This window comes from Diachasmimorpha longicaudata, chromosome 5, assembly GCF_034640455.1.
Source record: "Diachasmimorpha longicaudata isolate KC_UGA_2023 chromosome 5, iyDiaLong2, whole genome shotgun sequence".
NCBI classification, from domain to species: Eukaryota; Metazoa; Arthropoda; class Insecta; order Hymenoptera; family Braconidae; genus Diachasmimorpha; species Diachasmimorpha longicaudata.
The window spans coordinates 9,301,745-9,868,054 of NC_087229.1; the positions used below are offsets into that span (position 1 = coordinate 9,301,745).

General features: G+C 39.9%; 55 protein-coding genes and 1 long non-coding RNA gene across 110 annotated transcripts in view; 29 read left to right on the forward strand and 27 right to left on the reverse strand.

Annotated features, from left to right (window-relative positions):
* The first annotated feature begins 4,516 nt into the window (after positions 1-4,516).
* On the forward strand, positions 4,517-46,000 carry LOC135162249 (uncharacterized). Of its 3 annotated transcripts, XM_064120488.1 has the most exons (14): positions 4,517-5,065; positions 6,977-7,332; positions 9,011-9,253; positions 33,498-33,647; positions 35,571-35,780; positions 36,685-36,770; positions 37,164-37,360; positions 37,473-37,590; positions 37,663-37,905; positions 38,557-38,714; positions 41,268-41,383; positions 41,598-41,733; positions 41,815-42,306; positions 43,062-46,000. In XM_064120488.1, the coding sequence occupies exons 2-14, from the start codon at positions 7,107-7,109 to the stop codon at positions 45,196-45,198; spliced, it is 4,512 nt and encodes a 1,503-aa protein (XP_063976558.1). In that variant the 5' UTR covers positions 4,517-5,065; positions 6,977-7,106; the 3' UTR covers positions 45,199-46,000. The 3 variants fall into 3 exon arrangements, with proteins under 3 accessions (XP_063976558.1, XP_063976555.1, XP_063976556.1); XM_064120485.1 differs by having other exon boundaries at positions 41,598-42,306; XM_064120486.1 differs by having other exon boundaries at positions 7,042-7,332; positions 41,598-42,306.
* Positions 46,001-52,974: 6,974 nt separating this feature from the next.
* On the forward strand, positions 52,975-197,848 carry LOC135161993 (neuroligin-4, Y-linked-like). The gene is made up of 13 exons (XM_064120031.1): positions 52,975-53,687; positions 81,758-82,491; positions 82,695-82,870; positions 144,667-145,020; positions 149,815-150,124; positions 150,471-150,678; positions 151,804-152,058; positions 168,570-168,721; positions 179,095-179,225; positions 193,978-194,314; positions 194,541-194,804; positions 194,899-195,049; positions 195,507-197,848. Exons 2-13 carry the CDS (start codon positions 82,244-82,246, stop codon positions 195,654-195,656), a joined length of 2,736 nt encoding a protein of 911 aa, XP_063976101.1. The 5' UTR covers positions 52,975-53,687; positions 81,758-82,243; the 3' UTR covers positions 195,657-197,848.
* On the reverse strand, positions 184,039-188,170 carry LOC135161996 (uncharacterized). Its single transcript, XR_010298891.1, has 3 exons — positions 186,757-188,170; positions 185,944-186,558; positions 184,039-185,538 (listed from the first exon to the last, which is right to left on the reverse strand). It is a non-coding gene; the product is annotated as an uncharacterized LOC135161996 (long non-coding RNA).
* A 524-nt stretch (positions 197,849-198,372) lies between the features above and the next one.
* On the reverse strand, positions 198,373-201,688 carry LOC135161995 (juvenile hormone esterase-like). The gene is made up of 9 exons (XM_064120032.1): positions 201,266-201,688; positions 200,812-201,115; positions 200,559-200,744; positions 200,094-200,305; positions 199,737-199,890; positions 199,427-199,590; positions 199,190-199,346; positions 198,829-198,961; positions 198,373-198,716 (listed from the first exon to the last, which is right to left on the reverse strand). Exons 1-9 carry the CDS (start codon positions 201,479-201,481, stop codon positions 198,527-198,529), a joined length of 1,716 nt encoding a protein of 571 aa, XP_063976102.1. The 5' UTR covers positions 201,482-201,688; the 3' UTR covers positions 198,373-198,526.
* Positions 201,689-202,876: 1,188 nt separating this feature from the next.
* On the forward strand, positions 202,877-204,490 carry LOC135162384 (chymotrypsin-1-like). The gene is made up of 4 exons (XM_064120777.1): positions 202,877-203,014; positions 203,098-203,417; positions 203,567-203,824; positions 203,927-204,490. Exons 1-4 carry the CDS (start codon positions 202,966-202,968, stop codon positions 204,077-204,079), a joined length of 780 nt encoding a protein of 259 aa, XP_063976847.1. The 5' UTR covers positions 202,877-202,965; the 3' UTR covers positions 204,080-204,490.
* On the reverse strand, positions 204,026-206,505 carry LOC135162376 (uncharacterized). Its single transcript, XM_064120763.1, has 4 exons — positions 206,305-206,505; positions 205,971-206,117; positions 205,444-205,904; positions 204,026-205,291 (listed from the first exon to the last, which is right to left on the reverse strand). The coding sequence occupies exons 2-4, from the start codon at positions 206,113-206,115 to the stop codon at positions 204,482-204,484; spliced, it is 1,416 nt and encodes a 471-aa protein (XP_063976833.1). The 5' UTR covers positions 206,116-206,117; positions 206,305-206,505; the 3' UTR covers positions 204,026-204,481.
* Positions 206,506-206,727: 222 nt separating this feature from the next.
* On the reverse strand, positions 206,728-210,016 carry LOC135162374 (uncharacterized). The gene is made up of 4 exons (XM_064120757.1): positions 209,703-210,016; positions 208,442-208,597; positions 207,919-208,382; positions 206,728-207,845 (listed from the first exon to the last, which is right to left on the reverse strand). The coding sequence occupies exons 1-4, from the start codon at positions 209,734-209,736 to the stop codon at positions 207,042-207,044; spliced, it is 1,458 nt and encodes a 485-aa protein (XP_063976827.1). The 5' UTR covers positions 209,737-210,016; the 3' UTR covers positions 206,728-207,041.
* LOC135162380 (lipase 3-like) lies at positions 208,929-211,876 on the forward strand. The gene is made up of 6 exons (XM_064120771.1): positions 208,929-209,297; positions 210,187-210,364; positions 210,449-210,804; positions 210,898-211,056; positions 211,291-211,518; positions 211,653-211,876. The coding sequence occupies exons 1-6, from the start codon at positions 209,097-209,099 to the stop codon at positions 211,809-211,811; spliced, it is 1,281 nt and encodes a 426-aa protein (XP_063976841.1). The 5' UTR covers positions 208,929-209,096; the 3' UTR covers positions 211,812-211,876.
* Positions 211,877-212,683: 807 nt separating this feature from the next.
* LOC135162369 (mucin-2) lies at positions 212,684-217,194 on the forward strand. The gene is made up of 3 exons (XM_064120744.1): positions 212,684-212,809; positions 214,023-215,979; positions 216,492-217,194. The coding sequence occupies exons 1-3, from the start codon at positions 212,807-212,809 to the stop codon at positions 216,872-216,874; spliced, it is 2,343 nt and encodes a 780-aa protein (XP_063976814.1). The 5' UTR covers positions 212,684-212,806; the 3' UTR covers positions 216,875-217,194.
* Positions 217,195-217,336: 142 nt separating this feature from the next.
* Positions 217,337-223,489, forward strand: LOC135162367 (uncharacterized). The gene is made up of 2 exons (XM_064120741.1): positions 217,337-217,710; positions 217,812-223,489. Exons 1-2 carry the CDS (start codon positions 217,494-217,496, stop codon positions 223,223-223,225), a joined length of 5,631 nt encoding a protein of 1,876 aa, XP_063976811.1. The 5' UTR covers positions 217,337-217,493; the 3' UTR covers positions 223,226-223,489.
* A 91-nt stretch (positions 223,490-223,580) lies between these two features.
* On the forward strand, positions 223,581-230,325 carry LOC135162368 (uncharacterized). Of its 2 annotated transcripts, XM_064120742.1 has the most exons (3): positions 223,581-223,770; positions 223,831-223,947; positions 224,376-230,325. In XM_064120742.1, exons 1-3 carry the CDS (start codon positions 223,684-223,686, stop codon positions 226,728-226,730), a joined length of 2,559 nt encoding a protein of 852 aa, XP_063976812.1. In that variant the 5' UTR covers positions 223,581-223,683; the 3' UTR covers positions 226,731-230,325. The 2 variants fall into 2 exon arrangements, with proteins under 2 accessions (XP_063976812.1, XP_063976813.1); XM_064120743.1 differs by lacking the exon at positions 223,581-223,770 and having other exon boundaries at positions 223,904-224,039.
* Positions 226,732-234,281, reverse strand: LOC135162379 (transmembrane protein 184B). 3 transcript variants are annotated; one of them, XM_064120769.1, is made up of 6 exons: positions 234,139-234,281; positions 233,121-233,339; positions 232,010-232,604; positions 231,654-231,895; positions 231,451-231,535; positions 226,732-228,958 (listed from the first exon to the last, which is right to left on the reverse strand). In XM_064120769.1, the coding sequence occupies exons 2-6, from the start codon at positions 233,322-233,324 to the stop codon at positions 228,783-228,785; spliced, it is 1,302 nt and encodes a 433-aa protein (XP_063976839.1). In that variant the 5' UTR covers positions 233,325-233,339; positions 234,139-234,281; the 3' UTR covers positions 226,732-228,782. The 3 variants fall into 3 exon arrangements, with proteins under 3 accessions (XP_063976839.1, XP_063976838.1, XP_063976840.1); XM_064120768.1 differs by lacking the exon at positions 234,139-234,281 and adding an exon at positions 233,631-233,919; XM_064120770.1 differs by lacking the exons at positions 226,732-228,958; positions 234,139-234,281 and adding exons at positions 229,440-230,461; positions 233,631-233,900.
* A 33-nt stretch (positions 234,282-234,314) lies between these two features.
* LOC135162385 (syntaxin-8) lies at positions 234,315-236,055 on the forward strand. The gene is made up of 5 exons (XM_064120778.1): positions 234,315-234,494; positions 234,601-234,795; positions 234,970-235,226; positions 235,294-235,386; positions 235,458-236,055. Exons 1-5 carry the CDS (start codon positions 234,460-234,462, stop codon positions 235,616-235,618), a joined length of 741 nt encoding a protein of 246 aa, XP_063976848.1. The 5' UTR covers positions 234,315-234,459; the 3' UTR covers positions 235,619-236,055.
* Positions 235,721-239,154, reverse strand: LOC135162371 (uncharacterized). The gene is made up of 4 exons (XM_064120745.1): positions 238,964-239,154; positions 238,703-238,866; positions 237,954-238,518; positions 235,721-237,723 (listed from the first exon to the last, which is right to left on the reverse strand). The coding sequence occupies exons 1-4, from the start codon at positions 239,050-239,052 to the stop codon at positions 236,358-236,360; spliced, it is 2,184 nt and encodes a 727-aa protein (XP_063976815.1). The 5' UTR covers positions 239,053-239,154; the 3' UTR covers positions 235,721-236,357.
* Positions 239,155-239,368: 214 nt separating this feature from the next.
* On the reverse strand, positions 239,369-247,178 carry LOC135162386 (ras-related protein Rab6). 2 transcript variants are annotated; one of them, XM_064120779.1, is made up of 6 exons: positions 246,903-247,178; positions 245,660-245,718; positions 245,294-245,453; positions 244,619-244,824; positions 244,472-244,538; positions 239,369-241,873 (listed from the first exon to the last, which is right to left on the reverse strand). In XM_064120779.1, exons 1-6 carry the CDS (start codon positions 246,970-246,972, stop codon positions 241,800-241,802), a joined length of 636 nt encoding a protein of 211 aa, XP_063976849.1. In that variant the 5' UTR covers positions 246,973-247,178; the 3' UTR covers positions 239,369-241,799. The 2 variants fall into 2 exon arrangements, with proteins under 2 accessions (XP_063976849.1, XP_063976851.1); XM_064120781.1 differs by lacking the exon at positions 239,369-241,873 and adding an exon at positions 242,413-244,126 and having other exon boundaries at positions 246,903-247,175.
* A 593-nt stretch (positions 247,179-247,771) lies between these two features.
* Positions 247,772-369,235, reverse strand: LOC135162382 (protein FAM8A1). 3 transcript variants are annotated; one of them, XM_064120776.1, is made up of 7 exons: positions 365,630-369,235; positions 365,425-365,505; positions 249,688-249,862; positions 249,311-249,448; positions 248,825-248,945; positions 248,557-248,689; positions 247,772-248,437 (listed from the first exon to the last, which is right to left on the reverse strand). In XM_064120776.1, exons 3-7 carry the CDS (start codon positions 249,860-249,862, stop codon positions 248,102-248,104), a joined length of 903 nt encoding a protein of 300 aa, XP_063976846.1. In that variant the 5' UTR covers positions 365,425-365,505; positions 365,630-369,235; the 3' UTR covers positions 247,772-248,101. The 3 variants fall into 3 exon arrangements, with proteins under 3 accessions (XP_063976846.1, XP_063976844.1, XP_063976845.1); XM_064120774.1 differs by lacking the exons at positions 365,425-365,505; positions 365,630-369,235 and adding an exon at positions 249,952-250,151; XM_064120775.1 differs by lacking the exons at positions 365,425-365,505; positions 365,630-369,235 and adding an exon at positions 249,948-250,151.
* Positions 250,644-278,433, forward strand: LOC135162373 (beta-arrestin-1). Of its 9 annotated transcripts, none has more exons than XM_064120750.1 (9): positions 250,644-250,907; positions 266,047-266,266; positions 267,127-267,499; positions 268,234-268,527; positions 269,647-269,784; positions 271,781-271,924; positions 273,418-273,504; positions 273,967-274,128; positions 274,903-278,433. In XM_064120750.1, the coding sequence occupies exons 2-9, from the start codon at positions 266,131-266,133 to the stop codon at positions 274,982-274,984; spliced, it is 1,416 nt and encodes a 471-aa protein (XP_063976820.1). In that variant the 5' UTR covers positions 250,644-250,907; positions 266,047-266,130; the 3' UTR covers positions 274,985-278,433. The 9 variants fall into 9 exon arrangements, with proteins under 9 accessions (XP_063976820.1, XP_063976817.1, XP_063976819.1 ...); XM_064120747.1 differs by lacking the exon at positions 250,644-250,907 and adding an exon at positions 265,243-265,395; XM_064120749.1 differs by lacking the exon at positions 250,644-250,907 and adding an exon at positions 265,243-265,395 and having other exon boundaries at positions 273,985-274,128.
* Positions 279,086-282,391, forward strand: LOC135162375 (thiamine transporter 2-like). Of its 4 annotated transcripts, none has more exons than XM_064120759.1 (7): positions 279,086-279,235; positions 279,317-279,520; positions 279,626-280,010; positions 280,110-280,517; positions 281,329-281,521; positions 281,711-281,852; positions 281,918-282,391. In XM_064120759.1, the coding sequence occupies exons 2-7, from the start codon at positions 279,398-279,400 to the stop codon at positions 282,086-282,088; spliced, it is 1,422 nt and encodes a 473-aa protein (XP_063976829.1). In that variant the 5' UTR covers positions 279,086-279,235; positions 279,317-279,397; the 3' UTR covers positions 282,089-282,391. The 4 variants fall into 4 exon arrangements, with proteins under 4 accessions (XP_063976829.1, XP_063976831.1, XP_063976830.1 ...); XM_064120761.1 differs by having other exon boundaries at positions 279,096-279,186; XM_064120760.1 differs by having other exon boundaries at positions 279,103-279,235; positions 279,322-279,520.
* On the forward strand, positions 283,649-289,826 carry LOC135162377 (serine protease inhibitor 88Ea-like). Of its 2 annotated transcripts, none has more exons than XM_064120764.1 (4): positions 283,649-283,949; positions 287,665-288,027; positions 288,188-288,557; positions 288,711-289,826. In XM_064120764.1, exons 1-4 carry the CDS (start codon positions 283,938-283,940, stop codon positions 289,295-289,297), a joined length of 1,332 nt encoding a protein of 443 aa, XP_063976834.1. In that variant the 5' UTR covers positions 283,649-283,937; the 3' UTR covers positions 289,298-289,826. The 2 variants fall into 2 exon arrangements, with proteins under 2 accessions (XP_063976834.1, XP_063976835.1); XM_064120765.1 differs by lacking the exon at positions 283,649-283,949 and adding an exon at positions 285,296-285,450.
* Positions 322,343-361,947, forward strand: LOC135162372 (zinc finger E-box-binding homeobox 1). The gene is made up of 2 exons (XM_064120746.1): positions 322,343-323,649; positions 357,494-361,947. The coding sequence occupies exon 2, from the start codon at positions 357,614-357,616 to the stop codon at positions 359,588-359,590; it is 1,977 nt and encodes a 658-aa protein (XP_063976816.1). The 5' UTR covers positions 322,343-323,649; positions 357,494-357,613; the 3' UTR covers positions 359,591-361,947.
* A 250-nt stretch (positions 369,236-369,485) lies between the features above and the next one.
* Positions 369,486-374,084, reverse strand: LOC135162381 (tumor protein D54). 2 transcript variants are annotated; one of them, XM_064120772.1, is made up of 6 exons: positions 372,840-374,084; positions 372,238-372,374; positions 371,908-372,056; positions 371,334-371,393; positions 370,933-371,095; positions 369,486-370,791 (listed from the first exon to the last, which is right to left on the reverse strand). In XM_064120772.1, the coding sequence occupies exons 1-6, from the start codon at positions 373,240-373,242 to the stop codon at positions 370,651-370,653; spliced, it is 1,053 nt and encodes a 350-aa protein (XP_063976842.1). In that variant the 5' UTR covers positions 373,243-374,084; the 3' UTR covers positions 369,486-370,650. The 2 variants fall into 2 exon arrangements, with proteins under 2 accessions (XP_063976842.1, XP_063976843.1); XM_064120773.1 differs by lacking the exon at positions 371,334-371,393 and having other exon boundaries at positions 372,840-374,046.
* Positions 374,085-378,851: 4,767 nt separating this feature from the next.
* On the reverse strand, positions 378,852-384,857 carry LOC135162378 (oxysterol-binding protein-related protein 2). Its single transcript, XM_064120766.1, has 8 exons — positions 384,324-384,857; positions 383,395-383,593; positions 383,028-383,137; positions 382,665-382,823; positions 382,391-382,591; positions 381,836-382,136; positions 381,243-381,460; positions 378,852-381,163 (listed from the first exon to the last, which is right to left on the reverse strand). Exons 1-8 carry the CDS (start codon positions 384,347-384,349, stop codon positions 381,061-381,063), a joined length of 1,317 nt encoding a protein of 438 aa, XP_063976836.1. The 5' UTR covers positions 384,350-384,857; the 3' UTR covers positions 378,852-381,060.
* Positions 383,563-387,169, forward strand: LOC135162387 (uncharacterized). Of its 2 annotated transcripts, XM_064120782.1 has the most exons (4): positions 383,563-383,703; positions 385,767-385,878; positions 385,947-386,523; positions 386,763-387,169. In XM_064120782.1, the coding sequence occupies exons 3-4, from the start codon at positions 386,303-386,305 to the stop codon at positions 386,983-386,985; spliced, it is 444 nt and encodes a 147-aa protein (XP_063976852.1). In that variant the 5' UTR covers positions 383,563-383,703; positions 385,767-385,878; positions 385,947-386,302; the 3' UTR covers positions 386,986-387,169. The 2 variants fall into 2 exon arrangements, with proteins under 2 accessions (XP_063976852.1, XP_063976853.1); XM_064120783.1 differs by lacking the exon at positions 385,767-385,878 and having other exon boundaries at positions 383,576-383,703; positions 385,982-386,523.
* A 63-nt stretch (positions 387,170-387,232) lies between these two features.
* Positions 387,233-389,210, forward strand: LOC135162798 (cilia- and flagella-associated protein 20-like). The gene is made up of 3 exons (XM_064121658.1): positions 387,233-387,363; positions 387,570-387,761; positions 387,847-389,210. Exons 1-3 carry the CDS (start codon positions 387,280-387,282, stop codon positions 388,624-388,626), a joined length of 1,056 nt encoding a protein of 351 aa, XP_063977728.1. The 5' UTR covers positions 387,233-387,279; the 3' UTR covers positions 388,627-389,210.
* On the reverse strand, positions 388,831-390,788 carry LOC135162801 (transcription initiation factor TFIID subunit 9). Of its 2 annotated transcripts, XM_064121662.1 has the most exons (4): positions 390,311-390,788; positions 389,466-389,912; positions 389,197-389,268; positions 388,831-389,112 (listed from the first exon to the last, which is right to left on the reverse strand). In XM_064121662.1, the coding sequence occupies exons 1-4, from the start codon at positions 390,447-390,449 to the stop codon at positions 388,970-388,972; spliced, it is 801 nt and encodes a 266-aa protein (XP_063977732.1). In that variant the 5' UTR covers positions 390,450-390,788; the 3' UTR covers positions 388,831-388,969. The 2 variants fall into 2 exon arrangements, with proteins under 2 accessions (XP_063977732.1, XP_063977733.1); XM_064121663.1 differs by lacking the exon at positions 389,197-389,268 and having other exon boundaries at positions 390,311-390,779.
* A 93-nt stretch (positions 390,789-390,881) lies between these two features.
* LOC135162794 (mitochondrial ribonuclease P catalytic subunit) lies at positions 390,882-394,099 on the reverse strand. Its single transcript, XM_064121650.1, has 6 exons — positions 393,958-394,099; positions 392,677-393,104; positions 392,022-392,560; positions 391,664-391,916; positions 391,375-391,511; positions 390,882-391,300 (listed from the first exon to the last, which is right to left on the reverse strand). Exons 2-6 carry the CDS (start codon positions 392,989-392,991, stop codon positions 390,910-390,912), a joined length of 1,635 nt encoding a protein of 544 aa, XP_063977720.1. The 5' UTR covers positions 392,992-393,104; positions 393,958-394,099; the 3' UTR covers positions 390,882-390,909.
* Positions 394,008-396,139, forward strand: LOC135162799 (leucine-rich repeat-containing protein 58). 2 transcript variants are annotated; one of them, XM_064121659.1, is made up of 4 exons: positions 394,008-394,147; positions 394,495-395,200; positions 395,376-395,565; positions 395,865-396,139. In XM_064121659.1, exons 2-4 carry the CDS (start codon positions 394,511-394,513, stop codon positions 396,029-396,031), a joined length of 1,047 nt encoding a protein of 348 aa, XP_063977729.1. In that variant the 5' UTR covers positions 394,008-394,147; positions 394,495-394,510; the 3' UTR covers positions 396,032-396,139. The 2 variants fall into 2 exon arrangements, with proteins under 2 accessions (XP_063977729.1, XP_063977730.1); XM_064121660.1 differs by lacking the exon at positions 394,008-394,147 and adding an exon at positions 394,193-394,333.
* Shps (sheepish) lies at positions 395,899-398,589 on the forward strand. 4 transcript variants are annotated; one of them, XM_064121652.1, is made up of 9 exons: positions 395,899-396,037; positions 396,223-396,400; positions 396,510-396,724; positions 396,843-396,999; positions 397,075-397,193; positions 397,306-397,445; positions 397,527-397,988; positions 398,065-398,208; positions 398,360-398,589. In XM_064121652.1, the coding sequence occupies exons 2-9, from the start codon at positions 396,250-396,252 to the stop codon at positions 398,475-398,477; spliced, it is 1,506 nt and encodes a 501-aa protein (XP_063977722.1). In that variant the 5' UTR covers positions 395,899-396,037; positions 396,223-396,249; the 3' UTR covers positions 398,478-398,589. The 4 variants fall into 4 exon arrangements, with proteins under 4 accessions (XP_063977722.1, XP_063977721.1, XP_063977724.1 ...); XM_064121651.1 differs by having other exon boundaries at positions 396,843-397,193; XM_064121654.1 differs by lacking the exon at positions 398,360-398,589 and having other exon boundaries at positions 396,843-397,193; positions 398,079-398,208.
* LOC135162792 (NF-X1-type zinc finger protein NFXL1-like) lies at positions 398,533-401,710 on the reverse strand. The gene is made up of 3 exons (XM_064121647.1): positions 401,215-401,710; positions 399,307-401,091; positions 398,533-399,096 (listed from the first exon to the last, which is right to left on the reverse strand). Exons 1-3 carry the CDS (start codon positions 401,473-401,475, stop codon positions 398,668-398,670), a joined length of 2,475 nt encoding a protein of 824 aa, XP_063977717.1. The 5' UTR covers positions 401,476-401,710; the 3' UTR covers positions 398,533-398,667.
* Positions 401,711-401,738: 28 nt separating this feature from the next.
* LOC135162800 (phosphatidylinositol N-acetylglucosaminyltransferase subunit C) lies at positions 401,739-409,624 on the forward strand. The gene is made up of 2 exons (XM_064121661.1): positions 401,739-401,897; positions 402,077-409,624. Exon 2 carries the CDS (start codon positions 402,117-402,119, stop codon positions 402,939-402,941), a length of 825 nt encoding a protein of 274 aa, XP_063977731.1. The 5' UTR covers positions 401,739-401,897; positions 402,077-402,116; the 3' UTR covers positions 402,942-409,624.
* On the reverse strand, positions 403,071-409,347 carry LOC135162791 (nuclear pore complex protein Nup205). The gene is made up of 3 exons (XM_064121645.1): positions 409,207-409,347; positions 408,915-409,078; positions 403,071-408,704 (listed from the first exon to the last, which is right to left on the reverse strand). The coding sequence occupies exons 1-3, from the start codon at positions 409,214-409,216 to the stop codon at positions 403,173-403,175; spliced, it is 5,706 nt and encodes a 1,901-aa protein (XP_063977715.1). The 5' UTR covers positions 409,217-409,347; the 3' UTR covers positions 403,071-403,172.
* On the forward strand, positions 409,484-410,683 carry LOC135162803 (proteasome subunit beta type-2-like). Its single transcript, XM_064121664.1, has 3 exons — positions 409,484-409,619; positions 409,939-410,295; positions 410,409-410,683. The coding sequence occupies exons 1-3, from the start codon at positions 409,529-409,531 to the stop codon at positions 410,582-410,584; spliced, it is 624 nt and encodes a 207-aa protein (XP_063977734.1). The 5' UTR covers positions 409,484-409,528; the 3' UTR covers positions 410,585-410,683.
* An 11-nt stretch (positions 410,684-410,694) lies between these two features.
* On the reverse strand, positions 410,695-414,039 carry LOC135162797 (minor histocompatibility antigen H13). The gene is made up of 5 exons (XM_064121657.1): positions 413,734-414,039; positions 413,098-413,208; positions 412,947-413,029; positions 412,642-412,816; positions 410,695-412,537 (listed from the first exon to the last, which is right to left on the reverse strand). The coding sequence occupies exons 1-5, from the start codon at positions 413,923-413,925 to the stop codon at positions 411,962-411,964; spliced, it is 1,137 nt and encodes a 378-aa protein (XP_063977727.1). The 5' UTR covers positions 413,926-414,039; the 3' UTR covers positions 410,695-411,961.
* A 60-nt stretch (positions 414,040-414,099) lies between these two features.
* On the forward strand, positions 414,100-416,904 carry App-bp1 (beta-Amyloid precursor protein binding protein 1). 2 transcript variants are annotated; one of them, XM_064121649.1, is made up of 5 exons: positions 414,100-414,249; positions 414,481-414,578; positions 414,679-414,843; positions 415,014-415,826; positions 416,042-416,904. In XM_064121649.1, the coding sequence occupies exons 2-5, from the start codon at positions 414,511-414,513 to the stop codon at positions 416,610-416,612; spliced, it is 1,617 nt and encodes a 538-aa protein (XP_063977719.1). In that variant the 5' UTR covers positions 414,100-414,249; positions 414,481-414,510; the 3' UTR covers positions 416,613-416,904. The 2 variants fall into 2 exon arrangements, with proteins under 2 accessions (XP_063977719.1, XP_063977718.1); XM_064121648.1 differs by lacking the exon at positions 414,100-414,249 and adding an exon at positions 414,299-414,366.
* A 132-nt stretch (positions 416,905-417,036) lies between these two features.
* On the reverse strand, positions 417,037-418,678 carry Smd1 (Small ribonucleoprotein particle protein SmD1). Of its 2 annotated transcripts, none has more exons than XM_064121666.1 (4): positions 418,611-418,678; positions 417,742-417,818; positions 417,437-417,542; positions 417,037-417,370 (listed from the first exon to the last, which is right to left on the reverse strand). In XM_064121666.1, exons 2-4 carry the CDS (start codon positions 417,809-417,811, stop codon positions 417,196-417,198), a joined length of 351 nt encoding a protein of 116 aa, XP_063977736.1. In that variant the 5' UTR covers positions 417,812-417,818; positions 418,611-418,678; the 3' UTR covers positions 417,037-417,195. The 2 variants fall into 2 exon arrangements, with proteins under 2 accessions (XP_063977736.1, XP_063977735.1); XM_064121665.1 differs by lacking the exon at positions 418,611-418,678 and adding an exon at positions 417,999-418,137.
* Positions 418,359-420,767, forward strand: LOC135162796 (uncharacterized). Its single transcript, XM_064121656.1, has 4 exons — positions 418,359-418,500; positions 418,628-418,783; positions 418,944-419,398; positions 419,522-420,767. Exons 1-4 carry the CDS (start codon positions 418,485-418,487, stop codon positions 420,194-420,196), a joined length of 1,302 nt encoding a protein of 433 aa, XP_063977726.1. The 5' UTR covers positions 418,359-418,484; the 3' UTR covers positions 420,197-420,767.
* Positions 420,768-421,357: 590 nt separating this feature from the next.
* Positions 421,358-476,248, forward strand: LOC135162281 (neurocalcin homolog). The gene is made up of 5 exons (XM_064120543.1): positions 421,358-421,517; positions 468,407-468,652; positions 469,095-469,213; positions 469,294-469,482; positions 470,974-476,248. The coding sequence occupies exons 2-5, from the start codon at positions 468,583-468,585 to the stop codon at positions 471,172-471,174; spliced, it is 579 nt and encodes a 192-aa protein (XP_063976613.1). The 5' UTR covers positions 421,358-421,517; positions 468,407-468,582; the 3' UTR covers positions 471,175-476,248.
* Positions 421,524-468,400, forward strand: LOC135162282 (neuronal calcium sensor 2). Of its 4 annotated transcripts, XM_064120544.1 has the most exons (7): positions 421,524-422,247; positions 431,877-431,905; positions 449,222-449,340; positions 453,777-453,920; positions 458,928-459,056; positions 460,292-460,500; positions 468,169-468,400. In XM_064120544.1, exons 3-6 carry the CDS (start codon positions 449,230-449,232, stop codon positions 460,466-460,468), a joined length of 561 nt encoding a protein of 186 aa, XP_063976614.1. In that variant the 5' UTR covers positions 421,524-422,247; positions 431,877-431,905; positions 449,222-449,229; the 3' UTR covers positions 460,469-460,500; positions 468,169-468,400. The 4 variants fall into 4 exon arrangements, with proteins under 4 accessions (XP_063976614.1, XP_063976617.1, XP_063976616.1 ...); XM_064120546.1 differs by lacking the exons at positions 421,524-422,247; positions 468,169-468,400 and adding an exon at positions 424,052-424,350 and having other exon boundaries at positions 460,292-468,112; XM_064120547.1 differs by lacking the exons at positions 431,877-431,905; positions 468,169-468,400 and having other exon boundaries at positions 460,292-468,112.
* Positions 476,249-477,789: 1,541 nt separating the features above from the next.
* LOC135162283 (flightin) lies at positions 477,790-479,551 on the reverse strand. The gene is made up of 3 exons (XM_064120548.1): positions 479,435-479,551; positions 478,772-479,018; positions 477,790-478,479 (listed from the first exon to the last, which is right to left on the reverse strand). The coding sequence occupies exons 2-3, from the start codon at positions 478,990-478,992 to the stop codon at positions 478,236-478,238; spliced, it is 465 nt and encodes a 154-aa protein (XP_063976618.1). The 5' UTR covers positions 478,993-479,018; positions 479,435-479,551; the 3' UTR covers positions 477,790-478,235.
* Positions 479,552-480,338: 787 nt separating this feature from the next.
* LOC135162277 (uncharacterized) lies at positions 480,339-487,652 on the reverse strand. Of its 2 annotated transcripts, XM_064120538.1 has the most exons (4): positions 487,506-487,652; positions 485,409-485,672; positions 481,719-481,918; positions 480,339-481,547 (listed from the first exon to the last, which is right to left on the reverse strand). In XM_064120538.1, exons 2-4 carry the CDS (start codon positions 485,587-485,589, stop codon positions 481,155-481,157), a joined length of 774 nt encoding a protein of 257 aa, XP_063976608.1. In that variant the 5' UTR covers positions 485,590-485,672; positions 487,506-487,652; the 3' UTR covers positions 480,339-481,154. The 2 variants fall into 2 exon arrangements, with proteins under 2 accessions (XP_063976608.1, XP_063976607.1); XM_064120537.1 differs by lacking the exons at positions 480,339-481,547; positions 481,719-481,918 and adding an exon at positions 482,056-483,494.
* A 1,524-nt stretch (positions 487,653-489,176) lies between these two features.
* LOC135162273 (serine/threonine-protein phosphatase 1 regulatory subunit 10-like) lies at positions 489,177-496,484 on the forward strand. Of its 7 annotated transcripts, none has more exons than XM_064120518.1 (10): positions 489,179-489,352; positions 489,603-489,700; positions 490,047-490,178; positions 490,252-490,464; positions 490,727-490,942; positions 491,609-491,786; positions 491,918-492,020; positions 492,113-492,262; positions 492,603-492,644; positions 493,666-494,002. In XM_064120518.1, exons 2-10 carry the CDS (start codon positions 489,606-489,608, stop codon positions 493,710-493,712), a joined length of 1,176 nt encoding a protein of 391 aa, XP_063976588.1. In that variant the 5' UTR covers positions 489,179-489,352; positions 489,603-489,605; the 3' UTR covers positions 493,713-494,002. The 7 variants fall into 7 exon arrangements, with proteins under 7 accessions (XP_063976594.1, XP_063976591.1, XP_063976592.1 ...); XM_064120520.1 differs by lacking the exon at positions 493,666-494,002 and adding an exon at positions 496,290-496,484 and having other exon boundaries at positions 489,180-489,352; XM_064120517.1 differs by having other exon boundaries at positions 489,180-489,352; positions 493,115-494,002.
* A 31-nt stretch (positions 496,485-496,515) lies between these two features.
* Positions 496,516-502,188, reverse strand: LOC135162275 (uncharacterized). Of its 7 annotated transcripts, none has more exons than XM_064120527.1 (7): positions 500,336-501,102; positions 499,709-500,011; positions 498,343-498,727; positions 497,868-497,927; positions 497,622-497,743; positions 497,222-497,418; positions 496,516-497,064 (listed from the first exon to the last, which is right to left on the reverse strand). In XM_064120527.1, exons 2-7 carry the CDS (start codon positions 499,934-499,936, stop codon positions 496,980-496,982), a joined length of 1,077 nt encoding a protein of 358 aa, XP_063976597.1. In that variant the 5' UTR covers positions 499,937-500,011; positions 500,336-501,102; the 3' UTR covers positions 496,516-496,979. The 7 variants fall into 7 exon arrangements, with proteins under 7 accessions (XP_063976597.1, XP_063976598.1, XP_063976596.1 ...); XM_064120528.1 differs by having other exon boundaries at positions 500,278-500,414; XM_064120526.1 differs by lacking the exon at positions 500,336-501,102 and adding an exon at positions 500,095-500,260.
* A 2,546-nt stretch (positions 502,189-504,734) lies between these two features.
* Positions 504,735-507,266, forward strand: LOC135162268 (protein eiger). 2 transcript variants are annotated; one of them, XM_064120510.1, is made up of 4 exons: positions 504,735-505,418; positions 505,553-505,990; positions 506,060-506,416; positions 506,860-507,266. In XM_064120510.1, exons 1-4 carry the CDS (start codon positions 505,035-505,037, stop codon positions 507,091-507,093), a joined length of 1,413 nt encoding a protein of 470 aa, XP_063976580.1. In that variant the 5' UTR covers positions 504,735-505,034; the 3' UTR covers positions 507,094-507,266. The 2 variants fall into 2 exon arrangements, with proteins under 2 accessions (XP_063976580.1, XP_063976579.1); XM_064120509.1 differs by having other exon boundaries at positions 504,740-505,418; positions 506,057-506,416.
* On the reverse strand, positions 507,248-511,063 carry LOC135162266 (armadillo repeat-containing protein 3). Its single transcript, XM_064120507.1, has 11 exons — positions 510,885-511,063; positions 510,564-510,826; positions 510,089-510,419; positions 509,806-509,976; positions 509,556-509,744; positions 509,292-509,454; positions 508,954-509,225; positions 508,654-508,886; positions 508,363-508,530; positions 507,931-508,215; positions 507,248-507,787 (listed from the first exon to the last, which is right to left on the reverse strand). The coding sequence occupies exons 1-11, from the start codon at positions 510,939-510,941 to the stop codon at positions 507,331-507,333; spliced, it is 2,589 nt and encodes an 862-aa protein (XP_063976577.1). The 5' UTR covers positions 510,942-511,063; the 3' UTR covers positions 507,248-507,330.
* A 136-nt stretch (positions 511,064-511,199) lies between these two features.
* LOC135162280 (ras-related protein Rab-10) lies at positions 511,200-514,246 on the reverse strand. Its single transcript, XM_064120541.1, has 6 exons — positions 514,020-514,246; positions 513,778-513,926; positions 513,100-513,160; positions 512,726-512,864; positions 512,557-512,646; positions 511,200-512,414 (listed from the first exon to the last, which is right to left on the reverse strand). Exons 2-6 carry the CDS (start codon positions 513,902-513,904, stop codon positions 512,229-512,231), a joined length of 603 nt encoding a protein of 200 aa, XP_063976611.1. The 5' UTR covers positions 513,905-513,926; positions 514,020-514,246; the 3' UTR covers positions 511,200-512,228.
* Positions 514,247-514,441: 195 nt separating this feature from the next.
* LOC135162272 (uncharacterized) lies at positions 514,442-517,059 on the reverse strand. Of its 3 annotated transcripts, XM_064120516.1 has the most exons (7): positions 516,922-517,059; positions 516,691-516,835; positions 516,329-516,530; positions 515,826-516,256; positions 515,478-515,745; positions 514,651-515,218; positions 514,442-514,581 (listed from the first exon to the last, which is right to left on the reverse strand). In XM_064120516.1, exons 3-6 carry the CDS (start codon positions 516,501-516,503, stop codon positions 514,839-514,841), a joined length of 1,254 nt encoding a protein of 417 aa, XP_063976586.1. In that variant the 5' UTR covers positions 516,504-516,530; positions 516,691-516,835; positions 516,922-517,059; the 3' UTR covers positions 514,442-514,581; positions 514,651-514,838. The 3 variants fall into 3 exon arrangements, with proteins under 3 accessions (XP_063976586.1, XP_063976584.1, XP_063976585.1); XM_064120514.1 differs by having other exon boundaries at positions 516,329-516,835; XM_064120515.1 differs by lacking the exon at positions 514,442-514,581 and having other exon boundaries at positions 514,596-515,218; positions 516,329-516,835.
* Positions 516,874-519,160, reverse strand: LOC135162270 (uncharacterized). Its single transcript, XM_064120511.1, has 6 exons — positions 519,001-519,160; positions 518,796-518,905; positions 518,434-518,567; positions 517,901-518,325; positions 517,536-517,803; positions 516,874-517,469 (listed from the first exon to the last, which is right to left on the reverse strand). The coding sequence occupies exons 1-6, from the start codon at positions 519,049-519,051 to the stop codon at positions 517,084-517,086; spliced, it is 1,374 nt and encodes a 457-aa protein (XP_063976581.1). The 5' UTR covers positions 519,052-519,160; the 3' UTR covers positions 516,874-517,083.
* Positions 519,161-519,445: 285 nt separating this feature from the next.
* On the reverse strand, positions 519,446-520,238 carry LOC135162279 (MKRN2 opposite strand protein). The gene has a single exon (XM_064120540.1). The coding sequence runs from the start codon at positions 520,133-520,135 to the stop codon at positions 519,527-519,529; it is 609 nt and encodes a 202-aa protein (XP_063976610.1). The 5' UTR covers positions 520,136-520,238; the 3' UTR covers positions 519,446-519,526.
* Positions 520,239-520,424: 186 nt separating this feature from the next.
* On the reverse strand, positions 520,425-526,889 carry LOC135162276 (protein lifeguard 1). Of its 4 annotated transcripts, none has more exons than XM_064120534.1 (5): positions 526,735-526,889; positions 524,560-524,625; positions 524,130-524,204; positions 523,142-523,596; positions 520,425-523,014 (listed from the first exon to the last, which is right to left on the reverse strand). In XM_064120534.1, exons 2-5 carry the CDS (start codon positions 524,609-524,611, stop codon positions 522,652-522,654), a joined length of 945 nt encoding a protein of 314 aa, XP_063976604.1. In that variant the 5' UTR covers positions 524,612-524,625; positions 526,735-526,889; the 3' UTR covers positions 520,425-522,651. The 4 variants fall into 4 exon arrangements, with proteins under 4 accessions (XP_063976604.1, XP_063976602.1, XP_063976606.1 ...); XM_064120532.1 differs by having other exon boundaries at positions 526,725-526,887; XM_064120536.1 differs by lacking the exon at positions 524,560-524,625.
* A 184-nt stretch (positions 526,890-527,073) lies between these two features.
* Positions 527,074-529,891, forward strand: LOC135162278 (type 2 phosphatidylinositol 4,5-bisphosphate 4-phosphatase). The gene is made up of 6 exons (XM_064120539.1): positions 527,074-527,564; positions 527,649-527,833; positions 528,235-528,444; positions 528,509-528,649; positions 528,970-529,024; positions 529,096-529,891. Exons 1-6 carry the CDS (start codon positions 527,480-527,482, stop codon positions 529,179-529,181), a joined length of 762 nt encoding a protein of 253 aa, XP_063976609.1. The 5' UTR covers positions 527,074-527,479; the 3' UTR covers positions 529,182-529,891.
* Positions 529,892-530,200: 309 nt separating this feature from the next.
* Positions 530,201-533,340, forward strand: LOC135162271 (uncharacterized). The gene is made up of 8 exons (XM_064120512.1): positions 530,201-530,596; positions 531,005-531,505; positions 531,571-531,767; positions 531,933-532,006; positions 532,133-532,244; positions 532,317-532,379; positions 532,547-532,698; positions 532,812-533,340. Exons 1-8 carry the CDS (start codon positions 530,458-530,460, stop codon positions 532,942-532,944), a joined length of 1,371 nt encoding a protein of 456 aa, XP_063976582.1. The 5' UTR covers positions 530,201-530,457; the 3' UTR covers positions 532,945-533,340.
* Positions 533,341-533,813: 473 nt separating this feature from the next.
* LOC135162267 (uncharacterized) lies at positions 533,814-535,996 on the reverse strand. The gene is made up of 3 exons (XM_064120508.1): positions 535,536-535,996; positions 535,240-535,451; positions 533,814-535,157 (listed from the first exon to the last, which is right to left on the reverse strand). The coding sequence occupies exons 1-3, from the start codon at positions 535,821-535,823 to the stop codon at positions 534,122-534,124; spliced, it is 1,536 nt and encodes a 511-aa protein (XP_063976578.1). The 5' UTR covers positions 535,824-535,996; the 3' UTR covers positions 533,814-534,121.
* A 113-nt stretch (positions 535,997-536,109) lies between these two features.
* LOC135162265 (putative 1-phosphatidylinositol 3-phosphate 5-kinase) lies at positions 536,110-543,739 on the forward strand. Its single transcript, XM_064120506.1, has 4 exons — positions 536,110-536,549; positions 536,619-538,590; positions 538,717-542,390; positions 542,458-543,739. The coding sequence occupies exons 1-4, from the start codon at positions 536,432-536,434 to the stop codon at positions 542,655-542,657; spliced, it is 5,964 nt and encodes a 1,987-aa protein (XP_063976576.1). The 5' UTR covers positions 536,110-536,431; the 3' UTR covers positions 542,658-543,739.
* LOC135162284 (UBA-like domain-containing protein 2) lies at positions 542,807-549,538 on the reverse strand. Of its 3 annotated transcripts, XR_010298926.1 has the most exons (6): positions 549,184-549,538; positions 548,838-549,043; positions 546,406-546,480; positions 544,488-544,581; positions 543,824-544,190; positions 542,807-543,738 (listed from the first exon to the last, which is right to left on the reverse strand). XR_010298926.1 is itself a non-coding variant. In XM_064120550.1 (5 exons), the coding sequence occupies exons 2-5, from the start codon at positions 548,943-548,945 to the stop codon at positions 544,051-544,053; spliced, it is 417 nt and encodes a 138-aa protein (XP_063976620.1). In that variant the 5' UTR covers positions 548,946-549,043; positions 549,337-549,538; the 3' UTR covers positions 542,807-544,050. The 3 variants fall into 3 exon arrangements, 2 of the variants coding, with proteins under 2 accessions (XP_063976620.1, XP_063976619.1); XM_064120550.1 differs by having other exon boundaries at positions 542,807-544,190; positions 549,337-549,538; XM_064120549.1 differs by having other exon boundaries at positions 542,807-544,190.
* Positions 549,539-556,010: 6,472 nt separating this feature from the next.
* On the forward strand, positions 556,011-558,475 carry LOC135162256 (histidine-rich glycoprotein-like). The gene is made up of 4 exons (XM_064120497.1): positions 556,011-556,060; positions 556,217-556,267; positions 557,157-557,354; positions 557,692-558,475. The coding sequence occupies exons 1-4, from the start codon at positions 556,049-556,051 to the stop codon at positions 557,905-557,907; spliced, it is 477 nt and encodes a 158-aa protein (XP_063976567.1). The 5' UTR covers positions 556,011-556,048; the 3' UTR covers positions 557,908-558,475.
* A 2,009-nt stretch (positions 558,476-560,484) lies between these two features.
* LOC135162239 (membrane metallo-endopeptidase-like 1) overlaps positions 560,485-566,310 on the forward strand; it is a 5,938-nt gene continuing 112 nt past the window's right edge. The window contains exons 1-18 of one of the 2 annotated variants that reach the window (XM_064120477.1): positions 560,485-560,602; positions 561,053-561,242; positions 561,340-561,412; positions 561,665-561,762; positions 561,843-561,899; positions 562,011-562,068; positions 562,231-562,415; positions 562,589-562,826; positions 562,907-563,159; positions 563,346-563,622; positions 563,864-564,019; positions 564,095-564,330; positions 564,966-565,075; positions 565,157-565,215; positions 565,300-565,348; positions 565,410-565,596; positions 565,797-565,973; positions 566,170-566,310. The exon at positions 566,170-566,310 is cut by the window's right edge and continues 112 nt beyond it. In XM_064120477.1, the coding sequence (XP_063976547.1) occupies positions 561,221-561,242; positions 561,340-561,412; positions 561,665-561,762; positions 561,843-561,899; positions 562,011-562,068; positions 562,231-562,415; positions 562,589-562,826; positions 562,907-563,159; positions 563,346-563,622; positions 563,864-564,019; positions 564,095-564,330; positions 564,966-565,075; positions 565,157-565,215; positions 565,300-565,348; positions 565,410-565,596; positions 565,797-565,973; positions 566,170-566,310 (2,376 nt within the window). In that variant the 5' untranslated portion in view covers positions 560,485-560,602; positions 561,053-561,220. Of the gene's footprint in view, positions 560,603-561,052; positions 561,243-561,339; positions 561,413-561,664; positions 561,763-561,842; positions 561,900-562,010; positions 562,069-562,230; positions 562,416-562,588; positions 562,827-562,906; positions 563,160-563,345; positions 563,623-563,863; positions 564,020-564,094; positions 564,331-564,965; positions 565,076-565,156; positions 565,216-565,299; positions 565,349-565,409; positions 565,597-565,796; positions 565,974-566,169 lie in introns of those variants that run through there. The other variant, XM_064120479.1, reaches the window with a different exon arrangement.

Sequence of the window (566,310 nt, forward strand, 5' to 3'; positions counted from 1 at the left end):
ATTTTTGTTAAATATTTATTTCCTGGAGCCATGCGATATTCGTCTAGTTAGGGGTTCCAGGGAGAGATCAATGAGGGGATGGGATGGACAGAAAAGTCAGAGAATTTTCATGAAGAAGTTTCAGAAAAAAATCAACATTTTTTTAGGTCAATTTGTAGTTGATGCCCTGACTAACTCAGTGCACAATGCGAGTCAGAAGTGTAAAAAAATCTAATCACCCAGGTAGAATGTAACAAGCACCATCAATAGCTGATCGATTCCACAAACTCATCGGTCGTTTCAACATCATGGAACGAAACGAGGGTGATGCACTGACAGCGGCAAACTTATCGCTTGTACCCGGCAACAACAGATATTGCAAAGACTGTCGATGGCACACGCATCGGTGCCTCGTCACGCGGAAACAACGACAAAGCAATTTACGACTAGTACAGCAAGAGGATGCCTCCGAGTCACTCGTTCATGTACATGTGAAAGGTTTTAGGTTGTGTGCTATGGAGGAGTTGTATTCGCACACGACATTGTTCACGACTGAGGAGAAACTGGGAAAAGGAAATGCCGTGGGTCTGGGTGCACCTTGTCGTAAGGTTTTACGTCCTGGTGATCAGAGTGGCGATAGGGGAATTTGAAAGCTACTGCTTCTCATCTCTCAAACTCACGGGAAAATCACACTGCAATGGATGATTTTCGCTTCTGAAGTAGAGCATTGTGGGATCGAAGCAGCACTAGATGGACGATTTTATTTCTGATTGAATATTCCTCGAAAGAAACTTCACCTCAAACTCTATTTTGAAATAAGAGTGTTGAGGGGCTGCGTTAAAAATCACGTGATCGCGCTAAGGAATGCAGAATATATTATCAAATGGTGAATTAGAAATTGTGAAAAGCAAGTGGTTCAAAAGATTTCCAGAATAATTATGAGGACGTGCCAAGTAACATGTCTTATAAATCGTCTCTGCTCCTCCCAGTCATCTCTATCAGGCAAAACTCCTCACCAACGTTGACTAGCTTCAACTTGACACTCTGAAGTATATCCAAAGACTGCTACGTAAATGGCTTTCGCAGTTTCGAGGCGATTAAAAGTTGCTCAGTATCTGTCTGTTAGCGAGCGACAAATTTAACGAGAAACTGAAGCCGGAAAAAAAGAATGAGTTTTGATAGCGATGAGAGTTTCCATCGGAGGAACTAACCGGATGCGAAATGTATAACTTGGGGGATGAACTCTTCTCGTACCTGTATTCTACCCATCATTTTAATTCATCGTGAACTGTTCGAGGCTGATGAGTTGGGAAAGTTCCTCTCGGAAATTATTCAGCAGACCGATATAATTATGACAAATGAGGATTTTGCAGTTGTGTCCTTCGAATAATTGGATAATATTCATTTTTCATTCACATTCAACTTCAATTACGGGTGGGTGTGACGATGACTTGGTATGGGTTCGAGGTTGAGGGGTTTATCGCGTGAAAAATATTAATGATTTTTTTTTATACCTTGTTCCATATATTCTGGAATTGCACAGAGTGAAGAAAATCTTGAACATTTTGAAAAATACGTGGAAACAACAGTAGTAGACATTTCTACATTTTTTTCCAGGAAATTCTTCAGCGACATTCTGGAATTTTTTTCTTCACGCAGGAGAAAATTCATTTTCTCCTCAAGCAATTGGTTTTCAACGAGAGAACAATGGACCTCCTCTACCTCATCTCCAACACGTCTACCACGCCATAAATACTTCAAATAACGATGAACATTCGCCATGGAAGTGATATCGATGCTTTCCGAGGGAGAAAATCTTCGACAAAAGGTATGAACGTCGTTTTTTTTATTCATTATATCACTCATTCAATATGAATCACACAACTCAAGATCAATGAATTATTCATCGAATAAGCTCTCTCAAGAGTCTCCAAGACCGTTAACCTCTCCACCGTGCAATCGAATCAGTTCATTCAAACATTTCCTTTGAATCCCGTAAATAGGTTCATTGGGCCATTGTCGGTATTGAGAAGGGGGAATTCCAACCAGAGGGCATCAAAGCACCATTATTTCTCTCCGTCAACTTCGTAAATGTCTATAGTTCTATATCACTCTGAATAACACGTACATTTACTCAGGTAAACCTTCGTGAAACGACACAAGCACCACTTGACGGGAATGCTGTAAATACTTTTATCGGCTCTGTGTGGATTTCTCTGAGTGAAGAAGGTTAATGGGAGCTGGAGTTGAAGTATTTTGTGGTGAATTATACCGATCGATGATCTTGTATTCTATCCACATCAAAATCATTTATGTCTCAAGAACGAATCGCCCAGGCGGAGAGAAATTTTCGAAGTTTCCAAGAACTTAATGGCACCTCAACCACTTTCAATAATTAAATACAGTGTAACTGTACTTGAGGTCAGTGTATTTTATTATTTTCTGGTACCTGCATCCGAATGTTATTTTATTCTTACAAATTTATAACTCAAGAAGGGAGAAATGTATTTTATCTCTGAAGAGGGCTTGCACGTTCCAATACGGATGTTACCCCCGTAATTGCTTTCAAAAAATGTCTCCGAAGCGACGTCAATTCTCCCTGACTGCACCGGGAAAATTGCTACCATAAGCTCCGACTTCCGAGTTCCTTTCACACTTGGCTCATTATAACTCTAATAAATCCCACGAATCCCTCACGTTTCCCCGCGGTCACAAACGGGGAGAAATCTCGATAATTATTAAAACCAAACCGCGATCTTCAAAGCAAAAATATAGTAAATAGAAGGAAGTTCTTCATATCGTGTGAGAAAAATCTTGACGATGCGATTTTCGTGACAGCTCATCCGCACGAAAAAAAAAAGTAGAGGTAAAAATCCCGGAGAATTGAAGTACGTAACGAGAGGCAGTGGGAGTCGATGGTGGAAAATAGAGGAGTGTTAGACGTCGAAGGATAGGATATGCCAGGGTGTCGACAGGATCCCGTGAGGATCACCAGCGCTCGTGAGAGAGCCAAGCTTGGGGTCCCCCTTCTGGTTTGTACCATGATAAAACGACAAGAAAGGACGTATGGATGGTCGTTATCCGAATCTATATGTTCGACGCTTTTTTTTTGTCTCTTCATCCCGGCAATCCACGATGCCTAGTGTCTCTCAAGTCTTAGTGGTGAAAGCTACCTCTTTTATCACACCCTCCCTCCCGAGTTAATACCTCTCCGCGTCTGTTGGACTTTGGCGATATAAAAGTGATGATATCCGAAGAAACTTTTTACGGAATTTCAGAACGAAAGTCGTATCAACTCGGTGAAAACTCCTTTTGCTTCTGAATGGAAGGATTGGAATCGTTGAATTTCGAAATTTATGCTGGTGAGAAGGGTCGGTTGAAGTTACTGATTAGCATTTATTGAAATGATTTTATGACTGGCTGTAATAGCATTCTGATGTGTCTTGAAATGCAACAAAATTGCATTTCATATTTTATTCTTTTTTATTATTTCTATTTATTTACTGTGACCTAAAGAATATAGATGTGATATTTTTTTAGATGTCAGCTCCATTGATCTTATCAAGAAAAATTATCTCAGTATCTTATATCGTTATAATTTTCTAATTTTTAAATTTCTAATAAAAAAAACTCCCCGTTAATTCTTCAGATGAAACTTTCTCCCGGAAATTCCAAATGTTTTGTATACATTCACTTGGCAGAACACATCTCTCCCCCCGTCATACAGATGGAACATTAACTTGGTAGATTTGTCCAGATGGAGGGGATTTTACACTTTGAGAGTGTGATGATGAAGGAAAAAAATTGTCTTTTTCTTTATCTCAGAGAGGAGAAACCCAGGGGGTCACACGATGGGTCTTGAGTCCCTCTGGTTCATTTGAATATTTATCAGATTCCGAGTCTTTCCACTGTGCCAGGTCCATTGTTATCTCACTGTCAAGACTCGCACTTCTCGACTGCGCTCATCTCGAAACTTCGAGATTCGAATTATTTCAGGGGACAAGGGGTTGAGGTTTATTGGAAACTACTTATCTTTTTTTTCCTTTCGCCTGCGGTGAACTCCCCTCAAGGGGATACTCGGCGTTTGCATTTAGTGCGTGATTAAGAATATTTCAATATGTTGAAGAGTTTTTCTTGGATCGTTATTGAGAAAATTGGGATCAGGAGTTTAATAGCAGAAGACAAATGCAAAAATGAGACAACAGCTTTGGAGATTTTATACCTCAAATGTCCTGAACTTATGGCTAAACCGTTTAATTCACATTACGAGTTTTTCTATACTCGAAAAATGAATTAAATTTTCTGGAATTTTTATTTGTCTCCGTCCCCTAACTTTCAAATTCCGCTACAGAAGGAATTTTAAAATATGTCAAGAATCAACTAGGAAATTTTAAACACACGACTATATGTGTTCTTAAAATAAAAATGTCAGTTTGCCGCATGTCCCACGTCGAGGCGCTAGAGTGGCGCTTTAAATTTAGATTTCAAATATTCAGTCAACTCTACCTCAGTCTTCGCTGTATTCGCGGGAGACAAGTGTCTTGAATGCAGAAGCCGAGTAAAAAAAATCTTGAAAAGAATTTTAATTAAAGAAAATGATAAAAAAAAGTGGTTAAATGTGATGGAGAAATCTTAAACTTTGACGACGTGATGTGTTACACATTAGTGAAGCTCTTTAGTGATGAGATTGAGGCTCATTACGCTGGTTTTTAAAGCACGTCTTTTTGTGTTAAACCGGAAGGAGGTGTATTATAACGCGGTGAAAGAGACTAAACGAGGGGAGGAACGTTCGTGTCAGTGTGGTAGTTTGTGCGGAAAGTCCTTAAGGGAACTCTTTAATGTCCCAGTTAATCGATAAAGTCGGTCCACGCCATTATCCGGCAAAGACAGGGCCGAGTTAGTAGTAATAAAGACTGATACCGTGAGGCATCAGAGTGGAAGGGAAGAAACCTGCGTTAAACGCTTCTCACCGGCCGGAAACAGTTTCTCTTGCCATTTTGGAGTTCAGAACGATTCGTGTGAATTTAGTGGATATTATTATTTTACGCACAAGTGCGTATGTCACGTGGCCATTTGCCGGAGTATAGTAAGTCGTAGGATGTTTGTGCAGGCGTAGAGGGTGCCAAAGTGACATTTGGCGCCCTCGTCCTCTGGCAAAAAAGTCCCATTTATTGCCGCTCAATTTTTTTTAGAATATCAATAAGAAAATGGAAAGAAAAGAAATTTTTGATTCATCATTCCTATTTATCCATTATTCACTGCATATAGATCAAGCAGTTTCGATCCCTTGGATTCGAATTCTCACTTACCCTTCAAACACAACTTCCAACAACTGAGAAAATAGAGGGCTGTCACCGAGTCCGGATGAAAACAAACGACTCCGAGAGGTTTAATTGGACTTTGCGCCATTCGCTCATTCCATCCGGGCAAAGATTCTCCCTGTTATTCCTCCTTATCGAAGTACTCCGTCAGCTTTCTACTTTTTCTCTCCTCTCATTGACTACTTTTATTTTCCTTTGCCAAAGTGAAAGCATCGAATGAAAAATGCGGTCAATCAACGATCGAATCGACTCGTTTTTTTCCCCTTTACCGCTCTATCTTCTGGACTATCTGATGCTCTCCCACCATCAAATTAAATATGTGATTGAGACAAGATGGATGACAGATTGATAAAGGCTCCGGTTCGAGTGAATCATCAAGTCCAACCCAGCAATTTCCCCAAAATTTATCATCCTTCGCAGGGCACTAGCACCACGTGACTTGCAACCTCAGAAGTTGCTGCGAAGTACCATCAAATTTAATACAATTTATGCAGATTGAAGTTTAGATCTTGGAGAGTAGTGCCTCCTGTCATATCGTGGGCCTCTTTTCATACCGCCTCCACCATATTTCGCAGACGCTTGTGGTCGACACTGTGTGGTGTCGTCTATCTACCTTCCACCCATCATCATCCCCTTGTTTTCCACCACCAACACTCGTGCACTTTATACTTGAACCCTAACAATCTATGTATAACCGAGGCAAAACGCAGCCCCCGTAACTCATCAACTTGGCAAGTTCACGCGTGTTCCAGAATCTAATCTGTCGGCTTTCAAAGGCTCCAAGGGGTTCAACCCTTGTGCTCTAGGCACACACGAAACTTTGGGGAGGGGATTGGTTTACAAACATGTGTTTTTGGGGCACTCCATCGGGTTTCAATGGAGGACATTTTTCGAAGCCGATCAAGGAAAGTGCGACGTAAGTCTTCATCATTTCGCAGGCGAATATTCGGTGCCCTTCACAGGGCTGTGAGGGCAGATGTCCGGGACCATCTGGACTCCTTTTCCTCTACGAGTGACACAATTTTTCTCCTGCTTTTCGATCCGCGTACTTGGATCGATGCCCATTCTTCAAATCATCCCCCAGGAGCTTGTGATTTCAGTGATAAGAAATACTTTGTAATCGCTGCTTTATAATCCTGTGCAATCGATTATTCGGCATCTGCTCGAAATCAAAGCGCTGCCGTGGGATACGGATTTTAGAAGAGGCCTCACTGTCTCTGTCTTGCTCTTGGATCTGTCGACCCGGTGCATTCACCCTTGTTTTCGCCACAGCACCAAGAATAACTTGCGAGTGTGTGAGCCAGAGGCTCTGCCGAAGAAAACACTTTGGGTCATTATATCAACGATACTCAAAACATTGACATTTTCCATTTTATTCTGAGGTACGGGCGGAATTTAATATGCAGAGATACGACGAGGGGAACAGGTTTAACAAAGCGGTGGGTTTTGATGTGGGAAAGGCTTTTATTGCAGATTCCTTTCGCTATTGTGGCAAGACTGAAATCTCGTTTCAGTCGAGAAGTTGGAGATTAGTCATCTTGACTTCCGAGTTTTTCATGAATATCTCTGGATCTGGGGGTGGCTCATCTATTTTTATCGGGACATTTTTATCGAATTAAAAATTTTTCTATTTATACAAAATTACTACATCGTTTCTCTACCATTAATTTCACCAGAAGATGCAGGCACAGAAATAATTAATGAGTGACAGTGGCTTTCATCATAATGAATGGAAAACCAGGTTTTTACCAGTGAAACGAGAATGACGACATTCACCAGCAAATGGAAACAGTGAATTAATTGAAAATGTTCCGACTGGAGGTGCTCGGTGTTCTCCTGTTGTCGTGCACACAGATATTGACACAGCATCGTGAATATTATGTGCCTTTCAACCAGTATGGACATCAGAGGCACGGTCAAAATTGGGAGGGAACGAGAATGGCGAAGGAGATACGAGTTAAACAAGGAAGACTCAGGGGATACGTAGTGGAACCCACCGCTAATCCACAGCAGCTGGTCGATGTATTTCTCGGTGAGTCAGGCATGACTGAGTTTCGAGAATTGTCAACTTTAAAATTATATTTTTCTTACGAATTTTGAGAGCTTCCTGTGGCATTGACTGAATATGTCATGTGATAGAACGAGAAATATGTGAAATAAGTGGACTGTCATTATCATATGAAGAAAAACTCATCAGCAAAAATTGTGATTGCAAAAAAAATCAGAGATAGCCAAAAATCACTTGAAAATTTTATAAAATGTATTTTTGTTATGTCGTCGGTGCAGTTGAAAGAGAAAAAAATGAATCGATGGGGGCTTTTTTCATTTTTGGCAAATTGCCACTGCAATTCCCTTCCCCAACTTTCACTCAATTATTTTTAGTTCCCCAGTAAATCCCATCGCGGGTAAAAGATTTTACCGTGCGTAAATGCACGTGACAGTGTTCACCGGATTCACATAAGAAAACACAGAAGGGTCTCCAGCTTGTGCGTCAAAAACGAAAAGTGTCGCGGTTGCTGTGCGGCTGTGATTCTATTTTCGTTTCACAGTCCTGTACATTTGCCCCCTTCCTCAACCATAGACGTGTCTTTATAGTTCACTCTCGTGTCATGTGTACCATCTGCTTGGTGCATTTGCTTGTTTTCTCCGAGCGGCGAAATGCCTCCAGACGATTTTGTCACAAAAGCCAAGGCTGCTCTCGGCTATTTGAAAAATTCTCGAAAGAATTTTTTTACGAGGCTCCATTGATGGATTGTATTTATGGACGATATCCCTTTGCACAATCCTAGTCCCCACGATAATTTACTTAACCGATTGATTATCTCCCCAATTAAATTCAGAGTATTGAGACCCAGTTTCTCTTTATTCAAGTGGAAATGGAATTATAAATTGCAATTAATACTAGAAAAAGTGACTTATCAAATTACATGATTTACTGGAAGTGATGAATACCGAAGGCTTGAACCCCATTCGTTGTAATGCCCGACAAGTAGTTTCGCCTATCTTGTCACCGCATCTACTTTGTTCCTAATCCCTTTCTCGAGCGCCTGGCGTCAGCCCCACTACCCGACGTCTTATCGTTGCCCATTGTGCAGTAGATGTAAACACTGAACCTGTCTGAATAGAAGGTATTTTCGGAAATAAAAGTTTATTCCTTTGAACGCCCATTGCTCTCAAATAGGGTTTGTACAGACCCTCCGGAGAAAATTAGTACCAGAGTCACGAAACTTTGATTTAAATTTTCTATTTAAAAAAATACCTCGGTAATGATTCATAAAAATTAATTATGATGACCAGGAATGAGCAAGATTTGTTATAAAATTTGGACGATGATCTGCAAATTAGGCAGACGACACTCAATTTATTTATTCCTGATTGAAATAGAAAGTTATGAATCCACCGCTTGTCGTCAGAGAGCGCGACAATTGCTTCGAACAATCCCAGAAAAAGTACAAAGACAAACACATAAATTCATCTCCCTAGATGATGGATACGTCAGTCTCATCCTCTGGTGGAAATGCTTTGCATGTCGTATTGGTATTTCAGTTCAATTCCCTACGGCGTTTGGACGGCGTTTACTGCACTTGACCCAGAATACCGATCCCTTTCCATATGAAGCACAAGGGTGATGGCAGGGGGAAGCCCGAAGAAGGCAAACCCTTAGGGCGATATAATACATAATGTATACATGTATGAACCTGATGTTACAGGTGTACCTTACGCTGAACCGCCAGTGGGGCTCTTTAGATTCTCACCACCGCGTTCACCGCAGCCCTGGCGTGACGTCAGAATTGCTAAGGAATTTGCTCCTGTTTGCCCCCAAGTGCTGCCGGATCTTCGACTCGAAGTTATGCCCGGTAGACATGAGTACTTGGAGAGGCTTCTGCCATACTTGAAGAATCAGAGTGAGGATTGCTTGTATCTCAACGTTTATGCGCCACACCAGAGTGACGGTAAGTAGCTTTCAAATGTTGCAACAGTCAGAATCATAATTACTGAGAAATAAAATTGGAAAACAATAATATTTCTCGTAAAACTTACTCGTCCGTATGGTAAACTGGTATTTTCAGAATTTTCAGGGATGGAAATATCTAGTTTTATTAATTTTTTTAACGAGGTCTGGATTAAAAAAAAAATCTGATCAAAATGATTATATTGGAAAGATGAAATTTTGACATGTGACAGTATTTTTCGTTGACAAAGTTGGAATGAGAGTTACTTACCCTCGGGCATTGAGCCTGAGGGCTCAAAGGCTCACATGTAAGGACTCTTCTTCTCTTTCTGCCAACATCTTCCAACCAAACACAGCTGTTTGGCCGCACTTGGGAGGGAGAATATTCTAAACTTGTCTTCACGTCGTTATGCCTTCACCTTCTCTTTTGTTGCCAATCTATTCTGAAATTTCGTAACTTCTCTCTCAGTCTTCCTCAGCACTTCATGGCACTTCTCAAAGAATTTTCCCCTCAGCAAATTTTCCCCAACTGCCATCAGACCTTTGACTCGATGTGACGCCCGATACACACGTCTTCATTTCCAATTCTATACCCCATGTATTTCCAAACTTCGCAACTTCTCTCTCAATATTCAGTATCGTCCCATTGTATTCTTGTTGAAGAATATTCTGCTCAAAGAATCTCCCCCTCGTCTATCTCGAAAAGCCATCATTCTAGTTATCACCAGTATTTTTATTTTATCACACAATAAACCCCGTCCATACTTCCGACTGTCCACCGTTTGGGTCCCCCAAATGTCTATTTTATGGTTCATTCGACCAACTTTTCATGGAAAACTTGTAAACTAAGAATAATAATTGAGGAATAAAAACAAATGCTCGGGTGAATTTTATCGTACTCCTGATAAGGATTTTCACAAGCGTTTATGTATCCATGAGTAGATGATAATTTCGAATGAATACGATAAGTTTTCGTACCTAATGGACTTTAGGTTAAAATGGAAGCTGGAGTTTAAGGGTATGCTGGTGGGTGAAGGGAGGGGGGAGGGTGAGGGAGGAGAAGACTTAAGGAGCTGGGCGGTGGAAGTTGCGATTATCGTGAGCTTCTCGTTGAACGAGTTTTCGAAAGCATTTGAGAAACTTAAGCACCGGAGTGTTGGCCCATTCTCGGGGAAGATACAGGGGGAGGATTTTGGATGGGTGAAATTTTTGTTGGTGGTAGTCCACACGCCCATTACGACAAGTGCCACTAGAACAAGAAGGCAATGGAAAGTTTTAAATGTTTTGAGGGAATTGGAAAGTCAAAAGGTTTGATAGTGGGTCAATTTGATTTGGCTCGATTAATTAGGGGCTTTTTGGCTGGAAATGGTGGAGTGATCGTCCAGGTATTTTACATGTGTTTAATTAACGCGGAAGCGATGTGTTTATTTTTACGAGACGAGGGAATTCATTGAAAATATTGAGTAAAATAAGTTGTCGAGATTCAACGTGCATTTGCGACGAAAGGAAAGGGCTGATGAGGGTCATCCACCTCCGGGGATGGGCCTCAACATCTTGACTAAGATGGACGGATTGATAGTCTATATTTAGAACCATCTTGTACCATGCACACCTGTTTGACAGAGCTTTGACAGGAGATTATTTCTAGCCCTGTCTCCACGTCTTTATGTCTCAAATTCTAGTTGTGTTGTCAATGCCTTTTCAAATATCGTGACTTCTGTCTTAATATTTGCCGACTCTGTATTGTACTTCTCTCAAACCCCAACACTAACTGCCATCAAAACCGCTACAACATCCATCGAACCGTTAACTCGAGGACGGCTAAATTATCTCACAAATTAATTGCCCAAGCACGCAGACGCTTCCGAAAACTCCGATATAATGACTAATACCAGACTCGTTAACTCCTCTAAAACTAATTCCCTCAAATTCCTGATAAAGTCATATTTCTATCGTAAACTTGGACTCCTGCAGTTAAACTTTTCGAGATAAAATATCCTGGCTTACATCGGCCTCTGGTGAAATACAACGATTGGATCGATCGATTTTATCCTTCTCTCCAACTCTTTAAGCTTCAGTTGGAGTAAAAAAAATTCATATCCGCCGGCCATTGGCAATAATGCCAGACGTACAGATTTCCGGAGTCCGTACCACCCCAATACATTCCCACGCACATCGACGAGTTTGAAAAAATCTTCCAAACACTCCTCAAAGAGACTCTACCCTGCATTTCCCTCCAGTGAATTTTTTCATTGTCCATAAAGTCTTTCTCATCTTTATCAGCGCAAAAATTCTCTAACCTAAAATGAAATTTGATCAACCATTAGCTTTTATGAAGTATCACGATAGAAATGGGGGAACGATGGCTCATGATCCAGTTTTATTCAACGGTAGGATAATTTCTATCGAAAATTCCTCTCTGTGGGGGGGCGGTCATCGCACGATGGCGTGAAAAAAAATGTTAAATTGAAAAAGAAAAATGCAACATGACGCAACGGTTTGTGGATGCCAACCGTTGACCAGTAGCTCGTTGTCGATTCTCGTCACACGGCCGAAAATCGCTGGGGGATTCCATAACATCCACCCGAGCTGCCTAGCCGGTTATATTCCAACCAGTTTTTTTCATCCAACCCCTGTACTCCACGTATTCTGGCTGTCTCACTTGGTTACACTTTTATTCGTCACTCAGTTCCTCTTCCACTCGCCCATTGCCCCCCCCCCCCTCACCATCCACCACTTCTGAATTCAATTCGCGCCACGCGCTTGGAGAACGTGACGTACAGCTCTATCAAAGCCATGGAGTACGTATCTCATTTCCCTGTTGAGCAAATGCTATGTTTAATTCAGCTCTTATTTTTTCGTTCTAGTTTCCCTTTCAATTTCTGCGAGGAAAATAATGAGTTTATTGGGGATGGGGGCGGAGCTGGCTGCCAGAGAAATTTCCTGATCTTGGATGCTGGGAGGGTGGGAAAATGTTTCTGGGGTTGAGATGTAATTTTCTATGGAAATATCTTGAGGGAAATAGACAGCTTATTAATTCACTTTTTCATCAGCTCTTTTGCTTCCGAGTGGAAGTCTTGTGGTTGGACGATTTTTCGATTTTATAATTTCGATGGCAACGGGTGGAACATATAGACGAAAATTATAATTTGCCAGTCGTAATCTAGGGTCAAAGCCAGTAGTGAGAAAGAAATTTCTGTTGCCAGTTGTATAGACTCGCCCCGAACTAAAGGAACACAAATATTTGGAGGGGAAATGCGAAAATGTTTTTGTAATTAATGAGAATCCTTGGAATTTTTCCTGCGTGAATATGTTTCGTGGTGTTTTTTCCGTCATGAAAATTGGAATTTAGGCTTCTTAAAAGGATATTTTACGGTCAAATAAAAACGCAGCTTACACCCAAACAAAGCGCCTTTTACGGCTTGCTAAGCGTCTCTCACGCTTAAGAAATCGTAAATTACGATCTTAATAGAAACGTATTTTACGATTTACTTATTCGCAATTTACAAAAAAAAACATCGCACTTTACGGGTGGAATAGCTTTTTTTCTTCGTCGTTGAATGCAGATAAGTGAACATAAAAAATGAGAAAAATCATTGTCATCCTCGAACGTGAAATTGTAACCTATAACCGTAATTTGCGAGGGAAAAATCGTAAATTACCCCCATGTCACCGTAACCTGCGGCGATTTTGCGAGTAATTTACGAGTACTAAATTATAAATAACGGTTAGATAATGGTAAATTACGGTTATTTAGAGAATAATTTACGCTTCCACGTCAAACCTTCAGAAGTGAAAGCGTAAAAGACCTTTTGGAGTTAATTTACGTTGAAGGTTGTCTGTGTGCACTTGTTTAACTAGTTTCGCATTGAATTATCTCCGGATAAAGAAGTTGAGATGCCGTGAAATACCGAGGGCAGGTCAAATGTATGCGCCCTTCCCCAGGATTGCCGTCGTGAATGAAGAATACTTCAATGACTTTTTATAGCGCCCTGAAAATTCAGTGCCAGCAATAAAAAAAAGTTCATACAACAGTGACGACTCGCTTTGAATTCACGAGCCAACTGTCAAATCTCATGGATTTTTATACCAATAACTCTAACGCTTACTCCAACGTATGAGCCCTTGGGCCTTGCTGCGCAACTGATCTGGTGCAAGAGAGTTTGATCGGCGTCGATAGATTCTTCGCGTGAATATATCCTAGGCAGTCCTTTGTACCAGGTGTTCCGGAGTGCCCTTCCCAGAGAGGAGTGAATATACCTCAAATATAACAGGATCGAGGGGACTGGTGGGTGGGGCCGGTGGATTGTGTTCTTCCATCCGTGGCCCTTCAGAATCGAATCGCCCATGAAATATTGCATTCGCCTTATTCAATCGATTCCGGTCTTATTCGATATTTCATGACTGAATAATGCGCAAATCTGTGAGAGATATTGTCAATAAAAGTTTTGAATAGCTGTATTCAATATTTTTTCCCCAATTTTATTTACGGCATCGTAATAGAAATTTTTTTCTGGGCGGAGACGCCCTGAGGCTTCAAAGGTTGTGGTAGATGACTACACCTATCGGGGGCTCTTGGTACACTGATAAAAACAATGTTCTTGCGGAAGTACGTCTTGCTTTTATCAAGAAACTCAGGGCTATACAATTTTTAAGAGCGTAATATCTTGCGCTCGGGAAAAAAAAATTTCACAACGAAATTTTTGACTTGTCCTACACGAAGGGAATTTTGTGGTAGAAATTATTCTGTCATTTTACAAAGCTCTATCATGAGTCAGTATTTTCTGTGAAATTTTCCTTAACCCCATTTCGCTTCAGAATTCCGAAAAAAATCCGTAATTTTTATTGATCATTCAATTTCGGTAGCATCCGGTGAGCGACAGGGGTATCAGTTGTCCTATCTGTCGTCTAATAAAGATGAATTCAAATCCTGATTCTTCCTCCGATAAAAAACGACATCTCAAATCCTATCATCATGAAATTTCGACAACTAGATCCAGTAAAACATCGCTAGACCGGTGTCAAAATATTTCAATCGACTATAGTTCTACATAACGATCGGATCATCGTTTACCCCCGGCTGAATATCCCATTGCACAAATGTCGATCCTGACTCCCCTCCACCAGTACCTGCTGCATGCAGAGAGTATTCCCTCGGTGCTCTTCAATTTAAACCGTCGATGCAGTTAGTTTAATCAAGATTAAATCTCCTCCTCTTTTCTGAACAAAAAAAAACCATCCAGTCAAGCTCTGATTGCATTGTAAATAATTTGGACAGTGAAAATATTGGACGTGAGCAGAGATTAAAAAATATTCAATTGACAGGTGAACGAAGAAAAATAGAAATAAAATATAAATTACATTCAGTATAAGAGAATTTGAAATCCTGTCTGTGCAAGAGACGTGAGAAAATGTCCAATGGAATTGGGTTTGTTACTGGCCAAGAAGAAAACTGCATCGATTTTCTCTCCACCCGCATGGATGTATACCCGTATCGCATATACCTCCTTGACTACTCGTCTGTCGAGAGCTTTTTTTTTTTTTAACCGAAGAAAATAGCCCGAGTAACGTTTTTCCAGCTTAGAGTTACGTCTCTTGCGTGCCAACGTGTCGATCGCATTGTTACGCCATTCTTCCTCGCTTCAAAATGTTTTTGTATGGAATTGACGTATATTCACGGTATTTTAGTCGTGAACGATATAACTCGGGTATTTATATTCCTTTCCGTTCCCGTATTCTCATCCTTCCGGCTTATCTCTTACCAATCGTTTTTATTGCCATTTTATTTGAGTACTTCCAATGAAAAGAGTGGATCGAACGTAATTTGGATTTATGGAGGAGTTCAATCTGAGTTCAATGTGCTCAAGTTTTTTTTTTCAAGAGTTTCATAAGACGGTTTCCAGTCTGATATTCTTAGAAAATTGGTTAGAGTTGCAATATTTCTGAGAATTTTCCTGGGGAATAAAGTTTTGGATTTCCGAGGGTAAAGAGTAGTGATTTCGAAATGAACAGTTTCGTGCTTTCGACTGGGAAAAATAGTTCTTAGGAAAATATTTACGTTCTGCGGGAGAATATTCGTTAAAGTAGAAGAGACGAGCTTTCGAAAACTTAAGTGATCTGATAGACAACAATTATATGTCTTTCATTAGAAATATCATGAACAAAATCAATATACTTTTGAAAATTCTCCTGCGTAGAAAGCACGAGAAATTAATCGTATCCTCACCGGAAATCAATTGGCCTTATGAATCCCGCGGAAAAGTGGAGTGAAAGCTCGAACAAAGGGGAAAAAAAAACTAAAAACTACAGTAATCCTGCACCCTCAAGGGGAAGTACTGTCTCCCAGTGAGATAAGTCTTCCAGTACCCTCTGTCCCTCGCCCCCCAATCGCTCACCCTCAGCCCTCTTCTCTCACCTTCCAACCCGAGGTACGAGAAATCGAGAGAGACGGAGGACGCGCCCACATCCTCGCACAAGTCCAAACTCTTCGAGGAGACAAAGTTTCTCCTGAATCTCATCCACCCTCCGTACCACCCCTCGCAAAAGAGCTATGCCCTATCCACCCCTCATATAACGATAAACTTCTCCGGCGACTTCTAAAGAGAACAGAGGAAGAAAGATAGCAACGAATATCCCTCTCCCCCTCTCCCTCCCACCCTACCAAGACACTTTAAAGAATAAGAATGAAAGTAAAATAAAAAGAAAAATCTGGGAATAAAATGAATAGGCAAATGTGAATTCAACGCCGGTACCTCTCCTCTCCCCTCTCCAGTGGTAAAGAGAAGCCCTGACAAAAAAAAAATTGAGGACAAATGGTGAGAGAAAAAAATTTTGAAGGGAGAAAAAAAAAGCGGAACCTTGAGCTTTAACTTATACTCCCGCTATAGATAAAATTTGTCTAATGGTTCGAAGCTCACGGCGTGTGCGAGAGCGGTTTGCCTCCGACGCTTCTTTTCTCTCCTCTCTATATCCTTCTACTTCGTTTTATCATCCCCCTCGGTCCCGCTTCTTCTCACCGACCTCGTACTCTTCATCCTCTCATTTTAGCCTCGGGCTTTTCAACCCAGCAACCAGCAAAACCCTCTTTCTCTCATTTTCCTCCTTTCCGTCTTGTTCTTTACGTATATTTTTTGTACTTTTTGGTCTTCTCATTCGTTCCTTTTTCCTCTAAACTTCATCCCCACTCTCCCTCTCCCCCTCACCCCCCCTCTACCCTTTGGCTTTTTGCAGTGGTGTGGCAAAGGAGTTTGAAAGAACTTCTTAAAATAAACGGCTCTTGCAGGCCGACGAGTGCGCTTGCATTATACTCTCAGCCATTTCGATATATGTACACAGGAACATGAATTCCTTATGTGTTCGGAGGGTGAGAGGGTAAATGGAGGGCTGGGATACAATGGGAATGACTTTTTTATCGGGGGGTTTTACAGTTTTTGATGGCGTAATTGGGGGGAAGGGAAGGAGAAGGGCCGGGGGGGGGTCTATTCATTGTAGAGTGAGCTCAAGGATTTTGTTGGAATGAAATGGTTTGTTAGAGGGGTCTCTGTGGGCTGATTCGTTTGCTTTGCGAGATGTGCCGGGAAATATTGCTGGGCTATTCTGTGAAATGGATGGAAATTAACTATCAATTATACGAGATTAGTTTGGGAGGATAAGGGAAGTTCGGGACTTTTAAAGACAGAACATAGGGGTTCGGGTAACTCGGGGAACTCTGAAAGTGGAAAATGTATCTGAGTCGGTATTCTGATCGGCCCACCCTCAGGTATTGATCAGGATTTGATGTCAGAATTTGATGAGGTGTGTAGAGCTTCCAGGATGGACTCGGATGACGACGGCCCAGAATTCGAACGAACCCGGAAAAATACCCCTCAAGCGAAATTAATTGAAGTTTCGATAGCAGAAAACATTTACCTCCCCATGCAAACGTACTCCACCAGAATATCACTCACGAGGGTAGTTTCAACAATGCCATGTGTTTCTGTTTACTTTCCTCGCGTACATTTCGAGACAAAGGATATATTTCGAGTAGCGAAGCCCAAGGATCTGTACTCATGGGTTTTTAATGAGGTAAAATGGAACGGACGACTAGTACCGGTAAGTGAATTTGATGGTAGACAATGGAACTCTTGATTAGGCGAGGTACCACAGAATATAACGATGACCCCGTGATTCTACCCATTGGAAATTGGTCTGAGGGACTGAAGTTAGGGATATTGTCTCGTTCTAACCCTTATACTTTGGTAGTTGTACGATCCAGAATGCTTTCGACTCTCTCGTTTCACCGATTCGTATCGATTCTCAATACTACTGTGGCCGGACCGAAATACGTGGATATACAGTGGACATCGTAATCACACCGAGTAGGGGAGAGTACCTCTTCAGTGGGGGGGAAAAAATCGGCAAAAAATTGCAATGAAAAAGATTTTTTTTTTCACCGATCGAGTCTGAAAATAAATCTTTCACCACAAAAAAATACAGCAGACGGTTACTTTGGGTATTTTCATCAATTTCAGATAGTGGCTCGGAGAATCGAATATTCGGTTTTTGATAAAATGAAAAAATTGAGGAAAAAAAAATTTTCAGGCGTTTTGCGGTCCACAATTGATCGCGTCAGGTCGAGCGATGGTTCGCCTTCGGATTCGGTATCGCAAACCGATGCTTCAGAATGTAAACATAACATTCGTAAGTGGAGCTTTCATCTGTTCAAACGTAAAGCTCTCAACTCAGCCATCTCTTTTTGTTTATAATACTAGATGAAAGAGAATACTGCGGGAAAATCGCGATCCTGGACATACAATGCCGGTAGTTTTGGGGTGAAAATAGAGGAGGTACGAGCTGCTTTACAAATCGATGGAATATACACGAACGATCCAATACCGCTTTACAAGACACTTCTGGTCACTTAATATGTAAACCCGGTCTCAGCCGTAGAACACGAAGTGACTCCCTATCTAATCTACTCCACCGCACGTTATTATATGAATCCATGAGGAGCCCAAGGCCAGTCATCCCATAACACACTGGCTTCGTCCGAGATATAACCAATGGATTTTCACTCTCATCATTATGTTAGTCTCGAAGCGCACTTCGCAAGTCCCTTTTCGCACCGATATTACCTGTGGGTGACTGCACCTGCTTGTGTCTAGTGGCTTTGGATTCCGGAATGAGGACACATATCCCTCTGAAAGACGTGTTCCACCTACATGCATAACTGAGTTCCCAGCAATGTTGTGTTTATTCTCGGAACGTGTGTTTATACATTATGACAGAATATCTTTGAAGATGTGAGCGAATCCTGGGGGTACGCGATCCTTGTGTGTGTTGAGTAAGTAAAACATGGAGTTTGTCTTTGTGCTTTATCATTTGCGAATGGTATTTTAAAGAAAACAAAATTTAATTGGTATTTACTGACTAATCAAATACATAAGGACACATATCGCGAAACGTAACAAGATCGAAAATTTTAATCGAGAAATTTCCTCTAATTGAAAAAAAATTATTTGGCGCGGTGCGTTCAATCTCCTTAATACACGGTCATCATCAGATTTGACCTTCAGTATTCCGCCCCTCCACCAACGAGAATCAACACCTCTTCCAATAAATAACCACAACCTTTTTCTCTCACTGCTTGGCCCCGTCTCCAACTTTCGGTTGAACTTCGAATCTCAAATCCAGAACTCAGATCTGGAATACCGGAAATGGTTTTCTCGGAAAAGTTTTCCAGCACGTTTTCAACAGTCCGCACTTCTCCATCCCCTCACACAACCCCCCTCTCGCCACTCTGCACATGTCTGTCTGTGGAGTCAGTTGAAAACCACGTGGGTTGCTTATTGGCTTTGGCGATTTTTCTCAATTTAATTTACGTGTTTTCTTTTTTGCGACTGTCTTCCCTGATTTCGAACTCTCTGCATCACGTATCTCTGTGAACTTTACTCACTTTCACGTCCTGATACTAGTGTTACAGGGTGTGCCGTTAAAAGGGATGAAAAAAGTTATTTAAGATTCAAGTTTGTTGGGTTTAGTTTCACCGATGAATTGGTGGAAAAATTGGTCACTTTAATTTTTATCCAGTCGTTTCATTTGGAGTCATCGATTTCACTTGCATGAGGACTAATTCTCTGATTTATAACCCAGACCGTCCTCGTTCAAGTCCAGTGGAGACCTGCAGATGAATACGGGGCGGTGACCTCGTGAATCTTCCAGAAGAAGTGGAGATAGTACAGTGCGAGTGGGATAAAAATTGTGAGAATCCATTCTGAGTGAGTGAGAGAGATGAAATGCCGTTGTAAATGGAGGGAGTGGAAAAAAAGTGAAAGGGAGGTGGGGGATACGTTATCGTTTACAAATTGTGGCCATTCGATACAAATCGTCGGTTACGGGCTGTTGCACACAGTGGGTGACATAGCATCGATTCCATTCGCGCTACTGGAAATTCATGGGTTGTCTGGAAATACTCCTTGAGAATACATTCGGTTTACCACTTTCACCGTAGTGTGATTACTCCTCTTATCTACATTTCCTAGTTCATGGAGGGCTTCATTTACGGTCCACTTTGGAATACGAAATTTACATTTCTCCACATGTTAAGCCAGAATGGACTGGCCTTAACTCGTTAAACATCAGTTTAATTTATTCAACTGCTGGCAATTTTCATCAGGGAAATTATTTATTTTTAAAAATCCATTAGTTGTTCCTCGGCTTTGACAGAATTCCAATACCAAAGCTCCATGCAATGCGACAGAACGTCAAAAATACATTAAGACTCTCCTTAACCACAGACAAGGTGTCATACACGAAAAGACAGAAATTCCAAAAATAATTTTTCTACGCAAACCAGTTCCACTCCTAAAATTCCACCGAACTTGATATTCCCATAACCTACCCCAGCGTTTCCCCCGAAAAACTTATAAAAAGAAATGATGAAGAAGTTGAAACGAATTGAGGGATAATTATCCCAATACCTCATTCCCTGAATTTGGCAATAGATTTAGTTCACTTCTACTTTACCCCATTGAAAAACTTATTCGGCAAACTAGAAGAGGTGGAAAAAGTTTTCGGTGGTAGTGACGATAAATCGCTAGGATTAATTCCAGTTCGGTAGGTGGATCGCCAGCTAAGTGGTAAATTTAACAGAACCACTGCTGAAGAAAGAGAATGTAGGGAGCAAGGGCGATAGGGAGAACTGTTTGAACACACAAAAGAAAGAAATGCTGGTGGTGGCAGCGGGTGAGGTGAAAAAAGGTGGAGGGTAGTGGTAACTCTCTTTCCCTGTTGAGAGAGTTTCTCTACGCCGATGGAATTTTCACCCTGACGTTCGACGTCGACGTAGGAGTGACTGACATTTCAACAAGGGTCAAGTAGCTGGGTGGGGCTATTCTCCGTTTGCTTGTCCCATGAAAACTTTGGGAAACGAAATTCAGAGAACGTGGACAGGTTACCCATGTCAAAGGATGAATGTTGGAATATTTGACTAATTAAATTAAAGGGGATGAACGGATAAATTCACCTTTATCCTGTTTCTAACCCTGGCGATAATCCCGTGGAGGAGAATGTGCGGCTGCCAGCACCTGACCCAATTCCGATTGACGATTCCTCGTAGAGATCACGATAGGCAGGTCACAAAGATGACCTGTTTTGCTCGCCAATCCTGATTTCTAAGGAATCACCGGGAGAATATGGCGTTGAAAGTTATTATATGAGTGCGCAGTTAATTCAGAGGTGATGGCATTTTCCCCATATATTTTCCATTTTCACTGATTCAGATGGATAACAGGATGCGCAAAATAACATACCTTCATCATGATCATATTCCCGCGGGCTTAAAACAGTTAGTAACTTTGTAGAGAATAGATTTTCCAAACTTTCGCATACGACCCTTATTTGGTCGGCTGACCAAGCTGAAAGGGGTTCACGTCCCACCGAGTTAGCTTAGGATTGTCGTTACTAACGCAAATGAAACTTGGAACGATAAGTTACAGCTACCGCCCCTCTTCTCTCCCTGACCCCCTCCATCCCCTCCCATCGCGGCCCACTCTATCCAGGGTTACTTAAGGCAGAAGTAGTGTCAGCACAAACTTCCATTTGAGCAACAGACTATGAACTATACCTTTAACTCCACTCACTGAGCTTTACAGCCATTTATACAGATTCCCATTCTCCCTCACTGGACTTTTCCTTACTTTCTAATGAATATAAATATCTCACTGCAGTATCAACAGAGAGGTTGCATAAATGTTTTTCACTTCTTTCAGGCAACTTTGCTCGAGGTTATTATTGCATTACGGAGGAGTTCTTACTCAAACGAGATGCTTTCCGGGTTTTTATGGGGGACTTGAGGGTTGCTCATGTTGCGGAGGAAATTCGTCCCACTAAGACACTCTTCGAAGAGATTCCCATTTACTTTCGAACATCGGAGAGTAACTCCTTCATGCGATCAAAAGATGGAGGACCAGTTGATGAGACATTATTCATACTTTAATATTTAACTCCACGACTTTTCGAATTACTCAAAGTCCCATGAAGCTTTCTCATAAAGTAGGAAAACCTCTACTGGAGGATTCATCTCCTATTGCGGAGCATTCAGCGTTTGGCGGGGTCAAAGGGAAAAGGCTTTCGGTTGTTCCAGCAATCGAATTCGATTCCTTTCCCTGGAATCAGCGTTTGGTGTTTGCAAGTAATTCGAATTACACGCTACGACGATCAGCCATTGACTGTATATTGATGGATTATATCTTCAGCTCTAGTCCCTTCTCCGTTGGACTTTTCCTCACTTTCTAATGAATATAAATGTTTGACTACTGCATGAGCCGAGGGCTTGCACAGGGATTTTTTATTTCTTTCTGATAACTTTGCGCGCGATTGTTATGGTGTTACGGACGAGTTCTCACACAAAGGATATGCCTTCCGAGTTTTCACGAGGACTTAAGGGCTGCCGAGTAAATTCCTCTCACTAAAACAGTCATCGGAGGATAACTGTTTAATGTTATCAAGAGAGGGAAATAGGTTGATCAGATATACCCCGTCCTCGTCCTTTAATATTCGACTAAACGTCTTTCAGGATTAGTAAGTTTCTCGGAGCTTTCTCGTAAAATAGGAAAACCTTCAGTGAAGGATTTATCACAAGATGTTCAGCTATTCGGTGGGGTCAAAGAACGAGACAATTTCGTACTTCCAACAGTCGTATACAATCTCTTCTCCCCGAAGTCAGCGTTGTGGTTTAACAACTAATCGAATTACACGGTACAACGGTCAGAAACTGGCTGTATACACCCCCATTGCCCCTGAATCGTTAAGCAGAATTCAATTTGTGTCTAATTTACAACGAGAATATCTTCAAAGTTATCACGATTTGCCTTCACGAGGACTCATTTATCATTCATTAGGACAAATTATGTTGCCAAGTTTATATCAGCGTATATGTGCTGGAAGTAATCTCGAACTTTGGTGGATAAACTTCCCCGGCGAGGGCACCAGTGAATCTTCTAATGAGGAATGGATTTCTGAATCATTGAGTTGTTGTCATTGGCAACGAATTCTACTTGACGAGTAGTACATTTGTCTACCCGAGGACAACGGAATCCTTATGGTCTTTTGAATTTCGGAGATGTCACAGCTGGTCGGATACAGCCTGAACTGTCTTTCGGACTGAAATACTCGTCATTGCTGTAATCCACATTAGCTAATTGGTTCGAGCGGTAATAGCTGCAGGAGGGAAAGGGATGCCTCGGAGGAGCTGAAAGTCATGGAAATTGAGAAGCGGCCGAAGTTTGAATTGGCTGCCGACTGGCAGACTCCGACTATTCACCTTCTGCGTCCCTTCCCCCCATTTTCTCCTCGGCTTGTCCCAACGGAATGCTGCCTGAGTCAGCTGATGAGATTGCAGGGATTGAACGTAATTATCTAAAAAATTTCACAGGCCTTCGGCGGATTATTGCATCGGGCTGATGATAATTGTGAATTACCAGCAATTTCCTTTAGCCTCATAGTAAAATCGAACATTGGAGTTGCACAAACCTTCACATGATTTTTAAAAATATTTTTAATATTATAAATTTTCTGGGTATCCACAAGTGTCTGGTCTCGAGAAGATGTGTGTAAACCAGATGTAGCTTTATGCCTCTTTTTTTATAGAATTAAATTTGAATATCATATTAGAATTAGTTTATATGCACGTAGAGTCATCAAATGAAAATGGAATTCAATACGAAATATATATTAGTCAGTGGCTGCCGAAAATGATATGATTCTACTGGGAAACGAATCGAATTCGGCGAGAGATTTAACCCCTCCACCTCCCACCGCCTGAAAATCAATGGATACAATAGCAAGCTTGCAAGCTTGCACGTACCTAGCACACCATCAGCCAGTAATCGTGTTTTCATATTTTACGATGAAACGAAAGTTGCGCTTACAGCTTGAGCTCTCCTGGGTACCATACATGCACAGCATATCCACTGTCTTGACATGTATGATACAGCATGGCTCGCATTCATTTCCACATACTGCCAACCTCAAGCATATTCGAAATATATTTCATAACTCGAGAAGAGTGAATTCACCATTCGTCGAGAGCTTCGGGGTTGAATTGAATTTTTTAACAGTAAAAAATTTTATATTTATTTCATATTCATTATGTGAAACTGTCACGAAACTCGACAATTGTATACATGAGATTACTCCACTTTCCACTTTGTTTTATAAACATTGAACATGTACTGTAGTGAGTGCAAACGGCGAGGGATATACAACATTTTGCACACGTGTGCGTCGGGAATATACACTGTGGACTCTTGGGTGGGGATTCGGGTGAATTCCCATGCATAATGCATTCTTCGGCAATTCCATCCTCTGCTTCATACTCGGTTCCCCTTTCCTTTCTCATCCTCTCCTCCAGCCTCTGCTCCTCTGTCTCTCTCGGTGCGCTTTTTCTACTTGAGGCAGACAACAATTCTGGGTGGCCTGTATTGTTAAAAAAAAACAAATAATATTGTTAACGTGACACACCAGAGAAACTATCATTTCGGTTTTCCTACCATTGGTTCATATTGTGCCTGTGCTTCGGTTCGACATTTCAAAATTGTAGATGTGATTCTAGAGGTGATTGTTGTGACTGGTTCCTGGGAAAACTTGGATTTCAATACGTGTTTTGAATATAAAGAATTCAATTTTGCGGTTTTTCCGAGGGGAGGAGGACGGCATTGTCTTTCGACATTGCATTTTTTTATAAAACATGGAAATATGAGGAAAAATATTTCGAATATTACGAGTCACATTTTTTGAAAACTAAAATAAAATACATATTCATATGTTCAGTAGAGTTAATTTTTATTTGACATTGTGAATGAGTAATTTTTAATTATGAAAGCAGCTAGTGAACAGGGATTTTATTGTTTTTTATATTTTACAACACATTCGTTTTATATTCATACATGAATTTTCCGATTCCATTTTGCCTGCGGTGGGTATGAATTATGATATAATCAGGCATTTCCGGACAAATTCAGCTCTTAGATAATGGAGGAATTATTTTAATGGCCATGTGCACATCCATGTTTATGAGAGAATAAATAGCTTTCATTCTTCTATGCACCTCCCACACTCCCACGTATCCTTCGCCATTCCCCTATATTTTCCTTTTCAACGTTCACTTGTAACTGCGTTTACACTGTCGTATTACCTGGAAATTGCGTTGAATTCAGTTGAAACGAAAAAAAATCCCCAACTCCAGCGACGTGGATATGTTTCGTTTGTTACAGGCGAGGAGGTAATGGAAGTTGAAAACAGTAAAACGCTAATAGCTCGTTATTCTGTATACTTTTGCCCCGAAGCCCAGGCACTTTCGAGAATAATATTCCAGTTGGGATTTTCGGAAGATAATTCCTCCCATAATGAGCTGGTTATTTTTCTGTCGTGGAAGGGTTGTAAGAAGTACAATGGAGGGGATTATGATTTTCATCATTATTCATATTCTTCTTCGTTATCTTTGGACTGCGATTATACTCCCAAGTTCTTCAATAGTATTGAAGACTGAGGATTATTAAAGGAGTTTTAACCACCCAAATAGAGGATTAGCATATTTCTCGATGGATGATTTACATGTTTTATATAGGGGCTAAAAATGTTCATTAAATTATTCACAGAAACGAAATTTAATTTCAAAATTTTTCTATTTAATTGCTAATTCGTCCAAGGACAGAACCCATCATCATGAATTCATTAATTTCATGATGTGGTTCTTCGAGACGAATTTTATCAGATTTTTTCTCACATCCTATAGCAGCTATATTTTTTAAATAAATTTCTTCCCCATCAGGATCTATCAGGAATTAACCTCTGATATGGTACCTCTCGTAGTCTCATTCGCGAATATTTCTCGTTCCGCAGACAGTTCAGTAATTTTTTCCTCAATATTTTTCGAAAAAAAATTTGGAATTTTCAACTTCGTGTACCTCCCGAGTGCTCTCAATACAGCTAGAATGTCGGAACAATGGTGGGTTCATTCGTCGGTGACCGGGTCAGACTCGCCCTGGTAAAACCGAAGCTTTCCATAGACTACGATGGAGGGGAGAGGCTTGTCGCTGACCTACGTGAGCCTGTAGGGGTATGAATGTTGCATGTGCCGCCACTCAGCAGATTGCTGTACTAAAGTATACCGAGATATGCCCAATGCAGCAGTACTCCTCAGGCCGGGATAGACGTATTTCCGGTATATGTATACGGGTTTGAGAAAAAAAAAAGAACGATCTAAGGCGGCTGTTTCCGATCGTAAAAAGAGCCTCGGTCTGCAATACTGTAGCGCTACTTTTTTTCATCCTGAGTTTCTAGTCCCACGCTATTATTTTATCTCCCTCTTTCTTCATACAGAGAACTGTCTCTATCACTCTCAGATACACTTTATACGGTCCAACTATATTTCTACTTAAATAGCGATTGCCCGGTTTAATCAACTTCCACTTAACTCGATGCATCCGATGGAAAACGAATTTCAAAGTTGGATGAGTGTATAGAAAAGCTGGGGATAGCCTCCCTCAAACCATTTTATGATCCAAATCCATTGGTTTATCGATCAAAGTTTTTTACGGTGGAGTAATTTTAATGGGTACTGAATGTTTCCCTTTTTTGGAAGGATTTCATATGATTCATTGTATTTAAAACTAAAATTTCATACACATTTGGCCAGCAATTTTTTGGGGGATTTTTGGAGACGTTTCAAACAAATGGGCTTCTTTTATCACATGTCAGCTATTTTCGATAGGGTGTGAACCCTAAAGAAATACCGTTCAGCCCTATAATTTTATATTGAATTCCGAAACAGAGTATCAAATATAAATCAAATCAGATACAAAAATTATTTAAAACTTCTTCTAACACGAACATTGAAGACATTGCGCTGAAGACTGAGACTCACTCATGAAGCCCTTAAGATCTTCTCAAAATTACTAAACGAGCTTCAGGGATTGCCAATGAAAATATCGTAAATTTCCTGACATTCCCTTTTACAACATTTGAAATTTCCGTCACCACAAAGTCCTCCGATAAGACACCTTTCCCTATGCAAACTCTCCGCTGAAATCGCCTCTTCCTCTTCACCTCTCAAAATTATTATGACATATTTTATAATTCCCCCCAGATAAATGGATTAAATCAGAATATAAAATACCCCGAGAAAACGCCCCTGAAATATTTCACCAGAAAATGTACATTTCGTATACGTGGATGAGCGGTGAGAAACGGCCGTTGAAGAGGAAGGGAAAAATAATATGTCCCGAATGATTGATGAACGTAATTATTCAGCGAGAACGTTAATGCCAAATGTAAATCTCGATTTGCATGATTCATTTCACCAGTACTGTTGAAATTTTGGTGTGGAGATTTTGAAAATAATCCCAGCCGGAGAATTTCAATGTATCATAATGATACTCTTTCGTATTATTTCAATTTCATGAAGTTGAGTATTCCAAGTTTTTGTGGGTTGAGGATGAAACAATTGTCTGTTTTACTTAATTCCCTCCTTTCATCATCATTTATGAGTTTTTGGGGCGTCGGTTGGTGGTTATAATTTCAAGGATAAGGGGGACGAGGAAGAAAAGGAGGAGGGGGGAGGGTGGTTGAGGAATAGAGAATGGGGGATGGTGGGGCTCAACCGCTCGAGAGTAAGCTGTTTTACACTGATGGCGTCATTTTTCATGACGTCAGTCGTTTTCCACTCGGCCAAGCTGAATCGGCCAGGCGAAATATGCGCTCTGGTTTCTGTTTTTCCAGGCGGCTCGTTTTTTTTTTTATTCACAATTTCCCTGCCGCGTCCTCGATATCGTGTACGACGTGGACTCTTATCGCTCCTCTTGACGACGTAATGATATTACCATGCATGCAGGGGAAGTAATGTATTCTGTGTATTCTGATGTGCATACAATCTGGGGATAATGACATGCAGTTGAAAATATAACGCTGTCCATTTACTTTTTCAACTGGAAATACCCCGGATATCTATATCGAGAGAGGCGGAAGGACGAGGGATTGTTTACTTCAGAGAAAGGGCTTTCCGTGTTTCGTTTGAAATGAAACAATTCATTTGTTTATTTTTATGACGAAGAGAATATTTCATTTGCCATTCATCCCACTGATGGAAGCACAACCACATTAATTAAGTAAAGTATTAAAAATTTTTCGTTAGTTGATGCGCAAGACTGATTCCTCAATGGTCAATACAATTCGCTAATTTGAATTTTCCGCCTCACATTATAGCGGGAAATTCAAACCCGCGTACGGCCGCGTAATCAGTTTCATGATATTTTTTTCTACAGCATTGGAAATAATGTTACTAACATTTTCTGTTACCACAATCACTCATCAATGGTTTCAATCTACTCACCCAGTTCTGCAGAATCGATCAGCCCACCTCAACGTGATAGTTATTCGCGGAACAAAAATATATCAAAAGCCACCGCATTGGTGAAATTAGGATGAAATTATCCCGTGTCTTCAAAGCATTTTCCTCGTCTATTTCAGTTTATGCATTGGAGAATATTTGATCATTATTTGAGCAGTGTTGTCGTGATGATTCTATGGATCAGTTTCACCATAGTTCTCAACGCAACCCCTCCACAACGCGGCAAACCTCATTGTATGGTTTGGTGAAGAGCCGCACTACGCGTACCTGGGTTTCGGTGTGTATATACATAATACCCACCGATAAATCGATCCCAGAGATGCGTTCATAATCAGTGCACCGAAGTAACTGATACGGTTGAGTGAGCGATTACGGTTTGAAACTACGTGATATCACCACATTACATGGGGCTTTGGGGGGAGGTTTTTACGCTTGAAAAATTGATAGTGATGTATTCCTCTAGAAAAATGAATGAGTGGGTGACAATTCGTGGTGATATATCAAATAATTTCGGTATATTGACAATATTCGGGTGAAGAATCGCTGAATTTTTCAGTTATGTAAAAATCAGCTGATTTTAGCTCATGAATATATTCGATTGGGTATTCGACCTCGACACTTATACGCTGCAATAGTGTTCGCTTTATGCTGATGGTTATTAACAATTTTATATGCTCATGAGATAATTAATCGTTGAATGTGATCAGGGTCGGTATTCACGGATCCTCATAAGTTAATGGAACGTAATATTGCGTTTCCCGTGTTGATTTATGGCTTCGGGACGCAGTACTGCAATCGCAATTGAATTGATATTAATACATCGACAATTTAGACACTCCTTATAAATAAAAATCAAAAAACAATACAAATGCTCATCAAATTACTACAAAATGTTCGGGATCGCGATGCTCTGGGGTCGGGAAATCTAGGCTGAAGGGAGAGCTAATAATTATTGCGAATGGGTGATGAGATATTACGATAGGAGAAGGAGCGAATGGTTTGCAATGAAATGCAGTCAAAGACATAAATTGCAGTCAAAATCAATATAACCCCGTTTTCTGGTTCGTTACTGAAGTTCACATGTATCGTGAAATATTATCACGGCCGGTTATTCCCGCATCATTATCATTAGATTCAACGAAATACCATTTCCATCGGTTTTCTATGGCTTCGGAAAGTGGTGCTTCAATCGCAATTCAATTGACATCATTTTGTCGAAAACATGAACTTTCGTTATCTCGAAATAAAATTTCTCGGCCACCTCCACTCATCCTCCCACATTGTACAGAACTTCAAACAAATACAAATGTGTTTGTCAAACTTTTCCAACTTCTTCTAGGTCACATTGTTTTCGCGTCATGAAAATCGTTCCGAAACAAGTTCGCGGGGAAAAAATATTCAGCAGTAAAATCGAAAGAATTGGTGAATATGAAAAAATACTGCGTCGTCGGAATCGAAATATATTTTACAACTCACCAAGTTTTCACAAGAACCCGTTGTGCTTGCATTCTCTCGTGTTGGTGCTTTTAGGCCATACGTTTTATGAAAAAAAAGGTAGAGGGATAGTCCGGTTATCGCAGCTTGCATAAATATGTCAGAAAGCTCTTGTGAACGGGGCTAAAACTAGCTGGAAACAGCAAAATGGAAAACGCGTCTGACTCGACGCGGACCTTTACCCCTGAGTTCGGAAGGGTGAGCTAGACACGTGTAATGCATTTAAACTGCCCTGCTAAGAACGCCTCATTTCATTCGGCAACTAATTTTTTTCTTTCATAATTTCTACGGCTTGCGAGGCAAGTGGGTTAATGAGGGTCAATATGGACAGAGTATAGTGCAGTCTGTGACCTTTGGCCAGTGCTTGTAATCAAATACCACCCACAATAATTCATGGGGATAAAAAAATTGAGGATATAATTTCTTTTCTACGGCCAATCACGTAATTAAAACAATAAACTGAATTAATTATTTAAATAAATAAAATAAAATATTAATTCCATTACTTGGGAGAATAATTTACTGCTGAACAAATAATATTTATCCATAAAATGCCAATGAATTCGGTGATTTAAATAAGGGAACATAAATTAACTATTACTCATGCAGCCCTCATTATTTTTCCCTGTAATACAGATTATTTCATTAATCGCTTTTCCTCACCGTTCATCTCGATATCGATTGCTGCTGTCAGTCACACCAGAAAAATTCTCTCTGCGCTAAACGAAAAGAGGTGATAAAAAAACAACAGATTGAACGCAGAACACGTACCTACAGAGGAAAGCGACAACAGGAAAAGTATGGGTTGAGTGTGACAGAGGAAAAGGGAAGCGATCAAACGTCATTTTCACTCCTTCGTGATTCCCCCCAACTCCCCTCCTCGATTTCGTTTTTTATTTTCTCTATTTTTCCACGGCACTTTTTTTTCTAAAACGTCCATGGATGCTTCGGCGATGAAAACGAGGTCGAAGCTTTAATCTATTTGTCCTCTTCCTATTCCCTTTCATTTCCCTCCCCCCTTCCCACCCTCCTTCATTGTGTATCCGCTTTGCTCACAGCATTCGTCGCTTCCTCAATTCGATTTCTCGGCCCTTTTTGACGCTTTTGGGTTCAACTGTTCCGTAATTGAATCGACATTTTTCGGGAGATTTTACATTCTCGAAAATGGAATTCTAGGGTAGAATTGAGATTTGGAGCGAGGGATAATTTTGGATGTTCTTGGTAGTGGATTCGTTGGCCCTGGGAAAGGGGGCCAACCCTTTCGACTACTGGTTAATTATCGGAATAGTCCTGGAAGCCAGTTGAATTAGGAAAACTTTTAAGGGTTCTACTGGCGGAGAGGGGGAGGGAGAGAGGGAGAACAGGGAAGTCCAGCCGATTGTACTTCCTAATTGCCAGTGACAATTGAAACACTCTGGGGGAATATTGTAATTTGCTCAAAGCGAACTCAGCAGGCGCATGTAACTCCTGGGGCGGGGGATCTCTTCGGTAATTGAAGTTCCATTGGCTTTGATTGAAGTAGAAAATTCTTGGTGGAGGTATCGCTGAACTATTTTGAGACTGTTCATGCTGACTCGCATGGGGTAAATATACAGTGCAGACTGTGCAGTTCACTTTAACAAAAAAAAACTTCTCAAATTTTGAATTGAGGACGATGAGATAAAAAATAATTCTGTGAACTTTTATTTGATGTAAATTCTGTGAGTGGAATCGGGAATTCTTCCCGGGTAGAATTCCTGTGAGAGGATTTCACTGTAGTTAGAGTAGATCGTCTGTTGACCGCCACCTCCTGTCATCTGACAGCCATCGACGGAACCTCTGCAACCCCTCGCGCTTCTGCCACCCCCCGAAAGATGGCAGCTCCCTGCGTTCTTTCGGACTGCAAAAATTCAGCGGGCGCGATACAGAGGGAACTGACATTCCCGACGGGAGAGGCGCCAGTTGCAAAATTTATACAAATTGTAGTTAAATTTGCTGGAATCGGGCCAGACGAGTCAAATTCATGCTCTGCTTGCATCGTAATAAATATCGGAGAGCGACGTTCGAATGCATAAAATAAATACTTAACAACTCGATGAAAAAAGCGATCGCGTTTTTTATTTTTCAATATGTTCGACTCAGTGTTTATAATATTACATCTGGATCAGGGCACTCCTTAAGCCTCTGCACCTGAACTGTGCAGGAACTAAAAAAAAGGTTTTGCTGTATAAAATCCACTGTAACATCCCAGTTACTCGTTACTCTCGAAACTATTTTTTTAACGACGGCACTTTGAACTCCGTTACATTCATCAGTGCAATTACGACGGGATTTACGTTACGGATTTATTTACGCGAAAATTCTTTTTATCCAACTTTGACTCCCTCCACCGTCGGTTCCCTCATACCGCGGAATAACGAGTGTACGCAGGCGGAACCAAGGGCTGAGTGCCAGCTACATGTCTACCCGTGATTTACGAGGAAGTTATACCTCTCGCGAAAAATCCTTGTCGTCTTTCACACAGTATTCCAGAAAAATCGCAATTCATAGAGGAATGTGCGCTGTTTGGTTCACGAGAATTGTAAATAGGCTGAATGCCTATTCATGAATACCCGGAATTTTTTTCATTATTTTTCATTTATGATTCCGATTGGAAGGCTTATTTACTCAATAATTTCGAGCACTATAGTAATAATCATTATCCTAATAATAAAGTGTGATATCTCTGATTATATTCGGAGCAACTTTATGGCTTGATATTTTACGTGCATTGGACTGAATTCATTTGTATATTAAAATTAATTTAATTAGGGGCGGCTCCTTCTCTTATTATCGGTTACCACTTACATCGGTTTAACAAGGTGGGAAAGAATGTGATCTGCTCGAATGGACCGGCCTAATATTTCCCCAAACCCGGGGCTAACGAACCTCTTCAGCATCATTATTCACTGTCCGGCATTGTGCTGGCATTTTCTTCGGCTCTCGATCACGGGAATGCGATACGATAATAAACGATAAACAAAGGCGAAGAGATGGCTGGAGTGTTCCTTCGCAAACTCGATGAAAGAGGGCTCGTGGTAATTGGGAGGATGGGGATAATTGAATTTCAAGACTTGCTTCGTTCATATTGTCCGGTGTAACGAGGTAATTTGAAAAGTTGAACAGTACGAGCTTTGATGTTGATCGATGATCAGCGCGAGAATGAGTTGTTTAAAAAAATACTTGAATCGTTTCAAATCCTATAGGGACAAAAAGGAGAGAAAAAAAAATTCCCAGGTAGGGTCTACCGATGCTGGGCCCATGATCAGCCGATTTGATTAACTCTCGATGCTTTGACATGCTCGCATAGTAATATTACAAAATTTTTCCGAAATTTTTCATAATTCTTGTCATTTTTTTCGTGTCGATTGCGAAATTTTTTGCTGCGTGGAAAAATGCACTGGCTATTTCATGATTAATTACGCGAAATTGCAATGTTGATTTCCACTCTCAACATAAAAAAGCAGAATTTTTTTGATGGTAAAAGCCTCCCCTTTGATGCACGATATAATAGACAATTTGGTTTTTTTGCCGAGTAAAATTGAGTTTTCTATCGCTAAAATTGGTTTCAAAGGACCGTTTCCACCGTATTCAACTAAAATATTCACTAATGCAAATTGAAAAATGTTTTGAAAGCTGTAGTTTGAGCAGTAAAAAAAAATCCTTTACAATCCCACCTCTTTGGAAATGACATAAATAAAAAAATCTCTCCCTGCGGACTCAGCTCACTCATCTCCGAATCCACCAAGAGGATTCATTCGTCATATCGCACGCCATTCCACTGTTTCATCCCAAAACATTTTCGCAATAAATCGCCAATCGAGCATTTCCCTTTTTTCTTTTTCAGGTCAATCAAATCCCCGAAGGTATCCAGTGATGGTTTTTATCCACGGCGAGAGTTATGAATGGAACAGTGGAAATTTCTACGATGGCACTCTCCTGTCATCATATGGCAACGTCGTATTCGTGACCATCAATTTTCGACTTGGAATTTTAGGTGAGTCTATTACACAACAATTGAGTTTACCAAAAATTTCAATTTCGAAGTTATTCAAAATAATCATTTTACATGTACATAATAATACCCGTTGATAAAATGCCACGAGATTAATGAGAAGGAAATGAGATGGGGCTGAAGCATTTGAGGATGAAAAATTACTTAATTAAAAAAATTGTATTTTCAAATTTTTTAATCACAATGATTGGATACATTATCATTATTACAACCCTCCTATCCGAACCAAAAAATGCCAGAGAATATTCCCATTTGCCTAAATACATGAATACGAAATCCCTCCCAACAATCCCCTTAGAACTACAGGATTATCCACTCCCGTTGGGTTCTCCCTCGATTTATTCGAGAAAATCGATGACATTATTAATATCGAAATGAGTCCTAGCTCTTTCCAAAGCATAAATTACAATAACCTACATAATGTGTTTAATAATGGAAGCAGAACGGATATATTGTCGGTGCCAGCTCGACTTGTACCACCCAGTGAGTGGGAAAATGTATGTTCCATGCAATTTCGCTAGAGCAACGATTATATATTGTAATTCAGCGGTGTCGTTTCAAGCACCACACACTTACACACCTGCAGTCCATTTTTTATTCCTCTTTCTCGTTTTTAATCCTCATTCTGTCCCTTTATCCCACCTTTTCAATGTACACACGAACATCCTTCGGAATCGGAGCATGAATTTGGTGGGAGTGAGAGTTTTTTTTTTCATCCCTTCGAATGAAAAATCTCCCACACCACACGGTGCTACTTTCATAAGTTACGACTCGAATGGAACTGCATAAATCCCGAGCGTTGAAGAAATGATTTTTTCCCAATATTATCGATGATAAATGGTTTGAGAATAATTGAGGGCTTTAATTAGTTCGGTAATGAGTCATTGGTTAACGAGGTTATGGACAGAGTGAGATCTTCGTGAGAGCTGATGGTCTTCTTTCGAGAGGGATGGAGAACCTATCAATAACGACGTACGTCATTTTTTAATTCACAAAATGTTGACGCCGATTCCATCAGAGAAAACGCGATTCCATCAGACAAAACGACGAGCGAACGATTTATTCGAAAGATTCATTATAAATCGATGGTATCGATCGATAAAACTGTTTCTCCTGCGAATAACCCGCCGGAAAGGAATCACTAATTCCATCAATTCCCCAGTGAACTCGTTCTCTCCGACCCAGGACAAATTTTCCCGTAAATGATTTCAGCCTGTCTGCGGTCAAAATGTAATATCCTTGGTGCACCACAAGCGGCCCCTCCGTCGAGGGGCGTCGCCCCTCCCGGCATTTCCGCACCAGGGGTGGGGCAACTCGAGGCATATACCTGTTGAAAAAAAAAGGAAAGACTGAAAATAAAATGGCTACGAAAACCATAATCATAAATTAAGTTAAAGTGCTGGAGAAGCGCTTAGTACTTGCCACACGACGACCACGGCGTGAGACGGACGCAGACTGTGTGGGGTTGGGGGCGAGGAAACCCGGGTAAAGTTTCCACCCCGCACTATATCCCCTTCCTTCCCCTATTCCCTACCCCCCTACCACCTACGCCATCGTTCTCTTTCGCCTCATGCATCGTCAACCATTTTCAGGATGAAAATATGCTCTTGAAAATTGTTGCACATGCGCTGTACCTCGAAAATGTTGGACTATGTGGTGTGCAGCAAATGAGTTTGGAAACAATTTTTGGGGATTAAAATTTTAATGAACTTGAAAACTTGTTAATAAAGCTGAAACGTCGGTTATAAGACCGATAATCTGGCTACGGCTTTCGCACCCCGTTTGCCATTAACCGATAGTGAATGTAATGTAAAAATATGGAGATATTGTTGAGGGAGTAGTGTGAGTAAGGCGATTTTAATTGTAATTTTATTGATCACGGAGATATTGAATTTATTTCTCCAGGCTTTTTGCGGCCGGGAACGAGCGACGAAACGACAAGCAATTTTGGCCTTATGGACCACATTGCTGCACTTGTATGGCTGAGGGAGAATATTGCTAAATTCGGGGGCGATCCAGACTGTGTTACGCTGGTGGGACATGGCACTGGGGCTACTCTCGCTAATTTACTTCTGATAAGTCCTGTGGCCACTGATCAGAAGAGGGAGGAAGGGGGTGAGTCGGGTTTGCCAACCATATTAATAATAATAGCACTGGTGAATTTCAATCTGTCAAAATTTCACTGCTAATTGAAGCCATGTCTTCACTTATCAGAGAAAGAAAAAAATATTCCACAATTTCCCTGAATTTTCTGGGGGGAATGAATATTGGTTACGAAATTCTGGTGAATTGATAGAAAATCCTGAAAAAAAAAATTCTCTCTGAGCACTGAATAATACCAGAATCCAGTAATTCGTCCGATCGCCACAGATTCAATATTTAAATACTCCCATTGAATCGATGTAAAATTGAATTACGACTTTGACAGACATCCATGTGTACTCGAAAACCCTTCGTAAATCGAACCGAAGAGAGAAGGGCGAGAGAGCGTATGCCACGGTTAATTAGCCGCGGCAATTCAATAACGAGCGGATAGGCTAGCTTTCCACCTCCAAACGACAAAGATAATTGTGGAATTAATTGGACGTATTAGCTGACCACGGCAGATGTAACCCTCTCTCGGCTGTCTGTCGTCCCTGTGGCTGAATGCATTCCATGAAATGATTCTAACCCTCGGGCCCTCTGTGATACTCCACTCCGTACTGACATCCCCGAACTTCATTCCTGACCCTTAATTTTTTCATTCTCCACTGTTCGAGAATCCCTCTGATGCAAAGCCCATTGTTCTAGTCCAATGGTGCCCCAGAATAACCTGACATTGACACCGATATCATGACAATCATCATTCAGCCGCTCTGATTTTTTAATGCAAATTCTTTTCTGTCTAAATTTAATAACTGTCGATAATTAATGAATGATGTTGCTAGTTGGTACATTGTGCAATTACGGTAGTAATTAATTTTTAATTTGGTTTCCTCGATAGTCGTAGTGAATACTAGTGTTTTTCTGTTATTTCAAGGACTGTTCAAGAGAGCGATATTGATGTCCGGCTCCGCACTGAGTGCTGATGCAATTGGCCAAGCCCCGCTCCAGATAACCAAACAGGTATATCAGACTGCATAATGTACATCGGCAAACTCAATTACGTTCTCAACTGTCGTGTATTTATTTAATTTCAATAGGTGAGAAGACTTGGGAAATAAATTTTGTCCCCAGTGGAGTTGAATTTTCTAATTTCCCGATGGCAAGCGTGCGGTTGCCACAGGTTTGCTGTGACTGTTTCTCAGTTTCATTGAATTCAAGTAGACAAAATTGTTCAGGCGAATATAACATTTAGTTCATCCCATGTGAGTTTGAAACTCCAGCAAATTTTACCCTGAATTTGGGCAGTAGTTTTTTGGAATAATTTTGTAATAAATCGTCCTTCTTTGACTTATTGTTTGGTCTAGTGTAAAAGCAAAATTTATTTGTTTTTTTTTTTGTTATTCTTGTTTATAGGTAGCGCATGCATTAAACTGTCCGGTAACTAGTGACAGCGATCTCGCCGCATGCCTGAGAAATCGCGACGTTGAATCACTACTGAACGTTAAAATTCACAAGCCAAAATACGTTCCGGCATTTGCACCCCTCATCGATAATGCCGTAATACCGAAGAAGCCTCTGAAGTTAATGGAAAATACTCAGCTGTTTGGCAGGTCGGCGAATGAAATTTTTTCCATACTATTTATTTTTTTACTGCCACCGTACGCTACCCGCACGCAATATTTTTCTTTATTTTACATGGCATTCTACGATCGATATCGACAGGTTTGACTTGATGTACGGTGTTACCGAGTCGGAGAAGTTTCACGTTTTATCACCAGTTGCCATGCTGCAAGGAATGTCTGACAGTGAACGGGATGACGTGCTGCGGGAGCACGCGAGGGTAAATATTAAATTCTATCGGGTAAATGGGCTTTTCAAAATGACTTGTGAATATTTTTTCTTTATTTCAAAGGCAACTTACGAGGTGGAACAGGACCTCGTACTCTCAAAAATCCTCGATCACTATGGGGATGGCGCCCTTGACGGATATTCCGACGCCTATCGGATGATCAATCGTAATATTGTACTCGATGCATTATCTGATAGTGGTACTGTTGCACCACTTGTTATGATGGGAAAGTTACATGCTAAGGCCAATCCCAAGAGCTACATGTATGTATTCTCCCATCCGAGGGCTATGCCCAGTGTTTCTGGGGTAAGTTTTCATCGTTTTATGTGACTAGACCAGGTGCACGCGCCGATCCTTTCCTTCACTTAAGCCATAAAAGCATCGTAATTATTTAATGTCACAGTGAAGAAGAAAAATCCATTACATTTCATAAATTTCGAAAAGAATTGTATTAACCCGGGGTTGACCGCGATCCGCCATCCGACGACTTTGGTCATCTTCGAGGCAAAAAGCTCCAGGAGACTGGGGGATTTTTATTTAGCGCTTACTTGAAAATTCTGTTCGTTCGAAGTCACTATCCTCCTCTAGACATTTTAATTGGACAAGACTTTTTTTCGTGAAAAATGAGAAATGAAGGCGGGTGTTCTTCCTCCGAAAATTGACCTGTTGAAGACCGCGAAGTTATTACGAAAAGGATTTGTCTGTAATTGTTGAACGGAAGAGCAAAAAATCCCGTTCCTCGGGAAGTACTTGCGAAGCTCTTATAACTGCAGCGATTTCAATGGAGGTGCAGCAGAAGGGTCTCAATTAAAATTATACTTCATTTTTACCGACCTTCAGGGTATCGAGGGCAGCATAATCGCCTTATCATGTTGAAGCTTCCTCTGGTTTCATAATGAATTAATTTTCCTGTGAAAAAATCACCCTCCAATTTCTCATCATCCTTTATTGCTCCAGGATCGCCGAGAACATACCGTTCATGGAGATGAGCTGCCGTACGTACTGGGGGTGCCCCTCGAGAGTGAAAAGTATCATCCACGTGGCCGTTACAACATCGGCGAATCACTTCTCTCCGAGGCCATGATGACCTGGTGGTGCAACTTTGCCTATACGGGGTAGGTTATTTAATCGGATGGGGTTCAAATCAATTAGTCCTGCATAATTTGAAAAATTATCTATTATGCGACTTATCTAGGAGTAAATTTCTATTATTTTTAAAATCACTCTGAATTCATAATGGAAAGTAACAAACTTAAATTATTATACATTCAACAGTTTTGGATATCACTAAAGTAGCGATTTGCGGGGATCCCTGCGTATCGCTTCGCGATCTTTCCGGGAAAAATGGTTGCGTTACTCCTGGGGGAATATCAATGATCCGGAGAGCGTAGTCGAATCGTTGAAACAGAAGGATAAAGAATGAGAAAGGCGATAAAAGAATTGTGATAGATTGTTTCTGTCAATGATACTACTGCAAGGCTCCTTGGTGATTGGTTGGGACAATTTTTCATTGCTGCATGCACGATAGAATTCACATGAGATCACTTTGGATAGCGAGATCAAACGCTCCTGCCCTCCAGCCATACGTGGAAGAATGATTGTGCCATACTCTGTGCATTCCGCCGTTCAAGATATTCAAGGGAGGGTCGCGATCTGTTTTCAAATCGATTCTTTTGAGTGCTACAAGGTGATATTGGATACACAGGCCATTCGAAAAAAGGCAAAGAATTTGGTGAACCACTATTTGTCACAATTGGATTAATTTTGTTTTCTCTCTCCCACATATTACATCCCTCTCCTCTAACTAAATTCGTTGTGACAATAATGCTGGTGACACAGATGCCAATAGTTGTAACACGCTTTCACAAAAAATTTTCCACTGCCCACCGATACTCAATACCCCAACATTTCTCGAATAATCGGGAAATTCCCATAAAATCGCCATGAAAATTTATTCGAGCATTCACTTAGTCCTCTTCAAATTCATAAAAAATTAATTCCCACGAATCGGTACAAAAACTCCCATACGTTTATTCCATCAAAGTTGCGACAATGGCAAAATATGAATGTAAATTGAGCTCGTCAGACAATGGTTGATATTCAAAACGAAGCAGTGAAACGCAAAAACAGTATACTCTATGCGTCAGAATTATTTATGTATGCAGATGACAATTAAACGACCTTTTCCGTTATACATACAATAGAATTGATTTTTTTTTTAATATTATTCTTCCCCCCTTTTTTTTCGTTATTTCATGCTTCACTCGCTTATTTATCTGACCGGTGAATGTAGCTGTATTTCAGTAGTCAAATTTTTATCGTTGCATGTGACCCTTTTTCATCTCGTCTCAATGAAATTCAACGAAAATAATTTAATTAATGATTATTGATTTGACGAACAACACTGGTAAATTAACGCTCCAACGAATAGGTCGTTTTAATTTTCCCAATGGAAGCAGATTACTCTCCACCTACAAATTACAATTCTCTTCTCATCTCGTTTTATATATTTTAGCGAAAACCAGTTGGGACGGGCGAATGGCGTGGGGAGGGGTGGCAGAGTTGTCAATTGGCAGTGGGAATATACCCCGTCCGCACGAAAATTGGTTACGCTTCATCATTTTCAGACAGTGCCAGGAATTAGCACCTCTTTCCGATTGGATTGTTTTCGACGGAGTTACATGTAAAACCTCAATTTAGATGGAAAACGTTTTGGTTTAAATTTTCATTACTCAATATTTTTTTTCAATTTGTTGTCTGCCTTTTGTTATTTCGTTCAACGTTTCGGCATTTTACCTTTCATGACTGCACAATTACGTGCACGATGTACGTAGTTGATAGGAAACAACTGGGTTTGCATAACGAAGGGGTGAACCGAGAAATAGTTTAGCCAGGGAAATTATTTTTATGGTATTGGTTGTTGTTTATTTTGTTTTTTAAATGGCCTGTTAGTGAATCTCGGATGTCAGTTCAGTACTGCGGAATTTTTTAATCGCGTCAAGAATTTTTGCCTTTCTGAATGGAATTTCTGGTAGTTGTAGTGTATCATGAAGGAGATAAATTCATTTCAGGTATGAAATAATTGTAATAATTCTGATGCACCAAATACGCAGGAGATTCATTCATTTCGGACGTGGTATTTAATATAATTTGTAATTCTCGGGATAAAATCATTTTTAACTCTTGGATATTGTTATCGCTTTGCAAAAGTCACTTTAAACGCCGAGAGATACTGCAATAGCAAATTTTCACCCCTTCCCCCCATCCGGGAATTCGACAGTAGAAATTAAATTATGAAATACTGAGATAATGAGATTTAATCAATGATGGGAATAAACTTGTTCAGTATACAAGTGAGCACGAATGGAAATATTTGCGAGAAAATAGCCATCAGTGTTGCGGAAATCGATGGAACAATATTGAAACGTCATATTGCGTGTATCTAATTAAAAATAAAATTCGAGGGACAAAAAATGTGCATATATCGATTCTGCACGTATCCACTGTTCGCAATAGTCGTTAAAGGATCTCGTTAAGCGGCTGCGCCTGCGGAGATTAGTGGGTCACGGGTTGTGCCCAGATAACGTGCCACGCATACAGATCGAAGTTTTAACTCTACAAGTGATAAAAAATATTTTCAACGAGTCTTCGTTTAACAAATTTTACAGAAATCCCAATGCACCGAGACGTACAACGTATATGACAGATGGACCCAAGGCTTGGAGGCAGTATCAAGTGGACTGGCCTGAGTATGACCTTGAGGGTGGGAGACACTTGAATTTGAGTGAGTATCATAATTTTTAAAAAATTAACAATGTACAATTTTCAAGTCCAGTTAGTAACAGGAAAAAAATTTGTATGAATAATCGTTCTGTCAATTTTAATCTGATTTGTAAAGAAAAAAAATTGAAAAGTCGTATTAGTTATGCCAAGAGAAATGATTTATTTACCTTTTACTGTCAACCCCGATGATAAAGCCAGGATCTTATGTTGATCAGCAATTCCCCCAAAAGTTGGCCGTAAATATCGTTCAACTGAAATGGAGTTCTGGAATTCTGACCTACCAAGTGTATTTCGCCTGAAGCCACCGGGTCCTCGTCCTGACATTCTGGATCGTGCCGACGGCATTGGCAAGTACGCAATTGTTAGCCCCTACGACTCACCCAATGGCTCCAATATGAAATATACAACTGTCGTGCCGAACAATCTTGATAGGTACGGTTCAACGGACGATGAGAATGATACACGGGGCAAGTTTCCTCATTCCGGTGCTTCCGGAAATTCCAAACAACATAAATCATCAAGTGATGATGAAGGCTCACTGAGAGGGTCATCAGCAATAACGATGGTCATTGGTTTCGGCGTTGTGTTCCTCTTAATAAACATCACGGCATTCTTCTTTCTTTATCACAGACGACAGGGTATGAAGAATAAAGAGGCTGCTGCTAAGAATACAAAGAGACGGCCAACTGTTCTTGATGATGGAGTTAAGAGAACGAAGCCAGATAAGCGTCAGGTGAGTGCCACTGAATTGGGAAAAAAATGTGACAGCAAACCGGACATCAACGAAGTCATCAAGAGTGACAAGGCTTATGACAATAGCTCTAACTTCGGACGGAGATCGAAATTATCCAGACAGAATTCAAATTCAACCATTGATACACACATCAAAGTTAAAGAGTGGATTCAACAGGAGATTGTGCACAGGTGAGTGACTGGTTTTTCCTTGAAACTATATTTTCGAAAAAAAATAGCTATCCTCCAATGTGATTCTTCCTTTATCCCTGCAATCCACTTGAGACTGTGTGTCTAATTGAGTGACTCGTATTCGTTGTTGAAGCGCTCTTGTATTAACGATTTACTCTCGTACGTCTACCTCCCAACATCTTCAAACTGACTCCAGCCGTACCCCTCTCCTAGCTGTTGACCAAGATGGCCCGGTAATCCAATTACCTCGACTACCTCCTCGAACAGCCGTACAACTACGAGGAAAATTCAATACTCTGTCTCCTTTTACACTCGTACCTTGAAGCTCCACAATTACTTTCTGATGAAATTGGCGAATAAAATTTGTCCAATCACTCCCGAGGTTCTTTACCCCTTCCCGGTTTATTAATATTCTACAATAGAGGAGAGACACAATTTGATCGCCAAACAATTCATTCAATAACTTGGCATTATGATGAACTTCATTTACACATAAATCATGCCAACTGAGTTTGAATAATATTTGTGAAACAATTAAATTTAATATTGTTGCCTAACCACTGGCTCTCACTCGACCAATCTCATTAACTAGCGAGACTGTAATTAATATCATCATTAGTGGCTACTGCTAACCTACCTCATTTTGAAATTTCTCATAATGATAATACGTATCACCGGTATGATAGTACTAATTATTGATACAATTAATTGGCTTTTACCATTGATTTCATTGTATTCTATTTGATGTCCCTCAGATGTTCACCGAGGTTTTTGCGTAAAACTCGGGAGACCCTACAGAAAGAGCACAATGATAAAATAACAAGACAGCAAGAAATTGAAGAAGAACAACTGCGAAACCTCGAAGAGGAGTTGTTGAGTAAAAAACCAGAGCCAATATACGATGAAAGTCCTCTGATCGTTAGGCCAGGTGGGAAGAAATCAAAGGGGCCTAAAGTTTCGGTGGCAATTGATGCAACACCAGCAACCAGAACCGAATCTATTCTCAATCAGATACCAATTGAATTGGTCAAGGATCTGGAAGTGTCTGAGGACCTCAGCCCATACATGGATAACTACGTTGACGTACAGATGACACCCCAAGTGGTTGTGATTGAGCATCATCACTCCCGAAGTGATCCATTACCAATGGAGACTGTCTTCAAAACCATCAAACCGAAATTCTCGACAATGTCACGTACATACGAATCTGATTCAGGAAGTGCCAGTAGTTTATACGCAAAAATAAATCCAAAATTGAAATCCAGACTTCCTCGATTTGATCAGCCGGAAACTCCTGAGGAAGAGATATCAAACGATACCTGTGACGGATGTACAACCCAAGGACCGATTGATGAAAATATTTACGGCAGACTACCAAAGATGACGACCTTTGGAACTCCTAACGAGGATGTTAATGTAACCTGCAGAGAGCCTACGGAACGTGATGTTATCAGCCCCGAGGAGGCACTCAAGACGATCAAACGTCGTAATTACCCGAAGGTCCTGCCAGATATCGAGAAGAGGCGGTCATTGCCCGCTCCAAATGTCCTCTATTCAACGAAGACATCTGGAAATTCACTTAAAGACCATCGACAAGGACCACATCCGTCCTGTATAACTGAATACCCACCGGTCCCTCCACCTCGGATATTCGGAACATCAAAGAGTTTAGATCTCCCCGAAGAAGATGAACCAGTCACAACAAATCTTCACGTAGGACCTCTATTGAAGAGACAAGACTCCATAGGGAAGAGTCAAACTGACACGAGTTTTACAGACTCCACGGATACATTCCCAATGGAGAAATGCCAGTCCGAGAGAAGTATTATAGACTCCATGGAGAGGGTTGCAATGACTGCCCAAGAAGTTCTATTGAATCATCGAGACGAATACATGGAGATTCCTCTGAATCCAAAATGCCCAGTTCATGGAAAACCTTTTATATTTCCTGAACCCGTTCCTACCCCGAGTACAAGTCGATCTGCCGATAATTTAGATCGCAGCATTGGCAATCCTCACTGGTATGTTCAATCAGTGAATCCCACACCGTCAAAGGGTCTTCCAAACATCTCACTTCCCGACGTCAGCATTGGCAATCCAAATTGGTACAGAACCATGAGAAAGCAGACAGATCAAAATCCCTTTTTCCAGTACGGAAATCCCGATGATATTCCACGGCATCAAGTCCTGCTAAATGAACCGAAAATAGTAATAACACCACGAAGAGACATTCCTGGACATAATCCACCCTCACCGCAGCCTAATCTAAGCCCATACCCGAACATTGCAGGACACTCCCAAGAATCACATTTAGATAATACATCAAGGTCGAATGAAGAATGCTACATGCCTCAGCATTATCCTGAGTCCTTTGATCCTTCATTCAATCAGGGGGATGAGCCACGTGAGCCGATGATTGTAATCTCACCGACTAGCAGTGTCAAGCAACCAAAGATCATAATCAAACCAACGACCAATGTAACGAGGAATCGTGAACGCACTATACCCAAGGTATCAGCTATTCCATACCCAGAAGTACAGCATTTGCAGAATAATGAGAGAGATACAAAGGGAGTGGATGTTGGTAAATCCAGTGAGAAGCCACCTATTAAGAAGAAGCCAAAGGTCACGAGAATACCGTCGTTCTCCAGGCGTAAAGAGGAGCAATGCACATCAGACAAAACAAACACCGGGATTTACCCGGAAAAGGTGGAAATTGTTCAACGGGTTAATGCAGCACCAAGTAAAGTTTGTATTCCAGTGAACAACGATAATAAATCGTCTATTCCGACGTTGAGAAAGGAGTCTGTCACTGTGGAATCTTCTAGCTCCTCGGGCAATTTGGATTCTAATACTAATACTGTTAAGCGAAAGCCAGTTGATAAAAAGTGAATCGTTAATGCGAGACTTCTAGACAAGTATTAATTTTAATACATTTCTTTTTTATCTGAATATTTATACACCGTTGATGGTAACTATTTTTTATGCCAATATGAAGTGTTTCCTCAAGTGCCTAAACGCCATTTTTCGACATGTACATAATGAGAATTTGGTAACGTTACGAGTGTTGGATGAGTTAAAAGTTCGAAATTTTTGAGACAGTTGGATAATTAGTTCGGGTTATTTATTTTCACCACGTGGAACACGCTGTTCCTCTATTAGATGTGAATTAGTGGAGTGTAATTTCGGGAAGATGGAGAGAAAACTCAATGTAATGCAAGAAGAGGTAAAAGTTGAATATTTCATTCGTAACTTTGTTTGCATGCAGCCAACAAAATTGGAAATAAGTCTACCGTGGAGTTTATAGAAAAAGTTTTGTTATTAAAGGGGGATAAAACACCCCAGTTTCCGCCGTTACGTTTAGCCTTTGAGATTAATACAATGAAATTTTTCATTTTTAATAACAAAATGATTATCCACTGTGGTGTGAAGAATATTGAAGGATGAGCTATTGAACAACTTCGTGATAATTTATAATCACAAACTACCTACAAACAAATTTTAATAAGTTGGGAAAAAAATTGTTTTAGAGGAATTCATGAGACCGTGTAAAAATATTATGAACATGAAAAAAAGTTATTACCGTTGTGTTTATTTGTGATTGTAAATTGTTTGGAAGCTCTTGTTCAATGCTGATGAACAGAAATGATTGAATAAAGTGAAGGACGCAAAAAATTTGCAGAGTTTTGTTACATCCGATCACAATGAGAATCTGATATTTGAAAATGTGCAAAAATTCACCAGTTGTTTTCTTCCAGAGTCGTTCCTGGCCATTTCAGATAACCCTGATAATTACACCGGAGAGGTGAATAGCTTTCAACCCATGGAATGAACGAGAAAACATTGATATTCCCACAGCTAGAGTTTTAGCCGCCTCACGACCATTTCGGGAGCAATGGAAATAATTTTTTTCCTTTTTGGCCAACGGAAAATCCGTTGATTTCACTTTTGGCTTTGCTTGATAAAACACACCAGATCTTCCTCAATCGGTCGGAAAAATATGGGTCACTGGGGGAAAATAACGACGATTTTTTTATTGTTATCACAACACAAACGTAAGGTGAAAATATAAAAACAGCGGAGTATGAGTGTCTGCTGGCTTTCGGAGAAAAGCTTTCAGGCAGCTCGTTCGACGAGATCGTAACGCGGTGAGCTTTTTTGTTGGTTGACACCTTCAGTGAAAAAAAAATACAAAGATACTCGTTATATCCAGAACCCAGGGGACAAAAAAATAATGCGAAAGGGGAAAAATCATGGAAAAAATTTGAATGCCAAACTTGGCTCGAATGAAATTTTATATTCGACACTTTATCGATCTCAACGAGAAGTAGTTGAGTTGAAATGGAATATTTCACTGCGTCGTTGGCCATCGCGATAGTTTTTCCACTTTTTTTCCAACTCGCCTTCTGTTTCCATTCCGGAAAAGTACAGAAATGATGGGAGGAATCTAATTTCAAATCAAATGTCAATGCTAAAAAGAATTTGCATTGCTAATATATGGAGATTCGTTCCATTTGATTTGACCGCTGGAGTGTGGTCACCCCATGTGGACATTTTTCTTCTGGATTGCGGTCACATGGAGGCTTTCTTCACGGGACCCAGAGGGACCGTACCCTTCACGATCCTTCCAATTGAATGTTGAAACTGAATGATAATGTCAAGGTATAGTATCACAGAAATCATCAGCATTTAGATACACAACCGAAATGAAAAACCCTCTGCCAATCAATGACAGATCAAAAAGTAATTGTCAACTCCTAGTTAATGGAGTTGTGACTTAAAATAGCCTGAGGACACATTAATTTATATCTGTGATCACGAAGTCGACGATTTGCTAACCTCCCCCGTAGGCTTACTTTAATTATTCACAGACTTATCATTACAAACTCCATTGTAATTCCCAAGAAGTACCGAAGTAACCCCAGTTATCGAGCCTCGGAGAAAGACAAGTATTGCCGGTAATTGTCAGTAGACAGCAATGTGAAAATACTATAGGTACTGTGGTCGATTCCACTTCTCCAGTTCCTCGTACACATTTCGTTGGTCGTTCGAAGCCCATTGCCTCTTCTAATAGCAGGCCTTGTGGGCTCGTTTTACCATTAACCCTCCAGGAAATGCTGAATCGTTGGGGCTTGTGGTTGAAAGAACCTGAACAACTGGCATTTTAACAAGAGCACGTTCAACAACTTTTCCAACCATTAATTTCGGGTTTGTTTTTTCCCTCCGGCTTTATTTCTCTCTATTAAGTTTTTCTCTACTAACCATTTAGCTACTGATTTTTCAAGGCAGGATGTGCCGGAAGCTGATTAGAATGACGAAACTGTCATTCAACGGCCCCACGGATTGACGTTCATTCAATACAACACGGCTGATGAAATATTGACTCACGCCTGTGGCACCCTCACCTCCGGCTATTGTGAACAGCTGAGAAACTGTACCATATACTTGACAGTGAGGGTGCATTACTCCCACAGGACCAAGGCCGGACCTATCTGTCTCATCCCCACCATAAACCCTCTCCTTCGCACAGTCTCAGAATGCAACTCTGACATTAATTACATATGTCATAGGCGTGTCATGTGCGTGACGATATGAAGAGAGCGCATCACTTCCAATTCTGTCCTATTATTAACCCATTCCAAAAAAACACTAAAAATTTTTTTCAAATTCTAGTCTTTGATGTTTGCCTAGAGCTCAAAGAACACGAAAAACTTACGGTTCATTACTCTCATTAATTTAATTTTGGAATTCAACATTTTCGGGGAATGCTGGGTGATTCTTTGATGTGATGAATTAATTACTTAATTATTCTGGTAACATGGAGAGACGGGTGTACAGTCGGTCTGGGGTTATAACCAAGTTTATTGTCCCATTCTCGTTTCTCACAGTTTGTAGTTACCACTCACAGGGGAGATGCTTCTGGTTGTGATAAAATGGAGGAAGTATGGGCTTCCTCTTTTCTCTTTGTTCAGGAAGTGTTATGGGGGAGGTGCTAAGTAAAGTGTGGAGGCGATGATGCTGCCAGTGTTTTCAGGGATTTTAGGATGGGGAGAGTATTAAATTCGAATGAAGTATGGAAATTTAATGACTGCTGGAGAAAATCGTTATTCAGAATGAAAAAGATCTCTTTTACCAGTACGTAAATAGCTTCAGCTTTGCACTGATACTTTTGGGTATCTCTAAAATGTAAATTCCAGTTGCTGCAACTCCTGCGTACGAAGTAGTTTCAATCAAGCGTTCTCATCAAACATATCAGTCACTGAACTCAAGCAAAGGGGGAATCCTATGTAATCCAACGTTTTTGTGGAGTGATTCGTGAACGTGCATTTCAACGGTTGAAGCTTTCCAGTGGGGGGCTTCCTCCGTTCTGGCTTTTCAACAGCTTTACGACAAGTCTGTACTCATCTGTTGTAACCGGCTATTGGTGACAGAGTGCTTGTCCAACTTGATATTTGAATGGACTGGATGTATTATTGAAAAAGAAAGTGAATTATGCAATGGAAGAACCATTTAAAAATCGAATCGAACATCCAAATAAATTGTATTGTTTTTTTTTGGTTTATTATCCATCTGACGCTTTAGATGAAACCCTACGATCGCATCAATTTCACTTGATTTCAGCTCTGAGTGACACAGTGATTTCACAGAGGAATGGGCCTCTGAGAAAAAAGTATTCGACCCTGACCAAAGAAAAACAATGAATATTACCCTCCAGTGGACGCAACTCACTTCACGCAATTAGCTATCTGGGTTTGTAGATGAGCCACGATAAAGTGAACTCCAAGCAAGTATTCAGTCTCCCAGGGATTCAATGAACACATCCGGTGGATGAGGGATGAGAAAACAAGGGGAGAAATGCGAGCTTGAGAATGAGATGGTTGTTCAGAGAGCGAAGATGGCTACAATTGCAGGGAAGATGGAGTGCAGATTCAGAGGCATGGATTTTTATATTTTTTTGTCCTTCAGAAAGATGAGATAAACCGAGTGGAATGCCGTAGTTTTGGCCCTCTATCTGTAATGAAATCTCGGGCAATAATTTATCGCTCCTTGGTATTTCATTGCTGTGAACTGTTCACGATTCACCGAAAGTCACCGGAAGCGCGGAGAAGTAAAAAAAGAGGGGGAGGAGCGAACGAAAGATGAGAAAGTGAAAGCGACGGTTTTCCGGGAACAATTATTTCCTTTTCGAACAATTTAGTAACATCCCCCCATCCTGGGGTTTTCACTACCGCCAGTTGCACAAGTTTTCACTTCTCGTTATAACGCTAATTTGATTTTCGCGCGGGAACGGCTGACGACTGTGGGTACGACCCCTCCGCGGCAGCTTTCATTCATTTTCGTCATCAAAAAAAAAAAAAAACTTGACTGGATACAGTCGCCCGGTGAGCTTATAAGTTTCAACGATGACGGCTGCGGTTAAAAGTATATCCGCAACGATGAAAGGTGAGGGAGAAAAACACGAGGGGTGGAAGATGAAAATATGTGAGGGGAAAGCTGAGGCACGAGCGCACCCCTCCCCGCTGAGGCCGTAGTACCAGAACGACGACAGACAGGGTGATTCATCTTCCCCATGAGGATTATTGTGGCCTAGGATCTTGTAGCGTTTCCTATCCACCCGCCCCCCCGCTCTACTTGCTGCACCATTCTTTTGTGCTTTTCACGGTGTTATGACGCCTCTGAAAGGGTAATCGTGGAAGCTTCAACGTCTGCCCGGGGGAGGGACCTGGAGGAACGTCCATTCGTTCTACTCCGTATTCTTTCATTTTTTGGATACACTTTTCATCATCTTTTGAATGGTACGGACATTGTGATATTTTGTATTCATTTGGATGGTAGTGCTGTACGGAATTAATAATATACTACAACGTGCACTGATATTCCATCCCCTAGAAAGATTTTTTTTATTCACTAAACCGTCCAAAAATCAACATAAATAAAAAAATGAAAAATGCACCCGAAGTCAGAGTGCGCCAACGTTGAGCCCGGGTTGCACCAGCCCTAACCGGGCCAATCAATTCAAACCCGGTAACATGCCAGCCAGGTTGATTACCCATTCTTAGTTGAGCATTCAATCTCGGTTGGCCAGTGGTGCGCCAAGGTTCAGCCAACATTACTCTTTGGCGGTGGGCCAAGCCCCGATCTCCCCTGGAATTTCCGACCACTTCTTGCAATTCCAGTCCCGCTGACGGATATTACCTGGATCTCTTTAATTAGTTCCCTTTTCGATTCGACCCAGTGGTTTCAATCCCCGAGCTCAGTGCAACACGATTTAGCCCTAGATTCTGTCAGCGATAATCACACGTCCTTTAATTAGCTTGAGTCGTGGTTTGCAGTTGGGCTGTAACCAAAGGTTTCAACGATGATTGAATCCTCAATGGACTGATACATAGGGATCTCCGTTCCGACTCCAGGCGATTTCAGTAAATTCATTGAAGTTTCAATGCTATTCGACCAAAATGAATGTTTTCAAAGAACGGATATATCGATCTATCCCCTTTAGTCGCTGGTATAACTGACATTCTCGAGCTTCACACCAGCGCATTGTGTAATCATGTAACTTTGGTAATGAATTGTTGGTATCGAGAATGCGTGACATGATGGCACGGTGTAAGATCAGTTGGCTGTGGGCTTCCGTGTAATTGAAATCCCTGGGCTGTCTGTGTATACCCGTATGTTCTCCACTAACCTCACGAAGAAGGGATAAATCTGTGGCGCACCAGCTGCGCTCTCATCTGCGCGACGCACACGACTATTCGCTGAATCGTGCTCACTGGGAGTTCGACAAAACATTGGAGTTTGGGTTATGCTGCTATGAACGTGTGGGCAAATTTTGTCATCTGTCCACTATTTGCGATATGATGCATTGGGTTGATTGGTGGGCAATGGGTGTTTCAAGTAGTCAATTTTTAATAGGTGGAGACATACACCGAGGGAATGTTTAGTGCGGTAGAAAAACATGGGTGAAGGAATTATTTCGTGAGATTTATGAACTAGTTGCTGAAGAGTTATTACTAACTTTGTATTTTCATTAAGAAAAAAATATATATATATTTACTTTGGATGTATAATTTAAACTTTTTTTAAAGAGTAACTAGACCAGGAAAAACAATCCACGAGTCAGAGAGAACATCCGAGAAGAATCTTTCAGTGTTTCCATCGTGTATTGAAATAGGAACAGGGAATTGCAGCATCATAACTGCAGCATGATACCTTTGAGCAGTGAAATTTCATTCTCCGAATTAATTATCCGTGTCCACTCTTTCCTTTGATATCAGTTGCATATATTCAGCTATACGATGATGATGCCAAACATGTCCATTGAATTGTTGGTGATCATCTATTCGCTCCTGGTTCACATGACAATGTTGATTTTTATTAATTTTTTTTCATTTTGCACGAGTGGTTCTGGTGGATCGAACCAAAGGGTCATCACCTAGCCCCATCAGTGGATTTTTGTAATTGATTGTAGTGACAATTGCAGAAAATATGTGGCTGTAACGAGTCAGTGAAAAAGCCGCAATTCGATGCGACCTCGCATTCCGCCAAAATGATACCGAGCAAAATCAAAACAGTTATGTGAGTGTTTTTTAATCATTTGTATAATGCAAATATGATATTAAAATTTCGGCATGGTGTGTTTCAGTTATGAAATTTAATTCTTTGAATTGATCCTCCGTGTTGATTTTTTTGTCATCAGTTCGGTAGATTTATTTCCAGAGATGATCAGTCTGGACATGGCCATTCAATTTGTACTGATCATTCATTTCCTTCTGTTGACGTTTGACAATATTTTTTATTTTTATTATTTTTAATTCCGCGTGACTGCTCTGGTGGATGGAGCCGAAGGGATACCAACAAATGAATTTCAGTAATTGATTGCTTTGACAATCGCTGAAAAAATGTTGCCATGATGAGTCAGTGAAAAAGCAGAAAATCCCTAGGGCACATTGGGCGCTGCAACGTGTCCTGTCATTGGCAGCACTGAATCGATATTCTCCGTCCTCCTTTTTCGCGCCTCTCTGACGACCTGCGCAGCATCCAGCCGGGTGATTCTCGCACCAGAGACTCCTATTTTTCTGGCTGTATTACACTAACATTTCTGATAGGGGACTCAACAAAATCAGTGTCAACAATTTTTCGCCAATATTTTCAGTAACTATTACTATTTTTCGCGCAGGCACGAAATTTCTTCGATAGTTGTGCTGTTCAGAATTCAATCTCGTAAATAATGCAGTTGGAAACAGCATCAAAGGGCAATGAATACATTTGCTCTCAATGGGAAATGGTGAATGACTCAAAGGAGCGGAAAATCCCGGTTTCGAAATTTCATTTCTGAGATGAAATACATCTGCTATGAGTTTTCCTCAAGCTTTGATGTACTTCAAAATTATGAAAGATAATTTTTTATCAGAAAAAATCATGAACTGTAGTTTGCAAAAATATGGTGTATTTTTCCTTTGAAAAAAATATTAATTTTTCTGGACAAATGGAAATGGTTTTTCCAACGATTCATTTTCTGTTCGATTGATTAATGTTTGTAATGAAAAAAATTGATATATTTTAGTTCACGTCCCAAAAGTGTAATCCGCAAGATCGACCGAGTGGGCGCCGGTGCGCGAGTGGAATATCTCAGCGTGCGTTGCGCCGGTGCTTCCCTAGCTTTTCCATTCCCGCACTGTAGTCGACCTCGAGAGCTTCGTTGGCTCGGGACGGTTATCAGGTCGGTTTAACCAAGGTGTGAGTTATGTTGCTGCATCGCTCAGCACCGGTTACGTGTTGTTGTATATCCGGTGACGCGTGAAAGCCCCGGCGACTCCTCGACGATGCGTTTGTGAAGGATAATCCCATGGAATTACTCAGAAACAATTTTTTTTAATTTAATCCCACATGAAATAAAATTGTGTCAGCGTGTATTTCCGAAATTTGTAATTTTTCCAAAATTACGGGTGAAGGATAATTGAGTGTCACTGTCAACCGAGTGCTAGGAGAGGCACTTGATTTATTGGTTAATTGTAAAAATCCTGAAATGGAGAGAAATCCGGAGATGATTACTATGCTCCTTGACATGTGAACAAAACACGCCCCGGGATTTGAGCTCTTCATCGTAATCTCATTGTGAAATAAATCCCTTCTCTAAAGTTGGGGGAGTGAAATTGAATACAACGGAAGAAATTCATTGATAAATATTGAAAAGCATGACAGAGCCTCTTCATATCGGCTTTCCTGTTGCCTCAAGCCCACCGTGATTGATTGTTTTTCATGAGTGCAATTCAGATATTCGGTTTTTATCAAGTGAATAACGATACAGTGGTGAATTGTTATTTCAATGTGAATGTGCATATTATCCTATTGGAACGTATTCTCGGTGATTAATCGAAGTCGTAAGTAATTCATCACAATGATTTGTCATAATTATATTAACCATTTCGGACTTCGCTGAAATTCCAGGAAATTTACGTGTGAAAATTCATTTACATTTAAATGAAAATTCAGGTTTAATTTACAGTTGATTTGATTTAATTGAGTGATTGGAGATCGTTGAATTTATATTTTGTTTACGTAAAACAATTAAAAAAATTGGATATTCTTTCATCAAATTCAAGGTCATTTTCTGGTAAATGCAAAGGATTTTTTTTATTACTCCACTGAATAATTTCCACGACTCTCATCATCACGAGGAGAAATTTGTGAATAGGGGGCATTGCACTTTACGAGATATTCAAAAAACCATCTCCTTTAAACTGGAATTTCAGCTCTCGCCGCTGAAGATAGTCTTTTACGGGAGAACGGAGATTTGAGGCTCTCTAGATGTTTCTATTTTCTCTTTCTCTGGTAACTTCTGAGATGCACTCTATTTCCATCTTCATGGATGAAGAATACGCGCCAGATAGGTCTCACTTTTCCCCCGTATCCATCCACCCTCGTCTCCCCCGGCCACAGCAGCCCCGGTGCCCACCCCTCGCCGGGTTTTTGTGGAGCTTCGCCGGATTCTGTCATGCGGGACAAGCAGAGCTGGGGTGTATTTCAGGAAAAACGAATGAGAATATTATGTGGAGTAATAGTTTCAACTTTATTATTTTTCATGAGTGGATAACATTCATTTGAAATTCTAGACCTTGAGCGCGATGAATGCGGATCCTTCAAGATAAAAAATTAATTGAATGCCAAAAATGCTCTCGCAGTAAGAACTACAAAAATATTGCTATCACTTTCCGGACAAGTTATCGCTCGAGAATAGTTTGGCTACTGCGAAGACTTCATTGAAAAAATTCGAAACCTGAAATCTATGCAAATTTCCCGAACTCCCACTCCAGCTTTTATCCAATTTCTAATACCGAGTGATCTTCATCACTCGAGAGGAGCCTTCATCATCAATTTCCAGCAAACTGCATCCTCATCTTTCTTTCCCCGAAGTCTCCACCCCAAAGTGTGTCCAATTTTCCTCGGTTTCCGGTTGGCATTGCATTGAGAAAACTTTTCCTCCCTCAGTTTTTGGCATATAGTTTATAACCACTGGTCCTTTCATTGCGACAATTCACCAACGTGAATCCTTTTCAAAATGTCCATTAGTGCGACACCGCTTCAAGTTGTATTTCATGTCACATGGATAAAAGCATACATACAGAGACGTAACTTGGGATTCGTAAAAATGGTAGAGATGGCTTGCCTCGGCTTTTTGTCATTGTACAGGCTTTTCAGAATGCTTCGTTAAAGATAACCCCTCTGGCATCCATTTTAATAATTAAATACATTCTTTTTTTCATTTTGAATTCTCGAGGACGTGAAATGTATTTTGATGCATTAATGGGGAGTCTCATGTTCGGGGATAATGAGATATTTTTTAGAGATCTTCACATTTAATTCCAAATGATGTTATTTCATTTCTCCCGGGTTGTAAAATTTTTACATTATGCGGAGAAAGAAAGATGGAAAATTGTGATGCGCTTATGATTTTTATTGCGTTCACCTGAAAACATAATTTGTCCTCTGCTGTAGTCACAATTCAACTCTACGGTGAGTCACAATAATATTGAAAATTTATTATAAATTTCACAACCCCCACGCACGATATTAAATGCTCCTTCAAACTCCAGGTTATGGAAATACTTCTGAATTTCTTTACGACCCGTGCATTATGTACAAGTTCATAATTCGATTATAATCCATTTCCCCATGTATGCACTTCATTACCAAACTTTGAACTATGCTACAAATTTCTCGGTAACGGCCTAGAAATATCGAAGTGATGAAATTTGATAGCAATTTAGAAATTCTTGACTGCTAAGAAACTTCCCTTAGAATTCTCAACATTCCTTCAACATTGTAAGAAAACATTCGTCGAACCGCAGACGAAGCATGAGTCGAAGCTTCCATCGGGCTGAAGGGTTCTTTTGAAATTGAAAAATTCCGGAATTTATAATTTTCAAGAGTTACCCCGCACCTCAACATCCCTTCCGTTGTCTCATGTTTCCGACATCTGCATGAATTTGGTCACGAATGAATTCAGCTTCCTTTCCCTCAAGCTGGGGATTACACGTTGATGTTCACCAAAAATTTTCCCATTACGCTCTTCGCCAACTCCCAGCCGTGTAAGAAACTACATGAAGACACTCTCGGAGTTTAACCTAGCGGGACACCCCAAATTTCAACTATGTACCTTTCAGTACTCTCCCGGAGCCTCCTCCCTCCCCCCTTTCTACCCCCAACTATCCACCCTCGCGCGCCACCTAGTCCTGTAATCTTGGTTTAACCCGGCTTCACAATTGCACATTCAAAGCGTAATTTCAAGTTTAAAACTTGAAGTTGAACCAACAGGAGTGTTCAAGTAAAATCTTATACGGAAGTTGCCATCTCGCGATTTAACACGAAATTAAGCTTGCTGAAATGTGAAATGCATATTGGTAACTAAAAACTAGTAATTACCAAACACTACCCCAGAAACATTAAAAATTAATGTCTTAATTCCATGCACCTGATTTCACATCACCTAGTTTTCCCGAAGAAGTGAAATTTGCCGGAAAATTCCTGACGTATAGTCTCCAAAGAAAATTCTGAACATTCAGCAATTTCCATGAAGCTCATCAGCCATTTAGAATTCTGTCTGAAATAATTCACGAATTTTTCGAGTGGCGTGAATGTTATGGAATTGAACGACAATAACAAAGTAAAATTTGTTGATGGGTGTCAGTGGCTAAAAGCCCGTGGACGCATGTAAAAACTGTTCGCGACATTTCCAATCAAATTTGACATATCACACGGTCGCTCCATTTTTTCGCGATATGAGATGACTGTAGGATTAGGTATCTCCCATGTTACGTTGTACTCGATACCCCAGACTATCTCCAAATCATTCAAATCATCGTCCAAAATAATTCCACACGCACTACTTTATCTCATAACCATGAGTAATTTTCCCCTCGGAGTGAGAATATTTTTAATCCTCCACTGCTCTTTGAATTCATTTCTCTTCATTCACCCCTCTCGCCTCTGTTTGTTAAAATAAAATGTGCGAGTACTTACATACCACTGGTGATTCGTTACGACTGGACAGGGAAGGTCGGTGAGACTGAAAATGGCAGGGCGAGAGAGCTTTTTGATGGTAACCGTGGCAGAGGGCATAAGTGAGATGCGTTGTCGACAGTAATTTCCGAGGTATTCATTAATTTTCATCACGTTCAGACGTAAAACATAATATTTTTCATGCCAGGAGCCGTAAAACAGAGCGCTGAGGGCATTTAGATTAAAAAATTGACGAGGAGGCGCGGAGTTATGTCTACATTCCAACAGTTGCCGGGAAAGTTGAGTTGTCCGACCATTCGTAGAGGTTTCTACTAGCCGGAAGCATTGCTTTATCGAATGCTCCGTACTGTAGGCATTCGTTTCAACTTTAATGATACTTCAAAACTTTTCCTTTACCAGCGTGATGTGAAGACTTGAAGTGAATTATTCAAATACTTTGGATTATAAATGGAAAACAGGCATTTATATTCGCATTTAATGACACTGATAATCATGAAATTCGCTGGGAGTAATTGCATCAATTTTAAATAAGCATCTCATTAAGACAGAATCGCCTGATTTCACTTTCTTATATAACGATTGAGAATTAACTTAACTTCTAACGAAAAATGATAATTGGCAAACAATTTTTTCGTGTTCAGAACGGTGGGGGGATTATAATTAAAAAATTGACGCTCTTGACGAGGGATTATCTAGGAAAGTTGAGCTGTCTGACTGTGCGTGGGTGTTTCTACTCACTAGGAATATGGCTTTATCGATATTTTATAATGGAAGCTTTCCTTTCAAATTTAATGGCGCTTTGTATGTTCCCCTTGGGTCGTATCATGTTGTCAGCTGGAGAAAATTATTAAATTGCTTACATTATAAATGGCGAGAAGCTGTTGGTATCTGATAGAGTGGCATTGATAGGAATTAGATTAATGAGACGTTACTGGATTAATTTTGCAATTCTAGAACTCAATGTAAAGATGTTCTATAATAAGCCCTCTCGTAATCTCATCCTGAGGTGAAAACTCAGTGAGAAAATTAATCAATAAAAAAAAATGTCAATCTTTGGGAATGTTTTCTAGACTAGAATCCGTACACTCGTCTATTTCCATCATAGACTGTCGACAGTTTCATTGCGGAACAAAGTGAAACCAGATGCAATATGCATGCCATAATATCCACAGAGTTCAGAAAGACCAGAGAGCGATGAAGTTCCAAACTATGATTATACCGGTGGTTGGGTGGGACTAGGGTACCCGCTGCATTGGAATTGAGAGTGGAAGAAAGACACGATGGAGAGAGAGAGAGAGAGAGGGAGACTGGGAGAAATGAGGTGAACCGAGAAAGAAAGGGGAGCGAGGGGAGAGTTTGCACTGGATGCATTGAAATTCTTCTTTCCTCTGTTAGCCCGCTTCAAGGGAAAGAAACAGAGTTGCTGGGCTTTCCCAAGCTAGTGGTAACATTCGTCTGGTAGCGGATGGAAAATGTGTTTCATCAAAACTTAGTTGGTTACTCAACGGGCGATAGGAGTGAGAGTCAAAGGCGTGTCTGGCGTTGGTTGGCTGTGGCAAAATTGAAACTATTTCGTGGATTTTGAATTCCGGTGGAATAATTGGGACAACTTGTAGGAGAGAAGAATGAATGTAGAAGGATTTATTTGTTGAATCAAATATGTAAAATTTACCATTCGTGATATGGAAAAATATGTCACGAGTAATTACTCGTTGCTGTGCAATCACTCACATATGTGAATTGTGCTTTCCAGGGAGTTTCCTGGAATTTTTCTGAATGGTTTAAATTTAAATTGCTTGGAAATTCTTGTTTGTATCGTACAATTGGAGAAATTTCTTTTTGATCCTCTGAAGATACACCGTCATGATGGAAATATTATTTAAGCCTGTCTCACCTTTGTGATTTATTCATTGGAATTGTATTGATCGCACAAGTCTGGGAGACGACAATTCTTGAATCATTCATAAATGCAAATTATTGGAAAGAACGGCATGAAGAATTTATGGGGTTTGTAAAATATCGTCGGACTTGAGAGAGTCGATAAAAAATAATTACCGTGAAGAACACCAGTTCAACAATATTTTACAATTAATTTTATCTGGAAACAAAGGTTTGACTGACGTTCCTGGGAAATCGACATAAAACATTGTAAAACGTATCATCAATTTTTCATTGAGTACTTCAAACGCGTATTGTTCTTTCCACTTGTAATTGTTGTACGTGAATTAAAATAAAAAAACCCTTTGAAGTTTAATTGAGGAACAGCAATTAATAGCACTCAGTTGGCAATATCGACTGCACCCCCTGAAAATCTGAACAAATCGCTACACCAGATCTCCCCGATCAATCGAAAAATGACAAAATTCCGACAAATGTACCATTTATCGTGACACTATTAATCAATCAATCATCACCCCTTTTTCCCATAACCTACATCCCGCACACAATCGCCAGCCTCCACTTCTTTCACAGCGCCGCGGAATGGATCGTCGAAATCCATGTGAAATGAAGGAACCGAGGAGAGGGAGAAAGATAGAAATGAACGAAGGGTGAAATGGAATGGGGGGGAAAGGTGGTGGTGTTGCTACAGGCGTGAGTGCTCCGATCGAGTATTAATCGCTGTGGATAACGCTCAAGGCGCTGACGTATCCAAGAGAAGATTGATGCTTTCACGCTGTAGCGCTGTGTGCAGTTGGGCGAGGTCTTCTAGATGTGGAGTGGAGCGTAGGAGGAAAGCCGAGAGCTTCCCAACCTCGGGGATGGGAAACTTCTTATCGGTGGATATTGTTGAAAACGGTATATATGTTCAACTGTCGTGGCTCTCGGAAACTTTGCCACAACGCCCTACCCGTAATTTCTGTTCTTCTGTATTTATATATAGGGGTAGTTATTGGTTAATGCATTAGGGTGGAAGTCCATTAGAAACAGACTAAGTTCATCATCCTCTTCAAAATAATACATTTGTTTGCGGAAGGGACGGTGACCGCAATGGGAATTCTTGCGACCAGTTTAAGTATCTTTCCTGTACGAGCAGTAAAGATAGTCACCCTCACATTTACCTGACATTCAAGCCACATTTTTTTCCATTTTCATGAGAGTTTGACTACTAATTATGCCTGGAGGAGTAGTTCATCAATAAGCACGTATCCGTAGACCCAGAAAATGTAGCTTTCCGAGGAATACTATTATTCAACTGAGGAGTTGGAAACTTTCTATTAACTGGCATAATTCGCGATATATCTACGGCATCCGTCGCTCACCAATACTTTTCCACCATCGACTGCGTCACTCCAATACTAGTGCAACTCCACACGCATTCTGTGTTCTCCTATCCAATTTACGAACGCATTAGTGCATTAACTTAACGAGTATATAGATTCCCAATTGTGTATAATACGGCGTTGGGAGGACTGCGTTGAGGCATCGGTATCGCAGCTATCTGTATTCAATTAGTTCTAATTGTATTTTCACGAATGAACGTAGAGCCTTGGCTGTATACAGATAATGCGAATATCGCAATGAGTGAGTTTGCATGTGTAATCAATGTGATTTTGAGCTCCATTGATAATACGGAGAGGCAATATTCGGGGGATAATATTTGCTTCCCATTCGATGATAATCAATGTGGAGAAATCTATGAGGAAAAATGAAAAATTTTCGATATATTGTTGTCATCAGCCCCATGACCACTCTCGTCAACAAAAGAAGAAACTCTAGTCGTGAAGATAAATCGTTCTGGTACTTCCCTTTGTCGATTCATACACTCGAGATAATAGGTGCTTTCAATATGACGATGAATGATGATCAACATTACGGGATCGTTGAAGAAAAGTCTCTCATATTGATCATCGCTTTGACCAGATTCTCAGATGAAAAAGAAACGTGAAGCAGAAGCTGAAATCAGAGGCATGAATGGACGAGGCATTTTCTTCCTCACATCCACGTACTTCAGACGATCTGAGATTTTACAAAAGGCGAAATGCATTTTGGGAGATGGCAGTGGCTGCCTAGCAGCGGACGCTGCCTTTTTTTTCCAAGTACAAAATACGTAAAAAGCTGTTATCAAGATAAGTCGGTGAAATAATGGCAGCAAGGAAAATGCAACGGAATTTCACCTACTCATTCTGGCTTTCTTATACTTGAGTGTATACAACAGAGAAATGAGCGGTGAAAGAGGAGGGAAAGTGAAGCGTTGTCGTTGTCATGAGTCGAAAGACGGTGGACTCTCATCTTTTTGGTAATGGTTAAAGTACATGTATCTCACAACGAGAGCTCAAGTCTCTGGTATCCCAACTCATTGCCTCTTTTGTTGGTGAAATCCAGTTGAACTCGAGTAGTTTGAGATTACAGCTTCAACCCTCAGCGGTGGGAAAATGAGATGAGGAAGTAAGAAGAGGGAAAAATATTAAGTAAATATCATTTGCATAGTCTGAGAATACTCCGAGGTTTTCATTCACTCACTGTTATTGTCTGCTGAGGTACCTTATACCATTGAAATTTTCCATTTTCTTTGTTGGGTAATAAAACACACCTCAGGTTGGATGTTTAGAGTATTCAAATGGTCTCGGCCAATGGACTCAAGAAATTGTGAGAGATCTAGAGATAGTACCGTTGACTGATCGATCAGAGGAAAGAAGATCTCTTATGAATACAATTCAGATTTGAATTTCATTCAGTTAAAAGTGGATTCATGACTTCACTATACGCCTTGTTAATCTCCCTGAGTTTTGATATTTTGCTGTTGTCTTCTCATACGTCGGCTGGGATGAACCTGTCGCTGTGAAAGTAACATTTCAGTGGTAGGATTTTCGGATCAACAGCTCATCGGAGGCCTGAATAGTGCAGAGCTCATCGATAATTGCGCAGTGCTATGCGAATTGAACGATTAATCCTGAAATTTGAATTTCTCACTATCATAAATGGAACTGACGCATAAAGAGGAAAGGTCATCGGTGGAACATGACGATGTATTCGTTGGGAATATACAACTTGCAGAACGTATGCATACTAACCTTCCATAACCATCTCTTTCTCACTTGCACTCCAACGAGGAAAGTCCACAGATGGAAGAGTGGGTGCTCGAATCCACCAAATTGGCAATTTGCTGTACACAGAGTACCCGCCCGCATTTGTACCACCAAACACTGAGAGAATGTACGCGCTATCGTGAAAGCTAGAGGCGTGTACATACACACCATAGTAGAGGAGGAGGACCAAAGTTCGACCGATAAATGCTGCGGTTAGGTGACTATAGAAATCACATACAACTGAGATAGAAGGAGAATGCCGGATTGGCATCAACAATCCCAGTGATTCGCGATCCACTTCGCTAATGTCAGTGAATACCTTATTACAGATATGCTGATGGATCGATCATATCGTATCGATACTCAGTGCTACCTTTCCCTCGAAACATTAGATTTTATTGAAAATCCGTTGTCTTTTCCATGCGTTCAAATGCCAATGTGACAGGTGATTTTTGTGGCTTCTCGACTCTAAATGGAAACAGATAGTGGTGTTTGTGGGACGTAAAAATTTATGGACCCGAAGGAAGCAGGGTAAATGTAGAATATACACCGAGAACGAGAGGCACCCGGGACAAGTTGGAACGAACGTCCGCAGGCCTCGAGGCTCAACTTTCCACATATAACACACACACTCACTCATGGTGTGCTACGATGGGGAGAAATAAATCTCTCAGGGAAAATCAGTGGCTCCCTATCGTCTCTCTCACGTGAGTTAAATCGCTGTACCCTTTTTTTTATCTATATTTCTTCCTGGATTTTCTACTATTCTCTTTTAAGTATAATCCCCGGGTTTACAATCCAAACGTATCACCGGTGGAATGCAATGGATGACTCGTTATTAAATCAAAAGCTCATGTTTGACGAGGACAATTACAATTCAAAGTCTATCCTGGGATGCGAGCGATTTCATCAAAGTAGAATAACTTCATGTTAATTCATAGAGTTCATTACCGTTGATACTTAATTTTCAAATGATTCTCGTGTCATTTGTAGACGATCTCCCAACTTTCAACTCCTCATCTCCTCTCCGGACCCTTCAGTGCTAATGAATCGTCATTCATTCATGCTGATGCCATCGGCTCTCAAAATCTCGTTGGAAACTGTCAGCTTCCCGAGATTTGGATTACCTAACTCCCGTACTGGCACTTCCTCACCCTTAAGAAGTGAGTTATAACGATCAGTAAAAGCCCGGTTGTTAGTAAATTGCCTCTCCACGAAAGAAGCCATGAACACTCATTTAGCTTCATCATCGATAATACCCAGCCTCATTGCACGACACACTGCACTACTTTCTTCTTTTTTCCACTCTCGCCCTCATTCACCCCCAACATTTTTGGCAAATCGCCATGAATGGCGACAAAGGCGATCGACCTTTCTGAGTTTGAGCGACTACTTTTGTCCACTTTTTATGCTTTCGTTTCGTCACTGACTATGACAGTTGACAATTTCGTATACAGGTCAGCTTGAGATAGTCTAGTTCGGCCTGACGACTCCATCATGGTGATCACCTCTGGCTTTCACCACTGGCAGAAGCCAGTAATCATCATCCCCTTTACTATATTTTACATCAGTGGCCTAATTTGCTCATAAAGATTTAATATTTTTTTTACTCATCGGATTCCATGACGAAGCTGCTGGGTTTATCCCACGAAGACCCCAATAAATTTCCGAATTACAACTATCGCAGCAGAACAGATGAAAAGGCTGAAGATAGTGGCTCAGGTCTGGCATTTTCTTAAATTAAATTTACTCCCGTGTGAACCAAGATTACAGATGGAGAAATAGGAGAGGAGCTCCTTCCCCCGGAAACTGCCGCAATACTCTTCAATTCGGGATAGCGTTCGCCGGGATGAAGTGGGGAAGAAGATATCTACGTTCTATTTCACTTACACATTATCGGATTCTAATGCCGGCTTTTCCGGATAAATCGTAGCTCGTGTCTGGCATACAGGTCCAAGCATTTTCGTTTTCCTAACCCAACACTTCTTTTCACTCCTCTCTATCACTTCATACGACTTAAATCCAGCAGTTTCATGTAATGCGACCCTGAGAAATGAGATTTCCAAACTGTTTCCGTTCCATTGCATGGGTAATCGACAAAAAAAAACGATAATGAAGGGAGTACAAAAGAGCGAAAAAAAAAATTGGTGGAAAAAGGTCACAGGGAGATTTATCCCGGCTCGTTCATAGCGTTCTCGTTTATTTCCTCTCCAACAGGAAATTATTTCGTTTGCGGGACGCAAGTGGGTGGTGAGGGAAACACCGGCGATGAAAGTAATTGCTGGTTATCCTCCGCGGTACGTTGATTCTGTGGAGAAAAAGTAGGGAAAGAGTCAGGGTGAAAAAAAAAATGTGAATAAAAAATGGAATAAGAGGAGAAATGCGGTGGGTGGAGGGAAATAATAGAGCAAAAGAGACACCCACGGAACACACAAGGACATTGGATTAAAGTTCACCTTTATTTTTTTTTTCCCCTGGCTCCCCACGTCACCTCTTTTATCTCACCCGTATGTCCTCTAGGGAGAATAAGAGCATCGTGTTGTTTCTCCATTAGTCGTTACTGGCTAGCATAATAAACATTTCTCTCCGCGGTAGTACCATTGTTCTGTGCGTGAAAGTCCACAGTTTGTGACAGACAAAAAATAGCATGTACCTTTGTCATTGGAGTTATCTTATTATGGGACTTGTATTAAAAGTTTATTATTATTTACAATGATGGAAATGTTATACCAACAAACAACAGTTTACAAATTTACTGCTATTCATCGTCGTAACAATATTTCCTTCGTGGAAAGCCGGGGAGAAATCGTAACTGAATAGAAGAAATCTAATGGCCCACTGAGTCTTAATCAATTACTTCTGATGAATGTGGGGATTCATTACGTTTCTCTGATACAAAAATTCTCCTCAAAGATCCAGTACGACTATTCATTTCCAAAAAAAGTCTCAAAGGCTGTGATGAATGGCTGATGTCACTGAATTGAATATTGAAATCGTTGGAATAATTTTCATGTCCCCAGCCACCACAGCCTCCGTTTATTGAGATCATTTCATTGGAGCACAAGCTCCTGATAAACCGACAAAGCCATCACATATCATTTTACAGCTTCTCCCCAGAATCGATAACGATTGTTGAAAATTTTCCAGTGCAAACTTTCCCCCTGTCATGCTTTCTCGCTTAGTTGGCCAGTCTGAGCCATTGTGCGGTTTCTCCACTGATCAGTGATTGAATTGGCCGATACTTTCGCACCGACGTCTTCCGACAAGCGTAAAGGCTCGTTATCTCTGTGTAGGTGAGTTTGGGAAGTCGTGAAAGAGATTGCTAACAAAGGGGAGAAATATCCATTAAAAGATGCGAGTCTGAATGGAAAATTTGAATGATTATGTACCTAATTGCATGCAAACATTCATTTGGAATGGTTATTTACCTATCCTTCTCTAAAATGTGCGAATTCAAAGCAAATGGTGGAGGATCTCATACTCCACACAAACAGAAGGATTGAAATTTACTTTCTGGAGGTACTGCTGCATTTACGCTTGACTAATGCACTTTGAGAATGTGTTTTCGCCCTTCTGGCCCTCGATCTCTCCCTCTTCCTCTGTACACGCATTCGTAACGCCGGGCTTGCCTCAATCGGAGGCAAATGCACCAAGAATACAAACGATTCAATGTCGAAAATGGGGAAACTCTGTAGCTTGAGGAAATTAGGAGGAAATAGCTACTGTGGCAAATGACTATTTACATGGACTGTTTACAGGGAATGTATATAAGTTAAAAGTGAGATGAGTTTCGGTTATTTGGAAACAGTTTCTCTCCCAGCTCCAGGAATAAATTGATATTTTCCGCTTACTTTCTGCTGAATCTCGACATTTTTATTCCAAACATGAATTTTAACCGTAAAAATAAGTGCTGATTCGTGAAATAACAATTGTCACAGAATCCCAACTAATTTCACTTCCACTTCCCTTCCAACAGCTTCGTAAAACCCACTTGCCACTTGAATATTCCGCCTGAATGCCAAACAACCCCATTAACAGACAATCGTTGGCATCGGTTAATTTGGTCTCTCTTTCTTTTTCTCCCCCTGGTGGATGTTGTCTCATATACATACGTACACCACTTCTCAGTTCCGTTGTAATTAAACGTAAAAGCTCGACAGCACAGCATTCCCAAGTGCAAATAACTCGGCTTGGGAAAAGCAATCGTCGCTGAATTCCACGATGGAGTGTTGGAGATGGGGGCTACTACTGGATAGGGATTCGGGTGGAATATAGGTGATGCGGAAGTGAGTGACAGAGGCCGTGCAGAAGCTGAAAGTTGGCCCGTAACACCACCTTCACCAAGTTTGAGTTCAATTTCCCAATTTCCAAGCCCGTCACTTCTTCCACACACATATCTCTTCCCTTCTCCTTTCACACGCTTCGGTTCATCTTCTTTGAATATTTTTCCCGGCGAAAAGAAAATTAAATTGAATTCTCTCATCCGTAATGGAGCTTGAGTAATTTCTTTTTCTACATTCACTTCATTATTTCTTCGAGCTTTCGGCGCGGAGTGAATTTTACAATGACATTATTTTTGCGATTTCCCTCATCGTTCGGTTAGAAGGCACCATTGTTAGCGAAATTGAAAGTGATGCGCCTTCATTGAGGCATTCAAAACTATCAAGTGATGCAAAATAATAGATTTATTTATTGCCTACGCCATTTTCACTTGAGTGTACCCATGAAAGCGATTCGGAGTCTCACAAATGTCTAATGATCATGAAAGACCGCCACGGAATTGTGTATTCACTGCGTAAATGTGTCTGAACGACTCTAGAGAAAAAGGTGGAAATGGAAAGGGGAAAAAACGTAACTGAATGAAATTAAACTGCACAACACTGACTTGAAAAGCGTCGGAGGGATTGCGCCAACAGGATAGCATTTGTGCGCATTGAGAGTTGCCCCGTGTTGTAAAAAACTTTATGGCCGCACGAGTAAAAACGAGCGAGTTCACGGGATGGTGGAGAGAGAGAGGGAGAGAGAGAAAAAAGCAGTATGGTACTGCCAATGAGAACGACTACTCAGCTCTTGAATTGGTTTCACTTATGTGTGTGCCAGAGGCAGTGCACCGTACTCATAAATGGTGAGAGTTATTATCATATTTGTTGAGTTCTCGGCAACACTTGACCTTTTTTTCTCCTGCAAATTAATTGGTTTAGGAGGTCATCTACATATGTTTTGGTGCATTGCAAAATTAATGGGCGTTTGATGAATGGCCTATCAAAATCGTTATTTGTGTGCTCAAAAGAGAGTGTGAGAGGACAAATAGAAGAGTTTTAAATTTCATGAAATGATGGAGTAGACAGTACTTTGCTATCGTCAGATGTATTCCCGGAGATACTTGAAATTCTTGTCACGACCCTGGGGAGAACCGCTTTTATTAACTTTCAAATCGATCTCAGCTTTACCTTCCTTTAATTTCCCCAGTTCTTCTTATCAGCAAGTTATTGAGGTCGCGCAACGCGTAACTACCATCCCATCGTCGTCAGGACGCCCTGAGAAATACATCAGCGGGAGGGACGTAAAAAGTTTGAAACATCGATTTCTTCTTTCAGAAATTTCTCATTCGTTCGAAGGGGAATGAATGGAATCATCACATGGTTTAGTATCTTGGGACGATCATGTTTCTTCATTGATTAAGTTGATGCCAAGGAGAGGGATTGAATTGATGTAGACAAATTGAATGATCAATGAGATGCATTTCCCCTCTGAATGACCAATCACTTTCATCTTCAATAGAAATTCTTATCAGCAATCAAGTGGTAGGGAATGAATCGAGAAGACAAGAAATGATATTAAAAGTGATATTTGAAGCGGTAGAACAGATAATCAATATCCTCACTCAATCCATCATCACGATCTCGTGGACAATTGTGCAAACAATTAAATAGTTTACAGTTTACGTTGATCATTAGTATTTATATGAATGGATGAAGTCATTAAATGTTTCATTACTCTACGACGATGAGCGTTCCTCGTTGATTAAGTTGATGCCAAGAAGAGGGATTCAACTCATGTATACATAATCATTAATTAATGACATGTATTTCATCTCTGAATAAAATACCACTCTCATCTTGAATAAAAAATATTCCCAGTGATCATGAACAAACGACTCTGCAAACTGAAGACAAAATAGATATGAATAATGACATCTGTATCCGCTGAACATGTTATCAATATCCAAATTCAATTCATCACTCGGTGATGAATGTAGCCTACATTCAATCACCGATGTTCGGTCATTCGGGTATGATCATCACGATTCTATGTGCAAGTGTAGACATTATCCCTTTCCCTTGGTCACTTGCATTATCCTCAAATGATTTAATTGATATCGTAACACCCTAGTATCCAATAGTTTATAGCATTACCTCGACCATTGCTCTTGGTCTCTGCCAAAGGGCCCATAACTCACACGACAACATCCAGCAATTCTTGCTCAGCAAAATTCTGACTGATTCCTGGTTGAATGTAACCAATTCATCCCCTGTCTCACGCTTCCCCTGGCCTCATTATTGCGGCCTAATTTATCAGTGTTTGATTCTGGGGAAGTTCTTTTAATCTTTACGTAGTGTACCAGGGGAGTCGAAGAATACGAGTCATGGAAATGAATAACTAAGTGCTGGGTGGTAGGGTGGGTGGTGAAGGGGGTAGTGCGGGGAGGGGTCGAGGGGTTACAATGGGAATAAAAAGGGAGAGTGGGAAAACATGATCCTGAGGGAGTGAAGATTATTGAGGAGGGCGGTTTGGAGGTACTCGGGAGAAATCGACTGCCATAAATTTTATCCAGCTCAATTGAGGGGGCTTGTAAAGATATACCATAGGTCTGAATAATTAGGTACTCGGGGTTTATTGGAGTAATTATACCGTTGGGCGTCTGATTGTTTTTGAATGGGTGTTCGTTGCGAACTTTACTCGAATGGCAATCAGTGCATTTTGTTTCAATGGGTCCGGTGGAAATTACCATAAATTTATCCACTTAAAATTGTAAATATATCAATTGCAGCCCAGTCTTTCTTCAGAACGTATTTTCTTATCCAATCTCTTAAATTAATACATCACAAGTACAGAAGTTTTTCCGGTGGAGAGTTTAATGTTTGGAATAAAAATGAATGTCTCATTTTTTCCAGACCCTCGTTAAGATTCAACACCACTCAGTTCAATTATCCGCTGAATAATGATACCGTAAAAATTCCTGATTCATACATCCATAATGCTCTTTCAATACGAAGTACGTGACTGGATTCTTCTAATGGCCATGTGCCAAAAAGTGTTTTAACGAAAGAGAAGAGATGAGTGCTGAAAGAAGAATGAGAAAAGCATATATCCATTCTTGACTCTAATGATTGAGTGAAACACTCGTCTGTCGATTTTCTGCATGGTAGACAAAAAATCCACTGCCAGTTCACCTCCACCCCCTCCCCATTCCCCAATTCTTCGTCCCTCCCCGTTCTCCCATCCCTTTGCCGTTGCGATGCACCCCAGGGAGGAGTTCACCTTTTGAGTGCTTGTCTATGGCAATACCCACTCCTTTCAGCACCTCTTTCTTCCTCACCTTCTCCGACAGCCCGCCCTCTCTTCGCAGTGAAAAACTTGATGCTTCGTCAGGCAGCTCCTTTGTAGCTCGTTAAAGTCGATCAAATTGCCAACAATTCGATAATAGGAAACTTTCCGGCCAATTCTCACTAGGTGATGGTCGAGAAAGAGGGCTGGATTGTAGGGACGTGCCACAAGAAGTTGAGAAATGTTCGGGACTATTGGGTTAGGGGAGAAGACAGCATTGGTGAAGCTGAAGTATATCCTTTTACCTTATTCGGGTGAAATGTGACATGGAATTGTAAGTGGCTCATTTCAAAATTGAATATTCCCCGGATGTATTGACAATATTAAATGGATGTGAAGAAACAGGAGTCACGTAAGATCATGTGATAAATGAGAAGGACAAAGGGATGCATTAGTCGTTCAGTCAGACATTGCACTTTAAAACTTTTCAGATAAAAAAAGTTCAACTGAATTAGAATAACAAATCCACCGAGATATCCTTCGTCGTTGATCTCCACGTCAAAAGATGAATCTCAACAATTTCCCGAGACTTGTTTGACTATGTATCTTCCGAGATGGGTTATCTTACGTACCATAACCTCAAACACGAATTACTGACAAGTTCTCAAGACAAACTATCTTTGTTACCCAAGAATCGTCGAAATGGTAATGCAAAATGCGAGCAAAATGAGAATGGTATTTCCAGGAAGACGAGGTAGTTTTCACGAATATCCGGATGAGAGAGGGAGAATACATAACCGATGAATTCGCTGCTCGGATATTTAATCCTCCAGCGGTGGTTCGTGTATAATCTACCGTTGGGAAAGTCGGAGAATCCGAAATACGAACGATTCGTAGGGCAATCACAACGTTCCACGACGAGGGGAAAGGGAGGTTGGATGAGCGAGGAAAAGGAGTCTGATCTCTCTCGCCTATGGTTCGAGCTTAATCCAAGATTCAAGTTTTACCGACTAAGAATTCATGGAAACTTTCATAATTACGAAGTTCGACGTCAACGCTTGGTAAATGTTATACTTCAACGAGTGTCGTTGTACAGTTGCTCCTGAAACGAAGATCTTGGAATACGCGAGAAATTTCATAGAGCGACTGAGGATTGATTTTTTAAAACTAAACCATAGCTGCCATTGAAGTATCAGTATTGAAGTCCACCTGGAAATTATGTTAAAAGACTTAATTAATAGAGAGTACATGGAGAATCGCAATTTAATTTCGGGCGGATGTAAGGGCTGACCAAAAACCAATGATATCCCTAGGCGGACTATTTTCATTCAATTCTACTTCCTTCCTGTAAATTTTTCCATTTTTTTTCCAATTCTCGGTTTATTCATGTGTAGTCCCCCGTTGATAATTCAGTTCCCTCAATCAGTGTAATGCAAACTCCCCGGCCGACAGTGATTTATCTATTCATCTATGACTCTCACCGGTGCCTGAACTCACCTCCATTCATCTCAATTGGAAAACAGTCCGAATTAATTCGAGACTACTCAAAAATCTTTTCAAGATCTCTGAAAACATGAAGTCCAACTGAAGTACACTGAATCGTTCTGCAGTGGAGTGTAACTCTCAAACTGATATGTCAATACAATAAAATCATTGTGAAATAATAACAGGAGAGAGAGAATGAAGGGCGAACGAGGAATTATCCGGAATTGCTGGAGGTGGGTGGAAATGATGGTTGGGATGGAATAAGAAACTCCAGGAAGTATTGTTCATCCGGCGATTGCTACTCATAGCACGTTTCTGTTATCCAAACGTCGAAAGCCCAGACTCTCATATTTCTTGTCGCAAGCACTTTGCACGCTTTCATCTCCGGTGTTTTGCGCACTAGTTCCTCAAGCTGTTCTTGGGTTTCGATGCTCCATTTTTTAATGGAAAATATCATAGTAATTCTCATGTGGACGACATTCCGTTGAATTTAGCACAATAATATAATCACCACGGAATTTTCCTCAAAGGGTTCCGGACCCCCCCCCCCCAGAAGCTTTTGTCTCTGTGCATTCATTCAAGACATTCGTCATGTCCCGTTGCAAGTTTTTGGAAATTATTTACGTTCTCCAGGTCTCCCATGGAGGTTGCTAATTCCACCGACGCACATACTCTCTATAGCACAGGCACGCTCGGTGTTTTTTCTTTTGTCCCAGCACCTCATCCCCTCGCCAGTCTCTCTGTTCATCGTTGCTTCTGGGGAAAAGCCATGTCACCTGGCACGTACACACCTCACCCACCCTTTCAACGGTCCCGCATCGCTTTTCAACTTTTCACTACCTCTATACATCATCCACACTTCTCTCTCACACTCTGGTGGCACCCGCTCTCACTTCCTTCCAACTTGCATCTCGCAGCTACAGTTCGTTGACCCCACCGTCTTGTCCCCCCCCCCCGGTGGTCTATTCTACGAGAGGGGGGTAGGACGAAGGGGAAAAACATAACGACCCACCCGAGGTTAATGATTCCCATTTTTTGTATGACTGCGTGCCTTGAGTCTACTATACTCCAAAAACGGAAGAGTCGACGGCGAGTTCACTCGTTACTCTTGGCCAAAACCAGAAGACCACTCTTCCAACTTTTCTGAGGTGAAGGAAGAACACTTTTGGGGGTTTTGCTTCTGTGGGGAGGCTTTCTGGTCGTTAAAAATTAACTTGACAATTTTTTCGGTAAATCGTGCTTTAATAAAATGGCAAAAACAATTTTAAACATAAAGAATTCATTCGGAAGTGGATTGCTAATTATTCAGCAGCATCGGTTGCGTCGATGGAATGATTTATTGATTCCAAGGTCATTCATTGCTGAAGCTATAAGATCGTCGACACTGTGCTGTAACCGATATTTCAATATTATTCATTTCAGACACTGGATTTCTACTCCATTTCCATTTGGTCCCGACCAAAAATATTCAGGGGGAGTGAAAAAAAATCGCTGGGGAAATTGTTGTCCCGGTTACCGTACATGAATGTATCCAGCCAACTGCTCGTTTCACGTTATTCACCTGTGTACCGAATGTTGCATGCATGGCAGACGCAAGGCGAGAGCATAACAAAATACCGCAGCCTGTATAAATGCTATTTTCTTAACAACCAGAGATAAATTTTCACGGGCAAGTAGGAAAACCCATTTCAGTACAATGTATCAAAAGATATTTTGCGAATCCTGGGATACTGATAAGATTCCCATTTAGATTGTCGCGTTTTCTGGCAAGGACGGAGGGAATGAATGTAGGGGCGGGAGGAGGAAAAAAGGAAAAAGTTGAGTTAACCCAGGGGTGAATTATTTACTGCACATCGGTGAGTTTTAATTATCATTATGTCGCACTCAGCGCGACTGACGATAATGAGTCACTAGGGTTCCTTGCGATTCGACCAATGACAATCGGAATAGAGGAGAAAATACTTCCGGTGAAAGTTGAAACGAGAAATTCCTTTCATGTGTTGAATCACTCTTGCGGTCTAATGTCCTTTTTTCGCGCACTCTCTCTCTTGTCCTCCTCGCTCCATTCTGAACTTTACTCTTTGGCCCAAAAAGTGTGGAGGGACGGCTGAGACGAAGAGCTTTCTGGAAATCTAATTCAATCCCCAGTGCCTTTCATTCTGCTCCTTCAACCGTCCACGATTTATCGGATTAATTACGGTGAAATGGGAGTATCGATAGATTGCGTCCTATTGGGTGTCCCCTTTTCCACGCCTCGGTCCACCATCATCTGGCGGATCTCTATTTTAGGTCTTTTTTCCTCGCTTTCATGGATTCACCAGTCCTATTATGTGATGAGGAGCTGCAAGATTGATTTAGCGAGGATATCGATTCAATCGGCATAAGTACGGATTTTTGTAAATACATGAACTGCATTTTATGTCCCATTTGCTTCCGTACATCATGCTTTTGTCGATGAAAAATCAGAATTTCGTGAAAGAAATCAAGGGAACGTATAAATCACTGATTAATGCGTCGATTGTTACCGTATGCAACCGTAAATAATTATTCCTTTAATCGCAGATAAAGTCTCATGTCATTGCCGTGAAAATTCATATTCACAAATTCAATCTCTCGAGAACCATCAGCCATACGATCATCAAAAGCGAACACGCAGAACCTCCTCCCCCTTCCCCCTCGAATTTCCGAAAATTCGCAAACAAGCAATTTGTCTTCAGTGCCAATAGACACCCCAAAGTGCACATGTGCACATGAGCCACAATGTAATTCTATGCGTTACAGGCCCTCGTAAAATGACGACAGGAATTGTGTTGAGGGGCAGGGGGTAGTTGCACCAGAGGGAGGAAAAACGAGGTCGGAAGGATCAACGCATCGATAGTTTCCTCGACATGCAACGCTCAACGGACACTTTATTGCGGATATATTCCGCTCACACGAGAGGGGGATTTCGAGTGTTTGTGATCCGCAGATATTTATACTTTCCCTGGGAAAATTTTATGAAGCGCATTGTTTGTGGTGTCAGATACTGCTTCGGTAAACGAGAACATTTTTATCCAGAGTGAAAAAAAATTGGACAAATATGATCTAAAAAATCGCGGCAAATTTTCAAAATGAGCGATATTTCAAATTCAATGAAAAATAAATTTATAAATGAAAAGTTTACTATATTCTGCATTAACATAGGAATGGGCAGTAAAAAATATATGCCATCCTGTGTAATAAATCTTGTTTATCACGTGATGCGCATGTGCATAAATTTAACGAATGTGAGTGCAGAGCTCGACTTCAGGTCGACCAAAAATTCCCATTCGAAATGTAATTTTTTTTTCGTGTTTGTAAACTTCACATCCGTTGAAAACAGAATTTATGTCCTAGTGCTGTAACTACCCCGGATTTCATAAAATAAAATCCAATGCGTTGAGCTGGTACCCCATGTTATGGTATCTCATCCAAATTAAACTGAATCGTTTGATAGTCGATTGGAGATAGATGGCACCGTGACTTCTACAGGGGATGAAATTTTATGTTAAATTTTACGTCCACACCTCTGAGAGATTCAACACTATCTCCCTTATACTCGTGAATTCTGAATTACACCAATGCTGAGAGAGCTTGATAATTGCTCTAGCAAGCGTAGAAAATAATTTAATTCATATGAATAGCGGAGGGCGGAGCAAATTGGACTAGCGGGGCAAAATGCGAAACGGAGTAATGGGGTAAAGGTAAATCTACCCATATATTTGAACATCTATATTTACTGATTTAAATATTTCAAAGGGTCTGAATTTGTCAGAAAGGTAGCCAGAGATATAAAGACTAGCCATTTATGGACCCTCACAGATGGTCGAACAGATTAATTAATCAGTCAACAATCGTTTTTTTTATTTTACACACAAAGTAACATTCTTACAGACCTCATGCAATATCCACAAAATCTAGGGGAGACTTAGGCTCTCACTGGTGCTGCCCTCACAAACTTAAAAATAATAATTTCCCTGTTTTGGATTAACATGAAAATAATTCTATTAACAAACAATTCTCCCGGATTTTCAAAAATTGCTTCAGTTGCACGTGCATTAAAACACTGACAGTTGGTGGGACTACATCATGGGTTAGCTGGTGGTCCGGCAACCGCAGGGAGCATCAGCGTGAAAACTTTTACCGCAGCAAAATTTCTAAATCGTTATAACCATCATTGTTGGGTGGAAAATAGTGTGCAGAAATGGGATGCCCTCTCGAAACCAGGCTAATCCACGTTACCCAGTGGTTAATTCTCACTGGTAGCGAACGTGTCACCCAGACGGTAAACACGCTATTGCAGTTTTTAATAGTATCCCGCAACAGCGGGATTTTCCATTCTGTTGCTGAGGGGGAAACCAAAAAAAAGAATAGCCGAGACAATGGAAAATGCAGTTGCAAAGATTTGACTCAACGATCTCTCGTTTTCATCTTTCACGCGAAAAAATTGTCCCCTAGCTCCCCGCCCCCATTGTCTCTACCAAATGCTCCACCTAATTATGATGATCAGGGGTAAAATGGAAATGGAAATAAGGGGGAAAACAACTCAGCGAATCCTGAGTGAATTTTGGATGAGGTGAATGAGTTAGAGAAAGAGAATGCAGCAACAATATTCGTGGGGTAAATAGAGCGGTTAAAAGCTCTCAGTGGGGTAGTGGTTAGACGGTAGGGGAGGAAACAGGGAATTGACTGTAGGTATCACCAAACTGAGCGTGCACTGCGTAACCAGAGATGCAGATATGCAAAGTAGATGTGCTTTATGCAAAAGCTCCTGTTACCAATTCACTCTGTGGGGCCTTATCGTTCCTACTCGATTCTCTAATTCTCTTGCGGCTGTCTCTCTTTCGGTGAATTCTATCCAAACATTTCAATACCGCAGACGTTTCTTCAGTATTATTTCTCCGGATTTTGAATTCATGCGGGGCTGGAAAGGCTAGTGCCCTGATAGACGTAGCTTTTCGGGTCTTGTGGCATGAAGGGTGGAATTTCGGAGGGATTTTTCGAAAATTGAAGTGATAGATATGAATTCAGTATGAGCGAATAAAGTTTGGGAAATTTATTAATTGGAGGAGCAAAACATAACGTAAATTTTAGAACACAAACTCCCTGTATGACGGGACATAAAGGACTTAATTTCATACATTAATTAAAATCCCCTGTGGTGTTCATTAGCACCAGAATCGTCAGAATTGTTTTCTGTCGAATAACAAAAATTTCCAGTCCGTGTGGCAATTTTACATGGCCAGTAATTTTCATTACATACCTCTTTTGACTCTATAATTTGAGTGAATTTATTGCTGTACAGGCTGCGCCCAAATTAGTACTCATGCACAATATTTTCCATGTTAAATTATAAAACAGTTCACTGCTTTCATGTATTCGGTGTCCTCTAATTATTTTCATTTTCCGTGCAAGAATACTTGCTGCACTGAAATTAACAAATCCACCGAATTCTTTTTATGGTAATTCACAGCTTCAGTATTTCTGAAATGTTCGTGACGGTAAAATAGAGGTATTGAAAAAAAAAATGGTGAAGTATTTTTACGTCTATGCAGCTGCAAATTGAAAAGAGAATTTATGAGGCAGTTTTCCAAGACCGACATGTATCTTGGTGTCGATAAGGTTGTGGCGATGCATTATATTTTCGTGAAGTACCCGATGGGGATATATGCGCTTTTCCTCGGTGTTCCACACGTAGATATCGTTCTGGCCAAGGCATCAGGATGTATGGTCATGGATCGGTTGAGCTACGTGAAACACACAAAGCCTGTATTGTATTTTATATGGAAACTCGGAGAAGAACGCGATCAATTCGTCTCAATTTTGCGTAATACGTTTGTTGTCAGACTCGAGTTATTCGTAAAAACGCACTTTTATTCAATCGTGAGCCCTTTACAAACTCATCCTCAAGGGAATAATCATTGACTGGCTCCCCAAAATCATTGGATCCACTGTCTGTGAAATGTTTTATCATCATTCAACTTCATAATCAGCATTCATTAAAAATATTCTCGTGGTTCCCACTCTAAATGATCTCGAAAATTTTATCTCTTTTGCAGTGGGTAAAGGCAACCGCTCAAAGAATAAGAAGTAGCCAAACTCAAGGATAGCATTGAGACTACTCATTACTCATGTCATGTACGTCAACCACACAAATGTCACACAGTCTCATTTACCTTTCGAGTGGCCGACTTTTAGACCACTACCCCCTCGGCGTCGCCGACGACACACCACGGAGTCACGTACGTGGTCTCTCGGCGCTTGGTGTCAAGAGTAATCCGTTATACGAGATGAGTGGTGAGTGTCGGAGCTGACAAAATGAGAAGAATAAAATCAAGCTCGACAGCTAGGCGAATATCAAAGGGAGTTAAAAGTAACGATGAAAATTATGCAGAAATTTGATTAAAATGGAAAATTATAGAGGGCCACAGGCAAGGGCATTAGCTAAGAGGATTTTATGTCACCGCAGCATCAAGTCTTACAGATGCATTGTACATTATATCAATTTATGTCGATCCAGGGAGGGAAATTCGTGTTAGCTTTATAGGGGAAGACAATACCAGAGCGTTCGATAAATCAAGCGTTTATGGAGGGGTTTCCCGATCCCCTGAGTAAGGGTATTTAATAAGCCTGCAATTTGGTGTATTGTTAGTTATTACGATCATTGATTTTGTTGTGCTCCATTAATGATCGATTTCTCCTGCAATATTTCATTTATTTTTTAATCACGAATCGGCAAAGACCATTCCTCAGGCGGAATTACACTCATTGTTCATAAATAATCACTCCCCATTGCCCACAGCTTCACTTTACAATTCTTCTCCATAAACTCTTTAAAATTCACATGAATATAATGCTCTCAACTGTATTCAACTCCACAACAATGATAAGATTTTCACCACTTGGTATTCATAGAATCAAGTGTCCATAAAATTATAATACAATCTTGTATATGAACGTCATAATAATCAGAACATTCTCGCCATCTCTACCATTCATATTTCCTCCGAGAATGTCCGTGCAACAGCTGTAATTACAGTCTCGTCAAGGTGCCTCGTAAATCTCTGACAGTGCCTTGAATGCCATGTGCCAACCATTCCTCGTGCAGATTGCATCTGATAATAATTTAGATATCCAATATTCCTGGAATTTTTTTATTCTCAATTTAAATCACAAAATATTCTCGAGATCTAGTGGTCTTGTATATTTCCATGAAAATAAGATTTGAGATTCATCCTCAGGCAAATCTCGATCTAAATGGACTGCGGTATATTTGCTTCTTCGTGGGTATCAATAGTCTTCTGAAAATAGCTGGAAGGTGAATTTTCCCAGTTACCATATCGTATTCCTTGCATATCGTTCTCTCCTGCCACACCAGTACGTGGAGGTATACCCATGAACCCAAACGTAAACGTAAATATCTGAATTTATTTCAAGTTAGAGAAACTATTTTCATAAAATTATCGAGGACGAGAAAATTTTCAAATGGAGTTTCCGGCAATCGGTGTCTCCTTCGCTAGTTCTTTGCAATCGCTATTGAATATGAATAGAACAGATAAAATCGAATAATATTCTGGGCAATGAGGAGTGTATTCCAGGGGGAATACTAGTATTTCGTTATTGATCGTAAGATGTAAGGAGCATATTGCAACAATATTTCAGCCTGCAAGCACCCCTTTCCAAATATTTCCCACCATAAATGAACTCTCTGAAAGACTTCTCATCCAAAATATTCCCAGTACAAACATAGCCCAAGCACATCCTAGATTTTACATTCACCGAGCCAGATAATCGCATTAGCCATCTCCACTATCGATTACCAGTATTTCACGAAGACGTATATCCACAAGTCGAATGATTATTCATAGCCGTTTATGTTGCTTCAGTGGCAGGGGTGAAAAGGGCTGGTTAAAACGGTCTGTGGTAAACTCCCAACGAGTGGCAACGACCCATTGCCCAAGTGCAAAGTTTTAGGTGCTCCTAAAGTCGATAAGCAAGCTTAAGAGTAGTGGGTTCCACACATTTATTACGTTTCATATTAATCGAGCTTGGGAAATTTCCATTCTCCGGTGGTTTATGGTACTTCATCAGTATGCTACATGGTTTATAGGTTATCCAGCCTCGATTATCTCCCAGGTAAATATGCTTTTGATTTTCTCTTCCCCCCGCGAAAACTCAAAGTTGAATATCCTCGGATAATTTCACCGACATTTTCACCGTATGATTTAAATTCATATAAAATTAACGGCTGTCATTAGTATCGCATGAATGACACTCCAACATGAAAACATTTTCAAATTGTTATTCCAATCCCTCTCCGCCACGCAAGAGGGCTAATCCGGTTTAGGCCGTAAATTTTACGATGTTTTATGATCATTCAACTGAATAAGCCGGATTAGCAAAGACACTCTCCTCTGTACATTTAATATTTCCCTACTTTCGTCCTACAGTTTTCATCCTCACCTCATATGATAATCAACGATGAAAAAGTACGACTCCCCTCAATTCTCCTCTCGCTCTGATTATCAAACAATATTTACATAGAATCGTTATGCCAAAATCATCCAGTCGATAAGCAAACTGAAGAGCACTAAGTCACAGACATTTATAACGTCTCATATTAATCGGGCTTTTGAAATTTCCATCGTCCGACAGTTTATGATCGTTCACCAGAATCCCTCGTAGTTCATAGGTTATTCAGGCTCGTTTATCTTGCAGATAAATATGCTTTTGACTTTCTGCATTCAACTGGCGGCATCAAAAGTTGAGCATCGTTCGATAATTCCAGGAACTAGTGCAACACTTCCATGAAATTTATATAAAAATATTATCTGTCGTTAGTATCGTATGGACGACACCCATGCGCGAACAATTTCCAGATTGTTATTTCAATTCCGCTCTGAAACGCAACTGGAGTCGCCTATCGAACCACTAAATTGCATGTCGCAACGTGACGTAGAAAACACGCGAGAGAAACTTGCGACACGTGAAAAAAAACAGACACCGCAGAAGGCAGTGGTGCATAGCAAACGATTATCATATCGCAAATGGCAGTTGGAACATTTGGAAAATTTCGTAACTCCTCTGATAGTGTAATATATATTCCGTTGAATGAAAGATGAAATACTCATAGTAATGTGAGGATGAATGAGTGGACCCCTGACCATTCTCGCAGTCTCCAATTTTCAATTTCATCGTCCAGGGCTCATCAGATTTTAATCCTCGTTGAAATACAGCGCCCAATGGCTGTTAGCGGAAGGATTGTAAATAATGCAGGAATTGCATTTCAATCGCACGGGGATGAGTGATGAATGAATGAACCATCTATTCGAAATACGCTTGTTAAATCCCCCTAACAACCTGACGTGATGTCAGCAAGTTTTTTCAACCTCCAGAATATCCATTACAGCGAATAAAATGTGAAATTGAGTGCTCGAATATCGATTCAGAGAAATATATTCTCGGAAAAGCTATCGGAAGACAATTGAACATCTATATTTAATCCGATTTGAAATCACTCGTGTACAAGTAGTTGTGAATAAGAAACATGCTGACCAAGTTAACGAGAAATGTACCATGGCAATGTACCACGTCTGTCTGACAATAACGGAAAAACAGATGAAATGGACAATGGGCCGAATCGAGTGCAGCATCGATGGAAGACATCACTTGATTTTCCTCTCTCACGATATATTGACGAAGGAGACATCGTCCAGTCTCGCTTCCCATTGGTTCCCTCCAACATGTACAGAATTCAATGAATACGCTAGCAAAGGAGTACGAAAATCCTCGGCACAGAACGATCCTTTTGAAATGTCTGCATTTCAACATCTTTCTGTCATACTCCTCAAGAGTAAATCCATTTTGGATTTCCACGAAATGTGGTAGTACATTCTGCTTTGACATAAGAGGATCACACAATGAAGTCACCACTGTGGTACACCAGCGCTGTGAATTTATTCCTCGAAGTACACAATTCTGACAGTTTTTAGTTGAATTCACTCTGAAATCTGGGCATCTCTCGGTGCGATTATGTATCGAATGTCCATGAAATGGATGTAATTAACTATGAAAGTTCAGGTGAAACTCAAACATGATGGGATACTGTGCAGAGCGCTTACGACAGGCCATCGTTAATGCACAGGACCCGGGAAGCAATTATTTGATTATTACTGTTCCCGAAACTCAAACACTTGCTTTAGTAACTTCTGTATCATATCTAATAGTCGGTTGACTCGGTTTCCATTATGAGCGATCATAAACACAGGGTCTTACTGTCGGTGTATCGACGCAGCTGGAGATTGCGGCAAAGCCATGTTCAAATTTTGAGTTAATTGGCAAGGAGTCGGTAACACTGCAATACGAGAACAGTCCAGTGTTCGTCCCCGTTCAAATGACTTATTTTCCTTTGGTACAAGTGCAATGTAATGTTTCCAATAGCTATAAACATTGAGCTGCGGAGGTAATTTGTTGTGTTCTTTCTGAGAGGAGGCAGCTGATAATTACGAACACTCGGTTTTCGGTCAAATACGGGCATCACAGAGAGAACTCGAAGGAAATTGGAGTTCAGGACGTATTGACAGTGTCTGAGCTCTGAAGACACTCGAGATAGCGATGTGAGGTGACCGGGAAGGTTAAACTGGTGATCCTTTGTTCAGATTTTTTCAACCATGAATGAATGAAGATGTGTCGTACATCCAATATTGGAGAGTGGTATCGTTGGGAATGGGGAGGGGATTGGGGGGGTGGCATCGATTCATTGAAATCACCACTTTCGCATTGAAAAAAATTAATTCTGTTCAGCGGGGAGAAAAATCAATACTAACATGTGTGCATTTTTTTTTCAATTTCAGATTGATGATCGATTATCTCGGATGCCTCAATCACCGACAGCCACGCGTATTGAAATAAAGCGGCGAATTGAGAGTTACGAATCAATTCATTTGATACTAAAAGCCCCCCCAATCGCATTTTTTTCATTACCTTTTTTTGCTTTTTCCTTCGAGTTTGTTCGCTGTTTTTTTTTTTGCATCGAGAGATAGATGAGCTCGGGGAGGTAACCGTTGCGGAGTAATTAGCGTCCCTATCCTTTTTACGTCCCACTTTGAGATATATTCCAAACGCGTTCGAGTGCAATGAGAAGTAATTAAAACGATGAAATTAACTTTGGACTTGTACAGAATGATTTGGACGGAAAGATGTAAGTACATTAATGACTTACCACTGGGCTTACGTAACAAATGAGTGAAGAAAGAGTAGTTGACCCCCGTTGGGTAATGAGTCTTGAGAAGTCTCTTAATAGGTTGGTGAAGGGTGATATTGAAAATTAGGTGACAAAGATGGAACTTTTTATAATTCTCGTTTGTCTGATTGGACCGTCTGCTGTAATATCATTATCAGTTCATGTTGAATCGAATCCCCGAGTTGTACAAATGAGAAACGGTAGAATTCAGGGATTGAAGCAGTCCTTTGAGATTAAAGGATTGAAACCAGTGGACGTCTTCCTGGGAATACCCTACGCTACTCCTCCCATTGGTGGTGATAGATTCTCACCAACCAAGGCCCCCAGTCCGTGGAAAGGAATAAGGTAAGTAGCATCTTTCAATTTTTCATTAATTATATACCTTCGCCTTCTCTCTACTAATAAAATCTAACTGATACTCGACTGAAATCGCAAATTGATTATCATTTACTATCAATATGATTCTAGTCCTCAAAATAACACTCATAATTCCTATTGAAGTGCATGAATGCTTCATCATCTAAATTGGATCGTCAATTGGTTTGCAGGAAGGCGGACAAGATTGGTCCAGTTTGTCCTCAAAAGTTACCGAACATTACCGACGAAACGAAGGCCCTCGAGCGTATGCCTAAGGGGCGGCTCGAGTATCTCAAAAAACTACTTCCACATCTCAGCAATCAGAGCGAGGACTGTCTGTACTTGAACATCTATGCTCCAGCAATGGGTAAGTCTTTTGTTATCTTCTCCCCTGCGAATTTCTTCATTTCGTCTCCAAAAACTTTCTTCACAATTCAATAAACGAATTGAACGTGGAAGATCGTGGGAAAATGACAGAAACTAATATCGAAAGGGTGACAGCCACGTTTTCGACAACTTCTGTTACACGTTCGTTGCCCAATTTGGGGACCTATTGCCTACGTGTCGACAGAGAAGTGTGTGTATGCGGTCATAATTTCAATTTATAGTCATCAATTCTTTGGAGTGCATGACCTATCTCGAAAGTACATTGTCAGACGATTAGATTATGCTTCAACAAGTACAACAAAACATTATTGGAAAATGACGTGAGGGTGTAAGTCTCTCACAATCTCAATTATCGGTGAAAAATAGTTAGTAATAATTTTTCTTTTTCTTCATCGTAACACCGAGTGGCGTCTTTTACGATCCAATAACTAGACAAACCTGGAATTCACCCTGGGCAAAAGACTCGGTGAATGCCATCGGTTCGTAATTGCCTTTCTACCGTAGCGCATCGTGTCTTCCCTCATCTCTGTAAAACTCATTGTCGTTAGTTGAGTAATCGGAACGTCATTTGTGTCTATAAAAGAAAAATTGCGAGGGTGACGATACTCACCGTTAACTGCTTGTTAGATCTGGCCTAGATACCCGATGATCGTAAATAGAGATGTCGGATAAAATCAGCCTAGATAATTCCGTAAAAAAAACTAGGACAACGGAATTAAGTTGATGTTCACGGAAAATCAAGGGCCACTCCTGGCATAGGCTAATCCAAGGACATAAGACAGGACTTGGATCGAAACTATTCACTTGAGTGGTACTTATGCTTTTAAGACTGGATACCAAGTTTCTGGTACTTGATAGTCACATCAAATAGTTAAGCGTCCCGGTCGGATAAGGCTTTGAAGCCAAATTGAACATTTCGTCGCGTCATTCAGGAAATGAGACTCTTTATGAGAAAATTCCAATATCCCCCTATGATTCTATTATAATGAGATGATACTATGGGTAACCTGCATGAGAGCATCGAGCTGTTTGGGACATACGTAAGTGATCTACATCTTGAGCAGAATAGTTTTTCTCCAACAGCTCCAATGGGCGTACATCAAGTCTGTTCTTTCTTTTTTCATTGTAACGAAATGGAAAATTTTATTCTCGCCTTCTATTCCTTGAGTTGAGGGTAAAGTCCCAGTCCACATTGTATTATGCAGTATGTGGAAGGAGAAAGGGGTAGCAGCGGTCGATCGCGCTCACCAGGACGGAAATTGAACGGGAGCTTGAAGGAGTGTACTGTTCCATGACGAAGGTAAGTTTAGACGGAATACAGGGTTGGAGAAACAGATCGAACTGAGTATATATACAGTACGAGTCATACACTGTGGTACTGTTATATGTCATAGTGAAGCCCAGTTGTATCTAGGAGGGAATTGTGTGACAAAGGAAACGGAGGTAAATCGAGTTCCATATTGAATATCTGAAAATGTAAATCTTGAGGGAGGGGAATGCTGGAGGTAGGCTTCAAGCAGGCTGAGGCAGTCTGGATTTGGGGAATGGTAGCAGCTGGAGGGTTGAGGAGAGGAGGATAAAAAAGATGAGGAATTATGGAATGTCTCTGTATACGCTGCTGAATAACAAGCTCCTTCGAGACTCCTCTTTTGTCTCATCTACGTTGAAACCAAGTTCAAAGCTATGGGTATCGATTCCTAAAGGTTTGGAACTAACCTTCCTTCGTGGATGATTGCCTTTGGCCGTACTCTCTTGTGTTAGCGCCTTTATAGCCCAAGGAGCATAATAATTCATACTGGGTGTCTTCACTCCATTCATTATATTCGATTCATTGCTTCCAGCGGAGGAGTAGTTCTATTGGCAGTAGCACCACGATCTTGGTCTTATCAATTTCGAAATAATTTTGCGTATTCTATGTAGCATTGCGCTTGAATGAGATGGATTCTATGCAATGGTTTGTCACTTGGAATCTCTATCACGAAAGCTAATGCTAAAGAGGGCATGTTACAAGGTCTCTCAGACCACTCGTCTTGAAATTCTTGAGTCGCACGGCCTCAAAATATCTCCCCCTTGTTTTTTCCGTTTATCTTTCTCCCACACCATCAATACTCTTCACATCCCCACACATTTGGGTGAGCTATTCTCATTTGTTCAGTAACAAAAATCAGCCAATGGAACTTGGTCCGAAGCGGTCGCAACAACGAAGAGGTCCAGACGTAAAATTCAAACCAGAAACGGAAAACCGTTTGCACACACTAAACACAAATATACAAACACAGAGTTGTGGATGTTTGCTTCTGTTTGTTTCCTCCTCTCACTCATAGCCGTTTTTACCCTTCCCTACCAACACTGGCTTTCACCTCGGGTGCCTCGGCAACTATCCAGAATACAAAGGAGGACGTCTATCCAACCCCTTTCCCCTTCTCCTATGACTTGGGAATTCTGTAACCCAATACATGAAGTGAAAAGCGCTACAATGTGCATATGTGAAAAATAAAATGACACGATATATTCAGTCCTGAGGTTTTCATACCCCTTTCAGCGACTAACCAACACACCATTGAAAAATAAACGCATGCATTGAGAGGTTTACTGTGTTGGGAAAAGGCACCGTGTCGTTCCAATTGCATTTTTAACGAGCATTCGATACCCGTGGGTGTTCTCGTGGCTGACCATACCTCGACAACGAATCAAGTGTCTCTCTCTATCCCATGGTTTAACTGACAATCGATTTTCCAAACCTGTCCACACCAGCCGACGCCTGCTGCAAGGATCGTTTCATTTTTCCCTCCATTTTGCGTCATTCAATTTTCCCATTATTTAATTTCATATTTTTTTTATATCCTGTGGCTTCAAACACTGTTATTACATTTTCTGGAAATTCTGGATGATTTTGAAAAAATTCTAGTGCACAAATGGAAAAAATATATAATCCAGATTTGGTACTCGCTTATTCTTCAACGATCGATCTCTCTTTTTCTCGCTTTTCTTTCCCAATGGACGATTCCGTGGATGAAATCCCTGGGATTTGCACGACTGTCCGGATGGGAAGGGGAGGGGGGATATTACTGGGTGGTGTTCGAGCTACCGAGATGGATTTTTCTCACCCATCTTCCTCCCTCTCTCTCGCTCTCGTGCGCACTCGAAACGAGTAGTCGAGGCTGATCCCGAGACGCATACCGGTCAAATTCAATCTCAGTTTACAGGAGAGTCGGGAATGGACGATTGAGGTTAGTTTATGGGTGGTTTTTATAGGGGAATTCGATTCTTGTATCTCGTTGTCCTTTCATTCGGTGGAAATAAGGGAGATGGGATCCTTCGGTAGAGTCAACGTTGGGAATCCCAGGAATCACATTTGGGTATGGATGGATAGAGATATTTGTCTTACTGAAGTGGCCTGGTATATCTTCGGGTACTTTAGCGAATGGCCTTCTGGGTCCACCATAGAAACCATCAAAATGTTGATTATTCTAGGGCTCTATATATTCCTTGTTCTACTGCAAAATGAAATGTTTCTTAATTGGATTAAAAATTCGACAGTTCTTTGCAATTGCTGTATGTATATTTATTCAGAAACCAATTAAATGAGGTACCCAAAAACTCGACAAAATCCGAGAATAACCAGGACGAAATTATTTATCGCTCCTGAAATCGTCATCTCATCAAACCTTCACCTGAGATTACTTCGTCGGAGGTTAACCGAAAAAAATTATATTGAATAACATATACCCTCGGTTTTACCGGAAAAATTGCATTTTCCCATAAAAAAATCTTCACCCTTCACCAAAAATAACACCCCATGCCCTCGTTTTGCGATTCACCGATGGATTTGAAAGAGGTCACATGCTCGGTCTTCTGAAATATTGAAATGGCATAAGTCTGGTAAATCCCAAAAGAAGGATGAAAACAAAAAACGAGCCGGAGAAGCTGAATAAGACGACAGGGACGTATGTAGATGCAATAAGCTATGAGAAGTAGTGAAAAGTGAAGTGGAGGGGGGTGGAGTACTTGTGAATATTTTACAGACTGACTCTTAGTCAGTCCCCGTGAGATATATCCAGGAAGCATTCTAGGACTTGGTTTTGCACATTGAAAAAGGTCGCCGGAGTCCAACTTCGGTCTCGCTGTATCGGACATATACTAGACCCTTCCATATTCATTCTTTCCTTTTTTTTCTCCGACGCCCCCTTCCTCCCAGCCACCCCTCACTCTACCCATACCCAGTCAACCCTTGTCCAGCAGTTTCGCTTCTAACACGACATGCGAGTGAATTTATATCCAACTGCTATTGTCGTATCGAGTACAATCGCGTGTTACTGTTTACTGTACATTCATGTTTTCAGTTATTACATTTTGTCATTTCACAGTTTGCTATTTTTTGTTTTATTCACTTTTTTCCGTGAGCTCAAATTGAATATATTTGTGCCAGGGATATTGGCGTAGAACACAATCACCTGATGGATAATTTTTTTAGTGCAGCGTTCAAACTTTTCAGGAGAGTTCATTGAGCGGAAAAAAATATACCCATATGTTATTGTTGTACAGATATCCATGGCAAAAAAAGAGAATTCAAGAATTTTATATTCGTAAAACAAATTGAAAATTGTCTGACCGTAAAAAAACATTTTATATATAATTTTTTTCTTTAATTACTCCCTTAAAGCTGTTAACGTCAAATGGTTTTAATTTTTCCTTTTCAATAATTCTCTCGTACATTCTGTAGTCATCCTTGGTGGTCTATAGTTCCTCCACCAATAGTGAGAAAGTCAACTTCAACCCCAGCGCTCCCCCTGGCTGCATACCCTCACGATTCTTCTGCCTCACCACGTAATTAATGGTCGACAAAGGTTGCTTCATTTAATCATTTTATTAATTACGAAGAAAAGCGTTACCGCTGGCTGGGGATTGTAAATCATCGTTCCAATGTGGCTCCCTTTGTTACTGTGTATTTGTGAATGTGTGGGTTACTGTGTCGCTCCTAACACCGACGTTATATATCTCCGTCTGTGTTTTTTAAATGTTTATTTTTGGTTCGGGGTAAAAGACGCGTGACAGGGGGTAAATCATTGGCTTTGTTATACTGGATATCTGGCCATCTCGATTTTGATTGAATTAATGGACATTTCAGTTGAAAAATACCGTTGCTTTGAATACCGAGTACATCAATATCATACGATGCAAATGGAATAGTCAATGTTTTCGGAATGAGATTGATACTCTGGAGAAAAACATTCTATCCGAATTTTTGCCTTGTATTTCTTTTTTATCGCCTCAACTCAGCTTATTTTACATTCCCCCAGGGTAACTGAGGACGCTACACCACTGGGATTTATACATTAATACATTTATTTGCCCTCTGCTTTGTTATTTATGGATCGAGCACTCTCAAACTTGGGAGAGAGCGTTGCGCATATTTTTTAAGGGCCCTGGGCTGGTTGTGAGTGGTTAATATTGAAGGGAATGCGCGAAGTCACTCGGTTGATCTTCAATGTGTGTCATGAGGGGGAGAACAGAAAGATAAAATGGGTGCACTCGGTCGCAGTGTCTGGGACACTTCTCCACAAAAGTCAATACTCTTCAAATGAAATGATTCATCTTATTAACCCCATCCATTTCCTCACCGGAAAATAAACTGAGAGAGATTCCAATGTTTAACGCAATCACAAGAGAACTTTTGGGAAAAATAATCGACATTACATGTCAATAAATGCTGTCCTTTCGGTCCAATAATTTTAGCTAAATTCCACTTGCGATGCGCTTCTATGGAGCGGCGAGGGAATTTTTATAAAAAAATTATTACTCTCTGCAGTGGTACAGTGAATTGCTTACTCTGTAAATTATAATCAAAGAGATCGTATTATCCGATTTGATGACATAAATTCATATTTCGCGCTCGATTTGCAGCATTGATCATGCGATTCTCATCCCCCGAAGAGCCCAGCTGATCAGAAAATACTCTATAAACCGTAGGAGACAAACTCCTCTGTGCACTTTGGAATTCTATTATTAGTTTCCCCCACTCGTCACCGGTTCCAATGAAAATTTCAACTTTTGAAGAGATCTACGGGAACACGAGGGATGAGAAGTGCTGAGCTCTTCTGGATTCTCTTTAATCTACAATTCTCTTTCTTCTCTTCTCGGTCTTGATCCATCCACTTTGCATTCGCAATCTCATCGCTTATTTCATTGATGGAGAAGTGACATTTGGTTCAACCGTGGGGAAAATATGATTATGAATATAGGATGGTTCGTGGGGTTGCGTGACGCTCTACCAGGTCTATCAGATGTCTCAGTTCATCCGATCATTTGTTCATCCACTCGGCGCCACGATTTACATATTTTCATTGGTGTTATGGAAAGTTTTATCGGGGTTATCCGCGTTGGAAGGTCGATAACCTTTTCTGACGAGAACATTGCTTCTAAATTAATTATACAAAAATCCTCTCAACATTAAATAATTTTTGTTACATTTCTCCATATCCTGAGCTCCCCATGGGCATTTCCAAGTACTTCAATTATGTTTAATTATGATTATTATTAGATTTTATTTTCCCCACATTTGAATTTTTTTATGTAAAGTAATTTGCAATTGTTTAAAATATTATAAATTTAGCCCATCTCCCCGTCGATTGTCGTCGAGGGTAAAAATAGGGATTAACCGATTACATCATGACAAAGTTCTCACAAACTTCCGACACGTTACCCTCCCACCAAGAAAATAATGAATATTTATCACCAAATTTATTGGAGCAAACAAAATTGAAAGTCATTGAACTTTCCCACTTTAATTTATCCACTTCTCGTCTACAGATTTTTCGATTAAAAAACAATTCAAAGGATGATTTACTAACGACCCAAATTGAATCGCTAATCTAAGTTTGAGAAGTTTCACGTAGAGAGCCCAGACTGAATTTATGGCAGAGCGGGAGGGGGCCGGGGAAATAAATGTCTACTGAGTATACCGGTTGAGTGAGAGAGATGAGAATAGCTGTTTCAAACGATAGGATATACTCGGCAAATTTTTGTCCCATGTCTGTCCGCCAACTAGAACTCCACCTACTGTCTCTCCATACAGTTCAAAAAGAATTCTCATCTACATATTGTCGAATTATTCCGGTATTTTCATTTCTACCCACACGGAAATTATGCGGTGGCTGTTTTATTTGAATTGCATTGCTGGGTAATCCCCTGGAGAATTCAAAGCGATGTGTTCTATGAAATTCATTGCAGAGCAATGGTTTCGCGAGTGGAAATTTGGTCAGGTCCAAATCGAGATTACATCAGGGCAGTCCGGTGGATGGAGTGGTGAGTGAGATGAGACAATTGAATATGATATCAAATAATTCACCTTAAAAGGCTCCGTAGGTCTTCCCCGAATGCAGAAAACGTCAGCGATAATTAATGTGAAATGTGCCACCTGGAGAATTAATTATGCATTTGGTAATGGAGTGGACAGGGAAATGCTAGAACACCAGACGAAAAGTAATTTTCAATAAAGTGCGCCCCTTCCGGCAACGGAAGCTGTCGTCCAACCGGTAGTAAACGGCCATAACAAGGGTGGAAGGACACGGGTGAAATAATTATTCGGGGGAGGCGAATCGAGAGGTGCAGAGTTACTAACTTAAAAATTCATCAGTGACTTCAAGGACTGAGTGCACACCAATACTATATGCCGGAGTAGAGAAGACCCTCTTGGGGCGTTGTCGTTCATTGTTCTCGCATTAGTGGTTAATTATCAGCACTTGGGTGGAAGTTCAACTCAAACGGGAACATGAGTTCTGATATTTACCAATTCTCATCCGATTATGAATATAATTTACAGCAGTCGAGAGTGGAAATCTCTATTTACGGTGGTGGAGATGGAGAAACCAAGAACCCTTCACACAAAAGCAAGTGATACTACCTTTCGATTTTCCCTGCTATTAGTCCTGCTACACAATATTACCTCGACTCATCTGAAATTATTGACATCTCTATCTCTCTACATTCCCTTTTCCTTTGGCCATTTCTTAAGGAGAACTTGTTATTTAGTTTCCATCCAGGTCGGGAACCTCTTCCGGGTTTATTCAACCAACTACGCCCTGTCTGACCGTGCGGCTGCGGCCGACTTTGTTCACTGCACCGCATTCACCCCGTCGCAAACGAAGAAGACACAGGGAACCGCAGAAAACCTGTGTCAGTAAAACTGGTTACTTATTTAACAACTTTTCTTCAGTTCAGAGTCGACGTTGGCCAAAGCTCTGCCAAAGTAAATGTCATTAAAAAATGGGAAAAAAATTTCACTTCTCCTTTCACGTGGAAAGGGAAATTCTCATAATTGTTCCGGAACTGATTGGATGCGGTAAGACTATACCAACTGTAATCAGCATAAATGCCTCATGCAGCCATTTCATCGATCTCCGAACAGTCAAAATAAACGACACAAAATACTCTTCATTTAATTACGATATTAACGTGTAACTGGTAGAAGATATCGTCGTGCTGTTATCGACGCTAAGTACCATGACTCGCCTAATGGGTGTTCTCAACGCCAGATTAAGGGGTGGCCTATACCATCCACAAGCGTTAGGGGTCACAGAGAGATAGAGTGAGAGAGAGAAACCACAGCGAGCCCTCCAACCGGAATATTCGAACCCGTTACGCCTTATCGACATGTGCGACAGGTCTCCTCCTCCTTCTCTCTGGCACTGAGAGATCTCGCTGACTCGATCGCTTCCCTCTTAACTGACACTGTAGGTCTTTGCCCACTTTCCATCCTTCTCTTGCCACTTGCACTATCTACCTCTCCATTAAATTCCCACAGCCCCTCGCCCTCACCACCGCCCACCATTTTGCATTATATCTCACTTCTCGTCAGCTGCAATCAGCCACACTGGTGCTGCGAAACTCTGGTCCCGGTTCAAATGGTTCGGAAAAAAAGCCCTCGTATAGAAAAATAATAATAAGGGGCAGGGGAGAGGGAATTTAGGGGGTAATTCGAGCTGGAGAATTTGTGGAAACTGCTGCGATGATATTTCGGTTGAATTGGTTTGAATTTTGCGCGTAAAATCAAACGGCCAATCAAAGATTCAGGAGTTTTTTTTTGGATACGATGTTTGGAGAGAATTGGAATTTCATGGATTGTTGACTAAATTCACAGGGAAGTCACGTTGTGCCCTATTTAAGGGAAGAAGATAATGAAATTGCCGCGAAATTTTTCCGAGTTTTTTTGATTGATTAGAAATGAATTTTCCAGTCGTGACATTCTTGCAAATTTGATACGATTGTGAAATATATTCATAGATTAAATGGTTCGTAAAAATGAGGCTGAGAAATGCGAGAGGAGGCTGGTATAAAGGATTCAAAGAGAATATAAAAAAAAATGTAGAACAAAAGGAAAACATACTTCAACTACTTCCTCTTTTGACGAGGCAGTACGAACATCGGTAGAAACAATGAAATCGTCCGAGCCACAGAGTTGTAATCTCCGGCGACGCGAAAGTTCCGGGAAGAGGTGCAGAGACGAAAAACGAAGGGGCACCAAAAAGAAATAAAACATTTGAAAATAAAAACAACAATGAGAGAAACAAGAAAAAACATGGGGAGAGCAGAGAGAACAGGGGCAGTCCTCGGGGGTCGTGCCCGGGTGACGACGAGTTGCAATGTAAACCCCCTCACCACCACCCCCCTGAGCCCCTTCGCCACCATCAGTGATGAGAAAAGAATGAAAATGAAGGGGTAAAGAAAGCACGAAAATAGGAGGAGTGGTACTGTAAAATAAAGCAAAAATAGAAGAGGATGTAGAACAAGTGAACGAGTGATAAAGAGAGAATTTATGAAAAGGGAATGGTCGCTTGTTGTAAACTGGGTACATGTGAGGGTCAAAGGAGTCGTCCGAGTGGGTTAAAAATGGACGAAATATTCTCATGCAAAAATATATAATGGCCAGGAGAGACAATTGGCGTTGGAAGACTGCGGAAAAGAGACGAAAAAAAAATAGGAGGGAAAGAGAAAGAGTGGATGAGGTACGGGTCTGTTCAGGCGGTTGACAGTGCCCCCTGCCCTCTTTCAGGCGTTTCCGGTAGCTTCTTTCTGGAGATCCGGACCGGAAGTCTATCTCACTGAGGCACAATCTTACAAAAGAACTTTCGCGCTGTAAAAGAAGAGGGGGTTAAAAAAATGGGGAATAATTTTTATCCAACAAAAAGAGAGGGTTGAAGTGAATTCTTGAAATATTTTTGACAAAGAGTTATCCTCGTATGCTTACACGAAGTATTTTTCTTCAATTAGACCCTTGTTTTATGCGAGAGGATGTGTAGAAGGGATGGAAAAATAATCTGTAAAATGGAAGAATAATCGTGGGATTTCGGGGCGATTCGGAGACGCGAATTGCCGTTGCGTTGGTGGATGGTGGTTAATGCCGGGGGGATTGGTACGACTGAATAGACTGCTCGGAGACGTAACGGGAAAGGTTATATCACAGGGTGGCAATACGAGGGACCTACACGGAGTCGCGTACACAACTCTTGGTGGTGGATGGGTGGAAAGGGAAAGGGTGGGTGGATAGGTGGTTGTACTGTCTGTCGGCTTTGCGGGAGAATGAAACATATTTTTCAAGATAAGCCGGTAGGTGAAAAACCCGGGGCTTTGTTAGTTTTTGATGTGACGCCCACGCTTTTGGATTCTTTTGGAAAAATTTTCCAACAGCCCTGACGGCTCTCTCCCGAATAATTTGTGATTTCACGTGATGAATTATGTTCCACCATCGATAGCACTCCGTTCGCATGTGAATACAGTGTACACATAGTGGAAACGCCTCCGGGGAGCGCACACACTCTAGTAATTTTTGATGATAAATTTAATTTAAATTCGGTACTCAAATAATAACATCATTGTAAAATATCTGACGAATTGAGAGCAGGTGGAGCTCTCATGAATATGTCGATTGCAATTATTATTAATTGTCTAGTCCTTCATTCGAAAAATACTACACTCTTCGAAATAATGGCTTCTTCAGGGTCTTCAGCGAGGAAAAGGAGAATGACTCCAATTTGGACAGACAAAACAGTTTTCCTGGAGCTCTTCTCGAGGTGAAATTGCCAAAAGAAAATGCAAAAGTCGTTAAATATTTTTCCCTTCCGTTTAACAAGGTTAATCAGCTGTTCAAAGCCTCTACCTCGTGAATTTTAAGGGATCTCATTTCGTATTCTACCATTCGATTACTCGAAAGTCACTCAAAAACTTTCCCCGAACTGGTATAACCTGTATTGCATTAGTAATGGGTAATACCGAAGTCAACCCCGTTCGTTCTTTTTTTCCTCCCCCTCTTTCTCTCATTTCTCCTTTCCGCGATGTTTTTCTTTCAGGTTCTTTCTTCCGCATGAATCCACCGGCTCATTCTCAAGACCGACAATCCGTTCGAGTGAATGATTTACCTCGAGTTGTTGCAGGCACGCAAGGAGTAATGGCTTTCGAGCAGCAAGACGGAAGGGAAATCAATTTTCACGTCAATCAGAACACCGCCTTCTCTCTCTCTCTCTCTCTCTCTCTCTCTCTCTCTCTCTCTCTCTCTCTCTCTCTCTCTCTCTCTCTCTCTCTCTCTCTCTCGCCCTCTCATTTATGCGTTCCGCGGATTTTTTTTCTTGGTCCCATTCCATTCATTCTTCAGGTACCTATTTCATAGGATTCATGACAAGTGAACGTATTTCACGTTTAGATGACGTTAATTCTCTCACTGTGCAGCTACTTTTCAACTTCATAATTCATTCTGAGAATGAATATTAAGTGGCTGGGATTTTTCGATTCATTTTACGGTGGGACGTGAACAGAAATGTATCCGTATGTACACGGAAAAGACTAGTCTATGAAATTATGACATTAACTTACCTGTTATTCAAGGGGATTCAAAGGGATGATGATCCATTTTTATTCTGAAGCAGAGAAATTTGATTTTGATGCAGAAAGAATTTAATTTGAAATTTGATCATTAGATATTACTTTACATATTTTTAAAAACCCATACCCCTAGGGTAATTCTCATTAAAAAATTCTCTCTTTCTCCTCCTCATGTTCCACTCCAATGACTTCATTTTTTGAATTTATTTTTCCTCTCTTCAAAACTATCATTCCATTTTTGCGGAAAATATTTTCGAATCGAAGCGTCACCACACGATATCCGATATAGTTGGGTACAATAGCATCGCATGGTTTTTATTTTTCAATGCTCGAGGCAGTGGATATATACCAGCGCTTATCCAACGTGTGGAAAAGCCAGTTGGTAGTTTACAGTGCCAGGGCACACGTGAGCGCTTCACGTGCCCAGCAACCCTTTCAGCCAGCTCTCAAGATCATTCTACCCTTACTCTATGCTCTTCTGGAGGGAAAAAAGCCCCTCTTCCTCACTCGTCTCCTTTTGATTCTGTATATAGCCATATATATTGTATACCTGGGGTACGTATTGAGCTTGGTGTATGGCACAAGCCAGGGAGAACGTGCTCCACCCCTACTGTGTCACCAAAGAGATCCCCAGACTTTTCAACAAAAGTGCCACTCTCTCCCGGGGTATACGTGTATTTTACTTCCACATGCTTTTTATTCAGTGCAATATCCAGGGGAGTGTTAGAACCTACAATGCCGTCTACTGGGGTATCAGCGTTAAATTTCTTCTTCTCACCGAAATGGGAAAACATGAAAATAGAATAAATGGGAACAGCAGGAAAAAATCGATGAAAATAGATGACATAAATTCATCTAATTGGAAATATTTCGCGCAATTCTGCATTTTCGATGGGACATATAAATATGGGGACTTGTTTAACTGCTTGTGAATTGAATTGTGAATTCACCCTCGGCTTCAGAATTTTTATAATTGATCTGAATCTCTCCCATTACGACCTGAGTTTCGTAATTCCGGTGTCCTTACCTTCACACATCCCCCGTCAACAATTACCCCCCAATATTCAACCTATCTAATCTGAAATGTTAATGACATTGGAATAATCACGTAGGAAACGGTAAAAATTCAAATTGAATATAAAGTCGGCGCATCAAATTACAATGAACTTCACCAAGTGCAAACGGTAACAGCCACTGAGATGCGTTAGCACGGGTAGTGGAGGCATTCCCAGTGGCAATTTCAACGGACAAATAAAACGAGACATAAACACCTCGACAATTCCAACCCTCTTGCAACATTTCCAGATTATGCGATCGTATCTCGGAAACGTAACGATCCCACAAAGTCCTTCCTCTATCCTCACCGTGTCCAAGTTATCAGCGTCACTTTAGTATCATCATCCTTCTCTCCTTGTCTATTCTATGGTTATGGGCCTCATCGCATCAACGAGCCTCCACGATTCATCGTCCACGTTGGTCGGTGAGGCGTTCGGAAAAAAAAATTCCAATAATTACTAATGAGGTAATTTTTCAATTCAGTGGCAAAGTGGTAAACCGAGATACATCAATCCATCACGCACTCGGGTGTTTCCGTGATATCTCCGACTCTAGGGCAGATAGCGTAATTTTGGTAATAACATTTTTTATAGCACTCAGTGTACTCCATAAAAAAGGTTCTGATAAAAATTTTGCTACCTCCGTTAGATCCCAAGACATTTGATAAATACTAGTCAATAATAAGAGGTAACTTATCTTGATTCACTACTTCGCCACTGCATTTGTTTTCATATCTTTGACTTGTTCCACGAAACGCTTATCGAAATCCTCATTTACCCCAGAACTATTCCAGTCGAGTTCACTGAAGATTCTGTCGAATCACTCATGTGGAATAACGAGGGTCTTCCCCCTTTGATGTAATCGGAAATTGTCAATTAGTCTCAAGTGATGCCCAGTGAATGATGAACAACTATTTCTCGAGTATCTCCAGTATCTCCAGACCAGTGCTACTTACCGCAGCGTCAAAATAACTAACCATCATCGCCCCATCGTCCACCGTAACTCTCAACCAGACGCTTTCCTCCCCGAAAACGACACCCCCGCCAAGCATACACCCGCATACACTTGAAGCCCCCGAATGTTTGCAGCAGCAATACGCCACTGAGTGGTGGGATCTGACGGCATTTTATCGCACCCACCCCGACTTCTCGCCGCCCATGTATCCACATACCCCTCCCAACAATCATCCCCCCATTCCCATTTCTCCTCATCCTCCTCCGCCCCTCACTCCCATCCCTTCATTTTATTTTTCGGTTCCTCTTCCTTTTATCCTCAGTCCGGCCAAACGAGAATCCCTCCGTCTCCCTTAACTCTGGCTTCGTGTTGGCAACTGTTTCGAGCACTTAAGCAACACTGCGGTGGTAAAAGTTTTGCTGCACAAGTCTCCAAATGTGTCGGACAACTGGGAGCAATGGAGTACATAAATATTTTTCACTCGTGTAAATTTTTGAAAATTATTTTACCACCAAAAACAGTTATAGCTCCCGAATTAGTATTGAGGCAGTTCAACTAATTCTAGGGGATTTTGTCTGAAGGCTGGTATTCACCGGAGAACTCTGGGGACCCACAAAGTGGATACGGATCCATATATACTCGGACAATAGTTCCACCGCTGTAAGTAGGTGTGGTCGACGTCCATATTTTAAGTCAGACACAGGAGCGTCGAGAACAAGTAGTAGCTTCGAATGGCCCGACGCCATCCTCCATCCGCACATTCACTCACAGTAGCCCCCTCTACCCCTCCTCTTTCTACCTACCTACTCCTCTCTCCTCTCTTCCACCCAAATGGTCTCAGCCTCGTCCTGACTCCTTTCACTGCACTCTCCAAACCTTCCGACTATTCAGGGTAGAGTGAACTGTTGGCTAAATTTATCGGACTCCTGAATCGTGATCTCTCATTATGCTAACGTTGATAAATATGACGAAGGGGTTACAGTGAAGAATTTGAATTAGTTCTCGATGTTCAACGATGGCCTGATAGAAGAATTAGGGCGACGCTAGCGATCGTTGACTCTTTGGATTGTTGTTTGGGGGAACTCCATTTACGGACAATGAATCCGTCACTCTTTGGTGAATATTACTTTGTAGGGCGCAATATTTCCAGAAGACAAAAGGCTCGTTCATGTTTTTGGCATTATCCGGATCGTCTGTCGATGGTAACGAGCATGCCAATTATAACAGGATCTAGTTAATCTCTTGCTGTCGTATTTAGTTTCATAACAAGAGGAATATTCACTTTCATTTAAACTTTCAATCCCTCTGGCGACCAGAATATTGTGAATGAGTTAGGAAAATGATTCAATACAAATCGCCCTGGGGTATTAGTGATGTGTGGTTGTGACTGAGAGAGACTATGTAAAATGTGGAAAATGATATTGTAAATTTTAATCATCCGTTGCGTCCTTCTCAATGACAATGCCAGAAACAGATTCTGCCTCATGGCAAGGAATGACTTGCACGAAAATTAAACAAGAAGCATGTATCACAGGCATCATTAAACTACTCAGCCAAGGTGATGAAGCTATTCCTCTATTACGGGATAACTTGTAATACCGCACATCAGCAAATGCATCACCGAAGTAGTTGAGTCTTACTGTAGTTGAGGGTACTGTGGAAGCAGGTGACTCCAAACGATAATTAAATTGAAAACTGTCACATCAACGCAACAACATATAAATTTCTTGCCAAGAACAACCGTCCTGGTGTACATGGAAAAGCAAGCTCTCCATTCGCCTCGTAGGGCTCATCAAAACTTGGAATTGCTTTCAACCGCATATAATTTCAGGAACTTTCACATCTCGCATCTGTGTATATCGTCACGTATTGAAGTCAATCGTTGGTGAGTAAAACGCGTCTTGTGTTTGTCCTTTTACTACAGTTACGAGAGCCCTGAATACGGCCACAATTTGTTTTCAAGTCTCAAATAACTATTTCCGTTTTCCGGGTTCGATGAGTGATTTTTTGTCCATCACCAACGGATGTCAAAGAGATTCTATAGGAATATTCGAAGTCGAGGACATTCAGAATAGTGCAGTAGTACTTCAGATCCACTTACCTTGCATTTTTTATAATTTCAACTTCTTACAAGAAGCATATTAAGGTCCATGTGGCCACTTGAATTATTAGATCGCACTTCCCACTTTTCACTTTCAAGGACTTCTTCGACTTTTCATGTTCTATCGTCCCATGGGATCCAAGTTTTGACTGGTGCTGGCGATGTCAACGGAGAAGAGGAGAAACTTTCCTTGAGTGCAGTCAGAAGTCAAGTTGATATTGACTCCAGCTTTCTATCGAATCTACGACAAATTTCGGCACATTCATTCAAATTCCTTCCGAGATTTTCAAATGCGTCCAGCAGATGACTATCGCTACTTGGCTTCCTGACTAGAAAATCGTGAACTCAGAGATATTTGAAATTAGTCAGTATTGTAAAGCCAATTTCCAAATGAGTTGGGTAACTCCGTAAAGATTTGGAACAGCAAGTCAGCTAATGCTCATCACCGTGGAAGCCTGAGTCGTTGCCCTCGGAGGCGTCAGTCGCAACGATATAAATGTCTATGGCAGATAGCCTGATTTCACACTACGTTGGACAGTGAAGGAAAATGAAGAGAAATACCATTGCCATGCTGCCATTTTATGAGATTTTTCCGCCTTCCAGGAGAGAGCATTCTAGTGCGGGGATCGCTCTATAAGAATAATGAGCATCATCTTAGAACATCAGCATGACATCATTCTGAATAGGGTTCACGATACGTCTGGATAATTTGCATGATGACTTCTCCATTAGGGCAATACATCGGTAAAACTTGGGTCTTCACTGGGGGTTGGGACCTTCTCAGAATTTTCTGGTGCTTGCATAAATTATTTAAGCTCAACTTTCGGGGGATTAAAGACTCATTAATGTGGATCGAAACGGAGACAATATTGTGCCACTTAATGTATGAGTTGGGAGCCGTAGTTGGCTCAGACAAAAGACGTACTTTGGGGTAGAAAATAAAAATTTTTTAATGACCAACACTAGCTTTTCCAGTGTCTCGATGATTAGACGCACAAGCGTTCTCAACTGGCAAAAGAACAACCGACTCATCATCATGCAGAAAAAAACTCGCGAAAAAATGTGAACAATAAAAATGTAAAACGGTGGGAGAAAAAAATGTAATCAGAAAAAGCTGAATAATGAGGGTGGTATGAAAGGGTCAGTACAGTATTTATACTGGTCTATGTATATACATACACATAGGAGCTTGTTGTTGGTGGTGATGCGGTAGGCACCTTTTTAGATCCATTTTGCCGTTGCCAGCATTGGAGGCCGAGGCTTCACCCAACTAAAGTGCATTAATCACTTCACACCCCGCTGGAGCTTTTTGCTGTGACCCCTTCTCCAATGAAACTCCCGAGAACAAAGGAACATTCAATGGCAATATAGTAAGCGCAATTTGCTCATAATTTTAAACGCTCCTGGAATCATCAGAAGTTGAAACTACGGATAATTTTGCTATTTCAGATTGAATCGCCAGGTACAATTGGTACTCTCAATCGTCTCGAGCATCTGAACTCTTATGAGTCATGTTTTCAAAGTTCTCGGGAGTTTTCCAGTTTGAGACTCAGTTATTGCCCGTAAAAGAAAACTTGGCAAATGTATCAACTAATGGGGAAAGAAACAGCTTCTCGAGCACTTTAATTTTCCACTTTCAGCAATAATGAGCAGTTTTGAAGGATGAAAATATTATCCATCCTCTTGACAAGCAAATAAAGCAGTGATTAATGCACTTTCGTTTTGAAATGATTGTTTGGATTTTTCACGAAAAGTTTTGTTAAAGTGCATGGCATGAAATCTCAATGAGCTTGAAGTGAGTTGAGAATTTTGAAATTTAAGGAGTTTGAGTGTTTTCCGTATACATTCACTGAAATACTCTTCAGGGCAAAGCCCTTTCAACTTTCGAGTAAACTGTGGGAGAAAAAGAGAGCAGTGGGCCAAGCCGAGTTCTCTTCCGTGAGTGACTTCCTGTGTAAGATAACGAAGTTATATCCCAGAGGCCTGATGATGCTATATGTCACGTCTTGTATTATCACCCTCTGTCATGTGATCATATTTCACGATGAGCACGCAAGCGTCGCTTTAATCGATGCCTTATCCTCGCATTTTCAAGAGTCTTTGTTTAGGGCTGTACACAGACAAATGGATGTCTCAAATTGCGATGCTTTTGCAGTTAGTGGATCGTCTGCAGGTGTTTTATAAATGAACAGCAAGAACTTTGAGGTATCAAAAAATTACAGCTACTTACGAGTCCTTATATTACATATGAAAATTTATTCCTGGGCTGGGTGTAAATGCTTATTTGGCCACTGCAGAAAGGTGAACCGTATCTTGAATTTCTCATAAGGAATTTTCATCTCAATTGATAATTGATAACAACCAGGTGCATTCACTCGACACCCTTTGTGATTTCGCATACCACTCAGGGCATGATGTTCTATCGCCGTTAGATAATAGATCCCCGGGCAAATGCTGTACTAGCAATTGGGGCGAGGGTCTTGATGAGAGGTTTCTTGGTTTCATATATCCATCCAATATATGTTCAGTCGCCTCCAACTATCACCTTGATTTGTTGTATACAAAGCTATTCGCCTTCTCATCTGGCGAAGCGGCACTGCAACGAAACGTATCGTTGCTGCCTGCCACCTGCGAGGAATACGGATAAGACGCTTATCGCACAGCAGGAGATGTGCATTCTGGATGGTTGGTACGTCGGAACTTCTCAAAGCCATCGATCAAGCTTCTCCACCAGACTCGGTAAATAAACATCTGGGAGATACGTACGTTCTGGAAATACAATGATGGAAGGTGAAGGCTTCGCTGCGAAGTAGTTGTGTATTAATTCAATTATATTTTCACCTGGCCGACAGTAATTATGTAGTCTAGCATTTGTTCACTTGTGGAGAGAATAATTTTAATGAAATTCATTGCCATTCCAAGAACCCGAAGCGTCGGACATTTTTTCTTTATCAACGCTTTTGTTTGCACATGAGAAATTTCCATAATACGAAATGTGAAATCCAGTTTTTGAAATTCGAGAACAGCTTTACCGGTTGTATGGAAATAATATTTTGAAAATGCAAATGAAATAGTCAGTAACTTTCTCTGTGAAGTTATCCTTGCCCGGAGCGTTTTTTTTGTCCAGCGAGAATTATTTATATTCGTGTTTTTTCCTCCAACCCTTCGTTCGATTGGATTCGTACGGAAAAATATAACTGTTGATTTAAATGCCCAATGGCTTTCCATCCGTAAAAATAAAACATTAAAATGTTTTAGAACGATCATGTAACAATTTGAAATCGCAACAAAAATAATCCCCTTTTTATGATCAGAAAATAACGTCGGGTACTCGAGTGGTAGAATTGTCTATAGAGAAGTATATCCGGAGAAATTGCTATATATTGCTTTGCAGATGAATCAGTGAATTTCTTGAAGAGGTAGAAATGTTGGAAATTTATGAAGAAATTTTTGTTAAAAGCCCGAATGTGATCAAATCCTTTTGATAGCAATTCTTATTTAATTTGATAAAATGAGATGAACAATTTATCATAAGAACTAGGTGAACGATAGGGCAAAGCCAATGCTTAATAAAAGGGATCAGTTATATGCCCTATTTTTGCAGAATTTCCAAGCTTTGAGAGCTAAGCTTGATGTCATATAAAGAAGATAAAAATAGGTTTTTAAGAGACAGATAAAAACATAAATTGAGTACTAAATTTACCATTGCATATTCGATACACTGGTGAGGTCAAGTATTTGTGTATGTCAATCCGCATATTTGCATATGTATGTGTACAAAATTTTCCTGGAAATCGCTTGGAGAATATTTCTACCGTAACAACTTATGAAGCTTGTGGAAAACTTAGTTGATATTGTGAATGTGTTGTCCATCACATGAAATTTCTAGGGATTTGAATCACCGTAACATGGGTCCAATAGATCAAATATCCGTTCCCTTTGAATTACCACGTTTATATGACTCGTATTCCTTTGATGTTTAATGATCCGTGGAATGCTTGTTAATGAAAATTTGCACGCTTCAATTTCCAAAGGTTCAGCCACAATTCCAGCTACCATCGATTTCAATATCCCTGCGGTTGACTGGTTTTGTTGACATACTACTGAATATTGTAATCCTCCGAAATATGATGTTGAGTCACAGATCGTTTAGATGCAATTGTTGCGACTGACAATCGTTCTTCATCACCTCGATCCTTTGTCAAATACTGGAGGAAGTAGTGTGGATAGATTCTCCTCTGTCGAACCTCATTGTACAGTAAAAAAATATATTGAACGCGAGGGAAAAAGCTAAGGGTGAAGGAAAAGACTCGTGACATTTGTGATAAATCATTGGAGTCTGAAATCGGGAAAGTTCTGCTATACTCTTGCTGCTTCAAAATGTTCAGCATGACATTTTTCACATCACAAAGAGAAATCGTACGTTAGGCTAGGAACAATAGAGGTGAAAGGTCGGAAAGGAGACGACCTTCGAGCAAGGTTGTGGGTTCAAGAATGTAGAAGGGAATTTCATGGAGTAAATATTTCATGAGAATATCAATCCCGCGAGAGAAAGCCTGACCATTGTGACGAAATTATTTGATGAATTCTATTATAAAATAGCATAACACAGTAATGACTTGAGTCTCTTGTCACAGGAGCAAACCTGAAAAATGAACATCAAATATCATTCAGAAATCTGATGTTTTCTTCATCTTCTTCGCCTGATGCCGATAGATTTATATTCTGATCATGAATGAAGGGACAAGTTTCAATTCTTCTTCAGTAACTTTTCCCATTGGTTTGTACGATCGTTATCGCTGATAAAGGTGGGTTTCATATTTCTATATTGGAAATAATCCGTAAAAGGAGACACAGAATACTTTCGGGGATCCTCTCATTCCTTTTCTCATCGTGACTTTATCAATATCCTGGTGAACTTCAGTCTAATGTTTTTTCCCTCAGTCCCACCACATTGTGCGTGATGCGAGGGGTTTAGGAGCGTAGTCAATCCTCTGGAAACTTCAGATACTTTAAGGTGGCCACACGAACCGGTGAACGAGAAAATCGACACAGCGTAACGTGGGTGTACGGCTAAAGCTATAAATTCACTCCTAATTTATAGGGAAGTCGTGAAGTCCATTCGGAGGTGAATATATTACTGGCATCTTTTTTCTCCGGAAAATTCACTGTACGTGGGTTTAACCCTGGCTGTTTCCAATATCCACTAATGGCATCATATCTGGGGCAGGATCGTCCTAAGAGGAGTGAAGCAATCATCTCCGGTAATTCAATATTGTCATGCGTTGTGGAACATTGATATGCGGATAAAGAAATGGCTATTGGAGGTAAAAGGTATGAGATGAAAAATGATAAAACCTGAAACGAAATCACCAGCATGAAAAACTTCATGGGAAAAACTAACAAATTCAATGAAAAATTCTACGTGATGTATATTCAAAGTTCTATCGGCTTTTGGCTTATTCTATGGACAAAATTCGCGCCTTTGCTACAGGCTGTTAACTAAAAACCGAAATGGAAATATTTATTGGGATAATAATCTATTCAACTCGTTCTATGGCCATTTCATGTCAGAACCAATTGCCAAGTTATCGGCAAAAGTATTTTGAATATATTAGAATATAAAAAATGAAAATAGAATCACTTTTATTCCATTATAATTATTTTTGTTTTTATCGGAGTTCCTCTCCATCATTAGATTCTGAAATCTCTGTGGATCAAGAATGAAAACAAGAATGACTCCAAGAATGGAAGAAGACTGAAAGCCCGAGAATCTCAAGCGAAATGTTGAAATCACTCCTGCGGAAAAACATTCACTACTACCAGCACATATACGAGATGGATCAACGTGGTATAACGCTGTCGATTGACGCTCTCGACGGCTATTGACGGCGAAAACGAGACGACGAAGGTGTATGTTGCATACGCATTCAGGTCAGGTCGTCAATTGAAAAGGAAAACGGCATAAAATCGTATAGAATTGGTTTTTCCCATGCGTTATCGACAGAATGAGTTCAGGGAAATTCACACATTGGCGCGTTTTTTTTAACGAGTTCAAGCTACTCGTAACGAGAGAAGGATTCACGTAGAGCTAACGCAATTTTATCAGCTACGGATGATATCGCCCTTGCAAATAAATTGAATTGATTCGTCGACGAGGGTCTTCAATTTTTTTATTGCACCGATCAATGAATCTGTCGCAGCTCCAGTGGTGATTATTATATTTTCCGATTCATTCTCGATTTTTCTAGAGTCGAGTCGAATATACTCCGACATTCAACAAAAAGTTAAATCGACTTAACCTGTCATCCATCCGATCGCATCCAGACATTATCCAAACAACAATTCAATTAAAAGATTCACGAATTTGAATTAGACCGCCACTAGGTAAGCGTGTGGAGGCCCTAAAGTTGCTGGGAATCCCCTAAACTCCTGGTTGGCACTGAAGTTGTGATCGAATAAGCACAGTACCGCCGTTAATTCTATTGTCAGGTTTTAGTACGAAATGGCTGAAAGAGGTTAACGTAGTCCCGTATATCTCTCGACAAGTGAATGCTCTTTTCACCCTCTCCAATTTATCCTCAGCGTCAAACAATTTTGGTGTAGCATGAATTTGTCCCTCAACAACATCTTGTTTATGATACCGGGGGATGTTGTTGGTTAGGACTACAGAGAGGGTGAGAACAACTTTACGAATTATTTTTCCTTCTTCGTGTAATATGTGAGGAGGGGGGTGTACGGCTGAGACATGTCGACCAAGCAGAGGAGCTCAAAATATTATTTCTCCCGTAGTAATGTCACCGTTGGTTGGAGGTGGTGTTAGAGAAGAAGAACGTTCTGCAGGGAACGCTCTCTGTGTGCACGGTGGGTAAGTGAGGGATCATCTGGGCATTTTTCATACTAAGCTTTTTACTCCCACCGTACAACTTCATATCTCTCACTTTATATATCTATGCTTCTCATCTTTTCATATGTCTATTCCGTTCGTGAATTGCATTTTACTTATGCACACCTTTACCGAGTCAACGCTTACCGCGCTATTACCATTTTCAGGGGTTTCTTTTCATGTCTCAACGATTACTTATGACTGTTACCGGTAGGGGTTCAAATTGCCGGAGGAATTACTCGGTGGTTAACCCAATGACATCGGGGGTCTGAGAGTTATTTCAAGGGAGATTTGATGGTGTAGCTACCCTTACCCGTGCAGTATAACCCATACAACTATTGGCATTACAACTATTGGCATGCTTCAAAAATTCCGTTTAACCGATTGTTGTCAGGAGATCAACTTTACGTAAGGTCAGACGAAGTTTATAGGAGGCTCGGGCATCATTGATTCAATGCATTCAATTCCCTTACTGGTGATGCGACCCTAGTAAAGGAGTGAATAAAAAATCCAACATTGTCTACTAGCTATTTATTAAGTCACACGGGTACTCGGTGGTTTAACCATTTGTTCTACGTTGCGGCAGTAGTACTCCCGGTTGGATTGACTTTTCCGTCGTATGCTCCTCTATATAACGTTCACTTTTAGAATGGGTACGACGCTTTAGCCTTCAGGGAGTCCCTTTACAAATGAGCACCACCGAGTGAACACCAAAAACCTCTCCTACATATTTTTTCCTTCGGCTTCCAGACTGTTTTCACATGCCCTTTTTTATCTACTGTATTTTTTGTTCTCCCGTGTCCTACATTATAACCTCCATATTCATGCTTCACTGCGATATCTCGGTAAAAATTAATGTTCGAGTTTCAGACATTGCTGTGGATTTTTTTCAAACACTTTGGGAATCGTGTAGACATATGTCAGGTATTATGAAGCATCTGATTCGTCGGAAGGGACAAAATTGTCAGACAGATAACTGGGAAAATGTGCGTACATTAACATGATTATCCGTATTGAGGGGATTACAACGATGGAGATGATGTGGCGAAGATTAAATCTGCAGATGATGCCTGCGGTAGTGGGTAACACCGGTGTGCCCATTTGAAACAATATCTATGATGAATGAGAAGGTTCGCCCATAATTCATAGATCCTCCCAAAGAACTGTCATGGAAGGGGATCAGCCTCAGAGGAACACGAGCTTTTCACATATACCAGTTGCGTGCTGTATTATGGCGTACGGACAAAAAAAAGGATCTGGAGGATTATAAATCATCCGGAAGCATTGACCCAAATATCAGATCGCCGGTGAAAGAAGTGAAATGAATGAGAGGATTTACTTATCACGGTTCAAAGAAAAAATTACTGCCGGAAAGATATAGTGATGATGTTTTGAGCTCTTCCAGATTCCCCTGATTTGACGAATGTTTCGGTGTACGCTTCTGTTTTCGATTCTGGGGGGATATGTACGGGGGTCAGAGTGCTCGATATTTCCAGGCACGTAAGAACGCTAAATTAAGAACAATCAGGACTCGGTGTGTGGTGTACGGAGCGTGATACACCCTGTCTGGAGGATAAATTGAGGAAGGGTCATCTGTGGTGTCTTTTGACATTTCAAGGCTGTTGTTTTGATATTTCACTCCACGTCGTTGTTATACGTCTTCATCAACAATCGCCGCCGGACGATCTTGTCAGGCGGCTGCAAATGTCCGTGGGTGGCACGCCATCTGGTGTTGGCGTCAGTGAAATCATTCGGATCATCGATATAAAAAATAGTGAGCGATTATTTGTCCCACATGAACGTGTTATGAAGCCCATGAGCGCCTCAAGGGGCGTCTAATACATCCACATATAGTTTCCCATGCCGTACCCTCCATCAACTATATTTCCTCAACAGCCGTCCTCGTAACCTCATCTACATTTACACGATAACGAGTGCCGTGTGGTATATAGTCCTGAATATGAGTGTATCCCACTTGAAAAGTTTACAACCCAACAGTGGACATTGTGTGGCTTCTCGCTGCACTCGTCCGCTTGGCAATATTTAAATTCCACTCCCACGTGTTAACTAAAGATAAATGAAGTTGATGGCAGCCACACTCAAGTGCCATGTCCAATGTAGTTATTTTTTTTTTCATTCCAGTCACCCTCACTTTTATTTTCCTAACCTTTTTACTCCCCTCTTCACCGGGCAGTTGCCGGCTATACTTTGACCCTTGTCAGCTGACCAAATCTCCAGTGACATTGTGTCCCTTCCAGATGTACACTTGATGCTCTAATGCTATTTACATTTGAATGTTGAATATGCTGGTCCTTGGAGCAGTTGCTAGCGTTGATAAAAGCTCTTTAATAAAAAATCAATTTCCGGTAAAGCGTTCAATCGGTTATCGATTGTAATGGGTTGTAGTGATTGAACTTATTTGAAACTATTCACGATCTGCAAAGCGACTCGTGAACAATTTTTTTTTAAATCGCGCTAAATCTCCGGAACTTCCGGCGATGGACGAAAAACTCTCAGAGTGTGAACACCACCAGTATAACTCACCCCTGCCTCCTGACTCCATTATGAACGAGGATTTAACTGCTGCAGATACTGCATATCTTCGGTTCCTACCTCCTTCAACATCTCGGGATCAGCGCAATTTAAAATACCCACACTCGGGCTTCACTGGAATTTAACATACGGGAGTTGGAGGTACGAAGATTATCGGACATTCGGATATATCTGAGTTATCCGACAATATTGAATCACAAGTGGACAGGGAGATATCCTCAGCATACATCGAATTGAGGGACAGCTCCACAATTTGCCAATGTCATTTTTTATTTCCTCTCCTCCTCCCCTCGCACCCCCTCTCATTCTGGATTTCCCTGTAATCTCACCAGAAAAGAAGGCGCAGAAATGAAATTCCTCCGCCCCACAATCCCTGTCTCGCCAAATCCATAAATCAGTTTGTGGAGGTGTAGCAAAGCTCAGCCCCACTTATTCTTTTTGTAAATATATGATACAGCTAGTGGGGATTGTCTCACTCGCTATCTTTGTCTCGTCATGCTCACGTTCCCGCGAGCATAGGGCGCCTCTTTGATTTTCCATCCTCCTTGAGAGACGAAAAAAAGAATAAAATGTCTGCTGAGAATTTTTGTCACGCACCCTGGTGGTGGAGAATGAAGGTACGCGGAAAAAAAATCTCTCTTCTCAAATTTTCTACGCCACACACATGAACTCATCGTCAGTGAGGGGTGAAACATTCCCCCCGGGGTCTTCGTTCAGTGTGAAGTGGAGAGAGTCTTTTCTCACGTTGATTCAATTTCAAGTTTGCTCGCTGTCAGGGTTAGATGGCTCGCTATTTTTTCCACTGAGTGGCGGGCCATTTTATTTGCCATGTCACGCTAAATTGGTTTATTTTACATGTAGGATGGGGGTTGACCTGGGACAGTCTAATCCGGTATAATCGATTGCGTTTTGATGGCGCGATTGAATTAAGATAGCTTATCGCTGTAGTCGAGTTTCAAAATAAAATGTGCATTAATTTTGCGGGAGGAATTAGTGGATATTCCTAATTAAATTATTTATGTTTATATTTAGTTCTCTCACTAATAATTAACCTGGAGAGATTATCCTCTAGTTTAATGAATCAAAGGATAATTTTTCCCAAATTATTTTCTCTGTTAATTGTGACTAGAACTGCAAAAAACTAGCATTCTTAACGCGATCGAACAATTAGCTCGAATTACTCCCCAAAAAGGGCCAATCACTGAGCACACATCATCGACTAAACAGCATGCTTCAACATGAAAATCGATTAAAGTGGGCTACAGATGCGACAACTCCAGCGTTTGTCTACGATAGTCCCACTACGTTGGTTGTTTCGAACAGCGTTCATCAATCAATCAATCCTCGACATCCTCAATTCTGTTCCATTAGCATTTTCTCCATCCACATGATGCTATTCACTATCAGAGTATCACTTTGCCTCTCACTTTGAACCTGCTGAAGATGCACGTGTACTCTATTCCCTTTCAGCTTTTACCTAAATGCTCCTAGGTAGATGCATATCACGCACCCTGCCAGTCTACAGAATCGCACAAGCCTCCCTCCCACTTCCATTTTCTCTGCCATGTCGACCTCTGATTTTAATTAGAAGCGTCGCTCAGTATAATTGCGGTTACGCTGACGCGTCGTGAATCTATCTTTGCACATACGAATGGGTCTGGGGGGAATTCAACAACTCAACGCTGTGTTGCATTCCGGGTATACGTTCACAACAATTGGGGGTGGGATAGGGGGTGCTTAGAGCTTTGGTGTATCTCTCGTTTTGGGGAAAATCGTTTAAGGGTTGAGGGTGGAGACGGAGTCAAAGAGAAATCGCGTGCTGTGAATGGGGAGCTTCGATGTTGGCTACTTTTTGATGAAATTCATTTCTCATACTGTATTTGCAATACCATTTCAAGGAATTTCGTTATTGAAATGTCACCCTTTTACTGAAAAAATCAATAATGTCGCTGAGAAACCTTACTAAAAACCAAAAACCAGCCTAAAAAAATTAATGAACCATCGAATGATTATTTATTCAGTGAAAATTTGGTTAAACATATTCCGCTGGGTTTAGTGTACTAAATATCTAAATAAGTTTGAATATTATGGTTTTGGAAAACTTTGAAATTCGCGGGACGTCCAATAACATTGGAAATTTCATTATTTTCCGTTCAAAATTGGATTCAACGTCATTCCACTGGAAGTAACACGTCAACTATTCCTGAAATTTCAATTTTCATCCCATCGCATTCATGGATTTTCAGTCTGGGTATTGAAAAATATCTATCTGTTGTTCTTCGATACAAATACCCTCGAGGCATCATGGGGGAGGGAGTCAAATAGAAGTCACATGGGTCAGTCATCAGGACGCGGAAAAAAATCAATGAGAATCGTGAGATCGTAACTATTTCGACCAGAATTCCATCTCAAAAGAAAAAATTCCTATCACCGATTGTCTTACAGGAGGGAGGGGTTGTTGCTGTGAACTTGATCGATTTTCGATCTGATTATGGGAAAACGCCTCCATCTGCTACTCTTTGATACAATAACCGACGCATAATTACCACAGCATTCAGTTGGTAGGGCCGCCGAGACCATGGGTACACATGTATTGCTGAGTCTACATTGTATTGTTCCTGTAGGCAGCTGTCTGGGGGATGTTACTCAGCTATCCCTATCAATTGAGTTACAAACAGTATCAAATTATGGGGAGCAATGATTGATATCATGTCGATGATGATTCTTCTTTCACAGACATCGGAAAATTCACCAAATATTCTCTTGAATATTTGCTCCAGGGAAAATTAATGTACACGAACATGCTGTCCATCGGCTTCAATATTTGGAATTATTCGAAACACAAATGTTCGCGAACTTTCATTTCCGAAGGTTATGAAATAAATTATCAAATTGCCCCATGCAATTTCGAAAGTTCAATAGACACAATTAAATCCGAAAATGCATAACAATGTAATTCTACCTCTACAAGCAAACAATTAGTTATTGATTGAATAGACGAAATAAATGATAGATTTATTTCAATGACTCATGATAACTCGATGCAATTCTTGCGTTAGATCGAATTTCAACTAATAACATTGTAATTCATTTATGGATATTTTTCATTAAATGGAAAACCCAGGTATTTAACTTTTTTTATCCACCATCGGCATAGTTTTATTTTTTCCGCTCTCGATTATATGAAATTAAAGTGAAGTTTGTTCTTTCATATTCGCATCAAATATTAATTAATTTTAGCTGATTGGAATCGAGAAAGGGATAACCGAGCGCCCATTACACTTTATGCACCGTGTGACCTCATATACTGCATTCCCGATCAAGCAAATACAATAGTCCAATGAATGAGCCACTATCCCCAGCTCCATTAGACTAGCCCTTACCTCGGAATCGCGAGACTCGTTAGATACGTGTACACATAAAACCGATAAGCCGATTACATTCGGGCGGAAATACGAGGCGGAAGGAAGTTAAAATCGCGACTTTAGAGAATTCCCGGAGCCTTAGAAAAATCGTAAATCGCCTCACCAATTCAGCGCCATTAAATTTATTGCGCAGTCAATATTATTTTCGGAGATATTCGCGAAAATCGGGGGGTCCCGAGGACCGTCTTGCCCTGGGAGGCCCAGGGGCCAATAACAGGGCGAAAAATGTAGGAACCACCGCATTGTACCCTATAGTAATGAAGAAAATGGCAAACGGACGAAGGAGTTTATACAATTATCCGCTGTACTGGGTATCTATGTATTCCGGTCGCTTTTTTTTGATCTTCCGGGCTTCTTCTCTGTACTTCGCATTCAGAGCATCAGACAGTTGTAACGAGGGTGGATGACTTTGTTAGGGGAAGGTGGAACGTGAGGGATATAGGATTTTTTTTTACTCGTTGAGGATGAAAGAGATTGAATGGGGACTTTGAGAATCTGAAAATCATGATGAAGATTGCTTTTGCGCGCAATTGTGAGAGGATTCTTCAGTAAAGTGATTCGAGCAGGGGGGGGGGGAGAGTCTCAGTGTTGAAGATTTTTTACTGAATTTTAGCTGCAAACGAGTGGAATATTGCACTTGTAAATTTCCCTTTCTGTACAGAAAATTGCAGTCCACCGTTCGTGAAAAATTCTAATGCTGTTAACATAATTTAAAGTAATTAAAATTTGTCAGTCAATCGATCGATCTGATTAGGCTATCACAAACGTTAAATTTATAAAAATACAATTTTGCGAATGCCTCGGAGTTTTCTTTGCGCGTATATTTTTCAAATTATGATATGACAATTCCTGGCCCGAGGGGAATCAACCGCCAGAATTTTTCTGAAGGTGGACTTTGATCTAACAGATACCAAGTTGTATAGAACAAAACAACGAGCTCCGTTGTTTCTCAGGTCTCGTCGAGGGGCGCCAGATGCCGTTCAGGAACAGGTGGGAATATTTCCCCCTCGAGTGAGGTATTTTGCACACGAATGATTGTGGAGTCAACGTAGTGAGGAGAAGTGAGAAAATAGCGAGGTCTGGGGAGAGATAGGTTTTGAAACGAGAGATAAGACGACGCATGTCACTGAGAGATGTTGAGGAATGCTTCAGATGACACACTTGGAGTGAGCAACTGAGCGTGCATTCATGATTCGGCATGTTGTGAAGGGTGAGTTGTGTCTCTAAGGTGACGATCAAACTTTGTCGGAAGTATCTTATGGATATCTCGGTGAAACTTTAGCGAGAATATTAGGGTGTATTAATTCTGATGAATTATTTAGAGACAGCATGTGCTATAGCCCACCCTGAACACAGTGGGAATTTCAAATGTCAGAGGGCCAAGACACGTGCGATTCATCGAATAAATAAGTCAAATGTGGGGGGAAATTATGGTCGGCCACACAGACGAAAGTTGTCAGTAATAAAAAATTTTAATTAAACTTAACTTTTGTTGTACGGTCTATTTAAATGCGGGTTATACGTTAAAAATTCTGTAATGTTGGAAAATTTGTTGAATTTTCTCTTTCCCTTGTATAGTAATTCAAGCTTCAAGAAACCGTATTTACGGTCAACATAAAAACGAAAATTACACCCCTACAAAGCGCCTTTTACGTTTCACGAAATGATTTCATGATTAAGAAATCGTAAATTACGATCTTAATAGGAACGCCTTTTACAATTTACTCGTGAAATAACTTTTTTATCTTCATCGTTAATTACGGATTAATAAACGTAAAATATGAAAAACATTATCGTCATTTACCATTACGGAACTATAAATTATCATTATTATACTATCATTCCAATTTTTCAATAGGGTTTTGAATTTTTTAAAGATGAATTTCTTTGATTATAAAAGATATCCATATAAAATTTTTTTCAAAACTCCTCACATTGGCGATCTTTCATTCTCGACACTCAAATATCACCATTAAAAAGTGAAACGTACGGTCGCATTTGCTTTGCATAGGAGTCCCATCTCATTTTATAGTCTCTTTAACAATGTGGAACTCCGACACTAGCTGGACGCTATATAAATTAGGTGGATGTATAGAGACAGAGGACGTGCATGAGGAAAAAGTGGTGCAAGTAAAATACGGCAGTAGAGCCATTATTTATCATACTTTGTGACGGATTTCGGGGGGATTTATGACAGCTTGCGATTGGTCTGATGAGTGTGGCTTCATCATCAATCTGGATTGTTCTCGACCCAGAATGTTAAAATACAATGCAGCATGCGAAATTGAGACAAGTTTATTTTATACAACTGTATTATTTTTGCAGATTTTTATTAAATAGCAAAAATAAATTGTTTTATCGAACGAATTAAACACTCGAGAGAATTTTTTTATAAAAATTAGTCCACCGGTCGATAAAGACGTATTGGAGCCGTCCTTTTCATTAATAAAATATCTCTTTCATGACATGGAATTTTCGCTTCAGGGAATGAAATTTCGCTGCACAATTATCTTTTCAGAACGTTTCCCGTAATTTTTAACGAACTTCTCTCTCTGGGTTATGACAACACACAGGTCAAAGATCATTATTTCCGGTCGGTCATGACAGATTGCCAAAAATTTACAGCAACACTTGATTGCTCCGATGATTGGATGGACCACACAGCACAGATGATAATAGTGGATCCAGTTTTATCACAAAATGGAAAGGTATCAGAACGTGATGGGCAGTTTGCCAGGAATTCTTTTTTCCAAAATTGAAGTTGTGTCTCGAATGATGAGTGAGGATAACAGTTAATGCGAAGGTAACGAAGTCAGTGGCAATAACAAATTTCAAGATAGTGGAAAATCATGAAATTCTGGACGAGGCAGGTGAGTGGAATGGAGTCAAGGATAGTTTCGGCTGAGGGCTTATTGTTACTTTATAACGTTGAACATTTGGTATAGATTCGGCGTTATCTTTATCGTCGGTGGACACGTACATCCTACGTCAGTGGTGGCTGGAGGGGAGTGGCATAGAAAATTTACGGACATTTTAGGCGCACCATTGGTGCCTCTCGTCCCTCCTCTCATTCCCCATCCTCGTGAAAGCCAACTCTCCCATCTGCATCTCGTTGCCCTCATTCGAACTTCTGCCAATTTCTTTTAACTAGAGATTAATTTCGACGGTCTATTTGATTTTATAATTTTAGAGACTTGCCGCACGGTTAAAAAAAACATTGAAGTTTCGTGGACAGTCGAGGACTCATTTCCTGGAGAGCGATATTAAATTAGACTAAAGGGCAAAAAATTTCAGATCTCACTGAGAATTCAAGAAATATATCTTCTTGTAGCAGGAGCCAAGAGCTATTTCTAATTGCATATTTTAATTGCACATCCCAAGTTGATCCAGAATTCTATAATAGAGAAGCACGAAGAATTTGTTATATGACGATTCAACTCGTTGATGAATAATTACTCCCTGCGCATTAGGAATTCATGATCACCCGGAACCTCGGAATTTTATAATAGAATCTAACTCAACAGGTACTCAGTAATTTAGCGTGCATTATGTTAAAGCGGTATTATCAGGTGAAAATGCATCTGCGCTTTGCTTGGCCCGCGGCCAAGGTAATGCGGTTCTATGTGTGCACCATCACTGCACTGAAAAAATATTACTCACTGCATAAATAATATCCTGTCACATTTCTCTCATTGTCTATTGCATTAAAAACTGAAATATTAATTTTATACAAATCCAGCATTTTCTCGCATTTAAAATGTGGATTGTGATAAAGTTGTAGCTTTAAGCTGGTCAGTAATTGTCGGATAAAATTTTTGAAAATCTACTGCATGAGAAGTCGCTCGATAGGTCAATTTATTCCCAACAAGCATTCAATTTTCTCCCCCCCCCCCTCCCCAATTATAAAAGAAATTAACCCCCTGTTATCTCTCTTTTTCCCTTTGTCCGAGAGTTTCTCATAAACAAAGGTGGAAACTCAAATTACAACGGGGCTGAATATTCCGCAATTTAATGAGCAAATACCGAACAAAAAGCTTCACACATTTTACCGACACCGGGCAATGTAAATATTTAACCAGTCGTGGATGATATAAAATGAAATTTCCACGAAAAGAGCCGCGAGATCGTCGCTCTCTTCATCAAATTTTCATAATTTACGGTCTAAAAACCATTAGCAGCGGCCGTATAATCAATAGAGAGTTGATGGAAGAAGAAAATTTAATACATAATCAAGAAACTTCGTTAGACTACAATGGATTCTCACTGAAGCAATTTTGTAACAGCAGAAACTCTGAGACCAGCGTGATTGCTTTTGCAGAGTGTTCCACGAAAACTGGCCACAATATCGACGTGTCGGGTAGAATTTTCATCAGAACTCTACGTTCGGTCTATTGCCCTTCTCATTGTCTCACCCCCATACCCCTCACAACTCTCATACGTTGCTTTTCAAATCACACACAGAGACATTTGCAATTTCGGAATTTCGCCCGTTGCATTTTGACACATGAATTGGCGCACGTCAGATGCCACAAATTACCATCGTTCCATCAATAATTCACACGATCACACGATCAACTTCTCCGGAAATTTCCATTTTTGTGGTGAAGTATTTTCTCTTGCATTTGCAAAATTATCTATCAATTAAAATATGGGACATCGTTTATGTTTTCTTGGGAGTGAGTGTTCACATTTCCGTTGCTCAATAACATTGAACGGTTTTAGAAAGCTCGACACATTCACGTGATTGGGCCGAGTATTCCGTATTATCGGGTTACCAATTACAGCGGATATCAGAACACTGGGGAAATAAAGTGATGGTTACAGTTACACTTTACATCACGCCAAGTTCACCTGAGTATACCTCTCTATTGCGTTAACAACCCACCTTAACGCTAATATCAGACCCCGTCTGAGCATAATTATCCGTGATATATGGCGCTTAACCACTCGACGCGGATGACCAAGCGGACGGAAGCCTCTGGTGTTAGATAACCAGTCATCCCTGCTTTATTGACGTTCACTGGTGTCCTCTTCCCATACTCTTTCGATTGTCCGGGGGTATTCAAATGTCATGCCCCGTTGACCAGGATTTTTCCAAAATGTGACAATGAATTGATGGGCACTCGACAGGGCGAGATTTTTTGGGAAAAATTCTCGTGCCAGCGCAGTAAGAGAACTTCCCTCGTTCCTTCTATCTCTGACATGGCCTACAATATGATCCTGACATAATAACTTTAGCGGCATAATTTTTATCCGAAATTTCTCCCCAACCGTGAAACACGACAACATTAATACCCTCCCCTGAATCCGAAATTTTCCTACCCCCTCCGAGAAATCCGTTTTAATCCGAGAACTCGGTAACTCCCTTCCAAACTCAACTTGGAATCAATCTCCACACTTCCCCAAGATTATCAGTCATCCCCTCACGGCATCCAGTATCATGCGCCAAACTCCCCACGACAAAGTCCCTTGTTTCTATGAAGACTACAGAAGCGTCGAAACTACAGTTTTCAATCCACCCATAACCATCCGAGAAAAACTATTAAAAGACCGTCAGCATCCCCGTGAGTTGTTCCTTCTTTTCTTCTTTATGAATAATTTTGCCAGCAGATGGTGAAGACGTGAAAACTTTTTTTTCCCCTCCCCTCCGGTCGGTGTGAATTTTTCCCCGTGCGCACGGCGGAGTGAGAGAAGTTGACGAAAGTGCAGAGTCGTGAGATGAAGATGTCCTCACTCTCGGTTGAGTACGTGTTAAATCCATTGTTGAATTTTCCACCCTTCTTGGAGGTGAAACTCAGACTGAGAATCATCGTTACTGCCGAGTTTCCAGAATCTCTCACTTGCCTCCGGCTTTTTTTTTCATGTATACTCAACAGTTCATGTCAAAAATCTACTTTTGTGGGTGGAGATTCACTACATCGGATAATTGGACACTCACACCATTGGTGTGCACAATTTTGTGCTCCCAGTGAATTTTTTTCTATTTTTTTTTATTGTATAAATTTTCTTTCTTGTGCTTCATCCAACCAATCACGTGAGCGAGCTTGTTAGTAGCTTTCTTTTCATAACGATGCACCGTATAACAAGAAGATATTCACATTCACCTGAAATGTTGGCTTGCGGTTAGCTAGTAGTCATCTAGATGAGCGAAGTCATGGAAAAACTCATAATGCTGATTATTTCGTTTGATTTATTACTTGTCGTGATGCTTTGCCCTTCTGCGTGATGAGATTTTCCTGCTGGTGGAGGCGTGGATAGGAAGAACCAGTGGATTATGTGGGTTATGGTAGGGATAATCAAATCTAGTGAAGGTCAGCCAATCAATCACCGTTCCATTGGGCTAATGTGAGGGAAAGGGATGGGAAAAGCATGTCTAGACGTTGAAAAAAATGAGCAGGCGAAATCCATGAAGACTTCTCATTTGTGAGGGCCATTAATTAAAAAGAAATAGTGCTCCATATCCATAAAAAATGTTTGTAATTTTCATTTCATTAGACGTCCGTTATTGTCAAGTGAATACAAAAAGACAGTAATTTCTCCGCTGCAATTAGCGACTGTCGCACCAGAGGATGGAAGTATGTGATGGGCGTCATAAACGCCTCGTCTTGCGTCGCATTTGCATCTCTGATATCACCTCTTACGACTTCATCCCTTCATCCCCATCTACACCGGCTGACCGCGCCACCTGGGACGGCGTCAGTGAACCTGAGCCACCTGATCACGACTCATTTCATGATCGTGCTGTCCCAGTTCATGAAGATTAAAGGAAGCCCTGCAGCATCGGTTTGAGCTCTCAACAATCCCCACACTCCAAATAACAACACAACGTTGGCTCTCAACTGAATAAATGAGTATCACGTGGGACAGTACGTGGCTTGCATTCCCACTTGTCGAATAAAAACTCCAGTGACATCGTCGAAGAGCATTCAATGACCCGACCCAGAGGAGAACAAATGAAAAAGGAAGAATGTCCGTGTGATCTTTGAGCATCCACCCATTCCAATTTCATTCGTTCTTATTTTTGAGTACTCATACAGACACTTTCCCTCTTTTATTTTCACTGTGAATAACCCCCTCTCTCTCTTCCTCTTTCAGCTTTCTCTTTGTCTCATTTTTTCCCCTATTTCTACAACCGTATCAGGCTACTTCGCGGTCCATTGTCGTATTGCAGAGTGCCCCCAGGGATACAGTTGACCCGGGAAAACTCAAGGCTGAGTTATACCCTGAAAGGAGAAATTCACGGCAAGAAGAAGGAATGGGGAAGAATAAAGTCGGGGTTTCTGGTCTTTTACTTGAAACTGTACTTCGAGGCTCGTAGCTTCTTATTTTCTGACAGAGTGGGTGGGAAACGAGGGGGAAGGGGGAGGAAGGGCTGGGGGATGGGGCAATGCGAAGTGAAAATAAAACAACAGTGTTCACTGTTCGCTGAGGGGAACGCACTCTATCATATTTTCATATGTATGTCAAAGTGGGGAAACAAGATTTTGTGAGATTTCATACGTTATAAAAAAAGTTGGATAATTCTCTCGTAAAAATTCCTATGTACCATAAAGTGGAGCATCGATTTTTCTATAAAATCCGGGGGTAACAAATTATACGGCACATTCTCATTGTTCAATATGGCTTCTCAACTTTTAATCCCATCAGCCGCGGAACGTTTAATGAGCATTGCTGCGGAATTAAAAGTGAATGAACGTTGCTTCGGGATGCGGAATTAATTGGTCTGATTGATGAATTCGGTTTGTTTACATTTCGGGTGAAATAACGAGGATTGTTTGTAGTTGAGTTTTTTCCATTCATTGGATTCGTCGGGATGGGAGAATTGGAGAGATTAAATTGTCTGTGATTATTTGAAATAATTTTTTTTTTCATCGTCAAAAATTTCAAACAAAGTATGAAGTGAAATTTTACCGGAAATTCCTGATTTATTGTGTCTCCCAAAACAAAAATTCTTGGACGTTCAACAATTTTTATGAAGCTCGTGAGTTATTTCGACGTTTTATTCCGTAAAATATCTCAATCGTTGAGGAAAAATTGTGGAACGACTTGTTGTCCCGACCGCGGTGAGTAATCAGACGGGTGGTTAAATTTTATGGAACAAATCGTATAATTTCAGCACCAACTCATATTTTTCATTGAATTTCATTTCCGCTGATCTGATTCTCTCCTAAAATCCACAGCCCATTTACAGGTCTCCATCGGTTGACTTAAGTTGAACGAAAATACTGAACAATTTACTCAAAACTTGTAGAATTGACAAACCAACGATGCAGTGAAGACTTTGGCACAGTTCGAACCCAATCATCGCAGTCAAATTGATTTCCAAATTTCCGGAGGACTTGCTCCTGATAGACTGACCGCAGTCCAGCAACTATTTGACATCTGAGGCTTCTCGACTAAACCTCTGGTCAAGTCCAACATCGAGGAACTCGGAGCCCCCAGGAAAAGCAGCTCAAGCACGAAAAACATTCGCTCCTTGTCAAGTTTGGAATAAGTACAGGGATAAATGTGTGGGCAAGAGTGTTCCGACAATTTATCTTCCCTGCGCATCGGTATTTCGTCGAGTGATGGGAGAGAAGAGGTTCAGACCAAACAATGTGGTAATTCTTTCTCCTTGGAAAGTCGAAATTCTCGGAAAAGTTTCACGACAGGGTTGAGAGATCGAGTGCTGGGGGAGGGGGGGGGGCGAGATGGAAAAAAAATTGGATCGCGGGGGTTTGCGCAAGAATTGGAAAAAGTCTCGGTGGAGGAAAAAAAAAATTATGAATCGTTATCCGTCGATTGTGATGAATGATTCCCACGTTGTTCGGAAACTGGAATATTTAACTTTCGGGGCTGAAGGGGGAGTGGAATCCGATTAAAATCTTTCGCGAGATCTTTTCGGGAGGAGGAGAGATAGTTTGGAATCCTGAATCCATGGCATTGAATGAATATTTAATCGTTATTCGAACCGTTCGCTTTATTTTGCACTATATAACGGAATATTTCATGTGAAATACACGTCATCACAACCCGCACCATCGTCAATCTTATAATCACATTTTTTTGTGATTAGATGTCAGCTGAAATGAATTTTTCATTTTTCACAAGAATTTCTCTCCATTCGAGGTAGTAACAAATAAGAAGGCATTTTTTTATTACCCAGCACAGCTCCAGTTTCAACAGCCCATGACAGTCCCTTCTTTCACCCTCGCCCCCACCCCCCGGTAGGTCACAGATATCCCCAGTAGCAGTCCACCCCCTCGTCACCCCGAAAGGGAAGGCCGGTGAGAACTATCACCTCCCAAATTGACGAAATTCAACGCTCTGGGATTCCACAGTCCAGGTATCAGTGTCCCTTCATTGAACCTCGGCAGGATATTCCAGCCGATAGCCATCACCTCCACCGGAAGTGCCTCATCTGATGCCTCGCCCCTTGTCCCCGCTCTTTCATCCCTCCCCATCTCGGAAAAGCCATTGGCCTTCGTAGGAGGAGAGAATGAGATCCTCTCAATTCTCCAGATTCTCACCGTCGGTCCTGTCGATGGACCAGACGCGGGAAAAGGGCGTGGTGAAAATAGAGGAGGCAATGAAAAATGGGAAAAAATTGTGGAGATCGGCGAGACAATCGTGTCAGCCGGAAGGAATGGCGGAGAGACGTCTGGGTGTCGGTCAAGACACTCGGCCGTCTACTCGAGTATGATCACAAATCCACCCTGATATGTACTACATTCAGCTCACCTATCTCAGTAGATAGCGTCCACTTCAACATCTCTTCCCCCCCGGTGTTTCTCATTCGGTATGTACTTTATACCTGACACAAGGATCTACGTGGTCCAGGGCCCATATCTTCGGCACGTTCTTTCTTGGTAGCTAATCATAAAACAGGGCATACACTGGAGGCGTCTACTCCTTGAATTTTCCTGTACCAATCTCTGTCATGTATATGTGGCTGACGTGCTCGGATAAGCTTGGGAAAACGCATATGAGAGAGGAGGTAGACTCTGCAGGAGAAAAATCACGGGTGAGCTTGTGATAAGTGGCAGGGATAACGGGGTCATCAGGGCGCCGATTTTCAAGGCATCACGATGCCCTCATCCTCATTCTACAATTCAAAATAATTCCCAAATTATTCAATTTTCATCCTTACAATGGCTTACGAATTTTCCTTTTATCTGAAAAGAAAAAAATTTACCAGCACTTGGATTATCCAGTTGAATCCTCTTGGGCGTAAACGGGTCAGCCGTGTGACACTAACCTCGGTTGACACCCTCCAATGCTCCCCATTTACAGGGCATTGCCCTTAAGTTCCCATAAGACGACCTCTGTATTGACCCTGGGAAATTGCCAGGACTTCTAGAAAATACTTGAAAAATCATTCGGAAAGGAAAACGAACGCTGGTGCATTTGTTGGTGGGAAAATCCATAGTTTGTACGAATTCGGGAACGAATGGTATCACCATTTGTTGGAGAGGAGATTGAAAATTTATCTGCTTGATGGAAAACAGTGTAGTGTTCTAGAAGATAGTGCAGCTGTAAAGCCAAATAGCGAATCTACATTACCTCCAGATTATACAGATATTAATCGGATTCTGGAGAGAACCTGATGAATACGTGAATGTTGTACAGCTTAAATAATTCAGTCATAAAATATTGAACACCCACTTCATCGAATCAATATCAATATTCGGCATTTACTTACGCTAAGGCAGAGGTAAACATTTATCTCGCGAGAAAGATAAAAAAAGTGTTGAATTGGTGAAATTAAAAAAATATATATGAACCGTAGTTGAGTGTTTAATGACTTGAATTAAAACGTTCTGAAGACACTAGTATTTACAGTGCATCTCCATCGGCCTCATTACCTTCCCATTGAGCGTCTCCAACGGTTCACGACCTCTTCCAATCCAGGCAGTTACCATCGGCTTCATCATCAATATTTACGAATCCGCGGACACAAAAAAGCTTTCCCTCCATAACTATCGAAAACACTCCAAGTCCTCTGCCTCCGGCTTTAACCAGTGTCAATTTCAAGTTGATAATCCAATGGAGCTTTTCTTTTATCCTGGAGCGGATAAAAGTATGAAAAAGAGGTTGAGAAAAGCGCAGGGGACATGGAAATACGAAGAAAAATCGAATGAGGATAATAAGAGAGAAAATAATAAATCGAGCGAGAACTATTCTTTCAGATGCAGATTTCTAGACTTAACAAAAGTATAAGGCTCGGCACTCCCTCCTCCACTCTTTTCTCTTTCATTTCCTCTTCTTTTTTTATTGCCAGCGTCTTTCGTTTTCCTGGGGATGAAGTAAGCTCCCCAGACCGGATTTTATTTTACCGTTCAGCCGTTCACTTGGTGTTGAAGAAAAAAAGAAAGGAGAGGGGGCGAGGGGCGGGGGAGGTTAACCTCATGGCGACCCATAGACGATCCAGGAGCTGAAGAATGAGAGGCGAGGGGGATTTTCCGAGCACGGACGTTCGGGCTTCCAACGACTAGCTTTTATTTCCACTTAAGGGCCATTCATATTTAAAACCATATCCGGAGGAGTGAGATTACCCCTCCCCCGCTTTTCAACCACATAAAGATTTACTAGTGTCGCTGAGGGTATGTAAAGTATGTAAAACAGTTACTCGGAGTTAGACGATGTCGTTGCCGGGTGAATTACGAAATCGGGGGGTTTATCCCTGGCGAGAACATAATAAAATGAATTTTTCAAGTGAAAACTATTTTTCTGTGCCTCTTTTATCGCATCGTGAAGATTAACACAAGAACTCGGTTAATATTAATAAAATTCAGAAAATTAGTCCAATATTTGACAATACTACCCTGCACTCTCTCCACCCCACACCCTCGATATAACCTGAATAACCTTATTTTTAAGAGTAAACAGACGGCCCGAAACATTTCAAACATTTCATGCCAATAAGCTCATTCGTTCACTTCCGGCTCGCCCTATTTTCCTTTCCCATTTTCCTGACTCACTCTCGGACAACCAACAAATCCGCACAATAAACATATCCCCCAGTAATTATAATTCAGAGCGAGCTGCTATATAATCCCCTGAAAAATGAAATTCAAGGGTCTTCCCTCACCCTAACCTCATGAGTTTGTCTTGGCGCACTTCCCACAGCTCTATATGGCAATTCCATTATCCCGGTGGGAGTTGGGTATGTGTTTCGTGGTGAATTACGAATTTTGATTAACAACTAGTTGGACCCTTCGCCCCCTGAGCGAGACAGAGTGGCCGAGTGGGCGAGAGAGACCGGTAGTTGAGTGCAGTAGAAATGGGAATTCTGCCAGAGTTCGTTTGGTCGATTGCATTTTGTACCCATGGATGCAAACCAGAGGTGAGGTATCTCCACCGATAATCCCACGGGGAATTGTTTCAAACTGCTGTGACCAAAAATGGTGGTACTAAATGGAAGAAAGGGACAACCGGGGGTGGGCAATTCACGTTTAACGAGTGGTGAGTCCCTTAGTTTCTTGTTTTACCGGGGATAAACACGAGTGGAGAATGAGAATTGACCTGAAGATTCTGAGAATGTAGCTTTGTAGCATCTGAAATTGTTACCGGCCACTTTTGTCCTCGTTTGGTGAGTCAAGAGTGGGGGAGGGAAAAACGGTCGATTCGATCAATTTGCCGGGAAGAGGAAGTCAGTGGCCGGAGAAAATCCCGTGAGAGATAACTTCGCCATCAGTTTCAGGTAATTTGAAACCTCTATGTTCATATAACTTCTAATTAAAATTGCTTGGAATTTTTTCTTCACCCTGATGACCACACAAATTGATATTAAATCTCGAAAGAGCACGTCATAATGCTGAATGAAGTGATATTGAATTGCAGCCATCAATTGGAACAATGGGGGAGCCTTCATTAGAGTGAGCGGAAATTTCTGTTATGTAGAAATTTCTGGTAAATACACGAACACCTGAGGGAGACATACGAATTTCAACAGGCCAGCCATATGGATATTGTTGTCGACGTACATACTCTCGTGATGGTTTGGGGGGGGGGAGGGATACGGGGAGAGAAATGTGTAGAAAGCATGAAATATACGCACGTGAGGTGGAATTCAAACGCTATGAGAATGCAAAAGAGATGACATGTTACCGAATAACTGTATCGTTACTGAAACATTGTTCAGGGTTTTTACGCAATTAAGTGCGCAATTACAGAACGGATTCCTCATCAGTCTGAGTGGCTGGCATTTGAAACTGTTTGGAAAATTCCATAAATTCTATTCCCTTAATTTTCATCAATTGCATAATAAAACGGATTATATTTTTGTAAAGATTATCAAACTGATTCTTCTCATACGAGGGAAAACAGATCAGTGAACTTCCGAAAATACCTCAGCTCTCCACAGCATTACTCAAAATCCCTTAATTCCACCTCTGAACATCTATTATTTTCAGAATTCATTCGGAATCACATTAAGCTCACCCTCTGCCTGAATAAACTTTACCAGTTGGATCGTCGAATAGTGGATACATTTGACTCTCCCAGCACCTCCCTTTCCTCGAATATTCAATGGAAATTCTCTCAGACCATCCCCTGGACTCGGAGAATGAACATTTTGGAAACAACTGGTGGGTACACTTCGACGAGTGCTGGTGAAAATGAGATGACCACGAGTGGGATAATATTTCCATTCTCCCTCTGTATCTCTCTGTCCCACTCGAGAATTCATTTTGAAATTATGCCGTAGAATACACGGTAGGAATAACTTCGCTGCAAGTTTCGAATTTGTAACGTGTACATATACATATACAGTACTTGTCTCTTCAAATAGAGGAGAGTGGTAGTTGCTAGGTTTTCCTCTCTCCTCGGAAAATATATGTGTACCACAGCTGCCAGAAGCACTATTCATCGAGTCGATATATGTATCTCTGTATATACAGATGACGAATATTTTTGGTGAGTCAGAAAATCCGCTTGTTCATTCCGGAATTATTGTTTTTGAACTATATCAACCTACCGCAAGTCCATTATCACCGACCGCTGGATGGGAATCAGGCTTTCAACTCTGAAAAGCTCCTCCATTCAATCCTTCCAACTTCATCACTCCCTATTCACTCTGAAAAACCTTTTCCCTCGGAAGTGGTGATAAAGTCATTAGAAGGAATCTCAGGAAGGAGTTTCAACACACAAGAAAGTGATCTTCATTAACGGGAAGAAACTATCGGAATATATCCAAGATCAGGCAATTTTCAAAAGGAACGCCGACATTTTGCAGGAAAGCTGCTCCTTTGTGCTGGCAATGTCAGCTTGACGAAAACACGATGTTTCCGGCTGGCTCGACGAAGCTATCCCTCAATGCTCAGTGGACTTACTTACTTCCCCCCGAGCAAGCTCTCTGGATGAAGTGAGACAGCATAATACACCAAAACATTTCGACCCGCAAAATGATCAATTATGATTTCACTCTGCCTTTATATGAAGAAGAGATGGTTCAGGCTTCGGATAATGCGATTGTTCATTGAGGATTTAACGTTCTCGGACTCCCTCTCCCTACTACCAGGGCAGGTTCTTCATTCGATCATCTGAAGTTCCACACCCCTCGTTCACTCTAAAAACCCCTTCTCGGAATGGACAATAACGTCAGTGGAACGATTGGAGTGTATCCACGATCAGGCAATCCTCAGGAGGAGTACTGGTATTCTGCACCGAAGGGGATCCTTTGTGTCTGCAAAGTCTGCTTGATAAAAACTACGATGTTTGCGGTTAGCTCGACAAAGCATCCTTCAGTGTCCAATAGACCTCATTAGTTCCTTTCGAGCATGTCCTCTGGTGGAAAAAAGACAGCATAATACACCGCCATATTGATCCCCAGAATGATCAGTGATGATTCCTCTCCAAAAACTCTCAGCCCCACAAGAATGCCAAACCATGAACAAAGAAAATATTCTCTCTATATATTACCTTTGATGTTAGTGATCCTCTATACAACCGGAATTTTTCAAATTTTAATACATTCTACTGAAGCCAAAGGAAAAGATCAATGTCACGTGATAACATACCCCTGAGTAGACAGCATAAAAGGGCTGGACGACAGGATAATACCGGCACCATAAGTCCACTATTTTCCGGAAATTAATCCCGCGATCGTTGAACCGCATGAACGAGACAAAGGCACTTTTGTACCGTACACTTGGGAGATCAAGCTGTCGTGTGATGTTGCTTGCTGTGAGAAAAATTGAAGTAATGACTACGGCTATGCAGCCCGGTAGATGGAGAATGTAACGTTGCGTTGGTATTGGAGAATCTGACTAATACACATAGACGGAGTAATTAAAGCATAAGGACACTGTTCCCAAGTGCTATAACGGTGGAAATTCTGCGTCTAAACTGATGTGTGATCATACACATCTCGAAGGACTTCACGTGATGAATTCAAGACAGATATGTTCATAATATATGCACCATGTATACATAAGAATACTCCCCAACATATCATCTTTGATGTTATTGTGATTCTTTTGTGGACCGAACATGAAAGGAATTTCGGATTCATCGATAACTTTATCTGCATCAGTAGAAAGACTATCCAACGGGAAATTTGAATGAGTCGGATACTGGGAAAATCCTCTGGAAGATGTTGAGATGCTAGATTTTCCTCTAAAATACTGGCATCAAGAATGAGTGCTTCCAACGTTGCAGCAACATCTAATGAATTCACTGTCGTATACATGACATCTCCCCCCAAGAGACACAACCCATACTTGAATATACAGAGGGGCGAGTGAAGACCATGGGATCCGCAGTCCGTCTTACAAGTATACGCAGCCATATTTTTTGCAAGAGCCCCGCACTTGATCCCCGCGCTACTAAAGTTAATGGAATTCCTCGCTGAATGGCTTTATGTATGCTAATCCACTCTTATACAGGCTGAAGCTTGTATCGTTCAAGGACAGAACTTTCAGGATGTTATTGTTACTCCATCACTCTGCAGTGTCTGGATAAACACACACGTGTCACTATCATGGTTGAATATGAAATATGGAGGGGTCTGGCGACGAGAAACTGATTCATAAGTCGTAAATAATGTATCGTCACTCTGATGCCTTCATTACGATGTGATGAAGACGCAGCAGTTCTTCATGATTATGCGGTAAGTTCCTTCTTCCTCGTTCATCTTCCATCTAACTCAAATTGAGACCTCATGAAACTCTTCAGGCTCCACATTGACGAGAACTTAATTAAATTATACGTTTGTGCTTTTCATTTGGCCTATTTTTTGCTTGATCAACTTCAATCAACTCGAACTTTGCTCTTTCCAATATTTAGAAAAATTCCTGACAGTGAATGGCAGACAGTGAATTGAAAAACAAAGCTAAATTGTCTACTAGATGGACAATGGAATAATTTTGAATGATTCGAGACACGAGCCAATCATTGCAGCCTTTGACTGAAATGTACAATTTCGCTTTGGATTATTAATCATAACAATCGTATGGGCATCTTCTTTGGGGGCACAATATCCCATCGAATGAAATAATATAACCATTCAATCTAATCCGGGACGTATTAATTATACAAACAATCATCAATAATACAACTAGCTTTTGTAAACGAAAACTTGGTATCATGTTTTGGAATTGATGCTTCGAACTAGAATTAACATGATACCAAATGTGCAATGAATAATTGAGTTCACCATAATAGTACAGCGTAGTATTGAAGGGTCTCTGGTAATGAGATACATTCAATGTCTCTATTTCTCAGGTACAGTATTCCATGTATTTATATTGACAATGAGAAGCACAACGAGTTATATGAAACAGCATACTGCACTCACCCTCTCCCGTATGTATCATATGGATTACTTGGAAATCCTTGAGGCTTTGCAGGTTGAAAAGTCATTCCATTGTCCAGGGATCTGTTGATTGAGTGATCAATTTTGCCTGATCATCGCACCAGGCTCAAGCACTTCCATGTTCATTACCTGGATTTGCAAGCGGCAGCATCTAAATTCTTCTGCGTTGGCCCATCCCGCAGTCACTACGTTGGTTTTCAATTTCCAACCACTGATTCCGTGATAAACATCCCCCATTTTCCTATATTCCAATACGAATTCAAGAAGATACGCAGTAATAAAATGGAATAAAAATAGCGGAGAGCGCGGCAAATGGTGTTGGTGTATGCCATCGAGAATGGAAGCAACGGGTGCAAAATATAGGCGGTTGGGGTCGACTCTACGACGCTTCAGGTACTATACTAGTGAGCGGAAACGAGGGAAAAAGGGGAGGGAAAATAAAGAGCGTGAAAAAGGAAGACAAAATGTATAGGTGGATGGAAAAGTGCGAGGGTGTGTCGGATAGTCTAGGCTAACGTTGGAGAAACCAGCTTGATTTAAAAGCACTAAACACTGATTCCGACTTAACTGTGAGATACAATGCGAGTGCACTGCACAAGGGCTAAACTCCAAGTGAGACTATGGTTGTTCCTGGCCGCCAATGTGTTTTCTTGGAAATACGCGTGACGACTGTTACCTAACTTTTACTCTAACATCTCCACTTTCCCTTCACCATCATGGGAAAAGTTTCTAACGGCTAGGCAGGTCTTACTACGTATTCTAACCTATTTGACCCTTTTTCGGATCGGTGAGTTTGCTTGAAGTGGTTTATTATCCGTCTGTTTATGGTGGGTAACAAATTTTCAGTGAATTTATTGGAACATTCATGAAGAATAATGCGTCGTTAGAAATAGTGTCCTCGAGATGGCTTGATTCGAGACATTAGACCCTAAACTGTGCTCCATCGATTAACTTCGCGATCATTGAACAACCGCATCGTGGAGCCGATTTTAAGAACGTTTGTTAAAATAATTTACGCTGGCCGGATTCAAGCCAACAGTAAAACCCTTTACTCCTTATCGGACTAATTATTTTCGCCTGCAAATCGCATCTGATCGTCGGCTTCTCGTGTTTACCCGCTGCACCAGACGAAAAAAATAAAGTGCAACCTTTCATAAACAAGGCTGTGGCAAAGAGTGCAACAAAAGCTCGGAGTACAACACCGAGAATGAAAAAAAAAAGGAAAGTGTAGCACAGAGAAAAAGTTCCATATCAACCGCTCTCCAATCACCGGTGGTTTTTAATTAAAAAGCTCGGTGGATATATACAGTCAAGCGGAGGGATCGTATGCAGGTCGAAAGGAGCCTCCAGGGCCTTTGCTGTAAAATTCGCTGAGAAAAATTTCACCAGTGCATAACTTCACGGCATACCCCCTCTCATCCCCTCACCCCTCTTGAGCTTCGACGAAAAAGCACTCTGAACTGAAAGTTTTCCACGGCGGTTTAGGTCGAAGCGACATCAGGCTGAAAGTGGGTTCTGAAAAAATTACCTTGACCGTAAGGAAAACGGAGTGAAGGCAAACGTTCACATTTTTCTTTCTTCAATTTTCAATTACTTTCTTCATGATTTAAAATTTTTCCCGCTCTCGACATTCTCCCAACGGGTGAAATGATTTTCTCATTTTCCAAGGCACTTTGATACAGTGCAACAAGCGTCAGAAGTAGAAAATTGAGATACCTGCATTACCGCACCGGCTGCCTCCGGAAAAAAAAGGAGAATTAATATTTCGCCCGCAAGCCAACAGATAACGAATGAAATTTGAATATTCTCCATTCCCCGCAACATTTTTTCCCCCAACGGCAGACGTAAAATTGTTGCGGTTACGCCGGGCAATGTTGTATCAAGTCTGGGGGAACAGCGTTTTATGAAAAATAAGAGTTATACCTGACGCTAAATTATATTGAGACAGGCTCCTTCCAGTAATCTAACATCTTGACGGGTATCTATAAATATCCGGGACTAAAAGCGAGGTGGGACGACTGTTACTTACCGTCATGCCGGGTTTTCTCGAATTTTTTTTCACCCCCTCATTCTCGTTTGGACGGCTGTGAAATGTGTCGCAAGGATAACTTCCCTCGTATTTTTTTGAAAGCTATGACGCGGAGGAAATGTGACATTTCACCTCCAAAGTGAAATTATCCTTATTACTGTTTACTGGTCGTAAATATTTGAATTTTATGCGCGGAAAGTTGGAAATGTCGGATGAGACGGAGAGGTAGGAAAATGTTGAAGATATTTATTAGATGTCGTCATCTATTGAACTAAAAGCGCTAATTGCTGTCGATATAAAATAAAACTATTCTACAATTTTTGTTCACTTGCCAAGAGTGCTCTCTGTATCCGAGAAAATATTTAATGAGCGAACACAGAATTTCAAGAACGAAATTCTCTGTTTCTAACTTCAAATAATTTTCATCGTAAAGCAAAGTTGGGAAGAATTTCACATAAATAATCAAGAATAATAATTGCACTGGCCACAAATTGAACTTCATCCAATTTCTCCGCAATCTCATCATCCAAAAATTCACCTGTAAATAATAAAATTTCAGGCTGAGGAGAATTTGTTGAAATTTACGTGTAAAATCTTGGAAGCGAGTGAAAGAGATGATGAGATTTTAACGTGTCGTAAAAATGAGATGCCAGGGGATTAACGCATTCTCCCGTACTATCTACGTAGCTCCAAGTATTTGCCTCTTTTCCCGGTAGTTCATTCACTGAGCATCATGGAGTTAGGAGCCAGCCTTTTTCCTCCAGGGGTAGGTGGTGCCTTAATGGATGCGTCTAAAATGAAGCTCCGAAATTATCGTTTGGAAGTGGTTTCATCTCAAAAAGGGGGAAACAGGAGTTTGAATATTTATGCCAGTTCCCTTTCGTACAACGGCTTACTTATTCATACTGAGAAATGTTGACGAAAATCTCGAGTGGAGGAGAAAAAAAAATTGAATTCAAATGGGAATTTAATTGGAGCGAATGAGTGCAGGGGCAGGAGGGAGTGGACGGTTGTAATTCCGTCGGATAGACGACCTTTGGAAGGTTATGACGATGGCCCCTGTACATCCTGGGTATGAAGATGTCCTGGGAAATCCATTTGGACTTATAGCTTCGCTCGGCAATTAATTTAATATTTTATTTCCCGAGGCGATTGACCCGCTGGAGGCGCAGTCGATCCACCCTGACCCGTCTTACCCTTCCCACGGTTCTCGCTCCTCGGGACAATCCGTCTTGGTGACGGGGGAAATTGTTTCATCGAGATAACAAGGTACATTCAACGTTTCAGTTAATTAATTGATAAAAATGGGGGATGCGGCGGGAAGAGGGACTCTTGTAATCGTGGGTCTATCTAATGGAGTGCTCGGAATGGATTGGCATGGGGTGGTGACCTGCTTTCAGGGGTGGCAAGTGCGGTTTCCGATTTTTTTTTATTTTAGCATTTATTTTAATTAGTTGAGCATTTATACCGTTTATTCCTCTCTTTCTCTCCTTGCATCAAACCTCAGCCAATGAATTCTTCAACATATGAATTCAAAGTACGCATTCCACCTGAAATTTCAGGTGCTCCAATTGAACATTAATAAGCGGGAATTCCTCGTCTGTTTGATTAATTATTCCCGTGCAATAACGCGTTTACACGTGCCTCTGGGGACTTTGCACACGAGCCACTGTTATCGAAATATTTTTTCACCCTCTCAATATTTACCCCACAACAATATTGAAATATTTGAGTTTCAGTGAAAATAAGACCGCAGTTCGCTCACACCTCGACTAATTAACTGAATCACTAGCACGAAAAATTCGCACATTTATCGACAACTCCTCCTGCATTCAATGCAGTTAAATTGAATAAAATGTTTGCATCTCATTATCCCTGAGGATATTCCCCTTTCAATAATTCCAACCGCGAATTATTCTTCTTTTTGTGTGTTTTTTTTTTTTCATCGTGTAACGGAATAACTGGCTGCAGTGAGTGCTCATGAATATTAATTGTTCTCGTGGTGAATTTTTTTATCTCAACAATTTTAATAGCTCAAATAACATTTCGTGTCCATATCATTACGATTATCTCAATTGCATGAGCCCCAGGCAGCAAGTTTTTACCTGTAACGAGCTGTCCACATTTTTATCCACTCAGTTATTATTATCCGTTTATTGTCATTGTGTTGGTTATGGTGTATTGAGCACTCGTTACAACGCTAAATTTTGCACACCAGTGACCGCATAACATTGGCACAAAGTGCCGTACGTAGGTTTACCCTGATTAAATTCATGAATACCGCGGAGTAATATTATTGCCGCAAAAATCATTCGATCTCATTATCGTCATTTACTAGGGGGAAGGGGGTGAAACTGAATGGTGAGGGGGCGGGGGGATAATCGCAACTATTACAGCATTTTTAGGGGGTGGAACGGCTATCTCGGTGGTGCATGCTGCGGAAAATGAACGATTTTGAGAGACAATGATGAAATCAGGGAGATTGGAACATTATGAACGGCCTCATTATAAAATGGTGAGAACCGTTTGGTGAATTAATTCGTTGGGCATTGGAGGGGCCATTAATTCGTTCGCAGGATGAATACATGTACATCATTGATGATAAATAAATATATTGTAATCATTCGAGAATTGAATTGGAATTCCCCTTTAGTTTAATTTCGGTTTATTTCCATTGGTGATTGTTCGTCGAATTTATCGACGGACAGACGATAAAAATTTATTTTTCAATTTAATGTAATTTGCCATTAATTCGCTGGCTTTATTAATTTTATTAATTATTTTTTGCTCGTTAATTTTGAAATTTATGGGCACGGAGAGAAACAAGCCATTACGAATTATCTGGCCGTGTGGTAATCGACTATTTTAATGCTCTTTTGGAAATATTACCAAACGATTAGGCAATTTTTACTGAACTTTTATCTCCATGTGGTAAAATGAAGCAAAATATATATTTAGTTGGAAAACAACTACCATTCAGAGTATTTTTTTCCACACCCACACCTCCAAAACATTTGATTTATTCGGGTATTTCGGCTGAGGTCAAAATGTACAAATTTTTATTACGACAAAATGTCGAGTCAAGTGAGAACGAAAAAGGGGTAAAAATAAAATCCCGCAAGGGAAAACAAAAAACAAAAGTTCCCCGCAGCGGCGACGAGCAACTTTGAACTCGTTGAGGGAGTGAAACAAAATGACAGGAAAAAAAAACATCGGTGGAGAGTGAACAAAAAAAACCCACGGCCTGCAATCAAAACAGAGTGTGAACGGTGGGTGGCGGGTGCGGGAGGAGGGTTGAATGAGATTGTTGGAAGAATAGGGGAGGAGAGACAGCATACTGCGCCACTGTGTTGGCTCGGGGAAATAAAATCAAAGCCACTCAAGGGACTCGCCCGCATGCAAATGGAAATAGTTCAGGGGTGCCAAGCAAAAGTTGGTTAAATTGATTACTGAATTATTTATTGGAGCCATCCGGCTCGTGAAAATAGTTTTACGATCATTTTTGGTTTGAGATTCAGGTACAGGTGTCACTTTTTCAGTCCGAATGGAAGCGCGTGTTCGTCAGGGCGGAAATATGAGCGGAACGAATGATTTGGCGAATTTTAACGATTAATTAATTACTGTGGATTTTTCAATAATTAAAGCTGTGAGATTGCGAATGAAGAACTTGCTTTTTAGTTTGAAAAAAGAAAATTCGAAAATGTGCGCCGCGGTCAGCCAAGTGTCATGAGAAATAAAGAAAGATGAAGCATCAGGGGTTCAATATATACATCCCTCGCAAGGAAAAAAACTATTTATTCAGCGATCACCCCATCCCGTCCAGCAACAGGAAAACAGAAGTTAAAATAGAATAGCCACTGGAATGGGCGGCGAGGCGAGTCACGCGTTTGTACGCCATGCTTTTGCAACAATTAATTTTCGTTTAACTTAATTAAATTTCTCACCCTCTGCGTGCACAGCACTCTAGGTCAACTCCAATGGGATCCACTGGGAGTGAGAGGTCGTGTATGGAAGCACTCCCACTCCTTGAGTTCTTCTTTTTCCTTACCCTACCACCCACCCCGGGCACTGAACTTCTCCTCTTCTCATTCACGAGACACAAATTGATTTCCGTCTGCAACTGGGGTACAGCACAATGGATATCGCCGGAGCGGCATGCCAGGGAGCTTTTTTTTCTCCTCTACTTTATACATGTAATTTGTCGTAATTCGTTTACAAATTCGAGGAATTAGGGGGGAACGGTAATGGATTGACGAGGGTTCTGAGAATTTATGGGGCTGATGTTTAGGTTCAATTGAGTCTCCTTTTAATTGAAGGCATCATGATTTAGCACTGAAATTCAATTATTTTCCAGTTCCAAACCTTGAAAATAAATTTTTCTATCCATTTTACCTAGACCTCCTGGATATATATGCTGTGCCATTGGATAAAAATATTGAAAATGTCGGCTCAATCGTCCGTTGAGGACAAGGGCAGAGCCTCACACGATTTGGAAAAAAAAAATTTCACGGCCTGACGACCGACCCCCGTTCGGTTCGTTAGGCGTTTGAAAAATTTCTCATCCGCGTGGATGAGCACCCCTCTGGCTAAATAAAAATGGACCCCTTCACAATTACGCTCTCGTATGTGTGCTTCTAGCTGTCTCTCACGATTCCAAGTTTTTTCTTTCAAAGGCCGAAGCGACAGATCGGTTTCACGCTAGATCATGCAGTGGAGCACATTTTTTTTTCACATGGGATCAATATTTCAAGCAGAGTATGAGATTCAAGGGCTTTTACCAAAAAGCGAATATAACATTTACTGATGGAGTGTATCGCGGTAGTGATGATATTCCTTTTCAAATCCGCAGATTTTCGTTTAAAAAAATGGAATGACAATTCCATTTTCCGTTCTGGTCACCACAGACAGAATTATTGTCCAACTGAAATTCATTTCCCACATAAATCTGATAGCAACGAGAACGAGTGAACGAATGGAAATTCGAAATAATGAGAAATTGCATTTCAATTCATTTAACAATTGATAATTTAATCTCAAACAAACTCGGGACAGATGGTCGTGTATTTCTCACTAGCTTGTAGAGCATTCAATTCAATGAAAAGTTCATGAAACAATGTTTATTAAAAAATTAAACAAACAGAATGGAATTATTCACACGCTAGATAAAGAATTACCTGAAATGAAAGTGGCCTTATCTCCATTTTCAATTCCACCTCATTTATTGCAAGTTCTCGCCCACAATAATTTTTTCTAACCCAGGAATTCCCACAGTTATAAACAAGAAAATTATTCAAAATGATGGGATCATCATCTGTCCTCCTAGAATTATTGCCTATCGAACTCTCTCATTAATTTTCATCAGAAAAATCTCCCGAAAGATCCTCTCCGATTGCCACAAGCTGGATCTCAACCGCCAAATTTTCCACCCCACGAAGAAGAGTATGTCGCATGCTCCATCCCCCAACCGAAACTGATTTATCCGAAAATTCTGTCCGAGTTTTCAAAGTGAATTACGACTGTAGTGGGTGTACTCGTGCGTCATAACTCGTGATACATTATCGTGAACAAGCGGCGAAACGGACCTACGACGACATCAAGTACTAACGTACGGGGTTGAAATGGAGCAAGGGGGTGAAAGAGACCGGGAAGAGGTCACAAAAACTCGGAAATTGAAGGAAAAGCGGTATCCAGGCCACCTTTAGTGTCCGAATTGGAAAACACCAGAGGGGAGCATAACCGGATTCGCCCTGTAAAACTTCACCGTCAGAGTTGGAACTTCGACTTCCTGGTGGTAGACTTCATTAGCAACAGCTGAAGTTTTCTATTTCCTGCCACTGACCGAATAAGTCAGGCTATCACTCCATGAAAAAGGCAGATAACTATTCATCCCCTTGGGAAAGCCCATTGGCATGCCCAATTGTCATCAAAAACTCCATCAACTCCCCTGACAAAATCTCCTCAAACTTTGAGTCTCGAAACGATGGGGAAATTCACCCCATCAAAGTGCAGATAAAATCGAACAGAATAGTCTCTACATATGGATGATTTCAACATGAGTCTCGATACCTCTGAGGCACGCACACGATGAGAAACCCTTTTGTTATCCATTATTCTCCTCCCCATCGTTTTCCATTATATTCGATGTACTGTAACACTCCGTTTTATATCTTCAATCGTCCATCATGTAGCTGCGATTCATGGCTCCATGAGCAGGGACTACTTCATAAAAGAATCCATTCCATCGGACCGTTCAGTCGGATCGCTAATCGTATTATATACGTTTTTTCGAACTCCCACAGACCGAAACAGAGGAGGTTCGTACCAATATCGAATTTACAAAGACACGAGGGGAATAATGATCGGAAAGAGATGCTGATGACATCACTCGATGAATCAAGGACGATGAGCCAAATTTTACCAAGAAATGTATTGATACCGAGTCTCTCCGCGTTCACTTCGATGACTTCCAAGACCTCGCAGTTCGATCAATACCAAACACTTGCCTCGAACCGTTGAAATTCCATGCACACACAATCTTCGTCATCAATGAGCATAGCCAAATACCTTTACCAGTTTGAGGATCAGTGGAGACGAGCCTCGCGAGACACTTGGAAGTAGACGAGCAAATAGCAATGCCATTAGGGTAAGAGATCCTTCTACATACCCCCCCCCCATACTAATGCAATACACAAGTCGGTGGGTGAAGACAAAATGAAAGATACTGCTCATGGTTATAGGCCAATATCGATTTTACTCCTCGAACAGTACCCAATCAGGAATAAATGCACTCCTGGGACCATTGGGCTCTGATTGCATGAGTTTTTTTCTCTACTTTCAGTCTTTTAGAGATGATATCCATTGCTTGGGTGTCACTGAGAGCCAGGAATTCAGTATTCTCGTTGTCAATGGGAATTCCAATTAGAGAATTCACTCGTTCTGAAGAGAATCTAATTTCCAATAAATGTGGGATCAATTTTTATTATTTTCAAAAATAAATCTGTAGTGAGGGGGTAAAAGCAGATTTCCCATTTTCTGTTCCACTTCTTCTAGATCTGCAGATATTTATCAAGGACTTCGGCTGGAGATGAATTAATGTCCTTCATTTTACCACTTCATTACAGTAATAACGGAAAAACGCAATTATGTGGTCCTATTGACCATCTGAACCGCTTCGAAATGAGGATCATCAATTTATCCAACAACAATCAGTCCACAACCCTCAATGACGTGCGCCGACCGTCCCATCTATCGTCGTGCCAACCCGCACCAATTTCCGATGTTGCCGAACTTCTTGGTCACTCGTGAAGAGCAAGAAGTGAACAGATATAGCCTCATTTCTCCCAACACTCCATGAAAAAACACTCGAGTGAAGTTGGACACCTAACGAGACGGAATACCGCACTTTTGAATCCCCTTTGCAGTGAAAATGTTGTCTCAGTTCTCCGGTTCCACCTGGTAGAGGAAGAAATATCATTATTTCCCCCGAAACTCCAGCTAACGAAGTCCGTTCTAGATCAAAAGGTCCTCTGGAGTAAGAAAAAATATTTGAAAATTACTCGCACTTCGTCAACATTGAAAAACAATTCTATTCCCCGTTTTTCCTTTTGCTATTTGGGAGCAAGTAGTAAATTGCCTTTTCGGTCAGACGGATTATCTACTTTTCGTATTATTTTCTTTCATTTTATATTACTGTGTTCTTATGTTATTTCCGAAGATTTACGGAAGAGAATAATTTTTTTAATCTTTTTAATTTGACTTTGTCAAATATTTAACAAAGTCCCTTACAACAATGTCTGTGAGGATCAATGGTGGATCAATGGCGCATTACAAAAAATCCAAAACTTGCATTCGAACGATGACGAAGCTTCCATTGGAAAGGAGGAAAATAAATTTCGAGAATAAAGGAGTCATTAAAAAGAAATTTTTCCCTCCACAATGTGAATAAAGGACTGTATAAAAGGCAGGTAAAAGGAGGTCGAGAAGAATGAAAGGTGTTGATGAAAAGCACTGATCCCAAGACGATTAGTCGAGTTAATTGCTGGCATACCATTGAAAACCCCCATGAATACCCAGTGGTTCTATGTATAAAAATAAATACAACTACCTATCATCATCGTCTCTTGTGACTTTCTCTGGCCTCATTCTTGCCACTAACCTCGGGGAAGTGGCCCCGTGAATATTTGATGGAGTACGTCTCACCGTATCCTTTCATACACCCAAGTTTTCCGGGTATTAGCATAGTAAACATGGATTTACGTTACTTGCCGTTATACTCATCCCCAGTTGGCTGCACGTTTATTCACTGGGAAGTTTGAAAAAGTTAAGTGAAACACTTTATCCTGGCGTTGAAAAATTATTATTGTGGATTATTGTTGTCCGTTCGGCTTTCGATTCAAGTCAATCAGCCAAAAATTCATAAATAATAAAATGTGTGATGAAAACGCATCGGATCCAGAATGGCGTAGGTTCCCACGGGTCAACGAGGATCCGAAGCAGTCGTAAGGGTCGCGAGGATGAGGGCGACGATAAACAGAAGGCGATTTTATGTTGACTTTTCTCCTGAGCACTAAATTTGATAGGTGAGATGAAAAAATGAAAGTGGCGCTCCAATCGGCCTTCGGCCACGCCTGACCAGTTCCATTGCACTGCTCCATCAGCCAACTGATTCACTTTTTATCCACCTCCAGTCGAAGGACATCTGCAACGCATCTCAAACGCGTCGAATAGGATTTTTCAAGTGTTCCAACGTGATACAGAGTCTCAAGCAGAAGTAGCAATCAGAATGCTTCAACTCCATTCGCAGTTTATAACCAGTGGTTATGAAGGTTTTTGCGGTCGGCTGGGGGATCAAAAATCCAGTTTTATAGTCCCATGAAAACACCTCGGAGGTTTTTATACCCTCTCCCCTCGGCTCAATTCACCCATTCGTTCTCCATTCTTGGGATTTTTTGAGGTGAGTGAATTGTCTATCAGCTGTAAACCAAAATTCCCTCCGGGATTTTAAGGGCTATAAGGTTCATAAGGATTACGAGAAGACGCGGAAAGCTCGTAACATCCTGAAAACTAATGTCTGAATTTCAAACGTTATGGTGGATATTTCGCCTGCTTCGTGAACGCATTGTTTTCCACGGGCGCTAGAATAATAAAATTTTATCGTTTGGCTGTTTCATTAATTTTTATGGCAATAATGAAAGAGAAAAAATTTCAAGTCAGGTATTCATAACCGGAAGTTAGTTGTTCGATGATTTATCAGCTACGTAGGCTCCGAATACATTTAATTGGTAGAAATCAAACTTCTCCGGAGTTGCGGTCTCCACCTAGTAATTTTGACCAATTGCTGTCATTTGTGGGAAATATTTCTCATCGCGAAGATAAAGATCTAAAAAATTGCTATCAGTCTGTGTTACAATTAATCTGATGGATTGATCGATCTGTTGTCCGCATGACGACGCACTTCCAACCCCCGAAATTGTGCGGAATGATGAAATAACCCGGCCACAAGATTAAACCGTGCGCGAAGAGAAACGGGTACCGACATGATCCCTGAATACATCGTACACGACGAGATTCACCAGTGGAAATGAACAGAAATGGCTCCTATAACCAGTGACATCTGGAAATCCCATTCAAATTACCTTGTACAGTGGGGTTTAATATCAGCGAAGAGGCCGTGACGGGCGATTCCTGAAATGACTACTTCTCCCACCACATCCCGAGAATCTTTACTGTCACTCTCGTCATGGGAAATGTGCAGCGACCATATACGAACATTTTAAATCGCTGTTAAAAGTGGCGAAATGGAATTACCCTGGTTTTCCATTATTTTACTGCAACTCACTTGACTTCTCAGCAGTTTCGTCGCTCTTTACGGTTTTTTATCGAGAATTTTTATTGGCGGGTGAGCCGTGTTAATGGGTACTCAGTTCATGAACTGTGATTAGAGATTTTATGGGCGGAAATTGTCGTGTCCAAGGGTAAGAAAAGACATTGAATAAAATATTATTGAATTATTAACTGGCCGGTCCATAACACAAAGCTCTTTCCGATTCATTGGCAACAAATATTTATCAGAACAATTAATTTAATTCCATTTCCTATTTACAAAAAATTCAATTTAATTATTCTCTCCCTCTCCCTGACAAATTTCATCACAAGAATAAATGCCCTAGTTGATTTTTCAACTGGTAAATATTATGTCAAAATGAAACAATAATCCCAAATAATTTTTCCGCGATTTTTTAATAAATATTTCTACCTCTCCACTCATTGATTTTTCATCGCACCTGACAATAGTTATGCACGCAGAAAAACGGAACATGAAATTTCCCATTCATTTTTTTTCACCCTCTTCCGTACCGTCGGGCGTTATTTAGAACACGGCCACTTGGTTGAAGCAGTTGTGGGATGAAGTGGGATAGGGGTTGCACGCGCGCATACGCCACGGCCTGGCAAAGCTCTGGCATTGTCCCGGGATTAAAGTATTACTCGAGCTTCCTGGTATCTACCTACCCTCTCACCCCTTCGATTCCTCTGTATGAACGTTTTATCCTCATCCGTGTGAATCAAAAGGGCACGTACACATTCGCACACGTAACGCACAAAATGTATTGATAGGGAGGAGTGTATAGACGGGATGGAAACCGGTCATTGGCTATTTTTTAGCGAATACCGAGAAAATTCCTCTTTCTGCTGAAAACATTGATTATTCTCTGTCTATCTAAAAGGAAATATCCCTCTCTTCATCAACTATTTGAGATATTTCAAACAAAATGCTTGGACTATCCCATAATCCTATTTACTATTATCCGTGAAAGAGACGAATGATCTCAAGGAAGAACCGGAAAAAAAAATGTTGACAGTGAGTCATAATGCAACTTGGCATTTCATCCATTTCCCTCTTGCAGGAGTTTTCACACGAGGGGCCTCAGGACACTGCCCAACTAATACCCGACCCCCCTGGATGAAGGCGTCCTGCTTTGTAAAAAGATCCAATAAAAGAGACTGGAAGGAAACAGGAAAGAAACAAAGCCTCGGGAGTTAGTGTACTCCACTCCCGGTGTCTTGCAACCTCCTGTCGGTCCGGTTAAAAATGGCAAAATAATGCTGAGGGAAGGGCGAGTCCGAAGAAAGTTTTTCAAATGGGATGGGGAACGCAGCAGCCACTTTCAAAAAGGAAAAAGGGCTTTTCCTCGTTTCGCACTCCAGCGCCTGCGGAAAATTCCAACCAAAAAGTTGGATTTTTATGGTCATTGGCGGTTCTTTTATTGCGGGTTTCGTCGAATTACGAGATGGACTGCTTGGCGCATTAATAATCACTAATTAATCCACGTTTATTTGTCATTAATGAAGGATTGGTTAGCACAATTTGGGAGTTGAAAAATATGAAGTTCCAGCGACAGTCATGGCTGTCATTTGGGTATAGAATTTTTCGCATCGTTTGTCTAGAATAATAAATGAATCATTTGAGCCGATATGAAATCAGTAAATCTACGGTAATCATCGATGAACCCCGAAATAGCGAGTGCTTTATTAGCGATGGATAATGTCAAAGGTTAAACATCATACTGCATACAACATTATGAGACTAATTTGTTGACTATCAGAGCCGAGTTAATTGACAGCAATTAACTTCTGTTCGAATGACCACGATAGCATTATGCGTGTGTCAGGCTACCCGTATTCATCAATCTCCGATTACCATTTAGCTTATTTAGCTTATTTCACCGCGATATACGAGATACATGCGGTGAAGAACAGGACTCCACATGCTCTGGAGCGAAATGAGGAAAGCACCCGGGGACAAATGTCCCGTGGGTTCCGCTGGATTTAGAATTCTGGGGGATGATCAATTTGAAATTCTACCCCTCATCCATCAGAAAGATTTTAGAACTCTCTCGACACACCCTAATTTTTTTGGCAACCGAATATTGTCCCGGGGAGTGTGAAGGATTCATCATTCATCACGCTTATATTCCAAGGTGTCACCCCCATTTTTCAGCGATCAAAGTACAGCTCCATTTGGTTTTTTGACAGATTATTGTTAATTGAAACTCAGAACCCGTTGCGACATGGGGATATTTTTTTAAATAAAAATTGACATAAATATTCACCGTAGGATCTCATTTGAACTCTAAAAAATTCATTAAGTTTTTTCCTGGACCGTCTTTTCCTCAAGACAAATGCTGTCCGTAATTTTTTCCTTATCCTGTTCTTCCAATTTCCATAATTGAATTTATTCACAAAGGAGAATTAATATCAGTAATAATCTGCGAGAAAAGACCTGGGAATTTCGACGCTCTATTGTAAGGGGTCTGTCCATTCTCTGTTATTAAAATTAGGTACAAAAATTGAAAACAATTTTCTTGAGAAAAATGTTAATGAAAAAACTGGCGAGGTCTAATTGGCAGGCGGACAACTTGAGGAAGTGAAAGCGCTGTGGAAGGATGGTGACTCCTCTGGAGAGAAGAATAATTTTTTAACCGACGAAGTAAAAATTCATGTTTATTCTCTTAAATGTTACTCACGCCAATGGCATATTTAAGTTTTATGCGACCATTTTTCCGCTATATCCGCAGTCAACTTTTACTACGTTCAACGGTAATTTTTCCGGAAAGGCCATCATATTTTAATTTTGTCCGCCGTATTTTTTCATTTCTCTTCGAAATTACGATGTTGGATTGTAATTTCTTTAAAATTATTCCCCTGCGATTTAATTGCTAAATTTGTTCATTGGAAATGCATAATTATTTATGTTTGTTATCAATTTATTATTTGCACAACTAGGAAATGGGAAAATTTATTTGGATATCCTAATGTCCATGTCCTGGAGATCTGGAGCTTTCCTTCTATTCAATTTTCAGCTATTGCTCATTTTTATTGGAATATGCGGTTGTAATGTTGGCTCAGTCTCAAAATAGACACATTTCTGCATTGAAAGCACACGAGGTGATTCATTTTCTGCATATACCGACCCCAGCATTTCCGAGCTTCGCAAAAAAATGAACTTGCCAGGAAGGTCAGACGAGGGATATCAGCGGCTGGTTTATATTCACAATAAAAAGGCCTCCGAAAACCATCTGGCGCTAACATGATATCGAACGGAAAGATATTAAAGAAAAAACGAGGCGCAGTTTCTCCCGAAAAATGAGAATATCGTTCACGTCGTGTTGGCAATCAAAAAATTGATGTACCAAAGCCAGAAAGAAATTGGCTTTCACAATTCAAAAATAATAAAATTATCCTCCATTTCTCCCAATCTGGAGTGAACACTCACTGCTGAAAAATTCGGGAGAGTGCAGTATTCCCAAGTCGTGACTATACCGAGACACTCAGTAGTAAATGTGCTTTATGGTCAGACACTGTCCACATTTGCCGGTAAATCACGGTCGCTGCATTCCCTCACGTTTACAGTCTCGAAAAGTTTAAATATTTTTCTCAATTCGGATTTCCCATAGAAAAAGGCGACAACAACGGAATATTTTCTACTCTTCACTGGAATGGGAATTTCCATCCAACGATAATTACAAAAATAACATCAACTGAATCAAGGAGATCTCGAAAATGCTTTAAGTCATCCTTCAATGACTTGTGAATATTTTTTTGTGACGTCGTACAAAGAGATTATCGTTCGGTGTAAAAATCTTGATTATCGGTTTTTCATATTTTTTTATCGGTAGAAAGACGAGACAACTCACCATAAAACCCATGATTTTACATAAAAAATACCACAAAAAACTTACTAGCAAGTTGATGCTGAGTTTTACTGAGACGAAGATCATCTCTACAAAGTATTGTCTCGTGTTGTCTCTCGCGGCATCCCTAAATGATCCAATCACAAAAATCCGGAAAGAATCGAGTCAACCGGCACTCGTAAATTTTTCATTTCCCATCCCCTCCACCTTACTTGGCTTACTTATTCACCCCCCACCCCCTGTCCCCCCAGAGTCTTTTACGACTATCGGAAGGATGTCGATAACGTCGCTGACGCTATCAGTAGCTGTACGTGATCTGCACCCGAAAAGCTGTTCCTCCCTTTCCAAGAATGAAGAGTTTCGTACCTCCTGGTGAAGTTTTATACATTCTCCTGTTGTTTCTCTGTTGCAGGTCCCTCAGACAGTGGTAGAAGACATCCGGTTCTTCTGTACATACACGGTGAGAGTTATGATTGGGGCTCGGGAAATCCATACGACGGCTCGGTCCTGGCGAGCTACACGGATCAAGTTGTTGTTACAATGAACTATCGGCTCGGGGTTCTTGGCTTCCTGAATGCCAATATCTCACCACAAACTAAAGCCAGAGTTGCCAATTATGGACTGATGGATCAACTCGCCGCGCTCCACTGGGTTCAGGAGAATATTGTGCAATTTGGGGGTGATCCTGGTAATGTAACACTGATGGGCCATGGAACTGGGGCCGCCTGCGTTAACTTTCTCGCTATTAGTCCCACCGTCATTCCAGGTTCGTATTTCAATGATGAATTATTGATCTGCATGGAGAGAAGTGGTTTTTCTTCCCCCGAAATTTTTACCTCGTCCCAAATGAGATAGCCAGACAATACTGGCTCATTCTTCATCACCACACAATTAATGGTTGAGAAAAATAAATTCATTAGCCTGGCAAATCTCATCATTCCCTCGAATTATTCCTGTAAGTTTTGGCCTTAAGATTCGGGATTAGGTGTCTGTGAATTTAATTTACATCAACTTCTCCATGAGTTATCAGCGTACAGCTACATTCTGTAATTGAGTATCTTTGCCTCTTGTTTCTAGTAAATATGTGCTGAATGGTAAGGGATAGAGCGGGAAACATACCATCTGCTAACAAGTTTCCGCACAGTAGCAGTATGACAGACACAGTTGTATTATAAGTTGGATTAAGTTTTCCTCCTTTTGTCGACGACTTTGCAAAACCTTATTGAGAGTTGGAGAGTGAATTTTCCATACAAAATACGACAACATTGGTTTCACCATGCTCATACATTTCTGATAACTTTCTTCAGGTAGAAAAAAAATAACTTCAAATGTAATTTTCCCAGTTTTCTCGATAAGATTCGAACATTTCTGGAGATTTCAACACTCAAAAATTCGGGGAAAGTCCTAACAAGAACGAAAATTTTTCCACCTGCATGCCATAAATATTCATGTCTTGTTAACTTTCTTGTGGGGGAAAAATCGTATAAAATGCGTGGGGAGAGCATGTGGTGTCCTGAATGAAGTATAACGCACTTTGACCCGATGCACCTTTATGTCTTCGCTCTCCCATATTTTGCCATCAACGTTCTCGCCAAGCCCTTTCATATCGACTACACGTTTAACGCTCTGTGGTTTTGCGATCACGTCTCCCATCTACGGGTTACATAACACTATTCGTTGGGATAACGATTCGCTGGGTTATTATATCCGTGATCTGCGGGTCTACGATTTTACTATCAGTCGGAAAACATTTTAAAAAGGTTTCGAACAATAAGAAAAATAGTTCATGAAATTCCGACAATTTCTTCGCTTTTTGCGGCTCCATAAGATTATTTAGAAATGCAATCATTAAACTAAGAATTTTTTTCATAGTACGAATCAATTATTGACCAGCAGTTTGATGTAGCGACGTAGTTGACGATTGTAACAATTTAAAATCCCGGCCCATCACAATATAATAAAATAAAAATTTTAAAAATTTAATCATCTACCGTGGACCCTCCTGCGTCCTCCTAAATAATTAATTTTAAATTTAGCCTGACTGTGAGGGGCTGGGGAAATCCTTTGATGTCTTTTCTAAAGTCGAGATCATCACGATCACAACCATCGCAAAACCCTGAAAGGGCTATAGCTATTCTGCATCCGGAGATTACGCAGCTCGATTTCATGGTATAACAACTCGGACTGTCGTTGTATCCCGGACGAGTTATGCCTGGACATCACAAGACCAACACTCTCCATATTGAAATCCATACCCATTGAAAACTAGTCCTCCTTTATGCCGACGCAGACACACGCGTGCTTTGGACACTGGCCAAGGATCCGAAACTTTTGGATTATGACATCAGGGGCGTAAAATTTTTTTTCGCCAGTGCATCCATCAATTTTATTTTTCACCGACGGCTTTATCATTTTTTGAGGCTCTTTTACGGCATCCGATTCCTCTCTGAAAGCATTTCCGGGAGAATTACTACGGGAGGTGGAGATGAGTCGCACGAAATTATTAATATTTTTAAAATCCATTTTGCAAGGAAAAAATAATTCAACGGTTAATTACACATTAATAATTTCCCTATTTAGCCAATCATTCTCGTCTTATATTTTTTCGAGACAATTAATATTTAGGGAATTGCTCGGGAAATATTTAAATTCAAGTCCCTTCTTGTTTGCTATAAGGGTGAAATTGTTTGAAACCTGAATTAACTATAATGGAATGTCTCATAAATTGCCTCTTGACCCATCCCTCACAAACCGTCGAACGTAAAACTCAACAAAACTGCTGTCTTATTCATCCTAATCCCCAATTCTCCAGAACTATCATCCAGTATATTCATGCAGGGTGGCATACATACTCAAACCATTGAGGGATGAAGATGAAAAGCAATTCTGGCTGGCTTCCAGCACTAGGAGTCTCGACAGCCCTCTCCCCCGATATTTTCTTTTTCATTTTATCCGAGAAAATTGTGCACACAGTATGCGTGAACGAGTCTAGCCAGCGGTAAATTCGTTCAGAATATCATCTGCTCGTGCGAAATCGTTACAAGTCGATCAATATTTACAATATCAAGACAGTATAAATTTTTTCATTAAATCAGATAGTGGTAAGGGCAGCTTTGATTATTTTTTCATTGGAAGAGAAAATCTGAGGAAAGATCTTTCACAATTTCTACGATGATAAATTCTCGTTGGAGGATTTATGAAGTTCAGGGCAACTAACGAAGACACATGGCTTACCTAAATTATTTTGTATTTATCAATATCATGAATTCATTTGTTCATTAAAGAGGAGTTAGTGTCTGCTGTGATTATTTCTTAACTCAAAGAAAAATATGAGAAGAAGTCTTTCAACATTTTTGTAATGAAAAATTCACGTTGCAAAGTTTATGAAATTAGGGGCGTCTGAGGGTGAAGTCAGTCTCATTTTTCAAGCGTCAAATTATTACCTTTTGTGTGGAACTCTTCATCAATTTCCCTTTATTATTTATTCTCCACCAGCAATTTATGGCACTCTCCTAAAAAACGATAAAATCTTTACAACTCGAATGACGAAAGATGATCCACGCTTGCTCTTGTTCAACCAGAAATACCCTGAAACCAACATTGGTACATCCCCTAATCCGCTACTCTATCTTGCGTACCTCTTTCTCATGTTATCCAAACATGATAGACGTGAGAGTAGACTCGGGGTAAACAGGAGGAGCGCAGAGAGGTAGAGGACTAGCTGCAGGAGCATTCCCTAATTAGGATAAATTCCGGGAGTTGGTTGTCCCGGAGATTGTTGAGAATTTTGTGCGGATTTCCCGTCGAGAAAACTCTCTCGACGTGTCCTCCCCCTCCAACCCCTCCGCCCCTTGAGCACCAACACATCTTCATCCACCGGATGCGGAAGGGCGTTGGCGCCCATTGGAGGTAATGAAGATACCTTTTACCCTCTCGCCTAATTCAGCCCTAAAGACTCATCATTTTGAATTTCAAACAGACTCACTTTTCAGACTACATAAACGCGAAGTTTTTTTATTTTTCCATATATTCATGAAAGAGATGCATTAATTAATCCAGGAACTCGTTAACAATCTATCGGGGAAGATTAATCGATGGAAATTGCCTACGGTTGGGCTCAGTATATTTACAATATCGAATATTTGTAGCAAATTCTGAGGGATAAATTAATGGCACGTTTTCCATTCATTGAATAGTTCTTTAAATTATTGAAATTTCGAGAGTCCAATAATTTAGAAAAAATGGAGGTGGATACGGCAGAACACGCAGTGGCCGATATACCATTTAAATCTAGAAGTCGAGATGGAATGGAATTTGTAAGGGTGAAATCTGAATTTAACCCGAAAATCCTTTTAGTCAGAAGCAAAGTTAAAGTAAAAAGCAATGAAATCTCGCGCTCCTTCGCAATTAGTGCAGCTTCTTTTGAGTGCAGTGATGAAATAATTTTTTAATGAGACTTATAATGTAACACATTATGTAGTATACGATACAATGTTTCAGTAAAAAAAGCTTGCAAGTTTTTTATGAGGAAAAAAAAATTCTGAGCAAAATGTTAGAACCATCAAAAGTTTAAGTCAGAATGAATCCAGTTGGTCCCTGAGAGTGAGACGACTAAAGTGCCGTTTAATAGGGGAAATAAATTTTCCCTCACTGGCATGGACCAAAGTCCCGGGATGAGGCTCTACACGTTGAATGTTGAATGGAGGCACGTGGAAACAAGAGTCGTAGTTTTAAATTCCAATTTAACTGCCGTTTTATATTCTTTTTTCTTTTTTTATTCAAGAATGTTCTTCAAATGAAATTGATGAGTGATCTGTCTCAGATTTACGGCAATTTTTGTTTTATGGAAATTCGAAATTGTTGGACAACTTTGAATTTTATTAAATTTTCACGGCACCTAATTAGTTGCAAATTGCATTGCTGCAGAATATGGTGCTCGTCTGCTGCGGATTAAGCTTTCTCATTCAACAATTCATTAGCACTGTGATTTAATTATCAACAGCAATTAATTAGGACTTTAATTGACGGATAATTTTCGGGGATCAGCGCAGAACGCTAAGTGAAGATGCCGTGTATTTCCAAATTATTGTAACACACGAGTCATTCTTTGAGTAAATTGATAATATCATCATGATAACCATTAACAAAATGAAATTCCTGAACTCAATCTCTTCAATTCAATCGTTCTTTCTTCTTTCATATCATAATTTGATTTTCGATTATTTATATATCCGGACATCGAGATGATAATCTTTTATAATCAACTCTTAAATTATTTCAGTAATTATGATAAATTTCCCGATGACTACCCTGACAATTATCAGATTCTCGATCGAAAACCTAAAATCGTTCAATTCCCTGATTTCATTTCCTCAAAAAAATTATCCGAGCAAACACAGGGATGATTTTTCTCCTGAAAATTTATTTTCATGAAAACTCTCCGTGTTCCCAAGAAAACATTTCTTTCTATCCGCAGGTAAATTGATTCAGAGAATGAAAAAATAACATACGAGCGTGTCTGGTCTGTTGAATTCTCTCACATTTTATATCTCCATTCCAGGACTATTCAAGCGTGCAATCTTGCTATCTGGCAGTGCCCTATCCTCCTGGGCAGTTGTCGACGATCCCGTCACCTACGCAGTACGTCTGGCCAAAGCTGTAAACTGTACAGTACCTACTGACCTACTCAAGGAGCACGAATTAATCGTCGACTGTCTGCGCGATACAAGACTCGATCGTCTCATGTCAGCTGACGTTGAGCCTCCATCCTTCCTAAGTGCATTTGGACCGAGTGTCGATGGAGTTGTCATAAAGCCGGACTTCCACAAGGATCTCCTGTCATATCTCGGACCCGAGTTTCAAGGATACGGGTGAGACACTTGACTCTTCCGTACATTTTTTAAATCACCGTTCATCCCGATCCCCAGGGTTTCTCGGGACTGTTTGGTAGATAGTCTCGTTAACGAGCTCCACAAACCATTCGTTAGCAACCATCGTTCATTACTACGCACCATCGTTAGCCCGAACAAAAGCATAAACTAGAGAATATATTCATTAGGAGAACAGCAATTCGTCTGGAATCTCTTTTATTTCCCGTTTTTCTTACCATTTCGGGAGATTTTGTACGATAATGAGGAAAACCACGAGCAGATTCAATGTAAATATCTGACGTAACTGCAGCCTATAAATACAATCACAAAATCTCTCTGTTTACAGACAAATGCCAAAGAGAAATGATCCTGGCACGCCAATAACCAGCAACAACAAATACGATTTGTTATTCGGTGTGACCACGAGTGAAGCACTTTGGAGATTTGCTGAGCACGATGTGCAATCTGGTTTTGAGGGCGAGAGACGCGACAGAATAATAAGAACCTACGTTAGAAACGCCTACACGTACCACTTGACCGAAATTTTTTACACGGTGAGTTGACATTCCCCTGATTTTTTGACTAGACAAAACGATGAAAATATCATTATTCTGTACTTCGATAAGAGTGAGACGGAAATTTGCGGCCCTATGTGAAGCCAAGGGCTGCCAATCACACGAATTGAAAATTCCCGTCTCGTATATGTCAGACAGACAATATTTTATTTTAGACAAGTTCGTGAATATTTAAACTATTCGGAATATCGAATAGTATTTTTATCACAATATGAGGACAAAGTAGTGTTCAGCGTACGCGAAGGGAGCCCTAAAATTAACTTCTCCGCACCGCGTCATAAAAATATTATTTTCGAATAAAGAGTGTAAATCCGGTGAATGCACAAATCACCGAATCGTTTTGTTAGTAGATTGTTTATTTTCCTTCCTGGTATCGCGCGGCAACAAATGTAAATCACAGAACGCCGAATGGAAAAACCATAAAAACGTGAAATACTGGCAAATCCCATCACATCAACAAGCAAATGCTCTCGATCACATATCAGAGGCGTTTAGTTTCGACTGATATGCGACGGCCCTCCTGGATATAATAAATATTCGTATGGCCGTTATCTTCGAACATCCGTTAAACGGTGTATTTGGCTGTGGATGAAACGAATGGATCGGATAAACAAGGGTAACAAAATAAAACAAAAATAGTTGTGAAAAAAATACTGCGGATGAGAAAAAAAAAGGAAGTTGGCAGACAATATCGGTCGCACGAGTGCTGGATAATCACATGCACTGTCACGTAATCTGGTGGAGGTGACGTTGATAGGGAGTGGAAATGATAAATATGGAATATATTCAGGGCTTCCATTTGAAATTTTCGAAGGGTTGTTTACAGTGTATTTTTTATTGAATACGGCGTTTGCGGAGCTTCGAATATTTCAATGTGAATAAATTATCATTTGGGACTGAATAATTGATATTAAAAAATGAGGGATTATGACGCTATTTCGCGGAAAATTTATAGCACCTAGTGATTATAAATTATTTTCCATTGTTGAGGTGATAAATGTTCAGTAGATGGTGGGATAAAATGGATTACCGACTCACGAACAATTTATAAAATTTATAGGAGTCTTTTATTTAAATATATGAATGTCATTTCCTCGATTTCAGATCGTTAATGAATATACTGAATGGGAAAGAACAACTCAACACCCATCAAACACTCGAGACGGGTGCGTACAGGCACTGAGTGACGCTCAATTCGTGGCACCACTTGTTCAAACTGGTGACCTCTTCACCCTTCGTCATACGAGAAAACCAAACGACGCCCACATCCCATCGATACCCGATCACGAGAGAGAGCCAATGCCGAAAACCTACTTTTACGTGTTTGACTTTCAGGCCAAGGAAAGCGATTATCCCGAGGTGAGTGAATTTTCAAGGGCCACTGTGACCTGTACTATTCGAATAGATGGCTACCGACAATGAAAAAATTGAAAAAAAAGGGAGAGAGGAAGGGTGAAAAGTTCGCGTCAATTTCACTTCTGATGGATCAAACTGTCGATATCCGGGGGGGAGTTGGCAGTCTGATCGAGGAACTCCTATTAGAATTTGTCTATTCCCGGGTGCTGGGGGTGGAAAGAAATTCCGGTTTGTGGAGTACCTTCAGCGATATTTATAGAAACTAATTATTAAATTAAATTAATCAAAAGGTATTATGAGGGAGCGCTTGTCATTGAATTTTCACGGACAGAAAAATTTAGGATTTGCAGAATTGTATTGAGCAGCAATCGACCTCATTGAATGTCAGTTAGACTTGACGAAATTATTTGATACCTGTCAATAGCCGACATTCCTCTTTACTAATCGGGACGGATGAATTACCGTCCGATGAATATCTGTGGCACATCTTGCAACTAGCTATTGACCAAACATAAATGTAACTTTGATCTCCAGCTGAATTTCTATCTGCCTGAAGGATATGATTCCATCACTGATGGCAGCTAATAGATCCCTCTCCGCAGCAAAATCGCAGTTATTGATTCGGATATCGCAATAATAATACCAACAGCTCGCCCTTTCCTGTCCCCTTCATCCACCATCGCTCATTCTATTGTAATTTGTACATAATTGAACGTAAACACATCGATAATTGGTTGTGAAAGGGTCAGTGTACGCTTGCATATTCATACCGTCCATCGTCAGAACAACCGGGAATATTCCTATTTTGATATGCATAAAATTCAGCAACAGCGGAACGCATACACGCATAAGCTGGCTTCATCACCCAGTGAGCGATTACCAATTGACATTGAAATTGAATTTTTAAACGTATCATGTACGTCATTAAGCCAGTCATTCTTTGATACCAGTTTCACATTCCTTTCAATTAACATTCAAATTTCCCTTCAACCATTTTTCAATTTACCGATATCGAAGGGTTTTATTAGTTATTAATCTTTAAACCACGCGTGAGTGCTTCTATATTCCAGTTGTTTAATGCATCGTGTAAATAGAGAAACCAATCAACTATTCTCAAATAGGGAAATCCGGTCAATGTTGTCAAATTTCCACTTTGATGCAAATTAAATATTTGTTCAAACTCCCCGCATATTCATACTGTCCAATAAATTCAATTTTGCATTTCAAAGTTGCTTCATTATGATTTTTCTGTCTCACAGACACAGAAATTTTTACGGAAATGCTCACAGCAACAGTCGAACGTATTCTCGCGTAAATCTAGTGGCTTCATAATCCAATGAACGATTACCATTCGACATTGGAATTGAATTTTAAATTGTGTCATGTATACCAACAAGCCCTTCATTCTTTCGCACAATTGTCGCATCTCCTTCAATTAATATTCAAATCTCCGTTCGATTGTTTTTCAATTTACGGATATTCACTGGTCCTGTAAGCGATTGATATTTATATCGAGAGTGATCGTTTCTCTATTCGATATATTCACTGTACTTTGCAAATAGAAAAACCAATCAGTTCATCTCAAACAGTGCAATCTGTTCAATAAAGGCAATTGTCACTTTGGACCAAAGCAAATATATTTTCAAACGCGCCCCAAATTCTCCAATACAATTCAATTTTGATTTAATAGTTGTTCCACTACCATCTTGTACCTCCAGTGAAATAAACCTCTGCTATGGCCCGACACTTTTGAATCCTCTTTGACGCTTTCCACCTCAAATCCAATATTGTTTCCGAATTTTTATGCATCCGTTTGACGCTTTTTCCCCCAGTTTTCCACTTCATTTTCTCCGCCCCCCCCCCCCCGGATTTTTTCATTTTAATCTTCCCTTTCAATTCAATTCTCAATCGAAAATTTTTTCATGTTTTCCCGCTGAAATACCTCACACAGAGGCAAATAAAGTTTTTTTTCATGTCGATTGAATCTAACTCGAAGTAAATTCAAAGCTTCTGATGGAACTTTGCCGAATTTTCCATTCGCTCGGTGGTGAGAAAATTCCCGAAACTGGAGGCTTTTTTCACCGTCTATTTGTTCTTCACCCACACACTTATGTGTAGATACATCAATGTATGTACTCTGCGCCCTTGGCAACCGATCAATTTCCCTATTATTCGTACAGGGGTAACTCAGTGGGAGCTGAGTGGAGTGGGTTTCTGATAGCGCTCAGAAAACGCATTTCTCTCGTCTCTTGTCTGCACTTGTTCGTAACTTCATCGTAAAATTGGGGGAAATTGGGGGAAGTATGATCAACCACGGACAGTTTAGTATAAATTGCCCTGGAGGATTGCGTTATAATGACTCGCGTGCATCAAATGGAGGAAACGAGAATATTTCACATCAAGTGATGCAGCGGTCAATCACCTGTGAATTGTGTGATTTTTTTTTTATTAGAAACTTATGTTTGTAGCTGATCTGCTTTGGTTTCTCCTTTAAAAATGTAGTTTCCAGTGGCTTTTAAAATGTCTATTGAAACAAATTTAATGTGGCCTCCAAATGACTGACCACTGGCGCCGAAAAATGCAATTTTTCGCTCTCAAAGTTCATAAAGAATGCAAATTTAAAACAAATACTCTTCCGCAAAATGGCCAACAGCCCACGAAAGCAACTTCCATCCCAAAATATTAGTTTTTCGCATTTAGCCCGGAGCGAGAAAACTGGTTGACTGACTCGAGTCTCAGCACGTACTCATACGTGTATTTCATGCATCCCCCATGTACCATGTGGCGTTATGGGCGTGGGAAAAGGTGTGGGCTGGAGAGTAAAGAGGGGTATGATGTTGATACTCAGTTTGGGGAACAACGGTAAATGCTAGCAGGCGTCCTCACACGGGAGAGAGAACAGCCCGCTGCCAAGGAATTTCACGTTGTGCACGTAGCCGAGGATATTCACATTGGAAAGTTTCAATACCTCGGGGCCAACCTCTTCCACTTGCACTTTGTTACCCTGCCACCCTCTGCGTGCATCTCGACCATCGGTGAGAGGAGCCAATGGAGGTTATCGATTCACTCCACACGCGCTACTAACTCTCCTCCCTGACTTCCGGGATCCCTCTATCCCTTGGAGCAACGCCGGCAAAGGGGATGGAAGGTGGTAGTGAACCAGAGAAATAAAGAAAAAGGTATCGGCTAATGTATATACAGGTACGTGAGGTAGCCCGATATCCCTCAAGTTTTTTAATACTCTCACTGGTCTTGCTGGCGGGCCAATTAATCTCAATGTTGCTAAAAACTTTTCTCGCTCTAGATTTTTCATTCTTTTTTTCCGGAAAAATTTCTCAACTGTAAATCCAAAACTCATTTCCAAATTCAATTACACATAGGTGGGAGGATTGAACTTTTTTCTCGCTGAGGGTTCACCCGGTGTTTGGGAAATTTCATCAAGTTTTAAAATTACTCGATATTTTCTCAGGGAAGGGAGATCATTTGGAGAGAGCTGCTCATTTTATTTTTTTCACTGGAGAACTCGAGATATTACATTCGTATTATGCAGCGGGCGCACTTGCTTAGGGGCGTGTGTGGCTAGTGTGCTAGTGGTTATTAATTTAATCCTTGCAGCTCCGGCAGTTCTTGATTTTTCATTGTCAGGGAAATGTCTATAATTTTTTTCGACTGTAGAAAAAAATATTTTCCCATTATGAAAAATGCGTTGGGCATGAAATTGGTAATTCGTCTGCGGGGATTCCCCTCCTTCACTACTACCCCCATCGTCATTCTGCATATTTTTTCCGATATAATATATGTGACGTTAAGAATTCCGTTGAGCGAGCATTGGGAGCACTGAATTTGAATTCAACTGGATGGCGAGAGGGAAAAGCTCGAAGAGCTTTGGTCTTTTACTCCCCAGTAGTATACATGGATGTGGAAAAGGGTGAGGGTACCACTGAGGCTTTCATCGTTTCATTGCTCGGTACCGATGTTGCTTATGAATAATGCAGTTCCGTTTTCCCCGTGATGCGGCAAAATGTTACCTGTGCGATATGAAAAGAATCAGTCGGACTCTCCCCTACGTGGAATCAATATCTTACAAGATATTTCGATGTTGGCAAAGTATTCCCCTGAGCTCTTTCAGAAAGTAATACACAATTGAAAAAATGGGGTGTTAACTTCTCGGGAGTTGGTAAAATAATTCAGAAGCAGTTTTTCATTATTCGATAAAACCACATAAAAATACCTCTTCTTCGCCATCCCATTTATTACTCTACTATTTTTTCATGAAATTTTAATCGCCCTGATGAACAAATGCTTATTCTTCCTCAATATTTCAAACGCCTTCTCGACTGCTGCGAGTACCGCAGCGCAGTATCAAAGGGGGAAAATCCTGAATCATGTAAAAATAAGCTCACCCAACCTTCCTCACAAAATATTCAAACGTCTAACTTATTCACTCGCACATGAATTGAAAAACATCCTCTTTTCAAACTTGAGCTATTCCAAACGAGTGATTTAGCTCAATATTTCCGCATCCGCTAACACACCGGACAAATGATTTTCCCCAAATTTTTTACCCCTGTTTTGTTATCGAATATGTTATATGGGTCAACGATCTGCAATATTGAGGTACTTTTGAATGAAATTTTTATGGCATTGTCGCGCGGGGGCCAATAAACAAATGTTTGTTCTGCCTCAATAATTCAATACCTCTCTGTTACTACGGTGAGTACCGTATAAAAATAGAAGAGGTTAAAAAATTGGAAGCAAAAATATCACCGATCAACTTTCTCACGACAGACGCCAACGAAAAATCGTTAAGTATAGCTCGTATCTGCTCCGCCCGTCACGCCTTCATCTATAAAATGCAATATAACACAGTCGAACTATTAAAGCCCCCCTCCAGGTTTTGGCGTGTTTGAGGTGTGTGCACGAAAGAATTTATTGGCTTCCGGTATACAAGGGAAGGGGAAGGAGAGGGGGAATTATTGCACAACCCACGGTATTTATTGGAATTCAATGAAACGAATCGCAGTGAAATCCCCGGCGCCAAACAAAACCCTAGCGTTACCGGCGACCACTGTCGCCCGAGATTCCGTTACACGAGAGTTCTCTATTTATGCGAATCAATTCCAACAACAATGTTTTTGGTGAAGAATGAGATTTACTGGTGTTGGATGTGCAGACATGGAGAGAAATTTTTTTTTCACAGCGAACAAACGAATTCGTAATTGGAAACGAAGATAAAGCGATGTTTTGGCGAATGGTGATGGTTGGAGGACCATTTTAGTGCATTTGTGCACTGGTATATATATACATATATATACATTTTTTTCATATCAACGGGGTTCATGAATTTTTCCCCACTCCACGTGACAAATATAAAGAGCTTTTTCAACAACTTGCGAAGGACGAGTCAATGAGCATAAAAACTGCAGGTCAATACTTTGGCAATGAGCATCGAACTGAAACTAGTGTGAACTGTTACGACCTCTAACCATCACGTGTGACAGTGAATGCAGTCGTGTTTCGTAACTGCAGGGGTAGGATATGGGGATCGTGAAATCACTCCACCGGTGAATGAGATCGACACGTCCCTCTGTCCTGGGCTGGGCGAAGCGAATGGACGTTTCGACAGCGGCATTCGCTTGGAATAATTGTTGAAGAAATTTCCATACACAGCAGCCGGGGAATTTCTGGGCATCAGAGGGCCAAGGAAGGAATTGAATAATCGTAAAATCTAACATTCCCCAGTGATCAATACCGTTCCATCATCTCTCGATCACTTTTTCGTGTTCTCGTGAGGAGAAAATTATGGCTGAACAATCTGGACAAATAATCATCTCCCCAATCTCACTCTAGCCCGCATGACAATTCATATCCGAGAACTGGATTTGCCCATTATCTTCATCCTTTCTATAAACAATCTACCCCGGGGAAAGTGAAATCGTAAGCAATCATTTCCGAACCCCAGTGTTTAATCAATCACTTTGATTGCAATCATTCGTCAATTCATAATCCCCGATTTGGTCTGGTACAACTGGCCGGAGGGGCCCACATGTGATACCGTCTCTGGAGGCTCCTCAAGATGATAATCTGTGCATTGCGTTATCGTGAAACACTGAAGCTAGGGTGAAGCGGAAACGGAAGGGGGCGTGTCGGAAGAGCCGTAGGGTGGTGAACGCGTCCTGAACGTCAAGACAATGGGTATGCTGTACATAGACAGCACATAACCGGGCACGTGTGCAATAGCGCTGCCTCGGTTCGGTGGTATAATATATGTGCGTGGTCAATAATGTACTGTGACAATCGGTGGAACTATGGTTTTGGATCAGCAGAAATTGTCCTTTCAGGGGAAAATCCGGTGTATATATTTTCGCCATCCGCTCGTAGATTTTTCAAGTCGATCATGTGAACATAACGCACCACTTTTCATTGGAAGAAATTCAAATGTGATTGACACTCATCGCATCGATTCCCAATACCTGATAATTACGTAATCTGAGTCTATTTCTGAAGTGATTTTAGCTGTCAGTGGTACATGAGCGGAATATAATTCGTCCAGTTGGACCAGATCTCCATTATCCGAAATAGGTGAATGCATAATCCACGGATCATTCGTAAAACTAGATGACTATGCCCTCTGAATGATGCCATAACACGGCGCCCATTGTTCTCACTGTCCAAACAAATATTGCATCACTAGCATTGATAAATCCAAATTGGGAATGTCCCGAGAGTATGACTACTATAATCGGTGCTACCACGAAGCTGTTTCCAGGTAAAGTAATGCTCATTATAACCTATTGTTATCAATGTCTGAATGTTGGATGCTGAAGATAAGGTTCGGAGTGTAGGTTCTTGGCAACCGGTCAAAGATTTTCCGAGTCCATCACGTGAAGCAAATGCATCACAAATCCTACCAGTGATTAACATTTTTCAGCTCTTGAGTACTTGAAGGGACTCACCTATCATTCATACCGATCCTATTGATTATCAATAATTCTCAAACGATTCAAAATGTGAGTGGTATCGCAGCAAAATGTAATTAGTATATGTCCATTATCAGAAATGGGTGGTGGACAGCCCACCCCGGCTGCGATATGAGATAACTATGTCTATTGTGAGATGCTATAACCTGTTACCAATTGTGGTCATTGTCTCGCCGAGTATGTCGCCACTTACCATTGATACGTATCACTTGCCGAAGAATGCCGTAGTCACCATTGGCGTTACCGTCCAGCTCTTCTATCAGGAAGTGATTGTCATTCCACCCGGTCGTTGGGAGTTTTTAAAACTACGATGATGATAGTTTTCGAGATTAATAGCATCTCAATCAGTCCTTCTTCAGAAGCTAGTGATTCTTCGAACAGCGACAAGTCCTTCACGGCAATTTCATCCATTCAACCAACTTGTCGGTGCCGTTAATTTCACCCAAAATTTGGCATTCAACTCTCAGCTCCAGTTGAACCCATGCCGTCCAATTGTTGTTGTCATTTCCTGCATATCAGACGGGAATTCTCAGTCACCCTAAGCGTGTCGTTGCATCGATTCACGTTCATTCATGCAAACGCCCTGACATCGCATAGAATGTTCCTGGCGTAACCGCCAAACTACCGTTAACGCGCACTCGCTACGATTGCTATTTCTCCATTTCCACAAATAAAATGAAAACTATCTGTGCCTCTTCGTTCATCCTACACCAGCAACATTTCTGTGTTGCGGAATTCAGTAGACAAAATATGGATTTGGATGGCTGCCACCAAACTCCAGCAATTTCTACTTCTACTCGTTTTTCTACGTAGGAATTACCGAGAGTACCGTAAGATCCAAATCACAGCTCAAGTTTGGCGCGGGTAGATGGTCATTCTCATCCTAGAACGCTTCCAAATCATCATTATCCTCATTGAAGACATCGTCGCATTAACTGGCGGAGAACTACGAAAATATATCAACCCCACACACACCAGTCACACCGCGCCTCATTTAAAGACAATATTTGACGCTAAATTCCCCCGAATATTTCATATATGAGGGCGTACCGGTAAAATATGCATCACACGCGGATTCCCTCGTAATACAAGAAAGGATCCCACGAGAAATTCTCGACGCACGTATACATATTCTTTCATTCCTCAACTCAAGATGTGAGCTATGTGTGGATACGTCACCGCACGGTACTTTGGTGCCTCTGTGACGTTCTTTGAACATTTCAATTCAAACGTGAAATGAAGCCCCATGTATTAACGTTCAATATGCACTCAACATGGAGTCACTCATGCAGCTGTTGAAAACATGAGCAACGACATAATCCATAATACATCCGGGAATAATTGAGTGAATATATCTACACCTATTTTACAACTGTCTGACCAAAATGCGTCTACTTCCCTTAATTCAGAAATACTGAATACTCAGCTGAGGAAGTGGTCAACTCATATCTTTTTTCAGCTGCATCACAAACTGATTTTCAACTCAGTGTATAATCGATACTTTCTCCCCTCGGCAGGAAAGTTTCCCACGGATTAATCTGTAATCAGGTGAATTCAAAATTTAGACAAAATTTCTGTCAGGAACTGTACACATTGTATCTGGATTATTCACTCTTGTTTCACTCGATCATTCACTTCACTTTCATATTTTCTTAATTGCACACCGAGGATTTCAATACATCGCCACTTGACGTCATCCTCAGCTGCATTAATTAGCAGATACTACGCCGGGAGAATACTCACTGTAGAGGTGGTTGACGATATCCTCCCTCTTGACTTGTTTCACTGTTTCACTTCATAGCTTTCTGAGATACCAGCGTCTTGCGCTACATCATCTCTCAGTTTTTTTTTCCTTCATAATTCCTGGGTTCCTTCATTCACGCATTCACCTTTGCATTGCAAACTAGGGAGGTAATTAAATTCAAAATCTCGTGATAGAAAAGCTGGAAAAATTTACCCGAGAAATGAAGAGGCCTTTCTCACTTTAGTAATGCTCTGGGGCATGAGAAATTGGATGAATTCGTTGAATTTCTTTCATACTCATTTTCATACTTTTGCCTTGATGATACGTCATACAAATTAGTGTCTTAGGTTATAGAGGTTATTATTGATGATGGAAGATCTGGGTCAGAGATTCTTCAACTGAAAATTCATGACCTTTCGTGGAGTTTATTGCATTGAAATCACAATTCATATGAACAACTGTAACCTCGTAAAATTTTACGGTCTCCCTGCATTAACATCATTACTCACCTACTGCTTCGTGACACCGACCCCATCTCCACTGCTGCGTTAATCTTGAATTCATAGCACGAATAGGATTTCCAAATTTCGCCAGATTTGAGACAGTGTTTTTATCATGTAGATTTGACAGTCATGTTTACGACGGGTGTAGATCCTTAATTGTCTGAGAATTTCATAGCACTTTGGCCCGTATGCTCCAAGAAACATCCGAGAATATTCCCTCATCCGTCTGCTCTCAGAGATTCTCGAACATTTCAAATCCGAATAAATCCAGGGAGCTTATCTCAGCGCCTACCACCCCCGACCTCATATAGGCTGTGTAACCCCTGCAGAGACCTCAACGCCATCTCTTATCTAGAAGGGCAAAAATGTTGAAGGAATAAAACCGGCGTGTTGATGTCTTCAATCACGTTGTGAGCATTGAAAATCCCAGCAAATCCTCATCCGGTTTCAGCCACCAATCAACGCGAAACAATTCATTATCTCATTTTATTAACGGACAAGTGGATACAACGCATATCAACAAATGAACAATTCATCACATGTTCATCTTCGAAATGAAAGTGAGGATGAGAAGGATTGAAATATTCAATGAAGGGCCTCATTTATTCAGTGACATCTTCCCCGGCCCCATCTCTCCGGACGAAATGTCGTCTTAGACATGCATCACAACAGACAAAACAAGAAAACATGGAAAAAAAATAATACTCAGTCGAGACAATGGAAATAGTTCGTGCCGCGACGAGGCGTATAACCTCGAAGGGCGTAGGCTACAAGGGGGTGGATGACGAAAAAAAAATCAAGATGGCGAATGGTATTCCGTGAAGAGTGCTTTAAGTCGAAACGGAGACAGAGGCAGACGAGAGGAAAAATAAGAATGGAGTGTTAGGTCGAATGACCTGGGTTGTCACGGAAGCTGCCAAGAGAGAGAGGGAACGAGGTGGCACTCAGATAGTGCGAAGGGTTGGCAGTATAACGACACAGTGAGGTTATGTGCCACTAACAAAACTCGGAAGCGCTGCCGTGACGAAACTATTTTCAACCCATACTGTTGTCTCGCTACAGTATATAACCACTGGGGAATATGGTCATACACATGTGTAGAACCATGTAGATATCACTGAGATATTCCAACATTTCGCTGTTTATGTGGATGGAGGAATCTTGTGCATGAGGGGGCGAAATAATAGGCACTGGAAACAATAGTCTAGGGGTTCGCACTCATATTGTTGTTTGGATGTTTGAAAGAAATGGTGGAGTAAATTGTAATTTCGTGACTGAAATGACAGGAGAAAATGGCAGCATCAAAGGAAATAAAATGGGCGGCATCCGTAGAGATTTCGTAAAATTATTGAGCAGCTCAGGCAATAATTGAGGACGAATCACATAAAATGCTCTGGCATGTGTCCAATATTTTTTAAAATTCTCATGTGTTTAGGCGAAATTTTAAATTCGGGTCTAAGCCATGTGATTCCTTGATAGTTAGTAGCATTATATAGTTGAAAAGGAATTGCTTAAAAAAAAAACAAAGGACGCATGATTGAGATTCAAATTTATGCAGTCGTCAGGGTGTGCTGGTTCGCTCTATTTTCATCTTTATCACCAGTTTCTTTTCTGTCTTTAGTGGAATGTATGTGTGCCCTGTTGAGACGCCATCAAGTAAAATGCCCCGAGCAATATCCCACCCGCCATCACCGGTATGTATATAACGTCTTCCTCTTGACGTTGTTTTTTCATGCCCCGTGTGAATTTGAATCATTTTTTTTTGCCTCTAGCCCTATCTTTTTTCTCGCCCCTTAGTCGCCTGCAATACTCGGGTGATATGTATCAGGGGAGAAACGAATTTCTTCAACGACGTGTTTGCAGAGTGGTGGGATTGAGAGGTTAGGTTCTTCACTCTTCTGCTGTCTTGGTACAAACGCACTCCAGAGTCGGGTTGAAGTTTGTCTGTAATACTCTTCGGTATGTTTGCCGATCTAACATTGAACACATGAGTGAAAGAAGTGGGGTATATGACATGTATATAGGACCATTGTACACTACCACATGGTATACCTTTGGCGAAGCAACCACTGGATAATGGCAAATAAAACCGATTTCTAGGTTCACATCGGCTCCTTCACGTATGGTATTCTCGGGTGGCAGTGGTGGGGGTGGAATTTTTCCCACGGTAGATAGGAATATCACGCTTCGTGTGCTGCAGGTTTAAGGGTAAATACAGGGAAGTGGAATCGTTATAACAGAAAATTGGAGGTCCTCCGGGGGGAATTCGAGGAAAAATCGGAACACAGGAGTATATGGGACAAGACAAATGCTGGAGTATCCAAAAATTGTGAGGGATTGTTGAAGTCATTATTGGTTCTGCTTGCTGTTTTGATGAGGGCAGGGAGCTTTTGTCGGTCATTAGGATTGTCTTTATATTATAGCCAGATGGAGCGGAGAAATTCTACTCTCATCGTGACTCTGCTTTTGGGGGATTCACTTGTTGTTTTTCTCCACTCAGATCTCATTCTTTTGGTTATTTAGAAGGAAAGTGAAGATGGTCATTAATTTCTCGGTTCAGAAGTGTCTAATTCTTGCCCAGTTAGCGTTGGCAATATTTCATGGGAAGAAAAAAAATGCCAGATCAAAATTAGAAAGCTTTCATATCGACCCCAAGCAGCGGATGTGACAGATGGAACCGGAAGATCTTCTCTCAACCGGCATCAAGATAAATGAATGGATATATGTATTTTTTGTTTCCTTTAACATCCCTCAGAATTTCTACTCTCTGCTCCGTTTCATATTTTCCCCCACCTTCTTGAGACAATTTCGCATCCAACTTTTCGTCGCACGCTCGACCAGATCCATATAAACCGCAAGTAGAAAGGTACCGGATACTTTCCCACGGCTCTGTGAACTTCATTCCACCAGAAACGAGCAGTGGAAAATGGTGAAAGACGCTTCTCACTGTAATTTGAATACCACCAACGACCAACTTTCTGCCTGAGGTCTTCCATGGTCTTCTATTCAGAGTTCCTTCAGTGGAAATTATCAAGTAGATACAGAGTCGTTGGCAAGGAGAAAAAAAAATCAAATTGCCATTAGGAGGATGGAAAAAAGAAAACATCATGGAGCTTTCAACGAAACTTTTGGAGTTTAAAGTTTTCCCAGTGAACGGGAGAAATTGAAAATACAATTTATGTTTTAAAAATACATTTTAATGAGTGGATGAGGCTGAATGATAATATTTTCAATATTTCCATAGCGATAATCAACTTTGATAAGCCAGCACCTCAAATTCTCGCGATAATTCAGGCCTCAGAATTCACGCTAACAATATTGGTTTAGTGGTTCACCGGAGGTGTATGAAACTCACTATTTTGAGGGACAATTATTCAGGAAAATCTGTCGCGAGGGCCGTCCAATACTGTGACATCGGCAATTTGTTAACCCCAGTAGCCTGACGTATATAAATATCTTTTTCTCGGTTACATAAATCAACTCTGGGACAGCCATTAATATATGGGGTGAACGCGGTGGACGTCAAATGGGCTACTATAGACCGATTGACAAATTCAATGTGACAGATACTCCGATATCATCCAACGTTTATCGAGTGGTTTGACCATTAAAATTATTTTCAACAGTTTTCAGACATTTTTCTCCAAGAATTTTTCGTTCCGGTCTTTCATGTATTCAATCTATGAGAGAGATATTCATTTCAGTTTCTTTTCACTGGATTTCCTTTTCAAACAAATATATTTCGGAGTATCTGTGCATCAGGGAAAGAAATTACAGTTGAGGCTGAAATGAACTTTCAAAAGATGTCAAGATTATTTAGGTCCTCATGTCGGAATTTGGGACATTTATGATGATACAGACGTCGGTTTACCGTCTGCCCTCTGCCGTCAGATGGACGTCAAACACATCGTTTTTCTATGATAGATGAGGTTGAAGATCAGCTCCTGATGTAGCAGCAGGGAAACTGCTCCCTAGTAGGGCAATCCCGCTCCCCCTTGTTTAACAGGATTGGCCAGAAAACCAATTTTTATTATGCAAATATTGATAATATCACGTAATTTCAGCTGAATATCTCAATTTCTTCACGTAAGAAAATTGATTTAAAAACCCAAATCACTTTCTATCGATTTTGTAACATATTTCCATCGGAAACTGGAGGTTTTTATGGATTTCCATCTCCCCCATAATTAAATGGACTAAACACATCATTTTTATGGTCATCGCCGACGTTAAGGGCCAACTCCCGGTCCAGTACTGCTCCAGGAAAATTGTTGTACCTGTGTCACGATTAATCGGCTCGTGATTTGGCCGCGGTGGAGTTTATCGGATGACTTAGCCTTTATGGAGAATCGATATCCCATTGAGTGTTTAGAGTCATGTCAAATCGTGTAAGGTTAATTCACCCGAGATCAATTTTGAGAGAAGTTTCAAGATAATGCCGGCGACATTATTTCCCGTGACCATAATCTTCAGCAACTGCTTCTTGTCTGTAATATCCCCACGATATTTCGCCTGAATCGATTATTCCAACAACATCTGCCCGCAACCGAGTACGAGTCGAGAGGATGTGTTGGGAGTGAGACGAGAAATTTCTCTTCCCAATGCGACCCTCTCGTCGAAGAAAATTGTTTTCGTGTTCCGTCGCACACGGTGGAAAAGCTTAACGGGTAAGCTCTGAGGAGCTTCGGACCCTTCGGGAGTTTACCGATGAGTTAACATACAGTCTATTCTAATCGAACTTTAATACTATAATAATATTGAAGGGAGAGGATGAGGAATCGAAAGTAATCAATGGTTTTGGGGAGCTTTTAAAATATCGTTATGATTTATTACCGATTTGTTACGTAATCAAGATTCCCAAGTGTAGAATTCTAGTTGAGGAATTTTTCAATTGAATAATATTTTCTGAACCATTTCAATATATTTTTCCTGTAGTCCTGAGTAACGTAATCCTTCCATATATCTGTATAAATCAATTTCGCATAAATCCATCGAAATCCCCGTTTCGAAGAAGTGCCATCAATTATGCAAATGCATAAAAGAATTCACGTATGCATTTTGTTTCTCTCCCTGTATCTGAATGTTCCTTGGATCGAGATTAATGTCTCCAAATAATGCAACTTTTTTCCTCCCCCGTCTTGCATGTTGTGCATGCAGAGTGCCTAAAAAAAAGTAGCAAAAAACATCCCCATTTTTATCCGCTCGTAACCTTATTCCAAATTCCCATCGCACATTCCAATAAAAGTTGGATAAAAATAGTCCTTTTCTTTACTTCGTTTTGGTGAAAAAAAAAACTGGACACTAGAAAAATCCCACATCGATATTTTCCACGAGGTTTTTTTTTTCATTCAAACCGGCAGAGCCAGCGGCAATAGACTGACCGAGCATTATTGAAACCATAGCTAGAATCCTTTGGCAGTCCTCCTTTGCTTCAATACCCCAAGTACAAGCCTTATATCTCCGGAAAAGTCTTCGACGACGTGGAACAGAAGGCACCTACGCTGAATCACTATATGCCCGTGATCCTCCAACTGTGAGAGAGTGAAACTCCATCTTTTTGCCTTTTCGCAGATGGAAAATGATGAAAAAAAAAATTATGATACTCTATTTCTCCCGGCGGAGGAGACTCGAAACTTGCGAATTTTTTACTTCTCCTCAGACATTTTATTTTTCTTTAGTCGGTCTGTACTCTTTTCCAATCCCGCAAAATTGATGTCTACACATTGTGGGGAGGATATTGTATTGGATCTTGGGGCTGCTGGATGTCGTCAGTTCTCAGTGTCACCTTGTTTCAGAGTATTGGAGATACAGGCCTGCTTCAGAGACTTTGCAACTGATTTCTTTTTGCTTACCCATTATTAGATTTCAATACCGAGAGAAATTTCCGATAGAAATTATCCTACCCTCCTGTAAATGTTATCATGAAGCATCTTCACCCCTTTCTAATCTGACAGTTGCGTAAAATGTTTGATTTTTATTACCAAAAAATGATAGGAGTTGGTTCGTAGTGAAGAAAATTGCGATTTTCCATTGTCGTAATATTAAATTCTTCTTTTTCACTTTGCAATGCAGAAATTCAGGGTAAATGTCTATTTGCCTGTTTAATTTCATCCATTCCCCTAGCACCACGATGGCGTGCAAAATTTCTGGGCTGTATTGAATCAACTTTGTCGAGTGGTAGAGCCAACCATGCATATCCATGTCCCATAAACACGTGAGAACTGCAGGAACGAGAGGGTGGAGGAAGAGGAATGGCGCATCTCGAGTATTCGTCACTGTCTTTGAGATGTCGGTACATCTTGCGCTTGTTTCACAAACTGAATTTCATCATTGTCGAGAAACTTTAGTTAAAAGCAAGCGCCGGAGATTGAGAGCCAGCTGGAGTGAGGCGTATAGTTATTCAAGACTGTATATTTCACGATCAATCTAATTATTCTGGGAGGGATAAGCTAATTGCACCGCATAATTCTGGAATTGTAGGTGATGTCTGCGCAAATGGGGGTGATTGGAAGTTTTGATAGCTGCATGACATCGGTGAGGCAGAGAACATTTAGCCCTGGTGATTGTCCAAAAAAAAATTCACTGATTGAGGGGAAAAAGATTTTTGGGAAGATTTTTCTACGTTTCAGAGGGAAACGTAGAAATTTACCTCTTGTTTAGCTATCATTTTTTTGGGGAGGGTTGCAGTGAACCTCTGGGGGTGAGGGGAATCGATAGCGCATCGAGATATGGTGGATGCACCGGAAAACATCCCTGGAATCTCCGGAAAGCACGCCCCGACGCTTTTCGGCTGATATGTTACATTCGTAATGTGGATTTCGAGCAGACTCACACGGTGATAAAGAGAGGGGATAGCTTTTTCGGATTTTCAAGAAATGGGTGCACGTCGAGGATATTAAAGATTCATATCGTTCTTGAATTTGTAATATTTTCGGGGAAAATCGTGTATTATTGGGGGAGAATTGAAAATTCAGGGGTGATTTACCGGGGCTTTTAAGGGAGTGACGTTTAATTAATTTCCGAAAAAAATGAAATTTGTGTTGGAATTTAAAGAATCTGCGAATTACAGACGTGACTATTCAGTTCAGAACTGCAGTGAATTGTTCAATTAATAAATGAATAGCCAATGCTGTCCCTCAAACTTTTCACCCAAATTAATTTTGGACTTGGAAGGAGGAAAACCAGTTGGGGAGGGCCCTCATGGCATCTGATTTATAGGGAGGGAAAGAATCTCTAATTTATGTGGTTGAAGGAATATGTACATGAATTTCTTTTTCATTTTTACAGAAAATGGGAATATCTCACGGTGAGGACTTGCCCTACATCTTCGGTGCACCACTGGTGAACGGATTCAATCACTTCCGGAAGAACTACACGAAACCCGAAACGATACTGTCCGAGAGCATGATGCAGGTCTTTGAAAATTTTATAAAATCCGGGTAAGTAATAAAAATAATTTTAAAAAGGCCCTCAATTTATATTCCATTCTCGCCATTCGTTTCGCATACTTAAAATTCTCGGAGATTAATACTTTTGGCAGGCGCACACCCTGTTCATGAGTGTGAAGAGCCAAACAGACTCAATGCAAAAGAAATAAAAGCAGAGAGGGGGAGAGGGAAGAAAAGGTAGTTGAGGGGTGAAAAAAAAATTTTCACGAAGAAGAGGAAACGAGGGAACTCGGTATGTGTGCAATTCAGAGAAAAGGGGTGGATGAGGAGTGAGGCTGAATTTTCCATATTCATGAACGGTCGACGTGAGTACTCGAATTAAAAGCGAAAATATTTTCGAGGCCACCCACTGGGTAATAACTTCGTCGAGTTTATATTCGCGATATTTTTGTTTTTACCGTTTTCCAACTCGGATTTCTTTTGCCCCTTTGTTGAGAATTTTTTCTCGCGGAGAGGGATCCGACCGTAACGACGCTGATTGACGCCATTTTTTTTTCTCCTCCATGCAGTCCTGTAAATAAGGGCTAATTAGAAATTCAGCATGGCAATGTGAGAATGGGAATAGCTTTTTTTCGAATATGTTTGGATGAATCCAGAGAGCTATTCATCGCGTAAATCAGACCGAGTTCACGCGATGGCATTACAACTAGTACCGAAAATTAATTGTGTCCCTTCTTATACCTGTCTATTATTAAATCAAGGGTATTTTCCGAGAATATAAATAAAATAACTTCATTGAATTTATATTAGCGATATTTTCTTGTCAATGCTTTTCTCTTTAAATTTCTTCCTCCCCTTTGTTGGGAATATTTTCTGGTGAAGAGGAGCTCGACCTTAACGACGCTGATTGGCGCCATGTTTTGATTCCGTGCATCACTTCGACAACAACAACAACAACTAAAAATTCCGCATAGCCATGAGAATAATTTTTTTTCCAAAGAATTCGCATGCCAAACCGTTCATCGCATAAATCTTAATTATTTCATGCAATTACCCTAAGCGAATAACACACTAATCGTCAATAAATCACCATAATTCCCACTCAATTATTATATCAATTCCAACCCCTCGCCCCCTTCATGGAAAAATTATAAATCTCTCTTCCCCAAAACTCCCAATTTAATCAATTACATTTGATTAATTTCGCGACTCGTCACCCTTTCCAATCACCCATCTCCACAATATCCCCAGTGTATCCCCCCAGATCACCCTACCCTCCTCCCACAAATGACAAGTCACAAAGTAGCTCGAGGAAAATGCTCCAGCAAGGGGGTGGGAGAAATTTGAATCACCAACCAGTACTGGATATAATCTCTTATCTTCACCCACCACACTACAAAGTGTCTCTATCTTCCCCACGTATAATGTAACCATTAAATCTCATACCCCTGTGTCCCCCTTATCTAAGTGGTGCAATCGAGCTTGCAATTGACTTTTTGCCCCTCTCACCCCCTCCAGCTCTCACTCCGACCAGAAAATACGTGTATCGCCAAGTTACACTGGGGCGTGTCTGACTGCACACGATCTAAACCACTGTTATAACCTTCGTATTCACCAGTCCTCCCCTCACTGCCGCTTTTCCCTGGTGGATGGTATATTGCACTCCCATCGCACACCGCCCCCCAACCCCTAGCCCATTTTCTCCCTCAATACCACGACAAACTTATTGGCGACATATGCGATGCTTTCCCCCTTGCCATCCCTATCCGGCACTACCATTGAACCTATGAATATGCAGGAGTGAGCGTCGAACGAACCGACGATATTTCGAGAGGAGTCACCTCGGGCGACAGTAAATTTTCTTTGTCGATAGACACCATGGAAAAAGCATTATTACTTCAGTTAAAAAATTTCTTGGATCTTGGGGAGTATTTCGGGCGGTATTCGCAGCGCGGTCAGAAGGGGAAATGCCAGGAATTCGTGGTTATTCGAGAAATCTTGACGACTAGTGGGGATCGAAAAGTGTAGACCCTTGGAGCTCAGCATGAGAGGAGGTTCCAAGTCAATAATGAGCCAATACTTTTGGCTTTGAGGTTTTCAAGGTGATCTTCTATGTTTAGAATATATCTTTGAGTCAAAAAATTGATGCTCATATATAGGGGAAGACATTTGTAGGAAAAATTGATGGAGAAAAAAAAATTCTACAGTTAATCAATTAATTCTGATCAAGTGCAAGTCAACTTTATAATCATTTGTGATTATTTTTATGAAAAAAAAAATAATATGGGGATAATCTGTTGAATTTTATTGATAAAAACAGTCCGATAGGACGGGAAATTAATTTATGTTCGCTTCCGAATTATTTTGATAAATAATATTACTTGTTTGTTCCGGTAATTTTTATTAAAATTTCTCTCTCCGTGACAATGACTCCCAGATCAATAACTCCTATTCGTGTACGCTGGCTAAAATGAGGGAACCTAAGAGTTTACACATCGTAACCTACGTCAACCACTATTGGGGAAGTAGTACGAGAAAAAACGGTATAGCTTCGTGTCCGCTTTCACTTGGTCTTCAAGTTGATGGAAAAGCGGAGAGTAGAGGTTGAGAATCGCGTCGTGATATTAGAGAGATGAAATCCCCCAGGGGGTAAGCGTGGACAGCTGCTTGGGATTAGAGGAAAATTGAAGTGGCCGTCATCTCCGGGGATCCGGGCTCGAGATAGCGTTCGTCAGGTATCACCAGAGGGGTGGATTGGATCACTCTATTGGGTGATCATAATTTTAAGGAATTTATTTTTCACGGAATAGACGACAGTTATCAATTTCCATTTGTGAGGATTTTTCACATAATTCAGTTTCATGCTCACGTACGACGAATCAACTTTAAGTAGGTGCCGTAAAAAAATTGAATCCTCCCACCCCGGCAATGTTCAGAATGTTCAATTAACACCGCAGTTATGGCTCAATAAAGCCCGTGATGAGCCCCATTGAAGCGACCCCAGTGATATCCCCTAATGTGGGGGGAAAAACCTGAGTAATTAATTGCTCAACTTCTGCGTTCGCTGCACGAAGAACAAGGTTGAGTGAATCATTAGATCGAGCAAGATTGTTATTTAATAAAAAAAAAGATTCTGGGGAACAAATTTAATTAAAATCAAAAGTGTCTTCTATTGATAGAGATTCACAACAATTAATATTATTATTGATATTACTGAAGTACTTATATAGTCCAAGAGTTAAAATTAACTTGACTAGTAATTTCGGATAATAAAAAAAAATGGAAAGGGATAAATATTCCATTTTAAAGGGAACCATTGAAAATAAGGAAGACTCTGTGGCACCTGCACATCAACTCCAATTTTCACATCTCCAAATTGATTTTTTCCGTCACAATAAATCTTCGTCATCCCGCCGAGGCTCCCAATATCGTGAAATAAAATCCCAATGGCAAATATTAAAAATCAGTTTTTCAAGTACATTTCCCCTCTCCTCTCTCCCCCCACCATTGCTATCATCATACGTCAACCAGCGAAATAACGCTCGTCACTCAAATGGGTTAAAATATTGGAAAAAAAAGAGAGAGACCCAGCGTCGTTTAGTAGTCGATGTCCGCACTCTGTCTATCCTGAAATCAATCAGAACCACATTTGTTCAATTTACTCACGTGAAAATTTGAAAACCCACCCCTCTCCCTGAATCCACGACTGTCATTTCCCTCTTCGTTTTCCCCCTGCATTCTCCCTCCTGTTATCCATTTTGCAACAGTTCGCCACTCTACACTTCCATGCAGATACGTGACAATGTCCATTTTGTTCACCCAATTTTTACCAGCGATCGGCGAAAAAAGGATCCTGAATTGTTACTAAACTAAAAATTACCGTACCCTTTTACTTCACTTCAAACTTTTAAAAATATTCATCTGAATTCCCGATATAAAATTTCAAAAATGTTTACCACGTCCAATTCTTGGATTTTTGCCATTTTTCCAACTCACCCTCAATATCAACAAAATTGTTAACAGAGTATTATAAATTGTAATGAGAGTGTTCCATCATACAGACTTACACCAAAAGCTTTCTGTCACCCCTCATTCTCTTAATGGGAAATTTCTCATTATCTGTAATTGATTGTGTACTACCAACGACACGAGTAATACACAATTGTCATTCGTCCAAAAGTAACTTTTCAACAGCAATGGAAACTTGACACAAACTTATAACAATCGTCTTTCATTGTACTTTACGATAATTAGTTATTTCGTACACATTTGCTCGACTGGCCCATTGTCATGTAAATTCACTCCACCAGAGATAGCCGAGGGGTATGAGAGGGATTATCATAGCGGATAGTTGAACGTTTTCCACGCTTGACCGAGTTACCTCCACCCATTTCACCCCATCCCATCGTCATGCTCCCGAGTGTCTTTCTTCTTCTCGCGTGTCGCCTGTCTACGCTCTATGGTGAATTAAATCGCTACACACATAACACCGAGAGAGGGTGGAACTAGGTGGTGGGTAGGGGTGAGAGGTTCTGGCGCACGGATAGCAAGAGGAAGATGGAGGGTAGTGAGTGCATGGGGTGAAATTAAACGAACTCTCGTGCCGTAGGACCGACTACCCTCTCTCCTGTCGCTTGTACAGTGTCTAAATAGAATTAGCATTTTATCGGATAAGACCGGATGAAGCGGTCGGTGAAACGAAGCCCGCGGGCTTTACAAGTAATGCGATGCCAGCACAGATCGACCCACCAACCAGACTACATCTCTGATAACTCAATTTTCAGAATTTTTTTCCCTTTTTTATGGTTTGATACTTGTTTTGGTAATTGCTGCAACATTTTTTTTTAGTCAACTTGACAAAATTCGTACTCAAGAGTATGTGCTCTAAAATCAGTTAATTTTCATCGCAATTCAATCCCCCACATGAAAAAGAAATTCTGAGCTGAATAATTTTTATATAGGGGTTGAAATAATCGTATATTTCCGAAACCCACGAAACTCGTGTGAAAAAAACTCGGTTAAAACAGTAAATGAACTTGCGGTAACTCCGACAACATCAAGTGATCCTCGGAGTCAATCAACTTCCCACAAAAACCACAAATTTCCTGCGGAAAAATGAAATCAATATAATCCGCTTCAGTATCCCAGAATGAATGCTTTATTATCCACTACTTCCCGGGCAATTCCCAACTTTTTGAATGAACTTTTTCCTCGCTCCACAAAACGAGACTTGTGAGCGATATATAGAACCCCATTTCTCCTAATTCCGAGCGATTTTATTTGCTCACTGCACACACAAGTAGAAATACTCGATATCTACACGAGAACCGATGCAATTTCTTTCGGTTATACGTTAGCGAATGGCGCTTTCATTACGCGCTCTGCGCACCGTATTTGGATTTCCCGCCTGGAGTATGAGTCATTTAAAAAATGTACGAACTTCCTGTATATGCCTGACCCCCCCATATATTCATATTCAAACCGGGAAATTTAAAAATGGCAAAATCCCAGCGAACAGGAGCACTTCAAGCCCGCATTTGATGATTCATCTCCAAACTTTACCTCTTCACTCCGTAACTCATTAATCCAAATCCTTCTGATTAATCGAATTCCGCCAACATCATGTAAATCATTGACTTTCAAAGGTGCGTAAATCCAACTCGCAAAGAGTACAGTGGGGATAGTTAGCACATATATATGTCTGCATTATGTGCTGTTTGCATTGGGATTACGACAGTAAAGTACGACAGGCGTGACCTCCAGCCCTCTCTCCATCCTGTGTTTGCGATTGCCCGTTTTGTGGTTATTGGAGGGCAACCTACCCTCCCACCCAACCCCACCCACTCCTCCTCCTCCGCCGGCTTTGGGTTCTCAACGTTTGTGTTTAGCCGTAGATCGTACATACACACAAAGGACAATACACATACGTCCAGCAGTGGCCAAACGATTATGCTAAATTATTGTTTACAGCCGCTCGTATCCTATTTGTCTGTTGGCGTTGTGTTTGGTTTGCCGGGCGCCAGTTCAACTGTATCTTTAGCTGACCACTTGAATTCTACCGCATGGGGAATAATGAGCAGAGTAGATACGTCGGTTACGGAGAGTATTCGTTTCACTAGAGTATAATTATTATTGACGATATTGTATCAAAGAGAATTAGAATTATGGAGAGAAAACAAGCCGCAGGTCCACCCGAAAATCGACTCCAGGGACAGGCTGACCCATATACACCCCTTCGGAACTTTCCGAAACTCATCAGACACTTCACCCTCATGAATAAAATATATCACTAGCATCGTATCGGGGGTATTCATAAGCCGCCAATGATGTCAATCAGGTTATTCTTAAATTGGCTCACCCATCATCGGTTTCCGGCCACTTCCGAAAGGTCAGTAACCCGTTTAGGCCGGTTATCATAGTCAAAATTGATAAGGTATCGGGTTTAATCAATCTTTATTCCGAGATGAAGCCATCGTCTGACACTCGAGCCATCACCGATAACATCCCGAATGAATAATTTATCTTCACGTTCTTCAAACTTCCATCGATCCTAAACACACTGTTGTATCGGAAACACAACCCTCTCTTTTCCCCGTTGTACAGCATAATTCATCCATACAGGGTAATAGAATAATCACGTTCCATCGCTTCGCCGAGATTGGCGTACTTAATTTGCTTCCTGAAATTACAACTAGATCGATAACACCGGCTTTCCGTTTTCTACACCTTGTCTCAAGCCCTTTAACTCGCTGAGTGTATTATACGTCTAAGGGAGTAACCAGGTGCTATCTTTAAACCTGTTGATAGTGCGGTAGGTCTACTGAAAAAATTATGTGCTTGATGGTTATCTAATGGGGGAAAGAATGAGCCTGAATCAACACACAATCAACGTACATTCGCTGAAGCCAATAATTTTTTTCCTACACAAAGATTTTTCATCCCCAGGATGGTGTGATCCTCAAAAGCTCCTGTTACATCATAAATGTCAGTCTAACGCATATCCGATTGAACAACCACTGGTATCGTATCCGGTAACTATCACTCGTTATGTAATATTTGCTTAATGAGACTTGCTGTTGCGTAAAATTTGAAAGGGGGATGATTCAAAACTACACGAAGAAATCTAAACCACTGAAATCTAAATCTCCATTGCTTCCCGACCAACCGACAGCTGATGGTTTCCCATACACAGCAAACACATCAACACGGAAAACAACATTCTCGCTGATAATCGAATATAGGATCCTCTAAAAACAGACGGGACGACATGCATTAGCAATTTGCACGGGACTAAACAAAACACTCGCTTTACCAACAGCGTCCAGTAATTGTTAAATGCTCACTCATGAGTGATTAGTTTTACCATCATCCACGTTGAATTTCAATTTCGCACCAACAAATTTCATCAGACGGTGGATATATCAAGGTGGTGGATTTTCAGTAGTTTCATTCGTTTGAATCATCGCATTTCACGTAGATCGAAAAGTTTCATTCGCGTTTTCCGGGCTCTGGGGTAATTGGAGGTATTTAGGTACCTGGGCAATCCTGTTGCAGTTGGCTATCTACTCCCGACCGGTGAATCCGATGGTGTGGGAGGAGAGGGTTATGTCCCTCGTGCCAACGAGTCGACGTGATCGAAATAACGAGGTAATTGGAGCGTTCAGACGACGCCAGACACTACGGGAAGAGGGAGATCAAATTCCCCGCATTTCAGGAACTAACTGGGGGGGGAGAATCCTTTTTCACGTCCCGTGGGGTTTTGTCCGCAAATCGGGAATTTAAAAATTAGGGGTAGTTGGAAATATGCGACAGTTCGTCTATGTCAGCCATTGAATTTACAGGAGGACTTTGTTTCTCGAGCAAACTCGTCATCCCATCGAGCTCCGGATCAAATTTATGTGAATAACGTTCCCGGGTCTGTTTTTTTTAGAACGAAAAATATTTTTATTTCGACATTTTCGGCGTGGAAGACTCGAAAAGTGATAATTTAGTCCATTTAACGACAACATTTTAAAAGTTCATAATTCAGCAGCTATCTTCATCCCCGTGCACACTCATTAATTTACGTTATCATCCCGGTTAGATTGTTCATAGAAGTGAGACGTTAATCACGAGCTTAATTTGGTCAAGTAAACTTGTAATTTTACCGCTTAACTAGCGGTCAACCGCATATACCGTACAAACTCTGATATACACACGATACAACCGCCCGAGGCATTCTAAGTTACTACATCCCCTCGTAATCCTTTTACATAAATTCATAACTTGCACGTGGAGTCATCAATATTCCATAAAACTTCATCAGAGAATTTTTATAATTCATCAAAATCGACTCTACTTGAGAATTTTTAATGCTCTTCATCATGAACAGAGTGAAGTGGGCAATATTAATTATTCTTTCGCAATTAATTACCCATATTTCAAAGCCGATGTCAGATTAGTATTACATTATTTCCCTCCACCATGTCTGGTTATTTCATTGTGCTGTGTATTGAATTTGTTGGACGCAGAGCTTCAGCTTATTAACCACATCAATATTTTCGATAACGATCATATGCTGACGAATAATCCACCACATTTCACTACGGCATTTTGCGTGTATTCGGAGGAACAGCCAGTTTCACTACTTAATTATCAACAATTGAGTGAATAAATTCTACTCATCACCCGTTAATTTGATGTATTCCAATTTAACTGTAATAATACATAACTAAGCAAAATCTGTTCACGAAAATGAGTTACAGCTCATTTTCCGCGATTCACAACATCTTTCATTAGCGTTAGTTATCGGAAAAATTTTTCCTCATTTTTTTTTTTGTAATGAAACTTTTCCCTTCAGCTCCATTTACTCGTTGTTAATTAATTGTACTACTCGGCGCTCCGCCTTGGTATACGCCATCAAGGTCAGAAGGGGACGAATGGAGCATTGGAAAGGGATGATGAATTACACCGTGATGAAACAGAATTTGCGATATCAAATGGTTTTCATGGACGTCATTTTTAATTGTACCGGTTTAATTAACTGAGTATAATCATGTGCATTTTTCACTCATAAACTTTGCAAACAGACTATGATTCTGGAATTTCATGACTCATATGACTGTCTTAACTCATGAGTCTGATGAGATTCTGTCATTTATCGAAAAATTTTATTCAAATTTCTATTTCCATATAATTTGATAAAATAAAATTGTGACGAGGAAAATCCTGCGCCTTCTGACTTGAATTACTGCTACACGTTGAAATTACGCTTTAATGGAATCACCCGTAGACATGGCACGTGAATGATAGATTGAGATCAATTTTTAATCTTGGAGAACCTTTAGAAAATTTGTGTCAGTGTCAGAAGGATCTCGAGGATAGATTCAGCCAAATTGGATGAAGATAATCACCTCCAACTTGAAATTGTCAATATTCCTCCGAAGGCTTGTCACTAACTTATGAAAAATCTGATGGTATCGAGATTCATAAGCGTCTTGAGATCAATCAAAATGAAATAAAAAATATCTAACGACAGTATCGCTTGAAATGGCCCTACCCTCACAAAGCAATTCAGTCTCTAGGGGATTATAACTTCATTGCATTCTGATGATTGGATCAATTCTCAAGTGGAATATCCAACGAAATTAGATTCGAAGTACACAGCTTGGAATATCGAAATTGTGTAGAATCAACGATTGCCTTTGGAGGTACTGTTAACTCAGTTGTATTGTTGGGCCAGTCCCTAGTTTGGCGTATAGCTTCCCTTTGCGATACAGTTACCGTGTCACCTGGTAGTACATTCAAAGGATTATGGAGGCTCGCGTGCCCATAGGTATGCCAACGCGTAATTACTCACCATGTTACTAACCTAGATAATGGCAATCGAATCTGAAGCAAATCCGACGTTAGACACGACGTGATATAGGTCTTAACTCCCCAGTGACATGGCGTACCCAGGACTGAGCCAATAGACGAGTGTAGATTGCATTTCTCAATCGATTACATGATGGCACTTTGATTTGACGAGTAGCTGGTGAAATTGGCTGAGGCTCTACAAAATTATCTGCAAAATAAACCGTATCATAGATCAATGAATCTGTGGATTCTCCATCACAGCTAATAGGAAGCTCTTGTGAGTTTGCCAGTCCCTTAATCACCTACTCTGGAAATGTACCAATATCCTAGGAGCCAGTGTAAACAGATCACACGCCTGTTTTACTTCCTATGTGTGGTTTGTTCACCTGTATCCCGAAGTAGTAACCCCTATCATGGACCTTGTCTCAGTGTTCCCAGCAACCTTCATCAAGCTTACGGAGCCCCTCAGGGAATTCATGATGGGGATGCATATTACGTCAGTAACAGTTGCTCACGTTAACCTGAGGAAGATTCACAATCTCCGTCTCAAATCATCGGGAGAATTAATGTTCATTTATATTTTCCAGTAATCCCAATGTTGCCGAGTACCACGGTAACAAAGCTGATGGACAAATGCCGATGACCCGGGAAAAAAACAAATTTCGCTCGATAACTTGGGAGCAGTATGACCCGGTGCATCAAAAATACCTCGAGATAAGTAAGTAAACTTTTTTGTAAAATTATTTGAAGCATGTCGAGCGGAATTGAAGCCGAGAGTTTCCTGGGAGTCCATGATACGGCGATTCGATCATTCAGTTTTTCACCATTACCGAGAATATTGGCAACAGATAGCGGGAAAAACCAGTCATGGTGGGTGCATCGATTGAGTACCATATTGCTAGCTCAAAATTCAGCCAATGTGAGCCCTCGCAACAGCCGGATAACAAATTGCTATCATAACTATAACCTTTGAAACTCTCGATGACTATGGTATACCCGTGTTCAAAACACCCACGATCGTTATATTCGGGGATATCCCAGCCCAATTGGGTTATACTGACTGTGCCCTTTGACCACAGCAGATCGCTCGCACTTATGTCACATATTCTGTGTCGTTTCATGCTCCTATGGAGTCACAGAGTAACAACCAGTTGCGTCACGCACAGCTGACTGAGTGATCAATTTTATAATCCAATAAGTGGATTTATGGCGACGTCATTCATTTTTTAGAGAGTTATTTTATGGGGGAATAAAATTGAAAAGCTATTAAAATTTAAACAAGCAGATAGAGCCGGTAAAATTGTGTGTGTTTATTCGTGGCTTTCGGGGAGTTGGACTATGTAGCACATATATGTGCCAATGTTATTATCTGAAGAGAAAATAAAATTATAACAAATCTCCCTTGTAAGCTCCTGAAGCATCTTCAGTTCTGAGAATTACTTTCGAAAGCCTTCAACAAATTGAATCAAAGCTGAAGCAAAATCTATGGCATATTCTCATGTATAAGGGCTTATGAATTTCCTGAGAGGACAAAGTTTCGAGCCCTTATCATAATAAAACTCTGTTCTCGGCATAATTGACCCAGTTTCAAAAATCGTGGATTTTTTTCTCACTCCACTATAACTATATATAGTGAGAATACTAAACCTCTGGCGTCAAATTTTCATCCCGATTTCGTCCTGACGATGTGAAGGAAGACTTCATGTGGAAATATACAGTCGTCTCTCCCCAAATCGCTGGAAAAGGGACCGTCTGCCTGGAACGATCAAGTACGTGACATCCCACTGTCTCACAATTCCAAACTTTCATGATCATCACATGAGAATTTGACACTAGTCTGAGAAATGAAAGTACATGACTGCCGACAGAACTTGGTTCTGGCTTAAGATTTTATGAAAAGAAAGAGTTGTAAAGCGATGAGGAAAAGTTCGTTGAACGATTCCAGACTTGTCAGGTAACGAGGAAAATTGTCATCCATTTTCGTGACGACATTTACGGTTTTATGATTTCTTTTACCGCTCCAGAAGGGACAAATGTACGGTATTTTTTGTGAACGGTGATGTATAAAACTTCTCCATTTGTTGCATTTGGAAATTACTGACTCTGCAGAAGCTAAAATTAATGAGAATTGGGATTTTCATTGAAACTCTTGACCCCTTAACTTTACCACAGGCCGTCCTCCTTCCACTCGTAGTCCATAAACTGCTCCTCCCTGGTACTTTGCTTTTACCGAGATTAGTTGAAGCCCGAAAAAACTACCGTACGTATACGCAAAAGTTGGGTAAATGATCGCTAAATATTGAGACACAGCATCTTGTTACTAGTGCACCTCTCGCTTCTTCGTTTTGCCCTTCATTTTTTCTCATTTTCAAGACACTGGCCTCTTATCTAGATGCATCTAATGCGCTTCCATAAAGTTTTCCGTTGAGCTCGCAGAATTTTTCAAAGAGAAACTTTTAAGAATTAGTAGCCAACATAAAAGTGGTGAAAATAAAAAAGAAAGTAATAGTGATGAGGAAACGTTCTCATCTTCTTTTAGACTCGTGAATTAACTGCACTTTAATTAGAATAACCCATTTTTTCGCAATATTTTTTATCAACATGTTTAAAAGGGAGGAAAATTAAAGTCCTCGGGGTTATTCACTGCATAAAACATATCAGAATCATACATGAGGACTTGAAAGTTTATTTTTCTCATAAAATCAGATTGAAGAGAAATTTATGTTATTCATTGGTATGAAAAAGTTTTTACTCATAAATAAGAAACCGCTCCTTCATTTCCTTTCATCATAAATATTTTAGTGTCGCATAAACATTTTTTTCTAACTTAAGTAAAATAAACTTGACAAGATCTCCATTCCCCTCTTCACCCGTGTCTCCTGAAATACCAGTTGCCTCCGGTGGTTGGAAACATAATCGAGATGAAAGACTCAAAAGTTTTGTCAGCTCTCGCCACCAAAGTTTCTCGTAAAAAAACATGAAAATACAAAACAAATTGGAATGATGGATATGAGATACATCATGATCGATAGAATGCACTCTAAATTCTCAAAGCATACAACGAATGTTAGTAGAAGTTTAACTCCATCGCTCTTTCCGCGAAGGGCGCAACCGCAATTGCTTTGCTGACATGTTTTACGTCCAAATACACAAAATTCGATTAGAGGGGCTCTGTACAGTGGGACAAAAGGTAATTGAATGATGTAATGGTGTGGTGAAATGCACGTCAATCGTTAGAACCCTATTAGGGAATGTCGAATGCAATGGAGCTTTAACAGGTACTTCCCTTAGTGGTCATTGCAGCTGGTGGCAATGGGAAAAAAAAAAACTCACTTTGATCGTTTTCTTCTGCGCGAAGACTGATGACTCACAATTGCCAGAGGATTGTGGTTGCTTCAATAATATCTGATTTATTGCTTTCAATGTCATAACGAATGGTATTGCTCGGCTATAATTTTGTTACATATAATTGTCGGCAGTAAAAAGAGGCCATCGAATGACGAGAATGAATTGCACTTCATATTGATTGACTCTCTCGATCTCTTTTTTATGGCTTTTCGCTATTTATCGTTATTTTTTTCACATGCGCTGTAATAAATTGGAGCTCTTTGGTAATTGTGTTGAAATTAGGGCCGTTCGGTTGGTCTAAAACAACAGGAATTTTTTTTTGAGTGCGTTAGAGTGAACAGAAATGTGTTACGTCTTCTAATGCAGGAATATTGTACTGTTAAGATTCCAAAAAATGTTGAACAGGAGAAAAGACCAGATAATTTTTCTTGAAGTTTATAATCACAAGTTTTCGCTTTCAAAACTCATGGAAATTCTTCTTCAAAATAACCAGGTCATGAAAGAAACCCTCAATATTTCCGTGAAATTGGCCAACTCGTTCCTTCTCTCCTTTAATCTCAAAGAACGTCCTCCACTGTACCATCACAAAGTTTGCCATTCTAATTATACGAATGTAAACAGTGCATAAAGGAAGGATGAAATGACTCTGCATACATCAACTGACCCAGCGATGAAATGTAATTGAATCACTCGAATTAAAGACAAAGACGTCATCTAATCCTATCAGATATTCAACTTCCTTCAGTCCATGAGTGCTTGACGATAAAAAGAAAATCTGAAAATGGTTTACGTGACCGCAATGTGGAAAATTAAACTCCTCATCACTTGAATCCACTCAGTCTTCTGATTCGTGTCACGCACTTGGACTGATTCAGTCCTGTGTGGCTTTCAGAATCAGTTGGTCAATGCATTCAATTGGATGAATGAAATTCACCCCCGGGAATCAGATAAAGAAGGGACATGGAAAAATTTAATCCTGCCATTGTTCTTCCTGTTATCCTAATGATGATCAGGAATTTTTGTGGGAGATCTTGTCCATTCCTTCCTCGATTCACCAATCGATGGTTTTCTTAATTGAACGAAGGTCGACCTAATTTTCCTCTTCTATATCGAACGACAGGGATTGAGGTTGAAATTACATCAATATGAAAGCTCAAGCACATCAATGAAATTGGTCACTCCAAATATGCTGCCTCGTGATCAATTCAATCGTCATATTTTCACATTCGCGACGGACAATTCAACTGAATTCATTCGGTAACATTAACCGAATTTTTCTATCGGTGTATATAAAATTCATAGCGAGCTCTTCACTGTGATTCCCTTTGTTGAAGAAAGGTCCGCAGGTTTTTCCCATTTTTCACAAAAGAAAAATGGTGAGTTCTGTATCACAAACTCCATTGAATTTCTATATCTAGAGTAGACAAAGGACTCGTGTGTAGACGGTACAACATAAATCTTCACTGTGTATCTCTTGGGGTACGCACACGTGAACATGTAAATTACAGTCCTTGAATATGTGTACACAATGTTCGCTTTGTTAGTTCATCATGTGTAACACTTGGAAACTGGAGAATGGCCGCCGCTCTGTTGGTGACGGCATCATCCTAATGCGAATCATTTCGGGGCAGCTCAAAGCCCGTTGTTTCAACGCGGATTACATACCTTAAAGTTTCGTACCTTGCGTCATAATTGTGCATTTGATACTCGAGAGAAAACGATTATAGCGATGAGGTTTCACCTGACAAATTTCAAGGGGAGATCCGGCCTTGTCAAGATCAGATAATAATGGGAAGCTGAGATGCAGATGATTTGCCGATAAGACAATGAAAATTGTTGAACATTGTCACTCCCTTCAGGACTTCATTCAAATCTACCAACTTCTAATAATTAATTGATTATGTCATGAGGAAAGTCGTCGTCGGCGGTAGTTTCGTCTTCGGGGAGCCCCAGATGTTCGATCGAAAACATGAATTTTCCGATACTCGGGGGTGAGGGTGGTAGGCGGAGGGTCTAAAGCCACCCGGCTTTTTTTCGAAAGGAGAAGTTTGTCTATACATTTCTCCGGAGCTTTGTGAACAGGCGACACTGCTAAGGCCAACGACTCACCCCCTCCGGATAGTTTCTCACAAATCTTGTCGGTGGAGTTTACACTACAGTATATACAGTGGCTATCGAATAAACTTGTTTGCCCACTTGTGCAAAATACCCAGAAGGATTACCTTTATTTTTACGCTTTCAACTTCAAACAATATTACTCTCATTGTTCCGAGGTTTTTCGGTGGAGGTAAATTCGTTTCAGATTAATTTATACAACGCGGAGAAAAGGAAAAGTTTTCTGAGAACTATATCTTGACTTCTTAACTATTAAGAGATCTTGGACTTGCTCTGGAGGTGAGGGTAATTGATTCATAATAAGGAAGATGTTTGCGAGAAGAAAAAACACGAATGAATTTATTTTCGATGGGGAAATAAATACAATTGCAAAATAATTTGAACTCTTTGGAAGACAAATCTCGGTATCAGTTACTTACCACAATCAATCGGGAAAAATGTTGAAATGTCGTTACATCCAACCAGTGTCCACTGCCGGAAAGAGGAGCAATGTCCAGTTAATTTATGCCCAACTACATTCACATGCACAACCTGGAATACAGCATGACCACACATTACATAAACTGGAAACACGCCACAGCGGGACGTTAGCTCGTAAAGGGGTGATGGAGGTATACTCATCAGCATCGCCATAACCATCGACGGTTTAAACTGCTCCACTGCTGATGCCCCGGTGTTGAAGCTCACGGGAAACTCCCACGGCCATGGTTCGAGTGACTATCACAATGCCATCGGGGTATTACTCTTGTAACGAATTCACATTGAATCATTCTCGGTGAAAGTTGCGACCAACTATTTTCCAAAATCAAATTTAATTACGTTCGTTCATTATCAGGAAAATTACTGAGGTTCAATGGAATTATACAGAATGTGAGAGGGTGAATTGTCGGATCGAGAAATTTTGTGATTGGAGGAACGATAATTAAAAATTAAAGTCTTCCGCTGTAGGGAAATTGATCAAACTTTTTTATGTTTTGTTATTGTTTTTGATCTTATTGAACTTGTCAAAATGTAATTCTGTAGAATTTAAAAAAAAATATTAATTAATTTCGGTCGAGCGCGAGTAAAATTATTTATATGTATTTATGATCACTAGCATTATAAATGATAAGTGGATGACGCGGCAGCCTGGGCCTCCAGGACGGGTCACAGGGATAAGGGAAACATCGTAATATCGCATCTATTACCCCACATCAAGCAGAATTTCCTCCCAATTTCCCGTGAAATGAAATATTGAGAAAATTCTGCAACAGTTATTCCTCTTCCCCCGTGAAATTAATGTCCCCACTAATGACTCCCTAATCAATAAATCCATAATCCAATGTGGTCCGGGGTAAACAGGTAAATGTCATTGGAAAAGCTCGTGCAGTGTTCGCAAGTGCCTTTTCCCCGTGTAACATAAATGCCGATATATTCCACAGTGTTACTTAAACGTTCGATCCATTATAGAATCCAGTGTCAAACGATGGGGATACAGCGTGCACGTAGAGTCCCAAGGGTCCACTGCGACATGTATACTCGAGGTTGGATGAGTTAACGCTGGTCCGGTGTTGTACGAACTGGGCAAACTTTCCGAGAAACGAAATTACGGTATCACTGGGCTAATGTGTTACAACGCTCGGGAGTAAATTTCGATTAAGACTTTGGTATTATTAGTAATATGTACAAGTGGATTGGAGGAAGTTTCGAATAGCCAATTATTTCATCTTGAAATTAATATAGTCAATAAATTTATGATTTTCGAGAGTACATTGCATCTGTGTTCCAAAAACTTGATAAAATAATACATCATAAAGTCGAAGGGACGTGAAACGATTGTTAAAAAATATTTGTTGTTAGTTGTTTTTCTCTTTTGCATTCTCTTAAAATTACAATAAGAATGGAAATTAGTTTTGAAGATTTTTTAAAAATCCCATTTTATTTTTTCTTTAAAAAATTGGTGGATAATGCACTTGATACATTAAATTACTCACATGTAGTGCAATAAATCAGGGACATGTCTGGTCACGTTTACACAGCAGCCATTTTATTATAACGAAAATCAAAATGGCTGTTTATCCAGTGTATGCAGGTGGTTAGGAAATTCGTTTCACCCTTTTTCCATACATTTTCTACATTGCAAATTAGCAATAATGCCAGAGGTCATGTGCATGTTGAATGGATTAAACTCTCCGTTCAAGACAACCGAGAACACCATCACATAAATATTTTGTATAGATGCAAATTAACCAAAGGGAGGAGTTGAAGGCAGACATTGCAACAGACTGCGGGTGTGGCGAGAATCGAGAGATGCCCGAGGGCATTTGCACAAAGCTCCCCCTGGAATACAATGTTATATGTCCAGTATTAACCGAGTCGCCGGCTTTGAGTGCGTGCTGTGCAGTCGACACATCATAATCGAGACTACTTTCTCTCAATGAGGGCTCAGATCACCCTAAATTGCGAGAGATCCCATGAATTGCAGGGGAATATTCGTGGTGTGGTTCACAGGGAGGCCAAAGTTCAATCGGCCTTTTGGATTCATCTGACATAATTCCCCAATTTGCTCTGTCCCGAGCCATTCCGAGCCCCACCCTAATGTTTACTCTCTAAAAATTAATTAATACAAATTGCTGCTCACTCATTCTTTTGAAAAAAGGATAAACAATATAATTCCAGATGCTAGTATTTTTTTCAATTCCGATATCGTCAATTGATCACAATTGATTACAAAAAAAAATAGAAATAAATTTTGTTGTTTTCTTTTGGTAAATGCCAATGGGTAGAAAGTTTAATGGAAAAATTACCTATGTATCCCCCGTCTTTTCGTATTCTACAGGAGCCAAAGGCATATAAAAGCCACTTTTCAGGTAACAGGTCGCCAGACGTACTCCAGATTTCAATTTCCAAACTAATAAGAAATTCTTTCACGACTATTTCTCAAGTCTCAAGGGGAGTAATGGGGGTGGGTTAAAGGTAGAAGGACGACTGTTCCTTTATATATACCGAGTGAATTTGTCTCTTGGCATCTTCAAGGAACAGCCCAACCTCTGGCTCATTCAGCCGGCCTTCCTCTCTCTCTCTTCGTGCCTGGCATTCTCTCATTTCTCCCCCATCTGAGTATCGCTGCCTGCTCCTTTTGCTGCGACTTATCTTCCACTATTTCTGTAGAACGCGCAATCTCCCGCCTCTTGCCACCCCCTCATTTGTTGGAAAAAGTTTTCCCGTCTGTGACGATATCTACGAGCGACACCACCTCAATTTACCATATTATATCTCAGTATTTCTGGTTGCAAATGAGAATGCCTCAGCGATCCATCGATTTTTTTCAGTTCATTTTTCTCCTCAACTTTGTGAAGCACATGGAGTACTAGAACACGTGATAATGAGGGTATTTTAGGAGAAAATTCATCAACAGTCGTGGGAACATCATGGGAAACATATGGAGAACTAGAATAAAAATCCAAATATCGAGATTGTTTCAACTACGAGAGTCTTTCCTTGAAAAAGCATTTGATTTGCCCATTTAATTTCGCGAAACTCTCGTCTCGTTAACTCCTTCCGTCGGATTTTCGAAATAGCTATAATGAATCCCCCGTGAATAAGCCGGGAAATGGCCAAGGGACAGTGGGCCCTTTCCAATAGTATCTTTTTTACAAACGCGAGGGAGCGATAAATTAATCGGATTTTCTTCGTCTTTATCCCAGCGCTTTCATCCACCACTCCGACTTTTCGTTTTCCTTTGTTATATCCAATCCCAGTTCTTACAGGCACTCGTTTTCACAGTTATCCTTCAGGGACACGTACACTATAGGTACATTTTCGTCCGACGAATCCAACCGGAATGGGGATTATCGGCGAAGAAGAACGTCTTGCCAAAACGGATACCACCGGTGGTGTATCGTTCAAACGGCGTCTGATCGGATAACGACTCACTCCACTTTGTGTTCATTTTGGGGATATGACGGTCGGTGATGATTGTTTAGGTGTCAGCGCTGATGTTCACAATTTCATTTCCTACTCTTCAAAGTTCCTCTTAAATTGTAACGAAAAAAACAGGGAATTTTTTCACAATTACTCTCCGAATGTTCAATTAACAGAAAAATATGGCGCACGTGGTTTTGAATTTCGGAAATAATTTTAAAAAATCAAACGCCTTTTAGATATCTCAACTCGAGATTCTATGAATGACTAGAACTTTTGTTCATGTTTATACCGTAAGTTAATTTTGCAAAAGTTAATAATTAACTGAGGACAGTGAAAATTATGGCGATTTTCTAGTGAACTCGTCTTTAACTTTTCTCTTCGTGTATGACATGCAAAGTGGAATTTCATGAAATGAACGTATAATTAATATGCAATCAACTCAACACGAGAATATCGACTGACGTCAGGGCAGACGAGGCCTCGCCCCCGGTGGAAATAGTAATCTTGACTAATTCGATACTAATCAACTCTGCCAACTCCCTCCGTCGACCTCTGACGTGAATTTATCCTCACCCATCCCTCCTGGGGTAGTCAAATCGTTGCCCGACAGGCGGATATGAAGGCAAGCGTCAAATATTTACCAGGAAGAAAGTATCCAGGTTCTGATTCTCTACCTCAATGAGGAAACCCCAGAATTCCATTGCAACAAATATTTAGGTTATGGGAAAGAGAATGCGGTCGATAAACAATTCGAGGATTGATGATGACAACATTCATAATTGTCGGTAATTATCTACCGATGATGACGTGAGAGCAATTCAATTACATTTAACTGTGGGTGAGGAGAACATTTTGGAATTCCCCGATAATATGATTCACATATTTCCTATTGATTGTTACATGTTTAACTCATGCGTGCAGATAATTTATCAAATTAACTGTTTAAGTATGCAATAGCGTGAAATATTGTCGATGAATTTTTAATGAGCTCGAGGCAATTAAGGACGTCCACTAATGGAAATTTTATTGAACGAAACGATAAATCATCAATTATGAAATATATATTTCAGAACGAGAGTCATAGGGATTTTTAGTGTCTGTAAACTGATAACAACTGACAACAACAAACACTATTTTCAAAGAACATTAAACACAGTATTAGTGCGAGTGAACAGTAGTGTTTGTATTGTGAGAATATCCAGACAGTTCTGAAACCAAGTGAGTGGAATTTAATCTTGGTACATAATTTCACGGAAGACAGTCGTAGGATCCCATCCTATCCTGTCCTCTTCCCTCTAACCCCTAGGAACGAACTCGGCAATTATACTAAATGCGTCTTAACTCGCGATTTAACTGCCACGACACTGGGTGGAAATAACGTGTTTCTACGAGTATTTGTTAATTAATTAATGGATGTTTGCACTGAGTATTCGAAGCGGGGTATCCCTTCCCCCATGGAAAATTGCGAATTCAGTTTATACTGCTGTTTTTGAGGAGCTTCGTGGAGCTGGTGGATTGCTTTGAAGTATCAAATTAACAAGGGGGAGGGGGAGGGAATGGTCCATTGGGTCAATGAAAGATGTATTACTGTTTGTAGATGCCAAATGGATGAGGAAAAGTTTTCGAGGATGAACGAAGACACAGACGTCTGCTTAATTACCGAAATGGCATGAGGAATTCCCGGAGGTAGTTGGAGATAACATTGTTAGAGGGTTCTTGATTTTTGGATCCAATTTTTTCCAGTATTTGAACGACAGTAGTTGTTTCTGAAATTTGGAAATTTTTTATCTCTGAATTTTCTGATATTTGACGAGACATTTTTAAATACATTGTCTTAGAAAAATCTTCCACAGAATCGTCTGACACGTTCTGAAGGATCTTCAGGAGGCAAACAGTTTTATACCCGAGCCCTACATCCCCTGCAATGCCACTGCCCTGAAAATCAATAATCCACTGTCCGTGAAATTTCATTTTCTTTCCAACACTGAAAATTTCTGGGTTTTACCATGGAAACCTCAAACAAAAATTATGAATACTATATCAAACACAACCGGAAATTAGCCATTTCCCCGAGCCGCCTCATGCCGCTATAATCTCTCCCTATAAAAATTAATAACTCCCCGGAAATTTCAATTTATTCACCTCTCAAAGCGATACCAAATTGCGAAGAAAATTTTAGTGAAGAAAGTTAGCTGAGGAATCGAGGTCGGAGCAATTTGCCCATGAACTATACGGATCCTGTAACAACGGTCTGCGGCAGATGAGGCCGGGGTAGAACCGGTAGTGGCAGGAGGGAGGGGGGAATGGGTGGATGGTGGATGCTCCAGGCAATTCGGTCGAGTGGAGGACAATCTCGTTACTCGACGGTTGCCTTCGTGCGTGCTGGAAACTAGCCTCGAAATGTTGAAACCGGGACATTCCACACTGTGCACCCTGCGTAATAGTACATTCAAGTGAGGGGGAGGGGGAGGACTGCGACTCGATCAAAGAGAACCGCCTACAAATTGAGTTTCCACCTCGTGCTGTAGACGGCCCACAGGTACTCTATACTACTTGCTTTTTCACTCACTAGCCCCAGCTGGGCCATTCTCAATGCATCCTCAGACCTGTCACCCCTTGTCTCGGGTTCTCCAGAGTACGAAGTACATGGGGAACACTCCGAGGTGTATGCAACTGTGGATATGAGCCAGATGGTCCGGTTATAAAATATTTAAATGGCATAGAACGTGATTTTGCGCAGGAAAAAAATTCCCAGATTTTTCTGAAAACATTCAGACACGAATCATGTCATGCAAAGTCCACCCCAACTGGAAATTCACCCCTTATATAAATGGAAATTAAAAGTTCATTAACGACAGACAGAAAAAGGCCTTGGGGACACAACTCTTAATCAACTCGTCGCCGTAGACTTTTGTCAATTGAATTAAAACTTGGCAGAGAGAGGGAAAGTAATCGAAATTTTAAAAAATACATGAATAAATGTGGAAGGACTATTTCAATTACAAGTGCAGGAGTGGCGAAAATCCAGAGATACTCGAGACGAAGGGAAAATGGAATTAATAAAAGACGACTCATTCACACGAATGAAGTTTTTAATGGAATTTCACTCCCCTGGAAAATTAACATTGACGCTTTTTTCTATTTACATGAGATTCACTCTAATCTTATTCATGCTCTCGACGATCTTCCGCCATAGAATTACGTTGAAATGCGTGATAAAATCTTAGCAGTGTCTACAATCACATGCAAAAAATAACTAGAAAATTCAAGTAATTTTTTCCATTGAAATTTCCCTAGAAATCGCAGACAGTGTTGACCTGATGCATGTCAAAATGACTGTCATTCTCAGAGCTCCTGTGCTCCAGAAAAAAAAAATATTTTTACAATAACCCGACTTTCCCTTCCTCCCCCTCCCGCCCCTCTTTCAATCAATGGCGGTTTCATTTCAAGTTTGGCTTCAACTTAGTTAGAAATCGATAAAAGTTCAATTTACTCCTCAAACCGACCTCAGACTCGGCCCAAACTCTGGTTGCATTCATCCGGCTTCGCAGTTTCATGGCGCCAGGCCGAAATTGCATTTACCACGAGACAAATAATTTCCATATTGATGTGAATGGAGTCGAGCGGTGAATTTCCAACTCGTCGTTGATTTTTTAACCCCACATCCAGTGGCACACGTGCGTCCAATATGGTGATACTAGACAACTTGTCGATTCACGCCCGCCATATGGCGATTTTTTCCTACCGCGTTTGGTTTTTTTATTCGACGTCGTCGATATTAAAAATCTGAAATAATTTCAATGAATTGGAAATTCAAGTGATAAAAAAACAACTGAGACATTGCCGTTGTTTCCAATAGTCCAGCTATTTTTCCGAATAAATTAATGCTCTCGAGTCGAATAGTAACAAAAGCAAAATTTAAATTAATTTGACAGAGTTGAAAAAAAAGGAGCAAAATCTTCCCACTTCTGCACACATTTGTCTCAAAGTAGACTATTTATGCACCACCGCAATTCCCATTTTTAACCCGAATATATCACTAAAATTCCTCAGATGCGTTAAGATCGCATCCTGGGGTTATCCTAACGAATGATATAGGGTGCCGTGGGGCCATAGGATGTCTGAATGTTTTAGTTTGATTAAAAGTTTCGCCTCCAACACCATTTTCTCAACTTTCTATGCACCGTTGCTCCCTCGGAATCCATAAAGCTCTCTCCTTCGGTGATTCGTCGTCTTTTTTTCAGATGTAGACCTTCCCGTACACCGTCTGAACTGGACCCATGAATTTTCGCGAAATGCTCCTTTGACCAATGCTTCACCTGCCCCTGTAGCTCTCGCCATCTGCAGAATTTTTTTTATTTGATAAACGAACACCGAGAATTTTTTTTCCCATTTGTCCTCGGCTCGGCACGTGAATAATATATTTCTGGCCGAAAAAAATTGAAATTTGATATTTCAGAGAAATTTTCATGAAATTTTAAACTATGGTATGATCAGGTCATCCAGGTCATGTAATAAAAACGATAAAAAATATTTCATTCAAGAATTTAAATTTAAAGCGTATGCGAACGATCGCAACTTTCATAATTGCTCTCCCTGTAATTAAAAAAAAAATAAGGAGGTTTTCATTCTCGTAATAAAATAGTGATCGCCATAACCTGTCGCGTCACCAAGAAATATGCGCCCTAAATCACTCGTCCAGCTTTACCCCCGAATAATCGATTCCCCCGACTGAAGGAGAGCAAAATGATCCAAAGCGCGAGGCTTTCGCGTAATCTCCCGGCATACATTATAGCAAAATCCTTAACGTACCACGTAGCCTGGCTAACACCATCACTCGTTAACCACATACCGATTTGTGCATGTGAACCGATAAATCATCGCTGTCCCTCCCAATCAAGTGAGGGCTGAGGTATTTCAACCTCCGTACGTGACGTTTATAGGCACATGAATAGGATGGTACTATTGGTCCTCTCACATCCCGACCCGTCATGCACCAGTGGGGGGTTAATTCCCGCGGATAATGGGGTGGGGGAGGAAGGGGGTATGTACTGGCAAATAACGTTAGGGATTAGTGCAGGTAGGCAGCAGAGCGGAGGAGACGCCTGGCGTCATCCGTTTTCCGGGTGATCCCGTCTAACGTCTTCGCGCAGCCCGCAGAAACCCAATTTGTTCGATGAAAACTGAAACGACGAGAACATTAATCTGCTCTAGCCAGTTACGATTACGGATTGTCGTTTATTGAATTCCTCATTGATTTAAGGACCATCTTTGGACCCGAGGGGATGATTAATTTTATTGATTTTTTGGGGGTTTGATTCATGGAGAGATTAATTAATCGCGTAATTTTACCCGCGATGAATGCACGCGGATATGGGTAGAAATGACACCTCCAAAGGGAATATCTCTGAAAGATTTCTTCTTCTAGAGATATTGTTGGGCCAAAAAGCTCATCGAAAAATTCCTAACATTCTGCTGTTAATCACCCGCATCGCCGAATCGCGATTATCGAAAAATCCTGAATTGATTTATGAAGTTGCCGGAATCGGATCACATCCAATCCATCCACCGGGCGTGTCCTGGTTATAGCGTCGAATGAGGCTATGATCGTACCGTCCAAGTTTGGATCGGGTTCGTGAAACTTTACTCACTGAGAACCGAAGGAAGATTGCTCAGTTGTTGGGCTTGCAAGCACGTAGGTAGTAATTACTCGCTGGCAGAGGGTTTATACCCACGATTCCTTCGGCACTCGTCTTTGTTCGACCCCCGGGGTTGAGATGCCCTCACCACTCTCGGCCAGTTTCACCACTCACCCTTTGGACACCGAGCTACTAAGATCAACATCCACCAGGTGTTTGTCTTCCTCATCACAACGAATAAACATACATTTCGGAATTAAATGAAATTTCTTGGTAATTCGGAAATTCGAAGCGTTGAATCGGCTAACAACAAATTAATGGAAATACCGTTTGAAGTAATTGTTGCAAATAATTCTACAATTATTGCGTCCCTATTTGTACCGGATAATGAATCCTTCTATTATCAGTAAAAGGGTAATTTGATTAACGAATAATCCTGGAATTTGGATGAATTTGTTGCAGCGAAAAAACCCGCGGTGAAAAATCACTTTCGTGCTCACCAGTTATCGGTGTGGCTTCGGCTAATACCAGAGTTGCATCGCGCAGGAATGGAGGATGTTGAACCACGACACAATCTCTTTCGTAGCCATGGGGATCCAAATCTCTATGATGGCCTGGTACGGCCTGATCCACTGAGTAGAATAGGGGAGGAATACAGAAGACGAAATTTCACGACAGAACCGCCGACAACTACGGATTACAGCATAACCACCTGTGTCAGCGTAATTCCCAGCACGAATCCACAGAATGTACATAATGCAAGCAGTCCGGATACCCTGTCGGGTTTGGATGTGGCTGGGTAATTTTTTTCAAATATTCATTTCTCTATTAAACATTCAGATCAGCTGAAATATTATATACTCACATGGAATACGAGAAATCCTACCTTCTGTAAAAACTTGCTATTTGAGGAATGTAATTTAACTGAAAATTCAAAGGATTGAAAGGGATATACATGTTTGAGAATTATGACTAATTAATGGTTTTTTAATTAAAATGTCATAATCAATGATTTTTTATTGCAGATATGCTGCCTACTCCACAGCTTTGAGTGTGACAATAGCCATTGGCTGTAGCCTCTTAATCCTGAATGTACTTATATTCGCTGGTGTTTATTATCAACGGGATAAAACGAGACTGGAAGTTAAAAGTCTTCAGCAGCAGCAGATGATGAATCAACAATGCGGCCCAAGAGGTTTCACCGAGCTCAAGCAACCGCCCCCACCCCATTCCCACTTCACCAGCGGTGGCCAAGTTATCGTCGATGTTGAGAATGAAATGCTCAGAAGGTGAATTTTATTATTCAGCAATTGGTGGTTAATTAATCAGTGCTGTCTCGGGATGTTGATGAATGATTTCATTGTCTTTATGTTTTATGCGCAGGAATGTTATGAAAGCGAATGATCCGGGAATTCTTCAGAGCCAGAGCACTCATACACTGCCTCATCAGCATCACTATCAGAAGCAACAGCACACACCACATGCCACATTGCCTAGAGCATCTGTTATTCAGGATATGGGAATGCAATCCCAGGTAATTTTGTATTGAGCGCTTGTTGACATGGCCAATCCACTTTGATTGTATGTAAATATTTGAAATAAATAAATGAATTTATGTATTTCATCGGCGTATTTTCTTTGAGCAACATTCATGCTTTGTTGAGTCATTTCTTTCGGGGAGAATCATTGCTGGGAGTAAAGTTGATGTCCGAAAAGTTATCGATCGATATAAATAAATTTTTCGGGATTAACAAGCAAGTGATTTCCGTGGTGAAAAATAAATTGTTTGCAAACTACGATAATGGAATTGTTTGATTTCGAACGATGGAACAGTCAAATTCAGATTACGATCGGTTATATTTACATTATAAAATCATTGTAAATACACAAAAAGTTGAGATTAAATAATTGACTTCATCGAATCACATTGACCTGCCGCGTTTTATCGGATGAAAATTATTACTGACAATTAATCAATATTTGATTTTTAGTGTCCACCAAATGGTTCGATTCACTTAACAGTGCCACGAGCACCACCACCACCGAGGACCAAAAGCCCACCTGAAAATCAACCCTTGCTGCAAAGTGGAAATATTATTAATCGCGTTACACAAGGCAGTATGACTGAAATGAGAGTGTGATGTATGGAGTCCCCTCCGAGGCCAGTCGTACCCGATGTACTAACAGCATCGACATTGCTTTAAAGTAATCGCTATTGTAAATGTCAAAATACATGAGAAATTCTCAGATTAAATATTTGAGATAAATTTTTCGCTTGATTCATAAACATTTTGACGTTTACATTCGACAGGAGGAGGGGACTGATGATAACTGCCAATTGAAGAATCATAAAATTATTTAATGTTTATTTTTTCACATTCACTGAGTGAATAGAAATCATACTTTTTATTCTCTCGAGTATCAGAGAATTCTCCACAGAGAGAGTTCCCTCATTTACCCTTATTTAAAAGCATTGTTATTTTTTTAGTGAAATAAAACGAAAAAATACTAGACTGAATAAATCATCCAACAAAGTGGGATCGAAGTAACGAAAATCGAAACATTTTAACTGACTAAATCAAACGATAATGACAAATTAGCAACAACTTTTGTGATCGAGAGGCGATGATTCGCTGCGAAAAACACAATTTAAAAAATCAAAATAAAACTTTTCAAATCAAAGATGAAAATCGCTGCATTTTAAATTTAAAAAAATCGTAACTATAAGTTAGGTAACAAAATAATAAATGGACGAATGAAATATGAGGGAAGAGATAATGAGAATGTATTTTAGGTGTTATACGATGTAACATGGCTCAAAAAGAAGTAATGATGAATCACAACCGGTGTATAAATAATTTTAATGAATGAGAATTAAACCTACAGTGTTAGATGTTCCTTGTACATAATTGAGGATAAGAATGACTTTTTACAGTTGAAAATTTACCAAAAGCGCCAGTAAAAGTTGCCACCCGCAATTTCATCGACGTGCGCGTTTTTATATTCCTTTTCCATTAATTATTTTAATTCCCATTGACGATTAATTAACCACAGAATGTATTCCGTTCAGTTGGTAATTTTTTTTTCTACGATATGAAAGAAAATACTAGTGAACAATGAAAATAATCGCTGGGGGGTAAGAATGAAAATTTTATTTGTACTTACAAACAACTGGGATCACTCGTACAGACAATGAACATTAGCTACTCGTTGTGTTTGGGGGAGGAGAGAGAATAAACCCCTCCCCCTTTCACTTCAGTTACAATCTGCAGATGGCAAACAGTATCTCTCCCTCTCTTTCTTGTTCAACACACCGACCTATTTTATTCTCCTGCGGTTAATGACTATTTAAGCTCAAGTTGTTTCATTCCACTTCACCTCCCACTCTCCCCCTACACCCAACCCACCCCCCTGCGCCTTTTTTCTCTTCCATCTTAGGGGAATTGTCTTGTACTGGAGGATGAACTTTGCCGCAACGATTTGTCGTTTTTCGAGGGAAAATGGGGGAAATGTAGGAAAAAGAAATTTCCGGTGGAGAAGGTGAATGAGAGGAGAGAAATTTTAACTGTGACCAGGAGATCGATGAAAGAAAAATTATTGTTCACTCAAAATATTGTCAGCTTATTATCACTTTGGACTGAAAATGCAACAGCAAATGACCAGTGAAATTAAATTCTAGTGTTGATTCGTCAAAGTGTTATTCAATGAGATTTATTTGCCCGTTTTATCACTCATCAGTGCGGATCAATTCATCATTCTATTTTATCTGAGGACAACTGACAGCATAAGTCATCATAGCCATCATGGCCAGTGATTATAGACTAATTCATTTCAAGATATGTTTCAAGACATCAAGAGCCCCAATCAAGGAATGTTCGTGTGATGATCAATCGATGATCGAAATTGGATTGAACTGTATCACTGAATTTTTTTAGCGACTGAATTTTTAATGATGAATTGACCAGTACCATCACGATGCAGTGTTGAATAGGGCCGTTACGATTCCGAACTTTTTATGATGAATAGTAAAATCGACGTCAAAAAGCACAACTCGAATGTATCTGTAAATAAAAAAAAAACGGCGCCGACTGTACGTGAGAGATGATAACAATGCGGAGCTCAAAAAATAAATGAGTTTAAATGAGTAGAGTAATAATTCCACTGCCACAAACTTTATTATTATTCATATTTGAAGTTGAAGTATTGCACAGAATAATGAAGGAATCGTACGGCTGTTGATTGCAATGAAAAATTTTAACAATTACGTAAAAGACTTAAGTATGAAATATCTGTAGTTGTAAATAAAAGTTGCGCGTTATGATACGAATAAAAGATTAAATATTTCCATTCATTTTTTTCCTCTTATTGTTTCTAAGAGCAGAAGTATATTTGAAGTGTACTATAATTTTTATGCTTACGGTGCGAAGGGAATGCGTGACGTTAAGATATCATTATAAATATGGACAATCCGAGTAATTCTGAATGAAAATGTGGGAATTAATAATAATAATGAATACTGCATGTGTGAAATTATGGTTTGTCAAAGGGATTAACTCTCAATGGGCTCTAGGTCATTTTATATATTTCCATTGCTCGAGGCGAGAGTGCGCCTTTTGACGTCGATGAAGTAATGATAGTGGGGTCTAATACGATTAATCATACGAGTGAGGGATGAGAATGAAAATTACGAGGTATAAATAAAATACGATTTTAGAAGGCCAAATTTCAACCTCGAATCCGTCGTTGCCCATTTCCGGCCGATAACGAGGGCTCCAACGTGTTACGTTTCACAATTTTGTTGTCACATTGTAAATACATAACGAAAATATATATGGAAATATTAACTGTATATTTTTGTCATTCATTTTGGTATATTATATTTGTACGCCCCACAAATACAGTATGCTGTAAAGGTGCAGTATATGTAAAATCTCACTGAAATCCAAAGGGATGTAAAAGGTAGTATTTTTTTTATATAACTGCTTCGTCAATCTGCTATTTTCCATGCCGGCTAGTATCGATCGCAACCATTGAACTCATCCCACGCCGAACCAGATAAATCACTCTGAATTGACTTGGCATCTTCGTTGAGCGGACTATCGCCAACTGTCAACTGGTCATTGATCTCGATATATTTTCCTGCAGCCCTTGGCCACGTGATATTCAGAACCGGATCTGATGTTCCCTTCGGGGTGGGATTTCTGGAATTATTGGAATCATTTTACGATCAAGTTCGGTTCTGGGGAAGCACAAGGACATTTTATGTGAATCGATAGTGCAGTTAGATGATTATTAATTCGTTATCATTTGTACCCGTATTTTGCGAAGTTCGTGAACATCCGGACGATTCGTTTCCTCGCTCTTGAGAAGGGATGGTCTGCGTCCAGGGGTAGATCGAATATGGATATGTGAAAAATTGTGAACAAGTCATCCCCATGCCCAGCGCCTACAAAATATCATTTAAACGAATTAAACATGTTCTCTAACAACATCAAGATCCTCCAAAGAGGTGAAAACAGCAAAAAAATTTTCACTTTTCATTCTAAACATTTTTGAAAATTATTAGTGTGATTATAAAAACCATCTGAGACCCCTTTTACGAGCGGCACAGTCATCAGAAATTTTTTATCACTCTTGTTATGTACAATGCTGATTTATTAGTCTGATTAATTACCAGTTAACGTTGGAATAATGTGCGCTTGCAGTCGATGGTACGAATATTCCCCAGGATCGTATGAATTTTGATAATAATACGCAGGGGCTGAAGACAATTCAGCCACCAACGTGACTTTTTGGTCGATCACAGGTCTGTAGAGAGTATTCGTGATACTCTGGAACAGAAATAATATAATTGTTGTTTGACAGTTAACTTCCGTCGAATGAACACATGAACGTACTCCCGTTAACTCACGTTTATTGCTTCCATTACCAATTCAGCGGGCAATTCTGATATGTGCATTTGCAGGGACTTTGATAGTTCATTATGGAGACGCATTAGTTTCTCTTGCACCGGATGTTGGCGACCCACGAACTGCGTGAGAGCAAGTTCGATGTACCAATGTAAATATTGGGTACCTGAGAGCATTGAAACTGAGAAGCTGTTTCGAGTATTCGATGGATTTGCGAGAAAGAAAAATGAAAAAACTATTTAACAATATCCCTCGTCTTTTTACCACTAAATCAGAGGCTCTATTTTATTAATAATTATGAGAAATTCTCACTGGTGGTGAAAGACAGCATTTCATCCCGCATGTAACCAGTCATGTAGGGCACTTGAGCAAAACTTCCAGCTTTGTATTTCCTGATAGGACATTCAGTTAAGAAAGCACCCGCCACTCTAGTATCTTCAATTGTTGGCTTGAATTTTCGATCTGCCTGAGAATCAATAGACATCATAATCACATAGAAAAAAAATAATCACATCTCTATAAAAAAATTATATAAGAAGATGAAATTCCACTTTTTTCCTGGATAATTTCATTTCGTAGAATCATCACAGTCCATCACAGTCGCTATATTTTTTGTAGCATTTTTTCACTCATGATTAATTACAAATCATTGAAAAATCAAGAACCTACATGTATTACATTCGGTAATAATTTTTCGCCTCCGATCACCAAATCCTTGGCAGTTTTTTTCATCAATTCACGATAGAGGATAGTTTTATCCTGAGTATTAATTCCTAGGACTTCTCCAAGCCGGAAGGCACGAGTCTCAGTTTGATTTCGGGTGGAGAAGGTCCAGGCACTCCAGGGAGAAGAACTCATTGCTATGGCTCCGTGGAATAATCCTGAAATATAATAATTCATCTGATATACTTACAATGTCAGGCTAATCAGGACACAATATTATTCATTAATTAAAACATTAGAAGAGAACCAAAGCCCAGCGTTCCGTATAGAAAATGCTCCTGACAAAATAAAAAATAAATTATGATCATTTTTGCAATGAGAATTATATTGTTGTCTGATCTGTTAAAAATGTATCCTGAATGCATATGTCCACCGGTAAAGTATCCGATATTACATGCAATAATGCACTACCTCTCGAAGCCTCCGAAATCATGTGGAGATCGACGTCAACACCCCCAGAGCTCCAGCCGAATATCGTCACCCTCTTCGGATCGCCTCCGAATTTTTTGATATTCCGTTGAACCCACTTGAGAATTAAGACTTGATCCTTCAGCTGGAGATTCTCAGATGCTTCGGGGATATTCAGGGCCAGGAAACCTGCAGAAACATTCGCATTGTCAAAGGTCTCCTCTAGATACATTAGAAAGAAGCTTTTTTCATGTACCTAATATATCCAGACGAAAGTTGGCGGCCACCATAACGACGTCCTCTTCCAGGATAAAGTCAGGACCATAGTAAGATGCATTAGCATATCCTGTGGCGAACTTTCCCCCATGGATCCATACCATCACAGGTAGTAAATCGCCTGACGATGTCCCATTGAAGATTACCTTAGGAGTGTAGACATTCAGGTACAGACAGTCCTCATTACCGCTGAAGATGTCGTCAATGAAATCCATTTGTGGGCATTGATTACCGTCTGCTGTGGCCTGGAGGACATCGGTCCACGGTTTAGCTTCTTCGGGAGGCTAAACATAGCAAAGATTCTCATTGACGAAAATAATTCTCACACTCTTATTTAGATCAGATCACTTTAAGCGATTGCAATCGATCCGGCAAATCCAACCATTTGAGCAAAATTTTTCCTGAGCAATAAAAAATCTGGGATTTATATTCACCTGAAACCGAAGATCATTGATCGGTGGTCGAGCATATGGAATTCCCCTGAACGAGCCATAGGGGACCCCATTCATCACTGTCTGCAGGATTTCCCCTACAACAGGTCCTCTATCCGTTTCAACTACTGCAGTCAATTCACATACAACCGTGTTTGAAAAATAAACAACTACAGTCCACAGTAAACTAAAGACCATGTATTTTTCGCACAATGCCATTGTAAAAATAATTCCTTCTCACATAAAAAATTAAAAGTGGTTCTATTTTATTTTTGTAACGTTGGTAAAAATAAGTTAATGCACAGAGGGATAAAAAAATTCCTGGTATCAACCCTCTGATGTAGTTGAGATATCAACTTTTGAATTTTCTCGCGAAACTGAATGGCAATTCAAATATTAAATACTTCAACCAGCGAATGCAATTATGGTTAATCGTCCAAGCTGCTATTTTATCGTGTGCACAAGTGGTAATTATGATTACGATAATTATTTTCCACGTGAATTCATGCGATAACCTCGTATATCTTACTTTCTTTCTGAAAAATAACGCCAACACATCAAAAATATGAGTTCAATGAATTCATTCATGTTCCTTTGAAAAGTTCATTGTGTTTCTTCAAGAAATATAAATTATATTTCGGAGAGACATAAATCTTATTCCAATTATTCATATTTATGAATGAGGAGTGTTTCGAGAAGTCGCTTTTCATGGAAATAGGTTGAAACCACCTAATCTATTCCGCTCCTTGTATATTTTGTATTGTTCTTGTAATAAATTAAGGCAAAAATTAAAATAAAATTAAAATTAGTTTTTTTTATCGTGTTCAAATTCTCATGAAAATCTTTCTTACCGATTACAGTACCCAGTCTGCTCTAGTAATCAGTATCAATGGTATCTGTTGCCGATATAATAGGCGACATCTGTTGGATACCACCAACAGGACCGATCAAGAAGGTCCCCCATGAACCTGGTCGAGTGTCTCCCGCTCAAAATTTCGAAAAAATCAGAAAACGCGTCCCCCCCAGATTTTTTCTCCTTTGTAGTTATGCATACGTGCCTAATTCGGCGTTAATTAGCCCACAATTTTCCCCATTCAAAGATCACCTAATTGTTTCCCTGCCAATTTACGCGGGCGAATTATTTCCTTCTCACTTTTCCTCCCACCATTTTTTTCATCTGGAATTTTCTCCGGTTGAAAAGTTTCTCGTAAAAAATTTCCTAATCAAAATACTCCATTTTGTTATGCATGTGGGGAAGCATGTAGTGCCGCGAGACTGAATTTCAGCCCCGAATGAATCCCAAAACCCCCAATTTACCCTCGCGCGTTAAAAAAATTATTCTTTTCCCATTTTTCCATCGAAATACTTGATGCTATTTCCAGTTTCACTGCGACACTGTACAAACTACCACTGGAAAAATTTCCACGATTACTTTCCTGTCTACGATGACGAAAATCCGTTGACGCATCACCTATTCCCTGTGACGTCAAATATCCCAAGAATTTGCGGAAGTGCAAGGTGCGGAAGTTAATCAACTTTCCCATATGCAGAGTCGGAAGATTACAGAGGAAAATGCGATCACGCAATGGACCGTATAAAATGTCCGGAAATGAATTATAGGCCTCAGTTATCAATTTGCATTCGAGAGATCTTCTCCCAGCTACTTATTACATTTAGATTGAATTTCTGTGCATTAAAAAAAAATGTGTGGCCTATTATACGCCGTCCTACTAGTCCCTTCGATATTCATTGGTGAGTGTTTTCAATCCTTCTGTTTTATTTTATTTATCATACCATTATTTATCCCATGAAAGTGCTAATTTTGAAAATCGCAGGAACAAATGCTCACGTTATGAACCCTTGGAGGGGAATCGTTGGTGGAGTCACTGCAAGAGCCGGTGAATTCCCATACTTCGTGTCATTGAGAGATGAATACGGACACTTCTGCGGCGGTACCATAATCAGTCCTCTTCATGTACTCACCGCGGGTCATTGTTTATCTAAACTCGGGGCTCGGTTTTATGCTGCTAGTGGATTAACTTGGAGGGACGATTCTAATGCTATAATCAGCGAAGTCAGGTCCTTTCAACTTCATCCCGACTTTGTGGACTATACACCCAGTCGGGGGCTCAAAAATGACATTGCGGTTATTACGGTACATATAATTTAATAATAATATTTTTTCAACCCTCTCTTCCCGAAATGAGATAATTTCTAGTGAACTATCTTTCAAATCCATCCATTTACACTCATCTTTTGTCAAGATTTTTCCCTCATTTTAATATTAATTGTTTTCTAATTCAGTTGAAAAATAAACTCAATCTTGACGGGGTTCGACTGAGAGCATTGAAACTGCCAACTGAAGATTACGTTGATGGATCTATTGGTACAGCCATTGGCCTGGGAAAAATAAATTCAGTCTGGGACAAAGATTATACTAAACTTCCAAATCAAATTCAAAAATTGGAACTAGTAATCAAGGATGACGTCTGTCGGAAATTCGTGACTCGACCGTGGAGGGACGTATTGTGCGGAGTGAATCCAAGAGCAACGATATGTGGGGTAAGAAGACGAATATCGTTTTTTTTTTAAATTAATTAATAGACTAACTGAATACTAAATCAAAGGGAAAAAATTTTTTTGTATAATCTGTCACTTTTTTAGGGCGATAGCGGAAGTCCTTTGATCATTAACAACTTCGTCATTGGGGTTGCATCAGCTTCTGACTGCGAGATTGGAGAAGAAGGATTGTACGTCAATGTGTTCCATTACAAACGCTTTATTGAGAAAGTCATGGAGAGCAGTTACATTAATTAACGGCGGATATATTGTTGTATTTAAGTATTCCTCTATTTATGTATTTATTTATTCATTCGATTTCATCTGCCTATTTATTATATTTAGGTCATTTATTGTATTTAATAAATGATCGGTAACTTATTCTAAAAAATTATAAAGTGTCAATACGTGTTATATTACAATTCATCAATTTTAACATAAAACCCCACATATTTTGTAAAATGTTTTCCAAGCATAATCACTACAAATTTGAGGAATACAAAATATCATTTAATGACTAGACGGACATCATTGAAAGTCAAATTAAGTAAATCCTCATCTCAATCTACGATATCTTCAATTTTAAAATGACAGACAATCCTTTAAAAAATCTTCAATAACTTCAAGATCATGCTGCTAAAAGATAGAATAAAAAAATAGTTAAAACAATTGCCATGTAAAACATCTCCGGGGGGGAATGATAATCTCATCATTCGTATCATCTTCTGGCTCTGAATCTGATCCACACTGGTACTGAAATACGTAACTGGAATCGTACATGGGAGGGTTGTCGCAATAACGCGAGGGTCTATGAGGTTTAGATCTGTCGTTACCTGCCAGACTCTCGACTGTCAGCAGAACGGAGTCATTATAGCGGATCCAGGTACTGGCGACTTCCACGTCAACCAATATCGCAATTGGTATATTGTCTACGAATTTCTTGCTCACTTCATTGGCCGCCATCAGCACAGCAGAAGTGACACTTGTTCCTGTCACGACCAAAGTCTTTAATTCCGGAGAAACTTCCAGGAGAGCAATGAGTCCACTATCTCGGATGTTTAAGCAGTTGTGACAAATCAACATTTTTAGACTGGCAAATCCACTGAGGCAAACATCTGAGATGTTGAGCATGTAATGTAGACACAAATACCGGAGGTGCGATAATCGCCACAAGAACATGACACCAATATCGGTGACATAAGGGCAGAATATGAGATTCACTGTAGTCAATTGCTCGCAGCATTCTGATAGTATCGCGATAAAATTGTTGTCAACGGGGTAAACGCTGTCAAGTAACAGAGACTCCAAATTTACAAGACCGTAAAAAAAGAATTTTTCACTCTCAATGCTACAAAGGGAGAGAGCCAGGGTCCTTATATTGACATTACGATTTATCATGTTTTCCACCCAACCCTCCAGATGAAAGCCACTTAGCAGAAGATTGTGCAAGTTCTCCAAATAGTTGAGGTACTGGAGCAAAAAATTCACATGCATTGCTGACACTAGGAATCAACTGATTGAATTGATTTAAGTAATTTTGAGATAATTTGTAATTTTTGTGTACTTCGCACGGAGAAAAAATTGTACTTGATGAACATCAGAATCAACGCTTTTATACACACCTGATCAGAATCACGAGGAAAATTTACGTATTCTTCAACCTCATTTTTGTTTTGACTATCTCTTGTCATCAAATGGAGCTCCAGTAATTCCGGGGGCAATATCTTAAAAATGGCTGCTTGAGAATCGCTTGACATTTCTGTCAGGCAAAATTTTCTTAGAGTTGGAATTTCCGAAATACCGGACAGATCATTCCCAACTGGGGGAAGAGAGATGGTTAATTCTCTCAAAACCCGGCAGTATTTAAAAACAAAAGGAAGCATTGTATAATGACAAGGATTGCCAATTTTTAAGACCTTCAGATAATCTCCACATCTCTTGAGAAGCTTCGCGATGCTCTGAATGTTTTTCTGTTCAGATGATAGTGAATCATAATCAGTTCGGTGCTGCTCATGTTTCAGTAAATTGAGGCTCGTCACAGTTTTCCACGACTTGCGGCACAAAAACTTCCACCGCTTACAAACTGTGTAAAATAAAAAATAAAATAATATTTAAATTTTGCACAACACCATCCTTTCGATTTATTCACCTGCTTCTGCATTGAGTTTGTCTGCGAAAGAAAGATCCCTGAATATATTCTCCAGACAATTATCAGCTAGATTATTAATTGATACATTTCTCGATTGGTCGAAAAAGCTTGCAGCCTCTCTCCCTTGGTACCATAGCCGTTGCATAACTAGAAAAACACCGAATGCCATTTATCAGATAGTTCCCAAAATATTTTATAATAAATGGAACAGCAGCCCTTGCATTCGAGTCGAACGACAAAATTCCATTGGGCAGACAAATATTTCAAGGTTCATGGACAATGGCAGCAGATTATTTCTGTCTGTGGACATATGGTGAAAACTATTTTTTCCTACCTCAATTCTTGTGATGAGATGCCGGAGGAAAGTCGTAGCTAATTCCCAGATCTCGCCCAATTTTTCTCCTTTCAAAATAGTTATGTAATCCTTGACCAATCGCAACTGATTTTCTTCTTGGATTTTGGGACTTATCGGTGGATTTTGGACTTGGGCGCGAGGTTTTGTGTTGACGAGCGTCGCAATCACAATGACTTAGGCCGAGACGGCAGGAATATTTTCAGAATTTTATGGCATGATGGGATTGAGTCAATGTAAACAGACCAATAGGTATATAAGTTGATTAAATCGCCCCTTTGGAACTTATCCTAACTTACCTGATACCCCCGTGTTTATTGAATTGAAGAAAATTTGATATGGTCAGCAAACCCATTGAAGAACCTATTGAAGCACTTGTCCCATATGATATTTGACAGAGGAAAATTTATAGATTCAATAGTTTTTTTATTAAATAGTATCTCAAAATTTCTACAAACAATCCTGCTGCCGAGACTAAACTAAACAATTCAATATTATCGACATTTCTATTTTCACTGTATGGTACACAGACCCTCGAGATAAAACAATTAACTTAACAAATCAAATCAACCAGAACAGGTACTAATTCATACAATATTTGTCAAATTTGACCGATGTTTCTAAAAACTTAAATCCACATATGCATCAGTTCCCTTGACACTCTTCAACAACCCCGACCGTACATTTTCAAAAGCCTGCAATAACAACGGAAAGTTCAGTCAGTCCTCTGATTCAGGCGTTCCAGAAGGCGGTGTGCTCTCATAATCATCAGCAAAAAACCTTCGCCAATCATCGGGCTCAGAATCTATCCCATGTTCATACTCAAACTCATAATAAGAAGGATATGGATTATAATGTTTCGTACGAATCCGCAATGGGTCGACTGAATCATTTGTACCATCGATTACCAGCAAAGAGGAGTCATAAAACCCATGCGGATGCCTGATTATGGAGGCGTTGACCAAAAGGTAAAGCTGAATATTACTACTTCTGACCTTCGTCATTGTATTAGCTGCGGCAAGGATCTCCGGAGTAACAGCGGTCAACTGCAAATTCAAATACTCCAACGGAGGAAGAGTGTTAAGGTAAAATATCAATTCACCATCCCGTACGCACTGACAGCCCTGGCAGCTCAATTTTTTTAAACTGTGACATCCACTGAATGCAAAATCTGTTATACCCGGTACGAAATTAACAGTGAGCTCCTCGAGTTCATTCAGGAGCCACAAGTGCATCATACCTTCATCATCGAGGTTCGAACAGTAATTGAGATTCAGGTACTTCAATTTCGTGCAAGATGTTGATAACATTGTTAAGAATTCGGCGTCGACTTCAAGGACTCTTTCGACATTGACGTGCTCTAAAAACACGAGATGCGGAAAGAAGACATCGTCTCCAATAATTGAATTTGCAAGAGAGAGGTAGGTGAGTTCACCCTTTAGTCGTAGGATAGAATCCAAGGATTCTCGTAGATCAAAGTTCTCCAGGGACATCATTGCCACTTTCTTCAGATCTCGAATGTACTGGAGCAGAAGATTTAAACAGAAAATGAGTGAGATGAGGCTGATTTGGAGATAGGATAGTCGTCATACTCACGTAATGATAGCAGTGGGGTAGATAAACACGATTGCGATTGGCCGCATCGCTTTCTTGTGAAGGGCCCCTTAGATGAAGCTCATAAAGTTTAGGCCAAGCTAATACTCCAAGCTCATCCGAAGGAAGTACGTTACTCAATTTTTTTTGACAGAAGAACTCCAGACCATTGGCTTTTGGAGTATTATGGATATTTCGCCCATTGTGGTAAGCAGAGATTTCTAACTGGACTAACTTCTTGCAGTGCCTGGCAATAAATGAAATCATCGTGCAATGACAAGGGCTGCCAAGTTTCAAGATGGACAGGTACTGTCCACATCTTCTCAGAAGTCTTGCGATGCCCTGAATATTTTGGAACTGCAGTGGTAGCTTATCAAAATCAGTTGTGCCTAATGCGGCTCTGGCTAAATTTAAGCGCCTCATGCGGTACCATGCGAGCTTGGATACTCTCTTCCAACGCCTACAAACTGCCAATTAAGTCTGTATTCATATTGTGCCAGGAAAATGAACACCGCTCAGTTCTTACCTTGTTCTATAATGAGTTTTTCCCCGATAGAAAAGAGACAGAATATCCTGAACAGACAATCATCGTCCAGCATGTGAATAGCGGCACAGTCTTCTGAAATTGTCGACAGAGCTGGAGACGCATCGGCATCAGAGGATGGCGTTGCCACTCGAACACCTAATTAATCGTTGCATATTATTCCTCCGAAATTAATATCTGCACGTATTTAAGCTTAACAATTTTTATTAAAAATTCTCCCCTCTCTACAATTGTCAGGATGGGGTACGTGCGAAGATCTTCCGATGATTCTTTCGATTACTCCGGAAAGATTTTCATCAGAAAAAAATTTTTCAGCGCAGGGCCCGAAATCAATTGTCTAAAATCAAGTGGCGATTGGCAAGATCGCCTGATCACATTGGAATAGTAAACATCGTACATAAACATGAGTCATTAGACTTCGACCCGAGTGCGAGACGTAGGGCCGACGAATGAAGTGCGATTGTCGCATGCGAATAAGTGAACAACTCCCAGCAGTTCTACTGCGCCGGTGACATGCACTAGTTGCCATCAGCTGTACTCAACAGCACGTTCTCTTCACACGTGATCGAGTGTTATCGAATGTGTACATCATTATCGAACACATTACGTTTATAGTTATTTCATTGACTGGTGAATAATGACTTTTCATTCAACTTGTCTCGCACGCGTTGCCGGCAGTCTTTCGATACTTGTTTTTCTTATCGTAAATGTTGCGGGAATAAAACTTATCGAAACATCAATTTACTATGGGATGGATTACAAGATAAAAATTGTTGCAAATGATAAATTGGAATATTCTGGCGACAGATCGTATAATCCGGACGTGGACTTGTCGACGGTAAGTTTTTTTTTCGTGGATTTTAACGAATGGAAATTACTTATTAAGTCCCTAATTGATTGGTGACTCAATACCCTGAACCGCCAGTCCCAACAATGGGTGTCGATAATAACGGACACTGCAGGCATGTTTGAAAACTGAAGTATAAAATTCCAGGTTGAATTGAATTTTGATTTTCGAGAACTTCAGTATCGTTCTGGGTATTCCGATAATTTGATTGATTGGCTGGGAGATAATAACATCATTAACCCAGTTTCGAAGGTATATAATGGATATTTTCCATTGTCAACTACTGTGTACAGAAAATATAAATACACAACTGAAGGTCTACGGGCGATAAGAAATAGTTCTTGCAGGAACGTGTACCAAATTCCGTTGAAAGTAAAAATAATCGCGATTGCTTACCTGATTGGCCACCAGATGTTGAGGGAATGTCCATGTCGATTCTAAGCTGTCGCCCTAGATTGCTCCAACTTTTTACAAAAGTAACAATATATGTGTTTTATCGATGATAATTTCTGTTTTCAATTCTCTTCTGAAACCTTTCTCTTACTGATCACATTCAAAATTTTCCTCGGATTCGACAGTTCTTGCCGGAATTAAATATCCTACTCCGAAGCCAGCGACAGGATTCCTAGATATTGGGGTATTCAATCTGCCCGTAAATGGCGCTCTTATAAAATCATCCCCCCCAAAATTTTCATCGCCAATTCCCGCCCACTTTACGCCAGAAAATTAGGGAAAATTATTAACTGTAAAAAATCCAGCGTAGAAACGATTAAAACATGAGGAATCGTTGACTGATCGATCGTTGGTGATCGAACCCCTTTATCGAAGATAGATGATTCAATTGCATAATTTAATTTGATGCAGAGAGATTTTTTTTCAGCCGGAAATGATACGTCGAGCGGGATATCCTGCGGAGGCCCATACGGTCGAAACAGAGGATGGATATCTCCTGACTATCCACAGGATTCCTAATAAAACAGGATACCCAATATTCCTGCAGCACGGTCTCATGAGCAGTTCCGCCGATTGGGTGATCTTGGGGAAAGGCCGAGCTCTCCGTAAATCATTAATCCCTGATTACCTTTATGAACAATATCGTTATGACAAAATTACAATGAATTATTCATCATGACCTGTTTTAGCATATTTCTTGGCGGACCTGGGGTACGATGTGTGGCTCGGAAATTACAGGGGCAATACATACTCCTCCGGGCATGTCCGATTGTCCACGAGTTCCCCGGAATATTGGGACTACTCCTGGCACGAAATGGGAATTCATGATTTACCAGCAATGATAAATTACGTTACTAATTACAAAAACGAGCAAGTGATTTACATTGGCCACTCGATGGGAACAACCGGGAGTTTTGTTATGGCAGCCGAACGGCCCGAAATGCATAAAAAAATTCGGCTGATGATGAGCTTTGCACCAGTGGCCCACATGACTCACATAAAAAGTCCCATTCGTATTTTCGCGCCTTATGCACATCAAATAGAAGTTAGTCCCTACTTCTATATACGACTTAATCCTTAAGGATGTCCGATTACTCTGCTTATATAGTGTTGAGATTTACCAATTTTCTGTTCGAAGCTCATCGAAAAGTTCTTCAGTCTCAACAAATTTCTCCCTCGAGACTGGATAATGAAGCTCATTGCGAAATACGGCTGTGCCCTGACTACGAAAGAGGAGAAAGTATGCGAAAATGCGATGTTTGCGATAAGTGGATTCGATGCAGCGCAGTTTGACTTGGTTAGTTAAATTGGATAATATACGAAAGCTCTATGAACAATTGAATTATAAATGTCCCACATTAACAGAACTAATCAATGGACGTAACACTGTGGGCTAAAATTTGACAATTTAACATTTTTTCGATTAAAAATTATTCTGAACGTGAATAATTTTTTTCTAACGCTCCATTCGTCTGATTTTATACCTAATTAAATTTTAATTTGATTCGATAGTGCGTTTAAATGCTTTCAGAGTCTTCTTCCGGTTATTACGAGTCACGACCCAGCAGGTGCATCGACGAAGACGGTGGTTCATTATCTTCAGGAAGTGACCTCTGGAAGATTCGGCCAATACGATTATGGATCACCAAAGAATATCGAGAAGTACAACTCAAGCACTCCACCTGATTATGATGTGTCAAAGATGACTATTCCGATCGCGTTTTTCTACGGTCTCAATGATTGGCTAGCAGCTGTCCAGGTAAACGCGATAATCGTGAATAATTAATTTTTATAAACATAAAAAAATACTGGTTGTCCGTCAATATGTTTTAGATATTGAAAAGTTTTTTCCAATGCACTGACGCCAGTGAATTAATCTCCACTTTATTTCAGGACGTGGAAGAATTCTACAAGAGTTTACCTAATGTCATTAAGATCGTACGAGTTAATTACACGATGTTCAATCACTTGGACTTCTTATGGGCAACGGAGGCTACGCAATTATTGTACAATCAAGTACTTGATCTCATTCATGAAACCCTTAGAGGATGAAATATTCTTCGACATTTTGTAATGCCTATTGATATATTAGACTGACAAGTCTTTTTTTAATGTTAGCATTAAGTCTTGATGGAAATATTTTTAAATCAAATTTACCAACAGTCATCACTGTGACATTACTATAGATCCGTTAGATGGCTCGGGTATCGAGCGATTGTGAGAATCTCTTTATTTACCTCAAGAGAGAATGGGATTTATCACATCGGGAACTGCTGTACCGGTGAAGTAAATAATGCGCGTGCGCATGGGTTTAGAAATTTCGAAATTGTAATCTTTGCAATGGGCATAGGATCAACCAAAACTGTATTATTATGTGTAATAACACTATGAATTAAAACTCATTGAAAAAACAATATTAAACCATTAGTTAATTTTTATTAATTGAACAAGACTTAAGAGCCAACTCCTAGAGACAGTTTTTCATTTAATTACGATAATTTCTAGCAAATAATTTCGGAATAATAATCAACAAGTAATATAAGCATAAAAATGTATAATTAATCAATATAATAAAATTTGGAAACATAACAAAGTTGATTTGATAAATTTACACATATCAAAAATACTTGGATATCCATAAGGGTGAATGAAAATCTAAATAAAAACGTCAATAAATCAGCGCCCAGGTCATGCCACTGACGACCCGATTTCAACTCAGCAATGCTCCGACTTTCCATTTTCCTCCGCATTAACATTTTTGAATAAAGAACCTAACATCTTTTTTTCGTGCTATACCGGGCGCCTCTGCGTCGAAAGCAAAGGAAAGTGACATCGGGAGAATCTATGATGTTCAAATAGGTGGACCTTGGAGTACACGAGCCTCGGAGATAGAACTCATTGAATCGGCATCGGTGGAGGGTACATGTAGGAGGTGCAGAGGGAGAATCGACGAGATAGGGAGAGAGTTTGAAAGTAGGCCTCCAGCAGTGGCCTCAGTTCCTCCAGTCAGTTGTCGCTTGCGTCTTCGGACGATTGGATATACCGCAATGGTAAGTTTATAATTTTTTCATGCGTTTCATTCAGAACAACCGGTTACCCTCGGACCAATCGTTATTTGCAAACGTGATTAAAAATTATTTGACGTTTGTTGGACAAGTGAGCAATAGCTCGGGTGAGGGATTTTCGTGGTTCTTTTGTCGCAATTTTTGTAGCGAATGGCTCTTGTATTTTTATCAATGAAAGTTGATGGAGATTATGCCGGTTTCGCACTATTAGTCACCGGTATTTCATGCTTTCGGCCTTCCGAGCATTAAAACGAGGAAATTTCAGTGGATTTTCAGGATTTCCGCGGCACGTGGGTAAGAATGAAAGTTACTTTCATTCTCATTAATGTGTCAAGGATTAGGTCGAGTTGATACTAGGGCTTGATTTTTTAGAGTGTTTTTAGAAGGGCCTCAGAGGAATGTCATATTTTTTCAATCGCGAGAAGTTTCCAAATTTTCAGCGGTAATTTTAGTGAAAAAACCTGGCTCGTGCGCTGCGGATAGAGTCAAAATGATCATCTCTAATTGTCTTGAAAATTGATTCCGTGAAATTCAATGACGGAAAGCCATCAGGATAAGGGTAATGATAGCTAATGAGGGGGTAATGAGAGTCCACATCAATGTTGGAAACAGTTGCGTTATAACGAATGGACTTTCTCGAGTAGTCAAGGACCTTTTTTACTACTGCTGTGATCATCTCATATTTACGAACAGTAAATATTGAATGGAATAATTTTTTCGATACTCCACTAATATTGGCGAGTTATTATCGAATGGAAAAACATCAATATAATTTCATCCGTGTGAATAAACACATAATTAGACGAATAAGCCGAGGATTTGCATAAAAGTTCCAATAGCCCATTAGAATAATTCAAAGGAACTGTGCAATATGCTCATGGGCAACGATGATGAGCCAGTTTTTATCGACCTATTGCTGAAATCTGAATAGATGGTTCAAGGACTTGATCGCCCGCCAAGACCAAATGTCGGTCAGTTTTTATAGAGATAATTATGGAAGCGAAATCATTCTTCGTTGAAAAAGCGGAATCTAGGGCGTGTTAACGGCAAATGTGGAGAGTCGATGCGACGTGTCATTGAAATGACATATGCTAAGATCGATGATGAAATTTAAAAAAACCCAACCGACCCGCAAAACCATGGAGATCTTTCAGAAGATATTCAAAACGATGATAATTTGTTTTTGCAAAACTTTCAGATGCTCCTCCTATACTTCCTTTCCCTCTTCACCCTCGGAAGATGCCTAGATCCGCTGCCCTCTAAGCTCGAGATTGAATCCTCCATCAACCGGACGATCGACGAGGTAGAACGTCTGATTCAATCCGACCAGAGCCTCCCCAGACTCTCCCGCAGTCAAATAGTTGAGATCCTCCAGAACATCACATCGAAGGACATGAAGAACTACGAGGAATCCATCGAGCAGATGCGCTCCGACTATCAACGAGCCCTGATGGTCGTCCTGCCTTACAACTCCAAAGACTCAGCAGGTGAGGACCTCCAGGATTTATACACAAAACCGCCAATGGTTCAGGTAATCCCAGATTCCGAAATCATGTTGCCATTCGCATCGATCCAAGAGGAGCCACTCCCCTCCACCAGGAGCAACATCAATCTGATTAATCCCAGGGGACAGGATGACTCGAAGCTCGCCACACCGTCCCATCAACACAAGAACCACCGGAACTCCTACTCAGACTTCAAAACAACTGGAAATCCAGAGAAGTTCACGTTAAATCAAAATAATCTATTGAAGAGGAACAATCAGAAGGCCCAAACGGCCCAGAAATCACAGCTAGAGGTGACGTACAGCAGCCACTCGACCGAAAGATCAACAACGCCATCGGAATATGCCTCCTCAACAATCCCAGCCACTCGTTCAACCAACATCTTGACATCCGATCAATGGAGATATAACGCACCTCCATCAACAACTTCTAAACCTAGAACCACTGCCCCACAACGAACAACAGTCTCTCCAACAGCATCACCGACCAAGAAACCTGTGAAGACAGCTGTCAAGAGCAAACCCTTCCTTCCGACTGTGATATCAGCATTTCCGACCCTGGGCACCTTCGCCAAACCCACAGCAGTGAAAACAACAGCAGTACCCGAAGAAGCGACCTTCAACATGGCTGATATGGATATGCTGAATGATGCTCCTCCAGCACCTCTGTACGTCACTCCCTTGAGTTCATCTCCTTCCCACGGAACAGCTTCTACTCAGCAACAGACAACACCGATGAGAGAGGAAGTGGCTAATCTTCTTGCAGCTATCGGTCTTCAGCCGAGTCCATCAAAGATCAAGACGAATGCGGCTTTCGGTGGAGCGTCCCAGGGTGACGTTCTCGGAGAAGACTTTGCAATTCCAGACACCAACTTCATTCCCAGCAAAACAGTGGGACTGACATCAACCAGCCCGGACTTACCATCACTAGGGCATCAAAATACTTTTGACAATGGCCAATCAGATCTGCAAAAGGGTGTCAGCAATCTTTCCCCAGAGCTGCAGTCGTTGTTCCAGAGGTTTGGACTGCCGGTATCAGGAAAAGAACCGGGAATATCGACAACAACTAGAAAGCCAGAATCGGAAATCAGGTATCCGACTACCATTGACTCCTGGAGAGCATTCAGACCTCTGCCTACTTCCGAGATCAAAGACGAAGGGATGAGGAGCTTCTTGGCTACATTTGGACTCGGCGAGGTGCGGGAACAGAAGGCTATGAAGACCACGACTGAAGCGGCTTCTGTGATAGAAGCTGTGCCTGATAACATGAAGAGCATCTTGGAGAATATCGGCTTAATCACAAGGTCGAGAGCTTCAGGGGGAACGGAGTTACCAGGAACGACGCAGAAGCCCTCGAAGCTCCATATTTTCAAGCCGCACGAGACCCAGATCGGCGATGAGATGCAGAAGAACAAGATCAATGAGCTTTTGGATACAGTGAAACTTGTACAGGAGGGAAAGGCTGGCGTTGATGATGTCCGTGATGCCGCAAATCGACTGCTCACGACCACAAAAACTCTTCAAGGGGCACCGGATGCAGTTAGTCTCGAGGAGATCCTGCAGATGTATAATCAAGATTTGAGGAAGGAGGTGAAGAGGCAGGAGAACAAGGATAATGATGACGATGATCTAGGGGATGTGGCAATGAGTGGTATTAAGAGATTGATGTTTTATCTTTTGGGAAGTTCGAAATGGTGGATTGACAGAATCATTGGTGGTTTAAGTTGGATGAAGGGGGTGATAACTAATGTGACTAACAGAATTGGAGGGCCCGGAGGATGAGCTTATTAATGATTCGTGCTAATCCACATGCATGTTTCAGGGCATGTTTTGCATTACGAGTGTGTAACAGGTTGAACGAAAATGGTATGTTGAGATTCCTAGTACCTAATGCATGACAAGTGTGAATGGATCAATGTGACCAGTAATAACTATGAGCGATTTTCATTTTTTTTTATAATTTTCAATTCAGAACTCGAAAATCTGGGGCTGATCATAAGGTTGAGATGTTCACTATTGATCAGGTTCTCTTGTATGAATGTAATGAAGTGATGAAATCAGATACACTCCATACCATGAATGAGCTACTAATTAACATATGTTTCCTAATTTTTATTATAAGAAGATAAATGAAAAATTGGTTTGTGGCTTAATTTCCAACAGATTCAGATGACAATGAGATGTCCGCGTCCGATCCATCCGAGAGTACAATGACAACGAATGCGACTTCTCCAGCGGTCACTACACCCTCTCCAGATCCCATTGGAGACGCCGATGGTGATGGTCGCGTTGTGAATAGCACCCCGGCAACACCGAATTCATCGCCGGCGGACGGTCCCAGTCTCGACGACCTCGCGGACTCCTTCGGCGGTACCACAGCAGCACCAGATCCCGTCTTGCCAACACCCAGACGATCGGGATTGTACTTCTTGGTCGACTGGAACACTTTCTTGGAAGTGGGTGAGGAAGACAAGGACAAGGTGAATCTCAGATTTTCGCCGAATGCGGGAGATAGAACCAGATTTATTCCTGTAGTTATACCTTGATCCGTCTGTGAGTTGATCCTACAGCGATCGTGATCACCCATTGCATAATATTATATGTAATGAGGCAAAATTGTCATACATAACGCAACCGCCGATGCATTAATATCATGGGTCACGCAGATTTTATTTGTTATTCTTGCTCAACGCTGTAATTAAGTGGAAGAGAAAAAAAATCAAAGATTAAGGATTTCCTTTAGCCCCTAGAATATGAGATGTAATATATTATTTAATCTGGAAAGTGTGTAATTTACAAGTTTAGCCTATAATACGTAAAAGTATTTATAATTAACTCTGTTGTAATAAAACATCATTTTAGTTGAGATTTTTTTGTGTGGCAGAGCAACTAAACATGATCTACAAAGTTAAGATCATTCAGATTCGAAACTAATGTAATCAGTCATGAGTTCCCTAAAGTTTCCTATGATTTTTTTCCCTCAATTGATATCGATGTCGTGAGTTTGTATTTTCTATGAATGGTAATGAATTCTGTACGCTCATGTTTCCCAGGAATTTCATTAATACCCTTGTATTTTCAAAATATTTACGGTCGAGGGATTTGTAGCGTGTAATAGCCAGTGGCTACGGAGTCATTGGCCACTAGCTTAGTGAAGCATCAGTCATGGCCAGGATAAAACGTGTATTTATTACTGTTAGTTTACTTTGTTTAATGTGTGTATTTGTACAATGTTTTGATGTACATGAGATTCAGAGTATGTCACATAAATTGAATCAAATGTTGTTGGGAGAGAAAAATGAACGACCTTCGGGTGCATCCGAATGGACTAGTGAGACACAGGAGGCGTATGGTTTTAGATCGAACGAAGGGTATCGAGAAGGTATTTATCCGTTCATGTGACGAATAATTTCGTAGAAAACCCTCACCAAGGCCTTTCAACAGTCCAGGTAATTTTTATGGAATTTTCCTGTTCTTTCTCAGAGTTATCAGTTATCAACATCACCAACAGAATTGACCCGCACCTATACAGCGAAGCGAATCACTACAAATTCCTTAAAATAAATGGAATATCTTACCTGGGTGCATCAACCCCCTCGATGTTCGTCCTCAATGTTTTGGACAAGGAGGTCTTCAACATAACGAAGCAGTATTGGATTCTCCTTTCTGGAAGAATCATCACGTTTGAAGTGTTCTCGTCATCCCATGGAACGCTATCAGTCGAAAATGATGAAGGATCAGTCATCACTGTCGTTCTCTCGGTGGAGGTGGCTCACGACACCCACGAGCTCATTTGGTACATTCTATCTGGAGAAAGTTTCCAGAAAATATGGTTCTGGCCCCTCCAAGTGCGAGTGGAACGATTGCTCCACTTCCGATATAATAATGATAACCGACTGATAACAATGATTCGAACGAATAATTTATCCGGAAAAAATGATTCCTACGTCGATATGTGGGGCTTCCGAATCAACGGGAATCTGTCGACTTTTTGGCTGAGCCAACGGTTGCCGGGATCTGATGTTATTGACGTGAAGACGTGTCCAGCCTACAACGGAATTACGCTGGCTCTCCAGATGCACAACAACATCTCCATATACGACTACACCAATGAGAATTCCAAGGAGGCCTACTTCGAGGCATCATCCAGTTTTGAATCACCTGGGTTAAACCACTTCGCGTGCTTCCAAAGTGGGCACATTTTGTACCTGGGGACGACGGGCCCCAACGCAGCGATTTTTGATTATTTCGAAGGCAAGTTCCAGCCCCAGTTGGCTCTCAATGAAATCCTCCAGGAGGAGGCCCTTTGGATCGAAGCAATACCAGTGGACACATACAGAGATGAAGTCCTAGTGCTAGTCCAGTTGAAAAATAACTCGATCGCCGGTCTTGTCTGGCAGGACAACATCTTCAAGGGCACTTCGCTCTCACCTTCTGACACGACGGATCTGCATTTGTCACAGATCACGGTCATACCGAAAGTTGGATTTGTGTACAAGAACAGAATAGTGACGATTCAAACGAAATTGGAGGAGTTGACACCGTCAATCTACGGAGAGACGCAGAGCATGTTGCAGATGAAGGATGACTTGGCAGAAATTCTGAGACAGCAAAACCTAATTTTCGACTACACCAGGAGTCGCCTGAAGAACAGCTACCTCATGACATCTGCCATCACAACTCACTGGCGAATAATCCACTTGAAATCAAGGTACGTAGTCATCGAGAAAGGTGTTGCGTACCAGAAGATATCGTTAGGTAAAAATAATCTGACGCAAGCGGACTTCGAGGCCAATCTCGTCGAGGCCATGACTCCAATACAAAAATTACACCGGCAACTAGATCTTGTACACTCGAACGTGAACAAAGCTATGCCGGTGACCACTACCCAAGTCAACTTCCCTGAATACCTCCACATCCTGGGGGATCTAACTGTCAACAAGCTGACTGTCGACAATATTACGTTAGGAACTGCCACCAACTTATCAGCTTCCGAAATATTCACCAAGCTGTTCGCCTTCGATAGTAACAGGATCATCTCTGGACAGAAAATCTTTCCTGTCATCGACGCTACGACCTTGAACGTGAACTTCATCAATGGAATACCTATTGAGAACATCGTCTTCGATAAAAATCAGATGGCATACGACGAAGTTGACTTTCCGATTCTGAAAAAACTGGTGATCATCGGAAATTTGAATTTCACCTACATTAATGATGAGAATTGGAAGACTTTAATGGAGACTGTGGTATTGAAGAGCAGTGCAGAGAGGATTTCCGGCGAAATCATCGTCAACGGCAGCGTGTTAGCGACGTACGTAGACGTCAACTACCTGAACGATCTGACGTATCCAGGAGATTACATATTGAAAAAGAACACAGGACCTATTACAATTCCGTCCAACAAGAAGTTCAAGACTTTGACGACCGAACGTCTTAGTAATCTATTGACGATTAACAACATTCCAGTTGATAATTTCATTCGGCTCTTCGGGCACCAGAATCTCTCGAAAAAAATTACGTTTGAAAATCTGGAGATCTTGGGAACTCTTCAGATAGACGCGAACATCACCGGAGGCCCCGTGATACAGGAGTCACCGATTTTAATCAGCGAAACGAGAAGACTCATGTCTCCCGTGATCTTTACCAAGCTCAGCGTCGAAAGAAACATCCAGGTTAATGGGGAGATTAACCAGAAGACCTGGCCAATGCTCAACGATTTGGTGAAGAAGACGGATGACGTCGTGGAGATCAGGGGGACGAAGACGTTCCCGGGTCACGTGACGATCAAACCGAACGTTAGCATCACCAACGGCAAGATCAACGGTCATCGATTTGATGAATTTGCGACTGTCGACACCAGCCAAGAGTTTCCTCATTTAGAAAGGATTGAGGCGAACGTGACCTTCGGAAAGTTGACGCGAGGAGATTTGCATCGTGTGGAAAGGCTCTTATCTGAATGTGTCAATAAAGTCATGACCTTCCAAATGCCTCCCATTGTGGTTCAGCTCAGGGCAGACCGGCTCCATAGGAATATGTCGATGGAGGACTTCATGGCACGTCTAAGCAAGATCCCGAGTATTGTTTATGAAAGAATGACAATACAAGAGTTACATGTCTCTCAACTATCACCGGAGAACATCAATGGGAGGAAGCGCGAAGACTTCATATCGATGTTGATATCGAAGACGAAGGATCAAGAGTTATCAGGGAATTTTGAGATTGGTGATCTAGACGCTGGGATACTACATGCGGAAGCAGTGGACGGAAGATCGACGATTGATCTTGAGGAGGAGCGGAAGACTCTCGATGACCTCTTTTCTATGATCGTTAATGGGAGTGTCTCCATTGATAACCTGACGGTTACGGGGCTCATCACCAGCGAGAGGATCAACGATCGTAAAGTGCAGGACATCTACGATCCTGAGAACATGGGGGTTGTTGTTCTCCATGGAAACGTGAACATCTCTGAGTTGAATGTCAAGGGTTTTTTCAATGGACGACATATGTCCGAGGTCTTTGATGATGCTGTGCTGAAGACAGATACCAACATCTCTGTAAAAGGTCTGAAGACGATGACTTCAGTCGTCTGTGAGTTTCTGGATGTGGGTTCTTGGAATCAACACCCGGTGGAGACATTCCTCAATCCTAATGATCATCAAGTGTTGACGGGTCCTGTTGTCGTCAACGGCATGACAACAGTTGAGAAGACATTCGGCAGTAGTATTACTATCGGAAATGTGAGCCTTGATGACGTTAAGCAACAGTTCACTTCCACTTCAGACGGGAAATTTATTTTGAATGGAAACTTCAAGTTCTTTGAAGACGTCGCAATCCAGGACCTTCTCATCAATGGATTAATTCAAAGTGTCGAGTTTAGTAATCTGTCAGACTCGTTTGTCTTTCTGGATAGTGAGATTATCTCAATAACAGGTTCTAAACTGCTGAAGAATACCGTCAAGTTCAATAACTTGACCATCACTGACCGCTTGAACGAGAACGATCTCAAGGAGTTCTACGAGAATATTATAATTTTGGACGGACCTCCTCTAGTTAAAGGTAGACTGGTGGCCTCGGGGGATGTGATCATCAAAGGAGATATAATCGCAAAGAAGAAAATTCATGTGGAGACAATGATGGGAGTGAATGTTACCAAGTTGCTGGAGAACGCTGCTTACCTGAACCAACCAGTTCACATACCCGGAACGACCACCTTCAAGAACGTTGTCTTTGGTTCCAACATCAGGCTGGAGAGACTGAATGATCTTCAAATGGACAAGCTACTGCCTCTTCATAAAGACATAGTGATCGACAGCCTTCACTGCACGAACATCTCAGTTGATGTGATTAATATAGAGGGTACCGTCAACGGGAAACACCTGGAGAAGATTTATAAAGACAGCTTTCAGCTGACTGGCCTCCAGAACATAACCGGGAACTTCCACTTTCTGGGGGACGTCAACATTCGTCGGGACTTCGATGCTGCGTTGATTAACGGGATAGAGCCTCACAGGTTCGAGAGCCTAGACGACAATGAAACCTTCATCGGTGACGTAGTCTTCAGGAATGATGTGATCCTCAACGGAAGCCTGAGAGTTCTAGGGGCATTCAACGGATTCAATCCATTGACTTGGCAGGCCCTGGCTGTCACCACGCAATTTCCGATGACGCAGATTGTGTCCGGTGTTTGGACAGTTGATGGTGATGTCCACCTGAAAGGGCCCATTACAGGGTCTGGACTTCTCAATGGAACAAACGTCCGGGAATTGGTCGACAGCCTGGGGAAGAAAAACGCTCAGCTGGATGTCGTTATCACTAACAAGGAGAAGGATCTCCAGAGCATTTGTAAGGACCTGGAGTCCTTGAAGAACTCTGCTAACAATCAGATCTATCGGCTCAAGTTCTTTGATTATGGGCAAGTCCTGGAGTTTGATAGAGACATCGTCAGCGCCCACTACTTCGAGGCTGATGAGTCTGATTATCTCTTCGTGAGTCTCGAGGATTGTACGCTGATCAGGTTCGTCTTGGAAGGGCATAAGTTCGTAAGGAGACCGCCGATGCGGGAGTTCGGAATTGTTGAGCGATGGATCAGTCTCGATTATCAAAACACTAAGTATTTTGTTACGATTGGGAAGAGGGAGTGCGGCAGGAGTCCTGGGAATCTGTGGAAACTGGCTGACAAGGAGATGGTACATGTGATGGATCTGGGAGGGATCAGGGATGGCAGGAAAATTAATGATCATGAGTTCGTAGTATTGGTTGGGGACACACTTCTCCAGTATTCGATTGAGGAGATTCATGGGGGTTCTGGAGATCCCAGAAGATCACACTTGATGAAGAGTAAGAATGTCCAGCTCGTGGGAACCAGTCAGAGTGATAACCTAATGCTTCTCGATGAACAGTTCGCTGTTCACTTGGATTTGGCTTCTGGCACTCTGAGGACGACAGATAATCCCTTCGGAACTAAAAATGTTTCGATTTATCGTTTTGGGACTTTCAGGAGAGAAAAATTTGTTTATTATGATGAGACAATCTCTGAAAATTACATATTCATAGCGGATTACGAAGAGCCATCGGGTATTGCCCAAACCATTGGTGCTTACAGACCATCCTCGATAACCGTGATGAGTTTTGGGGATGGAGTGGAGGATTTGTTAATGTACATTGAGGGTAGTTGTCGGATCAATGTTCATGAGTATAAGGGAGTTGAAGGGTTCGTTTATCGCGAAGCTCTGCACATTGATGCTGAGAAGTTACTGACTATTAGATTGAAAAAGGATCCTCGGTTTGAGAAAGTCAATTGTCTTGGAGTGATTGCACGCAATACGTTGCAGATACTCGAGGGGATGATGTATGGGAACAGGATTGTAGGTGAGACTACATTATGTGAGAATTAATAATAATTCCAACAGTGCATGGGATGTAATTTGTTTTCCGAATATGTAAATTTGCAAAATATTCCACTCAAATGTACTCAATATTTTTTACTGAACGTTTATTGTACCTGTTTACTAAATTGAATTATTTTCACTGCTATATAATTATGTTAACTAAGAACATAATTTCTCAGTTAATTATGTCAGTTCGATTTAAAAATTGAAATCAAATTATGGTCTGCCTGGTCATGACTCCATTAAAGAAAAACGACTTTGAAAAAAAAATTTGTACCTCTAGCTGTCATTCATTCCCTCCACGTGATACCTTCGACAAATTTTCCCGCCACTTCCACCTCTCCTCAAAATGGCGTCGCTCCCACCACGACTCAAGCCACCCGGAGGAGATGTCCCACCATTTATCTCGTAAAGAAAAACAAAAATGTGTTGTTTCGCCACTAAAAAACTCTTAAAAATTTGAAATGGCACCGACGTGGTTCGACAGGCAATTGCATCCAAATACCCACGAGGAAAGCAAGAAAATCCTCTCCAAGTTACGCACACGAAAGGTAAGTTTTTCTTTAAAAAGCTTCGATAATAATTATCTGAGCATCTTCACTCTCATTCAGGTAAACACTCGCCCAGGGGACGAATTAACCAAGTTTTTCTCGAAATTGAACGCTGAGAACGCCCACAAATCCTCGAAAAATGCTCCAAATGCGCCAGGACTTCGTCAGGACCCCCAGGTAAGTCATCTCCATCAAAATTCCCTTCCAGAACCTCCAGAGAGGTTATGTCACGCACTAACAACTTATCCTGGAACTTACGGGTGACCCAGGTGATTATAATTTTTTTATAGAATATTTATTTGTTAACCACGAGATGAGAGACAAATGATAAAAATTCCTTCTGAGATTTAAGATCGTTGAAGCATTATGGCGATGTGCCAGAATGCTAACCAAAATCTGGAAAGAATTCAAAATTGAGGTTTTTAAATCTAAAATATTTATTCTAGAAATCTATTCTAGAAATCAATTCTAGAATCTAAATCTAGAATATTTATTACTCAATTCAACATTTACGTTATGATGGCCCCTGATGTATTCTCGAATAAAAATCCTACAGTTGCATGGATCTCCTCCGCAATTCATTAAATGCAGAATATCCATTACAGATAGCCCCTATCTATGGCCCGATGCCGGGATTCCCCCCTGGTTCCTGGTGGGGCATTCGAATGGACCTTTCAAGAGACCAAGTCCACCGGCCCTTCGATAAGAGCGTGGACGAGGGCTCCCCAGGAGCCTCATCCATCTGCACTCCTCACTCAAACCCCTGTAACGATCTCGACCTGGGGGACTACCTCACATTCACCACCCCCTCGCCCCCGTCATCCGTTACCACAAGTCACCCCCTAGTCCGCAGTTGTGAGAATCAAATACCGGTGAGGGTAGTTCGTGGCTACAACTTGACGAACAGATTCTCTCCCAAAACAGGTTATCGTTACGATGGTCTGTACGTTGTCGTCTCCTTCTGGCTGGTGGGTGACGAATCCAAGAAGAATTTGCGATTCGCCCTGGTGAGACTGAACTGCCAAGGCGCACCGCCCTGGGAGTCCCCGAGGATTTCCCACACGAAGAAAACGAGGAATAAGACGAGGGCGACCCAGCGTTGCCACATGGACTGCTGTAAATCTAGAAGTCTAATGAAGGAGAGAGGGGAAGAGACTCTGAATAAGCCACCGTTGAAGGAGAGTACGATTGTGATGCGACACGTCTCACGGAAGAGCGAGTGCGCGCCTGGTATAGAATCCCCGAAGCTCAATAGCACCTCGGAGGCTCCTTGCAAGCTCCAGAACACCAACATATCCATCCGCACTGACCTGTACGACTCTTCACCGAATCCCCACGACGTGAAGAAGACCCCGATGACCTTCTGCAGGATTTACAAGTCGACAAAGTCAGTCAAGGGTTTGTCGACGGGCGCAGGGGTGTTGAATCTCAATACCTTCGGGCCAGGTGCTAAGGACAGGGTTCAGGAGTCGCAAATACAGATGCGCTCGGGGTTGGGCAAGCACTCCCCAGTGCTCAGCACATCGTCCACGGGTGAAGGATCCCACGAGATATTGGGGACAGAGTCCAGGGAGAAGATCGAAGGGGCTACGACACAGGAAAAGGTGAGTGAGTGTCGAGAAACGTCCGAAGAGCTGTTGTCCAAGAAAACTAAGGAGGTGCCTGAAGAGTTGGAGTCGATGATGGGATCGATTCTTCTGGTGCCGAAAGCGACTGAAAATACTGCTGCAACGGGAGCTGAAGATCTGGAGGCAAAGCCGAAACGCAAGACCCACAGGACTCTGTACTCGCTGAGATCGACATCAAGAGGTAAAGAGCAGACGGATGTCAAGGCTAGCCTGAAAAGGTCTGTCCTGCCGAAGGCAAAGGTAGAAATTCGGAAGGAGACTGGTCACAAGGGCAAGAGTACAAAAGCCTCCGTACAGGGGTTCTCGAAGGCTTCCAAGAAGAGACAGAGTGAGCTTGCAAAGCTGGTGATCGACGCGAAATTCGTGGCGAAATCCAGGGGCCCGAGGACGAGGAGGTTCCCGTACGTAATGCGAGGCTTCAGCAAGAGGCGGGATAATCTGAGGCACCTGAGAGGAAGGCCCAAACCGGACATCTCCAAGAAGACGAAGTTGATCAAGAGGAGTAATGCCAGTGAGGGGAAGCCCTCGAGGATTCCTCAGAGCAGGAGCTTGACTGGAAAGACAGCGGAGAAGATGGAGAAGGTCAGAGAGATGAAGGCGTCCAGGGGACTCGAAAAAGGCGCCAGGGAGAAACTCCCCAGGGAGAAATCCACGCAGAAGAAGGAGGGAACGAGATTGAAGATGGTGGACGCCGTGGTGCAGTGCAGTTTGCAGAGGGATGCTTCAACTTCGACTTCGGTGGACTTTGAAGAACTCGCTGAGGACAGGGGTGTTCGGAACAAGTGGGGGAGTCTAGAAGATTTCAAGTCGGAGACCTCTGATGACGATCTGCTAGAGATTGTCCATCGGAATATCTCGGTGCAGACGACGCAAGAGGGAGAGATCCTCAGGCCGAACTGCGTGAGGAGGTCTTTAGAGGCTTCTGTGAGACTCGGGGGAGGCCTGTCAGCTTTTGTACCTGTGAATATGTCGGATGTGGACTTCAGGGTTGCCAGGCTCAGGTCCATCGGCTTCAAGCCTATCCACCCCTGCGTTATTTCAGGGTTCAAGAGCCAGGCTTTCTGCGAGTACAAGCAGGGGAGTTCGAAAGACTCTGGGACATCTGTCGTTAGGAGAGATGTTAATGAGCAGTACAAGAAGTACACGACTGAGGAGAATAATATTGTTGGATACATGGACGATGAGCTGAGATATCAGGATATCGAGGAGGAGAACAGCCCAGCCAAAATTTTGGGGAAGGGAAAGAGGGGCAGGAAGAGGAAGAGCGAGGAAATCGGCGAGGGACCCTGGCATGGCTGGAAAAAAATTTGCACAACTATAATTCGGGGGTGAATTAAGGAGAGATTGAGATAAAAATATTTATTTGATGCTTACAGACTCCTCTAACAGGTCTCTTTGGGGAGTTCAGGGGAAGGGGTAACAAATCATTCGGATATGGGGGAGTAACAAAATCTCGGTGATTTAGTTTCGTTTTTTTTGCGTTTTCATTCCTTTTCTTTTGGCTGTTCTAGAGGGGCTTTATATTTTTTTGAGGAATACGTGGGCGGGGATCGAACACACATCCACTTGATTTTTCTTTATTGGACATTTTTTTGATTCAGTAGCGAAATGTGAAGAGGCGGTTCGGGTGAGAGGTACAATGAAGGTTATTAACATTTTTAGGCATAAAAATTTCGCTTCTTGAAATAGAAGTTACTTGTAACTATCTTTAGAGCAGAGAGACAGCGCAAATAAGAATTTTTTTAAAGAACACATTGGATACAGTGGAAAGAGCTTCCAAAACATTTTAGTTGTCTCCCTTTGATGGGATGAAGATATTTGCAAAAAAATTAATTTTTCATTCAACTTTTAGATGATTTATTCGTACAAATGTTGGAACCAAATAGAAGTCTTGTTGTTTTGCACAAAACAAATTATCAAATATTTCTGAACCGAGAGAAATTCAAATGAATCTTTCTCATTTCATCATTTCGCCATTGAACTGATCTTAATTATCATTTGCCGCGGTAATCTTTATCTCCCGCGCAAATTTATTAATCTGTAAATACAATCTATGTTAACGATATATACATATATTAGTTTTTTATTAGGACGCGAAGATAGTCTGTTGGCTCAGAAGCTAAATTATTTAACGTATCATTTATCCTCTCTTCATCAATTATTATCATTCTTTCGTTTTCCTTCAGTTTTGCCTAGTGGGCTTCATCAGCTTGTCACTGTTCAATTGTCCCCGGAAGATTAAATCGCGAACGACTTATGTGTCAACCGTTTTCCTAAGCCCGTTGATTGAATTTGTTTTTCTTTTTATATTTTATTATTTTGCGGTTAGCAAATAAAAAACAAATCTTTATATTTTTTGAATTCATTAATGTGAATAAATAATTGATTGTAATCATGAAAAAATTATAGATATACTTATTTTTAGTAGTGTGTAAGTACTTTGGTATGTTTGTACAAGTATTAATGAGAGATGAATCAAATAATTGGTTATGAGAGATAATAAATTAATGTATTATATGTTGTCATTTTTTCCCCTCAGTGAAGATCCGCATTTTCGCAAATTGTGATCGTTCGGGTTTGAGGCACATCACAGCTGAGTTAAAGTCAATTGGGTTGTTGTTGATGTATTGAAATTGAAAAGAATGGTGAAATAGATAAATTAATGAAAATTATTGAATACATATTTTTTATTTAAAAAAAAATAGATCGAGAAGGTCTAGCCGAGGAAAAAAAATCTTTTCTAGTCGAGACGTGAATACAATGAATATTATTTCAGTAGCGAAGCGATAACTCGACATTGAAGGCGGCTATCAAAATTTTTGTTACGATCTTTTTTATATTCCTCAAGTTACTCCGCAAAAAAGTTATAACAAAAATTTCGATATCTCCTTCCGATATGGATACATTTCTGAAAAACTGCATTAAGAGCTCTGCCAGCTTCAACTTTATCGCTTCGCCGTTGACAGCTGCCCAAGATATCCTTCAATATTCGATTTTTACGGAGCATTACCCAGCTCTGATGACCATCAATTAATAAAAAAAAAACAGTATGATTAATTTCCTAAACTATTATGATACCTTGTAACGCAATAACATTTTTTTAAACATCATTTCGTCAATGAATAATGTACGTAATCCACACCAACTTCAACATTTTTCAATTCAACTAGTCACTAGCGCATTTATTCTCGAACGAGATTCAAATTCCCTATTATTTATGGAAAAATAAATGCAGCGAATAAATGAATCCATTGAAGTACAGGAGATATTTAATTCTTCTAAATAATCTCCTCGATTTAGGTTTCAAGTTCTTACCATTTTCATGATTTTCATTAAATTATTTTTCATTGTCATGGTGGGTTCCATCGGTGAAATCCAGATCTTCTATTGAAATTCATCGTCACTGCTCAGCAGCATTGTTTTTTCATTGTAATTTTGCGAGATCGTGGCAACACGCTGATGCGAGGTATTTCGTCTTTGGGGCGGTGGTACTGGCATATTTTGCGGATCATCGGGGTCGTAGCTCGATACTCGCATTCCACGCTGATTCTTAGTACCACCTGGCAGAGGTTTACGTCACGACTCATTCAATATCTTTCTTTTCAAGTTTATTTTGCTCGTTAATTCATTAGGGAAGTGGTAAAATTATCATTTTTTTGATCGAAATTTTTCATTATCATGGAGGAATTGATGTTGGAGAGAATGTTCTGTGATAATGCCTCTCTATATTTTTCCCCGGAGTCAATCATTGGTGAGATAAGCACGAAAAGGACGAAATGTCAAAAATTTAGCATTTATTTTAATTAGTACTCTTCAAATATTCCAGTCCAACGTCTGAAAGAACTTCGTTCTTGCTTAAACTTTGATAAATTCGATAATAATCACATGTACTCCACAGTACTTTACCATTTCCCTAGTAAATTCCAAGGACAATACCATAGACATAATAAATCATGCAAATTATATGGCAATGGATGAGTGGAGGACATGGCAAGCTCAGGGAATCATGCAAAATATGTAAAAAAAATTAATAAATCCATCTGAATATGATCAATCCTTTAATTAACATCATGAATTCTCCAATCGCAATGAATCTTCCTCGGAATAAATGCATGCCAGATACATCGCTAGTCAGGCACGATAAAACAGATATTAAAATTATTTAAACAGATTCACGTATACATTAAAAGGCATTTTCGTTTAAATTTAATTGTAATCTCCTGTGAAAGCTCATTCATATCCTAAAATACAATCTGGTCTAAGTACTTTCGAATTAAAACTGCTTAAGTACTACTTTACAATGGTCCTGTTAATCGCGGTTAACCGTATGTCCATTTACGTATAATAACTGTATAAAATAAACACTGAGAAATAAAAAATGTCTCATTCGATTTATATGTCAGTGAGTTAAACATGAATTTTATGAAATTCATGTTTCTGTTCCCTTATTTAAAATTTAATTTCAATAATAGAGTGGGGCAAAATGGAACACCAGGAAAAACGAGTATTCATCCATTCAGGAAACTTTTCTTTCGGCTTTAGGTGAAGGACAAAGAGGAGCCAGAGAAAAAGTATTGGATTTTCAAAGCAAAATCATTTTCTAATTTTTGCAATAGTTTTTCCAACGAAATCTTGAATAAAGAATATTTTAGAGAAGAAATCAATACCCCTGCAGTTAAATCACAAGTACTTAATTATTTTTTTATACAAGGGATGTCCTCTCCATTTTAAAAAGAAAAAATCAATAGATCTTTTAAGAAAATTTGAACTTCAACCAAAAAGTCTCCTAAATGTAGACCATTCCTGATATTTAATTAAGCCCCGATCTCGCGTAGGAGTGTCATTACCGAGTTTAAGATTTCATTAAATCTTTTTTTACATTAATCACTTTATTGATCTATATTGATTAATTATTTAGTTTTTTTTTTCAATCAACGAATCGATACATCCGTTTGAGGCAGAATAAAACTCCCATGCAAACATCCCCCAGTGGAACGTGTCATATTAAATTGAGATGGTCTCGCGCACTCACAGCTTTTCATACGGCAAGTTGGTATTGACGTCTGAAAAAATAGTAAACAAAAAGGCACTCTTCAGAGTTTCTCATTCTTCTCATTATTCAAGATTTTATGATCTCTTGAGATGAGGAATTTTTTTTGTATTCACTCTGGACTTGGTGATGTTTAATTATCATTTCTTATTGTTATCTCATTGTTTGTATTGTAATTTCCTCTTGCATGTGGTGGATCCAATGTAAGATGAATCATTGTGCTCGGGGTCTAATACCAGCTGTGGGAGAGGTGATGTGCACGGTGAAGCGGAATTGGATGAGAAGTGAGAGAAAAGGAAGTAATGAAACGCGGCGGGATGGACAGAACGAGTCGGCTGTTTAGACATTCTCGATTATTGAAAATTTCTTGAACCATTTTGAGAGAAATTTAGAAATCTCCGACGATCTCCCAGTGATAGTAAGCAAAAAAGGGAAGTACCGAAAAATTTCATTGAAAATTATGTGTGAGAAATGCTCCGCGATTTTACACTCCCACAAATACACCGCTCAAACACCCAAGAAAGCCAAGAGTTGTTCTCATAAACAAATACATCGGGAAACATTTCTATCAAATACACTGTATGCTTCAACTAAAAAAATCTCTTAACCATCGATTAATGGAAAAAAAACACGCAAAGATCTCCAGCAAAGAGTCCCGAAGGAGTTCGAACTATTGGAATTTGCAATGTAAAGACCTGTTGGATAATTCCACTGAAAGATTACCCCTCATCAACACACGAGGAATAAAATCTGACGACGAACGTAAATCAAGCAAATGGAAGAGCAAAAGAGGAGAAGCAACGAGCGTTAAATTAGCAATCCTAGCTCTGGGGAATTTCAGGTCGTCCACACATGCTCTATGGATATTCATGCCATTAAATTAACAGAATGAAAGACTCGATGGTGTGCTATTTCCACTGGGAATTCAAATAAAAATGGGCCAATTGGTGCAGCATACAAATTAAAATAATTATCACTCGTGAATCGATTTGTGAAACATACCAGAGCTGTACTGCGTGTATTGCTGATACTGAGGATGGAAATTGTGGATGGCATCGGTCATAATATCCTTGGGGTTCATAGTTTCCTGTAAAAAATTATGAATAATGTCAGAATTTTCGTCTTCCAAGTATTTATCAAGAAAAAAATAGACGGTATGTTGAACAGAAGTTTCTCATGTGTGTTGATATGTTTGTTCGATGTACCTTCAAGCTACTGCTGATACTCTGCATCGTGACACTTCGGCCTCGTGAGTCTGTCACGCAGCCGGCTGCGTACACCTGATAAGGAAATGCATAACGCAGTGCAATCGCTGCGAAGAGCATCTCAATGCAAATAAGAAAATTCTGATAGCCAGCCGATACTGTTCCTGTGTTTGTAGCGTGTCCCATGCTGTCAATCACTGGTGATATGACATTTGCCTTTTCAAATACGGCGAGAAGAACTCCTGAAAAGTTGACATGATTAAAATCACGTTTCTAAAGCTCTTTAAGACTATCTGGATATTTTTTCCCAAAATTTTTAACTTTACAGCGATCCCTTCAATAATTTGTCCAATTACCTTGCCAGAATGACAGAAAGATGACACTCTTCACGGTGCAGAACTTAAGAACCGGTTCGAAAGGAGTCAGCAAATCCCTCGTAGCGAAGTAGAACAAAAACAGTCCATAAAGTGCGAGTGAAACACTGATATTGTAGATAATAGTTGCATAAATGTATCCACCATCGGGTGACCAGTCTCCATCGCGATAATGGCCAAATGACTGCAGGATTATTATGACGAATGCCATAACCGGTTTGACGAAGCAAAATTGCAGAGTCGCCTGTTTGCAGAATCTCAGAAAGCCAATGGTGTACGTCTTCTCAACGAGACACCATGTGCCGTAGAGACAATTTGATCTTATTGGCTTTCCACGTATTTCGGACATGATATTACCCTCACCACCCAGGTACTCGTAGCACAGGGACAAGAAATTGTATATTACAAATGCTTCATAGCAGTCACGCACTGTAAAGAAGTACACGTAGTAACCCTCGCTGTTGAAGAATAGGAGTGATATCCAGGAGTAGGTGGCGTAGATTGGGACAATGAATAATATACGGACTATCCATCGTTGCTCAGTGGGATTTGTGTACCACCTCAGGTGCTGGTAGATCTGCGGGGTTCATGAGTGGAAAATTACTGGGATTTTTTCCTGGACTTTGAACTTGAATCGAGTCGTAATAAAGAGAAATAAGAATACCAAATATTTCGAATTGGAGCAATTTTTCTGTGGAAAAACTAATAGAAAGTTCAATAGAAATCGACTAGAATTTTCTAATGAATTCGCCACGTTTTTCTATTACGGCTTTTCATGCGTATCGTAAAAGTTAAAATTAGACTTAAATATCTAAAAAACATTAAAGCCTCGTTAGAGAATTTTAATAGTTAATTGAGTACTGAATAAACAACTGGATCAGTCCGTAAACCTATAATTCGTGAAAGAAAAAAGTGAAAAATGTCACAACGAATTATCGATGCAGCCAATGTACTTCAATATTTTTAAAAATATGGCCTATGGATTGCAATCCATAAGAATATTTATTTGAAAATTTCTCCAAGATTTCCCCAACTTCTCCAGCCTCTTCAACTCGACAGCCCATAACGCCCATCAATAATTCATAATACTGACCTGTTGGCAGGTGATAAACAGAGCGAGCCACACAAAAGCTCCTGAGATGCCCTGGGCAGCTCGTGTTTGTAAAAAGATCGGTTCATTATTCTCATTATCAATGATTCCACTGGCAATGGTGCTGGTAACCCCCATGGCACCACTCTGCGTGACACTATCAGTCATTGCCGAGACAGCCTCAGCTGTCGTTGCATTAGAGCTCATACCTCCAATCCCGAGCTGTAACCCAAAGGTCCATTAGCCCCACAAACTACCCGAAAAAAAAACGAAAATAGATAATCAAGGGAAAACAATGACTATTGACACTCGTGTGGTTGTCCCCGCGCTTTAAAAATCAATATGCATATCACAACAACACGTAGTCCCGTTCGAGGACAAGAGAAGGCTCTCGAGTGAATTCACACATTCTCACGAAAAAAAACGAGTGATACAGTCACTGATGACGATATCAATGACGAAACAGATAAAACGAAAATGATAACTCCCGTGGAAATACGATATTCAGCTGACCTGGGACAGTCTTATATCTGGGAAGACTCGATCCTAAATTCCACAGAATCCAAGCTGTTTCCCCTGCCGATCCACAAAGAGGCGTATGTCCTGCGAAAGTCCGATTGAGCCCTCAAAATCTCCGATTTTTCTCAAATCAGCACGAAAATAAGCAGAATCTGCTGTTACTTCGATTAATTTGCCTGCTTTCACCCGACATTTCGGTTAAATAGGTGCGACACAACCACTTTTATCGAATCCAGTTCACGTTATACGGAGGGCGCAAGACTATTCGCGGATGGAAATTGTTGGATTATCCGTTTACTTCGTCGCTCTCACACTTTTCCGGAATTTTATCTCCTTTTTTCGTTTGACGCACGCGTCCCTTCACTACTCCGAGGAATCCTCGACTTGGCGCACGCGCAGATCGGCCAATGGGATTCCGCGAGCTGGATTCTCCAGAAATAGAGGCAAAATTAAATATTCAGGGGTGGGCTTTTTTTCACTCTGTTTTGGGACGAGGACGTACCCGGTGATGAACGGCTGAAGGCTTCGACGAGTATTTTTTATCCCTCAGGGGTTCCCTTGGGAATTCTGGACATCCGATGGGAGACTGGACAGCCTTATGGCGATACTATTACTATGGCGGATGATCGCGAGTTGTGAGGTGAAAGGAATTCTTGAGGTCGAGTGGGGGAATACCACGTGTCGCAGCTGTCAGGCTGATCGAGTTGTTCAAGTGTCAATTGGACGAGTGTTTATAGACTTTTGTCGAAGTTCGGGGGTTATTCGAGGGCATTTGAAACAACGAGGGGTGACAAGGGAGTGAGAGGTGGTTGAGGGGTCCAGGATGGCGCTTATTTACCTTGAGGATAATGATCCGTGGTATGTTGAGGATATTATAACCTCTCTCGTTCATTTGGGCTGGGATTTTGGTTTGGTTTGGTTTGGTTTGAGGTGGTTATCTGGGACTAATTGATGTCTGGTATAGGATTGTCGAGCATGAGGCATGTGAGGGACTCTTCCGAGAGATCATGGAGCAACTCAGCCAGCGAGATCGGGAGCTGAGGACTTCACAGGCATTCGCAAGTTTATCAGCAAACATAAGATTTCAGCTCAAACAGTACACAGATCAGATTACCCAGTTGAGGAAGAAGGTGGACGAGGCCTTGAAGTTGAGAGTTATGTATCCTTTGACATCGTCAAACCCTGAATCTAACTCCCCCAAGATATTTAATTGAAAAATACTGCAGTTGTCAATTTTTCAATGTTCTTCAGTCACTTCTGTCATTCATTTGATTGTTTTTATCGAACTGCAAAATGTATTATCGTAATTTCCTCAATTAAATATGTCCTGAAGAACCTTGGACGAAGCGGAGAGACGGAGACGACAGGTAGAACAGCTCCAGAGTCATGTTTTCAAAATCAAGCAATTGTATGATGCGAGGATGAATCCAACAGCGTCAGAGAGGCCGAGTCTCATTAAATCCAGTGGATCTGCATTTGCTGATGGAGGAACCACTGGGTGGGGACAGGATGATGACGAGGATGATCCTCCTTTGGATCTCAATGTCTCTGTGAGCGATCTGAAGGCCCAGAACGAAGCTGCTATTCAGGGTGAGTGGAGTTTACATTAGAAAACTCGAGCAAAAGCAAAACGTATCTAAAATTATGTGGCTTTCAGAGCAGGATCGTGGGCTGGATGAGTTGTACCAAGTCATCGTGAGGCAAAAGAATATTGCCCAGACAATCCACAATGAAGTGGATCATCAAAATGGTAATTAGGAAAAGGGCTTGACTGTTGTATTAATCCAACACTTGACTGATTTGCTAATTGTTATTGGCCAGAAATAATTGACGACTTGGCGGACCACATGGAGCGAACCGACGAGAGGCTGATCGATGGAACGAGGAGAATACGCGCAATCGATCGCAGAGACAGAACCTGTGGATACTGGGTCATCATAATTATCCTATTCATAAGTATAATTACCGTGGCTGTGGTCTAACGATCGAATGTGATAATTCCTATTTTGTATGCGAACGCTTGCATAACCCCCGTACTGTAAATTAATGATTAAGGGTTGATGACTTCGACTGCTCGTAGAGGATATCATTAACGAAATTTATTACATTAATCACTGGGCTCGGCCCTATTCTACAATTTCAATACGTCATTGTACAACAGTTGGATGTCGTACAGAGCTGGGCATTTTTTTTTATAAAAAAATTACATGAAGAATCCCTTTTAATATTTTGTGGAGCAACATTATTTGAAATAAGTTTTCAAGTTCATTATTTTCGGTGCATAAATGATTTGTTTATTCCGGCTTAGGAATCTCAAATAAATCGTTCCTGCTTCACTATGTATTAACAGGCAAAAAAATCACATGGATTTATATGCTAACTTTGTGATAAACTTCAAAAAGAAACTCTTCAAAACTCAGCCCGGTCGTCCGACTCTTAAAATCTATAACCTACTGCATCCAGTATATCCCCGCTGCTCACAAAAAAATTATTGAAAAACATATCGACTTCACCTGAAAAATCTGTTGGATTTTACTGTTACATCGTAAACATATTTTCCAAGTTAATTCGTCCTTAATAAATTAATGAATACAAAACGATTTATTGTACAGGAAAAAAATTGCCACAATTTTCAAAGTGTTTGGAGTAGAAACCCAACAAAATTTTTCACCGACTTCGTTAAGTTTTTCCATGATATTACAATGTACATGTGATTCCCACTCAATCACTGCTCCCACCCGCCGCCTCCTTCAGCCCAAGATTCTTGAGTAACGCCTTAGAATTAGGATCACGTCCCCTGAATCTTCTGAAGACCTCTCCAGCCGGAACACTTCCCCCCAGCGCCAAGAACGTCTCCTTAAACCTACCAGCAATCTCCTTCCTCTTCGCCTCATTATCCTTGACCTCTGCAAAAGCACTGTACACATCAGCAGCCATCATCTGGCTCCACAAATTACTGTAATACGCAGCTCCCAAATTATGACAAAATATGGACACCCATGCAGTAATCTGTGAGTCATCTGTATCGTGAGGAATGACAAAATGTTTGTCCCAGAGTTTCGTCTGTATTTTTGCCCAAAAATCCGTGGAGTCGTGAAGCTCTAGATCAAAATTCGACAGATAAATCTCTTTACAAAGTTGATAACCAGCCATATGTGACCTGATTTTCCTGATACTCTCCACCTGCTCATCACTGAGTGCCTCCTGTGTTTTGTAATGACTAGATATTTGTTTGATAACCCTGGGTTCATAGCACCAGTTCGCCATGAAGTGTCCACTGACTCCAGCAGCATCCCACTCGACATTGGCAGTGCCAGCGAGTTCCGCATAATTTACGGTGGTCAGTAGGTGTTGCAGGGCTGTTCCCACCTTCTCGAAGAGCTCCGTGACGTCCTTGACAGACAGCAAGGAAGGAACATCAGCGTACGGAGTGGGAAAATTGAAGACAAGAGCTGTGAGAGGCTTCGTTCCAACGATTTTACTTCTACTCTGCATGGCCACCATCCAACCACCCTGCTCTAGGGACATCTTGTGCTTCTCCCGGGCGTAGGGGTCCAGGTAGAAGTGGGCTATTGGCTCCTGGGATCTCTTCAGATCCACAACGTCGAAAAATCGAACGTCTGTGTGCCAGACATCAGTCTTCCGCCCCTCGACGATTCTCACATCAAAGAGTTCCTCGACGAGACTGAAGAGGCCCTTCAGAACCTGGGGAAGGGGAAAGTATTGACAAAGTTCCTCGTCTTTGTAATTGTAGACTGTCCTGCGGTGTTTTCGGATCCAATAGTCCACATCCCACCATAGGAGATTATTCTCAAAGCCTCGTTCCTGAGCGAATTTGGTCAGTTCTTCTAGCTCTTTCTCCTGCGCTGGTCTCGCCGTCTCCAGCAGGCGATATAGGACAGAGTACACTGTATCGAGATTATCGGCCGTCTTCGTCATCATGCTCATTTCCGCCCAGGACTTGTAACCCAGGAGCTTGGCTTGTTGCGACCTATACTCGCGAATGTCCTCGAGGTTTCCACTTGTTCTCACGTTACCGTCCATGTGCATCGATGATCTGCCAACGTACGCCCGCCAGACGTTCCACCTGGAATCATCCCAGGGAAAATTATTAACAGCAGGGGCATGCAACGTGTAGTGATTCAATCTTTTACATTTTTCAAGGGAGAAAGGTAAGTGACAGTCATATTGCGGAAAATTTAGGCTGAAAAGAGGCTCAAAGAAGACCACTGAGTTTCGACAATAATAACAAAAATTACTCTGTCCTATAAAATCGAAGTCTTTAACGTCTTTGACGTAAGCAATTTTTTTACGCACCTTATTTCCCTGTCTGGACAGTTTTCCATGAACTGTGAGTAAATCCGAGGCTCCAGGGTTATCTTCCAGGGTGCGGAGTGAGGATTTTTCGGGTCTACTGCGATCTGACGAAGAAAATTCTCGGGGAAGTCCCTGACAACCGTTGGATTGTCAATAATTGTCTTGAAAACTCCGGTCGAATGTTCCACTTTCTTCAACATATCATCCGCTTTTTTGGTGGTTCGCGTGATAACTCGTTTGAGTTCGTCGGCGTATTTTCCACTCAACTCCAGACCGTTGAAACGACCCTCCAGGAGGTACTTCTGAATCAGACGCCTTTCCTCGTCGGTTAAGGGAGTTTTCGAGGTCAAGGCATTTCTGAAGGCCTGATGGAGTGGTACACTGGTGTATTTGGCGATGTGGGTTCTTATCATACAGTTGTGGATGCTCATGTAGTATTTTGTGGGCATCAAACTTTGATTGCCAAAGTAGAGGGCTTTCGTCACACCCCAGGTCGTTTCTAGGGGAACCGAGAGCTCCTCTATAGGGTGGAGCACTTGGTTTACTATATCGATATTATCAGCGGCTGGAATGCAGGAAAAAGAGATTATTTCGAGGAGAAATTAAATGAGAACATTCGTCTGGAAATTTTTACGGATGAAAACATTCAATAGATAATCCGAGAGAATTTGCTAACCAAGTTTTTTAAATAATTTTTACAACTTTTTTACTGGTTTTTTTCCTAGGCTTGAGTACTTAGACCTCTTTACCTTTTATGTTACGTTCAATCTTTGCAATTCCCTGCTCAAACAGGGCTGTCTGTGCTCCAATAGCAGCCATTGATCTTTCGATTGTAAATGTGTTGAATTCAGGGAGACCATCCTCCTTGAGCAATGGATTTTTCTCCGGCAAGTCCTCCCCGATCTCAGGGAGACTGCAAATCAACGGTAAATAGTTACAAAAATTACTATCAAAACTTTTATAGAGTTAGCATTGACATAACCTCAACAGAAAGTTCACAAATCACTTACAGGATGATGTATCCATTCCTACGTTTCAAGGTCTTCAGAAAACTGTTCCTAGTCAAAATAACTCGCCTTCCACAGAATGCAATCGCCATGGTGGTATTATTTACAGTGAATTAGACATAATTATAACGGGTGAATAAGGGTTGTCGGCACACGGCGCAGTTTGCTCCTGTCACCTTTTAGAAATTGATGTGTGAGGGCGTCGCCGTGCACGCCGATGCATTTTCGGAAATGTTAAGGAGTCGTCGGGAACCCGCGAATTAGAATCACACGAGAGATAACAAGGAGATTCTATTGAAATTTGATCTTTGAAGCAGAAGAGTGGTTTTTCTTTGAATAAATATTTTTATGATTCAATAGGAAATTGTGTAGTGATTGAGGAAAAATTCATAAAAGTATAAAATAGGCTACGGTTTTTCACTGTTTTTTTCTTTTATTTGGTTTAATGCGACATACAATTCCTGTTTGAATTTTTCAGAAGTAATAAATGAAATTCTTTCCATTCTTTTTCGATAGACGATGAAACAGTAATGAGGTTGTTTCAAGTGGCTTAATGCGTGTGCTACAACTATGCAGCTTCCAAGCTAAAGAATACCCCCTAGTTTTTTTTATGTTTTTCCTTTCGTTTTTTCTGCAAGGTCTATTCCTACTATGTTAATACAAATGATAACAGGGTTCGTCGATTTTTAATTTGCCGGAGAGGTCAAAATGTGCGTCGAATTCACCAGATCGTGGAGAATTCTTCCAAAGGTCCGTACAAAATGAACACACGTATGGAAAATATTTCGCTTAAAAATTCCTTGCAGCTTCCATTGAAAGCTATTAATTTTTTCAATTTCAATCGACAATTTTGCATTATTTGTTCAGAAATATTCAACAGATATTGAACGGAAAAAGTCAGTAGATCACAATTTTGTTTCCTAGAATTTCAAGAATTGTTATAGCCGTTGTTATTGAATAATTTCTTGAAATTAACATCGATTGACTTTTTTATTGAATATCTGTTGAAAAATTGCACTGCAAAATCACAGAATTTCAAATAAATCCGCAAAAAAATTCAGGCTAAGTGAAATAAATATTTTCATATTATTACTATTATTATAAATAAGAACTCGAAGACAATTTTCCGTTTCTCTCATCATCGCTGTCTAGCGCAAAAAGAGTGCCATTTTTTTCGACTGAGATTAAAGCAAATTGGTGTTTCGTCTGTCTCACATCGTTAAGCCAACATCACACACAGGCAATTTGCATTTTCTTTCAATAATAAAAATTTTCAACAACTCTCTCAATTTGGAAAACCAAATGATTTGCCTCATTTCATTAAAATGAGTGCAATTATCCGGGTAATTGAATCATCGCTGTTTCTTTACAGCCCAATTTTCATTTCTATTCACTACTCTTAGATATTGGCGTGATGAAAGTACGAAAAAACATTCAGTCTCTTAGATTAAACGTAACAATTCTGGAATTGAGAGGAATTAAGGGATCTTCATGGAACATAAACTGGTGCGAAAAAAATATCGCTATTCTTTCAGATAAAAATGTTCAACAAAACAAAATGATTCTTTTTTATTAAAACGAAATTTAATATTTCTATTAAATAAATGAAAAAATCAACGGACTCATAAGAGTAATTGAGGACTAATAATTGCTTGATTTCCATTAACATTGTTCCCCTTTATTCCCCTCAATTGAAGAATTACTTGGGGCTCAAGTGATCCTTCGAAAGCGTTTATTTATCATTAATCTCTCTTCTCATATTCCCCCATAAATACGCTTTTTTATTTTGCACAGTGTAATATAATTCGCGTGCGAGATCGTACAATTTGTTGTCGGTGTGCTCAGCCTGCCTGAGAGCACGAAGCAGCAGTCACCGAGTGAAGATACTTTTGGAACGATAAAGCACGGAATTGCAGGAATGTTTAATCATGAGAATTATTCGGTAATCAAAGGGACATTGCATTGACCGGTGTCTAGCGAAAATACATGGACAGATCGCGTACGAAAAAGTCTAGACAAGCATTTAGCGAATTCGCGAACAATTCAATTTTTTTTCGTGCGTGATGGATTGAAAATCAAAAGAGAATCATAAGATACACACGAAGCGATTTCATAGAGAAAAGAATTTCAACCGAGCGAATTCATGTATCAAATGGGTGGTCTCTATCGTTCCAAAGACAATTGTATCACAGTGCTTTCATTATCAATTTCAAAGATGTCGGAGGATTGAGGGGCGAAGGGATGAATTGAGTGGAGTCAGAGATTTCGGAATGATGAGAAATTAAAAGATTATTTTTCCTAATAAATTTGGTATAAAATATTTACCAATAGACCCACGATAATCTTGCACAAGTTAAATGAAATAAAAAGTTGTGGGGAAAAAATCAATTGGAATTGATAATTGTCTCGAAAGGGCGTGTTGATTTTGTTTCTTAATTGTTAACATTCACGTGTATTATTTCGATATCTAATCGAAGTTTCCATCCCCTCATCTCTCTATTCTCCTCAATCACGAACAGAATCGCACAATTTTCATGTCAAATGTCTCCCTCATTTTCTCACATTGCTAAAAAACAGTACAAGCACACTTAAACGATAATTAATTCTCTACTTTCCACAGTCGTCGGATGTGTGGACCATCAATTTATTTTCTCAATTTCTCAACGACTTCTCGCCATCACCCGTCAGCTACAGATTCCTCTCCTCGAGACAAAAAAAAATGAAATTTATTTTCATTACGTCACACGAGAATTGACGTTTTGCCAGTAGGTTGTATTCTTTCTTTTGTTCATTCTTTGTTATTTGTTCGTTAATGGGCACAGTCGAGAGCATTGTCTTCCTAGCAAATGCAGCCACTCTCCCCCTCCGACTCCGATCCATTCTGCATCGGTGATTGATTCTGCAAGTCGACAGCTGATTTTTTTTCATTATTTTTGTTAAGGTGTTTTTCTCTTCGGCTTTTTTACATTTGTTGTCCGTCTATAAATTTTACAGGCCTCGGCAATTTTATTTTATTTCACTTTTATGTCTTCTTATTTAGTAATTCGAGCGATCGACGGACGGAGTGTTATGGATGACAATTCAGGATTCTTCCGAGTCAATAGTGAAGTGGTTTATAAAAAAATTCAGCTGATTGTTTTCGGCCAGTTGAACAATTTATGGTGTGTGCAAAAAAATTCTGCATGTTATTGATATTTTATCAATTCTTTATCTCCTAAAATCTATTAACTTTATTATTTTTTTCGAATAATATGTAAGGCAACATTTCATGAAAAAAATAGTCTATAGCCTCCCTTATTCCTCCACTTCACTATTGAACAGCTCAGAAACCAGAAACATATGATTTCATTTGATAATAAACAGAACAACTTTTAAGCAAAAAGGCAATAAATAATTCCTGAAAAGAAAATAATAATGAAGGAATTAGCAAAACATACAAATCAGCGCCCTAATTTTTTGATCAATATTTCCACTTTTTTAATACAAATCATAGATTACAGTTATAAGAATTAACAAAAAGTGACATGACATAAATTATTACCTATATTTAAATGTTTGTATTTTTCTCTGTTACTTTTAAATCCGTTATTCCCCAAAAATTATTTACAATTGGAAAATAAATGCTGCGTAATTTTTCATTTAGTCATCAACGAGTTAATTTTCATTCAATTGTGGAGCCTTGAGCACGAAAAAATGGCCACAAAAATTTATTCACGAGTTGAGATATTCATCTTGTAAAAGATGAGAAAGAGTTGAGATTTTTGTATCTTGTAAAAAACGCTAGAGTAAAATGGGTTGGTCATTTATAAAAATTTTATTCATCCATGGAACTATTGAATGTCCAAATTGCGTGAATTTGACTGTAATTCACAAGAATCGTTAATCGAATATCAGTATCTTCATAGCACAGTTTCCATTTAAAAATGACAAACTTAAGTCTTTTTTTTAATCAGCGTAAGCATCTCTTAATGCTATTTATTGTACTTGAGTCAAGAACATGAGCTTTATTGATTATTCAATCCATTATTTATGTTTCAGTGGATAAATCGGGAGTTCATATGAAAAATAAATCAAATAATAGTGAATTAATGGACGAAACTTTTTGCTGACGAATGTTGTGAATTCATGGTTTTGTAAAGCGTATAAGCTACCACGTGATTCATTGCACCAAAAAAAATGTAAATTAAAATACTTTATCAACCGTTTCATTCATAGTTTCAATGATCTGCGTGATAAAGAATTGGAAAATGACTGCCAGGAGATTATTTCGACTGGTGGGTTTGTTTCGAGAAATGTTTGGGATATTAAGAGAACCATTTTTTCTAGAAATGTAAAAATTTCCTCGTCATTTTTTTTTATGGGGAAGAAAAACACAAATTCTCGTAAGAATTAAAATAAAAAAATATTGTTCACGCTAATCATTACTGATTATAATTCTAAAATACTGTCAAAGTTTAGGAGTGGCTTGGAAATCACCCCACGACAGTCATTGTAAAATCGAAAGCCTCTCTCTCTCTCTCTCAATTATCAATTGAATAATTTACTAGAGAAGAGGTCAAGTGTAACCGACCAAATAAAGTTCCCGCATCCCGTGAAATATATGTCATTGAACAAGGAATACATTTTGCGACAAAAAGGTTTGGACCTCTTCTCCTGAAGTCACTCATTTCTGAGATAAATTTTTAATTAACAAATGTCACATTCGAAAAATCATGTTTCACCACACCTCAAGACACAATAAAACAAAAAAACGTCATGAACTTCGTTCAATCCAGCCTCTTAAACTACCAATAATAATTTAATTTAAATTACACCCTTGCTCGGATAAACTTTATTGCAAATGAGTCATTACCTCTTAGAATCAGTGCCTGTTTCACAATGATTGAAAAAAAATAAATTATGCGTGAAAATAATGTAACTGAAAAATAGGGAAAACCAAGCAGACAACTCTCTGATTCTTCTCGACGATAAATTCGTAATCATTTCGTTATAAATTCGAATTAAGTTAGTGCTCGCTCTTCATATTAAAAAATTATCCTTCATTTCTATCATTTGTTTTGTTTCATTATTTAGGACCGTTATCTGATTAATTTAGTTCTTAGCATGCACAACTGCTCTCCGATGCTTTCAGTTCAATTGGTGTATCCTTGAGAACTACTTCTTGCACTACGAATTTTGGTTTTAATGATTATACATTAAGGAAAACACAAAAATAAATAAATGAAAAAGATCTTTCAGGTTTAAAAAAATTATAGAAATTAAAGGAAATAAATTCTACGGACAATTCCTATAAGAATATTCGATTGATCATGCGATTATTGTCAGTTATGTACATTCCATGAAAAATGAAAAATTAACAAAATATACTTTCACATTCAATTAATCAAACACGTGTGGGACAAAGTGACGGAGAGGATATTTTGTTAATTCCCATCTTTCCCCATAATTTCTGTAATTTTTTTGATAATTGTTTGACTGTTTGATTCGTGTTTATTATTGGAAAAAGGATACTGTCTTCTGGTGGTTTATTTTCTGTCGAGTCCATACCAGGCAGAGCAGCAGCCACTCTTCTGAACAGCTGAGTAATCAGAATACAGTGTTATTCCCAATTTCGTGTGAAAAAAAAATCAATACTTAATTTCACGAGTGTTTGATTACCTGTTTGACGTTGTATCCTGCCTTAGCACTTGTCTCAATAAACATAACATTCAACTCCTTGGCTTTGCGCTCACCATCTTCCATCGATACTTGTCGTTTATCACTTAAGTCTGTTTTATTCCCAACTAGCATAATGATAACATCACTACCCCGCTCTGTTCGCACGTCGTCAATCCATTTTGACGTTTGATGGAATGAATTAGCGCCTGTAGTCAGTAAAATCAAATTCATAAACAAATTCATCTAAAAAACGATGAAATGTTTCTCTTTATCAATGACTCATCCAATCGACATCTGAATGGCAGGCAAATTATTTTTACACATTTATAGCTTCGTTTCGATAATGGAAAAATACTTTTGACCTTCAGTAATTATTCCAGGCATCGTAAAAAATATCTGAGTGCATCAGAAACATTTTTCTTTTTCAATATAAGAAGGGCATTTGTCCAGATGGGAAAACGCAATGGAATCACTTCAATTTTTAACATAAATTTAGCATGTGGATAATACAACAGTTATGCAGAATTCTCACTGAAAAATAGAGGTTTTCCTCTACCAATAGCTCGTCCAATTGCCACAATAGCGTGTTGAGCTAATCGACCAGCGTCATGCTGATGAATTCGAGTCATAATGGTACTTGACAACTATAGATATAAATTGATTTCTTCAACTCACTGGTAATATCATAAACCACAACAGCAACGGTCGAGTCCCTGATGTAACTAGGAATGAGTGAACGGAATCGTTCTTGTCCAGCAGTGTCCCACAATTGTAATCTAACAGTCCTATCCTCGAGATACATAGTTTTACTCAAAAAGTCTATGCCTATGGTAGCCTGGAATCAACGAATAAATGAAAACATGATGGAACGAGAGGTGACTGAAAGGAAGAAAAAGAATCATCACGATTTGCAACCCAATTGTTAAATACGAGTTGTTATTGGCAATAAACAACATAATTTTAAGATAAAAAAGAATTTTCCCATCATCTAATATTAATGTTGTGAGGTAGCCTAGAATGGACGAGTAACGGTTATCGTACCTGATACGTGTTGTCAAAGCTGTCATACATAAATCGTGTGATGAGCGATGTTTTTCCAACTGAAATAAAAAATTGACATTTCAATTGAACAATTCGTCCAAGAGAGTTAACTTCTCCGTTGTTTATTGGATTATAATCGTAGAAATGAAGATATTGGGGCATAAAATGGGATTCCCATGTTCTTGAATAGTTAGAATAAATAAACCATTTCTCCAAACATGCGAATCAATCTATTGTTAGTCACCCCCATTCAAAACAATAATCATGACCATGAAAACCTTGAAGAATGGGTTTATGAAAGCTTCGTGATTACTGTAATGGGACGCATACATTACATGCCCACTTGATATTAATCTCAACTTTCTTTCTGGATTTAATCTGAAGGCAATCAAAACAGTCATCATTTCTCCGAGGGCACGATGAAATCGTCAGAAGTAGGAAACTTATTTTTGAAGAAACGTTAATGAAATCATTGAAAAATTACGAGTTGTGGAAAATGAGAGGCAAATCGTTAAATTAATAAAATAAATAATAAGCAATTGACTTGGCCCCATAAAAATTATGATTGTGATCACAACAAATGTACTCATTAGTCATGAATTTAGCGATCATAAAGAGGCCTGAGCCCATCATTAATAACCTGGTAGTGGATGGTAAATCCCACCAAACAAACAGCAAGCTAATTTATTCATGCCCATAATATTACTAGGAATCGATTTCATGCTTGAAAAATGGGGCTTCCCTCAGTTCAAACAATTTTAATAATATACCAATAAACAACAATTTTTTTAAACACAATAATTCCGTGAAATATGCAGTTGGAATATCGTTCAATATTAATGGTATTCAAATTATGTCGTGGAATTTAGTCGGGAAATTTAGTGATTAAAGATGGTTGAAGCTAGTGTGATCTGTGCCGAACTATGAGACCCTTGGACATCCTCCAGAGGTGTCAAATTCGGCCGAACACCTCCCAATTCCTCTCGAGAAATGTCAACCCTTGAACTAAGCCCTTTGCAAAAAAAACGCCAAGAGTATTCTGAAGTGAGACAGAGCGACATAGACACGACGAAGTGGCCTCAAGCCATATCGATTTATAACCTCGAACATGAAAATGTTAAAAATGCATGCAACTGCATCCGAACCCAGCCCAACAATCATTGACAAAAGACCCAAAAACAATAAAGGGTTGTCGCAAAGACCAAGATAAAAGGGAATATATTTTTCAGGATAAATCACTCACCACTCTGTTCGCCCAGAAAAACGAGCTTGAATTTACGCAATGGGTTTCCAAAATCACCCGAGGACGACATTGTAACGGCGAAATGCTGATAATCCCCTTGGTAATGATAAACTTGTCACCTGTAACACTCGTTAGTACACTCGAAAATGGTTCATAAAACTGAAAAATTCGTAGATTTGTTCGGGTGAAAAGTTATGACAAATCGCCACGGCCACTCCTTCCCTTCTCTGTCGCACTGTCGGCCGCCACGTTTGACTGGGAAGTGACGTCATTGGTCGGTTCACCCACACTTTTATTACGGTTTTATGCTCTCAGCCGTTCTCATTTTTTTTCCTTTTTTTCGCGTGCACAAATACGATTCCATTGGCGTTTTATGGGTTTTTGCAGGCATTCGCATCTGTCAGCTGGTTAGATGAGGTGTTTCTGGAGATAATGAGAGAAGATATGGAGTTTGAAGAATTTTTACAGTCGGAAAAGCCTTCAATACCTTGGGGCCTAGGATTTCGAATGTCTTAAGATGCTATTTTTTTCAATATTAACACTTGTAGCCTCTACAAACGTTAATTTGAAAGCTAAAAGACAACAGACATTTCACAAAAAATACAAAAAAATAATAACTGCCAGAATTAACTATTTCAATGTTTCTATTTTTGTTTTTAATATATTTCCTGGGATCGTACTATTTTTTAAATGAAAAAGTGGTGAATAAATAAGTCTATTTCCAAGGAGTTTCCATATATTTATCTCTTATATACAGTATCACGATAGATTTGTACATACTTAGAGGATTTCTCTTATGTTACATTAGAAAATTTGTTTCAGTTTTTTGTTTTTAGAATTGTGGTAGTGGAGTGAGAAAATTAGCTGGGCCTTCAGTCTTGGGGAGATTTGGGGTGTTTCCAGGGGGAGTGGAAGTGGTAAGCTGGTTGGGTTAAACTTTCAAAAGTAGATTGCACGAAAAAAAATTAATTACTTGTGAAGTGGCGAAGCAGGATGAGTCCAGCCAACCGCAAGATGGCCTTTAGTGAATTTTTCTGAGGGAAAAATACTGTTTCGTAGCCTCTTGCTATTCAATTCGTCTCTGCAAACAGTTAAATGCCCCCAATAATGAAGGAAAAAATTTTCATCTGATCTTCTCGCTCCACAGCAGTAGAATTTGAACCTTCTTTGTTCGTTAGTTATTTTTCCCGAGGTATAATTCAGCGCTGATGGGCTCGATTGTTCTGTTGTCTGTAGGGATCCTCCACGACGATGGAGGAGCAGGCGAGATCGTAACCAGTACGATTGAACCTGAAGGAAAATAGGGAGAAGCAGATTGGGAATAGAAATGTTATTACTAAATTTTTAACTATTGATCTGCCGAGAGCAAGTGGCAGACCCAGATCAGTGCCTGGAGACACTATTACAGCGTCTGGATCCCCTGGACGATTCACCGGAGTTATATTTCGACATTGCACCACTCGCAGGCCCATCACAGATTTGCCGGGTGTTGCACCCCCAATTTGACCGTGGATCCCATGCTGAAGCCACAAGGCCTAAGAAATAATTATGAGGTAAGATCATTGAAAAAAAACGCGTTGTATTTTGGGAATTACTTGAAAAAATAGTAGAAATTGGAATCCTCCAAAAATGTCAATTACAATTTTTTCTGTACCTCAAACATGCAAACAATGGATCGATGCGTCAATTCCCAGATTAAGATTTTTGATGCAAATTCCATGGCCATTTTATAATCAACTATCCTAAGGCCTGCTTGGAGTAAATCCAAGTTGTAAGATTCCACATTCCTGAAATTATGAAATAGTGAAAATAGTACAGGCTCTCGAGCGATGTACTGCTGCCGTAACATATATTTTTGTTAAAAATTAATCGATTAGTTCAATTTTCTATTGTGGAACTGTCGTTAGTTATTAATTACTCACATTGTCGCAAATATATCCAGAGCGATAAAAGTTATCATAAGCTTGAGCACAAATAACATAACTGAATCGATGAGTTCAGCTACAATACGCTTCCAAATCGGTGGAATCCGGTATTCAATTCCTGTAAAATCATTTTTTCACTTCAAGCTCTTCGCTCGTTTTTACTAAAATAGGCACAAGTACATGAATGATAGACACCACGAGATGAGATGTAGAGACATGGACAATAGGCTACACAGAAATATGAGAATAATTAGATAAAATGAAGGACATGAACAGACTATATTAAAAAATGCACACATGAAAAAATTTCATTGAAAATATTTCAATGGAAAAAAATTCACTGAGAAGACAGCAGTTCAATCAAAATGCAACAGAATATTCTGACAAATCCAGTTGGCTTTTCTATCAAATTTTTACGTACGTGTGAAATCATTACTAATTAACACAAAAAAATTAAACGAAAGAGAATAATATTTTTAATACCTTCAGGTGTGAGTACGGGTCCAGGTCTGGAGTCTCTGCTGCCTCGCAGTCTTGTGGAGTCATTTTCTGTGACTGAGGGTCCACTTGGCGAGGCTGGAGCTCTCGTGTTCGGTGATAATTGAGGTAGGAAATTATTCCCTGAAATTAACGATAAGTTGATTGAGCTGCACTCTCCAGCTATCACATTTTCATCATTTTCGCAGTCTCTAGGCTTTCTTAAAATTGACATACAATTGGAATTACTATTTTTATTAACAAGAAAAATTATAGGCAATAACTGATCAGTTATTGCCTAATATCAATCCCTAATTAAATGTGTTATGATGAAATGAATATTCTAAGTACGTTTTGTAGTCTGATAAATGATGAAAACTTACCATTTGGTTGTAAAATTTGACCAGACATCAAATAATAAGGAAACATAGCAGCAACAGTCTGCCAAGCATAGGCCTCCTGCAACCATTTTTCTAATTTCGTAAAGTACTCTGTCCTCTCTTCCATAGTACAAAATTTTTCCTTCTCTTCAGATTTTGTTGAATAATTATTAGCCATCTGAAAGTTACAAGAACACGAGTTTATTACTTCTTCTTGAAGTAATCTTATGCAACGTTTCTTTTCATTTACCAATTTTACGTACTTACTGATTGTTTTATGACACTATGTGTAAATGGACAAATTAGGAGGAAAAACTGAAAATTTATTTATTGGAGTCACGACGCAGGAACGAACGTCATTGAAATGATTTCCGTCGATTTTTCACTTGACTGAAATAAAGAATAATCTCCTGTCAAAACAAATGGGAAAGTGTGTCGATCAGATGGAGAATTTCTCCCTAGGCATGACGTGGGGTTGGAGAACTTCAGGGAATGTTCCTAGAAGGACCGAAGTCCTGGAGTGAGTATTGGCGCTGCATTTGAAGGTTAGTAATTACGACAGGCATGAAGAATGACCGTCAAAAACATCTGAATTAATTGAAATACTCGAACGTAAAAATCGAAGATGACCAAGTGAGGAATTCCATCACTATCACAAGATCATTGAATTAATTTACCACGTCCACCAACAGTAGGGAACTTTCCTGAAATTTTTTATTGGAAAAGACGGCGACAATCGGCGACTTATCCAGTCGTCCCTGGGTGGTCCATTTATAATTTTGGTCTTCTAAATAAACAAATACGTGCCTAATATTCCTCATTCAATTCTCATTTCCAGCAATAGAACATTATTAGGAGATAACCCTGTTTAAAAAACTAGGGATCATTGTGCTGTCGGACGCGGCCACCAGGCGATCGATCTAGTTGTTTTTCTCGTTCCCAGTTCGTCCGCTAACGGAGCAACAACTTCTCAAATGACGTACTACGCATTTCTACAGTAATCACAGTCAGACCGCGTTTCTGACGACTCGTATCTTCGACAATTTTACGTATTCCGGAGACAAACAATAGTAAAAAAAAAAATCATAATAACAAACGAGTGAATTGAGATTTTGAGTGGATAGAGCGCGAGTACACGTGAAAGAGGGACCATTACAAGAGTGTTTTGCATTTTTACTCATTTGATAAGGGTGTGGGCCCCATACGACGCTAGGAAACACTGGGTGAGTACATGTTTTACTCCAATATTTCGTAGAAATAAATTCCCTTTCCGCGAAATTTCATTGAAGAAAATCACTGGAAATTGTGAGACACTCTCTGCACACGGGACAAATGTTCCCAAAAATTCTGGAATTTTTACTTTAGTGGAAAAATGCGAAAATGGTAACATAATATTCTCGACATTTTTAAAAGTCGGCGAAACGTGCACTCGGTTTTCCAACTATTTTCAATCGACTCGTGGAGAAAAAAAATGCACTATCGGAATTCCAAGGGGAGGGAACCCTTCACGTGGTGTGTTAAACAATGGGAACAATTCATCATCGGAGGGTTTAGCAAGTTTTATGTTATTGTCACATGTATGAGAAAATGTCAGAGTTCAGGAAGAGTCAGTATTAAATTTCGGAGTGAGTTTCTCTGCGGGGGAATTGCATTCGGATGCCCTTTAAATGTGGCAGGTTTAAATGTCTAGATTGTGGACGTAGAAAATTAAATGATGAGGATTTTTAACTAAAAATTTTCGCACGCAATCAGTTGATTTTTCTGAGATGAATTTTTCGGCGAATTGGGAAAGGTAACAAGTGGACTTGACTTTGATTGATAGACGAGATTTTTATGAGTATTTTCTACAGCGGGGGGAATTTTTCAACTGTAGCGCATTTTGACGTTTTGTCACACAAACACTCGTTACTGCGATTACGTAATTTTTCATAGAACCAGTCATTATTAATGTGTGAGAGGGTAAATGTCTGATTTCCAATAGAAAATAATTATTGACGCGAAATTGCGTTCAGCAATTTTGGTCTGAAATTAATTATTTTTCCTGATACGAATTTTTGGGTGAATTATGAACGGAATCAGCCAATTCATCATTTATTGAGAGATGATATGTCCAGAAATATTTTCCGGAGCTGAGGAAATTTCAATTGAACTGCAGTTTAACACTTTTACTCCACAATCGTTGACAAAATTATTTAAGAGTCAATAGTGCATGGAAAATCGATTTCTCTCCTAGTGAGATATTGCTTCAAATATTGTTATCAAAAAAAGTAATTTTATTCATGCATGAGAGATACAACCAATGAACACGGCCTTCAGTTAATGATTCCTCCTTCAAATCAAGCTCTAACTGTCAATATTTGAAATTTATTGAGACTTTAAGAACGAGATAAATTACAAAGTTCCGCTCTCCCGGTTATCCCTGGATATCTCCTCAAGAAAATGGGGTGGAAGGGGTAAAGTTGGCACGATCGAAAAGACGGGGAAGTTCAGCATGAAAAATAATGAGTAATACCCCAACTCACGGAGTGTTTGCTCCAACAGTTCCGTAGTTGCTAAAGAAAATAAACATATTTCTTCTCTCGAACTTACGACTCCAACTCCGTTGTTTACGTCTAGCGATTAAATGGAGCGGACCGGTTGTTTATATCGACCGAAATCCCAAATTTTCATGAACTTGAGTTACCATTAATTCACATACATCCTTGATATTCTCAACTATCAAGGATTCCCCACATCATTTTTTTAATTAAAATAAAAGAGTGAAAAATCAGGCAAAATTCAGTTCGATTCAGTTTATAAAAAACTGGAGAAATTACCTGGACGAATGAAAGCCCTGAGGCCTTGGGAGATAATCTCCCGAGTTTTGCTATTTTTCGAAGTGAAAAATCCTCGTGTGACTTTTTTCTCAGCCCTGACTCAAAAAAAAATTGAAATGGGAAACGTTTGAATCGCGCGGGGTGAACGGCCCGTCTTTATCCAGTCCTATTGAAGCATTAAAGGTACCACTCTATGTTTTCGGAACCGGTTACACGAAATCCATGGGAAAATGGTTGGATACCGTGGGATCTTTTCGTCTGGGCTAAATCTCTATCCTCGTTTTGTTTTCCAGGAATTCTCGTGTTATCGTTAAATTTGGGGATTCTGAGGGCTTTTTTCCCCATCTGTGGAGGCAAACTGTTTGATATTCTGCTAGAGTCTGTCGGTTTTTCTTTATTGGCTTCTTATTTTTTCACCAGAATCCACTGCGGGGGTTACCCAACGCGATAATTGATAATAGAACTGTGGGAATTGTCGTTGGAGACAGTTGTTTTGCGCGAGAACAAGTGTTTAATTAGGTTTTTCAATAGATATACTCCTGATAAGATGAACGTCATAATATTAGTAATATAATGAGGAAAAATTTCAAGCGGTGTTTCCTTTCATGAAATGTCTCGCGTAGATAATTTTTTTTATAACAGAATTCATTGTTTATTTATTTTTATCATAAAGTTTGAATCGATATTTTATTCATCACGATAACTCCGAAGGAATGCAACGAATAAAGGAAATATATTCCAATGAAAGTGAGAACAAAGAAAGGGGCAATAACGACATTTAATTAATACTCCGGGTTTTCCTCGATGACAAGCATTCCCAGTGGATAATTGAGTTTCCACTTCCTGAAACAGGAAAACAGTCGCGACATTGTTTATCCTCTACGGATATCCAACAACCGAGTGGGACACGCAGTGGTCGTTGTGTCAAAGACGGATGTAGATTGCTGGGATTAGTTCCAATGAAAAAAGGGCCTGGGGTGGAATAAAAAGGAGTGAGCCTGGGCTTTTTAGTCCAAAGAGAGCCAGCAGAGTAATTTCATGAGCGCGGAAAATGCCGGTTCAAAGACCCCTTTGATATTAAACGAAATTTATATTCATGATTTTTTTTCGAGGATAAAAAAGACGCAGAATGTGCCAAGGGAGTCATGAATAATCGTCAATAAATCGAGAGTGGATTATCCAGATTTTTTTCTCAATAAGGAACCATCGCGATCAAATTCCAAAGTCTCAGGCAAATTTTTTCCCCTCAGAAAGGAGGAAATAAAGATTTTAGGGATTTAACGATTTTAAAATTCATTTAGAACAGTAGAGAAGCATTTCCCTAGGGAACAATTCTCCAAAGCACTTGAAAACCCTGAAATCGTTTTACCTCGCGAAGAAAAAAAAATTATTATTGCCGCTAAATTGATTCAGCCGAAGCTGAACTCCTCATCCATCACTGGAAATAATCTTGGACAACCAGAGAATGCGATTACCCACTTGTTTACACGAACATTTGAACCCTTCATCGATTAAAATTAATGTGGATAGGATTTATCCATCTCGGAATGATTTTCACAAAAAGTAATAGCCACGTTTTGAAAAATTCTGGGAAATTCCCGGTCCCCTCGTCATTATCTCCGTCATCACTGTCTTTCTCCCGCTGGGGGCCCTGGAGCCTTCCCGAAGGATTTCTCAGTAGGATGTATCATCTCAATTACGTCAGATTTCACAGTATCCCCCTCGTATTCATCTCCCTTGTTCCATTCTCACAGTCTCTCCCTTCTACTCTCCCATTCTCCAAATGCTTTTACGGTATGTCATTGAATTTGTCGAATGTCCGTTTCCTCGGCTCGACCCAGGCCACTTCAGCTCCTGATAGTGCAATATCGATTTTTACGTTGTATATACGGCTACCATAAGTGCCTGTAGCGAGTGTTTCGTTGTAAAGTGGAGCAAGAATGTCAAATGCCTAAAAAATAGAAATTTTCACATGCAATATGAATGCGCTCTATTTTTTTTTTCACTATAAAAGATTCTGGTGTTATAGGGCATGGGAGAACAATGAAACTGTGTCGAATGAATTTTCTGGAGTTGTGACATCAAGTGGAATTCAACGTTTGTCGAGCGAGTGAAAAGCAAAAGGATAAACGCGAAGCGACAAATAAACGAAGGGTGGTATGTTCAATCGAAAATGGAGGATGAATAGTAGACTGCATGTTGCGTTTTTCATGACATCTGTGAACATGCATTTTCCTTCCGAAGAATGCCTCGATCTCGTGCAACATATCGATAAAAATTGCAATGTCCTCGAGACGCGGAGTGCGAAAGATTGAGGGATTTTTGTGATGAATAAAATGGGCTTTTCTTCGTAGCTCTAGGATTTACATGTCTCGAGATGTTATATTTCTGGTTAAAAAAACAGTGTGAGAGATTTAATAAATCTTTTGCTCGAATCATTCTTAACATTCACAAGATAGAAAAATATCACGTGAAAAGGGCCATTTTTTCCCCACAAAACCACACAGTGACATCCCCCACTATCTCAACAAGCATGAAAAAACGATGGTTATATCCTGCTGAATCATGGCAATTTCGGTGAGGACTGAATAATTGATAGCCCTGAAGACGTTCGGGGTATCATCCCAGATGATTCGCGTGTTTCCTCCGATGATAAGGGAAAACCGCATACGGAAAAAAATTCACGTTTCGTCGGGATTAAAGTGAAGTACCTCCGGTTTATTTTTCAACGTCCGGTAATTCTTTCGGCTCAACAGCTCTCTCGATTGAAATGGTAAAAGCGTTTGAATGTAATTGGCCCCATATGGATCGGTTTTCAATTCAATGGAGGTGAAATTAATGGGTGATTAATTAGTCCACTCGCCGCGTGGGAGGAAATTCTTTTGACATATATTTTTTTTGGCTTTCGGTGGATTAATTAATAACATCCATTGGGCGGGTGGGGCCCTTATCTGATGGCTCATTTCGCGGAAGGTTTTTTTCTAAAATAAATGTCCGGTTCTTTGATTTTTTTAGTGCTTGAAAATTCGCTGAAAAATTTACGTGAAATTCAACTATTCGTTTTCACCGTTATATAATTAATGATAAATAATACTTCGATTACTATTGGCGAAACCGGCTTTTAGTGCGCGATGCAAATTAGACGTTTGTTGGCTCTAAAAGGCGAGACAGGAAAAGGCGAAAATAGCGGGGATAAAAATGGGGGAAAAGGTAGGATCGTCATGTTTTTATAATGAGGAGTCGGCTTCTCCCTTGGGGAGTGTGTACCCGATGCATTCGATTACATTTCACCGGCCACACTTGAGTCCAACTCACGTACTTCCGGTGAACAACCCTGACGACTTCCGCTGGGATCGTTCCGGTGACGCTGCTAACCCCAGGTGATCGACCCGATATCGTCGAAACGGGAATGAACAATACTTCTGGTGCTTCTTCAACCTCAACCTTTACTTTTATGGATTCATAATGAGACACTCGTCAATCTGAGGGACCATGACTTTATGGCTTGGTCAAAGGAGTCGACAAATTGTGAGCAACAAAATACCTCTGAGAATAGATGAGAAAAACGATTTTTAAAATCAATTTTGAAGTAATGAATTTCCACAGTATTTTTCATTGAAATATGTGGACTTGATGTTATCTCTAATGATCTCCCCTCCTTTGATTCGCGAAAATGGAGTTTCCCTTGCAACGATTTCTTTCCGAATAGAATAGAATAGTTTTTGGGCTGAAAAAATTGTGAATATCTGCGGATTCAAGGGCTTCCCTCCCACGGAATCCTCGGAAATCTCCAAAATAATTGGAACATGAAAACTCCCTCATCCGCGACCCTCCTCTCACCCCACATTCGTAATTAAATCACAGGAGTTAGTCGGCGAGTGGTGAAAAAAAAGTTCTGCATTGAAAATTTTTCGCAGTTTCTCCATCTGCATTTCTCTTTCCCCACAAATGACAAATTGTAACTGACTGAGCTTTTACATTTCTTCCGCTTTTTATCCCTCACCCGGTGTTGTAGAACCGGAAATTACACTGTAGAGTAGATTCCGGCTCACTAGCCATTAGCCACTAGCGTGGCTCTACTTTTAACATTTTTTTTTCGGCGAATTGAGACCTGAAAATTAAAATCCTCGTGGGTCTTCGCCCGGGGCGTATCGTGACTCATCTGCATGGGGAGAGCGACAAAAATTCGCGTGTCGTGACTAAAATCTCTAGGGGCTTTCTTTAGCACATACATTTGTTCATATATTTTTTTATATTTTCTTGGGGAAAGGAATATTTTTTTAGGGATAATTTTGCGGTTTAATTTGGAGATTTAATAATTTTAGTAATCACTTGACTAGAATTTCACGAGTTTCGGGCGAATAAAAAAGTCGACGGTGTGAGAAAAAAGGGAGAAATTTATCGCTTAAGAATATAAACATTATTTTCACCACAAATAAAGTGATTTTTATGGCTTTTTTTCGTACCTTGTGGTTTAACAGTCACACGAAACCTTTAAACCGCGACTGTAGGTAACTGTAGGAGACGAAGAGGGAGAAAAACACTCGTTGGTAATTTTTAGTCGCTCAGAAACTGTCGTACATGGCTCAAGCCAACGGTGACGTTACCCTCAGTACTAACCCCTCCCCCTTTCCACCCAGCGCATGTACGTTTATATAGGGGCATTATGTACAAGACCCTTCGATATTCTTTTTTGTTCAATTTCAACATCGTAAAAGGCACAAAGCACAAGGGACAAATATATATTTCGTTGATGCTTAACAGGAGTTTCAAGAGGAATTCACTCCGGTGAATTTTTATGGGGGAGTGGAGGAGAAAATATTGCACTGCATTTTTCTTCAAACTCGTGAGAGAAAAATGATGATAAAAATCTTACATTTATTCTCACTATCTCTTTGTTGACTTTAATTTTTTTCTTATGAAAACAAAATTGGAAGAAAAAATATAAAAAATGAGAAGTGATGAAGGAAGAGGAGAAAAGCCATTAATTCACGATTAATGTTTGTTTTTTTTTTTTAGTCAGAGAATGTAATTCTTTACGGCAACATCTGCTAAGAAATAATTCATCCCCTTAACCAACTGGCTCACAACTCCAGTAAAATGTTCAATAAATTCTCCAGGCGTATTCTTCTCGAAATACGCTGTAAAACTTACCATCCGACGATATTAAATTTTCTCATCATTCGGCCCGGAAAATTCAGGAGAAAATCAATAGCGATGGATTTATATTCAAATTTTCAACGCTCTCAATGAAATCGAAATTTCACATTTAATTCCAGCCACCGAATTTATCTCCACTCCGGGGAATTGAATTTCATTCGGGAGAGCATGCTTTTCATTGATGACACATAAATAAATGAATAAAATTTGTTTTTACTCTGAATATTTTGCATCAGGAAAAACCATATTCCCTCGTTCCCATCAGCTATTTTAAATGAAGAGCAAAAAACTGCTGGTTTAACAAATGGATTTCCACTGAGGGGAGATTTACTCCAGAGAAAAGTGAATAGCATTAGTATTATGTTTTTTCTTTACTTAAATTTATTTTAATTCAATGCTTCAGGGAAACGCGATTCCGCTCTCATAGTTTCCATTTCGAAAAACTTATTCCTCGAAATTACGACGAATTCAATCATTCTGGCCGTGATATATTTACTTCAACTCATTTTTACGTGATTTAGGGATTTTTTGAGGCTGAGAAAATGGAGGCTGTCGTGATGGGAATAAAAATAATTGCATCGATTTTTTTTTACGAAAAATAAATTCTCAACACGAAAGCTCCAGAGAATCATCGGAATCGTTGCTCTAGGGGTTTCTCTCTCTCTCTCCGTCATGGTTTCTATTAATATCGCGGTTTTTGTGTCTAGTTCTCCTCGACCAACAGTCTCGAGGATACCACGACGAGCCAATTCATCACGCCAGTCAATTTCTTCGATCGCATGAAGCAAAAATTTATCTCGAATTCTTCACAGTCAGTGGAGTCAGAAATGAAGTGGCGGAATTCCGGTGGAAGACTGAGGAGAATAATGGATGGTAGATAGGGACGAGTCGTGAAGATTGTCAGCGTCGATGAGGTTTTCTTGAAAAACGTTTTTCTACGGATGTCAGGTGATATTTATGACTGAACCTGATCAGAGTTGCCATGGGTGCGGGCTGATTTTCGTACACTATCGTCTCATTTTGATCCTTAGTTAACGCGTTCAATCAAAAATTCAAGGGCTGCTGAATGTGTTGCGAAATAATGAATAATTTATTTCCGTATTCTATCGACTCGAGACTGAATGGTCCGGGAAATGCGCGAGGTGATCCCCCATTTGCGAAAAAATCACCTCAAGCATTTGACGAAGCTTTCCCGATCGAAAAACGTTATCTCATTCTCGCACGACTTGAAACCAAATCCAGTTCAATTGATGGAGAGACATTTCTATTGCAGTTTATCTGTAAATTCTGACGATCGAGTATTGCACTGGCATTTATTACAGTGACTAGTTCACGTAGAAAATTCTGAAACATACGGTCGGGTTATTTTCCAATTGTAATTTTTATCCTATTTTACTCCATTTTATTTTGAAATTTTTTAATCTTCCAAGCAATTATTTACAACGTTTATTCCGTTGCCCGAAGCGAAAAATTGAATTAAACTGTTTTTACATTTACGATATACAACAGATTTCCCAGAGTTTATCTCTCAATTGCATCTCGCGAAATACCCGACAGACGTTCTATCAAACAAAGCTCGTTACATTCGCGATTAAATTGTTCTAGATACGAAATTATACCCTTCGTTATTTTGATTGTTCAATCAGAGAGATGATTGAACAATGGATTGGTTCGAGTAGAACAGCCGAGGGCTGTCTTATTCTGATGATGAAAAAGGCGCGACAATCGTGAATAATCACAGTCGATTTTTCCAGGGTGATGCACTGAATTTTCCGAAAATTTATTGTGAAAATTGTTTTGACACAATGAGAGCGATTCATTTGCATATAAATGTCCGCAATGATATCCATCAACTAGCGATACGAGTGCTGGTTCAATGATGAACAATGAAAAATAATACAATTATGTAAATTGTTCGCGTCACCACGATATAATTTCGATGAGTAATTGTATTTTCACTCATTTGAGATTCATTGAATTTCGCTAGAAATTATCACTTCGCATGGAATCTCCATTTTACGGTGCCATTTTAACGTGCCATTTAAAGTTTTTGTTCCCATCTCATTTCATTCGAGATCATTGAAATTAATTCCACCATTATTTTTAATTCCTATTAGTGTTAATTTTATTATTTGCAAGCAATATAACTGCTGGGCGTAACCATAAAAAATATTTGTAAATAAATAGCGGTAGTTAATAATCAACCAAATAATCACTATCTTTTATCTGGATCGTTTAAATCAACTCGAAAATGCAGAAGGAAATCACTTGGAGGCAGTCAATAACGAATTCCCAAGCGCATTGACCCAATTTTTCACAAACACAATTTCTTTTTCTATCAATGAGAGGTTATCGGCCCAGTTAACTTTATCGCTGAAACATGAGCTTCAGCAACGTGCCGGGAGAGATGACATCTTTCACGTAATCAACGCATTATCGACCCTAGAACCAAGTGCAGCTCTGCCAATGGCCTCATACGGAAATTCAATTTTGTCGCTGCTCCTGTATTTCTTGAATTTTTTCCTTCAACTTTTTTTTATTCATCCTTCGCGACACACTCCCTTCGCCTACAACCCATCGACCATTTTTTTCCTCCGCGCGATTCCGCGAGGTAGAACATGAAACGAAATGAAAAAAAAAAATATGAGGGAATGCTCGCACCTTGGGATTGAACGGGCGAGAAAATTTGACGAGGTACCTCATAAAAACGGAGTAAACGATACGTACAAAGACCTGTGCAGTTTTCTCAATTTCCGCACGTCTTGTAACGTCAAACTTCGATATTCCTTCCACAACTCGGAACTGCTGGGAAAAACTGCTAAATAAAGAATGAAGAGGCATTCGCAGTTGGGGAATGCACGGCAAACAAAATAGTCGGAAAATATATCACTCTCGCTCGTGAAATAAAAAATGACGGAATTTTGTTCTGAATATTACAATTTTATATTTACAAAGTGTTATCTACACTCCACGTCTACCCTGAAGCTTGATGAAAAATGCATTTATAATGAATATATTTTATTCTGCGTCAGAGAATTTTACTATAAAATTTATCAATCGAATTTCTAATTTTGCGAGTGGCTTGAATTGTTGAGTAAGGGAATATCTCTAAATATAGCAACCAGTCTCCACATTTATGAACAATGTGCGCCTTCTGAGCGTGGAGTACTCGATTACACAATAGTTTCCCTGGTTTCCGGACGTCTTGCAACGTCGATCTTCGACATTCCTCCCCCAACTTGAAACTATTTGGGAAAACTAAAATAAAGAGTGAAGAAGTGCTTGAAGATGTTGAATTCCTACGAAATAAATACTCTGAAAATACGCCACCCCCACAGTCAAATTGAAAACAACGTTTATATTTGGCTCAAGAAATCCACATACCGTTGGAGAAAATCGAAAATTTCACAGACGATTTAAATGGAAGAATGACGTTCCGAATTTTCCCGATCGTGAGAATTTATAATTTTCTAAAAATTCTTTAAAATCTACAAACATAAAATTTTGGAAAATGATACAGACAATACTCTCGAGACACTTGTTGCCAGAAATATAGTTTATCAATCTGCTCCCTTATTTTTCAGGGCTCCTATGCCCCAGAGGTACTTTCATCCCCGCGAGGCTTTCCCATTTCCCATGTGTATTGCTTATTAAATCGAGTGGAGTTGTACATTATTCAAAAGCCGGGTGACACGGGAAATTGAATTCATTCGTGATACCTTCAGGTAGCCTTTCAATCACAGAAATTTCAAGATATTTCGGGAGGCGAAAAAAATCCGCGAAAAAAATAAATAGACCAGACCAGAACCAGAATTTAATTTTCCCATTCGAAAATTTAAGAGCAAATACCCCAATGAAAATTAATAAATTAAAAATATTCGCATCTCAGGCGTGATGGATTGTGTCATAAACGCAACGCCTCGTCCTATGACAGGTGACGTGCTATATTATATCTCTAGCATTGATGAATTTGAAAATGCGAGCAGAGAATCGATATCACCTCAAGAGAGTGAGACTAGTGTACATCACTCCTAGAATAGTAGCATCGTTCAATCATTTCATGTTTGTGCATGCCCCTCTACGGTACGAATAATAATGCAAAAGGGAGAGAGAATATTACGAGCTGGGAATCGTCAACTAGGAAGACAATTCAGCTCTTCTCCAACAAACCACGTACCTACGTACGTCCTAGCGTTCGCTCCCTCGCTTTTCCCTATTCCCATCCTACAAACGCCAACTCCATTTTAGGGGAAATCGTATTACCTCATCGTTCCCACGTAATGGTGTATCCCAGGATAGTTACGTTGAATATTATGGCATTCCGATATAAATATGTGATTGCGAGGTCCTCGGAGGAACGAGAATGATCATTTTCTCAATTTTCCTCACATTCCTTCGACTATTATTTGCCCGTTCACTTTTATTCTGTCATTATTTGTTTATTATACTCCCTTTGTGGGAATAGGAGTTTTTTTCCTGATGAAAGAAGATTTCTAAGTTTCTAACACGAATGTTGGATGTATATGGGAGGAGGGAAACTTCAGGTTGTGTCTTGAATTGGATTTTTTAATGATTCTGGTTGTCCTTGGTGAAGGAACAGCGAAGACTGCTCGACGAGTCTATTCCTTCGAAATTGGATTTGTACATTCGAACGATGGTGTGATGTCTAGATGGAGATTATCAGTCAATATTGATGGCGATATCCAACATAGCGTGATAGGTGATTGATGAAATACTGAACTACGATTATGACTGGGGATTCCAAGGAAGACTATGCGTTTCTCATCAGAATTTCAATTTCAATAGGTCGTTTAGGGTTTTTTTTTTAAACGAGTGATAGTAATGTAATTGGATGTAGACAAAATCCGCTGGAATGTGCGAAAAATCAGGTGAATTGTTACTTGATTCGTTACTTAATTGGAAGTGAACAATTTCTTCTTTGAGTGTGTCATTAGTGCAAATAATTTTGGGGAAATAATTGAGTCTTTGAGGGGCGGAGCACAGACCCCCGACTATTATTTCCCTATTCATCTCTATTGTATCATTGTGAGTCTTTTGTACTTGTTTCGTGAAAAGGAGAGGATTTTGGCTGATGGAGAGGGGGATTTTCGTTATGAATGTTCGATGTAGTTGTGAAAAGAAATTCCAGACTATCGTGAATTGGATTTTTGGGTGATTCTAGTCATCCCTGGTGGCAGAATAGCAGAGATTAATCGAACGTGTGGCGTGATTACGGAATTGTGGAGTAGCTCATCCATAAATCATATAGGTGTTGTCCTCAATTCAGAGGAAAGTAATGGCCATCGTCTTGATCCATCTGGGGGATGTCTGAAATGTGCACGTGAGTTGAGAAATACCGCGCAATGGGCCGGAACTAACTCAGAGGGAGGATATTCTCGAAAAATTTCTGCTCCACGTACATTACACGGAAATTATTCATATGAAACGATGTTCCTGCGAGTACCGGGAAAATCTGTTATGATGAGATGAGGTTATTACTTCCTGGTGAAGTCTTCGCTAGGAAGCAATAATTCTTTGCATAAATTCTATGATCAGTCAATGTAAAAAGTTCTTGACTCAGGATTGATTGATTCCCAGCGTTAACTCTTGCCATTTTTTCGTCTTCGCAAATAAAAAAGCCCTCTTGAGCCTACGATTGCTCAGTTCATCATGAAATATTCATATTCATGTCGTGAACAGTTCACGGAAATCAACGCAAAGTGATGAGAAACTGGAGATAACCCTCAACATCACTCTCCGTCTAGTTCTTGGATGATTGATCCACTCGGGAAGTTTAACTTACGTACCCTTGAATAGCTTGAGTTTAATTAGCTAAGTTCATTTCTCCACTGCTGCTGGGAACATCAAAAGATAGAGATGTGCTTGGTGAGGATTTCAGTTATTGTTGGTAAGATGGGGAGAGTAAATAATTAGCTTTGTTTAACCTTCGTGACTTGCTGAGAGTACTGGAGGCTTGAACTATTTCGGTTATTATTATTTAACAAGTTTTGGAACAAAATCTTAGTTCAAAAGACAAAAATATATTGAATGCCGTTTTTGTTCGACGAAAACGGTGAAGGGAAATCCACTGTTCATCTCGCACGTTATCCCTCGATATAGAAATCGATTTCCCCCTACGATTACTTGGCTTGATCGCTAATTTTTATCGCCATAAATTTTTTCTTCGCTTATAAATCCAGAGATATATACACAAACCCATGCCAAAACTCAATCCTCACTCTGGCAAAGTTATTCCTGTCGAATTAATTCTGGATTAGTGCGTGCGCGCACACACACACATACACACTTCCTCTCAGCTTCATCCTATCTCGTAGATGAAAAAGCAATAGACCCCTTTTTTCTCTGGAACGTGAAATTCTAAAAATAAATTTTCACAGGAAAATTGAGTATTAAAAAAAATGATAAATCATGCACAAAACGCGGTGACAATCCGTATCAAAGACTTCACTGATTAACCGCAGCTAATGACGTCACGAGCCAGGAACTCAGTGCTTGAAACCCAATATGTACCAAACGCCAACGTAATCACGTGGCATTTCACATGGGTTTCAATATCTCTATCGCCTCCTACCCCCTTTCAGTGAATATGATCAATGTTTTTTCTCTCTGCCCGTGATTGGACAGTGGGAGGGCACAAGGTATCCCTGTGGTAATTTTCATCATATTTTTTACCAAGAAAAAATCCAGTTGAAACTACGGGTTTATTTAAAGACATATATTGAGAATGAATGCATTTTTTAATCATTTCTTTTCAACATGAAGCAATTAGTATTTCAATTAGTAACTCATCCAATGAATGATGCGAGGAAATCTTTGATGAGGAAATTAAACGCAGAGGGAAAATTATTTTTCAATGAAGATTACTGTTTCTCGGTGGAAAAATATAGTACTCTACGCGGAAAATTGTTAAAAAAATAATTTCAACTCGATGCAATTGAATTCAGTGATTGAGAGGAGGTAATTAGCAACTCACGCGATGAGTGATTGCAATGAATTATCTCTCATAAGCAAATCAACTGCGAGGGAAGCAACAATTTTCATTTGACATCTCCCTTCCCCATTCATGAGCATTATCTCCAATTAGTTTATTTATCAGAAAATCATATTGATTGTTTTAATAAGTAACTCTCACTTATTTATTATTGTTATGAAGATTTCTAATTTCAGTCTTAGAAAAGACTATTCCCAGTGGAGAATCAGAATTTCTCCATTAATTGCCACTAAATTTCTTCTCATCATTGATAACGAAATTACCGACAAGGCCCTAATTCATTTTAAACAGTTAATTGACCCATTCTCACCCACCGCGTTATTTTTATCACCGACCATAAAAACGTGTCATTGATTATTCACCCATTTGGTACTAGTAATGATACCGTCGATAAGGCGGTTACACTGGCCGAGTGACAAACGACAAATTTATTATATGGGATATTATCTCACTGATGAATTACCATCGGCCATGCCCAGCATGAAATTGACAGACTTCTGACGTTGATTTGTTCAGTCTGTGCTTGACTATCCGTTCGTGACAGTCTATCGATGATTCCAGACATCAATTGAATTTTTTTCCTCCGATCCAAAGTGACCGGTGAAGGAAAAAATTCAATTAATTTTTTTACACCTTTTTTTCACTCCAATTTTTCACCACAAGATTAATAATACATTAGTCAATTTTTAATATACTATTTGAGAGTCGGAGATAATGCCTGAGGTGATTAGTCACATGTATAACCATTAACCTAGTGCGTAGTTTGAATGCCACAGGGGAATTCTCTTTCAGAAATAATAACTGCGCAAATTGTCTTTTGTGTATTCATTAAACTGTTGTATTAATGCAAGTGACGGGAGACGTTGGTGCAATTGAATTGAAAAAAAATATTCTGCAGCGCCTTTTTCGAATGAATGTTTTAACATTCGGTGGATGGGATACGTGCAATGGATTGCGTCCGGTTTTAATGGATACGAATTTGTGTTGAAGTGTCGAGCCAACTACTACCAAAGTTTCTCCCTGTTCTGTGGGCACAAAATGGCCTCATTAAGTATAGATGAAGCTGGGATGCCGCGGGGGGAGATGTCTGTATTCGTTATAAAGTTTCACCGGTTTAATCCCGTTAGCCAATCAGTCAAGTGTTTGAGTTTGGAAAATTACTTTCTCGAAATTTTTTATTGTCTCGGTTTCACGGATTTTCCATTAAGAGTGAAGGTGTTGGGTTTATCAATGGGCCCTTTAAAGGGTCCATGTTCTTCACTAAAACCCAAATGTAAATCGACCATAAAGAACTGGAAAATAGTTAATTTATTATGTTGGGAGAAAAGTGCATGGGAAATAAATATTTAATTTTTATTATTTTTGTTTTTGCAGTCGGAGTGCTCGACGTCGGATTTTTCGGAGGACGAGAGAGACTCAAATGTTCTAGATAAGGGCGTTGGGCGCAATAGAAGAATCATGGACGGAGATGCATCAGATTGCAGCAGACGTCCCCCGACAAGGGTCTTCAAAAAGTCCAGTCCGAATGGAAAAATGACAGTCTACCTGGGGAAGAGGGACTTTGTCGACCACATCACACATGTAGATCCAATCGGTAAGAATTGCACATTAGTCATGTATTACAGCACCAAACCGACCGCGAATTACTGAGAAAGAGACGATCCTATCGATTCCCTGAACGTCTGAGGTGAATTTACAAATGAAAAAAATTCAAATGAAACATTAAAATATATTTCTGAAGAAATATTTATATTTATATATAAAATTGTTTTGTGGCCTTCCGTCGGGGTGTGCCCAGCTCCTCCAGATCACTGGTTTTACTCCGAGATTTGAGCTCAGTGTGACAGCTTCGCAAATTCGATTCGATAACCTAGCACCCATGCCAGGGTAATTTAATCAGACGTGATACTCGCGCGTATTGTAGGAAAAAGGAAATCCCCTGAAATTGATTTGGGTTTAATAAGATCAACGTCTGGGGATCTGTTAGTTAGCTCCTGGGTAAATCCTCTAGGAGGATGATATTGTTACTCTCAGTGGGTGAGATCGTTTCCAAAAATGTCCTGTCTGAGGACAAGAAGCGAATTGGCGACGAATGCCAACCAATCACACCCAAATGGGAAAGTATTTCGTGTGGGAATTTATGGAGGAATTCACTGGACGCAAAAAGTGACACTGAAAATGATATTGATGCTTGCGGTAAATAAACAGACCTTAATGAATTCATACGTCTGACCTTGTCAAGTGATACACACCCAACATTGATATTAACCCACCGGTTATGCAATGCAATTGACGGTTATCCTCCCTGTCATGTGGGGTCACGGTAAATTTTGCTTAATCAACTTTTTCCGTTGCATTTATTGCTAATTCTTTAAACACGAAATTAATTTGATTAAATTCCTTCCAACTTATCGATGTACAGTCGTGAACAAGGCTATTATTCCCTTGTTACAGACGGAGTGGTTTTGATCGATCCAGAATATGTGAAAGATCGAAAAGTATTTGGACACGTTCTAGCGGCGTTCAGGTACGGCAGAGAAGACCTTGATGTCCTCGGTCTAACATTCAGAAAGGACCTCTATTTAGCGGCTGAACAAATCTACCCAGTCCCCAGTAGTCAACCCCATAGACAACTCACGAGATTACAAGAGAGATTGTTAAAAAAATTAGGGGAAAATGCTTATCCATTTTATTTTGAATTGCCACCACATTGTCCTGCCTCGGTGACACTTCAGCCGGCCCCTGGTGACACCGGCAAACCCTGTGGGGTTGATTACGAACTGAAGACATTTGTCGGAGGAACGCAGGATGATAGGCCACACAAAAGGTGATGATTTTATTATTTTTTGGTGGTGTGTATCGGAATGGGGAGAAAATATGACTAAAAGATCGTTTCGTTTATTAGAAAAACACAAAGCCGGGACTCGTGAGTAATAAATTCACCATTGGGAAGTCAGGGAAATAGTACGAGTGGAAAATAATTTTTTGGATTGGAAATGTGAGGAGCGGATTCGATGGAAAATTATCACGCTAAATTTTCCTGACTTCCATGTGATATATTATACGAATGAGATAACGTTCCTTAGTTAATGTATTTAGAAACAAGTGGATAATTTTATTTTTTATAAATGAGTATAGTTATTGGTGCTAATGAATTAGCAATTTGCCTCCGAATGGATTCACCTTCTGATCATTATTTTATTGTTTTCCTCTTTTTTTTTAGAGAACTCTCATCAATAGGAAATTCGCATGATTTTATTTCAATTTTCTGATATCAACTTGAACTTCACTCACTGGAGGTACAACCAGGGTATAGCTGGCATTTAATCAAGATTTCCATTCACTTCAACTACTCAAATTTTAGTTGTGATTTTTAGAAAAGAAAAATGTAAACTCGTTCTGTTCATATCTGGTGTTATCGTACCGCATTTAGTTGGCCTATTGCTGAAAAATAAAAATCTAAATTGAAACAGGTGCCAAGTTTCCATTCGGGAGTAAAAAAATAAGAATAAAATTGACACTCGTCAATTACGGTGGGACTAACGAAATCCATTTTTTTAGGAATTCGGTGAGATTAGCAATTCGTAAAATAATGTATGCACCGTCCAGACAAGGTGAGCAACCATCGGTGGAAGTCAGTAAAGAGTTCATGATGTCACCCAATAGATTACACCTAGAAGCGTCGCTCGACAAAGAACTGTATCATCACGGTGAAAATATCGCTGTCAATGTACACATCGCTAATAACAGTAATAGAACAGTGAAGAAGATCAAGGTGTCAGTGAGACAATTCGCTGATATCTGTTTGTTCTCTACTGCACAGTATAAGTGTATTGTTGCTGAGGCGGAGAGCGAGTGAGTATTGTTCACAATTTTTTAAAAATAATAATTCTGTTGTTGTTTATCTTGAAGAGATTCGAGGGATATGAGTTAATTTTTCCTGCAGCAATTGACAGATGAAAAAGTAGTTCTGCGTTTGAGAGGAATTTTTTTTTGAATTTTTTCAACATTCAAAAATATTTTTATCCAGAACTAAATTCGATATGTTTTCATTGATCTTTTTTTACGTTTGCAACGGCGAAAATTCCACAAAGCTGACAGGAAATGTCACTCAAAAATATTCAACGCTGATGAATAATTAATAATTATTTGAAATCGTGACGGAAACCAATCAGTCAGCAGCATCGAAAAGCGAAAATTAATTATTGCAAGGTCCCCTCGGATCTTCGGGGGAAATAGTGATTCCCCCCTTTCCCATATCCCCCCGCGTACCACAGAAACTTCCTGTTTTCCCTAATTCCCTCATGCCATCAACGAATTTCCGGGTGTACACAGTTGACCTTAAATACTTGGCCTTTAGCTGTCATGGGATGACGTCACACGTGGATTTGAATTTTCAGTCTAAGTAACCCTTAGGTTCATCGTGACTGTAATGAACCCACATAATTGGCTCTGTCAACTAGTGAATTATCCGCGTTGAATGAGATGCTAAAGGTCAAATGTTTAATCATCGTGGGATTTAATCAAGGATTTATTGTGTATTGTTGTTGAGTTAAATGAGAAGAGTCTGGTTTTTCAACGATAAATCGAATGTTGCGCATTGGAAAACTGTGATTTTTTCATGATAGGAGAGATAATGGTACAGAAATGATAGATAATTACCACCTTTGTGGATATAAATAATGTGCCAAAAAAGATGAAGAGGATAAGTTGAAACATATTTAGAAAACATCGATCATTTTTTTTATCGTACCGTATTTTTTGCTGCATTTTCTAATTAGAAAATTAGAAACTAAAAAATGTAATAAAACAATGAAAATCAGATTCTCATTTTTTCAAGCAATCACGATAAATAATTGATAGGAAATAGGAGCTCATATTCAACCGAAAACCTCCAACTGTAGTCACTTTGTTGGAAATACTACGATAAATTAATGAATAAGGAGAAAAAATGAACATGATATGACCTGGCAGTATAGGGGTAGCGCCAGGATTCACCTTGAGCAGGGTATTTTCCCTAACGCCAACCCTTGCCGACAACAAGGACAAGCGTGGCCTCGCCCTAGATGGGCAGCTGAAACATGAGGACACCAATCTAGCATCTAGTACCATGTGAGCCATTACGGAAAAGCATTTTCGCCAATTATGGGAGTGGGCAAATAGCTGCTGTGAGGAGATATAAATGGAGACATTAAACTGGAAATCGAGAGATTTTGCAATTTCATGAAGGGGGTGGGGGAATGAAAAATCTGTGTCAACGCCATTATTTCATGCTCTCTTGTATTGTCTTTCACTCGTTGTTCCACAGAATTTCCCATTAAGTCTGAATTACCGATTATTTCATTCAATGGGGGCTTGTTTCACGGTGCAACTCGTGCTCTCAGTTTTGTGTCTCCATTCGGTCATTTAACAAATGTAGAATTGGTAAAAGGAATTGCAATAGCAACGGAACAGTTTTTATTTGTATCATTCATTAGTTTTTTTTTCTATTTTTATGAATGAACTGTCATTTTTTTTAGGACTGCGGATTTTGTTTCTAGCTTTTGTGTTGGAAGAATTATATTGTGGAATGTAGTTCATCCCCTTTGTTTGCAATTTTTCGATTCTCTGTTCTGTTTCTCTACATGTTCCTTTTATTAGTTTTTTTTTCTTTGTGTTCTGTGGGTTTGCGGTGGTGGTTTCTCATCCTCTATCCTGGCGTTTTTTTGGTGATTTTTTTGGTTTGTTTTTACTGGCGAAGGTTTTTCATTGAGAAAAAATATCTTGAGGTCTCATCCAATCCACTTCATTCACTCCCTAAGATCGAATTTTTATATGTCACACTAAAATAATAATAAATGTGACGTAGAAAAAATTGAATAGAAAATTTGTCAAGCGAATAACTTTTCCGGAAATCGAGGACATGTTTATTTGCTTGAATGCATAAGTCTATTCATTAGTCAACTCGTTCGTCTCATGACGCGTGATTCGCGGTTTTTTTCCATAAAATTTCCTCCAAGATATCTTTCTCACACTGAAACATCTCCCCGCAATGTTTATTTCGATTACTCTATCGATTTAATCAGCACTGATCTCCTGGCATACCCCAGTGGACGAGATAAACGAGTGACTCATGAAAATCTCATGCAAGAGATGTCTTTTCGACCGACGATCCACATTTTTTTATTTTTCCCCCGATTTTTTCACATCTCCAAACGAATGCAAGGTACCAAGCCATAGCGGCGTCGTTATCACTGATATAATCATCCCTAGAACAACCTGAGCGCGAATAACAATCGCTAGATGACGTCACAACTCCCAATTGGGTGCAGCACACGAAGTCTCAGACACTATCGCGAGAAACTCCCTCGCGTGTCTGACGATGTGAGAGTTTATGAACGAAAAAAAAATCCCAGAAAATTCTAGAGAATTTTGCGGAAATGGCATTCATAACACTAGACCCGATTACTCGGCTAGATCGCGGTTATCGGGCCTAGTGGCATAAAACAGTGCGGTTATGTCATACCGCAAGAAACGTATTATCGAACGCGAAATAGAGTCTTATTTCAGTAAAGAATTAGAATAAATTAACTTATCTCTGAGTCGAGTTTTTGAGAAATATCTCCCAATCTACGAGAGATAACGGAATTTTTGTAATTACATTTTGTAGTAATGCTCAATTTAATTTTGAGATACCATTTTTTTTTTCCAAAATCTGTACGACGAGAAATCCATTAGGATTTTCTAGCAATCGAACACTCCATCTCCTCGTTTCTCTCATTTTTTTCCCGACTGAATGATAATTGTCATCAGCTGGACATTAATTGCGGTTTAGATGAGCGACCGGGACGTTGACGTTAACGATGATATTCGAGGGATAATGGCAGGAAGGATTTAACTGAAGTTTCAGACTTAAGGAGATTCAAGTGACTTCTGATAATTTTCCCTCGTGAAATTCCTCTCGAGGTTTTCTCAGGGTAAAATTCAGCAGACACTGCTCTCGGTTCATGCCAAAGATCTCGATAATCCGGGCCATTGCGAACAATCAAAACCCTCTTAAGGGCGATCAGACAGTTATTTTATTTTTCGATAAACATCTATGACAATTTGTCGTAATGTTCTGTGATAGGGAGGGTACCACAGTCGGTCCTGGTTTCACGCTGAGCAGAGTTTTTACGCTGACGCCGCTGCTGGCCAACAACACTGATAAATGGGCCCTTGCCCTTGACGGCCAGCTCAAACACGAGGACACCAATTTGGCGTCCAGCACCCTGTAAGCCTCACATTAAATTGCCAAAATTTTTATCATTGAAATTGACAGTCCAGCGAATTGCGATTATCGAGAAGTTAATTACACTTCTGCAATTTTTATTCATTTTGTGATATCTTTATTTATTTATTTTTTTTGTCACCATGAGTCTTGACTTCTCTCTTCATGTTTTATGTTGGATCCGCTTGCAGGATATCCGTAAGGCATCGCGATTACGGGACGATAGGGGCGGGTGGTTGACTCGAGATACTGAACGTTATAAGTGAAAATCGATGAATGTGCACTTCCGCTCCTTTGGATGTCCCAATCATCCCCATCCGACTATTCACATTCAGTGTTTCACCTATCATGAGCCTTTATCATCTAGTTTTCTCCGCAATCGCCCAGTTGGTAGGGAAGGGGTAGAATGGGATGGGTTAACTCGGGGGTTAACTAAAAATTCCCCAAAAATAATCCAATTTTTCCTGGAGTGATATATCATTCGCGATAAAAATTCCTATAATGTCAATACGCTACCGCTACCTCGTCATCGCAACTGATAGATAATCTCCATCAGATTTTTCTCGTTCACCTCGTCTCCCGGTAAAAAAAATCCCATCCATGAAGCCTGAAATTTTTTCGCATTCAATTTCTATCCCGGACATACGATTATTTCACTCACCAGTCGGTCGAAAGGAACATGAAAAGACCCCTAGGTATGCCGCCTTCATAGATTTACTCAATCGATTGAAATAGTCTTGACTAATTTGATCAACAGTTTCCCTCGCTTGAATTTCGCTATCCACGTCTTGAAGCGATTATTTACTTCGGTTTTATCACGTTAGTTAGCGAGAAAACGATACGTTGAAGTGGTGACGAAGAGAGTAGCGTTAATTACCAGATGGAATTGAGTAATTTCAGTAATCTGAGGAACTAACGATAAAACAAAATTATTTGACGTAAGATACCTTCTTCGTCGTACGGATACTGGGGTATTCATAGCATCCTACCACCTCCTCGATATTTATCTCATTTGCATGCGTCTTCATTACACTTTCCCGTGGTTATTACTCTTTATTTATCGCACTGCTTTGCTTCAGTCTATCGTAATGCTTTTTTTATTATTCAGTGTACGCTCTGGGGATTTCGGAAACCAGTCTTTTGACGGTGATAAGTACTTGTGGTGGAGTGATATAAGGACATTGATACCATTTACATACAGATTTTTTTATTGGGATAAAACAGTTCTCCAGTGAGTCAGAATTATTACACGCAGAGGACTATTAGTTTGAAAAATCAAGTCGAAGCATTTCTAGGAACCTCCAATTCCCTACATTTTTCCATAATTTTGTTTTCATGTTCTACTGTTCAGACATTCAGGGAAATCATTTTATAGCCATCCTTATGTCACTCGATCACGAAATGGGGGTTGTAACTGCATGGCTTTCAGTATAAATTTTGAAAGTAGAATGGAACCATTGAATTATTCATAAATGAAATTTATTTTGTGAAAATAGCGTTGCGGATCCATCACAGAGGGAGAACCTCGGTATCATCGTCCAGTACAAAGTCAAAGTGAAACTTTGCCTGGGTCCACTGGGAGGGTGAGTACACTTACTCGAGTCACTTCCATTTTTCACCCCCTCCCCGCTTCATCGTTGTACGGAAACTTTGTCCCCATTTCGCTTGAACAACCCTTGTTAACAGATATCTGATGTATGCTCGATGGTCCAGTGTATTTTTATTTCATTGCTCAACCCTTTCATCATGGGCCCTCCATTACAGTAATTTCATTTACGGTTATTGTTGCTGGAAGTTTCGAAATTTCGCGACCATTTACAAACTAATTTCATTCGGTGGCGAAATGATGGAACATAATTAATCCATTAGATGATTTTTTACTTCATTGGATTTTCCTGAATTTATTTTTATTTTAAGAAATTAATGAAAATTGAATTTTTCACGGAGATGAGGAAATTCGTTCATCATTTCCAGTACTAGATCCTACCCAGCTCTATCACTCCCCCGTAAAATTCTACTCAGCATATGTAGGAGTGTTGTTTTAGTTTGTGTTTCTTCTCCAGTGATCTAGTTGCGGAACTACCGTTCATCCTTATGCACCCAAAGCCGGAGGAGGAGGAACAACCGTCCCGAGCAGCCCCAACGCAAAGGATCGAGAATGGAGATGCTCACGTGAATAACGAGGGGAATTTAATTCAGTTGGACGCGTAAGTTAGTTGTTCTTTTTGGATTCTGATGTTATAGCCACCAGACACTATTATCCGGTGGCTCTTCAAACTAGTCTGAGGCCAGTCGCTGTATTCGGAATATTCATGTGCGCTCTTGAGCGTAAAAGGCGAATAATGTGATTCATAATGTGAGGGGCTGGGGGGAGTGGCCGAGGGGCGAATAACAATCTGATAAGACTACTGATAGTAATAGCACTTGAATGATCTTTTCCATCCCAATGGTCTTATTGTGGAGATGGAATGAGCTGTGGATTTATCCTTCACGTTCATTTCACGTGAATATTTTCCTGTCAATATTTACATTATTTGTTGTCAACATTTACTCTATTTTGATTGGTTATTTTTTTTTCTTTAAATGGCTTAACTTTACATGGTTTATTTACACATCTGATTTCAAATAAAAGAATGATTGAGATCGTGACTGAGTTCTATTGATTTTGAGGGGGTAATTGAGCTGAAATTTCAGTTCATGTCATTTATATGGGGAATGACGAGGGTGGCCGAAGGGGAAATAACGATCACAATTAGACTACTGATATTGACAGCTCTTGAATGGTCTTATCCACTCCGATTGGCCTAATTGTCGAGAAGAGGCGAGTTGTTGTGGACTTATTCCTGACGTGCATTTCACAAGTTATTAATAATTTTCATTTTGAAGGATAAATGAGTTACACAAATCGACTGCGTAAATCTTAAGATAATAATTTTGAAGCTGCACTGAAAGCCTCTAAACTATACAATTTGTTATTCCAGTGACGATAATGAGGACGACATCATCTTCGAGGATTTTGCCCGTCTAAGACTCAGAGGAGAAGAGCCAGACTCGTCACCCTAGGGCAGGCCCAAACGTCCAACGTCCAAATAACGAAATGCCGCATGCTTCGTCAAGACCGTGCTCTCTCCAGTCCCCAAAGGAGAACAACAAGTTGAACAAAACTAAAACCAATAAATGGCAAGAACAAGGAAGACAAGGTCTTCGAATCCTGTAAATTAATTCCCATATCTGCTTTATCCCTAAATGTGCTGATGATATTGAAGGTTGGGGGGAGGGGGGGGGATAATGAAAAATAGAATCACGAAAACATCCTTCACCTTTATTCTTTCTTATTTATGCGATCGATGACCGATTACGCTTATTAATTTACTGATATGGAGTTTCGCCATCGTTTTTCCAAGGATATCGTTGCACTTGTACGTGCAAGCGCGAGTAAGAATATTTTGCTACGTGAGATGATGAATAAATTTTCTAACAAAACAGCACAATTTCGTTTAACACTTGTGGCACAAATTTTTTTAATGTAAAAAAAGAACATTTTTTATCTCGACTGTAGAAACACTTTGAATGTCGATTTTTATATTATCGTTATTTGTACAAATTTTTAAGGGTTAATTGCAGCAAACCCTTTCATTTGTTGGGAAGAGGAAGGGGGTTGTACTGCAGTGATTCCTTTGGTTTATTTAAAATTTTCTACCTCGAAGAAGATTATGGAGTTTTTTTCTAATGCGAGATTAATTAATTAAATAACACGTGAAGAAATTGAATAGAAAATCCTAGTAAATTTGCTGGACAATTCTTTAAAAATTTTCCGAACTATATTAATTATGTTTTCCTGGTCTTACCAAACATTAAAAAGTTAATCTATTTTTTTTCCTACAGAACGGAAAAATACTAAAAAACTCAGTAGAATATCAACCAAGTTTTCAGCGAATTTGTTAGGTTCTTCTAGCAAATTTTTTCGATCGTGGGAATCTTTCAATTGGAATTGATAGTGATTATTGAAAATCGATTGAAGTATTTGAACAGAGAACCGGAACAAATATCATCGAGATGTTTATTTTTGTTCCTTATTTGGCAATGTTTGTAGAATATCGTGGTTTACACAGGAGAATTTACACTACATGTGCATTTCAGATACTTCAGAATGAAACTGATTATGAATTTAGGGAATTCGATTGATGAATCTGAGGGAAGCACAGGAGGTAGATTGCTGGGGCGGAGGGCTTTAGTGACGTTACGGTATCCCGGAGTCACGTGGTGTTATTAATTGAGTACAAGGGTATTTAATACTTGGGGAAGAATTCAGTGATGGAGCGGCTGAACAAGGCTTTTTCAAATATGTTCACTTTTGGTGCTGCAATTAAATGTAAATAATCAGCGAAGCGCTAAATCTGTTTGTTAATTTGAATAATTGCTCAGTTTACAACCATTCAATTTACATTGAAGTTGATTTGGCTAACAAGTTTTTTATTCATCGAATATCACGTAGAAATCGCAGAAATACCACATTCATCACTGGATTCACTGCATTCGATTATTTTTCACTGAAATTATTTCTCTTCAACTAGTTCAAATAGTATTAATATCAACAGGATACTCAAGACAAAATCGCACCATTCAATGTTTTGATGTTGCCTATAACGACAATTCAGGAGCGAAGGGGTAAAATGGTTTACGTCCATCTTGATAATTGCCCGATTTTCGATGAATATCTCAATATCGAGGGGAGAGAGCAAAATTTTTGTCGAACCATTTTTATAGTTCTCAATGTTCTCTACAAAAAGTTTGAGCGATAATTTTGATAGCTCTATTAGGTTCATAGAAAATCCGCAAAGCCTCAGGCCTAAATCGATTGAAACCATTTGAACTATTCGCCAGTATTTTTTTTTCTTCTTAGATATGCAACAGACATTTCAGATAATTAAAATAATATGAAAATAGTCGAACTGTCACCTTGCCAAAGCTGAAGTTGTTCGTTTGATGATAATTGTACCTTTCGGATGGAAAAGAACGAGAGGAAATAAAACACTAATCAATGAAGGGCATGTTGCACAGCAACGAAATGGAATTTAGAAAGTAATATAATAATTTAAGATTAAATACTACTTGTAAATGTCTAATTAATATTTAAAAGTTGTAATAATAAAGAGTAATCCTCATTTCTAATGAAAGAATACCGGGTAATTGCGATTGGCGGAGGGCTTGTGTGACTGACTAGTGTGCAGTGTCCGAGATAATTGTACATTCAACGAAACTTGAAGCATTGGCGCTGTTTGTGCATAATAAATGTGAAAATTTATGGACACTGGAGCATTGTGAACGTAATTGCTGCTGCTGAACGATGGAAGATTGAAAATAAAATCAGGTGACTCTGGGATTCAGTGAAATAGAACATTATTGTCGTTCAATCAGATAATTAATTTTGTTCTCTATTGCTACACTCAAACCCAGAGTTTGCTAGCTCAATAAAAAAATAGTTCGTCGAATGCACGAAGAGATTTAATAGAAAAACTCGCGCTGAAACTGCATTTAATTTTTTTCTACGAATAATTACGTTACAAACTTGTTAGGCGTGGAATTTTAAGGTCTCTAATGGCTGTTATTTTCCACAGACATCTTTGTAATGACTCATGCAAACAACCGCAATTTAATATTTTTGAAAAATATTCCACGGAACTACAAAAAATTGTTTCTATTAAATTTTTTCGTTCGTGTGAAATGTAAATCAGTAGTGGAGTGATGCAACAAAATATTTAATCAACTTCTAAAGAAGCTGAGTGCTTCCGGAGGACCTTTTAATCGGCATTATTATTATTTTTATAACTCTAGAAAAATTTTACGAAAGATACTCTAAAGCAAACCCATGAAAATTTTTGAACAATATTTTTAAACGTCATTCTGCGACATAAAAAATATTTTCTCAGAGAATTCATTGTCTCTCAGCTGTCGAGACATCTCTAAAAAAGAATCTGTCGTTGAGGGGAATTTTGTCACATCCTCACTACTGAAATAAAATCCATGAATGGGCGAGGAACAAATAGACGCTCGATAAAAGTATTATTTTCGTTATCTAACTGATGCTATTAAGTCTCCCGACGTCTAAATCAATGAAAACCCATGGAGATTACTAATGGAAGCAAGAAATCCTGTCATATTGATGACGTGAGTGACACTGACGGACAAATAACGAATCTATTGCATTTCAACAACGAGAGTAGCGATAATAAACCAAAAGTGACGAATTCTTCCGTTGATAACGAATGAATGAAGTGGAGAAAATGAATGGGGAATTTTGGAAATTAATAAACCGAAGAATTCGAATTAATTTGACGCTTTTTTTTCCATGGAGAATGTTTGGATGAACTCTTGGAGTACATGGGGGAGTGAGGATATACAAGAGCATTAAATAGACAGTAATGAAATATATATAATATATATATGTATCTGTATAAATTGTGTATTCTCGTTTAATGACCGTAATAATTTAATAAATCCTATATATTGGAGATTGGAGGGTTTGGAATTTTGCACTACTTTTTATATTCAATTCTTTAAAAATGATTGAAAATAAAACAATGCAACAAAAGGGTTTTTGTTCCCAGCAGGGAATTCAGTCGTTGCAGTCTCGGATGGGTATGACGAGGTGAGTCAAAGCAAGTGACCCTAGTACTTTATAACAATTTAAATTCCCCAAAAATTAATCTGAAAAAACATAAAGTCTCTCAAAGTTTCCGGCAAACTAATATCGTAATTACGGAAAGTCTCGCCTGCAAATTTAATTGCTCAAGAATTAGTAATGCATTTCTCATGGGAATGAGCTCCTTGCATTTCGTATTCAGTAGTCTCAGTCACGAATGAGTAAGACAAAGTGGGACGCCAATTATCTCTAGGGTTTTCTCTCAAACAAGCAAGAGTTTTCATTGACTATTGCATCATAGATTTTCTATGATCTCACGATTGTTTGCAAAAAAATTATTCTCATTTTTTCGATCCTCAGAAAAGTTAAAATTCTAGAGATCATTAATCGACTCGAGTTCTTCCGGTAATTTTAGAACTGTTGGAAGGCACGTGGAGTCAATGCTGCAGATAGCGCGAGTATCGCACGTATAAATACATATATATATATATACCCAAATGTATTGATCGTAGATTAAAACTCTCCCACCCGCACTCAGTAGTCGACTTGTGAATGGTGTGGTGCGATCAGCTGTTCTCGGCATTCCACAGCCCACATGTAATTTGAAATTGCCTCGAAAAACGTAACTACTGTGATAAACGTTCAATGGATTAATTCTTCCCAAAACCCCAGTAAATCATAAAATATATATGTGATGTCTCATTCACGCGCATTCACTACATGTGCCAACATTTTAATTTTAAAAATCATAGTTTAGATTCTGGAACCGGCGAATTTCATTAGCAGCGGCGAGCACTGTAGCTCTGATTACTTAACGGTGGTGTTAATTAACCATGAATTGGATCAGGATATCCCAGATTCTGTGTGTGTTCGGTTTTCTCAAGGAATTCCGACCTGGAGAGCCTTTTGTCACTGATTACCTCACCTCAGAATTCAAAAATTTCACATCAAAACAGGTAATTTCGTGGATTTTATTAAACAACCATCGATTTTGATTGTAAAAAATTCATTGTCGGACTGAAATGATCCTCCTCAGGTGCGTAATTGTCCACTTGTTGCAGGTGACAGAAGACATTTACCCGGTAGGCACCTATAGCTACTGTGCATCTCTCATCCTGATATTCCTCCTCACGGATTTCCTGAGATATAAGCCAATAATAATCCTCTGCGGGGTCTCTGGAATAATCACCTTCAGTGTATTGACTTTTGGGAAAAGTTTGGAAGCAATGCAGTTCTTGGAGTTCATGTATGGTCTTTATCTATCGACAGACGTTGCTTATTACACGTACATTTATGCCAAAGTCGAAAAGAGGCATTATCAGAAGGTGTCGAGTTACACAAGGTCAGCGTTTCTCTTCGGCCGTTTCTTCGCCAGCACAGTGTCCCAGTTGATCATATCGTACCATCTCATGAATTATCATCAGCTCAATTATCTCACCCTTGGAGGTACTAATCAATACTTGACGATAAAAAATGAGACTCAGAGTGATGAAACTCGCAATTCTTTGTACTATCTAACTATTCATTCTGGAAAATTGTCCGTAGGTCAAGTTTTGGCAACAATATGGGCCTTATTCCTCCCATCAGTGAACCAATCCGTATACTTCCATCGTGCCACTCCAATTAAAGACTTAATACCGAACTCCAAGGATTCCAGCTGTGAAAACCCGATAACAGCCTTCGGAGCAGAGGTGTCATGTAACTTGAAAGGTCATCAGGAGTACGACACAAGGCCCCTCATTCACAAGATAAAAACAGCGTATTATCTACTGTGGAAGGATTTTCTGAAAGCTTACACCAGCTTTCACGTGCTCAAATGGTCATTATGGTGGGCAGCAGCATCTTGTGGTTATCTCCAAGTGCTCAGTTACAGCCAGCCTGTCTGGCAAACTGCTGTTAAGAAAGATGATATGATATACAACGGCGCGGTTGAAGCACTCTATTCCATCATTGGTCAGAAAAATTTTTATCGTATTTTTTGCTTTTTCTGAATGCTATTGAAGCTGCAGGTGATAACATCGTTCGAGGCTTTTCCAATATCTCTCTCGTGCTCTCCGTTATTTTGATTTTTTTTTCGCAGTCAAGTAGGAAAGATTGCGCATGAAAAAAATTATTAGAAAAACCGAGTGAATTGTGTGGAAAATGTTACTGCACTTTTCTTGGAAATGATTTTGGTGTTTGAGTCATTAGTAATTTTTTTATGCAGAAAGGTTCGAGATGAGATGGGTTTCTAGGAAAATTTTTATTAAGTCATTTTCTTGATGATGTGCTCGCATAAAAAAATGATGAATTGGATCAAAATCTGCAATCGAAGACAGAAAACGGCGAAATTTAATAATCTCAGATTTTATGCCTTTCATTTATAGCATAATGAAACCGCTTACGGTGCCGGCACAACTGGTATGAATTACCTTCCACAAACATGTCATTTGATGTGCAAACAGTTGGGCTGCGACGCATCAATAAAACTCAAACATGAGCTTCAATTATTGTTGCATCACTCTGGTTTATGCGAACGTTCATTCAATTTTTGTTTGATTTCTCAGCTCGACGAGTTGATATTATACTCATTTCTATGAATTGTAATCGGTGCTGACGACAATGGGGAAGTGATTGTCATCTCGCTCGCTATTATTGCTTTTGCGTATTTGCCTCCCAAGGGGTTAAATGACCGCAGGGATTTTTAGAAATATTTATAAAATAATGTGACTCCCTGTAAAAATAATTTTCAAAGTCATTATCATTGTCTGTTCTTCTTTGACAGGAGCTGCTGTTGTTTTCGCCATTGGGAAATTAAGACTAAATTGGGATTTTTTGGGAGAAACTGTGCTAGTTGTCTTCACGTTCATCGAAGCTATCCTTTTATTTGTGACTGCTCATAATTATAATATTTGGGTGCTTTATACCTTGTACATAATCTTTGGAGTGATTTATCATTCCATGGTGACTGTGGCCAGGTGAGTTCTCAGGTGATGGATTAATTTGAAGAATTAAAATTAAAAATTTAAGACTCGAAGAAAAAGACTTAAAGGCTTTAGGCTCAACAATTAGTTCACATGAAAAAAAAACAGAACGAATTGCATCATAATAATTGAATCAAAATTCATCGTTTATTGGATTTACTATATTTTTTCTTTCTGTCCCAGCTTCGAAGTCGCCAAGAAGATATCTGAGGACAGCTATGGCCTAGTATTCGGAGTAAATATTCTCGTATCCCTGATTTTGCAGACTATCCTCACGTACATCGTGACGAGTGGACGTGTTTTTAAATTGGAGATTAGGGAACAGGTGAGCGAGGAAAAAAATGATTAGAAAAAAATTTTTTAACTCATCTCTAAATGGAAAAATTTTAGTTTGTGGTCTACGCCTGGTATTTCATCGTCCTGACAGTGTTATTCACTCCAGCTGCAATTATCACGATCGTTAAATCGTACAGAAGAGGGACCAACGTGACGGTGTGGGCTCCAAAGGATGATTCCAGCCAATCATCTTCTAATCAGAGGATCGAGGAACACTGCAGCTAAGTGTGATTTCTACAGTCATTCACAACAGTATTCTCGTTACCATGAATAATGAGAGAGTAGGGGAATGTATTATGCCATCGTTCAGTATTTTATTGAACAGATGAGCAAACAAAAAAAGAGGAGAATGTTTTCCTGTTTTGATTTGTCTTCTGACAATTTTAGACTGCTTATTTTAAACGTTAGAAACTGTTATGAGAAATAGTTAATTAAATAGGACCAGATTTCTAACTTTTATATCGTTGTTACAGTTTACAAGAGGAAAAGTTTTACAATAAAAATTCATGGTCAATATTGTTAAAATGATTTTTCTGAAAATTCTCTTTCTCACTTTATTAATATTATTTTCCTGACAGAAAATTTATGGTTGCACTTGAGGAATACATGGCCATGTGCACATATTGGTACCAAGTACCTCAGACAACTGATAAAACTGTGAGAATAACAAATAGGGAAGATATCTGGGATTTCCCAGCACCGAATGTTTAGATATCGGAGGATTGTTTTCCGAATCGATTAATTACCACAGAAATTGGGAAATCCATTTACGTTCAAAATCTATTTTGTGATTTGTTGATATCATTCGATTCGTTTTGAGGCTGAATTGAAATAGAACATTCCCATGTCTTGTCCACTGTCAGTAGAAAGCTTCTCTAGTTTATGAAAAATTGCGCAAATTTTTCGTCCCTATACAAAAGTCTCAACGAAAATTCTGTCTTTTTACCCTAATTCTCCGCATAATTATCAGAAAACTAGTTTAGAAATAAGTGGCGTACCTCCTTTGGCACTTCTCTGCTGAAATCACATTTCCACAGCCCTCAAGTACATCCACACGCTCAAAAATAATGGAAATGAGCAACCTTCAACTTTTTTTCCATGTTGACAATGCGAATGAAATACAAACGAGCTCAGGCTAGACCCAAACGAATAGAAATGACTCATAATCACCTGTATGATTCCCTCGTGGGTAGAATCGTAAAAAATATAAATAAATAGGATTTGATGCTGGTCATGACGGAAATCTACCAATACATAACGGAACAAACGGTAAAAGAAGTCGTCAACGAGCTAATGAAGAGAGAACGAAATAAAAAAATAATGGAATTGCAGAATTGACAAATAAAATTCTGCTGATTTTTTAAAAAGATTTATCGTAGCCCCAGCGTTCTCTCAGAATCGAATCTGTCAAACTTAAAGGAGCTTTCAAATTTTCCCCGCCTTGTTTCCCTCATTTTATCCAATCAAAATCCAAAAAGGATGGACTACTGTCCTATTCTTCCATTGTGCATCAAAGATGTCTGACAATCAATAAATCACGTGTTGGTACGGTATGTCGAAGGCCACTCGTGACCGCCAATTCCCGCCAAGTCGTAAATAAAATGTTTGAAAAAACATGGCATAAAAATTTCTTGTCAAGACACTAGTACAATGAGCAATATTCCCCGGGATTTTCCCTCGTTTCGTTCCGGCCTACGTCACCACTGTCCATGTATTTGAGAAAACGCTGGAACGCTCGTGTAATCACTCACACTGTTTCACACTGTGATTGTGTCGCACCAACCGAGACTCATGTGTAATATAAGTTTTGAGTTTGAGAAGGGCGCCAGTACAAATCCGGCCTCCGGCAAACACCCGGGAGGAATATAAAGCTGTGAACCTCAGTGATTTCGTACAGTTGGAGCATTGACCAATTCCAGAATCAACCAATTAACGCGAATACTGTGACAATGAAAAGCTGAATGAAATATTCTAACAGATAGATATTTGTTGATCGAAAAAAGTACAAAAATAAGTGGTGAATAAATTAGTATTCCTTGGACTTTGTGCTTATTTTTCTGGAGAGAAAATCAATATGAAAATGAAGGTAAGGATTATTATTTGAATTCGAAAATCAACTCTCGGTGTCTATATTTGGTGTTGACATCGCCGGGATTACTTATTGAACTCATGAGATACAAATTGACCCGATGATAACGGTTTTGGCGTGGGCAGTGCTCAGTGAACTAATTCTGAATTTTCAAGAGGAAAATTAATGCGACACCCACGACAAAGTTTAACAGATGAGGCTAGGAAAATCACAGACAGTTTCACTGGATTTTCTAGAATGTCCTGTAAGCTCCAGTGGATACGAATTTTTATGGATTCGATTTTTCAAAATATTTTAAATAAGTTCTTGAACAAATAACTGTAGAGAGAATTCGATTAATTAATTCTATAGATTTTGTAATTTCCCTCGAACCCCGCAAAAATTTGTGATTAAATCGATAGAATTAGGGAAAAACTGGGATGGATGGATTGAAAAAGTTATCGATTGGATAATTCCCATTGGTTTTACTGTATAACTTCAAAGCCAGTACAATAAAACCCAGAGTGCGTCGTATTGAAACAAACGATCCGCTCTCGGCAATAAAATCCACGACGAATTTCTCATCAGGCTGATTTCACACTCGAGTGCAGGAGGAAATTCATAAAAAATAACGAGTGACCGACGTGGCCTGGTTGCATAAATAACGATTAAAAATTGGCCGGGGTGGTGGCGCACGTGGAGGAAGGGGGAGGGCAGGGGGGGCCAGAGAAAGAAAACTGCTCATAATTTTGAGAGCAGTCCAGATGATTCAGCGCTCGCGGCAGAGGCTGTTGTGTAGCATTAATTTATCCTCGCAGAGACACACCTCAACGAGCCCCAAGCCCACATCGGCGTGACAATGATCTTGACCCGACTTATATTAGCCGGATCTCCGTTTCGTTTTCATTTGTGACGGGAGGGGAGATACGCGACGAACAGGCGATAGCTTTCACTAGTTTTTCGCTGTGTGGGGAAATAAAAATTGAGGAGTTGTTTGATGATTGAATTATTATTGCAAGATGTTGACGCAATAACTCAAAAGAAAAAATATCCAACTGGACTTTGCTATTGAATATTTGATTATTTTATTGAAGAGTTCTGGAGATGTAGAAGATTCCGTGATAAGACCGACGATATTTTTAAAAATATTTTAAAGGGAATTGATTAGCGAGGTTTGTTTATTGATTTTGAAAAAATCTGATTTGCTTCGACAAATACACTTTTATCCTCAGCATCAACCGCCTCCACCTCCGATTTCCCTCCTCCGGGCCTCGTCCTCTCTACTCCACCCGCGAAAAAATCCTGGAGGTGGAAATGAGTGCGTCACGTACATTGTACACACGTCAAGGGAATTTCTCGTCGTGAAAAAAGAGGGAGAGACCATCGCGTCCCAAGACTTCCCTGTCACGTTCATTCGGTTCAGTCAAGTCCAACCGAGCGTTTGTCATATTTTTTTTCCCTCAGCATTTCACGATTTTCCACCGGTGTAACCTCACCCGGAATGACAATGGACAAGTCGGTGAGTAAATAAGACGTAAATACGCAATTTTCATCGTGATACAATGGGGGCAAAAACAATGGGATTGTACGGGATTGAGAGTTTAAGTGGCTCTTTTACTGTTTCCGGTGCTGATTTTTCATTATCAGCGGCGAGTGGACCGTGAAGGCCTCTCATCTGCGTTTAGTCACCCTCGTGGACACCCGGAAGAGAGATAAAAATGGTCTATGATTTTGTTAGCCAGCTTTTTACGCTTTTCGAATTTGGGTCAGTAAAAAACGTTCCTCGAAAAAATTCCAGCGAATGCGGTAAAAAATTCGATTTGGTTTCTAATTAATTTTCGATTGATTTTTTTCGATGCAGGGGAGAAATTTCGCAGCTCGCGGGTTTTGTTTATCCTAAAAGCTTTTCGAATTTTCCAAGGTTTCCCCTATAAAATGGAAATCCCACTAAAAAATCGCTGATAGACAAAGTTGTCAAAAAATTATAATAAAAACAAGGCACCGTGGGATTGTGAAATTAATCAACAAATTCTTAAACAGCTTTTCAACTCCAATGCAATAGAATTTTCTATCAAATTCATTAATTATTTTATTGAATGTTGTCCTTACGCGTGACGACAGATTTTTTTTTTCATAATTGGAGAAGATTTTTTTGAGACAACGGCTATTCCTGCGTCGGCAGAGAGTCACTTTCACTTCTTCGTTGAAACACGCATTCGTTTTGTCATTTCAATTTGATGTTATTCATACTCTCATTCACAATTTGTTTAAGCAATCTAAGATTTATGTCAATGTACTCGGCATTAATTTTCGTAATAATTTTCAATGTTAATTGAATCTATAAAGAATGAGTAAAGGGGGAGCCAATTATTTTGTTTACCTCACGCCAGTAGTAATAGTTTACAAATGGAACATGTCCTTGCACCGATGGACTGAACTCGATGGTTGAGTATTCACCGGAAAAAACGAATCAAATCCGTATACGTATGCAGGAGAGGGATCCAGGCATTGCGAAATCCACCGGGTGTTCCCAATTCGTAGGAGACCATCTCATGCACACACAAACCGCTTTCTCCACGTATACATGTTTTTTATTAACGTGAAAGTCTTTCTCATCCGCAGAATACTATTCCCAGTTCGAAAAATGACTCATACGAGAGGGAAAACATTTTTTATTTCTGTTTCCGGTCACGAATGATAATAATAATTCAATTGAATCTATTTTGGTGTCGCTCCATATTTCCCCGACATAATTTTATACCGACAAAATTTTTATTAATTAGTTGAATAAAAAAATGTGCCTCTGACTAATGTTTTTAGGTATCGAGTTGAAATATTAGTGAATCTTCGAATAAATCATTGAATTCAATTTAAAATACATCGTCATAGAAATTTCTCTCATAATCAACTCGGTAATTGATTAACAAATATATATTGACTGCGTTGGGACAGCAGTAATTTTCCACTTTTTATTTTATTTTTCCATTCGTTGATTTATGTCCGTTGCATGCTAGATCCAATCAATGGCGAGCAATTTCTGATGGCGAAATCAATCGAAATCATCATTTTCGTCAGTCGATTTGACAACAGTCACACGAGAGCCCCGAGTAATAATTTAATCACGCACTCACTGAGACAAATTCTTAGTAACAAGAAGGAGGACATCGACTCCATGATTACCGTCCTTACGACGATTAATGGGCAACCTTACATTACGCTAGTTTCTTAATTTTTTGCGCATTTCTGAAATCCGTTATGTCCTTGTTTCTTGTTTGTGAGGATAGTTAAATTTTTACGGGCTTTTCCGCAATTTGTATTATTCGTTCAGTGATACAGGAAGGCAATAAAATTCTTTGTGAACAATGTTCTTCGAGTAATTGTGGACTGAATTAGATATTATTGCATTTGCTCCGAATTTTTACAACTGGATATCAAGAACGAATGAAAAATATTGAGCACGAGTTTTCCTATTTCTGTAAATAATGACAATTGAATAAATTGCAGTCATTAAAATAAACGGGTTATATAATTGCTCATGATTTTATTCAGCAGAGAAACTTTATGCAATTTTATAGGGAAATGGCGAGACACTTTCGTTATTATTCGGATCAAGGGGCAGTTGTCTGTTGGAAAAATCGAATAACAAAGTCCGTGAAATGTTTAGTGGAAAATTCTATAGTTTATCATCCACTCATTTCTCAATAAACTAATTACTACTAATTCTTTGTTACAGGGAATTTATTATTTTCTCGGTGCATTACTAATCGCCACAATCACGAGAACAAACTCCCAATGTTTGACTGGCAACGACAGTCCACAGGCAATGAACCCAAGTGCCAAGAATCTGCTGACAGCGTCGAAATTTAACTTTTCACTCGATGCATTTAGAAAATCTGCGGCTATCGAGTCCAAGGATAATTTATTCTTCAGTCCCCACAGTTTACACGAGGCCTTAACCCTAGCGTTCTTCGGTGCACGTGGAACAACAGAGGAGTCCTTGAGGAGAGCACTTCAGATACCTCAAGAACTCTCGAAGATTGATGTTCAGAGGACTTACTCCCTTGACAGGGCTTTCAAGAAGGTTCAAGAGGATCTGGTAAATAATTGAATTTGTTATTTACCCCATCCACACACCGAGAAAACTAAAGATTGATTTAAAAAAAAACACCATCTGCGAAAACTTCTCCACCAATAAGATATTTACATCTAGTCTTTCTTTAAAAAATTTTGTCATTAATATTTTTATTGAACTCTAGGGGAACACCTCTTCGAGTTACGAATTGAAAACCGCCAATCGTCTGTACATCAGCAACGCCAAGAAGGTGAGAGAGTGCATGATAGACCTCTTCGGGCAAGAACTCGAAAAAGTCGACTTCAAGGCGGACCCCAACGCCGTCAGAGTGAAAATCAACGACTGGGTCAGCAACACCACCAAAGGACACATCAGGGACCTCATCCCGTCCGACGGAATCGACGAGACCAGCGATCTCGTCCTCGTGAATGCCGTGTACTTCAAGGGGCTCTGGCAGAGTAAATTTGATAGAACCAATTCGAAGAGGGACATCTTCTATGGGTCGAAGAACTCGCTGGTTACTTTCATGAGACAGAAGAAGACATTCAATCACAGTAAGTTCGTTATCAATCGCCGCTCAAGTGCCGCCAAAATTTTTCAAGCTATTCACGATTTCTTAAATTTCATGTTTTTTAATTCAATAGAATTGTAATTCAATTTCAAAAAAAAAAATCAAAAGATCTTTCATGATCTCGTTTTAATTCCAGTTGTCTCCGAAGAACTTGGGGCTCACGTTCTGCAACTCCCTTACAAGGGCGAGGACATCTCCATGTTCATTCTCCTGCCCCCCTTCGCAATGGCCCGCACCCTGGACCTATCCCAGAACGTCACAGTAAGTGGTGATGGGCTAAGAGGAGTGATCGAGAGGATGACGACCACAGAGAGGGGTATTCAGGAGCTCCAGGACATCCTCAACGATGGTATGCCATCGAAAGAGGTCGAGGTATCTCTCCCTCGTTTCACAGTGGAGAAACAACTCCCCGTCGGTCAGCTGCTGGAGGAGATGGGGGCCGGCGAGCTCCTGAGGGCTGGAGCCGATCTCAAGGGATTCGTTGAGGACGCCGAGGGTTTGCACCTCGGTGATGCCGTTCACAGGGCTAAAATCGAGCTGAATGAGGAGGGAACAACGGCTGCTGCTGCCACTGCCCTCTTCAGCTTCAGGTCCAGCAGACCTGCAGAGCCAGCCGTCTTCAACGCCAATCATCCCTTCATTTATCTGCTGTACGACAAACAAAGCCAGTCCATCATCTTCACGGGGATATACCGCACCCCCACAACTCCTGGGGAGGCATGAAAATTCGCCAGATTGAGAGAGTCTTTGAAGAAATGGAGACAACGGATTTTCGGATTGGTCAGAGGTAAGGCGAGACGAGATGGGTCGCATTGAGGTCGAGTTTTTGATGGGTATGGGTGAATCCAGATGGAATAGAGGATATTTTATGTATCGAGATGGTTTCAATGACTCTAGGGATTACGAAGATTAAAAAAAATCATCTCGACTCGACTTCATTTGCCGATTTGTTGATGAGACCGAATGAAGACTATAAAAAATACTTGAAATGACGTTTCAGGAGCTTTTCGAAAAACCAAGTTCTCTAATTATCGAAAAAAGTAAAGAACTCTCGCATCTAATCATCGATTTGCCAATGTATCAGAGTAGACTATAAATCATAAATTCTAGTGGCTAATTCCTCCAGATGAGTCATTATTATCAATACTTAGCTTTAGTATCTGTAAACATAGTGTGTAAATTTTTAAGCTAGAGTTTCATGGAACGAGATGAGTGTAACAACTCAAATACATCGAATATTTATTTTTAGAAATTCTGCAATTTTAATTCCCCTTCTCCCTGATGGCATTCATCTGAGCAAATGAATCCTCTCTTTTGTTCCTGGAGCAGCTAATCACTTGACCATTTTTCAATTTCATACCCCATCAACTCATCTTGGCTTCGTGCTTAATTTTCAAGTTTTTATTCTCCACGCAAGGATTTCTTTATTTCGAATACAGAGAGGGCAGCATTAATGGCAGAAGATCCGTTGGAAATGTTGAGTATTTCCGGGTGCAACAAGTTGGCATTGGATTGCGTAAGTGAATCCTCTTGCCTCTACCCAGACTCCTGTATCATGTCTGAGTCCTTGAGAGGCTGATGAAGCCTTGAAACAACACCAAATGCGATGAATTCAATTTTATCCTTGAATTATTCGACAGCGGTGAAAGAGTTTCAACAGCCACTTCCGGTTCTTGATTTTTGAATTATCGTATGAGTTCTCTTGTGAGTCAACAGTAGAACGCAATCTCATTTATTTTTCAATTAAAATTGCTTCATATGTTGAGTATAAAATTGAGCGAATTTCATCAGCAATTTCGATTTAGATTGAATTGAATATTTCGTGGCTTATTTGCTTTATTTGTTTCGTAAATGATGATGAAAGAATGGCAAAGAAAAGTGCTAATAACAAAGGATACAAGTAAATAATAATTCAAAAAATTGTGCAGAGGAATTATTTACTTATGGTCTAATTCCTAAATTACACTTTGCTTTCCAATTATTAAAATTTCCGGCATTTTCAGCAGTAATTATTAACCAATATTTACATCGATGGAAAAATTAGGTTTTTAAAGGAGAAATGAAGGCCGTTAAACCAACGGAACAGGAAGAGACAAAAATGAAAAATTAGAATGAATATACTCATGTATTATTTACGATGGAACAAGTGATTTAATGATCATGTTCACGACAATTTTACGATGCGGAATGCAACATTGTACTCGATCGATTAGTGACTTTGTTTCGAATTATCGGAAATTGTGTATTCACATCTGGAGGAGTGGCTTTTTTTTCACGAAATTCTCAGGTTTTTGTGAGAGGTGAATGAGAAAGACCATTTTAATCGACGCCGTTCCACATCCTTTGTCCTGCATATAATTGCCCTGCCATCAAACCTATTCGTTCTTGTTCTCTTCCCCCATGACAACAGAAGAGCCGACGTGAATGATTTTGAACCGTTAACTTGGCACGGGATTTGTCGAAAATTTCTTCTCGGAAGGGGGAGAAATCAGATTGAACTCCTGAATTGGAGCGTTCGTTCTGTTTTCGCAATTTTTTTCAGTTTCAGGCTTCAAGTGATTCGTCCTATAGGACATAAAAAATTAAAAATTCCGAACTTGACGAATGAACCGCCGCAACATTCAGAATAGAATCACCAGCTCATCGCCTGCTGTAACCACTTGCGTCATTAACAAATTTTTTTACCTCCCTAAAACGATCGATCCCCCTTTTTTCTACCCGTCCTCCTTCCCGTTCTCGTCACAACATCAGGGTCAATCATCCTGGAATTCGTCGGTTCAAAAACTGGAACCAGAACGCGAAACGCCTATTGGAAGATCACCTATGCAGATAGAAACGTCTGTTTTTTCTCCGTTTTTTTATCTCCATTGTATCTCTCCTTCTCCAGCACACGTGAACCGTTGTGTCGATTAGTCGAATACGTCGGAAACTTCTTTTTCTCATAGTTCAGTTTCTTTCACTGTCTTAAAATACCTAAAACCGCTATTAATCATTTTTAGCTGAAATTTCTGGTGCACTTCTTGGAAAAATTCAGGAGAAAATTGAAGGAATTTCTCCAGAGAAATTTACAGTTTTATGGAACGTTATTGTTTTCTTATTTGCCAGCAAAATTATTGTTTTGAAATTCAAAAGATCTCGAGGTACATCTTGTTAATCAAGTCAATATATAATTCTGTCAATGACAGAGTAGAGCTCGTTGGCAACTCAATTTTTTGAATTGAGCAAGAAATCACCCTCAAATTACCCACATTTTTTACAATTGAATTTCACAGAAATAATGTTCAATAAAATTTTATTTATTTACTATCTCCTCAACTTTGTGAAACATCAACTATTTTGTTAGTCGTTCAATAATATATTTAAATTTTCTGCACGTGCAGATCGGTGGAAATGTAATTCCTCAATAAGAAATAATGGAGTAACCGAGAGTTATCATAATTTATATACAATAATTTGTAACTGACAGTCGGGAATGTTTACGATCGGGGAATGAGTTGAATACAAAGCGAAGCAATTTCATAGGTGAGGTTATGAGGTCACTGGCTACTGCAAATTGCCTTATTGATGTCTGGCACCGATCTCTCAATTTTCGGTGGTAATGTTTCCTTTCCATGCCGCTGTTTCGTGGCCATTATCGCTGAATGTTTATTCCACCTCATTGTTAGCAGGCAATTTTAATGGTTTATTGCGGACTCATATTAGTGGGATATAAAATTCACCCGGTGCTACTCTCAGTTGCCTTTACTGCTCTTCACTTTACATGTCTGATATTTATTCTTCCTTGCGGTTATTTATTTATTTTTTTTTTCGGTGGAGAATACCGTTTCACTTCTTCTACGACTCCGGTGGGAATCCAGAGCAGTGGGCGAGATATTTCCAGAGGTATTTCGATGAAAAATTAGCTTCGGTCTAGGTCTTCTGTTTTATTGAGGGGAGAAGTTTAGTGAGAATTATTACGCGCTATTTTTTCGATTTAAGGGCCATCCCAACTTTATTGCCTACTTCTACGGACCTCTCCATTATTTTTTGGACAGTTTCATTCACATATGTTCTTTATTTCTAATTTATTGTGATGAGGAGAAAAAACATAATTCTGGGAAGTGTTAATTCCTGATCAACTTTCGGAGAAAGCCTTAAACGTCGTGTTAAGGAGAAGAAGAATTATTCCAGTTTCTTCTGACCCAAATGATTTGGACAATTGCGATGCGTTTATTCATATTTCATATACAGAATGACGTTCAATTCTCCTTTGTCTGTTAGACATGCATCATGAAAATTCGATGCAGGACGATTGTACTCATGGAAACCGCCTTCCTTTCTCCATTCCTTCAACACACTCGCAATATTCTTCTCACATTTTGATTCAAGATAATGCCTAGATTTTTTTTACAACCATTAGATCGAATATTTCCGATCAGAAGATCGAATCCATCGTCGCCACAGGCTGGGAAATTATTCTTCAGCCAATTTTGCCAGATATCTCGGGAGATTACTTTATCAGAAAAGTACAGCGATCATTCAAACACAATGCGTACATCTTAGACATGAAATCATCTCTCGTATTTTTCTTCAATTTGCCAGAAATGTGAATTTGTACCGCTCGTTTCGTTCATTTTTTATTGAGCATTTCGCGGAAAAACCGATGAAAAAAATCTTGCGAAAACCGTTCAACCGGAGGGGTGGGAGGGAGGGGGGAGAATATCAACGGAACGTGGATAAAAAAATGGGACAGGAGTGGCTGGAGAAGGACAAAGCCATTGTCGCGCTTGGCTGGACATCTCTCAACAGCTACCGAAGACATGCACCAGCCCATTTTTCGCCCCCTTTTACGGCTTCTTTTTGGCACATATTCACCAGTGTATTTACTGCAACTGGATCGCGCGTCATTGTTCATTTCCGAGAGGTTTTTGCGGACAAGGGGAACAGGTGGACCGATTGTATTCAAATTACCGGGAAAATGGTAACTTTGTCGGGGTAATGTGGAACGAAGTGGAGATGAAAAAAAAAATGAAAATATTGTCCTTTATTCAGGACAAAACATTTGTTTTTTCTACTGAGAAATAACAAAATTCTACGGGAAATTAAAATATTGCACTTCTGTATTTCAAAATAATTTCTTTTGATGCAGTTTCGGCTTAATGGATCGTTAGTGCTATTAAATGTATTATTCAAAAAAATAAATAAATCATTCATTTATCCTCGCGAGTAAATGCTGTGATAGATGAACGCGCGCGTTCTGTCCAGTTGCATAAACGAGAGAAAATGATGAAAACGCATCAAGATTTTTTTAAACCGAGCAGAACACAACGTAAAATGTTATCCACATGGCAATCTCATTCTTATAATTTTTTCCCTCTCATCTCCTGAATTATCACGGCCATTAAATTATGTCCCTCTTCGCAATCTCCCTGAAACCACCAAAAAATTACATTTTGATTAATAAAGTCTCGTACCCATGCACACAGGTCGCACGATGTCATATCAGTCAAGCTGATAATATCGAATTCCATACGCAAGTAAAATCCGCGTGTGCACATGTGCCAACTACCGTCCCCATGTGGATAACACAACGCTAGCATTAATACGTATAAATAACGTTCTAACGACACGGATAAATCAATTTAATCGTGCGTACAATGGGCAAGATTGTGATCTTGTAAAATTAAATACGTTAATTGACTTTTTAGTCATTTACGGAATGGACAGGATAATATATTGCGAAAAAAATTAATCCGATGTTAACATTCAAATTGAGAAATCGATAGACATTTTTCGTGATTAACAAATTATTTGAAATTTGTCAGGGACGATTTGGCCTCAGTCAGTCTCTGTTATTACTCATAAAATTTTTTAATGACTGATTTTCCATAATTATTCAAAATTTAGTAGATTGAATAAAATTATTCCCAAAGAAATAAATCAGAACACATTTTGCGAGTCAGAAATTAAATAATTGTTGTGACGGGAAGAAAGCGGCTTTATCAACATAAATTAATTATAATTTCATATAATTAAAACATTTCACCGGGACCACTACACGATTTTATTATTTCCGATGAAAAATGCTTCTGGAATGGGCGGAAAAAATTTAATAAAGTCTTTTATTCGATGCGAATGAGTTATTGATTGTCAGTTGTGGAAATTATCAATGAGGGATATATGTTTTGTTCAATAACAAACACTGAGTAATTTTTCCACAAGAAACTTTCTCGCCAACAAAAAGTCCCTCACAATAATCATCTAATTAACTGATTTTATATTCATCCGAGCTAGTTTTATCACTCCACTTCGTTGTTGTATTACCACTGACATGATAGATAATAAACTCCACAATAATTATAATTTCTCATTAAATCGGCAGTAATTTTTCTCTTTTATTTACAAATTCCCATAATTCTTCAAATTGTTGGCAATTATTGAAGTCCGGGAATTGAAAGGTTGAATGGAAAACAAATGGGCATGAATTTAAATAGAAAAAAATGTGGAAAAAAAATGTCGAGGAATTTATTGCATTCTTCGGCGATTTCTAATCGTCGAAATAAATGCAAAAACGTTGGAGTAAATAATTAACGTAAATTGTTGTGAAATTCAATCATAACGGTTACGGTAATTAACGGTTTAATAATTCGAGTTTCCAAGGAATTTTTCGTCACATCAGCCGAGACACAATAGCGCTTTAATTTTTTTTTCGTACTATTTTTTGTTATTAATCGGATTGTAATTAACTTTTTTTTCTTCAAGATATTTCGTTCCTATTGCCGCTTGTTTCTGGTGCTCTTTAATGTGATTTATTCGGCGGGACTAGGCTTTTCTCACTTATCCCAGGTGGGGAGACGCTAATGGACAGAGTGAATGAGGTGAAGATGAATTTCAGAGGAAATAATATGAATTTCTATCTGCACGTCAGAAGTGAAAAATGACACTTTGTCACACCATGCTTACGTCAGCGTTGGTTTTTTTATGGGAAATTACCGTTGAAGAAAATTGCAAAATGATTTATTCATTCTAGATCGAGAAATTGATGATCTGCAGACGCTTCGTTAATGATGTCTGTCTTCGTAAATTTGTTTATTCTGCGAAAAATAGTTGAATGAATTTCAAAATTACATTCCCGTGGTTTAGAAATTTGACATTAAGTTGATGCAATACCATTACGTTCATTTTACTGGAGGATACCTAATGAGCATCTTTTACCGTCCGATACAGGTACAGATACAGAAACTATAGATGTCACTATTTTTTTAATCATTAGAATTTCAAGTTAATTGCGGGGAAAAAATTGTAAAAAAAATCGTGCACCATCAAAACACCGGAAAAATGATATGACCCTTCTGTAAATTTCCCTACTGTTTCGCAACTATTTTCCCTCTTGAACTGCACCCCCCCATGAATAAGCGCTGGATTAAATTTTTTCTTCACTCACTAATTATCTTCATTAATAATAATTCCCTTCAAATTCCGCGGTGTAGGTCATTCCCACGAGATTTATCCTCTGAAAAATCCAAAAATTCCTTCGGCCAGTAAAAACTAACATACCCAGAACAACGAGCATTCATAACCCACATGATTAAGTCATCACAATCACCCGCTCCCTGCGAAACAGCCCCACGAATATTCCCCACGAGAAATGAAATTAATACGTGTCAATATAGCCAATGAAATACGTAATACCAATGTCCATAGTATACTGCCCTTTGTATCACAAATTATGTTCGATTATGGATAGCGGTTAATAATCAAACGATCGTTATTTAGCTTCCTCATGACGTCGACAAATAAAAATCATCGAAAAAGAACGACCCCCGGCGAAAGCCTACCATTCGCCGGTATCATTCCGAGCATTAATCGTTACTCTTTACTCAGCGTGCTTCAGATAAGGAAGCAAATATATATTTCCCCTGGATACAATCCTTCCAATCGATTTTATTGAGGAGCAATTGAATTTTATTTCACTCGCAGTCCGCAGCATCAAGATTTGCTCGCAATGTATGAGAATTCTCTTGAGCAAACCAGAAATAGTTTTTAAACCATGAATGAAGACCCGTTGCACCCCGGGGGGTTTTACAGAGGGGGAAAAAAACTTATTGGATAATTATTATCCAGAAAATGGCGCAGTAAAAAAAATCCATTCGTCACTAAAGTAGATTGAATTTTTTAATAGACATTTTTTATTATATTCTTGTTGATGATTTGATAAAATTCCCTCATTTTTTTCGAACTGTTAAAATGCAAAGTAAAAATTACAAAATTCCCCATTCCCGCGTTATTTTCACTCGTCTCACTGGTGAAAGATCGCCCGCACGTGCCACAAAGACACGATGCCGACAGTAGTCCTCTCGCGGGTGTCATTTATTTACTCGAAAGAATCCCGTACACATTTCCGTGCACACAGGAATCAACTACTTTTGTCTTTACTGTGGTGGACGGTGAGTAACTGAAAAAGGCTCATTCAAAATGAGGAAATAAAACAAAAGCTAGAGCGGAATCACTCAAAAGAAACGAGATGAAGTGAAGTTGAGAGCATTCAAGATCGTAATTAACACACAACGGAATGCAAAAATTATCGTGACCCAATTATATTCGCGGAATCGCGATAGTGGGAAGTTTGAGATAATTTTCACTCGACCGAAATCGTCAATTTCGTACTACTTTGCATGCAGTAAATAAATTCAGTAGGAAGAGGGTAAATTAATTGAATAAATACTCTTTCCCCATTTGAACGGATAATTTTCCCACAGAGAAAGAGAAATTTTCCAGGGGCTGTCATCGAGTGTGTGATGAAAAAGCGCTGGCAATTTTCTCGAAAACCACTTCACTCAAACCACTTCATTCATAATTCTGATGAAGCCCGTGAATAACTGTCTTACGGACTGTAATCGCAAAATAATTTCCCCCTTATATTTTTAGTAAAATGTCAAAGGCAATTTGTCCACTGGATGAATACATTTTTTTCGACAATTTTTTTTCACTCACGAGTTGAATACGGTAATGACGTCATGGGAGATTGCGCGGGTGTACCGTTCGCATCCGGTTCCCAAAGACAAATATTCAACGAAATATTCGTTTTCTTGAATAGCCCCCTCTCCCCCGCCTACTTAAACTGGCAAATGAACAAAATGAGATACGTGTAACACGGATGCGTGAAGATATTTTATATATAGTTTGACGATTGCCCGCCGGGGACGATTTTATGGATAAACGCTAACCGCTGCGAGTCTCTCGTGTGTGACCCGTTAGCCTGGATTTCATATTATATCGGGAAGAGGTATCGCAGGGAGGCTTTAAGCACGATGATAAAGTCTCACTGATGGCATAAATTGTTTAAATATTTATTTCGGAAAAAATTTTTCGCTTGGGGGAGCAATTTTTCCGGCAATTTTAACTGGATGAAAATGAAAGGTGATACTGAGGACGATAATACGGGAGGTAAAGGAGTTCGAATTACGAAAATATTATGGTTTCGGGGCATAATCGGTCAGTTGCAGGGTGATACAAAAAAAGCGAATGGATCTCTGTCCAGAGAAGATTAAATTGCAAAACGTTTTAAGTGTGCAACGCAGTCCTTTGTGGGGGCATTTGAATTTTGAAATAGGAGTGGTGGAATATAAATGAGTAGAATTGATGGAGTCGGTGGAAGAGGTTGACCTGGACAATCGAATTGTTCCGAACTTGGCTGGATCAAAAATTATATTTTACCACCTCATAAAAAATCATAGGCACACGGACATGCACGTTGTATCGTAAAATTAAAGTCAATTGAAATTTTGAATCCCGAATTTTGACATTCAGAGCTATTCAGAGCTAGAATAATAAAATTGCTCTGCAAACAGGTACTTTTTATTGACTTACATTTCGCTCCACAATTACCTTTCATCCTGTTAAATTTGCCACGATTTTCTAGGTAATTGTTATTCAACATTTCTCTCGTGTATCTACTTTTGGGTCCATGCAATAATTTCCATAAATCAATCATCCCCGATGCTGCAACAACCACTCGACAAAAGAGCAATAAAAACCGACAAAAAATAGTGCATCCCAAAAAACTTCTGGGCTCGTAAAGAAAATTCATGAAAAAAAAAAAAGTTTCAAGCATTTTTCCATGGCGATGCGGAAACAGACCGTGTCAGTGTCGTTCTGAGAATCGCATAAATCCCTCGGTATAGTTTATGGCCTGTCAAAATGGGATAAAGCACCATTATCCTTTGTTTCCACCCGAGCAATCCTAAAGACACTTTTTAACGTATTTTTTGCCTTCAAAACGTGAATCTGTCGTTAATAAAACTTCTATTCCTTCCGGCACATTTTTCAGTGAATTTTTTTCACATCTTGTATTAACGGATTATTGTTGATAAGTAGACAGTACTTCGCTATTTCATGGATGAAGGATTTGCCCGAACTGAACGAATTTTATTCGAATTGAATGGGGTTTTATTCAGTTTAAATGAATGGTTTTTTAAGGGAGGACTGAAATAAAGTGAGATGTTTTTTATTGTCAATGACTCAGGAAAGAGAGAAAGAGAGAGAGAGAAGAACTGCGATTTTTTATCCACAAAAACTAGAAAAAGAGAATAGTGAATCGAGATTTAAAAAGAATTGTCACTTTAAGAAAAAAGCAATCGGCCATCTCTTCACAAGGATGAGATTATCAGGTACCAACGGGGCTTTCAGTGAATAAAATTTTTCACAGTGGACAGCGCGAAAATAATCATTAGCTGAAGACCCTCGGGACCAAAAATACACCTGCTACATGTGTAAAAAAGCCCTCCGAATCGGAAAAGAAGTACGCCGTCAATTACCCGATGTTGGCGTTCATTTTTTTTTCCTCTCCCGGGGATTCCCTTTTTTCGATTGCCCGATGATGCTCGTATACAACGCATCGGATTTTTCTGATCGAAAACTGTCTTCTTTATGTCGCCGAAATGTCGCTCTCCCACGAAAGAGAAACTCGCGCCAATTAAAATCGTCTCGTCCCTCCACGCACACAATTTTTGTTTATCTCATTCCAAGTTATTTTTCTTTTACTCCTTCAGTTCTTGAATTATTTTTCCCCTCCCCCTTTCTGTACACCAGTCCTAAGTAGAACTCTTAAAATCGCTCGACTGTAGCGGAATTCGTGCGAATGTGTGGATTTATCGTGAGTATTAAATAACCCGAGGTTGATATGCCAACACATACGACGAGAGGAAGGGGCAGCGGAAAGAATTAAAAATCACTCAGACGGTGAAGGACTGAGTTATCAGTTTTAGTGATTCCTTTTTTTTTCTCATTTATTTTTTGCTAAAATATTCATTCAAATGCTCTACTTACGCTGACGGGTGTGCAGTCCACGCCTTAAAAATTTATGTTGCCTACGGGCTGCCTCACACGAAGCCATATGTAAAACTGGTCAGGTGCCACACGATCGAGTTTTTTTGCTCGACTTTTTTTTTTTTTGTTATGTCAATCTTTACGCGGAGAAATATTACTTTGTTGCTTGATGTTATGATCAGCTTGGCAGCTGTCATTCGCTGCCACAAAAATAATCACATATGCAAGAAAACATCATCATTTTGGGGGGCAGATCTCGTAGCAGTCCAACTGCGAGGAAAGAATTCAGTCGATTAAACAGAAATTACCCGAAATTTTTCCTCATTCTGGAGAGAAACGATACGTTCCTTTGGCACTGATTGCCTTCGCCAAAATCGTGGGCGACCTTGGTAATGAATTCATTGACACCAATAAATTCATCGACACATGAACGAGACATTCGGTTGGGGCTTTCCGCTCGCGTAGATAAATCATCACGAAAACTCTGATTTCCGGTAATTTTTATCACACTTTAACACGCTGGTTGAATCGATGATACGACTATCCATTAGTACCATCCTGACTTCATATCACAGTTGTTATCACCTGCATTTTCCATCCAGGTCAGGTCCCACTATTCAGCGGTGAAACATATCGCTATCAGGAACAGTGTTACACATTCGAAAAAAAAGTTGTCTGTTCACTTGAGTCTCTGAATGTTCAATCATGGATGAAACGAACATCATCCTCTCCATCATGATTACATGGAAAAAAAGATCGGTAAAAATTACCTGACCGTTTTTGTAATAGTGTTGTTTTCACCGCTCTTGGAAATTTGTCCGATAGAAGCAAAATAGTGAATAATTTGTGATAAAAGTTTGATAACCATTAATCACCTCAGAATAATTTTGCTCGCTTTGTTCTCACTCGGTACGATTATTGATACGATGAAAGCCTTGGAAGCTCGATTCTTTCAGGGAAATGGGCCGGGCTCAGGTAAACGCGCGAGCCATAACCATTGGATTACTTACTTAATCCTTTGATTAATTCAGAAATCGGATTAACAACGCAGTGTATGTTATTTACGGATTCAGAGCGTTGCGATTTTCTAAATAGCTGTACAACAATTTTATAAATATTTCCAACCGTCGTATCAAAGATTAAAAAAAATGAATAAATACTGGAGATTAATGTTTTCACTCGCCATAAAAATTCTCTTTGGAGATTCATTTTTAATCCAAATATTTCCCTCAACAAATCGCAAGTAAAAAACCATCAAGTCTGGCAGGCATCAGCATTCTTCAGGTTGCTCAAGAGGCCTTCCCTCACATGATTGTCCTTATCCACCATTGGTTCATGCGCGTGGCAAATAGCTGGAAGGACACATCGAAAGGGTACCTACGACTTGCCTCTATATTATGGAATCGTGACTGTATCATTAACAATTCTACGCCAGCTTGTTTTGTGAATTATTATGCCAATACCTCAAGTACTAGGCAGACTCAAATAATCGAGGGGAAAATGCCTCGTTTGAGACGAGAGTTCGTTGAACATTTTTCCCAGCCCTCCGAGCTCAACCACCAGCCCTATTATGCACAATACCGAGAACAATAATTAACACTGACATACAACAAATGGTTTTCCATGGAGCACGTGTCATTCTGCCCCCGAGGGAGAGTGAATTTTTTTCCAATCAATAATTTTTTTTTTCCTCCTCCTGTTTCTATTTAAAATAGGGAGATGACGAAAGAAACTAGCCAGGCGGAACACTCGTACGGTTGAATTGATGAGTGACACACGTTTGACGGCTTGTAAAATCTCAGGGGCATTACGAGTGTGTACCTGCATTGCCCCATTTCCCCCCCCGCCACCCCCTCCTGCCCGCTTCCCCTTCCTCACATTGCGAAATATTTTTGTTTGAGTGCAGTCGGTGAGGGGGTAATTGTAGCGTTCGCGATAAGGATCGAATCATGAATTTCCGAGATTGTGGGGAACGTCCGGGGTCATCGAGGTATGTGGGTTATGGGCTTCAGGACGCAGGGATTCTAACAAATTTTTTGGAACTCACCATGTCGGTATTTTGTTGGAAAATAAATTATTTTCAGGTCGTGCGAAAAGCCGAAGTCTTCGCACGGTACGGTAAAATGAATTCTTCCCGGACCTACCAATTTCCCCTGGGTGGGGGGAATAATTAATAAATTTATGATTCGATCGTAACTTTGGTTCCTGATTTACTGATATATTAGGCTCTGATCTTGATATGGAATGGAAAATTGATTAGATACGTCTGTTGCATCAGATATTTGAACCAGTTGACGAAATGAAAAAATCAATTGATTAATTTTTAATTCTAACTAACGCAATAACAAAAAAAAATCTGCATATGAAACTGTAAGACAATTAGTCACCTAATGGCCTGACAGCATTATCACTCAAATTAAATGAGGTAAAAAAAATTAATGAATAAACATAATGCCATGAAACATGATAAAGCCTTGAATCATGAAATTTTTCCACAAACTGTTTTCTTTGTCTATAATTTTCATAAAATTACCTAGATAATTTTCCCCCTAAGCACTGGCAGTTGCTTTGACTAGCCAGCGAAATGCAATGCTAATGTCAATTTGTCTTGATTACTTAATAATTCGTTTACATATCTGGCTCCATAGGTGCACCAATGCGCGACACACACTGCTCTCAATAATATCAGAAGCTTGTCGTTTGCATTAGCTTAATAACGCTGGTAGTTGTTCTTGAATGGTTGACTGCATCGGGGTTATCGAACTCCCGTACCATCGAATGATCGGGAAATAGTCGGGGTAGAAATTTTTATGGGAGAACAGTTAATATGTATCCTATTTTTTCTCTTCACGGTCTCACAATCAGAATTATGAAGACGTTTATCATCGTTAGAATTACATAGCCAATGTTTTATCTCGGTAAATTTTCCCCTTAGTCGTTCAATCATATGTCTTATCACTGTTTCAGGTGCTTAAGCATGTTTTAAATTTTCCTGAGAGGGAATAAAATTTCCATTTGCATACATATCTTTATATTTTGATTGAGATGATTTTAATTGCTGGTTCATGCACATTTCTTAAAAATAGTGAAGCAAAATTATTGACAGGACCTGATCGTGTTTTTACCCATAAAAATCGATAATAGAGAGATTGACATTTCTTTTTCTGAACTCGTCCTCGAAATTGTTCGTTCTTTGTGTGTAAAAAAATCCTGGAAACCCACTTTATCATGCGGAAGGGTAATTTCAACCGAAAAATTCCTCTCCGTGTAGAATTCTAAGAATAGAATTGCCCCTCGTCAATTGTAAAAACGTAACAATCTGTGCAGCATCACCTTGAGAACCAGTTCTCACACGCGATGTAGGCCACCTATTCAACTCGAAATTCGGTTTGCTTGTCAATATCTCTAATAGAATCCTCGGGACGATCATTCCACTATCTCCCTGCAGTGTAGCAATTATAATACATGATGTACTAGCCCGATTCACCGCGGCGAGAACATATTTTTTATCACACCGGAGAAATCCAATGTTTCGGTGTAGGCAGGAGCAGGTGTGGCTTGAAATTCTAGTGGAATTGGAACTCTCGTTAGATATCCCCGGATAATCGCGAATACTCTAAACCAAATGATGAATCGGGTTCTCACGCGTATTTTCTTATAATTGTGTTGTCGATTTGCATGAGTGAGAGATTGATGCAGTTGTTATAACGCGTTTCCTCGGTGCGGCCAAGTCATGGGAATTTATCGTCCGATTGTTGGAAGATGAAGGAACCAATATGTTTTCTAAACCTCAATTCATTAATTTCCGTTTGAATTCCAGGTTTACTCGCAAATCGCTGAGTAATAGCTGCCCCGTTAAAAGAATTATTTGAACAAAAATCCTGTGAATTAATGGCCATTAGCACTTTCAGGCGGATGAATCTTTTCCCCGGGTATCAAATTGCCAAAAATTTTTACTCTCAACGACCGGCGCGTGAGGATAATCGAGTGAAATCTCGCGTCACCTTCCATTAAAATCCGGAAACATACAATGTTGTATGTTATTCGGTGCACGGGGGATTACACGGGAGTCGCATTAGGGGACGTGACAGGGAGTTGCTGATAATTTTAACATGATCAATTTCGTCCAGGGACGAAAGGGAATTTACCCGGGGGAATTTCACGCCGTTCCTTGATGAAGAATAACACGGGTACTGAGGGAGAATAAAACCATTCATTTGTCTAATTACAAAAATATTGACTAAGTGACAGTGCAAAATAATAGCAAACATTTTGGTAACTCTAACTTTTGAAAATTAAGGAGTTGGAGAAGTAGATATCACTTGGTAATTTCAGTTTATTTGTTGAAATAAATGAAAGAAAATTAATCATTATTTATTCACTTCAGTGGATTTCTCGGACGCATCTCTGCGAGCGTTATAAAATAATGTAACAACGCACTTCTCCCATAAAACTCTTCTCAGTGTACAGTTGAAAAAGTTAATGAAATCTAAAATTCGAATGATAAAAAAACAACGCAACGTTCCATCAGTATTTTTAGTCCCCGGATTCACGAAAATTACAGTTCGTTGGGAATAATTAGCAACATCCTTCGACAAGTAATTGATTTTTTTTACATGAACACGTTTCTACACCTCTCGCCTTTGACCACACGAGGGAGATGTTAGTTTCGGTGTTCCGTTAATATCCCGGAGAGATGAACATCGGTCCTAATGACGCCGTACGTTCATCCAATGTTTTCCAAATAGTCTGACACAGATGTACGTTATTTCAATTCGATTAAAAAATGATTGAGGTGTTTTTAATGATTTAATATTTTGGATGAATCAACACAAGTGAAGGAACGGGAATAGCCGGGTCTGACTACGCATCACGCGCTGCGTCTGTATCTACTTAGCGCGCAAGTAGTCACTGCCATTCATTCAAAGAGTACATCCGTAAATTCAATAGGACCACGAGGACTCCAAATAAATTCACTATTTCACAAAAATAACTGAATCAAAAGTTGATGATTTTGTGGTAATTAGCACCTTCAATTTTGACTTTGTTACACAATACTTCGGATAAAAAATTGTAAACTAAAAAATTTCCCGGCTAAAAAATCTGCGAACGCGCTCATTGCTCCTTACCACACCGTCGTCCACAAGAAAATATGCAAAAGCCAGTGTAAAATATCCTCGTTCCTGAAGGCCATCCGCCTTATGGTGTACCAGTCTGTTCTGCTCCATGTTATTGAAAAATAAAAGAGCTGAAGCTCAAGAGAAACAGAGAAAAAAAAGCCATTAAACGACACGAATCTCTGGTCTGTTCTGTTCTGCGCCTTTTATTTCTCCATCGGTCGATGATTTCTGTGGGAGGATAAACGAGATAATCGATATACCGCAATCGCACGAGAGCGTCGGCGTTCCAGCGAGGTCGCATTTGCCGAGAAGATAATCGACATATCTCCACCGTGATATTTTATAAACACGTGTGCATTATGTGTGAGAGTTAATACCGGGAGATTTTTTTCTCCCGGGACGCGAATCAACGGGAGTGGATAGATGTAGGGGTTTCATTGGGATTTTCTCGACTCACTGATGAGGGCCATCGAGCCCGGGGAGCTATGCACCGGCCTTGGACTTTTTGACAGTGACGGGAGGATCAAACAGCCGCTTCGCTTTGAAGGATTATCTTTTAGTGAGATGACGAAGTGTAAGTGGGGATTTTTCGGGAATTCGCCCGATTGCGCCGACGTGTAATGGTAATGTGAAGAGATGTATCGAGAGGTCCTGTCAACAGGTACCTGGTGACAATTATTATTTCGCACAATATCAGTTTGGTGCGGAATATTTTTCTCCCAGAGACTGACAACTTGGAGATCGAAAAATTCATCTTTTCGGCGAAGATAATTTTTTCCCCCGGTACACCAGCGCATCCCCATCCTCGCTTTGCAAATCGCGCACACCTGTTTCACGTACTCCACTCTAAACGTCGTCCGCATATCGCCAAGAGCATACACCCAATCCCATGAAGCAAAATGCGGAGGTCTGTGCAATCGGCAGATGCATTAATCCCGAGATGATTGCATTAGTTATTGGTCACGGTCGGACGAGGCACCCGCGATGAAGCTTTTGCGCGTTTTCTCCCCCTCGCCCTCTGCCACCACCTCCCCCAGATCCCCACCAGCCCGAGGCACGTTTCCCATATTTTTCACCAACACCTATTCGCCAGGAGTGTATTATGACCTCTTGACGTCAAACACCTTCATATATATCTCCGCATGAAGGGTGTGCTGTTGTGCTCGTGCTCACCTTTACGTGCGCACGGGTGTGGTATTCATTTTTCTCATTCTCGGATTTTTGCATTTTTTAAATATATTTTTTTTCCCCCATTCTCACTTCCCCCTCGTTCTCGAGACCTACTTACTGACTGGCGTTCACTGGTCGTGCTCCTTCGAGCCTCCAGGCAGGGCAAACCCGTGTCCTGCATCACCCAGTGTAACCACCACCTTCCAACTCGTTTATTTACGGGGTAGAGACAAAGGGAGGAGGGGTATAATTGATTGTGCCCACTAAAACGTGCTCGGGAGTCCATTTATTTATTACTATCTAAGTGCATCACCTCGAGGGAAGATTCGAACACTGGTGGATGTTGATGGTGGGGTACCGTTAAGTCCGATCTACTTTGGATGAGTTTTTTTTTTTCAGGTGGACACGTCTACGGTTTCATTATGGGGGGATTTTTTAGATCTTTGAGGAGTGGTATCTGTCAAAGTGGAAAGGAATTTCAGATTTTTGGAGGATTTGGGGAGATCATTCTCAGGTTTGATGGAAACTTTAGGAATTTATGTTGGACTGAGAGAATAATTCTTCGGTCATGAATATATATGAAGTACAGGAAAGTTTATTTGGCATTAGCATTAGTCTTAGAAAAATATTCATATAGATTTACTCATGGCAGGTAATAGACTTGGCAAGAGAAATTTTTTCTCAACTTGATTTGTAAATCTCCAGGAAGTGATTATGAAAATCTGAAGAAAATTCTTAATTATTGATTGCCATTAATTTCGAACTTAGTCTCCACAATTGATGGCTAATGTAGCTATTTGAGAATGCAAAAAAATTTTGAGCTCAATTTAAAATTAATTTGAAACACTCCCCCCGGATCCCTCACACCCAATCGACCATCAAATTGGAAAGTACCCCTCACTGATGGAGTCCTCTCATCCTATACATCACATTACCGCACTCGCGCCATCAAAAATACCTCCTTTTCCGCTTTCTCCCCATCATCTCGCGTATCACCTCTCACCAACCCCGTCGCCGGCTCTCTAAACAATATCATTTTTTGCTATCAAAATCAGCGATCTGATAATTTCCCTCACGACTCAGCGGCCAAAAAGCCTCCATTACAATAAATCCATCCGTCATTTTTCCAACCATTTAATCGGCCACGCGTGCAGAGTGACTATCCCAGGTCAACGCAGCCATTCGGAAAGAGTGACGCAGCACAAGTGTCATCACATTTAAAATTTCCAATAGGTTATCAGCCACATTATGAGCTGAATCTGGCGATAAGTATCGTGGGGCGGTGGGGGATTGATCATCCATAACGGCCAAATGCATTGCAGACAGCAGCAAAGGCACACCAGGGACTCCACCAGACGATCAGTAATGACAGAATTAATGGAATCTCATCTCAGCCTCTGATAATGGATCCGCTTATTGCCTTAGACACTGCAGTTTCGCCATTCTTGTTTATAACATTGCGGGCAACGGGGGGAAAACGTTCGTCAACTAATTACGGTTTAATGCCAATGAAACGACATCCGGCAATGTATCGTTATCTTTATCTGTTGTCCGGGAGATTTTTCTCTCTCGTCCCTTTGAGAAGATTCTTTCGGGGGGCAATTTTTTACCCATTTGTCGGTGGGGGCATTTTAGCCAGTGGATTTTAACCGCCTGGTATTAATTAAAATGCTGATGCACCAGATCCGATCGCAACCGGAAGAGTTCGGTTTCAGGGATTTTTATGGGTTTCTGAGAACTCGGAGACGAATGGTAATTGAGAGCTGGAGGAAATGGCCTCGGAGGATTTTGCAATCGGGACGAGAGACACGGAACAAAAACGGAATTTCCGTGGATTGATTTTGTCGCAGAACTGAGGATATTACTCATTGATTCAAGTGGATCATTATTGATTTAAGTCATCGGAGCTGGAGTGATTAACTATATAAAATTGTGGGGATGGAACGCGAAAGAATTAAGGAGGTGAATTTGAGCCATCGCAAAGCTTCCATTCAGAAGCAAAGAAGGACAATATCATTTCCATGAATCCTAATGCTAATTGCACGAGGAAACGGTTAACCAAGCCATTGTACTTATCCCCCCTGCCCCTCCCCCCAGTCTGGAATGAGAATCTATTCCCTATCGACATAATACGATATCCTCTCCATTTGTGTTTAACCATTGGACCATAAGGAAGTATTTTTAATTCCAATCGGAGTATTTTTACCCCCATTTGTAGGTCTAAAAATGGTATAATCCCCCTTTTGTTGCATGAACCGCTGTCGTTATTGCCAGTCGTATGCACGGGAATACATCTGCACCGGGACCACGCCTGATGCTCCAATGGTTACGGCGAACTTGTTGCATACACTAATAACGATTCAGCACAGAGGTTGGGGGATAAAGAATTTTCTGAAGCACCTCCTTTACTACACTTGCACCTCATCGTGTCTGGAGAGATGGCTGATCGTGATTCACGTATTATAAAACGTCGTTATGCCTCTCTGTGCACCAGGAGGCATCTAACATTCACCCAATGGTGAGCCGGAGATACATAATGGCGAGTTGTGTTTTCAGGGGATATCTACGACAGGCTACTGATACCAAGATGTGGATTATTATTCCATTGTCCTCGTTCTATTCACAAGTTTATTCTGTTTGTTTTTGGATTTGAAGGGGAGTCGATGCAGAAATCGATGGAGAATCCGTTAGGATGGTTATACTCCAATAAATTAGCGATGGGATTGGAGCAGCAATGGCTTGATGAGACTTTTTATGGGAATTTATTCGAGGCGGTTGCAGAGGTGATTGGTAATTGTGGGAATTACACTCATGTCGACTTCTTCATGCACGAGTTTTTCATTTACTTTGCGATTTCATTAGAAAATTGGATTGAATTTCTATTCACATGGAAGTGGAGGTGCTGATGCGGTCAAATCGGAGAATAATGGAAGAATTTTTTTTCAATTTCTCGGCAAAAATTTCTGAGTTTCACAGTCCGCTACGAATTTTCTTCTTCGTATGGAAAAAGGTCCAGGAGAGGCTCTAGAAGATTCTATCAAAATTCTAGATTTTTTAAAAATGTTACTCGTACATTCGTATGACTCTGGAAAAAATGAAAAGAAACTGCAGATTTCACTTCGACTACTGCATGTAAATAAATAGAAATCAGGAAAATTCAGATGATTATATTCTTGAATTTCCCGTTAATTGATACTTTGAACAAGCCGGCGAATTCTCTGATATTTTATGATCTTTTTATCCCCATAAATCGAATGGCTCGTGATCGAATCGTGTTGCTCTCTCGAAAATTGATTTTCAGTAGCAGTCGAGTCATATTTTTCGTAGAATGTTAGCGTTGAACCGGCTCTTGCCCAATTGGCGGTCAATCCTGCCGAGAATGACGCCAAGTTGAGAAAATTACGGACTGTTGAAATATCGAAATTATTCTCGATTTATCATTTTTTGCCGATCATAAGTCGTTGGCTTTCCAGGCAGCCTGAAATCCAATGATTTTTACCCTGAGGGGATCAAATTTACGCGATTGTTACTGCATTCTGGATTCATTTTTGTATTTTCCAGAAGTTGGACCCCCGGTGTACCAGTTACTTCGTGGGATGGTTTCGTTCGAAATTTTCCATTGGAAATACTTATAATCAACCCGTGGAATTCATCAGTCGGGTGCGCGACGGCATAATAAAATTATTAATAGACGTAATAGAAACCGAACCCATTTTCAAAGAACTTTTTTTGCGCATTACCGTTTTTAATTCGTGTGCAGGTCAGTAATTTCGAAATCGACAGTGAATATTTTCTTATTTTTAGCACACACTATCTTCCCCCTCTCCTTAACCGCTCCACCGGAGCCAACAGGTTTTTCAACAAGTCGGTTCTAATCCTTCTAACGACCTTCGCAGTTCAAAGACCATGGTTGTTTTGTGGCCGGCCGGAACCAAGGTCAACGGATGCCTCTGTTTGTTTCTCTCTTCTGCGTCAACTCCACCAAGAAATTCCTGATACAAGCGCTCATTTATCTACTCCTTTTCAATGGAATCCTTGCAACTACTTCGCTTGATTTTCAATTTTTCCTGAAAATCATCATCTCGAACGTCTGTAGGAAATTCCAAAAATTTTCCAGAAATTATCGTGTTGCAATCTCACGGAAAAATCCAATTGTTCACTTTTTTCTATCTTCTGAAATTGAAGTTTCACCGGTTGATTATAACCAGCAATCGTGGAGGATTCGAGGGTAACGCAATTACGAGGAATGAAAGGGCCCTCGTACACGTGTACTCGACACCACAGGAAATTATGTGAATGACGTATGCCTCGTTGATAGGGAAAAATGAAGAGGGAGGGGGAGGGAGAGAGAGAGAGAGAGATGATGATGGGCCGTAAAATTGGCTCCACCATTACATCCTCGTGATGTTAAAAATGGTCCTCACATCGAAATTGCAACCAATTACCACCTTATTGGTTTTGACAAAATTGTTGTTATTAGGGCAGTGATCGCAGGAAGACGATGTACTTCAGCTACTATGATTTTTTATACCAATCTATCCACTTTTCACGTGATATCAGAATCACGCTTCTCGGGCGTTACTTTTATCTAGTTTCCACGGTGGACTTTCTACCATTTTGGTTTCATTGAAGCTGAGCCATGATGTGGGAAACAGTTTCACTTTGAATTATGAGATTGCTCGGTTTTCATTTTGATATTCAGGTCGAAATTACGTATGAGAGGGGACGAGTTTATTTTTCTATATAAAAAGCTTTCGATAACAATAATTTTACCGCGAAGTGATCAGCCGCGTAAACGATAAATTGATCGATTAATTAAGCAGAATATTTATGGGAATTTTCCTCGAAAAATCCAGCGAAACTACAACGAAATATTTTCATTAAAAAAAAGTGAACAAAATGAACTCCATCGAAGCATATCTCCTGCCAGCGGCAAGTGCTGTCAAGCCCGGTTGCCCAAGTTCCATGCCTTCAAGGTGAAATAATAATGAAGCAAACGGCATAAATACCCCGAAAAGTGCAATAAATAAGTATCCTCAAACTTCTCCACACCATAAACCATCCCCAGTGACACTCGTAATCTCGTAATATGTGAGAAATAATTTTTCTCCAGTGACAAGTGACTCCAGAATGTACTGAAAATTTCCATCAATGTTTCACTGTATTTTTTTCCACTTTTTTTTCACCTGAAAAACTTCCATAATCTCGGGTCTTAGATATACACGCGGGAAACGACCTTTGACGCAATGCGGTTAACGGCCTGCAGGCGAAAATATTAATGTAGGCATTAGAAAGTCTCGTGTTATACACTTGGAGAGCTTCGACTTGGCTTGCCACAGTGTCTAGAAAAAGCGTTTAAGTGAAATAAAGAAATACGATGGTGAAAAAATGTGAAGGATCACGAAAATGTGAGTAACAGTAACACCAAAGGTCAGGCGTTAATCGCTTCATAAATATTCCGAGTAATTTGTGGGGGGAGATCATATCTTCGGGGTTATGGGGGAAGTCCCCTGTCTTTGGGGGACATTTTGGAGCCAGACGCGGACGAGATCGCTTGAATCTCTCATTAATTTTAATTGTCGTCAGGGGACATGACGTTTATGCCGTGTTATTGGCGTTGCAATTTTAGGGAGTTTGGATTCAGAAAATTTTTTTTTTCCAACTTCTTCATTTCTGATCCCAAAAGTCCTAAGAATATCCGTGAAATTCCATTGGCGAAAATCCTCGCCATTGTTGATCCCCGAATTTCGCCCAAATGCGATCAGCGTTCGTCCACCCCCATAACCAGATAAAAAATTCCTTCAAAACACCCAAAAATGTAGCTCCCCATTGCTTCCCTCCTCCCCACATCCCTAAAATAGCCGACATGATCTCACCCAATCCCAATTTAAATAAATTCGTCCTCCTGACTCTCCTCAAGCATTAAAAAAAAAAAAAGATGTGCAGACGAAGTGGCCAGGTCGCCCACGCTCTAGAAAACCGGGAAGAACGCGTCTCATCTGGGCAGTGCCACCATTCTACCTCGGATGTGAAGGTGGTCACGACTTACACATATATTTTTAAAAAATACTCCCCCCCTCCCCTCTCACAGTGCACCGTGTTTATTTCCTTGCCGCAAGTACTCCAGCAAAAACTGTTACTCCAAAGCCGCACACATACCCGTGACATTTTAAAGGCACAAAACTTAGCCATTTTTGTCGTCTGTGTACTTAACCATTTACGCGTTTATGGTACCGCACCAAAGAGGATCGGAGTTCTGGGTTAACGCCGCAGCACTTGAGGATGGATTAGGTACATTTTCAGTAACCGCCTTGTGTGCATTTTCTCGACCTCCCCAACCAGTGAGATCACTTGCGGTTCATCTCCGGCACGTGTTTACTCGCTCGCTGCCACTCCTACGGAATCATTTTCCACCAGCAATTCACCATTTATTTCTTGTTTTCTCGGGATAATGATTTTTTAAAATGATTTTTCAAATATGAGTTGACCTCAATTCCTTCAGAAATAATCATCCGGACAAGTGTTGGGAGAATTTTCATGGAATACCTGTTGGTGGTTTTTTCCTTACGTTTTGTTTATTAACAAATTGATGGGGGATAAGAATTTTTCGAGCTGAGGGAGGTCATTCTGTCAAACATTTTGATGACTTAATTTAAGGTTTGATTGGCTGGGTTTTTTTTAACTCTCCTGAGAAATGTGGCGGCATCTCGGGACATCACGGTTAATTGTCATGTGGGCCCAAAAGTGACGGCCCTATCGATGGAAATTTCCAGAATTTAACGGAATTTTTAGCTATAAAATTTTGACTTGAAATTTTTGGAGTAATTTACGAAGAGCGCAAATCATTCTATTCATATCTCGAGCAGTGGTGATGTGAAATAGGTCGTCTTACGGTGGGTTTCAGCGGAAAATTTCCTAGCCGACCGATGGCACTTTCATCTCGGATTAATTAACTCCACCGTTCGTCCTCTATACCCCACGAACATATTTTTCCGCATGGAAACCGACTTCTCAAAGCCATTACAACTGTGATATAAAATTCCAAATCGATGGCTTGCGATATGAAAATATGAAGGTCAAATGAGGATCAAACGTTTCTCTGATCTGTCGACTATAAATCGACTAAATCCACGGTTTATAATTTGCAAATAATTTCATTCGGCGCTTGCAAGGGCCGCATCAGAGTCAAATATTGTAGCGGCTCAAAAACCTAATTTTGGAGTTTGTCTGCGACACAACAGTCAGTGAAAGATCTAGGGGTTAGCGTCAGAGAAGGGTCAGACACGGATCTCGAAATGTTAATATTGACAGGAGACCCTCGTGAGGTTCCTACAACAATATAAAATACCTCTTCATTAATTTCAATCAAATGTTATCAGCTCGATCCTTTTTAATATAAATTCCCTTCATGTTTTTCTCCGGAAAAAACTGATAAAAAAAATTCCTATGAGAAGCATCCATCGAGGATCGCTAATAACGTTCGCTCATAACATTCTACACCCCATAAAGATAATTTCAAAAAGGATAATTAATTAAATATTCCTCCCAGTGTGAAAGTATCAATTTTTCACTGATAGATATTTTTAAAATTCGGTATGGGTAGGATGTGCATAAAAATGTTGGCCTCTCGTGCATGCGAGATTAAAGAGCCAGGGCTTCTTACAACTCGTGGCCGATGATATACACATTACGTTCATACACTCGGCAGTATGATACGTCTGTACCCCATTATAAATACATGTACATTGGCTTGCGCAGTGTAATTACGCATGACGTCGCGCGGACGAATGTATTTACGATATATATTCTACCCTTTTGAATCTCTCGTGTCTCATACCGCGAGCAAACACACGCCTCTCCCACGCTCATTCTTTTGATGGGCATTACGTGCAATGCAGAGTGATGCTCATATTTTTTCGGAGGATATTTTACGCTAATTTATTAATGGAGATTATTTAAGAGCCGCGAGTGCAGTGACAGGGGAAAAAAAATCTAATTAAAAAATAATAATGTTCTAAATGATGAACAAAGTAGTAAAAGCTTCGTCTGAGTGAAGAGAAAGTCCATTGTATGAGACTAGGAAATTCTAATGTTGTTCATGTTTATCAACTTGTAATTTTAAGTTTGAAAATAACTCAAATTCCAGACAGCGAGAAGTAAAAATTGATGGAGTTATTTCTGAAGGTCGATTCACTGACGAAATGTTGAGTGCATTAGTAGGATATTACAAGAAATTAATCTCCGAGAAATTCCCACTTCAATGTGACAGTTCCACATTCGAATTATGAAAACTTCACGACATTTGAGAAAATATTTCTTAGGCAATTCAACTGACAAATTTGATTCTGGAACACTCTCTAATATTTTTTGAAACTCTCATTCAATATAGATTAATGGTTTGATTCCAAATATTTAAAAATATTGTAAAAGATTCTGTAAGAATGAAATATAAAAAAAAGGCGAAATCAAATAATTCAATTCCATGTCTTTTCGACAAATTTGAATAAGCCAATGTACATGTCATCAACTTCCCACCCATTTATGAACTCAATCATGAAGAGAAAGTAGAATTTACGAGACTCTAAAAACCTAATGTTGTTCATGTCTCCAGTTTTCCCATGTTTATTTCCCAAATCCCAAAAATTCGATACAACCGTATGAAGAAAAACCCGGGAGTTTGAATAAATTGATGAAGTTATTCATGAAGCTCGCTTCAATGTCGAAATGTTGAATACATTTGTGAAGAAATTTGAACTTCGAAGATGGTATTCCTGCGGAGCATCAGTGATTGACTGATCCCCGTAATAAATCAGAGAACTTAATACTTCAGTCCTCATTCCACTTCCACTGCAGTGTTTCACCACCGGGCGTCCCTTTTTTTTTTTATCATTGTATTTTCATCTTCACCTCTGCGCGGGTAAAAAGAAGTAACGTTATAAATTCCGGAGAGGATTACAACGTGTGATGATGGAATACCGTAAAATATCGGTGAAACGATTGGAGTCTGCCTCGGTCGATAAATAAGTTATTGGATCGCTCTATTAACTTTTTGGCAGAAGTGAAATTGAGATGATTGAGAATTGAAATTGAGGAGTGAGTGTGAAGAATATATTATTATCGTCCAATTTTCACTGTGTATTCAATTACTCAATTACTCGTGGAAGATGAATATGAGATCGTTATCTCCAGGGAAGTTATTCATTAGCGGAAAATGTGGAGAATTAATTGGGATATATATAATAATTTTGTGATATTTCAATTATTGCAATTTTGCGCGGAAAATATTCCCCTTCTCTGTACCAAAAGATATTTAAATTTTTTTATTGACGACTGTTAATAAAAAAAATGACTACATGTGAATTAAAAATATTTGATTTATTCATGAGTGTAAATAATTGCGGTAATTTTAACCAGCAGGAGAGACGCAACCAGCTCAATTATTAATTTCCCTAATTAATTAATTGCTTTTAAAACCAATAAAAAATCGATCCCCCCTCCCCAATGATTTCCGGGTTGAAATAAGACCGGTAGTGGCTCGACTCGGGCTCTTGTAACGAACGGTAGCACGAAACACAAGAGAGAGGAAAGCGCGAGATGAGAAAACGAGATGAGAAACACGAAGCTGCACAGGAAAGAGTCATTTTCATTCGTTTATTTGGGCATAAAACCAGCCTTTTAGACACTGACAGGATAATTGCGCATTACTGTCGCTTGTCCTCTATCAAACTGTCTTTCTCTAGTTTTTTAAACGACCTTGACGCGCCCTTGATGCACGAGCTCCACAATTTTCTCTTCGAGGAGTTCCGAGAGTGTGAGATAAATCAAACAAAAATTGTGAAAAATTTTACTGACTCTCGGATGCTATAATTTTCCCATAATTATCTAGTAATCTCGATTTGATTTGCCTTGAAGATGTTTATTCTGGCGAAAATCAAGATGATTTAATCCCATTTCGATGAATTTTAAAAGTTGTTCTTCGAAAAATCAATCGAACGGCCTTGAGGATTGTCCGAGGATATGTATCGAAGTCCAATTGTCCGTGAATAATCCAATTTCGGAGCGACGATCATTGATGATGAAGGAGCAAATTGAACTTGACCTTCATTCACAGAGAAATCGGAATTTTTTTTTTTTTCAATGCTGGTCGATTAAACCACACGTCAATTCAGCCGTGAAGATCGGAATCAATTCATCAAGTCGACAAGAACGTTCTCCGGCTGCTACAGTAGCTCATAATCCGGAATGTACTTTTAGTGGATGCTATTATCGTTTTTCAGAGATGTGGATAGTTTTTTATTTTTTGCGCTAACTCGATATGCTGAGTAACCAAAGAACTTTGCAATGAGATTTTATATATTGATGATGATGAAGTGGGAGAGCCATGATTGTATTTTCTGCTTGGAATTCATATTAATGTATCGATGAGAAATTATCTAGATGGGGTGGAGAATTATGAGCGGATGTTATGAGCAATCTCCGATGGATAATTTCCACTCGGAAAAAAATACTCAATTATGGATTTTTCCAGGATGCTAGGGCAAAATGGAACTACAGGATATTTTATGGGAGTGACACGTAGTTTTTGTGAAACTAGTAAAAATAATTAAACAATTTCTTGTAAAATAAAACACTGGAAGCACCTGCGTGAATATTCGAGTTTAAACTCCTCTGTCTGACCCTTGACTGACGGTAACCCCTTGCCTATTAGGTTCGACCAACATGAGCAACCCATAAGTACTCCATTGGATTCCCGTGAACATAAAAATTTGCCCACAACTGGAACACCCAGTCGTCATGACTTTTGGTTTAAATTTCCGTACAATTAATCCACCTGAGAGAAAAACTGCCCTTTAACTTGTAAAAAAAATGTCCACAAACGTGCCCGCTATCAATTAGGTAGGGTATCCACACAACATGCATTACGTACCCCACCGTAAGTATTTCGCAAGTTGCAAACCGTGGAGTCGCTCGATTTATGGGCCGAGCACGCCGGATCGAGTCCCTCGGAGATGGAATTATCGTTCGGCCATCTCGAGTCGCTCTCTCAGCATTACCCAGGTTGTACATACACACCATCGCAATAGGTATACTCGGTATTAACGTATACACTGCATTAGATGCTGGAGTATTACGTGTCGCAAAAAACGGATACGCGGTAAAAAGATATACCCAGGCGAATTAAATCCACTTGGAGTCTTAAATAATATTTCATTGACGTTCCTCTCCCTTCCTCATTCCTCAGAGCTTGCAACATGGGGACAGTGGAGAAATTTGGAATTGAGGGAATTTTTGGTTTGACTGAATTTCAGAGACGAATGCTCATTCCTCTGAATTTCAAAGAGGATTATTGAATTTTCAGTGACAACTCGAGGTTTTTGAGCGACGGTGACGATTAAGCATCAGTTCCGCATTTTTTTTTTATTCTTTTAAATTTCCCTTTTCAACTGCCTCACGAGGATCCCCACGTGTTGCAGACCTACAAACACATCATTACGATAATCATTATAAGCTGCGCGTACCAAAGCCTCCGGCGGATTGACATTTTTCCGTACGCCCTCGCACGTCAATAAATCCGAGTCACCGAGGAGTCTATCGAGGTGTGTGAGCTCGTGGGCCGGGGAGACGTGAAGGTGTTAACAGACCCACCCTATTCTAATCGTGCGTTAGAATGATTCTCCACCGATTTTTGGGCCAGTTAAGGGCCTGATGAGAAGACTAACGTCTCAGAGCACAAGTTTTCTTTTCTGCTCGTGCCCCCATTGGAGACTCCCGTTGGAAATTCGGTTTTCGGAGAAATTTTGAAAATTGTAGGTTAATGCATGAGAATTTTCGGAAAAAGCTATCGTAAATGGCTAGAATATTTTTAATTACTCCGTAAGACATAAAGAAACAGTTTTAATGAACGAATGACAGAAAATAATAAAATGAAGCAGAAGTAGAACACATGATTACCATTTGAGAAACTGTGAGAAAAGATTTTTTCTGAATATTCCAGATATTTTGAGAAACGTTAGTCTTCGTAATTTTTGCGGCCAACTCGACCGCTTGTTGATTTAACAATTATACTAAGTTCTCCCGTCATTGTTCCTCACGTTTTATTTATCGAATAGAAAAAATACCGGAACAAGTTTCTTCTATTTCCCAATCGACGCATGAAAAATCTGTTATGACCCTATTTATGTAAAATTCAAAATGTTTAATAAGGTTCACGACATATATTAAAATGCATTACATTAAAAATGATGAATGGAAAGAATGCAATCAATCTTGAAGATAAATGATGAACGAATAACTCATGAATAACTACGAATATTTGATCGATCTCTCTGCACTTTTGGAAGTAGTTCGATACGTTCTACAAGGAATCATGTGAGACTTTGATCTTATCAAATCGCTGTTATTGATCTGTGGCTTTTTCCACTTTGTCCAATCAACACTCAAAATTTCTTCAAAACAACTGATAAATTCGAGACATATTTTCTGGAACAAAAATTCTCCCACCTAAAATCATTCTCATAGACTAAATTATATTTTTCCCATAAACAGTTCAATTCCACTGTAGGTATTTGTCATGATCACTACAAAATTATTATTTTCGTGATAGATATTAAATTTCCTTCTTCCAAGTTGTTTAATTTCCCTCAAGTAAATCTGTTCCACTCCATTAAACATTCTCTCGTGTACCTAGTTTTTCAGCAGAAATATTTTTTCTCTCACTGCAAGAAAATTAAATTCACTCCTTCGGCCGAGCCTCAAGAACCCTTTTCTCCAAATAAACCTCCCCGACCCCCCACCCCTCTCCTAAATCTCTGAGCACCCCTTTTGACTCCCCCTGCAACGAGAGCCATCCCTCTAAAAAGTCCTTTTCAGCGAAAAAGGATCAGATTCCCCGAAACCTCCATAAGAGTTCCCACCTGATATCCAGCCTATCCAACCTAACGGTACTGGAACTCTAGCTGCAGTGGCTGTAGTGGATGTCCCAGGAGATGACGACAGAGTGGGGGTAGCCAGCGCACTAGAGTCAGAGCGAGAGCAACGAATGAAAAAAAAATCAGATAAAAAAAAAGGAGTCAGGGCGTATGTAGGTCTCGCGAGGTGATTGGCTGCGTCGAACGGGTAGACCCGTAGACCCCGTATAGACCGTGAGCGGTATGAAAACGCATGGGGCTTCACCTGTTGTATCGCCTCGTGCAGCCGAGGCACCGGAACCCCACCGCCCCTTCCCCACCCGCTCTTCTATTTCGTTCACTGGTCGAGGGGGGCGCCCACACGGAATTTCTCGGTTCGATGGAGGCCCCCTTTCCCGCCCTTACCCCCCTGCAGCCGTCACGTGTCTCTGTGAACAAGTTTGCCCCCCACGGGTGTCGATGGACTCCAACCGTTCAACCCCCCCACTGCCAACCAGATTCATTCTCATTTCTCTCCTTTGTCTTTAATGTTTTTGTTTTTTCGTTTTGATCCTCCCTAACGTCCCTTTTTCACTGACATGGGGATCTCCATTCAGATCCACCCCAAGTGAAGATTTTGGGAAGGTTTTTCTAGGGGGGTTTGCATTGGGGATAAAAATTGGGAGACGCAGGATTTTATTTAGTTTTACTTTACGAAGGGAATAGACAGTTTTTTGGGACAGGAAAATTAATTAATTAATTATGGGGTTTCATGTCATTCGGTACCTTCTAATATCCGATCTTAACAGTCCTAGGGAAATGAGGATTAGGACTTGTCGTCCTGGGAGTGGAAAAGTATTCGGATAGTCAGCTCTCGTGGCATAAAAAAATTCGATTTTATAATTGTAATTTGAATTATAGGGATTCGGAAGTCAACTATTAATTGATGCTGGAAAAATGTATCGATTATGTTGTGACGAAAGCAATTTTCCACTTGTTTAACATAAAAATAAACTGTTGTTTGTCTTTAGCTGATAATGGAACGCATAAACCAACTTATCAGCTACTTCAACCGAACAAGCCGGTATGCAGGTACGGATAACCGCATATTAACTCACATGTTTAGTACACTCAATCCATTTTATTTCTCAAATCACTCCCGAGTGATCGCTCAAAATTGCCATATGAATGAAGAAAATAGCATCCGCGATTTCTAAAGTGCATATCACTCAGCAAACATGTGATTATCCAATTAAATTTATTTTGCTAAAAGGAATCATCAGTTCAGTGGGAGTGGGCTTCAAAGAAAGTGTTCCCATTATGCGTCATGCATAGCTCCCAACGAAATTGAAGATTTCTTCAAGAGGGATTTCATAAAATTGATCGATTTTACTAAATTACTGACACGAGCGGGGCGTTCATTTCCCTACAATTAGGTAAGCACCCGACGGAATATGCTCTAGATAATTCGCAATTACTATTTTTGTCATTACTCATGTGAAATATGGCACGGAAAACTTTCTCAGTGCGAATCAACTTGGATAAAAAATCGTCAATTTTGCAAATAAAAATAATTGTAAACTAAACGTTTATTCATTCAACATTTTAGAAGGATTTGTCTCCCTAAAAATGTTTCTGGTGATGTTCCAGAATGTCTTTCATCCGTCATCCAACGGTATCAAATGCTATCAAATGGATAGAAGTGAAACAAAATTTGAATTCAAATTAAAAGGTCAATTTGAATAATGCAAAAGAGGATTTATCATCCATTAATTAACGCTGAAGGTCCAGAATGTGGCTGGAGCTCCACACGTACGTTTCAAGAAAATTGCATTTTCTATTTGTATAAAAAATTGTGAAGTCCAATTATTAACGTCGGAGAGTTTCAACTTCTGCCAGTTCTACATGCATCATCACTCTCCCCGGTATCTAATAGATGCCCCAGGAATTCAAATGAGGATTAATCTGATTTATCAGTCCCCTAACTGTATTTATGAGTGATTTATTCAATAGCCGGGACTCTATTAAACTTGATGTATGTGTCGATTTGTCTCCTGGCATTCCCAATAGGCTACCCCTCCCTCCTGAAATTAAACTAGGTCTAACTAATCAAAATGGTCAAAACAATTTCCCCCATGTAATTAGAACATCGATCATGGAAACAAAAAATTGGTAATTTTCAGGAACATGAACCATTTTCAAGGAATTCATTTTCATCCACAACATTATCACTCACGCATAAATGACGAATTCGGGAAAATCACGTGACTAACACGCTCATCACTTTTTTCCGGCCGAGAAAAACCGCAGATGTGCAGACGGGAATTCTCGGATGACACATCACCGGGGATAGAAAATCCATGAAAGAGAGAGACACGAGGTGAGTGTCGGATTGATTGAAACTGAATATGATACATCCCACGGTAATGCTTGCTTGTCTTCATCCTGAGATCCAATGGAACATGGGCCATGAAACCTAAAACCCAACGGCTATCGAGGTCCACATATTTTTACATGAGATTACTTGATCTCAATACAAGTGAAAACTCAAAAAATAAATAAATAAGTAAACCCCTTCTCTTGAAATGAAAAACAACAAATTAATCAAGCAAATGTTTCCCTTGAACATTAACTCCTTATTTTTAAAAATAATAATGTTTCCTCGATTCGAAGGAGGCAAATTCATTGTAATCAAATGATTTCCATAAACCATTAATTAATGGCAATAGCCCTATACCTTAAATACTTAAAATCCATGTTGAAAGAATTTCCAAATCACCCCCGAAAAAATCCATGGAAGCCTTCCAACTCAACGAGACGCGATGCTATTCCCTCATTGACATCACCACGCTCGCTGGCCCCAGCATCGAGTTCACTTACCATCCATCTCGCTGGCCGTCCTTGATGTATCCAGCAATCCCCTCCACCCTAACCTCCAAACCCCCCGAAACACTGAAAAGATCAAACTCTTCACATGCACACAGCCCGAAGAACAAAAAAAGCCACCTTTAATTCCCTTGTTCTCCCTCACCATTGCGCATGCGTCGTAGATCCCCCCACCGTTGCGGTGGCGGGTACCGGCGTGGGGGATGGATCGCGGGGCCCCTCGAGGGGTGCAGGGGCCGCAAAGAAATGAAAACGAGGAGTTAACGGAGAGGTACGAGAGCGCCGCGGCAGGGGAAGGGGGGGAGGAGGAGGACGAAGAGGAAAAGGGGGGAATGGAAGTACCGCTATACCTGGCAAGTCGCCGGAGGCTAAATACATACCTACCTACCTAGCTAGCCGGGGCGGGCTGTGCGCGCCCGCGGTTTCTCGTGCTTCTCTCACTCAAGAGACTCACTCGGTGCGCGCGCTGCACACACTAAACTCAAGTTTTCAACACCGGCTGAATTAAGTCGGAGTCTAAATAGCCAAAAACATCCGTGTACCGGGACACACTGGACGTACTCCTCACGTGGTCCTGTGCCCTTCTGACCAGCGCACTTCCCCCACCCCTCGACACTTACTCCCCACCCCAGTGCAGCCCCACCAGTGGCCACCACCATTTTGTAACGCAAATCTTCCCGGTATCGGAGGATTTATTTTTCGTGCCAGTGGCCAACGTTGGCTCGACACCAAACCAACCAAAAGGTGATATCGAGATTGTTTTATGGGGGGACTGAGGGATTTAACGGAGTACTCCAGTGATATATTTTCTGTGGTGCAAGTGTTTTTACTGTGAAAAGTTGGATTTTTTTTAAAAAAGGGGGGGTGGGGGAAGACAGTGTTATTTTTTTTTTTTTTCTAGTGGAGAACCGGCGAAAAATTTCCAACGATACGGATCGCTGCGCCCCTCTACCGACTAACGTGAAACAGAAACTTGACTCTTCAAGCGTGCGCACGTTTGTGGCACTTGGCTAAATGTCAAACGACTCTTGCATGTTTCCACTGGGGATTAAAGGATCTTTCTCGTTAATATTTTTTATTTCAAGTGTCTGATGCACTTTGAGACGAATTAACGCGGTGTGAGAAGCACTCAAAGTGAGAATTCTTTGCCAATTGAGAACGGAGAAAAGGGATCAGTGAAATCGTTGAGTTGTAATCATCTCAGTGTGGAATTTATTGTTGAGAACTCGAATGTGTCAACATCTGTTGTAGCAGAGGCTGGCCGCTTGTATCTGGCGGGTACGTGGCGCCACAGGAGGCAGACGTGATGATCAGTTCCTCCAAAATTCAGTAAAACATCGGAAAATTAATTTTCACCTGTTGGTTTGTACCTCAACTCGGTGGTGGTGAGGTTTTTTTTTTTTTCGGTTTCTTTTTCAACCTCGGTTACGCACAGTGCCTTCCGGGTTCATTCGTGTGCATCGGAGGGGTCCGTATGGATGTGATGAGTGTCGGGACACTAGGATTAGTCATTTTTACCGGTTAATTCTCGGTGATTTTATTATTTATACGTATTTGCCGTGAGTTTTGAGGTGTCAACAGACGTGTGGAGTTTCTTAATGCTGGTTATCGTGGTGTTGGTGGGGCCCGGGAGGAGCACGAAGGACCATTGAACTGTTTTCACACACAACTGGTGACTCTCGTGATTTTTCATTCAATCGTTGAGGTAAGAATTATGAAAAATACATTTTTTTTATTCACTTTTCGCTTGACTTTGGGAGATGGGAGGCACAATGGGTGTTTCAGTGCACGGATTAACCGTTAGAGAAACGTGACACACGTGGCATTCCTGACATGCTCCGAGTCCCCTTGCCCAGTTGAATTATCCGGATTTTTTAAAATTATTTTTTTAATTTTTGTGACAATCGCCTGGGAAATTCGGACGGTGGGAATGATTTTTCAACAGGATGTGAACGGTTCCTTTTTTTTTTCTCGTGTTTGATTTTTTCGGGGGTTTATCAGGTGGGAATTAATTAATATATCGAGTGGAGGAGGGGGGGAGAGAAAAACAAACCATACCGGTATGTCGGGGTACGTTGATCCCAGATCGCTAGTTTTGATTTTTCCATTCTCGAACGCACACGAGCACTGTGCCACTTTCACAATCTTTTCGCTACGGATTTATACCGCGTGGCGGTACGCCGGTGGGGATGGGGATTTTAAAAATGGGATTTTCGGAATTTTCAGGAAGTGAGAAGCATAAAAATCGGTAATTTTTCAATCGTGGGAAAGATTTTTGGACAGGTGAGAGGAATCGCGGTGGAAGTGATCCGATTCAGGGGATAGTGAGCACATTAATTCAAATACGAGTATATGGGTGTTTAAGACAATTCAGTCGTCGCCTCAGTCTTTGAGCTCTTCCTTACAATTATTATGGTTATTGTATTTTACGCAGATAACAGCGGGATCATTCACAATGGAGATAGTGCCAGAATAGGATAGACGAAACAATGAAAAACACTAAATATAATATTGAGGAGAAGCGATTTGTCGGGGAGATAAATATTTTAACAGTATTTCGACAGATAGTGGAGATATTTGAAGTCAATGACAGCGTTTTCCATGTACTCTACTCCGGTTTGATAATGACACTATTTCAGTTCCTCTGAACTTCCGTGTTTTCTAAATAAATCACGAAATTCAACGGATTTTAATTGATCTAGAAATTCTCCCATTAAAATACGATTATCCGAAGATCTACAAGAGATAGCGTAATGAAAATAGCTTAATCGTGAAGCCCGACAAATTCCCAATTCCCAAACACAACATTAGAACCCCTTTTGCCCCCATATTCCGGTGGATGGCGAGAAGAAACGGGTTTTCGATGAAAAATGGTTTTTGGATTATTTTTCAGACGCAGCGAAGATAATGAAAGCCAATTGTGATGGTTTCTCACGTAAATTTCATCGGTTTCTTAATTACACTATTTCCGCAGCTCTATCATTCCCTCGTTTCCAAGAGAATTCGAGGTTTATGAAGTTGAAAGTCATGAAAATCAAAGGATTTTTATTAATCTTGAAATCTCAGAGTCATTAAAATGCGGTTATCTACAGATTTATGGCAGACAGCGTGATGAAAATTGCTTCATTGGGAAAGCCAAGAAATATATAGTTTCAATGATTATATTGCCACCCATTTTGCTCCGATTCACCCGTAGAAACCGAAGAGGATCGGTTGTTGGAACAAAAACAAATTTTTCCGTCTTTGGGGACTGCTGAAGATAATTACTGCTAATTTCAGTGTTTTCCCACAAAAACTGTGTGTCTCTTCATTATATTAAGTCACGAAATGGTGACACTATTTCCCCCTGCTCTTGTTCTTCGTGCCAAATTAAGAATCATAATAATCTTGAAAAAAAAATCGGTTAAATTAAAGTCTGTCTAATTAAAATCGCGATCATCAGACGATTCTGAAAAAATAATTAAGTGAAATTTTCCTTATGAAAAACAACGATTCCCCGAGCAACAATGCCTTTTAGATTTTTTTATTGAACATTTTCCTCTGGTGCAGTCATTTTTTTTACCCTCCCTTCCCCTCCATTGATCACGGGCTATTCGTCAGGTGGATCACACCGAATGAATTATTGACTAGTAGACATTAATAATTTATGAGAGAGCGATCAGCATACCATCTCACCCGTGATTTTTGTCGTAAACACAGGTGCAGATTTGATGTGTGTAAGTCTCGAGATTATCCGAATTAGTGGTCTGATCTGAATTAATCGCGTGACGCAACAACGAGGATTTCCGAGTTAACAGAGGGGGAACTTGTGAACAACCGGAACTCAATTCTCATTCATGTGAAGTAAACATAATCAAGTTGGCAATTACTCTCATCATAATATAGGCAATATACATCTGCTGATAAATTAGAAATTTTCTCCGAGTGGAGTTTACACGACGAAGTATTTTAAATTGGATTGAACTTTGCCCCAACGTTGGCAGCCAGCAGTGCCCCACTGGTGACCCCTCACCGACCTGGGCCCTTCTGTTGCCAAACGTAGTGTGCACTCACTAGAACTCGAATTCGATTATTTTTAATGAATGGAAAATTATGAAAATTGTATGTAATCGAAGCTGCAGTATTCCTGTTTCCATTTTTGTTTACTTGATCAAGTTGTTCTTCAGAGACCTGCACATTCCCCTAGATCGTTATATAAAATTTTCCAATAAAATAGTGTGGAAATCTGACTGGCCATTAATTAATTTCCATCCGAAAAAGCCCTAAAGCCCTGGGAATTTCTACGGTAACGAAATATTTCGAAAAATTATTATAAATAAATATATATCATATAGATAAATATTCTGTCTCGCACATTCGCTGGTTTAGAAATATCCTCTGGAATTTTATTATTACGTAATTGTTTCCTCGATGAATTTTCTCGTGCTCATATCGGCCCCAAGACTAGAATATTTTTAGAATACAAAGGGTTCACCTGACGCGGCAACCGGATCAGTCATTGACCCCATTCGGGATGATCTTTAAAGGGCTGAACGCTCGGGAGCCGATGAAATGAGGCAAAAAAAGGGCCTAGAAAACCGGAACCTTCGGCCCATCCTCCCATACCCTCTCACCATTGGTCATTTGTCTTGGGTTGTGGCGCCAACAGCCTTGGCCATTATAAGAGGTTCAACGCTGCACACTAGGCGCTTTCTTACCGTTTTATCTCATCCTTTCTGGCGGTGAAAAAAATTTGATTCTCCGACTGATAATATTGTTCTTGATTCAATAACCCCTTTTTTGCTTGATATCTTGATGGGATTGGAGGAAGCAGAGGCTGAATTGAAGGATAAAAATTTTTTCTTTGATAAAATTGAATTTGGAATTTAATAACGAGTAGTGGGGCTAAATGATCCGGTTTCTTTGATTTTATATTTATTCGTCCCTGAGACCTTCCATACCTATTACATGCTCAACCGTCCATTCCCATTCCCTCGATGAAGAAGGGAATGATAAAGAATTTTTGTTTCATTGGAAATTTCCTGCTTAATTGTGAAAATTGTTCTGCGTTGAATTATAACGATTACGATCGTTGGAATAAAACTTTTGCGAAAATAAAAAATGGAAATATTGTTCAATTTCCAAACTTGTCCAGACACAACTCCAAATTATTATTCCCCTTGTTCCCAACTGACGCAATACAAAAAAAAAACTGTCCGGCAACGAAAGATCGATTGATCTCGTTCCAATGGCGACATGATTGCCCAGACACACATGCCCCCGAGAAAGTGGGATATAAAAATAAAATCTACGGCCTTCACTTAAAAACTTGAGTCTTGCGAGATTTATATGACATTTAATTGTCACAGTCTCATACCTATCTCCTTTATCCAACGATTCCCGGCTGGCCAGGGGAAGATAAAAATACAAATACTTAATTATGAATGATTATTGCAAATTGACCGAGCTAATTGGAAGCCCATGTAATTGGGTGGTATTTGATTTGATTTTTATGATTCTCTTCATGCTCGTTGCATATTAAACGTGAGGCATCCTGATGCAAAACTAAAAATCCTTTCACCACAAATGAGCTACACCATGTGCTTTCTTTATTACCCTGATTGTAGTTTTATTCATGCACAAGCGCCCCTCATGCGATAATTTTTTCTATATAAATAATTTGATATTAAAATCAATATCTTCATCTTCGAGGCTCAGTATGTGCCTCAATTGAAATCATTAAAAGAAAATTGAAATAAATCTGAAACCTTCAGTGATAAATATCGAAAAATCAAGTCCATTTAGCCCCTCTCCATTCATCCACCCCTTCCCCTCCCACTAATTCCTCTTTCCCTTCATGAATCACCCCAATTGTCAGAAAAAAATCTTCTCAACAAAAGCATTATCCCAAAAACAATTTTTTAACATTCCTCTAGCCCTCAGATGGGACACGAATTGTTGTCGCTTGCACTGCGGGAAGGCTCGTTAAGTATTACCTGCACGCGGAAGTTTTTGTCGGCGCGTGATACACAAGCCTTACAGTGGAAAAAAAAACCGGTGAATAAAAAGATATAAAAAAAAGTACCCACATGAAAGAGAAAAAAAAATTCACGAGACAGGGAGAGAAATACCAAAAGGCACAGCCATGAGAACACAACAAGACGAGGAGATATTCAGTGTAATATGTATGCAGACTCGTGAAACTGTTGCCTCGTAATTATTTCCGCCCTCCCCCTCCTCCTCTTTCTTTCCTGATCAGCGAAAATATTGCATCGCGTACTGACAAATGTGATTTTAATGTTAATCGATGAGGAATCCATGGATATACAGGACGTCTGCAGTCGTTAGCATAATGTATCGCACGTATCCCTTGATCTCAACATAATATTGTGAAGAAAGTTTTTTTTTTGGGATTGTTTACCGCGGCGGTTGTCCCATGCTGTCTGGGAAATTGGGGGGATGTTTTATGAGTAAATTTATGAACTTATCGATTATGAAATCCTACAATTGATTAATATTTTTTGAAAATAAATATTTCAATAAATGCTTTGAATTGTTCAGTAATTTTTCTCGATTTCTGAGGTCACAAGCTATTACTCGCGGGTAATTTACGGACGGGGATCTGTAGCCCCAATAATGGCACCTCTTGTATTATTTTAATGATTAGAAACTTTCCTGAAGAGTAAATACTTCAGTTCAAATGAATAACTTCCACTTTATCATTATTATTACTACTCTGGAGAACATCACTGCAACCTTTTCATTTAAAAATTATTTCCTTCTGTAATAATCATGTAAATTTCCTGAGAAGTCAATAGCCTCTTAATTTCTCCTTACCGAAAGACTGCTTTAATGAGGAAAAAACCAGACGATTGGAATAATGCCAAATAAATCGAAAGTGTTGATTGAAATAATTCCTCACACCCCGTGAACACCAATTCCCCGAATAGAAAAAATCCTAATGGACTTGGAATTCCAAATGCTCATCATCCGTGACCGTGAAACAGCACTATATTTTAATTTTTCATCTTTTCATTCTTTTAACTTTGTTTCTACCATTACTATAGACAACCCATTAACATTGTGTTCAGCAACACGAAATGAAATACGTTGAGAAGACTCCGCATATTTATTACTCATTACTGTATTGATTGACAATGAATTGGAGATGATGTCTATGAGATGAATTTCTGAATATACCATTTTATTGCTCACAAATTTGTTTTCCAATTATTGTTTTTTTTATTATATTAGCTACTACCAGTTGATAACGGTTACTCGGTCTGATTAATTTTTTTATGGAAATCAATTGTAGATCGAGTTCATATTTATTTTTGAGGGAATAAAAGTTCTGTTATGGAGAAAAAAATTTTCCCATCATATGTTAATCTTTTCCAAGTTTCAAAATATAAATGAGGGGGTGAGGAGGGATTTACAGCTTTGTAGAACTATGGGATAATTTTCGTGAAGAATTTTCTCCCTCTTCCAGCATTTGTGCACACTAACGGATTGCCTAATATATAGCCAAAATATTTTTCAAAAAATCCCCAGCCACTGTTTCAACTTTCCATCAAAACGAGCCCATAGACGTGCCCCCATGAAAATAGTAATAGACTTTGAATTCCGGCTGTCCATCATCCGTGACCGTGATGCAGCGTTAATTACCGACGTATTCGACATATCCCATAGTGAGTCCCTCAGTAACAATGAAAACCAACAACGCGAGAGGTGGGTGGCAGTGGGGAGGGGGCTGCATTACCAGTATTATCTCGCAATTTTCCATATGCCATCACGTGTAACGGGGCCATGCCCGCATAAGTATCACCTTATTATCGGTACAACGAAAATTCGCCGGATGAATTGACAACGAAATTCCCTATCACAGCGAATTGATCGCAGCCGGAAACGAAGAATTTCATTTATTTATTCATTTTCTTTATTTATTTATGGCGATGAGGAGGACTCGATTTATTTGCATGAGTATCCGTACGATCAAGATGTTTTGGCTGGTTGTAACCAGCACTATGGACCTCCCCTCTGTAAACACGACTCGATGTGCGTCGCGTCTCGTGTTAACTTTCCTCTCGCGGTGAAACTTCCGCTCAACTGTCCATAATCGGATGTTGAAAAAAATTTGTTGAAAAATATATTTACTCTTCTGAGTAACCTGTCACGGTGGGATAAAAAGGTCTTATGGGATTATTACAAAGTGAAATTAATTCGTCAAGGGTTTTTGTCAGTGGTGGATGGAGTCTTGATTTTCTATTCATGAATTATGCGAATTTGTTGTTTTTGTTGGACACGATGAGAGATATCCCTGGGGGGATAGGAGGATGGATGGGGGAGGGAGAGGCTGGGGAAAAATTCCATTGTTTCTGGAGAGGGAAACAATGGCATTTGTTTATTTTTGAATGACGGGTTTTTTAATGGAGATATTCGAGTTTTAACTGCGGTTTTAACGCCTATTACAATTGACAGGAGATTATTGTTATTCATTAATGCAAAATATGAGGTAAATGCATTGGCTAATTAATTCATAGTAGAATTTTTTGAAGTACTAATATTAGAGGGTAAGGAAGAAATTCATAAGTCTTCGGAATATGAAAAATATTTGAACCAAAAAATTAATTGAAAGAGCTCACGCCACTGAAAAAATCATACTTCCGGTACTGTACTGACATTATTCATTTTCAGAATTTAATTAAAAATCCACTTGATTTTTACTCATCAATCTTCTTCCGTAATGACCCGCGAGGAGAGAATTTTCATTCTCATATTTAAATAAATGGCGTAAAATGTAATTCCCAAAATCCAATCAATTGTCCAAAAATGGCAGTCATTCCCATTATTTAAAAATTGAAAAGAACCTGTAAAGATGGAGAGAAAAAAACACGGTAAAAACCGGCAGTGTCGATCCCACGAGCTCACGGGGAGATGGATATCTCCGACGTTTGGCTGGTTTCCTTTGTTTTGGCCGGTGTATATCGAGACTTCCTGCCATTTTCTACTGAGTAGGGCGACGTCTCTGGTGGGTTACCTGAGCCGCACTCGCGTTTATACCTCTTCAAGGAAGCAGAGTAGAAAAAAAAATCGTATACGACGAGCACGAATAAATAAATAAAAAAAATCACTGGTGAATGAAGACGCATGGAAAACGGTGAATTTAAAGGGCTGAAGCGGAAATGAGAAACCGTTAACAGATGATTTCATTGAATTCTGCCCGGGATAAAATCATTACGTACAAGTTAAAGACCTTCAATTCAATTCATTTGAATAATTCCCCGCTTTCAGCGATTTTTGAACCATCAACTAACGAAGCGATGAATTAATTAATCAACTGATGGATTAATTGTCATCAGTGAGTTCCCAAAAAAGACAAAAAATCCAGCAAAAAAATTCCATTAACAATAAAAATAAAAATAAATCAAATGATTTCTTGTTATCGCTAAAAACTTCTCACGAGGAATAACTGTAATTTATTCCCCTCATTAAATTTATTGATAATTGTACAGAGAATTGGAAACACTCAGGCATCGATTGCACAACGATTTAAAATTTTTTCCTTATTGTATTTTTTTATTTTTCAACTCGAACAAATCGTTGGACAATTTTTTTATTTGTTCAGAACTAGACATTAAACTAGAAAACAAGCGAGGCAGGTTTTCCATAAACGATACTCTGACATTTGCCGGGTTGATAGCACACGAGTGGTTCACCTATTCGCCTTACCCCATGTAACGTATTTTCGTATCTCGCGAGAGCGTCGATTTATATATTTTACTGAGGTAAAGGATAAGTATACATACGCACCCATCCTGCAGAGTCCCCAGTCTCACTAACACGTACACTCATGGCTTATAATACACGCCAACGGATAATATTATTCCGTGGTTTTCGTCGAGTCAATTGCATTCACTATCCTCCGGGCAATCGGCTCTCCTGACGTGTGCGTGATGGATATGATTTGTCTGGCGGAATTTCTTACCAGGGGAATTCACTTTTCCGGGAATCAATTTTTCTTCTTTTCTCAAACTAACTTTTTGAAAAATATTTTTCCTAGATTTTTCAAGCAATAGAAGAATAAAAATAGTTTAATTATTACACTTTAATTCATTCCTTATCTTTACCTTAAACAATCGCTAAACGACCGATAATTTTATGAATGAAAAAAAAATTCCACCAGACAAATTTCCATTAATTTCCCAAAACTATTTTCCAAATAATCTCCCCATTTCTCCATATCCCTGACATTTCAATAATTCATAATAATTTCCTCCGATAAGTACCTCAATTGTCCACATTCGCCATTTCTCTCCGACATGCTGATTCACCCGAATGAAAACGAAAAAAAAACCTACTCCGGAACAATAACGCACGGCAGAGTCTACACAAAATTAATTCAGCATAAAGCCTCAGTTGCCTCAATAATGCAGCCATGTAACTGCCAATCAAAGGCCATCCGGAATTGTTCTACAGCCGAGAACAATTTGCTTTTCATTCCAATAACGAAAATTGATTCTTAAGAAGAAACAAACAATTCCCCGAGGATATAAAAAAAAAAAATACATTAAAATACATGTGGCCTTCTCCAGCGCCGGGATCACACAGATCTCGGTACAATTTCTCTTATTTAACCGTGTGCACGCGCGCTTGCGCCCCAGAAATACAAAGGAATGGAGTCTATATACAACGAAAATGTACAAGCCAACAGTGCGGCATTTATCTGATCCGGCCATTATTTCCCCGTAACGCTTCGCGAGTTTATTCTCTCGTATCTCCTGAGACCTCACCCCCTCCCCCCACTACCACAACACGATTTCATTTGCCAACGTCATTTATTATAACTCAACTAAACGTTCGATATTACGTAAAAAATCATTCTTTGTTTCCATTTCCACTTCGGTTGTAATTTTTTTTGTTGTTTCGGGAAGAGATAAAATTTATCATGTCCTGGAAGTGCAGTTATTACTCATTTGTTCATTAAATTTCACCTTGGAGGAGCACAGCCGGTGGTGAAAACGATATTTGCAAAGGATTCTACATCAGATGGTGAAGAATTTCCCACAAAAAAATTCTGTGCTAATGAGAGAACTAGAGAGGGGTAATTGTTATTAAAGATTGAACATTCCAGAGTGGTTTTTGCTTCCGGACGGAAGATTGCGATAGCTCTATTTGAGTTGAGAATTATTAATATCATCTGAGAAGTCATAAAGAAATTCTCCCGTTAATATATTGAATTTTTTATTGACACAGTTGACGATGGGAACATAAGTTCTGAGATTAACTGAGGGAACAAAGGAACCACGGAACTTTTCGCAAGTTTGCACGTTATTTACGATTATCCATCGATTTTGTTTTTTATGGGTTTTCAACACTTTTTTTTGCAATAGGATTTATTGATCATGCCTATGAATGGAGAATGAGGGTTTCCAGAGCAGTCAAGTGTAACGGCAAAATTGTGATGATGGGGTTTGTTGCATGTAAATGGGGTTTTTTAACGGGCGGAGGTGAAGAGAATTAACGCACATGAGCTACAAACATTTTCATTCAACTATTAGTTAAGTGGATAGTTAGATTTTTGAGTTTACTCGATGCATAAAGTCCTGATGTGATACTGTGACCATTACAGAACACGCCATATCCGATAAACCCCATGGGGTTGTCACTCATAGTTCCGGTATCTTTATTATCACTTGGAAAAATTAAAAAGATATGTGAAGAAAAATTCGCGAAAAACAAATCCCTTGTCTACCTTTGCCTGCTAGTGTAGTGGTACACACATTAATCCGTAAAATAAAGTTATCAAAAGGGAGAATACAGGGGGGCCCGGATGATTAACCTGTTTCGGTATGTCGGACATCCCTGTGAAGTGCACAAGGGCCCCGCGAATGAATAAATCGCATGAAGCAGAAGGGGAAATGAAAGGGAGCATTGAAAATAGTCTGCCTGCTCTGGCCACTGTAATATTCCGCCCTGCAGGTACATCCAATTCACATCCTCCTTCTGCCCTTTCAATTGACTCCGTGTAAACACAGTGCAATTTACATCTCAAGAATTCCACAATTGTCTCGACATTTTTCTCATTTTTTTCACTGAGTTCATTCATTCATCCGTTGAATATACCCATTGTCTGGGTGTCTGCATAAATTTCAATCCTACACTGTGTCCGGGAGTCAATTAATGGATTATTTTTTGATTGACCAGAGGAAAAGGTAGCTCCATCGCGATTACCATTCCTGTTTGTAATGATAAAGGGAAGCTGTGGAATTTTATCGATTGTCTTGTTACACGTGTGAGAAAAAAAATTCCATTCAATATTTATGAGAAAAAGAATAAGTTCTCCAAGTCAGGGAAATTTATCAAATTAAATTATTTATCAGTTACAACATGTTTTGTCGTAATAAAAAAAATTCTACATTTTTCGTTCAAGTACATTTAGTGTCATTCTTTAAATAATTACGGGAGACGTCCTTTCCTCAAAATTTCCAATTCTTCCCAACATCAGACCGCGAATATTCCCGGAAATGCATAAAAACGTCTCGTCTTCGCTCGCATTCCCGTCGAATTTTCCCGCCCATCCATTGTGACCACTCCCTCCCATCACCGTGAAATATAGACAAACCCATTCTCTTTTTTTTTCACCTCATTCATAATTTTTCAGCAACCCCATAAAAACATCCATTATCCTCTGAAACAAACCTTTTCACCACGTATCGGAATTTAAATCTCGGTATCTAGTTACCCGAGAGCTGTGCATATCCTCCTTGACTTCGACACCGAAAGAGGTCGCGTGTTTTTCATTTGTGAAAAAAAAAATGGAGATAAAAGAATATACATATCCCCGAGGCGCATTATAAGGCACCGGAGCCCCAGCGTCATTGCTACATCGGGGCCTGAATTTGCGCCTGTACACACGTGTGCCTGGGTAATAATCCTCGTGTTGGTTTGCATGCACCAGGAGAGACTATCGACTCGTCCTACGCTCTAGCCGAGGTATATTGTGATTGTGACGAGGAGTGGTGACTTCGGGGAGATATGAATGTGCATCATGCCGCATGCCACGTGGATGATTCGTCCTGCACGACGATTTTCCACCCCTGGGACTGCATCATCGCGAGGAATTTTTATTTGTCGTGGCAATTACATTCCCACTTTATCCTCACACCGTTAAATAATTAATTATGAAGGTGAAGGGCCGGCTCTATATATATTAACGGGAGAATTATTTTTTTATCTTCATAGAAACTCGTAGAAAGGATTTGGGCGGCCGACGATCGTTCATGAATCTCCAGAATAATCAAAGATCTTCGGAAGATCTCCCGATGAACCGAAAAAATTCTCTAGATCTTCCAAAGCAAATTTCCCAGTACATTAAATCTATTAGCGGAAATCAGGGAAATTCGTGTGAATAATAAATTTCAGAAACTCCAATAAATTAGAAATCCGGTGGAATTTCGTGCTAAATATTCACCATTAAATTGAATGAAAAATATAATGGCTCGAGGATACATGTAATGAAAGGGTTTCGATACAATGAATTATCGTAAATTTGTATACCCTCTCGCCGGTAAATCAACGAGAAGTGAATAAAATAATCCTCCAGAAATTACCTCTGACGTTTTAAACTCACCCGGGGACACTTAGGGATTTTATCGCACATTATAAAGTAAATTATGTTAGGCCTAGTGAGCACAATGACTCGATTGTTCGTATTTTCAAGGACAGTAACATAACAAGGAGGAACAAAATAACGAGACACGAAACGACGCGAGCGTGACTCCCTTTGATGCTCACTGTTTCAAACTTCTTTCTTTTTATTTCAACGTCTTCGCTTCGGAGACAGCTGTTCTCAATAGACTCAGGCCATGTTTCGTAAGGTTTCTCGCGTCTCACTCGTATCCTATCCATAAGGAGTTTTATCGTTTAGAAATATCTGTGACAATGTATTGATTGAATTCCGTCGGGTGGCGCGAGAGGGGGCCTGGCGCAGCCAATCAGACCATCGGGGAAAATTTATGATGAAAAACGCGGCAATTAAAATCTTTTTGCTGTAATTGTTGGCGACTTGAGACCTGAACAAAATCAGTGTTTGAAAATTTTTCTTTCAATGTTCCCTCACAAATTGACAATTTATTGTTGGCTACTTGCCCGATTTCGTTCATTTTCCAGTGACTTCAACGCTTGCACAGAACATCCTTCCCCCACTACTGTCAGTACCTCCCAGCGAGCAAACATCAGAATTAATAAAAATGTCGAGATACTCCAAAACCCATGAAATTGCCCGGCCAATAAATTCCCCATTCCCCCAATAAATAACAAATTACCGTCGGGAGATAATGCAGGTAGAGGTGATACGGAATAATGAAAGACTCCCATAAATATCAGAAAGATGAATAAAAAAACTAAGGGGTTTACGAGACAGCCCGGGAGGTCGCTACACGTTTATGGGTAAGTCATAATTCGCAAGTGGGTTAAAACTCGACATAAACAATCCGACGAATTCAGAAGGGGTACGCTAAGAAAAAAAACAAAAAGATGGAAAAAAATGGGGGGGAATTACTTCGTAAAACAGTTCGCATGAATATATTTATTTATTCACCGACACACGAGCAATCGCCTCCTACATAAAATAGAGCCCGCGTTACTGGTTACACACATACAGACATTCGTCATGATTTTAACGGCATTACGAAATAACAGCGTCCGCCATGATTATCTAAGAGCCATAAAACTGGAGTAGAAAATATCCGGGCAAAACTTACTAGCAGTTTTGTGGTATTTTTCGTCGTCAACTCTAGTCTCATTTGTCCCGGAATGCCTGTAATTATCCTTGCTAATTCAAACAGTGAACACAGAACAGTTTGTTGAATATATTTTAGTACTGATGAAACGAGAAATCGAAGGAAATAGCTCCGAAATGATACAGACGCAAGCAAAAAATCACTGCTTCACCTTGAGGTGAATATCTCTCTCGCTAGTCACGTTTTCTTGTCAGAGTTGTATCGATTTTTATCACTTGTTTTGATTTTTCTTGCCGGAATTGTATGTGCCAGTGCCCCCGGCCATTCAGGATGATTCGTCGTGACGGCCGATTGAGGAAGAATGACGCAATCCCTTCGTTTTTTATTTACAGTTGATGCATTAAGATTTTGACAGTAAATTGTTCGCAGATAAAAAAAATTATTATTCAGCATTTCCAGTACCATTTCGATATATTTTTAATCATTGATAAGAGAAAAGTGTCAATTTTGAAAAATTATATTGAACAAAGTGAATAATTAATGCACACTATCACAGAAAATAAAATGATGTGCAAAATAATAATTCTACGTGATATTTCCAACGTTTTAGCAGAAATAACTTTAATATGCAGGACAAGAGCAATTTTCCAATTATTTATCTATGAAATCCCCTCCAGTTTTGCCCATTAGGCCGAAAAAATCCACTTCTTTCTCCTCCCAAACGTAAATGCCCGAGTAAAACATCTTCACTCATGAACAAGTGCCCAGAAAAATAGACATCCCTCGCAACTTCTTAGGTACCGTTCTACGAAACTGGCGCGCCAGTTTAATCATTATCGGCAATCTCGTTCCACCGGCAAAAAGGGAAAAATCTAGGTCGGTTACTTTTCGCTCTGTCTCACTCCCCTCCCATCCACCCCTCACCCCTCTCCACACCGTACTCGTCTCACGATACCGACTCAATCGTCTCCGGGACAAGTTAGGTTATACGAAAGAGAGAACCGGCACAGACTGAAACCGATCAAGTGATCGGTGGAGTGGGGGCGGAATCGTGGGATTTCCGGAAAAATAAACCAATTTAGTCTCATTTCTGATGCTGTATTCCTGCGGTCACCGATGGATTCTCCTCCCCCTTGTCCATTACACTTCTAGTAATGGGCCTTTACTTATTCAGGAAAAATAGTGAAACTGAACGAGGGATTCATGAGGGATAGATTCGATCGATTGAATCGTTGGAAAAACGTTTCTATTAATCGGCTAAACCACACGGAGTCTTTTTGTTTTTTTTTCCTGTTTTACTTACTGAGTTGACGGGAAACCGCAGGATATCGAGAGTTATGCGACGCGGAGGCTGCCGGGTTTTGTAATTTTTCCGAGTTTTTTCAACAGATCGTTTAGCACAGTCGATCGTTAATAGCGGAGAGAATGAAAATTTCAGGAGGAATATTGTCTTTGGCATTTTGTGATGTAACGATTACATTTTAGTTGATTTTTTTTTTTCATTTTATCGGTTTGGCGAAACCGAAACCGCGTGGAAAAATACCTGTCTTGATGAATATCTTCCAGAAATCTATGGAAAAATCTTTGAAAAATTAATCAAAAATTTTTTTGGGGGCACTATCATAGGAACAATCTCCTAACGATTGCTGTAAAATATCCCTAGACATATTTCTCTCCGCTGTGACTCAAACATGCTCTCGCGGAACGGTCAGTTTTTCATGCGTCTAAATGTTCCGCATATTCAGATGATGCCCCCAGTGTAAGCACTCATTGAATGATTTCAACACACCGAAGAATTATGAAGTCATGATTTACGGAGTAAGGATTTAATTGCTCTCGTGCTGTTGCACTCAATGAGAGACTTAATTTATTAACATCGTTAAAAAGGGTAGTGCATGGAGAAATTGAGATTATGTAGTTGAGCATATTAAATTGTTTTTGAAATTGACAATATATGTACCGTGTGACTAGAAGATAAAATTGAAAGTTGCGGATGGTGTTGCTGAAGAGAAAAGGAACTTTCATTAAGCGTTATAAAAAAAAACACATTAGCCGCGAAAATCATTGATAAATCACTTTTCTTCCTCATTTTCACGGAAAATATTTTACCCCATCGTAAAGTGACCACAGATAAAATTTCAAAAATTCATACATACGAATAGGGAATTTTTTCCCCGTTGACTGGGCCCCTCCTGGAGTTCCAGAAAAAAATCTCCCCCTCGTCCCCACAACACAATGAAAATCAATGCTTGAATTCCTCGCAACAATGATCTTCCATCATTTGACATTTAATCCTGACCCCACTGCTGACCCCTATGCATAACCTCCTGTCATTGATGACGAATAAAAAAAAAACGTCCGCGTAATGATCCTTCGATAAGACAAAAGCACACACGAGATTCATCAGGCCTCACCGGACCTAATTGAGCGTGTCCAGCGGTGTCCAAGCGTGGCCCCCTCCCTCTCCCAACACGAGCAACGACATCAGTCAGTTCTCAGTCGTGACAAAAACCAATAATTCATAATGAATAAATGGAAAAAATGACAAAAGGTTTCGTCAGGTACATGCCAAACGTAAAAATCCCATCTCAGTCACTCGAACATTGGCTTTTACCAGTAATCTCTGGTTGTCGTTTTCTGCTCCCCCGGAGGTGTATTCGAGGACTCTGACTAGGCCAGCCGGGGTTGCGAAAGCCAGCAGCCCGCCTACATCGCCTCGAACTGTCGTGATTCTTATGAGGCTCTCTCGGGCCTTCGAAAACACTGCGACCGAGTGCTGAGTACTACACAAGGATTTTAACATCACCTGCGGGACTTCAACAAGAAAATACTTCGGCTTGTAAACCTATTCGTCTTCATTACTGACATTGCTTACCAGAGGATCATTTTGTCTTCAGAGGGAGGGACTAATTTTATGGGGATTTCGAGGGGTGAATGGATGATGATCGAGTCTAAAGGATCAAATTGTGAATCTTGAATTTTTTACAATCATCAATTCAACTAATTTTGATGATGAAATTCGCTACTTGAATTGCACATCAAAGTTTCTCTGGGAACACCAGAGGAAAAATTTAACGCCTGACGAAAAAATGATTCTAATCGAACGACGAATGCGATTGGAATGACTATCTATCCAGTTATTCGATCTCGAAATTGATTGAATTACAAGTCAATTACTTTGGTATTCGTTCCATTTTATTACTCCTCCATTCTCCTCTTTGTTTTCGGTAGACTCATTGTTTGTAATAGGATATATCCTGATGAATTTTCACAGCATTAAAAATGGGATCAAAAGGTTTGTCTGACTTGCCATTGACCGTTACATGACACACTTTAAACCCGTTCATTCCCGAAAATCCAGTGACATTTGATTAACGAATGGACAGGCGCAAATGAACCCCTGGTCATCGTTTTCACTGGCGATAATGCAAACATTTTTTTGTGCGTGTACCAGCATGATGAATTTAAGTGATATGAAATTCCCCCCCCCCCCCCCGTCTGGCCAAGCGAATTGAAAGTGAAACGGAAAACGTGGAATTTGAATTTCTTTTTGTAATCTTTTCATCGGAATAGGGAGATATTAATCATTTTCTATTGAATCGATGAACGACTCGGCTCGAGAAATTTATTTATCTCGGGAGTTCCGAGGATCGCTGAATGCGGCTTAATTAGTTGTGATATTTTTAATTTCTTTATTCATCGGGCTGAATTTAAACGATGGAATTTCTTCACGCTAGGAGAATTCAATGTACAACTGTATTAATGCTGATGAAGGAATTGGAAATTCTCTTTGAGCTGGTGGGGGAGAAAAAGTTGATAAATAGTTTGAAAAATCTGACAAATTTTGCTGCAACAAATGTCCTAATTGTGGAGGATATTTTACGATTATTAGAAAGTTAACCACAACTGAAGTTGTGTCATAAAATCCCCCAAAGTAATGCCAATAATGTGGCACTTCAAATTTTTACCTTCAATATATTATAAATATATACTCATCAAGTATTTTCCCATGTTCGCGAAAAAATATTGAGACCCGATTTTTTCACATTTTTTGAGTATAAAAAATAATTAACGAAGTTATCGGTCTGACAGGGGCTCCTGATACCACGAAAACGAGATAAAAAATGTTTAATAAATAACAGACGGGGCAGAACGACTCGTCTGCATCGGGACTTAACAATCGCCCGACGATTTCCAAATTTCGCCGCGGTCTCCTCTCACAATCAATTCATCAATCATCGAAGTACCTCTAGTGCTCACTCGATCTCTCAAAAGCCTCGATGTACCCCTCAGGTAGCTTTCATGAATATTAATCACCTCTTCCCCCTCCTCGACCTCCAAAAATAACGAGAAAAAAAGGGGAACAAAATCTCAAGATTTTTGTTTACTTTCCCGCCTGGTTAAGGCCCTCGTATTTAACCTCAAATGGCCGCGCGAATTTGCGTTAAATGAGGCAGCCGGTTGTACATGATACGCGTAAAACTTGCAAGAGCGTGTTCTGTCGTCGCAATAAATCGTTAAAACATTTTTCCTTTTTTTTTCCCTCCTCCTGAGATCCTTCTCCCGAGACACGACTTTATCGGTGAAAATAATGTATCGATCGGGGGACATTCTTTTTCGTGTCGAGATTTATCGTTTTTACACAACCGATTTTTTTTTTCTTTTTCGATTGTTAATGAATCGCTTGATGTTGAGTCCTGATTGTGACTTTCATCGCGGGATTTAATGTAGGAGCGAAACTTATGGGCAGTTTATAAATTATAATACGTTTTGGAATAAATTTCGCAAAAAAATTATCCTCATTTTGATCTCCAAAATTATTCCATGTTAAATGCAGCCGTAGAATTATGTCGCGTGATACTCGAAGTCATTGAAATCTTGACACGTGAAATACCCGTTTAATACACGTTTTGAAGTCACGGTGTCACCCAATCACATGCTCTTTTTGTCATATTCGTCCCGGAGTCGCATTAAATTATGTTTCTTCTACTTCACAACTGATGTCATCCCTCTGACTACTCAAGTCAAGCTCCATCACCTCCAAAAAATGAAGACAGCTCGTCGCAGAATGACAATAACAGACTCGAGATGGAGAAGGCGCGAGTCAAAGCAAAATTGAGAAATGAAAAATAATCAAAAGAATTGAACAAAAATAAAATGAAAAAAAAAATCTGCATATAACCGTTCAGTACCTCCAGGCAATTCTGTTATGCGCAGGAGACCTTGGGCGAGACTCGCTTTTAATGCAGCTCAGGCCATTTTTTTTTTCAACCAGTGTCACTCTGAAAACCCAACTTCCGGGATTAACTGTTCACAGTATTTTCTTCTCTTCCCGCCCCTCGGCACTTTTTCCCCATCTCTTTTTACCCTGAAGTAGATCAAATCGGAGTTAATTTTCCGGTTAGACATATTATATTTGTCATGAGGATCAGAATTCGCTGATTTTCGCGATTAATAAATTCTCGACCCAAGGATTTTCTTTATATTCTCCTGAACTTTTCCGTAGAAGCATTTTTTTTATCTATTAACAATATAATATTCTTCACGCGCAATATATAATTGTCGGCCAGAAGCAATTTTTCCCCTGAGTGGAGGGGGAATATACGGGCGAAAATATAAACTTTCACGATGCGTTAGCTTGCACTTTTATTTTCACACAGTCGTCTCTTTTGTATCATCAGAGCATAGTGGGGTCTTTACTTATAAACTACTCTCGTGATTGGGCCACTTCTTGCTACCTCAATCAGCGAGTATGACTCTGCCGTTCTCGTTTTATTTATGATTTCAGGGGCTTTTTTATCATCGAGCATAGAGGTATATGTGGTGGACAAGTCTACTCTCGGGAGAATAAAACAAAATCATGGATGAGTCACGTGATTTTTTTTTATATCTGTGATGAACATGAACGCGGGAATTAGTGGCTGAATATGCTGTAAATTTTATGATCTTGTTAACAAGGAAAATTAGAATGATGGAACGGAGATTGAAGTCTATTGTTATGTAAACTTACTTCGTGCTATATTGTTCCGTAGTTTTTCCTCTCTGAGAGAAATAAATGATCATTTATTAATAAATTAACTCACGTATTTTTTTTTAATTCAACAAATTGAGAGGAGATTTTTTTTTTTGTTATAATTCCCGTCTTCACGTGAAATTAGAAATCTCTGAACCCTGGACACACGATTTTTTATTAATCAAATATCAATTCCATTCCTGGGGGGCTGTCTGAATCGTCCTATTAATCCCCATTCCCCAGAATAATTAATCCCCCGTGAATTGGCTATCTCCCTAGATCTTCGAAATTAGCACAAAACGGTCGGTAAAAATGTAAATCGGGTGAAAACCAATAAATCTCCGAATGTGAATTGAGGATTAAAATGTAGCTGCATTATCGCCATATGCAATCGCATGGTTAATTCTCAAACGCAAAGAGGCCCATGCGTTATGGGATCCTGAGTATTTAATTACTATGGAATAATTACGGGTATCCTTCATGAATAATAAAATCCTGACGCGGGGACATGTATGTGTACCGTACGTGTAGTAAATTAAGTGCGCAGTGCGTTTGAAGCTCTAACGTGGAACGAGTCTTCCAATTATCATCCGGTATCGATACTCACGTATTACCCCGGGTAATTGATTTATACCTTCCTAGACACTTTATTTTTCGCTCTACTGCTGGGGGATTTAGTAGTTTGTTTATGGTACCAGGTGGACTTTTAGTCCAATTACATTAGTAATGAGCACAATGAATATTTAATGAAAATACAGACGAACTTCTCAATAAATTGATTTTTTTTACTGGACAAGTGAGAATTCAATGGCGATTCACAATAGACCCGAATGACGGAGCTAAAAATGAAACGCGCAATTGGGACAGGATAACTGTCCCTTCACTCCGCAAATTGATCCATGAATCGCAAAAAATTCCAACCTGATGGAAATCAATCCGATTTTACTTCACGACACATTACTAGGCCGTTCTCCATTATTTTCCCCTAGCGTTCAGTGTGATACCCTCACTCACGTGCGATAATTTTTATCACTTTTAATTTGAAACACAATCGAACACGTCCTCAATCCACCCGAGACAATCTCCCCCTCAGTGTCTCTACGGCCTTGAAACTGCAGCCGTTGATCGTCCCAAATTCCGATGAGCACTTCACAAGGAAAAAATTACATCCCCGCGCTTCAAATTTACTGTTCATTCTCATTTTCCTTTTGTTTTTCTCTCTCATTTTATCATCGAATGAATCCATCTAGATTACTCCGTTCATAATTGCAGACTCCGTACACTAGCTGATCGATCTCGCGGATAATACCGTTCGATGAGTCAGTAAAAATGCCAGACGAAACCGGAAGAAATGTGATAATCACTTTCGATAATTGTCAACACACGGAGAGGAGTTTTTGATAAAAATTATTCTACCGTTCCATACGAGTCTATCAGGACCCATCGTTTCCTCATTTCTGTCTTGAAATCGGGTAAAAATTAATATGCAGTGATTAATTCTTATCCTCAGTTGGAGAATCTTGAAAATTTCTCCCCACGCAGTTTATTTAGAAAATTTTTTTTCATTTTTGAAAATTGATTTTTCTCCCGCAGCGTCTGTCGACTGCCGGGGCATTTCCCCTCGCTACTGAATAAAAAAATTACGAAAAATACGATTAATCATCCAAGCGGTCGTGGCTGCCCTGTCCGGCCAATCATTTCCTCTTCAGACGTCTCGTTAGCGATACTTAAGAGTGGAGGTACAAAGAGGTCAGGGGAAGTGATGAATCGGGAAAAAATTGTTCGCGGGAATTCAATGAGTTCTACCGCGGATCAAAGCGCTTGTTTATTTAAACTGAAATAAAAGTTCTTGAGCGTGAGAGTCATTTTTTTCTGATTCTAAATTGTTAGAGAGACTTCATAATTGTGTAGCAGTATGTTATGTAATTTTGGAAATAAAAAAAAAATTATTTTATAAATCACCAGAAAAATTTTCTACGTGAAATACTCCATAAATAATGTAGCAATTTAAAAATTAAAATTTAGCGATTGCAAAGCTTTCATTCACAAGCCAAAGCCTTCCTTATTATTAATCTTAAATCATTTTAAAATTAATGAATATCCCCATAAACATTGTGAACGACAGACAATTAATACACAACCAGTGGTGACTGTAAACCAGTAAAAAGTTGACGCCACGAGTTATCACATCAATTGTAACTATTAGAAACACACATAACCCCCCCTCCCTCTATGATGCAAGAGGTTCCGTGTTTTCCACGTACTCAACACGATGAATAACGAGGAATAACAGAAAATAAAAATAATAAAAAAGAGAGAGACTGAACGAGAGAGAAACAACAGGGGATCTAGATGGCTATCGTGCGAGTAACAAGTCGATCGATAAATCCCATAAATCTGGTGTGTCCGTACGCTTGGGATCCTGACGTCCTTGCGAACATGTAGACCGAGTTTATGTACCACTGGAAAAAGGTTGAGGGGAAGGGAAAAAAAACCACTTGCCCCTACTGACTTTATTCCCTGGCTTGTTTCACTCATTGTATTTATCTTGGGTGAAAAAACATTTTCATCTTTTTCGCTTGCATGAGTTACACAGTCGTTAAACATTATGTTTTTTATTCGAAACCAATTAACTTTGGCGAAGTAAATGTCTTCATTGTAATGCGAGAGCTATTAAGATTGCGATTTCAGTTAATAAAAGGATTTATCATTTATTAAGCGATCCGAGGGTTTGTGGGAAAATTTATTTATCGGAATTTTCAATTGACTCGAAACAAGCGGAATAAGTAGAAAATTGGTCGTGCACCGCTTCTAGTGGAGTTATTTTCGGTCGTAAATTAGCAAAATGCTTTTGAATAATTATTTTCCACATTTTTTCCTGTTCTGTATTGTTTATTGTTTCATTAAGGTTATCGTAGATTTCTGTTCTGTTGAAAAATCTGGTAAAATACAAAAGTTTGGTGAAGAATGTGGGATATTCTTTTTTTTATTATCAAAAAAATTAAAAGATCTGATATTTTTCCCTCAACTGTCACATCCCACGCGAGAAAAATCGTATAAGACCCCAATTACTACAATGAGAGAAGACTCCTCGCCAGGTCTGATCCCCATCATCACCCTAACCAGATTTTTTTCATCGTGGAGTATAGTAATTTTGATATGCCAGGAATTTCGGACCTGACCCGTGCAATAATTATAATCATAAACATTTATTCTTAATCGACAAGCATATGCAGCATAATTCAACAATTTCGTGAAAATATAAAAATAGCCGAATGGAAATGAACGGTAATTCCACGCCGTTTCACCGATAACTGTGATTTAGAATCATTTAAATCCCAACGTCCGTTGACTCGAATCCACTGGATCCACCTACGTGTTTCCATGCGACTCAATGCATCTATCCTTGTCGGTTAACTGACGACTACCACCGCGGCCTTAATATGACTTTAATGCCTGCACAGGCGAGCTACTCGTTGGATTTCTATTTCGTGATGTAGCGTCAACTACACTGAGAAACAAAATCGAGAAAAAAAAAATTGTCAATTTTCATTCCGCATGAATATTTTCCATTCGGGGGAGTGTCCGCAACTGTTCGAGAATTTTTATGGTCGAAAATTGACATGCGGAGAAAAAATGCGAAGAAAAATTGCAGAATAAGTCCGAGTAGAAACAAATGTCGGAATTTCCCACACCTTTTGCAAATATTTTTCTGGCAATAGGAACGCTCGGAAGAAAATCCAAATTAGTTGAAGAAAAATTACCCCATGGGTGTATGATCCTTCAGTATTCAGAAATTATTGTCCATCCCCAAGTGATTTTCTTTTCCACCAAACCAATCGTAAAATATCATCTGCAAACAGGATTTTTTTCATTGAATTACACTTCGTCCCAGGATTACCTTTCGGACAGTAAAATGTTCCACGATTCTCTAGTAAAATTTATCCAACTCTTCTCTCCGTGCATTCATACTGGAATTACCAGGAAATTGCGAAGACCTTTCCGAATGATTCTCCCCGAAGACATTTTATTCGACTCTTTCAAAATCTACTTCGCAAAGAATTTCTCATGCCTCGCGATTCTTTCCTCCACTTCATGTTAATTACTTCAGTCATATTGAATGTTAACTATGTGAGAGGGTGAAGTGCAGAGTGCCTAGTGGTGAAACTTTATTACATCTCGAGTGATTGCCAATAAATCATTCGAATCCTTATTATTTTTTCTATTAATTGTAAAAGAGAAAAAAATTGTAAAATTAGTAGATGAATGACCGTCAGCGACAAAGCGCTGCGTAAGTTTTCAACGTAAAATTGTTGAACGCTGAAGAATGTTCACTCATTCGCAAAAATAACGTGAGTTCCGTAAACCTATCAAATTTCTTCTTTCATTTCTATAAAAATTCGGAAAGCGATTATCCCTCGTGGATGACGTAAAATTATTCCGCAATTTCTCCCCGAGTATATCGCCTCGCATAATAATCGAAAAATTCCCCATAAAAAATCAAATAAAATTCCATAGAGTCCCGCAATGTTGCCATCTTCGGAAAATCCCCTGGACGTTGCGCTTTTGCATTTAAGCCTTCATTGTATTCCACGAACGATAAATTACGATGTAATTGATGCAGATACAGAGCCAAGATATCTCGCGGTTATGGAACAGTGCGGTTGTTCCCGTGGCGTCAAAAAAAATGGAAAAAAAGGCCCAACATTGGCGCACACACGATCCCCCCGAGGAATAAAAGAGCGCATGGAAGACAATGCGTGCTTGCACGTATTGCCAAAGATGGACGGGGACTAGTTAGCGGGCCCATTGGTTATTTCGTATGCCGAGGGAGAGCTCGAATTCTTCGGAAGAATTTATTTCGCATTTTTTTTTGAATGATTTTTTTCTGCACTCGCCTTCTCTCATATTTTTTCTGTCCATCTTCTCCGGGCCTGACGCATCTGGCGGAAACCAAGTGCGTGGGCGGATGTGACTTTAAAATGCAGATCGGGTAGGATTTTTGTTTTCCGATGCCTCGGGCTCATGTCAGATTGATGAATATGGGAGATTTGAGGACCTGGATGGACGAATGGGGGAAATAGTGCGACTGTACGGCAAGGAATTTCTTTTACCTATTTCAGAAATGTTTTTATGGAAAAAAATTGAATTCCATAAAAACATCTGAATATCAAATAGATTTTTATTATTTTCGTATTGAAAACTTCTCATTTATTTGAAATAAATTGATCTGCTGTTCTAATAAAATCAAATTTTCATGGAGGCTTCGAGAAGTTAAATTGTACGCTTCAATAAAATTCACGGGCTACGTGGAAGAAGGTCGCGTTAACCTAACCCAGAAAACGTGAAATCCGAATGATTTAAATTCTCTAGAATAATTCTGATTCAATTTTTGATTACACATTTCACTCCAGTCTACGACCTTTCACGATCATCTCTCCGATAGTGAAACCATGGAACAGAAATTTCTTCCGCCCCACTTCACATCAAATATCTTACGTGATGTACATCCAGCCTCTAATAATTATAACACGTCTTCCACTCATCTTCTTCAAATTTATTGAATTATAAATCTATTATTAGTATTAAATAAAAATCGTTCCATGAGCTGCACGTCACTTTCTATTACCAGAGGATAATATTAATTTTCCTACTGTCCTGAGACACAAAGAATTCATCACAGAATGAAAATTAACCTGTTATTTTTCCTTTTTTTACTAGAAAATAATTTTTTTTGTCGTGAGTTATTAATTTTCATTTTTTCAGTTTCTTAATTTTATTTCGGTTACTCGCATGAATTATCCCGTCAATGTGGGTTATGTACGCGGCCGTCAGGTGGGATTAAGGCGCTTTATAAACACTCCGGCGTTGCCGTCTCGACTAATTAGCAATTAGGCTTCTATATAAAACGTCGAGAACCGAGGTGGTGCTTTTCTAGGCCATAATCAGGCACTTCTGGGACGTGTTCCATGGATTCCTCGCTGGAGCATAAAAAATAATCTCTCACATTAAAAATCATTTTTTCCCCTCTTTTCTTTATTCTCAGCGTCTTCTCTCAGACTAGTCCGGAGAAAAAAACGCATTTGGATAATTAAGCTTTGAAGTTGAGGAGAATGTGGAGCTATGAATCATTCAGAATGATGAAAGAAGGTCATATCTGGGGAAATGACGATGACGGATGCAGTTACGATTGAATTAAAAAATTCAACTCGAAAATATTATCTGATTTATTTTCGAAAACAAGTCCGTAGCGAAGCTGGGAATATCATGGAATTTAAAACAGATAACGACTTTTTTTACAAATTTTTTTCTACAAGGCTATTATATCTAGAAAAAAAGTTATTATAAATATTTATCTGTTTTTAAATTCGGAGATTTCCCCTGAAAGAAAATTCAATGAAGAGGACAGCTGAGATATTTTTTATAATTCTTTAAATTTTTTAATTTGTCAATGGGTAGTTTTATCCAACTAAAAATCCCCGAATTCGTCGGATGTTTCCTCCCACTTTCCCCTCACTCCATAATTTTCCCATTATAGAGCCATTAAAGGTCGCAAATACATCAGAAAAAGGCGGCAATTTAATACTATTTACCACCCTCCCAACAGCAAATAAGTGTATCTCCCTCTGAATCACCGGTAAATACAGTACGAAGGTATACAATCCCATGGCAATTCTAATGTGAACATGTGTATCCGCTATCGAGCAACTCCATCCTCCATTGAGATTGTTCCCGTGGGCATGGTGTGGCGTCGCTGAGGCGAGCGGGGGCAGTTAACGATGAATTCCAACCTACTTAGTACCTTCTCTCGACACAAAGAATCGATAAAAATAAAAGAGTTGAGGAGAGAAAAAAATTTTAAACATGAAAAATATCGTGCACAAAACCATTTAGACGTAACACAACAGTATTGCATGTGGAGATACGAGGCATGCGAGTTGCTTCACTCCCAGCTTCAATCTGAATCTATAATGCCCCACTTAATCTCGAGGATTTCATACCCCTCGCGTGCCAATGCCCAACGATACATGTGGGGATCTAATAAATTTCAAAAGGGAAATGAAAATTTTTCGTTGATATAATGCATTTGTTCTGCTGAATTAATTCTCTTCAAGAGACATGTTGACCAAATGGTTGATTCCATTTGTTTAATTGAACAAAAATCTAACGATTAATTGATATGTCTCAAAAAATAAGGAAGAGAATCTCCCGCGAAAATGAATGAATAGTTAGCCCCCACCGCCCACTCCCCTAATTAATTTAATCCCAAAGTCACTGGCCTGTCACACGGTCCCCGCAATTCCCCCTGTCACTTGGCAAACATGGCTAAACACAGGCTGGCAGGTGACACACATATTTCAATGGTAGTTTATACCCACCACAAGTGCACATACGCACAAAATGTTAAATGCACCCAGAGTTCTTGCGGCTGAGTGTGCACTTGCTGCGAAAAATAATTGCATAATGCTGTATCTCGTGGGGACCCAGTGAACAACACTTGGCATTTCTGCGGGCGCATGTACTCCACATACACAAATAAAATATCCAATGAGTGTAATAGACTCAACTCACTGATATCGTATTGGTTGTATTAAAGGATATACGGGTGCGCTATTTCCGCACGAACGACTACGAGGTTTATAAAGTCCTATCCAATTCAATATGCTGGATATAATTGCATAATACTTTGTTATCTTACGTGCGGGATGCAAAGTGCACCGGTAGATCCGGAGTCTTGGCTTTGGCATTAATATTAATCGATTTGTGGATTGATTATCTGTGTTAACGAATTCGAGACGAAATTTATGAGATTTTTTCTGAGGAACTGCTGGAAGGATATCGAGTTTACTTTTATTTGCATAAATCTATCTATTTATTTAGTTATATTTTTTCTTATTCATTTAATTCGATAAAATCACCTGTAAAATCACTGCGAATTTTAATAGACGATAGGTGATCGTCCACCTAAATGGAATTCGATAAAAAATAACTGTCTGTCGAGGATATTTTACGATTCGTTAAGTAGAAGAAAACATCTGTGGATGCGAGAATTATTTTTATTGATATGACTTTTCCCGGGAAAAATGAAATCTTCGGTTACGAAAATAGGTCGTCCACATGTACATGTTGATTTTCTATTTTATAAGATTTTTATAAATTATTTGCGGACTCCTTCAGTCTGTTTAAAAAAAATTGAAAATTCGTGCGACAGGATTCAGACCAGTACTTCCGGTTTTTCCCCAATTCCCATGAATCGCTAATAGAGTAATTACTCCTGATCCCTAACAAGATGAAAACAACCCCAGAACAAGTGTAATATCCGTAAAAAGCGCGTTCAATAATTCGAACGAAAATAAATTTCCTCACAACAACGAAACAATGTAATTTAGTGGGCGTGTAAATACGAGACTCGCACAGTCTTTGATCTCGTTCGCCGAATTTACCGGCGTTATGCCCTCACAGAGTAAGAGTATCACCAGTTGTCCCAGGGCGTATAATCCACCGACTCCGTGTACTTTTTCATTTTTTTTTCCCCTTCAATTCTTTTGGGTTCGTGCTGGTACGTCTAATTGCGCGTCGCAAGTGGGTTAAGGGGATTGCTGGTGTGCGCACCACAATTATGGGTATGTACCCGACGGGTTTCATAATTTTTTAATTGCTCCCCCTCTCCACCCCCTGCAGCATCCTTTGATTATAAGGAGCCCTGGAGAAAGCGGAAGAGCGTTAGACTTTGTTCATTAGAAAATGAAAAAATAACGAGACAAGGTCAGTGTTTTTCATTTTAAGAGAATTCCTTTCTTAGAAAATTGTTATTCAGATCCAGCCAACAACCAGATGATCAATTTTTATTGATAGAATTTTAATGAACAATGAAAATGAACAGTCATTGATAGCAATACCTATTGTTTTTTTATAAGTGAAAATTAAATATTCGCTTCAGGATGGGACAGAAAGGGTCACGCCAATGCATTTTTTTTCGGTCATTCACCCCAAGTCCTGCATTTTCGTTAAAAAAATCCTGCAATCGTTATCAGCAGTGTAATTACAGTTCTGAAACAGTCACCCCAGACACGTCATAAAAGTCCGGTTTAGCCCCCCCCCCCCCCCCCCCCGGAGAAAGTAAAAAAACCGTTTTATTCTCGATGGGTCAAGGCAAGGTCACAATCGGTGTTGATATCACACCGGTAGATCTTTTATTAATAAATTTGCCAGAAAAAAAACAGCGTCGATTCAATGATTCATGAAAATAGCGCGACAAATGGGCGTCATGGGGGCCATTACCATCGCCATTTTACGGGTGACAAGAAGTAACATTAATTCACATATGGTACCGAGTTATGCTGAATGGAAGGTAAAAAAGGGGGTAGACTTCTTTGAGATGCTGGGCAGCCAGTAAGCGTTGGTTAATTGGCGTGGATTTCTTGCGAGCCCCTCGTTCTCCGTTAATGCACAATTATCCAACCGGAAACTGCGGCTTTCGGCCAGCGTTTCGTGTCGAATTTTATTTATTTTAGGCTTCAGTTCATCTGTTTTGTTATTTCAGAATTTTATGGGTTTAAACATGGGGATGTGCTCCCAATTCATTTGTAAAAAGAGGAATTAACGTCCTGCACCTTTTCAAATGAACATTAATTATTTCCGACGACTGAAACTGTCGAATTTCTATTGATATCCAAGAACAACGAAAAATTTGACTCCGAAATAGAAAAAAAAATTACCATTTTTAATCACAAAAAAATTGTTTACCGCGACTGCTAAAAAAATTTGCGAACCCATTACCTCCGCATTACCATCTCTCTAATGTTTCCAATACCGATAATTTTATAGAATCAAGGAACATAATCGCGCCAATAAAAAAATTGACAGTTGAGTAAAAAAAAACAATTTTCGATCCCAAATATAATATCTCGTTTTCATTTTTTTTAACCGGAGGTCTGTGGTGTCCGTCGAGGTGAAATTATTCGTGCAAATGAAGCGATAAAGTTGACCAGCAACCCATCATTAAGGCTTATAAAGGCGATCGTAAAAATTTGACCAATTCCGGTCATGAAGTGGAGTTATTCACTCGGGATAAAAGAGTGTTGGCCCAATGGGCACACACGTTTGTCTTCTCCCCCCCGCGTATTTGAAGAGCCCCACCGTATACCATTTGACCAATCGCAATTCTCCATCAGCAGTTCAATGAGAAAAAAAAAAAAAAAAGATACCGCGAAGGGGCATCCAAAGGATGGGGAAAGACAATTTCTTTCTCTCAATTTCAAACGCATATCTACCTGATTAACTCTCGATTCGGTGGTCATTTGCGCGCACTCGGCTTTTCGGTTGAATATAAAACTGCGGGATGTCGAATGGTAAATTGCACATCTGAGGGGGCTATAAAATTTATTTTTATTTCCCTTTGACATGAATTCAAATTTGCATATAGGGGAGAGGGAAATATGGAAAGTTTTGCAATTATTGGAGAGCAACGGTGGATGGATCAAAGGGCTTCCGTCTGTCAATGAGTTCTCGAACTCGCGTACTCCTACGCGGAGAAATGTTATCCCGATGAACATAAAAATTCCTCCACCAGTAGAGAAATATTTCCCAATCGTTATAACATATTCATTACTATTTATTAATAATGTTTCCTATTATACATTAATTTTCCGTAAATGTCCAGTGAAGAACGAGGAAACCTAAAATCCTAAACTCCACATTCCGCCCGTTTAAACCAAAATCGCTTACCCTGACCCAAAAAATCATAAATTTCAACTTTGAGGAACGCAAAATTTGCACTGAATAGCGAAAGACTTTCAAAAAAAGTAACTCTTATCCGCCAGTGACCCCAGGGTGCTTTCTACCTGCAACCAATTACCAAAAGCCTCCGTCCACTTTGTATTCCCCAAAAAAAAATATTTCCCCCAAAAACTTCTCGATCCACCACACAGACGCATCCGTGTGACCCACATAATTTTTTTTCCCCATTCTAATTGCCTAAATTCCTTTGTCAAGTATCCGAATAATTTTTTTTTCCATCGAGAGCGAAATTGCCAGACCCACCCATCCCAGGAGTATTTCATCTTTCCCTCCCCCTCCCCCCTCGTCTCATTAACTTTTCTGAGTGCCCATAATGGTCGACGGTGTTTGGGGCTTTTTTTTTTTTTATTTTTATTTTGTCAATTTTTTTCTTGTCGTTTTTATTTTCTTAACTGGGCATTCATTAAACGCGTACGCCCATGGGCGCAGCTGGAGCTCCCGTTTGTATTGACAAGTCAACGGATGGTGACTGGGGGGGAACCCTCGATTATTACAGATCCACCGAGAGGAGCCAGCGGATACCGTCGTTTCTCTTTCGATGGCACTTTTGCACCCGATTGATCGGGATCGCACACGCCGATCTTATTAGCAATTCTCCCCTCGTTTTTTCGTATATTCTCAGTTAATATACATCAACGTCGTACACTGTGCAAACGCCAAAAGATAATTGCTAGGGAAATGCGGAATTAAGTAATACAGAGCGCTATTAACGTCATGTCGTATAACATACGGCTATTTCGATGATAAAATTATCTCAAAGAGCAAATGTCAATGGAGATTTATGCGCGATGAATAAAAACGATCAAGTGGAAGACGATAGTAACTGCGTGAAAGTTTATGCAGAGCGAATTGTCAAAGGATTTTGTGTTGATAACGGTGAAATATAAGTCACTAACAGTCAAGGAATATTTCTATTTGCCAATTCCACAAATAAAGTGGTTTATTTTAATGACTTGTTGAGATATGAAGCGAAGAAATTTTCGAAACTCAACGTTTTTTTCCATTTCCGGAAATAATTGCACGAAATCGGGTCGTCAGTTCAAATTCTCCCAGCTTTCAACTCTCTTTACCCCATTCCGCACCCCTCCCCCACCTTACAGGGAGAGTACTCGTTGAAGAACGGGCTGGCGAGTCTCTTTAAGTAAATGATCCGAAATTAAATCATCTGAGAAACACGAATGTCAATTCCAACCGTGTAATGAGGTATATTACATTTCAAAACCAGTAAAATTTCTGTTACTGTACCCTACAATTGAGGTTTTTCAGTGAAACACTTCTGGAGATATTTTAAAAACATGTTTCCAAAAAACGCAAGCTGCTGTTTATATGGACGACTCGTCTAATCGCATTGACGACCTCATCCTCCGCAAACCGTCCGCGGAAAGCGCGCATCGTCTGACAAAAACGCACCGCAGCATCGGCTCCGCGCGCTTTCCCATGTCTCCATTGTGGCGTTACCTTTAAGGCCCTTTTCTGCTGCGTTCAGCCTTCTCCGCAATGTTCCTTCCCATCCTCTGGTAGTCCGTCCACCGAATTTTGTGCTCCTGCCGAAAAAAAAGGGACCGCAGAATGCCGTTAGCGTCAGCATCCGTCTCTCCGCCGGTAGCCGCACGCGGAAAAAAATCCGGACCGACGTCAGACCGCAAGGGAATGAAGCTCGGACATCCGGGTGCCTTCCAACGCGGGCTTGGAGGCTCATTGTTGTGAGTCTGCGTGGCATTTACCGCGCGTCCTCCTCCTCCTCCTCCACCTCCTTTGTCTCTTTCACTCGTCGACTTAACCTACACAGCATTAATTCAGCATGGTGCGTTACAACGCCGGGCGCTGGCTGGTGGGGGACTAAATCGGTCTTGGTCTTGGTCTGGAGTCAACCGCGTTGCGCAATCTGCGGGTAGAGGTGATCTAGGCTTGGAGCTAAAAGTTAACTTATACGAGCTCCGCTGTTGGGTTGCCCATAGCGCGAATTTATAAGCTGACTAACGTGCGTTCCCACGGCGCGCACCGATACCTCGGCTATATGGGAGTCTGGTCCACGGCCTAATGCCCGCCTTGGCTTTACTTACACCCATTTTTCCCCTCGTTCTCTCTCCCTCCCTCTATTTCATTTTCAATGGGCATTTTTCCCTGGGTCTCGCTCGGCCGCTTATGCATTCGCGACAGCGCACGCGCACCAAGTGGCTTTAAAACGCGAATAAAATATGGAGCGAGAATTGCTAACCCAAATGTCGGGGTTGCAATTGCAATTTCAAGCGGCCAGAGCGGCTTTTCCAGGTACAACAAATTTTTGAAAAAACACCTAACGATTTCCGGGAAATATTCCACTGAACTGCTCTGGAATTTTTTATCAATTTTTCAACGTGTTTATGAACGGTTGAATGGTAAAATCATGGGTGTGGAGATGCTCGATTTTAAATTTTAAATTTTTCAATTGAAAAAAAATTCTGCTGGAAATAAAAATTAATTATCTATTTTCAATATTTCACTGGATTTTTTGTTCCTAAATTTTTACATTTCTCAACGAATGAAAGATAAATTGAAGTTGATAAGAACTGCCGCTGGGATTAAATGCATCGATGTCAATGATTTATTCAGATTCCGGACGTTGGAATGCAGCTTTTTGGATTTTTAATGTTCGAATAGTAAACGAGCAACGGTAATGAACATGAAATTTCCTCTGAAAACTGACGCCCATGCGCTCACGCGGTGTATCTGTATTTCTCAATGATGAAATTCCCCAAGAACTCCCACTTGATAAAAATTTCCAACGATTGGACGGGAAATCTCAGTTAAGAATCTTGAACAGGACACTTCTGTCCCTTTCCAACTCTTCCATGCAACTCCTCAGACTTCATAAAAAATATCCCACCGTGAGTTAAAAAAAATTCACGAATATCTTTCGAACAGCATAATTCGTACTAATTAAATTTACTAGTAATTTTTAACGATTAGCTATCTTAGCTACCATTTCCATGGATTCTATCGGAAAAACTAATATGAGATCTTTAACAGTACCCCTTGGACAATCTTCAGACCCTCCCGCGCAACTCCTCAGAATCCCTATGAAAATTATATCCCCATGAATTCCATCTCCACTCATTATCGAGATAACGAAGCACCTAAAACGAACACGACTGCTATCATTACAAACCGTTACGATAGCTCTCCTCAAAGTCTCCAAATTTTGACCCATAAAAATCCGGCCCACTGCATCAAAAAGGCCCGCAGCCTCTGGCCCTAAACAATTTCAAATCTTTCCAATTCACAGCTCCATAAACCCACAAAAATCTAAAAATATTCCTGAACAAATTCCCCACCAAGAAGAAACAAAAATAGAAAACCCAGTGTCGAAACTAGACTTCAATCCATCAAGGACCCAACAATTACCCGAAATGACGTCGTAAAAAAAAGAATTCCAAGCCGATAAAATTTATCTACCAGATTGAATAATACTACGTGTAAAAAACCGAATAAAAGAAACAAGTACAGCCTCGGTCTGTCTGTTCTGTAGGACAGTGTGCCCAATAACGGGTTACCCCCGAGGAGAGATTATATTCCAAAACCGGTCTTTTCATTTTTTCTCCTTCTCTCCAGCGCTCCCCTCCCCCTTCCTTCTACTTCACATCGATTGGATATAGAAAACATATACCTGAGGATATATCCTGTATCCACATGGGGTTCAGCTATGACGCTCGAATTTCTAATAAATCTTTAAGGCATAACTTATATTTTGCTTCTGCGGCATCGGATTTTCAAAGAGTTGAAAAGTCGACTTTACTAAGTCAACCAAAAATAAAAACAGAAGAAATGTCAAGACTAATTTTCCCTTCAAGACATTTTCTCGGGGACCAAGGTGAAGGACAACTTGTCACGAAGCAATAAGTAGGGCTATAATAATGATCCCCGAGTCCAAAACCGCTCCAGATAATCAAACACATCCCGATAATCGTCGGATCGTAACTGTAACCCCAACACCAAATTAACCATAAAGCTAAAAGTACTTTTCTGATTCATTGCAGGTGCACCTGTTGAGACATCCAGCCGAAGTAAACCGCATCGAGTCCCAAGGATGCCGTGGCTGATCGGGCGAGAAGATTCTCGACACGCTTGAGGTAGCCAGGAGGTATTCCCACCCCTGGATGCAACCAGACCGCAGAGTATCCTCCAAAAATCGTCTTCCATCGCGAGGCTCTACCAGCCATCGATCTGCATCAGGACCAGACAGCAGCATAAATTGTCCATCTTCAGCACTGAAGGGCACTGGCGCAAGTGGTATGGACCTGACGGAGACGTTTCCGGCGGGTGGTGTTCCCGGTGATGACCTAGGGAAGACAGACTACTTCGATTTCGTTGTGTCTCCTCCGCCGCACTGCGGCTCAACGGGCGGTGTCTCGGACGAGGATAGTTACCTCCACCGAACCACCTGTCGAGGTATGAGTTACCTGCAGGACAGCCGTCACGATGACCACGACACTCACACATCATCCTTCATCAAAGAAACCAACAACAACACCTTAACAGCATTACCACCCGCATCAACGTTGATAGGAGCAATGAACCATCATGGCGTTCGCAATCACTGCGTCAGTACAGAGGTTCCAATGGAACAATCTGACTGCGACTACTGGAACACGGATGACAGTAAGGAACAGACAGCTAGCATATTCCTGGAGGACCTCAACAAATTTTGCTGGTCAACAGAAGCCACACCAACAAGTCACTCCGACGTCCCAACCACCGACAACTCTCACCGCATCACAACTGCCAATGACCGACAGAATACAGACGGCGCCATTTACACATTAACTGTATTAAACAATGAGAATTCGATAGACGCCTTGGACTGTTGCAAAAGTCCAACAGCCCCGTCAACCGATTCCTGGTCCCTCCGGCCAAACCTTGACCTCGACGCAATTCTCAGTCTGGAGCCGAGTCCCAGCGATCAAGATCATGACGTCCAGAGTTCCGTCGATCAAACCAGAACTACCGAGAGGTACCACGTGATAGCGACACCATCGTCGCAGTACGCTGACGACAGTGGTTTCGTCGAGAGCAAGGAATTATGCAGGCAGTCAAATCCTTCGGGCGATAATAACAACGATTGGAAGCTGTCCGACCAGAATCAGCTGCAGGAAGCGGTGGCTGCAGCTGCTGCTGATAATGCCGAGAGCCTCCTCAGGAGTGCCCTCACGGGGAAGATCTACACAGGATCCACGCAGATACCCTCACCCTCTCCATCCCAAGGATCAACGATCTCCTTATCAGTCTCGAGTAACGCCAGCGGTGGTCTTCAGATTCTCGATCATCAGGGCCAAGGGCAATCCCAACAGCCACCCCAGGAGTCACAGAACGAAGCCATGCACGCCTGCACGGACGATGATCTCCTGTTATCTCAATTGGCGAGTGCCCCATTCCGACCCGGTGAGTACGAGAAACTCAAGAGCATTGAGAACGAGGTGGTAGAGTCCTACTGCAGTTTGGAGCCAGTCTGCAACGTATCCTCAGCCCCAACAGTCCTCTATACACTAGATCCTCAAAGTGGTAGTTTGGGTACGATAACGTTGCCGGCCGATTTGGGAACGGTAACGGTGGTCGCAGCCCAACAGGATTTGCTGTCACAGACAACAACGAGAACCGAGGAGGCCCAGCCCACCAGTAATCAGATACAAATAGCACCGGCAAGGTCCAGTACAAAGGCACCCAAAAAATATTGCAGAAGGTCCAACAAGAACAGTGCCAATAGCAACGGTTCCTCAGGCAATACTTCCGGCAATGGTACCAGCGGACAGGGGAATGGTTCAGGATCACCAAGCTCTGTTCAACGAAAGGAAAGATCCCTACACTACTGCAGTATCTGCAGTAAAGGCTTCAAGGACAAGTACAGTGTCAATGTTCACATCAGAACGCACACCGGGGAGAAACCTTTTGCCTGCAATATGTGCGGTAAAAGCTTCAGGCAAAAGGCACATCTTGCCAAACACTACCAGACACACATGGCCGCCAATAAAACTAATGTTGGAAATGGCAACAGCAGCAGCAACAGCAACTCAAGTCCCTCAGACACATCACGAGGAAATCACAGTGGTGATTCAGCCGTTTGTAATCCATCGAGTTAGTTTAGCTGTTTTTATATATTTTTTGAATTAATGTTTTTTTTTTTGTTGGAACCCTGAGACAATTCTGATACGGTTGCTAAAGGGAGTTTCTCGTGTGATAAATCCGGTGTTTAAACCGTGTACAAAGAGCTCTCTATTTTTTCTATATTCTCTTTTTTATCGCTGTTACATTCACGAATTGTCTTTTATCATGGAGAAAACATTTGGGGTATCGATCAATGCCCGATCGTGTGGTGAACCGATTTGCTGGATTGGACACGTGTTAGGTGAGGTTTATGGGAGGGGGTATGGGGGGGTCGTAGGGACTGGATGGTGCAACACGAAGGGGCCGTGACTAACGATCGTACGTGGAGAATTCAATGCTCCACGAGGTGAACGGTAGTTGGGGGAGACGTACCGATGTTGGAAAGGTGATCCTCTTGTGGTTGATGCTCGAATTGAATTTTTCGAGGCGATTGCCGATTTATGGGACCGATAGGTGATGTAGATGAACTACGAGTTGCACAGGTTTTACGATGAACCTTGAGTTCGGGAGAATTCTATTGGAGGAGATATGAAAAAATGCCACGATTGTATTCAAAATTCGATGTATTCCAATGCATTTGAGAACTAATGTAAGACTCAATCTATCCGTTACTCTTCCAGAACTATGATAAAAGTATTAATGACAAATGAATGAAAAAATCGGAGTGTATTTGTAAAGCGCCCGATTGGAAATTAGAAAAATTATTTATAGTTAATTATACGAATTCCTCAATCCGTCCATGACAGCTGTGAAAATGTCACGGCCAAGTGGCGCTCAAATGTGATGCTTACAAAAGAAAGTCTTAATTCAGGGTGATTGCAATCGCCTGGGACTGGTATAATGGAGATAAAGGGATTTCGATAGATATGTTCTGTTCTGGTCGGTTACACGATGTGTGGTATTTAAATTCTATCTGAGACCTTCAGTCACACGAAATGTTGCCCTGTAGCGGTGAGATCGTTATGTGCAGCTGATTTTATAATAAATGGAGAAAAGAAAATGTGTGGAGACACTCTTGCCCCATCGGCCACTCCACACACACGTATTTTATCATATTATTTATTTATCGAGACTAGACTTTTTATTACTTGGCCAACAGAACTATGTAAAATACCATCCGAATTCATAATTCAGTACTCCTTTATTGTCTCAATGTCGTTAAATGGAAATGTGAAAAGGAATTTATCGTTTAAATTTCGGCTCTGGGCCCTCGTTGTTTATTATTTTTGATGAATCATTCGTACTTGAATAACAGCAATATTTAGGGAATGATTGAGAACGGTTGGGAAAGGTTAGAAAATTTCGTAACAGTTTCCAAGGCACAAAAAAATAAATACTATGTAGCAAACATGTGATTGACTTGTTCGTTGTGAAAAAAACAAATTTCTGACTGCATATATTTATTCCAATGGTGGAACAGGACAGGCTCTACCACTTCAATTTGACCTTAAGTTTACGAACATTTTACAATGACTTTATTGTTTTAACTTTGGAGGTCTGAATTTTAATTTCGATGCTAAACTCTGGGAAAACATTTTTTTATCTTAAAAAAATTAGAATGTTCATTTTCTTACGAATGTTGATCTGACGTAATAGTTGCTCATAAGGATCAAAAAAGATCTACTTTACGCACAAGTTGACCAAGCGATATTATTCCAGATACAAGAAATTAATTAACTGGACATTGAAAGTACGTCTCATATTTTCCGATTGCTTTTCAATCATGTATTTATTTCCTTGGGGGAGACCCCCCGCTGTGAGACCATTAATTACGTATTAATTTAATTGTCGAGATTTGTGTGCCCACACACTGAAGGGATATTGCATGTCTCTATCGGCCTATTTTACGTTGAATAAAATTGCGAAATGTTTTTCGTCTGCGTGATTTGATCTTAGATTTTTTTACGAGCTATTCACGGACACGTGGAGCCGATTTTTATCACTTGCGCAATGAGAGGAAATTGATTTTTTTCTGCGCTTTCGGGGACTTTGATCGATGGGAGGGAAGTCGTGTGGGTTTGATTTTTCCATTGCGGAATGTGCATGGGAGAAGGGCATTTGTGTCACTGAATAGCAGTAAAAATTTGTGATGGAGAATTCTTTCAAAAAAATTTTTTTTTGTCAATTTAATGCTTTATTTTATATGAGATTGAAATTACTTATATTCCTGACTTTATAATACGATGAGATTTACCGAGTTATCATTGTTAATTACCGAGACAATCGTACTTTTATAGGGGAGAATCTGTAGACAAGTTTTATAAAATTAAATGAATGAACTTGACGTTTAGTTTTCTATGGAATTTTAATTGAGTTCCGGGAGCCGATGCAAGGAAACTGCAAAATATTTTTTTCATTTTGAACGTATTTTAAAGACCCTCGATGATTTGAGAAGTTTCATTCTACATCATCCATTCCCGGGTGTTCAATTAATTTCGCTAAAGCATAATAATAATCACTGACTCGTAGAGCAATGAAATCCAAGACAACGAACATCACAAAAAATGTCACAACGATTTCTCGCCTAAGTAATTAGTTAGCACGATCTGTGATTTAGGTACATACTCAAGGAGTAATTAGAGAATTATAGAATTCCGATATACCATTAAGCTACTCGAAACACCATTAACTCCATTCTTCAGAACTTTCCAATAACGAATTAATCAATGAATGTGACTAATTTATAAGAAAGATCAAATGATTAAATTTTAATGAGCGCAACAGTCGAGTGACCTTCCCCCCGGTATTTCCGTCGATTGTGAAACGAGGGATTTTTCAACACGAGATCTATCGTCCGTTCTTTGTCTGTTTTTGTGGAAGGGAAATAAAAATGAGAGAAAAACCCACACGCGATGTACCTGATTCGGTGGGCCTACCACTTCGAAATGCACCTATTGCCCAATCTGTGAACATTCGGGGGAGACAATTTTGACGTGAGGTGTAATTTAGGTAGAGGTGGGAAACACAACACACACCCTCGTGCACATGTTTGTGGAATTAATGAAAAAATACACGTGGGAATGTATCGAGAGCTTTGCGTGCAGATGTCCATCTTTTCCTTAAGGGCGTGACCTCGACAGTTTTTAAATGTAATTTTTTTTTTCGTCTTAATTCGAATTTGATTCACATGCGGCGAAACGTTACTCAAGCAATTGGGTAATATTGGGGGCATTGTTGATGAACGAGAGATTACTAATTAAATGTAACAAATTTTTTCGCGGTTTTTTCAGTGATGAATGAGGATTTCTCGGCGCGATATGACGTCGGTTAATTTTTTTTAATTAAAACTGATTTTTAGATTTGAATACGAGACATTTTAAAAGAAGATGAGTTATTCCCCTTTCATTTTGGACTTTTCATAAATATTTTTCAATTCGCAAAAGACTTTGTTTATATTTTTGCAGAGTTCTATAAAAATAATGTTTTACAGTATTTTTCGTATAAATTTTTTTAAGGGCACGACCTCGACGACTTTAATTGCGATTTTTTCCGTCTTAATTTGAATTGGGTTCACATGCGATAGAACGTTACACAAGGAATTGAGTAATATTGGGGGTATTGTTGATGAATGGGAGATTATTAAATTAAATAACGAATTTTTCTCGTCGGTCTGACAATGAATAATGAACGGAAATATTTTCTTCTATCGGATTGGCTCGAAACTCTGCTAATTTTTCATAGGAGTCCGTTGTCGAATTTAAATAAATGTAAATGGAATAATCTTTATCATTTATTTACTAAAATAATATTGAATAATTTAATAATTTCAACTCTTCAATTCCCAGACAACTAATTTTTCAATTGTACAAATGACGTGTTTGTTTTAATGAAAAAAAAACCTGCAATAAACTAATTGCCATTCACTAATCTCCTGGGATAACAACGTTTTTTGTTCTCTCGTGTCTAATTAACTGAAAAATTCCTAGAGATGGAGAAAATCCGATAACACATGTACATCCAGCATACCCCGGAGATGAAAAATCACCGGTTGATGGGGAGGGGGGGAGGGAGTGAAAAAATACCATAACCGAGGCTGAAGAATATTGAAGTATCAGAGCCAGGGGCCACGCATGAATGATCACGGAAAACGTAGGTCAAAGTTTTAGAAAGATCTCCTTTTTCAAAGCGTCGTTATACCGCTGTGTTGGGGGCCTAGTGTTACGTGTGTCGATGGTAATTGCATGTTACAACGCGCGTGGAGAGCAGAAGTGTTGCGTACCACGAGAAGTGCATTACGACGGTGTTGCGTACAGAGTACCCTCGTAAGTGCACGTATATCTTGTGCACTGTGTTTCTACACTTCTTCTGCTTCGGCTTTTGAGGGCACGAAAATAGGGATATTTCAGGCATTTTATTTTTTTTTATGAAGAAATTATTCAAATAGATTGTTTAGACTTCGAGAAGCTAACGAGTGCGAATTTTCGCAATTTTATTGTTTCGTTTATTGCATGAAAATTACCAAAAATTGACGCACCAAGGAGGTAATGACGTCATAACTTTCTGAGCTTTGCCCTGGGCTCACTGTGAGGCCCTGGGGCCTTACAATTTTCCTAATGGTTATAAAAGCCAATTTAAAAAATTTAAATAATTTTCCAAAACAGTTCTAAATTCGTATCATTTTTTTAATGTATGACCCGGAGATTGCCCTAACAAAATCACCGCGAATAAATTTCGCCAAATCGAAATGAATATTTCCCCCCACAGATTCACCTCTCCGTAAACCGGCGTTCCTCGACCAGAAAAAAAAATCATTTCAAATCATAAACTGAAATTAAAATGACCCACAAAGGCGGTGAAAAAAAATTAATTGCAAAGCACCATAAGACACGGTTCATCCAAATGATCATACTCAGGCATATAATATTCAATTCCCATGAGTCAGTCGTAAAACGCGTGTATTTTTCTTCCATCTCTTCTTTTTATCTCCAAGACCATATGTGAGGATATATGTCCAGGAGTGCGAGGGGGCACATAGGCCGTACGGTACAAGTACCATGCGTATTTTATATCTACACGTATGTAATGGTTTTGCTCGCTGTTATTTACAGACTTTCTCCAATTTAAACCAGAATTGGATACCGTTGAGGATCATCCAATCAGCGTCAAACGCCCTTGAGCATCCGGTACTTCGCGTCATATGTATATCGTTCAACATTTTTTGGATTTCTTAGGCTTCAAGGATGAACATCAATTACAGTTATGCCATCATTTACCCGAGTACATGCCTACGTTAAATTTTTATACGTCGTTAAACAGATGGAATATTTAATGGTTTTAAAAAATTTCAAGTTACATTTGTCGTCGGTTTGGAAAATGAATTTTTTTAGTGGATTTTTATCGAGAAAAAATTATGCAGTCGTTTCAATGTATTGGAAGACTGACTGTCTTCAATTTGCAAGATACGTCTGGTATGGCATTTGAATGAACACGTGAGGTGCGTTGGCCGAAAAAAAAAAAAATACTGCGGGAAAAGCGAGATGAGAGACGCCTCCACCTGTCAATTATCCCATACTCCCCTGCATTTATTGAACTGATTTATTCTCTTCAAATCAGTTGCAACTCGTAATTCTAGTTTTCTTCTATGACCTACTTAATTTCTACTCAAAAAATATTTTCTACTTAATTTTAGACGCAAGCTCTCTATAAAAACTTACCTGTATAAATTCTCAGTCAGATGAGGCGTGGAAAATTGTTTCTTGCATAGAAACTAATTGAAATGATTTGGGATTGATCATAAAATCGCCAATAATTTTTTAAAATATAAAGTGAAGACCCCGCCGTCTCCAAAGACGACGGTGCCCTGACTTACCGACCACCTGGTACTCCCCAAGATCTATTCGACCTCCGTTTATTCTCTCCACAGCCTCTGCAACTCGTTTAGTCGAATTCTCTAAAAGAACACCAAAACATTTATTAGAACCCTAATAAAAAAAATCACGCTGTAAAAGATTGGCAGTCTTCAACCAGCCCTTCGATTTTCAGTAAAAAAATCTTGTGATTAATTTTCTACTCACCTGGTGATCTCACTGGATTGCCGAATCGTCACGCCAGCGAAAACTCTCCCGTCAAACCACTGTTTTCCGGGTGCTATTACCTCTCCTATAGTCCCCTAGATCACGTTTAGCTCGTAATGTAAAACCCACGCGTGGATTTTTATCAATTTTTTTTCACCTCCACATTTTCAATTGAACGTCGTGAGCCTTGGTAGCCTATTAACCTTCTAAAAGGGGGTCTCGTAGGTGTGGCATCGGCAACCCCTTGTGCACGATCACAAAGACCAGAGTGAAAAAAAAAAACAATCTCTTACCGATAGATCACGCCGTGGAAAAGATTGAGATTATAAACGATTTATTTGCTACGACCGGAAACAATGGAGTCAATTAAACACGATGTTTTATCGTCAGTTTCTCGGTTTGAGGATCGAGAATGGGGCACAATAATCACTGGCTAGATCAATTTATTTATTATTAATCGATCGAGAGAATTCCACAGAAGGTCACTCGACTATTTTTAATCGTCAAATGGTAGGCGTTTCCGATGAATTCTATTACCAATTCTCAAGATTACTATTGATATTCAACAAACTAGTGTATGGCGTCGCGACTGGAACAAAGGGGGACTGCCGATTCGCGGGGGGTAATGTTTTTAGGAGCAACTATAGGACAATGCCTGAAGCCTCAAACCCGAAGCTACCAACGCTAACACGAATTTTTCACCAATAATCTCCGAATTTTCGGCAAATCACGTAATTTTTTCGGTTCAATTGATTGTGGTGCTGTTCTTTCACTCGACAACACAAGTTATAATAAAAATTTCACGGTTTACTCTGGATCCCGATATATTTTTGATAACTGGTCAGTAATCAAGTGACTAATCCCGCTTTACACTTCGCTACTGCGTTGTCCTACGACACCTCCTAAGAGTGTGCATACTCGAGATTAAAATTTCCCCCCTCCCTGCAGTCCCTGTTCAAACCCGCAACGTATACTGTATTCGAAATAATTGTTTGGAAAAGCCCTCAAATTTTTTTGGCGTCCTTGTTTACCAGGCTTTTGTGTTTATATATTTCACTGAACGTTTCGATCTCTCCGAGAGACACCACTTGACAATAACACTGTACTTGAACGTCCTAGCGAAATCCCTGGGCTTTTATATGAAATGTTATGTTTTGTGCACCGGCTGAATGCACATATTTAGTTTGTAAAATAATTAGATCGCGGATTAAGGAAACGGAGGACTCCGACGCCGAATGGCGACTGTATGGCCGGCCGTGCGAGGGGGTAACGACTAATGTGCAAACTAATGGCGCTGCTGCATGCTGGCATATGGAGGAACCCCAATTTATAAATGAAACGTAAGTTTTCGGGGCTTTTCCAAGCACATGTTTCAAAGATATATTTTTATAAATTGAAAAAACTCCGTCCCCAAATACTCAACAATATTTTTTCGACAATTTATCTCCATTTTTAGACGTTTTTTATTAACTTTATATTTTTTTTTTCATTAGGAAAATCCCCAAGTTACCACAAAATACGTCCACAAATTGTCTGTTTTTTATATACAATAATATAATATATTTTGTTAAATTAATACGATAATACTCAAATGGCAATGGCCTATAACGAAAAATACAGCGAAGTAATATATAATAGTGATCGAGAGGTGTAAATGAATTTTAATATTCGTTAAATGTTTGCCTACTCAGTACAAAAATTCAAAAGAGCCCACACACTGAGAAGAAAAATTACTAAAATTTTCTAACAACTATTTACAACTCCTCCGATGACTTTTAATAATTTTTTTCCTCAGTAGCCACGAAATCCGAGGGATTAATCACTTATGAAATATTGTGCGCAGAAAAATTCAAATTTTGAGAAATACTATGGAATTGTCAAATATTTGTCACCAGAATTTTGGAAAACATTTACTTTAATTAATGAATGTTCAATCATGCAAAAAATTGTTTTATAGAAACCGAATGAGTGAAAATTGCTGGTGATCTAATGAAGAGTGTCGGATCACCTTCAACGTTTACCGATCCATTGCTATAAAAGAAAGGAATTTCCCAAATTATTTTTCAAATTTTTCTGCCCCCCCAGGACCAAGAATTGATGACCCAAAGTTTTTCCCGAATGCCAGAATTTTCTCTCTATTTTCGCACATTTTTTCTTGAAGTGGTCGACCCCCCGGCGAAATCATGTTATTGTAAATGTAATTTACAACTTAATATTGTTAACCTAATATATAAATATATTATATTTACCCCAAGAGAACATCTACACAATGTTAAAGCCTTGAAGAACATATTTATCAAAAATCGCAGATTGAATCGTTGAAAAATCGAAACTTGCCACATGTCAAGGACTAGAGATGAATGTCACACCTAAATACTGTAATAATAATCCCAGTGGATGAGTGAATAGGTGGCCTCCGACAATAATCAAAGAACAATTGTCCTCTTATCACGAAAAATATCCAATCACTGATGAGAGACGATGAACCGTGAATGATGAAAATCTAGACGAAGTATAAATAAAGTGAAAATGATTCTGCTTACTAACAATAGCTCGGGTGTACAGTGTTTTGAGAGATAAATTGTGAAATCGATGATTGTACCTTTTTTTTTGTTACGACCAATTTCTATTTAAGATTAATGGACAAACCTATAATAGCTCCTCTCACAGTTACTCTTCATCTCCGATAATGTAGTTAGATAATCGTGAGAGTCTTAAATAATTTCTTAATTAGAAAAATCATCCTCGATTATTGTTTTTTTTACTGTAGATAGCTAAATAAACATTATAATTATTTATACCGTATGAGAATGAGATATTGAATATGTGATTTGTGGAGGGATTATTAATCTATGATTTAATTGCCTGCGAACGCCTGGATTAGCATCACTGAGAGATAAATATATTAATGAAAAATATGAAAATCCATCGTTTAATTGTTTTTCAACCATTTCCCACATTCACTTGCATCAGTTGCCGATGCAGGTCTGCATTTAACCTACTGACAACAGTATCAGGCAATCGTTGGAGATAATAGGCGCTAATTTTCTGTTTTATTTACGTTATTATTATTTCTTCCTTGTTAACATGTACTTTACGCTGAGAAAGAGGAATTATTGAGATTGGAAGATATTTTTCGTCGATGTCAAAAGCAGAACTAGTTGTTTGCGAGAAAAATTGTGGATATTATGCGATTTTTTTTACATTAGGAAATAAATGATTTTTTAAACTGATAAATTGTCTCTTTGTTTTGGTGATTTTTTTTCTACTCAGTCTCTCCAGTAGTTTTAATTCATAATTTTTTTCTCTAGGAATTTTAGTCCTGATCTCAGGCAGATTTTAGCTATTTGATTATTTTTTTTGTAGACTGTACAATGGAAATTTATATTTTCGCACGCCTTAGGCACTTGCCCCTCGATGAATCAGTCGTCTATGTAATTTTTTGAAATATTTTCTTATTTCTGTGTGGATGGAGTTCTTCTCACGGTTGTTAGTGCCGAGCAGATTGTTTGCGGATGAATTTGACGCTTCAGCATCGCGTGCTGATGATCAAATTGCTGCACTGTGCATTAGTTTAATTAGGAGGATTACAATTATTTCATCTGAAATGATAATGAGAACATGATCATGATTTGTAAGAAAATAAAGATGTGAAATTCTCTTTCGTCGTTGATTTTTTTTGTTTTTAGTAGCTAGAAGATTGTGTCCATATTATTTTTTGATAATTGTTGGATATTAGTGAAATTTAATATTACAATTGGTAGGATTATTTTATAGTTAGAAAATCCACTTTTAATAAAAATTTATACCCTCTTTCTATAAAAAAATGATTGACTCGACTTAAGAAAGAAGCCTATTATTTTGATGAAATAATTTATTTACCAGTAAGAATAAGGATTACATTGGCAGACATTATTCGCCAGGTGGACAGATGCAATTGTATTAAACATCTTGAACCTTAAAATCTATAAAAGAAGGAGAATAAACGTAACTCAAATTTTCATCTTCAAAGCCGAATAGATCAGTTATACTACGTGTCGTAAGTACACCTGTTTATATATATTTGTGAATAATTCAAAACCGAAATGAAGGAATGAACTCCCGATTGTCGGATCCAATCTCAACAGCGGGGAATTATTTATAAAATTCGTCACACTTTCTGAATTCCCAAAGCTTAACTTATCGCATTGTTTTATGCACAGAGAGATACTCGATATCCCATTACTATAAATTGATGTTATTTTGAATTCTAGAAGGAAAATTAAACATTAACTGTAAAATGGTGAAGAAATAAAAAGTTCTGCGAGTCGATTCTTCATATTTTTGTAATTCTTCAAGCATTCCCACAATCTCGAATTTCCAAGGTTAATTTCAAGAGATGTGTCATCCACACATCAAATTTTGCAACAATTGATTGATTTTGCGTCGAACGAAATCTACTAATGTTTCTCATCATCAACAATTGTTCATAAAAAAATATGAAAAACCGGTCCCGCTCCAGTTATTCTTGAATAATCGAAACTAATAGGTCAAAGTATAATGTTTTCCTCTCAATGACATAAAAACTGATTAGATATATATTTGAAAGACTTAACAGTGCTCAGTGATTTTCCATTGAAATTTTCTCGCTGGATTTTCCCCGTGAAAAAAGCCCTCATTTTCTCAACAAAGTTGACCGTTCCCACTCCTATAACCAGGATTCCTCCTCCCCTTGCAAAACTCTTGTAGATTGTATTGTCAGGATAATGACCATAATCATTGCATCAGCGTCACGTTTAGATTTTTAAAAAGCACGTTTAATTGATAAAGTTCTCAAATTCTCGATATTCTCCACTCACGGATTAATGCTTCGGTATTGAGAGTTCGAAAGCTCGTTATATATTATGATTGGACCTCGAGTACGTGTTACAGTGTGAACAGTAGTAGTAATGAACGAGACGACCGACCCATGTATTACTTCCATACGGTGAATAGTTGTTATTGTCGCATTGTGGGGTCAAAGGCCGACTGTTGGACAAACTCTATGACAATGGTTTCTCTTCGGGAATTGTGGGGCTTGTGGCAACTGATGGGACTCCAGAGGCACGTCTGGAGGCCTCTGCCTCCCTCAGGGCCTCGTCGAAGCTCTGGGTTGATGCTGATCTCGATGGAGTTACTTTGCCCTATAAAACAATAATATCAGATCCTAAATTATTCGTTCAATGGTCATTTTGGGGATGATTTTAGAAATATATTCTATAATGTCGAATATCATATATGTTTTTAACGCTATTTAGTTTATAAAATATAAATTGTCAATTTACCTTCACATTTTCATAGGCAGATCCCACTTTCTCCTCGAGTGATCGGAAACTGTCGGAGTTACGCATCTGCCCAAGTTTCATTGTAATTCCACTGCCGAAACCGCCTAAAATACTGGTGGTGAGTCCAGCAGCTTGTTTGCACACTGACTCTGTTCTCTGGAATCTAATACACAATCATAGATAATCAATCCACGAATATTGCTTACCAACTCCACTATTAAAATAAATGAATTAAAGTTAATAGTAACTGCTGAAGCTCTTGCGTATGTACATGTTATCAACTTGCAATAAAATCTAGTAATTAATCAACAACCAGAAACTGCTGAGGCAATGCCGTGGTCATTTGTTTGGCTTTCAATTTCTTCTTTTGTTCTTTCATGTGTTTTGCTTCTGATACTTACAAACTGTTTTCGGAGACCGCCCTGGTGAAGTGACCGAGTTTCTCACCGACGTTCTGATAACTGAACCCAACCAAAAGTGAAAGAAAACAAAATGATCCAGAACAAAAAAAAAATGATTGTTTTAATTTCCACATAATTATGGAATTCAACCATGACCTTTGAAATCCGAGGAACAAGCCCAACAGAATTTCATTAAAAATTCATAGTATGTACAGATGAAATTAAATTTTTCACTACAAAAATGTCAATGCATCCATTAATAAATTAATACATTCACATAAATATTTAATCCACATAAAAAAAAAATGTTCATTATAATTGAATGCATTTATTCAATTATTATTAATTTATTATTTATTTCATGGATGAATCGGTATCGATCTCGAACAGGAATAAATGAATGAAAAAAATGTATGATTCGTTATGACTGTAAATGGCGATGACTTTTAGGTGAAATTGAAGTGCTCATTTGTCACTTTTTTCTGACACGCCTGTACAAGACCCCATGCACCCGGAACTTCGTGTTAACTAACTAACTCGTACTAAATGAAGGTAATAGGATATGGTTACGTACACCTGGCTTTCCTTGACGTTGCGAATACCCTGATTAACGTCGTCCGTTATATCCTTCCAGACAGTGATCCCTAACTTACGTTTCAACTCCTGTGACACTCTGACCTTGCTTGATAGTACATGTCTCAGGGTTTGTATCTCTTCTTCTACCTGGAATTGCACAATTACGTCATAAATACATATGGAACAATTTAATTCTAATTTTGATAAATCAAGAGGGCCAGCAGTGATAGCCAAAAATCAAAGAATAACACTGTGAATGAATGGATTGGGTCTGTAAATAAGTGACTCAGCAAATGGGGGAATTAAAGAAAATAAAACAAACTTTTACCTTGGCTAATTCGCGTCTCCACTCCTCCTTCTGTTCCTCCTGCTGCTCGGGCGTCATCCCCGCAAGCTCATTCGCAATATTATCCATCGACGGTGAATTTAATCCCGAGTTTAATCCCGAGTGCAGAGCGTCCTCTCCTGAAACCAAAAGTTAAATACGATGAATTATAAATTAAAGTACAGAAGTGGAGGACTCAAATTGTAAAATTCTGGACTCCGTTCAAGCGTTGAAAATTTTATGACAAAATTATGAAACCTGGCAGTCATTGACACAAATTATTTCCCCGGAGTCATCAAATTTTTTCGAACAGTTTCTCCTCATCTTTTAGTGACCAGAACGTAAAGAAATTCTTGCCATTTCTCTCGGCTTTCATAATTGGATTAAATTGGTTGGGAGAATTGAGAGGGAATTTCACCGATAGAAATGATCATCTTATTTTGTCTATTTTTACTCGAGCGAACTGTTTCTCAAATTTATTGTCGCGGATCTGAGCTGTCAATTAAGCCTGCATCCCCCAAAATTTCCAAAGATTATACAATTATGTGATTATATCAACTTTGCAGGTTTCAATTTAAATAATCGAAATAGGACCATAAAACCACCTTTCAGGCGTTCCATAAGTCTCCTCTGTCCCCTGCTGATCTTCTCCAAATACGACTTGGACAATTCCTGAAAAATAATCCTAATAGATCTCCTCATCCTTCTACTCCCCTCCTTTCCCTCGACAAAAATGAGATCCGTGTCATCGACGACAATTTCATCAAGTTCACAATTAGAATCTTTCCAACAATGCATAACTATCTCCTCACTGATACTGAGTTCATCGATATCATCGAAACTAGGTGTTGCAGCTAATTTCGAGTAATAGACGTCCTCCTCGTACTCGAGTGATTCGAATTCCCGTTCGTTCTCACTAGGACAGTCATCACCGTGCTCGTGACAGGGTCTCTTTGATGACAAATCACTCGAGTTATTCTCACGTGTCTCTGAACTGTCGTCCTTCATTGTGGACAGTGACAATCACTTCACTTGGTTAATGATAATGGAGGAGATCCTTGACCTCACTGACTGGGTGGAACACCCTTCATCACGTTATTGATTCACAAATATAAATGTACAAACTGCATTTTCCTTCCTCGTGAAATTGCAAAACGTAGCAGAACTAAATGGAACAGAACAATTACATTTTTCTCGTATATTGTTCACTGTCAATTATCTCAGCAAGAAATGGTTCTGAAGAAAAATGTGTTAAAGGATTTTATGCAGGCAATTTAATCACCAAGAAAAAGGGTATAATCATTATTTGTTTTAAAATCAATTGTTTGCAAGATAATTGCACTTTTTGATTGAATTACTCCGGTAAGCGAGGAACGGGACATGACAAAACATGATAGTTTTTTATCAGAGCAAATACTAGATTCTTCGAATAATGAGTGATATTAGGAGACAAAGTGTTCAAACATTTGTTGCCCAGGATTTAATCTGTTACAAAACTGCAATCGAAATCTCGAAAATAAACTGTCCTCGTCATTTCCATTCTATTCTGCGTAATTACAATCTCTCGATGATCACTTAAAAGCCAAATTCACAGTAAGACACAATCAGAAGAGGAGCAATCACAATTAAGCTGGGTATCTCCAGTGATCCATGGTGTTAGGATCGGCTAATGATTCTCAGTGAAGAACGAACCGATTTTGCACTCAAAAACTCACAAAAAATCATTTGGCGGGTGTATGTACACGTGTGAATGTAAGAACACTCCAGACAACAGCTGGCGGTGATCGGCAGTGCGGATCTACAAGGTGGAGCGGTGCCCTGGGATCGAGAACCATTGAGTTTAGTTCAGGATCTCGAGTTATGATGGCGTGACTCTCGGATTTAAACCGGTCTCACCTGTCTCCTTGTGGGTGGGAGAGAGAGAAAGAGTCTCCATTATTTTTTGTTGAAGAGGTGAGAGACAACAAAAAAAGACGAGGGGAGTCTACTCCCCACCTGTAGGTCCAACGGTACATTGCAGGATCTAGGCTTGAACAATGTTCGAATTATGGAGAGCAGAAGTACAACTGCCATTGTGAAAAGGCAATATACATTTTAAAAATCGATAACAATATTGAAAACTAAAAATAGAAAAAACTATATTCGACGGCAATGTTCATGGGCGAACGATTATTACATCGCACGTATCATAAAAAAGTGGCATAAAAGGTTATTCTAAGTATTCTCCGGAAGCGGAAATTCCCCTGGTTTTCTGATGGAGTCTATTCTGAGTCCCCGCAGCTCATTATCTGTCTGATAATCACATTATCCCACGGTATTTCCATACTTCAATTTTCTCCGAATTGCAATTTCCCTCTTGTGAGTATTGCTCAGAAAATAATTTCAGTGTTAATTTTTTATTTTCACGTTCTTACGCAAAAATTAACGACCGTGGACAGTACATTCACCCGAAACTTTCCCTGAGACGTCCAATCGTGACTAATTGATCTACAAAAACCTATGTTTTTTTATGAACAATCAGCTCCCAATTTCGTTCAATAGATTTATTCCTGGGGAAATCAAGTAGAGTCATTGATCTATTCGAAATCAGACAGTGGTGAAATCATGTACTATATTTATTGTTGCTAAGGAACAAGAACAATAAATATAAAATGCAACCAAATAAGAATTGTGCAGAGCAGAAAAATAAAAACTGTTTTTCCCTAATTTTTCTTCTCTCGTAAAACAACAAGTACTCATTTTTATCAACGGACCAGGGAAATGGAGATGTGCTCGTGGTTACGAAGACTAATTGCTCCATGTTTTCTCCATCTCCCATATTGTCCCATATCCTGAACAAAAAATGTGAAAAACAGAGTTGTCAACGCCCTATGATTAATCCTCACTTCCCTGCACTAGGCAACCTTTGGTGGAAGGTATCAACGGTACCTCGAGATATCGATCGTTCCAAATCAACAACAGAAAATACTAGGGAGAATTTAAAAACCTCAGTTTATTTTCCTGTTGAACTAGAATACGAGTTCGAACAAAAGTTGTAGGTCGATAAGGTTTTCCTCGCTTGAGTTTTATATCTCCAGAGCACACGTACGTCTTAACCTTGAGCTTCTGGATTTATTTATGGAATTTTCAGGAGCCAATTCGAATGGAGTCGAATCGATACGATAATTCCACTGCTTTCCTCCAAATTTACATGAATTATTCCAAAATAGAGGCGATTACCCAAAACCATTTCGAGGAAAATAAGAATTTAGAAAAGAGAATCCATTTAAAAGGCAATTCCTGAATTTATTAGCAACAATAACTACTCATTTATGAAAAAAAAAATTAAATTATCCCGTTGTTTCCCATTACTGATTAATTTTCCCTCCCTTCAACGTGAAATAAATAATTCACATTCTACTGAACCCAAAATAATCCCCTCGCTCCCATTCCCAGCAGTTGGAATCCATGGTGTGATGATAAATGAGACTCAACGCCATAGGAATAATAACGAAAACAACGAATGAACGCATGAAATAAAAAAAAATTGAAATTACTGGCTCCGTTATCGGTGGCCGCGATCGCGGGCAAAAAACTATGATCAATAGCAAGGCTTCATGATACAAAAAAATGAAGAAAAACACGAAGAATGGGGAAATAACCGGGGGATAGAAAAAGAGCAGGAACTTTCTCCTTATTCACCACAGAAACTGGGTGGGTGAGCCTTGTCTGGCCAAAGCACCGCAGAACCTACTGAACTGGCTTTTCAGGAGAATGACTCACTGCTGGACTTCGTTAGTGGACTCTCACCGTAATGGGATACTTGGAAGCTCGCTTAAAGCGCAGCAGGAAAATTAAGAAAAAAATCTCGTCAATTCTGTTCATCAGTGATGAGATATAATGAGACAATTTGGAACTTTCAGTAATTATGATTTGTTCCCCGGAATAAAATATTGCAGGCGAAAATGTCAAGGGAGATTTTTGGAAAGCTTCCGCTAAAATCCTTTTTTACGACACCGTTGACGAATTATTATTATTAATTGCGTAGTCAAGCAGCAATAGCGAGATTATCCAACAAAAATATGGAAAGGGGAAACGGACAGTCAGCGTCAGACCCCAGGTTTGGAGCTGTCAAAAATAATAATACCTCAATCGTTGCCTTATTATAAAACAAATATTTGGGGAATTTAGGCTTGAGATCGAATACTATTTGATATATAAATTATCCAATGGAAAAATCCCAAATTATTCCGTCTTTAGAATGCAATTCCGATTGCGCTTCCACTGGGTGGATGGGGTGGTTCGCATTCTCATAAATATTTCCATGAAAAAAGATCTTGAATGGCAAAAACAATTTTCCATCCTCAAACAGAACCTCATCAACATGTCCTATTTTCACTGTAAATAACGAGACTTCAGAATAAATACCTAGGAAATGTGCCTTCGAATGAAAGAGAAATATTTGCCAAAGAGGAGGTCCATGTGATATTTTCATTTCGCTTGCATCTCCTTGATGCATCTGTGCACACAAAAATCCCTCACCTCGCATTTTCATTGATATGAGACGACGTGCTCATGAGTACATGATGCAAGGGATATATTGTGAGTAAAGTAACCCGCAGTGAATACCATAATCACATGGTAACAAGATCGATACATATCGCGATTCATTTTTACAGTGGAATTAGAGAGGGCAAATCGGATTTCATTCAATCGGTCACGCAATCGCGAGTGATAATTACAGATTATTATTAACGAGCTGGGGTGAGAGGATAAAATGATACAATCATTTTGCATTTTTTATTGCATTAGAGATATACCAGTGGGAGCGTCCCTCCTACCAAGTTGGTTTTCATATCCAGTTGATTTTTTCTGTCAACGCAACAGGCGATAATTCATTTGTTTCAACGTTGTGACAATGTTGTGATAATGTGAATGCCAACGTTGAGATAATGATAGTCGTCAGCTGATTGTACTCACGAGAAACGCAATCAATCCGGCCAAAGTCAAACTGTTATTTATCCCAGGAGAATAATAACCCGAAAAATTTAATTTTCTCTTCGCACACTTTGCGAATCTGCACCACACACCCCAGAAAATTCAACTCTCGACCCCAGAGACTCCCGTGCATCCGATTCCCCGGGGAAGAATCAGCAGACTCGGCAAGAATTGAAAAATCAAAATTTAACGAAACAAAACTGCCGTTCTCCGCTGCAATATCCGGAGCTTTCATGAATAAAAAACAGATTGCTGGAGAGTTGAATGAAATTTCCGTTTCAAACTCCCTTGTGGAAGGGGATGGACGGGAGAATAATCTCTCATCAATAATCAATGGAGGAGAAAATTTGAATATCCGGAAAACTTCTCTATCATTTTTCCATAGAGAATGCAGCCAACTTATCCTGTTTCGTCAAGATTTCTGGCTTTGTCATGTCAGAAAGTATCTGTTGTGAAATTGAAAATATTAACGTCTAAATAAAATACATAACATTTCTTTAAAATTTTTTAAGTGATTCAGCAACTTTTTTAGTAATATGAGAGGAACAATTCAATATATAAAATGAATGCTCATTACATTTTTCATAAGACTAATTTCTGTTCTGTCTAAACTATTATATTATCACCAATTAACGGTCTTCATTAGCATTGGAAGAAATAATTGTTTATATTAAAGAACTATTCACTTAACAGCTTTCTGCGTTTTATGTGTGGTAAATTATGGAATATATGAATTACGCTCACTAGTATCTTGACTCACAGGGGCACCGGAACACGTTACCGATTACTAATGAAGATAATGGAATTAGTGGATGAAAATTCAGTGCGAGCCGGCAACAATGTAAATAAAACACGTAATAATATCCGCATTATCATTGATTGCACTCCAAATCGCGATCAATAAGAACACAAAAAAACACTAGCAAAGGTACAACTGCAATCTGATCGAGCCCACCATTTCCATCTCCAGACAATGAAAAATCGGTTAATGTCACATTAAACGAATGAATCATAGGTTAATTACGTTAACAGTCCAGGAATGTTTCAATTATTTTTACGTATCAATGTACAAAATGGTTCCCAAATGAGTCTCGACAGGTAAATGATACCTGTGACGAAATCAACTGTTTGATTACATTTTGAAGACTGGAAAGACAATATTTTGGTTATGATGAAGTTGCTACGAGTCCTCACCTGTTGGTACGTTGCTCATTCTGGCTGGTTGAGTTACTCTCAATTAAGATCACTCCAAATCTTTTACTCCACTCCCTTTGTCCACAAGACCTGTCACTTGGTCAAATTATTCACCTTTTCACTAAATTTAACCCAACAATACGGAATACCGACGCTTGAGTGACGTGTTCTCCAGGACAGAGCCGAGATCGATGCCTTTCTGAATCTCTTGGGAAGCAAGAATCGTCTGCCATGTTGCCGAAAGCCGAAGGTGCGCTGTGAAGTGGCTGACGAGCGTCGATAACAGCATTGTGCCGCCATCTTACAGTCATTCGGAGAATTACAGTGACGTTGATAATTTGATCGAGCGCGGGATTCCGAAATATTTGCTAATTTTTAATTGAATGATGAATAAAATATTCAGTGAAAGATGGGGGGAGGGAGAGGAGGATTATTTATATTTATAGAGAGACGAGTTATATTTCATAATAACATTTATTTCTAAATTCTCACTCAATTCTATACACAACTAAAATGACTTCATATAGGCAACAGAATTACAAATAGAATCTCAACATTTTACTTCATTACAACAATGATTGCTATTTCAACAAAATTAACACTCGCGCTGTATCGATCACATTTAACAAAAAAATAAATACTGATACATGGAGAGAAATATTTAATAAAAATTTTGGGCCACTGTTAATTAATTGGCTCTCACAATCACGGTTTTGTTCAAAGCTTTTCGCAATTTTTATTAATCATTTGTCTCCTTGTATTATTTTCTCCGCAGGGAATAAATTTCTTCTGCTTTGGCTGAGCCTAAAAAACATGAATTTCTCTCAAAGCGCAACAATAACTCACCTCAAAACAATTACACTACTCCTATTACATTATTTTAATTCATTGGTTGGATATTTGTTCTGGTGATCGTAAGAAAGCTGCGACTGTGGATATCACTCGATTGGCACAAAGAGTATCAAATGCAAGAGGTTTTCTTTGAAGTCTGAGGTCTGAAGCATTATTTTTACAGTGGAAGCGGTCCTTCAACTACTGATTAATCGGTTAATTTGCATTTTTTATTCATCTAATCTGTTATGCCACGAATTTTTCTGGATTATGGAGGATAATTTCACTACTTACTCCAAGCCTATATTGACTGGAAAATAAATGACAGAAATCAGACCCATCTCTGCAGTCACAAGAGATTGTTGATCTTCATTCTAGTAATTTTTTTTTCAATATTTTTATGTACAGTATTTCAGTCGAGCGGAAGCCTTAATACTGGTAGTGAATGAAATGAAGACTTGGAAAACAATATTTGCAGTTAAAAAATCCCGAAATACTTGTGTTTAAGTGATAAAGTCCCCCAAGAAATGATAAACTTCCGTCTCCCCATATATTGATCCCGACCACTAGTCCATCAAATTGTTGGATCTGCTAAAAGGTCTCTGTCCCTTCTCAACAAATAATAATTATGATACCAACGAAATACGCTGCAAACAAAAATTTAATTTAATCAATTTTATTCGTTTGGGACAACCCAGTGCCTAAACTTCTCATCCTAACGTCTTAAATTTTTGTGAGAACAATATCTGATAATTTCAGTCCACTCACCTCCAGACTTGCGCTAAAGACGTACACCCGAAATACGTAGAACATTAATTGTTATAAAAATAGGGCGCAGGAGCAATTATGCGTCTTTCATTCCGTCGCAACTGGACAAAATTGAAAATTCAGTTGACCCCACTCACTCTTCAACCCACTCTCTAAATACTCACGAGGAGAACATTCACAGGAGAAAATTCCACAGCGATTGGGATTATTTCACCTCTGGATCACTGGGCGTATGTACAATAAGATCAAAATAGAATTTTTCAGTTTCCTTTTCTCACTTTTGTACTTCTGTTATTCCTCTCGTCTCTACTGTTGTTTCCCATTCTTCCTAATTCAATTAACCCTCTCATTTTAGTGAAACTACACAATTGACAAACAGTATCATGGTGAACTAATCAATTAATTTTATTTCACGTACTGAAAATAAAAGAAAAATCTAAAAAATCAACAGAATTTTTATGATATTATATTCGCACGTGTCATTAATTAATTATTCAATGTTTTATTCTGTACTCTCCCACTTGTAAATTTTTACGATGATAATTTCAAGTTTTTCATTGTTATCAGGTGTTGTATTAATGTTTTTATAGTTTTTATTCTTTGTGGTTCGTTCTTGCCGAACGTGTTTATTATAGACATCAATTCTCTTGAGGGCTCTACTCCTGTGTTCAAGATAGCTAAGATATTTTTCGTGGACGAATCCTAGTGAAACGTTGACTCTTAATTTTATTTTCTCCCATTTGTTACCAACTTTCCAAGCTTCCGCCTCTTTCATTAGTAGCCCAGCGCTCGTTATCTCCACAGTTCTAAGATCATTTCAGTGGTTCAAAACTGATTACATGCTCGAGTACTCCCCCATGTCCTTCAATTACTCCACTCCATGATGTTCATCCCCCTCTTTGACAATTTTCGATTCACAATTTTAACATGCACACATTACAATCTGCACAATTGTTCTCGTTCCAATCAACGCATTGATCATACCTTAACGGTACATGAACTCCAGTCAACAATTTATGTTGATAATTTATTTATCGAACACTGTGAATACGGGTCTTAAAAAATATCTTCGATGTCAGAGTAATTGCGGTCCCAATACTCACCTTTGTACAGCCAGTCCTCCAGTCCAGTGTATGGATTTATTGCCGATTGGAACCATCTGAAAAATTCATTAACATTTTTAATTAAGATATACAGCGATGAAACGAGAGGATTAAAAATATTTAACTGAAATTTACCTCGGGAAATTTTCCGGTACTTTTTTGTGCTTTTTCGATTTGCGTGAGTCCCTCTGTTTCTCCTCGAGTCGAATTTTCTCTGTGGCCGCTCCGTCCTGATCGCCATTTTCCAATTTCCTGATATCCGGCCTGAGACGTGAATCCGTTGGACAGAGCGTATTCGCCATACTCGAGTCCATTTCGTTGAGGGACATCGCAAAATGAGTAAACGAGAAATACTGGAAGAATATAATGACGATCGATATTTCCCTCGAGAGCTTTCATTACGCGTTATTCATTTTATTACAATTTTTATGACTAAATCGACTTCTTTGATGAATATCTTTGAATCGAGAGAAGATAGTCGACTTTTCCTCATTAGGATTGAATTTTCTTTTATCCAGATCAAGAGAAGTCATATAAAAAAGATCTCCATTAAAAGTTTCCCATTCCTTTCATTATATGACGTGTTCATGACTTGACAAAAACTTTTCCATCTTCTCTGAAATTTCGCAAGATCTGGGAATAATTTTTTTACCAGCCCCGAACAATTTATTATAACTTTTCCCGAGTAGAATTAAAGCTTTGGAGTCTTTGAATTCATTTTCGCTTACATCTGCACTGTTGGCAGGTCGAGGAGTCGCCTCCCAAAGGGTCAGAGATCCGGGGATTTCATCAACCGGAAGACAATCCTCGCTGTCAGTACTCGACTCATCGATCGCATCCTGATGAGACGGTTTGAAAGCCCCGATCTTGAGGCTATTCAACTTAGCCAGCACCTTTTTATGCCCCGGACTACCCTGGGGGCTCTTGGCCTCGCGTTTTATCCTCTCTAGGGTGTCCTCGTAGAGTGCTGGCTCACACGAGCGTAAACGCTCTGTCCATTTGCCGTAAAGAAAGACGAGACGTTTCCTCCTGCCATTCAGAATTGATATCGTACAATGTTAACGATTCGCCCTGTCAAGATACTGTTATTCTTTATTGAAAATCCATTTTAGACGTTTATTCCACCAGTCGTTAAATAAATTAAAACTCTTAAACATAGAGAGCAAAATAAGGAAACACTTTCATCACTTTATGGTATTCAGATCATGAAAAAGATTTTGTGATGTTACTACTGCACTTCTGAAAAAAAAAATGGAGAAGTGTTTCATCGTCTGTCTACATACTCTGAATCAGTGATGAATCCCTCAACCCGATGTAAATCTTTTCCATTCCACCCAGCACTCTTGAATGACAAAGTTGCCTTGAGATTGCCGCCACCGCACTGTTTTATCTCAAGTGCCCCCAATTGTTCCATCCACAATTGTCCCACCAGTACATTGTGGAGTATGCAGTTGACGTTTTGCCATGTGTACGCCTCCTTCCACCTGAACAATATCACCGTGAATAAAATAAATTAATTATTCATCTGATGGATCAATTAGAGAGGGCCTTGCGTACTTGAGTAATTCCACTGTGACGATTCCCTTGGGATGGACCTCTATATTTTTACCCCAGAACTTGAGCTTTGGGTGGATACTACCGTGGAAGACAAAGTCCTCACCCTCAGCGTGAAAGGCTGACACTGGCGGGTGGTGGGAGACTTGTTCACAAACTATTCTGAAAGCCACGAGGGAAAAATGGAATTCATAAGAATTTTTTCCATTAGTTTCACGGGATTTTCATTTAATCGGCCCTAATGTCGGCTATCAACATTGGTGACTAATATTGTCCCCGCCTTGAGAGTCAACATTGACCCGACGTTGACAGCCGGCAGCGGACGAAACAAAGGAATCATTGATTGAAAATCGGAATTTATAATACCGGAAGTCCTCCCGTTCCAGTTCGTAAGTTTCACCGAGTAATGGATTAAAAGGTTTCCCAAGTCTCTCCCAGTTTGACGCCAGAGCACTCACAGCAAAGGCAGCCACGTACTACGAATAAAGGAGAAGAACTAATTATGTCAGACATTAGTGGTAATATATGTTCTAGAAAAGAAAATCAGTTGAGTTCTCCACGTTATTTATCTTTAGTTATACATTGCATTCAATTATTTAATTTTCCTGGAATTTTTTATGTGCGCAAAACTCCGCATTCCACACGGTGTGAGGATGTGAAATGAAGAACGAGAAGAATTCCAACTTCAGGGGATTGAATTCACAGGGGATGAAGGTAAATGAGAATAGTTTACCTGGAGCCTGCCAGCTGGGGTGGGTTCAGCAGCAGCCAACTTGAGGAGTTTGGCATACTCCATGTACTCAGCAACTCGTTGGAGAAAGGACAGCGGTTCGTTGAAGTTCACCGGCATCGTGATCTTGCTGAGATCCTTGCCCAGCGACAAAACCGAGCAGAGATTCACCTCAGATTGTCCACGGACTGGCAGCGATGTCCTTTTATTTTTCGCAATAATATTTTTCAGAATTATTCCCAATCACATTTTTCAAATTGCGATATTTACGGAAGGATAACCGAGCAGCGATAAATTTCATCTGAAAATCTAGTAAGTTTGCTAAACAATTCTACTAATTTTCTATCATTCTCTGGTCGTCTCTATAAAATTTCCCCGACTCAAATTTTTCCATCTATAATTATATATTCCTTTAATTATACATTTATTTGTTTCACTTTTTCTATGACGTACGTGTGCTAACTAATTGCGTAACTTTGAACCCCTGCTTTTGTCGTCAGTGGTGGTAAATTGCATTTAGTACGTTCGTTAATTTGCGCAAATGCATAATGCAATATGGAGAACAGTCGGGTGTTTCATCATAATTTATTTTCAAAGAGAATTTCGGATGAGTTTTTTAATTATATATGAATTGAAAACCCGGCAAATTTAATGGAATATTAATTTATATTCACTTCGGAAATAATAAGCCTTAAAATGGGCCTCATGTCCTTTCCATTGTGTTAAAATTATGCCACTTTGGTATTTTTTAATCATTTGCATAAAAAATCAACATCTACAGAATTGTTAAATTTGTTTATGTGTAGTTACAAAGTCATTGGAAATTATTACAAATAGCCCCAACATGATCATCACTCCCTCCAACAAATCCAACCACAATAAATACTAAAAAAAATCTCATGCGAAAATCCAATAAAGATAACCGGACAAACCTGTGTGAAGAATGTTCATTGGCCATTGTACGTTATATCTGATTGTGCAGCAAGACGTCCTTGAACAGACTGATGTATAACCGAACCGAGCCCCCAAGCACTTTCCAAAGTATTTTCTGTCCGTTTTCTTTCCACTCTGACGTTTCACCCCAATCGCCAACATTCGGCCAGTGCTCATGACCTCTGCAGCCTCATTATTCCACAACTCATAACCCGAATTATCCTGGAATTATTGGTCTTGGGACTGGGGAGGGGGAGGGAATTGAAGGGGGGGATGGTAGTTGTATTTATAGAGATCTTTTATCTCGCAATATCACCGTGTCATCCCGCTCTCTGACTCGTATCACTTAATCGAGAAAAACGGCTCCATAAATTTTTTTTCTCCGGTTTTTTTAAATTCTCAAGCTCCGAGACACTTCACAACAACAAGTCTGGAATATTAATTTCCCTGATCAGCTGTAACTGTTCACCCCTGTCCAAGTAGAATCTCTGGGACTAGATGGCACGAGTTTTCATCCCCCGATTGGTCTTTGATTGTGTGGCAGGGTAAAATGTCGATAAATTCGGGCATGGGTAGAAGAGATGGTTTGTATGGGTGATGGTACATAAGCGACTATTACAACTGCGGGGGTTGAGCATGCGCTTGTTGTTTAAAAGTACTGAGGGGGTGACTGAGACCGCTGCATTTGAATAAAAATTGTTATTCTCACGATCACTTCATTGTTGTTACGCACATTTGTTGGGAGGGGTGAAGGTGAAGGGGTTCTGTTAAAGCACTGAGGGGAATGATTAATGTTGAGGATTATGGATTTTAAAGAATGGAAAATTGTTATGATTTATTTCCCTGGAACGCACTGAGAAAATTAGGGGTTTTGAAGAAAATAAAATTAGAAGCCCAATGCCACTCAGCCTCACAATCGCTGAGGTAATTATGATTTTTTAACACTGATAGGATTAAATAATGGTAATTTAGTTGTTCCCGGGTATTGAAAATTAGTCAATTATCCTCTCAGATATAAACTCGATTAATCAACAAGATTAACCCGCCAATTACGGCCTCTACGCTGGAAATTCATAAGCGCTTCGATTAAGTGAATTATCCTCCTCGCAACAGGAAAAGGAGAACGGGGTGTAGAGGGGAGGAAAGGGTGAAATGGGCAAAGTTATAATAGGAAGAATCAATGTAGCTTTGTTGGCATGTCGAGCATTGGTTGAGTAAGACGTTTGGTCGATGACCCGACGATGCTACGACACAATAAAATATGAAATTAGACATGAAGCAAACAATTCTTATCCTTCATTCACCCTCCAGCCCTCAGAGAAACATTAAATTATTTTACTTTTCTATTCAATCTCATTTTTTTAATTTCAGTCAATGTATTACCTCATCAACTTTTTTCCATAAATAAACTTTCTCTTTTTTTTCTAATTTTCCAACATCAGGATCCGCATCTAGATCTGTAAAATCTGATGAATACAAACGTAAAAAATCATTTCCCCAACACGTGAGTTGACTTCTCTGGGACAATCGAGATTGAAAAAAATTCTTCCCCAAGTAAATATATCTCAGATATTAAATTATTTTTCTCTGTATTGATTTCCCTTCATAACCAAAATCGATAGCCGTACGTGGCACACAGCGGTTCACTTCGTTACAGATCAACTACCTTCGTTCAACTTTCGAGGGAATTGGCATACAACTATTCCATCCACTGAGGAAGACGTGCTTATTCTCCCAGTTGAGTCCACCAGGCCATCGGATTCAGTTTCAAAATCATAGTGTCGGTGGCGCACTTCCCACCGGCTTTGCAGCTTGCCACACGTAAAATTCAATTTTGATCAATTTCCGGCTTCACTCGATTATTCAGTGAGACCGGCAGCGGAAATTTCATTGAACAAGAGTTTACAATTGAGTTGAATCCCTGGGGGTCTTGAGGTGCTGCCGGGGCGCTTCACAAAGTTGGGAAATTATTTTTAAAATGTCCTGGAGTACGGTGAAGGATCGGTTGAGCCGGAGAGATGCTTCGGATGCTGGATTGAAAGAGGAGAGCCTGGACGGTCAGAGTCCGGAGGCGAAAAGCCCTGGAGATGAGCCGAAAGTGAAGAGATATAGAAATAAACATATGAAGCAGTTTCCGGAGTTGTACAGGAGCGATGTGTCCATTCACCCGAGTTATACTGGATTGAAAACGCTTCCTTAGTGAGTAATTTATCATCAATGATAGTGAATTAATTTTTTTTCTCGCTAATGAGCTGAATTCAAAAAAAATCTGTCCAGTTATTCGGATCATTTCCAGTCAGAAAGAAATGTTTTGACCCGAAAAAATTAATTAAGTACAAGAAAAATGTAATATTTATTTAATAATGAACTTGTTCATTGTGTTATGAATATTTATAAGTATTCAGTACCTTCTGGTAATTTTTTTTTCATCTCCCAAGCTACGTAGTGTGTCGCCGAAGAGCCCACAAGACTCGCAAACAAATCACACGTCAGCTAAATTGGGAGATTAAGCACATGGCGATGATACAGACATATGCACTTGGAGGGGTGAGAATAGACAGGACATTCAGCATTGGATTTCCTCAGGATGCCCTGGTAATCCCGGATTTCGCGACGGATAAGGAGAGAAGACGGATTAACGAATTAGTCGGCATCAGATAGTACCGATTGTTTCATGTTTTTATTCTTTGCGAACCGGTGCGATAAAGAATCGCAAAAGACCATGATTGAAAGCTCACCTAAAATTAAGATATAATTTGAAGATTGCAAATAAATTATCTGAACAATGTGATGTAATGCAATTGCAGCTGGAAAATCTATGAGAGATAATAAAGGAAATAATTCTGAAATAATTCAATTCAATAATTTCACTGAATCGAGGACAATTGAGAGTCGAAATTTTTGTACAGCCAAACCTTCTCACCCCAAAAAAATCAAGTAAAGGGTTAACGAATTATGTTTCGAGGCAAATTTCAACAGCAACGTCTCTCGATTTTGTTCAGCTGCGGGAAGTCCCCTTTGGAGCTATGGGACATGCACGTTAGTAACAGTAAAAATATTAAAAACGTCCAAATTTCAGTTGAACGATCGGGAATTCAATAACAAATATCTCTCGACAGTAACTGATATTTTCTATCGAAAAATCTCTCGAGGAAACCGCAGAATTTTTTAATTAGATCCATAAATAATTAAAGGAACCGTAATCGATTTTTTTGTTAAATTCCTTCACACATGAATCCTCTCAGGTGAAGAACGGCAACATCAGACGAGTTGTAGACGAAGAAGTGGTCTCTCTGGCCCTGGAGATAATCGGAACCAACGTCTCCACGACGTACATATACTCCCCGAAGAACCCCAGAGGCGCCCTCGGAATTTGCCTTCCGTTCATGATCATGATTATCAAGAATATGAAGCGATATTTCACTTTTGAAATCACCGTAATCCCCCACTTTCAACCGTTTATCAAATCAAATTAATCTAAAATAATTAATTTAGATTAATTCCCTGATGATATTACTCTAGATACTTGACGATCAGAACATGCACCGTCGATTTCGAGCGAGCAATTTCCAGACTGTAACCCGGGTCAAACCCTTTAGCACATCCATGCCAATATGTCTCGGCCCAGGTTGGAACCAGGTTCAGTTCAACCTCGCCGAGTTCACACGACGAGCGTACGGAACTAAGTACGTCGAAACGACGAGAATGCAGATTCATGCGAATTGCAGACTCCGTCGCGTGTACTTCTCGGACAGATTGTACACCGAGGACGAGTTACCGGAGGAATACACGCTGCAATTCCCCTCGAACAAGCCGGAGGGGGCTGAACGAGGGTCGAGGACGAGCTCCAGAACCTCCGTAGGAAGGGCCTCGAGGATCTCTGGAGGTTACAGAGAGGGATATGCAGAATACGGAGAGGAGTCCCTGGGATCCTCCCTCCCTCCAAGGACTCCAGCCAGTTCCGAGGGCTCAGCGAGACTCAGCGTTCATGTGCCCCTGGGGACGTACCAAGAGGACATGGATGAGGCGTCAGAGCGGGAATCCGAAGCGGATTCAGAGAGGAAGGTTAAAAGGGAATTGAGGACATCGGTTGAACCTCAGGGGGAGCCTCGAGGGAGTGGAGAAAGCGAAGAGGGACTGCAGGACGTTCTCCCAGATGATGAGAAGGGTGAGGATGAGGATGAAGCGATGGAGGGTGAGAGGAGATCGACGGTAATTAAAGTGAAAGTTGAGCCGACTGAAGAGGAGGTGGGAAATGCCGGAGAGGAGGCGGAGGAGGGGTCACAAATCGAGGAAGCATGAATTAATGAGGTGTAGGAATATTTATTTAGTTATGGGACCAGATGAAGCTTTTTAATATCTCATTTTTACAAGAAAATTTGCTTTTTTTTTGTAAAAATGTTGAATCATTCTCGCAAACGTTCTGAGGAGCCAAGTTGATCTGTTCTCTTTTGCCACACAACTGGGTAAATTAAGTCATGTTAAATAAATCCGACACAACTTGAGTTACAAATTCACACAATGAATATTTTATTTTTCTTCAATGAATACTTCATACAAGATTAATCAAAACGATAAAAGAGATAAAATGACTAATGAAAACATTTGAAATATATCGTGGAAGGGTAAAATTGTAAATATACAATTAAGGTACATCGTAGTCATCGTCCTCACGCTTTCTTTTACCACTCTCCTCCACTTCCATCTTTATAACTGACGTACCCTGGGCAGTTCCCATCGGGATTTTAGCCTTTGAAGATGTCGACGTATTTCCTGAAGAGGCAGAACCTATAATCCAAACATTTAAATTTAAGAAATTCCCTTTTTTCCACGCTATGGGAAGAAATTTTTGTCGGGGATGGTTGCGCTTACGAGGATGGATCCTCACGACGAATTTGTAGATGGAATTTTCGGGAAGGGAAAGTCTCTGGATCGGTTTGGGAACTGGGAAAAAATATCAGTTAGAGGAATAGTGAAGATTTTACAATTATTTTTTTTTCATCAGCACATATCTAAATTTCGCAACGAAATATTCAAGATTTTTTAATTTTGTGAATGCATCGAGGAATTTCATTATTTTCACAAAATAAACGTATCTTTCGAAGGACAAGAATTGCCTATTAAACTAATAAAACTGTTACCTGTTGTAAATTTGAAGACTGGTTTTGGTATTGAAATTGTTTGAGTCCGGGCAATGGTAGACAACGTTGATCCAGGTCTTTTGACAATGGACATTGACTTGTTGGAATCACCCTTGAGCCTTGACGAACCACTCAAGCTATTTCCGACAAGCGCAGGTACCTTGCTTGTCGATTGCTTTTTGGTGAAACTCTTCACTCTATAATTCGCCGAGTTGAGGCAGTAACGGTCTGGAGGAAGTCTAAGGCCATTATTGGGCTTGACGAATGGCAGAGGAATATTGTTCTTCGACTTGGCAACGTCCAGGAGAACGTCTCGTGGAGGTGGGTTCGTGAATGTGCGATCTAGCTGCATTTTCACAGCTAGCCTTACGTCTTCCAGGTCGATGAATTTTTTCTTGGCGTGGTTGGCATAGATTTTACTGTCGTCGAGGATACAAGTGATATAGCCTTGAATAAATCATGTGGAAGGTTATTATTGATGCCAAGAAATAGACTACCCCCTGAGGGTAAAACACAAGCCAGGGGTAGATATAATTTTTGTTTAAATGCATAACAATACAATCGCTGTAATTATTATATCTATACCTATTAACTTGTCCATAAAATTAGAGATGTAAAATAAACAAGAAGGCAATCCTTGTTGTTTCACATAATTTTCATTCACAACCAATAATTCTTGTTTTTATACTCATAACATAACCTATGAACAACCACAAATACATCTCTTTTTCTTCAGACAAGAAGGAATTGTAAATGGAGAGGATGCACCAGTGAAACTCTTTTCATTCCCTCACGAGATTATGATTTTTTTTAATTATAATTTTACCAACAGTGTATGTACTCACGATATGTAAATTCGAGGAGTTGATTGATGACTTTTGGTTCATAATCTGTAATCCCCATATCCTTCATAATTGACATTATAACCTGTGCGTCCTTTGGAACGTGTTTCACGTGACTTATCGACTTGGTTTTGTCCGCCATGTTGTTTATTTTTCATTAGAGATGTATTCAATAACGGTTTTCACTCAGTTTTTTCGCGATTTAGGGCATACAGGGGTTAAAAAACTACGTAAACATTGGAATATTGTGGGGTGGATAATCAGGGACAGTCAACGCGTCAAACGTCGCACGCCATCGCCACGACGAGAGTACGATTGCTTTCGGGTGTTCTCGGCAGTATTCGGGAGTCTTGGAGCCGATGTTGGCGGGGCTCCCTCTTCAAAAAACCACATAAACTATCGGCTAACTTCTTGCGTAAGATGTTTTCCTCATTGGTCAATGTATTCGAGGGGGCAAATTCAACTAGGGCGTGCATTTGGTCTCATTTTTCGACTCACTAGATAATGAATCAATAATTAAATAAATTTAATAAATTATATATTTTCCGGAAGATAATGAAAAAATTAAACTCTCTTACACAAAACAAATATCACGAATTTATTCATCTCTTAGCATACCGATCCAATCTTATTTGCGGTTTCTTCGTCACCGCCACTCTTTCCTTCCTGAGGCAGTACCATGGCTGAGAGAGGTCATAACCCGCAGACTGTGCGAAGTGATGGTTCCCTAGAGAGGGGATATGCCATCCATTGTCATCTTTTTGGGCAATAGGAAGATAATTAGGCGGGTAAATCAAGAATACAGTCTTGTTCGCAAGGTGGCCCTTGATTGTGGGACGAATTTGACGGGTGAGTAGCCAGAGTTTGAAGGTTTTTTGTAGGAATGGATCAGATAAAACGAATTTGTGCTGTCGCATCAGATCTCTGCTGAGTATGTATGTCTTTAATCCACCACTTAGGGCTGCCATTATCGTGTATGGGTCGTCCTCCGAACTAAATAAAGGGTATATTTAATAAAAGGAATAAAGGGTATATTGCAGGAAATTCCAACAGAACTTGCTACTCACATATTATTGGCAAAAAAGACTCTCGCATTGTTCTGAATGTACCTCATGCAGTCAGGCCTCCATCTCAACATGTGTTTTCGACCCATCACCACTACCTTCTTCCCTTGTTGCCTGAAGAGACGCACTACCTGTGCCAGCTGAGAAAACCCCCAGATTAGATCTGCTATTGTTCTTACATATGAATAAATCTCATGGAAAAATCTATCGAACTCCAAGGAATATTGGATTATATTCCTACTGAATAATCCACTCGCTCCTAAAGCTTTTACTTTAACGCCTGTTAAGTTACCTTCTCCCCCGTGACCTTCTGCGTGTGATTGTTCCAGAGGCCGTACTCTACGTTCAGACCATCAATGACTATATCATAAGGCTTGCTCTCTTCAACGAATAATTGAAATCTTGCGAGTTCCTTAGGATCAGTTTTGTCATAAATGTCCTTGCCAATGATGCCCCGGGACTGGAAAGAGTTGGCTAAATGGTCGAAATCTTCTTTATTCACCTCTAACTGGGACAAGATATAACCGCAGCTCGAACATACCCCACTGGACATAAACAGAAGTACCATTCATAAATCAAATTTCACATGATATCGTCTCTCCTAATAATAGTAGGAAAATATGGAGAAGAATGAAGTAAATATGACTCACGTTGTGTTGATGGAAGCCTGCTCTCCACTCCACCCATACTTCCCCAGAGCTCCACCAACCTCCTCCAGAACCTCCAACCAAGGGTAGATGTCCCACTCAGCCAGTGTCTCGAACAGTTTCTCGACATGGCCCTGCAGTTCCTCAGCACTCGTCGAGACTTTCCCATAGTACTCCACGAAGCTTCTGTAAACCGACTTGCTGGGGCGAAAACGCGGCCCAATTTTAGCCATGAACTCCCAGGCGATATCAGGCTCGTTATTGTCAAAAGCCGCGGCGATGATGCACGTGAGGACCTCACCGCGGACGTTCGCATGCTCCTCGATCATCTGCAGCAACTCTAAGGACTCCCTCCACCTCACCGTCTTGCAGAGACCCCTGATACACGCCTCCGCTGTGGAAGGATTCAACAGAGGGTAGTCCTTCCTGAGGCTATCGTACATCTGGAGCACGTCTTCTTTCTCCTTTTCACTCAAGCATTTTTTATTGTCTGTCAGGAGTTTGAAGTATTTCGCTGTCGCAGCCAAATTGAATTTGTGATTCTGTTGTGATGGAAAAAGGAGGGGTGATAATATTTATGTATTTATTTATTGGTTGGCTGGCCAAATCAATAGCTCCATAGATGGAAACCTCGATCAATAAATTTCAGAATAAATACCTGTGCCTTTAGGTAGTCACAGTAGTCCAGGGCAGATCCGTGCTGGCCCATAGCACAGCAGCTGTCCATTATGACTGCATCAACATTCACAGGAGTCACGTAGATCCCTTTCTTGGACACCAACTCCTCTCGAATCTTTGTCCACATGTCACTCTCCACTTTCTCGTTGTTTAGAAGATACTTGTTAATGAGCAAGTTTGGATCCTGCCTCGTCTGCGCCGGGAGTTTCCGGATTTTCACTTCCTCCGGGGATAGCTCCATCGTCGAGAACCGTGCAAGAGACAACCCAAAGGGTCGAAACCGAAACATGGCCATTTTTACAGATCACCACTAGTTCTGCTTATTTACAATTCCACTTCGAATGATTTCCCTCAACAATCTTCATTCATAACCTCAAAAATTCGTACAAATCCCGGTTTCACTGGTATCTGCACACGAGGCATTTCGGTGAGATCGATAAATTGACGAGAATTTATTATTGATGATGCCCTAATGACGCTGACTGCTTTGTGATAATTATGTTCAAAAATAATTCTACGATATTGCGGTCACTAACTGATCATCTGCACCCAGACACACGTGTCGCGGGGGCTGACAAGGGTGGAGCTAGACATTTAAAGACCCCAGGCGACCTCGGATTTTTTTCAAACATTCCAAGACAATGTCCAGGTCAATAGTTTGACGGAAAATGATCTATGCTAGTCAACAAACAGTTCTTTCTTTGAAAAATTATTTCTCCTTTTTGCTTCATTTTAACTCTAATCATTTAATTAATTCTGCAATTACCTCCTCACCGAATATTATTGTTCAACATTACTCGTGGTGACCCTGAATTATAACAACCATTTACAACAATTTGATTATTTGTTAAATAAACGGCTTGAATGATTGTCATAAACTTTATCATTTCATTAGCATTATCATTGTACTGCAATAATTAACAAAAAATTGCGTCGCTGCCCCCCTTTATTGCTTCATTTATTGTTTTTATTTTGGACCTCATTATTTTAATCAATTATTCAGTTATTTTATCACTCTTCCGCAGGAGAATTCATAACCCGATATTTTTTAAGGAAATTTTTATGAAAGATCTGATAATGAATTTATTCAATGTCGAAATAGATAATCATCGCAGGTAATGAGCATTTTTTTTTCCATTAATAATGCGGGGTAAAGAATTTTCAATTGATAAGCCGCGATAAATCAATAAATCGATAGGTACACCACTGGCGAGAGATCATTGGAAAAGAAGCAACTGATAAGAGAAGTTATAAAACTCACCGATAAATCTCGATCCACACGAGTACATGTAACAAACTCGACATTGTCCGGATCGTGGCCTTTGTTTTCACAATCCGAATGTGTGCGAGGAGAGTGATTGAAACATAATTATTGCTGAAAACTGGATCTCCGGGGGTATTATGCGCGGCTCCTGGTGAAGGGGAATAAAGGAATATAGAGCGAGGAACATGTAAGTGGACGGACTGCGGAAGAGTATACTCCAACGGTTTTTACTTATTTCACGCTATTTTAATGACATTGCCTTTTGCTCTTTAATTATTCATTTACTCTGGCATTGATCAATACCGCTCAGAGGTCGAAAGCAGAACGTTTGAAAAATTGTTGTAGAAAAAATGTGAATTTAGTGAATAATTTGGTATGTTTATTGAATTTCTGTTGCTAATTCAATTTTTTTCTCCGATTGAATTTAGATCGTAATTCGTTAGTATTTAATATTGCAAACATTCTATTTGAAAAATGTTGAACGTATAATATTAATATAATATTTTGATCCTCGATAATTCTTTTCGCCCTCAGTTGAATAAATTAAAAAATGGACAGCTACACATCGGACTCAAGTGACTCAGACTCATACGCAAAAACCTTGGACCTGTCGTACCTGATGTTGGATGCTGACCTCCTGAACCAGCACTTCACGTCCACGAAGGACGTGGAGAACATCGAGACACTGTTGTTGAATCACAATCGAATAAACTCTCTTCCCCCTACAATTTCCATATTCAAGAATCTCCACACATTGGACCTATCCAACTGCAGTCTGACTCATCTCCCCGATTGCATTGGGGAGTCTCCCCTCACCTGCCTCATAGCCAAGAACAACAGTCTCTCTAATGACTCGCTACCAAAGACCTTTGACAATGTGTTAAATCTGAGAGAGTTGAATCTCAGTGGTAACAGACTCACTGATTTTCCCGATCAGGTGCTGGAACTGGCAGAGCTGAAGTACCTCTATCTTGGGGGTAACATGATCAGCGAGATAAGAAAGGAAATCTGGAAGATGCAGAAGCTCCAGGTGCTGTCCATGGGGGGAAACAGGCTGACGGAAGTCCCCAGTACTGTGGGTCGACTCACTGCCCTTCAGGGTCTCATTCTCTGTGATAATATGTTGGAGAGCCTGCCCTCCACTGTCGCCAATTTGAAGAATCTCAAGTCACTTCTGCTCCATCAGAACAGGCTGAGGACACTGCCTACGGAGATTATCACCCTCAAAGGACTCACTGAGGTGAGGGAATCAAAAATCTATATTTTTCATGCTCTGAAGGACTGAATTACAAATTAATGACAAAAACAGTTTGCGGGAAGGATTATCTCCCTTTAATTCAGATATATTCGACAATCAATTAAGTCGAAAAATGCCTAATTGGGTATAATAATCAGTTGATAATAATTTTCGACAGCTTTCCCTGAGGGACAACCCCCTAGTCGTCCGGTTCGTCTCTGACATGACCCACAATCCCCCCTCATTACTGGAAATCGCAGCGAGAGTGATAAAAACTTCGAATATAAGTTATGATGATATTGGGTTGCCGAAAACCCTGATTGATTATCTCAATTGCGGTCATCGATGTGTCAACCCCAAATGTCAAGGTAATGGAAAAAACTGAATTAATCTCGTCCGCATTGTTGAAAATTTTGGTCATTTTTTAATTCGTTTATCGGACATTTTTATCGCATAATATTTCCTCTGAAATTTCTTCACTACAAAGTCTAAATTTTTCAATCAGGGCTGCAATACAAATCTCTCGATTTTTTCATAATTTTGTGCTCCAAATTTAATTTAATGACACCCTTATCGCCATCATGATTACTGGTCATGATGTTGTTTCTGTTCTAACATCGTGCTGGCTTCAAAACAGAAGATATAATTTTTGCTTGTCATCTTTCAGGAGTGTTCTTCGATAACAGAGTGGAACACGTGAAGTTTGTTGACTTTTGCGGAAAATACAGACTTCCATTGCTCCAATATTTATGTAGCAGTAAATGTATTGGGCCGCGTGATGGAGATGAGGAAGTCGTGAGTGGTGCGATGATTAGAAAAGTGCTACTTGGATGAATTAATGTGAATATATATTTGCCACATTTATTATTATGAATAAATCACCGAAATTTAGGATATAAACTCTCCTATGTTAATTAATTAAAATTTAAGAAAGGAAAATAAGTTCTGAATTGTGTCACCATTACGAAGAAATTTCCTGGACAAACCTACAAATTTGACAGGAAGTTCTGATTGATTCCTTTTAGGACAAATGAAAATTCACTCTCTTTGGAATGAATTTTCCGCGAGGCGATGATGCCCTGGATACAGACCAGGATGATTTCGACGTCATAATTATCGGTGGAGGCTTGACAGGGCTATCTGCCGCCTATCACCTCGCGAGAAAACGTGCTAATTTATCGGTAATGATTATTGAAGCTACAGGTACGTCATAAAGTTTAGGGCAACAATATAGTAACTAATCCATACTAATTATCTATTTAGTTTAACAAATTTTTCAAAGAGTCTTTCACGTCGACGCCTCATCTTTTAGATTCCTTAGGTGGAAGACTAAAATCAGGAGAGCATTTCCATCTTTTTGTCCATACATTTCAGAACAATATGACGCAATTACTGCGAGAAATGAAGATTGAAACTGAAGCCGGGGAACAATGCGATGATAAAAACCGGGTCTTTTGTGATGAGAACGGTCCGGTCCGTTCACTACCTTCTTTTCTTGCTGCACAAGTGTATTATTGCATGAAATCGGTGAGATCTTGTCTGCTCGCGGTATTAGAAGAAGTTTATTTAAAAGAACCAGGATTTCCCGAAATTTTAACATTCGTTTAATGATAACAGAAATGAGTTAATCCTGCTATCCTAACAGCTGAACGAGAGTAGTTTAGATGAACGGTTAGAATCCTCGGAAAATAATGAGGAATTCAGGATCCTTGCAGAATTGAGTGCCGTTGATTTAATTAACCGGATGGTCGTCTCCCCAAAAGCCAAATCCATATGCGCAAGTTTAATTTCATTGACTTGTGGTGAGAACTTCCCTCTCATAGTCGAGACATTCTCTTCCATCGTTTCTGATTTTATGAAATGTAATTATTTTTCAGGCTTCACGGAATTGAATAATATATCAGCCTTATGGCTGCTAACAGTGTTCCACAGAGCTGGTGGTTTTTTTCAACGGTTAAAGTTCTTCTTGAATAGCAATTCGCGTTATTTCATTAAAGTAAATGAACGCCACAGTATTTTTTTTTAATAGAAGGACTCGATAATTTTCCATTTAAGTATTTTATTTTGCTTCTTGGATTTATTTTTGCATTTGTTATGGACCTCTGCAGGGAGGGAATTCTATATTACTTCAACGATTAACCAAAAGAATTCTCGATGAAAACGTCACCATAAACTGTTTAGAGACAGCGAATAAAATTACGTTCGACGAATATCGAAAGTTTGTGTCGACAAATGCTCAAACATATAAGTATGTTGAAATTCCCTTGAAATTTTTGTCTGAATGTAAATTATTGTGCTCTTGACATTCTTGTTGAACTAAAATGACCAGATGCAGCTACGTAATTGTAGCAATATCACCCCCACGGAGTGGCCAACTCACCCTGGAGTCATTCCCAGAGAACTACGAAAAATCCCAAAGCTGTTACGTTTCAACGCGACTAATTCGCTTCGAATCCAACTACAGAAATAACTTCTGGCATCCGGATCACTCGGGAACGATCGTCCCCTTACTCTCCAATGGCCCATCACAATTGAAACTAATTCAAGACACGACTCACCCCCCTGGGAATGAAATAAAAACCCTGTCCGGGTATTTCTGGGCATCCGATGCTGATAACGAACTCTCGCGATCTCTCCAGCTCTCAAGAACGCTGAGGCAATGCTTCAATCACATCGCAGAGCATTCCCATGTGAATTTTTACGAGGAGGTGGAGACGAAAGGTTTAATGAGTGTTCTTACCCCTTCGAGCATTCAGAATCATGTGAACCTCCTGAGGACGCCGTGCAGGAGGTAATTTTCGATTTTTCCGAGATGCGTTTTAATTTTCTTCTATAATTTTGGACGAGGGGTGCCAGCCTTAAGTCAGGGTTTTCTTCGCAGCGAGTGAATACTCTGGACGTTGGCCGGGTACAGCTGATGGAGCTGTCGAGGCTGGAGAACATGCCGCATGTTTGGTTCTCAACGATGTGCGACCACAGACCCTGACAAGATCTCAAATAGTGAAGTTCATGTAAGTTGGGAACTCTTTGGTTTATCGAATGCTAGTCGTCTACATTTGCTGACGGTTTGACTCCACTTTGGAATGGAGACCTTAATAACTGTCTAATGTCAGAACTGTTGTGAACGCAATACCAGAACAATGTTTCACTGTTTCCCTGCAGACCAGCGAAACCAAGAACAAGAGAATCCAGCTTTGAAGTATGGATGACTACAACAGTCCTCTTGTTCGCCAACTTTATGATATTCTGGCCTTTTTGTCGAAAGGCGTACGGATTTTAAACTTAGAGAACAACTCACCAATGGATCTCAAAATGGATGAAACGATTGAAAACAATTTATACCTGACATTTTCCATTTTTAATTGAATTACAAATGCACATTAATGAAACTTGACATATCTCACAGACTGGTAATGACTGAACATGAAAATGAAACTAACTACTTACGATAAAAATGATGGCAGAGTAATTTACATCCTCTCAGTCATATAAAACGTTACGATGGCGACGATGATGCAGACTACAGCGAAGTAAACCCCTCGCATAATATACCTGTAATTGTTACTCCTCGAGGATTCCACACTCTCAGCCCTGTCCTTTCCCTTTCTCCGTGGCTTGAACTTCCTCTCAAACTTCTCCACTTCCATCTGATTCTTCAGTTCCTCCTCTTTTTTCTTCCTGGCGAGTTCCACCGCCTGCGCCCGCTCCTTCTGCTGCTTCAATTCCTTGCACTGATGATCACACTCTATCTTGACATTTCCTCGCTGGACTTCAGTGCAGAGAGCTGTTTTCTTTATTCTTTGGCATTTGCAGGTTATTTTAATTCGTTTGCTGCATACGTCTGAGGAACGACAGCTGCCAGGGTGGCAGTTGTCGATGCATCTATGTCCACATGAGTACTAGAATTAACCAAGTTGGAGATTAGAATTGATCATTGGAATTTTGAGAGGTCTATTTCCTGATTTTTTTTGAGCTGACTGATGAGCTTAACAACAGATTGATTCAATTACTTTATGAATTAGATTTTGCAATGACAATGATTATGAACAATTTATGAAAGAGGAATATTGAATTTACCAAAAAAGTGGGCCTCAACCTCATGAACTTACATTTCGTGGACACTGATTTCCACACTTGAGCATCTCGTCCCTATCCCTCCCCTTCTTCCCAGTGACCTCAACACACCTCTTGTACAAACTATTGAGTCCGCAGTGGCAAGGGATCTTAACAGGTTGTTTGCAAGGAGGACAGGGTGCAGGATGGCACCTCTCAGGGCACAGATGGCTACAACCCTCGGGTCTCTCTAGTCTGCATGGCTCCTCGCACTCCATGCAGTCATCTCCATTGTCTCCGCCTTCGCTCTTTACCCTATGGCACACCGTCTCACACGTGTGATTGCCACAAGGTAAAGCCCTCCCGCACTCTCGTCCACACGATCCAGGAATGGCGATGTGACACGGCCAGGGCCTTGTTTCGTGTCCTCCTAGACATGTCACCATGACAGACACCTCGCAGGGTGGACAAGGAAGAGTCTGCAACTCCATCCTGTCCCTGGAGATCTCCCAGGGCCCAACCGGTTGTGCTACCCCATTCACCCTGACCTTGACCCACACCTTCGTGTGACAGACAGCCACACAATCATGGCCACATCTCTTGTAGACCTGGTTGCAGATCTTCTTGCAAGGAGGACAACTCCCCTGATGACACTTGTGTGACTCCTGCTTGGGATGATGGCAAATCGGCGGGATTTTGCACAATTTGTTGCAGTGAGGGGGTTTAATCTTCTTCTTGGTGCCACAGGGCACTTCAATCTTACTGTTACCACATCTACACTGAATAGTTATGGTTCTGGGGCAGGGGTAGCAGGGGCCAGAGTGGCATGGAGCTGTGCACCTGTGCTTTCTGCAGTTCAGGGAACTTTCACAGGTTTTCTCACAGGGATTAACACCAGTTTTGGTGCAGTCACAGCACTTCTTGTTGCAGGGATGCTTACCACATGCCCTCATATTTGTACACTTCTTGTTGCAATGGAACTCCTTCGTGCAGGATACCTCCTTCGTATATGATCCACATTTGCAGGTCTTCTTTACCACCTCCAGGCACTGGCCACAGTCACCCAAGTGACACCTCATGTTGCACAAGTGGGTTCCACAATCCAGGAGCTTACCACAGGTGTCACCACACGTGGGGAGGGTCTTCTGCTTGCAGGAGACGTTGTAGCGCTTCTTTCCGCAGGGACAGGTCCTGTTTTTGGCAACAGGACAGTCGCCGCAGTCCCCTAGGGCGTGACAGAAACCCTCGCAGGTGTGGATCTTGCAGTTCAGCTGTGTTGTACATTTCCTGGTACATCTCCAGGTCGTGTCGGAGCATTCTAGGGACTTTGTCGAGGTACCACAGTGACAGGGGGCGGGAACGATCTCTGGACAGGGTGGACAAGGACCAGTGTGACACTCGATTCTGCAGAGGTGGTGACAGGGGAGGACTTTGCTGCAGGTGGTCCTGCAGCTCCAAAGCTTTGTGTTGCAACGACGGGGCTGGGGGGGTTGTTTGCCACAGTGACACGTTGTTGTCACCATTTTTGGACACGGAGGACATGGCCCTGGGTGACAGAGGAGCATGCATGTATGACCGCATGGGGGGGATAGGGGCTTTGAACATTTCTCCTCGCAAGAGTGAGGAATTATCCAGGGCTGGGGAGGTGGATCTTTGGTTTTTAGACAGAAGCAGAAGTAGGAGGTGGGGATCGAGGACTCCGGGTATTCTGTGCGACATTTGGGGCATGCCCACACAGGGGCTTTGATGCCCTTCGAGAGCTTCGAGGCCAGAGAGTCCCGGATCCAGTGCTGGATGCACGTCAGGTGGAGAAAAGAGTAGCAAGTGGAGCAACTCCATATCTGGATAGGCAAGGAGGGAGGTAATTTTTATTTTAAAAAATAATGGACAATTTTTCGACGACCTGGCTGCCAGATACGTTGAATTAATTTTCAAAGCTTTCATTAATAATTCAAGATACTCACTGGGTCGTTCTTCTTCACCGAAGATATACAAATGAGGCAAACAGCACCTCCGGACTGAAACAAATCTGTCAGATACGAAAGGGTTTTCTCTGTATCTCCTCCTTCAAACTCATATGAAGACAATGTTTTGGATACAGCTTGCTGAAGAGACTCATGAGAGGTCTCGTTTTCCTCATCACTGGAGGACTCCAGAACTTTACCGTTCAGGTGTCGTTCAATGGACGCTTGATTTTGGGCCTGCGCCCGCTTGAACTTCCTCATTATGCCCCAAAAATCTTGACTTTCCCTGAACTTCACACAAAAATTGATTTCAAAACATTGGCTGCAGGTTTTACCCTGAGTATTTGTCAACTTCTGAATGAAACACTAATGCCAGAACATTAATGCCCCCGAGGCAACCAATAATATTCATGTACGTGGACGCTGATAAGGTTCTGAGTCTACCGACACTTCTTTTCAATTGTCTGTTATGTCTTTTGACTTCTCTCGTCTTATTTTGGGCTTTGTGTACTTCGCGACAAATATTTTTGGTTAGAGCATTTTTATCGACTGAGGTGTTGTTGATACTGACGCGGGGGAGAGGTTAGAGCGTCTAAATCGTCAGTATTGTTTGATTTGAAAGAATTATACGAATCAACAAACAAAAAAATGAGAGAAAAATAGAAAAACCCGTCTTGATTATTGTAAGTATCATAAAATTATTGAGAGATGGTTGTTGCATTGATTTTTTGGTGTAATATTCTCACGTCGTTCTATTATTACACATGAAATGAATACGTGAATGAAAGTAATTTGCTGTACTAAACTAAAAAGATGAATAAGAATTTTTTTTTAATTCTTCCGATTGACCATCATCTTCTAGATGTCAAGACAGAAATTAAAAAAACAATCGATCCTTAAAAATGACGCACAATGGAAATATTCGATGGCGAAAAAATCTCTACGAGAATCGCGATCTGCCGGATAATTACACTGACAGCACCTTCCTCGAGGAACTAGAAAAAAACATAAAACCGAACAATGTGACAACAATCGAAGCAATAACCCTGGGGTCCAGCATATCAATTCAACTGAGCATCGTCATCCTTTTCGTCATGGTTTTCATCTGGCTGAACAACGAGTGGACGACCCCCAATATAATTTTCACAACCTCAGCTGGATTAACAGTGTTCGGGTACCTCTGCCACACCCTGAAGCTTCCAGATATGCCAGACAAGATCTCCAAGGATATCAGAACCGCCCTGATCTTTCTAGCATTCGGCTACATTCTGTCACCCGTCCTCAAGACATTGACTGAAACAGTCAGCACCGACACTATATACGCTATGACAATCTTCATGTTCCTGGTTCACTTGATATTCTCCAAGTACGGCTCACCTCAGGTATCTTTATCAGACTCTTTGTCGATAACCTCATCGATCTTCGGATCTCTGATGCTCGCCTCGAGGTTGGCCTCGCCCCTTCATGCGTTCTCATTATTGACTGTTGCTGTTCAATGCTTTGTACTGCTCCCCTTTTTGCTGTCGAAAGTTGAGAACAAGGTGGTGATATCCACTTTGCTCACAGGGGGTACTGTCTATCTCCTGGGAATCATCTCACCCACTTTAACATGTGTTTTCGTCGCAGTTACGATATTCGTGCATATTATTTGTCCACTCTGGTACATCCGGTGGCAGAAGTACAAGGACAATATTTATGGACCCTGGGATGAAGCTGTCATAAAATGAATGACGGGAGAGGGTGATAGGAGACCTTGGAGCCCAAATTGTTTCGAAATATTTTCACCAAAAGAAAGAGGTCTACAAAGCTATTGTTTCTGAAATAAAATTGTGAACTGTCAATAAAATCGAACACAATGAATGGATCACTGAATTATTTATTTATCAATAAAAAATACCTCACACGATGGCAGTTATTACAATTATTAGAATTACAATCTCGTAGAAACCACTTTTACCTCATTTGATAATAATAAACTGCAGTAGTCTTTTTATCCTCCTAATAAGAGCCTCGATGAAGCTCCTCTCGATTATCGAATATTCATGTTGGGTGTCGAGTAATTGTGCTATGAAGCTGTCGCTGAAGACACTCACAAGACCTTGTTTCAGATCTGATAATGTATCTGCTGATATTCGAAATTCTGAAAGATTATCTTCCAATCCCCCCTGTGCCCGGCTGTACTTGGACGAGGCATTAGTAGCATAAAAGTCGATATGAGACCAAAGAATATAAAGACTGTACTCCACAATCATCGAGGAATACTTGATATTCTGTCTCTTATCATGAGCCTGCCTCTCCAGTCTCTTCTCAACAACAATCCTCTGTTTTCCCGTGTCCAATTCCATCTCCTCATCGACGAGATACTTGTTCAGGTCATTTGTGCTCATCTCCTTGACCATATCAGCCCTCTTGATGAGGGTATCAAGCAGAGGGATCTCAGAGTGCAACAAATTCGTTGATGAAACAAGGAGATCGACCAGAGCCCCCAGATTGACACCACTTGTGTCTCTTTTCCCTCCACTTTTCCCCAGATAAGGCTCGAACAGAAGATTTCGGATCTTCTGGTCCATGTGCGTGTGCTGCATTTGATTTCTGGCGTACAGAAGAACATTAGCAGTGATTTGGACACATGCATAGTGCTCAGCGTCCTCTTCACGATTATTGGAGTACATGTTGATGGGCTGTGGTATGAATTTTGGAAGAAGTGAGACAATCAGCTTCTGGAGACGATACAGATGTGCCCGAAGTTCCCTCATTCCCGTGTTATCCAACAGAGACAGATCAGTGATTACATCCTTTCCCAATTCGTCCTCCACAAGTTGATACATATCAATATTAGCTGACCTAGCTATGACCCCAGTGAGGCAAGCAACTTCCTTCAAGAATAGTGCATTGGCACGAGGTATAACATTCCTCAGAACCATTTCAACGGTATCACGGTGACTCTGGAGGAAGCCACACACTTGTACGGCACACGATTGGTTCTCAGTGCCTAGTGTTGTGAGGAGAGCGTCGCAGAGGTACAGGGCTGGTAGGAACATCTGCTGATAGCGCTGGCCAATTGATGGGAGGAAGGACACTTCACTGGCATCGAAGCCAATGTGGACATCGGGATGCTGATCGAAGACACACATCCCCGAGAGGCAGGAGAGAATTTTATTTTCAAGGAGATTTTCAGCCCCTAATCTCGTCGAAGCCATTCTGCAGAAAGTCGCCATTTTCGCCTCATAAAGATAAAGAGGCCTCAAAGTACTGGGATCAGGCTGCAGCATGCTCCTCAATAATGGATCGGACTCTAGAAGGCTGTCAATCATGTGCTTCAAGTAGCCTCTGGAAGAGAGATAAATAATCCAAGAATTGTCAAAGTCCAGCTCCAGAATTTTGTCCAAACAGGATAGGGCCAGCATTTTGCAGACATCATGTCCTCCCGAGCAGTTGTGGCACACGATGTCCATCAGTTTCTCCCCAAATCCATTGATAACCTGGATCGTAGCATATCTGTGCGACTTCTCGTGCATCGGAAGTGTTCTATACAACGAGCTGTCCAACTGGCTCACATAAGTGGTATCAGAGGAGACTCCAGGGCGCTCCGACTTCTCCAGACCCACTACGCAGAGGAAATTGAGAAGTGCCCCGTAGAGATGAGTGCGTACTTTTTGGGAGGAGGCACCAGAGTTCAGTAGCCACTGGAGAATGTGCCCCAGAATAATCTTGATCGTTGTCGTGTAGGAGGGAGACGTGGACGTCTCATTGGTGGCAAAAGTGTTCTTGAGATTAACAAGCAGTATCAGAACAGTTCCGGAGACAAGGGTCTTGATTTCGTTGAGTGCTTCGCAGGACGTCATCTTCTGGAGGAGATCATGGGAAAGATTAAGGAGCAGGCTCTGCCTCTGACTGGCAGGAAGCTGCTGATTAGTGGCAATGGAGAAGAGAATCTCAGTGGCCTGGCACCAGCCCTCAACAAACTTAACTGTTGCATAAGACAGTGTCTTCGTCTGGTTCCTCTTCAAGGCGTACGCAAGGATTGATTGGAGCTCCTGCTGCATGAGCTTCCGCTGAGTAGCTGTCGCACTGCTCTGAGTAACGGCCAGCTCCTCAATGATCAGAGAGTGAAGCTTCCTAATGTCAATTAGCTGTGGACCACCGTGAGGCATCACTGGCCCACTGCACTTCCCCAGGACCATCTCCACCTGGGAAGGATCGAAGAACTCCCAAGTTTTCGTAGGCTCCAGCTGCAGTTGGAAGTCGATGTAATGGAGGAGATCCATGAGGAGCTTCTGAGAGGGAAGAATCTGCTCTCGGTCCTGATTGGGATTGCCCACGAGCCGCTGAACGAGACTGTGCTGAAGACTTCCACCAGCCACACGAAGCTCAACAGAGACTAATTTCAGTAGCCAAGACATGCAGGCCAACTCAGTGGCTCGGTTATCACCCTGAAAAGGTAGCTTAGACAAATGTCTCTGGATGAAGTCCTGATTGGTGGCTGTCCTGAGGAATCTTAGAACAGGAACTGAAGTTTTGTTGTTGGAAGCTAAAGTATGGAGGAACCAGTAGCACGCCTCTGTGATCTTGTCCCGGCCCTTCTCCAGTGATTGTTCCAGAATCCCAAGAATCGAGTGGAGACACGTCCTGGGAAAGTCCCTAATTCCAGGCTGTTGTATCACAGTCTTCCTGATATCCTTCGTGATATCAAAACCCAGAAGATAATGCGCCAAATTCGGCGCAGGTCTGTTAATGCTCTGCATCAACAGCAGTAGGATCCTCTCCTTGCTGTTGCCAACGGGTCCATCCTCATCAGACTCCTGGTTCTGATCAACATCAGAGTCCAAACACTCGACAAATCCGTGTCTAATCGTGAGAGCGAGCGATGGAATCAACGTGAACGTCGAGAGAAGCTCGGAATCAGCTCCAGGCTCGTTTGCAACCCCTTGGATAACCCCTATCGCCACGAACGCGTGCCTCCGAAGCCAGTTGTTGTAGGACACGTACATAGCGACATTGATCATGTGATCCGGCTCTCCAGTCCTGGAATTGACACCCAGTAGAAGCCTGGATAAGTTGGTCCTCAGTTTGCTGGAGGACGTCGTGACAGCTGATTGCATCTGCATGTAAGGATACTCAATCCTCAGTCCCCGTTCCAAAATCCTCAGGCAGTTTAACGTACTGTTCTCCAGGTGAACCTTCCCAGGAAGGACCTCGTACGTCTCCAGATGATGTCTCCCCTCGTCCAGAATGTATAGAATGACATTGAGCAGCTCTGAGTTTGAATTTAACTGCGTCATTATGTGATAGCCAGGCTTGGGATTAACAGAGACTGACTCGCCACCCTGAAGCTCTACCTTGCAACCAGCAAAATCTTCCACCTTTGGCTCATAATGGGAAATTAATTTGTAGAATATTTTCAGACAGGCGTCAGCTACCTGCCACTTCTCCGCCGGATTCTTGTAGGATCTCGTATTGAAACGAAGAAATACGGTGTTGATGATGAAGTGGAGATAGGGATCGAACCCAGGGTTTCGTTGGCTGGCCCCTAGGAGCCTGGGGATGGGGTAGTCCGTCAAAGCATCCAACAGCTCCAGCATCGCTCGTGTCAGTGGATATTCCTCGTTTCTGGATTCAATCTCTTCGAGCTCTGTTTGGACACCTCGAGGCTGATAACTGCTGGTCGTCGGGATTGTACAGAGGATCTGAGCAGCTTCGAGACTCTGCCAAATACTGGACGAACTCTCTGGGGACTTTGACAGAACTGCCAGAGTGCGAATGAGGACCCCCTTGAGAGGAATCGGCATGGCACATCCGACGAGTCCAATCAGCAGAGGGAGAACCTTCCAGCCTGGATGATCGCAGATGGCTATTCTCGACATCTCGTCGTACTTAGCCACCACCTGGACCACATTTAAAACCGCCTCAAGTCGTTTAACTTCTTGGGGAGTGATACCTTTGGGGTGACTTCGCTGACGATAAATGGTGTCTTGACTCGGTGGCAATTCTTGACGAAGATTGTAGTAGTATAGGCACAGGGAATTGAAGAAGTGGTCCCAGGAGATTGTCGATCCTGTTGAGCCATTTGGCTTGAGGAAGTTGAAGGCGTGTCTTGCTGCTTGTGGAGATGATGCGAGTGCCGCTATCATCCTGAGGTAAGGCACCAAGAGGCCAGCTGGTAGAATCTCTCCAGCTAGTCTAACAAACTTGAAGAGGGCGACTTGCCTCGAGGGCACTCTGCTCACATGTACAGAGGACACATGAGCCCTCTCTGTCTCCTGACACCAGTAATCCACCACCAGGTTGAGATTGAGTGGGTCCTGATGGTACAGCTCAGCAATCACCAGCATGAGATACTCGAAATGATCGTCCAGGTTCCCCGGTGGCTCCACTCCCTCCCTCTGATAGGCCTCAATGAATCTCATGGACTCGTCCGCTCGACTTCTCAGTTCTTTGATCTTCAGCGGCATCAGAGTGATAAAGTCTGAAATGAATGTGTGGAAGTAACGAACGTAGAACTCCTCGTTGTGGAGATCTTCACTCCTGAAGATGACATTCGAGAGAAAATGGAAGACTCGATTGGAGAGGGCTGCCTCCACGAGGATTTCGTCTTCATTCGTGATGTTCTGGCTGGCGAGGTTGGATGCTGATTTAATGGTGGTGACGGCAAGAGCCAGGGCGAATTGGACGAGGCCACGGAGCCCCTGGCACTCCCAATTCGCATTATTGTTCATTAATTCTTGGATGAGTTCCTCAATCGCACCTCGTTGGGAAATTATCGACATCGTTTTTATGATCTCCTCACCGTCCTCGCGGCTGTGGAGGGCACTGAGGTTCAGCGTGTTCAGCAGGGCCATTATCAGGGCCAGGGTGACCTTGTCAGGGCCACCAGTGCCTGATTCTGACTCCGGTTGTTTTCGTTGGAGAAGAGCAATCAGTCGGTGAGTGATGGGCATGGGGAGAGACGACTGGGCTGACCACAGGTAAAGGATGTCTGCGAGGTCCTGTCTCGTATCGTTGTATAGCTTCATCACCATCTGATGATGCTTGGGACCCCCCAGAGCTCGATTCTGTTGGAGGAGTTCCTGTTCTTGAGTGGGATCGAGCTCCTCCAAAAGCGAGAGGATTCGGTCCAATAGTCCGTCCTCTTGCATCTTGTTGGTGTACTCGGTTATCTTCTTGGTGAGGGTGATGGGCGTGTCCAAGACCCAGCTATGACCTATCCTAGCGTAGACGAGGGTTCGGAGAGCTGACGTCAGGGCCTTGCGACCGTCGTAGTATAGAAGAATTGCCGTTAAACCTCGGGTCAGTCCGGGATGGTAGGGCATCTGCAGCTGGGCGGTGCACAGTAAGTCCAGGGCCATGAACTCATTCAGGTCGTACATGTTGGAGATTATTATTGTTTCGTCCACTAGGTCCTTGGGAAGGACCCGGTGACCGAGACCTGGGAGGATCACACCTTCCGATATTCCTTTCTCGATTTCTGCTCGACTTTTTGCATTTTTTGGCTGGGGAGAAGATACCGGGCATAATATTTATGAAGATTCAAATATTGACTACTTTCAATTATGCTAGTTAATTTTCAGTAAAAAATAATTCCTAAGATACACTTTAGGAGAATAAATCGATAATCAATTTGAAAAAAGAAAATATAATTCATAGAATAAATATACATAAATACTATTTACATAATTTATATCCTTTCCCTCTTTACTCACCGGATTTTTTATGAGTGTCAAGAAATTCTGACGATGATTTCTGAGTGTCTCCATGAACTCATGGTACTGAGGATCTTGAGTGCTGGATGATAACAAAACATATTGCTCCACGATATTCTGGAGCTCCTTGTATGGCGTCCAACAGTCCTCTGCACTTGATTTATCTATCAATTAATTGAAAATCCGAATAATTCAATTAACAAACAAATTAATGAATTTAAATCGTGAATTATACTTGAATAAAGAGAGGTTAGGGGAAAAAAAATCATGTTTCAAGCGTGACACCACTTACCTTCTGTCATTTTAACCGTTTATACAATGAGTCCTAGGATCGTGAGAGACTGGAGCAGTTCTCATTGAAACTAAACAATCTAAATATTTATAATTTCAACACATTTCACTACGCACTCGACGATAAACGAGGTGTACAAATGGCGGGAGAAGAAACCGGCTTGCTCGAGTCACTTGACGCCATCTTGCATGACTCAAGAGCATTTCCTGAAAATCCAACATGGTTGCTCAGTTTAATGACAGGCGGTTTTCATAGACTGCAGGGTTAGGTGAACGTGAACTCATTTTTCTCGTGGAGGACTCAACTCAGAAATCTAATAAAAATGGAGTGTCTAATTGGAATCCAATTCAGAGATTTTGTTCTTATCGCTGCTGACATGACAACTGCACACTCAATAATGGTCATGAAAACCGGTAAGTACTTTGTCTGAATTAGTGAATAGAAGAGTCATGCAACTTCTGATCCCTTTGATGTTGATGAACATCAGTTCTGCGATATTCTGGGAATAATACAGGGAGCATGGACCCTGAGACAACAGTTTTGAGTCATTTGCTGATTTTTTGAAGGCAGATATGAGCTTCACCAATATTTGATTTACTATTTTGTCCTCGCGAATGGTATCATTAGATTAGACTATTCAACTCACGATTCCTTCATCAGCACTGAACGTTAAATCAACTCTCTCATTCGTCGAGACAAAGAATGTGGTATAAAAAAATTGCTATCCTTCAGATGAGCAGAAAATCCACAAGATCTCGGAAAAGCTGGTGATGGCGGTGTCTGGAGAGCAAGGAGACGCAACGCAGTTCTCAGAGTTCATTGGAAAGAATATCCAATTGTACAAAATGAGGAATGGCTACGAATTGTCACCTAAGGCAGCTGCAACCTTCACGAGGAGAAAGTTGGCGGATTATCTCAGGTCCAGGACACCTTACCACGTTAATCTGCTGATGGCTGGGTACGATGACGAGACTGGACCTGAGCTATTCTTCATTGATTACTTGGCTTCGTGTGTCAAGGCACCTTATGCTTGTCATGGCTACGGAGGATTCTTCTCGCTTACTATCCTCGATAGATATCATCGATTTGGTAAGTTATTAATCATTTTTTTTCAGGCCACTGACATCTTCCATAATGGGATCAATATTTTGGAGTTGGAATGCACAAAGACTGCTAAAAAATCATTATCCTTTCCTCTCCAGATATGAATGAAGAACAAGCCTACGAACTCCTGAAGAAGTGCGTAGCAGAGGTCCACAAACGTCTGATCGTTAATCTCCCAAACTTCAAAGTCCAGAAGATCACCAAAGACGGTATCATCGACTTACCTCCAGTAACCGCCCAGGAATTGGCCATGGAGCGCGCTACACGAGCATAAGTCCCTTTACATTTTCTTCTGTTAATGCTTCTGGATTTCATAATTATTATCCACACCTTGTGAATTTTCAATAAACAATTTTTGAAAAAATAAATAAAACTTGTAAACAATTTTTCCACAGACAAAAATCCTGTATTTCGCATAAATCGGATCAGTTGAATCACAGATGAAATTTTCATTGATCGTAATTTACAGTCGACGACATGAATTCATTTATGAGTCTTATCTCAGCGTCGTCATCAGGAAGATTGATTTCATTGTATTTTTCGTATCATTAATGCATTATCATTGTGCGATACTCTTAATTCGGAAAAACGTTCCCCTCTCGATTATAAAATTGGAATGACTACAATGAAATTTTAACGATGTTCACATTTGGCGTATCCATAAAAAACAATTATCTAGATAAATTCGACGATTGTCGAGGGTGCTGGTGAGATGACTTGAATAAAATCTTGATACAGATTCGGGAGCGATAGTTGTCGATGTATAATAGAACTTGAAAAATCTCAGATGAGTGCGATCGTTGAATCAGGAATATTCCAATCCTGGTAACACGAAGTCTGAGAAAAAATTAGACGATTTTTCGTTTGAAAAAATATTCCTGTCTCAATGATATTACCCTTCATGACGAGTGCCATGCCGTGAAAAACTTGATATGAATAGAAGGGAAATCACTCTTGAAATTATTTGCACAGAAGTAATAGAAGTCATACGAACTCTTGAGAGTTTTTTTTTCAATTAAATGAAATGTTTATCTTTATTCACTCGTCTAATATTTTTCATGGTAAAATTCTCGACTCGAGAATTTGGAAAATTTAATTCGGAAATAATGGGTTCTACATAGATTTCAACAACTTCTGTCCAAATGAGCAGAGTATTTTCTTAAATCCCCTCAATGTACCTTTAGACAAGTGCCATATTATGCCCATGATGTAAACATTCACATGAATACAAAAAAATCTTGTCAAAGCCCTCAAATGTACTGAAATACATTCTTACCGGATTTTTTTTTTTATGAAATCCCCATTGATGACATTTTGATGAAGAAAAATCTGTCACAGACATTTTAAAAGAATCCCACCAGAATTTTTAGGTTCCAATGAATAATTCTATCTATCAATCATCTGAGAATAAGTAAAAAAAGCAGGATCGCAATGAATTCTATCCAATTTTCCTGACTGATTCCCTCCACACAAAGTAAAAATCCATTGAATCCCCTCCCTGCCTCTTCTATGATACACTTAAGAATTGACAATTCGTCACTCCTCCATTGACATTATGCATCCACCTCAATGAAATATGAATTTACTAAGACTGATGTTCCTCGGCGGATCAAGCGCTCTCGTCCAATTATTTAATTAACCTGCGATATATCTATTTATCCTTCTTGCCGTCAACTTGAGCCTCCGTCTGGGGCTTCGGGCTGGCATTAACAGCTGAGGGATGGTCCTCGTACGTGAAAATCTTCTTGAGATCGCCCTTGACAAGGGCTATCAGCAGAGGAGTGCCTATGCAGGCTGGCACCAGGTACAGAAGGGCTGGCTGTGCATGATTGAATACGAACATCACCAGCATCGTTGCTATGAGGCCCATGAAGTAGGCGAAGAAGGTCGTGTAGAAGTACGTGTAGGATTTTCGCCCCAAGCTGTGGTCGAACCTCAGCAGCAGAGCAATGAAGATGCCTGGGACGACTATGTCTCCCAGCCCGAGCATAGCAAACTTCGTGGCCTTGAGACCCACCTCGATGAGATCCTGGGGGAATACCAGCTTTATCGGGGCCTCGAAAGATTTGGCCACTGTTACCATGACGTCTGTACCGAACACCCAGAAGATGTCGTAGATGAAGAGACCTCCGAGGAGGATACAACCTGTTACTATGTTGTTCAGATGCAGAAGCTCTACTGCATTTATTGCGAAGGCTATTGCAAACAGGTTGTTGGCGACCCAGTGCTAAAAGAGGGGTTAATGAATCATTTTATTTTTTTTTGAAAGGATAAAATAATTTTTTGACAACAGTTCTTTGATTGTTTTCCTCATGCAGAGATTTTGTTTACCTTTTGGAGGAGATACCACACTCCGATCAACGAACAGCAGATCAGACATACGATATCGTGGAGATTGAATGAGTAATTTATGATATATTCGGTCTCGTCACCCTCGCCTGAAGTGAATTCTATCTGATACGGGGTTTTTGGAATTGCCGCAGGTACCAGTGATGATATAATTGGGCTGCAAATGTATAGCATTCTTGATAAATCGTTCAACTGAATGAAAACGCGTTGAGAGAAAAACCTAGACCTATCGCTGAGAATTTTAATAGAAATAGTTTTGTGATTTGTCGGACAAGAAATTTGCATACCTCGTAAGATGACAGAGGGCCAGAACCCCCAGGAAAAAGAAGTAACCGGTCAGGAGTAGGTTGATGTACTCCTTCGAGAATATCTGCAATAACCCATCGTTCAGTATATCTGATAATCCTAGATCATGATAATAACCTCAACAATACTCACTTGAAAAATTAGGTACAGCCCGAAGAGAGCACAACTGGAAATTAGAGGAAACATTGCTGCATCCCGGTGGGACATGGTCTCTGGTTTCTCCCCACTCGTCTCAAATTTTTGCTAAACCAAATAATTTCTGATTGTTAGGACAAATAACTGATGGGGAATTCCTGTGTCTTCATAAATGAGTGGAGTTACGTTACTAATAAATTAAGAAAATTCTTTTCCGATGGATTGCCCTAGTTTTTTCTCGCATGTTTTTATGGACTATTACTGTCAATTGAAATACGATGAAAATTCTGAATATTAGTTCCTGTCGTCTAATGCTCCATTCGTCGCTTCTAAAGACTCGAATTGATGGTCAGTCTTTTTGCATCTCTCGTGAAAATATATCTAAAAGAACTGAATAATTTACACTTGAAGAATTCAGGCAACTTGAACCCCCAAAGCTTCTAATCCAAAGCAAAAAGGGTAACACGAGGGTTCGCCTATCCCCAAAAAACTACGAATAACCATTGAAAAACTACAATCAACTTAGTCCCCCTGAAAATCTGCAAAGCAATTGGAAAAAATCCCAATCACAACGTCCAAAGCCATTCCATATGGAAAAACTTCCATTGTTGTTCAACACTGGTAATATCTAACCTGCTGTTCCTTCTGATGTTTAACCGATCGAAAGCTCCCGAGGAAAATCGGCAGGATAGCCATCACCACGAGACTTCCGTACGCCAGAACCATCCCCTCTGGTGACTCTGGACCCTGGCTCGATGTCTTGTTGACATTTTCAACAATACTATCGTTAACATCTGACACAGCCTGATTCACCGCACCTTCCATCTTGGTATCACCTCTGTCGACTGCCCACGCTGATGTGTGTGTCTTCTCCAGGGAGTGTACGTATCGCTGTCGGGCTTGTGCCTCGACGAGACGAGAAATCCACTTGTCCTATCGTAACACGTATGCTTGGGGCACGTGGATTTTGTATACGTCTACAAGAGAATTTTGACCACAAGAGGGAGGTAATACGTGAGTGCGGAGAGAATTCGCCCCTCGAGCGACTGATGATATTGAAGGAAATTCGATTTGAGTTTATTCACTCTGTTTTGCAACATAATTTTGTCATTGCAGTTAATTTGTCAAAACGTTTTGTTTATTCGTCTTGTGAGTTTTTTTTACGCTATGTTGGACCTTTCATTACGATTTTCTAGATCAAGACTTAATTTACCAGTTATTTTCGTTGTTGAGAATTTCCGAAAAATAGGATTCGTTCTTTAAATGGTCATGGACTGTCAATGCAGTTGAATTATTGTCTTTAGAATTTATTCTCAATTTGTTTTGATTGGCATTCTGGGTGCTTGGTGCAGATTTGTGATTTCGATCCCTAATTTTTAGGAATTTGAGAGCCCGGAGAAAAGAGGACTGATGGCCTCACCGGGACCCAAATCCCCGGAGCAGTCTGAGAAGACTCGAAAATATGACAGACAATTGAGGTAAATGAGAACAAGGAGTCGATTCTGAGAATTCAACAGTGATTTTTGAGTGATTTGGAGACACGATTTTGGAGACAATTGAGAGTTGAAAATTTTGCAGGTTATGGGGGGACCATGGACAGGTAGCGTTGGAGGGAGCCCACATTTGTCTCATCAATGCCACTGGACTGGGGACTGAAATCCTGAAGAGCTTGGTTTTACCTGGAATTGGTGCTTTCACAATTGTGGATGGGAAGAAAATAAGTCAGGAGGACATTGGAGCCAAGTAATGATTTATTTTTTCAAGAATCAGTGGAGGAGCTGGAGGCTCATTCACTGCTGTTTGTGAATGTATTTTGGCATTTTTCATAAATTTTATATAGGTTTTAACATCTCCATTCATTGCCATTTCCCTACAAGAAATTAACGTGGAATTCTGTCAACGATTGTCTTCAGTTTTTTCCTAGATGCCGACAGTATCGGGAAATCTCGAGCCCAGGTGGCGACTCAGCTCCTCCTGGAGCTGAATCAAGACGTTCGAGGTGACTACATCGACGAGGGTCCAGACCAGATCCTCTACAACAGTCCTGACTTCTTCAACAGCTTCACAGTGGTGGTGGCAACAGCCCTTGCCGAAAAATCCCTGATTCTCCTGTCCAGAAAGCTCTTCGACCTAAACATTCCTCTGATCGCCTGCCAGAGCATAGGGTTTATCGCTTACATGAGGGTTCAGACACGTGAGCACACGATAATAGAAACTCATCCTGACAATGAACGCCCTGATCTCCGCCTGGACAAGCCCTTCGAAGGTCTCAAACAACACATGGACATGATCGACATGGAGAAACTGGACCTGAAGGACCACTCTCACACACCCTACGTCGTTGTTCTGTACAAGTACCTGGAGAAGTGGATGAAGGAGAATGGGAGTCCACCTAGAAATTATAGGGAGAAGAGGGAGCTGAGGGAAATGATTAAACAGGGAATTCGAAGAGATGAGCATGACAATCCCCTGGACGAGGAGAACTTCGAGGAGGCAATGAGGGCTGTGAATACCAGCATAGGAACTACGACTGTTTCCAAGAATGTCCTGGATGTACTGAATGATGAGAGATGTGTCAATCTTACTGCTAAAAGCTCCTCTTTTTGGATTATTGCCAGAGCGATCAGGGATTTCATGGAAAACGAAGGTTCTGGATTACTTCCCGTCACTGGTGCTCTTCCTGACATGACTGCTGATACCGAGAAATACATCGCACTTTCACAAATGTGAGGTTTTGTATGATTAGATATTTTTTTATTCTTTAGAGGTGTCTGATTAGTCGATAGATTGATTTGAGTAGTCAACTAGACGCACCAAGATTCAGATTTAAGATTTTGTTTTAGTAAAATTTCACTTTTTCCACATATAGTCACGCCCTGGCTGCCACTCAAGCTATTCTCATTGAATTTCCGAATCTCATTCAACAAAAAATAATTCACAGATACCATAAACAAGCAATGAGTGATGTCGAGGCGGTCTGGCGCCACACAATTCGCCTTCTCCGACAGCTGGGACGTTCCTCAGACTCAATCCTCGAGAAAGAAGTCAAGTTATTCTGCCGTTATGCTTCGGACATCCACGTGGAGCGTGGCACATCGATAGCAGACGAGTACGACCCAAAAACTATAAACGCCAATGATATCGCCGAGAGCCTGGAGAATACCGAGAGCATGATGCTGTACTACGTAGTTCTGAGGGGGCTTCAGAAGTTCCAGTCAGAGTATAACTCTTATCCTGGGGAATTTGACGATCATGTGGAGCCAGATATTGTCAAATTGAAAGCTTGCATTTCCAAATTACTGGGGGAGTGGGGATGTGGGCCACTGGCCAAGGACGATTACGTTCACGAGTTCTGCCGGTTCGGTGGTGCTGAGTTACACTCAGTGTCAGCATTTCTCGGAGGTCTAGTTGCTCAGGAGACCATTAAATTTATTACTTCACAGTACAAACCGATTCACAATACGTTTATCCACGATGCTGTCACTTCTAATTCGGCGACTTTCTTTTTCTGAAGTTTCTCGAGAGAGGGAGGAGATAATCAATTATTAAATATTATTTTTATATTCTTAGATCAGAATAATTTCCGGGAATTGGAGTTTTGCGTGAATGGAAATAGATTTTTCTAGTTACTTTAGGAATGAAAAGAAAAAATTTGGAATTTCGATTGGGAAGAAACTAATGATTTATGGAAACGTGCAAGTGTGGACAGGTATATTAATAGGGAGATGACGTGTATTTTTCTTCGACAGAATAAAGTTATCTCCTTTCATCGGTAGTTAAGGAGCTATTGACGTTTGAAAACAATTCTAGTCATTATTTAACCCGCATTCCTCCCCTGACGTGAACCTTTCAACGAAGATATCTTTTCCACATATTCAACTTGTAAAGTCATCTGACCGATAGAAATATGCCCACATAATAAATTACAAAAACAGCTCAGAAAATTCGAAAAGTTTATTTTCTTGCCTCCAGTTTAATCCTAATTACGTCATTACGTTTCTGTAATATAACTTAAACCAATGTGAAAAATGGAAATTTGTCACTCTCCGTGATATTGAAGAAAGATGATCATTTCCTCGGTGACTATGGCCGTAATTATCGTCGGCCCCGTCCTCTGCCACGTCCTCCGCGGCCTCCACGTGCCCCACGACCTCCACGTCCTCGTCCGCGAGCAGCACCTCTTGCTGCCTCCTTCTTCTTGGCTTTGGCTTTTGGTGTATCGTCTATGAGGAGCGTCTCCAGGGGTAGTGAATCCGGTAGAATGTAATACCTAGTTGATATAGATTGATCCATTTTAATAATTGGTTCAGGTTATAGTTTTTTAGTGGAATTGTACCTTATGTTGTTGCCACGCAGGCTAAGAGTGTCTAGTTGTACTGGATCACGATTTTTTATCGTCATTTTTACGGTTTTCAGATGAGTATTCATCGCGACGTCAACTCCTGTGGAATTTGGAGAGAAAAAGAGGAGAATCAGCAACCATTATGTATTTGTCATATTCTTCACATTATTTTAAGGAATATGATACGTGCTTTGAACACATGGAACCCTTGTTTTGTTATCTTCTCACCCTTCTCCAATAATTTAAATATTCATTTATTCGTGCGTACCACAGAACAATTAGAGGTTAAGTTTACACACCTGTGATTGTCCCATGCACCTGAGTACCATTTTTTAATTCAATCGTCACAGTCTCATGACTGAGTTTCATCAGAAACCTGAAACACAAAATTCATCACTAAATTAATGAATTTCGTCGTGAAGGTTGAAAAAAGCGGACTATTTGAGGTTAAAGCGTCCCGGCCGCAACCCATCGTTTGTTTACACCTCACACTCAAGTCGAAGGAAAAGTTAAGTAATAATTAAAATATATTTGGCGGTGTAATCCAATTATTTACCTCACTAGCTTCATTTTATTTCAGCAAATTTGAAAACAACGAGATCGTTTTAGAATTGACGCAAACACACCGAAACACACTTATACTTTTTAGCGTGTGTTGGAGCCAGTTCTTTAGTGTGAGCCCGAGGGGGGAGAAGAACCCGGGAAAACAGTCGATGACTATTTGAATCAAGTAAAAGCTTCAATTTTATGTGATATTCAATTATAACCGTTTCGCAATTATTTCATTTTTTTCTGCAATTTTTAATCGGTATCTCAAGTTACACGCAAAAAATGACCTTGAAAAATGACTACATTCACGTCCGGTAAACCTACTACACGGAAATCCTAAACAAAGAATGAAGAATCAGTTAATCTAACCTAACTCCTAACAAGAGAAGTCGTTCTGCTTTGTGAATGAATCAATTGTTCCACTGTAAGAACATTTATTCAAGATAACATTCCATTTTCTTACTGTAAAATATTGTCCCGAAGTGTGCCTGCCATGCCAAAACGTAGGGGTAAGCGAACAATAAATTTAAAAGCTTAATTATGTCATTACAAAGAAATTGAGATGTTTATTACGATTAATTAATTGATCCCTTCATGGATTCTGTTATTGTTTATCTACCTTCTGATTTCAATTAGCTTCTACAAGACGAACGACAGCGAAAAAGAGAAAAACGTTGACTGAAGTGCCTGAAGATCCAACACCTCCTGAATTGATCAACTATCTCAATGATGATTGTTTGGGAAGGATTTTCAAGTTTCTCCCCATTGTTGACAGACTAACCATTGACACAGGTAATCATGTACTAATCAATAAAGGGAAAATTACTTAATTAACTCTGGAAAATACCTGGCTTGAGCATTCCAATACAAGCAATATAAATTAATGTTGCAGATCCAATAGATTTTTTTTTGTAGATTTTATGGATATTGATATTAATTTATTTACGTGAAGTTTGTAAGCGATGGAGAGACGTCTCCTACCTCGCCTGGGAGGACACAAAGGCCCTGAATTTCACAGCCTCCTGCCGGAGATCAACAGATCTGTACAAACTCTCTCCCGAGTTGAGGACGAACCGCATAATCAGCGGGATCCTCAGACGGTCTGGTCACTACCTCAAAAGTCTGCGACTAGGGTATCCCTGCAATTTTGAAATCCTTCCCTTTGTCGAAAGATACTGTGATAACTTGACAAGATTGGAGGTCAACTTCTACGACAACAAGAATTTGCCAAAGTACTTCCCTCGAATGGAGAAGTTGAAATATTACCAGATGGGAGCGCTTCAGTTTTTTCCTAGAGAAGCCCTCCAGTTTCTGCCATCCGAAAGTTTGACTGAAATTCATCTCTGGACGTATACGCAAGAAACTTTGGGTTGTGGGTTCGGGTCACTGCCTCGAATCGCTCCGAATGTAAGTATTATTTTTTAATTATCTTGTATTGAGACGGTATTCAGTGATAATAAATTGCTGAACATGATTTAGAAGCATTAATGGACCTGTCTCCTATATCTTGACCCATATTTCCCCTTTTAGACATTCGAGAACATGAGGAAGCTCTCAGCAATTAGCCTCCACGGTTTCGACCTGAAGCCCGACATGATGGACGTAATCTGCCAGAAGAAAAATCTCCAATTCCTCTCCCTCAAGTGCTCACGCCTTCGGGCCGGCCTCACCTGTCTAACAAAACTGAAAACCCTCAAGTCCCTGGACCTCACCGCTGTCGAGGGGGTGACTGATGACTTCTTGGGGGATCTCTCAGAAAACTGCGTGAACCTGGGGCACCTCAATCTCACTCTCTGCGGCGAAATCACAGATCAAGGGATCGCCCCTCTGAGTAAGCTACCCCGACTCGAACGACTCGTGTTGAATCGCGTGGATTCAGTGACTGATGCCCCCCTCAGTGGTTTGTATACGTTGAAGAAGTTGGAGTGCCTTCTGTGCAAGAAAGTAAAGGACGAGGGGATCATTGCACTCCTGAAAAATGCCCAACGATTGGAGTACTTGAATCTAGTTTTCTCTGGGGTGACTCGGAGAGTTCTCGATGAGGCTCATAATATAGCCCACTGGAGAGCTGATAAGTTTGGGCTGGTGCTCATAATCAATGACCATTCTCAGATGGAAGGTGACCGATGTGACGATTATCCCTGCCTCGCTGTCAACTTCGCGGAGGGGAAGCATGTGTGCCTGGAGTTCTCGCTCTGTCCATAGAGACGACCTTGCATTATGTGGGAACGAGTGGGATTGTGGGAGGGGGATACTGTGCCGTTATGACTGAATAAGTTTATTTTTTTTTTAGAAGAAGACCAAAACGATATTTTTTATGTTCATGAAACGGGGTCAGAAGAGGAGGATTGAATATCTTTTTTAAAGGTTTCATATAAACATTATGAAAAATAGGGCGGAGCACCTGATTTATCGAGTCTATTGTTATGTTCAGTTTTGTCGTATGTTTTTGTACTTGAAAATGTCTGGTATAAAATAATTCATAGAGAACATCGAAGGGATTTAGTTTCTTTTTCTAAAATTGTCTCGTTTTTTTCATTCTATAGTTTTGCGATTAACGCTAACAAATTATATCTATTAACGAAATCAATAGAACAGATTGCAGAGATAACTGAAGATTTATTGTTTTTTTTGCGAATTCAAATGGCTTTTCTATGAAATTTGTTCGTATGTGTTGTTCTATTTCCGCATATTCATGAAAGACTGGGTCGAAACCTGAAACCAACTGTTTTTTTTTCTTTGTAATACTTATCAATAAAACGTTATTTTTAATACATTTTGTTAGGATCATAAATGTTTTATTATGGCAGCCCCGCATATCTTCAGCTAATAATTTCACCTTCTCTATATTTAAAAAAAAAAAAAATTTGAACAAACACAATGTGATTCGTTGAGTATAACAACGGAAATTAAATTTGAAAAGGAAGAAAATTATCTTCAATCAGTGTAAGATTGTGATCTATCAATTTGATTAATTCAATGAATTTTTCGACAACAATTTCTCGCTGGACTAGGATTTTCCCTCGGCTCAAAATTCCATTAGGCCGCTGAGAACAAATTATTTATTATAAAAATTTGGAACTGACGATAATTTTTATATTCGCCATAGGATTTCAACCAATTAATTTTTGTTTATATTTTTAACAATACTAAACATTCAATTGATCCCCAACGCGTCCAAAATATTCTGATTCAGATGAACGTTCGTTTAGAATTTATTTCAGATTTTCGTCATCAAAATTAAAATAAAGTTTGTCCTCTTTTAATTATTCCCGTCACATTTCGCACGTTCCCGCCCCTCTTGCCCTTCAAAATGACACCAGTGCCCCCTCCCGCCCCGCCATTTATTTTCCCCCGCTCGCAGCGCGCGGCAGTCGCTCAGCAGCTCGCTCTACCTCGCAGTCCCCGCGTTCGCGGAATGATATTCCAATATGGCAACCGTAGTAACGTCTGCACGAGTCGGTGTGTCGGAAATGTTTTGATTCCGTTGACAAATCGCGACGGCCGGTCGACGTATCGCACATAGGTTAGTAAGATTGAGTAATAGAATCAAAAAAATTTCCCTGTCACTCGGATTGAAGAAAAACATTCCCCTGTTTAACCCCAAATACCGACGCGTCACATTTTCAGTGAGAAACGCGAGACAAAAATTTGGATGAAGACGTGATTGCTGTTGTATTTTTCTGGTATTCGCGGCCGGAATTGAGTGAATAATCGAGTATTTCGTGATTGAGATGGAGCATGAGCCATTGGGGGTTGAGAGAAGATGATTGAGCTCAGGGGGATCCTCACTGGCGTACGATTCTGTGATTTTGTCATCGCGATTTGAAGAATTTTTCCGGCTCTTTGTGGCACAACCGTATCACTTTACCAAATCTTCGACAAGTTGTACTAGTGAAGTAATACAGTTGCGTCACAGACTGACCGGTGACGTATATTTGTCGTCTGGTTTTTCATTAGTCAAGTTATTCAACGCAAAACAGTACATCAGGGTTTAATGGGGAGAAAATACATCAGTTTGGCTGAGTGAAATATCAAAATTTTCTACTGTCGTCAGGGTTTTAGTTTTTATTTATTGTTTGGGTGATTTGTGGATCGAGTGAATGAAATGGGTGATTGTTTATGAGTGACTGGTATGCGAGGTGGGGAGAACGAAGACGAAATATTGAACATCAACAATGGAATTGACTCAACGTGGGACATGTCACTTGATGAAACTACGGACGAGGAGTAGAGCAACCCCTAGGCGTCCACCGGTAAGTCGTCAATCTTATTTCATTATTTATTGTTGGTGGGTATCACTAACCACTAGGGGTATTTAATGCTGGTGTCACAAGGTGGGCTGTTGGAAGGTTCTAACAAAAACCTTGGTATTTTCCTTCAATTTCAAGGGGTTCAGGAGGGATTAAAGTCTTAATTAACTTGCGTTAGTTCGAAATGAGGGAAAACGCCATTTACCCAGATGAATGTCTCGAAAAGGCTGAGGGGAATTGAATTTTCTTTCCTTTTTTGTGAGCTTTAAAATGAGATTTGATTCAGTGAAATCCTATTGTTGAGGTCCAGACTGTAGATGATTTAAGAAGCTGTGGTTTTTCTTTCAAACAAAGTTGATAATGTTTTTTGTCAACTCTCTTTAATTATTTGTTGTCGACGAGTGTTACTAACCATAGGTATTTAGTACTGCTGTCATGGGTTGTCTCGTGTTGGAAAGTCTTACCAAAAACTTGGGAATTTCTCCTCAATGCCAAGGAGTTCAATAGACATTGCAGTTTTAATTAAGTTGAGTTACGTGAAAACTGGAGAAATGGTATTTGCTCGGATGTCAATGCCTTCAGTCGTGCTGAGGGAAACGATATGTTTTTTCATTCCTGAGGTGTCTTTCTAAGTTTCAGAATGAAATTTGAGTCATCAAAGGAGTGCTCTTGCTCCAGGCGATAGAAAAGATCTGAGAAAATCCATTTTCAGTCTTCACCAGGCCAACATCACGGCAATAGGAAAAAAAGAAGGTTTTACTCGTCTGGTTTTGCTGCACTCCAATTTCTCGCTTTCTCCTCCTCCACTATTTAACCAACCACCAATGTACAATGTATAAAATACAATTGTCACGTTATCGGAATTATGGTGGTTGTGTGGGTGGAACAACTCGTTGGAATAATATTTCTCCATTCACGATAGAACTTGAAGTTTTCTATTCTTTCAATTGTGGGATTTTTAAACACTTGTTTAGGTCTGACGTTGTTAAACTAGTGTGCCAAAGGGGGTGGAGGAGATGGGGGTGACGGCACTATCGGGTTTATTTACCATTTCGAGGTAATCGGAAACGTTGAATTGTCGCGTGGCATGTGCTTGGTATCTGAAATGCTCCTGTCTTTCCGGTAATCGGCCTCTCACCACTCATCCGGCATATCCAATGTCATTCGTTAATTGAGGATATTGCGTACGTTATTCTTATCTCCGGCACATTTATGTCGAGTATTGACTGATAGGAAGGCGATAGAAAATTCGAGGAAATTTTAATGAGGGAAGAAATGTTTGTTTTTTTTTCATTTGGGAATATCTTCGGATTGGCTGAGTGAAGCTCACTTAATTTTCTCAGTCTTCAGGATCTTTTTTGCACCTTCAAAATAAGATGTGACTCATTCAAATTGTATAATTTTCTTGGGAGGTGTGGAAGATTTAGGAGGATAAATCTTCGCACTTCCCCATGTCAACTTCGTTGTTCTATCTCCAGATCGATAGAGTGAAAATTAAAGATTTTTCTAATTTTCAAAGTTATTTTTTGATGTGAATGATGAGCCATAACTTCCTCAAATCAAATGGTTTGTTCACGAGACGCTGATAATTCAATGAAGTTCGTTAAATTTTAATTTAATTTTCACTGGTTCGTGCACAGTACAGATGATTAATAATCTAATTTTATTTATTATCCCTGCCTCTGGAGTTTCAAGCGTAAGGACAATATACCATGTCATATCTTGGAAGTACAAGAGCTTCTCAGGCGTGTTTACTCGTACTTGGCACGAATTGAATTTCCACAAGGAGAATAAATTAACGACGTAAGACCACGCGAGCTAACGAGCGCGTCGAGTGATCCTCGCACACCCACATTTTCATCTCCTGTGTATCAGCTGTGTTTGTACATTGTTGAATTTTCGGTTGACGCTTGAAGGGTGAGAATATAGGGAGGGGACTTTTGGACACCAGGTGGTTGATTACGGGTTTTGATTGGAGTGGAGTGATAAATTGGTTTATTCGGGAATTTGATACTTTGTTTTCCTGGCTGACGAAGATAATTTCGAGCGATAAAACTGCGGTTTTGTTATCATAAGGAAATTTTAGTTACTGCGATGGCTTTTCAGGTTAGTTATGAGGATAATTATATTTATTTACACAATAGGGGGGAGCCTGGATAGATGGGCATTAAGTGGAAAATTGACAAATTGAAAATTGATTTTTGATCATTATCTACAAGTTTAATCGAGAATAATTTTTGTCACGTTATGGCATTAGAAGAAGAATTACCCATTACCTTATAATGGAAATTACCGTTGAAATTTTTCTCGGTGGAGATGTCGCCCCAACTTTAGGGGGAGAACGCGTCTGCAAATTTGTTCATCTGAAAAAATTCGGGCGTCACGGGATTGTCATTTGACAGTCTTGAATGCGTCATTTAAAAACGCGAAGGTTCTTTGCCCAACGTCAAGCCACGTTTTTCCCGTTATCATACAAACCTGCCAAAATTCGCCACGCAATTTAAACCGTCTTCACGAAACCTCGTGCTACCGCATGCCAGAATGATTTAAATCGAGCTCCTGAACAAATATAATTAAAGTGGAAAACTTTTAATTATAAATATTCCTTAATAACAGCTTGGTTACTCGTCACTCACAATTACTGTAATGCCAGGAGTGACTCCCCTGGCGCGTGCTGGTATTTTTTATTACAACTAATTAAGATGGAGAGGACGTGTTGGGATCACGCAATGAGTGGAGGCGGCAGGTTGGATTAAAAACTATTATGATAATTTATTCTGCAGGCACGTCTTCAAGAACAATGAAACTTTTCTCTCGACACGAGAATTGAGCTTTTTTTTTCTTGGCTAAAGTGGTAATGTCAGGGCTCGTGGGGGATCTAATGGGGTGACGTTGAGTGGGGGAGAAGCTGGATATCCGTGCAAACATGATATCTGGGAATAACCGACGGATTTAAGGATATTCAAGGTCCTTCTGTCGTTTCGTAGAAATTTGTCACTTATATTGCTTCAGTAAATTTGAAACTAGTTCGTGAACATGCGCACAATGATTATTGTTTTAAATATCCTTTGATTATTTAAAGTAAATAATTGAAATGTGATGGGAAATTAATTGGCTTTAAAATTATTCTGTAAATTTCCTTTGTCGACCGAAGCTTCTATTTTTCAAAAATTTGAATAAAAAAAATTTTATCGCGTATAATCGCAATGTAAATGTCCCAATCTGTGCCCATTATTTTTTCATTCTACAACAATGGCCTTGAAAATCCAATGTCGCATGTTCCCAACACCTCCTCGAGCCTCGAAGGGCCACGAATACTCGTAGAAATAAAATGGAAAAAAAGAAAACGAGAAATGAGGGGATAATAAATGGAGATAGGAAAATCTATGAAACGTGTTATCTTGCCACCGAAATGAAATGTCCCCCTCTACGTCGATGGTATCATCTCGACCTTCGTCCACTTGAGCCGACGGTAAAACGAGAAAACTTTATTCCCATACCATTATGCGACATTTTTCTTTATTCCCTTTCATGGAAAATTGGCTGGGATCGATCGGGTGAAATCGTAGTTTCGGAGTTGTGCCAAAATTTGTGAATGTGTTGGTATGAGAATATATAAAAACCTTGCCGCCTTAATAGAACGGAATCGGCCCCTAACAAACCCTTTGGCCCGGGTCGCGCCTGCGTGCCAAAAGTGCCGCAGTCTGCCAAACATTCGTAATCCCCCCCTCTCCCCCTATCGAGCGCGTGTTCTCCACTTTTTTTGGGGGTTTGTTTTTTGAAGTGTTTGAAAGGCCGAAAAAAAAATCCGAAAAGATTGCGGAACTCGTGAATAATCGAAATTTATTTCTAGAAAAAAAATTCTGATAGTTCCGTAAAGTTCATTAAGAAAATTTTTGGAACGATCGGCATTTGTTTCGTCGAAATCAAAGAACACCCCACAATTGTTATTAAAAAAAATTCTGATTAGATTCTTTCTTAGATTTAGAGATATTGGTCACAAACATTAGGTTTAAATGCTAATCCGAGTGAAGATCCATTCATTAACAGGAATTAATTTATTTAATTAGTACACGAGTACAATTCACGAGGGCCAAATTGTCATGTTGCGATCAGTGCAAAGTGCATCAACAGCAAAATGTTTCGCACAAAGGACCTGACGGTTTAACCGTGCGCCAGTAAAAGTAAAAATGAATCAAGAGTTCAGGCATAATAATAGCACCTGGGTAACAAAAATATTCCCAATCACACTCGGATTTTCTTCACACCGATGTAAATTCACGTAATGCTACTTTTAGTATCCCTCCTATTATAAAGGCTACCAGAGGGCTGTGGCTAATTTTGATTCAACCAAGAGTACTTTATTGTCCGAGAAGTTAATTTATCCATAGAGCTGCTTCATGTGACCTCCCAGCTCGATCAAAGTGAATCAACCAATTACGGTGTGTCTATTCCCCATGAGGTTTCTCAGAACTATCTCTGAATGTCCGTCACGTACTCGACAGCTGGAGAAAGCCGGAAATGCGGGAAAAATGAACAGTAGGCAATTATTGATCTCTATGATTGAACTTTCCTTAATTATTACTCACTCATTCATTGACTCATTAATAGATAATTATCAGTTTCCGAGTCGAAGGGAATAACTAGTTCATCCCGGGACCGGGGTTGAAGAGATTTTTTTAATTAAAAAAATTATTCGACGAGAATTGTTGAATGAAAGAGAATAAATATTTCGGGAATAATTTCCTGAAATTTTGCCCTGATTTTCCGGACTATTTTTCATTAAATTTTTTCTTTTTGCTGTTAATCCTTTGAATCGCTGTGCATCGTCAATCATACGGTCGATCATCACTCGTGTGATTCGATTACCGATGCACATCAGTGTAGTGGATATTTACATCTCGGAGAATCAATTTGTCACTGTCTACTTGACGACCCCCCCCCTCCCCCGCTGAGTTAATTACACTCGGGTAATTGAATTGCAGAGCAAATAAACCCACCGATGATTATTCGTACTCTCTTTTTTTTTGAGTTGTTCGTTACGAGCCAAATTAACCCTGGCTTTGTTATCACTCCGGGTTTAGTGGTGGTATTGCGGCGCTGGAATTGGCGAATGAAAAAGTTCATGAGGTTAATTAGTTGAGGGGATTAAATAATCCGCTACTTCGGTTCATTTTAAAGCTGTGGTTTTTCGAGGTGAGGAGATTATTTTCAGCGATTTGCGAACTTTATCCCGACTGTTTAGCATTTTTGAAGAACTTCCAAAGGGGAAATTATAAATATTTAGGCTGACGTCGTGTGTCACAAATTGGAATGAAAATAATTTTTCGGGCGGAGCTTGTACGGAATTTTCTTGGAGATCGGTGCATCTGGAGAAAAAAAATTGAGGAAAAATCAGATGGAAAGAATTTTCCTCGGAAAATTACAATCGCGAGTCGAGAATAAATTACAATTGTTACCTGAGAAGAATTCCAATTGTTAACGTAAAATTTGTTTTGCAAAAAAAGCTCCTGTTCTCCAATGTTCACTGGTTTGTTAAGTTCTCCTCATTCTTACGAGACAATTTTGTGTCCTTGCGGTTATTCACAGTCGATAAAGTAGAGAGCCCCTCTCCCTTAATAAAGTCAGCACATTTTCGATTTGTTTAGGGCCCCGGAAATATTCTAAAATCGATTTTTTTGTTTTTCACGTTTTTCTCGGCTCCTGGGTCTCCTACAGCCAAAAGCCTCTCTGTGGTAATGCCTTACCGACAGGTACGTCCACCATCGTAGTTCATGCGCCACCGCTACGAAATTTTGCGGTTGTAGCCGCTCCTAATCTTTGACAAGATCCATGAAAAATTTTAACTCTAAAAATATGAAATTTGGGAGAAACCAGGGAATGAATGTCACCAACAAAAATAAAAATTAATGAAGAACTTGTTTATCTGTCGATAACTTTTCGACGGGCCGTCCTACATTAGCTGGTATATTTGTATCAGCGGTGAACGGCTTCAACCCCAGGATAAATCAATTTCTGTCGTATTTTTCGTGGTGTACTTTACCGACCGTGAGATAAATAATCAAACTAATTAACGGAAATCAGGACAAAGTGGATTGATTTTCCAAAGCCACCGGATTTTCATTAATGAAATTAAAATCCCTTGTAATGAGTTTAACAATTTGACGTCGACCCAGAATAGATTTATTTCTGTCTCCCTCACCAATTAATTTCACGCTAATTGCTTCTTTATTCTCGAACATTTTTTTTTTCTGGCCTCTTGTACCGGCTTTCGGGAGTTGACGATGACTTTTTCCTTTTGTTAATTCTGAACTCGTCGATCCGAAAATTTGACGGGGAAGGCCTGCTCCACGAGATTGATCGATAGAGGGGAATTCTTTAGGATAGGGCAGAGGGGTGCACTCTCACGGTAATAATTTTTTTCTCCACATGAAATTGATTTTGACTGCAATGCGGAGGAGAGGGGGGTTCGATCATTTCAGTTTTTTTATATCTGCAGTAAAAAGATATTAACGAACGCCACAACTGTGTAATTTTTCCATAGATCGCTGTCATAAATTGGTGGGAAACGGTTCAACCAAAATAATCTACAAAAAAAATACCCTCTTGTCCTCGTATACCAATTCATCAGAGGGTTGCTCTCATTTTTTAAATTTACAAATATTGTCTGTTGAAAGTAGTCTCTACTTGTAATGAAAATGCGTATAATATCTGGGATGTATTTTATTATCTAATGAGTTGAAAAAAATTCTTTCCTCTTACACTCCCTTTTTAGGGTGGGGTAGAATGGTGAATTCTCACGTGAAATTCTCATTATAATTAGTGAAAACCTATTTTATTCTATTTTTTATTCTCATAATTCATTATTTTTCTGCCCGATAAAATTCGATTCAAAGCCGCAAAAAAGTAATAATAATGTAAAATTAACTTATAGGTTTTCAATCGAGTTGTGCAATTTCTCAATTATTACCCAACTCTTCATTAAAAAAAATTAAATTTTTTTTTATCCCTTCTAGTTTGTCCAATACTTTTCCCGAATTTGTTGTTTATTTATGCCGGTTTCCAGCTGGCAATACTTTCCGGCACCGATGAAAGTGTGTATAATATGTTGAAAGTATTTTATTATCCAATTCCTCGAAAAAAAAAAAAAAACTTTTTCTCTCGCAGATCGACGTTTCAGTACCCTCGACGTGATCCACTGGTAGAGTATACGTGACTGGCAATTGAATTGCGGTGCGAATAAAGTTTGTACGAGCCGCCTGGGGGAGAGGCGGGAATGAATACTAGGATACGGGAATGCGAATATTCTCCGGAGAGTAGCCGTTAGCGTACGAGAGTATTGAGCGTTGCGGATACTCTGGAGTGTAGAAATTATCGAACTCCGAGGGTAGATGATTTTCATCATTACTGGAAGTATTTCGTACGAAAATAATCCCTCACATCCGATTTCCAAGTATTAATCGAAAAAGAACCTTTTTCAGACTAATTGATAATTATTTTTTCCCAATCAACTAAAAATTCATTGCAAAAACACCCCAGGTTAATTTGAGGGGTGAATCCGTTATTCTGACATAAAAAAAAATGAAAACTTCATTGAACAATCCAGTGCTTTTGTCAGGAACAAAAAAAAGTCCCCGAAAAGGTACAAATGGCTGAAATTCCCGAAATTCAAATGGTGTTTGAATACAGATTTCTATGAGAGCAGTAAAATTTCATTGATCTTTCATGACTCCCGAACAATGATAAAAAATTCAATCAAAAATTTAAGAGTCACTTCAGTCCATAATTTCTTCCCATCAAAGTCTCTTAAAAGTTATCATCAAGCCCAGGGAAAACCGCTCGCCAACAGACCCACTTTTATATCCCCATAAAGCCCAGAATATTTTTCAATTTTCCCAAGTACACATTACCCCTCACTTTAATTAAAACGAGGAAAAAAAAAAGTTCTTTCCTTCACTAAAATCCCGCATGTCCATTGAAAATAACATAATTACCATCAACGGTATTATATAAATACAGCTTTAAGTCGCATTGAATTAATGGAGGAGATCAAAGCGCCACCCTGGACTAAGCGCTTTTCATGCTTTGAACATTCGAAGCTTGTTAGTTAAATTAATACGAATGCTGTAATATGCAAATTGAGATGTTGGGGGTTGGGGTAGGGGCTTAGGATGAGTGAAAGAGAAGTGGCAAAGTAGGAGACCACACTCGGATGAGTGTCGTTATGCGAACTGAGACCGGGGAGGCAATCTGGCTCGGGGATGATGTACCAGTTGGTGGGCGTTGAAGCATCAGATGATGGAAGAAAGATGAGGGAATTGGTCCCACCAGTATCAATTTGCATTTTAATCTAATATCCAGCAATAATAATCCAGATTTTTTCTTCCTTTTCGGTCGTCCCTAGTTGTCCTTATCACCGAACTTCCTATCAGTTGCGAAATTAAATGAGAAAAAAGGGGCGGATGGTCAGAAATGTGATGAGGTGGTTGATGAAATAGGGAGAATATTGAGCTGGTGAAGATATTTGTCTTCTTCTTGGAAGACCTCAGCTTGAAGTCTCCGTGAATTGATGTGAACGTCGGGCTGAGCTCAAGTGCTACTAATTTCTAAGTCAAACTTGACTTTGATCTAATCATCATGTAGAGTTGAAGGATCTAAGGATTATGGCGGTATCACCCAGAAGATGTTGTGCCTATGAATGTTAATCCTCGTGGCTCAACGATCCTCGAGGTTATAAAGGTCTCCCTTACTTCCCATCCTCTGGAACATCAAATAAGCCAACAAATTTCATAGCGTCGTAAAAGGTCCAGTCAATATGCAGCCTTGAGCTACAAAGTGACCTGAAGGTGCATATTTATGGTCATCTTCACGTCGTTCCCAACCGCTCACATTTTGTGGCATTTGGAGGGGAGTTATTGTTAGTGCTAAATTTTAAATCATTCCCTTCACGATTATTGATTCGCTGGGTTTGAAAACCTCTTTTCAAATTTGTTCGTCACGTTGTGGAGCTAATCGTCGGGTTTGATACAGTTACACCGAATTCGCGTGCATTTGGGAAGGGCCATTCTCATGGTTTGGAGAATACTTGTGCTGGTACTTCAGGCTCTTCCATTTTCGGGTGAATATCGAACCCGTTTCCGGACGAATTATCAGTGTGTTAAGGGTTGGGAACGTGTGTGCTTGCAGTGTGTTTACCCTGCACGTGCCTCGTGTAATCCGATTGGAAAAGCATTCCCAAGCGTATTGATGAGAGACGCAACAACCCCAGCCTTTGGTTTTTCATTTTAATGAAGAAATATTCGTGCATTAATTTGTTTTTCATCGGTAAGACACGTGTTAATATTCCTCTACAACGAGGGAAAAAACCCTTTCGCTTCGACAATTTTTTAGTAGATGAAAAACCTTTCTCTTCGTAAAACCAACAGTAATTGTCCTGCTTCGGATTCATAATAACATTCTCTTTCCGTAACATTTTTCTTCTCTGTATTTATTCCCAGTTGTGTTTCCAATGATTACACTGGGGGAAAAATGTTCATGGGTATGCATTAAAAACGTTTGCAATTTTAATTCTTCCATTTTCTCATAAATGAATATGTGAAGTTATTTCATGTTGTTTCCTTTATTTATTTCAGATGGAGGCGGACGCAGTGGGCAGTCACACGTGAGTTAAAAATGAAAAATATTTATAAATATTTGAGATATTCCTCTTAAATTCGTTTTGGGAATAGCTGTAAGTTTATTTGCAGGGTTACAGCCCTGCTTTTTGCCTCGCAGTCGTTTGAAAGCCAAGAGGTCCTTTTCCCTTCGATCCGGGGTCCCATTTCTTTTGTAGATATATCGAAAACTAAAATGGATATCGTTCCAATTCCAATTGCATCGTGTCCCTTAGTCGATTTACGATTTTTTTACTGCCTTGAGAATGACTGAAAGTCGATTTCAAAATCTACCCCATCGTTTTTTTTTTATTTCGCTCGCAGCCATTTCAGAGCCAAAGAAAATTTTGTTTGTTATTACATTTATCCGGAGATGATGTATGTGATTTTTATTTGTACGGAAAACCAAAAAAAAAAATCTTACCAAAGGGTGAATATCACATACGGAAATGGCCACTAATTCCAGGGAGAATTCCACTGGTTTAACTACTAGAAATCCATAGCCATGCATAGGGGGTATTATCTGTGTGCATGATATATAACCCACCCTCTGTTGTAAATACGACGTTCACGCTTATGCAAGCATCCGAACAATAACCGAACATCCCTTTTAATTTTATACAGCGTAAACCCACGTCAGGTTCTTTGTGTGAAATTTTTATACTGTGGCCCATTTGTTTTTCACTGAGGTCCCTCCCTAGTTTATTGTCTCGGATTTCTCCGAGTTACATTCCGGAAATTTTTAAAGGGCGATAAAGGGGCTGTAAAGTTATTTCCATACGGACTCTTATTTACATTCGCGGGATATTGTTACTTGGGGATGCTCGGGAGTTCCTATGATACAGCAGTAAGGCTGAATTTCCGCTTCAATGTTTTATACCCCCGAGTCTGCGAGAGTTTATGATGAAGTTAAGGGAGATGGAAAAGATAGAATAGAAATTAAAATGTATTTTTCGGACATTAATGGGAAGTTAACAAGAAAATTTACGTTATGGGTGATATCTTTCAATGAACGATAAGTTTGCTTTGTTGAGAGTTGATTCACTTGATTTAGTTTATTTATTTATCGAGTAGGATCTCATGAGCAGTTCTTGAAGCACGGATGATATCTATTTACAACCGATAATTTTTTTTTGTCTACTGACAATGTGCGTGCGACCCACCCCAACTATCGAAAGAGACCATCACCAGCCTTTTGCCGGGCATATTAAAACCCGGTAAGTTTTTTACAACTACACGCGAGCCACGCATTGCACTCGTGTGTGAATTTTCGCCATGGCACAACAATAACACGCCATCATGACACGCGATAGCGATTAATCCAAAGTAAGATCGATGCACCGAGGAGCCCCTTTGAAAGTCCCGCGCGTAGTCCCAGGTCGCAGGTATCAAGCGCTCCGAATCCTCTTGAAGAAGTTGGGAATCCCTGGGCAATAAAAATTCGAGTGCACATGAATGAGATTACAATGGCCATTTTTTTTTTTGTCCTGGAAGCCATGTACTTACACTTGATAAAACATTAATAACCTTCTTACTTCGCACCACCATATTTCACTATAGATTTTTAACTGCTTTAATCGAGCTATAAATTCTTTGGCGTAATTGTAAAATCGATAGACATGAATGTATAAATTCTCAAGTTTTTTTTCAGTTCTACTTTTATTTCACTCGCGCCAGTTGCTGGTGAGAAAGAATTTATTATTGGAAGAGGGAATGAAGAGTTTGATGGAATGAGGGAATTGAAGGGACAGTGGGAGTTGCATTAGATATGCGCATTGAAATTCTCTCGAACAACATCTCCATCGGCTACGGAAATATCCTGTAAAAACATCTTGAGGTGTGCTAAATGCACTTTATCCGAAGATTCAATTCCCTTTGAACAAATTCAAGAGTAAAGTGTCGCTCAGACGTTTCATTCCCACTGTGGAAACAATTGTAATATTTTTCCTTCATTGGCCATAGCTGGAAAATTCCTGGAATGACAATTCAGAGAGACTTCGGACGGTAGAAAATAATTTGATCAGTTTATTCATTTTTTAAATAATCGCGTGATAAATTCTCAGTGGAAAGCAGTCGGAAAAACGACGTCTTATAAATAATTGACCAGAACAAATTTTTCCCCCTCACTCGAAAGGTTTTTCTACCCTCGATATCCTGGTCCTAAGGATCGTCAAATCTTCACAATACCATGCATCAGCGTTTCAATTGTTGCAAACATCTCATCATTTATCTTCGTTATAAAAAAAACTGCCCAACTGATGGTCAACATTGACTCACCAAGACACTCGGTAAAAACTCGTGTTGCCTCAGGTGCAATTTTCACGTCCCTCCGTTTTTTATCATCGAAACAAAAAAAAAGTAACACATGCAACTGACAAAAAAATAACATGGAATATCAAACAAGTGCAGACGATTTATTATCCCAGTCGTTCATAACCGTATTTCAGACGTACAGGGCACCCTCTCGCTGTTACATTGTTCCCATCGACCGACAAAAACCGTATGATAAAAAAAAAAATCTAACAATACTGAAATGCACTTTGCGTCATGAATACACCTCTTTTACATTATCATCCCTATCTGCACGTCTCCACCCACATCTCCAAATTTACCCAACCGCCAATAAAATAAATCGTGTAGAGATTTTCCCGTTAAAGCACTCGGAGATTATCTCCGGGCTCATCATGGGGGTCTTAATTCTCAACGTATTTAATACTTGCCTAGTTTTTTTTTTGGTGATATCATTCACAGTGTGGATGTGGGGGAGCGTAGAAGGTCCCTCAGATGGGCGGGAAGTCGAGTTGAGTGAAGTGGGAGGGGGTTGGAGAGGGTGGAGGGGTGGCTGAGAGTTCCAGGGGAGTTTGCCCGCGCGAACTGCCAAGAGGATCGATATTACCAGCAGACCCAGCTTTACCCATGTTCAAACTTGCAACCAGCAACTGCTGCCACCAATGTTTTAGTTGTTTTTTTTAATTTTTTTATTTTTCATGTTATGGGTAATTCTCGGTGATCATTAATGGGTTTTAATGGGTATTTTCGTCCGTTTTGGTCTTTAATGGATTATATTTTTATCATTACCCTGAGGGATTTTATTTATTAAACACGATCCCTCAGAGCCCTTTGTTGGGTTTTTGTTTCGAGAGAGGAATTATCGAAAGTTTATCAATAATTGGATTAGCCTTCCGTTGTGAAGGACAATTACTTCCTTAACGATTTTACCAAATGCAAGGAGTACACTCTTTGACTTCAGAAGCTTTCGAAAACATGAATATTCATAGCTCTACCATCTGCGAAGGGCTAGACATCTAGTTTATTTATTCAACATTTGGGATGCTGTGGGCAATTCTCTGTGATCATTAATGGGTTTAAATGGCTGTTCTATTTGTTTTTGTTCCATGATGGATTGTTTTGGTTTTGCTGTTACACGGATGGGTTTTATTTATTGAACACGATCTCCCAGAGTCCTTTGTTTGTTTTTTTTTAGAGAGCAGTCATCAGAGTTTGATCAATAATTGAATTAGTCTTCGTTTGTGAACGATAACTACTTTCGTCACGTTTTTGTACTCTTTGACTTCAGAAACATGGAAAGACATGAATATTTATTACTCTTCGATCTGCGAAGGGCTAGGGATGAAGTTTATTTATTCATCATTCGTTTGAGGCGATCATAAATGGATTTAAATGGTTATTGTATTTCGGTTCGACCTTTGATGGATTGTTTGAGGTGCATTAAATTTGACAGATGGTGAAAGTAATTTTTCTTTTTTGCATTTTCATTTATGAATTGTTTTGATGCTGGCATTGCTTTGAAATATTTTATTAATTAACCACGAATTTTGGAATCATGCGGTCTTATCTTATCACCTTATGACTCATAATGAATTGCTTTGTTTTCCCTATCGCCCTTTTGTTTGTTAAACTTCAATTTTGAGATAGAACCCTCTGCACAATTTTCATCCGGAGAAATTCACCGCAATTTCCCGAAATTAGCATTAGTTTGGTCTCATGTGGGCCACAGCCGTTATGTTTCATGCATTTTTTTATACTGTGGTAGTTTGTGAACAGTCGAAGAGATGAATATTAATGTTTTTTTCAGTCCGTTATGGGTTAGATATCCAGTGGCTTTCAAAACTTTCGCTCCAACAGTCACGCTTCATTCATTTATTTTTATACGCTCGAAGGACACACCGATTGATGATTTATTCTTGTTATTCAATTTGATTTATGTTAATGAATTTCATAGACAAGGTAGTCAGTTGAAAATTGGGGCAATTGAATGCAACCGTCAACAGTTGAATTCCAATGCAAGCCATTACCTACTTGAGATCACCCTGAGACTCCTTATTTATTCCAAACGATTGAGAAACATATTTTATTCATAAGGACAGGAGGATTCAACTACAAAATCGTAAGGTGTATTCCGGTTAAGTGGCCCCGTAGATGCCAGTAGAGCCCTCAGAGTCGAGGTAGTGATGAAAAAAAAAATTTTCTTTTGATCCCCAGGCCGCAGTAGCGATCTTGATTTTTTATTTATTTCGAGATCTCATAAAATTGGCTCGAGAAACTGTAATTGATGATGAGTAGCGTAGAATGCTCTTGATCAACTAATCATTTTCATAGCATCATAAAAGAAATCTAATATTTATCCCAAATTATTTCTAAATGAATGGAAAAATAATCAGTATCTTGATTAATTAAATTATCGCTAATGGACGCCGGAAATATTACTGGAAGTAAATTTAGTGCCAAGCCCTCTTTCACTCTATCTCTCTCTCTCTCTCTATGTATAGAATCATTTTTTTTTCAAAGAATCATGACTTTGTAAAAAAATAAAAGCCATTTCCAAATGCTTTTACCACTGAATTGATTTCTTGGCTTTTAAAGCTCGTGACATTTGGTTCCATCAGCTGTAATTGATGACGAGAAGGTGGAAATTGCTTTGATCAATTAAACATTTTTGATTGCATCATGAAAGCAGTTCAGTTTTCATCACAGAACAGTTAATTCATCGCGACTTCCTGTAAAATCGTTAATTTATTCTCAAAAAGACACTTACCGAAACTTTCATCGGACCCCACTGTCACTTAATTACACCTAAAAAGACATTCAAAGTACCATGAGTACCTAAGTGAGACTGTGAATGTCACCTGAGTGCAAAAGTTTATGCTAATAGCAAGTTTGCCCTAATCTACTGAATGAAAACTGCAATATCGTCGTGAAGATTTTTTTTTGCTTTCCTTCAGCCGTTGAGGAACTGCAAAATGGAGGAGAATAATTCATAAATAACGCCCTAGTCCGTGAAATTGGTCTGGAAATGTTTCAATCCACAAGTCGGATTCAACCTTTCTCCTTTTATTGTCAAACCAATATACATTCGATTTTTTTAGCTGCTGTATACTACACCCTTTTTTACACAGCTTGGCATTGGAATCGTGTTGTCCAAATGGATGTTTTTTGTTTGAATATTTTTTTTTCCGGCTGATCGGTGTATTCGATGTGTCAGGGATTGACGGATCGTTTCTGGGGAACTTTGCACTTCTATTCGGTTTGATGCCGCACCTATGTACAAATAGAACACCCGGCATTTATGGGACTTAGACTCGTTATCTGATTCATACGATTTTCATTATTTTTTTTCAGTGGTGAATTGACATGAATTATTGATGTCTGGACGTTTAGGTTTATCGATCCTGGAACTTCTGTTTTCCATTTCCCATCTGTTGTAGATTAGCTTGAAAAACGGGACGGCATTATTTGAGAAAGGAAAAGCACATGGAGCAAAACATTCGATGAAAATTCCGCAACTTTTTTGTAATTTCAGGGGAAAATCCCATGAGATTATGAAAAACACAGATAGTCCCTAGAATTTTTGCTGACCTTCAATTTCTATCCAAAATTGCCAAAGCCTTCAAAGAAATTGCGTAACTAGAAATATTCCTTTTTTTCATTCCACGATTATTTCCAAAATTTTTTTTCTCTCCATTTCATTCATTAATTTTTTGTCTATCAACAGAATAATCTCTATCTCATAGATCTAACGATGTTTTCGTTCATTATGTGGGACTATTCATCCCTTATTCTCCTCGACTCCCAAAACTCTCATTAAGAGAAAATGCTAAGAAAAAGAAACGAGAAAAAAAGCTTCGATATAAGAAAAAAGCCAACACCGTAAGACGCTAATTTCCGCGGTGGCTACCTTGGGTAAAGGTCGATCGTCCATCAGGGATTTTCTGCAAAAGAAAAAAAAAATATTAAAGAGGAAGAAATCTAGGGATCGTAACAGATAGGACGAGACTCCCGACCGTAAACGTTTCGGATTCATTCGGACAGTCGTTTCCACTCACACTGTGTGTTGAGTAAGGAGAGAGGATCAGAGCTCCGGGAGATACAGACAAAAGATAACTATCCAGGGAGGGGGTTGATGGCGAGAGGGCAGAGGGTTGAGCGCTGGTGGAGTAGGACAAGGGGTGGGAAAATTCGCACAAGATGGAGAGGAGTAATGCTATTGCGGGTATTGCCGTTGGGGTATCCTCAGGCGGTTCCATATCTCCGAGATGACGTAGCTGAAGTTGTGGAGTGAAGTTATAACCATGAAGGTAGAACACACGATCGTTTGTATTTTTCTTACGATAGTTCCTAGCTTTTAATAATTCACTTAGATTAGTTAATTTTTCTCCGCGAGTTGAGGAAAGTTTATCTTGAGATTTTGCTTACATTCGAGCTTCTGATCCTCAGAAACTAACTAATTAACTGTTCAATAATTCACAGAAATTATTATCATCTGATAATTTTCTCTTCGCTTATACATCCTATCCTATTTTGAAAATCACACTTCACAATCATTGCTCATCCCCTACTCCCGAATCCTCATCAAACAAACTCTCCCTCTCTCCCAATTCAATATTTGATTTTCCCCAAATGAATTATCCGAATAAATCCCGTCGATAATCGCATCAATCACAATACATCCCCTAGTGAATTTCTCCGAATGAATATAGGTCACCCTGGATTTAATCCTCCGTAATAATTAATCATCGATTATCTCATTAGTCATTTAGATAAATTAACGCTTGAACGTCTCCAACACTGTAATCAACATAATCAGCATCACTAGTTTCTCCAACTCCTGGTGACACAGAGTTTCACGGTATAATAACCAAACATTGTCGGATTGATTGATGATCTTGAAATTCACTGAAGGATTTATCCTGAAATCAATCGGTCCTAGAATGTCTGACACCAATGATTCCTCAATCACTTCTCATTGTTCCATGAAAATTAGTTTTGCTGTCGACACATGATCGAACGCACTGTCCCTCTCGCAATTCAACTGGATTTTCCCCAAAAACATATCATTGACAATCACGTCAATCACAAAATGTCCCCCTCTCCACCAGTGAATTCTCCAAAATAATTACCCGTCACCCTGAAATTAATTCCCAGTAATAATTAATCAGAGATTATCCCATTAGTCATTTAGATAAATTAACGCTTGAGCATCACTAATTCCGTAATCCACCTAATCAACATCACTGCTTTCTCCAACTCCTGGAGGCACAAAGTTTTGAGGGTAAAGTACTCACACATCGTCACACACAAGTAACAAGACTAACGTACAAAATGTCTAGTTTATCGGACGGAAATACGAGTGTGAGTTTCCCGTTCTCCTCGAGGTTTTGTACTTCGTAGTGTGTCGAGAATATTTCTCGTTGTAGCTGTAGACGTGGCCGTATTATCCTGTCTCTTGACATACCCATTGCCATTCTCAGGACCAAAATGGAGAAGGGGTAGAGACAGTGGCTCTAGTGCCAAGGCTTCCATTGTTATCCCTACTTCATGCCACGTCATCGACTACTCCACCAAGAAGTGGTTAACAATGTATCTCAACAACAATTCTCTCTTTCATCGCACGCATTTACCACCTCCAGAGGACGGTAATTGCTACAGCATATACACATCAACTGTCCAATAGTATAGAATATTCGAGTTGACGCCCAGACATCGCTTGAGAGTTTCGTTGAAAACTTTGCACGAGCTAAATGAGAGGTATAAATATTGATACATGTCATGAGCGAATATTCACGGTGATTGCGTTCAGCTCAACTTGTTGGATAAGTTAAATATGGCGGGGATGGGTGAGCCCAGGGAGTCACCTAACTGGTGACAATTTTGAAAGTTGAGAATATTTTTATTGATGTCAATTCATTTGGGTCATTCGAGGCCAATTATTTTCTGATAACAATTGATCGGGGAAATTAGTAAAATTGTCGTGAGACTGATTGTGCCATGTGCTGTTGACAGAATTTACTTGGCAATAATATTCAAGAAGGAAGATAAGAATTAGGGCTGCAGCAGTGTTGAGACAATGTTGGGGAAATGTTCAATCCAGTTGAGATTATTATCACGGAATGTCTTGACTATTTCTACGAAAGTAATTCCCCACTTGTTTTTCATTGTCAGGGTACTTTTGTAGACCGTAAAAATTCATGAGATTCATCCGAATTGGATCACTCAGGAGATTCGGCGATTAGAGACGGCTCGCTTCACCCCACTCTCTCCTATGAGTTTTCATTTACTGCAGCAGTAATCAGTTACAGGCAATTGAAGTTTATGCTGTGTTGGATTACGTGAGGTTTTCCTGAAATACTTTGACATTTTCCGCCAGTCTTGTCTATTGGTGCAGTAATTTTCACGAGTGAAGTTGGATTGTTCTCAAGCTGCGGCAAAGAAGCTTTTCGTTCAAAAGCTCAGCTCAGGATTTTTCCTTCTGACTGGCCAGCGACTGCCGAGGAAAAAGTTCAATTTTTGTCTTTCACTAATGATCAGGACTGTTCTTATAATATTGACCCTTTAACATACGCAATATTTTTTTACGTAGATTTTTGCTCACTCCAGGGCCATTGGAATTTTCATAAACATTTATATCTGATAACCATTATTTAAAATCGTATATGAAAATCGACAAATTGATAGGAAGATTGAAATTGAAATATTCCATGAAAAATGAGAGAAAATATCGAAAAATATTGACACTTGTTTAATCACCATTTATCGGTTATTTTTTTTTACTTTTAATAACATCTATTCGGAATCGACGGCAACTGGTAGGGGAAATGGACATGACAATAGTGACAATAGTTCTGGCTCTCACTCCACTCGTCTCCTACTTCTCACGTAATCGTACAATGTTGCCGCGAGTATTTTCAAACTGATCAATTGAAAAACAGTTTATTCATACTCTTCTGTAATTCATCTGAATTATTCACACACGAACACATTGATCTTTCGAAGTACGAACCAATACACAGTAATTTTTTTCGCTGTTCACTATCTCCCTTAGTTTCGCAAACATCATCGAAAAGCTAAATCGATTAAAACCATTTCACTGCTGCGATACGGAATTATTTTACTTGCGAAAGTCCTCAATGACCCGAGTCTCGAGAGAACTACTTTGAGAACTTCTCAGGGACGCGTGCAAAACCGACACAAAGTTCTTGTTATTGTACGAAAGATTCACATCCCTCTTGATTGAAGAATAATACCACACGTTCAGGTACTACTAAAAAATTATTGTTTCTAAATTGAAAGTGGAGTGCTGCAATATTTTCAACTGCTGAATGAGAATTTTCCAAAGACAATAAGAAAGCACTCAGACAAGTTGTACTTGGAATGCATCGTAATAATACAAAAATATTGGATTCCACGGTAGTCCCCGAAAATTAAGAATAATAGCCCTTAGTCTGCCAATTTTTCTTTCTCTTTGAACTTTTTTCGAAGTTATCCCACGAATCCCAGGCAACGGGGTATTTGTTAAAAAAAAAATTTTCAAGATAATGTACAGGGGTATTCAAGCCTGATTACTCGAGGATAAATCGTTGTACTGAAGAGGCTTGGGATTAAAACTGTTCCCATTTTTTTTTCACCCCCTTTCTTCTCGTTCCTCTGATTCGTAATTCAGGGAAAAGCTTAACTCCAGCGCTCGGCCCCTGGAGTTTTCGGGGAGAATGGGGGAATTGCTCTCCCGGTAATGCCTTTGGTTTCTAATAAGACGTCAGAAATCCAAGGGTGAAATGAAATTTTTTTTTTCCCTCACCTTTTTCTCCTTCGTTGTTATCATTTCGCCCCCTTTTTTTTTCCCAGTGCCCTGCATGATCTTTACGGAGAAATATCTCGTTGTGGAACGGAACACGTGGGATGGAGAAATTTCTGTCCCTCGAGTGAGGAAAAAGTTTGCGGAATGACTGTATATGAAAGTGGGAGGGACAGAGAAAAGATCGGGGCAATTTTCTTTACCCAGAACTCGCTGGATTGAGCGTGCAACTCTCTTTATCTCAAGGTGATGTTTTTTTACTTCCACTTGGTGCCGACATCCATTACCACTAAAGGATCAACAATGGAGTACTCTATCCCGTGAAGATGAGTCTCTCAACATTTATTCCAACGGTAAATTCAGGATTTTATCGGATCCTTCAGGGAATATTGAGAAACAGTTGCTGAGAAATTTTTTATTTCATTATTCTCGGATATAATTAATTTCGATTTATTCATCAAGACCGGAAATCCCCGATTCTCACCTCACTTCGATCGGTAAATTTTCCCCAACGCTCTTTTCCGAACTCGCGACAAAATAAACTCTTCTGATCTCCGATATTTTCCGCTAAATCGTTCGATCATTCTCCAGCAACAAATGTATCAATAAAATTTTGTTATCATCGCTTCAATGATTCTCACTCAATATCTCTCGATTCGTTCGTAAAACTCGAACTTCCGATAAAATAAGCAGTACAAAAGACCAATAAATAACTCCAGTGGAAGATATAAATCTTTCTCAATTCGTCGGATTAAACTCTGCCTTTTCTACTTGAGATCACCCCACGTAGCCACGTATTGCGCCTTCTCCACTGTTCCCTCTCCCTTCGATCTACAATTTCCTCAAGAGCACGCAAATTTATTGCTTCGTAAATACGTTTCCAATTCTCGATTCTTTCATACGGTGTTGTCTATCATCTGACCTATATTTCAACGGACTCGAAACGGAAATAACGAGGAAAGAAAGCAGAAATGAAGTTTCATTTTTTTTTTTTTCGGTAATTCTCCTCTCTTCATATCTTCGTCCCTTCACTTCGTTCTCACACCATACCCGACAATTCTAATCCTTTCAGAGATATCAAGCCACCAAGTAGATACGCGATACTCTGTCTCCGTTCTATTTTTGTTGCTGTCGTTTGTTGAATGTTTGCCTCGAGGGAAGGAAGATTGGAAAGGTCATCCCGCACCCTGCAAACTAATAATTTTTCTCGGATCTTTATTACCTCCTATATCTTCATGGAGAGGCGGGTAAAAAGGTTTAAAGAGATCCGAAGCATTTCCTGTTCGATTTCCGGGAGTTTTTTTTTATTGAGTGAATCGGGTATTTTGAGAGATAAGAGCTCCTCAGGGGGATTACATCGCATAATCATGATTATAGGAGTTTTTTTTACATGCAGCGAATTTATTATTTTAATTCAGAAAAAACTGATGCGGTTTTTTGATGATTTATGGGGACATTAAATAATTGCGGTGGATTATTAAAAATTTATGATTTCATGTGATCAATCTGAACCATAAATTACAGTGTAACAATTATGGAAAAAAATAATGAAGTGGGGGAACAATGCTCAGTAATTACCCTTTAAATTGAAAATTATAATTAATATTAATACATAAATTAATACAGGATGATAAAATTTGAATTTTTCATTAAATATCTTGTTCCCCCTTGAAAATTCAAGTAACCGACCGACCAGTCTTTTTCTGTCTTTAAAAAATAGATCTTTCCCTCAAATTTCCCCAGAGTCTTCAACCCTTTTTCCCCTTAAATCGAATTGACGATAGTTCCCCTTAAAATTCACTCGAAATTACTTCATGCCGAATAATCACTGATTTCTCGCCTTCGAATATCTCCAATAATTCCTCAATCCACCCACCTCGACTTACCATTCCACCCTCGAATTATTCAAACCTCCGATGATTTCCTCCTCCTCCTCCCACCCCAAACCCATCGCATTGATAAACGAACATCTCCCCGATGTATGACAGGCCCATACGTAACATGGATGGCGTCGTGAGTCGCCACTTACCCACACAGAGTCGATCCCATCACCCACAAGGAGGTGGAAAGTCTATATCGTGGAAGCGTCGGCCTGGCGGCGGTGGTGGCATTGGGCGCCTGTCGTTTAGCACGCAGGATCAGCACCGGTGGTAGGAGAAAAATGAGAGAACGATGGAGGGGGGGGGAGGGGGCGGTGGTGGTGGTGAGAGAGGTTACAAGCAGTGTGCCAGTGAGAAAAGAGACTCCAGTGTAGTTGTGCCCGTCTATCCAGTGGCCTCCTCTATAATTTTGCCCCCGCGTAAGACAACCTGACAGAACGTCCGCGTGTGCTTTCACCAGATTTTGAATAATTAATAAAAATTGTGGGGGGTTAAATGCCGGGGGAAATTGACGAGTGAGGATAGCACTTCGAAGGTCAGATTGTCCACGAGAGCAACACCGTTGACGTCCACCGCTTGACAAAGTGACGGAGAGATAAAAAAAAATAAAAATTATAGGAATTCAGGTGATCAGTGAATGTTGGGGAGGTTTGATGTACCCAAGTCGAACCTGTGATTTATCCCGTGATGATGCGAGGATGGAGGATGTTACTGTGGTAATTCGTAGCGTCGTGCGTTGAAATTATTTCCCTCGTTGGTGACACCAGACTGCAACGTGTGCCGGTGTTTTTAGGATTATATAAATAAATAATAGGTGGAGGATAAATTTTGAAAGAATACAAGTGGTGACTCTCACTCCCGTCTCATCAAAGTAATTGTGTGACGTGACGTATTCGCGCGCTATGTCACGCTAATGCCAAAGTTTATATTTTTTTCATCATTACTGAGCTGTTGATGAACGTTTCAAACGACTCGCTGGTGCTGTTTATTGACGGAGTTTTTTTTTATTAGGGGGGTGTATTGTACTCGTTGTTCAACGGTTTAAGTGAGACTTGAGACAGGTAAGCCAGCATGAAATATAAGTTGACATTCTATCGATCGAATTCGTATATTTTGGGGAATACTGAGAGATGCCCAGAATTTATTCCCATGAAAATTACAATGGACGTTGGTCTCGTCTCGGGGTAGATGAAAAGTGGATGTTTTTTTTGGGGGTGGGCGGAGGGATTGGGATACAACGAGAGACCTGAGATTACCCTCGGTACGGGTGACTGTTTGAATAATATAGGAGGGTTATAACCCGCGCTGAAAACTCGGGGAATTGAATAGAGTTGTATTTTCACTGTATCCAGTGCACTCCGGTCTCCATTTGTACTGCTATTCTGATGGTTTATCTTGGTTTTCCGTTGATACTCGATGACCGACGCTTGATGGGTATGATGAGGGGGTGAAGGCGGTGGATTGGTTCACGATTGGGTATAAACAGGGGAGTTGAGGGGATATTCACTTGGTGTTTTTTTTTTAATGCAGTGCGATAATGGAGGAGGGTGTATGGGGTGGTGTTAATTTAAACGCAATTTGGGAGGTAATTGTTCATGGAGTTCACAGTGGAAATTCCGGATAATCGGATTTTGCGGAAGTTGAACAGGACATTTAACCGAATTTTCAGGAGACTGATAATTTGGAATAATTGTTACTTGAATTTAGAAATTGCTTAATCATTTTTATTATCATGCGGACTTACAGATTGCATCTCCATTGAATGCTTTAGACATTGACTGATTTTTAAAGAAAAAAAAAATTAATACTTTACTATTTATTGAAATTTTATAGGGAATTTTCTTAGTAATTTTCTAATGTACAGAGAAGAGTTCTTTTAAAGTTTTAAAGAACGAAATGAATGGAGAACTTTTTGTTTGGGTTTCTCAAGCTAGGGTCAAAATTAGTGTTCTTTTTCTCAGGGGGAATGTTCCTGCCCTTTTCAGGAGGTCACTTGTGACGATCGATGTCATCAAACTTTCAGAGACTGTCAAATAGAGATTGAGTAACTTTCAGGGTGGATTTGAACTCACAAAATTCAGATTGTGATTCAATTGATAAAAAAATCTCAATGGGGAATAGAGCCCATGGCCCTTCACCTTATTTCATCTACTAATCGACCAGTTGAAATGAAGGATTATTTTGCCGCCCAGTGAATTCTGCTGAAAACCAAAAAAATCGTGAATTAAAGGGTTTGTTGGGTGAGCTCAGAAATCGATGATTTTTTTTTTCAAAATTTTAGGGCAATTTCGTTATTCCCTTCAATAGACTTCCAATATACAATGCTATCAATTTCTCAGTGTGCCCTTTATCTTGGATACACTTGATCGATGGAATGAACTCCGGATTTGGTATCACTCAGGTCACATATCACCATTAACTAAACTTTTGATACAACGGAGAGGTTGTGTAAGTGATCCCCAGTTGATTAATGATGGAGAATTGGTGTCGAAAACATAATCTTTATAAATCTTCGGAAGCCCTCGAAGAAGTTAGATGGCCTGAGTGATATCCCCGTATCGTACCCCAGTACTGCTCTACCCACCGCGACATTGATGACTGGATGTTTTCACAACTTCTTTTTATTAGACTCCCTACACTCACTGCATCGTCTGTTGCTACCTCAAGGCAATTCGACATATTTAGACGACTAATTTGTGACCGGAAGCCGAACAAATTAGCGTGCCGGGGAGCGAGTAAACCGACGTCATGGGGGAGTTATAGCCGCCTGCGTTATTATCCTACCGCCTGTAATTTTCTACACTTGTGCACATGTTTAAATTTTCTTTCTCGGAACAATTTCCAATAATCCCGATTTACCAGTGATTTAACGTAAATGAAAACCAATGCATTGAGGGAAAAGAAATCACGGGGTCGAATGACATTACAAAGATAATTAAATAATCCGAAAAATTGAGCGACAATTATTTCAAATTTTCCACCGCAATGAAAGTTTCTGTCAACTATTCTATAAATTAATATATATTTGTTGAATAGTCGACCCAATGATACACTTTATATCTTAACTTTTGACGCCCCAAAGAACCTTCAAAATATTGCAAAATCGTTAAATATTTCTCTGCCAATTTCAAGTTATTGACTACTAAAACTCTCGTCACCCCATTGTGCCAATGTCGGCCATCAGTAGCTCCGACTACTGTTTCAAATTATTCTTCCTACCATTTAGTGCAATAATTTATTCGTTTTTTTCAACGCTGAAATTGAGTTGACGTGGGAATACATAAATCTGTTGGGAAAATTGCAAAACAACTCGCGCGTGCCTCGGGTCCAAGATTTTCTTTGCATTGGTATCGAGCGGGTCCCGTGCGTGACGCAAGGAATACTGCCCCCCCCCTTCCCCCCCCCATCACTGCTCATACATCTTAAGTCGTTTGTAATAACCCTGGGCAATTAAGTGTCGGGAGGTGTGAGGGGAATGGGGTCTAAACCCGGAGCCACTGTCGTCTTCCTCACGGTTTATGCTTCGTTTTATTTGTTTCTCCGGGATATTGCATATTGGATATTGCTGCGGTTGGGGGTCGTAAAGCATGCAACGGCAACTTGCACCCATGATTGATGGTTTACTAGTTGCAAGATATTCGGGAGCACCGCAGGCTCGCATATTGTGTCCTCGAGAGTTTGTGTCGACCCTGACACGCCTATCGATACTACGAAATCAATTCCTCGCAGGGTCGTTGGACGTTTATTTCGACGGGGTTTTATAAGTGTTGCCAACACTTATAATAATGAATAAATTTTTAATCAATTAATTAATGCAGAATTCAATGAATTTGAAATCAATCATTCACCTCACGTAATGGTGTTGGCGGTGAGATCCATCATAATATAATATTTTCATGGGGCAAATGGCTCTCTAGAAATAATGATGCGACGCACGTGCGCTTGGACGACAATCGTGAGCGCACCGGGTAATTTCCTGTTGCCAGGACACACGCACTAACTATCAAATCGATTCAGTTTGATTTTCAAGTCGAGTCTATTGCCGGCATTACAATCGGACGTCATTTAGAAGTACTCGTGGTCGAGTGATGGCTGGGTAGTTATGCTTTTCATTTTGATACAATCGGTTATACATTACCAATAACCCCGGTGACCCCTCCCCCGGATAATAAGCATCAACAAGTACAAACTTTGCATTGAGTTACGTGCTCAGCCGGTTCTCTGCGGCGTAGAAAATAAATTTTGTTGTCCGGTGTCATGTGTTACTTTCTCCGGACGTACTCCAACTGTTTTCTTTTTCTACTGAGGAATGTTGCAATTTTATATCACGATCTGTGAGCATGTATGGGTACGATTTACCGAGGAATGTTTAAAAGTATCCACGAAGAAGTTTCGGAGAAAATTAGACGAATTAGAGAGAAAAAAAATTCCGCTCTAATCCAATCGGCCATTTCTCGTTATTTGTTTGTGCAAATAATTGAAGGGATTTTCTCTACTGGCGTAATATTCAGGAAGGAATTTAATATTTTTACAGTTTATGATGCGCCTTGAAAAAACTCATTCATCCAACAATTTTTTACGACTCGATCCACTTCACCCCTTAACCCAGCGCCCAATAATTATAATTGTATGAACTCCCGTCCCTGGGGTCCCCAGTGCATGTGAATTATGACGCTCAAGCCTTCCGGGGGTCTCATTTAAATTAATTCCCCGTGAATGTGAAATTACGAGTTGAGGGAAAATAATCTAAAAAAAAATCTCTTATTACCCCCGTGAAATTATGTTCACCACTGGTCTACATACGTAAAAATGGGAGTACGAAAAGCCCCCAGAGGTAACGGAGTGGCCACGCACTACTGCTGACGCAACTCACAACCAACGGCTGATCGCATTTACAACTAAACTACGTGTCGTCTAAAGATGTGAACAAAATGAGGAACGTCGAGTTTTTTTAGCCGTCTGTGTACATGTGTATGTGTTGAGATCGTCAGCACGCTCGGGAGAGCACTTTCCCAAGGGGCAAACAAAAAAAAAAACCTTTCCGAAATTGTGACAACGCGCTGCCAGTTCCTCAGCCCTATCTCATTATGCCGAGAATATGATAAAAACTTGTACGTTACAGTATGCACTTTCCATTCTCATCTCCCTGCTTTGGGATTCTGCACTGATTGAATTTTGCTGGATTTTGTTTTACCGACAATGAGATTCGAAATATAGAGTAATAACTGACAACGGTTTACTCGTTAAATCCGAGAGAGCGAAAATTATTTCATCTCTGTGTTGCATTGCCCCATTAAGATTACGAATGAAAAATGTACAACATCATTAACAATGGTTTCATTATCTTGTTTCAGTATTCATAATGGGTTGCTTCGGTAGCAAAGACAAACTGAGTAAGGAGGACATGGACTTCCTGAAGTCGCATACGAGATACGACGAGGCGACCATCAAAGAGTGGTACAAAGGATTCAAAGTAAGTTTATTTGAAAAATAAAAATGCAAAAACCATAGACTAATTGAAAGAATTAAATTATGCAATATATTTTGATTGCCCGTCGCCCAGTGATGGTTTGAGTGAATTTTCCCGGTGATATAGAGACGAATTAATGTTGGTGGGTTCACTCAGCCCCAAAAAATATGATCAACGTTTGGAATGACAATTTAACGATCAGGATCGTTGGCTTGAGGTTGGTGGGGTAACTCATTAATAAATTAGGTGAGACCTGCGTTTGCGCCTCGCTGTGACCTCCATAAACATATTGATTGTTCTTTATCAAAAAGTGCTGATGAATATCGTATTTACAATGTGCACGAAATGAAGCTAAAAGTAGCGAAAAATTTAATTGAGACGAGTCTCCGGCTGTGTAGATTTTATCAATAGAATATTGTTATTCATCGCTGGGCGTTATTTTTCAAAGAATGATTTTAAAGAATTTTAGAATGTGAGCGGATAATTTATTATAAAATATGAAAATTCAACAGCTGATGAATTGGGAAATGGGAAATCTGACAGGTGAAAGAACTAATGGAAGGTCAATCAGCACAAAGGGCTGGCACCTTTCAATGGTAACAAAGCTCCCGTTCGTAAGCAAAAAAAGGCTGATAAGATTGTTAGTGAGGGTCGGCCTCCTCACCGTTGGCCGACCCTTAAACGAATTTTCCACTAGCAATTATTCCGCTAGTTTCATTTTTACGTACGCCAACGCATCAGAGCTACGTCGTCGTCAATGTCTCGGTGAAAAACATTGCGAGTGGTACGAATCCACCGGATGGATGGTGTTTCCTCTCCCAGGCGATATCTCCGACCGCATATTTCATGTCGAAGTAACCCTGAGACATTTTTCAAATGAGATCACGGATTGATATTGAATGACAGGAAAGTACACGTGGAAATGTAGTTCCTTGGACGGTATATCATTCCCGGATGTTATAAGCTGTTTTCTAGATTTTTTTCTTCATTATTTATGTGCATTTTATGCAGTACGAGGTTATCCATCTTCATCATTCTGCGCGGGTTAGAGAAACGAAGGAAAAATGGATCTTCCTCAGTCGTCAATATCAGTTGCCCGAGTACAACATTTTTTTGTGGATCGAAGAAACAAGAAGTGAACGAAAATGGAGGGGTGGGTTGGGTGGTGGTCGTTGTCTGGAATTTTCTTTTGAAACTTTCCTGACTTTCACATTGCACGTGATCGTCTGGACAGAAGGGGTGGGTTTCCCCGCATTTTTCTTGATCCGTCATATCGCGTATCGGGGACGATCGTCCTCGCGAGCTTCTGAAAACATCGAAAAAGATCTTCGGTTTATCATGTTATTTACATTCCCCCATCTATCATCTACAAAATGATAAATAACATGGGAGAAAAGTGCTAGCTTCGCTTCTTAGAACTTAAAGCCCGGAGTCTCTTAGCGATCGTTCGATATATTGGCCGATTGCCTCTTAAAATCGATTTTCCGATGTTTCCGCGCAGTCAGCTACCGTACACGATGCAAAGAAAATACTTCGGGGGAGGGTGATGCTCGTAGCAGTGGTAGAGGGAAGAAGAAAGTAGAGAAAGACCTCAAGAATGGCCCGGTCATATCTAAGAAGATGAAACTATATTTTTATATTTTTTGCTTCGAAAAAATGAAGCCATTGTATGCACCGAATCTGAAGTTTTTTATTTTATCGCAAGGACAACTAAATTTTGATTTTGGATTTTTGAATCTAAAAATAAATGCGATCGTCTCCGACAGATGGTACTGAACATGGATGGCGCAATGTCGGGTGTTAGTTAGCCACCAGTATTGTTGCGATACAGAAATCAATATATCATAGAATTCGCTTTAAAATACATCACGATAAAAATTGCATTTGAAATTGAATATCTAATCTATTATTTAAAGTACTTTTCCTACGCTGTCACGAAAGCAATTTCCCACTTGTTTCCATTTTTGGAAAAACTATCTAGATCGTCCATCTCGGCATCTCCCGGCCCACCTGATCCCATATCGATATCAGTGTCGAGTTTTTTCTTCTCTTTGCTCTTCAGTACACCCTTTTCCCTCCGTTATTACCCCCCTCGAGCGATCAATATATGCATCCCTGTGTTCTCTCCCTTTTTCTCCCTCTCGCTCTCACTTTACGTACACCTGGAAGGTGTTTTCCTCTTTTTTTTCCAGCGAGTGCGACAGGAAAATAGGGAGGGAGAGCTGGGCTTATCGTTCGGTCTTTTATGTCCTCGCCTTACCTCCACACAACCACGAAAAACACATACCAGTCACTCTTATTTATCGACAAGGTTCGTTTCATCTTACGCATTCTCATTTCTCTTCCTAAAAATAGAGATGATGGTGGAATTCAACGGGATGAAAAATATTTTCGTTACGTGGGTTCACTTAAAATCCGCTGATGGATGTCACCCTGAGCCCTGACGGATTCAGGGATGAAGACGTACGTCTTAATGAACTTCCCACAAAGACAGAAAATTCTTGAATTCCCAAAAAAAGAAAAACGAAATTTCTTCCACTGAAGAAGACGGATTGTGAGCTCAAGAATCACCTCCATTTGAGACGAATATTCTGCACACAAAGAAAATCCGTTTTGCCCCAGTACCTTTGAAATTAAAGAATGCTTAATGTTCTTGGCTGTCCTTTTCTGCTTTTTGTCTCTTCGACTCCGATGGGATCTCTTGCTCTGGCATCTCTCCAATAGAAATAGATGGATACAGATGAAAAACTTTTCATTTCCTAAAATTTATTTTCGTAATGGTACGACACAGCTCGAAGATCGTCGGTGAAAAGCTTTGGACCGTAATTCCGTGACATGATGTGAGTTGAGAAAAAAAAATACTACTTTTTCCCAATGGTATTGTAAAATGGAATCATTTTTCATTTTGTTTGGTCGTTTGCATTTTTATCTTTTGTTACTCTGACTCCGGATGGGATTTTCCATTCTGGCATTATTTCAAAACTAAAAAATTTAATTTTCCTGACTAGCAGAGAGATTCTCACAACTTTTTATATTTAATTTCCTCCGACATTAAGGGCGCCAATCATGTTTTAGTGAACTTTTAAAAATGCAAAGTCCTCTTCTGCAGGATGAGGGAGAATTACCTCTGCGGAGGCACTATATGTTTCACCTGAGAATATTTGATAGAGGGGAGCAAATTTACTTGGGAGAAATTAAGCAAGTTCATGGTGGTAAATGGAACGTTTCTAACAGAAACATTTCCACCGTTGGAAAAAGGTCATTTATTTTGGGGCAATCATTAGTAAAAAAATATATGGGGCATGTGAGAATATTTGATGGAGTGAAACAAATTTAGTGCCAGGAATTTAATCAATGTGGTGGAAGGGAATTCAATGTCAGTAACGAAGTGGTAAAACGAGATAAGTCTTGAACAGCAGATATGCAAAAAGAATTCCAATCACTGGAATTTCTTGACCCAAGTCAAACTATTGGCAAGAATAAATATCGATGAGTGACCTTTTCTACATCAGCGGAATATATAATTTTTCGGGGGAAAAAATAGTTCTCTCTCTTTTACACTATTCGAATGCTCCGATTTTATAATTTTTCGATCCCCAGAGATAACAAACTACTCAGGTAGTTCCCGATATTCAACTCGTGCAGTTTTATATTGCAGAAACACAAAAACCCGTGTTTAAAGCCAATACTGGAAAAGGACGGGGTTCACGGCTGGCGTTTTGCATGATGCCGTATGATACATTTATAATTCTCCGTGGGGTGGGCTTTTTTTTCTCCTTATACACCCGGGTCTTGCCGTTTTTTTCATCGCAGTGAAGCACGCGAGTACGAACCATGAGCACTAACCAACCCCAACTTCAGACTTGATGCTACAACTACTCATTTTGCTGCATATCTCACGCGAGATTAATCCATACCGAAAAACAATTTCCGCTGAAGTACGTGATGATAATGATGATCGCAAATGTTGCTATCAAAAAGCCGGAGAAATATCAGTGCAGATATGTTCGTTCGTTGCTTCGTAAATAATAGGGGTAGGACAGGCGACCAATTGATAACTTCACTGGAAATTCATCCCCAACGTTCACTCTCATCCAGAAGCCATTGTTCTTGTCCATGAATCCATGCAACGATATTTCATAATGTTTTTTTTTCTTCTCAAGGATTCGAGTGTCGAGACGAGTCTAGTACACCTGAGGCAAAGCTGGGCTATTTTGAAATGTTTGAAATGAATGTAGGTCAGGCTAAAGTGCACCGCGAGCCTTCGTCCATTACGTTGGCACACGAGTTAAAGAGGAAAAAAAAAAGTCAGCGAGTAAAAAATCTCCGCGAGTCATTTAACAGACAAAAAATTCCCCCTGACCAATCAATGATAGCCTTCAACCACAGTAATTGATCCTTTGAACATGACTAACACGTGTCCATTCTCATTGTTGCAGCAAGACTGTCCTAATGGTAGGCTGACGCCCGCCAAATTCGTCGACATGTACAAAATGTTTTTCCCGTCCGGTAATGCTGAAGAATTCTGCGACCACGTCTTCCGGACATTTGACATGGACAAGAACGGATACATCGACTTTAAGGTGAGTTTTCTCTGAATTCAAAAATTCAGTTTGAATATTTTTCCTGCTATGAGATGCAGAAGGAAGGAATGTAGGAATCCTTACACCGATGAGAAGAGTCGGAAGGAACATTCTTCGACACAAATCCTTTTCTCAAACCCGGGAATATTGCCAAAAAATCGAGGGGGATAGCGTCGTGCAAGACGAAATATCCGAGTAAATCCCATCCTCAACATTCATTCTTCCACCGCTTTTCGGTTTTTGTTGACATGGAAAATAATCACCCTGTTGTTTGCAGTGGTGACGGGTAAAGCTGACGCTGAGGAATAGGACTTTACGTCGTTCTTTGTCATTAACATTTCGCTAGAGTCTATTTGGAGAATTGAACTTTTTATGAATATCTCAGAATCTAGAGAAAATCTATCAAAATTTTTATTAATAGAATAACATAAAAGCTCAGAGAATGACTCAAACGATGGATTTCTACATGGAAAATATTTATTTAGAGTCTGGAAATTGTTTCGTTGACCCAAATACTGCTTCCAATCTCAGATTCATTAATCGTTAACAGGTCAACTAGATCTGCATGTATTCATGAAAATAATGAAAGACTCGAATAGTGGAATTCTTTGATGCGAATTGAACTCTTCCCTCGAGTGGAAACAACTCTAGATTGGAAAGTGTGATATACCTGAAATTTCCGAATACAGTCGAACCATGAAGACCTGAATTTCCTTCATCTCTTGTCAACATTCTTCAGATCGTGAGAATAAATTAAAAATTTGCCAGTCTCTCCAATACGAAAGAGATGTTTATCCATCTCTTCATCTAAAATCGGGACAAATTTTCTTCAGCTCAGACGTTTATTAGTGTCTGCAAAATGTCTAAAGAAGACATGTGAAATTACGGCCTTCGATTTTCCTGTGCAAGGGGATATTTAAACCCACAGCCTTCAGATTACCTCCATTGGGTTCAACCAACCGTGGAAAAGGGGCAATATATTTTTCAACCCACGATATTCGTACCAATCATCCAGACTGACGAAAAAACTTCACAATGGAGTGCTTTCCTCACGTTTTCCCTGGAATAAAAATAAAAATAATGAAGAAACCATTCTGGCAATCGTTAACGTCTCCCTCCCCCCAGTTTGAACTCAATTTTTCTTCTCCATGAGTAACAATAAAGCAAAAAAAAAAAAATCCACCCACAGTTGGCCAGTGAAAGAAGCCCTCACCATCTCCCCCCCATTTTCCACCCCATAAGCGTCACTCGCCTTTCGACACTCGTGACGCGGAAGAAGGCGACTACAATAAGAGGCCTTTGTCTCATCAGCCATGCCAACCGAGTCGACCCACCGTTTCACCTATATGACGATGAGTGTCCTGGACGTGCTACAGAGGTAAAAGGCATCAGTCGTTTCTCATTGTTGTCACAGGTTGCGAGAAACCTCGACAAAACGAAATACATCAACAAACGAGCTCTACCTCACTCAACCCTCGCCTCGTTGGCTGACATACACCTGCTGATTGGCCACAATATACGGTAGAGTGGTTCACCTGGAAAATACGGCTCTCGATAAATAAGATATATTGCCAAGACTGTTGCCACGCCCGTCTTTCAAACTCACCCACTATTACCACGTTGTCTCTGGCAACCGCTCGTAAGCCTCACCTACTCCAGAGACACTTAAACAATACACCGTTTGTCTTACGAAATTGTGTAATTCCCCCGATTCGACACACCCAACAAAACTGCCAATACAAGTTACGCCTGACATCGCAACATCGCAAGCTAGAGTCGGTGAGAATCGATCCAAGATTCATTGGCTATATCTTTGGATGGAACAGTTGGTCCTCAGCAGGAGAAAGTATTACTTCTGTCATTGGTCAGCACCTGGTTGGGATTTTCATCCTTTCTTCGATTGACTTTACGAGGACTAATCACTCAGTCGGTGGAATAAATCCTTCACGACTCGCCCATAATGTACACCTGTGGGTGCCATCGATTATTCAGAAATTTTTTTTTTATTTTATCTGTCGGAGACTGAGGGGAGCTCTCACTTTACATAAAGGTAAAAGCACTGTGAGGTTTTCTCCATAACCTGGAGATTGTTAGAGCCAGTGGATCATATTACAGACGGGCTGGAGTCACAGGCTTTTGTGCTTTAGAGAGGAGATGGAGAAGACAATAGCAAGAAGAGGAGAGTTTACTGCGCTGCATCACAGGGTAGAGGTGGACAGAATCGATTTGATAAAATTTACTTCCAAAGTTATGGGACAGAGAAGTTGGTACTGTGTCTAAAAAGGATTATTCCTGTCATTGGGCAGCATCTATTAGTCATCTCCATTTTTCCTTCAATCGATTTTACGGGGATTAATCATTCGGCCGATTGAATAAATTCTTTACGCCTCACCTATAATGTACACCTGTGGTTGCCATCGATTATTCGCGATAAAATTTTTTATTTCACCTACCAATGACTGGGCACAGCCCTCACTTTGCATAAAGAAAAAAGTACAGTGAGGATTATTAGAATGGTTGAGTCCCAGCAGTAAAAGGGGAAAAAATGGTCGCAACAGAGTTACAATCTCCCGTGTTTCAGAGAGAAAACGCAGGAAACAAGAACATGAACAAAGGAGTTGGCCGCCATTGTAATATCTGAATCTCCCTGGACAATGAGTCTGGGTAAGATAAAAGAGTGGGAAAAAATTGCAGGTGTAATGATGCAGATGATATTAATATTAAATTTCCTACTGAACTTCAACTGGATTAAACAGTCATCAAGTTGTACCAATCGACTGTGAGTCAGAATGAACTCGTACTATCATTTCTTTATTATATCCCATCATGTTCGCCTATACTCTTCCATTAGAAAAACCACCGTGGACAGTTGTGACCCATAAATTCTGGAAAAAGTTTAAAGTCGTCGGAAGTTAGCCGCACGAATATCCTGGATTACGATCTTCTCATTCTTTTAGCAAGTTTTATGGTTCGCATCGACTGTAATTCCCGCCGACAAATTTTATTTTATTTCTTTCTCATTTTTTCCTGGATGTAATATACCCAGCGAATTATGTTTTCAACTGAGCGGACACTTTCCAATTTCGAGCTAACGTTTATATTTTTCTCTTATTTTCAACTCTTGAAATGATCTGAACTTCGAAGAAAAATATATATAATAAATTTTCTGTCTCTCAAACCCGTAATTTTATGATTTCCGCAGTCACGAGATATCTTCAACAAAAATATATTTCATTGGAAAATATTTAATTTCTCACTCACCAGAAAATTTCCGTATAATTTTTCTCAACGTGCACCCCCGCTATTTCCTCCCGTCTACCCATATTTATGTACACAACAGTGAATTTTGTATACCGAGTAAAAATGATAACACACAGGTCCAAGACGCCTCCTCTGTACCTTTCACCCTTTTTCACCTCACCCATTTCGTCTTCAGTAACCAGAAAGGATGAAGGGTGGAAGGGGAAGGGGGGGAGGTCCACACAGGCGTGATATCAGCCCTGAAGGCGTGCTTTATAAAAAGCCCGGTCTCCGGGAGGGAGAGAGCGAGCCAGTAAAATAAGATAATAAAAATAAGGTGGAAAACTAAAAGAAGAGGAACCAGGAAAGGCGTTGAGAGGAAATAAAAAGCATAATAATACGATGTTACATCTGAATATGGCCTCCCCCTCATGTTACGCTCGGCGGAAAGTCTTGAGAGAAAAGGTTGGAATGTTAGCGGGGTCAATATGGTTGGTACGGCAAGCAGAGAAAGGGGGATGAGGGAGAGGAAAAAAAAAAAAACTAGAATGGAAAGAGTCTCGAGGGAGTGCCAAAGAAGGTGAAGGAGGGGTAGACGGGTCCAGTCCACTCGGTTGCATCTCCACGAGTATACGCGACCTCTACGCTAGAGCTTGCACATGAAGCAGTTGCAGCATCGCCTCCTGGGGGGCATCAGGTGACCCAGTTCATTCGGGGCAAACTTTTAACGATGCTCAAAACTCAACTCTCAGTCTATCCCTTACACTTTCAGGGCTCGTTTATTCCCACTCCTCACCCTCCAGCGCCCTTTGCTTATCAGCACAGGAGGAATTGAATCGCTGGTTCGCTTCTACACCCTCTCTTTTTCATCCCTGGTTGCCACTGTGAAGGCGCGTCCGGCACGCTTCGAAAAGCAACAAGGCCAACTATACGTCAAATCCTTACTCCCAATGGAGAAGTGATATTGGGGTATCAGAGATACCGTGATTGTTTGCAGATTTCAATTTGGATTTTCAGGGCTTTTCAACTTGGTACGAAATGCGGGAGAAACTATTATTGAACAGGGGGAGTCGACGGGGAATGAGTGATTGTTTAATTTGCTAACTCACGTGGCGGACCAATTCCGGTGATTTTTTCTTTCCAAAGTTTGGGGGAGAGGCCTACATGAGGCATTGAGCACGCCTCGGTGGTGAGGAACTAGTCGGTGAGACTAGAACACCTCTTTCAGAGCCGACGAAATTTAGGTTCAATCATTTTTGTTTTCATTTGGTAATTGGGAAAAATGAAAAAGTCACCTTGAAAAAATCGCTAAAAAGCCGCCTTCACGCCGTGTGGTAAAATAAGTTCCCTCATATTTCCTCCTAAACCTCGTAATTACGGAACTAATTATCCAATTACCCGCTGCCGATGTTTCCAAACGTTGAAAAAAAAATCTTTAAAATGCAAAATGCTTCGTGGCCTTAAAAGCCCTGAACTCCCCGAAGACCAAAGGTTACATGCATTATCTCTATTCAAAAGGGGTAATTTCTCTAGGTAGAGCACGCCGGTCTGACGAAAAAGTGCCGTTACCACTGGCCTCAAGTCTCCCGAGAATGCTCTACTCTGATATCTCCCATTCTCCGTATTCATTGCATTGTGTCAATTCTGAAACGGTCCGAGAAGAGTTCAACTCACGTGAAAAAAAGTTTCTCTCTCAATGGGCCAACCCTCTCCCTCACCTCTGCCATTGTCACACGTTTATTTATCCGTAATCTTTTATCATTCCAGGAATTCCTGCTGGCAATAGACGTGACGTCTAGTGGTACGCCTGAGGAGAAACTAAAATGGGCATTCCGTATGTACGATGTGGATGGCAATGGTGTTATTGACATTCAGGAAATGACCAAGATCGTTCAGGTAATGGCATCGTTGGGGAAATATACAATAAAAAAATATGAAGACAGTGGGGAATTTGTGTGAACACAAATCTGGCGATTGACCCCATTAATCTGCAGGTGGGGAGATAGTGGATACATGATTCAATGCGCATTGTCAATATAGGCTGATGGTTTTAGTCCATTTCCCTCGGTAGTGAAATCCTGCGGTCCAATATCCGAATTTCAATGCTCCTGACCGCATTTAAATCAGGAGGGGGAGTCATTAGTTGAATCACTGGCCATCGATATATCCCGTTGTGCTCGGGATATTGACAATTTCGATATTGTTAGGTTATTAATTGGATTTGACGGGAGTAATTTGTCTTAGTTGGGATTGAGAAAGTTCAGGATGTTCTGGAGGAGGAGTTCACTGACTCAGGGTGTTGAAAAGATTTTTTTTTAATGAACAAGCGGAGAACAATTCTCAGGAGCAACAGAATTTTCTTTATCCTTTATGATTAGGGAAAAATATTGGATTTGAGAGAAGCTTCGAACTTCATTCCTCGTTACAAAGTCAATTCCAAGTCCTCTACGAAAAAACCAACGATTCCTTCATAAATATGACGTGCATTATATTCTCAAATCACGCGAGAGATATTCGATTCCGACGCATTCACTATTACTCAGAGTTCTGCGAACATCTTGAGCCAGATTTTACAGTCGACTGGTTTAAACTCCAGTATTCTCAAGATTTCATGAGATAAATTGCATTATGGGACTTATTTGTTTGAAGTATTACCGAGGATTTTCTACTCCCATCGGGCCACATTTCCCCAGGATTTTGGGATGAAAAGATAATTGAGGACTTCCCAGCACCGTTCGCCCTCTCCTAACACACCTTCTACACTGGCAGATAAAGCCCCTGTCATCAAGAAAATGGTGTTGGAATCAGAAGATCTCAGTTGTCATTATTTATTTCTTTTCGTCCCAAAATTTTGGATTATTCAATCCGAGCGTAAAAAAAAATCTTCTCACCCCAACCACTCCAAAAAATTGAAGGCTAATTTAATTGATACCCTGATGATTAAAAATGGTGGAATATATAGCACGAAAACCACCAGATGTTGGGGTATCGTTAATTCAATTCTACCCAGATCAAGGAGAGGCTCCCAGATTGAATTAAGAAACTTGGTTTTTTTTTTCTTTTTGGGGTGAAGGTTGTTTCTCATGGCTGCACCCCTGTAACAAATCGATCTTCTCTGGTCATGTTTGCAGGCAATATACGACATGTTGGGTGCTTGCTCGAGTAATAGGCCGGCAGACAGTGCCGAGGAGCGGGCGAAAAATATATTCGCCAAGATGGACGAGAACAACGACGGCCAACTGACACAGGATGAATTCCTCAAGGGTTGTCTACAGGACGAAGAGCTCTCCAAAATGCTGGCACCTTAATTCGGCCCCAACGCACAATCCACCCACACCAGGTTAATCACAGCAGCAATATAATTAATTCAGTAAATCTTCGTTCATTGTTCATTGATCGTCTCCAAGGGTGGGAAGGGGGGGGAGAGACAGGGGGGTTATCAATTAGCAATGATAAAAGTTGTTTAAATGGTGATACGGAGTGTAAATGTCACGAGTGCTGGACATTTGGCAATTTAAAGCCACCGATCGATCATATCCAGGTCTGAATTAATCGTTGCGCGATTGCTCGGTGACCAAGAGAGGCGAGAACTCCAAGGGGCGACCAAAATCCCCAATTCTCACCCCCCTCTATCGCCTCCTCGGCAATTTAAAGTAATGGCCGCGTCAGCAGAATCCAGTGGCTGAAGTGGCTGAGCTCCATTCAGACGTGACTATTTTCACGTCTCAATATCCGTTGAAAAAGCATTTGGGTGACGAAGGAAAGACAGTGGATTCGCATTTCAAGTATTCATGGTTCAATTAATCATCGATAAGTATTTGATAAATTATGAGGGACATTGTTTCGAGGGGGTAGAATGGGTGGAAGACCCGATGAGTCCATTGGTTGAGAATTTTTTCGTTGAAATTCAAGTGGCTGAGCTCCATTGAGATGGGAGTATTTTCACGTCTCAATGTGCGATGAAAAAGCATTCGCTTGACGAAAGAAAGACAGAATTCACGTTTCGAATACTCACATGATTAATAACTTCCCTTATGCTACTAGTGAACAAATTAATACTTATTAAGGAGTAAATGCTATTCGCTGCTAATTGATATTATTCAACTCGTGTCACTGTTGCTGGATATCGAGCCTCGGAGAAAATAATACCAATCGAGTCTCGGTTCTAGGCTTCGCCTGCTCGTTTATCGATCGTATTTCAGTTTTTTTGCAACTCCGGGTTGTTGAGTTTATTATTTATATCGGGTGAGACGTTTCATTGATTGAAGCATTTTTTATCGGATATATTATTGCGGTGGGAGCGAAGTACATTGTCATGAGACAAATGAGCTTTTGGCAATTGTCGGTTGACGGGGAAATGAGTGGATTTAGCGGGAAATTGCATTGGACCTTTATTGTAGGTAATAAAATTTTCCACAAAAATGATCTATGACATTTTTCGGTAGAGTAAGGCATTTCTATGATAATCCAACAGAAGAGATGTAAAGCATGATTTTCTTATTACTTTTTATGACGTTATGAATAACGTCATGCATTTTCAATTCCGCTTTTATCACAAAAACTGTCAGTTTTGGAGGGAAATGTTATAAATCATCTTTTGCAATAGATTAAATTTCCTGCGAAAAATGTTCAGTGCCATTTTTTATTGCAAACAGACGTTATCGCGATAATTAAAGAGCATCGTTTGGTCTCCGAAAACGGAAAATTTTCTGCTGAACAATTTTCAGCCAAAATATATCTTGACATTTTCCCTGACCGACCTCTCATTACCGCGATAACGTTCCAACAGTCATCAAAACCTCGAAAGTCGTCTCGTGTTATCACACTTCACCACTTCCTCAGCGCACTATTTGTTGTTAATAAAAATGCCGGGTTTAAAGAGTGTGTGATACGATTTTAAAAAATGTATAAGAAATTGTTATTCCATAGTAGTAATTGGGAGTAGAACGATATAAAGTGGGTACTTGGGTACTGATTACGAGTTGAGTACATATATAACTCGATAATGGTGTGACTATGTTTTAGTCGATCGAGATATCCGGTGCGTTTAATCCTCATCTGGTAGCACTACACCTCCCTCCCTCCCCCCATCTCCTCTTTTATCATACTCCTGGTGAAACGGTCAGTCCAGGGTGGGTTAATCGATTAATCAGGATCAGCGTAAATGATCTATGTACCCACACGCCGTTATTCGGGGGTGACACGCCGGAAACGACTCAATTCTACTGAACAATTCGTTTTAAATTGTATTTTTAGATACGCAGGATTGCCGGGTGCTTTAATCGCCATCTGCGTGTTTAATCGAGGGGCTGGTAGGGGGAGGGTAGCTCGCCGCAATTAACCATCGATAAGTGTTTGATAAATTAAGGGAGAAAGGTAGCCCGATTATCAGAGATATGGGGTAGAATGGACTCCTTCCATCCGTCACTACATCTCGGGCTATTTTTAGTTCATTTTGGAGGCGATTTTGCAGAGTTTATAATGATTTTTTATTAATTTCAAAATAAATAAATTCTACGATTTGGTCTGGAGATGTTGCGGGTTGTAAAAGGTCTATTCTACCTTTTTTAAACTACGAAGAAAAAATTCTGCAGTGAAGGGGTGAAACATTACTTTATCTCAGACTTTATTTTTCAATAAATGTCCATAAACCTAGAAGTGTTGGTGGAATTTTCATAAGTACTTTTTTACATGACTTTCTTCTTCCCACATAAAAGGTTATTATGAACATTCCGTCCTTTGCTATAGTTTTTTAGATATTTATCAGCAAAGAAGAAGATAAAGTAATTCCTCGTTTTATCACTTCATTATGAAATTGTCTGCTTTTAATTGTCGATTATCTCGACAACGAGTCGTTCTAGAGAACGTCGCAAAAATTTTTATGAACTATTCTCATAAAACAACTCATGATCGAGATACTCGCCAATAAAACTAAGATCTCGATTTGATGGAACAATATTTCATTCTCTGAAATAAAAATTGTCAACTTAACGCCTTCATAGACGATAGACTTTTGACCAATTGCATGTTATAATCTAGGATTCTCTCGTGTTAACTCGGTCAAGCGAAATTGGCTCACATTAATATCGCGTCTGTTTTTTCCTTCGCCCCGATGATTCTCACTAAACTCAATTACCCAAGGGGATGTTTTTTTTCCGAATCAATGTCACTAAGTCACACCACTTCAATCCTCGTATTTCCTTTTGTTCATCTCGGTTCATTAATGCCTATTTTCGTCACGCTATTCTCCGTACGGAGACAATTCGCCGGTCGAGAACGAAGAAAAAAAAAACTCTTAAACTAGGTGGGGCACATTATTGTAGTCGTAGAGACATATCATCGACGCGCTCTCACGTTGGACAAAACGCGGGACAATATGTCCGACGTCATTGTCATACTAAACTCATAAATACCTAGTGACTAACGAAGAATTTTATTAACTCCATTAACGTACACGCTTCGAGTACTTAATATCAAGTAATGTCAATTTTAATGTAAATGAGGAAAATCAGAAAATATTTAATGTCATCTAACGTACAAAAATTTGATGAAAATTGCAATTGAATTGATTGTGAATAATTGCAACGGAAGGCAATCATGGGATTAATGCCTGAGGCCCAAGAGAATTCGCAGAACTTCCCAAATTCACAGAAATTTGGGAAATTGAGGGGAGAGTGCTGTGAAATTTGAGAATTGCAGGGGGTTTGATAGCATGTGGTTGTGCAGTTAATAAATTATGGAAATAATGTGTTGCCAGGATTTTTGATGATTTCATTTGAATTTTGATTACCACATGCATAAAGCAGAAACGACAATGTTCTTTTCATTTAAGCTTTTCCATTTTTCTCCTCCGGATTGGAAGAGAATAATAGTATAGTTATGATGCTAATTCAAGATCATGGCGCATCAGTAAACTGTAAATAAACGAACTATGAATTATTGCAATTTTTCATATTTTTTGAATCATTCATTTTACGAGACTGCCATATTTATGATCAAAAAATGAAAAAAAATGTAGTCCCTTTCTCAATTCGGGGAAATAAAATCGAAAAATTAGTCTTAAATAAAATCGCGTTTGTCCTCAATATATTGTGTGAGTGGAAACCGAAATTCAGGTCAATCTACCAAAAAATCTGGTGAGGGGAATATTTCACAGATTTTCTGCCTGTACCTCCCCATACCATAGGACAAAATTCACGCCCCATTTGTTCTCATTTTTTCAACCAAAAGAATTGAGAAAAAAAGTCATCCGAGATAATCCGTATGACAGAGACAAACCCCCTGCAATTTTGAAAAAACATCGTCGTCCCCCTAATCCAAAAAAGAACAAGAACAGTGACCATCAAATTCATCTAATGAATCTCATCGAGACAAACCATGAAAAATGTTTCTCACCGAATAGAAAGTCAAGCATTGACAATCGAAATAGTAAATTTTCATACCTTCGTGACGAAAGATAAATGTCGAAAATGGAATTCCCAATCCCCAAATCCCCCTCTCCTACCCAATCCAAAAAAACAGAGGGCAAAACTCCCTCGAGAAAAATTCCAAAACAAAGTAGGCGAGTGTGTGGAGAAGAAAAAAAAACCATTAAGTGGGTGAGACTGGGATGAAGGAATAAGTAGGTAACAGGGGCTATGGAAGCTCCCTAGAATATTGCTGTATCGATCTGAAAACGTTACCCTGGATTTTCGACCAGAGTTACGAGAGGACATTGATAAATTTAAAATCAATAAAATCCGTGTGCACCACCAGAATCCACTTATTTTCCCTGAATTCACGGGATAAACGCATCACCGAGTCTGCCAAGAGACGAGTTTAAAAAATCTGAAAAACCGGAAGAAAGAAGGAAAAGAATTTTCCCAAAAGGAAAAACCAAAAAATAAATAAAAACGATAGACACGAGAAGTAAAAAGGATTCAGTCTCCCGTTAACCCCCTAATTTTTATATTTTTCTACTTTCCCGGGCTGCCCTTTCGTCGACCCATTCTCCTACTGTCCTCTTTCTATCTGCGTGGCCCATTCGATTAAAGGCGCCTGCCCACACCTCTTGTCATCCACTTTCAAATGGTCCTCCGTTTACTCTCGAAAGTATTATCGTTTTACGTTTTCTGTCGAACGTCTCTTCACGAAAAAAAAAAGAAAAAAAAAACATTTTTAACTCGTGTGCTGGAGGGTGCAAGCACCTAGGGTATTGTCAACAGATCTGTTCGTCAGAGAATAGCTCGTTCCTTCATCCAATCACCACAAAACATGAGTTAAAGTCCACTCTCATCATCGTAAATGTTGTTAACTACGTTATAATTTAATTCCTCTTCATTAAATTGAAGACAAATGTTATTTTTAACGCTTGAATGTCAGTAGCTGAAACACTTTTTCTACCTTTCAGCTGAATAATATATTTTCCAGAGCTCTCATTGTGATGAAAATAATCATTGAATTTAAGTTAAATCCATTGAGGTCTTGCGAGTTGAAAAAAAAATACTCAATTGGGAGGAGAAGTGTGGGCCATAGGTTGTGAGTCAAAAAGAGATAAAAGAATATTCTTTCCAGAAGTGAACGAAAGGAGTTATCAGAAGTGGGCGATGACTCAAACATTTTTAAAAATTCCTCCGACTATTCCAAGATTTACGAAAATTATAAAAACAATTCTTTAAACAATTTTTCATTTTTTTCTTCTCCCCTTGGCTCAAAACCCACGGCCCAAAATTTTTTCCAGGACTCCAGTCTTTTTTTGGCAACTCCCAAGGGCCTCCTGAAAGATGTAGCTAAAAGTACAGAAATATTTGACGAGGGAAAATGAAATTTAAGGCGTGTTTAGGGGATTGAAATCCATCGGACCACCCAGAGTTTTTCCAAGTGGATCCGATATATACTTTTCAATTCCCAAATTCGTGAAAATGGAATTTTTCACATCTCACATTTTTCCTTACCTCCAGCTTCATCCTTCGAGTCGGTTCAATAGTTACCCGAATTGAAAAAAAATTCAGTAACCAATTGAGGCATTTATTCACCGTTGCACCGTTGATAAAGTCATTTTATATATTATATATAAACGTATATATTTATAGGGTATAGTTTACGATATAGTTTATGATTCCAAATAATTCCATTAATGTTAGATACAATTAATCACTGAATCGATACATAATAACCGGATAAGATTATTTTTCATTAACCAAAAAAAAAAATGTTGAAATAACTAAAATCCATTAACTGTAATTAATCTCAAGTTTTGAATATTCACCATCGAACACTGCGAAATTAAACAAAGAATAAAAAGAAGTCTCTGCTAACTTTATTCACTGTCTCCCAGTGGATCAGAATCCACTCTTCAAGCGCAAGAAAAGGGGGGAAAAATACTGTAATGGAATATTAATGAAGTGAGAAAAAGAGACGAAAGAAGATAAAGATGAAAATGAGAAGAGCCTCGAGGACGCGTTAACAATAGTTCTTCTCCATTCTTGTGATATCTGTCCCGAGAAGAAAACGAATAACGAATGCAATAATCCTCCGTAGTTGTGCGATGCGCCAGTGTGCTTATGGAAATTCTAAAGAGAATGGGGGATAAAAATGATGATAAAAAATATCTGGTGCATACGTACGTATGTTCGTATAAAGAAACAATTGTCTAGTTTAGAATTCTAAGAGTACGTTTGTATAAGTCGTGTAGAGAATTGACGCTTGGCCGTCGTTTTAAATTAAAAAATCAGAGTGCATACAGAAAAATTGGATCGCCAGGGAGAAAAAATAAATAAAATAGAGAGGAGAACAAAAAATATTGATTATATTCGAGAGCATTGTTTATGGATAAAACGACACTGATCTGACTTGATGACGTATGTAACCAGTCATACGGGCGTTACATTTAATACAAGGGCTTTTTGTTTTATCCAGTTGGCTGTACTATTTCTCTCTTCCCTGTTGTCGACGACAGTAATGAACGGATTCATGCTGATTATAGAGATCAATTCATTCATTATATATATGTATTTAAATCGTGAAATGCCAGTCTGTGTTGAGCTGATGCAATAATCAATAGGAGCCAGGCTTATTATTCTGTTCGGTATTTAGAGTTGTGTAACTGAAGTTTTTGATTGAGTGTGTTGGAGATTTCAGATCAATGTGTAAAATTCAGTATTTCAACTGTCAGTCGTTCAATTTATTTATTAAATAATGATTGAGAAGCCTCGGGGGTGGAAAAAATGGCGGAATTTGAGGGGGAAACGACCTGAATTGTCAGTGAACAAGAGATGAAAAAATATTAAAAAAGGCTTGAAGAATTTTTGCATTTGCGAGGAACAGTGTGGACTCTTCTGAAGATCATTCGAAACAGAAAAATTACTAAACGAAAAATAATAAATTTTTCGAGTCGTTCCGAAGATTTTTTTATCTCCTCTTGACTGAAAATTCATGAGGAAAAATTTTTCCCCCATTTTAGGAATTTTTTCCACTTCCCAGGGCTCATAAAAATGACTCCAATTCCACGTTTCCAACGTTCTCATTGAAAAACAAAATGACGATACTATGCAATGAAATGAGTGTCTGAAATAATTTATCCTTCGAGCTGAAGTACGATTATGTTGAGCAGCTTGATGCAATCACCACAATCATCAGTTATAATTTCAAAATTACTGAGTACATCATGATATTAATTTCAAGTATCTGTACACATGGCTGCTGGTGTGTTCAGTGAGCCTGCATTCATGTATCCAATGAGAACAAAAGCTACATTAATGATAATTAAATAATACTGTACACATTAATAACGACTATTTACCACAGACTTTGAGTAATCAAAAAAATAAGAACATGAGAGGAAGAGGAAGAACAAATAAAACTCGTATTTTGTATGTGGGTCGACGATTATAAGACGAGTTACGTCAGCAATGAGCCAACCTACATTATCGTTACCATAATTATTATAAATAAATCGCACTATGCTCCAAGTATATATTTATTGTTCTTTGGCCATCATTAACTAATGCATTTTCTCTTTTTGTTTCAGATTTGTGTGAATGAGTTGTGGGTGCTTGAGTGATTGTGTGGGTAGATGTGTTCTCGGGATTAATAATACGGGGAATATACAACAACAATTTAATAATAGTGACCTTCCTTACAGTAATTACTATCAGAGCGAATCATGATAGTTTTTACCCCCTTTTTTTTCTCAATCTGAGTGACAATGGTATTCCCTCACTGTGACTAAACATGACTTCTTGTCTCGTTAATTTTCCTGTTCTCAGGGAGGTGCCTGGTGCATGGTGACCGGTCACACAAAGTAGTGCATCACTGTATTATTAAATTAAACATTAATTTAGATAGGTTTTTAGAAAATTGACGAGAATATTGTGGAGGTAAAGGAAAAGCGTGGGAGGATACTAAGGATTCACGGAGCTGCATTGAGAGGCTGTGAGCCAACATGGGCAAACAGAACAGCAAACTCAAGCCTGAAGTGCTTGAGGATCTGAAACAGAATACGGAATTTTCTGGTATTTATTATTTGGATAAAAATGGGCTCAGAGAGAGATGAAAAATCGTGGTCTTTGATCTTTCATATCTTCTGGGTAATGTTGCAATTTGGATGAGTCAAGTCTCATTTTCGTGCTTGAAATTATATTTGGGAATTAAAGCAAGTGGAGAATTGCTTTTGTAACAGCACTGTCAATCTACTTTTTCTAATTAACAATTTACTATCTCGAACCATTAAAGATTAGAGACCATTCGTTTTGCTCTACTCTCCAATATTGATGTTTTTATAATTGTCAATTTAATCCGAAAACTATTGGTCTCAGGATAAAAGATTACAAGAGCTTTTTTGCAACTCAGGAAATTCTTTCAAAAAAATATCTCCTGACTTTTTCTCCTCGAAGGCCGTATTACCACAATAATTCAGCAATTAAACTTGGTAATTTTTTTCTCTGTTCTGACCAGACGCAGAAATTCAGGAATGGTACAAAGGATTCCTAAAAGACTGCCCGAGTGGGCACCTCAGCGTCGAGGAATTCAAAAAAATCTACGGAAATTTTTTCCCCTACGGTGATGCGTCCAAGGTAAATTCCATAAAATGGACAATTTCACAATTTCCCTAACTTGTTTACCGCATGTATAGTTCAATTTTTTTATTCACAAGTTCGCAGAACACGTCTTCAGGACGTTCGATGCAAATGGCGATGGGACGATTGACTTCCGGGAGTTCCTATGCGCACTGAGTGTCACATCCCGGGGTAAATTGGAACAGAAATTGAAGTGGGCCTTTAGTATGTACGATCTCGATGGCAATGGATACATTTCACGCCAGGAAATGTTGGAGATTGTCACGGTATGTTGGAACAATGTTTTAATCAATTGAATTCATCAATTCATATTGTAGCCCCACCGGAATTAGGGACATTTGAGTGAGGTATGGCGAGAATGGGGGGGGGGGGGGGAGGGGGGATTAATTCATCGTTAATTCATATTCCAGTCGGAAAATCAACAAGTTTGCATTCGTGAATGTAATGGTTTTTCCGGTTCACGGAAACGATTTTGTGTAATTAAATGAACAACTCATCTGACACTAATAAATTTGTTGTGATATTTTTTTGTCAATGGATAATTTGGGAGTAAAAGGGAACCGTAAATTTAAATACCGTATAGCAATTGGAAGTATTGAGTGATGATATATTTGACGCGATGGAATGCTCCTAATCTTTTCCTCTAAAATATACAAAACTCTTATAAGGAAAGGATTCAATGAATATTTTGTTAGCATCAAATAGTAGCTTTGTTTTTATGTGACTTGTCACGATATTTTATAATGGTATTTTAATTAAATCGAATTCATCGATTCATATTGTTACTCCATCGCAATTCGGGACATTTGCATGAGTAATCAGGGGAACGAGGGGTATTAATTTATCCGTAATTGCCATTCTGGTTGGAAAATCAACAAGTTTGAAACACACACACTGGGGTATGTGGCCGTGCATTCACGAATATAATTTCTTTTTCAATTAATAGAATCGATTGTGCTTGATGAAATGAAGAACTGGTCAGAAATTAATAAATTAGTAACGATATTTTGTTATCAGTTCAGGGATAATGAGTGATGTTGGAGAAAAAAAATATCACTAAAATTTGTAATTTTCTATGAAAAGTCTGAGTGATAAATTACATAATTGCCCTGTTGGGAAAGGTTTCACATCCAATATTGCCTTCATACGTTAATGACGGAGTTATAAAATGTTAAAAGGTCTCTAAAATTGTCTTCTAAAAGGATTATGTTCCCGGATAATTGTCAATTTATCAAACTATTCTATGAAATTGCATCTTCTTCGCGAGTTGATTAGTCATCTATTTTGTCATATTCCAAAAAAATTCAATTACACCTAGAAAAAATTTTAATCCCTATAAAATCAAGACCTTTTTGCATCAAATAGTAATTCATTTTTCCGACAGAAGCTCCGACAAAAATTATTGATATTTATTTCCACCAACTAATTAAAATTTTCAGAGGCAAAATTTTTTTCAACTAGTTGAATTTTTCATTACTTCATTTCATTTATTTTTTCGTTGTAATGAAATTTTCCCTCAAGACATCTCCCTTGTTTTCCCACAAATAACTCGATCCCTCCGAATACTCCATCATTTTCTTATGAATAAATTACTCTCCCCCAAACTTTCCACCAAATTAAGTTCTCCGAAACAATAGACCGAAGCGACTATTAGCGTATCCGCCCCCGAAAAATTCTCAAAATCTCGCAAACAGTTCGTCTGTCTCCCCTGAAACACAATGAGCCCAATTAACCAATTTCTCATTCATTATTTCCAGGCAATTTACAAAATGGTGGGTACAGTAATGAAAATGCCGGAGGACGAGTCTACCCCGGAAAAGAGAACAGACAAAATATTCCGGCAAATGGACAAAAATAAAGACGGTAAACTGTCCCTGGAGGAGTTCATTGAGGGTGCTAAGAGCGATCCGTCAATAGTGCGACTGTTGCAGTGCGACCCAAGCGCACAGGCTCAGTGAATGTCTGGGCGAAAAGTATGACGTTTGAACGCTAATAGCGACCCAAAAACAACTCGGGGCCCAGTCCAATAAATTACCCCTCACGCGAGATTTCCCAATTCGATGTCGACAGGCTGGAGTCAAGTGAACGTTCTTGTAACGCTCCACGAGTCCGTGCTCATGTAAATCACAATTATCGACTCCTGCAGCGTCGAGAACAAGAGTTAGATGTTCAGATTCAATTACAATATCGTGGTGTTAAAAGTGATACGAGATATTCACCGAAAATGGTAAGATACCTTTTATTTTTAATGAAATTCGGTCGTCGTTCCTCGGAACCCAAAAATTTTAAGCGATTCATGAACTTTACGCGAACGTGAGAATCCCAGATTCGGAAATTCTCTAGACTATTTTTATCATAATGTAATCCCGCAATTTTAATTCGCCCTCGTGTCCAATCGAAAGCCAAATTTAAATATTCCCAAAAAATGACGGAATATGACCTTTTTTTAAATGAAATTCGAACGTCACTCGTTCGAGCGCAAATTTCTATAGCAATTCGTGACATGCAATTCGCTTGACCAATGGAATTGCAATCTTTTCCCGCCAAATTCAGTGCCCTTTTGATACCATTCTGGTGAATACAATATTTGTCGTTTTGCCACTCGATATTAAACTCTACGTCAATAATATTGTAAGTCTCCTGCATGATGATGATCGATTATTGGGAAATGAATTGTTTTAATTTTTTATTAAGCGAGGATTAAAATGTTTATTGAACCGGGACCCGAGAGGCTCCAGGCTCACTGGGCCCAGCGCGCTTGCGCAGACCGCAAACTAGTCCGCAAGGCTAGTCCAGTTGCTCCGTCGCGTTTTAATAAAAATAAAAAAAAAAATTTTAAGAGTGAAAAAAGCGAGGAAAACGATGAGCATAAAACGATAGAATTGCGATAGTAGAGATTTCTGTATGATGGTGTTTATGAAGCTGAATGGAAATTTAATTTTTAATTTTTAATGATGAATGGAAAATTCCTGCCAATGCACGTTTATTATCATGCTCTGAGTAAACATTATGGAAGAGGGATTGAGGATTTATTCAAAACATTGAGGATTAAAAGTTAAATTGAAGCGTCGGGAGATTTTAACGATGAGTACACATGCGAATAATGATTGGATTCAAGTGGGTTACGGATTGACAAACAAAAGAGTCGGGTAAATATCGACAGGGGCCGAAGGGGTCAGGGAGGATTTAATACTCCACCATGTTTGTTCTAAATGATTGGATAAAAATGGAGGAGGGAAAGGATTCACTGGTGAAATTGTGAGTAGTCAATTTTTCTTTTCGGTGGATATGTCCAAGTCTGTGGGAAGTGCATATGTCTAGACGGAAATTCGACAGAATTTTTTTAGCAATTTAATTGGGGAAAACGCGAATTTATCCCCAGAAATTTTGCCTTAAACAGCACTAGAATTTCCGTCAGCTGACGGATTCTGATTTTTTCCAGTAATCGTACCCGAATTCGATTGTAACGTGGTGAACATTTCAGGCGGATTTCTGAACCCAAGGAATAACAAAAATTTGGCTGTCCTTTTTAGACTTTGAGATATTCTCTCCTAAATTTGTCTGGGTAATTTCCCTCGGTGCATCTGCCACAGACTCGGAAATATTAAAAAATTCCTCAACCATCGAAAATTTGAAGTTGACGCTGATCGTGAAGGAGTGATCTACCTTTAATGGCCAATATCCCGAGATCGGCAGTAAAATTTGAATTTTTTTCTCATTTTAGAGGCATTTTTTTAAGCTTCAAAATGAACTCTTATTCATCCAAATCGCTGTGTTGGGTCGGGAGATATTGGACATTGGAGAGGCATCATTTCTTTGACATCATTATTGAATTCCGTCGGGGTCTATCTTCTCTGCAAACATTCTCTCAATTTTGACATGAAGGGTCTGTCCACACTCCTGTCCTGGTTCATAATATATTTTCCCTCACGAATCCTCGATGATCATTCAAAAAAGCTCAAAGTTGTTGTTTTCTTTCTATTCGTAAGTTAAGGCTTATTTTAATAATCGAAGTGAAAAAACATTTTCAGTTAGACTAGCCATTTGGCAAACTCACGTTTAAGTTGACACTCACCTTAGTGATGCTGTCAAACTATTAAAGATGTTATATGCACCACCCATCCCGCAGTGGTCGGGCAATTGTCCAAGAGTCCTTTTTAGAGATTTATTTTTCGTCGCTGAATGAACGTGTCATTAAAATTTAAGTGTGTGAAACTCGGTGATAATATATGTGCGAATGATTAATTGATGATGAAACTAACGATTATGATGTTTCAACAACAGATGGCTAGAGATTAATGATTATTGGAATAATGGGAATTGGATAATCTAAGGCTACTGAATGTTCTTCGAAAAATGTGTTATCAAGTCATAATTTATGATTAACCATGTGGTTATAATAATGTCTTTTAATTAATTGTTCATTGTCGATTGAAAGTTAAATGGTATATTTAAAAAAAGCAATCGTATTTCAATGAAAAGTCTGAGTGACAAGGATGAAATTATCTCCAAAGAAGCAAAATTTAACTTTTTGAACAAATATAAATTTCTCTCTAGTGTCTCGTTCAACCTTCTACGAGGCTTTCTCTTGACTAAAAATTTTACGTTGCACTTTCAAATTCTTACAAAAGCTATCTCTCGAAATTATAACGAATAAAAAACAAAGCCCAGTTATTCTCTGCTAAAATTTAAGATGTAAATTCTCCTCGTCTTGCGCTCATTAATATTAAGTCGTACTCACCTATATCCAGACTTTTAACCTATCGAAGAAGATAACTGAAGGGTCTTCAATTAATTGAACAATGAATAAACAGAGTATTGAATTAATTTTAACAATTGAAGAAAATCAAATGTGTAACTGAGGATAAATAATTATTTCCCGTTTCTCTCAGCTAAATAATCACTCATTAAAATTGAGCGATGATGTGGAAAAAATTTGCCGGACAACTTCATCACGCAATCGCTCGTTAATTATAGAAGAAAAAAAACAAAACGATTAACTAAACATAAATATCGTGCATGATTTGATACGACTCGAGCATCGACAAATTGCTAATATCGAATAAGCTCCATTGGAGAAAGATTTAAAAAAACAAATATGAACAAATCAAACGATTTCTGGCCTTTTTGATACGCACTTGTACAGAAATGGGTCCGAGTTATTGACGAAGGCTTGAAATACCGCAGCTGGTGCGCACGAATATTCGGAGCATTCATTGCGGTTTAATAAAGTAACAAATTGTTGCTGTAGAAAAAAAACTAAAATAAACAAAGTTTCCATCTGAAGGCTCGTGACCACAATTCCGATACACACGAATGTTTTGTGAAATAGCCGATGTCTATTTACCCTGGTGGGCTGACACGTTAACGACTCCAGTAACAGATTGAAAATATGTAATTGAGCCCAACACTGGGGCTGTGGCGGGTGTGTGTCTGATGAAATGCAGAAAGGCGTTTGTCTTCTAAATAACAAGTACGTGTTTTTCAGTGTAGAGCGGATAAATTAATGCAGTCATTAGTGACTTTTTCTCCTCAGGAATTAAAGCAGAAAAAAAGTTATAAGATGAATCAGTAAGAGATTATTTATCAAGTTGGAGAATACGCTTGAGTCATATGTTTAACTTGGACAGAGGTGACGATGATTGGATAAGTTTTCTTGTGAACTCTCTGGAATGTAGCGCTGGTAATAGCCACACTGATCCGTGATTGATTGCTCCAATGCCGGGGGGCAGCCCTTCGATTCGGCTGAAGGAGCAAGAAAATTTGGCAAAAAAAATGGGGGGGGGGGAGAAGGAAAAGAAAGTTATAGGGACTTGATGGTTGTGATAAGTTGAGAGTCGTGGAGCACTCATTTATTTGTCATTTTGAATTGATTGAGATGGCTGATTTGCCAGATAATCTGTGTTTTTCTTAAGACGGGAGTTGAATCGGTGAAATGTCACGAGATAAATCGATCAGGTGGGGTTTTAGGGTGGTAACACACTTGTGACTTTTCAACTATTCACTTCTTCATTCATCGATTCTCTTTGCACACCTAATGAGTGTCCAATTCGGCGGAAAGGGGATTGCATTGAGATGCCTTGGGAGTGGAGAGATTTATTCTCAGGAAAAATTGGCGGAGATGTCTGATTAAGAGGTAAAAAAATTAGAAGTGACTGTTTTTTATACAGTCGTTGGTTTCGTGGATAAGTCTATGGTCTTCCCTGCTTGGCACCAAATATTGTCGATGGTTTCGGATGTTATCTAATTTTTTCAATCCGGAATGTCCTGAACATTTTCAGAACACCCGTTAATTTTTCGAGAATCATCAGAATTATTTTATTATTTATGATTTTAGGCCCCAAAATAATCCCTCTGATGAAACCATAGACATATCCATGTAAATTAATTTGTTGTCTTTATAAAAATGGAATAAAATTAGCTGAAGGTGGATAAGGGCGGTAAATATAATTTCTAAGAATGTAAAAAATACGACCTTGCATTTTTCAATATTTTTAAAAATTATTTACTTTTCCGAGATTATGCCAAACTCGTTTCATTCCACTTTTAAAAAAGAACAAACTTCTCAAGCTGTTCAGATTTTTCTCTCGTCGCATTTCAGTAATTTTATCCAACTCCCGAGGCCACTTAACCCTCTCATAATGAAATCACTGCATTATTAAAAAATTGAAACTAACCAAAGATAAATGCGCTTAATTATAGGTGTCGCGATTCAACGAAAATTAACGATTTCTTGAACTCGATTAAAGCCAAGATATTCATTACCTATTGTTAACTATTAAAACCTACGAGTGTTGAAACAATGCTTTCTCTTACCACTTGAACGAACTTATTCCCCTGAAGAGCCCCATTATGTTTTCTGGAATATACAAACAGTAAAAAAAAAATCCAAAATTACCCATTTTCATGCTCCAGTTCTCGAATCCTCCCCTCAACACTACAGATATGTTTGATGTACGTGCGAGTGCAGTTGTACGAGTGTACTCCATATGTATCCATGTGCGATCAAAAATGAAGAACAAAAATCATCGACTTATTGTTACAATGTTTTTAAATGATTCCAATTTAATAACCACTGTCCTCCGTATTGATAAGTTATTGTGAGGTCCAGGGGGTTGTCCGTGGAAATGCTGGGGCAGTTGATGAGCATCCATTCGGGTAAATAATTCGAAGAAAAGGATGCTAATTAACCTGATGATAATCCGGTATGAAATCCACAGTATTTGTGAGTGCAGAGACGATATGTCTCTTTATTATTTTATTTGTGTTACGGGAATATTTAATTTCAAAGAACTTTAGTGACTCTGTGTGTAATATGCTGCCAGGGGCTGCAAATATGGCGGGACCTCCATCTCGACTGTGTAAATATTTCTGAAGTTCATTTACTTTCCGCAGTTTCTAAAGAGTGATCAAATTTTTTAAGGCATCTTCCAGGTTTTTAAATACTTTTTCGGAAAATATATCCCCGAATCGTTGCTCGGCTATTCCAGATCGCTCCCAACAGGCCCTCTGACCTCCCTTATGGATAATGAATTAATCAACAGAATCAAAACACTACGAACGTATAAATAATATTTAAAAATCACTGAATGATTAATTAAAGATTTAGCCATTGGTCGAGGCGGCCAATCATCAGCTTTTCAGTGTTTAATTTTAATCAACGATTGTCTGATTGTCCCCGACTATTTCACCAATTTATTTCGATAATCCGAAGTAACGAAGTTGATACTTAGATAACTGTTGAATGTTCAGCCGTGCCTATGCGATAAAAAATTAAATATATATACACGACGATGTGAATCCCTCTTTGTCACACTGATGGAAAATGAAATAAAAGAAAAAGGAACCACGGCACAAGAGATGCATCAAGAATTTTTGGATTGTCCGAATAAGTTTATTTCAAGTGAAATTAATGACGATCGAAAATCGAATAGCCCATACCTATAGTTTAACTAGAAATCATTGTTTAATTCCCAGCATTCCATTGAAATTATTTCCTTTGCTGCTGAGTAAATTTTTCATTTTTTATCTTGTGGATTTGTCTCGAGAACTATCGACTCTTAAAAAACCTGTCCTAAGACATGTGAGGGGCGTTGAATTTCCCATCGCTATTTTTTTATCATCACATAAAAAAATGGTTAAATCTGTATCATCAGGGTTTCTCCTAAAGCTATTTACTACCGAGAAAACATATTAAATTCATGATTATATGTTTTTTATTATTTCTTTCGAAAACTGTGGTCATCTGGGCGAACGGGAAGAAATTTTCGCCCCAAAGGTAATGGAAGAATATGAGGGATGGTTTGAATTTTATTTCCCTTAAAAAATATTCCAGGACAAATATTAAAAGTGCTGTCAAGAGGATAAATAATATTTAGAAGTCGGGTAAAAAAATTTAATTCATCCCAAAACTATCCAGTTAGTGAGATAAATCCACTCAAATAAGACTTGAAGAATTGACTTGTTCTGTCACGTCTCACTAACAATCGTAAGATTTTTCAACCTATTGATTCGCTTCGCGACTTAATATTTAATAATAGACAAAAACAGCAGACATATATATTTACTAAAAATGACAGTTATTCATAGTTGTTTATTATGAATACAAACGAAGAAAAAAAACCTTTCGTGTATCAGTTCATTGCTACATTAAAGTGTTGACATTGTACTCGTTCAAGATGCATTTTGATGTTGAATTTGAATACAATTTATTTAAAACATCAGCGAGTGGTAACAGTCAGTCGGTTTTCTCGTCCACAAGCGGAGAAAAAAAATCAACGAAAAAAATGCTTCGGGTTTTATTTCTCCTTGAATTACGAAATAAAAATTCCTACAATGCAATTGCGCTCTCTAGTTACCTGTAGAGCAATTGTGAGGCATTTTTGCGATATTCTTCTCCGCTTGCAACTGCATATTATTGAGTATTGGCACAGCATTGGGCAGAAATTGGGCGAGGGACAAAAGTAAAAGAGAGAAGAGAGATGAGGAAGTGATTGATCGGATGTCATTGAAGGTGAACTCAGAGAATCGGTTGATACTTTAGACTGTAATAGGCTCGTGTGTGGTAACTGTAGTATCTTGGCACAGTTCTGTAGCAAGTTATCCATCGCAAATCCGCTGTTTGTTTCACACTTTTGTTGACATTCTTTGCGTTGTACATCTTGAACGCACGCTCGGACCACTCCTCGCAATTTGGTGGGTCGCGTTCGATACCTCGATTCCTTTTGTCCAGCCAGTCGATCACGTCATTATAGTAAAATTGCCTGAGGACATTCGCTAATCAACATCTGCATTGCCTTGGAATTAATTAATTTTTCCGCATGCGTTCTGTTCCTTATCGCAGCGAATCCACTAAGAAATGAGTTTCAGAAAATAATATATTGCGTTACAAGTGCGTAAAGATTCACTTTTCGCACGCACACGTAACACCTTTTTCACTACATATTTGAGTTGACAATTTTTTTCAAGTCTGAATTGTATGGATTCTAATAATTTAAATTTTTTTCGCGAGATCTTGCCTCTGGTCATCTCCAGGAAAATTGTGTACATAATTACCTATAATCAGTAATGTAGCGATAGCCAAGGATTATAGGTCGGACCCAGTGTAAAGTATACTTGGGTTTCGGTGCTTTGGCGAAGACCGAGTAATCTAATTTGGGCCGCTCCGGCTTCTTGGCAGCAGGCCCTGTAGCAGCGGCTGGAGCTTCCTCCGGTGGCGGTTCTTCCGGCAATGCTGGCACATCCTCAAAATCCCATGATGGTTCGTCATCCGCCATACCTCAATTCACTCGACCACTAGATCCTGTAATTACGTCCCGATGGGTTTAGTTGAATAGCCACTGGAGAAAACTTTTCAAATTTGCATATTAAATTTCAGGGAAAAATTTAAGACATAGGATTATGAGTTAGGAGTAGCGTTTTTTATTAACACTTGAGAATAGATCCCGGACATTTATTTTAGTTGTAAAAAATTCCCCTTCAGTGTGAGAACATAATAGGGGACAAAAGTCGCATTCTGTCGCATGAAACATGTGTTCCACGACAAGAATGCGAATTAATTCGATCACCGAGGGGATTCCCCGCAGCGGTCCTCTGTCCTAACACTCCTAAAAAATCCTCTTATGCAACAGGCACTTGTCCACATCACTTGCATAATCCAACTGCCTCCGATGAGTCGAGAAAAAGCCCCTTCACCACACAAAACCAGTCACCACAAACCTGCAGATGGAATCGAGACCTCCTTGAGCAAATGAGGCGTCTCCCCAGGTAACTCACCCTCGACTACTGCTGGGCCCCCCCACATGTATCGTTTTTATCTCCACCAAAGGTTTGATTGCAATTCCCTGTGGAGGGGGCAATTAAAAATTCTCGCGTCTCACTGTTCCCCCTCTCTGGGGCCATTTTGCCATTGCCCTTTCAGTCCGGCATTGAGATATCTATTTCGAGGGTACAACCATTCCATCATATCTAATTGGGCCAATCAGCTCCACCGGCTGTCAACGATGCGCCGATTAATCTCATTGCTCTGTGCATTATCACGATGATTGGATTTGACCGGTATGATGGACTGGACATTCGCCAACTAATCGGCTAATTTTCATATTTTATGCCCTCAGCCATTGCGAGAGACCGACACGATCTCCTGGGACACGTTGGATTTTTTTTTTTCAACGGAGCTATTGATAGAGATTTCGAAACTGGGGTGACACGTTTCGACAGCCAATCACAATGACATCGTGATCTGATTTACTTACTAATTTTTCGAGCCATGCACCCCTCAATTTTGGGGAAATCATTAATGCAATGAGGGGGAAATAGGTTTCATAGGGGACTGGCTCGATTTTATCTCCTTTTTTATGAAATTGGGGTTGCACTTAGGCCATTTGGTTCTCAGACGGATAAAAAAAATATTTTTAATAGGAAGAAATTTGCTCTGTTTGAATTATTCTAATCAAATATTTTTGTGCGAGAATTTTCATGGAAAATGTCTTTTAGAAGTTTCTTTCGACATTTCCCCAGGTAAATAAACATTTAGTACAAAGGTAATAGAATGTTTTTTTTTAATTTACTAGGATTTTTTATAACAATATTTCATGCGTAGCAATTGAGAGGCGCATACATCTGGGTTTATAATCATTTATTCAAAATTTATGACAATTTCTTGGATTACAGATTCAACGGGAGTTCTCGACACTCCAGTGAAGGTTTTTGCAATTTTGGTGATAGGTTTTGGCGCTGTATTGGGTGTAGGATTGGTTGTGAGGATTACCACTGGAAAATTAAGTTTTAAATTCTCCATAAAAATTTCTTTCCGGGTGTTTTGCAACTCCACTCATTATCGAGAGGGTAAAGCAGTCCATCTGGTGTAAATTGAGTCTTTCAGGAATCGTTTTAACGCTTTACTATATAATTACTCCAATATCTCATTAATGGTCGGTGTTGCGAGAAAATATCATAAGGGCTTTTTTATGCGAAACTAAATTCTCCACAAAAAGTTCTCATAGAGTTTTCTTGCACCTGCGCTCATTATGGAGATAATCCCCCACTCAGTATGATGTGCATCTGTGTTTTCTGTCGCCTTTTCACCGCTTCTCAACTGAACCACTCCATTATCCCGTTACCGATCAATTTTACAAGAAAACTCTACAGGACTTTTTTACAGGAAATCTAATATTCCATAAAAAGTTCCTCCACTGTTTTCTTGCTATTGTACTCATTATCGAGATAATCAAGCACTCAATTCAATATGAACCAACTTTTTGGTGCAACATTCCACCACTTCCCTACAAATTGACTCAAATATCTCATTAACGCTTGTTGCTACGAGAAAACATCACTGTAAACTTTTTCTAGAGAATGAAATTGTCTACAAAAAGTTCCTGAACAGTTTTCTTGTAACTCTTCTCATTACCGAGATAGTTACGAGTCCATTTCTCATCTACAATCCAGCTGACTTTTTGCGTTTCAGTATAGAGCGCTTCTTGCGTCGTTTTTCAGTCGGTTTATCGCGAATGATTTCCTCAGGGGCGACAGGAGGGATCACTGGGTCTAGGCTCATTACTCTCGAGGCGCTGATCCTCGGCAAGTCGTTCCTCATCTCCGCGTACTTGGACCACTTGATCATCGGTGGCTCCTCGGCCTTTTGTTCTCGGCTCTGCTGCAACTTTCGGGACTTTTCCAACCGGGCGATCAGGCTCGTCGGCTCCTCCTCCGGAATATCTTTGTTATCGAACTTCAAGGCGTGCCTCTCGAAGGCCAGATTCGAGCTGTCTAGGGTCTGTTTCGCTCGCTCGATCTCAGCACCAATGTCCACCATGTCGAAGAGACGATCCTGAGAACAAGACAACAACGATATTTTTTTTTTATAGGACTCGTGTGGATTTTCCCACAAAGATGATGGCGACCCAAACCCGGCTTTAGAATATTTTCCCAACATAATTTCTAGTCTGTCCTCTCAACTGGACCCCAAGCAAACCGAACCCATCCCCCTCCTCGTACATACCTGAAGATCCCTCCGCTTCCGCCTCAACTCCGCCAATTCCTCCTCGAAGGTGTCAGCCTGTCGCTGCTTGAACCTCCGCTGAAGAGGGACAAAGCCCTCCTCGACCTCGTTGTCGGCAATCGGTCTACCATACCCCTCCCACAAGTTATCCATGTCGTCGTCAAACAGCTCACCCATCGCTCCTGATAAACTTCTCGTTCCTAAAATTGTTCATCATTACCCTGTGTTGCTCCCACCTCCAGCCAATTAACAAAAATTCAAAACGTACCTATTTCTATGTCTAACCCATGCACGTGCTTCCCGGTGCATCACCGTAATAATAAACAACACCATCGGATCATTTCCATAACCAGTCATTTATTTATCGTAAAGACGAAATGGGACAAAAGTGTACACACGAACAGGTAGCATCATCGTACATATATCAAGCCTGGAATTCAGGATAACTCATCTCAGTTCATCACGCGGGAACAAAAATATCAGAGGAAAACCGAGTCAATTCGATAGAAAATTTGATTGGGATTCTATTGGACTTTGATTGAACATTGTATTTATTTTTGTATCCCTTTGTGTCGCTGGAGAATATTTCCCATGAAATCTCTCCATCCGAAAATAAATAATCGTCCGAAAACTGTAAAATTCCAATAGAATTCCCTAGCGAATTCTCCAGGTGTTTTCCGCGAAATTATTTCTTCCGCGACATCACCATGAACGAAAAAAATACATTAAAATCTTCCTAGCATCTCCCCGACGGGGTAGAGTATTAAATAAACGTAAGGAAAGACGAGCTAAAACGGACCTCTTTGAATTATCGATGACTCCAGACGATGGGATTTAAATCAATCAAAGGTCTAATGAAAAAAATACTTCACAATTATTTTTGTCGATGGGGACTTATCGAATACTAAAGATGTCCGTTTTGCTTCCGTTTGTAGGTCGAAAGAATACAGACAGAAAAACCTAAACGTAATTTTTTTCCTGATCTTTAATTGAAGTTCAAATATTTGCGCTTCATAATCAATCGCAATTTCATTTAGATTTTTCTGCGGATGTGAGAGAGAGAGAGAGAGAGCGAGATGAAAGGACGTCATGACAAACAGAACAGGAGGACGAAAGGACATTAGAAACAATCCTAGAAGGACACGTGCTTCTCGCTGCTCTTGGCGGTCTTCTTGACGCACTCCTGGACGAAATCATCGCATGATGCGGACTCGCTGACGAGAGCCCTGAGAGCAGCAGCACGTCGTTCGCGTTTCGCTTGTCTCTCGGCCATTTCCTCCATTTCACTCTCAAGATCGTCGAGTCGGGCCTTGGTCTGACGGGCGCGTGACGCAGCTCCTGACGACTCGGTCTCCGCATCCGCCAGCTTCGACCACCGGGTTATGGCGACACTCCTCTCGCCCTCGGCGTCGCTCAGCAATTTAGAGCGCCTCTTGAATGCAACATCCGCCTCCTCCAGGGCATTCTTCGCCGACTCTGTGAATTTATCCATCACCTCCTGTCTCCGATCGACGACACTTCGACGCAAATCGTCGTAATGCTCACTGTCGTAACTCAGACTCGCTGCGTGGGCTTTAAAGCGTCGCGTCGTTGCCGCAACTTCACTCGCAAAATCATCGGACAAGTTGCGACGATTTGTCCGCTGTCCGCGTATGTCGTACACTGTATCCTCGTCATCCTCGTGGAGGGTTGGGGCGAGGGTGCGGGATCTGGGTGTATCAAATTCGAGGTCAAGGTCACGTGCGCTCGCTCTAGGCCCCGACAAGTCTCGGCTGCCTGCAAAAACCGATAGGAGAGACATGTACACATTCATAGGTGACAAAAAAAAAGACGGGAGGGGTGGGTATATGTGTAAAAAAATACGGAGGGCATTTTTGGAAATTTCTAGAAAAATTCTACGGGAAAAGAAATATTCAGAACAAATTACGAAACCATCACGCAAAATCTTTTAATTGTGTAATCGATTCCAGACAAAAATAAATTGAACTCGGAGGAGAGTTTTGTTGATCTTGAATAGAATTCCCTGGAGAATTCTGGAGGAGTTCTCCAGCGAATCCGGGACGGTTTTTTATTGAATTTTTCCAGACTGTGGGGATGGTTAATTGGATCGATTATGTTCAAGGGTTTTGTCATTTATCTCTCTTTCCCTCTCTCTCTCTCGCTCGATTTTTTTGGGGATCGGGGATCGTTGGGGGGTCTGAGGGTCGGAGGAGATTTAGGAGGAGGCATTACTTTGCAGGTGGTTTTGATGGATGCTGTGGAGAGAGAAATGTACACTGAGAGACTTCCAGAAAATTTACGTGATCAGACATCAAAATAAGGTAAACGAAGTGTTCGGAAATTTTTGGTTTGAGGTATAACCGCAAGAAAAAAATCGGTTTTAGACAAATGTGGCTCCAGTATGATCTGAAAATCATCGGGACAATCGTGAAAAATCCTATTTTCAAGGGATATACCTTCAACTCGGAAAATATCTGGAGCGAAAAACAATTTTTCTCTCTTGCGTTGTGGGAATTTTATGGGTGGAAACGTAACTTTTATGCGCTGGAGCGTATTTTTTACGTGACAGTCCATAAAAATTCGCACGGAAAACACAATACACGACGAACAACGTCAGTTTTACATGATTTTTATGGCGCTTTTACCACAATTTTTCGTCTGCGTGCGAGAGGTACGGAAAAGGTTCTCATGGAAATTTTGGTATTGCTCGTAGGTGCGGAGAAATGCACCATAAAAAATTCTGTCCAAGTGAAATTTAACATGAGAACCTCGCCACCTCTTTTCAAGCATACACGCATAAAAAACTTTAGTTAAACAAATCAATTATTCATACTATTTTTCTCTCAGTGCCCATTAAAAATTCCGATTTAATGTCTGCTTCACAACTTCGCTGAATTTACCTACTAAAAATTTAATCTCGAGCCGTCTCGATAATGAGTCGAGCCTGCGAAAAGCACTGAAAGTCTCTCGTGAAGAGAACTAAATTCCCAAAAAATGAAAACTCATTACCGAGACAATTAAAAGCTCAACAGAAAAAAATTTCGCATATGTGTACGCGCGAATAGACATCTCTCTCTCGACCTCTCAACCAATCATCTCCACCAATTGTGGCCATAAAAAAAGTAGAAGGGTTTCTTCAAATACGCAACTGACTCCACTTAGACCATGTCATTTAGAAAAATTCAAGAAATCAATTTATTGAACAGTCAATCAAAATTTTTGTACAATGATTATGGACAACAACAGCATTAATGAAAGTCCTCTAAAAAGATAGACTTCAACTACTCTCATTCCCAATAGTTTTCACATTGTTGAGATTAATTTGGCTGGATGCAACAGCAAGAGGCAAAATACGAGAAAAAAAACCATTCCGACGAATATTGGATGCACTCGAGAGGATACTGGGGTGTGTGGTGGTGTCATGCCAGCCAGAGGTTGTGGATGAACAGAAAAAAAAGACAATTTCGCGTGGGATCAAATGGAGATTTGCCAGATTAAAAAGAAAAACGTCATTCCCCAAAATCTAACTGTCAAAATAAACTTGTTTTCTTTTTTTTTTTGAAAAATATATCTTATTGTTTTCTCAGGGCGGATGGTGAGGAGGGGATTTTTGCAGGGAATATCGTGAGGGTGACATCATAATACTCGACACTCCTCAAAACCATTTTGGAAAACGACTGAAGATGTTACCGATGTCGCTACGTCTCGCTGCAATCTCATCAGCTAATGATGTCCTAGCTTCCGGAAATAATGGCCTTCCGCTGTATTTACGATCGAGATGATCCACCATTGGCTTGTAGTACGACTCGCCCTTGTCGTAATTGCAGCCGTACACACGTGTACGTGGCCTGCTCAGTATTGGTCTCGACATTTTTTTTAAATAATTTATCTGTCAGGTTCGGGAACCACTTGATGGATGCTGAGTTTCAGCAGCTGATGTGCTACTTCGGTTACCTGCAATTATTTTGTTTATTTTTATTCCGAGGGCTTATCTCAGGGTGAGTGGAGCTATTTGAGGATTTTAGTTGCAATGCCAGGAGTATCGAGGAACCGTGGAAAGGGGTTATTTCTGGTTTATTGTCGTGGTAATAGGTTTTTTGCACCGGGGTAATAATACATTTTGGGGTTTAGTCAAAACAAACTTGAGAGCTTTCACTATTTTTTTCGCAAGGATATCTTAGAAATGTAAGTAAATGAATTTTATTAATCCTCGTGAAGAGGAGATTTTATGAAAAATTCACGAATTACGGAGCTGGCAAAAAATTTCCGGTAAAAAAATTATTTAAAAAATCATTTGAGTGGTTTATCGGAGAGCCGTTTCCAAAATTTTTAGGATGTAGAGACTATTTGAATTTTTAATTCTCTGAGATTTATGCTACTGCGGAAACTCGCGGCCATTCTAGCGCTCCTCCTCAAGTCGTTAAAATAGACCACATCTAATTTTGTGTCCGTGAAATTCTGCGTTTTCAGTTCAACATAACACAAAGAAATATGTAAATACAACAGCCAACAACAAACCCCACCACCCAACACGTAATCATAAACTCCCTAAATTAACTTCTCACCCCAGAAATTGATGAATTTTTCATTCACCCCCCAACTGAATTTTCATTTAAAAATAAAAAGAAATGTATTTTAAATAAAAACAAGTGTTCTTTTGACCTAAATAAAAATCTCATTAATAACAATGATTCAACGATTAAGTCAACACGCGATAATCTTTTTCCTGAACAGAACGAGTTGTTTATTCAAATGACTCAAGTGTTTCCGAATTCCTTATAAATATAAATAGGCACGTAATTTAAATGGATGAGAAAATTACGATTACAAGACGGTGCAAGTAAAAAAAATTCTCAGTGGATTTTTCCCTTCACATATTTTCCATATTCTCAATTCTATTAAAAGTCTCCACGTGTCTGGAATCGTCCCGGAGCACGTGCCCTTGGAAGCACCCCCTCCCTGCCAAAAACAACCCGCGCAGCGATGCATCATCCAAAGTAGGCGGACAAAGTCATTAGCCAAGAAATACCCCAATTAATAACCCCGACAACTAAAACTGACACTCATCTGATTGCCCCCACACCTCCAATTTCCCAAATGATTCATCGCCTGAACGATCATTTCGATTTATTATCTCAACATAACACACCAGAATTCCGCCAGAATCTCGAATTAGAGATTAGTCAAGCGGACTCCTCTTCAGTCGCTAATATCATCTGACTAAACAAAGCGATTTAAAAAAGTCTGGCTTATTTTGAAGTCCAAAATAGTCCTTCAAAAATGAGGAAAAAATCGGGAAATTTGACTCTGCCGATCTCGAGATATCGACGATTGTTTCTGTCTCCACCCGAATCGATAATTGATATTCTCGTAAATCTTTCATTTCCTCATTTATCACCTCAGGAGATTTATCACGACTGGTCATTGAAACTGTTTCAGATATTACGCAACAGTGTTAACGAACGAGACAAAGCGCGAGAAGACGCGAGTGTGGCCCGATTTGGCTCGGCTGGGGGTTTTCGAATTGGTGATATCGATTACAAAAATTAAAACGTCGGAATTAATAGCAATAAATCGCGAAATCGAGCTGATTTATCGAGTTACTCTCGAGGAGCGTTGGAGGAGGGTCATAGCAATTCAGGTGTTCATCCCTGAATTGTCACTATCGGCTCTAGGTATCGGTTAATAAGCGGTTGTTGTCGAGGATCAATAAATAGATCGATCGATGCGGCATGCATCGATAGATCAAGCGTGAGGCAATTAATTTATTCTTCTGTTCTCACATACCTGATGTAATCGTTCTCCCAGTCCGCCTTTTTATTTCTCAAGATGCGATTGCCACGGAAGTACCAGTGCGACTCCCACAGACCTCTCGATGCTCCTCTTCGCTCTTCCCCCACCTCCCTCGCGCATCCCATATTACCCCTTCCTAATTTGTAATTTCTCGGGTTGAGTTTGACTGAGGGGATAACGGGGGAAAATTTTGGATGAGGTGATGATTCCGGGACATGGGAAGTATCTGCCCTGATGCGCACTGTTACTACTCACTTTTTGTATTTTTGGGAGGGCTCAGTTGCGAAGGAAAATTCATAATAATAAATGAGAACAGGAAAAATTTGTATTTTCGGAGGCCTAGGAAGTGAGGCAATCCGCTGAGATGGTGAAAAAATTTTGGGTCATCAATTCTGGATCAAAAGGGGGTGAAGAAATTTCGTGGATGACAAGTAAAAAATGTTCTCTTTCAGGGAATTAGATGAGACGAGTTGAAGGTGATATCATGGGCACAAATAATTTTTATAAATATTTAAAAGTGCGAGGTGGAGGTAATGTAAGGGCCGCCATCTTACTTAGATGCTTTCCTTCCATCTTCTCATATCTTTGAAAACTTCTCGAAATTATTTAATTGAAATTATTTGTCCCCTTTCGATTGTCATCGATTTGTACAAAAAAGAGAAAATTTTTTGGGCCAGTTTTCAGATTTTTCCATCCCCGTATGGCGGAAAATTGATGACCCAAAACTTTACCACCTTTTCAGCAGTTTTTCACTGCCAGGACTTTGAAGGATTTTTAGCCAGTGCTTCGGAGTTGATAATTGTATTTTTTTAGCTCCGGATGATGGGTATAGGACACCTGATTCTTTCACCGACAATTGCGGATTATGTATGCAATGAGTAAAGAATGTAACCCTCCATTTTATTTTAGTAATGGTACCTATAAACTAGATCGTGACGGAGCCGACGAGTTACTTTTAGAAATGTTTGAGAGTACGACGTGGAGACAACGGGTTCTCGTGGGGATGAGAGATGTGGGGTCTGAATATGATGAATATGCATTCTATCCGTTAGTATGGGAGAGTCAATGAATCGCTCGGGATGAATAAAATTATTGGGGATTGGATTGAATGGAATGAGGTGAAGCGCATTGTTTGATCCGTTCAGAGGTGGGTATTTTGGGATTCCTTGAATATAGCTGTATTGAAAATCGAAGGATTTGAAAATGGGAGGGACTGCAGAGATGGTCTTACCGATGGGTGATATGGTTAGCGACGGAGCACGCCTTGCCAGCTGTCGGGAAGGATGAACGCTGCTGGTAATACTGAAGAAGGAAAATATTAATTGAGGTAATAGACAATTTATTAATTAGAAAATCCAAAAATGTAATTTATTCGATGAAAAATTCATTGAAAATGCAAATATCGGCGATTATTTGACTCGAGTAGTGTCGGACCTCACTACGTTCACTCGCTACATCCGGGTCCAGAACCAAATTTTTGTCATGTTTGTAAAATTTTAAGAATAATGTCATGAAGAAAATAAACGAGTTCATAAATTAAACAATTTAACTGTCTATTTTTTGCTGTTGAAACTCTAAATTTATCTTGTTAACGGGAAGAAAGGAATTATAGTTCCGGTCTGCGCCTACATGTTGCGCAGACACAGCGCACTCGTGTATCCTAATCGCCCGAACCCCAAAAAGAAGAAGGAGAGAAAAGACAACGCGCATTGAAGCCGGCGTCCATTTTACCCTCTCCATTTGTATTAATTGACTGTGTTTATGTGTGTGTACTGACTTGAGCATCAACTTCGAAAGCTTATTACATATAAAATAGACAAACCGAGATAAATTGTGTTAACGTGAGTTTATAAAGTATTTATTTATGTGACTTTCCATAAGTTTTGACTGAATGATACTGTTGAGTGCTACTTTGCAAATGTTCCTCGATGGCGCGAGGATTTTGTTCGTTTAACCTCATCGCCGTTCTGTTTGATTGAGAAATTGAGATCAGAGGATACCTAATACCTTTTTTTCAATTTATTTGAGAGACATACTCAGGGATTAGGGAGGAGGTTATGAGCTTGAATTTTAGAGAGGTTTTTCTTGCAGATAATGGACGGTGCACCTCCAGTTCGGGGGGGTTTTCGCGGCCGAGGAGGCCCTGGTGGTCCCATGCGGGGTCGAGGAGGTTTTGCAGACAGGGGAAGGTGAGTTCTCAATATTTTATAACTACTTTGTCATTTGGGTTTTTGAGACAATATTTGGGTAAAGTGCAGTCTCCTGACTGCTCGAGCCTTCACGAGGAAATGATGCGATTTTCATGACTCTGAGCTCATTTTGAAGATCTTCAAAATATTTTGACAATGACCTGAGATTTTTTGAATTTCACTCAGCAAATTCCGAGTTATGCGCAATTCAAGCATGATTAAATTTTATTCCGATGCACTCGATCTTTTCTCCTGAATGTGAAGTATATTCATACTTATAACCTCTCTTCAAAATTGCAATAGTTGCTTTACCTTCATTTGAACTCAAGAAAAATACAAATTCCAGGGGTGGACCAGTACGAGGTGGAATGATGAGGGGTCGTGGTGGTGGTCCTGGACCAATGAGGGGTAGTCCCCCAGGCATGAGAGGTCGAGGAGGACCGCCCGGACGAGGCAGAGGCGGTCACTTCCCTCCTGGGTAAGTTAACACCATTAAATCTTGAATTAATAAAGAGTGAACATTTTTTGATTGTAAATGACTGGGTTCGCAGTGGCCCTCCAGAAGGTGGATTAGCTGGAGGTCCAGGAGGCGGTCCTCCTCCACCACCAGGAATGGGGGGACCCATGAGAGGTGGATCCAGAGGGGGACCAGGTGGTTTCAGAGGACGAGGACGTGGGGATTTTAACAGGAGTGACAGTCGTGGTGGAGGCTTCCGTGGACGTGGGGGCGGTTCAGATAGGGGAGGACGGGGCTCAGGATATGGGTAAGTTTTATTCACCATCTTCATCATTTAAAATTGTATCTTCTCCGATGGTTTTATTTTACAAAAATATTTAATTGCTAGAACTGTCTTATCTAACTCACAAATCGATAATTTCGATCTCTCTAGAATTCAAAAATATTTCGTCGCAGAATATATATATATAAATGAAACTCGCAAAGGCAAATGTGTAATTCTCATTTCAGTGCTAACAACTAATAAATTCTATCATTAATAATAATCATCTATTCATCTCATTTTTCAGGGGATTTTCGAGAGGTGCTCCACGAGGTGGAATGGGTCGTGGAGGTCCAGGATCATTCGGTGATCGAGGTGGACGAGGCGGAGGCGGCGACCGTGGAGGCCGTGGTGGTCCAATGAAGCGAGGAAGACCGCCAGGTGTCGGTGGACCACCCAAACGGCCCAGATACGAGGCCCCACCACAACAAGCTGCCAATGGCTATGCCGCACAACCCACAAAGTAATTATTTCACATGCAGAACTAATAGTTCTTCATAATGTTATTGATCTCCGTGTTTCATTTTCATTTTCATTTCATAGAGATCCCACAGCACAAAGGCCAATTACAGGATCAGTTTAATTGTAAAAAACTATATAATGACTTTAATGAATTATTTTACAAATCCAAATACTCATTTGAAGTATATGCAATAACTAAAGTATATAATTATTATGTACGATGAAGATTATCGATTTGTGGATCCTACTCTGAGAATAACGAGCAAGTTCTCAGACAAGTCTTGTTCGGACCAATAAATCGACAGTTGAAAATTATAAAAAAAATTGTTTCATTTGAATATTAAAGTATCAAATGCTATAATCGCACCAATAGTCTCATTGGCAAGAGATTCGTCCTTCAGAATGATAAAGTCTTTTTTTGTGGCAATTAATTGCGATATATCGTATCTCTATGCAAGAAAGTTTCAGTCCATTATTATTTTTTTTACCAAGAAATTAATTTATTATCAGTAAGTATAAAATGGATGGGGGCGAGATGAAATTTATTGGTTGCATAATGAGAACTTTAATCACTCCAAATTTAGCTTATTATTAATGCAAATCAAACTGCTGAAAACTGATATTGAAGTCAATTAACCAACCAACCAACGACCCTCTCACATTTCAGTCAAGGATATGGCGGTCCCGGAAATGGATACAGTCAGCCTCAGCAACCACAAGTCACCGGATATGGTGCACCAGGTGGTGGCAATACAGGCTATGGACCTCCTCAGAGCGGTTATCAACAGACAGCATATCAAGGCTACGAAAGCTATCAGCAGCCCTCGGATTACACGCAGACTACGGTAATTCATTCAGAATTCTATGTTGGATAATAAAATATATTTAAAAAATAAGTGACAAAAAAGCATTAAAGTCCATCAACTCATTTTTATATTGGTTAAAATTCAAAACAATTAATTAATTATGATGACAGGGGTACACTGCACAAGCACCAGCAGATAACAGATACGTCCAAGCACCGGCGCCCGGTGGATTCAACGCAGATCCTTACAATTATGGAAAAGCCCCACCTCAAGGTAAAGTCTTCCTACACTCCTCGAAACTTGCATGCCTATGAACTGATAATTAAATAGAGAGTACTCGATATTAATGTGATGTGGGTGGACAGTGAATTACCAGCAGGAGGCTGTCGCTCCTACACTGGGTGGTGGTGATGATGGTGGCGGTGGGTATCCTCCTGGGAATCCCTATGAGGATCAGTCTTGTAACCCCAGCGTTATGGCAGGCCGGACCGGTGGTTATTCAACACACGGCTACGGTTAGTTCCAATAATTATTCAATCGTTAGAGACCATCATCTTGGGGATTAAATATCTAACCAGTAGAGTTTTCTCGTATCTTTGAAGTTACATTTTCATCATTTTAGTTGGTAGATTCCGGTTCCAGCAATAACATGCTGTTGTTTTCGGAGGACATGGTCTTATTATTCGGTCGGATATCGACTAAATTATTGTGTAATTAAATTACTCATTTCATCAATTGCGAAAAAATCCAAATTCAATGCCCATTATTGGACGAATTTCGAAATATTCCAAGACTATCATTTAAAAATCGATTTCCCACAGCTTGACCATTAACATTCTCTCATTATTATTCCAGATTACTCAACACAAGACGGTGGCTACGGGAAACAAGACTACGGTAAGTACCAGGCAGTAGAAAGCCAATACTATTGAATCAGGCGACAGCGCCCGTAAATTAGTATCGGGACAAACCATCGAGACCATAAGATAAACCTAACTGCGCACTCAGAGAAATTAAATCCACCGGAAAAAAATTATGAACAATCGAGAAGCGCTAAAAGCTACCCACTGGGAGAATTAACAAACTCATGGGACAATCACTTTTAATCATTTCCAAAAGCTGTATTTTTTTCTCCCGAATTTTAATTGACATTTTTGTCCTGATAAGAGAATGACCCGTAGGATATTTAGAATTTTCATTTAAAATTGTAAATCGGATGGGCGAGACCTCCGCTAAATAAACAAATCCAAGAATATACAGATATTTATGAATTATTGAATCGAAGAATTTAGAAAAATGAAATACGAGAGGAGAAATTATTCATGAGTCGATGGAATGAGTGACAGGAGAGGGTATAATATTTGCAGGTGGCAGTGCTGGTTACGATTACACCCAGTCCCAGCGAAATTATCAATAAACAACAGAAAATAAAAATTAGCAAGAGAAATTATTGCATATTCATCACTTGACCTAGAATTTCCAGCTGTAAAGTGATTTCTCTACAAATTAATCAGTTGAAAAAACATGTGACGAATTGCAAAGCAATGGCAAATTAATTTTAACGATTGATGATCTTATGTGAATTCAAAAATTTATGGAAATAACAACAATCTTAAATTTCCCTTCGTTGCTCCTTGACAACTTTCAAAAAGATCAGGCTGAAAATAGACTTTAGATACAAATAAGCATTAAAAATATTAATCAAATTTATTGACACTTTATTCCGAGTAAGAACCAACCTGTAGGACAGTTGAGAATTCTAAATTGCATCGATAAGGCCTGCACTGAAAAAACATCTTGAAGAATATCCAGATATTCACGAATCAATCAATCAAATAATTTAGAAAAATAAAATAAGAGTGAGGAGAAATTATTGACGAGTCGATGGCATGGGTAATTGCGGAGGCTATATTTGCAGGTGGCAATGCTGGTTACGATTACGCCCAGTCTCAGCGCAATTATTAATAAACAATAGTCGTGGCAAATTAATTTTAATGATTGATAATCTCCTAAAATTGAAAGAATTTATGAAAATAACTAGAATGTTCCATTTCACTTGGTTGTTATCTTGGGATTTTTTAAGTAATCGGGCAGAAAGTAGGGGCGAGGTACGAATAAGCACGAAAAATACAAAAGATTAACGAATGAGAGTGTTTTATAATTAAGTCACATTGGTCATAGGAATAAAATTTTTGTGTTAGCCTTTTTATTCCCTGAACTGAAATAAAAATACCCAAAAATTATGTAAACATGAATTTAGATGGATATTTATTGATTGTGAATGAGTATTGAGAAAATCATTTTCATGAGAGACTCATTTTAAGAATTAAAATCGTTGGGTCGTGATCCATCATCTTTAGTTACTTTATATTTTTATTTTTCTTTCGTTTTAACTATTCACCCAGGATGTGCTGGTATTACGTAGCTTCAAGCGACGAGAATTGAGGATTTATCGAAAATATTAATACTCAGATTATTTTCGTGGATAAATTTATGTGTTATTATGGATCGGTAAAACCATGTACAAATGACAATGATTATTTTGTTTTTCAGTTGGTAAGGAAAGAAAACTGACACTTAAATTTAAAGAAACAAGATTTAATTAAAAATATATCCTTTTATAACATAATTTATATTCATTTTACGACAATTAATGATGAAATTAATGTGTCGATCCATCATTACCTTTATCCAACTTGAGAGATAATTAAATATGTGACATGTATGACAAGAGCATAATGACAGCTGAGAAATGGAGAGAAAAATGGTGATAAAGAAATCGTCAGAACAGAACAAGATTACTTACCCCCATTTTTATTCATTGCCTCTTCACCCTTTCGCACAATAGTGAAAAAAAATTCATTGAACACTTAATGAATGGAATTGAGAATAATTATTTGTCCAATAATTCACGCAAAACCAGCTAAACTGCCGAATAGGAAACCAGCGAAATCCATTAAACTGAGAGGAACACAATAACGAGGGCTATAAGGGCGTCTCGTTAAACAGTGGCAAGTAATTCATGAAAAATTAATGAGAGAAAACGTAGGTATTCTGCTGTTCATAAAGAGAACGTAGAGATATCAATAATCATCTACTGATGGACATCACTTTTTCAGTGTGAATTTGATGGAATTAAATTATTTTTAATTTTTTATCTTGCTTCTGGCCGGAAGAACATTTGGGAGTGGGAAATCATGTGATTTTTCAGTACTTGTCATGGGAGAATGGTGACCGGTCAATACCTAGGGCTTGCTAAGCACTTTGACGATTTTTTATTTTTGGAAATATTGTGAATTTTACTGTCACACCTCTTTTAGAAAGAAAAATGGCAAATATCGGTTTATGCACCGGATCTCATGATAATGCAATTACAATCACAAGATTTCCTTCTCCGGGTTCTTCCCTCCCACAGAAAAAAATCTAATCTAAAAATACAAAATTTGCATAATGAAACGAAGGATATTAATTGAATCCAAAACCGAAAATGGAATAATCAAATACGAAAAGAAACAGTTAAACCAATTGATAAAAGAGTGAAACGAGAAGACAAACGAAAAAAGCACAATGCAAAGAACAAACAAATAAATACAGTAAAAATGCTGAACTTCTTAATAACATAAGAAAATGCAAAATAAGAAACTACGGTGACCAATTTAACCAGGTGAGTAAAACAAATAAATCAATATATATCCGTAATTTGTTTGTGATAAATTCATGAAAACCACAAGTTCCAAGATAATTAAATAAACGAGAGCCTAATGCACTAGAACAATTGAAAAAAAATAGAAAATCCGAAAAACCAATCAATGAAATATTGTTAAACGAGTGGCATTGTCCTTGAAACTCATTGAGTTTTGTACAGGTCTCATTAATGATAATTAACGATTATTCATTTACTGATGAAAGCATGGCCATGAGAGATAGAAATAAATTTTTATATGGAATTCAACGCAGAAGCTGTTGAGCGACAGTAAACACAAAAATCAGATAAATAATTATGACAAAAAATACATAAAGTGATGTTTGGTACGTGCGATACACAAGACTTTCATTCGCTAGGTAGATAGGAAAAATTAATCACAAGAGAATGGAGGAAAATCATTGAAACGTGGAAGACGGAGGTAAAATGACCTTCTTCGATCGATATCTCGGGATTGGCAGAGTGAATTATCACAGATTTGCAATCATTCTCTGCATTATTTCAGAAACTTTAAACTGAAAAAAAACTGTCCGTATCGTTTCATTGGTTCGCAAGATAGTCGACATTGAAGAAAGCTCATTTTATGCTGCTGTCTCCTGAGTAATTCTCGAAATTCCAAGATCTCTATAGTTTTAATTCTATAACTATTTTATATGATTTGCTTGAGGGTGGATGGTCCTGTGGACCGACTTGTCCGTAGGATGAATTGTCTATCGGCACATATCCAGTATTTAATTCCCTTCGATTAAGATTTTGCTTTCGACTCGTTTCACCACTGGATCATTCACTCTGATTAGGATTTTTTAATGCATGAAACTAAAATTCTATTTTTCCTCTAGGATAAAAATAATGTCCAGAGGAGACTTGAGAATCAACGACCACATGACTGGTGCCTGGCTTTACCCAAAGGCCAGAACAGCTCGTCTTCGATTATCGACTAAGCAGAATGGGAAAATGTTCCAACATAATCATGAAGAATGATGGATTGTGGTGGATAGGTGGTTAATTACAATAAAGATGTGAAACGGTAAAAATTCCTTTTATTTGTCAAAAGTTTTGCTTTTTTTAAAAGAAAAGTATGACGTAGAGATTGTTTGATCCTTTTGGGCTCGCGACAGTCTTAATACTTGAGTTGTCATAAGATGTAGAAAGTTTACAATGAAACAATGACTTAAACTTCCTATTTATAACGAGGTAATCACAATAGAGCTCATGCGTAATGGCCGACAACGACTGAACTTAAGGTAAGGTGACCCGTACTTGGTGATTTTCCAAACAGTGAAGTAGACGCCTGTCGTCACTAGGCTCAATAGAAATGTCCCTTTTCTATTTCATCATTCATCTGTGCGTTATTTTCAATCCCACTGACTTGGTCTCCATACCTCGTTCATTTTTTATCCACTAAAATATGAAATCGTTGCCAATCGGTCAGGTAACCCTCGGCTCATACTTCCCTAGTTATAGAAGGCAAATTCTTTAGAATAAGAAAAATAACGAAATGCTTATGATGATGAAAGGACTAGTTGGTATCATGTGGTCAATCTTCTCTTCTGCTGATCGTTGGACAGAAGCATCACCTGGACATAGCTGTGGCCCTCCCTGAGGTTGATTAGCCTGAAAACAAAACATTCTATTCAAACAAATTTTTTTGCAATTGATTAAGTAAACGGATTCTCGACGATCATTAAATAAAATTATTCTATCTCACTACGTATATTTAGTTTTGCCTTTTCCTATTGAATTTGTGATAATTATATTGTTTATAAATTACCGATTACGTTCTTGCTGCTGTATGTGCAGCCTGTCACCTCGCCTCAGCGGTAAAATAACACTAGTGTGGCAGGAAGCTTCAGTGGCAGACACAGCTGACACAGTTGCACATTTTATAACTTTCCTCGTCGTGGACGAACCCTCGGAGCTCAGTAATATCCAGTAAGAGTAATGAGTTTTTTCCCCGTAGTAGTAAATCTGTCGACCCATTATATTTTTATTAATTCCAGGTTTTAAAAAATCAATAGAACAGTCAAGATTCAAAGGAAGTAAAATAAAAAATCTAGATTTTTAGTTTATTTGAAATTCAGTTCAAAGAACTAGCTTTTCCCATAATTTTTTCACTTCCATCGACAAAATTGAAGGGACAAAGAGAGTAAATATATGGAGTTCTTACTCACTTGAGCTGAGATCATGTACAGTCCATTGGCGGTGACTTCAATGGATCGTTTGTCCTCTACCAGATGGAATTTATTGAAACCATATCGAGTCTCGTTGCGTTTCACCCAAGGACCAATGTACACTGAGTAAGAATTTTAAATAAATTTCTCGAGCTCGAGAGATAAAAATGAAGCTACTCAATATCCAGATAAATCCATAACTAACGAGAACGTCGTCTCCCAGCTTAATTTATTTTCAAGTACAACTACCTGTATCCGTGACGTGTTGCTCAGGCACAGCACCGACAAACGTAGCCACCAAGGGACCTCCAATTGAAAAGACAAAACAAATTAAGAAATAGAACTACTGTTCGACACTTCGGTGATTAGTCAAGCAAGCAAATTTCTCAAGCGGTTAGTCACACAAAATTTATACTATCAGGAACGAGGAAATTTCGCTGAAAAACTTCACCAGAAGTCAGATAGAATTTTCTAGTTTTTGCATGTTTCTTCGCACCCGATCTATTGGAATTTCGCATGAAATACTTTATTTGCTGAATGTGAATACTAAATTAAAGACAAAAATGACCTCTTGTTCCATTTCTGAAAATTAAAAGAAAATGAGTGATAAATAAATGATTTCTTTCAGCAAAAAAAAATTGATGCCATATTCCAATTAATCTGTCTCAATTTAATCATGGATTCAATCATAATATTAACAACAATAATCGTCCAAGTGTACCCAATCGCCTGCGACTGCGTTTAGGCCTCCGTTTGATCTTTCTTCGTTGTTTACCTCTGACCTCCTCCCTCTTAGCGCGACCCTCACGTGCATCACTCCAAACTCCCTGATTATCACTGACTGTAGCAACCTGGGTAACATTATCATTGTCAAACATGACAAGCGATCTTGTAAATCTTCCCAGATGCCGTTCGTTTGTACCGTCCGCGGAGTGATCCTCGTCACTCCTTTTTAATTCGTCGTTATTATAATTAGACTCGACGATGGGTTTGGCAGGCGCCTCTGCAAGGATCGCCTGGAGCTTACGGTGGTTCATGCGATTTATCCTGTTTAGTCTCTCACATCGCAGCATTAGAATCACCAGGTTCGAATTCATTGAATTCATCTGAAATTCAATTGTTGATTATCGTTAGGGCTAATGGAGAGTCGATCATAGCGCTAATTTCGTCAGTGAATGTAAATAGAAGAAAGTAGCTTTCTAAGACCCCCCGTAATATCTGAAGGTTTTACTAATTTATTAAATTAGTAAATGGCTCCTCTTTCTTTTTCTAGCTTTACCAAGGGCCTCATTGGAAATTAGAGATAAAAATCGATCAGAAAAATCAATTTAGATAATGTTTGGTGGGTAATAGAGACAAAGATTAACTTATCAATTGTCTTTTGTTTCGGATAAATATCACTGAACACCATCTACAAGTCCGAACATATATATGTTGAGATAGTGTTTACATATTTCAATTGCTAAATTAGTCATTTTACAAATCGTGGAATAATTCTCGCCATAGTTATCTATTCATCTCGTGGAAATTCAGTCTGTTACTCATCACTGGAACTGTAATGACTCATCCAGGTGATTTCAAAGCACAATGTGATGGCAGTAGCATTATCTACTTTTATTTGTAAACTTATTTTTTTATTTGACTTTTTTTCGCCACATACCTACTTGCAATATCACGTCATACCATAGAGGGTTTATCTGTGAACGTGCTTAGCTCAGAAGTGGCAGAAGATAAAGTATTTAGAGTAGTATGTCATAACAGTGATCTAATGCCAATTACATGATAACATTTTCGCTAGCTGGCATTCTCAATCGCCGAAAATTTAAAATTTTGAATTATTTCTTCATATTTTAATTTAAAATATCGTAAACTGCAACCACCTATTTTATAGTGCCCTTAGAACGAAGAGTTGGGGCAAAATGGGTACTTGAATTTTGTTCTGCAAATGAACCACTCCGAAATAAATTAATGAGTTGCTCCCCGTTCCATGGAAATTCTTTGGAAATTAATCAAAATTTTACTGAATTAAATGTAAATATCAAATGGCCATTTTACCCCGCTCATCTCACCCCTAAGAGCTCCCTCACCTGTGCCTCCAGATCCCGCATCTCCCTCCTGAGTTGTGAAAACAGTAAAAAAAATGCAACAGTCATTAAAACAATAACTAAACTCTGGGTTCTTTGGAAAATCTTTGATCTCTTGCTGTTCGATAAGGAGACGCTCATGTTTACATTGTACTCAAACACTTTTCCCGCTTTAGTATCCACAGTATCGGCGATTGTAATCGACGTCTCTCTCCTTAATTTTTTCTCCATGCTCTCAACAAAAAATTCTTATCACTTATCGACGAAAGTTTATCGCTTCCGGGCGGGATTATCCACTCTGGAAATCTGAAAAAATACACCATTTTGTCCAAATTTTCTCGTATCACTTGTACCTCACACTGAGTCGATACACTAGAAGAAAGACATACAGATCTTCAAGAAATTCTCGATTGAACCAAAAAATCGCAAGTGAAGAATTATCAAAAAACAATTGTTGGATTTGAATTTGAAAATAATTGACTGCAATGAAATGTCTGCTACAGGGGGCCCTCGCGATTCCTCTTGGATCATCTCAGCAGTAGATGCTCCCCTTCCCATAATTTTCAACTTGCTTTTTTTTATCCAAATGAGACTTGGCTGGAGAAATGTATTTGTTGTCTCTCATTGTACCGAAGGAGATCGGAAATGAGAGGAAGGGCGCTGGCTGGTCTGCTCAGCTCGGGAATAACGCGACAACTGAATGAAAACGAAAAAAGTCAGGGCATTTAGTTAGCTAGTTCACGTGTTCACAGACTCAAGAGCAAAAAAAATCAAACTGCAATATCGTTAAGCTGCATTCCGGAGGGAAGCGAAAACATTCGGAGTAGAGGTGGAGTACGAATAAGTGTATCACTGTATCTGATTGCATTTGACCGGAATTGTAGCAGAGATAACTTGAAATGTGAATTGAGGGGGGAAGGGATTTGTTGTACTTGGAGTTTTTCTAAGAATGCAGAGCCATTCATAGGATCTCGTGTCCGAGGTGTAAATTGTGGGATATGAATGGGAAGTTGGCATGAAGGTTGATGAGTATGAAGATCTGCTCATGAAATTCCAGGAGAAATGCAATAGAATTTCTTCAAGGATACACTGGGATTTTTTATATAAAAGTCTAGACAGAATAGGATGAAAGGTCTTTTAGTTTCATCAGTAGCAAAGTTTTTTTTTTAATTTTTGCTTTTGGAAGTCTGAAATAGATGCGATTCTGTGGCTTCAAAAAAAGCAAAAAAAGAATATAGAAGCCCTCAAGAAGAAATGCATAACAAAAGGGTCCAAGTCCATAAAAAATCCCTCGGATACTCAGACTTTCATTTAACAAATTTCGTCCACTTTCTCTCACTCTCAGTCGTAAAATAAGTATTTGGAAAAATCTACTGTTATCCGCCCTTGACAGCCCCCTCATAGGGCCCCTCAAAGAATCCCGAATCTTCCAGTTATTCTCCCAAAAACAAGCAAAGAAAACTCACCACGTCGAGCCATCCTCCACACTTGACTCTCCAAAAAGAGAAATGAATTAATATTCCTCTCAGTTGTTTCCTCTCGCTCCTCCCAACAAATCGATGAATTATCGAGTCACGAAGAAAGGACTAGGTCCCAACGGTTTTCTCACTTATTTCAGGTTGTCGTCGGGACGCTCACAAGGCGGTCCATCTCTTTTGTTTACCCGTCGTGGCCGGTTTCTCGCTGATCCCCGGGGACTGTCCTATACGCTTTAGTTTACCTCGTGAAGAGAGCGTTCGCACAACTCCGGTCGGCCCCACCGACCGAACGGTTACCCCGCCAATATGCCCTGTCCTCCAGTCCACTCCACACACCCGCAACTTTGGATGTGAGAAATGCCTTTGTTGTGTTTGGGGGCTTCACTCTGCCAACGCGTCTCGCTTATAAATCCCTAGATCATCGCTCGATCATTCCTTCCCCCATTCGCCAATCGATATATTTCATTTTGATTTTAAACCGCGAATGCAGACAGTTCACGAGAAATCCCAGACAATTTCCCTGAGCATTCCATTGGGTTTTTATTGGACTTGCTCATAAATCCCTAGATCTCTACTCGATATTCCCTCCATTTTTGGTTCCCTGCGATGATTTTTTAAAGGAATTTCCAGGAAATTTTTATTATATTTCAATTATAAGGATAATTTTTATAATTCCAGGTGAAATCAAAGGAACATGATTAATCACTGGATGAGTTCATTCAGGTGCAACAGAGTCATCCTCTAGAACAACGCGACTGCCACGATTGGAACTTAATCTGACAAGAGATGACTCAACCAGAGAAATACGATTTTTCAAAAATAAATGCTTGTCTCAGGTAAACGAACGTTGGACAATTTTTTTTCCCAGTAAACGATACAAAGAGGATCCAAAGGTGGCAGTAGTTTGCCCTGACCCGATTGGCGCAGACAATAGAGTCCCTTAGAAATCTCCTGATAGGACTCATCGAAATCTTGAACATCTTTCGGTTTTTTCGCCCTCTGGCCCTGGAGTTTACTATGATTTTTTTTTCCAAGTTTTTCGATGAACACGTTCTTGAATAAAAAAATAGCGTCATCCAACTGCTATATTTCATAACTTTATGCAATAAAAAAATGGTCAGACTCCGAAAAATAGAGAAGAAGGAGAGGGAACGAAGAGTTCCGTTGTTTGGGTGGTGCTTCTGCATTGCGATTATTTCGCCATGTGCAAGCTGCACATGCATCTGTTTGTCAGTGGCTTTTTATTCGAGTTCTCTTTAATTTTAGATTCTTTGAGAAAGGAATAAGACGAAACATGCCTCGCATTTTCTAGTATTTATAGATCCTTCCAATCTTCGGTTCTGCTGGAGATGGAACAGAAAAAATAAAAGGGTTGATATATAACGAAGAGATCGATTGAGGTATTCTACGGGCGAACAAAAAAATTGAGAACTCGATCGAACATTCTATTGATCTTCGATTTTTCTGTAGAAATTCATTTAGAAAATGGAGGAAAAAAACTGGAAAACTTGAGCCTTTAAATTTCTGCAAAAAATATCTCAATCGGATTGACTGGCGATATCATGATTTTTTATTGAATTTTTTTGTGTGTGAAACCATTAAGCTAGACACCATTATCTCCTCGGAAGACCAACAAGTGGGTCATTCCAGATTTCGGGACAAACCTGTAATATACCTACGAAACTCGTTTCTCAAGGACAGAATATTTAATTGTTTATTTTTGGAGATAGAACTCCACTAAAAATCGACAATTATATGTGTACACACGCGAAAAAATTACACTAATTATTTTAGAAAAAAGTCTGCTGATGTAGACTGGTCTATATCATTTTAAAAATCCATTTAACAGTGTGTTGAGATTTGGAGATGTTAACTGATTTATCTAATGATCTCCCTTCACTGCGAAATTTAATTATTTTTAACAAATACAATTGGAAATAATAAATTCAGGAAATTTTAATAAATTTGCGGGCCCGTTCCCGTTGGGACGGCATATCCCACTAGGATCGAGTCAGCTTCTGCAATTATCTCAAATTATTGGCAATGGGATAAGTAGAAGACAGCCTTGCAGCTGTCCTCAGAGCATGATGACTCAACTCGCGAAATATTTCTTTTGTTCAATTATTCTCGAAATGTACTTTCGTATTTATGGTTTCTACGCCGTCAAATTGATAAGTTCCAACATCACTTGTGATAAGGTCATGCAGTATTTATTTATTTTTATTGCGTCATTGTGATGCCATTATCATCAGTTAACTCAACTCCAGTAAAAGATCAATATAAATTGATAATTTCCTAGGATTTCTCAAGAAATTCCGTCGCGCGAAATTTCTCAATAAAATGAACAATTCTCTTTGGGTCTTCAAAATTCTCATTGTCAGGGAGATTTAATGAATGGTGATTGTACCAATTCCACGCTATGAAACTTCTACGAATAAAAATTGACACGCCTTCGTCAACGAAACCATATGCCATATTCGCCGTATGTCATCCCCACTCGCCTCAATCATCGATAAAATATTTTGATAATGCAACTCAATCCGCTGTGATTTGTTATTTCTCCTAAACTCCTACCGTGGGAACTGATAATATGACACGATTGGCATTTGACATCATTCACGAGTTACTCGAGTACACATGGCATGACTAATTATAACTAAATGTATTTAATAAGCGCATGTGGGCGAGGGGCAACTGGCCTTATTCCGGGAAATCATAATTTCGCTTCAAAGTCAAGTATTCCACCAACTACATCGTTAGTATTGCTCTTTATGTGTTCACAATTGCAATCTCCAAATCGCAGGTACTTCACTGTTCTCCAATCGCGAATATTTTTTTAAGTATAGGAATTTTTTGTTGTTCGCAAAGCAAAGTATCTCGGGACTATCAAAGCAGAATCTTATTTATCAGTTTCTTTTTCCTCTCGATGCACTGTTTCTTGACTTCTGACATCCCAATTAGTTGATGCGACACAGCTGATAACATCTGGAAAATCCATTACGATAATGTAGAGATATTCTGAGTAAATATTTGAAAAATGAAAACAGTTTGGTCTAGGCCGCAGCCGAGGGGCATTCCTAAAACCTCGGCCATGAAAAAAATTCCCTGGTTTTTTTTACAATGGTCGACGATTGACAGCAATTCTTTAGTGCGAAGTTTACCGCGAATTTTTTAAGTCTGTGAAAAATATTTCAGCAGAGAAACTGTATTAATTCTATCCGACAATAGTTTCTCTAAAAAATCGCTCACAAAATTATGGAAAGTCTCAGGAAAATCACCGAAGAGAATATTATTTTTAATAGAACCTCAGGAAAAATTTCGCAGCGAAAATTATTGTAAGATATTTTTCCTCAGGGAATGCAAATGGAAATCCACGATTCTAAAATCCAAAAAATCTTCCCCAAAATTTAAAAAATTGGTCAAGAAAATGGCTCGTCCCCTCTGTCGATCCTGAAGTACTGATCGTTTGATGAAAAAAACATTCTGCTCCCTCCTATCCACTGAATCATGATACGTACGTGCATTTTCGTGTTCCGTGGAGAGAGATGGTAGAAGACAGTACAAGAGCGAAGACTAAATACTGAAATTATCTCGGGATCAGTCGACACTCGTCCGTGTTGCCGGTTGAACGCATCTTCCAGCTAATCGCACATGAGAGATCACGTGAATGTTTTCCGATTTTTATTCTAAAAAATCGACACTCAGTTGAATTCCAAAATGTGATTTTTTGCCAGCTGCGAAGAAAATTCAAAACTTGTGAAAAAAAAATTTTTAGCGATTTTTCCAATGATTATTAAGAAACAGTTCAGGTGATTGATCGATCGAAGTGTGCGAAAATTTTTAATCCCTGGATGATGGAGAAAATTAGTTCCGTTATTCCCGTTGACCGTAAGGCGCGGGTCAAGGGTCAGAGAAATGAAAAAATATCGGCGAGTGACGATTCGACTCGCGCATTTTTAAATTTTTCGCGTGAAAATTTGAGCGTATTACAATCGGACATTGAACGGGGTTTCCCGAGGAAGACACCGGGATGTTTAAAAATAAATCGGCAGACGATGCTGAGTTTGTTGGCAATTTGTCTCGCAATTGTGTGTCTAACTGTTGAGGCAGTTAAGATTAAGAAGATTGTGAATAACACAAGGAATATTGACGGGATTAAAGTGGAATTGGAAACACTGAAAAAGAAGATCCTGGAGCTTAATCTCTTGGAGGAGTTCAAGGCCTTCGAACAACAGGTGAGACCCAAAACTAACATATTTATTTTTCCAAATTTATTAACTGCAGTTTTTGATTCATAATCTCATGCAAAAGAAAACATTTTGACTAACATCCTTAATTAATTCCGCATTATTTATTCCATAATCAACAGTTGTACGCCGACGAAGATGATTTCAACGACACTGATATCGACGAGTACGACTACAATTATGATAATAACTACGATGCAAATCAGAATAATTACCCCACCGATGACGAAACACCGTCATCAATAAGAAGCGATCAAACTACACTAACATCACGATCGCAACCAATCGCGGAAAAAGATGGGAAAATTCCTCCGAGTCCCCACGAAATCTACGAAACTGGAAACGAGAATTCTGCGAACTCCAAGCACACCAAGACCAAACGATTTATCTCTAAAGAATCACAGACACTGAATATCAATGGAGAACATCCAGGTGTTCAGTCAGAACTATTACGAAGTCGTGAAAATGATACCAATGGGAATTTGATGGGGTTGAATTCTAGGGACACGATTTTTTCGAAGAAATATTATGGGAGCAGACGTCGTAGGCCGCATCGAAAGGTAAATCAATTCGCTAAATCTTAATTTCAAAACTAAAATTAGTTCGATTGATTGATTTTTCATCAGAAGGCGTCTGACATGAAGAAGGCAATGAAGATTCGGGGGATGTCCCGCAGGCACATTCGCCCATCTCGTCAGATTTTCGCTGCCCATTACGGTGCGGACAGCACAATGTTCCACAGGGACGACGAGCACACCGGGAACGGCCGCGCCAGGCACAATGAGGGAGTCTTCAAGGCTTGGCGGGGAAGCAACTGGATGGACGATCTCGGGATGAATCGATATTTCTCATTAGCCAGAGACGGTAAATTGACTGTTCACGAGGCTGGCCTCTATCTCGTTTATGCGCAGATCCATTATCTCGATGAGCATGATGAGAATGGCTTCCATTTGCTGGTTAATGGACAACCGATTCTGCAATGCATGGTTTGTATTCATCCGTCAAAAAAAAAATCGTGAATGAGTTGAGGGTTGAGGGTATCCCACAAGGGATAATTTCGAAAAATGTTCAAAAATACGAAGTGTGTACCCGGCGTAGCCGCCATTTTGCTAAAATGCCCCAGCTAAAATGCCACCCGGGGCCGTAAATATGGCGGCGTCTCCACCTCGAACGTGTACACATTTTGCAAAATTTTGTAGTCCCTTGAAATCCCCCCCAACTCTCTCTCATTGATTCCTAAAAATTTATCTATCGAATTTTTCTGTTCCATTTTAATTGACAAAAAATGGGAAAGTTTCTCGGGGTTCAACGGCACCAGCCGATGGTCTTCGTAACAAAGCTGACCTCAATAACTTCCTTCGAATTGTGGAACAATGCGTCTGGTTATTTTTATGCTGAGGAAAAGATGATGAATGACTTTTTTTCGTAGGTATACAGCCCCGGGAACGGCCACAAAAGCAGATCTTGCTTCTCAGCTCAAGTGACGTATCTGTTATCGGGGGATCGTGTCGTCTTGAAAGAAGTTGGTCCGGCGCGGTACACGTTGTTTCAGGCTGATAAAAGTTTCTTCGGTCTCGCCAAACTCGGTGATAATAGACAATCTCAACAGAACCAAATGAGACATAACAACTCGGCACAACTACAAACTACACCATTTCAGTAGCTGTATGACTATTTATACCTGTTTATTTATAATGTTTATATCAATTTTTATATAAATACTGACTTCAGCTTGTGAGAAACTTTGTTGTATTATATTGCACGTAATTATGTAATTATTCAGCGAATAAATCACTTTCTTTTCTACTTTGAATGGAAGAGGTAAGTTTATTGAGACTTTGATTAATTTTTCTTTCAAATAAAATCCTTGAGTTCATTCTCGATTGCAATGTTTATGAGTTCATGAATATTCATAAAATTTTCGCGCTCGAATGCTGTCGACATGAATGAGGTCCCCCGGGTGATCCATCAGGTCCACGATATAATTCGGGCGCAACAGTCTCGTCGGCAGGCAGTTCCTGGATGGCTCTTCATGACACTGGGGGAGGGCAACCTCCACCCAGGACTTTCCGTACTCTCCACGAACCAGCGCAGCAGGCAGACAAATCCTGTCGGCGATGGCTTTGAAAAGTAGAGCTCTTTCCAAGTACGAACCGAATCGCAATTCCCCGAGGGGAATTATACTCGTTTCAAGGGTCTCTCGTAGCTCTTGAAGATGATTCTTCAATTTGTCTGTCATGCACTCATCGGATGAGTCATGTACATCGGATAATTTGTGGGCGACGAACTTCCCGAGTAGTTTAGCCCTCGATTCAATCTTCCCGATGTCTATTACGCTGGGGGAATCGGAGAAAGCCCTGCGCAGATGAAAATTAATTATCAGGACAATTCATTTGAATGAACTTGAGCCCTTTACTCGGTAGATCTCTATGTATGCGTAGTTTTCTATGTATTGAGGTGCCACACTGAGTAAAAAAAAGAGGGAGAACAATAGTATTACGTGTTAACTGATTCATTGGTCTGCAAAATCTGCAAAAACATGTCGAGGCTTTGACAGAGGCGCGGATCAGCTTTCAAGTGTCCGAATTTCTCCTCACAAATTATGGAAACTGTCTCGGAAAAGCACATTCCGCTACTGCGATCATCTTCGAACGTATCGGTCCAATAAATAGAGCTCTCTGAGGTGCCGCCGGGCGGAGTCAGAGTGTCATTACAGAAGTTAATGGTGTAAAGACATTGTATCGGACTACATCTCGATGCCAATAATTCATTCAGCGAGGGAAACCTGAAGAAAAATCGGATCTGATCGAAAGTCTAATGAAAATTGCGGAAGGTCCAGTCAACTTTACGGAACGCTCTCCGTGAATTCCAGAGCTTTCACGTAATTATATTTTTTTAAGTATCAACTGCGGCGGTTGGATGGAATTCTCACGTATGACGATGTCGCTTCTCGACGTAGAATCCGTTCTTCGTGATGTCGTGCAATGACAGATGACCTGTGATAGCGAATTTCAGTGGGAGATGTCCTGATAGCATCGTCTGCAGACATGTCTCCCAGGAGGGGATTACACCTCGCATAACTTGATGATTCTTTAATAAACTAAAGTCGGGAATTTCTGGTATTGAGTTGAATAAGTGGAATATTTTCCTAACATAAAAACAATTTATCCTGTTGACATATTTGCAGATTGTTTACAGGGAATTTTTCCCCGTGTATACTTACGCGTGGAGATATCCAATCCTGACGCACTCATCGACTATAAATTCCTCGGAGCACAACTGCTGGATCAACTGGATAGCACAGGAATGAACAGGAAGGGGATATTCGGTGCAGATCAGGGAGCAGAGCTTCCCCAGGAAATTTGTTTTCAGGCACAACCGCCTCGCTTCCTCTTCGACGAAGAGGTGGGACAGTATCGAGAGGCTCCCTATTGCCAGTTCATCAACAATTCGATCCTTCTGAGAGTAATGAAAAAAATCTCATTATCTCGATGTAGGAGTGAGGCCAATGATGGAGACTTACGTCGAAAAAATTCGACAGCATTTCTACGATCGCCGAATGCACGAAAAACCTTCGCAGTTTCGGTCTGCAGATGAGGGCATTTACGACATTTAGAGACCCCAGTCTCACGTGCATCGGGACCTTGTGATCCTGCGCGACTTTGATTAATGACCAGTGATCGTTAGAGTCGACGAGGGACTCGCCGTTCCGGTTATTCCGTGATACAAGTTCTTTTAACGCAAATAGCACGTTGTCTTTCATCTGCCAACCGATATCTTCCGTTTTCAGAATTTCTGCGGGATTTTTGCACGAGGTTTTGGTATTAAAATTTATCGTAGGCCTTTTGCGGTTATTATTACCGATTAATCGATGGGTCATATCCCTTTCAATTAATTCATTCATGGCAGGCCTCAAGTGACAGATCTTCTCGATGATTGAGCAAATGGGATTCACTATTTCGGGATTTAATTCTGTGTTGAGATTCATTGAGATGATTTCAATTATTCCCAAGTCGTAGAGGATCTATAAATGATAACTATGGTGTATCGATAATAACAAATGGATTTATCTCATTGAAATATTTTTTCTGCAATTATATTTTAATGAGTATAAACATTTATTACTTTCCTAAAGTCAGGTACAGCCGACAAATTGGCTATTAACTGCAGAACAATGACATCAGTCATGCTCAAAAAATCGGAAATTTCCTCATGACTGATGAGTGCATGGACATACTCCGCAGTTTTGTAATTCCCAGTTGCGACAGCCAGTAATTCAAAAGCAGGTAGATGAAGCTCCTCCCCAACGCTAGTCTGTGGGAATACTCGATTTCCGTGAAAACTCAGTCACAATTATTCATTCTCCGCGACTTACGCGAATCATTTCGAGAAGTTTTTCCAATCCCTCGGAATCACGAAACTGCTGATGGATTTTCTCATTCTCCCTCCGGATTAAGAAATTTTTCATCAAGGAAAGAGCTATCTCGGGGATCGCTCCGCTTTCTTCATCAAATTCCACGTCATAAAATAATTCAAAACAGAATTCCTGCGCTCAGTAAAAAAAATTCAAGAAATTTACTAGTGAAACACTCAGTCGAACTCCAATAAATTCCCTTTGTCAAGGAAATTCACCAGATTTTTCTCAAATGACTTCGAACCTTCAACGAGCAAATTCTTTCGGCCGCGAATGGACTCGCCATGAGTTTCTGGAGTATCTCCAGATGATTTCTGGTTACATGAAGGTCCGCTGATTGGAGACCAACCAGAAGACTCTTCAAATGTGGACTTTTCAGAATTTGGCAGGCCCCGAAAATATCGTCAGCAAAATTGCACACAATTTTTGAGACGTTTTCCTGCACAGCAGCATCCGATTCGTCATGAAGAATATTCATTAACCGATGTAGATGATTTTTCTCCTTCTCATCACTCAGAATGATGGTCCGAGTGGATTCCAGTACTGTCATTTCAGCGAGCAGTCTCGTAGCAGACCTTGCAAGAACGATAATTATCACTGATATCAGTTTTACATCTGGTTCTGCTTAGGAACTGTCCTTTTTTAAACATAAAAAAATCAAGAGCGTATTTTCCAATCAATTCTATAGAAAATTGATTTTATAAAATTTTGCTCAAAACCTTCGTATCCTGAAATCTTCATGTCTAATGAGCAACAGGACATCCCCCAAAACCTGGTATTCAACGAGAACTGGGATATTCCCCAACGATTTTCGAACGAATTTCGCTAGCGCGGTCAGGGTGGATACGACAACATCGCCTTCATCACATTTCAGAAGTGATATAACTGTGTGTAAATTTTTCACACCGATAACGAGTGTTTCAAAATCAGCCTGTCCCATTAGCCTGCGGTCTTTCGACTCTCTTCCGGCGGAGCGACATTCCTGGAAAAACCACAGGCTAAATACGAAGATATCATTTTTTTTAATGCCCGTGCATTACTTCCGACTGCTCCGATTTGCCCATTTGGTGATGAATCAGCGCCTCTTGGTGAATCATCGACGAGTGAACGGGGTTATCACATGTTATTATCGAAATCAACCGAGCGAAATGTCTTTCCTTAATGACAATAAATTACGGGAAACAAAAGGGTGCATTCGCCTCCGCATTCAGACGATTTATTAGAAATGATTGAATTCAATGAGAAATAAAGGAACGAAATTTTTTTAAAATAAATAAATAATTAATAAAAGTTGAAACATAAATAACTGATCTTGCTCATGATAGTTTCAAAGACAACCACATAATCACGGAAAATTGTGTAAGATTATATTTATTGTGATGTGATTTTACATTTCAGCGGTATAAGATTCACGTCATTCTATTTCACTGTTGAATTTTTCAACCAGTCGATTACGCTGTTTCACTGTGGAAAATAATATATAAAAATGCCGATCACTCGTTACGTTAAGTATGTAAATTTTATTTAGTTTGAATATTCAATGCTTTCCCTGTTGTTCTTCAGAACTCTTTGTGCATTTTACGAATAGACGGATTTATAATGGGTCTTGCATCGTTGAACGAATAAGCTTTCGAGCGACACAATTACACTTCTCAAATGCTCGACTAGATCGTACAATTTTTGGGAGTTTTTTTATCGTTCATGAATGCAATATGTTAACTGGTAATTGAGGAGAACAAAGTGACGAGCTATCTCCATAGTGAGAGGGTTTAGGATGAATTGTGACGTAACGTCTTTTCGTCGAAAATTTAAGGAACTACAAAAAATATCTGGTGACTTTTTCTCCTGAAATCCTCCGTTCTTGAGGTAATCAGCAAAATACGATGAAAAATGTTAAAATTGACGACTCAGAGTTTGTCTTCTCTTTGTAATTACGATTCATCGATTCTCTGCTGAATATACAGAGACGAACCTCTCTGCCTCCTAAAAATGATCTTTCCTCGCACTGCTTATCACTCATTATTACAATAATCGACACACAATCACAATCGTTTGATTGTTTCTCATTAATTCATGAATTTTACCATGAACTCATATCGCCCCAACGACAAGTAATCAATTACTCAATCGGGCAGTGTTTCTTCATAATAGTGAGTTACTTTTTTTTATGTTTCATTTGGTTAATTATATTTATGCAAAATAAAGTTTAAACTAGCCACATAAGATGACATATGCATTAAGCTTTCATCACAAAAATTCTAGTAAAACTGGCACGAGTTTATATAGACGTTTCTTCTTATTTTCAATCAAAAATAAATAAAGGATATAAAAGAAAATAATGAAAACACGAGAGGATAGAGAGACTGTGGGTGAGGGAGAGACAGTTAACAACAGCGATTCGAACTTCTTTCCACTCTACGATCGACTGTCACACGGTCTGGCGCATCCTGGGGCTCTTTGCCATGGGTTTTGTCGAGAATAGCCTCAGCTAATTCGCTGAATGCACGATCAATATTGATATTTGCCTTTGCTGAGGTCTCCATGAATCTGATGCCGTGCTCTCTTGCTATCTGAAAGTTCCAAGGACACAGACAAATGACAAAATACCCCATATTATTACTTAGAGGCATAATGAGGACAGTGAAACTATTATCCATGAACAATGGAAATATTAGAATTCCAAGTAATAACTTAATCAAAATAGGAACTCACAGCCTCTCCCCTCTCAGTACTGACAACACGCCTATCCTCCATATCACTTTTGTTCCCCAGAATCATCTTCTCGACGTCCTCATTCGCGTGCTAAAATCAATTTTCCACCAGTTAAAAATGTGGATGGATAAAATGAAAAGGAAAACATTCAATTGTTGAGCCAATGTACCTCATCTATGTTTCTCAACCATTTAACGATATTCTCAAAGGTCTTTTCATTCGTAATATCGTAAACTAGCATAATCCCCATCGCCCCTCTGTAGTACGAAGTTGTGATTGTGTGGAAACGCTCCTGTCCTGCTGTGTCCCTGTGCCAGAAAATAAGAATACCATCAATACTATCAACAGGAAGCACTCCATCAAGCGAATTGTCATTTTAATGTGATCAAGGAATTTAATTTTTTAATATTACTCAAGTAGTAGTCACTGATTTTTAGTCACTAGTCATCTAAATGATAAAGAAATACCAAAGCAAACAATTCATCTATTGACTTGACTAATGATAAGAGTTAATGATTTCTTTCAATTAACAATATGACTCACCATATCTGTAGTTTGATTTTTTTACCCCTGAGCTCAACTGTTTTGATCTTAAAATCAATTCCTGGAATGAAAGAAGAAAAGAAGTATTGAGTGATCATCAGTATTCAATACCAGCATTGATACAATGACACACGAGGTGCATACACATACACTTGCATTCCCAAAAAAAGAATTCGAATGATCATCACTAAGCCGACAGGCCAAAATTCCTGATGAGTCTAACCTATCACTCCCTCAGATCTACGTGTACTTCGTCCTCAAACATATTCCTCACATTTCAACCAAAATTCAGCAATAAAAATTCCAAAATCAGCAGTCAAATTTTTCCCACGAAGGCAGAAGATACTAAATCAAATATTGATCATAATTCACTAGTAATGTCAATACAATGACACATGAAACATACGATATTCACATGACTCCATTATTAAACACTTCCACTCCCAAAAAGGCATTCGTCTGGTCATCGCCAGACCAACAGACCAAAACTCCTGGTGATTCTAACCTATCACTTCCCCAGTAGTGAGTCACTATTTCACCCCCAAAAATGGTCCCCACATCTCAGTCACAATTCTCCAAGATCCCAGGACATCTCCAGCATATCAAAAGCATAAAAATCAAACTTGGACTTTTCAAGGAGGACGTCACGTGAAGGCACAATAATGAATGAACACTCACCTATTGTAGAGATAAAAGTAGTCGAAAAAGCATCATCAGAAAATCTGAATAATATACAAGTTTTTCCAACGCCCGAATCACCGATTAGAAGTAGTTTGAATAACAGATCGTATGTTTTTTTCGCCATTTCACTGACTGGTCTCGTGTACCTTGAAGCACAAAGGAGCAATCAGTTATCAAACATTTATCAAAATTATCACTTGATCTGGGTAAAGGAAGGGCAATTGTCGAGCGGTACTCACCAAAAAATATAAAATTTCAAGGTCAAGGGAGGGCGCGTCTTGGTAACGTTTATAACAACGTAGAAGAACGTAGGCGATTAATGGGAAAGACCCGTCGGACGGACAAGTTGAACTTTGCCAGTTAGTTGTGGTAAGGGAGTAAAAAACACAAAAACGCAGTCAGTCGGGCGCCTGAGATGTTGAGTTTTCACACCAATACCACCCTGGAGCTCTAGGAATACATGCCTTGATATATAGCTGTGGCCTTTGTGGCTCGGCACGGGGATTATTTCCCCCCGGTTCCCTCTTGCGCGACGACGGTTTGACCGTTTTCCAGTGGCGCTGGTCTCGCGCCATTCGGAAATCATTTGAATCGAACCGCCCCAGACTTCTTCAAGTGCGACAAAGTGAGCTGATAGAGCTGATTTTTCCGCCTGAAGTCGCTCTGTCCTCCTGGCCAATCAAATACTAATGAAACTGCAAAAAAATGCCGTACTTCTCTCTTCAAATTAGTTAGGAATCATTCCTTCTTCAAAAACAGTTCCAAATTCCAATTCTCAATCATCCATTACTATATCGGTCGCTAATGAGGAAAAATAAAAGTCAGAGTGATTTTCTAATCAATAATCGAGCTAAATCGATCTTTTATTACCTCGTTGTTGGGTAATTCACATTTCAGGTAATGACAATGACATCAGTACTTGTCATTAATTTTTTTTCCACTTTTTTCAGACGAAAAATCAGATCATTTTTTCAGACGAATACAAAAAAGTTATTTTCAAAAAAATCTCTTTATCTCCGATCGAATTTCCAATTATAAAAGCCAAATAATTGCCCGTGCTACTTCGCGCTTCCCTCCAGAATCAACAGAGGTGAGAAATTCATGGGCAATTGCCAGGTGTAAGCCTCAGGCCCGAGATCCAGAAATAACTGTACATTATTCTGCCGAGATTGAATCGCTTCATTTGCGTCAGCGAGAAAATTCTTGGTGACCGAGGTTCGCCGTGCAGATAGAAATTGCAGACTTGGGGCGCATCGAATTAATCGTTTCAATCCGTCGTTACCGATTCCAGGGCACTGGGGGCAACTCAGAGTCTTCAACGTCCGCATATTTGCTATTGCGTAATCGGACACTCGAGAGAGGCTCATCATGTGTAACTCCTCGAGAGCTGGCAGCTTTGATATGTCTATGAAGCAGCGATCTGTCAATCCACGCAGACCTATACAATATTTTTTTTAACGATTTTAGGGCCATAAATGCGTAAAGAATATTTACCCTCATTACAATTTCACATAACATAGAATCAGGATCACATGTACGCGATAAACCAATATCTACGGATTAGTAATAAAATTTGTTCCTTGGTGATACTAGTCGAAAAAGTTTGCCGTACGTAAAGTGGCCATTTTACAGACAGGAATTTTTGAACACTCGATTTGTTTCTCTCAGGGCGTCATTTCGATTAGGATTCAACTCACCATCCACATTGAGAACTTTCAATTTTCGGCAGTAATGGACAATATTGGTAATATGATCGTCACGAATCTCGCTGATCGCCCCGTTCAGCCACAACTTCTCCAAGTTCTTGAATTTCTTAATTTTTTTAATGTGGCTTATGTGAATATTGCAGAATGAAAAATACAATTCCTCCAGTTTTTGCAACTGGTCGAATCCAACCAGACGATTCTCGTCAATTATGAATCGTTCGAGATTCAAGCAACGCAGATTTCGAAATCTTGACAGATTCTGTGTCAATGAATTGAAGTGTCAGTTGGAGTCATTAATTCAAGGCTTTGTGAAATATAAAAATAAAAATTGATTTTTACCAGAGAAAAATGAACGTTATGAGCCCCAACAGTCAGATGAATCGTCTCCACGATCTCATATCTCAAATTCGTGACGTAAGTATCAGTGAAAGTGGACTTTATAGACAGTATCGTTATGGATCGGAGATCCCTGCAGGTCTCATAAATTTTTGAGAAATAATCTGCATAATAGAGGCACATGATTGGCCGCCAGTTGACCTGCACGAAGTCTATCTCGAATTCCCTGATACTTCTGCAGTGCTTCTGGATCAAATGCAAACAGTTGGTTCTCTCGTCCTCGAGATCGATCCTCAGGGACTTCAGGAACCTCCCACATCGCCTAAAGATTATCTCGATCTCGGCGGTGGTGAAACGAGGACATGTCGACCTTATGAACAGTCTCTTCACCTCTGACCAGCCGCTTTCAGATATTTCCTTCCAGCGGTGACAAACTGCAATCATCCGACCGACGATTTAATTTTTTTGTTCAAGACTGAACTCGGGATTGAATTTTCCATACGCACCATCTTCCAGGATAAATTTCTCAGGAACAGAGAGATAAGAGAATATCTCCAGAATACACTCAGTTGGAAGTTGTTCTATGGACAAGTCAGATTTCCAATCTGGATAGTTCAACTCTCCCTCGTCATCCACATCCTCCAGGAGTACACCGTTCCAGTATTTGCCGTCCCATTCCATTAAAAATGGATATATCTCGAATAATTGCTGTGACAGAGCCGAGAAATATGTGCCACACCGAAAAACTTTCATAACTCAATTTGCATAATTTAATTATTATCCAAAAATGCCAAATTTGATGACATTAAAGTTAAAACCAATAATGAGTGATTGAATAAAGTAATTAACAAGTGAAATAATGATTTACCCAGCTCCGCACCGTGGCCCCACAAACAGTACTCTTCAAATTATATTTTCATCACTCAAGATTCATTTCGCTGATGAATTAAGGTTACTCCTCTAATTAAAGACCGTTCTCATATCTGCATGTATTGCGTTATCACGTCAAATACCTCCATCAGTCCGAATAATGGCACGAAAAAGGCAATCATTTCAAAACGTTAGTAGAGTGGTTTATTTGTACCCTTTCATCTCTTACCTAAGTACTTTTCATACAGAAATATATGTTTCCATTTGTCTCAACTAGTCGAACTTGTCCTATATCACTTTTTCAATGAATTAATTAATCAATTAATGAACCTAAAGTACGATAAAATAATAATATTTGGTGTATGAATGATTCGGTGGCAAATGGCATATCCTATTGATACCAATTGTCAGAGAGAATGAGCAGTGGCGACAGATTCTCTGGCTTCTTCCACTTCTTCTGGGCAGGATCAAGCTCCAGAATCAAGGCCACACCACTCATTCGCGTATTCATTGCGTCGTTCGCTTCCTCGAGGAAGTGCTGATTTATCGACGTCCAGCTTACCCATATCTTCTGAAGATTGGGGGCGCATTTTATTAAGTCTATTAACCCATCGTTACCGATCCCCTCGCAACCTCGGCAATCCAGCTGAATCAGATTCTGCATTGCTGATATCGTACAGTCGCTCACCCCAGTTATAAATGCCATGTTCAGTATCTCGAGGTGAGGGAGCTTCGCGATGTCTTTGAAGGAGTTGTCGGACAGTTCTCCATAACGATCTAAAATGATTAGTTGCTCAGAAAAGTTTTCTGTTCAGCAATCGATTGCATTGATTTTCTACTTACTGTACAAAATTAATGTCTTCAAGTTTTTACAGTTCTTGGCGATCCTCGACATGTGATGATCGCGAATGGCAAAGGCTGTCTCCTCGAGGGACAAGTACTCGAGTTTCTGAAGGTTGGAGATCTTCATTATTTGACTGTTGTCGACCCAGCAGTAACGCAGGTCCAAGGACGTTAGGTTCTCCAGTTGATCCAAGCCAATCAGATCCTCAGTGCCGAGGACGAATTTGCAGAATTTTAAACGTTTTAAGGACCGAAATTTGGAGACATTCTGTTGGGTTCAAGAGACCTTATTAATGGAAATTCCGGGTTGATAATTTATAATCCCACTTATAATCCCATCAATTAACAGGGATTTTTATTCTCACCATTGAAGCTCTCGTATTCCTCACGTCAGAATCCGCCACTGCCAGTTGAATTTCCGTAACGATTTTCGGATCCAATTTCTCGAAGCAGTCATAAGTAAAGTCAGAATGTACATTGTCAATTGTAATTGACGAGAGCTTTTTACAATTCCGAAATATCCTAGACAAGGCGCCGTTGTATTCCCTGATTGGCCTAGCAGGGAAGGTGATTTTGATCTCCTCCAGCAGTTCACAGTACCTGTGAACAACTGCCAAGTAACTCTGTTTCTCATTCTCAACTGGAATCTCCAAAATTCTTAGGTAACGACCCGATCTTTCGAAGACGTCTTCAACTTCCCTTCTTGTAAATTTACTGTACTCAGATTGCCAAGTTATTTGCTTCACGTCTGGCCAGCCAGCGCGACTGATCTTTCTCCATCGTCTGCAGACTACAAATTTATGAGTCATTATCTCAATTCTTATGTCCAGTTGGAGTTTGAGGTTCGTAATCTCACGTAGGAAAAAATTTGTGAAAAAAAATTGATTTTATGACATACCTTTTTCAATCGTCAATCTCTGAGGTATTGGTAGGCACGAGAAAATTTTTGCGAGGCAATCATCCGACAGTTTATCAATCGGTGAGTAATTCTTCCGCAATTGACTGATTTTGTGCTCAGCTGTTAATAGAGACCTAAAAAAATTGTTACCATCATTTCGAAAGGCATAACATAATGTTATAATATGGCAGACAGAATTATTTTCATCAAAATGTTAATAGAAATGTATTGTATCATTACGTGATCAGAAAAAAATTGGGAAAAATAACTGAGTCAGTTAGAAGAATTGTCGACCTCCACCACGGGTTCTAGCGGCTATAGAAAGCCCTCAATCATTTTTTCACATATGCAATAACACTCACTCTATAAGATGATTTTTGTTTTTGAAGGTCACACTTATCCTGTCGTTCATCATCGTCAGCTCAATGTCACCATGGTTCGACAGAATGAACTGGAGATTCTGCTCGTTGAACTATTCAACATAATTTTTTAATTGATGAGCCTCCTCTAACCTTTCAATGTCGTTTTAATTAGAATTGTCATGAGTACTCGTGACAATTGACTCACCTTCTGTGAAATATCCCGACAAAAACACTCGTCCAGGTTGAATTCTCCCATTCTGATAATTTAAAAAAAACTCCAACACGAATATTTACAACAATTCTTTCAACGACGAACAAACCTCAACGCCATATCTCACAAGGCAAAACAAACACTGAGGCGCCATTGGGCGGTTACTTCCAGAAGGTCAACAAATATAAAATTGATAAAATAAAGTGGTACAATCATATCCTGAATTTTGAAGTTTGCAATGTGATACGAATTCCAAATGAAAGTCCAGATAGAATTAAGCTTTTAGTTTTTATCTAAGGGTCACTAGAATTATGACCATAACCTCCAATTAAAGGGGACATCTGAAACTTAGTGCTAGGGTACATTATTCAATTTATTAAAATTAAATAAACAATTATTAATTATACGGGACCGAAGGCAATAACGAGGGAAATAATCATCCACAATAATATTCCATATTTATTGAGAAAAATAATTACAATAATTACACAAGCATAAATCAAAAGCAAATCTTCACTTGCTATCTAATATAGATATTCGCACTCCTCAACCTGTTATAAATTCCCAAATACCTCAATGCCTCTTTCATCTTCGGTAAAATCAAATCCTTACAGACATGTTCTTTACTCTCATAGAAAAAATCTTTGCACCCAAGTTTCTTCATGAATTCGAGAACAAAATCAAAACAATTGAACTCCACCGGGTCATACCGCGAGTCCGTCCATTGGGGATTTCTGGCTAGATCGATGAGGATTTTGTCCCAATACTCGGACCAAGACTCCGGAACTAGTCGGTCAAATGAAATGCAGTGACTCCACTTCGTGAAGTCATTGAAGACGAACCCCCGTTGATCGTATTCAAATATTCGCCGGTTCGAGTCTACGATACCTATGTGCAGATCATGAGTATGTCTGTAAGAGACGTCTAAGAAGATTCCTGACGACGGTTTTATAATTATCGACATGATTTTGTCCCTTCCATTTGAGAACGGGTTCGGCAATTGAAAGGGAGGCTGAGAAAAATCGGCTAGTACTTTTGCACAAGCTGGACAACTTCGGGGCACTTCCCGGCAGAATATCGAACGATCCCCGCAGTGTTTGAAGCAGATTATTTCGAAATTTTCACACATTGTTATTCCAGAATAAGCAGTGAATTTTGTGAATGGAGGATTGGGGTCTCGCTGACATACTTGGTGAATACTTCTAGGTTAGAATGGAGAACCGTTATTCTTCTTTCAATGGCGGAATTTCTAAGATACCTTTCCCTTAAAAAATCCAGTCACGATTGCCGGAATACTGTTAGCTTTGATATACATATTTTAACATTAGGCTGCCCTAAGAAAAGTAATTTGACAAACAAAATATTCGCATTCACTAGACGCTGCTCCTTTGGGGGCTAAATAAACAATAAAAAGTGAATCGTACTTGAATAATAATTTTTATTCACTTCAAGAGTAATCAATGAATACAATAATACAATCAAATCACCTCCGAATTGTCATTCCGCAGTAATTAATACTCCCATCTCTCCTTCATACGTCTCAGCATGATCCACAGGTAAACTCGACAGTGCCAATAACGTAATTATTATTATTATTATCTTATAAATAGTAGGTAATGCGTACTTCTTCACTTTTGATTTTTTGAATAATGCAAAATTTCTCACTTTCCATGTTCTACACCCTCACAGTATGCCTTAATTTAGATTATCAAAATGAATACTTCCAAATACGAGTAAAAAAGGGATTAATAATAAAGGGGCAACAATAATCCAGGATTACGAAGAAGTAGCAGTGCGATATCGATGTAATATTCAATTCATAACAAAAATATGACGTGGAAAATTTAACGAGTCAAACAATTCATTATATCAGCTGTAGAGTCGTAAAACGTTAAATGAAACAACGATTTTTAACATCTTGTTAATTAAGTGTCGAATTACTTCGATAATTAGCGGTTTTCATAGCTGCCGAAAATGTCTGGAGCATTTTCCCCTTAAAGCAACTCATTGTCGAAATAATGGGAAAAAAAGAAGAGGCATCTCCGATTCGTTACGCTTTACTACTCCATATCGATATTATCACATAACAGCTACCTATGGTTCTCCAGTGAATATTGGGAATTAATTATATGAAATAAATTACATTTTTTTCGATATTGACTTACAGACTAGATAAAGCCACTCAATCTAGAACAGATGGTACATCTTGGTAATTTAGAAATTTTAGATGTGAAGTGGTGAAAAGTGATTAAAAATATTAGTATATCTCGGAAACGAGAGGTTTTGGAGCAAACATGTTGGGAGACTTTCATTGCATCTGCTTGAGGGCCCGAAGCATGGACATCAAGTTCTACAACTACTCATCATCGAAATATTCCCGTATCGAACCCCCCAGTTATTGTAGAACTCGAATTTCATTTTGTATCGGATTATCGAAATATCAGACGAGTTTCTCCGTAGTTAGAAATGATGGGAAGGTTGTAGCTGCCTTCATAGTATGTGTAATCATTGTAAATACGTCCTGAGATATTTTTGTAGCTGATTAAATTTTTAATGGTAAAAATCTGACGCTATTTTCTTAATAATTTCATCCTCAACAGATGAAACATTCTTTACTCTTGTATTCCATCCCTTTTTACCACTTCACCACTGAAACACGGTCTTGAATCTTGATTGCTTGAATAATCAAGGGTCTTGTTCGCGAATAATCACGTAGACGGGAATTATCAGGTAATACAACATGAAAAATATCATTCCACATCGAAACACTTATCGTAATTCATGGATTTAATACTTCTCTTTAATCTTTAAATCCCAAATCAATCAAGAAGTTATTGTTTTCTTCATTTATGCGGACGAAAAAAATTACATATAAAAACTTAGACAGTTTGTGAGAAAATTCTATAAACTGAATGTAAATCTTTGGCTAATTCTACTAAAAAAAATCCCAGTTTATCTGCGCGCGCTTTGTTTGAACAGGAATGTTCGATAAAAAAAATATTCCACAGACAAAAGTCCATAGAATCTGTCCTTTCTATATAATTCATACTATTGATATATTTTCCATAACAATTCCACGGCTCAAATTTTTTAATGTTCGATTTTTTTCAATGGACAGAGAAAAAACTTAGTAGAAACACTTGGTAAATTTATGTCAAGGAATTTTTATAGAAAAGTTTAAATATTTTAATCTCGGTCTAAATTGCGTAGAAAAATAATCGGCTGGCCTTGTTTAATTGACATAAACATTCTTCGACTTAAATTTTTCCATTTTTTAAATGGCATCGTTCAAATAAGAGAAGAATCGTATCTAAAAATCTGGAAAAATCAATATTAATGTACCTGTAGGGCATATCAATAGCCGAACTAGCATAAAAAGAATCTCATGTTTTCTAAAGAATCAATTTCCTTGAACATTTTTTAAAATTATAAGTCGCAGTAAACTAGGAGTTTTCTTCCATAAATCGCCCGAAAACTAGTGGAATTAAAAAAAACGCCATAGAATTTTCCGTCCAATAATCTAGGTTTTTTCTCATGAAATTTATTTCCTCCATGGCGAGAAATAAACGAACTTGTTCCTTCCTGTCAGTACATTATGAAATCCTTACAATTTCATCAGTTCATATAATCATCCCAAGATGGTTATTAATCGCGTGAAGAGCCAATGATCGCGAGAACATACATGAAGATATTGACAACATCGAGGTACAGATTGAGTGCTGCGAAAATGTACTCCTCGGGGGAGACCGAGTACTTGTGCTTGCCTCCAAGCATCATCTGGGTGTCGTAGATGAGATAAAAGGAGAACAGGAGGGCACCTAGAGACGCGTAGACGAGGTGCATTACTTTGCTTCCATCAATGAAGGTGACAATTATGCCGAAGAGCATGAGGACTACTAGGGCGACGAAGAGTACGGTGTGACAGCCGGTGAAGTCGTACTTCGTTTGGAAAGCGAATAGTGTCAGGGCTAAGCATACAGCTGCTGTGATTCCTGCTGCCATAAGTACCTGAAGTATCAAAATTGTCGGTCGAATAAAAAAATAGAATTGATTTTTTCCCAATCGTGATATCCAGTATTATGAAATTGCATGCAAAACCCCAATAATCACTGATAATCCAAAAAAATATACGAACCGCATCAGCGTTGTAGCTGGAGGCTACGGTGGCCAATAGAATCGCCTCAGCGACGGTAAAAATGAAGAGAAAGATAAAATTCATGGGAGCTTTGCGCCTGACGTTAGTGCAGCAGGCCATGACGATGATAAGGACAATCGTGATGATAAATACGCTCCAGAAGACGGCAGGATGGGAGTGCACGAATCTTCTCGTTGGTGCATGATACATAAACCATGAAATCGCAGCAGCTGTTATTAACAGCTGCACCATGAGGATGGAGTAGACTTTTCTGATGAAGCCATTTCGAATGGTTTTTTCGGAAAAACCGAAGCCCTTTATTTCATCCTGCATAGGATCCTCAGCGTAGCCAGAACCGTACATTCCGGTGCCGGGTGGTGGCCCCCCGAAAGGAGCTGCTGTGGGTGGCGGTGGTGGTCCTTGACCGTAACCTCCGGGAGGAACAAAGCCAGGAGCTGTAAAGTATTAATATATGTTTTTACTGCTGTTGCTAAGAGGTTTTTAATCATTATTATTCTTGGTACCCCCTAGGGGACAAGTAAATCGGCGTAAAAAAATTATAAAATGTAAAATTTTCATTCACAAACTGTCAGAGTTTCCAGAACTATCGGGATATTTTTTTTTCTTTTCCGCCAGCAACGAGGAGCGACTTAGAGAGAAATCATTCAATAACAATACGGTGATACTTCGAGAATTCCAATAAAAATCACGAGAAAAGAATGAAAAGTGCGGAACACTGTGTGAAAATTACGTAACTCGCTGCGTATCATTTGCGCAGCATTTGGCACTTGTTACTGGAGCTTCTGCAATTGTTATCCGTCTATTTTTTCAGTTGCAAATGACAGAATGGCCATGTAATTTTTATTAAACATTTTCTCTCGGTGCAGATTTCGAATTTGGTCCCAGGAAAACAATCGACTCTCCAAATTTCATTTCCGCCAAGTGAAGTTTCATTTTTGATAATAAATGATAAAAATTATGGACTCACCTGGAGGAGGTGGATATCCCTGATTGAAATCCCCTCCTGGTGGTGGATAACCGGGTTGCGGCGGGTACGGATAGCCTGAATGGAAACAGAAAGCGTTGAAATAAGTGTTAGACAGCAGATACGCCCGATTTGTAAGATAAGATTAAACGCAAATGATCTCATTACTCATGATTACGCACAGTCGTGCCGCCAACGTTTTATAGATATTTCTACGGATCACTGAATTGCACTCTGAAGCCGATTTCAAACTAACTATTCAAATTATTTAAATGTGCCTAGCTGCAGCGGCCGGTGCATCTATGCATATTAGAAATACCACATGCCCGTTCTTTAATCACGTTAGAATGTCGTGACGAGTGTCAACAGAAATGTGTATTCACTGCATATTTTTTTCTGGTCTTTTGAATAAAACTTAAACAAAGATTAAAACCTTGTTGGCCTGGATAGTATCCTGGATTTGGTGGCTGCTGCCAGTTGGACATCTTTCTGATTTATACTGAAAAATAATGCCTGCTGTTATCACCTTTATTTCAAACAAAAAACAACGGTTATGAGTGGTGAATGTGAATTCGGTGTAACACAGATAAAAATCGGAGGACTGGAGGCTCAACGATTCCGTTATAAAATCTAGCTAATTGGAATTTTCAAAATTCAATTGGATCTCTATGGAACTTCAAATCAATCAATTGTCAAACATGGAAATAGAATTTGTCCATAGAATTGTAGTGAAATTCCAAAAAAAATTCTCATCCATTTATAGGAAAAATTCCAGGGAAAATTTTTTAAATTGATATCACGACCGCAAATCCCTAAAATGCGTTTCGATCGCAAATTATCGCAGTATGTTTCCGCCGCAAATAGTGCCAACAAAGTTCACAGAAGCCGCACATGCGCCTGAAGATTGCACGTTACTCCGATTAGATGCGAGCTAATTAGGGATTTATTTTCATTTGTTCTAAGGTGACCAGTGTTCATAAGGCAAAATAAGCGCATATCCAGGATATAATTATATTAATGGATGACTCAAGTGTGTCTGACTACCTTGATAAGGGAGGAACAACACAGGGGGCATCGATCGATCAGAGATCATAAAAAAAAACAAACTGAACCGATCTACAGATGTTATCGATAATTCGAACGAAGTCGTCAATTGGTTCGAGTTGACTCAACTCGTTGTTTAATTTTCGACAGATATATCAGAATTTAAGACACTCCTTTTGCTGACCTTTCTTGAAGTCGTTTTCTTGTTCTCTGAAGTGGTTCGTTATCAACTTGCTATAATTCAAGTACCACTGGAATGAAAAATAATCCGAATGTTTTTTTCTGTTACTATTTTTATCACATCTAGACTGATATGATTCTCTCATTACACGCCCAGTTTCAGTGATGACGTCATTCTTCCGTGGATTTATGAATTATGGAAACATCGTTGTTACCACTTAACTAATTAATAATAATATCACAGGAAAACCGGGAGAATTTCACAGACAAGAAAATTTGGACTTCACTCAGCAGATATGGAGTGGAAAGCTTGCAGTCTTCCCTTCTCTTCTCAAAATCTGCAAACGGTTTTCATTCATTATTCCCACGATCACCACATGTCACTCGCATGGTTTTTTCTTCGACTGTTATTCCCATTTAGACGCGGTGACTCATCCAGTCTCAGTCACATAAAATATTTTATTATCGGTTTTCAGCCCCGATTACACACGTGGTTGAAGGACCTGATTGCGTAAGATTACCCGGAATTCGAGGGGATCTGTGTACGCGACTGATAAAAAATATCTCTGAACAGTAGGAAACATGGAGAGGTGCCTTTTGTGGGGTTATCACATCCCGAAAAAAGTTACTCTACTAATTGGCAGTTGAACTAAAGAATTGTTATTCATTACGATTATGAACTGGCGACCTCGATGCACAACAATCCATCGATAATGAATTAATTATCTCAAGATTGCTGTGACTGTTAATGAACTCCTTCACGAAACGAAGTTTGTCAAATCTCAATCCTGATTTCACAAAGCATTGTATGGTTTTTTAAAATATTTCGAGGACTGCCTCGTTGAAAATGAATATCTTGAATGATTCAATGATGTCAAACGTAGCTAAAACCTACAAGTAGACTATAAAATAATGGATTATTAAAATAACGAGGTAACAACTCGGATGACAACAATCAAGACGCTTCAAAAAATATTTTTAACTAGACAAAATTTCCATGAGGTCCTTGTCTGCTGCAAGCATATCTGAAGAAAATATTCAAGACGACAGAAGTCAGTTAAAGTGGGCAATTCATCGATAATAAAGTAATCATTTCAAGCCTAGTGAGATTGTTGATCACGGTCCCTGCCAAGGCAAGCCAGCGTCGACCGTTAATTGCATCAACCGGTAACAACCAATTAGATAATGGCGGTCGTGACAGAATTACGAAATGAAAGGACTTCCCGAGACACAATGCAACTTGATAAATTTTTAATACGATATTTCTCCATGATATGACATTGGTTATTGTTACGTGCCAAATTGATGCGTCATCAAGTACATTCTGGAAGTAACGGCAATCGATGCAGAGGGTGCAGGTATTTGAGGACTTACGTTTGCTCACCGATTCTTAGCGTTCACTTCAATGTTCCTGGATTTTCTGATGGAGAAATACTTCTTGATGAACCACTACACAATGGACTGGACTTAAAAAAATATTATTCTTCGGCACTATTTATTCTATTTGTTTCCGTGAACGCAGGTTCACAGTGATTGAACAATGTGGGGAGAGCTCTTGACGCGAAAGTGGCGACCCTAGAGAGCGGGAAATTCCCAAATTGAGATGATCTCTCGGCGCTTGTATCTTCTTCTCAACGGTTAAAGTTGATTCTATTCAGTTTTTGTTGAGTATTATGGAATTGAAGGTAGGCAGAGACAGTTTACAGAGGTGCAACAAAGGCCTTGATGCCCTGACTCGTGTCCCCTTCCCATCCTGATTTATTTTGGAAAAATTAATAATCTAAAAGACGGCACACCGCTGCCCCGCCTGATCAACAACGCTGACAAGCGCAGAGTTGTCAGATGTCGCTGGCTCACTCTTCGCATCTCCATGGGGTAGACGATTGTAAATACATCCAAAAATATTCACTTTTTGACAGTAGTGAGAAAACAAGAATCGTGATGGCGACGAGGGTAGACTGAGACATTTGCAGGACTGTGTAACCACCGATAATTAATAAATAACTTGGTGAATTGGTTAGGACCACCTCGATCCGAACTAATTGATCGTCTTGGGAGGGATATCCCGGCTGGGTCAACAGAAAGTTGATCGTCACAGAGTGAATCATCAAGCCCTTTTGTTTAACACAATGGGTGATGGTAAAGAGGCCGAGCGCCAACCACTTCTCAAGAATGATAGTGTCACGTACAGCTCCCACAGCAGCGATGTCATTGGTAAGTTGATGATAATTGTGGATGACTGATGATTTCACTTATTCAAGCCAGAGATTTACAATTGATTTTTCTCTGTTAATGGAGACGGTACACAACCTAATGTCAACACAGTATCGCCAATTGGTCCTGATGAGGTGCCCCCACCCTATCAGTCAGCTAATCAGAGTGGCATGCCCATGGTCACCTGCAGGGTTTGTCAGGCTATGATTGATATTTCCGGTAAAAGAGATCAGCATGTCGTCAAGTGCGGTCAGTGCAATGAAGCAACGGTAATGATTGTTATGGTTTATGGATTCTCAGGGGTGGAGTCGTTGGAGATGCAATGGGGGTCAGGGGGTTGTTGGCTCTGCAAATTACACAATTCCAATCATTCAAAATGCATTTCACAGCATGAAGAACTACCTTGGAAACGAAAAAAAAATCGCAGAATTTGACTCAACAGGTCTCATGTTACATGGGATCGAAAACATTTACCTCTTTCCTCGGTTAATTATAGCACTTTGGCTAATTATTCATTAGTCAGCACACGAATAATTTCAGGAGCTCTACCATTTTTAAAAAATCCATATTCATAAAATAAATTCAATTCTCATCATCTTTCACACAAGACCAATTCACTTCAGCTTCACCAAAAGTTTAGTTTCCCATTAAATTGATGAATTTTCAATAGCCAATAAGGAATGCTCCACCGGGAAAGAAATACGTCCGATGCCCCTGCAACTGTCTTTTGATCTGCAAGAGTTCATCACAGAGAATTGCCTGTCCCAGGCCCAATTGCAAACGCATAATCAATCTTGCACCTAGTCCTGTTACACCACCAGTGCTGTCAATGCCAGGAATGTGCAGGGTCTGCTGTGCCCACTGTCACGATACTTTCCTGGTAAGTCAATATCAAACGACAACAATGGACATCTGTTCTCATTGTCCCTCTGATTTTGTTGCAGTTCAATACTCTCAACAATGCACTGGCTCGATGTCCCCACTGTCGCAAAGTGTCTTCCGTAGGGCCAGATTTCGCTAAAGGACGGGGAATAATGTTTATTACTATTGGAATCATTGCACTTGTGATTGGAATCGCTGTGACTGTACGTTACATTTTATTTAAGTACTTATCGACCTATTTCCACTTCTCAGTTACTCTTCATCACTTCTTTAACGTTATCGTAATAATTTTTCTATCTTCACCACAATATGAAATATATATCCCAATTTTCAATGGACTTTACATCGCCCAGATGTCGATAAAAATTATCATTCGTTTTTATCAACGAAAAAGATGACAGAAAACAAATTGAAAGATACCTTTTCCTATGAAAGATGAAGAAAAATTTCTTCGCATTAAAAAAAATTGCAGCCATTTTTATCATAAAAAATCTAAGAAACTGACTAAGTAATCTTCTCGAAGGTTGGCACATATTCGCTAGTGGGCACCAATGGTGGCATTTACGTGGCGTATGTCGGTGAGTCTCATAAAATGGCCAATAAAATCTCAATCCTACAAAGGAGATTAACACGATATTCTTACCAACAGGTGCATTCTTAGTGGCTCTGCTGTGCCTTGGGAGGAGCCTCTACTACTGTACACTGAAAATTAGTCTAATAGAAGGCCCATTGTAGGAGTAAAACATCCACAACGAAACTATTGCAATGATGCTGATCATGAAAGAGAACGCGACATATACAACTTATTGAAAGAGCAGAGGAAAATACTGATTTTATCTTTGACGTCGTATAAATTTTAGAATTATTCTTTCATGAATTTATTATTAATTGCCGTTTCAAGGTGGGCAGAGGGACAATGCATGGGAAAAAATATTCAATGCATACGTTTATGTCTCGATAACAGCAATGCGATTTCGTGACAATTGCGGTATACATGGAGATGACAGATTTACTCAGTCGATTTTTGCGTTTCTTTCCTCTAATTGGCAACTAATTAAATGGAGAAAGGCATGAGAATGTTTCGATGATTATGACTGGTCCACTGTGACTGTATATAGAGTAATGAGTCGAGGGTGCAACTTCCATGAGAATGTGAAAGATTTTTTTTTCCTGAAGATCCAAAAGAAAATTCCTATTTTTTACGTTTATTATTTGTTTTACTAATTGATGCTATTCTTGCATGAATGGCGGGGGGAGTTGTATTTAATCTGGTGGGAATCCTGATGAGGTCGATGCTGGAACCCACGTGAAATTGCTGAAAATGTTGATATCTTACCATCCGCTCCGTTATTATTGTAATTAACGAGTACTGATGTAATTCATATGTCACTTTACCGAATGGTTAATATTATGGAATAATAAAAATACGTGATTTTATGAGAGGATTCTTGGTTGCAAATTTATTCTGGAGATTGGGTAATCCTTTCATTTTAGGGAATTTAAGACATTACTTAGTCAAGTTTTTTTTTGTAAAAGGTGTTTCATGCAGTAAAGTCAAAATTTGATTCCCGGGCACGGGAATTTTTTAAAAATTTCATCACTGCTTTCTCTAACGTCTAAAAAGAATAAGATTCCAATAACATATCCTGATGAATTCGCAAGTCTTTCTTGTCAATATTTTTTGGTGCGTATACCCTTGAACAAGCAATATAAGTCCTTGCTTCCATCACATCTGCCCCGGAAAGAGGGGAGAGTGCATCTGTGTGAATGCGCATGTACACGCGCCGTCAAAAATAGTTATTCCATCTACGCCAACCTCAAAATACATCTGCATGTGCAACACCGGTTTCGCGATTACTGACGCTAAACCCCAAATAGCAGTAATCACCGGTAATTGGCGAACAAACGTTGCGAACAGACCCGTCAGGAAGGGTTAATTTTGATTGAGTATGTGAGCTGTCTAAATAGAAGCTATAGTTGAAGTTATTGAAGCAGCCAAATCAGCTGAGCGATGGCGAGCAGGCGGGGACGTCGGTCTTCCTCGTCGTCGTCCTCATCCCTCGAGGAATTATCGAAACCCTCGAGAGATCGTACAACTAATACCTCGCGTGAAAATACGTTCAGAATTAGAAACGACAATGATAACCCAGGTGAGCACTCATAAAACGTTGTTTAGGTTAACTTCGACCTTGACAGGACGGTATTGGCAAGATTGTGTAGATGGCAAAATTCTATAGATATAGTTTACGAATTTTTCGCAGTACTTTATGAGGAGATGGTGGGGATAGCTCTAGGTTTTTTGAAAAAATCTATAGATGACATGAACAAATTTTTTGCACCTTCTATAGCTTCTATAAATAGATATATATGTTTATAGTCTTTATTAACTCGGTCTGAGAGATATTGCTAATCATCAATGAGTTTGCAGAGTTTATGACATAAAATCTATAGACCAGGTTATAGACACTTGAGAAACTTTGATAACTCTGTGAAATAAAAATGTTTCTACCCTGTCCACACACCATTCAATCTTGTAAATTACCGGCCATCAACCGCAGATGTCCCAAGACGTTCCTCCGAGGAAAATCCCTTCAGTTTCAAACACTTCCTGAAAAACGACTCGCAGACGAATTATCAATATACCGGCGCAAGGCCAAAGGTCTACACATCAGGACGAAAGATTGGTGAGAGCAGTGGTCTCGATAATGACAGTGTTTACACGAGGAATCCCACGGAACTGCCCGACTTCGTTCAAGATCATCTGGTCATTGAGCAGTGCTACTTGAATCATGACTCAGCGACGTTCGCACAAGCTCTTCCCGATGTCGACAATCTTCCGGATTTCGCCATTAACAGTGTCGAGCAGCGATCCATGTGCCATCGGGCTGAGGGAAAATCGTTGGATAGGGGGGATCTACCATTCGACCTGACGGGGAGCATCGACAGGAGGAAGAGGAGACGCGATCGTCCTGTTCCTAATTCATCGCCACTGGGTAACGGGGAGGGATCAAGGTTTGGGAGGGCTCATGAGGGATCCCCGGTGATGCTGGAACCCATCGGTAAGAGTCACTAGAAATTTAACTGGAGAAAAAATCTAAGTTTGTAATATTTTTTTTCTCCACAGCGTTTCCACTAGATCTACCCCTAAATCAAGAACCAAATGGGCCAGCCAATACATCAGGAATTGCACAACCTGCAGGCGATTCTAGTATACCAAATTCATTACCTGATTTTCTGAGTGATGGGCCGATACGAAATAGAGTGGCACCGCTGCCCGAAGTCTCGGCTGCTTTAAATCCCTCTGAGCCATTGGATAGAAGAGTAATTATTGAATTATAAAAAGAAAATGAGTGGAGTTCCCGTTTCAGTCACTTAAAAAAATTGATAATCGAAAAAGAATGTTGATATTTTTAATTTTTTTCTGTGACAACGATAACCCCGGGGCAAATTGCTGCTAACTGATCTGATTATTTTTTAATGTTCCAGTTGCTTTTGGAAATTGATCACCTCCGGCAGGACCTAGAAATGTCTCGCAGGCAGAACAATGAACAAAATAGACGGTAAATAAAATTGACAAAATTGTCAGAAGAAACAGTTTTATAGAAATATTTTGTTGGATTCCTATTGAAGGGCATTTGTTCGCACGTCCTCTTTTTCTACTTTTACTTTATCTTTCTGGCACGCAGGATACACGTTCTTGAGGCAGAATTGTCCTCGCGAAGAGCAGTGGATCACGAGGAGACAGTGCACTTGGAGAAAGCGATGGAACAGGTGGAGGACAATTTAAAACGCAGTACTGTGAGTTTTAGAATCATAAAAATTAAAAAATACTTCTCGATAGAATTATAATTCTATAAATAATTTTATCAGAGACGAGCAGTGAATGCCGAGAGTACAGTGACAGTATTGAAACAAGAAGTGAAAAAACTGAAGGTAATTTCCGATCATCACAATTCAAATTTGTAAGAATAAGGAACGTCATAAGTTATCTGAATTCCCATTAATTGATTTATCGACGATTAAATTCTGCTCCAATGCTGGTTTTGAAAGAAATATTTTTTTTTATGTAAATGAGAAAATAAATTTGTTTCCGATGTTAGTTGGAAATCCAGACCCTCCAAGGGGAGAATGGAGAGTTGAGAGGAGCCATGGGTGCAAGTTACAGTGATTCCCGAACGAGCAGTGAAAAGAAAATACGGAGACTAGCAGGCGACCTGCGGGATGCTGCGTCATCCGCTCATACTCTTCTCAGGTATTGGATAGCGATATGAATTTTTGCAGATTTTTTTCAGCTTTTAAAAATTGTTTAACAATAGTTATAGAAAATTCATGTGGAAGAATCCAAATGATTGTTATGTTTAACAGGCAATTGATATCGGGGGTCGATAACCTCAAAGTAATCGCCTCAAGCCTGGAGAACGTTGACAGGCTAGAAGACAGTACCAAAGACTTTCTCTTAGACTTCGACGAGGACAACGCCGCTGGCCCGGCCCTCTGAATCCCATAAATCGATGCTAATTTTTCATTAATCTAGATATAACGTGCGCTAAAATCCCCTCCATACCCGTCCCGGAGGCACTAGTGGAATATATTTCCGAAAGCTCCAGAATAAATCTACAAACCGAACACGTCCATCTGTTGTTTTGAAAAAAAAATTCGTAGGATTTTAGAGCTAAATCTATCGTGTAATTATTTATAACTTATTTGTTGTACTTTTTATAATCGTCACTAAACTGTCAGGTTTCACTTTCCATTGGATATTACGATGAATAGTGACGTATGAAAAATTTCAATAGAAAAACCTGACGCTTTTGTTGAGAGATTTTATTTTTTAATAGATTGTGATAAATTTAAAAATAATAAAAAGACGAACAACTAAATTTGGCCATAGAAATTCAATATTTTATAATTATTGAATAATTACCTAGAGAAGGCGCTGGGGTTTTGTATTCAACTTTTTTGCACGTGTTAGGATCTAGTCAGGAAATGAATTGAACTGCATTGACTAGATCGCAGGACTGAGTGGGGCAAAACGAATTTGTTTTTTTAAAGTAGACTAGATATGTACGTTTTGCTATGAACTTTTTCGTGTCGGACGATCAACAGAGATTCCGCCTTTTACATTTGAACTATTTTTTAATGTTTGAAAAAAAATGGTTAATCTTTATCGGTCAATCTGAGGATCTTTGACGTAGGAAGCCGTTTTTGCCTCACGCATCCCACAATATTGATTGCAGGCTATATTTTTTAGTTGATAAATAAAAACCTATAAATTGTCGCTGAAAAATATAAAATTGGATAAACAATGTACATGTGGCTTTTGTTAGATAGAACTCGATGGTGCTATTTAGCAATAGAACAATAAAATTCATGAAATTCATAAATCAACGTTTGTTTTTATAGATTTTCTGTGATTGAAAGTACACGTGGATTTTCAGATCGATGAACTTTCACTATACAAAATAATAACAATTTTTATGGTTAAACTTCCACGTTGAAAAAAATATTCTGGCATTAATCTTTGAGATGTCAATGGTAGAGACATAGAGTGTCATTCATAAAATCGCATTTGAATATTTCAATACACGAGAGATAGTTTCAACAAAATATGGAAAATAAAGATAGATAAATAAAAAAATAAACTCCAGTCACCGTAGCAGAACACTCCAGTGAAGCTACTGAAGCTCATCAAAGATGCTGAGCAAATCAGTCTGCGTCTCAGTGTGACTCGTCTGTATATTCAACCATCGGCACCCACTCATTGAGATATCGCTCTTCTCCCCCTCGTCCTCCCCCTTCACGCCGTCAGCAACCTCCAGCTCCGGCCAGGCTGTCTGCGTCTGAATGTCCGACAGTCCCAGCTCAGACGAGAGAATATCATTACAAGTCTGCGTGCACATATTGCTGTACAAAAGCTGTTCAATATTGTCAAAATGTTCGGTTGTCTGGGTCTCAGTGTTGGAGGAATTCAACAGATTCCCAGCGTCTGCGTCGAAGATGGACTGGGGATAGGGCTTCTCCGTCTGCGTCTCAATACTACTGAATCGATCGCTGAACGTCTCCTCTGTCAGCATCGGATCAGATCGCGATAATCCACTCGTCGCGGGGTAGAAGATCCTCGAGTACGAGGCACCCGGGGACGACATTCTCTCGTCAGCCTTGAACACAGCCTCCATCGCTGGATTCTCATGGTCATAGAAAGTCGTCTGCGTGACGCTGTCGTTGAAGACATCCAGAAGATTCTTACCAGGACTTGTTTGCGTCCCCAGGGTATTCCTCTCCTCCCAGAAGTCCTGGATTCCCACGTCGTGTTGCAGATTGAGCGGGCTGTTGGGGAATAAATTAACGTTTGCGAAGTCGTCCTTGATGTGGAGGCTTCGTCTCGATTTCTTCCCTGACGATGATTTCTTGGAGGAATCGCGAATACTAGGAGTCGTTTGGGTCTCAACGGTTTTTCGGGTCTTTCGGTCCTTAGAGAGGGTGTTGGTTTGGGTCTGACGAGACTCTCGACGTCTGCTGGACTTCGAGGGGCTCAGGGTGCGACGCACTCGACGGAGACAGTCGTCGGTTTGGGTCTCGGCGTTGGTAGTGCTGAGGAGGGTTGACGACAGGGGCTGGGGGGGCTTGTGCGGCAGAATTGAGATGGGCTTTTTTATGAGGGGCATTAGGTGGATTGTGCTGGTGGGAGCTGGGACTTTTGGAGCTTGACGTCTGCAATTGAAGGGAATCAATGTTTTAATAGAATTTCATTGGAAATCCTGACGATCGATTTCAGAAATTCGAAGGAACTTACTTGACTAGATTCCTATATTTCTCATTGACAGAGTGTGAATGTCGTTTTGTGTGAGTGAGGAGGGCCTCATAAGAACTGAAGTTCTTTAGGCAGGTGCAGGTGAACTCAAGCCCACAGACTCTGGAGTGAGCTATTGAAGCTGCTTCTGTTGAAAAACATTTGTCGCACTGACTGCAGGGATATTTTTTCGCTGCGTGAACTTTTAGATAGTGCTGGAATCATAATTTACATTTGACTCAAAGAAAATAGAATCCCAGACCGAATATTCAATAAAAATAATTTAGAAATGTCCATACCTGTTTCAAGTACTTCATAGAGCTGAAATACCTCGCAGAGTCAGGTGAATATATACAAGAAGGCTCGGGGCAGTGGTAACGGATTGACTCCTTTACTGTTTTGTCAAGATTCTTCCTCTGGTGAACCTTCAAATCGTGCAGTCGTAATCGCGGTTCATTCTTGAATACTAGTCCACATTGATTGCACTTGACACTGTTTACAATTACACTAAGTTCCTCTGCAGATGGACAAACCATTTTTGCGAGTCTTAGAAGATTGGCAGTCGTCTCGTCCATGTCTATTCTCATATTTCCAGGTCAACACTAACTGTATACAACTGTCCACTCAAAAAACAAATGAATTGTTTATGATCTACTCCAATATTTGCAGCAATTAGTGCATCTCACGGATCCAATTGTCGAATACAAACACGGACGTCATATTCGTATGTCAATAGCCGACAGATTTATTATTGTTAATGCTTGACCGTAGAAAAAATCCTATAGAAAGTCTAACTCATGCGCATGGTACACACCGTCGGTCAGACGGGGGCCGCTACTTAACGACACAAACTAGTGGTTGGGGAGAGGGGGACAATGGAGGTTAGGAAGGCGAACGGTGTTCAACTGCCAGTATCGAACAATTGGCAGAGTCAAATTGACCAATTTTTTTTTCAATCTAAAGATATTTTTTGAGAGTTCAAAATGAATATTGACTCATTAAAATCGCTTCATTTCATCGCGAGATCTTGAGGATTTAGTATTGTGAAGTTGATGGTGTTCATGAAAACGATGCAGTGGCCCCTTCTGGCGTTACTTCGAACATGTGCCCATGTGGCGTTTAGTTACCATGTTCACGATCAGCTGATCGGGCTGTCAAAATTCGCTCCACTCGTGTGTACATAATAAACCCAAAAATGATGAACAAAAACATGAACTCCCCAACGAAACTCACGGAATTCGCTCCATTGAGTCCTGAGGATACTCAACCTGTTGTGGCGTCACTCTTCTCCAAGTTCTTCAGTTTCGGAAAATGTAAGTCGCATGAATTTATTTATGTCTACGTAAGACAATAGTTTATTTCATACGATTTCCCTCCTGTAGCCACAACAGGGACTGAAACACCTGCGGTCTCCCCGAAAGACGAAGACCGCAGCTCCTCAGGAGACTCAGAATCCTGGAAGCAATTAGACAGTACAGAAAAAACCCCCGAGGATGACACCTCCACGCAGATGTCATTCCCCCTCGATGCAACCGAGGGTCGCAGTCTTCCAAATGTCCTCAAACGCATCAGTAATATCGTGGCCTCCAAAAGCAGTAGCTTAAAGTCCTACAAGGACTCCCAGTTGCGTAGCTTTTGGATGCCTGATAGTGTAGCGAAACAGTGTTACGAGTGCACGGAAAGGTTCACCACGTTCCGTAGACGACATCACTGCCGCGTGTGCGGACAGATCTTTTGCTCCAAGTGCTGCTCCGACGAGATACCTGGGAAGATTATGGGCTGCACAGGAGATCTAAGAGTATGCACGTATTGCTGTAAAGTAGTTCTCTCGTATCTACAATCCTCGGACATGCGAAGTGTCCTATCAGCGGATCTGAAGGCTCTCCAAGAAGACCTCCAGGTAAAATACGGCAGTGATATACCGTCCCCTCATCAAAAGACCCACATCCCTGAGGACGAGACAACAGTCTACCGAAAGCCCAGTGTCGGTTACATGGAGGAGAAGTACGCTCTGAGCAGGTCCTCAGGTAGTTACCTCTCCTCCCAAGAGCGCTCCATCGTCCTCCAGAACTCAGCCTCCCTGAGGATGATCTGCGAGGAGCTGTTCAACTCCTCCCAGGCGATTCTCCTCCAGACTCACTGGGTCCGCCTGAAAACTTACTACAACTGCTTCACAGGAGTCGAACTCGTCAACTGGATGATCTCTCAGAATAAAGCGGCTACGAGGGTCCAGGCAGCGGCTATTGGCCAGGCCCTCCTAGAGGCTGGCTTCATAAAATCAATCCAGGGGGAGAATTCCTTCACTGACACAGCCTCATTATTCATTCCCATCAGTCTGCCCTCCCTCCAAGGTACAAATTTCTCGGAGGAGCATCAGTCGACCTGTGACGCACAAGAGCCAGCCTGGGTAAAGAACATCCCCCAGCACGACTCCACCACGGACTCAGAGAGTGAGACAACGCGCCAGATTCAGCCCTTCCAGATCGGTCGTCTGCCCTCATCGAGCTCAAGCTTCTACCTCGACCTCAATCTGGAGGCGTCAACGGTCACCCTGAAACGCCCCACGTGTGAGGACCTGAGTGCCTTCCCATCAGACCTCGATACCCCGACAGACCAGAAGGAGGTGAACCAACGGGCCCAGGAGTCCGCAGCAGTCTCTGACGAAGTTCTCAATGACACGTTGTTTCACGTGCAGGAGACGAAAGAGAGAATCGGCTGGCACAAGGCCAATAATTTGAGGAACTCCTTCGGTGAGATGAGCGCCTACAACAGCCTCTCAGCTGCCTATAAACAGCACGAGGACTCCCTGATAAAACAGCTCCTCAACAAGGAGGGACTCTCCCAGAAGTGGTCGGACGTCATCAATCCGATAGCTCATCAGATAGTCGATCAACTGCGACCCGACCTGAACCACGACGCCGACGACATGGACATCCGCCAGTACGTGCAGATCAAGAAGTCCCCGGGGGGCTGTAAAAACGATTGTGAGATTGTCTCAGGGGTCGTCTGCAGCAAGAATGTTGCACACAGGGGGATGAACGCCATGATTGCCCATCCCAAGATCCTGCTGCTGCAGTGCGGGCTGATGTACCAGAGGGTGGAGGGCAAATTGCTCAGTTTAGAGCCTGTCATGATGCAGGAGAACGAATATCTGGGGCACACCGTCGCCAGGATAACAGCTCTCGGTCCGGATATCGTTCTTGTTCATCGGTCTGTGTCGAGACTAGCTCAGGATAGATTCCGACAGTGTGGGGTCACTTTAGTGTTGAATGTCAAACTGTCGGTGCTCGAGAGGGTGGCCAGGTGCACTGGGGGAACCATCGTCAATACTATTGACGCACAGCTGACTGCGAGGTACGTTATAAATATTGTTTTCCCCACAATCTGAATTTATTACTTGATATTAATTGATCACTGACGGGGAGTCAGCTTTAAGTCAGTTCAATATCCTAGTTTCTCCTATCAATCCCATTTTCACAGGTACAAGCTCGGAACTTGCAAGAAGTTCTACCTCAGGAATTTCCCTGGCAGCAATAAGACTGGGGTGAAGACTCTCATGTATTTCGAAGGCTGTGCAAATCCGCATCTGGGGTCAACTGTTTTACTCAGGGGAGGCAGTCCAGCTGAGCTGAAGAAGGTGAAGAATGTCACCTCGACCATGATCTTCGCTGTTTACTCGTGGAGACTAGAGAAGTCCTTTCTGATGGACGAGTTCGCGAGGCCACCTTCGTTGAATGACAACTCCTTCCTGGACAGCGATCACTCTAGGCTGGAGGAGGACAGCCCGCCTAATGCCGAGAGCTCCAATGGGCCTTCAGTAATCAAGGATGAGCCCTGCAGGCAGAGCACGCCGATAAAGAATGATAAAGCCGATTCTGGGATGACGAGCAACGACAAGTTCAAGAGGGTTTCCAATATGATGCAGGAGCCGTGTGACCCCTACGACACTCTGAAGCTCTTCAAGCAGAAGTCCAAAACCCCCGAGGAGGACGTTAATCTTTCCGAAAGGAAGGACTCTTCTCTGAACGCTTCGATGACGGGCTCAGCAGATGATATCTCAGTTCTTGAGTCGAGTTCCGAGCAGAACACTTTGGAGTTATTCAGCGGAACTCTCCGGGACAAGGACATCAACTGCGACAGGTCAGCGTCGATCCCAGAAGAAGCGCCGTCAGCGAAGCCAAAAGGACCTGACGACAAGCGAGTCTACGGTGAATCGATATCAGATAGAAGTGATCCCCTTCACCAGTACCTGAACGAGGATGAGGATCTGTTCCACCGGGCAAGTCCCACCGGTCAGAGCCTCAGCGTGGCAGACCTCCCTCTGTTGAATAAGTTTAAGAAATCTCTGGACGACACAATCCTGAGCTTCTCTCCGTACCTGAAATTCACGATTCCCTATCTGGAGACAGAGCCAGGAAGGAACTGCATCCTCCGAAGATTCTTTCCAAAGGAGATCTTCTACTCTTGTCAGTTCTCCGACAAAGTTGAAGGGACGCGCACCAGTGTTTCGACAGAGGCGCCCCAGGTCTCTGACTCTTCAGAACTGAGGCTGAAGCCCCGCCATCCCCTGACCCTCGCCAAAATAACGTCCAAAGTGGATACGCGAGAAGTTCAGGCTCTCCTCTCGCATTTTCGAGCCTGTGGGAGTCGTTTAAATCGTACCAACAACGTCATCCTCGAGAGGAAGGAGATGATGATGCCAGCGGAGATGAATGACACTCCAGTCTGGCCGGACTGCCTGGATCCCGCGAGCCATCAGAGGCTTCCGGTCCTCTTCTGTAGCTTTTCCCACAACACAAACGATGCCCCTGCGTCCTTCTGCGTGAATCCCTGGGTCGTGAACATGGACCTGTACGGGCGAAACGACATCGCCTTGGGGAGATTCCTGGAGCGTTACTGCCTGACGACCGAGTACAAATGCCCGGCGCCATCCTGTCGTGCACAAATCGCCCAACATGGTCGACGTTTCGCCCACGATGGCGGCTGCCTCCAGATAACCCTGAACCAAATGAGCAACGATCCCTTCGGACAGGAGAATATCAACCAGATCCTCATGTGGAGCAAATGCGTGGAGTGTAAGAACGTCTCCCCCGTTGTTCCCATGTCCTCGGACACTTGGAGTCTGTCCTTCGCGAAATACCTGGAGCTGCGCTTTCACGGGAATGTCTACATGGACCGAAGTTCTGAGACGTGCCAGCACTCCCTCCACCACGATCATTACCAGTACTTCTCGAAGGGGAATATGCTGGCGGTATTCAAGTACACGAAGATCAAACTCCTGGAGATATCCCTACCACCGCCCCTGATAAACATCAGTTACGACGCTGCACAGCATGCGAACGTCATCGATGAGGTCAAGATGATTGCGCTGAAGGGTGACGACGTGTTTTCGACGATCAAGGAGAAACTGACGGGCTTGCAGATCGAGCTTGAGAGTCTGACCGCCATGAAGCAGCAGGTGGCGAAGGATCAGCTGTACTTCAAGACAAAAATAGAGGAGGTACAGCTCAAGCTGACGTCTCCGACTCTCGAGAACAAGAAGCTCGAGGGGAAGCCGTCGGCGAGGCAGGTGCAGAATCTCATGTTCAGAATCGAGGATGGCCTGGTGATTCTGAAGCGTCTGATATCCGAAGCGGTTTTCTACTGGAACACAAGGATAACAGAGATCGCGAGCAAGAAGAGGGACGAGCGTCCAAGACGATTCACGGAGAGATCGCTGACTGCTGGCAGTAGTGGATTAATCGACACCGATGGTTATATCACTGAGGACACGGCGTCGGAGAGTCAGATGGAGGATTCGAGCCCCATGTCCGCGGATTACAACGCCATCGATGCTATATCAGCTGTTCATACCGATGTGCAACAAAATGAGGCTCTTGAACACTCGGATGGAGAGATTCCGGAGAGTACCAACCCCGCGGACATCGTCATCATCCACGGCTCTCCGAAGATGCATCAGAGATCCCACTCGGATGTACTGCCGATTTCCTCGGAAGACGTGCCTGACAGACGGAAGAAGAAGAAAACGATTCTGTCGCAGCTCCTGCCGTCTGTATCGAATGTCTCACCGATTATTAATCCTCTGGGAGCACTGGAGCATCACCTCCTGCCATTGGGATCGGTTGTACCAATCGTTGTTTACGAGTCCGAGCCGTCGTCCATCATCGCTTATGCACTCGACTCTCATGACTATAAACACGCCTTTCAGGAGACCAGAGAGACCAGAGGAGATCAGAGCTCCAGTCCTCTGAACAAGCGGAAGTTTGTGGAGAACAAGGAAACAGTTTTTGAGACGACGCAGTCCGGGGACTTCAAGAGGCCTTCGGTCCTGTCTTTCCTGCGGGGCGCCAGCCCCAGCCCAGCGAGCCCCAACGAGAACGAGAGGAGCATCTCCACGGCTGAGGGAAATCCTCAGAGTGGGCCTCAAGTCGACACTGACGAGGATAAGAGAGCCATCAAGCAGCAGAACTACATCGAGGTCCAGTTCGCCGACGCTACCACTATTTTTTACTGCCGGATCTACTTCGCTGCGCAGTTCGCAGCGCTGAGGGAAAGTGTTCTACCCTGTGGGGAGGACGGATTCACCAGGAGTCTCTGTAGAAGTGTTCAGTGGGCTGCCAAGGGTGGCAAGAGCGGCAGCACCTTCTGCAAAACACGGGACGATCGGTTCATTCTCAAGGAAATGTCGAAAATGGAGATGCAGATTTTTCTGGATTTTGCCCCCAACTATTTTGCATACATGGAAAAGTGCCAGCAGACCATGCAGCCGACCCTCCTGGGGAAGATCGTGGGGGTCTACAGGGTGTCATTCAAGAATAATACGACTAACGCTGCTTTGCGCAGCACTGTGCTTGTCATGGAGAACTTGTTCTACGATAGGACCATCACTGCTAAGTTCGATCTCAAGGGCTCAATGAGGAATAGACTGGTTAATCCTGAGGATATAGCTCAGGAGGGAGAACTGGTGCTGATGGACGAGAATCTGCTGAATATGAGCTGTGATTCACCGCTATATATTAGGCCTCATTCCAAGGCAGTCCTCAATAAGGCTATTGAGCAGGACACGAAATTCCTGGCCGATAATTCAGTTATGGATTATTCACTGCTGGTGGGACTTGAACCCAAGTCTGGGGAACTTGTGCTGGGCATTATTGGTGAGTAGATAGAGTATTATATTTTTTTCTAAAAATTGAAAAATCTAATTCTTGGGTACGCTTTCAGACTACATAAGAACCTTCACGTGGGATAAAAGATTGGAAACAATGGTGAAGAAGTCTGGCATTCTGGGTGGACAGGGTAAACTTCCAACGATAGTATCCCCCGAGGAATATCGAGCGAGGTTCATAGCAGCGATGCACAGGTACTTTCTCCCAGTGCCAGACAGATGGACTGGCCTAGGACGTGGAGTCGAGTCTCCCTGATTTATGTAAATAATTTTATCATTTTCACCGCACGAAAATCGTGATTCCATTACTTCACTACTTTTGTACATTTTTAGTAAACGACGATTGCAAAAAAAAAATGATAACCAAAGTATTAAGGTCCTGTGACCTATAAAAAAATGCGAATGTATGAAAGCACCATTATTAATTATTTATTTCAGACAACATTATTCTTCTTGTCTTATAATTATGTACATGAATATTATCTTTCAATAGTAAAATAAACAATAATAATTGTAAACATAATTATAGTCGAATAAGTAGTCTAACGATTTTTCTTTCAATTTTTCATTTCAATCAAAGACCAAGGGACAACCCGAGAGCATTTATCAGTTGGTTATTCCTCGAGTACATTCGAAATATTAAAATAATAATTGAAAATCATAATTGTTGCATACATTGCGATGTATGCCGTAATATAACACGATAATTGTATTTACACTGGATATTACGTGGAGGAAAAATACTAATATTTTCACTGAGATGAGAAGAAAAGATAATGTAGATCAGATACATGATTTGTACATTGTCTTGCTAGGAGTACTATTCAACATCTTCATAGTTGATTTCATTGACAATACAATTTCATTTCGTAATGGTAACAAAAATTTTACTGATAATCATCTTGAAATAATGATAGTTCCCAGTGGAGGCATACTACTATCAATAAACCAATTAATTCAATTAATTACCGTCCAATGCTGAGATCCGTGGTAATTGATATTGAAGGTAGAAATCATACATGACGAATAAAAAAAAATCACAATCACTGCCGTTGATATCGTCAGATTCAATTGACGAAGAAACACGACGAAGTTATGGTACATCTGATTGCAAAGAATAAAATAAGATCGGAAAGATGATTTACATATCTTTTGTCACCATCTCTTCAAATTGGTTAAGACTCTCAACTTGTCCACACGCTCAATCTGAATCTTTCATCGATTGTTTGACCTCGTTAAAAACCCACGCAACATCCATTTCCTCCTCATCATCCAAAATCCTTAATTCAACTCAAATTCAACCGAAAATTGAATGACTTCATGATGTTGATAATTACCTGGTAATTTTAAAATAAAAGAAATCAGGGTAAGTTCAGCTTTGCAACAACTGGCGGAAAAAAATCAATGAACATTGAACTGAACCAAAATATTTCGTAATCCACAGAACGTCATTTTTTCTTCTCGAGCATAAAGTTCCTCCAAAAGTTCGCAAGATTCACTTGGAGAAGAGATAAATAAAGTTCGTGATTCATTCGTTCCATTAGCTATTATCTTGATGATTTGTTTTTTTTTTGTTGACACAACAGGTGTCATAGTTTCATCAGCGAATTCTATGACAATGCTAAACACCCAATACGGCTGAGTCCGTTTTATCTCTGTGCCTCGCCCAATCCAAATTGCTGTTGACTCTGTGTCTGTTGCTGGGTGCCACCCGAGACACTACACCTCACACCGTGGTGCTGAATACTCGTTGGTATGGCCTGTTGGCCATTTTGACTCGGTGACATACCTGAAGCAAGATAAAACACTTGATTATTGCGATAATTACTAGGTAGAGTGACTAGTCTCTCGCGAAAAAAATTTATAGACAAATTTTATGGAGAGAAATGTTCTATAAAAATTGAATGTCTCAGATTTGGTATTTTTAAATTGGAAATAACGAGCAAAATGAATACAGAAAATAGAACGAATAAAAAATTCACTTTCTTGCAGGAATTTCGAAAAATATTTTCTTCTAGTATCTCCAAATGAAGTTTTACGAGAACTAGATATTAGTAGTTCCATCAAATAATTTTAAAAAACCCACCCGATGGGGTTTTTTCACCAGCAGACATCTTCGAAAAAGCCACCAGGGCGTCCGGAAAATTGGGAGGTGTAGCTGGTGTGTTGCAAGGTGTGATCTGCAAATGAAATAACGACTCAGATTATTTCAATGGACATTTCAGTCGATATTTTCTGCAAAATATGCAGTCGAGGCAAATAAACTGATTTGTAAAAGTAAGTGTAGCCAAACCGGTCAATATATCGACGTGTAATAATTTTCTGTACTGGTAGACACTAGTCGATCAGATAGTTGTTTTTACGATCTAAATACACGTAACATTCATTTACAGAATCAAGTAGATTTTATGAGTTTCAATAGCCCAATGGCGACGGCGAATATTACGCAGATAAAACGGAATCTATAGGTCTTTTTCATCACAAATAATAATAATCGTTGGGATATATTAGCTTTATTTATTACACATCGTAAAAGTAAATTGGGCGGCCTGGAATCATGTTTCCATGAATTCATTAATTTTCTACATTCGTTATAAATGATAAGTAAAAGGAATTCGATAATAAAATTATTACGAATGTATCTGTAAAAATGCGAATGTATGAGAACGCCATTGTTAATTATTCATTCCAGGCAGTATTTTTCTTCTTGTTCTATAATTGTGGTCACGAATTATATTTTTTGGCAGTAAAATAGGCAATAACCATTGAAAGACTTAATTATAGTTGTGCAAGTAGTCAAGCGATTTCTTCAATTTTTCATTCCAATAAAAAACTAAGGGACAACCGGAGAGCATTTATCAGTCGGCTGTTCCCCGAGTACTTTCGAAACGTCAAAATGATAATAGAAAATGATAATTGTTGCATACATTGCGACGTATCCCATGACATATCACGATAATTGTATTTACACTAGATATTACGTGGGAAAAATACGAATAATATTTCGACTCAGATGAGAGAAAAAGATAACGTAGATTTGGTACATGATTTCTGTACTGACTTGCTAGGATTTATATTCATCGTCTTTATACTTGATTTCATTCACAATTCAACTGATTATCTGTGTTAATGATAACCAATGACAACAAATTAATTTTTCGGAGATAACTTTACGACAGTTCCGCCTCCTCTGAATATTTTCTCCATAATAACCACTAATTTTCTTCGATAATCATCTTGAAATATTGATATTTCCTAGTGGAGGTAGATTATGATCAATAAACATCGATTTCCTGCAGCAATGGAAATATTCAAACCAAACAAATTGAGCCAATTAGTGCAAAAGGCTGAGACAGATCGGCCGTAATTGAAATTGAAGGTAAAAATCATGTATGGGATATTCCATCAACTCAATTACCCCGTTTTGAAGCGGAAAAAAATCAATATAACCTTGAAGCAATATATTTATGTCACAATACTACAAAATTTCAACCCCCTTCAGTTTACACTTTTAGAGATAATTGTCAATGAAGTTGAATATATTTCATAACATGACGTGATTTCATAAAATTGTATGGCTCTTGTAAATTATGCAACTCCCCCCAGAATGCTAAATGCTCTCTACAACGAGTAATTTTCAATTAATTATTCTAAGACATCTAGCCAAATACCCATAATTTCCGTCGTTTACCTATTCCCGTGTCACGACCAATGCATAAATAAGGTAATTACAAACAACTTCGCTTCACGCAAGTTCCCAATTGCCAAACGACAAAAAAAAACGAATTCAATCAATTACTGCCAAATGTTGAGGGAGTTTGCCTGTCTATCTAGTCTCATTGTCGACGTTAGATTTGGCACGAGGCTTATCGGAATGCCACAGACGAGAATAGTAACCCACCTAGTAGCTGTCTGCCACCCAGTGGTTCTCAGTCCCTCATTACACCATTTAAATTAATTAAAAACAGTTTATCGAGGCTAATGCACACGATATGGAGACTCACCTGACCAAAGTGTGTGCCAGGTCCTTGCGGACAGGATGGTATCGCTGCTTCTTGAAAAAATATACTCAGGGCCGTCTGAAAGTATAAAAAAAAATCTATTAAAAAATCATCATCACTCCCAGTTTGCGATAAAAATATTCATTTCCCATTTCCATAATTTTTCATCATTCATTCTTTATTGTCGCCCTAAAGTCAGTCCAGGCACAACATCAAGGTCGTCGCGAATATGACCTGTACACTTCCGCTTCCCTGGCTGTCGAGAGCTTGCGCAGTCTCTCCACGCTTGACCTTTATCCCATCAGCGATATTCGGTTTAATATTGACATTACCGAGAATCAAAATAAATCAATGGGTCGTTAGTGATAACAATGCTGGAAATATTGCACGTGTAGAAAAAAAAATTATCAACATTTATCCATTCGGGTGGTGAATATCGGGATGACCTTTCACGCTTCAAAAAGTTCACTCGATCCTCCAACTTGGTTCAGCGATTTATTGCGTTTTTTAAAATGATAATGAGAGATAGTTTTACGTTATTGTCATCGATTCATGCGGCGTATCGCTGATAAGTTCGGTTTACCAGTAATGAAACACTTCCCTGAGATTTAAATAGGTAAAGGTGAGGACACTTGACCTTTCTGGATGGTTAGAGCACTCCCGTAGTTAAAGGGAAGTAGAAGAACATAAGCTGTAGAAATTATTCTATGTTTTTTTTTCCTGTTTATAGTTTCTTGTATATTCTTGAATAATAATATTTATCCAACCAATCGCATTTGATTCAAAGGTTCACCGATTTCAGATCGGCTTCATTCATCAATCATTCACAACAACGGATTATCCACTCTCAACGTCATTATCAAGAGCTATATAATCACTCGATTTTGTTTATTGCCAGTGCTACACTTATGCACAAGGATTATTATCAAACGACATTAACCATTAAGTAATTTTTTTATATTTAAATCAGATTAATTTCATTTTAATTCATTGATAGATGATTTTTTTTCTATTGTTTTCTTTAATGGATTCCAAGAAGAACATTAACAATCCATTAACAGTTAATATGCAAAATTTCAATGGGGCACCTTTCTTCGTAGAAATTAAAAGTGAGACTCAAGATATAAAAATTTTTGAATACAAAATATCGCTGATTAAATTCTTCACAAAAAAGGTATTTATATTCAGTTGGACTAAGATAACGGCATGGAAATTTCCCTTTCTAGAAATTATTCGAGCTGAGGTTATGAAATCAAATGTTGTCGAAGAAATTGAAAAAAAGAATTTATTTATGAGAAAAAAAATGGAGGGCTGGGTGGACGTTTTAGAAATCTTGAGGAATTTTTTTAGATGAAAAGTGAATCCCAAAATCGATGAATCGATAAAGAGAGTAGAACCCAGAGGTCACACATTGTATTTCCACATCAAGGGCCGAGCTATATCACTGTATACGTCGACCTTACTCGGTAGCGATAACATTGAATAATCACAGCTGTGGTGACAACAAAATTGCCCATAGCTTCGATGTATCGACAACACCGTTTCTCCACGTGATTCCACCGTAAATCTGAATATTCTCGCTGTACAGTGTTGTTACATGAAAATTGGATGTTGAGGTAAACTTCATGGGTAGGTTTTTTGTACGTGTTGCATAATGTGATTTCCATATTGTAGGAAGGCCTCCAGGAACGCGATCCAGTGATTGCATTATTAACGCTCAGCAGGTTTAAACATCGATCGTTTGGGAGGGAATTATTTAATGGCAGGATTGATACATCCGCGATCTAGAATAAATGCCAATAGAAGGCAGTTTTCTCGGTAGTAAAATAGTTTCGTGTCACAACGAGCAGGCTTCAAGAATTTTATGGGGACTATGGAGATGCAAAGGGATTTTCTGAAGTGGAATCTCGGAGGGATTTTTCTAGAATACACGATATTTATGGATACAATCTATAAGACATCTTCTCGTAGAAAATCCTAAGAGGGATCCCATAGCTAACCCTATAGGGAATGAACAAAATTGTCTCCAGGAAATGCCAGAGCATTTTTTCCCACCAGAATCATATAAGTTCAATCTCCAACACCACATTCTCATTCATCCCATCAATTCCTCGCCAATCATTACATAAAGCCCTGAAATCCTCGAATTTCCATCCAAATGTCCACCAGCCCCTCAACCCCTCATCAGCGATCACGTCTATTTATATTCATCCTCCTAAAAAAAATCGTAAACCCGTGTATTCCTGGTGATCGACGAGTCGGCCATTTTACGGCTTTGTTTACGTACGAAAATCATCGTGCTGCTCGTAACACCAACAGAGAGCGAGAGCAACAGAGAAAGAGAGAGGCACGAGCTGTTGAGATCGAAAGTACTCTCCAGACAACAAACAATCCTCACAGACTGAAGGGGAAAAAAATATTGTATCATCACTCACCTCGAATTGCCAATGTGCAGCCTGCAACAATTGTTTTGCCTGTTCCCTGGCACAACCCGCCGCCAGGACGAATTGATTGATCATCACCTGCTCTCGCAGGGCGTCCATTTTTTTTTCGTCCACTTGTGTTGTTGTTATTCCTCCAAACAGACGATAAATTCCGGTTGCAATAGGTCGATAACAATGTCGCCAAGTTCTTCACCTCGCTGGGAGCAAAACAAAACGTCCGACAACAATCAACAAATGGCGCTGCACGTAATCCTCCACGAATAATGATAATAATAGCGGCAATAATAAATACTGGCGTATGCTTATGAAAGACTGCAGGCAATAAATGAACACATACACACGACACACGGCCACAAACACAAGCACAACCGATGATGAAGGGAGAGATGGAGATTCTTGTCTAGAGAGAGGGGAATGCGAACGAGACGCAAGCGTTCCTTCAACTGTTTTTTTCTCTCCCACCCTGACCAATGGCGAAATGTTTATTCACCGATGTGATTTTTTCTTTGTTGCGGTGCTGACGACGCTGCTAGCTCTCGACGATTGAGGTCTTGCGAATTCACCGGCCTTGTGGCATCCCCGCAACAGGGGGTAGGGAACACGGAAGACAGCAAACACTAACGTTTTTTTCGGTGGAAACTGTGAGGGAATGAGATTAGTGTGACGTCAACTACGGGAACACGAAAATTTTAAAGCGTACTTACTCCCTCGTGTTTGGTAGCATTCTGGTCGGCGTACACACTCCCCCCCTCATTGTCGTGGCTTTGTCGATGCCAAGCTGGTTGTGTTTGTGTGTGTGGACACAAGCACAGGAGATTGCTGGGGGGTCTGAGGACCTGGGGAGGCTCGCATTGATGAAGTCGAGGGGAGTACAATGCGGGGGGTGAGGATCAATTCTACGTCAATGGGTTGTGCTTGAACGAGTGGCGTGGAGATTATTGGACACGTGCTGACATCTAGCGGTGTGGAGATTATCGCGTGTGTCCTGACATCTAGCGGCGGACTGGCGAGACGATGGCGGCGAGAGAATTTGGTTTGGCGGGAAGACGCGGTCGGTTTAAGTGATGATATTTCTCTTTCTGATGGGGTTTGTTGGATGATACGAGCGAATGACTTTTTTTGGATATTAATTGATGAGTTAAGAGGATAGTTTTCAATAGTACAGTCGGAGAGCGGGATAATTTAAATTATTGAACAATAGAGATGGTGACGAGGTTCACCAATTCTCCACTGGCGCCACAGGGGCTGAACATTTGAAAAAATGTATTGTTAGTGGATTGTTGAAAGCGCGTTGTTATTGGCAGCAGTATTTTTTATGCTGTCATAAACTGGCTTTTTGAAATGGTTGGCGTAGAGTGAATGTTTTAGGCGCGGAAATAAATTTTTTTTTAACCGAACGAACGATTCAATCACAATCACAACAAAAGCTGAACAAAAAAATGGATAATTACAGCCAACGAATTGATTATGTCTCCAGAGGGAGGAAAATAATTTAGATAAATCGCTTGAAAACTAGAGCTTCTCTTCGTCTTAGTACACTACAGCATTTTCTCCACTCGAAAAGGATAATGGGAAACGTCCGCATGATTCCGGAAAAATCGCCTCCATTAGGCCGGATAAAAATGTAAAAATATTCATTAAACCCTGGATCCAAGTTGGCCGGCCCTTACGTAACAAGACGGGTGGGCGTCCCTAATCACCCGTGTATATGTCTCATTCCATCGGAAAATCGAGTTTTCGGGTTGCGCAAATGTAATATATGCAAAAGATAAATGCAATCCTAGTCCTATATACAAATATTTTAATTAAACCTGGTTCCACCTCATGAATGCGCAATCGTCTTGGACATTTGACAGGACTGCTAACGAAATTCTAACGGAAGTAAATGAGGGTAATGCGACATTTCTCATGTACCGATATTAAATTCCCCCCGTCACTCGTAATTACACTTTTTTTCGTCGGGTGTTTTTATGTTTTTATACGAAAAATTCCTATGGCACTCGTTACTGGGCACAATATTGCGTATTGGGGTGTATGGGCACTTACCTTTCTAAAAATAATTGGATAACTGGAATATGATTAATTTTTTTTTTTATTTCTATCCGCCCGCACAGAGGACCGATGGCGAATCGATTTCAAGTCAATTGCATTCATGTTCACTTTTCTCTCTTGTCCTCGATGATATGGTCACTTAATTCTGGTGCAATGAGCCTGGACATAATGATTGCACCTATTCGCTGGAAAATTCCACTGGATTTCTACTGTTTTGCTTCCGAATGGAAGCTGAACAACTGGGGTACCGTCAGTGACCCGATCATTGTCATTGCCCCATTGAAAGTTTATAAGTCGAGGCAATTTATTTGAGGCCGTGTAATATAACTTTGCCAAACATGTTTTTTTTTCTCACTGTGGAAACATTTACAGCTGAATTTACACTAATTGTACAAAATTTTATCAAAATCCCGGGGAATCATTTGACAATAAGCATAGTTGAATCATTCCTAGAGGAATTCCTTCGGATTTCCATCTTCCATACTAGAAAAATCTTGGAAAATAATCATCCAATTTTTCTTAGAACATATCTTGCCTCAATGACGGTAGATGTGACTCATAAAAATACCCTTGAGATACTTTAGAGCGTGTGGAATGTGTTCCAAGTTACATTGTACTTTAATGAGGAGGTAACGTAAAGTAGTGGAGGCATAACTCCAACGTTTAAGATCAACATTTGAAATGAATTTGCAAGTGAATTAAATAACGAATGAAATTTAATCTGCTGGGAAAATTCACTGGCTGCCCAAAGAAATTGAATTTCCGTCTGCACTTATAAAGATTCCCCCCCGCAACCCTTATCCAATGCCAACCAGAATGGGTCTTGCACCAATGACGGTGCGAGAGCTCCATGAAAATATCCCCCGAGATATTTCAAAGTATGTGGAATGTATTTTACCTCACATTATAATTTTACGTACAGCAAAGTTTAACGATCCATCACGACGAAAAATTGTTACCTCACAGGGGATAGTTTTTCTTCCGGGAGTAGTAGTGGAAGGTGTTTGTGGTCTGACTTTCCCGCAATGGGAGAAAAAAGTGTATTACAGGCCTAGACGTTAATTCTTCGATGAATAGCTGTGCAGTACAGCTCCGGGCAGCAGATAATTCAATCGATTGCACCTTGGAAAAAAATTATTTGGCCAACACTTGTCTCAATGCGTGTACATTTACACCCCGAATGATAGAAATGTCGCATAAATTTTCAACGCCTGCTGAGATTTTAATTGTAAACAACCGGTTTTTTCCCCCGACGAGGGAATTTTTTTTTTCTGAAATTTTTATGCCATTTCTAGGCCGATTGGGAGCAATTCAATTGCTTTACTCACATATTTAATCACACTTGTGGATGTTATCACAAGACGAATTGAATTTACAGATCACGTACCTTATAGTTGTGGAGTTGGTAGCCCTCAAAGTCATTTGCTCGGGGCTATGGCTCACTGTGACGAGGTGACGTTTAATTAGTCGTATTAACAATTTATAGTTATTTTATTTATTTCTTTCATTTTTACACTGACGTTTGAGTTACACTGATGAGGTTTCGATACTGAGGGAAGGTTTCAACTTATTTTTCATTGCGGAATAACTGGACATACTATTTATCTTAATGTTTATCTAGTCACTGACATTATTGTTATTCATAACAATAAATCGTCGTCTATTTTTTCACTTTATTGATTTTTCATATTATTCATTAATTCAGTCATTCATTTTTCTCTAGCGTTACTTTTTCAACGTTAAATCGAATGTGTGCAAGGGTAATTAACTTATCGCAATAATTATTGGTATCAATAAGATGAAAATGTTATTCAGTAATGAGTTTCATTAGAACCTCAGGATCGTAATTAAAAACTGCGGGGAATGCCGTTGAGGCAGGATGAAGTGATACTTGTCGCGCGAAGAATTGTCCACTAAACTGGAAAATTTCAACAACACAATTAAAAAATTCCCTTTTGCTGTCAACTCATATTCTAGTGTTATAAAATTATCTGCGTTACGAAAAAAATTACGGAAACTTTTTCGGAAAATCCACCGTCTCCTGAATTTATTAATCTAGCCCAGATTCGTTTTAAAACAGATCGTGAGAATCATTTTCTCATCAGTCGGAAGAATCGAGTTCGGGGGGACCTATGACCCTTGTTTGGCCTATCCCTTGCGTGTCTGAAAGCCGCATTTCATTATTTAATATTTCTTAAACTATGTACTACGGCTAGTTAATTTTTTCAATTTTTTTCTACACTTTTTTCCATAAAATATGAGAGACAGTGAACACTTCCTCACCTACATATTAAGTTTAAAAATTTTTTCCTCACGTTTTATTGAGTTTAAGTCATATCTTTTTTTGTGAAAAGTCTTTAATGATCACACTGTCGGTGTATTTAAAAGCAAATTAATGATAAAAAATAAATATGAGAAACGACTTGCGGTAAAAAAAATCGCAAAATCACTTGATTAGCCTCGACCAATAATTCCTTTCCATCCGCGTTCTTTCCCCCGGCAATAATCCAATCCCCTAATACATACGGAATATCCACCCATGCAATTGCTGATTACAACGATGGATAATTCGCGTAATATTTTTCCCGCGTGTGGTAATAACACAGCTCATCATATCGCGTGCTATAAGGATTCAATTGCTTATGCGGACGTGATTTCTAAGTAGCAATGAATAGCGCGGAAAACGGATGAAATGGTTCTGGGAATAAAATCATAAATAAATTGCAGATATGGATTGGTTTACTTTCTAGGCTTGGAGACAACCGAACACATGCCCTCTCAATCCCCTGGACAACCCGATATAATTAGACTGATTGATTTTAATTTTTACTGGAAGGAAATTGATAGAAAATCCTGACCATGCGTTAAAAATTTTTGTTTAGTTTCTGTTCAACTTCTGGTGAATTCTGCCGCTTCGCGGAGGATTTTGCTGTTCAATATTTCCGTTGAATATATTTCATATGATAGGAAGGATCTTCATGAAATTTTTTGATGGAAATTCCCAAAAATGGGACCTCCGCAAAGCCATCAAAATTAATTAAATTCCCATTTAACTTCGAGCCTTCCACCAGCCCGATTACGACCCCTTCCCCATCTCCACTGACGCAACATCAGTAATAAAAAAAATTGCTCGATAAAATTCCCAGACCCTCAGAATAAAAAAAAAATCCAATTTTCATTGAAAGAAAAAAAAACCTCAAACTGAACAGTTTTTCTCTCGGGTATATTTACTGCTCATTCACAGATATGGGAATCCGCAGAGCCCCAGGGCTTAACCGCGCAATCGCCATCCTTGGCTCCGTAAAACTGGAGCGCACGCTCCAAGTCGTATGTCCAATTCGCTATTTCCCGCCTTTTTCTCCGTCTGTCTATGTAAATGTCCTGAGAACTCACGAAATTCACCTCCGCCGGGGCAAAAAATTCAATTACAAATTTGACGTGAGACAATGAATCATGCAAAAAGGGTCGAGCCATTGTTCACCCGACACTCGATCCCAATCCCTCTCCTTTGTTATTCTCGGATATCTGCAAATAGTTGCTCATTCTCGGGTGTTATAACGCGTTACAAAATAATGAGAATCGTTAAACTTTCGCAGTGAGGGGAATTTTCGCAACGTCACACAACGAGAGCGCATTAACATCCATGAACAAAGTGGGGTGTACTCGAATAATAAAATGAAAAAAAAATTTTTAATAAAAAAATATTGAGGACTAAATGTACGAGTCCAGCACGAGTTTATACTTTTTCAAGTCGAGAGAGGGAGAGATTACGCAAAACTTGGTTCACTAACCGGGAGTGGTGAGTGGACCTGGCCTAGGGTAATTGCTAATGAGCCTAATATTGAAAAAAAGTTGGAACAAAGAATACGAGCGCCATCCCTCCCACCGACAAAGATGGTAAAATTGTGGAGTGTTGAATAAATTAACTCGAATTCTTGCATAATTATATTCTGCACACAAATATTATTATTTTTTAATTGTCGTCTCCGGAGAAATGGCGGATTTTAATTCAATAAAACTACTTGCTTGACATTGTTCTAATTATTGCGGGATTTCTTCGTGGGAATGAATTGACTCACCTGTATTTACACCATGGAAATGGCTTAATGGCTTAATTAAGAAATAAATAATTCATTGTTTGTAAAAAAATAATAGGCTAGTAGAATGAAAAGAACCGTTTCTGGGGTACAGAGTGGATTCAATTTCCAATGTTTGTTGAAAATAATTTCCCTTTCAATATTTTTAATTCCACCGGTAGAGCTAGACTATGGCTATAACAATAGTTATTAATAAATACACCTCACTATAGCTACTCGTAGATATAGTTGTAGTTATGGCAATGCCTATGCATTAAATATTGCATTTTCCTAAAACAGAAGAAAAATAAAAATAGAGTGGAAAAAACATGTCTAGGAATTCCTATAGAACGTGTCTCAATAAAATAAGTTATACAAAAACGACATTCCACTGAAGTTTTCCAGTAAAATGGCTTCTGCTGGACATTCCCCACAATAACCACTCAGTAATCCCCAAGTCTGCTGCCAAATTCCGAAACCGAGAACCAAAAACAATTTTCATTAAAAATCCAGCAGAACTCGCCACGGACTTCGCCAGTCTTGTTCTCTGATTTTGTTTCACTCTGGTAGGCAATCGTAGTCTGGTTTTCCCCAAAAGGTGATGGCCGATGATCAGACGAAAACAAGACGGTTAATCCGTGCCAAGGTATAGCCATCACCATTTAATGCCCAACAACTCCCCGACCTTCTCCCAAGTTCTAGGGGACATGTTCATCATCAAAAGCAGTGTGAACCCGTGAAAACGATTGATTATGTCATCAGCCTGTCATCGAGAATGAGTTGCATCGGTTGCTGATTCTCCAGTGATATTTTCAATCAATTTTGGGTAATTCAGGTGATTAATTGATGGGGTGATTGACGAGGGTGTAGCCAAGAATTAGCGAATAGTGAAAGGGGCTCTCCCCCTGGCTGTTGCGTTCGTGTGCTAAACCGTGTGGAGACCTGCTTCTGATCGCTATCCCCCCAATTCCCTCCAGTGTCTAGTCTGGGCAGGGCACTGCTATAAAAGCTAACGTCGCTGCCCCTAAACTACGTAGTGCTACCTGTGCTTCACACAAGAAAAACTCAATCAACATGAAATTCTTCGTAAGTTTGGGTTTACCAGCAATTGCATTCACTTTTAAATTTTTCTCGATTTATTAATTGATTAGTCTGATCAATTTTGAATAATGTGAGGGAATGGGATCAGTCAGGACATTTATTTATTTTTTTTTGGGAGTAACTTTTTCTCGTTCTTTGCAGATTGTTCTCTTCGCCCTTGTGGCCGCCGTCGCTGCTTTCCCCGGCTACGAGGTAATTAATATTCAAATGATTCTGGGTTGATATTTCGTGACCATTGCTCGTATCCCTGGAGGGATTGTCGAATAACAATATTTTTTTATCGCTAAATTTCGCCAGGAGTCGGCCACATCGTGAGGGAGAGAAATTTCTACGGAAATCGGTAGATTTTTTAGGGGAAATTTTTGAAATAATTTTTGAGGTTTATTGATGAGAATATTAAATCATCCAATCATTGCGATCATTAGAATTGGGTGAGAATTCCAAGATTCTCAACTCGGAATTCCGTCAGGATTTTTTTACTGTGTAATATAAATGAAAATCGCCCGTGTGGAAATTAAAAATATAATTCTGAGAATATTCTGTTCCGATTCAAACTCATGAACCCTCGGGCATTATTCGAGTAGTGCAGTAGAAATTTTTCTCACCTCGCACCGTCACCAATAATTCGGTGGAATGAAGTCGTCCCATAACTTCCCCACCCCGATATTTCATAACACCCCATTGTCTTCACGCCTCGTAATCCAATTAATCCGGCTGCAAGGTGATTTCGAATGCCGAAAGCTCCCCATTTCTCCAATTAATTCTCATGACTCGTCGTCAAGGCACGTGCGCATGGACATCAGCGTCTGTCAAAAAAATAATCCTCGAAAAAAAAAAATCATTGACCTCACGATCACCACCAGCATGACCCCAGTGTTAGCCCCCGGCCAGATGAAAAGAAACAAAAAATCGAATGATTCACCTAATGGCATGAGTCACCCATAACTCCCCTGACATGGTTCGCTGGCTGGACGTCTTCTCATCGTGATAACATGGTGGCCATCAGGTGATCCACTCCCAGAAGACTCCCGAATGAAGTCACCCCAAATTATCACTAGACTTTGTGCCATAAAAAATTCAGGACCCCTGGCAGGGCTGGAACGCTTGGAAGCCAGTGGTGAAATCGGGCTGGCAACCATCGTGGCCATCGTCGGGCTGGCAGAAGTCATCTGGTTGGCAGCCGGCATCGGCTGGTTGGCAAAAGTCCGGCTGGCAGCCGTCAGTCGGTTGGTCTCAGCCCTCTCACGGCTGGCAACAGCCATCCCACGGTTGGCAACAGGTAATAAACCTCCAATCACTGGTGAAAACAAATGTAAAAAAAAAACTCGCACCATCAATCATCGCCGATTACGTACATTTCATCGGTCATCATGGGGGATGACTAATCATCGACTTTTCCATCATTTAAAAACTGGGGAAAAATGTTGCCCCAGTCTTCCTACTTTCTCCACGTTTACGTCGTCAAACTCTCTATCCTCCAGTGTTATTCAACATGAAAATGAATCATCGCTGAATTCATTGACAATTTCGTCGCTCATTAACTGTTTATTTCATGATTGCAGGATTGCAGTAGCAATTGTTGGTGATTATTCATTGATTTTAATGTTTAATTTCAGCACGCTCACCATGTTGATGCTATCCAAGTGCCCCAGCAGCCAGCCATCCCACCACTCCACCCCCACCCACTTCACCTGAAGGCACATGCTCATGTTCAGCATATTCCCTACCACCACGCACACCCCGGACATCCCCATCTCATCGGTGTTGAGCACGCTGTCCACGAGCCCGAGGTTAAGCACATCATCAAGCCCGTCCACGGTCACGGCTGGTAAATCAACATTATCAATCAACAGATCTACACCGACCGGTCCACTGGTGATCCATCCATAATCGGAGAATCATTTCTCCAATGATTTTCTCATTATGCTGGCTTTCCGCATACTCGGGCTCTCACTGGTTCTGACGCATTCCGGGAATTATGGAATTCGTTGTCAACTTTGTTATTTTTTTAATTGTGGATAAAGAAAAAATATGTGACGGCACTTGGTGGCATTCTCTGTTCTGGAAACCAAAATCATTCAGCGTGGAAATGCCGGAGGTGGATTACAAGAGGACCTAGGACCAAGGCAACCAAACTTCAAGAGAAAGAAACACACAAAAGACACATTTTCTGAGTCTCTAAAATTTCCCCGAAAAAAAACCACACACATATAAAAAAAGAAGGAAAAATCAAAAGGATTAAAAAATCTTATGTCTCTCGTGCGGCATGTGATAGCGAAGAAGACATTGTACGCTCATTTATCCCCCATTGTATATTTTTTTTTCTCCCCACATATTCATCCAGGACCTCGAGACTTTTATTTATTTTCTAATAAAAGCTTATTTTTATGTCTTGTGATACATTATGTTGATTTATTTTAACCCTGAACCTCATCCATTTTCATTTTACATCCAGAAGCCCAATTACATAATTATAACACTTCCATTAGTATAAATTATTTTCCTCGGAAAAACTCAGCGATTGAATCGTATAAAAAATATAAAATTAACTAAAACCAATCAACAGCTTAAATTGGCTGTCCTGATTGATTACTCTTCTACTGAAGTTATCACCGCCCCAGCAATTTCTTCGATTCCCTCAGTGCCAAAATCGTATGATAAGTGTCACCAACTCATCCGAAATAATAACATAACATAACGCGAACACCGATCCGACGGATGAACCCGTATTACCCACAAATCAATTTTCCGTTGCCCGGGCAACCCAACGTTCAAACATGCCACCCCACACTCGGCCGTTTCTACTTGCGTATGGCAACACATTCTGTCACCCGACATCGCCCATCACGTGTTATGACAGTTTGTCGTGCGGTACATGCGACAATGACGTACCTTCAGGGATAATCATCCCTCCGTGTGTTTACCCTCATCGTTAATGAATTTTTATTTGTTTATCATCGCAAGGTCCAGGGGAATGGCACCTGTGAGCGGTGAAACATTTACTTCCAGTGGCGCAATTGTTGATGGAATTCCAGATAAATTTGACCATTTCAGGAGGAGTTGCGTGACGGTGAGTGGATCTTTTGGAGGAAGCCAGGGCAATCCATCATTCCTGTTGCATTTTTCCACCTGATATGGACTAAACCAGACGTAGAATGCAATTTCCCTCCACGATTACCCGCGTTTATTATTTACTTACATATAAATAATAAACATAAATACACATCTGTCTACCGACCTGTCAAAACTGATTGCTTTTTTTTTTCTACTAACCCAATGATGGAGAAATGGTCCATGCACTGAAGTTTATTCATCCTATTTTAATGATCCATAAATCCATCAGAATGGTACCCAACTTCGTCGTAAACCAGCGGAATGACGAAACAGCAAAATAGCTGGTGCATACCGACACCTATTCTCGTGGTCTTTCATAATGCACGGAATAACGCTATTGTTGGCTGGAGCATGGGGGATATAAATGGAACTCACCATACGAAATTAATAGGAATGGTTATAAATAGAAATTACATCGTGATAATATTGTTACAAAGTTGGATTTTCGTATGGTAGCCGAGAGAGTCAATCGAGTTTATCCCTGGGTAGAATCGATATGAGGATTGGCTTCAGACGGTACGATAAAAAAAGACAGGTTCATTCGGTGCTTGGGCTGTTGTAGGGTCTATTGTCCTGGAGAGGTGGTTCGTGCCAGGCGCTATGTCCCTCCAAGCTCTCCAAACGGAGCAGAGAAATGTGTAGAGAAAAGGGAAAATTATCTCAGCTGATAAAAAACATATTTCATCAGTACTATTATTGATTGGTTATTATGGGCAAATGAATCTGAATGGAATTCAATGAATCATTGAATTGGACTAAAAATAACTGAATAATAATTGTCAATATATTAGCAGAACTAGATTGACTGTGTTGTAACAACAGTAATTTCCTACTTGTTTACCAAAGTATTGTATTATTGTGGTGAATAGTCCAAAGGAAACGAATGGAGTGGATCGCCATCGTCGATTTACGTTTGTAAAGTAAGACATATTTTTTTGCGCCTCTTAGCTGGTGCCTTGCCATTGTCATTTGTGTAATTCACAGTCTTCACATTTGTAAATAATTAATTTTCCATTTACATAATTCTTGGATTTATCAATTAAACCTTCAAAGTTTCAAGTGACGAAGTTTCGTGAAATTTTAGTGAAAATGTCGATGATAAAAGTTTCCAAGAACTTCACCCTAAACTACCCCAAAATTTTCGAAGGGTGGACATGTAGTAGTTGCCTACAAAGTAATCCACAGCTCGATGATTTTCAATAGGTACTCGAGCACGTACAATCGTATCAAATGCAGCCAAGCCTGATACACTTTCTCCCCTTCAACTCCTATAACAGTTATTGCTTTTACTCTTCAGTTGCACAGTCAAGCTGTTACGCGTATAATCCCAACTCTCGTTGAGAAATAGCTGGTAAAACTGTGTAATACTCCCATTATCCACAATGTTCACCAACAATGCACCTGTATTTGCCAGTGAGTAATTGTACAAATTTTGGCTCTGTCTCATTCGGTGACGGTAAATTTATAGAATTCCCTACCACCAGATTCTAGATAGAGTAATTCTATGTTTTTATTTAACTCATGATTGATCGCCATATCAGGAAAAAACCGGTGAGAGTACTTTTTTTCAACTACCGTTAATGGAACAATTGGAAAAAGCTTGTTTTTCAAATAACCCACAAGTGATTTTATCTCCTGTGTGTAAAGTAAAATTGTTCGGTCGTTCTGCCCGGGCCAAATTTCACTTTCTACACATCAGCCGTTAAATATGAACAATGAAATTGTCCAAAGATTCCCATGAACGTAGAGAATAGAAAAAAAAGAAAATTTCGATGGGGAAAAGAAACCAAAGTACTGGGCTATATTTAAGTAATTTTATTCTAAAATAGTCACTTAAATACCGGTTATAGCTTATTGTCACAGTTTTTATTTGTTTTGACTTGCGAACCGATCTGCGATGATTGCCAAATCGATCGGAGGGGGTTCGATCGACGAAGAAGCGCCGCTGACGCTTGAAATTGTACAGCAGTGGACACCTGGTTGTTCCACCCGGTTCCTTCGTGCCGTCAGTTCGATCCGGTCAGTGGGACAATGAGCATGAACCACCAACAACGTAAGTATCTCGTATATCCATTTTAAGTACTTCTATTGGTATGTCCTGACGGTAATTCGAATATGGCATGCTATTTAATTCTACTTGATGTTTATAGAGCATGAATCACCGTCTGTTTACTCAATCGGTAGCAAAACTAATTTGGTTACGATCAAGTCACGAGACGCCTAGTAAGTACTGCTGAAAAAATTAATTAATTAAATTTTTTGAACATTCCAAATATTTTTATTCTAATGAAAAAGATTTTTTAAATCCCCCGGAGTTGCCTAGCGATGTCATTAGGACGTTCTTCAAAAATTTGGATTCACGTCTTCATAGATAATTTTCAAAATATGAATAAAAGTCCACATAATAATCCCTTTGATGATAACAACGGGTGGGATATTTACTGCTGTTATTAATGAATAAATTTTCATCCTCAGCTTTAAAAAAACGCGAAAGAAAACCCTAGTTTTTCTGACGATTGGAGCAGTTTTAATAGTGGGTTTGATTGCTAGTGTTATTACCCTTGGTATTCTGTGTACGTATGAAAACCCAATGACAAATTAATAGGAATCGACAGGTATTGAATAATTCACGTACTCGAAACCCTATTTCCAGACTCAAGAGTGAAGGCTGCCCAGCCCATATGCGACACCGAAGAGTGTGTCAGAATCGGTGAGCTCTCACGAAACTTATCATAAATTTAATTATCCTTGATGAAAAAATGGATTTTTATTTACACGAAAAACTGGTATTGAGGTGCTAAATATATTTATATTTAACAAGCTGCAAGTTTAAAAGAGTCTATGGATACGTCTATAGATCCGTGTGAAAATTTTTACCAGTGAGTACAGTGAACTTATGCTACTTTACATTGATTTATTAATGAGTTATTTTCAAGGCTGATTGAAGTCTGCAATTGATCGGGCCAGTAAACTGTGTTATTAGTTTGTCTAGGGTATATTATTATTTCGATGCGCACTTCCTTGAGTGATTAATTTTCTAGGTATGCGTGTGGAAGGTGGTCGGCGAACCATCCAACACCTGATACCAGCATGATGTACTCGTGGTTCAGCGAAAAAACCGCCAAAGTCACGTGGAAGGTTCGGGAACTTTTGAGGAAAAATTTGACTGACGTACCCTGGGCCGTTTCACAGGCTAAAACACTCTACGAAAGTTGTGTTAATACTGGTAAGGGTTCGCGACAGGTTCTTCCAGCAGCTGCACTTGAATATTTTCTTTTCAACCGAAATCCCGAGAGAAGATGTTGGTAAAAAAAAATTGAAGTCCAGGGGAGATTGTTTAAATAATATTCAGGAAAATATTTGTATTTTTTAAAAGAGTTCTTCCTTCCCTGGCTTCAGCTTTCATGGACTCCCTCGGGCTCACCCCGTTGCTGAACCTCCTCAAGGAGCTGGATTTACCCCAGGTACCTGCGATTCTCAGTAAGGAGGACGGGAATTTCATCGAAAAAATCGGAAAGGTCAGGCGAGTCCTCGGGAAGGACGTGCTCATAGGGTTCAGCGTCATTCCTGATCCCAAGAATCGCAGTAGAAATGTCATCGTTCTGGATTCACCCTCGTCACTGAGTCCTCTGCCTGGGTGACTTATTATTAATTAGCACAAGTCCATTTTTCCCCCCAAGTGAAGGGTTATTCCTTATAACAATGATATTATTGCAGGGACAGAGAGGTTGAACGGAGAGTGAGAACTCTACGAACTAGAATGGCCCGATCAGCAGTACATGAGGAAGACGAACAGCTAATGACTCCAGCGGCGATTGAGAAATCGTATATTTCGGCAGTACTGAGGGAAGTAATTAGTAATGGCACCTCCTCGCCCTGCAATTCGTCCAAAGTGATTTCTTCGGCGGAAGATGATCGGATTGCCAGAGCCGTAGACAGTATATACGAGCTAAGTGCCATATTCTATTATGTACGGAAAATTCTATATAAACATTCACTTGACGCAATACGCACGATAAAGTTTTCGGAAATTAAAATTATGTTGGAAACTCTCCCGGAGAAATTTCCCAGTCCGCGTGGTAACTTATTCGTTGAAACTTCCTTGTGCGTGTTGCACTAATGGGCGATCTTTATCACTTATTTCCGCGCTCTGCAGATGAGTCGGGACGATAATAATGACACTGCGTTTGATGGAGACATTAGCGATAAGGACTACATGTTCGTGGATGATCTTCAGAGACTGACTGATGGTTACGTTAGGTATGAAAATTGTTCTGTGAGACCGCGGAAAATTTGGCGGCCATTTATAGAGGAGATATGTCGCGGTGTTGTCGATTTGGATTTGGATAAGAGGGACAAAGTCTTTGTTGCAAATTTGAAATACGTCAAAGATCTGGCCCTTCTTTTAGCCACTACGGATGATGACAAACTTGGTAAGTTATCAATTTCCACGATATTTACGCGGTAATTTACTATTTGTATGGGATATTTTGAAAAATCAATAAACAATTCGCCGGAAATTTACTGCAATTCTCTGGTGCTTTCGCTGGTTTATTTTATACAAATTATCACTTATTGTTTCCAATTACAGAGACTAGTGGATAATTGATGTGTGAACTTTGGCTATGGTGAGAAAATTAATGTTTATATTGGGCTGTTGTTACTTTTTCTTAGAAAGTGCTGTGTGGTGGACTGTCGTAGACCTGGTTGCTCCTCATTCCTCCAACAATTTGCGGAATATTTGGTCTGAGTATATTGACAAGTTGATAAGCATCGAGAACTCGGAGCCGAGGTCTATTCACTGTGCTGACGTTGTTAATTACATGATGGGTAATTACACATCTTCTATTTTACTTAAAGAGGATGATTTTTTCTTTGTGAAGACCTTCAATTTTTTTGTCACAGGAATGGCAGTTTCCTGGTTGTTTGTGGACCCGAAATTCCCCACTGAGACAGCTCCCAAAGTCGAGGAGATGCTGGAAGATATCCGAACGTCATTTGCTTCCCTCGTCACTACAACAGCCTGGATGGACAAGCGAACTAAGGTCTCCACTCTCGAAAAATCTAAAAAAATGGTTTACGTCATCGGACACCCGGATTGGTTGTTCGACGAGAAGGTCCTCAATGAATATTACGCAGGGGTGAGGAAAAAAATTTTAAGGGGACTACTATCGACACAAAACGAGCGCAATTTTCTTTCAGTCGATAATTTTCGTATTATTAAGAATTCGTTTCGGTCAGTTCATATTTTGTTATCCCAATTATAAATTCCTTAATTAGGAATGGATCCTTGGGGTCATCATTAGTATCTAATTTCTAGAGTTGAGTTTTTGTGCTCATTTTCGACGGTAAGTGTAATAGTCCCGAGGCAACTCGGCCCATCACTTTTTCTGATCTCAGGGAAAACCTCGAGGCGCGAGATAAGATGACGAAATCCCCCTAGAACTTGATTGTCCGGTGCTATAAACTCTTCTTCGCAACGGTACCATCGGGAAATACGCCGATAATTTTGAAAGTTCGAGGCTTTATGCCCAAAAGACAAAATTCCAAATATAGATAATTTATTTCGAGGAGCGACCCCAAAGAATGAATGAATTTCGAAAGAGAAATTCATTTACTCATTCATTGATTCATTTCGAAGAATTAATTCTGATGTCCTTATCTCAAAATTCAAAAGCTCGGAACATGTTCCTCAAATTTACCGTAACGACTTACTACAAAATTTAGAAATACAACTGTAACACACTGGCACTTATTTTCATTTCCTGAATTTCAGATAGAAATGAAGGATGCTAATTACTTCGACAATATGCTGTCAATAGCGCGAGTGATGAGCAAGTCAGAGATAGGAGCCGTCAACGAAACGAATGATATGAACGAAACATAGTAATAACTTCGTAACTTCATTAATCAATCAATGGCCTTTCTATACAATTAATAATAATTATTCATGGGACATGTTGACAGTTGGGCAGCGGAGCCTACAGATGTGAATGCTGTCTACACAGTCGTCGCGAACCACATAAGTAAGTACTGAAAAAGACAGCGATCCAAAATAATTACAACAAAATATACGAATTCATTAACAAATATATTTCTAATGGACGCAGCAATACCCGCTGCAATTCTACAGTTTCCGTTCTACGACTTGGGCCTGGAGTAAGCGAAGGATTCGCTGAGGTTTCAGGACTTGAATTGATAATCGAACATTTGTTTGCAGAGCTTTGAATTATGGAGCGATCGGAACGATTCTGGGCCACGAATTAACCCACGGGTTCGACAATAGTGGCCGACTCTATGATGGTGATGGAAATCTTCGTCAGTGGTGGAGCAATGACACAATCCTCGAGTATAAGGACAAGGTGGAGTGCTTCATACAGCACTACGGGGATTACTACGAAGAGGAGGTAAATAATATCGTGTAATATAGCAATCTCGATGGTTCGATTCCCACGTGCATCAAGAGCTCTGGAAATGAAGACACTTAATTTTCATGGCCATTACTATAACGTCCCTCTAGATCGGAAAGCCCATAAATTAACCACCGATCGAACTTCCTGGTGAATTTAATGAATTCCTATCCTTCGTTTTCACGATCACTCCACAGGTGGATGAGCACATTGATGGTCAACTGACCTTGGACGAGAATATTGCGGACAACGGTGGTCTTCGTGAAGCCGTTCTCGCATACAAGAGATGGAAGGCCAAACACGGTCAAGAGCCGATGCTGCCGGGTTTCACTCATCTCAGCCACGAGCAGCTGTTATTTTTAGGCTTTGCTCACGTAATAAGTTACATTTGTTTATCAAAAAAACACCAATCTCTTCTGAGGAATAATTTAGCCGTTAATGGATCGAACGTATAGAGCTCCTCGCGCATAAAAACACGATTTCTTCATAATTTACGGCTTTTGTTGTCGTGGATTTTTTACGCCCCTTACATAATGATGATTAATATCTATCGTTACTCCCTCAATTTAGCTGTGGTGCGAAGCTCACACTCCCGAGTCCCTGAGATGGATGCTTCGTGATTCACATTCACCAGGACACGTGCGACTGATAGCAGTATTAACGAATTCGAAGGAGTTCAGTGAGGCATGGCAGTGCCCTGTGGGTACACCA

Excerpts from the sequence above, each read along its gene's own strand:
- LOC135162249 (XM_064120485.1), top strand. The coding sequence starts at position 7,107 with ATGTTCCGACTGGAGGTGCTCGGTGTTCTCCTGTTGTCGTGCACACAG. Across the intron at positions 35,781-36,684 it reads TCAGAAGAGGGAGGAAGGGG|GACTGTTCAAGAGAGCGATA; the intron begins GTGAGTCGGGTT and ends TGTTATTTCAAG. Across the intron at positions 42,307-43,061 it reads CAACAGGAGATTGTGCACAG|ATGTTCACCGAGGTTTTTGC; the intron begins GTGAGTGACTGG and ends GATGTCCCTCAG.
- LOC135161993 (XM_064120031.1), top strand. The coding sequence starts at position 82,244 with ATGGAACTTTTTATAATTCTCGTTTGTCTGATTGGACCGTCTGCTGTA. Across the intron at positions 150,125-150,470 it reads CCCGAGTTTCAAGGATACGG|ACAAATGCCAAAGAGAAATG; the intron begins GTGAGACACTTG and ends CTCTGTTTACAG. Across the intron at positions 195,050-195,506 it reads ATATGGGAATGCAATCCCAG|TGTCCACCAAATGGTTCGAT; the intron begins GTAATTTTGTAT and ends TTTGATTTTTAG.
- LOC135161995 (XM_064120032.1), bottom strand. The coding sequence starts at position 201,481 with ATGGCATTGTGCGAAAAATACATGGTCTTTAGTTTACTGTGGACTGTA. Across the intron at positions 199,591-199,736 it reads AATGCTGTCTTTCACCACCA|GTACCCAATATTTACATTGG; the intron begins GTGAGAATTTCT and ends CAATGCTCTCAG. Across the intron at positions 198,717-198,828 it reads ACGAACTTCGCAAAATACGG|AAATCCCACCCCGAAGGGAA; the intron begins GTACAAATGATA and ends CAATAATTCCAG.
- LOC135162384 (XM_064120777.1), top strand. The coding sequence starts at position 202,966 with ATGTGTGGCCTATTATACGCCGTCCTACTAGTCCCTTCGATATTCATT. Across the intron at positions 203,015-203,097 it reads AGTCCCTTCGATATTCATTG|GAACAAATGCTCACGTTATG; the intron begins GTGAGTGTTTTC and ends TGAAAATCGCAG. Across the intron at positions 203,825-203,926 it reads CAAGAGCAACGATATGTGGG|GGCGATAGCGGAAGTCCTTT; the intron begins GTAAGAAGACGA and ends TCACTTTTTTAG.
- LOC135162376 (XM_064120763.1), bottom strand. The coding sequence starts at position 206,115 with ATGCAACGGCTATGGTACCAAGGGAGAGAGGCTGCAAGCTTTTTCGAC. Across the intron at positions 205,905-205,970 it reads CAAACTCAATGCAGAAGCAG|TTTGTAAGCGGTGGAAGTTT; the intron begins GTGAATAAATCG and ends TATTTTACACAG. Across the intron at positions 205,292-205,443 it reads TTCCTCGTGATTCTGATCAG|TACCTCAACTATTTGGAGAA; the intron begins GTGTGTATAAAA and ends TTTTTGCTCCAG.
- LOC135162380 (XM_064120771.1), top strand. The coding sequence starts at position 209,097 with ATGACTTTTCATTCAACTTGTCTCGCACGCGTTGCCGGCAGTCTTTCG. Across the intron at positions 209,298-210,186 it reads CGGACGTGGACTTGTCGACG|CCGGAAATGATACGTCGAGC; the intron begins GTAAGTTTTTTT and ends ATTTTTTTTCAG. Across the intron at positions 210,365-210,448 it reads GGGGAAAGGCCGAGCTCTCC|CATATTTCTTGGCGGACCTG; the intron begins GTAAATCATTAA and ends GACCTGTTTTAG.
- LOC135162374 (XM_064120757.1), bottom strand. The coding sequence starts at position 209,736 with ATGGACATTCCCTCAACATCTGGTGGCCAATCAG. Across the intron at positions 208,598-209,702 it reads AACATCTGGTGGCCAATCAG|GTGTTCGAGTGGCAACGCCA; the intron begins GTAAGCAATCGC and ends ACGATTAATTAG. Across the intron at positions 207,846-207,918 it reads TACCCCACTGCTATCATTAC|TACATTCGAGATCTGAAGAA; the intron begins GTGAGTATGACG and ends CTTCTGCTCCAG.
- LOC135162369 (XM_064120744.1), top strand. Across the intron at positions 215,980-216,491 it reads AGGGGATGTGGCAATGAGTG|ATTCAGATGACAATGAGATG; the intron begins GTATTAAGAGAT and ends AATTTCCAACAG.
- LOC135162367 (XM_064120741.1), top strand. The coding sequence starts at position 217,494 with ATGGCCAGGATAAAACGTGTATTTATTACTGTTAGTTTACTTTGTTTA. Across the intron at positions 217,711-217,811 it reads GAACGAAGGGTATCGAGAAG|AGTTATCAGTTATCAACATC; the intron begins GTATTTATCCGT and ends GTTCTTTCTCAG.
- LOC135162368 (XM_064120742.1), top strand. The coding sequence starts at position 223,684 with ATGGCACCGACGTGGTTCGACAGGCAATTGCATCCAAATACCCACGAG. Across the intron at positions 223,771-223,830 it reads CCAAGTTACGCACACGAAAG|GTAAACACTCGCCCAGGGGA; the intron begins GTAAGTTTTTCT and ends ACTCTCATTCAG. Across the intron at positions 223,948-224,375 it reads GACTTCGTCAGGACCCCCAG|ATAGCCCCTATCTATGGCCC; the intron begins GTAAGTCATCTC and ends TATCCATTACAG.
- LOC135162379 (XM_064120769.1), bottom strand. The coding sequence starts at position 233,324 with ATGAGCTCTAATGCAACGACAGCTGAGGCTGTCTCGGCAATGACTGAT. Across the intron at positions 231,896-232,009 it reads CTTTCTGTCATTCTGGCAAG|GAGTTCTTCTCGCCGTATTT; the intron begins GTAATTGGACAA and ends TCAACTTTTCAG. Across the intron at positions 231,536-231,653 it reads GTATCAGCAGTAGCTTGAAG|GAAACTATGAACCCCAAGGA; the intron begins GTACATCGAACA and ends AATTTTTTACAG.
- LOC135162385 (XM_064120778.1), top strand. The coding sequence starts at position 234,460 with ATGGCGCTTATTTACCTTGAGGATAATGATCCGTG. Across the intron at positions 234,495-234,600 it reads CTTGAGGATAATGATCCGTG|GATTGTCGAGCATGAGGCAT; the intron begins GTATGTTGAGGA and ends TGTCTGGTATAG. Across the intron at positions 235,227-235,293 it reads GAACGAAGCTGCTATTCAGG|AGCAGGATCGTGGGCTGGAT; the intron begins GTGAGTGGAGTT and ends TGTGGCTTTCAG.
- LOC135162371 (XM_064120745.1), bottom strand. The coding sequence starts at position 239,052 with ATGGCGATTGCATTCTGTGGAAGGCGAGTTATTTTGACTAGGAACAGT. Across the intron at positions 238,867-238,963 it reads AGGAATGGATACATCATCCT|TCTCCCTGAGATCGGGGAGG; the intron begins GTAAGTGATTTG and ends GTTGATTTGCAG. Across the intron at positions 238,519-238,702 it reads GATTGAACGTAACATAAAAG|CCGCTGATAATATCGATATA; the intron begins GTAAAGAGGTCT and ends CCTGCATTCCAG.
- LOC135162386 (XM_064120779.1), bottom strand. The coding sequence starts at position 246,972 with ATGTCGTCCTCGGGTGATTTTGGAAACCCATTGCGTAAATTCAAGCTC. Across the intron at positions 245,454-245,659 it reads GCTTTGACAACACGTATCAG|GCTACCATAGGCATAGACTT; the intron begins GTACGATAACCG and ends CGTTGATTCCAG. Across the intron at positions 241,874-244,471 it reads AAATAAACCACCAGAAGACA|CTGTCGACTTGCAGAATCAA; the intron begins GTATCCTTTTTC and ends AAAAAAAATCAG.
- LOC135162382 (XM_064120776.1), bottom strand. The coding sequence starts at position 249,862 with ATGGCTAATAATTATTCAACAAAATCTGAAGAGAAGGAAAAATTTTGT. Across the intron at positions 248,690-248,824 it reads CTGGATATATTTGCGACAAT|GAATGTGGAATCTTACAACT; the intron begins GTGAGTAATTAA and ends TCATAATTTCAG. Across the intron at positions 248,438-248,556 it reads CCATTGTTTGCATGTTTGAG|GCCTTGTGGCTTCAGCATGG; the intron begins GTACAGAAAAAA and ends ATTATTTCTTAG.
- LOC135162373 (XM_064120747.1), top strand. Across the intron at positions 271,925-273,417 it reads AATTTGGCGTCCAGCACCCT|CGTTGCGGATCCATCACAGA; the intron begins GTAAGCCTCACA and ends TTGTGAAAATAG. Across the intron at positions 273,505-273,966 it reads TGCCTGGGTCCACTGGGAGG|TTTGTGTTTCTTCTCCAGTG; the intron begins GTGAGTACACTT and ends GTGTTGTTTTAG.
- LOC135162375 (XM_064120759.1), top strand. The coding sequence starts at position 279,398 with ATGAATTGGATCAGGATATCCCAGATTCTGTGTGTGTTCGGTTTTCTC. Across the intron at positions 279,521-279,625 it reads AAAATTTCACATCAAAACAG|GTGACAGAAGACATTTACCC; the intron begins GTAATTTCGTGG and ends CACTTGTTGCAG. Across the intron at positions 281,522-281,710 it reads TCCATGGTGACTGTGGCCAG|CTTCGAAGTCGCCAAGAAGA; the intron begins GTGAGTTCTCAG and ends TTTCTGTCCCAG.
- LOC135162377 (XM_064120765.1), top strand. Across the intron at positions 288,028-288,187 it reads AGAAGGTTCAAGAGGATCTG|GGGAACACCTCTTCGAGTTA; the intron begins GTAAATAATTGA and ends ATTGAACTCTAG. Across the intron at positions 288,558-288,710 it reads GAAGAAGACATTCAATCACA|TTGTCTCCGAAGAACTTGGG; the intron begins GTAAGTTCGTTA and ends TTTTAATTCCAG.
- LOC135162372 (XM_064120746.1), top strand. The coding sequence starts at position 357,614 with ATGCAACCAGACCGCAGAGTATCCTCCAAAAATCGTCTTCCATCGCGA.
- LOC135162381 (XM_064120772.1), bottom strand. The coding sequence starts at position 373,242 with ATGAAGGACGACAGTTCAGAGACACGTGAGAATAACTCGAGTGATTTG. Across the intron at positions 372,057-372,237 it reads GGAGACGCGAATTAGCCAAG|GTAGAAGAAGAGATACAAAC; the intron begins GTAAAAGTTTGT and ends GTGCAATTCCAG. Across the intron at positions 371,394-371,907 it reads AACGTCAAGGAAAGCCAGGT|TTATCAGAACGTCGGTGAGA; the intron begins GTACGTAACCAT and ends GGTTGGGTTCAG.
- LOC135162378 (XM_064120766.1), bottom strand. The coding sequence starts at position 384,349 with ATGGCCAATGAACATTCTTCACACAG. Across the intron at positions 382,592-382,664 it reads GTCACAGTGGAATTACTCAA|GTGGAAGGAGGCGTACACAT; the intron begins GTACGCAAGGCC and ends GATATTGTTCAG. Across the intron at positions 381,461-381,835 it reads GACCTGCCAACAGTGCAGAT|TATTTCTCGTTTACTCATTT; the intron begins GTAAGCGAAAAT and ends ATATTCTTCCAG.
- LOC135162387 (XM_064120782.1), top strand. The coding sequence starts at position 386,303 with ATGTCCTGGAGTACGGTGAAGGATCGGTTGAGCCGGAGAGATGCTTCG. Across the intron at positions 386,524-386,762 it reads GGATTGAAAACGCTTCCTTA|CTACGTAGTGTGTCGCCGAA; the intron begins GTGAGTAATTTA and ends TCATCTCCCAAG.
- LOC135162798 (XM_064121658.1), top strand. The coding sequence starts at position 387,280 with ATGTTTCGAGGCAAATTTCAACAGCAACGTCTCTCGATTTTGTTCAGC. Across the intron at positions 387,364-387,569 it reads TGGAGCTATGGGACATGCAC|GTGAAGAACGGCAACATCAG; the intron begins GTTAGTAACAGT and ends GAATCCTCTCAG. Across the intron at positions 387,762-387,846 it reads ATTTCACTTTTGAAATCACC|ATACTTGACGATCAGAACAT; the intron begins GTAATCCCCCAC and ends ATATTACTCTAG.
- LOC135162801 (XM_064121662.1), bottom strand. The coding sequence starts at position 390,449 with ATGGCGGACAAAACCAAGTCGATAAGTCACGTGAAACACGTTCCAAAG. Across the intron at positions 389,913-390,310 it reads ACTCCTCGAATTTACATATC|GCTATATCACTTGTATCCTC; the intron begins GTGAGTACATAC and ends GATTTATTCAAG. Across the intron at positions 389,113-389,196 it reads CGTCGTGAGGATCCATCCTC|GTTCTGCCTCTTCAGGAAAT; the intron begins GTAAGCGCAACC and ends TTTGGATTATAG.
- LOC135162794 (XM_064121650.1), bottom strand. The coding sequence starts at position 392,991 with ATGGCCATGTTTCGGTTTCGACCCTTTGGGTTGTCTCTTGCACGGTTC. Across the intron at positions 391,512-391,663 it reads AGAAGGTCACGGGGGAGAAG|CTGGCACAGGTAGTGCGTCT; the intron begins GTAACTTAACAG and ends GGGTTTTCTCAG. Across the intron at positions 391,301-391,374 it reads GTCTTTTTTGCCAATAATAT|TTCGGAGGACGACCCATACA; the intron begins GTGAGTAGCAAG and ends CCCTTTATTTAG.
- LOC135162799 (XM_064121659.1), top strand. The coding sequence starts at position 394,511 with ATGGACAGCTACACATCGGACTCAAGTGACTCAGACTCATACGCAAAA. Across the intron at positions 395,201-395,375 it reads CCCTCAAAGGACTCACTGAG|CTTTCCCTGAGGGACAACCC; the intron begins GTGAGGGAATCA and ends AATTTTCGACAG. Across the intron at positions 395,566-395,864 it reads TGTCAACCCCAAATGTCAAG|GAGTGTTCTTCGATAACAGA; the intron begins GTAATGGAAAAA and ends GTCATCTTTCAG.
- Shps (XM_064121651.1), top strand. The coding sequence starts at position 396,250 with ATGAATTTTCCGCGAGGCGATGATGCCCTGGATACAGACCAGGATGAT. Across the intron at positions 396,401-396,509 it reads AATGATTATTGAAGCTACAG|ATTCCTTAGGTGGAAGACTA; the intron begins GTACGTCATAAA and ends CTCATCTTTTAG. Across the intron at positions 397,194-397,305 it reads ATTCGCGTTATTTCATTAAA|GGAGGGAATTCTATATTACT; the intron begins GTAAATGAACGC and ends GGACCTCTGCAG.
- LOC135162792 (XM_064121647.1), bottom strand. The coding sequence starts at position 401,475 with ATGAGGAAGTTCAAGCGGGCGCAGGCCCAAAATCAAGCGTCCATTGAA. Across the intron at positions 401,092-401,214 it reads CGGTGAAGAAGAACGACCCA|ATATGGAGTTGCTCCACTTG; the intron begins GTGAGTATCTTG and ends TTGCCTATCCAG. Across the intron at positions 399,097-399,306 it reads GAAATCAGTGTCCACGAAAT|TACTCATGTGGACATAGATG; the intron begins GTAAGTTCATGA and ends GGTTAATTCTAG.
- LOC135162800 (XM_064121661.1), top strand. The coding sequence starts at position 402,117 with ATGACGCACAATGGAAATATTCGATGGCGAAAAAATCTCTACGAGAAT.
- LOC135162791 (XM_064121645.1), bottom strand. Across the intron at positions 408,705-408,914 it reads TGACACTCATAAAAAATCCG|CCAAAAAATGCAAAAAGTCG; the intron begins GTGAGTAAAGAG and ends TCTTCTCCCCAG.
- LOC135162803 (XM_064121664.1), top strand. The coding sequence starts at position 409,529 with ATGGAGTGTCTAATTGGAATCCAATTCAGAGATTTTGTTCTTATCGCT. Across the intron at positions 409,620-409,938 it reads AATAATGGTCATGAAAACCG|ATGAGCAGAAAATCCACAAG; the intron begins GTAAGTACTTTG and ends GCTATCCTTCAG. Across the intron at positions 410,296-410,408 it reads CGATAGATATCATCGATTTG|ATATGAATGAAGAACAAGCC; the intron begins GTAAGTTATTAA and ends TTTCCTCTCCAG.
- LOC135162797 (XM_064121657.1), bottom strand. The coding sequence starts at position 413,925 with ATGGAAGGTGCGGTGAATCAGGCTGTGTCAGATGTTAACGATAGTATT. Across the intron at positions 413,209-413,733 it reads AACATCAGAAGGAACAGCAG|CAAAAATTTGAGACGAGTGG; the intron begins GTTAGATATTAC and ends TATTTGGTTTAG. Across the intron at positions 413,030-413,097 it reads GGCTGTACCTAATTTTTCAA|ATATTCTCGAAGGAGTACAT; the intron begins GTGAGTATTGTT and ends GGGTTATTGCAG.
- App-bp1 (XM_064121648.1), top strand. Across the intron at positions 414,844-415,013 it reads CAGGAGGACATTGGAGCCAA|TTTTTTCCTAGATGCCGACA; the intron begins GTAATGATTTAT and ends GATTGTCTTCAG. Across the intron at positions 415,827-416,041 it reads TACATCGCACTTTCACAAAT|ATACCATAAACAAGCAATGA; the intron begins GTGAGGTTTTGT and ends AATAATTCACAG.
- Smd1 (XM_064121665.1), bottom strand. Across the intron at positions 417,543-417,741 it reads GGTGCATGGGACAATCACAG|GAGTTGACGTCGCGATGAAT; the intron begins GTGTGTAAACTT and ends CAAATTCCACAG. Across the intron at positions 417,371-417,436 it reads CTGCGTGGCAACAACATAAG|GTATTACATTCTACCGGATT; the intron begins GTACAATTCCAC and ends TATATCAACTAG.
- LOC135162796 (XM_064121656.1), top strand. Across the intron at positions 418,784-418,943 it reads CAGACTAACCATTGACACAG|TTTGTAAGCGATGGAGAGAC; the intron begins GTAATCATGTAC and ends ATTTACGTGAAG. Across the intron at positions 419,399-419,521 it reads TGCCTCGAATCGCTCCGAAT|ACATTCGAGAACATGAGGAA; the intron begins GTAAGTATTATT and ends TTCCCCTTTTAG.
- LOC135162282 (XM_064120544.1), top strand. The coding sequence starts at position 449,230 with ATGGGTTGCTTCGGTAGCAAAGACAAACTGAGTAAGGAGGACATGGAC. Across the intron at positions 453,921-458,927 it reads ACGGATACATCGACTTTAAG|GAATTCCTGCTGGCAATAGA; the intron begins GTGAGTTTTCTC and ends TTATCATTCCAG. Across the intron at positions 459,057-460,291 it reads AAATGACCAAGATCGTTCAG|GCAATATACGACATGTTGGG; the intron begins GTAATGGCATCG and ends TCATGTTTGCAG.
- LOC135162281 (XM_064120543.1), top strand. The coding sequence starts at position 468,583 with ATGGGCAAACAGAACAGCAAACTCAAGCCTGAAGTGCTTGAGGATCTG. Across the intron at positions 468,653-469,094 it reads ACAGAATACGGAATTTTCTG|ACGCAGAAATTCAGGAATGG; the intron begins GTATTTATTATT and ends TGTTCTGACCAG. Across the intron at positions 469,214-469,293 it reads CCTACGGTGATGCGTCCAAG|TTCGCAGAACACGTCTTCAG; the intron begins GTAAATTCCATA and ends TTTATTCACAAG.
- LOC135162283 (XM_064120548.1), bottom strand. The coding sequence starts at position 478,992 with ATGGCGGATGACGAACCATCATGGGATTTTGAGGATGTGCCAGCATTG. Across the intron at positions 478,480-478,771 it reads CGCTACATTACTGATTATAG|GCAATTTTACTATAATGACG; the intron begins GTAATTATGTAC and ends GAATGTCCTCAG.
- LOC135162277 (XM_064120537.1), bottom strand. The coding sequence starts at position 485,589 with ATGTCGAGACCAATACTGAGCAGGCCACGTACACGTGTGTACGGCTGC. Across the intron at positions 483,495-485,408 it reads AGCGAGACGTAGCGACATCG|GCAGCCGAGACTTGTCGGGG; the intron begins GTAACATCTTCA and ends CGGTTTTTGCAG.
- LOC135162273 (XM_064120517.1), top strand. The coding sequence starts at position 489,606 with ATGGACGGTGCACCTCCAGTTCGGGGGGGTTTTCGCGGCCGAGGAGGC. Across the intron at positions 490,465-490,726 it reads GGACGGGGCTCAGGATATGG|GGGATTTTCGAGAGGTGCTC; the intron begins GTAAGTTTTATT and ends CTCATTTTTCAG. Across the intron at positions 492,021-492,112 it reads TGGAAAAGCCCCACCTCAAG|TGAATTACCAGCAGGAGGCT; the intron begins GTAAAGTCTTCC and ends GTGGGTGGACAG.
- LOC135162275 (XM_064120527.1), bottom strand. The coding sequence starts at position 499,936 with ATGGAGAAAAAATTAAGGAGAGAGACGTCGATTACAATCGCCGATACT. Across the intron at positions 497,928-498,342 it reads ACGCAGTCGCAGGCGATTGG|GTCCCTTGGTGGCTACGTTT; the intron begins GTACACTTGGAC and ends TTTCAATTGGAG. Across the intron at positions 497,419-497,621 it reads TGTACATGATCTCAGCTCAA|ATTTACTACTACGGGGAAAA; the intron begins GTGAGTAAGAAC and ends ATGGGTCGACAG.
- LOC135162268 (XM_064120509.1), top strand. The coding sequence starts at position 505,035 with ATGATGGAGAAAATTAGTTCCGTTATTCCCGTTGACCGTAAGGCGCGG. Across the intron at positions 505,419-505,552 it reads TCAAGGCCTTCGAACAACAG|TTGTACGCCGACGAAGATGA; the intron begins GTGAGACCCAAA and ends CATAATCAACAG. Across the intron at positions 506,417-506,859 it reads AACCGATTCTGCAATGCATG|GTATACAGCCCCGGGAACGG; the intron begins GTTTGTATTCAT and ends TTTTTTTCGTAG.
- LOC135162266 (XM_064120507.1), bottom strand. The coding sequence starts at position 510,941 with ATGATTCACCAAGAGGCGCTGATTCATCACCAAATGGGCAAATCGGAG. Across the intron at positions 510,420-510,563 it reads GAAGATTTCAGGATACGAAG|GTCTGCTACGAGACTGCTCG; the intron begins GTTTTGAGCAAA and ends CGTTCTTGCAAG. Across the intron at positions 508,531-508,653 it reads AGGATTGGATATCTCCACGC|TTTATTAAAGAATCATCAAG; the intron begins GTAAGTATACAC and ends TCCCGACTTTAG.
- LOC135162280 (XM_064120541.1), bottom strand. The coding sequence starts at position 513,904 with ATGGCGAAAAAAACATACGATCTGTTATTCAAACTACTTCTAATCGGT. Across the intron at positions 512,865-513,099 it reads AAAATCAAACTACAGATATG|GGACACAGCAGGACAGGAGC; the intron begins GTGAGTCATATT and ends TTTCTGGCACAG. Across the intron at positions 512,647-512,725 it reads GGTTGAGAAACATAGATGAG|CACGCGAATGAGGACGTCGA; the intron begins GTACATTGGCTC and ends AATTGATTTTAG.
- LOC135162272 (XM_064120514.1), bottom strand. The coding sequence starts at position 516,575 with ATGAAAGTTTTTCGGTGTGGCACATATTTCTCGGCTCTGTCACAGCAA. Across the intron at positions 515,746-515,825 it reads ATAACGTTCATTTTTCTCTG|AATCTGTCAAGATTTCGAAA; the intron begins GTAAAAATCAAT and ends TCATTGACACAG. Across the intron at positions 515,219-515,477 it reads GAAAGTTCTCAATGTGGATG|GTCTGCGTGGATTGACAGAT; the intron begins GTGAGTTGAATC and ends AATATTGTATAG.
- LOC135162270 (XM_064120511.1), bottom strand. The coding sequence starts at position 519,051 with ATGGGAGAATTCAACCTGGACGAGTGTTTTTGTCGGGATATTTCACAG. Across the intron at positions 518,906-519,000 it reads GTCGGGATATTTCACAGAAG|TTCAACGAGCAGAATCTCCA; the intron begins GTGAGTCAATTG and ends TATGTTGAATAG. Across the intron at positions 518,568-518,795 it reads AACAAAAATCATCTTATAGA|GTCTCTATTAACAGCTGAGC; the intron begins GTGAGTGTTATT and ends CAATTTTTTTAG.
- LOC135162279 (XM_064120540.1), bottom strand. The coding sequence starts at position 520,135 with ATGTGTGAAAATTTCGAAATAATCTGCTTCAAACACTGCGGGGATCGT.
- LOC135162276 (XM_064120534.1), bottom strand. The coding sequence starts at position 524,611 with ATGTCCAACTGGCAGCAGCCACCAAATCCAGGATACTATCCAGGCCAA. Across the intron at positions 523,597-524,129 it reads GGGATATCCACCTCCTCCAG|CTCCTGGCTTTGTTCCTCCC; the intron begins GTGAGTCCATAA and ends AATACTTTACAG. Across the intron at positions 523,015-523,141 it reads CCAGCTACAACGCTGATGCG|GTACTTATGGCAGCAGGAAT; the intron begins GTTCGTATATTT and ends TTGATACTTCAG.
- LOC135162278 (XM_064120539.1), top strand. The coding sequence starts at position 527,480 with ATGGGTGATGGTAAAGAGGCCGAGCGCCAACCACTTCTCAAGAATGAT. Across the intron at positions 528,445-528,508 it reads ACTGTCACGATACTTTCCTG|TTCAATACTCTCAACAATGC; the intron begins GTAAGTCAATAT and ends ATTTTGTTGCAG. Across the intron at positions 528,650-528,969 it reads TGATTGGAATCGCTGTGACT|GTTGGCACATATTCGCTAGT; the intron begins GTACGTTACATT and ends ATCTTCTCGAAG.
- LOC135162271 (XM_064120512.1), top strand. The coding sequence starts at position 530,458 with ATGGCGAGCAGGCGGGGACGTCGGTCTTCCTCGTCGTCGTCCTCATCC. Across the intron at positions 532,007-532,132 it reads AACAATGAACAAAATAGACG|GATACACGTTCTTGAGGCAG; the intron begins GTAAATAAAATT and ends TCTGGCACGCAG. Across the intron at positions 532,245-532,316 it reads ACAATTTAAAACGCAGTACT|AGACGAGCAGTGAATGCCGA; the intron begins GTGAGTTTTAGA and ends TAATTTTATCAG.
- LOC135162267 (XM_064120508.1), bottom strand. The coding sequence starts at position 535,823 with ATGAGAATAGACATGGACGAGACGACTGCCAATCTTCTAAGACTCGCA. Across the intron at positions 535,452-535,535 it reads CTATGAAGTACTTGAAACAG|CACTATCTAAAAGTTCACGC; the intron begins GTATGGACATTT and ends TTATGATTCCAG. Across the intron at positions 535,158-535,239 it reads AAATATAGGAATCTAGTCAA|ACGTCAAGCTCCAAAAGTCC; the intron begins GTAAGTTCCTTC and ends CTTCAATTGCAG.
- LOC135162265 (XM_064120506.1), top strand. The coding sequence starts at position 536,432 with ATGATGAACAAAAACATGAACTCCCCAACGAAACTCACGGAATTCGCT. Across the intron at positions 538,591-538,716 it reads GACGCACAGCTGACTGCGAG|GTACAAGCTCGGAACTTGCA; the intron begins GTACGTTATAAA and ends CCATTTTCACAG. Across the intron at positions 542,391-542,457 it reads ACTTGTGCTGGGCATTATTG|ACTACATAAGAACCTTCACG; the intron begins GTGAGTAGATAG and ends GTACGCTTTCAG.
- LOC135162284 (XM_064120550.1), bottom strand. The coding sequence starts at position 548,945 with ATGGACGCCCTGCGAGAGCAGGTGATGATCAATCAATTCGTCCTGGCG. Across the intron at positions 544,582-546,405 it reads CTGGCACACACTTTGGTCAG|ATCACACCTTGCAACACACC; the intron begins GTGAGTCTCCAT and ends TTTCATTTGCAG. Across the intron at positions 544,191-544,487 it reads TGGTGAAAAAACCCCATCGG|GTATGTCACCGAGTCAAAAT; the intron begins GTGGGTTTTTTA and ends ATCTTGCTTCAG.
- LOC135162256 (XM_064120497.1), top strand. Across the intron at positions 556,268-557,156 it reads CTGCTTTCCCCGGCTACGAG|GACCCCTGGCAGGGCTGGAA; the intron begins GTAATTAATATT and ends TAAAAAATTCAG. Across the intron at positions 557,355-557,691 it reads CATCCCACGGTTGGCAACAG|CACGCTCACCATGTTGATGC; the intron begins GTAATAAACCTC and ends GTTTAATTTCAG.